General features: G+C 38.9%; 4 protein-coding genes and 2 long non-coding RNA genes across 12 annotated transcripts; 5 read left to right on the forward strand and 1 right to left on the reverse strand.

Moving 5' to 3' along the window:
* The first annotated feature begins 45,551 nt into the window (after positions 1-45,551).
* On the forward strand, positions 45,552-87,686 carry HIF1A (hypoxia inducible factor 1 subunit alpha). Of its 2 annotated transcripts, XM_036844412.1 has the most exons (16): positions 45,552-45,905; positions 62,796-62,874; positions 65,327-65,517; positions 66,025-66,170; positions 66,259-66,343; positions 70,115-70,227; positions 71,170-71,372; positions 76,416-76,522; positions 77,666-77,813; positions 79,586-79,806; positions 80,426-80,712; positions 82,175-82,297; positions 82,410-82,834; positions 85,078-85,186; positions 85,747-85,873; positions 86,362-87,686. In XM_036844412.1, the coding sequence occupies exons 3-16, from the start codon at positions 65,469-65,471 to the stop codon at positions 86,511-86,513; spliced, it is 2,295 nt and encodes a 764-aa protein (XP_036700307.1). In that variant the 5' UTR covers positions 45,552-45,905; positions 62,796-62,874; positions 65,327-65,468; the 3' UTR covers positions 86,514-87,686. The 2 variants fall into 2 exon arrangements, with proteins under 2 accessions (XP_036700307.1, XP_036700306.1); XM_036844411.1 differs by lacking the exon at positions 62,796-62,874.
* On the reverse strand, positions 55,528-90,781 carry LOC118890946. Its single transcript, XR_005018864.1, has 4 exons — positions 90,671-90,781; positions 72,166-72,261; positions 71,574-71,628; positions 55,528-55,732 (listed from the first exon to the last, which is right to left on the reverse strand). It is a non-coding gene; the product is annotated as an uncharacterized LOC118890946 (long non-coding RNA).
* Positions 90,782-90,805: 24 nt separating this feature from the next.
* SNAPC1 (small nuclear RNA activating complex polypeptide 1) lies at positions 90,806-128,657 on the forward strand. Of its 3 annotated transcripts, none has more exons than XM_036844413.1 (10): positions 90,806-91,185; positions 105,412-105,571; positions 105,735-105,875; positions 106,298-106,402; positions 111,320-111,478; positions 113,032-113,100; positions 113,812-113,874; positions 116,524-116,674; positions 124,333-124,431; positions 127,046-128,657. In XM_036844413.1, the coding sequence occupies exons 1-10, from the start codon at positions 90,833-90,835 to the stop codon at positions 127,096-127,098; spliced, it is 1,353 nt and encodes a 450-aa protein (XP_036700308.1). In that variant the 5' UTR covers positions 90,806-90,832; the 3' UTR covers positions 127,099-128,657. The 3 variants fall into 3 exon arrangements, with proteins under 3 accessions (XP_036700308.1, XP_036700310.1, XP_036700309.1); XM_036844415.1 differs by lacking the exon at positions 90,806-91,185 and adding an exon at positions 95,234-95,328 and having other exon boundaries at positions 127,046-128,652; XM_036844414.1 differs by lacking the exon at positions 90,806-91,185 and adding an exon at positions 102,615-102,826 and having other exon boundaries at positions 127,046-127,473.
* Positions 128,658-131,948: 3,291 nt separating this feature from the next.
* Positions 131,949-133,692, forward strand: LOC118890565 (von Hippel-Lindau disease tumor suppressor-like). The gene is given in 2 exon segments (XM_036843601.1): positions 131,949-132,148; positions 132,150-133,692. Coding segments are annotated over 2 exon segments (612 nt in total). The 3' UTR covers positions 132,562-133,692.
* An 8,068-nt stretch (positions 133,693-141,760) lies between these two features.
* On the forward strand, positions 141,761-395,183 carry SYT16 (synaptotagmin 16). Of its 4 annotated transcripts, XM_036844897.1 has the most exons (8): positions 249,466-249,541; positions 272,466-273,129; positions 358,036-358,248; positions 363,673-363,929; positions 369,236-369,676; positions 372,988-373,177; positions 380,186-380,271; positions 393,689-393,774. In XM_036844897.1, exons 2-7 carry the CDS (start codon positions 272,610-272,612, stop codon positions 380,233-380,235), a joined length of 1,671 nt encoding a protein of 556 aa, XP_036700792.1. In that variant the 5' UTR covers positions 249,466-249,541; positions 272,466-272,609; the 3' UTR covers positions 380,236-380,271; positions 393,689-393,774. The 4 variants fall into 4 exon arrangements, with proteins under 4 accessions (XP_036700794.1, XP_036700793.1, XP_036700792.1 ...); XM_036844899.1 differs by lacking the exons at positions 272,466-273,129; positions 380,186-380,271 and adding an exon at positions 141,761-141,808 and having other exon boundaries at positions 249,362-249,541; positions 393,689-395,178; XM_036844898.1 differs by lacking the exons at positions 272,466-273,129; positions 380,186-380,271 and adding an exon at positions 142,241-142,303 and having other exon boundaries at positions 249,362-249,541; positions 393,689-395,178.
* Positions 395,184-413,038: 17,855 nt separating this feature from the next.
* LOC118889555 lies at positions 413,039-424,263 on the forward strand. Its single transcript, XR_005018571.1, has 3 exons — positions 413,039-413,155; positions 421,933-422,048; positions 422,160-424,263. It is a non-coding gene; the product is annotated as an uncharacterized LOC118889555 (long non-coding RNA).
* The last annotated feature ends 152,453 nt before the right edge of the window (positions 424,264-576,716 follow it).

Here is a 576,716-nt window from a genome sequence, read left to right on the forward strand (position 1 = left end):
TGGGCACATTAGGTGTGCACGGTAAAACTAGTCAAAACTTTTTGGTTGTTTTAATTTGCCTGAGTCTTCAACTGTGAATTAAAACATTTAGTCAGTCAAAGCACTTGGCTCTATAACAGTTTCAATTCCCCAAACACCATTGGATTGTCTGTTCCCCAGTGTCAAGTCCAATGCCAGGTACATAGTGAGTGCTGAAGATTTGTAGAATGAATAAACTAAGTGAACTAATGAACAAAAAATTCTACACTTCCTGCTTTTCCCGATAGGAGTATACAGGTCAGTAAACACTTCTAAGTTCGGACACCAATATTCCAGGGACAAACGTTTGGCCCACCCAACAGAAAGCTATCCTTCACATTATAATTATAAACAGAACACTGGATGATTTGATCATTATTCTCCCTTGTTAATGACACTATGATGTAATTAACATTTAGTTGAAATATTTATATCATTATAAAAATACCTGCATATTTAAATTTTTCTGTTGTGTGTAGAATGTGATTTTATTTATAAATGGTTTCCAAACTAGAGTGTGACACTGGTCAACTGGATAATTAAAGCATTTTTAACTGATATCAATCATTGCAAGTGATTTGGAAATTTGATGATACTCTTTGATAGTTCTAGTCACGTCCCACACATACATCTAGTCCAAGCCAAACAGATTGCAGCAAAGGTATGTTTGTGCGTGTGTGTGTGTGTGTGAAAGCACTTGTGGATTTTTTTGTGTTTGCTTATTTTGCTAACACAATATTAATCTCTGCCTGTCAGTCCTAGAGGAATTTGGTACATTCATTGTTTACATAAGCAAACAGATAATCATAGAACGTCAACCTGGCCATATAGAAGAGACCCTGGTGTATCTTGAAATAACATTCTTCTTCAAATTTTCTCAGTAACTCCCATCACGCTCAGGGATTGCCAGGGTATGAGTAACCTTCTTAGCTCAGTTCTCACCATTGTGCAATGCATTTTAAAATACAGGAGCAAATAAATGATGTCACAGAGACAAAAACTCTGCAGGTAAAAACTAGCATAAAGCAGATAAGCATTCTCTGGCTGGGATACAGAGCTCTAAAACCTCTTGAAATAATTAAACCTTACTCTTAAAACACTATGTATCAGATGTGAACTGCCCAAACTTGTTTCTGAACAGATCTGTTTTATGTCCATAGAGGGTTTTTTTTTAAGACTTTTTTTTTTTGGTTTGTTCATAACATTTTAATGCACTAATTCATGTTCATACAGTTTAATTCATGGATCATTAAACTACTTCAGTGCTTAGTACATTCATTGATCTGAGAGCTTATACCTTAAAATGTTCTTTTTCTTTCATTTAAAGATGAGAAATGACTATTTCTGCTGATGGCTATTGGATCATCCCATTTAACTAAAAACAGATCCCTTGCCTACCATGCATATACACAAAATTTACCAAGGGCTTTCCTAAATTGACTAGGTTAGATCAATGGCTTTGGTGTCAATGAGGTCCACATATTGGCTAGGTAGCAGGAAAATAAAGTTGGGGTGTTAACTCATCTCTAGTGGAAGAAGCATGGAAATAGGAATCAACAGATTTGCATCTAATCTTGGCTGAGCCTTCAAACAGCAGCATAACTTGGTCAAAGAAGGACACTGCTCTAAGCACTCATTAAATTCTCACGGCATGTTGAGGTAGGTTTAGATAAGCACTACTAGTGTCCCCTATTACAGGTGAAAGGATTTAGATACTTTCCCAGAGTCAGGTTGTAGGTTAGGGGCAGAGTCAGCATTCTCCCTTGAACAGGTTGGCTGCTATACTGATACTGTAATCATGTACATAAAAGGACTGTGAAAAATATAAAAAATGATTATTTTGACATAGGAGGGAAGCTCAGTAACCATATTCATGTGCTGAAAATTGGAATGGGTATGGAAGGAATAGATAGCTGATGGTGATGGCTATGGATGATTTTAAGGGTAGTCACCACTTGATTTTGAGGAGTGGCACATGTTAGTTAAATAGGGCAGCTAAGCTAAACATAAACTTACCATATAACTCAACAATTGCACACCTAGGTATTCACTCAACTGATCTGAGAATTCATGTCCAAGGAAAAACATGCGCAAGAATATTTATACTGACTTTATTTATAATTACCAAAAACTGGAAGCAAAAAAATGCCTTCCAATAGGTGAATGGATAAACAAACTGTGGTATGTCCATGCAATGCAATATTATTCAGAGATAGCATGAAATGAGCTATCAAGTCATGAATGCACGGATAAATTTTAAATGTATAGTGCTAAGTGAAAAGAGCCAGTCTGAAAAGGCTATACCCTATGTGATTCCAATTTTCTGACATTCTGGAAAAGGCAAAACTATAGAGATAGAAAAAAAGATCAGTGATTTCCAAGGGCTCAGGGAGAAGGGAGGAAGAGTTAAGTAGATTAAGCACAGGAGATTTCTTGAGGTGGTGAAACTATTCTGTATGATACTGTAATTATATATACGTGACACTATGCATATGTCAAAATCCAAAGATCTTCACAGCACAAAGCCTGAACCTTAATGTATGCAAACTTAAAAACTGATTTAGGAAGTTGAGGGATCCTGGGAAGGCATTCAGGAAGTGACAGAACAATCTAACTAGATTAAAAATATATGAAACACAAATGAAGCAACTGACAAAGGATTAATCTCCAAAATTTACAAGCAGCTCATGCAGCTCAATATCAAAAAAACAAACAACCCAATTAAAAAATGGGCAGAAGACCTATATAGACATTTCTCCAAAAAAGATATACAGATAGCCAACAAACACATGAAAGAATGCTCAACATCACTAATCATTAGAGAAATGCAAATCAAAACTACAATGAGGTATCACCTCACACCAGTCAAAATGGCCATCATCAAAAAATCTACAAACAATAAATGCTGGAGAGGATGTGGAGAGAAGGGAACCCTCCTGCACTGTTGCTGGGAATGTAAATTGATACAGCCACTATGGAGAACAGTATGTTTTAAGGAACAGAGGTTCCTTAAAAAACTAAAAATAGAACTACCATATGACCCAGCAATCCCACTACTGGGCATATACCCTGAGAAAACCGTAATTCAAAAAGAGTCATGTACCACAATGTTCATTGCAGCTCTATTTACAATAGCCAGGACATGGAAACAACCTAAGTGTCCATTGACAGATGAATGGATAAAGACGATGTGGCACATATATACAATGGAATATTACTCAGCAATAAAAAGAAATGAAATTGAGTTATTTGTAGTGAGGTGGATGGACTTAGAGTCTGTCATACAGAGCGAAGTAAGTCAGAAAGAGAAAAACAAATACCATATGCTAACACATATCTATGGAATCTAAAAAAAAAATGGTTATGAAGAACCTAGGGGCAGGAAAGGAATAAAGATGCAGATGTAGAGAATGGACTTGAGGACATGGGGTGGGGGAAGGGTAAGTTGGGACGAAGTGAGAGAGTGGCATGGACTTATATATACTACCAAATGTCAAACAGCTGGCTAGTGGGAAGCAGCCGCATAGCACAGGGAGATCAGCTCGGTGCTTTGTGACCACCTAGAGGGGTGGGATAGGGAGGGTGGGAGTGAAGGAGACACAAGAGAGAGGAGATATGGGGATATATGTATATGTATAACTGATTCACTTTGTTAAAAAACAGAAACTAACACACCATTGTAAAGCAATTATACTCCAATAAAGGTGTTTTTAAAAAAAAATATGAAACAACTTCACTGAAGGAGATAGGGAGATAAGTGCTCACTTAAGTATTTTTGGAAATGGGTGGAGTCTGGAGACTAAAGGCAAAAGAAAATGTATATCAAACTGTACTCTAGTTGGATAAAGTTGTTTCCCATGGGGTTTCAGGTTAATAATCCTGATACTGTTATACATGTACACTGGAAATGGACAGTTAAGTAAATGGATGGTGGATAGCGGGAAAGCCAGATTTCTCACTGTTAGAGTGGGAATTCACAGATAAGCAATGAGTAGGCTAGAATGGCCAACATGGTAATGGATTAGATTTGGCACTATCAGTATGAACTCATGTTTACTTTAACATAGATCCATATGATTACACACAGAAATATTTATAAGTACGTGTATATACAGGGGTTAGTATACACAAGTATATATCCTTGTTTTCAGCTGAGAGAGCCTAGAAGTAATGACATCCCAGTAGCAAGGAGCACTCCTAGTGCCCAGATCTTGGTTTCTAATACCATGCACCAAGAAAAGGAACCAGAGCTCCTTGGAGAAATGGCTGACTCTAGGACTAGGAAATACACAAGATGGTCCTGGAGCAGCTTGTAGTTCCAGAAAGTTAGGAAGTATTAACACACACACCAACACACACACACACACACATACACACACACAATGATAGGGAGATGTCAAAGGGATACAAGAGCCAACTGAAAGAGCTCCCAATGGCCAAACCTGGAATGATTTGAGCAATAAAATAAAAACATAGTCTTGGACTACAACCTAAAGTAAAAACACCTATGAGTCCACACTAATATAAATAAATAATTGAATAAATAAATAAATGAGGGCAAAGCGACAAATCTTCCATGCAGATGAATTGCAAATAATTTACGTAGATACCACACCCTCAAGGAGGTGGAACCTATCTCCCCACCCCTTTAGCGTTGGCTGTACATAATGACTTCCTTACAAAGAGTACAGTATGGAAGGGGCTTACAAACTAATCAAAGAAACAAAGTGATCAAGGTCAAGATCAACAGTAATAGGTCATGTCGATAGAATGGACCCTTGCTACAATGTGATGAAAATGATTCATTATCTTTGCGGTCTTCCTCAAAAATCAATAACCCAGTCTAATCATTAGAAAAACATCAGATGAATCCAAATTAAGGCACATTCTACAAAATACTGGACCAGTACTCTTCAAGAACGAGTTAACTCTGAGAAATTGTCACAACCGAAAGAAACCTGACAAGACCCAACAAGTAAATGTAATGTGGTACCCTGGATGAGAATAGAATAAAGACATTATTCTATAGAAAATAGAATAGAAAAAAGACATTAGGTAAATACCAAGGAAATCTGAGTAAATTAAGGACTTTAGTTAATAATAATATATCTATATTGATCCATTAATTATAACAAATGTACCATAGTAAATAAGATGATAATAGTATGAGAAACTGGGTATGGAGTATATGAGAAATCTCTGTACTATCTTTGTGTTTTTTATGTAAACATAAAATGGCTCTAAAATATGCAGCATTTTTTTTAGAAGGGCAGACTTTGGTTTTACCTAGAAGACCACATTACTGAAAAATATTGCTTCTCACCAACTCCATAAATAATATTTCATTGTTGAGGATAAAAGGTGTAATCAGACACAATCCAGTAAAAAAAAAAATCAATTTATCTCCTTGGATGTAATGATATTAGTCACAACTACTTCTTACAGATGGATGTAGATAATGGAAAGGGATTTTTTAAATGCAGAAGTATATTTAATTTATTAGCTAAATAAACAATAATCATTTTCAGATAGCTGCAAAGGGCAAGGTACTACATCTAGTTGTGTAACTGGCTGTCCTCAGAATTGCTACCATTAGAAGTTCAGTGCCTGACTGGAGTATCCTTTTCCTAGAGATGGTTTATTAGATGATTTATTTTACAATGAAACCTAACACAGCCAGGGCGTTACTGTTCCTCAGCCCCTCCAACAACCTGGTGAAATGCCTAGTCTGATGGAAGGATGCAGCAGAAGTTATGGAACGGAGTGTTTGAGCCTCTGTATTGTTCTTGGCCCTACAATACGGTCAGTGAAGAATCCTTAGTCTTCACCCTTTCCCAGCCCAGTAAAGCAAGATCAGATGGATAAGTGTGAGTTGGCAAGAAGTCATGTGCAGTTATCACTGTTTTACCCTACCTTTGCCTGGAGTAGGTCTGAGAGGAGGACAAGATAAGAGCAACAACTAACACATATTGGATATACATCCTGTGCGAGGCACGGTGCCAGGCACTTCACCGTTGATCAGTTCTCCCAACAACACTGTGGGCAGTAGAGTCTTATCCTTAAGGTTCTGAGGGGGCCCAGTAAATACCACCCCTCTTTACTACCTTAATTCTCAACAAATTGAGATATAAGACAAAGGAGTGAGATGGAGATAAAATCACTCCTATGACCAATAAAGTTTCTCTTACAGTGCTGGTGAGAGTGTAAATTGGTCCACCATTATGGAAAATTAAAGCTGAACATATGTATACTTTATACCCTAGCAGTTCCACTCATAGAAATATAACCAATAAAATGTGTACACACGTATTCACCAAACGACATATGCTAGAATGTACATAACGGCACCATTTGTAAAATTGGAAAATACCCAATTGCCCAGCAGTAGTAGAATAGATCACACAATGAATAATTATACAGCAATAAGAATGATTAAGCCATAATTACAGCCAAATACAAAAGAGTGTGAATGGTGTGGTTCAATTTATGGGAAGTAAAAAAGCAGGCAAAACAAGTCTGTGGTTTTAGAAGTCAGGATAGTTGTGACTCTTGAATGGGGTGGGGGCAGTGACTGGGAGGGAAGGCATGAGGCTTCCAGGGGACTGGCAAATAGTAATGGGCTGCTCAGTGTGGTCGGCTGTGATAATGATAGAGCTATACACTTAGGCAATATGTATTTTATCATGTACAATATGCTTTAATAAAACAGTTTTTCTAATCCTCTCTTGATCCCACCTCCCTATCCAGCTACCACTTCATTCCCCTCCTCTTTAAGGCAAAGCAAATGTTTTTGAAAGACTTGTCTTTCTTCAATGTCTCCATCCTCTCTTGGACCCGCTGCAACAAGGCTTTTGCCCTAGACTCTCTAGAGCTCCTCTTATGAAGATTAATGATGACTTGTAAATGGCTAAATCCATTGCCGACTTGCCTCATGTTACTAATCAGCAGCATTCCGTACAAAAGATTACTCTCCATATTCACCTGGTTCTATACTCACTCTCACTCTCAAGGTAAACTCATCAAACCACATAGCTTTAAATACTATGTACATCTTTATGACTCCCAAATTTATATATCTTTCACCCAAATCTCTCCTTGGCACATCCCACTTGTATATCTCACTGCTTACTCAACATCTCCATTTGGACGTCTAATAGGTGTCTTGAACTGAACTCCTGATATCCCCCAAATCTGCTCTGCCCACATTCTTCTCCTTTTCACTAAGCTTCTCGGCTCTACTCCATCCTTCCGATTACACAGCCCCCCAAATCTTGGAATGATCCTAGACTCTTCTCTTTTTCTTACACAATACACCTAATCCTTAAATCAGAACTGTTAGTTTTACCTTAAAAATACAGCCAGAATTTGCCCACTTCTTATCACTTCTGCTGCTGCCATCCTGGTTCATATCATCATTATTTCTTACTTCATTCTTTCTCAATAACCTCCTAAATTCTTCCCTTTTGCCCCCACCCCTTGCCTCTGCACTTACTGCCCTACAGTTGATTTCCTACACAAAGGATCCTGATAAATAATAATTCAAATCACGTCCTTTCTCAGCTCCAAACCCTCCTAATGATTTCCACCTCACTCAGAATAAAAGACAAATTCCAAAGTATGATCTACACAACTCTGTATAATCTGACCTCACATTCTCTCTCAAACCTCATCTCACACACCCCTCCCCTGGTGTACTCTGCTTCAGCCACCCTGGATTTTTTGTAGTTCTTTAGTCAGTCAGCTATTCCCCTGACTCTGGGCATTTGCACTAGCTGTTTCCTCTCTCTAGAATGCTCTTGCCCCAATGTACACATGATATGCATTTTTATTTTCTTCAGTTCTTTACTCCAATGTCATCTTTTTTAAAAGAGGACTTCTGTGCCATCCTGTCTAAAGCTCCATACACATCTCTTCTTATCCCTCTTCTCTGCATGATTTTTCTTCCTCCCTGGCCCTTATCACCCTCATATGTGTATGTTTGTTTGTCCATTTGTTTATGGATTGACTGATTGTCCTTCTCCCCCACTAGATTACAAGCTCTGTGAAGTCAGGCATTTTTATCTGTTTTGTCCCTTTGTGCTCCAAGGCCCAAGGCACAATTAGAATGCATCCATTCAATGACCAACTGCCTATGACACTGCAACTCTTACCATAAACTAAATCACTCTTCTGGTATAGCATTCCCTGAGAGACTGTTTTCTCCCACAGGAAAGATTTGTTTATTTTTATGATTCAACCAAATTTACCACTAGTTTCTCTAGGACTATTGGTACCTCTTTCAGGATCTTGAGGAATTTGCTTCTGAGTCATGAACATGGGAAGCTGAGCCAGAGCGCAGTTCTTAACCTGATCCCACGGTCACGCGTGTCTGTTTGCTCACGGGATCTTCCTGCTTGTCCACGGGAAGGCTCCAGAGCTGGTTCTTCAGCACGTCCTAGGATTGCAGCCTGACATGTCAAAGCCATGCGACTGCCATCTGTTCAGGTTACGTAACTTGAGATCTGGAACAATTTTCAACGTAGGATTTGCTGCATTTCAGCAAATAGAATCATTTTCAGAAAGAAGATTAAGGTTTCTTTGCTAGGAAAAGGAGAAATTACCAGAAAAGCATCATTTCACTGAGTATAAATAAACCTTGCTCCAAAATACAATAAATGAGGAAGACAAATTTGCTTCACTAATATTTTCTTGCTTTAAAAATAAACACAAGGCTATAGTTCAATTTAGTAAGTGCAAAATAAATTCTTAATGGGAAAATGGAATTATTAATTTAACAGATCTTAATTTTGTTTGGAGCGTTAGCCTGCCCGATAACGCTCTAAGCAGAATTGGGAGGTGGGGAAAGCATTAATTCCTGAGGGCTTGATAAGTTTATTGGCATTATAGAATATGGTCTTTCTTCCTGGGAGAGAAAGGTATCTCATCCACCATTAGTGGGACAGAAGCCCTGATTTGGTTTTCTAACATCACCCATGTGACCCACAGTCACTTTATATGACTAAAGGAGACCATTTATGAAATGACTTCCTGGAGTTAAGGGTTAAAACTGTAGCTCTGTAGACTAGAATTTCTCTCACTAAATTTATTCACCTAAACAAGGCTTGATTCGGCACCCTCATTGTTACTGGCTCCCTACTTTAACGTGCTGAGGGTTTATGTTAAACAGCACTCATTTTTCCACATGGAACTAGCACTATTGTTTTGTGTGATTACAAAAACAGAGTTTTGTAATCACTTACTGGATTTACTGGAAATAAAATCAGTCAGCAAATTAAAGTATAACAAAGGAAGTGAAAATCACCATGACTTCCATAACCTGCATGTTAAGTGGTTAATATGTTCTGCAGATTCTGTATTTTTTACATATGCACATCTCTTTTTTTTACAAAAATCAATCCTACCATGCATGCCAAACAATATTATTTAGCTAATAACATGAGAATAAATTACATTTTCGGGGTTGGTTGTATATCAAAGAGAACCCAGCCATTCAGAGAGGAATAGAGTCAGAAAAGGAAGGATCAAGATAGTTAGACTGCAGTGAACGTTAACACAGAGCAACTGAATGACTGATTGACGGAATGAATGGATGGATGGAAGGGGAGCTACAAGCATGCCTCGGAGATATTGCAGGTTCAGTTCCAGCCCACCGCAATAAAGTGAATATCTTAATTAAGCAAGTCACAAGAATTTTTTGGTTTCCCAGTGTATATAAAAGTTATGTTTATACTGTATTGTAGTCTATTAAGTTTGCAATAACATTATATCTTTAAAAAATGTGTATGCCTTAACTAAAAAATACTTTGTTGCTAAAAAAAATACTAACCATCATCTGAGCCTTCGGCAAGTCCTAATCTTTTTGCTGGTGGAGGATCTTGCCTCCATGTTGACGGCTACTGACTGATCAGGGTGGTGGTTGCTGAAGGGTGGAGTGGCCGTGACAACTTCTTAAAATAAGACAGCAATGAGTTTGCCCCATCAATTGACTCTTCCTTTCACAAATGATTGCTCTGTAGCGTGCAGTGCTATTTGAGAGCATTTTACCCACAGTAGAACTTCTATTAAAACTGGAGTCAATCCTCTCAAACCCTGCCTCTGCTTTATCAACTAAGCTTATGTAATATTCTAAATCCTTTGTTGTCATTTCAACAGTTAAGTTCACCATCTTGTATGGGCACAGTTTATGGTGCCCCAAAACAATTACAATAGTGACATCAAAGATTATTGGTCACAGATCACCATAACAAATATAATAATAATGAAAAAGTTTGGAATATTTTGAGAATTAACAAAATGTGACACAGAGACACTGAGCAAATGCTGTTAGAAAAATGGTGCCGAGAGACTTCTTGATGCAGGGCTGCCACAAACCTTCAGTTCGTAAGAAAATAAAAAAGGCAAGGGACTTCCCTCGTGACGCAGTGGTTAAGAACCCACCTGCCAGTGCGGGGGACATGGGTTTGAGCCCTGGTCAGGGAAAATCCCACAGGCCGTGGAGCAACTAAGCCCATGCATCACACCTACTGAGCCTGCACTCTAGAGCCCACGAGCCACAACTACTGAGCTCACGTGCTGCAACTACTGAAGCCCGCACACCTAGAGTCCATGCTCCGCAGCAAGAGAAGCCACCACAATGGGAAGCCCGCACACCACAATGAAGAGTAGCCCCCGCTCACTGCAACCAGAGAAAGCCCACACGCAGCAACGAAGACCCAATGTAGCAAAAACTAAAATTAATTAATTAACTTTTAGAAAAGAAAATAAAAAAGGCAATATCTGTGATGCCCAATAAAGCAAAGTGCAATAAAATGAGATATGCCTGTATTTTACTGACTGGAGTCAGTCAAGGGAGACCTCTCTGATAAAGCGGATTTGAGTAGAAGCCAGTGAGAGAGAGAGAGAGAGAGAGCTCTGTAAGGTTCTGGGGGGAAATCCACCCAGCGGAAGGGACTAGCAAGTGTGAAGGTGCTGAGGCAGATGTGAACTCTGTGCATTGGCAGAACAGCTCAGAGGCCCCCAGAATCACGGCGTGGGTTAATCCTGGGGGAGATGATGTTGCAGAAGCAGGTTTTTCCCTTTCCCAAGTTTCCTTCAATCTTTCTGATTACTGCAAGGAAAAGGTCTCAGTTTGATGCAAGTTCGTACTTAACACTCCTCTCATGCAAAATTTTTTGCTCTAACTTTTAACAAAAAGATGACAGATTAAGGGATCACAGCCTTCTGCTGTGACAATATTTAACTAAAATATAATAATAGTGTTGGTTTGTATTTTATTGACTTTTACATTTATTATCTATTATGGCAAGTGCCCTGGTTTCCCGTTTATAAGAGTGATAAAATTGTCTTTTTAAATAAACATATTTAAGTTTTCAATTAACTCAACTTCAAGAAAGTATATGACATAAGATATGGACAAGGGGTATGTAGTCAGAAAGGACAAAAATCGTAAACGTGACTGGCAAAGGACTGAAGTTTGGGAAACACGGTTCTAGTCTATCCCACCTGCACCTGAACTCCCTAAAGATGGATCCAAATCCGCTGAACTCTGCTTCTGCTAAGACGATTACGATGTAGTGAATCTAGGTATAAATTAATCCAGATGCTCCAGTCAGTGATACTCCCACCCCCGAGTTAAAATTGCGCTTTTTGAGAATTTTAATTCAAATATTCTCTTTGGAAGAAATATCAAGGTATCATGGCTAGTGCAAAAATTGAGCAGAGAGTTCTGAAAGTGATTTCCCATTTACATTACCTAGATGATTTTATTGACTGTTCTCCCTAGTTGTTTCTGGATTTATGTGCTAGTTTATTTTTAGATTGATACTAATTTTTTAAATTTTATTTATTTATTTTTTATTTATTTATTTTTGGCTGTGTTGAGTCTTTGTTATTGCACACGGGCTTTCTCTAGTTGCGGCGAGCGGGGGCTACTGTTCGTTGTGGTGGGCGGGCTCTAGGCGTGCAGGCTTCAGTAGTTGTGGCATGCAGGCTCAGTAGTTGTGGCATGCAGGCTCAGTAGTTGTGGCTCGTGGGCTCCAGAGTGCAGGCTCGGTAATTGTGGCGCAAGGGCTTAGTTGTTCTGAGACATGTAGGATCTTCCCAGACCAGGGCTCGAACCCCTGTGCCCTGCATCGGCAGGCGGATTCTTAACCACTGTGTCACCAGGGAAGTCCCGATACTAATTTAGATGGAAGTTTTTCTTAAATGAAGTACTTTCACAAACAAAAAGATACTTTGGGGGAACTATGGTTTAGAAGGCTGTGTTCTACCTACTTAATGATGCAGTTTGAATGCCTCAGTACTGTGTATTTGAATGTTTTTTTCTGAAATTCTTTCTAGTGAGATTTAAGCAAGGAGATGGGTGGGGGTTGCTTTGTAGTCTTGGCACTCTCTGGAAGGAGAAAATAAAACGTGAACTGAACTGTTCCACGTAGAGGTCCGGGCTGATCACCGGTGAGTTAAATGGTACAACAGCATATCCATCTAAGTGTAAATATTTTGCTCCATTTTTTAGTGACTCTGGACGACAAGAGTTGGGAAATGATGTACCCACTTTCACAGAGAAAAAAGCCCCACCTGCACCACATTTTAAATCATTAAAGAACTATTGATATAATCTAAATAATCAGAGGAGAAACTAGTCACTCATTTAAATTATCTGTAGGATTTTTGAAATCCATATGACAAAACACATATAGTAATAAAAAAAATTCCTCCCCCCAGCCCTGAAAAAAGCCCTGGGCTAGAAACCAGAAGGCTCTAGGTGCTAGTCTCAGCTCAGTCAACTATCCCAGTGTCTATGGACCTTGAAGAGCTCACTTGGTTTCTCTGGGCTCAGTTCTTTAACCCTGAAAAGAGAGAAACAGATTAGATATATTCCCCTTAGGGTAAAAATGCAGTGCTTTTTATGATAACAGCAACAAATATTACCAGAGTGAATAAATTGTATGTCCTAAATAAGATATCTGGCTAAAAGAGTTTCTGAACGACCAAGCAATGAAATTACAGAAAATAACAAGTACAAAAGATATGCTTTTTTAAAAAGTATAATTGTTGGGAAGTACTAAATTACATTTGAACACTGAAAAGCCATGAAAGAACTCAAGCAGACAAAAAAAAAAAAAAAACTGTACAAGATAAGAAGCACACACAGTTGTGTTGTAGCCATAATACTGCCCAACTCATTGGACCAGAGAAGGAACAAATTTTTGCTATATATTTCCATTTCTAAAACACACACACCAGCTGGGTCATTGTGACATGGATCGAAGGTCAGTTTACTCCTCAAGTGGAATCAATGCATAGCTGTCAGAAGGGAGTTGTAAAAGCTCTATTCTGAGCAGGTGGAAAGGGAGCAACAGCCAGGCTGGAACCATTAGAAAGTATTTTTAGGGCCACACATATCATTTCATAATAATGTGCGTGTCATTGTCTGCTTGTATACTGTGTGGTCTGAGAACGACTTCCAAATTAAAATATAGTGATCGCTCCCATTAAGTGTTTCCTGGCAAATTTTTCTCTTTTCTACTCCTTTAGATGGGACCAGACATTGACTCAATACTCTGAAGCAGGTATATTCAACTGAGAGAGGAAAAAAAACAAGCCACATATAAAGCAAAACTGTTAAGGGCTACAAGGAGCCTTGGCCACGTTTGTGGAAGACTAAGATAATGCTAGCTAGTCTGCCCAGATGTCTGGGAATGGATTAGATTACTTTCTGGGGCTCCTTTTAGGATCAAGATGCCATAGAAAATTTCAGTAATTGACACATTTAGAGAGTGAAAAGACTGTGTTTACTTATTTTTAAATACTATATACCTTTGTACTTAGGTAAATATTTGTGAGTATATTTTACATTGGATTCCTTATAACTATTTTCAGAGACACAATTTACTTAGAAGTCAACGGGATAATATAGCAAACTGCCGTGGGTGGAGATAAAATGTCATAATTAACAGGAAGTAATTTATCTGCCTGGTGGGTTATCAGGATGATTAGACTTGTTACTCAAATTATTTCCTAACAACTTCAAAGGAAATGATGTTGAATTTGAAACCATCTAGCATTTGAAAGTCTGTGTGAGTTTCAACTCAGCTTCTCAAGGACTACATTTTCCAAGGGGTCAGAAATGGAGTTTCAGATATTATCTACCATAGTGGCTATACTCTGAGGCCTAAACATGTCACAGGATGCGCTGCTAGGAGAAAGAAGCAAATCTCTCTGCTACATGGTAGTGTGAATTTTTGCAGAGGACATTCCAAAACATCCATCAAGGTAACTGAAAAAAAAAGGACAGAAATATAAATGTAGAGTCTGATGGATACCTGAAGCTCAAGGGAGCAGATATTTGTCATTTGTGAACAGAATTCAAAAATTCCAAGAAGCAAAAGCAAAAAAAAAATTTACCAAGTGGCATCCTTCCTAAATCCAAAACTAGATGCTGCGTGAGTTGATATCATGCTGATTTTGAAGCTCTTACACAAAACCAGCAAACAAAATTATACACCAGAATTGCTGGATCAGTTGCAGATATGTTTGTTTGTTTTTAATTGGACTCCCTAACATCTCTGAGACACACAGCTGAGCCACAAAAAGTACAGTTGACCACATATGTTAGTTTTCTTCACTTTTAGAACTGGCCAATTTTAAAACTCCAGAGTGAAGAAACTGCATCATTGACATTAAAAATGTCTTTCTGACTTGTACTGTAGCAGTTAAACAATACACCATATTTTTAAAAAAATATAAAAATAAAACCAAAAAGTAAACAGAATTGTGGAATTCCCTGACATTGTGTTAAAGTATTTCAGCAGCAGCCTCTGTGTTAGACTGGAACACCAGAACTCCTTAAATGTGTATTGTATTTAACTTTTTTTTCCAGGAGAATAAAGAAGTAGATTTTTTGCAGTAACTAAGTTGGCATTGCATTAATCAAACAAAAAAGCAAACAGGATGTCTGAACCACATGCATTAAAGATTTCAGAATGACACAGCAAGCAAATTATACATGCAGTGCTTATGCTTCCAGAAAACGCGGATGCTCAGAAAGAACTAAATTACATGTGGGTACTATGAAAAAATGATGAGGTGGGATGTAGCTGGTTGAGGGTGAGATTTGGAGCTTTTTTTCACTTAAAATACTTTGGGCTCATTCATGTGTGCAATGCCTCAACCCCTAATGGAACAAAGAAAAGCCACAAATATGAACAGAACAAAAGTTCTCTCCAAATGGAAGCTACAAATCAGAATCTTTGAGGAGGTTTGCCTCCACCCCCTCTGTAGAGATGGTTGGCACACACTTAGCTAGACACAAAGTAACGTGATAGAGAAATGTTGTGCTGAGTATCCACAGTGGTCTGCGCTGCCCTTGCTCTGCCCTACTCCGTGGTCGCTCGGTAACAGGACTGACTTGAGTGAACAGTTCTGCTAAATCAGTCTGGTTTGGTGCCCCCTGTGCTCCAAGGTCATGACATCGGACTAGACATGTTCCGAGACTCCAGAGGTGGGATGGTGTGACTAACCTTGCTGAGTCATGCTATACTTGTGGGGCAAGTAGCATCAGTGTTTTAATTAAAGTGCCCTTACGAGCATTGGGAAATAATGACCACCCTTTCCCTTTGCTTGGGGTGTGTCAGTGACACAGGACAGAGTTCCACACATGATGTAATTAATATGAGCCAGTCATGAGTAGATTTTTTTTTCCAGTTAAAAGAATGTAAACCTGACCACTTCTTACAGATGTGACAAAGGAAAAGGCATTTTCTCAATTTTTCTGTCCATGCAGATGATCATACTGGGGGAGAATGAAGAGAAAGGCTATTTGTGGATCTATTCCCTCATTCCAACCCCTGGGTGTGGGAAAGGAGCAGAAATTTCTGTCTTTGAGAAGATTCTGCAGATGGCAGAATATAAAAAAGCTCCAATGATTTAGAATATCTTGTACAGACTTTTAGAGTTTGCCAAACACTTTCACGTAAATAATTTCATTTGTGTCTCACAGCTTCCCATGAGATGTCAGCATTGTTCTCTTTATATAAGTTGATTTTTTAAAACGTTGAATGCACTGTAATAAGTATACAAGTGATGTTCATACAGGTGCTTTTTCAATTTTCCCTACAAGCGTATGTAGAAAGTTTCACAATAGAGGCCATCCTCCAGCATCCACAGATACACACCCCACTCTACCCTAAAACATACTGTAGAATGATTTTCAAGAGAAAGTGTTCACATCTTATTTTATTTTTTCTAAAACAGGAAGTAGGCACCACAGTAGGAGAAAAGGGAAGCTAACCTTCCTCTTTCATTCTTTCTGGGGCTGTGAGGCAGAGCAGTGATGCAAAATATTTTAACACCAGTTAATCACCATAAGAGAAAACATAATTAAAAGTATCAGAGTTGAAACAAACAAGAGTCAAAGAAAGCTTTTTTTTTTTAATGACAATCTTCAACTTGTTATGTGCATGTGGGTTAGTGAATTAAGTCAAGTAGAATGAGAATTTTTAATTATTATTTATCTTTGTTTCAGAGTTTTTAAAATTTTTTATTGAAGTATAGTTGATTTACAATGTTGTGTTAATTTCTGTTGCACAGCAAAGTGATTGTTATACATATATATACATTCTTTTTTGTATTCTTTTCCATTATGGTTTATCATAGGATATTGAAAATAGTTTCTTGTGCTATACAGTAGAAACTTGTTGGTTATCCATTCTATATATAATAGTTTGCATCTCCTACTATGTTTAGTTTTAAAAGGTTACTGCATATCTACTCTGATAACCAAATAAAGTTCCCCACAATTTTTTAGCAATTTGGCCCCCTTTTCATTCATTCAATAATACATGATTTTAGAGAAATGCAAATCAAAACTACAATGAGGTGTCACCTCACACCTATCAGAATGGCCATCATCAAAAAATCTACAAACAATAAATACTGGAGAGGGTGTGGAGAAAAGAGAACCCTGTTGCACTGTTGGTGGGAATGTAAATTGATACAGCCTCTATGGAGAACAGTATGGAGGCTCCTTAAAAAACTAAAAATAGAGCTACCATATGGTCCAGCAATCCCACTATTGGGCATATACCCTGAGAAAACCATAATTCAAAAAGAGTCATGCACCACAATGTTCATTGCAGCTCTATTTACAATAGCCAGGACATGGAAGCAACCTAAGTGTCCATCAACAGATGAATGGATAAAGAAGATGTGGCACATATATACAATGGAATATTACTCAGCCATAAAAAGAAAGGAAATTGAGTTATTTGTAGTGAGGTGGATGGACCTAGAGTCTGTCATACAGAGTGAAGTAAGTCAGAAAGAGAAAAACAAATACTGTATGCTAACACATATATATGGAATCTAAAAAAAAAAAAATTGTTCTGAAGAACCTAGGGGCAGGACAGAAATAAAGACGCAGACGTAGAGAATGGACTTGAGGACATGGGATGGGAGGGAAGGGTAAGCTGGGACGAAGTGAGAGAGTGGCATGGACATATATACACTACCAAACGTAAAATAGATAGCTAGTGGGAAGCAGCTGCATAGCACAGGGAGATTAGCTCAGTGCTTTGTGACCACCTAGAGGGGTGGGATAGGGAGGGTGGGAGGGAGGGAGACGCAAGAGGGAGGAGATATGAGGATATATGTATATGTATAGCTGATTCACTTTGTTATAAAGCAGAAACTAACACACCATTGTAGAGCAATTATACTCCAATAAAGATGTTAAAAAAAATAATAATATATGATTACTTGAATGGTGTAAATGCCACTGTCCTTTTTGCAATCATCACAAAACTTTTTTTAGCAGCCTTGATAATTATTTGATCCTTTCTACTTGTTCTAGTGGCATTCTTTCTTTCCCTTTGTCCATCTATCTCTCAATCTGTTTTCTGACTCTGTGTTTCTCTCTCTCTCTCTCCATACCTGTCATTTCACTCTCTTTTACTTTCTCCCCCCCCCCACACTATCCTCCTCTACCCCACTCCTGTTAACTGATGTCTTTTACATATCAAGAACAATATCAATTCATAAACACCTCCCTGCCCCCTCCCATGAGCCCCTTTTTCTTCCTACTCCATCTTTCTCACAATCAACCCCAAAATATCTTATTACAGGTGCTTGAAGATTCACCTTAAAAATCTGTTGCTGAGGGCTTCCCTGGTGGCGCAGTGGTTGAGAGTCTGCCTGCCAATGCAGGGGACACGGGTTCGAGCCCTAGTCTGGGAAGATCCCACATGCCGCAGAGCAACTGGGCCCGTGAGCCACAATTACTGAGCCTGTGCGTCTGGAACCTGTGCTCTGCAACAAGAGAGGCCGCGACAGTGAGAGGCCCACGCACTGCGATGAAGAGTGGCCCCCGCTCGCCGCAACTGGAGAAAGCCCTCGCACAGAAACGAAGAACCAACACAGCCAAAAATAAATAAATATATAAATAAATAAATTTATAAAAAAAAAAATCTGTTGCTGATGGCTCATCTTAGGTATGCAATAGTGAAAAATTGGAGGTTAGCCAACTATCTCTCGGGGGGCTATTGGTTAAGTAAATTATGGTGAATTTATGAAATGGAATACCATACAACCATCAAAAGTGCAACCAGATACTGGCATGGAAGATTGTTCACATATATTTGCAAGGAAAAAGTGGACTGCAGAGCAGTATGTATAATATGAAGACACTTTTAAATATACATAATCATGTCTTACTCTGTTCAGGCTGCTTTAACAGAATACCACAGACTGGGTGGCTTATAAACAACATTTATTTCTCACAAATCTGAAAGCTGGGAAATCCAAGATCAAGGTGCCGGCAGATTCGGTGTCTGGTGAGAGATGGCCTCCTGGTTCACAGATGGCTGTCTTCCTGCTGTGCCTTTACAAGGGAGAAAGAGCAAAGGAGCAATCTGGAGTCTCTTTTATAACAGCATAACTATCCTTAAGGACTCCACCTTCATGACCCAAAGGCCCCACTTCCAAATACCATCACATTGGGGATTAGGTTTCAACAAATGAATTCTGAAGGAAACAGTCTGTATCAATTTGCATGGCAATAGTTTTAGAAGAATTTATTCCGAATTGTAAGGAGAGATAGCCCCTACGTAGTGAATTAGGCATGACTTAATTTCTTATTTTTTTCTTATTTTTATTTTTTATTTTTGTGATAAACCCATGTTGTTGTTTTTCTGCAAAATTAAAATGATTCTAAAATACAAGTTTTGTACTCAAAGTATGAGATCAAGGACTCACTTTCTCTAGCTTCTCACTGCTGCTTCTGTTTTTGATGTAGAAAGCAGGAGGAAATATTTCTGATGGGTTCTCCGCCACCAGAAGACAGGGGACAAACTGAAGCTGTCACTGGCCTCATTCCTTTCCTCCCAACTACAGATCTCACAGCATGCAAAGCCCCTGGAGCCCAGCGTGGTCCCTCCCCCTGGTGACAGAAGCAAAGCCCACGAACCATAGCTCTCAAAGACAGACTTGACTCTCCTCTGAATAAGAGAATCCTTGCTCTTAAAAGAAATTATCATATATAGGCATCAATAACTTTAAATGGGAACCTTCCTACTATGAAAACAATCTGTCTTTTTGAATTATGTACTGCTGCCAAAATTCCCTTTCTTTACTTGAAAATTTTACTAAACTCTGAGCGTTAGTGTTCCTTGATTTGACTAGTCTTGCCATTCAAGTGGCTGCTCTGATACCCTTATTCTCATGTTCTAAAATAATGAAACAAAAACTCTCAAAGGCCTCAAACAACTGATTTCCCCTTTGTGTGTGTGTGTCTGTGTGTGTGTGCTTGTGTGTGTAAGAAGATATAGTCGTAGAACCGGTAAATTGAACAATATGTGATTTAAATCAATGTAACTGGCTCTTATTTTACTGAATGATGACATGTCCTATCTTAATAGCATTTCTTTGCTCTTACTGTCAAAACCACTAATGCCATATCAACATTTACACTTTGTAATGCCCTGTTTGTAACTTCCGATATATTCAGCCACGGCTCAGAGTTGGTAATATGAACCCTGGCTGAGGTTACCTCTGCAGATCATTTTCTGGGAAACCAATTGTGTATCCAAGGTTTGAGGATTCAGAGACATGTTTAATGCATTTAAACAAACCTGCTATCTTCAGTTTATTTAGCAATATGCTTTATACACACAGTTGTATGCACAACTGCAATGATTTCTAACTATTCTTATCTACTCAATAAATGACTTTAACAACTGGGGCAACTTATTGCTGTACATTCATTTGTATCCTGACAATCCTGAGGGCAATAAAACTGCCTATGCTAACAATATTCAATGATTCAGATGTCTTATTAATTCAGATTGGGGCACTCCTCAGGTTGATTGGTTCAGTTTTACTGTAAAAATGGATCCACCAGTTAATATCACTCAACAATAGTGTGTAGGCGTTATGCATTCATTTCTTCATTCAATAAACCTACATTACTGAGTGCCTATTCTTTACCAGGTATTGAGTTGGCCCTGGGAATATGGAGAAAAAAAGCTGGGCTTTCTACACTTAAGGGTCTCTCAGGCTGATGGAAGACACAGGCAGTTAAGGAGACAATTGACCTCCAGGGAAGTAAGCGCTATGATAAAAACTCCAGTTTTCTGGGTTTTGGTGACTCTGGGCCCATATCTTTCTTCTACGGACTCAGCTGTTTTTTGCATATCTCCACTTGGATCTTCCTCAGAAAAACAGAACCCATTCTGAGTACTTAAAATGGAGAGTTTAATGCTACATGGAAGTGAAAAGCTGAGAGGTCAAACAGGAGACTCTGAGGGAACCCTGAGTCTGGCAACAACAGGAAGCCACCGCCACCCTAGATTGGAGGGACAAAGGAGGCAATGTGTCACTAGAGCACAAGGTGTGGGGTTATTGGAGGAAAGTGGAACAAGACTGTCTGGAGGGATCTGGGGCCGCAGAGCAGACGCAGCCATGGCTAGAGACACGCCAGTGGTTGGAAAGGAAGAGAAACAATATCTATCCTGGCTTTTCCCCTCCTCTTGTTCTCTAATCCCTTGCCAGTGCCTCCCATGCCCAAACCAAACCAGAAACCAGCTAACATGAGAGCCCAGGGATTGTTGCCAGCAAGTCAGCTCCTGGTGACACACCACAGAGCAGGGAAAGAAAGAGCAAGGAAAATGATCTGTGGGCAAACAGGCCCAGGACCAACGCATGCCTCCAACTCACTCCAACCTTCAAAATGAAAGTTTTCATTTCCCTCTCAGCCCAACCCTATCCCCAGAACCTCTTCATCCTCCTCTGTTTTCCTGCCTTCATGGCTGCCAATTATTGCCCAAGCCAACAATTTGGATATCATCCTCGATTGCTTTCTCATCCTCATTCTGACAATCAATCGCCAAGTCCGTTGATCTCTGTCCGCTTCATCTCTCAAAAGAGTCATTCTTCTCCATCCCAACTGCACATCCTTCTTTCAGGTCACCACCATCTAACATCAGTGACCACACCAGCCTCCTAACTGACCTCCTGCTGCTAGACTTGCCTTTTGCTCTCCTTCCATTTCATTTCACCCAGACTAATCTTTACAATATAAATCTGATTATGTCAACCTCTTGCTTAAACCCTTTCTTCTGTGGAGTCCCAAAGGGGTGTCCTCAGAATAAAATCTAAATTCCTTTTCATATGAGGTCCTTCTAATCTGGCCCCTTCTGTTTTCAGCCCCATGTGTTCATTCATTCATTCATTCACGCCTGCATGCATTCACTCAAGCAATAAATGTTCATTGAGTTGCCTACTCTCTGTCAGGCACTGGGCCAAGCCCTGGGGACATTCCCTACAGTGAATGATCCAGGCTCTCACTAACCAGCACCCTGAAATCACGTTCCCTCTCTCCTTCCTCTTCCTCAGCCACTCCCTCCTTCACCCATTCTCTTTCCCTCATTCGTATTCTTCCTTCATATCTGAGATGAATCTTCCTCTAAGCAGCCAGCCCTCATTCTCCAAGTCCAACTTGTGTCCCTTCTAAGTATCCGCAGAGTGCCTTGTGCATACTTCTTTCATTAGCTAATCACACTTTATCATGATTGTCCCTTTACTGATCTAATTTCTCAAACTGCGCTAAATTCTTTGAGCACACGAGCTCTATTTTATTCACTGTTTTACTCCTATTGCCTAACACAGTGAACACTACATTGTAGGCCTTCGAATCTTTATTGAAAGAATCATCGAATTAACTAATAAGCACGAGGTGCTCTGGGAAGGTGCCCTGTAAGGGGGTGCCCCATAAGGGGATGATAGAATGGTAGGAAGGGAAGGCTGGGGAAGTTTTTCCAAAGAAGGTATTATCTAAACTGAATTTTGAAGGACAACTTGGAAAATCGTTGGAAGTTGGAAGGAAAACAAGTAGGTGAAAAAGTAAGGGAAAGTGTGAGAAAAGTTAACATGATATGAACACAGAGGCACACTCCAGAACTTCAGGTAGTTTTATATAGCCCAGTTCGTAAAGTTTGAGAGGAAAGATAGTGAAAGATGAGGCTAACAAGGATAACGAAAGACTTGCTAAAGCGTTAAGAGCTTAAACTGAAATTTCTGCAAGATGTTAAACAAGAAATGAGATGATCACACTTGCATTTAGAATGCACTGACAGCTATGTGGGGAGTGAATTGGAGAGAGCAAGGCTGGCTGCAGAAAGAGCAGTTGAGACAAGAAATGGTTAGAGCTGGAACTTGGACAGAGTGAAGAGATATTAAAGCAATAGAATTAACAGGACTTGGCTTGATTGATAAGGAAAAACGAAAAATAAAGGGTGAATCTAGAATGACGAGTTGAATTTCACCACGTTGGGGTTGAGATGCCTCTGGGCCATCGAGGTAGAAATGTCTATTTGGACCAGACAGGTCTGAACTCAGAAATGGTCTAAAGTGGACATATGAGATAGGAATGGCTGTGAGTGTGAGAAGGTAAGTGAGAAAAGGATTCGTATATGGGTGTTCACTGAACAATTCTTCCAACTTTTTCCAATTTGAAATTTTTCATTAAAAAGCATTGAGAAAAACTGAGAAGAGGCTGAAGGAAACAAAGAAAAATAGAATAGACCAGAATAAAAATGAAATAAATTAATTAAATAAAGAAGCTGCAACACAAGAGGCAGATGGCAAACCAGCAAAGGGTGGTATTCTAGAAATCAAGGGAAGTGTTTCAAGGAGGAAGTAACTAACGGTCAAATTCTGCAGATCAGTAAAGTGAGATAAGAATTCTAAATCATTTATTGAACTAAGTAATTTGAAACCTAGGGAAAGGCTGTTTCTTAGAGTGATGAGAGTAGAAGACAATGGGAATAAGCAGTGATCAGGAAGTAAAAAGGGGAGACAATGACTGTAAACTACTTTCTTTAGAAAATTTGGCTGTGAAGGGAAAGCAGTGTCAGGTGCCAGGTAGAGGGGACAATGGCAAGAGTCTTTTTTTTTTTTTTTCAATTTTATTTATTTATTTTTTTATTTTTGGCTGTGTTGGGTCCTCGTTTCTGTGCGAGGGCTTTCTCTAGTTGCGGTGAGCGGGGGCCACTCCTCATCGCGGTGCGCGGGCCTCTCACTATCGCGGCTCTTGTTGCGGAGCACAGGCTCCAGACGCGCAGGCTCAGTAGTTGTGGCTCACGGGCCCAGTTGCTCCGCGGCATGTGGGATCTTCCCAGACCAGGGCTCTAACCCGTGTCTCCTGCACTGGCAGGCAGACTCTCAACCACTGTGCCACCAGGGAAGCCCAAGAGTCTTTTTTTGAGATGGGAGGCATTTGACCTTGTTTGTACCATGAGGGGAAAGAGTCAGTACTCTGAGGAGAAAGAATCAGGGTGGAGGGCGAAGATACTGGGTCGGCCAAGAAGTTCATTCGGGTTTTTCTGTAACATCCTATGGAAAAACCTCAACGAAGTTTTTGGCCAACCCAATACAAGTGAGAGAGGAGATAAAGGGTGTTCCAGATCCCTGAAGAAAGGACAGGTGATGAAATCCAAACACAAGAGCAGAAATTAGCTGCTCACAGCAGGAGAGATAGCTCTTCCCAAAGACAAAGAGATAAGGATGGGAATAGATGCAGGTAATTGTGTCAAGGGGATGCAGGAAGTTGAGTGAGTTCTTGTTCAACCACCTCTAGTTTCTCTGAACCCAACAATTTTGACCCCCTGGTTGCAGCTGGGTATAACTGCTAGGGTTAATATGTTGGGCAACTTTTGGTTGCATGCCCAGATAGTTGTATGAGATTGGGTTTCCTGGAAACATACTTTGAAACCAAAAGTTGCATGCAGGAGGCTTATTGGGGAGACCTCTTAAGGAAATACATCTACAAAGAAGAGAGGAAAATAGAACTGGGGAGAGGAAGAAGCCAGTCCACAATGCATGTGCAACTGAGACTTTAGTTAATCCAGTAGTGAGCCCTGGAGCTGAGATGGCCTTTCAGAGTTGTCTCAAATTAAGGCAGTTGGGATGTGCCTTTGTGCCCATACATCAACCAAGCTTTGGCTACAGACCACTCCATAGGAAAGGATACAGCACGTGGCAAGGCTGTTCTCTGTGGCTGAGGGCAATGCCCTGGCAGAGACACAGCTGCAAGCTGTCAGTTGATATTCGCAGCAGTGTGGGTTGGATGAGCCAGCCCTGAAGAGGGGATCTGGGTGGAGCCCATGGAATCCATTAGAGCCCACCATCACACAGAGCAGTCCATTTGTTTCTTACAAGTTTGTTCCATCTCGGAGTAGCTTCTTCAGGAGTTTGGTTGGAAAACCTCATGTTTTCTGAGCAACTTAGAGAGGTTAGTGGGTTGAAGTACAGCTCGCGAAGCTGCATTTGATCTTAGGGCCATAACTGATACTCATTATCCTCCTCCACGATCCACCCTCATTTAGCACCTCTGTGATCCAGGCAGCCTGAGAAATCCGAGCCTGTACTTACCATTGCTCTCCTCAGGTGGCGGCTGCTGATGGTATCCATTTACCCTTAACAAGAGGGCACGAGAAAACCAAGAGAGGCTCCAGTGGATCACCTGCGTGCCAAACATCGTCTTTCCTGCCCCTACTGTGGAGCAGTAACCCTGCCTCCTCCTGATGATTAGGGGCAATTACTCTTGCCAGGATGGTGATTCCTTTTCTTGCCTGGATGGTGATTCCTTTTCTTGCCTGCTAGTCTTTTGGCACATGGAGCCCAAAGTGACCAAGTGAATGCTGAAGCTTAAAATGCAGTGGGACTCATTATGTCCTCTAATAACAGGGCCTCCAGGCCCACGGTGCCCAAAGCAGGGATGAGACGTACAGATTTCTCAAATGGGTCTCTGAGATGTTGATATAAAGGGACAGTTCCATTCCATTCCTTGGTTTCCGAACTTGCAGCTTACCTATTAGGAATACAGGAGTACCATATAGTCTTTGTTATTTAGGATGTTCACAACATCCTGGGAGATGGTGGCAACCTCACAGGGTAACATTTCCAAGATGGAGCCTCAGATGCATCTTTAAGAGGCTGTTTTAGGGCTTCCCTGGTGGCGCAGTGGTTGAGAGTCTGCCTGCCAATGCAGGGGACACGGGTTCGAGCCCTGGTCTGGGAAGATCCCACATGCCGCGGAGCAACTGGGCCCGTGAGCCACAATTACTGAGCCTGCGCCTCTGGAGCCCGTGCTCTGCAACAAGAGAGGCCGTGATAGTGAGAGGCCCGCGCACCGCGATGAAGAGTGGCCCCCGCTTGCCACAACTAGAGAAAGCCCTCGCACAGAAACGAAGACCCAACACAGCCAAAAATAAATAAATAAATTAATTAATTAAGAAAGAGGCTGTTTTACCGCTCTATCTGGCTGATGGCCTCTGCGGGATACAGCAAGAAAGGACCAATGGACCCCATGGCCATGTTCCACTGCTACACTCCTTTGCTGTAAAGTGGGTCCCTAGGTAAGTCATAATGGGCAGCACTAGCTGAATGGCTACTTGATGTCTCATGGTCATAAGCTCTGTCTCTTTTGTGACCCAATAGCCCACCAAGTAGTTTTTGAATGGTTTATAGTTCTTTGCAGCAGAAGGCATGGCCTTGTGCCAGAACACCAGAGGTATACATTATGATTTTCCTTCTGAGACTTCCCATGAACTACAAATGATCTCATTTCCCACCACAAATACCTCTAGTACATGCAGTTTGAACAAGGGCAAAAATTGATTATTGGATGGAAAAAACCTCTTAGACAATTGCAATGGTTGGTAGTTCTCCAAAGCTCAACTCTACCCGACCAAAATCATTATTCTTTAATGTTTCATTTCTCTATTGAATTTTCGTGAGCATCACAGGAACAGCATTGACATTGACTTCATGGAAATACACAAAAGGTATATAAGGTGAGTGCTACAAAACTGTGGTGAACAATGGCTGTGATTGGCAGGTTTTCTCTTGATGGATTCTCTATCTTAAAGTCATATAGCGAGACTGGACTGCATGTTCCTATGGGTTGCATTGACTACCTTGTGGATGTTGTCTATGTTTGATCCTCAGTGTTTATGTGTGTGCCTTGGACTTTGAGAGTTAAGTAAAAATAGTTTACATTTTATTATTTAATTCTACAAAAGTCCTTCAACCCATCATTAATTATGTCAAGTGCTAAAAAGAAAAGATGGTCAGCAATATCTTACTGAATATCGGCCTATGGTTCTATTGAAAGCCAATTCAACTCAAGACAGTCTTTATGTCATATATTGTGATAGTTCTTTTGCAACTGAGGCTATGAAACCAATAAGACTTTTGGATCACTTGAAACGAAAACATCTTAATAAAGCAGGTAAGAGTTTAGAATATTTCAAAATTTTGAAAGAGAATTTTGAGTTATGTAACATAATTTCTAGCTAAGAAGAACACACATTTGGTAATGATCATTTTGTAATGAGCACAGATGTGGCATCATAATGTTGTATAACTGAAACTTATATAATGCTATATACCAATTCCACCTCAATAAAAAATATTAATATGTGAACTTTTGGTTGAACATGTTACCTTGAAATTATAAATTTTTCTGTGCTACCTCTCAAAACTCAATTTTAAAATATAAAGAAAAAAAAAGAACACACAAATAACAGTGGAATCATTGGGTCTTATAAAGTTGCAGAAATCACTGAAAAATCTGGTAGTTCTCATACACTTGTTGAGAGTATATGAATGTAGAGTCTGCAATTTCAATTGTGATGCAGCAAAATACAGTATTTAAAAAGAACTGCCATTGAGTAATGATTCAGTTCAAAGATGTATCTATGAATTGTCTGTTAACATTGAAAAGCAATTAATTGGTACATGAAAAACAATAAAAATTTTTATTTAGGTTGATGAAACACAGTTACTGAAAATAAGACCCTTCTATTTGTTGTATCTATGATTATTTTAAATTGTAAGAAGTGATGTTTGTAAATTTTTTAGAAACTGACTATACTAGGGTATGTATTTTTGCTGCTCTAAAATTTTGATTTGATGAAACACCAATACCATAGGAGAATTCGGTGCCCAGTGCTTCTGATGGAGCAAATTGCAGGGTTGGAAGACACAAAGGTTTAGAGCCCACCTAAAGGAAGTACGTCCTGAAGTTCTCGCAATAAATTGCATTGTGCATTGACATCAACTAGTTGGAACAAATGTTAGTGAAGTTCTTTTTCTCACTATTGTAATTCGAACCACCCATAATATCATAGCAAATATGATTACCTTTTCAGAAAATGTAATGTTGATAAGGAACAGTATGTGAGCCTTCTAGATGGCTTTCTGAAATAAACTAACAAGATTTGTACACCTTTTCTTATATAATTCATTTTTCAGAAAGCAAAGGAGACAAATTTAGCAAAGAAGATCAGCAAACACAAAAAACAGCGTATGTACTATGCTTTGAATTTTTCAGTAACTTTATGAAGTCTCATTTCAACTTCAAGTGAAATTGTGATAAATATGCAAATTTAGCAACCTTTACTGAAAAACTGGAAATATTTTATTTTTTAAAATTTTTTGCTGCACCATGTGGCTTGCGTGATCTTAGTTCTCCGACCAGGGATGGAACCTGTTTCCCACTGCAGTGGAAGTACAGAGCCCTAACCACTGGACCTCCAGGGAATTCCCAAAACCGGAAGTACTTTTAGTTGGTTGAATGAGGAAATGATTCCAAGGTATGCAGGAGTTGATTGAAATAGATGGATTACTCAATGAGAATAAGCTTAGTGTTTTTCAGATAGTTTAAGAAGTCAAACTTCTTACCAGAAAGCAAGCTAGAGCAGCACAACTCAAGGGCCAAAATCCAGGGGAAAAAAATCCATTGTTTTATAATCCCACATGACATTTTGTTAGTAAAATTCTCCACTTGTTTAGGTAGGAACTCCAATTCTCCAAAGTATTTCTGAGAATCCCAGAGGAATATCTCACATGCATTAACTAATTAGTTCAGGTCGTTCACTTTCCATACTATGGCTGTCCTCTGCCATGCTGGAGCTCTGCTGTGGTTAAATACCAGCTGGAGATCTGCTTAAATGCTGTTGCTTAAATCTGCCACATTGATGTTCTATACCAGATCCTTGCCAACACTCCAGCTACCAGTGCCCTCAACCCTTGCTGAGTGTGATAGTACAGCAGCAGTGAGCTGCAAAGTGAGAAGGAAAACAATTTTCTCTCCTCTGTATTATGCTATTTGAGGGTCTCAAAGCAACATTCTTAAACTCTAATGTGTTTTCTAAAAATCTAGAAAAGCTCTCTTCAATCCCTTAGCTTATATTGCTAAATCCAACCCACACCAGACCTTTCTCCCTATAGCGTAAATTGTATTTGAGATTCAGGTGTCCCTTTATTGTAATTTGCTCCCATTGCTTCATAATCTATAGGTGCGTATATATGCCTGAAATCCAATATTAACACTCATCCAAATTATTTTTCCAAAAGGTTTATCAGCATCTGTTTAAATCAAATCAAAAAAAATAGACACAAATAGATGCAGGTAGAAAGGAAGTTGCCTATCTCTGCCCATAGCTATATTCGAATTTCAGTTTTGGCCCAGCTAGGATGCCCTATTACCTTCTCAAAGGAAATGTAAAAGATTTTTCTGGACAACGTTTTACATATATATGTGGAAAAAACTAAAACTAGGATTCAGGATATCTGGATTATAATCTTATCTCTGTCACTAATTTTCTTTGTGATCTCATGTCGTGAACCTATTTCTTAGTGAATTAAATTAGTTTCGTAAGGTGGCTTTGACTATCAAATAGGATGATGGATGTGAAAGTGCTTTGAAAATATTAAATGTACTAGTGAAAGATGAAGTATTCTTATTCTTATTAATTAAAATTTTGGTCTCTGACTTTAATTGTCCACCTACTAAGTTATGACATTCACTCTGTGTTTCTCAGTTTTATTCCTTTGAAGCTGTGAGATAAATTATTTTAGATGAGCTTTGTCATAAAATGTTAGAGCTGGAAGGAGGGACTTTGGAGATTCTATAGCTCAAATCCCTCATTTTTCAGATGAGGAAATTGAGTCCAAAGAAGGGCAGATTATCTAGATAGCAGATGAGGTAAAATGTCAGGCACCCAAGATACTGATGCATGTAGTACTGATTTCATCACATCAAAGAAGAGTGCTCTCTAGACATTATGTCTTCCTTTTCAGAAATTATTCAATGAACAGTTGTCCACCATGCTTATTGCCAAGACCTCCAAGTAAGATATATGATATTTATTCACACCACTCCTTATTCCCAGAGCTTTTACAGACTAGTGCTCATGGAGCCCAGTTTTTAGGAGGCCAACAAATTGGTATTTATTGACTTCCTTTTCTGTTCTGGGCACTAGTCAAGGCACTAAAGATTTAGCATTTAACAAGACAGTAAACCACTTCCAGAGATTATATTCCACTGAAATACTAGGCATAAAAACGATACATGTGTTAAAAGTAACCTGTTCTCTCAAGCTTGTAGGAGACACAGCTAATACTCTTTTTGGCAGTGTATTCCTTTAGCTGGAAGACTCCGTTGAAGCACTGCTTCTCCATATTGGATTAATACTCAAGTTTCAATCTTCCTAGAGGTAGTTTCCAAGTCCTTAAGACTGTTAAGAATATGTCTATGCCCATTTATGTTAAAAACCCTCCAGAAAGTAGGCACAGAGGGAACTTAGCTCAACATAATAAAGGCCATATATGACAAACCCACAGCAAACATTGTTCTCAATGGTGAAAAACTGAAACCATTTCCTCTAAGATCAGGAAAAAGACAAGGTTGTCCACTCTTACCACTATTATTTGGCATAGTTTTGGAAGTTTTAGTCACAGCAATCAGAGAAGAAAAAGAAATAAAAGGAATCCAAATTGGAAAAGAAGAAGTAAAGCTGTCACTGTTTGCAGATGACATGATACTATACATAGAGAATCCTAAAAACGCTACCAGAAAACTACTAGAGCTAATCAATGATTTTGGTAAAGTAGCAGGATACAAAATTAATGCACAGAAATCTCTTGCATTCCTATAAACTAATGATGAAAAATCTGAAAGAGAAATTAAGGAAACACTCCCATTTGCCATTGCAACAAAAAGAATAAAATACCTAGGAATAAACCTACCTAAGGAGACAAAAGACCTGTATGCAGAAAACTATAAGACACTGATGAAAGAAATTAAAGATGATACAAACAGATGGAGAGATATACCATGTTCTTGGATGGGAAGAATCAACATTGTGAAAATGACTATACTACCCAAAGCAATCTACAGATTCAATGAAATCCCTATCAAACTACCAATGGCATTTTTCACAGAACTAGAACAAAAAATTTCACAATTTCTATGGAAACACAGAAGACCCCAAATAGACAAAGCAATCTTGAGAAAGGAAAATGGAGCTGGAGGAATCAGGCTCCTGGACTTCAGACTATACTACAAAGCTACAGTAATCAAGACAGTATGATACTGACACAAAAACAGAAATACAGATCAATGGAACAGGATAGAAAGCCCAGAGATAAACCCACACACATATGGTCACCTTATTTTTGATAAAGGAGGCAAGAATATACAATGGAGAAAAGACAACCTCTTCAATAAGTGGTGCTGGGAACACTGGACAGCTACATGTAAAAGAATGAAATTAGAACACTCCCTAACACCATACACAAAAATAAACTCAAAATGGATTAAAGACCTAAATGTAAGGCCAGACAGTATAAAACTCTTAGAGCAAAACATAGGCAGAACACTCTATGACATAAATCACAGCAAGATCCTTTTTGACCCACCTCCTAGAGAAATGGAAATAAAAACAAAAATAAACAAATGGGACCTAATGAAACTTAAAAGCTTTTGCACAGCAAAGGAAACCATAAACAAGACGAAAAGACAACCCTCAGAATGGGAGAAAATATTTGCAAATGAAGCAACTGACAAAGGATTAATCTCCAAAATATACAAAGAGCTCATGGAGCTCAATATCAAAAACACAAACAGCCCAATTAAAACATGGGCAGAAGACCTAAATAGACATTTCACCAAGGAAGACATACACATAGCCAAGAGGCACATGAAAAGATGCTCAACATCACTAATTACTAGAGAAATGCAAATCAAAACTACAATGAGGTATCACCTCTTGCCAGTCAGCATGGCCATTATGAAAAAAGCTAGAAATAATAAATGCTGGAAAGGGTGTGGAGAAAAGGGAACCCTCCTACACTGTTGGTGGGAATGTAAATTGATACAGCCACTATGGAGAACAGTATGGAGGTTCCTTAAAAAACTAAAAATAGAACTACCATATTACCCAGCAATCCCACTACTGAGCATATACCCCAAGAAAACCGTAGTTCAAAAAGAGACATGTACCACAATGCTCATTGCAGCACTATTTACAATAGCCAGGACTTGGAACCCACCTAAATGTCCATCGACAGGTGAATGGATAAAGAAGATGTGGCACATATATACAATGGAATGTTACTCAGCCATAAAAAAGAAGCGAAATTGAGTTATTTGTTGTAGTGAGGTGGATGGACCTAGAGTCTGTCATACAGAGTGAAGTAAGTCAGAAAGAGAAAAACAAATACCATATGCTAACACATACATATGGAATCTAAAAAAAAAGAAAAATGGTACTGATGAACCTAGTGGCAGCACAGGAATAAAGACGTAGACATAGAGAATGGACTTGAGGACACGGGGTGGGGGGGAAGCTGGGGCAAAGTGAGAGTAGCATGGACTTATATACACTACCAAATGTAAAGTAGATAGCTAGTGGGAAGCAGCAGCATAGCACAGGGAGGTCAGCTCAGTGCTTTTCGATGACCTAGAGGGGTGGGATAGTGAGGGTGGGAGGGAGGCTCAAGAGGGAGGGGATATGGGGATATACGTATGTATATAGCTGATTTACTTTGTCATACAGCAGAAACTAACACAACACTGTAAAGCAATTATACTCCAATAAAGATGTTAAAAAAAGAAAGAATATGTCTATGGAAGCCCACATGCAATATGAGAACCACCTTTATGTTTCACATCTACCTTGTATTGAATGAAACACATATTTTGCTTATACCCTTGGCATTCATCTCCTAAACATGCAGCAGCACTTGGTTGAGCAGAAGGAGAAAAGAGCCAGCTTTTAACATCTGTGTCTGGCCATTTTATTTTCCCTCCACATTTTGGAGCAGACAGAATTCATTCAGCTATTTTATCCTCTGGATTCTTCTCCTTTGTGCCAGCTGACCATTAGCTGCTATATATATTCTTCTGGTTGGAATAGTGAAAGCAGGGTGTGTAAAGCTCTGAGAAATGGAGCTGGGACCCAGGAGCCAATGGGCCATAGACAGAGCTGAGATGAACAACCAAAGGCTAGGGTGTAGACAACATTCTGGTGATCAACTATTTGATGGGTGAAATATAGCCTGGTGAGAATGCTACCAAGTAAAGGGTCAGAAGTTAGAAGAGTGGATCAGTGGACAGGTGGTGAGCCTCGTTATGACAGTATAAACTTTAATCAACTTTACTGAGATATAATTTACAAACAGTAATATAAATCCATTTTATGTGAGTTTGATGTGTTTTGAAATATGGATCTACTTGTGTATCCACCACGACACCAATGTAATAGTTTTCAGTATGGACTCCTGTTTTCCCACCACATAATCTTCTCAGCTATGTCCTCCTGCAGGTCCTAGGATAGCCAAGCTCTGGGATTGTCTTTGCTCCAACAGAAAGTATTAAGGAAGTACCAGGTCAACAAGACCTTGAGATAAACTCTTGTCCCTGAAGCTAGTTGCCACAGATATTGCTAACAGGATTGGGAAAGGGCTTGGAGAACATCCATGAAGCAAGTATCATAGATGTTCTGCTGCTTGGTCACATGCGGAGTGTGGAGGGAACAGTCAGGTCATGGATCCAGATGCTTATCTGTCCAAATACAAAAACTTTTAACAACTAATTGGATTGTTTTCCTGTTGTCCCTCACAATCCTAGAAGAGTGGACAGGAAACGAGAATGGAAGTGAGGGTCGGGGCTAGAAGGTGTTGGTTGAAATAATGAGAGACAATGTCTGTAATTCTCAAGACCACCCCAAACCTTGGCACATAGTATATGTTCAGTATCCTGAGCCCTGATAATAAGACAATGCTGTGAAGCTTTATCTTCCTTGGTATTGCCTTGTAATTCACGCTCACACAGGAGAGTAGCTAACCTGTCTTTGCAAGTCCATGCATTATATAAAAACCAATTTCTTGCGACTGCCTCTGCTTCTTCATAGGCAAGTTCTGACACACTTAACCAAAGAACCTTTATAAGTTTTCCAATATGAGAGCCAAACAGCTAATGTTTCTGCATTACCCACAAAAAATCAAAGGGAAAACATCATCCACCCAAAGTTTGGAAAATATGAGTTGCCAGTGTCTTAGTGCACATGGAAAGAAAACCAAGCTAGAATAAATATTAGTCAATGTAAGATCCTTCTTTTCTTTCTGCTTTAATTTTTCTGTCACAGTTTTTCAATTAAAAATGCCTATTCTATCTAAAAAAAAGGTTCTGAAGAACCTAGGGGCAGGACGGGAATAAAGACGCAGACGTAGAGAATGGACTTGAGGACACGGGGAGGGGGAAGGGTAAGCTGGGACGAAATGAGAGAGTGGCGTGGACAAACATACGTTACCAAATATAAAATAGGTAGCTAGTGGGAAGCAGCCGCATAGCTCAGGGAGATCAGCTAGGTGCTTGGTGACCACCTAGAGGGGTGGGATAGGGAGGGTGGGAGAGAGATGCAAGAGGGAGGAGATATGGGGATATATGTATATGTATAGCTGATTCACTTTGTTATACAGCAGAAACTAACCCACCATTGTAGAGCAATTATACTCCAATAAAGATGTTAAAAAAAAATGCCTATTCCAAAATAAATAAATAAATAAATAAATATGCCTATTTTTTAAAATCCCTGTATAAAAAAAGATACAACTTGTAGTGGAAATTATTATCTAGAAGAAAAATACCTTTTAAATGGCGTGTTCACTGGCATCTTTAATGTTCTGGTAGTGTTTTCCTCCTGATAGAAACCACAGTTGTTTTGGAGAAGATGACTATATTGCATAGTTTATAAAAGTAAGCACTTCTGTCATAAGACTTATTTTGGGATTCTCTCACCTACCTTCAGTCATCTGACTGCCTGAATTACTATATATAAAAAAAAAAGTTTTCCTTGTAGCATTGAAACAGAGTTGGATGGAGTTGCACAGAAATTCTGGAACGTTACAGTCTAGCAGGAGCTATCGTTTAGCAGGGTTTTGGCAGAACTTCAGCAGACTGTATATAGAACTTGAAGATTTTCTCCTCTAGACATGTGTGAGCAAATCTGAATTTTGGCCCCAAATAAGGAATAATTATATAATATTAATTCATATCACAACCATAAATGCTCAAAATCTAGTAAGCGAATTCTTAAAACTCCTACTTTAGAATGCTTAGATTCATAGTGTACTTTTCACCCTTCATTTTCATAAAAATCAGATGGAGCTAAGCTGGTTTGAACCAGATTTTGAAATTGTTAGTTATTTACAACGAAGAGGTTTCATATCCTTGAAGCTGAAAAATAGAATGTATGATATGCAAAATCAGAGTAGTTGCTGTAGAGATAGTAAGGACAAAGGAAAGAAAGAATAATTTTTTAGCTGGTTAGAATAGTGAGTATAGGTAGAAAGCAATTTTCTCTATTTGTAATTCATTTAAGGTTGATAGCTTTCACAAACAGAAATTGACATGGTAGGGTTTTCCCAAAGCAAACTATAATATAAAAGTTTGTCTTTCTAGCTGTTGAATGTTTCTGCTAACCTAGAGAAACCCAATTTTATTTGTAATCAAATGTAAAAGATCTTTTTCATAGATATTAATGTTACATTAGCTTTACTTTAAAATTCTTGTGATTTTGCATTCTGCTTCGTTGTACATCTGTTTATTATAAATATTGAAATTATTAGATCTATACAAACAGATAAAAAATAACCTACAAACAATTTTGTCACATGAAGTAAATTGGACGGGTGGACAAAGTCTATACTAGTCTATCATTTGTACAAAAAGGAAAGGACACAAAACAGAATTTTTGGTATATGAATTGAATATCTCTGGGTAGAAAAAAATAATTGGTAACAGCAGTTCCCTCTACAGAGAAAGAAGAGGGAAGAGAAGTCAGAAGAACTTTTTTTATATTTGCTCATTTGCTGTATTTGATTTTTTTCCTAGCCAAATGCATAACATATCCACAAACACACACGTAGTCATATTACTCAACTTTTCCTCATTCGAAAATTGACACTATGTTTTTGTCCTCCCCACCCCTGACTTCCACAGCTTTGAGCATTCTTTGCCACACGGGTATCACAGTTTGAATAGCATAAAGGAGTGGCATGGTTCCACTGATTCCTAGCTTTGTGACTTTGTATTTTTAGCTCTTTGACCATAAGCTTACTGAGCCATAATAGGACCACCACAATTTCTATCTCATAGGGCTGTCCTAGTGCTTAAATGAAAGAGCACACCTAAAAATCCTTAGCACAGTGCTTAGAATATGGCTGCTGTTCAAGAGATGATTGTTCTTGTCTACTGGTTAACACCCTACATTCTGGGGCTGCCAAGATGAAAGTTCCTGTCCATCAAAACCTCTCTACACTCTATAATGGCACACAAACCTGCATATTAAGCAAAAAGTATATGTCTGGCCCATAATAGAATGGCTACAATATATATTGAATCAATGAATAAAACAATGATATATTTTAACTATGCTAACATATTGGTGTGGTCTGGGATGGGGGCTAGGAAGTGGGCAAGACAGATTCTTAATAAACATCTTTCTTCGGTTTATTAAGGTACCAACTTATATACAGATGAAAAAAAGTTGAAATCCTTTAAGTAGTTATTTGGATCAGGAGGTAGTACTACCATTAATTTTCAAAGACAAGACTGTTCTTTTTTCTCTTATGTCTTTCCTTTCTAGAAATGAAAAACCTTATGAAGCTGTGGCTTTTCAGAATCTTTCAACTAACTTTGATGTTGGAAAAATATCCAAATATCACTTTCCTTTCTATTCAAAGGGATGCTTCATCAAGGTTCATTGCTACAAATTAAAGCCTTTTGCTTTGTTCAGGAATACATGAAAACTTGACTTTGGAAGAGTATTCCCTTTTTCTCTTATAATTAATAGACTATTTCTTATAGTAGTTTTAAGTTTACAGAAAAATTAGACAGAAAGTTCCCATATACTCCCTCTTCCTCCACCTACAAACCCACTTTCCTCTATTATTGACATCTTGTATTGGTGTGGTACCTTTGTTATAACTGATGAACCAATATTGATACATTATTAACTAAAGTCCACGGTTTACATTAGGGTTCACACTTTGCGCTGTAGATTTCTATGGGTTTTGCCTAATGCATAATGTCATGTAACCACCATTAGGGTATCATACAAAATAGTTTCACTGCCCTAAAAATCCTCTGTGCTGCACCTATGCATCCCTCCTCTCCTCCCCCTAATCCCTGGAAGCCACTGATATTTTTTTCTGTCTCCATAGTTTTTCCTTTTCCAGAATGTCGTATATCAATAGCTAGAATCATACAGAATGAAGCTGTTCCAGATTGGCTTCTTTCACTTAGCAATATGCATTTAAGGTCTTCCTTAAACATGCATTTAATGTCTTTCGGTGGCTTGATAGCTCATTTCTTTTTAGCACTGAATAATATTCCATTGTCTGGATGTGGCCTAGTTTGTTTATCCATTCACTTATTGGCAAGTTTCAGTTGCTTCCAATTCTTGGCAATTTTGAATAAAGTTGCTATAAATATTCATGTGCAGGTTTTAGTGTGAACGTAAGTTTTCAACTCATTTGGGTAAATATCTAGGAGCATGATTGCTGGATTGTATGGTAAGACTATGTGTGCTTTGTAATAAACAAACTGTATTCCAGCATGGCTCTACCATTGTGCATTCCTACCTGCAATGAATGAGCGTTCCTAGTGCTCCATGCACTCAACAGCATTTGGTGTTGTCAGTATTCTGGATCTTAGCCATTTTAAGTGTGTAGTGGTATGTCATTGCTATTTAATGTGAAATTCCCTAATGATATATGATGTTGAGCATCTTTTTATAGTCTTGTTTGCCATTTGTATATATTCTTTGGTGAAGTATCTGTTCAGAACTTTTATGCAGTTTTTAATTGAGTTATCTATTTTCTTATTGTTGATTTTTAAGAGTTCTTTGTATATTTTGGATAGAAGTCCTCTATGAGATAGGTGTTTTGCAAATATTTTCTCCTGGTATGTGGCTTGACTTTTCATTCTCCTAGCAGTGTCTTTTGCAGAGTAGAAGTTTTTAACTTAATGGAGTCCAATTTAGCTATTTTTCTTTCATGGATCACACTTTTGGTACTGAAGCAAAGGTCACCTAGATTTTCTCCTATGTTATCATCAAGAAATTTTATAGTTTTCATATTACATCCAGGTCTAGGATCCATCTATTTTTTTTAATATTTATTTATTTATTTGGCTGCGACAGGTCTTAGTTGCAGCACGTGGGATCTTCATGGTGGCACGCGGGTTCTTTTGTTGAGGCGTGCCAGCTTCTCTCTAGTTGTGGTGTGAGGGTTTCTCTCTCTCTAGTTGTGGCACATGGGCTCCAGAGCATGTGGGCTCTGTAGTTTGCGGCAGTTGGGCTTTCTCATTGAGGCGCATGAGCTCACTAGTTGTGGCGCGTGGGCGTAGTTGCCCTGCAGCATGTGGGATCTTAGTTTCCCGACCAGGGATCAAACCTGCATCCCGTGCATTGTAAGGCGGATTCTTTACCACTGGACCACCAGGGAAGTCTCTCTAGGATCCATCTTGAGTTAATTTTTTTTTTCTTTTTTTTTATTATTATTTATTTATTTATGGCTGTGTTGGGTCTTTGTTTCTGCACGAGGGCTCTCTCTAGTTGTGGCAAGCGGGGGCCACTCTTCATCGCGGTGCGCGGGCCTCTCACTGTCGCGGCCTCTCCCATTGCGGAGCACAGGCTCCAGACGCGCAGGCTCAGTAGTCGTGGCTCACGGGCCTAGCCGCTCTGCGGCATGTGGGATCTTCCCAGACCAGGGCTCGAACCCGTGTCCCCTGCATTGGCAGGCAGATTCTCAACCACTGCGCCACCAGGGAAGCCCTTGAGTTAATTTTTATGAAAGGTGTAATAAGGTTGGAGTCTAGATTCATTTTTTTGAATGTGGATGTCCAGTTATTCCAGCACCATTTGTTGAAATGGCTATTCTTTCTCCATTGGATTGCCTTTGCTCCTTTGTGAAAGATCATTTGGTTATTTTTGTGTGGGTTTATTTCTGAGGTCTCTATTCTATTTCATTGTTCTATTTGTCTTCTCTTTTGACAATACCACTCTGTCTGGATTACTGTAGCTCTATAGTAAATCTTGAATTTTGGTAGTGTCAGTCCTCCTACTTTGTTCTTCTTCAATATTGTGTTTGCTGTTCTGATCTTTTGCCTTCCCGTATAAACTTTAGAATCAGTCCGTTGATGTTGCAAAGTAACTTGCTGGGGGTTTGGATTGCATTGGGTCTATAGATCAATTGCAGGAAGAACTGACATCTTAACAGTGAGTTTTCCTATCCATGAACGTGAAATCTCTATTTATTTAGACCTTTGATCTCTTTTGTTAGAGTTTTATAGTTTTCCTCACATAGGTCTTGTACATATTAAGTTAGATTTGTACCTAAGTATTTCTTTTTTTTTCTTTTTCTTTCTTTCTTTCTTTTTTTCTTTTTTTTTTTTTTTGGAGCTAATGTAAACAGTCTTGTGTCCCCACAGCCCTCCTGCCCCATTTTATTCAGATATAATTGACTTATAATATTATGTAAGTTTAAGGTGTACAATGTAATGATTTGATACATGTATATACTGCAAAATTCTTACAACAGTAAGGTTGGTTAACACACACTTTATGTCCCATAATTACCATTTTGTTGTTGTTATTCTTATGGTGAGAACATTAAAGCTCTACTCTCATAGCAACATTCAAGTATACAATACAGTATTATTAACTATAGTTCATAGTGTTGTGTGTTTTTAATTCAAATTCCAATTGCTCATTTCTTTATTTAGGAAAGCAATTGACTTTTGTATATTAACCTTATATCCCACAATCTTGCTATCATTACTTATTCATTCTAGGACTTTTTCTGTTTGTGTTGTTGTTGATTCTGTGGAATTCTATTTATTGCCTTTGTTCTTTGTTTCTTTTTTGTCTTCTACTCTCTTTCTGCCTTCTTTGGTTTTAAAAAGAGGCTTTCCATATGATTCATTCTATATGATTACATTTTCTCTCCTCTCTTGGCATATCAATTATACTTTTAAAATTTTTAGTTGTTGCTCTAGAGTTTGCAATATACTTTTATGACTAATCCAAGTCCCACTTTCAAATAACATTATACTGTTTCACCAGTAGTGCAAATGTCTTTTAATAGGGTTTTCCCAATTCTTCCCCCCATTCCTTTTAATAGTGCTGTCATTCATTTCACTTATCTATAAAGTATAATCATCAGCTATACTTTTACTATTATCTTTCTGAACAAACTATTATTTGCTGGATCAACCAAAAATAAGAAAATTTTTTAAAAATTTATTTTACCTTCATTTATTCATTCCATAACACTCTTCTGTTTTTTATGCAAATTTGAGTTTCTAACCTATATTACTTTCTTTCTCTCTGAAAAACTTCTTTTAACATTTCTTGTAAGGCAGATTTACTGGCAACAAATTTTCTCAATTTTAGTTCTTTCATTTTTTTTTTTAATTAATTAATTTATTTATTTATTTTCGGCTGTGTTGGGTCTTCGTTTCTGTGCAAGGGCTTTCTCTAGTTGTGGCAAGCGGGGGCCACTCCTCATCGCGGTGCGCAGGCCTCTCACCGTCACAGCCTCTCTTGTTGCGGAGCACAGGCTCCAGACGTGCAGGCTCAGTAGTTGTGGCTCACGGGCTTTGTTGCTCCGCGGCATGTGGGATCTTCCCAGACCAGGGCTTGAACCCGTGTCCCCTGCATTGGCAGGCAGACTCTCAACCGCTGCGCCACCAGGGAAGCCCTTCTCTTTCATTTTTGAAGGATAATTTCACTGGTACAGAATTCTAGGTTGGTGAGTTTTTTCTTTCAACAGTTTAAATATTTCACCCATCTTTTCTTGCTTACATGGTCTCTGAAGAGAAATCCAATGTAATTCTTATCCTTCCTCCTCTATAGGTAAGGTATTTCCACTACAGCCCTCTGCCCCATGACTTCTTTCAAGATTTTCTCTTTGATTTTCTGCAGTTTGAACAGATTTTTTGGTATTTTTCCTACTTGGTATTCTCTAAGCTTCCTGGATCTGTGGTTTAGTGTCTGTCATTAATTTTGGGGAACTTTCAGCCATTATTTCTTCAAATATTTCTTTGCTCCTCTCTCTCTCTTCCCTCTCCAGTATTCCCATTACAGTTAGATTACATCTTTTGTAATTGTCCCACAGATCTTATTTTGTTCCATCTTTTTCATTAATTTGTTTTCTTTGCATTTCAGTTTTAGAAATTTGTATTGACATATCTTCAAGCTCATTCATTCTTTCCTCAGCTATGTCCAGTCTATTGATGAGCCCATCAAAAGCATTCTTTATTTCTGTTACATTGTTTTCAGTTTCTAGTATTTTCTTTTGATTCTTCCTTAGAGTTTCCATATCTCTGTTTACTTTACTCATCTGTTCTTTCATGTTGTTCTTTTTCCACTAGCACCCATAGCATATTAATCACAGTTATTTTAAATTCCTGGTCTGATAATTACAAAGTCTCTGCTATATCTGAGTCTGGTTCTAATGTTTGGTTTATCTCTTCAGATTATGTTTTTTGTCTCTTAGCATGTCTTATAATTTTGTTGTTGAAAACCAGACATGGTACATTAGGTAAAAGGAACTTAGGTAGATAGGCTTTTATGATGAAGCTTTATGTTTGTCTGGCGAGGAGATAGGCTATGCTACTTTTCGCTGTAGTTGTGGTGTCTGAAGCTAAAATTTTCTCTAGTGTCCTTGTTTTTGTTTCTCTTGTTGTTTTCGGATATCCATAGTGATTCTTTAAATAGGGTCTGAGGCTTGCAGTTCTTTTAGCTCTAATCCCCTGTTATTACCCAGGAGCCCTACTGATGTGGTGGTATGGTATGGTAAGGTGTGGGCGGAGGGAAAGCATTCTATAATCCTATGATTAGGGCTCAGCCTTTTAGTGAGCCTGAGTTGAGTATTTCCCTTCTCTCATGTTGAAGGCTAGAAGGGGCTGGAGTTTAGTGTTCCCCTTCCCTAAGGTAGGTTAGGCTCTGGTAAAATAGCTTCCCTTGAGGACAGATCTTATTAAGAACAGAGTGCTCTGAAAGTATTTCAAAAAGGTAATTTCTTCTCTAGCTGTGCAAAAAGCAAGAGATTTTCCTCAGATCTTCACAGTGATTATCTGTTAGGCTCCTGGAGTTGAAACTCAAGAAAGCTGTGGGGCCCCTCTAAGGCTGAAACCCCTTTATAGTTTTTAACTCTCAAGCTGGTCCACACAGAGCCTCCAGCAGTTCCTCACTTGCAGTTTAAAGTGTTCCTACTGATATTGGCTCCAACTGTGATGTTGACTTCAGCTTCTGGCTTCCATTCCTGGTAAACTGTGATCCTCTGGTAAGCTATGATTCTCTATATCTCTCTATCCGTCTCTCCAGGTTTCAGGGCAGCAGTTTGCCCTGTGACCTCATTTCCCTGGTGGATCTAAGAAGAGTTGTTGGTTTTCAGTTTGTTAAGCTGTTTTTTCTTATTGCAAGGATGGGTGCTTCCAAGCTCTTTAAATGTTGGACCAGAAACTGAAAATCCTTTGGCATTCCTTTGTAAATTTATGCTTAAAATGTCTATCATAACTGAAAAGTGCTAGTGTCAAAATTTCAGTCTATTCTTATTCTCCAGAAATTCAGACAAATATACATATTTATTTTCTGTTTTGATCCTTGAAAGAAAAAAAAAAGACTTTTAATGTCTATTATCTGCTAAGCACTTCCTTCCAAATGATATGATTTTTCATTGTTCTTGTAATAGAATAGATCAAGGTGGAGGAGAGGAGGAGCACTAAGGATAATAATGAGTCAAGAATCACTTATTGACCACTAGGTCTTCTTATATAGTTTGATACATTCTAAATTACCTGAATCTGATGTGTTTCACTCTTTAAAAGGCTCAACGGGCTCTATGTTATTTAGTACTAATCTAGATTTCAAGTTTTACCCTGCCTCTTCCTGAGTCACTGCCTAACTAACTTACTACTATAAATATGGGTTAAGGGTCAATTGAGTCATTCGCAAGTAATCTTTCAGTCTACTTAGAGAGTTCTGCAAAGTGGCTTGGAATGAAATTTGGACACTTACAAAGATTAGAAAGTAATTAAGTAAGATTGTTCGTTACGGTTTATTCACATTATAATAACTTAAATGCATTTATTAATGGGTGTTTATAAAGAGGATAATTTAAAATTTTACCCCATAGAAAGTTTTGCTTTTTAGAATTCTGTTATTTAACAGGATTGATTGAATTAGGGAACACTATTTACCTACTTTGTAATTATGTGAAAACAAGTTGAATATTACCGCTTTCCATGTTCATATGTGTGAGTATACACATATATATGTATACATACACACATAAAATACCATATTTTATACATTTTTCTGAAAGGAAAATTGAACTTTGAGGCAAATGTAATGACTATTCAAAAATATCTTTTGCTGATTGGATTATCATTCTGCTTTAAACTTTTAAAAATGACTTAGATTTGGTAATACAAAAGGCTCACTTTTTGTTGTTGTTGTAATAAACACTATACGCGTTAGCTATAATCACTGGCCAGAGAGAATTTCTCACCAGCATAATGAGAGAGGAAATGATTGAAGATCTCTGCAATCATGCTCATATACAAGGGTGGGAACACTATGGGCACTTCCACAGTTGAAAACAGAGAATATATGTGAATTTATATTAACATAATTGGCATTCTTAGGAAGTTAAAACTGGCTGAACTGCGGTAGAAGCCCAAGTAATTATCACTAGCAGAGGCACAAGTTTGGGGGTAATAATAATGATAAGAATAATGAAAACAAGACCACCAACAATACTAATGGCTAACATTTATTGATAGTTTACTATGTGCCAGGTATTGTTCTAAGTACTTTACATGTATTATCTCATTTAATCATGCCTGGATTCTATGGCATAGACATAAATTAGTAAACTGAGGCACAGAGAGGTTAAATGACTTGTTAGAAAGTGTCAGAGCCTGTACTCAAGCTCACTCTTGACTCTGGCATCAGCGTTCTTAACACTGAGTTTTCAGAATTTTAAATTAAAAGGTTTGTAATTTACAGAATTATTCTTTCCACAATTAAAAAAAGAAAAACATGAATAATTATTTTTGGTCCTTTCCTCTTTTCAGGCATTTCCCATGTTACTTTTCAAGAAGACTTATCATTCAGTGTTGTAGATCTGGAAAACAAAAGTAGCATTAAGATCAATCTTAACCATATCTCTGGCATCTGCTGACCAGTTAAGAAGAGGTGTTATGTGAATTGATTTTTGTCTTATCAGAGTTTAATGCTTATGCTACGTGGACCATTGTTTTTACATGACAATATAATTGAAATCTACTACAGATAGCCACATTAATTTATAACCCAAAGCTAGATTGTAACAATATAACTACTAAGGCAAAGGTGAGAAGTAAAATAATCTAGTGCCAACTGGAGATATGTGTGCAGTGCTTCTTTGTTTGGCTCAAAACACGTTTCTTTTTCATTTAAAAGACTGACAGGCTTGAAATGTACGCTTCAAAAGCCAAAAAGTGATTAAGTCTTATCCAGGAGCTTGCAAAGTCATGCTAGCAAACAGGCAATAGTGGCTGCCACCATATCGAGTTGAGGTCCCCTGCTCAGGTCTCGGGGCGGGTTTTGGAGTCTCCTTCCTCTTTCCTGTCTACACAGTGAACTCAATTCAAGGTGGTAAGTCTCGAACTAAGGGTCGTCTTCCCCTTTTTCTAAATCCATCAGATTATTTTCCACTCTTTGAAAAGTAACAAGAAAATAAATGTCAACCTAAAACCATTTTTCCTACTCTTTTTTTCTGAAATTCGGGTTTATGCTCTTTTATTAAAGTCACTTATATCTATTTGTAATGCTTAAAATCATTTCAGATTTTAAGAGTTCCTGCTACCTTAACTACTTCCCTTGAGAGGTTTACAGCAAGAGGAGTTTATTTTATATTTTTATTTTTATTCGTATTTACTCAGCAATCAAACTTCATCACTGAGAAACTTAGGGGACAAAGACAGTAGCCTAGTGTTCTATGGCAAAGGCTGCGGTCGGTGACATGGCCCATGGTTGGGTAACCTGGCAAGAAAGACCCCACCGTAACACAGCTGAGCAAAGGGACCAAGGGTTTGCTGCCACGAAGCGAAAAGTCTGCTTTTTTAAACTGAGACTTGGCAGAGCGCGCGGCAACCCTGCACAGCACAGCTGCCGGAGAAAAAGACAGCGGGAGACTTGCTGCCCCGAGAGCAGGAAGTGTGATGCAGGCTTGGGACCCAAAAACCGAAATCCCTTCTCAGCAGCGCCTCCCAAAGCCAGCCAGTGCTTTCCCTAGGAGAAGGCGCAGAGTCCCCAGACCCAGGATGGCCGCACCCCATCTCCTTTCTCTTTCCTCCGCAGCGGCACACAAACGAGCACGTGAGCTCGGCAGCGCGTCCCAGCTGTGCCTCAGCTGACCGCCTCCTGATTGGCTGAGACAGACGTGGGCTGGGGTGGGGACTGGCCGCCTGCGTCGCTCGCCATTGGCTCTCAGGGAACCCGCCTCCCCCTCAGGTGAGGCGGGCTTGCGTGTGCGCGCCCTGTGCTCCGCGGGCGGGCGCGCCCCCGACACTCCCCCCCCCCAACCCCCGCGCGATCGCGCGCCCCTCCCGCGCGCCTCCGCCTTTGCCCGCCCCCTGCCGCTGCCTCAGCTCCTCAGTGCACAGAGCCGCCTCGTCTGAGGGGACGCGAGGATCGCCCTCGCTGCCGCTTTCGCCAGTGCGTTGGGCCGGGCCCTGACAAGCTGCCCCAGGGGAGGCTCTTCGGAGCCGGACCTGGACCCCTGCGATAGCCGTCTGCTCTCCCGCCTCTGGTCTCACGAGGGGTTTCCCGCCTCGCACCCCCCACCTCTGGACTTGCCTTTCCTCCCCTCCCCGCGTGTGGAGGGAGCCAGCGCTTAGGCCGGAGCGAGCCTGGGGGCCGCGGGCAGTGAAGGCATCGCGGGGACCGATTCGCCATGGAGGGCGCCGGCGGCGCGAACGACAAGAAAAAGTAAGCCCGCTCCCCCAGCCGGCCGCGTTCTCCGCCGGCCCTCCCGCCTGCCCGCCCGCCGCCGGGGGCTCCCGGGCCGGCCTCCGCGTTCCGGGGGGCCGCCTTTTTGTTTCTGCCTCTCTCCCCTCCTCTCTCTCTCCCCCAGCCTCGCCGGCCGGGCTCCCCCACTGTCCACGTCGCCATCTTGTCGTGGGGGGTGGGAGACGCGTCGAAAGTGCTTTCAGGGGCCGGGGGCCGGGGGCCGGGGGCTGGGCCCTGCTCGCCCCCCCTCCCGGCCGCCCGGGCCTCGCACCGCCCTCCTTACCCGCCTCAAACCCCCAGCCTACCCCGTGCCCCACTCCGGGTGGACTTCCCCGAGCCTGAAAACCCCGGGAAGAGAAATGAGCCGCAGCTTGGTCGCCGCCGCTTGCACCCGAGCTTCCGCTCCTTCCCGCCCCCATCCTCTCAGGTTCCATTGAAAACTCGGCCCCGGGGCGGCCCCTGCACGCAGGTCTTGGCTTCCCTGTGGGCTCGGGGCCCTGGGTTTCCGACCCAGGGGCTCGCGTGGTTGGATGCGATCTTGCCCCGCGGTTGTCCGGCCAGGCGTGTGTCTTTGCCTTTGTGCATTAGGGATTTGCCGCGATGGCCTGGGATGCTAACTTTTTAGTTTGCACGTGCAGGTTTGGTTTGGTTTGGTTTTAATCGCCTTGAAAAACTTGCCTAGAGCGAGAGTCGGAGTAACGGGAATTTAGGGGAATGGCAACATTTTAATGAGAACATCAGAATTGGATACTTTCTATCACCTGTCAAGAGAGCCCAGACTTTATAAGCGAATTATATGCTTCATTCATTCTTGGAAATATTTTAGTGAAAACGTAGCGGCTGGCTAAATTCAGGCAAACACTTTTAATGAGATTGAAAGGAAAGTATATGATCCGAGCAAATGAAATGCAGCAGTAAAATGTTGAAAAGTTTTTGGACAGACCTGCCTCATTTTCCTGAAATTGAAGTATATTAAAATATACCCGAAGTAAATAATCATCCTGTTAGAACTTAATGCAAGTTTAAAAACACCTTGAATTTTGAGTCTTAAGTGGTACATTATAGGATTAAGAATTGTGAGTCCAACCAGTGGAATTAAGTGACCCACCTCCACTCCCACCTTTTGGTCCACTCTGGTATTTTAACCTTTGAGGAAATTATTTTAAGGAATTGAAGATTTATGGTAAGAGTTCTGGTTAGTAGGCTGGCTTTACTGTTAAGTCCTCCCACTCGTCTGGGAGAGATTAACTGCCCTAATCAGTATCAGCAGAAGATAAACTTGTTTGTGTTCTTGCTATTTTGTGGATTCCTTTTTGGTCTTTATCTAATGGAATGATAAGTTTGCAGTTTGTATACACCAGAGAAAGCACGTATAAAATTCAAAAAGTGAGTAAACAGGTCTAGATTTCCATTCCAAGGGTTGCCAGGAATTAATTGCAATTAATTTTGCAGAAGTGATTACAAGGTTTTTGATGAAATCATGAGGCTGCTATATTGTAAACCTAAGGCACATCATCTCCATGTATTGCCAATATTCTGTCCTTATAGGCTGAATCATATTTAATATTGTGCATGAAGTTATGCACCAGTCACTCCCTTTTTGTATGCAATGTTCTACTTATTTCTCCTTTGCAGTTCATCAGTTGAGAGGCGCATAAGCAGCTTTAATATAAATGAATTAATTAGCTACTGTGCTTCACTCCCAAGTCTAAACTAGTTCTTAGATTTTCCTCAGTCACATTTGTTATTTTCAAAATATTCTCATTTGAAAATGTAGCAAACTTGGATCAGATTTAATGTTTCTTAATACAGAGGTTCTTATAACTGAAAAATTAAGTTAAACAATAAATGGTAGCTACTCAACAACTTTTAGATTTTGTTTGTTAAAGATGTCTGTTTTTTTATCCTTTTCTAACTAATAATTTTAAAACTTCTTGAAAAGATAACTGAAAGATTGAGGGGCAGAGATTTTTCTCCTTAGAATTTTTCCATTTTAAGTGAGCCTGTTGAGTGCAGGTGGGGAGACAAATTTGTCTTTTTTAAAGGAGGGTTAGGAAATTCAAAAGCTGAAGGACTGGAAAAAATCAGAACAGAGGTTGGGTATAGTTACAATAGATATAACATAGGGAATTTCGTGTTGATTCCTTAGTAGTAGGGATTGGACTTAATTAATAGCACATTAATGTTGATTTTTAGATTTCAGTGGAATGTCAAGAGGCTCATTGTTCGCTTTCAGGTTTCAGGCCAGACTCCTTCAGTGTTTTCCAAAACATAGTTATTGGATCATTAAAGTAAAATCTCAGAGAATGGACTTTCCTTAATTTCCTTCTTTAACTTTGGTCATTAAAAATCAAGAAGCTCTCATTTACTAGTAAACTTTTTTCTTGTTACAATTTTACTTTGATTTCCTCTTGAAACTCTTGAAGAGGTTGCCTGGTGGTTAAGAGCATAGGATTTGAACCTGACACCTCTGAGTCTAGCCTTTTCACTTGTTAGCCTTGTGAGCTTGGGCAAGTTACTGAATGCTTGTACCTGTTTCCTCCTTTTGAAATGATGATAATAATAGCAACCATCTTAGTGGTTATTATGAAGATTAAATGTGATAATGCCTAGTGCTTGGTTTAGGAGTCTTGGTGACATCATATACTTGAAAATAGGTGTTACCTGTTAAAGTTTTAGTTTAAACTTCCACAACACTTAAAAACTCTTTTTTGCAAGTCCTTCCAAATATTTCTTTGTGTTAGTTCCCCTTCTCCCCACTTTCTTTTCTATATCTCCTAAAAATGAAAAGACTATCATTGGATCCACAACTTTAAAGGGGATTCTTTTCAGTTAAAACAGTACATCCCTGGATTATGTTGGCATCTAGCATCAATTAATCTTGAGCATCTGATTTACTGTCTACCTTAGGCCCCCTTTTTCACATTTCCTTACCCCCTTGTTTCCTCCCCAAACAGGCTACTAAAAATTTACTCTGGACTTTAGAGTCTAGAGTCATAAACACATATACTAGTCAGACAGTTCATTTTAGCAGGGTATGTGCAAGGCACTGCAGTCTTAGGAATGGCAGTAACTTAAAACATTTTTTTTTTTTGTCTTGATGCCACAGTTTGGAGTAGACAATTTTATAAATATTAATCTTTGCTAAATATGATGACTTGATAAAATACTTGTGGTAAAACATATGAGCCTACATAGTAGAAAAACTGTCCTTTACTTATGAATTTCTCCAGAGGTAAGATCTTAGGCTTTTATCTCAAGGCAAGGCTTCAAGCCTGTACTGTTTGTCTGATTTTTGTAGCTCGATTTGTATAAAATTTATATTAGTGCACTCTTCCATGTGTATGTGTTTACTGAATTATCATGTTGTTTTAGATTATGTGTGGTAGTTCATTCCTGCGGTCCACTGCAAAGCATTTTGTGCAGTTTAGATAACATTCAATCTTTCTACCTATTGACTTCCGTTGTCTTTGCAGCTCTAATGGTGTTTGGGCTCAAGGTAAAGATTTTGTGGTTACATTCTATTGTTTTATGTTAAGAATGGTGTATAGGAGGCTGAGGGGGATTAGTCTCTTGACTGATTTTTTTCGGAAGAACTCATAATAGTTTATTGTGTTTGGTGGTGAAATAAAAAACTTACCATGCATGGATGTTAAATATTTGGGTTAGATTACTATGCTTATTTATAGACATGTCCTCTTAAAATATAATTTTTAAAAATTTACATATTTAAAATACTATATTCTTTTCTTGTCTGAGATTGTTAACATAGGTCTGTTTTTCAAGTAGGAGAAAATAATCTGACTTAAATATGTTGTTGGATTAGGTTTCTATTAAGATACTGATTTTAATTCATAAGAAGAATGCTCTCTTTTTTTCTTGTTTCTTCCTCTCTTTTTTTTTTTTAAACATTGGGACTAATTATCCAGTTGGTGGATTTTACCTGGCCTTCTGCTATTTGTGATGGATGGATGTATGTATGTATGATGTATGTGTTGTGTATGTTTTCTGCTTAACTAGAGGGTTAGAAAAAGAATTTGAAACTAAGATAAGCCAATTTTCTTGTTGCTCAGTATTTTCGGTGAAAGTATAGTGATAATTTTTAAGTCTACTACAGGCCTTGGAATTTTAAAGATAATTGTATCCATGTCTCTTGGTGCATCAAAAATTAACTATTTTGTATGTGCATTGATTTTTATATTAAAACTTGTATTTTCTGCAGTAAAAAGTAATAAACCCATATCTGTTTGCCAGACATGACCCTTTTAGGAAAATATAATGTATAAAATCTAAATCTATAAAAACAAACTTTAATGATTACCTCATGACTTTTTTTTCCTCCATAGCTTTTGAAGTGATTGTGGGGTTTTTTTAAGTTGTGGTTTTAAAAAACAACATAAAATTTCCCATCTTAACTATTAATAACTGTAGAGTTCAGTAGTGTTAAGTATATTCACATTGTTGTGTAACCAATCTCCAGAGCTTTTTCACCTTGTAAATTTGAAACTCTGTAACTATTAAACAACTACCTCCAATTTACCGCTCTCCCTATCCCCAGGCAACCATCATTCTACTTTGTTTCTATGAGTTTGACTACTAAATACCTCATGTAAGTAGAATCGTACAATTTTTGTCTTTTTGTGACTGGTTTATTTCACTTAGTATAATGTCCTCAAGGTTCACCCATGTTGTAGCATATGTGAAAATTTTCTTCCTTTTTAAGGCTGAATAATGTATACTAGATTTTATCTATCCATTCATCTTTCGATGGACACTTAGGTTGTGTTGACAAAAATAATCAATAGACAATCTATAATAGAAATAGGAAAGGGTTTTCTTTGAACCAAACTGAGGACTATAGCCCAGAAGACAGCCTCCCAGATTACTCTGAGAAACTGCTCTGGAGAAGCATGGTCTTAGCATAGTTTTATGTCTTGTCAGAACAAAAAACATCAAAAACAAATCAGAGATACATTCCTTCAAGGTTTCAAAAAAAAGCAGATCATCAAGTACACAGCGAGTATGGCCTTGGCACCTGGGATGGGAGTCTTATCATCGAAGGAGTACCAGCTTTGGCCTCCCAGAAAGGGAGGCATTTAATCTTTATTTTTAACATGGACATTCTTTACTTCTGGTCAGTGTGCCCTTTTCTGTAATAATTAAAGCAGATGTACAGTGTATATTTGGTAGGCCACAGTCTGTTCTAGTTAGCATAAAATTCAAGTTAACTTATGTATAAGCCAGAATGATTTCCCCACACCTCAACATGTGAACATTTCTTTTGTCAGTTGCTTCCACTTGTTGACTATTGTGAATAGTGATTCTATGAACATGGGTATGCAAATATCTCGTTGAGATCTTGCTTTCAGTTATTTTGGATGTATACCCAGAAATGGATTGCTGAATCATATGGTAACTTAATTTTTTAAGGAACTGCCCATACTGTTTTCCATAGTGGCTGCACCATTTTACATTTCCACCAACGGTGCACACGGGTTCCTATTTCTCCACATCCTTCCCAACACTTGTTATTTTCTGTTCTTATGGTAGTAGGCATCATAATAGATTTGTTGAAGTGGTTGTGTTTTTAAGGGTTTGTTTGTGAATAATTAACCAACTTAAAACTAACAGCAGAGAACAGTTGCCACTGGAAGCTTTATCAGAAGTGAGGTTAAGCAACTCTAAAATGAGAATTAAGTTTTTCTAGTGACTTAGAAAGATTTGATGTGCCAGTACTTCTTCAGAAAAATACTTACTGTTTAAAATGGTCTCTACCTGTTCTATTGTTGATAAAGTCCCATTTCATTAGTAACTTTGTTTTAAAGAACTTAAAACTATAATTGAAATGACTTATTTTTATCAAAAAAAACTGTTCCCAAGATGTTATCTTTTAGTTGTTCTGGTGATCTCACCCGTTATTTATGAGTGTCTTAATTTAAAATTTTCACTTGGTTATAATATTAAACATAAAGATTATTTCCAAGTATGATTTTCAAAATTTATGGTTTTGTAAATGGGACAAAAATTAGTGATGGAACATAACTTACTGTAGTTCTTGTAGTTCTACCAGTTGTTTTGAAAGTCACAAAATATTTAAAGTGTCTACTAGCTAATATTGCAGTTTTCACTCATTAGTGACAGTTCCCTGTGCTTCTCCACTTTTCCTAATAGTTTATGAGAATTTCTTTTTCCAACTGAATAATAGTATGGTAAAAATAAACAGAAGGTTTAAAGGCAGAACGTTTAAGTCTTTGAGTTGGAATATATTTCTGTTCTTACATATAGATCTTTTCTCATGAATTCAGATGCTAAGCAAATTTATTTAAAGTGACCCCTTCCCCTTTTTTCAGTTATAAAATTGAAACGTGTTTCAATGAGCAAGATCACAAATAGACTGAATTTGAAACTTGTGATGTAAAAGAGATTACTGGCATACAGTGACCTCTTAAGTATTTGAATGAATAAATGAACAATGAAAGGATAACTGAATGAACAAAGAAAGCAGAGGAAGGTTTTAAGATTTTTAAAAGGATTTTTTGGAAGTCATTATTGCTCTTCTATGTTGCAGTTTTGATAGGAATTTTTCTTATGCTGGGGCATCTCTCGTGCTATTTTAGAAGTTTCTTGAATCTCAAATTTTAATTTTTCATCACTTAAAAACATTTATAGTATCTATTAAAACCAGGTCAGAAAACACTTTTGTTAATAAATATAGCTAGGTAACATGTAGTGGCCTTGAAAAGATCTCAATACCCTATTTTAAGGTATGTTAAAGGTTAGTGCCTGCCAATTCTATGTATTTAGAACACCGAGTAAAAAGTTTACTAAGAGGCGTGTATGGCTGGGGAAAATCAGCTAGGCAAATGTGGAAAATATCTTTACCCCTGTTTCATCTTTAGCAAACATTTCTTAAATCTACTCTAAACTTCCAGAAAGTTTAGACCAGTTTATATTCTCTAGCAGTGTTTGAGAGTGCCCTTTTCTTGTACTTTATCATCATTAAAGTTTGTTTTTAATATGAAACACTGGCAGTTTGTATTAGGATTCTTTTTATTGCAAGTGATGAAACACAGCTCAAACTAGCTTGGGGGGTGTGGGCTGGGAGGCTATTACTAGCTCATACAATCTAGCTTTGGTTTAAGGGACAGTTAGACCCAGAGTCTTAAGTGATGTCCTTAAAGTGTAATCTCAGGCTTTCTCTTGAATATTACTTGGTTTATATTTTGCTTGATTTGCATGTTGGCCTCATTCTGCCATTGACAAGCTATTAATATGGTAGGAATTATGGCCACGGAGCATTCCCATGTCTGCATCCATACAGTTTGTGATGATAAAGAAAAAAGAAAAGAAATTCCCTCTGTCTTCTAGTATCCACATATCAGTCAGTCTCTTGGATGAATGCCAGTTTCCCTGCTTGGACTATTCATTTTTAAATGTCAGCGGGGTTCCCTTATTACATGAGTCAAATGTCTTTTTGTAGATTATTTGATTGTCTTGATGTAGATTATTATTTATCTCCTTATACAGGACTCTTGATCAATGCTGGGCCATAGGTTTTTGTTGCAAATCACCAGAATTCATATTCTGCAGAGTTCTCTATCAAGCCTAGTTGGTCTACAACTGTTCTTGCTGTGCCTTTGGGAAAGCTTAAAATCTCTTCTCTGGACTAAGGCTTTCATTTCTTTAAGCAAGATGTAGTAATGAATGACTAATGGCTAAGAGGTTTGGCTCTAGAGGCTGGCTGCTTACTTTTCCACTTAAGCTGTGTAATCTTGCACAAGTTGCTTTACCTCTCTAGGTCTCACTTTGTTTATCCATAAATTAGGGTAAGAGTAATTGCCTTATAGTATTGTTGTGAGGACAAAAGAGATATTAACGCATGTGGAACACTCATAACAGTTCTTGGCACAAAGTAAGGGCTTAATAAACTAGAAACCAATTATATCCATATTATTATTATATTGATTAAGTTGTTTTCAGAAGAGTTTCACTCCCTTGAAGTCTCATGGTATTATTTCGAATCCTTCAAACCTTCTTTAGGACAATCTGACAAAGGCTGATGTCCTTTTGAGCCAAACCATCAGTGAACTTATAATAGTAGTAGAATAGTTGGTGCTGCTTTTCCTCTACATTGCTATTTTTCCATGAATGTCTGGCCTTTGGAAATTAAGTGAAGATACTTGTTTTTTTGTGTAGACAGGTTATTCTAAAATAATCATTTTCTACAGTGATAATAGTAAAGGAAGAAGAATATTCTCAAGGATATTTGTTTGGCTGTTACAGGATGGGAAATTAAGAAAGCCTACTTTTCCATGCTCTTTTGATGTCAGAACTTCATTAAATGTCTATTTAGTCTGTTTGCAGAGGAGAGTTGGAAATTGCCTACCTTTGCAGGTAACATAGCTAAAATGTTTAAATGAGTTATGTGTCAAATCAATAGAACCTTCATTGTGAGTGGAGGAAGGGACATTTTCTTGGATAATATGAAGTTGATTTATCTCAATGATTCAAAAATTTTTTTCAACCCTAGACCACTACTCTAGCACCTAACCACCATGGCCTGTAACATATTATTGCACATTCATTTATTCAGCAGATACTTGTGCATCTAATTTGTCAAGCAGAGCAGTGAATTGTTGATGGCTCAGGCCATAGTTGAACATTCAGTTTTTGGTGTTAATTGATTCATCCATTATGTGTTCCATCTTTTATTATTTAGTACAGTGTGATTTTAAGTTTGAGGTTCTTGCAAAATAATTGACTTCAGGATTGAAGTTTTTTTATTTATTTGTTTTATTATTTATTTTAATATCAGCCATCACAGGAGTATCTTCTATAATTGTGTTTACAAATTTGCCAGTCTGCTGTGAGAATTTTCTTAGACACACACAAAAAGCATTCTCACAAAACAGTCTATTCATTTTTGCAGCTTTAAATGTTAGAAAGTTCTTTATCCCAGTATTTCTCAACCCTGACTAATGTTTAGATCTCTTCTGGAGCAAAGTAATCCTTGTGAACCTTTGAGATGTGCCCAGTGACCTCAATCTGTGTGTACCACGTTTAAAAATGTAACCGTGTTCCTTTTAGTGATCATTTGGTACCAATTTGATCATAAAGAAACGCAACTTCAAACACAGAACGTTTCTAACAATGATAGAGATCTATATAGAGATCTTCTAGATGATCCATAACATGCTTTTTTCCTTTTCTTTTTCTTACATTGCCACCAAAATGAAAATAGATTTAAAAATTCTTATAGCTTACCTTCAGCACTGCTTTAACTGTATTGAGCAAACCCTGCCATGTTGTAACTCCCACTTATTACTCTCTGGAATTGCATAAATTACGAAATCTGCCTTCTGTGTGACATCCGTTTCAAATATCTGAAGGTAGTTATCATGTCTCTTCCTTCTATTCCTAAGTAAAAACATCCTTAAATTTCTTTAATCTTTTAATTTAAATTTAAAACTTATGTTAAGCATCTGATATGTGGAAAGGCATCGGCCGTATTAAATACAGTGGCATCATTTCTAGGTGGAATCTGAGAGCTGCCACTTAATAATAGTATTACTTATCCTCTTTTTATAGACAAGAAACGGGATCAGAGGGTTAGTTGAAATTTTATTTGGTAACATTGGATAGGATGGATTGGTAGGTGGAAGATCAAGACATTTGCTTCAGAAGAGCTTCTCTTTTGTCATCGTTTCCAGAAACTTCATCATGGTCAGGGCTTAGAACTAAACAGGAAAAATCTTCAGGGTGTGATTTCTGTGTGTATACCTTCATTCCATGTGATTTTTTTCCTACTATATAAGAAAGAACTTGATTATTATAACTTACGTATCTTGTTATATTGAAGCAAATAATTAAGGATACATTTTTCTGAATATACACATGCACAAAGTTTAATGTCACTGACCTTGATTTCCAGTCTCAGTTCTACTACTGTCGGAAAGCATATGATAAGGGAAACAGGCATTTACAAGCTGAGGGGGAGGTAATGCTAAGGGAGAAGAGTAGTAGAGTAGGTGACGTGATTTCGGGAAAGCCATTAACACACAGCTGTTACTCACGGACAGTGAGTCTCAATCCTTTGATATTTGTGGCATTCATAAAGAGTTTAAAAGGTGATTTATAAAAAATTATTTCAGAGAATTGAAAAAACGTCGCACCATTATTTGGTCATCTTTAAAGCCTAATTATGCTCTGATCTTTTTGAGGAAAATTACTGGTTTTTACTAAGCACATACTTTATTACTGGCTTGTTACTGAGTGGTACCTCTAGCTTCTTATTCCCAGCAATTGTACTTCGTTCATAGTATTGCCCAATCCACTCAGTTCAGTGTTCTGCCTGACAAACACAGTTATCATGGTATGTGTAGGTAGCTGCAGCTACAAATAAATTTTTCTCAGTTTTCAAATTTGCTGGCTAACCTGTTAAACTTCTGCTATAAGATCTGCTGATGGTTCTCAAACTTCTGTGGCTTAAGAATCACCTGGGTGTTTAATTAATATAAGGATTCCCAGGTACCCATCCACAGAGGTTCTGATTTGGTAAATTTAGGATGGGACTCAGGAATCTGTAAACTTTACAGGCACCTATAGATGAAACACAAACCTTGAACAGCTAGGATTGCTCATCAGAATCATCTGAGAGATTCTTTTTTATTATTATTTTTTAATTGGGCTTCGTTTATTTTTTTCTTCCAGTTTTCTTGAGATATAATTCATGTAAAGCACTGTATAAGTTTAAGGTGGACAGCATAATGATTTGACTTATATACATCATGTAATGATTACCACAATAAGTTTATCGAACATCCATCATTTCACACACATACAAAATTTTTTAAAAAGAAAAAAAGTTTTTTCTTGTGATGAGAACTCTTAGGATTTACTCTCTTACAAACTTTCATATATAACATACAGCAGTGCCAATTTATTAATCATGTTGTACACAGAAGACTGTATTTTAAACTGACATGCCAAGCCTACAAGTTGAATTTCCAGGATTGGGATCTAGGTACAAACATCTGGGGGGAAAAGTTCTATTGGTGATTGTGATGCAGACCACAGGTCAACCATTGATTAATTTTGTGTAAGTCCATATGGTATTTTATAGTTACTGAGTTCTAAGTATGTGGCTATGTTAATGTCTTAGAGTCTGGATATATTGTCTCTGTTTGTAAAGCATTTGGGCAGATTTTTAAAGAGAAGGTATTTAGTAGACAATTTTTGAGTGTTGATGAACAATCTTTTACTTCTCTGGGCATTTTTGAAGGACACATAATGAAGTATCTTCTTAGAGCAGAGGGGCTCAAGGTATTCTCCAGACCAGCATCTTTGGTATTATCTGCTAATTTATTAGCATTGCAGATTCTCAGGCCCCATCCAGCCCTTCAAATTGGAAACTCTGATTGTGAGGGAAGCTAAAGTTTGAGAACCTCCATCTTAGAGTAATAGCTTCACATTTTTAAAATTTATCTAGTACTTTATATATTGTAGGGGGATCAAAGATTTTTTGAGAGGCTTAATACCAATCCTGAGCTGAGAGAGTTGATTTTTAAATCACTAGTTAAGGATAATCTAAAAACAAAAGCATATTCTTTTTCCAAACAGAACTTCAATACACAATCATTAAACAGATGTAAATCTATTAGCTAATTAATTTAATTAGTGCATAGATAGAACATTTACATAGTAATGCTATCTCAGATGTGATACAGATTTCATTTTCAGAATGTACCCTCTAATTTAAAAGTGATTCTTTTTTCCCCCTATTTATTTTACTGCAACATTAGAAAATCGAGTGTTAAAACTAAGCATTTTTGTGAAGTTATTGGAAAGTGAATAATCCATCTTTCTCTAATTGTGGACATTTAAGAGATCTTAAGTTAGTAAGTTAGTAAGATAATTATCATCTAAACCAAGAAATTTTTAAGCTGCTTTCAAAAATAATACAAGTATATGTATTCTTAATATTTTTTGTTATAAACCATTTCACCTGTCTTTTGGAATTTCAAATTAATTACGAAATGATGAATTTTCAAAATCTGAAAATTAGATTAGAATGAGAAACTGAAAATACTGAATTACATTGCTTACTCAGTGTTACTTTCCATTCCCTGGAAGAAATATGATTGCTCTTGCTTTATTCCAAAATGAAGAAAAAATTTAACCTGTTTTCAGTTAGTCTTTTTGGAAAACAAGTTTAAAAGATGACTACTTCTTTCAGATTTTTCTGACAAGTGCAGGTGCACTGATAGTGTCAGTGTTAGTTCAGTGGTGGATTTTCTTAAAGAACAAAATAATCTGTGATCCTGCCATCTTGAAACTGCTATTGTTAACATGTGTAAACTTTGCTAACACTTTATACATTGTATCTTTCTGGTTTTATCTGTGCATTTATAAGTTATACATTTATTTATATACATAAATATGCATTACACAGACACAGAAATGGATTAATACTCAAATTTTGTTGTAGAGCCTGCTGTTTTTGCATACTACTGTATTGTAACATCTTATATAAGCACAGATTAATTTTTGTAGACTTTGCCTTGTCTCCTAAAATTTTATGTTACTTGGTTTTGTGGGAAGATTATTTCTATGGCTAATGTTCTGTCAGTTAGGGATTGACCCTGGTAATGACTATTGAATAAAGACAAGAAACAAAGACATATTTGTCCCAGAATATAAGCTCCATGTGGGTAGGAACTTGGTCTGTTTTGTTTATTGTACTGTGTCCCATGCTGAGAACAGCATCTGTCTCATAGGAGATGACCAAGAAACATTTGTGGAATAAATGAATACATTCTCTAACATGAGTATCCTAAAGGTTCATTTTTAAATTTATTGATTAGAGTTCAGAGACATTTTTCTGGAGAAATTAATTATAAATAATAGCTAGCTAACTGTCCTGAAACTTTAATTTGAAATGTCAAATTTTTGTTGATTTGTCCATGAAGAGGGATTTTTTAAAATTAAACATTATCTGAAGTATTCTGGTTTTGCAGCAATTACCAGATGGAAAATATAACAACAAATCCTATTTATGATGAGAATACTCCTAATAATAAATACAAAATACTTGTCTAAGGCTAACCCCCCCTTGGAAAAAAAGCCAATAAGATTAGAAATCAACTTACTGAAAACTTTTGTGTCTTATGATAATAATTACAACACTTTCTAGGAAAAGATTATAGAAAACAAAAGGAATCAACTGTCATGTTTCCAGCTGGGCTAGGAAGGCATAAATGTGATAAAGGTATTGATTTAATTGGTTAACAACATTAACTATAACTCATGCATTTTCCTGACACAGATTGCAGTGATAAGGGAAGTAATCTTAAACTTCAAGCTTCTTTTTAGCAGATAGGTATTCTAGTTTCTCAGCTCTCTCCCTATGCTCTAAATCTCTTCTCTGTGAAGATCACTTACTCTCCTTGGTGATGGTATCGGTGCTATTCACTGTTACACCGCTTGGTGAATTTTTTTTATTTTTAGCTTTTTTTTTTTTTTTTCCATTCTAACATCGAGTATGGTTACTTTTATTTGAAAGTGCATATCCAGATAATCGCAGTAAATCCAAATAGTATGCCTTGTTCATAGTACTGACATCGTTACGCTGTTTAACTATGATTGTAATCTATAGGATCACAGGAATGCTGGTGAATCACAAATTCAGCGATACCAAAAAAGAATGTTGAAGGGGCAGTTAACCTTCCATGGACCGAAGTTAAAGTCAAATAGCAGATTTGGGCCAAATACTTAAAGCCACTTATGCACATGCCTACTAAGAACACAAAAATGAACGAGGCAGTCTCCTGCCTCCAGGAAGCTTTAAGGACTGTAGAGGAACATAAATATAGCAAAATAACCAGAGTGGTCGGATCTAGGGGAGAGGAGCAGTTTTTGGAAGACAAAACAGAGACAAAGTGATGATGGAATTGAATCTTGAAAGTTTCTCACATAAATTTACCAAGTTACATATTGAGAAGGATACCCCAGCAGAGAGAGTGGAGTGAGTGAGCCATAAATGAATAAAATACTATGCTTTTGAGTAACTACAATGTGGCCGAAGAAATGTGGGAAATGATGAGGGTAAAGAGATGGGCAGGAAAATAGCTAAAGGAGGGTTTCATCTGAAAATAATTAGACTTTGTCCTGTGTACCTTTGATGGGATTTTAAGCAGGACATAATATCGGAGTTCTTAGTTTGGAAGTATCATTGTGGTAGTAATTTGAGGGCGAAATTGAATGAAAATGACAGTGCAGATTAGTTCAGTCAGTGGTTCCTAAATCTGTGTATCATATACATTTTGGGAGTTTTAAAAAACCCAGATTTGGGGGCCCTACTTCAGATCTACTGAATCAGATTTACAAAGGTAAGGCCCAGAAGTCTGAAATATTGACTGTCCCCAAGTAATTACAATGCAGCTAGATCAGCATTTGGGAATATCGCATTAGGTAACTATTTCAGTAGACTAAGTGGGAGGCTGGCTATGCTCCATGAGGGCTGTTCTGCTTATCACTATATTCCTAGTACTTACACAGTGCATGGTACTTGATAAATGCTCAATAAATATTTATTGAATGAATAGTTCTTGAATGAAGATGGTTATTCTGAGGTTCAGGAAGGCCACTTCCCATCTAGTGTTTTGGTTCTCTGAAGAGTTATGATAATTAAATGAGCTAATACATGAAAGCATTATATTTATGTGAAAGCAATACACAGTGCCTAGCACATAGTAAGTGCTCAATAAATGTTAGAAGGGGGAAAATTCTCTTCATCTTTTCTCTCATGGTACTTTGTGTAAATAGGTATCTTGGCAATTGGTTTATGCCTGACCAGAGCTCCTGAAGTAAGTATGCAGATTGGTTTTACTTTGGGGATCTGGATGTTAAGCAAATAAAAAAACACCAACAATAGTGAGCTTAAGATGTTCAAATTAAGTACAGAGATGCTCCTCTGCACAAATTAAAAATAAAGTCTTGTGGGAGTATATGAGTTGATTGGATTACTGATTCTCTCCCCTTAGTGGCTGGCAGTACCCATTAAAGGGTGCTTTGCCTTGAACAGGTAGTCAGTGGGGCAGAAAGTATTGCCATTGTTAGATGCCTTTCAGTTAGAATTTTGGATTTATAAGCAGACTCCAGGAAAGAGCCTGGCCATGAGTTCCTCTGAATAGCTTAGGGTCAGGTCCTAAATTCCAAAGCCAACCCCTATACCTCTCTTTTATGTCTTTGGAGATGTAGAGTAGACCAATTTTGAACTTTATAATAATGGCCTGGACTTATAAATACTTACCTTGGTTATTAAAATGAGTTTCTGAGAGGCAGCATAGTCTAGTGTTAATAGCATGGTTTCTAGAGCCAGACTGCTTAAGTTTGAATATAGGCTTACCATTTATTAACTGTGTAAACTTGGGTAAACTATTTATCCAGGTTCCATTATCTGTAACATGGTGATGATATAATGATTTAAATAAGTTAATAGGTGAAAAACGTTTAGAATACCACTGTGTACATAGTACGCACTATGTATAGATGTTTAGATTTAAAGCTGCAGGCCAAAATGCCAACTAAAGAATGAAAATTCCCTTGGAATTTCCTCTGACCTGAGACATTAGGAAGTACAGGGTAGTTAAAACAATGAGATATACAAATTTCATCTCTCAGCTTGGCAAAAACTGAAACAATAAAAATGACCTATAATATATATTACCACAGAACACATGGGCAAATAAATACACATTCATGGGTTGGCAGAGACAAAAATGGAAACAGATCTTTTGGGAAAGGATAACTTAAATGCCACATCCTTTAGATAATGGAATTTCACTTCAGAATGTCTGTCTTATAGAAATACACAAGAAGTGCAAAACAACAACAATTTGTACCTTCAAGGCCAGAAAGAATTTTTAAAGCCGCAAATAATAGAGCTGAGAGATTGTTCTAAAATTATACCTTAACTTTATTAGAAATGTCTGATCATCTGTTAACATTTCGAATGATTATGATCTAACTTCAGTTCTAAAAGTCACCAATATTTACAATTAGGAATGCCAACAGGCTTTTCTTGTGCAATTAGTAGACAACACAGTTAGATGAATTAACATATATGCAATTATTTTGTGTTCTGATTAATCTGAAGAATAATAGGCTTTCTCTGTAAAATGGCTATTGCTTATTCATGAACTCTGTACACAAGAAGCTTAATAAGACAGCAGCTCTAAATGTATTTCCTATACAAAATCATATGAAGATATAACTACTAGCTTGTCCAGTACTGTATGCTAAATAATAATGAAATAGTAAGTATGTGAAAACTATAGTACCACAAAGATTAAGCTATACTGCTAGTTTACTCAAACATTGATTCTAAAATGGTCATGGAAATGGGTAAGCAAACTATTCAAAAGACAATTTTTACTGTACTCTTGACTGATTTCTAGTGTGACTATCTTTACTTGATCTGTACTTAATAAAAACAACATAGATGGAATTGATAATTTAGAGAATAACAGTGCCCTTATTTGCATGCTAAAAATCTGCCTGTTCTGGTCTACAAAACTTTTATTGTGCCATCTAAATAGTAAGTAAATAAATAGTACTGGATTCATCTTTGTGGGACCTAGATTCCATGCTCTACCAGAAATAATTCGTGGTCAATAGTACTGTAATTCTGTGGGGTATCAACTGATAAAAAGAGCCTTCCTGTGAGTAGACAAGAAGCTGGGCAGTTCAGATGCTAAAATTATTAAGAATTTTGGAAGTTTTAGCTTTTAGCTGAGAAATGTTTTAAGAGCTCCTGTAGTCACATGTGAAGAACATCAGATAAATTTCTTCATTAAATCTTTATTACAGGTCTCCTGATTGCTTTATGTCTAGATTGATTATGAATAGAAGACATACTGATTTTCATCACCTTCTTCATCTAATTTAGGTTTGTCAACTCTTGAGATATCATATTACTTGTTTTATTGAGGCTTCCTTTTTTTCCAAAATCCTGGCTCATGCTCAAATTCTTATTCTCACAGTCTTCACTAGCTTAAATATATTATCCTTTAAATGTTCTATCCAAGCTCACATTTCTAATGGATTTGTCTTATAAAACTTGGTTGCCATATCTTGGACATTCATTATCTTCAAAGTTCTGAACAATACAACTATTCCTAAAGATATAGAGATAATCCATCAGCATGGTTAGCTTTATCAGATGCCCTTTAAAAGCATATAGCATGTAATATAAGGATTTAAGTTTTTCACCAGGTGTTTCAGTTGGGTAGTAATGTGTTGGTAGCTTAGATTTGGTTGAGTAATTAAAAGAAAGAGGGCTTAGTAAATCTGATGAAAGTTGCTGATTAAATTCTGATCGCCTGGACTAATTGTGGCATTTGAACCAATATTCAGGTTTATCATGAGATCATTGATCATCACTGTTTTTTTGGTGATTTTACTTGAACCAGATAGATATCTGTTTCCCACTCCACTGCTGCCTCTTACCTGCCAATTCAAAAGGGAAAAGAAGTGAGAGAAACAGTATCTGAGATGCTAGGGCCAATGGGGACACACTAGATGTCTCCCCCACCCCCAAGAACTTCAGTATATGTATAATTAGGTTTTTTAAACTTTTCTTATTGTACATTTTAAAGTTCAAATTTAATACATTTACTTAAAATCAATGAGAACAATGAAGTTCTAATGCAAATAAAAAATGAAGTTGTAGACTGAGGACACTTGCATTTTCATGTTACACTTATAGCATCGAATATATTTTTGTGTTTTTAAAAAATTCTACAGCATTGACAAAATCCTGATTCACATAGATCAGTAGTTATAAGTAGTAATAATTTTTAATAGCTCACCTTAAATCTCAAGATACTCAAGTTAAATTGATCTAGTTGCTTGAATTGAAATTTTTGTATCAAAGTTGACTAATAATAGCAAATGTTCACATTCCTTATTAAAGTATAAAAGTCAGATGAGCACACAAACTTGAGCAAGTGCTAAAACTATATCATCACTATTGTCACAACACCGCTGCTGGAATTTCACTTTGTAATTATACAGCATAGCAGGAGCATACTCTGAGAATGAAGAGCCTTGCTTGTTTTTGAGAATGTTACTTCTATGATTGAACCTCATAACTTTGTAGATCATTGGAGGGAGGAGAGATTTAAGGTGGAGACAATCATGTACTTAATTCACAGAATATAAGGAAGATTAAGTGAAATAATGCTGGCAAGGTTCTTAGCGCAGTGCTAAGTGCTCAATAAATGGTAATGGCTATTTTCAACATTTAATAAATAATTGATTTAATTGGATTAGGTTGAGGGTCATAGGAGAGCAGCTGAGTATTTGAGGTAGAAGCAGCATTCTCCATTAAGAAGATAAAGCCTTGTGGAAGAGCAGAGACTTAAGTAAAAAAAAAAAAAATACCTGTGTTGAAATCCTGTCTGCTACAGCATGGCTATTTTTAACCTACTGAATCCCAGTTTCCTCATCCGTAAAATAGGGATAATATTTAACCTGTTTACAGGTTGTTATGAGAGAACTAGTACAGGATAGTGTTTGACACATAGTAGGTTTTAATAAACAATAGCTATTAAAGAAGAAGCTAAGGATAGAACCAGGTTAGCCTTGTTTACCTTCAGCTGAGTCAGGAGGAATAGGTAGTGCTACACAGTGAAGCAAAGGAAGATGGCTCTGCTTGGATGACTTATGAAAATCTTTCTGACTGATTTTATTCTTGGAAGAGTTCCCTAAAGATGTATGATTATATTGACACCCTTATTAGTTTTTATTAAACTGTTCTCTTAAATTCTTAGTATTATGCCACATCTTTTTTTTCTTCCATACGCCTGCATTTATTTGGTACCTTTTGTGCCAGTAATACTGAATAGACAAGGGGTTGCTAAAGGAGTAAGCAAGCTGAAAACAGTAGCTGATATAAATTCCTGTAGCTTATAGTCAGTATTGCTCATGTGGTAGCGTAGAGGGTAAAAAGTCTCTAAGTTGAGCCTACTTTTGAATGGCTATGAAAGTGCAGCCTTAGATATACAGGCTACTTTTCAGATTTTGGCCAAATCAAAAACATCCTCTCCAATTTGACGTGCCAGGGAGGAAACACTTGCTTTGGACAGGTGTGAAGCTTCACCTTGGACTTCTTGTGAGAGTTCCTTTTGTCTTCAGTAATCCAAAAATTTGTATAGCTGTCTTTAAAAAAATACATTTATGTAGTAGGATAAATCTCTATATAGTTTAACTACATGGCATCTTCTTATCCTTTCATGGTAAGCAGAAAAATGTAAAATGAGTTTTATTCAAGCAAACGCAAACTAACGTATTCTGTCTTTTTTCTCTTCTCCTCCTCCTCCTCCCCTTTTGTTAAATAGGATAAGTTCTGAACGTCGAAAAGAGAAGTCTAGAGATGCAGCCAGATCTCGACGAAGTAAAGAGTCTGAAGTTTTTTATGAGCTTGCTCATCAGTTGCCACTTCCCCATAACGTGAGCTCACATCTTGATAAGGCTTCTGTTATGAGGCTTACGATCAGCTATTTGCGTGTGAGGAAACTTCTGGATGCTGGTGAGTTGTTTTACAAGGACATGATAGGTCTAAAAATTAGAAATCAGAAGTAATTGGAAATTACTTTTAGAAGGTGGTCATACTCTCACTTCTTTTGTAACATGATATCCTTTTTATTACCTGCTTTTAAAGCTTCATTCAGGAATTTTAAGATATTGGCCTCCCTCCCCCTCTTTTTCTCTTGCTGCACTTACCTACCTACCTACCTGTATCTATCTTACTTTTAATGACATGACCCTTCTCTTTTCAGTGGTTTGCCTTGCTTCATTAGTTTAAATAATCATTAAAAGCCCCTGGCAGATCTAATTTTAGTCTTCCTGTCCTCTGGCCTTGACTGTTTCGTGTTAAAAGAATGACAGGAGAAAAAATTTAAATATATAGAAAAAATATATGCTGCATGTATTAAATAAAGTATCTGGGGAAAACTTTATAAAGACATCTGAATATTACTATCATCTAAGTATAACTTTTTAACTAATTATTTTTTTCTTCTTGTGCTTTTTTTAGGTGATTTGGATATTGAAGATGAAATGAAGGCACAGATGAATTGCTTTTATTTGAAAGCCTTGGACGGTTTTGTTATGGTTCTCACAGATGATGGTGACATGATTTACATTTCTGATAATGTGAACAAATACATGGGATTAACTCAGGTAAAATACCCACATATTAAGAGCGCTTCTGTATGAGTTTATGATTTTATGTTATAGGTCTAATTTTTTTTTTTTAATGTTTTTACAGTTTGAACTAACCGGACACAGTGTGTTTGATTTTACTCATCCGTGTGACCATGAGGAAATGAGAGAAATGCTTACACACAGAAATGGTGAGAAGAAAAGTTTATTGTTTGATTTATTGTGACAGGTGGTTTTACCTAATTGGATACTGTCACTAATTTAAAAATTTTGCTGTTGTAACCTAAGGCCAAACCTCATTTCATGCTTAATAAAATGTTACTCTATTCTTTGTTAAGTCTATGTTATTCTATTTTTTAGGAATTTCATAAAAATACCTAAGTTTTTAAAAAAGCCCACCTAATCTGTAAATAATTATACAAATATAAGAATTGATAAAATGGGAAAATAAATAAAAATCAGGACCAAGGAAGTTAATTTAGAATTAACTTTAAGGCAAGGGGAAGTCATAATACAAATAATAGGATTTTAGACAGTTATTAAAGTTGAGGTGCCAGTTTGGGTTCAAGCTTCTAAATGCCCAAGAAAAAGAAAAAGTTTCCCCAATTTTAAAGAGCATAACTACTGTCTGACCCCTCAGGTTGTTCGCAATAATTTGAGACTATGCAGTTCAGTTAGAAAGTATTACATTATGGATGCCTCCACATTAGCAGTAACAAAAAAGACCTGCTCAGACCTTTAAACTCAGGAATGAATTGTTAAAAATAATAAAATGTTCCAAGATTTGGGAGAAAAGTACCTTGTGAATTACAAAAACTGAATTAAAGTCTTTTCACACCTGTGCCTTCTTAAACAGAGTATATGGATCATAATTTGACCTTTCTTTCATGACTCAAAAGTTACCACACTGAAAATTTGTCATTTTGCTCTGTGGTTGTTCTTTGCAGCTCTCCCATTTAAGTGTAAGTTTGTTTGCTTCTACATTAAACAACCTCATTTATATTTCTTTGTTAATCATTTTTTATGGTTTTCTGTTTAATCTCACCTCATTTATACTAATAGTTAACCTTTATTGAGAGATTACTCTGTGCCAGGACACTGTTTTCTCAATTTTATGTGCTTTAACTCCTTTAAAAACCCTGTGAGGTTAACTATTTCTATTTTACTGAGGAAACTGAGTTACAGAGTTATTGAATAACTGGCTGAAGATTACTTGGTTAATAAACAGCAGAGTAAGGGTGAAACTAAGGTAGACTGGCTCAAGTCCACACTCCTTAGTACTTCAGAGCTCTTTTCATGTTCACCAACTCTCACTACACTCTACTGCCATTTCTCACCTTGGAGCCCTCTTCTGTTATTTAATTTCATGCCGTGTTCTTACTGTGAACTTGGAAAGCAAATGAATACTTTTTAGAATTCTGGGTAAAGGAGGAGTAAATATACTCTAAGCAAGGACCTAAGTGGGCTGTTGATGAGTTTAATATAGTGTTTACACTTTGAGGTTTGTATTGGCAGCTCAGTGCTTCCCTTGGGCTAGACTATAAGTGCATGGATATATGGAAGTCTTGTTTTGATTTGGTAATGATGCTAATGCATTATTCTAAATCAGATATAGTCTACTTATTATAGCTTAAATGTATGTTTTTAACCAAATGTTTTTTTAAAGCACATGAACATTCAAAGCACATGTGCTCTCTTATTATAATAAATTTGTGATTTAATTATGAACATTTAAAAAAATCATTCCTAATGATTAATGAATTTTAATGTTCATGAATGAACATTAAAATGTTAATGTTAATGAATTTTTGATATTTTGTTGGGAAAGAAAAATGCAGATTTTCACTTTTAGCAAAGTGGGGCTGCTGCAATGCGTCACATTTTGATGATACACTAACAGCCTGAGGTATTGTTTATACAGCATAGTCCTATTTCATTTAAATTCTAAAAATAAGATTTAGAGTTCATAAATTATTATAAAATATTTATTTTTATAGGGCTAAAAACTTAGTTGTTTAAAAACTTTTTTTCATTAGGAAAATGCTAGTACTTTTCACTTACCATAGTTTTTAAATTTATTAATATCTTCATGTCCCAGTTCAAAGGCTTTGGGTTCCCAAAGGTCAGTCCAATTCAAGTTTAGATTTTGAAGGACTGAAAATACCCCAGAGAGTTTACATGTGGATCTCTGCTGCTACCACAACGCCCACCCCCCACACACACATCCCTAATACCATCACCAAGACCATTATGGTTCTTGTGGTGTCTTTTTAAAATCCACTTTCAAATGCTTCTAGGGAGGGCAAATTCAGTCCTATTTAAGTAAACCCAAATAACTTGTATCAGTACCAAGACTGCCCCAACTTGCCTATATTCCATAATTGTGAGTATGAACTAGAACTCTTCTTTCTCAATAGTCCAGTATTTCTAGCTAAGCAGCCTAAATTTAAACGTATTATCTTGTTTCTTTTCCACATGTTACTTTTCTTTCAATACACCAGTGTTAAAATCTCCAGGTCTTTTTTAAAAAGTTCTCTTCTCCCTTATTTCCATTAATCTTTGAGTTTTTATAGATTCTACCTCTTCATTTGTCTTTTGTCACCCTTCTTTTCACTTCTACTGCCTGCTGCTCAGCCCCTCATTACCATCATTGTATTCTAATTCTAACACATCATATATATTACTGCTAGATTAATGTTCCTTAAGTTCCTATTGTGCTTCCCAACTCAAATTTTTTAGAAGCTGCATTTTGTATATTTAAGGCTGAACTCCTCATTGTGGCATCCATGGTCCTCTAGTTATAGCCCTAACCATCCCTTCTAAGTTTGTCTCATTACTCCTCTGCATGTACTTTATATTATAGTCAAACTGGACTATGCACTGTTCCCCAAATATGTGCTGTTTTTTCTCACCTCTCTGTTTTCGTTCTCTTCCTTCTGCCTGGAATACTCTTCTTATTCATCTCTACTTACTGAAATTCTAATGTCTATTTTTCTAAGAAGGACTTTTTGGTTTCCCCTTGACTAGATTTCCCCTTGACTAGAAGTTATCTTCTAATCTCTCTCTGTACTCCTTTAAAGAGTTTTTGTAAGCCTTGGGCGCTTACTCTACATCGTATTGTTGTCATTGGCCTCACTATGTATACTCAATTTTTAACTTCTTCAGGACAGGCATTGTGTCTTGTTCATCTTTATATTGCCTGAAGTATCTAGCCAGATCCTGAATAATGAATATTTTTGTATTTGTTGTGAATCAGACTGATCAACGAAGAGGAGAAATCAAGTTGCTGTTTGTTTAGTCACCTGAGTCTAATCTCATTTTTTTAGTTATCTGAGGCTTGGAATGGGAGTAAATAGACTTGAGTTTATTTAAATCTAACTTTGCTTTGAAAAGTCATTCAACATGGTTTTCTTTTTTTTTTTCGTAGTAACAAAGTAGAGATAATTTCCTGCTTGCTTTACAGGAAGATTTAAGAAAAATCAGATATATAAAAATGTTACTTGCTATTGAAAAGAAATTTTCTGTTTTAAAAGTTCTATAAATATACAGAATATTTATTATAAATTGAGCTAGCACGTCTAGTAAAAGTTTGGAGGAGACTGCTGAAGTTCTTTTTTTGGGTGTGCTTTGTACACTGATAACACAGTTATAGGGCAAATGCATACCAAGTTTATATTTCTTTGTAATTTGACCAACCTTACTGGCTTGAATGTGAAATGATTAGGTGCTATCCCAAATATGGATTCTCATCCCACCAACTCAGGGAATCACTACTACTGTGAACCCATTACTTACTAGAAGTGTGTTAAATCCTTTGGGTGTGTTGGAATGCGCAAAGCAGTTGTGCTCATGTTGACAGTTTTCACTGAATAGCACCTAGGTGCTGGGGACTGTGCTACTTTTACTGTAATAAATTTGTGTGTTTAATTATGTTTTTTAACTTTATTTCATGTTTTCATTAGGCCTTGTGAAAAAGGGTAAAGAGCAAAATACACAGCGGAGCTTTTTTCTCAGAATGAAGTGTACCCTAACTAGCCGGGGGAGAACTATGAACATAAAGTCTGCAACATGGAAAGTAAGTAAAAATGATCTGTGAATGCACTTGATTTATAGATAAATTAATACATCTTGACATTTCTAGTATTAAGACAGCATTAGAGGACTTCCCTGATGGCGCAGTGGTTAAGAATCTGCCTGCCAATGCAGGGGACACAGGTTTGAGCCCTGGTCTGGGAAGATCCCACATGCCACGGAACAACTAAGCCCGTGTGCCACAACTACTGAGCCTGCGCTCTAGAGCCTGTGGGCCGCAACTACTGAGCCCATGTGCCACAACTACTGAAGCCCGCATGCCTAGAGCCCGTGCTCTGCAACAAGAGAAGCCACTGCAATGAGAAGCCCACGCACCGCAACGAAGAGTAGCCCCCACTCGCCACAACTAGAGAAAGCCCATGCGCAGCAACGAAGACCCAGTGTGGCCAAATAAATAAATAAATAAATAAAATTAAGACAGTATTAGAACTATGAGCGAAAAACTTACTGTTCCTTGGCATTTATAGATTTAACATCCAAACAGTGTAGTAATTCACCAGTTTGAGGCATGAACTTAAGTTATGTGCATTGTGACACTACTGGCTTTGCCAACCACCCAGTGTTTGAATCTTGATAGAGATTAATTTTCTATTCATTGTTGTATCATTTCTTTGCTCAGTGTTGAAACACAGTCATCAGATCAAGAAATAACCATCAAACAGTGACCAGATAAGTGAAAAATCAGCTCAGATTTGTATGAAGGCAAATTTTTTTAAAGAGTAATCTTATGGTGCCTGAGGAGTAGGTCATGGGTGGTGTTGTAGGGAAAACATTTATTGATTTTCAAAAATGTATTGTAGTAATTTACTAATGACAGTAAATTTTATCAAAGCTTACTTGCCATGTCAGACTCAACTGTCTCTGCATTTTGTTTTTTACTAGCGTAAATTTTTTTAAAAACTGCTTTGTTTTTCTTCATACATAGGTACTTCACTGCACAGGCCATATTCATGTATATGATACCAACAGTAACCAATCTCAGTGTGGGTATAAGAAACCACCTATGACGTGCTTGGTGCTGATTTGTGAACCCATTCCTCATCCATCAAATATTGAAATTCCTTTAGACAGCAAGACTTTTCTCAGTCGTCACAGTCTGGATATGAAGTTTTCTTATTGTGATGAAAGGTAAATGAAATATAAAACATAACTTGAAATTTTTAATTAGTCCACAGAACTTTTTTTAACTATTAACTGTAATAAAGACTATGTATGCTTTCTTCCACTTAAGTTGAATACAACCATACATCCTATAATTTAGTAAAATTAACTTTATAGATTAATTCAGCCACATTTATTGCACATTTACTATGTACCATACATACTTACTCTAGCAGGTGCTATCCAGAGATTATTAAGATGAGGTCTTTTTCCTTTAGGGGTTCTAATTTATTTAAAGAAAAAACAAATATATTTCAGAGACATACAGTGCATAATTTGAGAAAGGATTACTTCTGTTTGTGGGTTAGAAAGGAAAGTCTTTGGTCATCTCCTCATCCTACATATTTTTCCTGAGCAGCTCCATCCTTGCCCATGGTTTCTATTGCTGTTCCTCAAATTTCTGTTCATAACTATTTCCATTTAATTGCCAATTTGATATTTTTATCTGGATATTCTTCTGTATTATAAACTAAATATTTCTGTACTTGACTGAAACACTCCTACCCCTAAACAACAACTTCAAAAACAGCTTTTCCTCTTTTAGTGCCTATCATGATTAATATACCACTGTAGACACATGACTCCAGCAAACATTGGGAAGTCGTCCTTAACTTTTCTTTTGCTTTCATTATCTACACTCAGTTGGCTCCTAAATCTTAATAGATTTACATCTGTTTACATCTATCTACATATATCTCCTGATCCATTCCCTCCTTCCACTCTTGCTTTCCTGCCATTGAGTTCTTCAGCTTATTATTACCTTTGGCTTGAACTGTTGCCATAGTCTTCTAACTGCATCTCTGTCAACAGATTTGTGCCCTTTTAATCTCATCCAGGTTTCCAAGAAGTGGACTTCCTAATGTGAAAATCATATCATGTCATGTGAAAATGCCTCAGTTGCTTCCCTTCATCTTCACACACAAAAAAACTTTTGTTTATAAAAAATATTATAAGAGCAGGAGATTTTTATTTATCAAAAGAAGACATACATTTTGAAAAGCTGAAAGAAAAACAGACCTATGCAATAAATCTAAACCTCTTAGCATGGCAAGCAAAAATATTCATGATCTGGCCCCTGCTGACTTCTCCAAATTAATCAGGAGGAGGGGAAGACCCCTTCTGATGTGGCCCCCAACACCCTACAGCCAGAGAACTCCACATGCTGTTATTTTTTTTTTTTAATTTACTTATTTATTTATTTATTTTTGGCTGTGTTGGGTCTTCGTTTCTGTGCGAGGGCTTTCTCTAGTTGTGGTGAGCGGGGGCCACTCTTCATCGCGATGCGCGGGCCTCTCACTATCGTGGCCTCTCTTGTTGGGAGCACAGGCTCCAGACGCGCAGGCTCAGCAGCTGTGGCTCACGGGCCCAGTTGCTCCGTGGCATGTGGGATCTTCCCAGACCAGGGCTCGAACCCGTGTCTGCTGCATTGGCAGGCAGACTCTCAACCAGTGCACCACCAGGGAAGCCCCACATGCTGTTTTTATTGTCTTAGTGCAATGATGGTTTCCTCAACTCCAAACATGTACTTAGCTTCCAAGAGCCACCTACTGCATCTACTTGTATAGCTTTCCTTGTTTCTTTAAAATACTACCGTTCCTTGTACATATTCTGTCATAGCCTTTTTTCAGCTTTTGTAATTATTTGCTTCGTTGTCCCACTTTTTACTATAAGACTGTGTAACACAGTGGCTGAAGGCATAGGTTCTGTACCCAGACTACTAAATTCGGACTTTGTTGCCTATATCCAGATGACCTTAGACACATTACTACTTTTCTTTGAGCATCAGTTTGTTTAGAGTATAATACATGTATCTGTATTATCTTCAACTTGAACATTATGTGAGAAAACCGATTTGAAGCCCTTAGCTCTAACATGAAGTGGATAAGAAGCCCCAGCCCTACTGGACAAGAAAATGTGGCAGAGCACTGGCTTTGGAATCACATAATTCTTGATTCAGTCCTGGCTTGCAGTCCTGGTACTTACAGTGTGGCCTGGGTGTTAGAACTTAACTGTTCTAAATCTCGTGTTCCTTATCTGTTAAATAAGGGTCATGCTTCAAAAGGCTGTTGTAAGGAATTTGTTGAGTGCCTAGTACGCATAGTGACCGCTTCACCACTGGGGTTAGCTTTAAGAAAAATGAAGACAAAAGAGCTAAGAAGTATTTTATGGTGTTTACTGCCTGTATTTATGTCAATGTATGATAGAACAGAGATGGCCCATCGTTTTTTTAGGAATTATTTTTTATTTTTTGAACTCAGTATGAAGTATAGGGGTGGGCTGGGGAGAAAGAAAAGTGATGGAGCTACAATGAGAAAACAAGAAAGGGAGTGACATTCCCCTTCTGGTTATATTAGAAAATTAGCAAAATGGTCGTGACAGAGCGGTAAAGGCAGCCTGCTTAGAGACCAACCAAGTAAGGTTTTGAGTCTGACCAGGAGATTGTTGTTTTATGGTTAGAGCTCTTTCTAGGAACTTCTCACAGCTATAACCCCTAAGAACCAAGATAGAGAAAAAATTTTACTCAATTTTGAGAAAATCTAACATATCAAACTTCTTATATCCAAAATGTCCCACAAATGGCTATTATTTATTATACTAATTTCCACTTATAATCATTCAAACATTTGAGCATCTACTATGTTTGTGGCACGACAACTGGCACTAAAGTAGAAATGAAGTTTAATTCCCGCCCCATGATATTTAGAACGAATGAATCCTGTACTGCATAGTTGCTTTAGATTACAGGTTTCCTAGTCCATTAAAAACACTTCTTTTTTTTTTTTTAATTAATTTATTTATTTATTTTTGGCTGTGCTGGGTCTTCGTTTCTGTGCGAGGGCTCTCTCTAGTTGTGGCAAGCGGGGGCCACTCTTCATCGCGGTGCGCGGGCCTCTCACTGTCGCAGCCTCTCCCGTTGCGGAGCACAGGCTCCAGACGTGCAGGCTCAGCAGTTGTGGCTCACGGGCCTAGCTGCTCCGCGGCATGTGGGATCCTCCCGGACCGGGGCACGAACCCGTGTTCCCTGCATTGGCAGGCGGATTCCCAACCACTGCGCCACCAGGGAAGCCCAAAAACACTTCCTGATTAAACTTTCTGGATCACTCCTCCCCTTTTTGGTACAAAAAGCTATGTAATTCTCTAATGTTAAATTATCTTGACCTTTCTCCCTCAAATATGAATACAATTGACCTTCTAGGAAAATAATGCTGTTTATATTTTGATGTTTATATTTTAGTGATAGACGTACCTCAGCTCAGATTGAGAAGCACTGATTGACATCTGATTAAATCAGAGCTCCTTAACGTGATACACAAAAGCTCTCATTAATCTGATCCTCCTGCCTACCTCTCCAGCCTCACCTCCCCACTTGCCCCTGCGAACCACATCAGAGTCTTTATTGCCTGTACAGTGTCGACCATTTTCTCATCTCTGGCTTTGCTTGTAGTGTACCTTCTTCCCGAAATGGTTTTGCTCTCTCTTTGACTCTCTTTTATACTCAACTCATAAGTCTCCTATAAGAAGCTGTCCCTCACCCCCACCATTCCTTATCATGGATAGGGCTGGTTCCTCTGATTCCTGCAAGATTCCTATCACTGCACTTGCCACATAATTTCATAAGTACTGTGGTAAGTGCACCAGAAAATTCACCATGCTTTGAGTTTCGCCTTTGCATTTTCACATCTAGAACAACGCCAGGCACATATGGGAATATAAAGGTTTAAATAATGAAAAAAATTTAATTCCATGAGAGTTTTATTCAAACATATAACCTATATGAGACCAATTAAAATCATTTTTAAAGCATAATTTAAAGAAATAGGATTTTTTTTTTTAACAGTAGTTTCCTTTGTAATGCTGCCACCTAGTGTAGATATGTTTAGAGATATCCCTTAGTAAAGAATTCTGGATTTTGGCTTAGTTTCGTTTAGTTTTTGTTTTTATACAAATCAGCTATTTATCTGTTTATTTATTTTGGAATAAACTATGGCAGATCTTGCCTTAAGGTGTGACAACACAAAGAGTATTACTTTTATACATTTTTTAGGAGAAGGATATCTCCCCTGTGTGTTTTCTGGAGTTAGCTGGTTTTTTGGATACAGTGCATTATATAACTTTTGCTTGTGCCTCAGTTAGAAAGTCCTTTGAATTCTAAAGTCTGAGAAATCAAAGAACTTAACTCATGTTTTGCTGCCAGAAAAGGAGAGAATATTTCTGTTTAGCATGGTGCTAAGAAGACAGCTTTCTCTTTCTCATGAAATGGGCTCCATTTCAGACTGTGGTTAGAGAAAGTCATAAAATCTAGTCTCTGTTCTAAAGGAACTGCCAGGGAACCAGAATGGGTAAATGGATTATTTTCCAATTCATTTTCAGTTTGATATCACTGCTTCATCTGAAATGAATTCCTATAATTTTATGTAATTTCAAAAACTAAGTACAAGAGTATCTCCCCAAACCAACATAATATGAATTTATTTAGTTCCTATATTAAAATTTTGTAGTAGGTATTGAACCCCCAAAGTGTGAAGCCTTGCCTAGAGGAACTGTTATAAAAAGAATCTGATTTTGTATACACACACACAAAAAGAATCTGGTTTTATGGTAGAATAATGTTATGGGTTTAGTCTATAATTTAAATTAAATGTCATTAACTACTTTTAAAGCTTTTATCATTTAATTTAGCAGTCCTTCATATCTATCTATTACATTAACTGTCTTATTACCAAAAGTGTGTACAATAAAATATGATAAAAATAGGTAACAAGGAGATAAATGGGTTAAATAGCAGGATGAACCCTTAGGGCTTAAAGAAATGCATGGTGCTGCATTTAGTAACTGTAGAGTTACTAAAGGTGAGATATAAGTTTATCTAAACAAAGAAGAATGCTCTTTGTTTTTGAAAATTCAATTGTCCATAAGATTAAGGCATATCAGTTACTCTGGAGAAGCAAAATGTTCTTCATTAGTTAGTTTCTGTCATTTTTATTCTTACTTACATTTTTTATTTAACAGAATTACAGAGTTGATGGGATACGAGCCAGAAGAACTTTTGGGCCGCTCAATTTATGAATATTATCATGCTTTGGACTCTGATCATCTGACCAAAACTCATCATGATAGTAAGTATAGATATTCTAATTATTTAACTCTTGCAATTTCTACTTTTTGGTTATATATCTAACTTTTTGGTTAAAATTAACCAGTCTTCCTAGACCACACATTTTAATAAACCTCTTCATAAGTGATCTGGGTCATTAAATCTTTGTTTTGTATTTATTATAACCAATACCAGTTAAAGCAGAATCATTTAATGATATATAAAACTACCCTGGCATTTTACAAAAACTAAAAAATATGTATCATAGAATATAGCATCATTTTCAGAATTCATACCTAAGTATTCAGAACAGTTAGCACAAAGAATGCACTGAGAAAATAACTGTTCAGTGAATCAATGAATGCGAATATGATCAACACCATGCACTAGTTAGTGGAAACAGGTACACTTGACGTAAGACATAATGCTCAGCTTTACTCATATGAGTGTTATTTGAGGATCCCATGATAAGTAAAACTTTGGAATTTCTCACTTGCCTGTTTAATCTGTACCTAAACATGACTTCCCAGTGTGATTGGGCAATGCCTGAATGTCACTGAGTTAGCATGATTAGCCTTGAACTGCAAAATGGGTAAGTCCACAGTCAGGGTCCCAATACTCATGATGATATCATCATTACTATTTATCTAGTACTTTCTCCCAAATCAATAATTAAGATTGCCTAAATTGCCAGAAGACTTCAGCATGATATCAACTGAGATTCAAATATGCTAGCACATCTATTTGAAGCATCTTTGGTTCTCTGGAAACTACAGCAGGAATTTAAGGAAATGATAGCAGTGCCACTTTGTTGAATGTTCTCTGTGGAGTCAGGGTTATTCATTCTGTTTTCTGATACTTTCAACATGTAAGTAGTTAAAGGAATTTTAGTCACTGCTGTCCCTCATTCCTGGCTTTCATCTTATTTAAAGTGAAGGTTGGCAGGAAAGGAGTTTATTTGGGGGATTAGAAGAATGAAATAGGTACATTTTCAGCTATCCTGGGGTGTTTTCTCTGTCTCTCAATTTAAACAGTTAAAACTGATTCTATTAAAATAAACATTTCTCCTTTTTTCTAAAACAATGATCAACATTCAGTATCTATTCATTCGATTAAAAATTCAAAGTTATTTTCTCTACATGACTCTTTTCCTTTTCACTCCTAGTGTTTACTAAAGGACAAGTCACCACAGGACAGTACAGGATGCTTGCCAAAAGAGGTGGCTATGTCTGGGTTGAAACTCAAGCAACTGTCATATATAACACTAAGAACTCTCAACCACAGTGCATTGTATGTGTAAATTATGTTGTGAGGTAAGCTTGGAAAATAAATATTTGGGGGGAGCAAGTAGTAAGTCTTTGAATACTCTCTTTTCTTTTATAGAAAGATTATAAATGGTCACTGAATTTTATTTTATTTTCATGTTTCTACCTAATTATGGTTTTCAGTACTCTGACCTGAGTTTCTAGGCCAGCTATTTTAGTGATTCCACTAATTACCATCAGTAGCTATTCATCCCCATCCTTTTTATTCCCATTTTTAAAAAGACCTTGAAAAAAATACCAGATCTCCTATGGATTAGTTTGTTCTAGTCATACAGCTATCAGCATAAACTATCTCAAGGCAGCTATGTTATTTTTATAAGAAGAATTCTGGCCCTGGATAGTTAGGTTTGTATCATACCTCTGTCCCTCATTAGCTCCATGACTTGGGGAAGTCTCCTCATTTCTCTGAATTTCATCCATTTAGGAATACTTGCCTCAAAAGGTTAAAATGAGGATTAAGTGAAATTCTATGTGAAATTACTATAAAAGGCTGTATGTGTGACACATGGCTCGTGTGTATTCATGAACTCTTCTCTTAGTTGATTGGCTTGTGAATATTATGGATATCATAAACTAATCTTTCATTTGATCTATTTCAGTAAGCAAATGCCCACTTCTAGTCCATCTTCTACATTAGCACCAGGCTGAGTTTTCTTGCATGGATATCTGATCATCTCATTTTCCTTAGAGTTGTTTTAAAGATCCCTTTATCACCCCCAAGATAAACCCTTGCCTACTTGCGTAGCATCATTTGTTATTATTTTCTGTACTCCCATGCTTTTGTAGATTTAGCCTTCTTTCTAAAATCTGTGGCCACCTCTCTTAGGAAGACTTTAATCATTTGGTTTTTATTTTTGCCACTTCTGACACCATCCTTTAATGTTTTAAAATTAGGCAAAAGAGTTCTTTTGTGACCTTCCCATTATATAAGAATCACCCACTTGGAATGTCCTTCTTTTCCCCTATCCCAGTCTGCCTAACAAATCCTACTTGAGTCCAGGTTTCAGCTTACTGGCCTCTGTGACACAAACCTTCTCCATTTTAGCAACTGTCACTTTGTATTTCAGTTGTTTGCACACATACTTTCACAATGGGTTTTAAACTTCCTGAGGGCAAGGGTTAGACATTATAAACTTTGTATTCTCAGTTCATTTCACATAGTAAACACTTAATGTTTGTTGATTAAAGGAGCAATAAAATTAAGCCAAACATGAAGATGGAGCTGTTGTTCATCATCTCTCTTCAACTCTATCCTGTAGGTGGTATCACCAGATCATTTTCTTACCACCAAGGAACAAACAGTGCCCCTCTTAGAAGGACCTTCGTCATTTATATATCTTTATATTCTAGGGCCATCCTTAGGTCATGTTTCATATATGAATGTCAAAGAGTTCTGTGCCAATATCCTTACATGTGGGCACAAAAGATCTGTTTATGGTCCTACATGTACTTGACTGTTACATTTCTTTGTCACCACCAGTCTTCTCAAAGGAATAGCTGAAGTTTCTGAATTGAAATTAGTCAAAAACTTGAATTATCTTGTATTGTGAATTTTAATAGGTCTTTATTTCATATTGGTATTTTAAACCCTGAATATGACCAGGTAGGCATGAGAGATGTTTTAGGGCATCTTAAAATGTTCCTTTCCATAAAACAGAATTTTGAATTTTTTTGAGAGACAAGGCCATTTCAGAGTCCTTCTCCCCCCCACATTGTGTCAAGTGCTCATTTAAGAATTACTAATCTCTCTTTTTTGACAGTGGTATTATTCAGCACGACTTGATTTTCTCCCTTCAACAAACAGAATGTGTCCTCAAACCAGTTGAATCTTCAGACATGAAAATGACTCAGCTATTCACCAAAGTTGAATCAGAAGATACAAGTAGTCTCTTTGATAAACTTAAGAAGGAACCTGATGCTTTAACTTTGCTGGCCCCAGCTGCTGGAGACACAATCATATCTTTAGATTTTGGCAGCAATGGTGGGTCTTTAGTTATTTTGTTAATTGCCTAAACTATGTTAATTGCCTAAACTTTAACATTTTTTGTTGGTAATCATTTGGACATTGTGGTCTTTGCCCCTGTAATTTCTCAGCATTCCTGCTTTTGCACATTGTTGGAAATTGTGCTTCAAAGTGTTTTTAAGGTATTTCTTCTTCCCACTTTTAATTGTTCACTTTTAATAAGCTCTGCTATTTCTACAGCCTACTGTCATATTTTTTCACAAGTTAGCAGTTATACTGCAGTAGGCATAAGTTGCATTAAAGGATAAATAAGTAGTCATACCAGAATATCAAACATTGAAAAAGAAAACTGTAATTTCAAACTAGGTTAAATTTTAATGAATAAAAGGTATGAAAACGTTGGAATTGAAGGGGTTTTTATGCTATATAGATTAAAGAAGTTGTCAGTAGTGGATTGGAAAGATAACTCAGACTTATGGTTATACCATAATATCTGCAGACTTTCGGATTAAATAAAATTTGGTAACATTTTTGTTACTTGAGTGAACTAGATAAACCTTTTGTAAAAGGGGGCATACATTTCTGTATATGTTGAAATCTAGATAGTCTTTAAATTGACTAATTTTTTCCCCTACAGACACAGAAACTGATGACCAACAACTTGAGGAAGTTCCACTGTATAATGATGTAATGCTCCCCTCATCCAATGAGAAATTACAGAATATAAATTTGGCAATGTCTCCATTACCTGCCTCTGAAACTCCAAAGCCACTTAGAAGTAGTGCTGACCCTGCACTCAATCAGGAAGTTGCATTAAAGTTAGAACCAAATCCAGAGTCACTGGAACTTTCTTTCACCATGCCCCAGATTCAAGATCAGCCAGCTAGTCCTTCTGATGGAAGCACCAGACAAAGTTCACCTGAGGTAGGTGTCATGATATAACAAGAAAAGGATAACTTACAGATTGTAATGTTTAGGGATATATATGTAAATTTGAACCACATGTCATAGTTTTGTTTCTATGAATTTTAGCACTTTTAAAATTACTACAAAAGCTATGCCTGACTTAGACCTCAGTCCATGTTTTAGGCTCAGAGACAGTCAGGAACATGGGAATGAGTTGCCTTAACATAAGGCAAAAGGTAAAACATATGTTGCTCCTCTGTGTATTTGTATCAGTAGGACAAAAAAAGTCTTGAACTTAGACATCCACAGAGAACAATACTGTGTGCCTATGATTGATCTAAGCCCATTCATATTACCCTTTGAGTTGGAGAATTATCCAGTGGCAAAGGGCTTATTATTAGCAAGGCTTAAAAGGGAAAGGACTCTAAGCTCTTTGCCCAATTTAGTACAATTTCCATCACTATTTTGACATTCTGGATAAGAGTAACATGAAAATACCAAGTCTTACCCAGAAAAAAATACTTAGTAACTTTTTAATTCAAGTTCTGTCTTGATATTAGTTTTCCTATAAACAGAATAAAAATAGTCTTTAAGGGCTAGGCTGGGCCAAGACTGAAGGTATCATATAGGGCTCTATTTCTCAATGTAGAATGATTTGATTTCAGAGCTTCCTATGTCTAAAAACATGCTCATGAGTATGGCAGCTCAGATTTGAATATTACGACTTGATAAATGAGGCTCAAATAAGCCTAAAAAAGTGGTATATTATTTTACATTAAATATTTACTGACTCAAACTGGCAAGCTAAAAGTAGGAGATTTGACATCTCATAGGCTTCTAGAGAATATATCCTATTCTCTGGTTGCTCAGTTTGCCTAGCACAAAAATGTTCGAGTCATTTTGTCTTTAATCCATAAAAAGTAAATCTAACAAAAATGTTAAGATGAGGGAAGCAAAAGTTTATGCTTAGAATACATAGCTATATTTTGGTTAGAATTCTTGCTGAAAACTAAACTAGTACTGCATTCATTAAGGTGAATACAAGTAAAGAACTTAAGTCTCCAGCCCTATCCTCGCCTGCCCCCCAGAGTAGCTGTGAGATTTTTAGGTAGATCACCACAGCAGTATGGCCTCTCAGTACACAGCTAGATTCCAGTGAGTATATCATCTGGTTATTGGCCAGTTAGGTACCATATGGGAGTTGAATTATTAGGTGAGTTTTATGCTTTAGAATAAGCGGATAAATGCATCTTTTAATCTTATAAATGCTGTTATATTACATACAGTTAGAAATGGATGTATTGACAGAATTGTAAGTGTAAGCTCAAAAATCTCATTTCTCACTAGTTAGATAAAATTTGATAGAAGAGACAGACTTTGTTGTGTATTCTCTGAAGTTAGGTTTGCACATTCTAACAACTAGCAAAACATTTATGTAAGCTTCTTCAGGGAAAAGTAAATATATTAATTCTTTTTACAGCCTAACAGTCCCAGTGAATATTGTTTTGATGTGGATAGTGATATGGTCAATGAATTCAAGTTGGAATTGGTAGAGAAACTTTTTGCTGAAGACACGGAAGCAAAGAATCCATTTTCCACTCAGGTATATGAACTTGTTTATTATATATATTATTCAAAACTGGCTTTGGGTTTAACTAGTTTTTCTTTTATATGGTGTGGCCATTATAAAAACTCATGTATTTGTTGTTTTAAAGGACACTGATTTAGACTTGGAGATGTTAGCTCCTTATATCCCAATGGATGATGACTTCCAGTTACGTTCCTTCGACCAGTTGTCACCATTGGAAAGCAGTTCTACTACTCCTCAAAGTGCGAGCACAATTACAGTATTCCAGCCGACTCAAATGCAGGAACCTCCTATAACCACCAACACTACCACAGCCACCGCTGATGAATTAAAAACAGTGACAAAAGATGGTATGGAAGACATTAAAATATTGATTGCCTTTCCATCTCCTCCCCACGTACCTAAAGAAACTACTTGTGCCACAACATCACCATATAGTGACACTGGAAGTCGGACAGCCTCACCAAACAGAGCAGGAAAAGGAGTCATAGAACAGACAGAAAAATCTCATCCAAGAAGCCCTAATGTGTTATCTGTCGCTTTGAGTCAAAGGTATTTATATGTAACATTAAAGTTATAGTTTGTTATTTTTGAGGAAATATGTATGATGGTAAATTATTTCTAAATGTAGCAAACCTTCTGATATATATGCTTTAAGGAACATAAAATTGACATACAAATTCTGAACTTAAAACAAGCACTCAAAAAACCATTTCTAAATTAGCTTGTGTATTACTTTATAGTCATATCACTTATCTAAATGTAGGAGTAGAAGGGTCTTCTAATACCTCTAAAAATAAAATCCAGCCAGTAAGTTCTGTAAATGTACAAAAATTGGCCCAGTTTCTTGTAATTGCTTAAATCAGACTCGTTAACTATCCTTACGTGCCTCCATAGCTTGGAGCTCTTTTTAAGCTTACCTGAAAAAAAGCCTTTCCAACTTAAGGGTATTTCCAGTTCTCCAATCCAAATTGAACTTGATGGTCTTCAGTCCTCAGTATTCAATATAGATATTTATAAGCATTTAAAATAAATTTATGTATAGTTATAATTGCTTTTATTTTTCCTTTTTATTTATAGAACACTAGCTATATCATAGGTTAAATAGGTTTTTAAAAGCTATAACAGGAATCTAAGCATGTGTCATGGCATTGCTTCTATGGAGCTAGTTTGAGCAAACATATGGACACTATCCAAATTTTAAGTTATAATTTTTGTGTATAATTTGTAATAGGATTTGACACATTTAAAATTTGAGGCTGTAGTCAGAGGAGACAAGTCAGTGGAGCAGTGTGTGGAGGAGAGGAATGATTCCTCTACAGTGCCTAGACTGAGTCAGATAGCAATAGCAATAGGAAAAAGCACTGCCATAGCCAGAGCTTATGGCTTTTTTCTCCTGCCCTGCATCACTGCTTTGACCTAGAATGCTAGGAGAGGCCTTTTCCCAGAGCTAGGAAAAGATCTTAGGGCTTTAGATTAACAAGTATTTAACATTACTGTTTTACTATTATCACCAACCGACTTTAGAGCTCCTCTGAGCAGTGACAGTGCCTCAGACATTTCTGTGTTACTAATGCTTAACTCAGTACCTAACATGTAGCACTTGCTTCAATAAATGGTTATTGGATGGAGAGAAGAATGAACATAGCAATAGAATTGGCAGTGATCTGTAATTTTCAGTTACAGCTACAGAGAACCATGGGATATTTGGTTTTCTGAATATGTACTTGTCAAAACCAAAGTCCAACAAACATCTAGTCACTTTAGCAATTTTTTTTACATTAGTTCCAATATAGTATGCACTAAACACTTTATGAACTTAACCTTTCAGCTCTATATGGAGGCTTTTTCTTTACTGCCTCTCTAGGTAATTTGCAAAATCAAAGTGCTACGGTAAACCAGACAATTTGCAGCTTTTAGAGCAAAGATTAAAAATAAACCATTAAAATACTACTACCAAGATGATATTTACATGATAGACTGAGTTACGCTTAATAAAGATAACATTTATATAAAAATTTTAAAATCTGCCTGTCTATATATTGACGGTTTCATAGAATTTTTTAAAAATACAAAACAAGACTGCATGTAGGAGAGCCGTTAGAGTAGTACATCCCTTACCCATATGCCATTCTCAACTAGATGGGACAGCAAGGAGCTATTGTGATTATGTTGGGGGTGGGTGGGCGGTTCTTGAAAAGGTGAAACAGATATAACAAAATTGATGTACTGAGGGCAAAATGGCTTAGTGGGAGGATCACTGGGAAGGAGACTGGGTATCAGGAGACCTGCAGTGTACTTCCATATCTGCAACTAATTAGCAACAGAGCAAGTTACCTAACAGGCCTCAGGTTTCTCATTTATAGAATGTGTATTATATTACCTGTATTATCTTGGGGATTGGAGTGAAGCTACAGTGAACTAATGAACATGCAATGTTTTATAAACTGAAAGCGTAAAACAAATGTGAAATTAATCTTTTATTACAGTAGTCCCAAGAATATCTGTGTATTAGGTGGGATGAAAGGCCAATATTTAACTCTTTGACGTCAATTTAGTTCTGTTCAGTTCTATTTTCTAAATAGGGAAATGCATATTTTAGGAAATTTTGTTTTAAAAAATGAACTTCGGCTTTCAAGGTAATAAACTTTAGTAATCGGGACGGTTCTCTTATGTATAACATTATATTCCTTAATGTTGGAAAATAGGCATTATATATTTCATTTTTAAAAAGCTAACTGGATATTTTTTAAATAAATAAAACAACCATATTTTTATTAAAAAATATTTTTCAGAACTACTGTTCCTGAGGAAGAACTAAGTCCAAAAATACTAGCTTTGCAGAATGCTCAGAGAAAGCGGAAAATAGAACATGATGGTTCACTTTTTCAAGCAGTAGGAATTGTAAGTGTGACAGTATGTTTGCTTTTCTATTCTACTTAATATGCTATTTCTAAGTTAGATATATAGGTAACTCTTTGTATCTCCCAAATACTAATGTTACATTTTCAGAAGTTATACATTGTTTTTTTTCACTTGTACACACTCTTTCTTAGAAATACAAACATTTAATGAATCCAGTCTTGGTGTAAAAATTCCAAACACTAGAGATGTATTTTGAGTAAGTATAGTTCTCCCCTCATTCCACACCCAGTATCACCACCAAGTCTCTTTCTCTTCCCTTTAGGTTACTTTCCCTTCTTACCCACAGAACAGTCAGTGCTGGTATAATCCATACTGATATTTTCAGACCAAATTAACTGGAAAGCATTTACACACGTAGCTGTCATAATGAGCGGCAAATGAATTCACCATAGTAGTATGAAGAAAAAGAATTTAAAATAACTTAGGGCAGTATTTAAGAATCTTGCCCACATATTGTTAGCAAACTTACACTGATTTCAAAGTTTTTGACTTAAAAAAAATTCAACATAGTAAAATTGAAATAACTTTACTGTTTTTAGGGAACATTATTACAGCAACCAGATGATCGTGCAACTACTACATCACTTTCTTGGAAACGCGTAAAAGGATGCAAATCTAGTGAACAGAATGGAATGGAGCAAAAGACAATTATTTTAATACCCTCTGGTTAGTTTATTCTTTCTGCCCTTGAACATCACAAAGAGAATTAAAATATATGAAACTTTTATCTAGGAGCTGTACTCCAAGTGAGACTGATTTTCACTCCTTAGCAGGATTAAAAAGTAAGGTTGCATTTTATTTGATCAGTAATAGCTATTTCAAGATGGAACTATGAATTTTTAGTAATTATCTTTGATCTGTGTCTGTGTGCTATCAATATTGAATAGAAGCTGAAACTTGCACATTTTAATGCCTTTTTCTAAATTGGTTTATCACGCCTTTGTGCCCTCAAGGTATCCTTTAAACATTTGTGACATAGCACCAGTAACACTTTTTTGCACTTTCTTGTTTACACGATTGTGGTTTTGCCTAATAGACTAAAACCCTTCTAGCGCTTATTTGCCTTATTTTCCCCAATACCTAGTGCATAGTGGCTGTTTAATAATATTCATGGATTAGATGAATAAATACTTAAGTGTCTCTCTGTTTTTCAGATTTAGCGTGTAGACTGCTGGGGCAATCAATGGATGAGAGTGGATTACCACAGCTGACCAGTTATGATTGTGAAGTTAATGCTCCTGTACAAGGCAGCAGAAACCTACTGCAGGGTGAAGAATTACTCAGAGCTTTGGATCAAGTTAACTGAGCTTTTTCATAATCTCATTCCTTTTTTTGGACACTGGTGGCTCATTACCTAAAGCAGTCTATTTATATTTTCTATATCTAATTTTAGAAGCCTGGCTACAAATACTGCACAAACTTGGTTAGTTCAATTTTGATCCCCTTTCTACTTAATTTACATTAATGCTCTTTTTTAGTATGTTCCTTAATGCCAGATCACACACAGCACATTTTCACAGTTCTTTGGTATTTAAACCATTGCATTGCAGTAGCATCATTTTTAAAATGCACCTTTTTATTTATTTATTTTGGGCTAGGGAGTTTGTCCCTTATCGAATTATTTTTAATAAGATGCCAATGTAATTTTTTTTTAAGAAGGCAAGTAACCTTTCATCATGATGAGTTTGAAAAATTTTTACTCAGTTTTTTCACATTTTACATAAACAGTAATGATTTGCCAGCAGTACATGGTAGCCACAATTGCACAATATATTTTCTTAAAAAAATACCAGCAGTTACTCATGCAATATATTCTGCATTTATAAAACTAGTTTTTAAGAAGAAATTTTTTTTGGCCTATGAAATTATTAAACCTGGAACATGACATTGTTAATCATGTAATAATGATTCTTAAATGCTTGTATGGTTTATTATTTAAATGGGTAAAGCCATTTACATGATATAGAAAGATATGCATATATCTGGAAGGTATGTGGCATTTATTTGGATAAAATTCTCAATTCAGAGAAATGATCTGATGTTTCTGTAGTCACTTTGCCAGCTCAAAAGAAAACAATACCCTATCTGTAGTTGTGGAAGTTTATGCTAATATTGTGTAATTGATATTAAACCTAAATGTTCTGCCCACCCTGTTGGTATAAAGGTATTTTGAGCAGATTGTGAACAAGAAAAAAATCATGCTTTGTTAGCAAAATTGCCTAGTATGTTAATTTGCTCAAAATTTGATGTTTGGTTTTATGCACTTTGTCGCTATTAACATCATTCTGTTTTCATATAGATTTCAATAATTGAGTAATTTTAGAAAAGCATTATTTTAGAAATATATAGTTGTCACAGTAAACATCTTGTTTTTCTATGTGCATTGTACAAATTTTTCATTCCTTTTGCTCTTTGTGGTTGGATCTAACACTAACTGTATTGTTTTGTTACATCAAATAAACATCTTCTGTGGACCAGGCCCCCTTTGATCAGCTTTTATGTTAAAATAATATTTGCTTTAACACCTCCAACTCATAATATTGTTTACCAACAGTTTAAGCATTTTATGAATATTACATTACTCTTGTTTATTTCTACACTTATCTTATTGCCATCACCTTAAGTTATACTGTCCCTAAATGTAATGTTAAATAATAACAAACCATAACGTTCCACTGTAAAAAGTATGCTTTTAGAAAAGAAACTTGTCATTTATGAACCTTTAATTTATTAAAGTAAAAGAAAATTTTAATGTTCTAATATGAATGGGATGAATGAAGCAAATCCTGAACATTATAGTTACATAATGTTGTAAGGGCTAGAAAGTTCCTCTAAAGCAGTGGTCCCCAACCTTTTTGGCACCAGGGAACGGTTTCGTGGAAGACAGTTATTCCACGGATGGGGGGTGGGGGATGGTTTTGGATGATTCAAGCACATTACATTTATTGTGCCCTTTATTTCTATTATTATTAAATTGTAATATATAATGAAATAATTATGCAACTCACCATAATGCTGACAGGAGGAGGAGCTCAGGCGGTAATGCGAGCGATGGGGAGCAGCTGTAAATACAGATGAAGCTTTGCTCGCTCACCTGCCGCTCACCTCCTGTTGTGGGCCCAGTTCCTAACAGGCCACGGACTGGTACCGGTTTGTGGCCCGGGGGTTGGGGACCCCTGCTCTAAAGATTTCCAATCTATTGTCACTCACAGATGAAGAAATTTAGACCTCAAATGATAAAGGATTTGTCCAAGCCTTAAAGGTAATAAATGGCAGACCAAAGATTTAAACTTAGGTCTTCTGACTCTAATATGAAACTAGAAAAACGTTGCTTTGTTTTTGTCTTAATGATACTGTATATTTTAAATTTTTTAAATAGCTTTATTTTTTTTCCTATATTTTTAAAATGAAATAGCATTATTTCTTTTATGATTGTAAAAGTAATACATTCCCACTTAAAATTTAAAAAATCAGACAGCACATAAAGATATAATAAACAGTGAATCCCTGCTCCTAGAAGTAACAGCAAATTATTTTTATGGACATATTACATAGGCAGTGCCAGAGCCTTAGGCCCTGTATCCTGAGGTTACAGGAACAAAATATCCTGGACAAAATTAAGCCACAGATCTTAGGAGGCTGTTTTTATCTTAGAATGAAGAAAATCTGATTACAATTACATGAAAATATGGGAACAAAAGTTTACAATATTAAGACTCAATCTAAGTTTTTAGGGGCATATGCATATTTCACTGCAAATACTATGATCCAAAGTGCTTCTGCATTTAATTACAGATAGTACTAGAGGTGGTATTTTAGAATAAAGTAGTTGCTTAATATTCCCAGGTTGAAATTTAAAATTCTGCTCATTTTGTTAGCAAATTAACTTAAGCTTAAATCTAGAAGTTTATCGTTTTCAAATATTAGTTAATGGTCAGATCTGTAATGACCAAGAGTAGGAAGATGACTTGTGGAGCAATGATTTAGATGAGAAAGCCACTTTAAAGGATGGTAAAGCTGGGAGAAAACAAGTATCCACCCCTTGGTCATTCAGAAAATAAGCCCCCTGGAGTGCTTGAAGCTGTTTTAAATAGCAGAACCAGCCCTTCCTCCCAGCATTGTGCCAGCCTCTTTGAGACCGTAACAAATGTCTTTATAATGCCTTTAGCCAAGTATAGCTCTACACCAGCAGCTACAGTCCTGTATTGTCTCCCTTGCTGATGAATGCCTATACTTCTTCCTCTGGTCGTGCTGTGAGTGAATGACCACAGTATTATTTTCACATCTGAAAAAAGTATGGCAAAGGAGTTTAGTGTATTTTGTTCATTTATTCTAAGCCTCACTATTAACTCTGGAACTGAAAAAGAGTTCCCCAGGGAGCCTACCTCTGCTAGGTACTTCTTTTAGATCAGGAGTTAAAATGAATCTAATGTCTTTAAGTGCTATATGCTAGACTTTGTGCTAAGCATTTTGCATGTTATCTCACAATCTTAAAAAAAAACCACTATGAAATAGTACCTGTATCTCATTTTGTAGATGAGAAAACAATCTTGGAGAGATGGCCTATGATTCAGAGTGTCTGAGCTGGTGAGGTGCTAGCCAGTCCAGCAGAACCTTACCGCTTTTCCCATTAACTGTTTAAATGGCAAATAGAAAGCAGCGGGGGTGTAGGAAACTGAGGGTGGGTGTCCCTTGACGGTAATGAAATCATAGAGGACACTGAGGGGATGTTGTATGAGAGGAATGGCAAGGCAAATGGAAATGAATAAAAGTGGTGTTCTGGTGCTATTTAGTGGGTTTTGAGTTTGAGCTAGAGATTTCGGTGTCTGGTTATGGAGACATTAACTCAGGTAAATGAGGTGGTATATGAAATGCACGTTGATAAACTATAAAAGGCCAGATGAATATATGGTATGGTTCTGTCAGCGCTGTTTAATAGCATGCTAGACACGTTTATTTTCTTTTAAGTTTGTATTAACCTCACAACTACCATTCTAAAGTTTGATTTCCCCCTACAACCTCTAAAATGCAAAAATGATAAAGTTACTGGCTTTGCAGAAACCTCAACATTCCAAAAGTTCAAATTTCCAATGTAGCAATGTCAAAAACAAGTTGCAAATAATACAAAATCTTTTTTTTTTTTTAAACGGTGTTTGGTTAAATAAAACCTTTGCAAACACGTTGCTATGTGGAACCAACAAAAATGTAAAAAAAATTTTACTGGGGTGTTAAAATTTTAAGTCTGCCACTAACCACTTTGCTCATATTTCCTCCTTTTAAATAGCGCTGAGCCTGTTGTCCCAGATCATTTTACAGAGAATTAGTTCAATCTGTAGGATGTGAAATGAAATAGTCTCCCTGTAAGACAAAAACTACACCTTACCTCTACCCTCCTATGAACACCTTACGGAGCTTTGTTGTGTTCACATCTTTCAGAGGTTTGGACATAATTTTTATTCTTACCTGTAGTGGACGGTATTATCCAAGACGCTGCTCAGACACCCGATCTCCTTGTACTATTTAATTTCTTTTATTCCCTTGTCTTGGCTCCATTCCGGCACTGAGAGGGAAGACAGGTGCCTGAGAGCGGCAGTGATCAGACCCTCAGCGGGGAGAACAGCAAGGATGCGGAAGGGACCGGCTCCACTTCTGTCCCTGGCGCCCTGGTGCCTACATGATGACGATGTGAAATGTGAGCCGCCCGGAGAAACCTCTCCAAAACTCGCCCGTCGCGCTGCAGGCCACGCCCCAGTACGTGCTGGGGCTCAGCACCGCAGCCCCGGCCCCGCCCGCGGCCCGGGACTGGGGCCCCGCGCGAGGCGGCAGGAGCGGCGCGTGTGGCTGCTGCGCCGGGCTCCCGCCTACGTGTGGGAGCGCATGTGGAGGCACCGCCCCGCCCGGCCTTGGGATGCGCGCGCGCGCGAGCGGACGGAAGGGGCGGCGGGGGCCCGTGGGCCCCGCGCTGCCCTTTGTCTTCTGTGACTTGCTCGCTTCGGCTGCCAGCCCTTCCTGAAACTTGGCCGTTTTGGATGTTGGAGTTTGGGGGGCGGGGGGAGATTTGAGGGAAGGAGAAGTGAAGTGTTGCTGTAGGTAGAGCTGTCTTCCGAACTCCCAAGCAGATGCTTTGGAGTGTTAAGCTGTGCTCTGTAGAACAGAGAGATGCCGAGGGGTCGCCTAACAGATTGCGTAGCTATGCAACAGTTTAGAAAGATTAGTCCTATCTATTAATCTTATCAAAAACAGAGAAATTGTATGTTCATTTCAACATATTACCCCTAAGGCACTCAAAGTCTTCGTTTATTTTAAATAAAGCACTTTGAGATATGCTTAAGTAATTAAATGGAAACTTTAGCTGCCCCGGGTGGGTTTTTATTGTTGTTGGTCTGTTTTGTTTTGTTTTGTTTTGCTTGTCGTTTTTTTTTAATTTATTGTGTGTCTGCACCCTGAGAATCCTTTGGGAGAAGATAATCTTTTTGGAAAGAAGGGAGGTGAGTTTGTGGAAAACAGAAAAGCTTGGGGCATTAAATTTAATCTCCTGTAATTCGGTTACGATTTCGCAGTTTGTTGTAAAGTACGGAGCCAGGTATTGTTTAGAATAAATAACCTCGCTTTTGTATATACACAGCTGACTACATTTTATATTTTATTTTAAATTGTTTTTTTCAGGAAAATTCATTGTTCATGTTTTCTCAAATAGAATTTCCTAAAAAGTAGGACATTAAAAATTCTCTTTTAATTTTAACATTTAAAACAAGTAGCCGAGGTGTTCTGAATATTTTTTTCCTGACAAAAACTGAACTGTAGCCTCAGTCACCGTGTTTGTGCTTAATTAGAGAGGTGTCATTTAGGGAGAATACTACAACTCTTTTGATCTTATGGATGCTTAATAAATCATTGTAAACTGGTGATTCTTCACGGAGGAGAGCAGGCCGGGGGATTGGAGGAGTGGGGTTCTTTAATGTTTATCACAAAAGCATTTTTTAAAATTGAGAAACATCATATATATAGCCTGACAAGTAGGCTAGGACGCTGTTAAGTCAAATATTTTTTAGAGATCTCTGAAATATTAAAACATTAAGAAACACTTTTATGTAGAGATCCTTTCCATATATTTCTGGATAATATTACTGACTCTTTAAAACGGTTTTTTTTTTTTTAATTAATTTATTTATTTATTCATGGCTGTGTTGGGTCTTCGTTTCTGTGCGAGGGCTTTCTCCAGTTGCGGCAAGCGGGGGCCACTCTTCATCGCGGTGCGCGGGCCTCTCACTATCGCGGCCTCTCTTGTTGCGGAGCACAGGCTCCAGACGCGCAGGCTCAGTAATTGTGGCTCACGGGCCCAGTTGCTCCGCGGCATGTGGGATCTTCCCAGACCAGGGCTCGAACCCGTGTCCCCTGCATTGGCAGGCAGATTCTCAACCACTGCGCCACCAGGGAAGCCCTAAAACGGCTTTTTTTTTTTAATGGTTCCACACACGACTGCTTATGACATACTCTAATAGGAGTACTGGACAAGATTTGGGGTAAGCCATTATAAGCCGTTGCCTAATTCTCCAGCCTACTGGTAGAGTATTTAAAGCAAAAACCTAACTGAAGTAAGCTACTAACATCGCAAATTAGAGAGGAGCCAGCACAGCCTGGGTAGGTGCTTTTCCTCTTTGTAGGCAAATTCAACTGCAAGTATTTGCCATCCCTGTGAACTTCACCTTTAGTCCTTCTGCATTCTTACTTCTCTTTCTTTTTTTCAACCTTCTGTGGTCATTTATGCATGTCTTATCTCCCCTACCAAACTCTTAGTTCCTTCAGAGTGAGGTTCCCATCTGATTCATCTTTGATTGTTCCTAAAACCTTGCACTCTGCTTGCACAAGGACAACTCACATGATTGAAGGTAGGAGAGGATCTTGTGTGACAGAGACCAGAGAAGAAATGATCAGAGGAATGGAATGGGGAAAACAGGACCATTTTCTAGCTCTTCCAATTAAATCCATTTATTCAAAGAACAATTACTGAGGATTGACTGAGTCTAAGATGTTTGTGATGTTTTGAATGTTTGTGGTCCCTCAGAATTCATATGTAGAAATCTTACCTCCAAGATGATACAGTATTCGGAAGTGGGGACTTTGGGAGGTAATTAGGTCATGAGGGTGGAGCCTTCATGAATGGGATTTGTGCCCTTGTTGAAGAGGCTCCAGAGAGCTCCATCGCCCCTTTGGCCAAGTGAGTATACAATGAGAAGCTAGGAATCTGCAACCAGGAATAGGGCTCTCACCAGCTAGCACTAACCGTGATAGTATTCTGGTCTTGGACTTCCAGACTCTAGAACCATGAAGAATAAACTACCCAGTTTATGGTGTTTTGTTTTATCAGCTTGAACAGACTAAGACAGGGTTATTCTGAGAACTGTAGGTGAAAGAAATATTCTAGAATGTGGTGCCTGCTATCAATGGGTTAATTCCCATTCTACGAGGTTCTAACACGTTCAGCTATAATTGGGCAAACACAAGTGAAGTTTGTATTGGTCATTAAAGATGTTGTAAGTCATCATTACCTTACCTAGAGTTATTACCAAGGTAATAACTCATTATCATCATCATTACCTAGAGTTATCTCTAGCTTGATAATCCATGGCCAGGCCAGACTGCTCCCCACAGGCACATCAAGTTTGGCCTCTCAAAAACTAACTCCTCATATTACTCAGCCATAAAAAGAAACGAAATTGAGTTATTTGTAGTGAGGTGGATGGACCTAGAGTCTGTCATACAGAGTGAAGTAAGTCAGAAAGAGAAAAACAAATACGTATGCTAACACATATATATGGAATCTAAAAAAAAAAAAAATGGTTCTTAAGAACCTAGGGGCAGGACAGGAATAAAGACGCAGACGTAGAGAATGGACTTGACACGGGGAGGGGGAAGGGTAAGCTGGGACAAAGTGAGAGAGTGGCGTTGATATATATACACTACCAAATGTAAAATAGATAGCTGGTGGGAAGCAGCCGCATAGCACAGGGAGATCAGCTCGTTGCTTTGTGACCACCTAGAGGGGTGGGATAGGGAGGGTGGGAAGGAGACGCAAGAGGGAGGAGATGTGCCGATGTATGTATATGTATAGCTGATTCACTTTGTTATAAAGCAGAAACTAACAGACAACTGTAAAGCAATTATACTCCAATAAAGATGTTAAAAAATAAAATGATGAAAAAAAGTAAAATCCTAAAAAAAACAAAAACTAACTCTTCATATGCCCTCCAAATGGCTCTTCCTCCTGCATCACCTGCTCAGTGAATGGCACCACCCAGTCTCCAAAATCAGAGCCCTAGACAAAACTTGTCACTTTTACCCTTATCCACCACATCCAGTCTGATACTGCCCTTTTCTTAAATGTTCATTATGGAAACTTTTGAACATGTACAAAAGTAAAGAGAATAGTATAATGATGTCAAAGTGTCTCTGCAGGGCTTCCCTGGTGGCGCAGTGGTTGAGAGTCTGCCTGCCAATGCAGGGGACACGGGTTCGAGCCCTGGTCCGGGAAAATCCCACATGCCGCGGAGCAACTAAGCCCGTGGGCCACAACTACTGAGGCTGCGCGTCTGGAGCCTGTGCTCCGCGACAAGAGAGGCCGCGATAGTGAGAGGCCCGCGCACCGCGATGAAGAGTGGCCCCCGCTCGCCGCAACTAGAGAAAGCCCTCGCACAGAAACGAAGACCCAACACAGCCATAAATAAATAAATAAACAAATACTTTAAAAAAAAAAAGTGTCTCTGCAGTTTGGGTTCTTGGGGAAGTAGACTCCAAGATGGAGATTGCAGGACATTTATCAGGGAGTGTTTTAAGGAAAAACACATGGACAGGAAAAAAGAGAAGTGGGCAGAGGGAGAAACTGAGTTGAGATGCAGTCCCAACAGAGGCTTTCAGCAGCCACATGGGAGCTGTGGGATAGCCTTGAGAGGGGTACCAAGTTACAAAGAGGGCTGAGGCCCCTACAGTGATCAGTCATTGAATGTGGGCTGCCCTCAGAAGAAATGACCTTTGATGAGGGCGCTTTTCTTCCGCTGAGACAATCCCCAAGGAGGACTGACAGCTGAGGACCACCTGCTGCCGCACTCCCAGCAGCCAGAAGAGTAAGTCATTCCTGAGACATCTGGGTGCCTTATCCAGCATCAGCCACAGTACCAGCTTCAAAAATCTCAACTCGTGGCTTTTTTCATCAGTACCTTTACGCATCCCTCCCTTCCCCACCCATTATTTTGAAGCAAATTCTAGACATCATATAATTTCATTTGTAAATAATTCAGTATGTATCTCTAAAAATTATCTTTTTTTGACATACCCGCAACACTATTATTACACCTAAAACTTTAACAGTAATGCTTTAGTGTTATCAAATCGTCAAAGTCAGTGACACACAGTCTTTTTTTTTTTTTTCTAGGTATTTAATTTACACCATTCTCTACATGTCCACTAATACAGCCTCATCCTTTCTTGCCTGGGTTTCCTATACCTCCCCTGTTATCTGCCCCATCCCTGCTGCACTGCACTGTTGCTAAACCAATCTTCCTAAAACAAAACTAGGGTTATGTTATTTCCATACTTAAAAATTGCGAATGTAAAATAGTAATTGTCCTTGAGGAGTGGAGTATCAGAAGACTTTTACTAATAATACATTTCTGTATCTTTATAATATTGTATAGGAAATATGATTACTTCTGTTAACAGAAAAAACATTTTTAAAAATATTCAGAGCTATTGATAGTCTTTAGCTGATAGTTCAAATGCTTTTATATTTGGTGTTAAGTCCAAAACTGTGAGGATCTGAGATAGATATATATATAGATAGATATATAGATATAGATATAGATATAGATATATAGATATATAGATATATATATATACACACACACACACACAGACACACACACACACACACAGAAACACCAGACCTCTAGACCACAGAACAGACCATTTATTATTCATAGAGCATGTTAATTCTGGTTCCCTGGTGCCCCAATTCCCCACAGGCTACACAGTGAGGGCCAGATATTCACCTGTATGTGCAGCAGGGTTTGTACCACAAGAGAGGAACCCTCAAATTATGAGACTTGGAGCTTATATACAGCAGCTGGCACATCTGCCCATCTAAGGAATGTAAACAAATTTTTCTGTGGGGAGGGGAGAAAGGAGGGTCTCTGTCTTTCCTTTACAGCCTTGGAATGCAAGCAAATGCCTCCAGGGGAGATAAGTCTCTAAACCTCTTCAGAGTTTTCTGTCTTTAGGACTTATATTCAAGCATCTTCACTCCGAAGGCTCAGAATGTACAAGAACACTAAGAATTTCGGGGTGGGGGGGGGAATCTCCCAGCACAAAGCATTCCAGACCTTGGGATCTCCTGCCTATTTTTCCAAATATTACAACTTATTTCTTTTGCATCCAGTGCTGCAGTGATAAAACTTCCTAACATTCTCTCTTCCTCTTTGCGCATTTGCACTTGCTTCTTTTCTGCATCAGCAGCACTCTTCCTATTTTCATCTTCATCTTCTTAATTCTTTCCCTGATTTTTCACAATTCAGCTCTACTTTAGAAAGCTTATCCTCTCAGGGACTGGATAGGAGTTTCTCCTAGGTGTTCCCATGTTGTGCTGTGCTCACCCCTTTCATATTTATCACACTAAAATTTTAATTATCTTCTTGAGGTGAGTTGTTCTACATTAGATGGTTGAAAACCTGAGTTGCCTTTAAATGCATCCCCAGGAAAATGGCAGTATGAGGAGCCCTATGGACTTACTACCCCGTGAAACAACTGTAACTGGTGAAAATTTTAGACAACAACAATTTAAAGTTTCTTGAAATTGTTTGAAGGGCATACAGCAGATGAAGAAACATTTATTCAAGAAAACCTACTAAATCTTGGTAGGAACAGCAAGAGTCAGTGGCACCTGAGCCATGACCTGCTGCCTCCCCCACCCTGCTCAGTATGACAAAAGCTCCACTCTGGGCGGGCATGGCCAAGAAGGTGGGGCTCACTCTTCCCCCAGATCTCAGTAAAAATGCTATGGATCTCCCTGGGAGAGCCAAGCTGCCAGCATTTCTCATCCTCCTTAGCTTCATGTTGCAAACGTTAAATTCCAGATAAGTATGTCCTACAGAATGGAGAGATTAGGAACTCCTTTCTTCCTTTCAGACACTACTCATAGGACAGAGGCCCTATCCCAGATTCAGGAGGCTATGAGTGCTGGGACCCCAGTCACCCTCGCCCCAGCTCACACAGCTCACATGGGGGTTCCATGCCAGGAAAGGCAGCTTGAGAGGCAGAAGCTAATGCCCCCTTCCAGAACCCTGCTTATAAAGCAGGGGTATCACTCTGAAAGACATGGCACACAGTTCCCATTCCCAGCTTGAGCATTGGCTCAGAGATTTTGCCCAAGGGGAGAGAAAAGTCCACTAGAACAGAGAACTCTGAAGTTCTCCCGAGAGGAACTGATTTTATTTGGAAGAGTGTGAGAAAATTCAAACTTCAAGGTGCTCTTGAAAACAATGCATATTTTGGTGGCAAGTAATTAAGAGGAGGCTGGTAGCTCCATGCAGCAAGAAACTAAACTGCAGACCAGCTAGTTTACCAGAGAGAGCCCGAGAAAGAGACAACTAAGAAGAGCCCTCTGGGATCAGAACAAACCTCAAGACTGCATTCAATGGCTATCTCTGCAAAGGAACCTAAATATAATTGGACTATGAAGCAGTTCATGCTCCAGGACATTGTCAAAAGCAGTAGGACAATCGGCTGGCATTTAGTGGAGTCTGCTAGCTGGGTGTGATACCGAAAGAGGCAGACAGCTTAACGGAAAGACCAGGGAAAGAGACAGTTAAAGAGAGCCCTGCTAAAACCACTATCATCACACTGTGACTGTGTGCATAGGCTCAGGGAATTGATCCACATGCATGAAAAATTATAAAACTTTACTGATGATGCTAAAGATTACTTAAATACTTATAGGATAGGGAGATTCAATATGCTAAAAATGTTATCCTTCTCAAAGTGACATGGATTTAATGCAATTCAATCAAAATCCCAATGGTACTATTAGAGAAATTTGACAAGTTCAATTTAAAATTTATATGAAAAAGCAAAGGTCCAAGAACAGTCAAGATACTCTGGAAGAAATATAGCAGAGGGAGGAACACTCCCAAACTCATTCTACGAGGCTACCATCACCCTGATACCAAAACCAGACAAAGATGTCACAAAGAAAGGAAACTACAGGCCAATACCACTGCTGAACATAGATGCAAAAATCCTCAACAAAATACTAGCAAACAAAATCCAACAGCACATTAAAAGGATCATACACCATGATCAGGTGGGGTTTATGCCAGGAATGCAAGGATTCTTCAATATACACAAATCAATTAATGTGATAAACCATATTAACAAATTGAAGGAGAAAAACCATATGATCATCTCAATAGATGCAGAAAAAGCTTTTGGCAAAATTCAACACCCATTTATGATAAAAACCTTCCAGAAAGTAGGCATAGAGGGAACTTACCTCAACATAATAAAGGCCATATACGATAAACCCACAGCCAACATCGTTCTCAATGGTGAAAAACTGAAACCATTTCCTCTAAGATCAGGAAAAAGACAAGGCTGCCCACTCTCACCACTATTATTCAACATAGTTTTGGAAGTTTTAGCCACAGCAATCAGAGAAGAAAAAGAAATAAAAGGAATCCAAATCGGAAAAGAAGAAGTAAAGCTGTCACTGTTTGCAGATGACATGATACTATACATCGAGAATCCTAAAGATGCTACCAGAAAAATTCTAGAGCTAATCAATGAATTTGGTAAAGTAGCAGGATACAAAATTAATGCACAGAAATCTCTTGCATTCCTATACACTAATGATGAAAAACCTGAAAGAGAAATTAAGGAAACACTCCCATTTACCACTGCAACAAAAAGAATAAAATACCTAGGAATAAACCTACCTAAGGAGACAAAAGACCTGTATGCAGAAAACTATAAGACACTGATGAAAGAAATTAAAGGTGATACAAACAGATGGAGAGATATACCATGTTATTGGATTGGAAGAATCAACATTTTGAAAATGACTATACTACCCAAAGCAATCTACAGATTCAATGCAATCCCTATCAAACTACCACTGGCATTTTTCACAGAACTAGAACAAAAAATTTCACAAATTGTATGCAGACACAAAAGACCCCGAACAGCCAAAGCAATCTTGAGAAAGAAAAACGGAGTTGGAGGAATCAGGCTCTGGGACTTCAGACCCTACTACAAAGCTACAGTAATCAAGACAGTATGGTACTGGCACAAAAACAGAAATATAGATGAATGGAACAGGATAGAAAGCCCAGAGATAAACCCATGCACATATGGTCACCTTATTTTTGATAAAGGAGGCAAGAATATACAATGGAGAAAAGACAACCTCTTCAATAAGTGGTGCTGGGAAAACTGGACAGCTACATGTAAAAGAATGACATTAGAACACTCCCTAACACCATACACAAAAATAAACTCAAAATGGATTAAAGACCTAAATGTAAGGCCAGACACTATAAAACTCTTAGACAAAAACATAGGCAGAACACTCTAGGACATAAATCACGGCAAGATCCTTTTTGACCCACCTTCTAGAGAAATGGAAATAAAAATAAACAAATGGGACCTAATGAAACTTAAAAGCTTTTGCACAGCAAAGGAAACCATAAACAAGACAAAAAGACAACCCTCAGAATGGGAGAAAATATTTGCAAACGAAGCAAGGGACAAAGGATTAATCTCCAAAATTTACAAGCAGCTCATGTAGCTCAATATCAAAAAAACAAACAACCCAATCCAAAAATGGGCAGAAGACCTAAACAGACATTTCTCCAAAGAAGATATACAGATTACCAACAAACACATGAAAGGATGCTCAACATCACTAATCATTAGAGAAATGCAAATCAAAACTACAAAACTCACACCAGTCAGAATGGCCATCATCAAAAAATCTACAAACAATAAATGCTGGAGAGGGTGTGGAGAAAAGGGAATCCTCTTGCACTGTTGGTGGGAATGTAAATTGATACAGCCACTATGGAGAACAGTATGGAGGTTCCTTAAAAAACTAAAAATACAACTACCATATGACCCAGCAATCCTACTACTGGGCATATACCCTGAGAAAACCATAATTCAGAAAGAGTCAAGTACCACAATGTTCATTGCAGCTCTATTTACAATAGCCAGGACATGGAAGCAACCTAAGTGTCTGTCGACAGATGAATGGATAAAGAAGATGTGGCACATGTATACAATGGAATATTACGCAGCCATAAAAAGAAACGAAACTGAGTTATTTGTAGTGAGGTGGGTGGACCTAGAGTCTGTCTTACAGAGTGAAGTAAGTCAGAAAGTGAAAAGCAAGTACTGTATGCTAACACATATATATGGAATCTAAAAAAAAAAAAAGTTCTGAAGAACCTAGGGGCAGGACAGGAATAAAGACGCAGACGTAGAGAATTGACTTGAGGACATGGGGAGGGGAAGGGTAAGCTGGGACGAAGTGAGGAAGCGGCAGGGACATATATACACTACCAATTGTAAAATAGGTAGCTAGCAGGAAGCAGCTGCATAGCACAAGGAGATCAGCTCGGTGCTTTTTGACCACCTAGAGGGGGATAGGGAGGATGGGAGGAAGACGCAAGAGGGAGGAGATATGGGAATATATGTATACATATAGCTGATTCACTTTATTATACAGCAGAAACTAACACAACATTCTAAAGCAATTATACTCCAATAAAGATGTTACAAGAAAAGAAAAGCAGACAAAAAAGAAAAGTAAAGCAGACAAGAAAGAAAAGATACTCCTGAAGAAGAATAAGATGAAAGGATTTTCCTTCCTAGATAAGATTTTGGAAAAGAAAAAAAAAAAGCTGTAGTAATTAGGGTATGGTATTAGTGTATCAAAATCTAAATTGACCTTTGGAAGTAAATAGTAACCCCAGAACAGTCTGAAGTTCAATTTAATTTGGTGTCATTTATTTTATCTGGCAATCCTACACATCAGAGGAGACAGGTACAAAAGTGTTCATAGTAACATTGTTTATAACAGCAATATCTGGAACCCACCTAAATTTGCATTGAGGAAATAATGGATAAACTGTTTATTCACACAATGGAATATTAGGCAGCAGTGAAAATAAATGAATTAAAGCTACAAGAAATAACATAAATGAATCTTAGAAAACATTATTAAAGTTAAAAAGCAATTCAAAGACTATATGTTAGAAATTGCAATACCATTTTAATAAAGTTCAAAATCAACCACAACTAAACAATATATTGTTTAGAGATCCGTACACGTGTGATAAAATATTTACAAGAGAATGAGAAACAAAGTAAGGTGGTCATTACCAAACTAATGGCAGAGGCAGGAGAATAGGTTAGAGGAGGAATTCAGAGATTGATGTGATGGGTGTTGGTCATGTTCTGGTTCCTATACAGGTAGAAGGTACATACGTGTTCGTATTCCTGCTATGCTTTTTACTCAGACATGTTATGTAAGTTTTCCTGTAATGCATATTACATAAAAAAATTTTTTTAAAAAGATCAATATCAGGAAAGTTAAGTGAGTTGAACCTCATCTACAGACAGAAAGCCCTTGTGCTTTTTGGATATCTCTCCTAAAGAATAAGAACAGCATGACATGCAATCAGAGAAATAGTGAAAGGTACAAAATACTACTTGATAGCTAGCTCCTGAGAGAAGCTAGGAGATGGTGTGTACACACAAGACCAATTCAACCAAATAATCAATTAAGTATATATAAAGCCGATACAGTACTTTCTGCTAAGTACTGTGCTAGATTGTGGTGGTGCTGGGGAGATGTTTACAAGAGCTTCTCAAGAGAGGCTGCAGAAGACTGTTAGCGCTACAATGAGAGAGCCACACATTAAGCACCGTATTATGTGGGTACAGACTGTAAGAGAATTAGTCCAGTCTGCTTCTCAGTAAACCCTCTTTAGATCCTCTTTCCCCGTGAGGGTGGTTTGAGGTTAGGAATTTTTCCTCCTTAGCTGTAAAACTTGACTTCTGTCACTCTAGGATCACTTTAAAGGAGAGGGACAGTAAGGGTAATATCGATTTGTATAAGCTAGCCTCATGTTGACCTAAAATCCTTCTTGGGCTCACAGGCCACTTGAGATGTAAACTTCTTTACTGAAATTAAACACGTCCACCTTACTCCTCTAAGACAGCTGAGCTGCTAAAAGCAAATGCGACGACGCAGGCGCAGTAAACATCGCGCTGTCGTGGGCGGACCCGGCTGGAGGTGGAGCTGCCGGGACCGGATGTAACGTCACGGGGCCGGATATCACGGAGGGTGTGTGCGTCCTGTCGTAAGGGGCGGGGCTCAGAGCCTGGTTTCCTCGGCTACCATCGGCTGCTGGACCGCGCGTGGCGTGCCAGCTTTGCAGCTATGGGGGCTCCTGCAGGTTTGCAGGCAGACTGTGAGGCGCTGCTCAGCCGCTTCCAGGAGATGGACAGCGTGCGCTTCGAGGACTTCACCGACCTCTGGAGGAGTATGAAGTTCGGGACCATCTTCTGGTGGGTGTTTCTTGTCCGCTACCCGCCTGCCTCCCCGCTCAGAGGCGGCGTGACGAGTTTCTTCCTTCCCCTTCGTTTCGCCGCACCTGGGAAGGGCTGAGAAAAGTGGCAGTCTCTGAACACTGCCTCCATCTCCCCTCAGCTCTCACCTGTACTTGGCCGCGCGCGCTTCCTCTGGGCGATTTCGTTGGCTTGGGTTCCTTCCATTTGCGGCCTCCTCCCTAATACGTATAGCTCTACTTGGCCGCCCTTCTAAACTCTTCTACCTCCACTGCTTCACCCGGACCTAGGTCACCATCCTTTGCCCTCCTCTAGTCTCGTTTTCTTAGAACTCCATGTTTAAAAACAAACACACAAGCAAAGACAAAACCCTGCATGATTGAATTCATTTTTCACACAACCGCCGAAGTTCTAAAGTGCAAATTTGCTCACGTCACATCCTTGCTTCCCACCCTTCAGTGGTTTCCATTGCCTTTGGGGTGCAGCTCAAATTCCCTAACATGGCTGGCAAGACCTTTCGTGACTGGCCTCTGCCCATCGCTGCACCTTCGTCCACCAGTCACTCCACGCACTCGCTTTCTTGCTGCAGCGTCTGCACGCGGCTCTCTACAGGCGTTTCCTCAGCCTAGACCTCTACCCGCAGCTCCCTTTGCCGAACTACCTTATTCTTCACTCAGGTTTAAGCTCACATGACAGTTCCTCAGGGAAGGCTTCCTTTGCCCTTCTAGACTAAATAAGGTGTTCATGCTCTCTTTCTTCTGTAGCACTTTGTGCTTATTTTATCTCTTGACTTAACCACATTTTATTATACGTGTGTAGTTCAGAAGGCAGTATAGTGTAGTGGTTAAGAGCATAGATTACGGAGTCCAACTGCCTGAATTTGATCAGAGTCTACTAACTGTGATTATATGGTAAGTGCACTCTAAGTGCTCAATAAATATTCACTGTTATTATTTTTAAATTTACCTTCCACTGGATTGAGCTCTGTGAGAACAGTGACTGGATGAATCTGGTATTCCATTAGCGTAATGCTTACAATATTGAAAAGGCTAAATAATTGACTGAATGAATGAGTCCGTGTGATTAAAACTCTATGTTTTGCTGAATAAAATGTAAACGTTCTCTCTTTTCTCTTAGTTGATGTAAAATAACTACCTGTGTAGTTTGTACATTGTAGGGGATGGAGAATGGAGAACCGTTTGTTGTACAGTTAATGAAAGGAGAGGAACCAATTTTTTTTAATGGTAGTAAATGTAATGCATTTATAGCTGTATTTAATCCGTAGAACAACTCTGAGATCAGTAATTATCCTTGTTTTATAGATGAGGAAATTGAGGTTTAAGAAGGTTAAGTAATTTCTCCATGATCACGCAACTAGGTGGTAGAGTAGATATTGAAACCAGTATGTCTTACTGTTTCTGAAACCCATGATCTTTCACTGAATCCCTCTTGGGAAAAGTGGTAGTTTAGAAAAAATTTTCTGGGGTTACCCCAATTCTTTCTTTCTTTTTTTAAAATAAATTTATTTATTTATTTATTTTTGGCTGCGTTGGGTCTTCATTACTATGTGCGGGCTTTAGTTGCAGTGAGCGGGGGCTAATCTTTTTTTTTTTTTTTTTTTCACACACACACACTGTATTTTATTTTTACAAGAGATAAATAGACTGACACCAAGCATTGTACATGGATGACCACAACAAAAGCAACAATGATTGCAATTACCAAACATGAAACACACTCATGCTATGTCATAATATTGGCATTCAGTCCAGTAATCCTCCACTGTAACAGCTCCTTTACTTTGCAGTGAAAATTGATTTGTATATTCTTTGCCTCTGAGTTCTTGTTGGATTTTTTTTTTTTAATTCAGACAGAAAGTCACAAAAATTATACTCATCCTCATCAGTTCACTCAGTCCCATGTAATTAAATTTTTTTTTTCATCTTGATCTTTTGTTAGCACTTTTATGAGTTCATCAGTTTTTCATTAGAGTTCTGAAAATGCTTATTCATTCAGTTCAGGGGGCTAATCTTTGTTGTGGTGCGCGGTCTTCTCATTGCGTTGGCTTCTCTTGTTGCGGAGCACGGGCTCTAGGCACGGGGGCTTCAGTAGTTGTGGCACGTGGGCTCAGTAGTTGTGGCTCGTGGGCTCTAGAGCGCAGGCTCAGTAGTTGTGGTGCACGGGCTTAGTTGCTCCATGGCATGTGGGATCTTCCCAGACCAGGGATCGAACCCGTGTCCCCTGCATTGGCAGGCGGATTCTTAACCACTACGCCACCAGGGAAGCCCCCTACCATGGTTATTTTATATATTAAATATTTTAAATTATTAACCGGTGATAATTTATAACCCCACTCCTTTTGCTCCCAATTCAGCAATAAATTTGATGCTTTAGGAAGATGCATCATGTTTACCTAGTGTCTCAGTGTAAGAAGCACAGCAGAAAATTAGGTCTTCGTGCTTAAATCATGAAAGGATCAGATGTGGAATGCCCATCCACTTTCTAGCAGCTGCTATTTAAACAAGTATATACCTCTTCTGTTATTTTTTTTCACAGCCATAATATATTTTCTCTTTGTTTTCTAGTGGTAGAATGAGAAATTTAGAAAAGAACACGTTTACAAAGGAAGCTTTGGCTTTGGCATGGCGATACTTTTTACCTCCATACACCTTCCAAATCAGAGTTTGTGCTTTGTATCTGCTATATGGATTATATAACACCCAGCTGTGTGAACCAAAACAAAAGGTAATATTCGGTGAGTTGTTTTCTTCCAGCAGAAATATGAAACAGGTACAATATTTTCACAACCAACTGATTTAAATAGAAATGCCAGTGCTTCAAAATTATAATACATTTGTGAAAAAAGATTTACATTTACTAACAACTTTTTTATTCCTCTTGTTTGCAGATTAGAGTTGCCGTGAAGGATTGGGATGAAATTTTAAAGTTTCAGCAAGATTTGATAAATGCACAACATTTTGATGCAGCTTATATTTTTAGGAAGCTACGACTAGACAGAGCATTTCACTTTACAGCAATGCCTACATTGGTATGTTATCTAAAATAGATTGTTTCTCAAAATGAGAAATTATGCTTTATTGTCCGTAAAGTACCTAAGTCTCCAGAAAGTGGAAAGATTATTATATAGTTTCCAATACTCGAAGAAAGGCTTCTTAAAATAGGAAACAGTGTTGGGGATTCCTGGCAGTCCATTGGTTAGGACCCCGCACTCTCACTGCCAAGGGCTCGAGTTCAATCCCTGGTCGGTGAACTAAAATCCCACAAGTTGCGTTATTTCAAAAGTCTAACAGTCTTTGAAATATGGATTATTTAATAAATATATACTTAGAGCTGCTTTTTTTTTCATCCGTGTTTACTGATAGACAGTTTTTGCTGCTGGCTTACTTATTTCAGTACTTAAAATATATCTTTTAAAAGACATCTATTTTAAAGACATTCATTATTATTTAGCTGTCATACAGAATGAAGAAAAAAAATCAACGAGCTGAAGTTACTGAAGACTTTAAGGACCCAAACGATCATGTAATGAAACTTATCACTTCTGATGTATTAGAGGTAAATTTGTTCTTATGTTCTTGAATTTTTTTTAAAAATTGTTTTATTAACTACATATCGAGGTTATACCTTCATCTACTGGATACTGAAAATTTTTCTAATGCTTTTAACCAATCATAGAATGCTATTACCTTCTCTAAAGTGTCAGGAATATTACATCCTAAATATATCAAAATTTCTGGAATATATCTTGAAACACAGTGAGAAACAGAAAGATGTAGAATACTTGTCTTGGACTAAGGATATTTAGATTCAAATACTGAAACCACCATTTGTATTTGACTTTAGATAGGTCATCAAACAAGAATTTAGTGACATTATTTTTTTAACAATATGTGTTCATTTCCTAAGTTCCTTTTTACAATGCTTGTGTAAAACACCACCACTGAAAACAGTGAAGCTATTTTGATGAAACGAAAATTTGAAGTCAAGAATAATGGATAAGGGGTACGGTCTTAAAACAGCTTTTCCATCTGATATATTTTGGTATTTTATTTGAGTTGTGCAATGTTGAGAAAAATCTTCTTTTGCATTGATAAGTAGTGATACAGAGTTTTACTTGAGTGGAAATGTTGCCCTGAGGTTAAAACAAAACCTCACTAAAGGGCTGCAGCCTTCTAATCAGTGATCCATTCTCTCTTCAAAAGAACGGATTCATACGTACACAGAGAGTGCGCAGAGTGAGCACGAGCAGGTGGGGGCCTTAGTCATGTGTTTTTCATTTCTTTGAGCCTTAGTTTCCCCCTCTTTAATATTAGGATTGCAACCCTTATTTCATCCAGTTGTACGAATCGAGACCAACCTGTACCTGAAGAGTGCTGAGTGTGGCCTATAGCACATAGTAGACTCTTCTTAGTAAATGTTACTGCTTTTCCCCCGAACCCTGTTCAGTCTTTTCCTATATCAGGAATGAAAGAGGGATCAGATCTTTGATTTGCTCAAATGTTTCTCTGTGTTCTGGGTGCTGCCATGTTCTAATAACTTTAGCTGTTAGGTTGCATCTATGATTTTCTAATTCAGATAGCAAATTGCTTTTTGAAAGTGCTCTGGGTCTGCTCTGTATACTGACTTTATTTTTGAGCAAGAATTGCTAATCTGGGGTCCATGGATGGCCTTGAAAGTTTCATGGATCCCTTTCCCCCCTAAATTGTATTGAAAATTATTATACATATGGACGCTTGGTTAGGGTGAGGTACTCTATCCTCAGATTCACAAAGGTATTCATGTCCCCCAAAATGTTAAGAATTACTCAGTTAGAGGGAAATTGTTTGCTAAATATCTAAAGACTTGGTATAGTGCAGGAGCTCTACAAGATGTTTTGTGTATATTATTTTACTCCTTAACAACATCCCTGCAAATTAGGTGTTTTAAACAATTTAAAATTTTTTGTTAATTTTTTTTAAAGTAGGTGTTTTTATCCCTGATTTAAAGTTGAGGAAACTGGGCTTCCCTGGTGGCACAGTGGTTGAGAATCTGCCTGCCGATGCAGGGGACACGGGTTCAAGCCCTGGTCTGGGAGGATCCCACATGCCGCGGAGCAACTGGGCCCGTGAGCCACAATTACTGAGCCTGCGCGTCTGGAGCCTGTGCTCCGCAACAAGAGAGGCCGCGATAGTGAGAGGCCTGCGCACCGTGATGAAGAGTGGCCCCCGCTTGCCACAACTAGAGAAAGCCCTCGCACAGAAACGAAGACCCAACACAGCCATAAATAAATAAAAAATAAATAAATAAATTAAAAAAAAATAAAAAATAAAAAAAATAAAGTTGAGGAAACTGAGGCACAGAGACTTTAAGTTAGGAAGTGATGGAGCTAAGGTTCTGTATGGCTGCAGTGCCTATTTGTTGGATAGCAAAGGCCTTGTCTGAGCTGGGACTGGGGTTGGAAATATATCATTTGCAGACATCTCGTGAAGTATAACAAGAATTAGGATCTGCCCTCTAGCAATTGAGCAAGAAAGAGGTGGGAGAAGATTATGTAGAAAAATAAATGTGAGAAAAGAACTTTGTATAATAGAAGGAATTTGTATTTTGTCTTTTTGGCAGAGGGGAATCATTTAGAAGTTTTAGAGATTGGAGAGGCTTAGAGTGTATATTTAGGTTTGGGGTAAGGAGCCAGTTAGAAGGAGGGTTTGTGTAGAAGAGAAGCAGCACAGTCCCTGCTGTGAGGTGGTGGGTCTGTGACCAAGGCCTGGTGGAGAGATTAGCCTTGAGCAGGAGAAGGCACATCTTCCTTTGAAACCTTGGGAAGGAGGTGAAAATGGATTCCTATAATTGGTTGTGAAGAAGAGAAGCAGAAGGCAAACAGACCCGATAGCCTGAACTTTAAGAGGCCTCCTGCCAGAACCAAGAATTGAGAAAGTTTGGAATAGCCGTCGTGGAGAGTGAAAGATGTTGGGATACCAGAAAGGATTTGCCAAGAAGTACTGATGTGAATTATAAAGAGAGAGGCAGAGAATGTTCTATAACAGTAAGATGTTGTTCTTATCAGTATTCTCCAAATGAAAGAAAGATGATTTGAACCCAGTTGGTTGTAATTTTTGATTGTTGACTAATTTAGTGGTAGAATGTTCATTTTTTTCAACATACATTGCTAAACTTTTTTTTTTTTTTTCATTTTAAGCTCTTTTACTACAATGTGTTGAATTAAAGATTCCTCTGTTAAATAAATTGTATATGTCAGCAAGCAGGTATGGGAGATTTTAGAGAACAGAGCTGGGGTGATGCACAAAGCCGTATTCTTTTAGGGTGATTTGAGAGGAGGGTCAGAAGGGCCAGGCTATGAAATGCCTATTCCTAGAAACTTCTAGGAATGGAGTAGTCTGTGTGAAGTCATCCTGACTTTATCTGGCATCTTTATCTTTGGTAGCCTTTTCCTTCAATACCTGTGTTGGCTTTATTTGTCCTGTCCTAGCATAGCCCATGACCCATTTTCACTGATAATCCCTAAATTTAATACTTTTCTATTTTCCTTCTACTGCCTACAAATGCTGTTAAGTCTTCATGTCAGCATACTTGAATTCTGGTCATGATTCTGCCACTCATTAGTTCTCTTTTGTGGTTAAGGAGGTATAATAAAACAAGAGAATAGGATGTTGAATCAAATTATCTGATTTTTTTAAAAAATTGAGGTATAATTGATATAACATTATATTAGTTTCAGGTGTATAACATAATGATTTGATATTTGTATATATTGCCAAATGATGACCACAGTAAATCTAGTTAACATCCATCACCATACATAATTACAGTTTTTTTGAGGCATCTGCCTTCTAATTCCAACTCTGCTACTTAAATATGACCTTTAGCAAATCATTTCACTTTTGAATCTGTTTCTTCATTTATATTTACAATTATAATAATGGCATTACATGTTGAGTATTCACCATGTGCCAGGAATATGCTGAATGTTTTTTGTATGTTATCTCACCAATCATCATAATAACCCTGCAGAGGAGATAGTATTTTCCCAGTTTTAAAAACAAGGAAACTGAGGGACTTCCCTGGCAGTCCAGTGGTTAAGACTCTGCACTTCCACTGCATGGGGTGTGAGTTCGATCCCTGGTCGGGGAACTAGGATCCCACATGCTGCGTGGCATGGCCAAAAGAATAAATAAATAAAAAAAAATAAAAACAAGGAAACTGAGGATCAAGAAGTTGAATAATTTGCATAAAGTAAGACACAGACACTGGATTTGAATGTCCAGGTGTGTAAAGCTCCAAAGACCATACACTGTCTTTTATTTCTTAATCCTTTGATTTTGTATAGTGGTTTACATCATACAGAATACTTCCACTTGTATAAGCTCACTTAATTCTTTTGTAGTGCATTAGGCGTCTTTACTTCATTTTGTACAAATGTGGAACGTGATTCTTAGACGGAGGGATTTGCTCAGGGTCACAATCTAGCAAGTGACGGAATTCAGGCTCAAAACCAGGTCCAGCTAGTGGTCTTTGGCCTGTATTGTAGTGCATGTAAAATAATGGGAATATAGCACATTGTACCGTGTAAAAAGTTAGGGGCTTCCCATGTCTGGACACTCTTCCCCCTTGAAGATCCTGCATATGTGAGCACTCACCACTCCTGAGCAGTTTTGAATTCCTTGAACAGATATCGATCGAGTCCGTCAAAATCTCCTAGAAATGCATTGAGTAGCCTATCTTGGGGATGACTCAGAGGTTGTAGTGACCATCTGTGATGGATAGTTCTCTGCTGGTCTCTGAGCCAAGTCCCAGTGCTGGTTTTATGTGATTCTTAAGTCCGCCTGCCGTATTTATGCTCCCTTTCTCTTTACCCTGTATACCTGCCCATTTGTCTGGAGTTTTCTGGGGGAGGAAGTTCTAATAAATGATGCCTTAAATGGTGTCATAAATCACTATTTCATTTAATCTTGAATCTTATCACTGAGGTAATGAGGAAGCTTATGGGGACAGGCACAGAGCTTTGAGATTTGTGAACGTCAGCCCATCTCTGTGGAGGATTGGGAGAGAGTCATTAGATAGGAATTTCCGGCCGAGCATAAAGAACTGTGTAAATATCCTTCATGTGACAATATGAAATCAAAATGTGATATTAGTTATCAGGAGTAATACTTAAAGGTATGCTATACTATAAATAATTTTTGTTACATCCAGGAATGCAATCTTATGTTAACTAATCTCTCCCCATCGTTTCTGCATACAGTGTGTATTACCTAATGTTTGTTAAGTTGAACTCAATGATTCCATACTTCTGGAAAGCAGACTCTTCATTAATAATGTTGTACTAGTTTGCATAATTATATCATTTTCAATGTACTGTAGTATGTTATTCCTTCTCAACTCTGTCACTTTGGAAGGTGATTTTATTTTGTTCTGATTTTGCCTTTAAGTTTCTCCTTGAAAATTGAATTAAAGGACTCATCGTTTCACTTTTAGGAAATGCTGAATGTTCATGACCATTATCAGAGAATGAAACATATAATTTCAGCTGATAGATCCAATCCAGACAAAGCCCTCAGCTTGATAAAGGATGATTTTTTTGACAATATCAAGAACATAGTTTTGGAGCATCAGCAATGGCACAAAGACAGAAAGGTTTGTAACTGTTTGATATGTCACCTCTGCATTTGCATCATATGTGACTGGCTAGACATGGGTGAGGATGTTGAGAGGCAGCCTTGCTTAGTGGCTACCTCCTGTGAAGCTAAGATCTGGAGTGCTTTACTTTTTTAGTATCAGCTTTGTCAGTTATTAGCCATGTGATCTTATTTAATCTTACAAATGGATTTTATATGTAATTATATAGCATATTATTAAATAATTATAATTAATACTTGTAATATATTATATAATATATTATATAATATATTGCTAAATAATATCCATTCTACACACACACACACGTACGCTATGTAGTATACATAATTATAGAGGAATAAATAGTCTTGGTGTACCATGGGTTTATTACAATCTTTATAATTTAGCATTCTCCAGAGGTTACACATTGGCAGTCTTTGGGCCAAATCCTGCACATACTTTTTTTTTTCTTTGCATAGCATTGTTCCTAATATTTAAAAAATTTGAATCAATTACCAACATTTAAATATTTGTGGACTTAACTTAAAATTCCAGACTTCCAACTTCTGTTAAAAGTGAGAGGTTTGGTAGCACTGGTCCTACTTTGCTGCATGGCAGTGGACAGCTAGACTTGAGTGATGGCTTCTCCCATTGTGACAGAGCATGTGCTTTCTGTTTCTCACGTGCTCTACCTGCCTTCCTTTATCCATTTACAAATCGCATCAACACAAGTCTTCCATTTAGTTTTCTGATCCAAATACTGATGCTAGAACTGCCCATATTCCATATTAGCCTTTTCAGCTAGAGAAACTTTTTTACTCCGGAAACCTGAAGACCAGCCTTGCTAAATTTACTTTTGAAACCACTACTCCATCTAATTTTACTAAATACTTCTAGGAAAAAATAAGTAATTTCTGATTACTTACTATATGTTTGATAATGTGTTAGTGTTTTCACAAATGCTAGATAGGCATTATTATCTTATATAGCATTGTTCAGAGAGATTTGTTGCTACTTTTTGGATTATATAAAGGGAGATGGCTCAAAACTCAATTTTAGAAAAGATAAACAAGGAAAGTGATGAGATAACAGCCTTGGGAAGAAGGAAATAATTTGCTTCCTCTGCAGACATTTATTTTAATGAGAGCACATTTTAGAATGTTTGAATACTTTAAGTGCTACAAATGGGTTGCACAAATGACCTAGGCACTTAACGTAAACGTCTATTGTAGCACTGTCTTTTAACAACTCTCTTTAATGAGCATTACTAAGACCTTTGAAAACCTGAAGGAAAGGAGAATAAACCAGTTTTCTCACTACCACATAAAGTGCATGTCATCTTTCATTAGTTAGGAGGATTTAGGTATTTTCTTGATGAATTTTGTAACTCTTCTTTAACCTAACCATGATCTTAATGTCAGGTGGTGAACCATGTTTTGATACTGTGAAATATTCTTTTAGTTTTTTAGTAATTAAAGTAAATGATTTGCATTGTTCTGAAATTGACTTTCAGTTAATTTTTAGTTGGTTTGAATTGTAAATGTGTAAATATAACTTTTTTGATCTTTCAGAATCTATCCTTAAAATCAACAGCTAAAGATGGAGAAGAAAGGAGTGAAGGAAACTCACAACAATCAGAGGTCAGAAAAATTCACTATATGATTGCTTATGGGGCAATAGTTTGGTTAGCTTCTTTTCATTTTATGTGTGGCTGTGATTCTGTATATTAACCGTAATGTCCCATGGTCAGTATTCTAATACATATCTCAGAAAATTCTGTAACATGGGTTCTGTGAAGGGCTAGCCTGTTCTCTGCTGGAAACCTTGTGAAAGACCACATCAGTTATAGATTGGGAGTGGGATGTTCACAGTTTTCAGCAGGGAGAGGGAAGGATGGTGGTGGAAGGTGTCCTCAGTCCTGACAGGGGCAGAGTAAGGCTTTTGTAATACTGTGTCTTTTCAGCCTTTCAGCCAGTGTGGAGCACAAGCTACTATTTACTGCTTTCTGTCTCCAGAGTTTTCATCCATCTTAGTGGATAAGGCAAGGAGCCATCTTTGGGCATAGGAAGATGAGGAGGGAATGGCCTGGTCACCAGGAATTTCATTCATATCCTCCTTAAATCCTGAATGAAAACAATCCACAGCCATGGGGATGTTTTCATGGCACCTGTTAGAAAGTAGTGCATGTTTATATGCCTTACTTAATATATGTCCAATAAATGTTAGTTCCTTTTACCCTACCTTCTGTCTCAAATCTTATTTCTGATAAAAAAAATACTTGGGAATTCATAATTTTGCTCCATGTTTGTGTGTTTTAACTTTTTCCCTTTCCTGTTTATTTTTACTTCCAGAGAAGTGAAAGGGCAGAATCATTAGCGAAAATAAAATCAAAGGCCTTTTCAGTTTTTGTTCAGGTAAGTTATTTCTTAAATAAGGTAATTTAGAAATTTATGTGATGCTTTTGTAGTCACATTTTAATTTTTTCATCAAAGTAACACTTGTGCATAGTTTTAACTGATAATACTGTAAAGTTTATATAATCCAGCAGTCTCCTGCTCTACCACTTCCTGCCCCTGTACTTCTGATCTCAAGAGGCAACCATCTTCACCTTTTTCTCTTTTATTTCTTCTGGTATTTACCTGGAATTTTGATGCCATTGTTCTTTACTGTCTTCCAGCTTCTAGTATTCCTGATCATGGAAGGTTTTAGGATTTTCTCTTTATCCCTGGAGCTCTGGAGTTTCATGATAATGTACCTTGGTGTAGGTCTCTTTTCCATCATTGTCCTTGGCTCGCATGGTGGACATCCTTTTGATCCGATAGCCTTCAGTTCTGGGGGATTTTTGTATTGTTTCTTTGATCGAATTCTTTGCTGCATTTTTGCTCTTTTTATTTTCGTATTTTTCTTTTCTGTTTTTATCTATTTTCAGAGAGATTTCTTAAACTTTATCTTCTGAACCATTATATTGAATTTTTATTATTTCTGCTGACATTTTTTGGTTACTAAGATTTTTTTTCTTGTTCTCTGAATCTTTTCTTACTTAAAAAATGTATTCCTTATCTTTTTGTTTTTCTGGATGCAATATGCTTATCTGCTTGAGGATGTTAATTAGTTTTTTGAAGTTTCCTCCTTTTTCCCCAGAGTTTTTATTTTTGTTTATTCCGTTCTCTGTCATTCATTTTGTTGGCTTTTTTCAAACGTTTGAAGATCCTCAGATCATTAAGAGTGGTCATGTGGAGATAACAGCTTTTTAGCCTCCATGCTTTTCTAGGATGTAGTCATTTTTACCAGAGAGCAGGCTTCCATTCCCTTGCCTGGGGGAGGAAAGTGGTAAATAAGCCCAGCTGCCAATGTTTTGGGCGCCTACAGAGACTCTGCCAGCAGGCTCATCGTTCCTTCTGGAGGCTTCACTCAACCCGCCTATTTCTAGTAAGAGGCTTTATCCCCTTCCTTAGCTATACTGGTTTCCTCAAGCCTTCAGCTTCTCTGATTTAGCCTCTCCAGAGAGCAAACCTCCTGTTTTCTACAGGAAGAGGTCAGTTGTTCAACTTTGAGGCTGCTAAATGGGATAATATTCCCTATGTAGATTTTTCATATATCTACCCATTTTTTTAGTCCCACTTCTGATGACCCCAAATTCCTGATCCATTTGGACCAGCTTTCCTTGTAGTAACTTCCTCAATACAGGCAATTAGGTTTCAGCTTTCTTTATTCTAAGTCAGCCATCACTTTTACACTTCAAAATTTTGTTGTTTTGTTTACAGCTTCATTGTTCCCTATTATCTCCATTTTGTGAGTTTATTCATTTTTATTCCTTTCCTTTCATTTTAGTGGGGTTTCAGGAAGGAGCACCAATAAACTCATATTTTTTTCTGGTTTTTTTTTTTATGAATCTAAAAATGACTTTATTCTGTGGGAAACTACTATCATTCTCTGGTTGTAGAAATAAAAAGGAATAAATGAAAAAATTAAAAGTGACTATAGATTAGTTAAGTGTTATATATTTGCGGTACTACAGTAAATTGAGTACAAAATATTGTTGAATGAAAGCATCAAGGGCAATAAATTAATTATTCCAAATTCTTTTAAACCAGAACTATTTCCATATTATATAGGCTAATTGTTGTTTAATGTATTTCTTAAGACATTATGAAATACTTTAAAAAATTATTAAACAATTAAATTATAATCCCCATAAATTGTTATAAGAGGGTGTTATTGCATAGTTGTAGTTTTTTTAATTATTGAGGTATAATTAACATACAGTGCATGGTAGCTTTTAAACTGTTGTTAATACCTGCACCACATATATGACATTCACTGAAAACTCCTGTAGTCAGGGCTCTGCTTAAGCAAATAAGGGCATTTATTGACTGATGTAACTAAAAAGTCCTTGGACTGTCCCTCCGTTTCTCACCTCTTATGTTGCTTTCATCGCCTTCAAGTGCAATTCGTGACAGCTCCAGCCTTGCATATTCCCAGCTTTAGGTTCAGTGGAAAGAGAGAATTTTCCTTTCTAATAGTTAAACAAAATTCTAAAATTGAGTTATATCAGCTATGACACAGATCACACACCCACCCCTGAACAAATCATGGTGGCCCTGGGAATGTGAAACTCATTTTGACTAGATCGGGGCCACATGGCCATACGTAGAGCCAGGCATAAAGTAGTTCCACTTGAAATACATGGTGCTAACTAAGGAAAATAAAATGTTAGAAGAAAAGGAGAATAGGTTATCAGGCGGTAAAATGGCGGTACTTGTCCTTTACACCTCCATTTCCCAGCCATGCAACTGCAACAGTTTAACCCAACGAGGATATTTTAACCCTGTTTGAGCAGATGAGGATGACAACTGCAGGGAACTCTTCCTGTTGTAAAGCTAAAAGAGTATATACAGGTAACAGGTATTAACCAAGCGAGTATCATGGTAAAGTACTTTATGACAAGTATTTCTGTGAATCTTTCCTCATCTTTGATTGTCTGTTTTGTTGTTCCCTAAATCACCTGTCAGTTGGGTTCATTTTGCGATTCATTGTAATTAATTGGATTTGCATCTATTTAGGCATCCAAGTCAAGAAGGCATCGTCAGATCAAACTTGATTCGTCTGACTCTGATTCTGCATCTAGTCAAGGACAAACCAAAGCAACTAGGAAAAGAAGAAACAAAGAGACATTGAAACCAGCAGGAAGGAAGATGTCTTCCAGAAACAGAGGTAACTTTCTGAGACTTAAAAAGGGAAAACAGGCCTTATTTACAACCTCCTCTCACCATGTTGTCTTTATTAAAAAGGATTACTTGTTTAAAAACCTTGTGAGATTTAATATTAAAAATAAATTATCTTAGATTCTTGGAATCTTACTACTGAAAGGGACTCTAGGAGTCATCAAATTCATCATTTCATAGATGATAAAATTTAGGCCCATAGAGATTAAATAAGTTGTTCAAAGTGATATAGTTAGATAGTTATAGAATCAATCCAGAATTATCCAGAGCATACTTTATTAGTAATTTTTGTGTGTGAATCAAACTTATGTGTAGAATAAGGCATGATAAGTAATACATTCTGTAAACCGTATTTTCCGTTCGCTTCACTAGCTAAGCTGTACCTGCTTTTCTCTTGAAATAGTTTATCTATAAAATTACCTTTGGTATTTGGTTTTTTTAAAAAATGACTATATACTCAAAAAGTTTAATTTTTAAGCATTGCACAAATAGTATATGTTCACCATACATAAAGTTGGAATCTGATTAGCAGGCTCAGGGGGAAAAAAAGGAGCATTAGAAACATAGTGAATATTTAGTGCCTAATATAAGAAACACAGAGCCACTGTAGCAGTATATGAAGATATGTTATAGCCTTGTAACATATTTTTTTCCTATATTGAGGCAGCGGAGGGAGAATTAAAGTTAAGTACCTTTAATACAGTCCAGATATGATCAGTTCCGTAACTTAACGCTTGAAGTGCATTGAGAATTCAGAGGAGGAGATACCACATTTGTTAAGGATAATCAAGAAATACTTCAGAAGGAGAATGTTTTTAGTTTTCTTTACAGAGCTAGCAGATATTGTGAAGAGAACTGTTAGACTAATCTCACTTATAAGTATTAATGAAAAAATTCTAAGTTTTATGTATCAAAAGAATCTCAGATACAAAACAACTTGACTGCGTACATTCATTCTGAGATGCAGGGATGGTGCAGTTAGGAATCTATCAATATAATTTGCCATATAAATAGGTTAAAGGGGAAAATGTGAATTCATTTTAATAGTTACCCAAGAACACATTTGATAAAATCCAGCATCCATTCTTGATTTTAAAAAATATCCTCCAGATGTAGGGAGTCAGCAAACTTTCTGTAAAGGGCCAGATAGTAAATGTTTTAGGTCCAAGTGGAACCTTCATACATTTCTGGTGGGAATACAGAAAGGTATAGTCACTCTGGAAAACTGGCAGTTTCTAATAAAGTTAAACATATACTTACCAAATAACACAGCAGTCCTACTCCTTGGTATTTACCCAAGAGAGATGAAAACTTATATTCACACAAAAATTTCTATGCAAAAGTTTATAGCAGTTTTATTCATAATTGTGAAAAATTGCAATCAGCCTAAATATCTTCAGCTGGTCATTGTATAACAAACCGTGGTGTAACCATCAGTGCGATACTACTCAGGAATAAGGCACTACTGATACATGTAACGACATGGATGAATCTCAGTGCACTGTGCTAAGTGACAGAAGTGAGACACAAAAAAGGCTATATACGATATGATTCCATTTACAAGACATTCTGGAAAAGGTGAAGCTACAGAGACATAAAAAAGATCATTGGTTGCTAGGAACTGGGGGTGGAGGGAGGTGTTGACTGCAAAAGGGCACAAGGGAAATTTTTGGTGTGATGGAATTGTTCTATAGTCAATATTTTGATTACAGTGGTGCTTGCACAACTATGCATTTATCCAAACTCCTAGCTCTGTACTGCATTAAAAATGGTAGTTATATATTAATTCATCCAAAACCAAACCAAAACAGAGGACATGAGGAAAAGATTGATTAGTTTGATTATACTTAAAAAAGTAACTTCTGGTAGATTAGAATGTTTTTTCTAAGGTATCAAAGATACTTAGGTTTAGAAACCTGCACAAGCATTTCTTATTAATTATCAACCTTATTTCTTACAAGTGCAGCTGAGAGGTAAGTTGGTCAAGCTGCTTTCTTAAATGTCCGGAAAACAGTTTTTTTTATGCGGTTGGAAAGGAGGAGCCAAATGCAAGCTAGGAAAGAACTTAAATGAAAGTTCCTTTTCATCTGAAATGTTTGACACATGTAACTTATGAAATATCACTTCTTTCACTAGCCATAATTTTTTACTTAATGTAGTTACCGAAAACATTTTCATAAACTCTGAAATTAACTTTTAAGGATGACTGAGGTTTGTTATTGAATTTACCTAGGTGTATTAGGGAGGGTTTAACCCATGAGAAAGAAAGTACACTAAAATATGATCTGAATTAGATCCTTAATTGTAACTCAACTATTCCAGCTAACCAGCTTTGTAGCTCCTCTGAAGCAGAGGTAATTTGTTTTTCTGCACCTTAATAAAGATTCAAGTGCTTACTAAAAAGTTTCTCTTTAATTAAAAGTTCATTTCCTCAAAGTAGAAAAGTATTTTTGATTTCATAGTTTTTTCAAAAATAGGTGTCTTATATTCCATAAAATGCAAAAGATCTTGTAAAACCATTTGCAGCACGTAAGATAATGCTAAACTTTTTAATTTTAGGAGAGCTGTTATAAATTAGCAAGAAAAGGACCACCACCCTTTAGAAAAATGGGCTTAGGACATGAACAGGCAATTCATGAACAAAATGTGGTTACCATGCATATGAAGAGATATTTAATTTCATTAATAATGAAAGAAATGTAAATTAAAACATGATTTTCATGTAATTTGTTATATTGGCAAAGATTAAAGATAACTGGAATACCCATTGATAGTGAAAGTGTGAGGAGGTAAAATCTGAATTTAAGTGGGAGAGTGAATTAGCACATCCTTTTTAGAGAGCAATTTGAAATCATCTGTCGGTTGATTTTAATCAGTTTTAAATGTACATGCCTTCTAACTTAGCAATTCAGTTTCTAGGAATTTATCCTTTACAAGTGACAAAAACACACAGGACATTCATTGCAGGATTATTGACAAAGACTGTTAACAACTCAAATGTTTAACATTGAAAAAATGTTTAACGTTGAAAAATCCATATAAAGGAATATTTTACAGTTATTAAAAAGCTGGAGAAAGTTCTATATATACTGATATGAAAATGTGTCCAAAATATGTTGATACATTGCTTAGTGAAAATGTTTTTTTAAAGAAGAGTATGATTCATTTGTTAATAAATATATATGTAGACGCAAAACTACTATAATATAAAATAGATAAACCACAAGGTCCTGCTGTATAGCACAGGGAAATATATTCAGTATCTTGTAGTAAACTGTAACGGAAAAGAATCTGAAAAAGAACAATATGTGTGTATATATATGTATATGTATATATGTGTGTATGTATATATGTGTGAGTGTGTGTGTGTGTGTGTGTATATATATATATATATAAATAAACTGAATCACTTTGCTGTACACCATAACACTGTAAATCAACTATACTTCAATTAAAAAAATGTAGACAGAAGTACAATATATATCATTGAAGAAATCTAGAAGCATATAACAATGATTAATTCTCAGGGATGGGAAATTTCTAAGTCCATAAATTTCTGTGTTTGACTTTTATGTGATAACCATATGTTTTATAATCAGGAAAAATCCAAAGATTAAAAAACAAACAAATGGGGGCTTCCCTGGTGGCGCAGTGGTTGAGAATCTGCCTGCCAATGCAGGGGACACGGGTTCGAGCCCTGGTCCGGGAAGATCCCACATGCCGTGGAGCAACTAGGCCCGTGAGCCACAATTACTGAGCCTGCGCGTCTGGAGCCTGTGCTCCGCAACAAGAGAGGCCGCGATAGTGAGAGGCCCGCGCACCACGATGAAGAGTGGCCCCCGCTTGCCGCAACTAGAGAAAGCCCTCGCACAGAAACGAAGACCCAACACAGCCAAAAATAAATAAATAAATAAATAAAAATTTTTAAAAAAAAAACAAAAAATAAAACAAACAAATGTAACAATAATTCCTTAGACTAAGGCAAGTAGAGGGATTGGCATGAAAAGAGGCAAGGTAGTTGGAAGTATAGCGTGTGAGGGGCCCGTTTTGCCTAGAGCGTAAAGGATGTGTTGAAGAGTTACTGTCAACGTGGAAAGATATGTTGAGGATTATATTGTGACCAGGCCTTACATGTGGAACCAAGAAGTTTGGACTTCATTCAGTAGGCAGAGGGGAGTCATGTGAGACTTCTGAGCAAGCAAATGGTATGACCAGTTTTCTTTGAAGAAAATCAATCTGGGAGTAGTATGGAAGGTAGGTGGGAACAAACTGAAAATAGGAACACTAAATAAAAGGCTGTTAAGGAGTAATGGGGATCTGGCCAGGTGGCTGTAGGAATTAGACAAGCAGATTAACAGGAAAGCCAATGGATATCTACAGGTAACCAAATATTTAGGCTGGTGGAGAGGGATGAGACAAGGATGCTTAATGCCTAAGCAACTGGGGGATGTTGTGACATTAACAGAGTAAGGATCACAGAATGAAGATTTCATTTGGGGGAAGAATTTGCCCCAATCTGCCTTTTTAGGCTCAATTTCTGTAACAGCTGTCTAGCACATAAATAGGTGCTCAAGTATATTGATAGGATTTACCCAAGTTTGTATTATTTAAGCTTCAGCTATACCTGTTCACCATTCCTAGAACATAACATGCATGCTTCTGGAAGAACATCAGTAATAGTAACGGTGATACATGATGGTGAAGATGATAACAACTATTATTTATGTAACGCTTATTATCTGCCAAACTCTTTTCACACGTCCAAGGTCACCTAACTAATAAATAGAGCTGAGACTTGAATGGCAGTCTGTTTGAATCCAAGTCTGAATCTTTAACTGCCATATTTGCTGTCTCTTAGGTAATTGGAAATGTGGATCTGGAGCTCCAGTTAGACACTCACTTAAGTAATTGTTGTATTCTAGCTGCATGTCCTATAATTGTATGTATTGAGGTTGAGCAATTGTCTATTACTTATCATTGCATTCCACATGATTAGCTTCGAGCAGAGTAAAACTATCGACCTGACAGCCTCTGAGGAATTAGTTGTGTGGATAACTGAAGTTAATCATTTAAATGTCAAAATTTACTTTTTAAACGGTTAATTATTCTGGTTGATATCTTTCTAAAACATACTACATTCTTCTCTGTATGTTTCTTGTTTTCTACAATGTGCATTTATTATTTTTTACATGTATTTTATGCTCTCCTATTTTCTAGAACAATATATCCTGAACATAATTTCGTTTTCTCTTTATGATTCAAGGTTATCATCATTAGCATGTTATTTTACTGGGTTTTGTAATATAATGATCCTATCAAATAGCTTAAGTGTGTGGCGCAGTTGACCTTTATACTTACGGCTTTGTGCTGCAGGACTTTGTCAGTTCTTATGTTTTTCTGTCACATTTGTTGTGGTAGGTGTCTTCATTCTGTTCTCAGTATGCAGGCTTGTAGCCATTTTTTTCCCTTTTTGCTGCTTCTTAACTGTACTGGTTTTAAGAAATGGGTTTGCCATTATGCCTACATAAATAAATGTAATTTATTTTTGCTGCTTCTTAACTGTACTGGTTTTAAGAAACAGGTTTGCCATTATTCATACATAAATAAATGTAATTAGGTTCTGGATAAAGGCCTGAGGAACATATCTGTGAAGTTCATGAGCCTTTATTTAATATGTGGACTTTGAGATAAACATCCTGAAGTTGTGTGTTCACTTCTTGGTTCCTGGCTGCATGATAAGTGGGTGAAGCATTGTATTTTGTTTTTCAGAGCTTTTAGAGAACATTGATTTTCTTTTTTAAACTTACTCATTTAATGTAGAAATATATCTCAAAATGTAGTTAATCATCATGTGACTAGATGAAGGTTTTTTTTTTCACAGTGACAGTTTTTAACTCAGAAATCCTTCCCTTGACATTGTTGGATAGATTCTGTTAGGTTGTAAATGTGGATTTTAAAAAATCATTAATAGTTGATATGGATGGCCATGGTACAAGATTATAAAGAACAATATTAGTAATTTGAGGTAGATTGTACTGATTATAATCTTGTGAACAACTGAAAAATTTTACAGGTTCAAAATCCACCCCCCTCCATTGCCAAAAATGTGATTAGATATGGAAATAGATTTCCTAAAAGATTATCTATCATCTTAAAAATCATGTAAAAAAATTATTGTATCTAATACTTAGGACTTCCAAGTAAAGGTAAAATTCTATTTTAATAACTTAATGGGAAATTGGTATTATTTTATTAAGTTTGAATTGCATTTAAAATGGAAGCTTATTGCTACAGTTTACTCAACTGCGTCTAGAGCAATCTATTCATTCCATAAAATCTGCATCCCATTAAGATCCCAGAATACATGTGTTCAGAGCAGAAAGCTTAAACTCATCTTCATTTAATTTCTTGTCTCCTGTGCTGGCAGGTACTTATTAACATACATACTCTGTGAAATACTGTGTTATAAGATAGTTGAATCCATATGTGATGATTTATAGTTTATTGAGGCTCTAGTATATGGCAGGCACTTTTCTAAGTACTGGGGATACATCAACGTAAACAAACCAGAGTCTATCCTTGTGAAGCTTACATTTACTATGTATTATATATTAAGATATGAGGTGGTGTAAGTGTTGTGGAGAAGCATAAGGAACAAAGAGTGACTGTGGGGGGCGGTTGCTACTGAGACAAGGAAGTTATGTGCTCAGTGAGACCTGATAGGACAACGGGGTTTGATAATTTGATTAGGATATTTCTTCAAGCAACAGAAAGTTGATGTAGAAAACCTCCAATGTTTTGGAAAATGGAAAGTTACTGACAAATTATGACTAAGAGAAATATATCTTGTAGAGCATATGTGGTGATACAAGAAAGTGTGTCTGCATTCAAAAACAAGGCTATTACGTGGCCTCTTCAAGATCAGGAGGCTGTACATATGTGAAAAAGTACAAATTAAGAACCTGTGTTCATAGACAATCTGAACTGTGTTTCTGAAGTTTGTGCACATTTTCCTTCACTGTAATGTGATTTTACAGCTGTTTGTTAAAATAGTGAATAATTTAATGATCCTAAAAGTAACAGGTTTTGTGTGTGTGTGTGCACTTGTGTATGTGAGAATTGCCTTATTTTCAGGTTGTTTTATTTAATGATGGTTCCTTGGACAGCATTCTGGTGTTCAGCAACCAATATGGAATATTTGTCATTAAATCCATATCAGTCTTTAAAAAAAAAAACCAAGGCTATTAACTTTAGAATTACATTGGTGATTAATTAATAAAATTGAAGTAATACACATGATTATTCCCTGATGTTTGCAGATACAACCTGTGCTGTGTGTGATAAAGATTGAATAATATATCTGTGTTTGGTTAATTTTGTTTCTTCCCTTTTCCTCTATTTTCTTTACTTTAATGGAAGGATTAGAGACTGTTTTCAAAACATAGGTATAAATATATTATAAATTTATTAACACTTTTAAAAAAGATAGGTAGTTTTATATGCATATTTCTGTTTACCATTACAATTTTAGCTTTTAGTTTAAATATCTAATTTTTGTTATAATAATGTCATTATTTGTATAAAATTTTTTCTCAAAGATTAGCATTCTTTGTTTTCATATAAAATCATTTTTTCAACTATTTCCAGGTGACATGCAAAATGTACATAAGGAAGATAAATCTTTAAGTCTGAGTATGCCTGTAATTACAGAAGAGGAAGAGGAGGATGAAAGTTTTAGTGAAACAGGTACAGATGAAATTTTATCAAACTACTTGCAGAGCATCAAGGTTTAGAACCCTTGAAGAGCGTGACGGTTGGCTGTGTGTTCCTGTGATGCTTTAACTTTGGTACATTGGAGAATTTTAGCGTTAATCAGACCGTTAATCATGACACTTAAAAGTAAGTGATAATACAGTAAATGAATGGATATGGGGAGGCAGGGGTCAGTCCAGGTGAGAGGTGAAGGACAGGGAAAATATCGTTATTAGTAAGTGAATATCCATAATCGTGATGGTGTCTGAAGTGTATTTCTAACAAAGGGCAAAGGTCACAAAATGTGGATTTCTGGATATAACTTTTTAAAGATTTTATTGTTAAAAAATACTTACTTTCAAATTCTAGTAAATGTAAAATTTTCACCTATGAGATGATTGTAACTAAGTGGTAAATTGCACAACATGAATTAAAATAGCTATATCTTTTTGCATTGCTGTGATCTTAATCTGTTTGTAGTATTTGTTAAACAATAGTTTAAATAATTACTATCTCTAGTAATAATTACAGTAATGTACAGAATAAGTTATACATAGCAGGCTAGGCTTGATAATTGGTAATCCATCAATGATAATGAACATAATGTATATTAAGAATCTGCCTAATGACTTTTTTTTCATTTTGGCGCTATATTCATTCAGCAAGCATTTATTGAGTGCCTATTTTGTTTCAAGTGCTTAGGTAGGTATGGGAATATAAAGATATATCGTAGAAGAGTTTAAGAACCATTTTATTTTGATCACAGTGAGTGTAGATCTGAGCACAGTGAGTGGCTCATAGTGGACCTAAGTAACTACTGTTTAATGAATCAGATCAGTCTGTGCCCCAGAGGACCTTACAGTTTAGTGTGCAGAAAAACAACACAGTACCTTATAGTAAAGAGAAACAGGGTGCTATGGAAACATATAGAAGACAAAGACAATTAAAAGAGAGTATTTGTTCCTTCAGAAATCTGAGTTGCTTCTGTGATTTGCTTATGTCGGCATAAAATGGTCCTTTATAATCTTGTGAGTTTCAGACTGTAGTTGCTTTCTAGTTTTGTCTGGTAGCTTTTATTGTGAGTAAACAATCAAACACATGTATACCTTTATGGCTGCCTGACCAGTCCCATTCTAAAATCTATCAGCTTGTGAGTTTTAAAAATTTGGTTTTTATTAAATCATAATTACATAAGCACATAATTTAACAATTAACAGTTTTATAATACTCATTATAAGAAACCACAGACTTCTGACTCTGACTTCCATTTTTTATTCCCTAGAGACAACTCTTTCATAATTATTTTGGTATTGATCTCCATGTTTCTAAATAACATGTTTATATTGTCACTTATTCATGTGTCAGTTCTATGAATTATCTATCGAGGGAGGCAAGGATTTAGTTCTCCTTAATATATTCTTTTTTTTCTTATTTGAAGTATAGTTCACCTACATCACTATGTTAGTTCCAGGTGCACAACTTAGTGATATGATATTTCTATACATTACAAAAAGATCACCATGACAGGTCTAGTTATGTCTGTCACCGTACAAAGATGTTACAATATAATAATTTTATGTATTCTTAACCTCCCAATCCAAACACATGATACTTCTTATCACCCACCCTCTCAATATGGTTATTATTTTAGTTATATCAGTATTCAGCATTTTACAAAACATTATTAGCAGCAGGGCCATGTGATATATACTATGATTCTCCCTTAATCGAAACACTTATTGTTTGCCTTAAAGAGTTACTAATTTTTTTGCCTTATTAATTTGTTTCTTTATGTATTTATCACTAATTTACCCCCAAACTCTTCCTCAGTGTATAAATCTCCCCTTGAAACACTCGAGCACATTAGGCATTTTATCAGTGTCGTCTTCTTAAAAGAAGTCTCCTCCAGGCCTCTGACTTGCTTTACTCTGGACATCATTCTCTTGGCCTGCTGCCGCTTCTTTCCAGGAATCTATTTTCTTTTTCCTCTTAATTTTTTCTTTGTCTTTTCTCATTCCTTTTCCTGTCACTCTCCTTTCAGTTTTCATTGGTGGGGAATATTCCTTTCTTTTACATCTTCCATAATTTTCATGTTTTTGTGTCTTCTGTTATTTGCTTTGTTTTTAATGATCAGTAACTTTCAGGTTCACAGCTGTTTCTAGATGGATACTTACCTGAGTGTTGGTCATGGCATCTGCCATGGTAGCCAAAAAGATGTATGGTACTGCTGTTTTGGGTTACATTTTCAGGTTTAATTGGAAAGCAATTGAAATCTTAGTCACTTTCTCTTAGCACTGGCCCAGATACCTTTCAGATCTGGCATACTGGGCCCATGCTAACTATAGGGAGGGCATACCCATATGAAACAACCTCAGAGTAGCTTATTATCAAGTAGCATTTAGGATGATTAGGATCTCCAGTAGTAAGTTTACAACTGCATTATCATTTTGAAGGATAAAAATCATGTATATGTCAGGTTTAAGATTTCTTGTATCTTTGCTGTGAAGGCATTCTTACTATTATGCCAACCTATATAGTTTAATTGTGTGTTATCAATTAAGTATTATATTCTTTAGACCTGACAGGCTTCTTAATTTTTTGTCTTTAGAGTTCACTGCACCCAAGAGGAGAAGAAAACACAGAACAAAGAGCCTGGTGTAGAGTACTTAATTTTGAGCTTTCTGACAGAAGAAAAGATTCATATTTTGTGTATTGAACAGGAAGACTGCCAATATTAAAAATAATTCTTCTGGGAAGCTGTAGGTATTTCTTTGAAATGTCAATACTTTAATATAGTTCTAGAATAAAAGTACAAAAAAATTAGAGTATTATTCTAAAATTTAATTTTAACATCTTTTGTGAAATATGCATAAATGATAAAATTTGGATTTAGAATGTAATAGAAATAATTCTGTTATTTGCAGATTATTGCTATTTCCTACAACTTTTTTGTGCTATTATACTATCTTAGTACAGTTCTGGACGTGTTAACTATTCTATTTAAAATCTTTTTTCTTGAAATATTAATGTTTATTATATGTAAATGGCTAATTATATCTAGTTTGGTAATGTTTGTTTATGATGTATATTAACTATTTTATACATTACGTTGTTAAGTGCAATAAAGTTTTTGCCTTGTTTGCTTTATTTTCTTAATATTTGAAACTTATATGGTCAGTAACTAATGTGATTGATAACTTAGGAAGCTCAGTTTCTACTTCTGTAATCAATTAAGTATTCTTTTGTGCTTGTTTTAAAGCTCTCTTTGGCCTAACATGTCTGTATGTATACATGTATGTTTGTGTAGGTATAGATATATGTATGTATTTGTCCATTTATACATACAATATGATTACTCAGTACATTGTTTAGGTACAACATTTAAATACTGATTATTTCTAATAAAACCTTTAAGAGTAGTAATATAAATTTCAGAATGTGTCTGGTACAGAAAGTTGGTACTTAAAGAAAAAAATTCTATAGCTTCATGACTGTGCCTCTCTGTTAATTTCTCATTTGAGAGATTTAAACGGAGATTGCTTTAGCCATGGTGTTTGAATTGCTGCCGATAGCAGACCATCTCACATCATGTGGCTGGCTCAGCCTGTCTTAAAATTGATTAAACTCCATGTTGTTTTCCAGTGTGGTATATTCAGGAATTCTACAAATACCCCGTGAGTGAAAACGTGTGTAATCTTTTAAAATCAAAATACTAACACTAGCCCAGACAAAACTTTCACTTTTTAGAATCTGTGCTGTCACATTAGCCGTGAAACAAAATTGTTTCCCTTGACTGTTTCCCTTGTTTTCCTTGACTTCAGATGTTTCTGGTAACAGATAGGGCAGTTTTCATGATGTGGATATTGGGCAGATCTTCTGGGGTTTAAATATTCTAACATTGGGGTTTAAATATTCTAACGTTGGGATCCATTATTGGCCACTTGCATACCAGCTTATTTGCTAGGATTTGTATAAACATTAAAGTTTACAGACATTGTACAACTAACACAGTGAGTTGCCCTCTTATTTTTTCACAACAGTACTTTTAAAAGGTATCATTTCACTTGTACAGTGAAGAAACTGTACCTCCGGATGGTAAGTTCCTTGTCCAGATTCACAGAGTTAGTAAGGCATCTGGGGTACAGATACAGGGCTCTGGCCTATAATTACAGAGTCGTTTTTTGTAAGCCAACAGAGATGGAAATCCAGACTGGCTGCAAGAAGTAAAACCCCACTTCAAAATGGCTTAAACAGTAAGGAAAGTTTATTTGAAACCAGTTGAGCCTCAGGTGCGGGGCAGTCTGGGTTATGTAGTACATCAGTTCCATGATGCCTTCATTTACCCAGGTGTGGGTCTTTAGGGAAGGCTTTATATCAGTGTGGAGAACTGTTTACTTGCCAAGTTCTCAGACTCTTGCCTAGGACCAACCTTGCAAAGAAAGCCTTTTTAGGACAGCAGTCTCAGGCCTGCTCTGTTAACTTCTGCACAGTTTCGTTTCATTTTTCACTATTTCAAACAATGCTACATTGATCTTTGTGTGTATATCTTGTCTCACTCAGGTTGGTATTTCTGTTGAATAAACCTAATCTACACATAAATTTGTTAAACGCTGTGTATATATAAAATTTTGTTAATTACTGCCAAATTGAACTCCAAAAAGCCTGCCAATTTACATTCCTACTAACAGTATTTTGCAAGGGACCCTCCATTACACTGGTTATCAGTCTTTGTAATTGTTGACAGTTGAATACAGCCAGAATCTTAAGAGCAGAAAATGTAGAAAGATAGACAAAAAGTAACAAAATTGAATTAAGCTGATGTGACTTGCTATATGGTTACATCTGACAATGTAGTGCTTTAGCTGATAGCAAATTTTTCATGAATACATTTTGAAGATAGGGTGTGAAGCACTTGATAGATTTGCTTTAGATGTGAAATTGAAGCTTACTGGGCAGAGTTAAAATAGAAAATATTTGTGTTTAACAGTGGGTTTTCAGAATTAAAATATGGTGTCCAAATACTGGTTACCTATTAAAGTAAGCTATTTGTATTGTCAACTTGATTATAATAAAATGGCACCAAGTTGTAAATACATGATTTTAATATTAAATATTTACGAAATTAACGTTTTGTGGGAGAAGAGGGGTTGTGGCAGTGTTCATAAACACAAGCTACATTTTAAAACCATACCACTTTACTTTCAGAAATCTTAATGTATGAAAGTATTGTTCAGAGTAGAAAACTGTCATTATAGTAGTTTTAGTGTTAGATACCAGGTTTACTTGGGGTATCTAAAAAAAAAACAAACAATAAATAAAAGAAGTGTAACCATAAAGAAAATGGAGCTTGTATGGATGCTTATTAGGGGAATATTTTTCACTTGGAAACTAAAATAATTTTTTATAGTTTATTTCTTCAGAAGAAAACTACCCTGGAAATGTGCACTTCTCTATAAGAAACCATAGCGCGTTGTCTTTGTTTTCTGGTACTGTTAAGAGTTTATGTGGTTGTAAGCTCATCTAAGATCCCATCTGGGTTTATAACCCCTTTCTCTTAATGCCTCAAAGGTTTCCTAACTGAGTGGATGTATTAAATGTGAGGAAACATTCCCAGTCTCCTTAACAGCCTGTTAAAGTGCTTGTTCCCTGAAACAGATACAGTTGTACCATCTGCAAATTATTTTGTACTGCCAGAGGAGGTACTGAACCAACTTTTAGGCAAAGACTTTTGTCTTCTACAGGGATTTCCAGAACAGTGATATGATACGGAAATGCATTAAAAAACTTTATCCAAATGGTTTGAATACTTGTAGCTTTCTGACCTAGAAGCTAGAAAGTAAAAAATTTCTATCCTAGTTCTGTCACTGATTCATTGTGTATCCTTGAGAAATTCATCTCTTTTTGTCTAAATCCTTTTGTCAGCTGTAAATTCAAGATAATACAGAACCATTTACTGACTTTTCAAAAATATTAAGAACTGCATATTGCTTTAAAAATGCAAAGATATGAATGCTAAACTTCAAAATAATTACAGCTGGAAAGTGTAAGCTTTTAAAAAGTACTTGGATGTCAAGGAAACGAAAGTGATTATTAGTGGTTAATGTGCTTTTGAGGTGATTTTCTTGAGTAATAATTGAAAGCTTGTGTTTATACAGATCCTCAGACTGATGGGAGACAAAGCTCTCATGGTTCAATTGACAGCGTCTGTTTTTTATCAAGTTGAATTAGGTACACTATATAGCCTCTTCTAATAACCTATTTCAGTTATGACAAGAAGATTCACACATGTATATATGGAAAAAAATATAATTGAGGTATCTTTAAAAATGAACTCTATGGGCTGAAAATTACTCTTGCTTTGAGATAAAGAACCTAGGAAAATAAAGAGTTATTAATGCCTTCCCAACCTACACTTGATTCTTGAATTAAATTACAGTTTGAAGAATGCTTACTTTTTAAAATGGCATTGAGAAGACTCTGTGGGTGCTTAACTTCTCACATTTTCATTTATCTTTTGAACAACTATGTAGTAATTTTCATTGCACATTAAAAAAATTTCCTGAATTAAAGTAAATGCCAAAGTCTCAGGCTGTATAACCCCCTTTTATGTGGTGTTTCTTATGCTTGAATTATTTGGTTTAATATGCTGTATACGGTGGGTCTGGATCTTTTAAGAACAGTCTGGACAGGCTCCTATTTAGCTGCAAGGAACAAAGGCACATTCACGTTATCTTAAATGCTGGAGGCTTATTTTAAGGATACAGAGGACAGGAAGGCGACCACCTCATTGGAGACATGGCTGGTAAAATGGCACTTTGGTCTTGTAGTGGGCACAGCAGCTCTGATAGCTGTGGACGTCCACTGCTCCGTAGTCGTCATGTGCCTACCCTTACTCATGTTTCCCAGCTTCTCCCTGCACATAAAAAAGTGCTTTTCTTACAAGCACTTCAATATGAGGCTTTAAAAAGTCTTAGTTAAGATAAATGACAACAAAAAAGCTTTCATATAATTATCTACAGGTTGATTTCAGATACCTTATCACCATAGTACTTAATGAATTGGGCTATGTTAGCTTCAGTTAACTATTTTCAGTTAACCCACATAATTTGCTGAACTTCATATAGCGTAAATGATTTAACTGAAATGAATTTTGCTATAGTCTCAAATTTGTTAACTCTTCTGCCTTTGTTAAATGTTTTAAATAGTTGAAATCTTATAGTTTCCTAGTCTCTTGCAGCGTAATTGATACATTGTCTATATTATTATACTTGGTTAACTGAAGGTATTCTCTCTGTAAACTTCAACTAGTTGCCTATAAAATTTTCTCAGCAGAAACTAATGGTATTACATTTAAAAATGAAATACCTTGTCCTTTGGAGGCCATATGTCTAGAAAGTCATTCTGTGTATAAAGATTAATCAACCAATCAAAAGACATAGCTTGTTTTCTTTAGTGTTACCATTGACACCCGACAAAATATTGAATTACCGAGTTTTAGGCTCCGGGAGGTAATGCCCCGGAAGGCGGGGAACGCGGAAGAGGCCGAGGCCGGCGCGGAGGAGGCGGACGCGGAGGCGTCCGGCCCGGAAGAGTCCCACCCGGAGGAGCTCGGCTCCCAGCAGGAGATGGAGGCAGGGCGGCCGCGGCGGATGCTGGGCTCAGTGAACACGCGCGAGCCGTCCCAGGTCATCTTCTGCAACCGCAGCCCGCGTGGTGCTGCCCGTGTGGCTCAACTTCGACGGCGAGCTGCAGCCCTACCCGAGGCTGCCCGCCGGCACGGGCCGCCGCATCCATAGCTGCCGGGGTCATCTTTGGCTCTTCCGAGATGCTGGGACATCTGCTGGGCTTCTAGTTAACCAAACCGAGCTGTTTGTGCCGTCTCTCAATGTTGATGGACAGCCTATTTTTGCAAACGTCACACTGCCAGTGCACACCCTGAAAGAGCAGTGCCTCCAGGTTGTGCGAAGCCTAGTCAAGCCTGAGGATTACAGGAGACTGGACATCGTGAGATCCCTCTACGAAGATTTGGAAGACCACCCAAATGTGTGGAAGGACCTGGAGCAGTTGCCCCAGGAGCATATTGAAAATCAGTGGATGGCAGAGGAGACTGAAGATTTTAATTGAAATGTACACTCCTGGGTCTCGGCTTTTGACAGTCCTGACAAGTCTCGATCTAGATCTAGGGCTGGTCACTTTTTCTCGGCTTCAAAGTGTCTCATTCTTTGAGTAAAAATGCTCCATTGCTTAAAAGAAAGTTAACTGACCTCACTACTGGGCACTGTGATGTTTAAGGGCAAATATCACAAAATGTAATTTAATGCCTGTCCCTTCTAGAAGTATTTATCAAGGGAAAGGAGTTGCATTTTTGTCTCCTAGTGAGTCAGGAAAGTTTCTGTGTAAGGACTTTTGTGTAAGTAATTCAGTGAGAATTGTAGCTTATTCTTGAGTTGTAGGAAAGCAGTGGCGTCTGCTTTTCATTCCTGTATCATGGTGATGTGCCCGTGTCCCGCTCTGAGAGACCAAGGTGTCCTTGGGGCAGGGGAATAGCCGTCGGCTCTTTGAGACTCCAGTGCCTTGCACGTAATGAGCCTTACCTCAGTGTTTGTTGAATGAACAAACCAGTGGCTACTTTGGTAGAAAGTGTTAGAGGTTTTCACCCTTTTTTTTGAGAGCGGGTGGTAGTGGGGACCTTAAAGTATATACAGTAAACGAATGTTTTCAAGGGCATCAATGTTATAGAAAGCAGTTTTTATAATTTGCTAAATCGTGGCTTTTCTCTGTCCGCTGTTGTCGCAGGGCTGTTTTATTTCTGTTTCTAAGCCAGGATTAGCTTTCTACAGTTCTTATTGATGATAGCTTTTTTGAAACTTGCTATCTGCACAGAAGATAGGAGAAAATAGCTGTCCCCTTGTCATATTATTAAAGAGCTACTCCTGTACTATAAATAGGTTTTTGCCAAATGTGGGTACTTCTGTTCCTTTTTGTAAATCCATGACATTTTCGTTCGATTCAGCAGTTTTTCATCAGGCAGGATCTGGTGACACTTTGCACCTGGCTGGAGGAGAGGACAAAGCCCTCCAGCCTCTTGGAAGTTACTGCTAACACACCTTGGATTCAGAGGGTAGCCTGGAATGTTTTCTAATTTTATACATGTACAGATCCTTTCCTATAGGCTGGACTTAAATTCATTAACTCAAATTCAATACTTCTATCAGGCATCCTTTTTTGGTAGCTAATCGTTAAAAAAAACAAAAACCAAAAAACAAAACTCCCCAGTAGAGAAAGTGTTGGAAGAGACAGAAAAATAAAGAGAAAAGATCCAATTAGGTACACTACTTAAATACAACCACTAACTTAACATTTTGAACTTGTAGCCTTTTTTTGGCTTGGTTTTCCGTAGTTGAGATCATACTGAGTATACAGTTTTGTATTCTACTTTCTCATTTAACTTTATAACTTAAATATCTTTCCATGGTATTATAAGCTCTTCATAGACATGAGTGCAGCCTTCCTTTTATAAATAATGTTGGGATATTTCTTGGCATCTTTATTAGGTCCTTTGAGCACAATTCCTGTGCTCTGATATCAGAGTGAAGTGAATGAATCAAACGCCTTACAGTTTTCCCACCTAATCTTATTCTCCTCTTTCAACATTCAACAAATAAGTGGGCTTTTTTTTTTCTTTAGCCTGTTGTGGTACTCATTCAGTGACACATCTATAATTTTTTATCTAATTTTTTTGTCGAATTGTTGGGTAGGGAAGAAGAAATGGTGGTATAGAAGGCAGCCATTTGATTTCAAAAGTGGGATAGGATGGAAGATTTAAGGAAGCCTGCTGGTGCTCGATTAGTTCAGTGTTGGTTTTATTATTTTTTAAACCTGTCTTTGTGTCAAAATGAGATTTCATGTTCCTGTCAAAACTTGCAATTTGAATACTGTGTTTTTTGTGTTGTCCAAGGAAGATTGAAAACCTATAGCATGTATGTACTCATTTGAAATCTTATGAATGTATTAAATGTATTGCTTTTAAGAGACTGTGATCTTATCTATTTTGAGTTTTAAAAAAAAAGCTTTTTTGGATACATTAAATGGCGCTAAGTAAAGGAAAAAAAAAGTGAATTACCAACAAAATTACCCATATACATACTATACCAGTAAATAACTCTATTAGCTTTCTTTCTGAAAATCCCTTATATTTACAAGTATAATTCATTCACAAAACTGCATTCCACATAATTGGGAATTAATGCTTCAGCGAAGAAAATGAAAAATGTAGCCTGTCTCCTCAGGGCTGTATAGTCAGATATCTCTTTGTCCTTTGGTGGATTTACATACTTTCTGACATCAAGTTTTGATCAAATGAGGAGAGTATCTCTAGCGATTTGTACAGTCTGGGTGACTACATGAAATGAAACCAGTGAGGCGTGGCCTTCCAGGCAGGCCTCTTTAGGCTGGAATTCTTGGTGCCAAGGGGAGCTAAGTCCTAGCCAGGCCATGGCTCCATCCACTGAGTTTTAAATTTTCACTTTGTTTTTTCATTTCTGAGAGTTTTATTTATATCTGCCTAGATATTTGTGATATTTTCTCATTCTTTGATCAGTTTTTTAAGTTCGTCATTTATTTCATGAGATACTTCAAACATAATTATTTTACATTCTGTACTTGATAATTTCACTATCTGAAATTCAACAAATCAGTCTATTATTTGTTGTTTCTGCTAACTCTCTCTCATGGTGGTTCTATCCTTGCTGTATTTGGTAATTTTCATTTGGAGTTCATATTTTTCTTGAACCTAACACGTGGAAGCTGGTGGGCCTAATTTGGGATGCTTCCCTTTAAAGAGAACTTAACGTTTGCTGTTTTTTGCTGGCTTTTAGGGTTTGTGCTTTGGTAGAAACAACAGCTACAATGAAGGAACATAAATAGTACCAGAGATGCAGTTTCAAAGAATGACAGTAAAGGTTAGCTGGGAGTAGGTATTTGACAGTTTTTATTTAATATCGTTTATCAGAGTTGCAAACTAGAATGTACCAGCCATTAGCATCAAAAGCTTTAAAGTTGTTGTGACCCTCTTATACATGATTCTTGTAGCTTCAGTTTCCTTTCTCCTGCAAGAGGTGACAAAACATGGGACTCTAGAATGTGTGAGGAAGTGCAGACATTAGGTATAAGGAAAAACATTTGCATGCTGTCTGTCCAGGGCTTCTTCCTATTCTGCAAGGGCTGGTGAGTCTTGGGTATGTTTATCTTTATTCTCACGTTTGTGTTTTTGAGAAAAGTGAATGATCAATAAATGATTTAAGTTTTATAGTTTTAAAAAACATCAGGAACACTACTGTGAGCCAGGAATAGTAATATTCTGGTACCTCTAAAATCCTTGGAGTCTCAAGTTTGGGCTCAAAGTTTGGGTTCTTGATTGCAAGAGTTAGCAGTTCAACTCTGCTTCACTGGTCTCCATCCCACTTGCTTACGACTTACTGCCACTGCTCTAATTTTAGCCCATTGTTTTCATCTTCCCCTTGGAAATTTTCCTTACTTTTTAGTGAGCACAGGAATGCATGAATAATTATTTTTATAGTAATTTATTCGGGAAGAGTGAGAATAGCCTTTGAAAGTATCTGATCTGTCATACTGCCAGAAGTGGGAGTCCCAGGAGTTATTAATTTATCATCACTTCAGAGAAGAGGAAACAAAGGCACAAAGATGTTAAGTAACTTGCCCAAGATCACAGAGCTGCTGAGTGATAAAGCCATTGTTGGAACCCATGTGGTCTGGCTCCAGAACCTACACTTTAACCACCACATACGAGTCTGAATCTCAGGGGAGATTGCACACATATTACAAAGAATTGGTTGTTGAGACCATAAGAGATGACGGGATACCAAGGGAGTGTGGAGGATAGAGCAATGAACTGAGGGTGGAGCACCAATATATAAGGAAAATTTGAGGGGAAGAGGACCTTGGAGAAGAACTATTGATAACGATATGAAATGCAGGAGGAAGTGTAAGAAAAAGTGTCACACAAGTTGAGGGAACAGAATTTCAGGGAGGGAGTGGTAAGTTAGTCATCATATGCAGCAGTATGATATGATAAAGACCAAAAATTTTGAGTTTGGCAACTAGAAAGTCACTGCCTTTATTGAGGGTGCTATAGACTGAATGTTGAACGTTTCTGTCCCCACAAAATTCATGTTAAAACTTAATCCCCAACGTGATGGTATTTGGCAGTGGGTGGGGCCTTTGGGAGGTGATTAGGTCATGAGAGTGGAGCTCTCATGAATGAGATGAGTGCCCTTATAAAAGAGGCCCCAGTGAGTTCTTATTCCCTTTCCTCTCTGTGAGGACACATGTGAGAAGATGGCCCTCTGTGAACCAGGAAGCAAGTTCTCATCAGACACTGAATGTGCCATTGCCTTGATCTTGGAACCACCAGGGGTTCTTAATCTTACCCTCTGTCTATTACCATCATCCATATTATATCTGAATGTTCTGAAGTATTTGAGTTCAGATGCTTAGGACAGATAGAGAGTCCAAATGAAAATCAAAGGCAAGTTTTACATAAAACAAACAAAAACTCCTCTTTCCTCTTGTCCGATAAATTGCTCAGGAGCTCGCAGGCTACATGCACAAATCATAGTTAAAGTAATTTTTCTATTTTCACCTACTTTAACAAAGAGACAAAGCAATAGCTTTTTCAACCAAAAATAGTCTCTGCTGTGACGCAGACCCACAGAAAGTGGCTGTAGCCCCTCCCCGCTCCCTGCTCTCAGGCTTGTTTATAGCCAGAGTGCTGATAAAGTCAACAGGATGTGGTCACAGGTCAAGGTTCAGAGGGCCTATATGGTGATTTCCACGCCGCGTGTACGCCACGTGTATAAGAGGTATTTGTCCTTTCTTATTCTGGAAATGAACTCAAGCAACATGGATGGTGACATTTGAGTCACAATTATGGCAAAGTCAGAAAAGCCCTGCACCAATCATACTTCAGTAATCACCTTAGCTAAAGCATTTTATGAACACATGGTTGGTCCAGTCTTTTCCCTGTCCCGACTCCCCTTATGGATACACAGCCCCAAGAGCAAACGTTCTCCCAGGCCACTCGAGCCTGTCCTCCTACTTAGGTCTTCAGGGGCTCCAGGCCCTGGGCCTCTGCATTCTCCCACTCCCTCCTCACTCCTGCTGTGGCTTCACTTATCCTTCCAACCCGCTGAGCCCTGTGGCTAGTAGCTATGGGGACACGGTGACCTCGAAGTCCTCTGTCTTTTAGCCTTCCTTCAAGTCCCATCTCCTTCCATCTCCTGCTTTCCCCAGTGATGCTGGAGAAAGCTTCCATATGGCTGCCTTGCTTCCTGGGCTCCCGAGGTCTAATTCCAGGTGGGTCCTCACTGTGGACCGGAAGTCCTTTTCTTCTATTCATCCCTTGGATTCCTTTCACCTTCCTAACAGAGGCAGTTTAAACCGTTCCCACTGTCCTAAGCCCTCAACCTTCTTTCTGCTCCCTTCCTTCCTGGCAACTCAGCATGCGTCCTACGTTACAGAGAACTCTGGGGCCACAGAGCACGCCTGCACTCCCTCAACCTCCCTCTTCCAACCACAAAGAGGACCTTCATCAGCCTGTTTTCCTCAACTTAAGTTTCTGAGACTAAAAATGAGCCTTTCTCTCCAAGGTGGAACTCTGTACACTGGTGATGCCAGCCACACTTTCATCCAAAACCTATTCCCGCCTTTCTCTATATTTCAGATCCTTTCTCTCCAGTGGCTCCTTCTTCTCCCCTTGGAAGTGTGTTGGAATCCTAGCTTGACATGGACTTAGGTAGTTTTCACTCCTAATATGTAACTTTATTTACCATGTCTCTTTTTAAAAAAATTTATTTATTTTTGGCTGTGTTGGGTCTTTGTTGCTGCACACAGGCTTTCTCTAGTTGCGGCGAGCAGGGGACACTCTTCGTTGCGGTGCGTGAGCTTCTCATTGCGGTGGCCTCTCTTGTTGCGGAGCACGGGCTCTAGGTGCGCGGGTTTCAGTAGTTGTGGCACGTGGGCTCAGTAGTTGTGGCTCGTAGACCTTGGCATCTGTGGCCTTAGTTTGTGTAGAGAACTCAAATGGGCCAAAACCTTGGATTTTGAATTTCGAAAGCTAAGGTCCACATAGAAGACACAGATTTGCAAGAAAACAGGATGTTTTAACAGTCATTTTTCCAGCCTCTTATTAGGAGACAGATTTCCTCGGCCATGCTGAGAGGAAGGGTCATCAAGGAGAGAACTGAGGAGAGATTCTTAACAGCCCTTCCCTACTCCCTTCTTCCTTGTTGACAGAACCTACCTCATGTCAGAGAAGCTGAAAATAACAGACATTTGCTTTCCCAGCCTCCACTGCAGCTAGAGTTGATGGAGGGAGCTTTTTACAAAGATTGCCTTCCCTGACTGCAGAGAGAGATGAGAAGGAATGCCCTCCCCCTCCTTCTGGAAAGTTGTCCTGTGAGGACATGAGGTTTCATCTTACTGTGATCATGAGGGGGGACTGCTGCCAACAGACTCAGGATGGCCGAGGAGGAAGAGGGAAGGAGTCTGACTTTCCACTGACACTGTTGAGATGCCAAATTAACCACGGGACCACCCACCTTTGGATTCCTCATTATAGGAGACAATACAACGTTTTTACTGTTTAAGCCACCCTTATGCATTGTATGTAGTTGAAAACATCCTGTACTCATTCCTTTTACTTTCTTAGATAAAAGTCTTATTGCTAATGACCGGTGGGGGATGGTAGAACTTACAGATAGATTGGGGCAATTGAGACTTAGGGGGACCTTTGTCTAACACCATATTAAACACTTCTTGTTTGTTGGCAAACCATGCAGAGTTCCTCTTCATCACTACAGTAAAAGAATGATAAGAAAAAAGTATTGTGTGTGTGGCTTGTTAGAAAAGGCCTGAGACTCCTTCCCAGGTTTCCCTGTTTCCCCAGAATGGCATGGGCACGTCATCCTCTTTCCCCTCAAAAGCAATGCGAAGGTCAAGGAGAAAAAGTCAGACCCAGAGAGGCTTTGGGTGTGGGTAAGAGGACAGAGCAATGGATGCCGCACTCGTGGACAGACAACAGGGGGCTATTCCTGACGGAGGAGGTCTGATGAGCTCTGAAATTCAGACAAGTGGTCCCTCACAGGGAGGAGACGGTGCCCGAGGGCCAAATACCTCTTCACATTCCTGATGCTTTATAACCCTTTCCTCCAAATATTTCCACAACTGCAAGAAAAAGTGGGGAGGGAAATCTCTGAATTGCCTCTGAATTGATGGAGTTTATCGCGAACTGACTCAAATCAAGGTTCCTAACAATAGGTGGAATTCGGACTTGGGCCAGAAAGTTAACTTAGTTGTAGAAAAGCGAATTTTTTTCTTTTACATATTTGAATATAAGGGCAGAAGTATCTTTCCTTCTGAACAATCCTCTATCTTAAAAAACAAAACAAAAAACCAATCTCACCTCAAGCCTGTTCTCCTCTGAAGCTCTCCATTCCTCATTCCCTGTACTGCCAAACTTTTGGAGAGAATTATCTATACCAGGGCCTCTACCTCTTTGAGGTCTACTTATTCCTTAACCCTCCTCATCTGACATCTGGCTCCAGGCAAATAAACTTGCTTTCGAACTGGTCATTCAGAAAACAATTATTGAACTTATACTTTGAGTTACGATATTTCCTCTTTCTGACTTACACAGGTAGGCTTAATTAATGAATAAAGAACCTCACCAATGTTCTACTGACCCTTCAAATGACTTCAAACCCAAATCACCATCTTCCCCCTCAAATCAGCTTAACTTCCTGGTTTGTGAGCCTCTAACAAGGTCAAAACTCCAGGGTCATATTTAATCCTTTTTTACCCCCCTGTTCTCCATCTAACCCATTTCAAGTCTTTCTGCATTGGGGCCTACCACAGAGGGTTGGTGTGAAAGCCAAATGAGTCAGATCTCTGAGGTTAATTATAAGTGTGCTTCAGAATCACCTGTGTTAAACACAAAAAGATCAAAAACAAACAACAAAAAAATGATGCCCTCAGTCCCACTTCAGATGTACTGGCTCTGGATATGGGGCCCAATCAGAATATCCATGTCTCCCTCATCTGTGCTCTGTGGACGGATCAGAAAGGAGTCCTGGCTTGTTCCCTGGTTGCTTTCTGTGTCTGCCCAGCCAAATGGGAGCTGCTTCTGCCCCTGCCTTACTTCAGTGTCTTCTCAGCGTCTAGCCCAGGGCTGGGATGATCCCTACTGGGATCCCCACTGATTGGGTGGAAGGTGCTTCCCCAAATGCATCAGACAGATGTATCTGTAAGAAGTAAATAGCTACCATATGCTTCAGGGCACATGTTTGAGTCATTTGATTGTTTACATCAGGGACATGGGGGGGTCTCATCAGGGGGTCTCACTCCCCCTGATATACCAAGAGCCCATAAGAAATTGGTTTCTGGACTTCAGGAACATTCATACATCTCTCACAGATGGCTTCAGCTTGGAGCCCTTCTGAATCACGAAGGGCCTGGGAGGCACAAAACTCATTCATTGGCTCCCTCATTCAGTCTGATTCAGGGTACTCAAGGATCCGCTCACAGTCAGCTGGTAGGGCCGGGTTGGGCCGGTGGTCATCTGTTAATCAGTTGCTCATCCAGGTGGCATCCAGTTAGCTGGCCATTTATTCAATCCTCCATTTATTCACGCAGGCCTCCGTTCACCCACCCACCCAACAGATACTTACTGAGAGCCTACTATGTGCCAGACACTGATTTCACACCGGAGACAAAACAGATGGTAACACGAGAAGCACGGGACCCTTGCAACCTACCAGGGTGGTGTTGGGCGGGTTTCCCAGGAGTTCTCGGGCCAGGAGATTAGCGTCCTGCACCTGGCTGAGCGTCGCCTCCCACTCTCAACTCTCTTTTCCTGCTTTGCTCCTTGCAGTGGTTGGAGGTGCCAAGCCGCAGGCAGGAAGGTCGAGGCAAGGATGAGGTGGACATTGGAAAAGGTGAGACGGAAACGAGAACGTAGCGGGGAACGTGGTGAGAAAGGAGCGCGGCCAGGAGCGTTCTTCCAAGTGGCTGCGTTCACTGTGTTAGGGGGAGGGTCGGGGAAGGAGGACACACGCTTCGAGGCGGGGAGGGGTGAGTCAGCCGCCGGGCTCCGGGGCTCGGCCGGCTCTGCCCGCGGGCCTGGGCTCTCGGGGCGCGGGGCGGCGCGGCGGGGGCGCGCGGCGGGAGGGGCTGTGCGCGGCGCGGCCCCCGAGCGCGCGGGGCCTGGCGAGGAGCGCGCCGGCCCGGCTCGGCGCCGGTACCCAGGGCGCCGGCGGCCGCCCCGCAGCCCCGGGCCGGACCATGGCGACCGACAGTAAGTGCGCTCGGGCGGCGGAGGCCGCGGGTGGGAGGCCGCGGGGCCCGGGGGTGGGAAGTTCTCCTGTTTCCGACGCCCGCCTTTGTGCAGGGCTCGCGGGAGCCGCGGCCGAGTGCCCTCTCGCCCCTCAACCCGTCACCCTCTGCGGCCGGGCAGGACTGGAGAGGCGCAGGCGGCCCTGGCAGCCTGTCCCGGAGGGATGTGGCAGAAGGGCGTGCGGCGGACGCCCAGGTGGAGGGGACGCTCGATGCCGCGGGGCAGCGGGCCTTGCCAACGCAGCCCTTTGGGGGGTGTCCCCGGGCTAGAGCCGACCTTTGGGGAGCCCTGCCACCCAGGCGTCGCGAGCTCTTGGCGCTGAATTCAAGGTTCGCCCCGAGTTCTGGGCTGGGTTTGCGTGCTCGCCTTCTGGGCATAAGGGTGGCCTGACGGATCGGCTGCCCAGTGGCCCCAGCGGCCAGAGACCGTACCTGGTCACCATGGACAGTGAACGAGGTGAGCGCGTGGACGTGTCAGGTTAAAACTACTGAACGGAAGTGTTGGAAGGCGCTGGGTTGGCCTGCTTTTGGCGTCTTGGCACCACTGCTTCATTGCTCAGTGCTTTTGGAAATGGAATCACATCTATGAAAGCTGGTTAAGTTAGCTGTGTCGGAAGCTGGGTGCGTGTTGGTGGAACCTCAAAGGGAGGTCCGAGTAAAACCACTGGTCACACCTGCCGCGTACCTAGCACGCAGGAGGTGTTGTGTCTGAGCCCTTAGTACAGACCTGGCACATGTTAGGGGCTTGAATGAATGAATGAATGAATGAATGGTGTACTGGCTGGAGAGACCCTTTGGTAGGCATCTTTGAAAGGTGAGAAGGGACAAAGACGGGAAAATGGGGGTCAGCATTTCTGCAATAATTTATTACTATTTTTCTTTTAAACAAACTATTATCCCAGCCAAGAACACAGCTTTGCTATAGTGCAGAGAACATGGGTTTCTGTAGCCAAACGGACCTGTATTTGAAACCTCTGAAATTCACTTCCATGGGACCATGGAAGGTTCCAAATGACCTCAGTTTCTTTATCTTTAAAGTCAGGACAAATCTGTCACATGTCCTGCACGGTGATGAGCACATGGTAGGCTCTTAGTACAGGGTGGTTGCCCTGTTTCTTCGCTATCAGTTTATATGTGTGGAGATACCAACATGCTCTCCCCGTTTTTAAATGAAAAAATCTAGATCAGGTGTTTATAATAAAATTGGCTCATCTGGGCCAAGCCTCTCTTTTTCTCTGCTCATTTATAAAAAGTGTAGTTTAGCTCACTATTTTTTTTTTTTTTTTGGTCTAGGAAAAGAAATTATGGATTTAGCCTTTTATTAACAAAGTAATACTCAAAAAAGAGGAAGATAATTAGATTTGGCCTTATTCTTGTATTTCTTAAAAACAAAGGCAAAGGGGCCTGAAGTATCTATAGGCAATTTTTTGCATCCCACAAATGCTGTGGGACAGTGTACCATTATTCATTTTCTTATATTTAGGGTAAAGGTGATACATTTGGTATCCTAGAAAAAAAATTGGCTGTGTTCTGCCCAATTTATTTAGAGAAATATTTCTTCGACTTCCTTACAAGCTATATTCAACTCCACTGAAGAATCAAACTTTAGCCCATTTGTTTTGTTTATGGAAAAAATGGTAATGATATTCAACCAGCTTAGCTCTTGAGCATTTTTTTAGGTGCAATCTTTTTTTAAAATTTTTTTTAATTTATTTATTTATGGTTGTGTTGGGTCTTCGTTTCTGTGCGAGGGCTCTCTCTAGTTGCGGCAAGCGGGGGCCACTCTTCATCGCAGTGCGCGGGCCTCTCACTATCGCGGCCTCTCTTGCTGCGGAGCACAGGCTCCAGACGCGCAGGCTCAGTAATTATGGCTCACGGGCCCAGTCGCTCCGCGGCATGTGGGATCTTCCCAGACCAGGGCTCGAACCCGTGTCCCCTGCATTGGCAGGCAGACTCTCAACCACTGCGCCACCAGGGAAGCCCTAGGTGCAATCTTAATTAGGTTCATTCTCAGCTGGCATGGAGCTGAAACTATGAAAGGTTTCCAGAGGTAGAGGATAATTAGTTTGTCTTTGTTCTCATTCAGAAGTAGAGTGAGAGACTTACTATGTGTCCCTACTAGGGAAATGAAAAGAAGGGAAGTATTCTCAGCCAGTGTCTTGAAAAATTCTCTCCAAATCTTGACCATATCTACAGCTTACAGTCCTACAATTCTCTTACAGTTAGCATAAAGGTGATCTCAGCTTGGTTGCTTATTAGAATTACTCCAAGAGCTTTCAAAAATACTTTGACATCATTATTTTTTTAAGTAATACATCTCAGATTTTAATCTGTATCAGAATCACCTGGAGGGCTTGTTAAACCAGATTGCTGGCCCTCCCAGAGTCTGTGATTCAGAAAGTCTGGGTTGTAGTCCGAGAATTTTATGTTTCTATCAAGTTCCAGGTGAAGCAGCCGTGCTCCCTGTCCTTCTCTCATCTGTAAGTGTGGGAATGACAGGTGAGAGGCAGGTAGGAGCACAGAATGACAGTCCCTTCTTCAGTCCTGTCACTGTGTGGCGGGTACATGGCCCCATGAACATAAATCAAACCTGGGCACTGTCGCCTTAGGGCTATAGATGACTGCTTTCTCTATTTTTGTCCCCCAAGAAATTTCCCCTTGAGAGAAAAATTAGTTCCAAAGCCGAGCAAAACCTGAATCCTCTCCAGTCATTTCTGGAAGGAATCCAGAAGGACCTCCTTTACGAATGTGGTATGTAAATGTGTATAAAATAGAGATATTTAAAAAATATTTGCCTGGCAACTTATAATGTTCACCAAAAAGAATGTAACAAATAGAACGAAAATGTCCTTGTGTTCGGACAGTGTGCTGTCTGAGGGCAGATTCCAGAGGAAGAATGGAGAATCTGAGAGCCTCACCTTGGTTTTCAGAGAGTTATGGTGAAATGATAAGGATCTTTGAGAACTTCAAACTAAATTCCCCTTGGGCTATGCATGTTTTTATTTGTATAACTCAGGTTTATAAGATCTTTAAAAGGTTGAAACAGTTGGGAGGAATTGTAATAGAAAAAAGGTGAGACTAGTAGAGAAAAAAACCCCAAAACCCTGTTAATATGAGCAGCCTGGTTATTATATAAAGTGGTGGTACATAGGTATTTGGCCTATGTTTCTTGAGTTTCTCAGTAATAAGTATTGAAATGGAGCAGGACCCCCTATGGTCCTTGCCCCCCATGTCCTCCACCTGCCTTTTGTCTGTGGGAGAACTTTAGCCGTAGAATAAGTTTAATCAGAGAAGTGAGAAAATGCAGAAACAAAGGAAAACAGTCCAACAAGAGTAAATAATAATAGTTTAGTCATTAAGCCTAGTTAAGTACCCTTAGTTCCTCCTCAAGGGCTATAGATAATATTCTGAGCCCTATCCTGTGAGCTGTCTTGTGGATACTAAAACCTCCACCAGGTGGAAGAAGTTAACTACATGATGACCAGGCTGTAGCCGTGACATAAGCTGCCACAATTCCAAGAATTGGCCTCAAGGAAGTGGGAACAAACTGACCCTGGAACTGAAGATTAATCGTATTTAAAACAATCAAGATGATGCTGGTCAGACCACCACACGACCAATTTCAAGATGACTGGCAGAGCTGACTGTGCTGTTTCTGCATGTAGCCCCCTCCCTTCACCTATAAAAGCTCTTGCCCACTGATTGTCGGGTGGGGGGCGGGCTTTGGACAGAAGTCTGCCTCCCCCCGCCCCTACCCACCACCCCCACCAGTTTGTCGGCATCCAAAATAAAGCAAACTTTCCTTTCCACCAACCTTGCCTCTTTATTGGCTTTTGAGTGGCAAGCTGCCGGACCCCACTTTCGGTTACAGTGTTGCAGATAGTTTTGTGTTTCCAGATCATAGTGAAGTATTTTTCTCTTTTTCTTCCATTTATGTCGTCCGTTCCATTACTAATACTTCCCCTGATGAGTCTTTATTGTTAAAGTCACTGTAGTCTGTTTATAAGCATAATTTCTCAGGAACTGCCAGGCATGTTTGGGCAATGTTGGAAATATGTAATTGTATTATGCCCTGGAACTCTCGGGGCATTCTTGGGTGGATGGGTCTTTGGGGCTGTTGTGGATGAATATTTGGCTTCATCAGGGAAATATCTAGTCCCCATCTGGTTGCTCCTGGTTTACTGGTTGGTAGTGTGTCATTTTGGCCGGGTCCATCCACAGGTTGCTACCCCACAGGCCATTCCTCTCTCCGCTTACTGGTCGACAACCTGGAATTTCCTTCTTCCCAATCCTACTTATCCCAGCAGCAGTTTCCACTCTGCTTAGTCCTGGAGGACAGAAGGAAGAGAAAGCAGGGGAGGGAAAAATCAAATTTAGGCTCTAAGCAGGTAAAGGTTAGGGATCTCTGCTGAACAGTTACACTTGAGATGTTCAGGACTTAGGATGTTGAGGATTTAAAAGAAAATTGCTCGACTTTGAGTGAAAAAGTACTCAAATTCTTGGGTAAACTTGTTTGTAAGTTTTTAATATTTATTATGATTGGAAATGATGCCAACTAAAAAATATAGACAAAAAGAGTTAGAAAATGACTACTTTGCAACCATCATAGTAACACTTGATTCATACAGTAATCATCCATGGATGCTAAAGTATTGTGTGGAAACTTGAAGGCCAGAATATTTACATTTTTGGGGAATTTCCCCACAGATTTCTTATTAATTGCAAAGGGGAAAAGGGTAATGTTACAGTGCAGAAACGTGGGGTTCACTACCTTAACCAAACCATCAAAGTTATCATCACTAGTAATGGGGCAAACTGGTATCCTGTGGCTTCCTGATCTGAAGCCCTGAGAAGGATACAGCGACACTTATGCCAAAAACACATAACCTGGTTCTAATCAGGAGGAAATATCAGACAAGCCCACATTCGGAGACGTTCCACAAAAGTCAGTGTCATGAAAGATGCCTGAGACACTGTTCCAGATTGAAGGAGACTAAAGAGATAAGTAAATGCAATAGATGGTTTTGGATCTGACCCAAATCAGGAAAAAATGCTACAAAGGACAAATTGTAATAATTGGGGAAATTTGAATATGGATTGTATGTTGGATAATAGCTTTGTATCAGTGTTAGATTCCCTAAATGGGATGTTTTTACTGCAGTTTGGAAGGGACTGTCTTCCTTAGGGGAAACTGGAGTCCTTAGGGGTAAGGGGACATGATGTCTGCAACTAAATCTCAAATGGTTTAGGAGAAAAATGTTTGTGTATATGTGTGCATATTTATGTATATGTGTGTTATACAAGAAAGAAGGAGATAAAATATGCCAAATCTTAACATTTGGTGAATCTAGGAGTTCTTTGTACTATTCTTGCAACTCTTCCGTAAATTTGAAAAACAAAACAAAGCATATGGTTCCATGTAAATTTTAGGATTATTTATTCTAGTTCTGTGAAAAATGTCATGGGTAATTTGATAGGGATCACATTAAATCTGTAGATTGCTTTGGGTAGTATGGCCATTTTAACAATATTAATTCTTCCAATCCAAGAGCATGGGATATCTTTCCATTTCTTTGAATCATCTTCAGTTTCCATTATTAATGTTTTATAGTTCTCAGCATATAAGTCTTTGCCTCCTTGGTCCGGTTTATTCCTAAGTATTTTTCTTTTTTTTTAGTGAGATTTTTAAAAGGTATTGTTTTTTTTTTACATTCCCTTTCTGATACATATGTATAACTGAATCACTTTGCTGTATAGCAGAAATTAACAAAACATTGTAAATCAACTATACTTCAATTAAAAAAAAACCCATAAATGACAGCACTGGGATGCTGATCTGTAATTCTAGGCATTGTGGTCTAATACTATTTAGTTTACTTTTTGAAAGAAAAAGTGAGATGATAATTTTATGGAAAATTTCATGTACATATGAAAGAAGAGAGAATAGTGTAATGAACCCCATGTGCTCAGGTAACCCAGCTTTAAAATCATCAGCATTTTGCATTTACATACCTGCTCTCCCCCTCCCCCGTTTTTAGGTGCTATTTTGAAAGCAATTCCAAGACATCATGTTATTTTAACCACTGATGTTCAGTGTGCTTCTGTGTACATCTTTTTTTCTCCCATAACCCTCATGCTGCTATTGCACTTAAGAAAAGTAACAATTCTGTAATACAAGATGATAGCATTTAGAACTTGTTAGTGTTGCAAGATAGTAACCAGAGTTCTGAGAAATGCACTGATTTGAGGAATATGGGTTGTGCACTTGTTCTAAGTTTGAAAAGCTGGCGAAGCCTGGGTAATTATAAATGGTGTAGAAGAAAGAGTCTGAGAAGCTGCTTGTTTTCGTTTTGTTTTCCAAACTCCTCCTTCTGTTTTTAAACCAAGAATTAAATTCCTGAAGAAAACATAAAGATGGGTAAGGAGACAGTATTCTGGACCAATTTATTCATTTGATGTTATCCTAATGAAACTTTCTGAAAGTTAGAATGACTAATTTCATACTATTTGAGTAGAATTCCCTAAGTTTTAATTTCAGCGTGGCATCTTTGATTTGGTAAGTCCAGTGGAGCTTTTTTTTTTTACTGAGCTGACTTTCTAATGTTTTGTAACAGAAATGGGCCAGATCTCTTGGGAGGAGTAAACCTCCTGAGTGTGGGTAGATGTGTATGACATTTATTCTCTTAGGTCACTAGGATATCATTTAGTAATTAATTATTATTATTTAGCATTATGGATTGATTTAAAACATGCCCATTATGCCATTTGACAATGATTATCTGTATGTTAAAATGATGGTAAAATGATTGACAGCTCTTTCTAATAAATTAGGGAGGTATCTGAAGCACATATTGCAAACAAAATTCTTATGTGCAGTTATCAACCTTGCATTAAGGGACTATGCACAACTGATTTTAGGCAGTTTAAATTTATGCATAGATACTATCCCTTTACATTAGATTTTCTTATTACCAGAGTATAATATTTTTGAGAGTTCTGATTTTAGGAATGCACTAAGTCACATTTTATAGTTTGACTTACAATGGAGCAAAGGTTAAGAGACATATAATGTTTTTATCCACCCTATGTGAAAATTTCCCTGGCTTATATACTAGTATATTTATATACTACTTTAATCATAATCTGTTACCAATCAAAATTAGATTTTCAGTTGAGTTAGCTCAATAGAAATTTCACAAGATTGATGGATTCTCTGTGGGATGGTCGAAGAAAGCACAGGCCTAGTTTCAGAGATGCCCATGTTTTGAACTCTGGCCTTGCCGCTTACTGGCTGGGTAACCTCAGGGAAGTTGTTTAACTTCCTGGAGGCTTTGCCTTTTTCCACCCTGAGGAGTTGCAAGAATTAACTGAGATCATGCACACAGTAGCCATTAAATAATTGTCTGTCTCCTCGCTCCCTACAACATCCTTCCCATAGTATGTGCCTTATGTTACAAGAAAGGTCCGACCTTCAGAAATGGGGTCCCTAGTCATTGATTCCATTTTTCCTTGTGAAGAATATAAAATGAAGACCAAATGATCTGTTTAGAAATGTAAGACTGCAGGGAAGAGACTCCAGGAGAAATCACCGGAAGGTGCAGAACTCAGATTTTACGTAGCAGTATTAATTGTGATGTGTTCTTTTCCAATGCTCATTGTTTTGTGCAAGTGTGGTGCAGCATGTGAGTACGTGGGCTTGTGGTGCATATGTGTACCTACAGCCTTTAACAACCTGGGAGGTTTCAGTGCTGGGCTCTTAGAGGGGCTCCAACAACTACCTCTTTTACTGAAGATCCAGGAGCATTCTGGGATCCTCTCTGCTGATTGGCTCTCGGGGATCTCTCTGGGTTTGTGGCCTGCCTCTTGTGTGGCCATGACTGATGGGCAGCTGTAGCACTGGGTGGAGGTTGCTTTAGGGTGTGTCCTCACAGCTGGCTCTGAAGTCTTATAAAAGCTTGTCCAATGATGATGATAAGCCTGAGGATATTGCTGGTGGTCCCATTACTGAGCTCTAAAAAGGCTTAATCTTCTAGTAATGTCCATATATAATGACCTCATCTGCCTGCTGTCTCTGCTGGTCCTGACCTTGGCCATCCAGGTTCTGAGAGTAGCCTTTCTCTGTTTCACTCCTGCCCTGGGAGGCCCTCTCACTGCCCATCTTGTTAGTCCCTGTTTCTCTTGCTTCCCAGCTCATTCTGTAATCTCTGTACCTGCCGATCGTTTTTTTTGTTTGCTTGTTTGTTTGTTTTCCTTTGGTTTCACTATTCCTTTGAGTTTTGGCTGAGACACACTGACTTTGTCAATCTCAGGTTTGTAGAGTCCCCAGAAGCTAGGCTGCCTTCGACCAGCCCGCCCCTGCTTCTCTACAGGGAGGAGGTGGAAGACAACCCTTCACCCCTCAGCCCCTACCATCCTTTCCTTAGACTTTTTAGAGGTGCATTGCAATGTTTTCCCTAATGGGTCTATTTGCATAAAATCAATTGTTAGATTTTAGGGGTGATAATTACCGTCATAATTATAGCTATACGTATTATTTTTCTTTGTGTTCTCCCTGTATTTGTTATCTATTGCTGAATAACAAATTACAACAAACTTAGTGGATTAAAACAACACACATTTGTCAGCTCTCTAGGTTAGGAGTCTGGGCAGGGCTTCTGGAAATCAGGAGTCTGCAAGGCTGCAATTAAGCTGTCAGCCAGGGCTGGGTTCTCATCTGAAGGCCTGAGGCTTGACTGGGGAACGATCACCTTCCAAGCTCACATAGTGTTGGCAAGACTCAGGCCCTGAAAAGACTTGGACTTGTGGGCTGATGGACTGAGGGCCTCAATCTCTTGCTGGCTCTTGGCTGGAGGTCATCCTTAGATGTGAGCCTCCCCAGTATGGCCACTTACTTCATCAAAGCGAAGAAGGGACAGAGTCTTCTGCCAAGACAGGTATTAAAATCTTTGTCATGTTCCATTGGTTAGAAGCAACTTATAGATTCTGGCTGAACTCAAAATGAAGGGATTAAACAAGGGCATGACTACTAGGAGATGGGGACATTTGGAGACCATCTTAGGTTCTGTCTGCCATACTCCCATGATACTTTTGTATCTACATCTTCAGTTGTATTTTTGTTTGGAGTATCACATTTCTCTTTTAAACTTTAGATAACATAGGGATGGTAAAGTCTGAAATGATAATTGCCTTTCTCAGAAAAGAAATTGATCTCCTCCCTCCTACCAGAGAGCTGATGTGCTGTAGGAAGGATGGTGGGGGAAGGGGGGCAGGGAAGGTAATGTTTGGCCTTTGAACTGTTACTGGGAAAGTCATGACTGAATGAGATCCTGCTGCAGGGAGCTTGAAGAAGCAGAAGACTGCATGCCTTGTGAATTCATTTTATGAAAGCTGTTACAAAATTATAAAAATGAAAACACTCAAATTCTTTTTGGAAAAGTTTAAAAGTAAAGGAGGTCAGGACGAAGCTGTGAAATTTGAGTTGAGAGTTGGTGAACGACACAGTAAGAACAATAAGGGGGATGAGAATTGTGTCAAAGAGAAGCTGTTCTCTCTCAGGGGCAAATGGATTTTATGAAGGCTCCTTGCTAGCATGTGCAGCATCACATGGGGATAGGAGACTATTTAAAGTTTAAGCCTCTATATGCTTGTACTGTATACTCTTACAAGTGGTTTTATCCATTTCAAATCATTTTTTTTTTGGACTTAGTAAGAGGGTGACAGATACCTGGAAACTAGACATTTCCTTACTGCCTGATAGTATTGTTCTGTGCAATGACCAACTACTGTTTGAATTCTTCCTTTAAAATTATTGACCCTTAGTTAGTTAGAGCTTAGAAAATGAAACTATTCGGAAAAGGTTTGCCTAATGGAAAGTATTGATTTTGATTTCATGTCCCTTTCTTGAAACTCGGAGCACTTTCATTTTTGGTTGCTACTTATCACCTGAAAGCTATTCTATAGTAAAAGAGCTGTAACCAGAGTCATTAGCTCCTTGTAATTGAGATAAGACTATCCTAGTCTTTAGAAATTGATTTAGCTCCCTGAGACAAGCATTTCTGTTTTTATCTGATAAAATCACTGTTTATAAAATGAATAGAAAGGGAGAGTCTGAAATTAATTTCTTAAAAAGGTGCCTCTCCCCCATTGTGGTCCAAATCACATGCTATTTTGTCTTTGACGTCTTTATCAACTCTCCCAAACAGAATCCGTCATTCATTTCACCTGTACCTCTTCAGTTATATTTTTCTATTTTAACCTCTGTCTATTCTATATGCCCCTTGAGGAAAAGATCTACTTTTAGGTATATTTTCTCAACTTTGTCATTCTATTGAATAAGCATGGTGGCCTGCATAGAGTAACCATTCAAATGTTTGCTAAATTCAGTCTGTTTTTTACTGTGAGCCTCCTCTCTCCTGGATCCCATCCTTTACACAGTTCTCACAGTGTGGACCTGGGAACCCAGGGTGGTCAAGGTCCCCAAGACTTTTAGAGGGTCAGCAAGGTCAAAACTACTTTTATAACATGAACAATGTTTTCATGTTTCAGTGACCCTTGAACAATGTTTTCTGTCTCTTACTCTGTCCATGCATGCATGTAGGCCCAGCTTTTATCATCTTGTGAGTTTGGGAGGTGAAGATGTCCAGTGGTCTTTCCTTTCATTATTTGGGCTCTTCCAAAGACCCTGTTTTCAGTACAGAACTTCATCCTTACCACCAGAGATGACTGGTTCATTGAACCCAGAGCCTTTCTGCTTGGCCATTAGATACTAGAAGTGTAGTGGTATCTCATTGTTTTAATTCACATTCCTGATGAGATGTGGAGCATCTTTTAATATGCTTATTTGACATCTGAATATAGTTTTTGGTGAGGTGTTTGTTAAGGTCTTGATCCATTGTTTTAATTGAGTGGTTTGTTTCCTTATTGTTGAGTTATATAGTTCTTTGTATACTTTGGATAACTGTCCTTTATCAGCTGTATCTTTTGCAAATATTTTCTCCTAGTCTATGGCTTGTCTTCTAATTCTCTTGACATTGTCTTTCACAGAGCAAAAGTTATTAATTTTAATGAAGTCCAGTTTATCAATTCTTCATGGATCCTGCCTTTTGTGTTGTATCTAAAAAGGCATCACCATACCCAAGGTCATTTAGGTTTTCTCCTATGTTATCTTCTAGGAGCTTGATACTTTTGTGTTTTACGTTTAGGTCTTTAATCCATTTTGAATTAATTTTTGTGGAGAGTGTAAGGTCTGTGTCTAGATTAATTTTTTTGCAAGTGATGTCCAGTTGTTCCGTACCATTTGTGGAAGAGACTGTTTTCGCTCCATTGTATTGCCTTTGAGCCTTTGTCAAAGATCAGTTGACTGTATTTATGGGATTCTATTTCTGGGCTATTTTGTTCCATTAATCTGTTTATTCTTTCTCCAATACTACACTGTCTTGATCACTGTAACTACTAGTTAATCTTGTATTCAGGTAACTTCAGTCTTCCAACTTTGTTCTCCTTCAATATTGTGTTGGCTGTTTTGGGTCTTTTGCCTCAATGTACAAACTTTAGAATCAGTTTGTTGATATCCACAATATAACTTGCTGGGATTTTTATTGGGATTGCTTTGCATGTATAGATCAATTTGGGAAGACCTGACATCTTGAAAATACTGAGTCTTCCTATCCATGAACATAGTGTATCTCTCCATTTATTTAGTTCTTCTTTGATTTCCTTTATCAGAGTTTTATAGTTTTCCTCATATAGATCTTGTAATATTTTGTTAGATTTATACTGAAGTATTTTTTTTTTTTGGTGATTTGTTTTTATTTATCTTGTTCAAGACATTTTCAATATTAATTCTCAGCTCCCTAATTCTGGAAAGTTCTTAGTCATTATCTCTTTGAGCGTTACCTCTCCCCCTATTTCCCCTGCCCCCAGTTCTTTCCTTCTTAAACGTTATTAGACTGACATATGTTGCAGCTTCTCTTTCTGTGTTTTATATTTATTAACCACTCGTTCAGTGATACTCATTCTTTCTCTTTTCTTTCCTCCCTTCCCCCATCTCATAATTTCTTCAGATTTGTTTTCCACTTCAGCAGTTCTCTTTTAACTTAGATCTAGTCTGCTATTTAACCTACTGATCATTTTTCATTCCAGTGATAAGTTTTTATTTAAAAAATTGTTTGATTACTTAAAAAAATCTGTTCTTTTCCTATAGTATCTTATTTCTTCATTATGGTTTCTAAATTATTTAAAAACATGATTCTTTTCTAGTCTATTGTTTTTACTTCTTGGTGTGTCAACTTTGGGGTCTGCTACTCACTCTTATGGTGATTTGTTTCCTTATGTGGTCTGTGATATTTAATTTTGGTAGTTTATTGTTAGAGTTTTCTGTAAGCCCTGAGCTGTGGAAGAGTTGCTAAGGGTAAAGATTTTAATGTTGTCTTTGCTGGATCCCTAGGGATTTTAGTGGTCTTGGATCACTTTATATATTAACTATTCATTTGCATTCTTAAACTATGCATGGAGAAAAAACTTAGACCCCCTCATCTTGTGTGAGCTTAGAATTTCCATTTTTTACAGGTGATTTTTTTTTTTTTTAACTCAAGGTCTGGGATACTCAGCAATGTCTTTGCTCTTTCTTGGGCTAGTGAGCAGGCTCTGAATAGTCTTAATTTTTGCTTTCAAGAGTGTTCTTCATGGTGGTCTGGGCTTCATTTTGGCAGGGAGTTCTGGATGGAGCTTTAGTGCCTGTTATTCATCCTCGTGTAGGCCCATCACACCTAAATCTGAGACTAAAACCCCAGTGGATTTCTGAGGCTTTGGCTTTGCTTTTCTTTGATTTTGAAATCTGGGGTATATTTGTCTTTTGGAGCTCATGTATGTAATTAGATTTAGTTCATTGGTTATATTTAATCTGGAGCTCCCATGTGTCTGTGGTGGGAAGGGCACATCCATATCAGCTCTGTATATACCACATGGCCTGAATTAACATTTGATGTAGATCACCATCCATATATCCAGTTATATTGGTATATAAATACTACTGGTGCTCTGCTTTTTTTTCTCTTTTGGAATTATTTATTAAGCACATTGCTGTATTTCAATTACCCATTATTTGAAAAAGGTGTATGGTGTTTCCTGTATTAACATATGATGGCACATAGCCTAGTATCTCTACAAAACTGGACATGTGTCTGGTAATATCTTTCTGTTTTCAAAGAACTTGTTCTAGTTTCATTAAGGCCTTAAAGAAACATACATTTTATAAATCCTGATTTTTATCTGCATTAAGCATATGAAGATACTGAGAGTAAGAGAAATTATTGTATTATTTGCTATGACGAAAGATTTTCAATGAAGGAGGCAGTGTGTTGATTTATATTTATGGATGCTAAAAATCAGTTAATAGACTGGCACTTTGAGTAGCAGAAAACATAGTACAGTAATGTACTGTACTAACGTGCCTTTTCACTAAGTAGTATATTGTGAATGTTGTCTCATGGATGGTGATTATTTTATGATTTATTTTGTCAATCACCTTTTCATGGAGAAGTGAAAGATTAGAAAAATACTGCCATGAATATAGTTGAATTTATCTTTTTATACTCTTTTTATTTACTTCTAGATGTGGAACTGCTGAGTCAAAGAGTATACTCATTTTTTTTTCATTCAACAGACATTTATTCAGTGCCTACTATGTGCCAGACACTGTGCTAGTTGCTTGGGATATATCAGTGAACAAAACAGACAAAGGTCTCTGAGGTGAAGGAGCTTACAAGGGATAATATACTCATTTGATATTTTGATGTTGCCAAATTTCCCTTTGGGGAGATTGCACCAATTTGCACTCTCACCAGCAGTGCATTGATAACAAAATCTAACAAAACTTCTACAAAAATAAATTGCAGATGGTAGATAACCTAACAAAAATATTCTCTACCTGGCTCACTTATCATATGCCCCAGCTTAGTGAGACATGTGTCCTCCCTGTCTCAGCTTATCATATGCCCCAGCTTAGTGAGACCTACTTTTTGTAAGATAAGGGATTTAACTCTAGAGTGTAGGGCAGCTTACAGAATTATGTGAGGGTGCTGGGGAAACCAGCTTGTTAGCTGCTCAGTCACAGGTAACACACATCTCCATTTATTTATGTCTGTCCTTATTTCTTTCTTTAGGATCTTCTAAATTTCTTTGAATAAATTTTCTTGTTGCCTCAAATTAATATCCAGTTAAGTGCTTATATTCTCTCATGAGTTCAGAGCAATTTTCCAGTTGCCGTCTATGGATTTTCCCATGTCCCCTGCAGAAGGTGTGCTGACCCACATTGATGGGAGTGAGGGAAGTGGTTTGAAGACCATGGGCTCATGTCATCGAAAGGCTAGGGTCCTATCGCAAGGCAACTGAGCCTGCCTTTGCTGAAATGTTTTACACTGAGCTCGTCTTTCCTTTCTTCCTCTTGGGAGGTTTGATCAGGGCCTTGAGATTAAGGGGGCTTCAAATGAGCGGGTGTGCTAGTGTGCTAGTGATCAATACCTTGGTCACAGGTATTGATCCTCCACTGGCGTGGGAGGTCGATCCTTGTGCTGGGGACTCAATATCTGAACGCGCTCAGGCCTCACAAAGGCTCGTGGAGGGCCTGCCTCTATAAAACGGGGATATTAATAATATGAGGATAAATTCCTAAGCAGAAAAGTCCCCTAGGAACAGGCTTTCCAAATGTCCTATGTTAATTGTCTCCTGGATTGTCTAACAAACCCTAGGTTCCAGCACTGTGAAATGCTGACAATAGGCTTCTGGTGTACAGGGCTACTCTGCCATCTTGTGGCCATTTTCGAGAACTGCACTTCGCTAGATGTCTGCTTCCTTCTTAGATCCTAGTATCTTGCAAAACTGGAATTGGTCATCCTGGATTGTTTCTGCCTTTGGCTTTGCGAACCGATATGATTTGAAGAGATATGTCATAGCACATACCAAAAGAAGACTTTCTAATAGTTTTAAACAGATGTATATGTGCCAGCAATTTCATTTCTGTGTAATAGCATCTTGGCATATTAGATAATGTGTGTTCAAAGTAAGAATGGGCCAATGTTCTGTCCCAAAGCTGTTTCAAGGATGCTCTGAGGGATCCTGTGATTTTCCTGCGGATTTGAATGAGCATTGTGTAGTAGGTATTAATTTTAGATCGCAATATTACTTTAGGTCACATTGCTTTATTTCTCTATATTACATTGAATCAGTGGCCCATTGGAGGGAAAATTCAATCTCAATCATTACTGAAGTAAGTTTGCCCACTCCAAGGGAGCATATAAGAATCCCAGACTAGCAGGGCCACAAATTTTGGGTGGGGCTCAGTCTGCTGTCCACAGTTGGCTCCATAAAGATAGTTGCACAGTTTGACATGCTGCAGCTGAAGACTGGAACAGCAGTTAGGCCGAGTCAGCTGACCCTCCCAGCTTTCGCACCACTGACCACTCTGGGAGACAGTGAATAGTGTCCATCCACTGTAGGCTTTCTGGGGTAGCTTCCCCACTCACCCACCCATCCAAGCACAGTGGAAATAGGGTCTCGGTTACTGACAGAGTACAGTCCCTCAGACTCATTCCTTTCCTGGTCTTGAGGAATATCTGCGTCCTATCCCCTTTGGCATTGGCTTCCTTCCACAAACCACTGGGTGGGAACTTCCTAGGATACCTTGCAACTTCTATTTACGACCCTGCAATATAAAAAACCATGACATTCTCCGGTGACTCTGGCCAGGGAGACCAGAACTCCAAACCTACAGTTGTCTACCTTCTTGGGAGGGAAAGGAAAAATGCTGACAGCAATAGCAGCCGGAAGAAAGCACAAATGAACACCTCAGTAAATCATCCTGTGTTTGGCTGTGTTTCACTTGAGTCAGCACTCACCGCTGAAAAGGTGTTTGTTTATTGAATTTCTACTGTAGGCCAAGCACTTACTGGGTTCTCTCAATATGGAGGTGACCTCATGGTTATTACATAATGGAAATGGGTACTAAGTGCTAGGAGAGGGGCACATTCAGAGTTGTGTGGAGGTGCTGGAAGATAATGATGATAATGACTCCACTTGATGGGGCAGGAAGAGTTATCGACAGGAGATGACATTTGAGCTGGGCCTGGATATATGAGAAAGCATCTGCATGGTGGGAAAGAAGTGAGGCACAATACCTCCCAGATGGCGGGGCTGCAAGAGCACAGGTCTGGAGCACCGGGGGTGCAGGGGTGATGGGGGATGCACATGTGGGAATTATTTGGGGGAGTGAGTACAGTTGAGCTGGATTGGAGCCTCATCCCAGAGCACCTCATTTACTGTACTAGGAAAGATTTAATTTACCTTTTAGGCCAGCAAGTCACAGTCCTCTGGCTGTTGCATAAGATTCCTATGGGCTTACTTAGGGAAACGAGCCAGTGCCTCAGGGCTAACTGTACTTCTGCCTTCTTCTCTCTTGTTCAGAGAAACTGTAATTAACCTGGGAGGGAGCCCTGTGAAATGTAGACAAGGGAGAGAGAGGAAGGGGAGGGGGGCGGGGGAGGGAGAGATGAGTTAGCAGTTGTTGGATGAAGCCAAGCAGGAGGTGTTCAGGGGCTGAGCTCAGGCAGTGTGTGCGGAACATACAGATGTAAGAGACAATTTGGAGATAGAATCCATGGCTTAGAGATCTTAGATATAGAGGGTAAAGGAGAAATAAAAGATTATAGAGTTTTCAAGATTAGGCAGCTGGTTCAATGAAACTCCCACTGTTTAAAACAGAAGATAAGAGAAAAAGCGCATTTGGAGGCCAAGACGATGAGTTGTTTGGGGACACATTTAAGATGCATGTGGGACTTCTGCAATACAATGGAGTACATGAGAATTGAAAAAGAGAAAAAAATCTAGGGGACTTCCCTGGTGGGGCAGTGGTTAAGAATCCACCTGCCAATGCAGGGAACACGGGTTGGATCCCTGGTCTGGGAAGATCCCACATGCAGTGAAGCAACTAAGCCCGTGCGCCACAACTACTGAGCCTGCACTGTAGAGCCTGCAAGCCACAACTACTGAGCCCGTGTGCCACAACTACTGAAGCCCACGTGCCTAGACCCCGTGCTCTGCAACAAGAGAAGCCACCGCAATGAGCAGCCCACGCACTGCAACGAAGAGTAGCCCCTGCTCGCCACAACTAGAGAAAGCCCACATGCAGCAACGAAGACCCAATGCAGCCAAAAATAAAAAAGAAAAATAATTTAAAAAAAAAGAAAAAAAGTCTAGGTCATAGTTTTGGAAATTTTAAAAGTTTAGAAGTAAAATTCTCTCTGTTCACAGATGATATAACCTTATATGTAGAGAGACCCCCTAAAAATTCCACAAAAAAATTGATGTATAAACATTTTCAGCAAAGTAGCAGAATACAAAGGCAACACAAAAATCAGTTGCGTTTCTGTAAACTAACAATGAACAATCCAAAAGGCAAATTAAGAAAACAATTTTATTACAATAGAATCAAAAGAATAAAATACCTAAGAATTAACTTAATCAAAGAGGTGAAAGACTTATACAATGAAAACTACAGTACATTGCTGAAAAATATTAAAGAAGATATTCATGGAGAGGTTCATGGATTAGAAGCCTTAATATTGTTAGGATGTCAATACTACAGATTTAAAAAAATCTCAATGATGTTTTTTTGCATAAGTAAAAAGACGTACCCTAAAATTCATGTGGAATCTCAAGGGACCCCAGATAGCCAAAACAATCTTGAAAAGGAAGAACAAACCTGGAGCATTCACACTTCCTGATTTTATATTATAACTTGCTGCAAAATTACAGTAATCAAAGCAGTATTCTGTAGTAACCTAACTGGGAAAAGAATTTGAAAGAGAATAGATACATGTATATGTATAGCTGAATCACTTTGCTGTACACCTGAAACTAATACAATAATGTTAATCAACTATACTTCAATATAAAATAAAAATTAAGAAAAAAGATGCATGTGGGACTTCTGGATAGAGAAGCAAGACAGGCTATTGGAAATAGGAGTCTAGAGCTTGAGAGAGAGTTGGTGGTTTTAGATTTGGGAGACATTGGTGAATAGGCTTAAGAGAAGCCACAACAGTGAATAATAGATCGCTCACGGAGAGTGAGTGGAGTGAGAAAAAGCGGGACGGCCGAAGTTGGAGGGGTACAGCTGTTGATGAGGGTGGATAACTAGAGCATCCCAAGTGAGAGCGGGAAAGGGGAGCCAGAGTTAGGAGCAAAGCCCAGGGAGAGTGTGGTCACAGAGGCAAAGGAGGACACGTCTCATGTCATAAAGCCAAGAGATCCAACAGGATAAGGAGTGAGCACAGTCTTCAAATGGCCATGACAAGGTGGCTGGTGACTTGGGAGGTGGTTTAGCCACGTGGGGTGAAGGCAGCTGAAGTAGCTGGATTGGAGGAATTAACGTGTATAGGGAGGTGAAGAGGTAGGGCTAGTGAATATGGGCTGTTCTGTTGAGTTTGTAGGAGAAGGTAAGAAGATGAGAGGGCAGCTTAGAATTCCATTAGAGGATTTGACAGGAGACTTGAGTATACTGAAAGGCTTGGGGGAGGGTGGGAAGCCAATGGAGGGTGGAGAGATTGAAGATGTGACAAACCAGGGATAATTAATGGGCTGTCACCCAGGCGAGAGGGAGGCAGTGGGATTAGGTTAGGCCAGTGGTTCTCTGTCGTTAGGAACCAGTTTTGGGGACTAGGGACCAAACTGGCTGGAGAATCCACTGAAATGGGATAGAAATCCCCTGGGATCCCCCTGGGCTAAATGATAGCCAGTGTAGGAAATAACCAAAGGTCCCCTAGGCTTATCTCGAGATGGTGATGTGGCCTCCCAGAACTATCTGGGATCCTTTTGGAGGGACCCACATGTAATTCAGGTTAAAAAACATCTCAGAGCATCCACTCTTAGTAGTCATTGTGTTGGGACACACTTATAGCTACGTCCCAGGCTTTTGTTTCCTGTCTCAGAGAATGCTTGGCAGCTCCCCAGCTAACCCTGTTTGGTTTTAGGAAAAAGGAATGACTTCATCTTGTGTCATTGCCTTTGGATTCAATAACATGTAATTAGAAGCAGTGGGGCGTTCCCAGATTAGCAGTTTTTATTTAAAAGTCTTTTGGAATATCTGAGTCTTATTAATTTGAAATTCTTTAATTTGTAAAAAATTAATTAATTTATTTTTGGCTGCGTTGGGTCTTCGTTGCTTCGCGCGGGCTTTCTCTAGCTGCGGTGAGCGGGGGCTACTCTTCGTTGCGGTGAGCGGGCTTCTCATTGCGGTGGCTTCTCTTGTTGCGGAGCACGGGCTCTAGGCACGCAGGCTTCAGTAGTTGTGGCACGTGGGCTCAGTAGTTGTGGCTCGCGGGCTCTAGAGCGCAGGCTCAGTAGTTGTGGCGCACGGGCTTAGTTGCTCCGTGGCATTTGGGATCTTCCCGGACCAGGGCTCGAACCCATGTCCCCTGCATTGGCAGGCGGATACTTAACCACTGCGCCACCAGGGAAGTCCGAAATTCTTTAATTTTAACTGATTAGCTTTAAAAAGAAAAACGTTTTCTTTTCTGATTATATTATATCTACCCAGTAACTAGATTGTAAACATTTTGAAGAAAGGGATTCTCGTCTGTTTATCCCTTTGGTGTTCTCTACATCAGATGCATTTGACAAAAATTGATTGCTTTGGTTGGAATGAGACATTCCTCTCCTTCTTCTGTTCACCCTCGTATGTGTTGGTGATAATTAGTGAAACTGAATGTTCTTTTCATTACTCTCGCGGCCGACATTATGTTTTCTTTTTGGCTCTCTGGCAGGGTTAAGGGGCTGAACTGGCTGTTGTGAAAATGACAGTTGCTCTGAAGGATTATGTAAAAATGCAAGACATCTTTTTTTACTTGAAAGAAAGTTAACTAGAATTTTTTTTTTTTGAGTCATGTTGACACCATAAACACAGAGTTTTATTGCCTGTTGACTTACTGAAGACTTGAAGTGTATAGAGTTTGACTTTTCATTGTTCTTCACTTGTCCCAAACAAACACAGTTTTAAAGGCAGAAGAATTGAAATTATTTTGGACCCTGGGGTACTGGGCCCTTTACAGGCTATCTCTGTTGGATTATTTATTCAGGGTCAGGTTTCAATCCACAATGGAAAGCCTACATTTTGCATATTAGGAAACTCAAGCATAGAGAACAAAAGAGTTATTTCGGAATTTACCTAAAGTTTATCAAAACTGTTGCTTTTTCTTTTCTTTTTTTCCACTTGCACAGCCATGGCATATGCAGCGAACACCTCCCTGCTCACACTTCCCTTGTATATAGAAAGGACTTTGGGATCTTCTGTTTGTCTCATAGTAGTGAAAATTCTAGCATTTTCTTAAAGACTTTTTCTTGGATTTTTCTCTCATCACACTTGCTTTTATAGGAAACAGAGGAGGCTAGGTTAGATGAACTGTGGGTGCTTGATTGAATAAATATTCTCCTTCTGAAAGGACCTGGATAAATTTATTGATAGCTTGGTGTCCAGAAACCTTTTCTCTCTTTTTTTTTTTTAAATAGCTTTGCATGTTACGATCGGAAGTTGAACTCTATCTTTTTTTTTTTTTTTTTGGTTGCGTTGAGTCTTCGTTTCTGTGAGAGGGCTTTCTCTAGCTGTGGCAAGTGGGGGCCACTCTTCATCGCGGTGCGTGGGCCTCTCGCTATCGCGGCCTCTCTTGTTGCGGAGCACAGGCTCCAGACGCGCAGGCTCAGTAATTGTGGCTCACGGGCCTAGTTGCTCTGCGGCATGTGGGATCTTCCCAGACCAGGGCTCGAACCCGTGTCCCCTGCATTGGCAGGCAGATTCTCAACCACTGCGCCATCAGGGAAGCCCCTTTTCTCTTTTTATACTTCATTAATTACAGATCACAGACGAAGTCCTTGAAGCTCAGAGGTGACGTAGGTAGAGGGAATGTGTGCACTGCCAGACTCTGTTCAGCGCTATCTGAATCCAAGTTCGTTTCCTAAGTATAGTTAAAGGAACAAGCCTATCTTATGCCCATTGGTAGATTAATTAAACTATAATTTTGGATGGAACTACAGATGTATATAGCAGGATTATTAAGAAATTCAAAACTATTCTGCAAAATAGTTTACCATGAGAGTAGAGTGGTAATTATGTTGTTATTTATTTATTAATTATAACATCCAGGCAAGGTTTTTATACTTCTTAGTGTGTTTGGAACAGAATCCAGCAGATCCCATGAAAGGGGATCCAGTCCTTTTGCAATAAATGTGAGTGGTTTGAAGAAGTCTAAAAAGGACACAGCTGGCAAAAAAACACTCATAACTAACACATCAAATCAACAGATGAATTTTATATCTTCCTACTCAAATGTTATCCCTAAAGTCCTCAAAGGATTTGAAGAGGAAGAGCCAGGAATGTGCCTGGTGTAGGTGAGAATGGCAAGGAGGCCAGTGTACCTGGAACAGGGTGAGAGAAGGGGAGCAAGAGGAGGTGAGGTGAGGGAGGTGCTGCAGGGTCAGGTGGGGTAGTCCTGAGACCTGGTGTGAAGACTGCATTTTACTTTGTGTGGGATTTGAAGCTGCGAAGGATTTTGATGACACCTGCAATGTGATCTAACATACATTTTAACAGTATTACTCTGGCTGCTTTTTTGAGAATTGATGAAAGGTGGGTAGAGGGTGACCCCAGTTAGGTAGAATGTTGGTCACAAATGATGGTAGCTTGATTCAGGAGAGTAGCAGTGGAAGCGGTGAGAGCTAGTCAGAATTTGGAGAGACGCACACAAACTCACTCATCTCCAGTATGACATAGGTACTCTTCTGAGGATAGAACTGACAGAATTCACTCATTGCATGGAGTATGAGAGAGAGATATCAAGGGTCATTGGAAGGATTTTGGCCTGAGCACCGGAAGGAAGGAGTTGCCATGAACTTTGAGAGAAGGCAGTGGAAGGAATAGGTTTGGGCAGGTGAGGGTTGGCACTGGAGTGGGCATCAGGAGTCTAGTGTTGGGAGCATCAAGTCTGAGACGTCTTTTAAACATCCTAGTAAAGATATTGAGTAGGTAGTTGGATGCCTGAGTTTGCAGTTCGAGGGAAGGATCTGGTCTCAATATAGAAATTTGAGAGTCTTCAGCATTTGGGTGATACTTAAAGCCATGATACTGGCTCACATCCCCCAAGGAGTAAGCAAAGGCATGGGAGAGAAGTGGCGAAGGACTCAGGGGTCAGGGAGGGCTAGCAGAGTCTTACAGGGAGCAAGCAGCGAGGTGGGAGGAAAAACAGGAGAGCTCATGTCCTAGAAGCCAAGTGAGAATCTGTTCAAGGGAGAGAGAATGATCAACCATGTCAAATGTGGTTGGTAAGTTAGATAAGGTTTGCCTTAGTGTCAGTTCCTTTAAAAGCAGGGTCTGTGAACAAGGTCTTTGGTACAGGTATTTATTTGGAGGTGATCCAAGGAACAGGAATGAGAGGTGAGATTGTGGAAGAAAGCCATTAAAGGGTGTGTGATTGAGGTTGCTGCTCTAGATTATAGGGTCAGCTCCACTGAGACATCTGAGAAGGAGCCAGAGTGCCCCCAGACTTGTCTGTACAAATGATGGGAAGCTGGGACATTTATCCAGTCCCCCATTGGTTGAGGGTTTTCCTGGGAGTGTTGACTCCCCTCTGCTTCCACGCTTTGCAGGCTGCTGTGGGAGAAGGCCTTGAGGCAGAAAAGCAGAGAGGTGAAGTGGGTGCTTGATGAGGAAGGCTGTGAGTGAGCATGGGACTTTCTGCTACAGCTGCGGCTGAGATCACAGGTGGGCCCTGGGAACAAGATGTGGACCATCACACGTGTTTGCTTCAAAGGCTGACAGTTGACTGTTGGATTTTACCTAGTGGATGTCTTTGACCTTGAGAAAGCAGTTGAATGGAGCGGTGGGGCAAGCCTGATCGGCGTAGGTTGAGGAGAGGGGAAGAGAGACTGGAGAAAGTATAACAGCACCGAAGGAAAGTGGAATCCAGAGGCAGCAGGGAAGTGGGATAAAGGGAGGCTAATTTTTTTTTAAGATGGGAGAAACAACAGCGTTTAGATGGATGAGAGTGATCCAGTGGAAAGGGAAGAATCTTGGATGCGAGAGAAAGAAGAGTGTTCTTGAGCGGATGAGAAGGGTGCGGCCCAGTGCATAAATGGAGGATTTGGCCTCAGATGGGAACGTGGATCGCTCATCTGTAAACAGTTCATCTGTAATAAAGGGAGAGAGAGAGTGTATGGGAAGCCTGGCCCCTTCTGATCGTCTTCATTCCCTCCCTGAGAAGGAGGAAACAAGGTCATCACTGAGAGAGAAGAAGGGGTGGGCGTGCTGGTGGTTTGAGGAGACCACAAGGTGTGGGAGGGTCATCTGGGATTGCAGGGCACAGGTGCACCTTTGAAGACACCAGCACAGAAAGTGAGAGTCAGCATTTAGAAACAGCTATAGCAGTTGGCATTGCTGTAACGCTTTTATCGTATTTTACAAGAATGTTGGTCTATAATGGATTGGAAATAAGAACATCTGGTCCTTCACAACAGATAGTTTGAGAGGCACTGGGCTGGGAGAGAAGGGACCAGGGATACAGCCTGATGGCTGCACAGCACTGAGGGGCCCAGAGTACAGTGTGAGGCCACTCAGCTCGCCCACTGGTTTCCTCCTGCCTCGTTCATCTGTGGGGCAGAGTTGGATTTTATGGAGGGTGGTTTTGCTAAGTGGGTCTGATGCAGTGGGAAGATGCAGTGAGTGTAGGGAGTGTCCAGTGAGATGTGTGGTGACCGACCATGGTGTTGGGAGCTGGGGAAAGAAGTCAGCAAATCTTGAAGAGGGTGAGAGATTCTGAGAAGGTAGTGGGATTGAGGGAATGCCAGTTGTGGAAGAATCAGATGGTGAGATTGGGAGTTCTAAGAGGAGTGAACTAGAAATAAGGGAGATGGTGATCAGAGAGCAGGATTCTTGACAACACTGCTCACAATAATAAACACTGGGAAAGAAACCAAATGAGTTATTTTGCACGAATACAATGGATAATTTTGAAGCCACTGGAAGTCATGTGGTTGTCCTGTTTCTTTGTGGACACAGGATATGTTGAGTGAAAAAAAAGAGGTGGGTTACAAAACAATTGACAAAGTTAAGTTGCAAAATTTACAACGATCATTTTTATGGTAAAAATATAAACATTTTAGTACACAGAAGTCTTAACCATGGAGGTGTCTGGATGGCTGAATCACAGGTGCTTTTTACTTTCTGTTTAATGATATTCGATCATACGTTATTGCTATATTCTTATAGCTTTATTGACATACAATTTACATGAAATAAAACTCACCAGTTTTAGGTGCAGCACTCTGTAAGTTTTGAAAACTGTGGACAATTTTGTAACCGCCATCACATTCGTAATATAGAACATTTTCCTCACCCCCAGATTTTGCTTGTGCCCCTCTGGGGACCCTGGCAACTGTGATTTGTTTTCCATCTCTATAGTTTTGCCTTTTCTAAAATTTCAGGTAGATGGAATCAACACAAGTTCATTGTCAGATATGTTTTACAAATATTTTCTTGTAGTCTGTCGCTTGCTTTTTCATTTTCCTAACAGTGTATTTTGAAGAGCAAGTTTTAAATTTTGATAAAATCTAATTTTCCTTTAAACAAATTTTATGTTTTGTGCTTACTGTATTCTACTTAAGAAATCTTTGCCTAAACCAAAGCCTCAAGTAATTTTTCCAATGTTTTTTTTTCTAGATGTTTTATAGTTTTAGATATTACATTTAGGTCTAATGATCCATTTTATATTTTTGTTCAAGTTGTTAACAAAGGGTCAAGGTTCATTCTTTTTTTTTGCACATGGACATCTAATTGTTTTAGCACCACTTGTTGAAAAAGATTATCCTTTCCCCATTGAATTGCTTTGACACTTTTATTGGAAATGAATTGACCATATATGTGTGGGATTATTTCTGGAGTGTCTGTTCTCTTTCATTGGTCTATATGTCTGTCTTTACACCAGATACTTATTGTATATTATATACAGTATGCTGTATATTATGTATTATACCAAAAAGAAAAATAAGTGTTGTGATAAGGTAGTGTAAGTCCTTCCACTTTGTTCTCCTTTTTTTTTTTTTTTTTTCAACGCTTTAGGTTTGGGGTAATTGAAGTCATTTGTATTTCCATATAAATTTTAGAATCAGTGTGTCAATTTCTATGAATAAGTTCTCCTGGATTTTCTTTTTATATTGTATATTGCAGTATGGGGAGAAAAAGACAAGACATACAGATTGAAAAGGAAGAAGTAAAACTCTCTTTATTTGCAGTTTTTATTCTCATGGTGATTCATTTCCTCATGTGGTTGGTGAGAATTTTGCTAGTTCATCTTCATTTGAGGGTTACCCCTGTACTCAATACCTAGAAGATCTATATGCCCTGAGCTGTCAATTGTAATCTACATTAAAGTTACTAGAACTATTAAGTGAGGCGAGCAGTTTCACAGGTTGCAAGGTAAAATATACAAAAAAAAAAAACACTTCACAATCTTTTTCTTTATTCTAGCAATTAACTTAAAACACAGTGCTATTTACAATTAAGAAACAATACTATGTACACGGGCATAAAAAATGTGAAATACTTAGGCAACAATGTAACTAAAGGTGATACTGTTGAAGAGAAAGGCATTGCTCCCAGTCTTAGGGGGAAAACATCTAGTCTTTTATCATTAAGTCTGGTGTTACCTGTAGATTTTTTTGTAGTTGCCCTTTGTCAGGTTGAGGCAATTGCCTTCTATTCTTAGTTTGCTGAGCACTTTGATCAAGAATGGATGTGGAAGGGAGATCGGCTCTGTGCTTTGTGTCCACCTAGAGGGGTGGGATAGGGAGGGTGGGAGGGAGACGCAAGAGGGAGGAGATATGGGGATGTATGTATATGTATAGCTGATTCACTTTGTTATACAGCAGAAACTAACACACCATTGTAAAGCAATTATACTCCAATAAAGATGTTAAAAAAAAAAAAGGAATGGATTTGGAAGTTTGTCAACTGCTTTTTCTGCATCTATTGAGGAGATCATATGATTTTTCTTCCTTAGTCTGTTAGTATGTTGAATTGCATTGATTTTGAATGTTGACCCATTCTTGCATTCCTGGGATAAAGACCACTTGGACTTATGTATTATCCTTTTTTAATGTATTGTTGGATTTCTTTGGGTAAAAATTTGAGAAATTTTATGTCTGTGTTCTTCATGAAAAATACTGGTCTAAGTTGTCTTAATGTTTTTGCCCAGTCTTTTTATCAAGGTAATTCTGGCCTCATAAAATAGGTTGGGAGATGTTTCTTTATCTTCCATTTTCTTGAAGTGTTTGTGCAAAACTGATATTCTTCTTTTAATGTTTAGTACAATTTCCTGGTGAAGCTATCCAGTCCTGGAGGTTTTTTTGTTTTTAAACTACAAATTCAATTTCTTTAATATATATGAGGGCATTTTGGGTTATTTGTTTCTTTTTTTTCTTTTTCTTTTTTTGCATACAAAAAGCTGTAGATATTTTTCCTTATGTGGTAAGAACACTTAACATAAGTTTTACCCTCTTAGCAAAATTGTAAGTACACAGTACCGTATTATTAATCATATGCCCTATGTTGCACAGTAAATCTCCAGAACTTATTTATTTTGCATAACTAAAACTTTGTACCCTGTGACCAACATCTCCCCATTTCCCTCTCCCCCAGCCCTTGGCAACCACCATCCATTCTCTGTGTTTGACTATTTTAGATTCCACATGTAAGTGAGATCATGTAGTATCTGTCTTTTTGTGACTGGCTTATTTCACTTAGCATAATGTTCTCCAGATCCATCTATGTAGTTGCAAACGGCAGGATTTCTTTCTTTTTTAAGTCTGAATAATAATCAATTGTATATATGTATATGCCACATTTTCTTTATCCGTTCATCCATTGATGGACATTGTTCCATCATATCTTGTCTATTGCCGTATCTTGTTTATTGTGAATAATGCTGCAGTGAACATGGGAATGCAGATACCTCTTTGAGATCTAGAGTTCAATTCCTTTGGATATATACCCAGAAGTGGGGTTGGTAGATAAAATGACAATTGTAATTTTAAGTTTTTGAGGAACCTCCATATTGTGTTCAATAGTGGCTGCACCAGTTTACATTCCACCAACAGTGTATAAGGGTTCCCTTTTCTCCACATCCTCACCAATACTTGTCCTTTTTTAATGATCCTAGCCATCCTAGCAGGTGTGAGGTGATTTGTATTCTCCTGATGATTAGTGGTGTTGAGCACCTTTTCATATACCTTTGGGCCATTTGTATGTCTTCTTTGGAATAATGTCTATCTAGGCCCTTAGCCTATATTTAATCAGGTTATTTGCTTTTTGCTATTGAGCTGTATGAGTTCCTTATATATTTGGATATTAATCTGATATGTGGTTTACAGTATTTTCTCCTTTTTCTTAGGTTGCCTTTTCATTTTGTTAATTGCTTCCTTTGCTGTGCAAAAGTGTTTTAGTTTGTTGCTTGTGCTTTTGGTGCCATATCCAAGAAATCTTTGCCCAGTCCAATGTCTAGAAGCTTCTTCCCTATATTTTCTCCCAAGAGTTTTATTGTTTCAAGCTTTGTGTTTAAGTCTTTAATCATTTTGGTTTGTTTTTTGTATATGGTGTGAAATAAGGGTCCAATTTCATTCTTTTGCTTGTGGATATCCAGTTTTCCCTGTACCATTTATTGAAGAGACTGTCTTTTCCCCATTGTGTATTCTTGGCACCCTTGTTGAAGATCAGTTGACAGTATTATACGCATGGGTTCATTTCTGGCTCTCTATTCTGTTCCATTGGCCTATGTGTTTGTTTTTATGCCAGTACCATACTGTTTTGATTACTGTAGCTTTGTAATATATTTTGAAATCAGAGAGTGTGATATCTCCAGGTTTGTTCTTCTTATTCAAGACTGTTTTGGCTATTCAGGGTCTTTTGTGGTCCAAATGAGTTTTAGGATTGCTTTTTCTATTTCTGTAAAAAGTGCCATTGGTATATTTATAGAGATTGCCTTGAATCTGTAGATTGCTTTGGGAAAGATGGACATTTAAACAATTTTAATTCTTCCAATCCATGAACACAGGATGTCCTTCAGTTTGTCTTCTAAACTTCTATAGTTTCTTTTACTTTGTTGAACTTCTCATTTATCCATATATTGTTTTCCTGATTTCATTTAGTTATCTGTGTTCTGTTGTAGTTCATTGAGCTTTAAGATGATTATTTTGAATTCTTTATCAAGCAGTTTATGGATCTCCATTTCTTTAGGGTCAATTACTAGAGCTTTACTAGTTTCCTTTAGTGGTATCATGTTTGCCTGATTTTTCATGATCCTTGTAGCGCTGCCTTGGTGTCTGTGCATTTGAAGGAGCAGTCACCTCTTCCAGTTTTTACAGATTGGTTTCAGCTGGTAACTGTATCCTGCTGGATCCCCAGGCTGAGGGAGCTGCCTCTGGGACCACAGTTGAGTGGGGCTGAATCTCAGTCAAGAGGCTGGCTTGGTGGGCCAGCACCCTGGGGCACAGGCAAGCATGGCTCCTTCTGGGTGCCCAGGTGTCCAGGACTGCTTCTGAGACCATGGTTGAGTGAGGTTAGAGCTGGGTCATGGGGTTGCTTCCACATCTGCAGTGGGTCCAGTCAGTAGACCCGTTCCTAGGATTGTGGGCACGTGGGGCTAGTGGTAGGATTACGGATGAGCTGGGCTGGAGCTGAGTCCACAGGGAGGTGAGGCTACTTCTAGGTCTGCAGCCAGGTCCAAGGTTGGCACGCCTGCCTTCTACAAAGAGGGCAAAGGGAGCAGAGAATCCCCTTGTAACACAGGAAGGATTAATATTCATAATAGAAGTGATAAAATGTCCCTAATTTTTCCTATTTTTTTCCTATTTTTGAGTCTTAATCCCAGCTGTCCATCATAATATAAAAAAGATAGAATTTCATATTAGGAGAGTTAAAAGATGATGTTCCTAGCTACCCTGTGGTTCTCTAGGAAATTATTGGCTGACTACATTGTTTCTCAGTGTGTGAAAAAAGGTTGTGGCCCCTCTTAATTTTCTTATGTATTGTGAAATTTTGGACATGTTTAATGGGGAGTTATCAGTGTTACAAGAAAGTAGAATACGGCCTGCCTTCAGAAATGATATTGATTTTTGATGAGAAAAATATGACGACCAATTTTCGGGGTAAAAGCTGCTGAAGTGATATCTGAGCTCTATAGAGGATGGTGGATATGAACTCTAAATGCACAACACTTTGCAAGACAATTTGGTTGATATTGAAAAGAAACAGGCCTTCCGCTTTTAAAGACATTGCTGTTTAAAACTCCATCAAGTGCATGAGGGAAACTGAGACAATACATACAAAATATATTTTTACATCAGGGTGAGGTACAGAGAATATTTCTTCTTTGTGTCCCTACACCTCTGTTACTACAGGGTTACTGTGCTTCAAAGGTAAGCGTTTATACTTTTAATTTACATTTGAAAAAAATTAAAGGCCACCCAAGTGAGAATCTTAGAAACTATAAAACAGTAGAGGTCCCTAATACCATTTAATCTGGAGGATCCAAACAGAAAACCTAAGTGGCTTTTGTATTAAATAGGCTAGTTGTATAGAATTCAACATTTTGAGAACCAGTGAGGCAAGATCTAATGTGTTTCATTTATTACAACACTTTGCACCTGGGAAGTTTTCATTTGGGGTGAATTGCGTGCCAAATGATGGAGTGTATTGCCACTTTAAGTCTAATTATTCTAGATATAAAATTAAAAAGAGAGGTAAAGGAGATGAGCTCTAGAAAATGAAGAGAGAACACATTGAATTTTTTTGGGGGCCTGGGACGGTTTCATTTTGGGGACTTAGGAAGAGTGCCCGGATCTCTGATAGCCTTGCTATACCCAGTGCAGTTGTAGACTAGCAGCTGTGGATGGGCTTCACTGGGAGCTTGGGAGGGCTGTGGAATCTCAGGCCTACTGAATGTGTCTGCATTTTAACGCAGTCCCCAAGAGGTTCATAAGCACAGTCAAGTTTAAGAGGCACTGCTCAAAAATGATGAGGTCTGCCAGTGCATCATCACTTTATGCATTAAAGTGTATCTTCTTCCTATGACTTATGTCTTCCTGCTTTCAGTTACATTCCTAGCTGAAAGTGAGGAATCGGGATTCTCAGGAGTTAGAGAAATGTCTGTGAATTAGGTGTACAGAAAATAAAGAGACTCAGGAATTGGGAAAGAGCTGGACAATTTTGAAGGGTAACAACTCCAAGCATATTATTGGTATTCACATGGTTAAAACCATTGAAAAAATACTTTTTGACTTAAGGTTCTTGGTGGTAACAAACAGTGCTGGTTGATTTAAGCAGCAAATGAATTGTTTGAAAGTGTGTTGCCTGATTCACAGGGTCTCTGGGTGGGCTGGGGAGTCAGGGACGGAACCTGAGTCAGCCCTCAGGGCTGGTCTGGTGGACACTCCTCTTACTGCACAGCATTGGAGGATGCAACTTGCACCCCGATGCCATTGGTACCAAACACTGCATGCCCACACCAGCCCTGCTGCTGCAGTGACTCTGTGTTCCTTGTAGCACCTCTGTGCCCAGAGGCAGCTCTGAGTGAGCTCTGTACTCTTGGGTGGGTTCGTCTGAGTGGTGGTGCCCACATCATGTGTCTTTGTCCCAGTTGCAAGGAAGCTGGGAAAGCAAGTCTTTGGCATGTTCACTGTTATTGTGGGAGGTGAGCACTGCTCCTTAGGCTGGGAATTCTCCATCCATAGGCAGAGGGTTGGGATGCAGGTGGACAAAAAGCACGACAAATGTTGGATAGAGTTGCCTGGGTGTGTGAGTGCGTGTGTGCACACATGCGTGTGTGAACGAGTGTGTGTGTTCAGTTTACTAGAGATATTTATTTCAGTAGGACACCTTTTTGACTTTATGATGATGGTTGATCATAGGGAAATAGAATTGATTTTGCAGGATTTTGCTTTTTTGTTAAAAGGACTGACACACGTTTCAAAAGTACATTCTTTTAGGTCACATTTAACCGGGAGAAAACTTGATGTTTCTGTGAGATTAAAAAACTTCCTAGCACTCACTCTGAAATAGGGAGTTCGTTGCATTCATTTTCTAAATGAGAATCACATTTAGTGAAACCCTGACCCACATAATCAAGATAACGAGGGATTTTTAATTTGCCCGGATGACTCAGTTTTGGAGTACACACTTTGACTTGTGTTCTGCTGGGAGGTTGAGAAATTATCACTTGCTTGGTGTACATGAGACACAAAGCAGAAACAAAATCAGCATGCACTGTGTCATATTTGTACTGAGATAACACAGGGGAACAGCTGTGACTCTTTCAAATGACTCCATTTGTTTGATAATTGCTGGGTAAAAATAGTGCCACTGTTGGCTATTTCAGGATGACAGATGGCGTTCTAGATTGTGTTCCTTTCCTCATACCCAAAAAGAACAGGGCTGGGTCTTTCTGAGAATTTTGCCTGTGTACGAGATAGCATCAGGGAAGGGGCAGGGCACCATTTCAAGCTTCTGTTCTGCAGGTAAGTAGGAAGTAGGGGATGTGATGTAAGGGAAACAGGGAATGGGAGTTTTTCCAGCCTGAGCAATGATGGGAAATAAAGGCTTCTGTCTGTTGCTTAGGAACAGATATATCTTGTGCCTTTGCTACAGCTGGAGGAACCAGGTAATTTACTTTCAGAGCTCACCTATCTCCTATTCAAACAGAGCTGAAGTGAGCCTTCTTTTCATCTTGGCTTTGCAGGGTGGCGGGTCATTAGACCCCCCCCCCCCGGCTTTCTTCCATTCAGCAAACTTCTCTGCCATTCCTAATGCATTGTCTCAAAACTGTGCCAATCAAAAGTTTATTAACTGGGGGTAAAAACAATAGATTTTCTTCAGGAGCTAGCCTTTGGGTATTTTTCTCAACCAGAAAGCAAATGGAGCCCCATGTGAGTGGGGCGTAGGACTGTCCTTCATCTGAACGGCATGTGATGTTTGATATCTTGTTGGCATCCTCACCTGCACCTCAAGGAGGGAAGGTTGTCACACAGACACTCCCACGTTTAGGTCTGAAGTCAAGGAGGGAGGCAGGAACACTGATCTTTTGTGAAGTCTGAGGGCCCCACTTTCTGGTACTAAGAAGGCAGGGCAAAGATTGGCAACCTTACCTGTGTACATGAATCTCTTTTGAAGCTTTACAAAATGTATGTTCCTGAGACTTAACTCCCCCAAATTCTGATTCATTGAGTCTTTGATACAGCCCGGGCCGGTATAAAATTTTCCCAGGTATTTACAACTTAAAACTCAGTCCCGTTTCTCCTTGCTCAGCCCCTGCTGAAGAGCGTTGGATGCCCAGAACCAGGCCGGGGACATGTCCCCTGGGCATGGAGTTCTTGGGCTTCCTCAGATTTGCTTGCTTGCCCTGTGTGTTCCCTAGGAAGCTCTGTGGACTCATGGTCACATGATTTGTTCAAGGATGAATTCCTTGGTCTTCATAGTTTAAGTGGGAAGAGTTACTCTCAAAGGAGCACTCAGAAGGAGAATTGAGGCTTTTAGTTGGGTAGAAACATAGTGGAAATATCTAGAAGGTGACTAGGCTATAGGAAACTGATTAGAAGAGCCCTGATCCCCAGGTGTTTCTGACCTGGAAGAGTGGTAAGAGTAGAACCTTCTAGGCACATAGGCACACATCATAAATATATCAGGCCTGAGAAAGGCCCTGGAGGGTGTGAACACCTCTTAATTCTATGCACCCTTCTCTAGGGGATCAAGGAAAATTGAATAGCTTGATTAAGAGCATTATTGTTGTAGCAGCAAATAATTTTAAAAGGGAACGAGATTTAGTTCCCATTTTCCTCTTTTTGTCTTCAAAAGAAGGAAGTCAGTGATTATTGTTACACTGAAAATGAAGGAAATTATATAATCTTTAAAATATCCTCAGTATAATAATAAAAGAAGTGTTGACCATTTCTCCTAGAAAGCCACAAGCCGAAGGCAGTTATTACTTGGCTCTTCTTTGCTCAGTTATGTAAATGGCCATCTGTGGAAACACCAGAGTTTATCCAGAAATCTCATCTTAAAGAGAGCTATCACGTGCAGGAAAGGAAGCTCCGTGGGCAGCTCTAATTTGCATGATTCCCGAATGCAGGCATGTGACTAAAGCATAATGGGTCTGATTCTCAGGAGCACCTGGCCATGAAATCAATCTCAGTGCTTCACGGTCACACTGGAGACAGACTCGCATCTTTTACACTGGCTTGCCAAAGCCTAAGGATTGCGGATTTGAGAAAGAAGAAAAGGAAAGCATTTCAACCAGATTCACAGTGAAACCTGGGTTTTGAAGTAATATGGATTTTTGATTCTTTTTTGTTTTGGCCCCCTGCCCCACTTACTCCCTTCATTATTAGTGCAGAATCCAAAAATGAACTGAAACTCTCCCTCTTCTGATGATGTGGGCTAGGAACAGCCCAAGAGGACATTAGAGAGATTTTAGCCAGCCTGCCGTGGGAGATGCAGAGCTGCTGAATGGGAGGGGCTTGGACTGCAGTCCAGGAGCTGTAGAGGATTTCTCTAGAAGCTGTGTGTATCTAGCAAGCACACTTACTTTATAATGCTTACTTAGGATGATGAGAGTGCTGGCTCGCAACCCCCAGACCATCCCTGCAGACTTGGGCCCCTCTCCCCGACCATCTCCTGCTATTACTTCGGTTTCTTTGTGTGAGTCCATTTTTCCCAACAGGCCCATAGGACCGATAAGGAAGGCCTGTAAGGAGGAGGTCAGCCACGCACCACCTCAGACCACCACCAGAATAGCTACCAGTGTTGACACATAGCAAATACTTAGTAACTTTATTATTAATCATTTTCCTAGTTGGCTCCCATAATGATGTAAAAATAAAAATAAAAGTGTGCCTTTTCTTGCCTCTCCTACTTGACCTCCAAGTTAATAAAATGAGTGGTAGAGAGATTGCAACTGCCAAGAAGTAAAGATTCCCTTTGATTAATGTGCCAGGGACGCTTGTCATACCTTTGCCACTGGGCTCATGGTAAATAATGAGAGTTCAGTATGTGTTCTCCCTTACCGCCTTTGGCAGGTCACTTCACCTCTCTGGACCTCAGTACTAACATTTTATGATCCATGATTTTGTGACTCAAATAATAGTATTTCCAGATCCCCCATTCCCATGGTTCCTTGACCATTATTATCACCAAGAAATGGCAGTATCACTTAAAACACCTTGGTTTTAAGGAACCTGCTCTCTGACACCCATCCCATCCTCCCAGCTCACCTTCTTTAGTCCTATCACCCGGCAGACTTCTAATCCATTGCCCGACTGCATTTCCATTGTCTACCATCCCCCTTTTTATATATACATATTTTTCTTTTACCTAGTTTAGATTACACAATTTGTCATTTTTGTTAGTTAAGCAGCTACACGTTGCAGGAGGAAAATGCACTGTTGTGCTCTTTTATTTATAAACATGTGGCATAAATCTAAAATTAACCCTCGACACTGCTTGGCAATCCTACTCCACCTACTTAGTATATTTGTTCTACTCTCTGGAACACTTAGACTGTCTTCTCTCACTCCCAACTCTGAGGCTCCTTTCCCATTTACCTTCAACTGATGACCTTGCCTCAGAATTTATTGAGGAAATAAAAGTAAAAGGCAGGCCAAATACCCATCGTCAAATCTAACAACCCTCTTATATCTTGATCCATTCTCCATTTCCCACTTGTATCTGCAGATGAAGTGTCTTTGTTCCCATGAAAGGCTGTTTCTACTTGTTCTCTTCCAACTGTGTCATAGACGTACTGAGTCTGCGCCCTCACTTGTCCAGTTCAGTAATGGTTTATGTTTGTTGGCCTGACATAATTATGAATCAGTCGTTCCCCGTACAGTGTTCCAGTTTGGATAATAAATTATATGGGCCCCTCAGTTATATAACAGAGTTCCATATGTGGGATGATCTGTTCAGATCAGCTCTATGCTGCTCTCACACTGTCCTAGCTACTTTACAGGTAGTTACCTAGCTTTATAATAAGTCCCAACACATGGTGGGGCAAGTCCTCCCTTCCTTTCTTTGCTGGAAGTGTATTGGCTCTTTTTGGCCCTTTACTATTTCATCTGCATTTTAGAATCAGTTTATAAAGTTCCACAAAATCCTGTTGGGGTTTTGACTGGAGCTTCATCGAGTGTCTAGATCAGTTTGGGGGAGAACTGACATCATTACAAAATCAAATCTTCCTATTCATCAACAAATGTAGTGCTCTGTTTGTTTTTTCCTGAATATCTTTCAGTAAAATGTCACAAGTTTCCGTATCCAGGTTGAATGTATATCTTGTCAGTTTCTTAGTAGGTATTTTATAGTTTTTGTTTCTATTGTAAATGTTGTACTTAAAAAATTATTTCTTCTATTTTTTTTGTTGTGGTACAGTTGACTTGTATATTCTCATATGCAGCCGCTTTGCTAAAATTACTTTTTATTTATAATAGTTTATAAATTTGTCAGGGTTTTCTATACAGACAATCATATCACTTGCAAAAAAACGATGGTTTTTGTTTTCTCCTTTCCAATACTTCCACTTACAAAAACCTTTTACTGACATACACACAGGAAAGAGCACACATAAGCTTACCTCTTGAAACATTTTCACAAAATGTACACACTTATTTAACTAGTACCTAAATCAGGAAACAGAACATTATTTGTACCTTGGAAGTCCCCCCACCCACCAGTGCGCCCTTCTATCACAACCTCCCCAAAGAATAACTCTTGTGCTTTTAATATTTTTTCTGGTTTTCTTGACTTGGCTCATGCAGTGTATCACTTTCTCCTTTTCTGCTGGACTATTGCCTAACATACACGCATGGCTTTACAATCATCCATCTTAAATAACTCTTCCTTAACCAGTGTCCCTTTCTAGTCACTACATTTTGCTACTCCCCTTCTCAGAGAAACTTTTTGAACAAATGTTCTATAGTCACTGTCTCTGTTTCCTTACTTTGCAGTTTTCTTTTCAACTCACTTGATTCTGGCTTCCATCTTTGGAATTCTACTGAAATAGCTCTTGTCAAGATTACTGTGACCTTCATGTTATGAAATCCAATAGAGAGCTCTGTCAGTGTCCTTTTCCATCTCTTAGCATCATTTGATATGATTGGCCCTTGCCTGTGTTGAACTACTTCCTTTCATGGCTTCCATTTATTCACTTAAGTGATTGCTTGTTTACAGCCCTTCTCTCCACCAAGACTCCAAGTTCCACAGGGCAGGGGTGATGTCTAACTTTTTCCCTGCTCCATCCCCAGCATCTAGTCCGGTGTCTGATAGATAGTAGATTGTTGCCTGGGCTTAGAGATTACCATGCATATCCAATCAATTTTGTCTCATGTCTACTTGGATGTCTTGCAGGTACCTCAAATTCAACAGGTCCAAAATATGTTTATCATATCACAAACTCTTCACTCTACTAGTGTTCCCTCTTTCAGTACACATCACTACCACCCATTGAGTCAGAAACCTTAACTAGTTCCTCTTCTCATCTCCACATCCAACCCATCTCTAATACCTGACCATACCCCTGCCTAAGTACCTTTTCCAGATCTGTCTACTTCCCTTTATTTCCATCTTCATCCTTCCAGATGCTAACATGTTGAATTATTGCAACAGCTTCTGAACTGTTTTTGTTGTAAACTGTTCTGAACTCTGGTATTGCGTCCCTCCAGTTGGTTCTCTACATGGCAGCCAAAGTGGTCCTTTTAAAAATACAAGTCTAGTTAAATCACCTTCACATAGCAGACATTGTGTCATATTCTGTCCTCTGAAATACAGAAATAGAATTTGCATGGGGTAAGCAAAACAGTGCAGGACTGCACTTATCAAGTCATTTGTACTTAATTTCAGTATCAATATTTTTCCAAATCTTGAAAGCATCCTCTGAATTTTTGTACAACTTTTTTATCTTCTACAACTATTGATCCATCAGGTGTTTTTCTATTTCTGCACCTACCTTTTCTTAGAATTGAGTTTTATAGGCTCTTTTTCAGTGACAGAGGGCAGATTTCATTCCTCATTAGAAGGAAATGTATAAGCAAAACTAGTTATCTGGGCTTGAGGCACTACCTGGCGATTCGTTTGTCAACAACAGTCTTGTAAAAACATTAAAAGAGACCTTTACCACCTCCCTACATTAATATTAAGGATTCTTAGCGATCCAAAGTCAATTTATTATTGCTTTCCTTACTTAGTTAGACATAGATTTTCAACTAGTTAATGAAGTGCATTTTGTAATTACTAAAGGGCTCTGTTGCTTCGATGATAACTAGATACCTGCAACAAAAACCAAAACATAAGTTTAAAGTGATATTAAACAGCTTCTCTTCTCCATCAGTTGGTGTCTAAGTAGCTGCTTGCAGAAAAGCACAATCAATCAAAGGACAAAGTTGAAAAGTCATTTGTTTTTGATGATGTGCATGGTTTTAAAATTTGAGAGCGACATGGCGTGACTACTTTCCTGTTTCCAGAATTAGCAAGAGTAGCAGAATGACATTAATATGTGGGTTCATTATGCCTAAGAAGTTGGTTCTTTTTTTCCCCAGAAAATATTTGCTTTTCTGGAGTGCAAAAAGATTTGCTCATTCATTGTCAAGATCTGTTATGTGGATTGAGGGATGATGCCACTCTTCCCACTGCTGGTAGGGACAGAAAGTCAATAAATGTGATTGGCAGCTTTGTGCAACATTGAAAAGGCTCCAGTAGATTTCTCACATGGGACCCACTAAAAACCAGAGGACTCCAGGAAATAAAGTCAAACTGTCCTCTTTTGACATAAGGCCATAAACATAATGGAATGATTTCTCCCATGAAAGATTTGAGCAAAATAATATCTACTGATTTCTTTGGTTGAGTCACACCCAGCTTTCTTTTCTTCTTAGGTCCTGTTGTTTCAGGCAGTAGCGCTAGCAATGAGTTATCTGTCTAATATTGTGTAACAAAGTACCTTATTTTAAATGGGCACAGGGAGGTAGCGGAGTAGAATGCTTTAGATCTTGGGCTCTTGAACCAGAGATCTGAATTCAAATCTTGACTCAGCTGGTTGTGTGACTTTCGGTGAGTAACTTAATCTTTGCCTCAGTTTCTTTATCTATAAAATGGGGGAAGATAAGAGTACCTCCCACAGAGCATTTTTGTGATAATTAAATTTATTTATGTAACATGTGTGGCAGATAGTGATGACCATTACTAATGTCACTGTTATGATTGAGGTTGCAAGGAAGTGGCCAAAAGTTCTTTTCTGGTCTTTCAGGGGTCACTGAAGGTAGATTCAACCTGGCATTCACATCTGTGGATGGATGAATCCTTGCACATATAGCCAGGTTAATCTTTATAAATGGTCATTCGAGGCTTGGCAAAGCAAGATATTTGGAAATAAAAAAATGGAATCCATGTTTTATGTTGTCTTAATAGAAAGACAGATCTTATTTCTGCCTATTTTTTCCTAAAAAGCTACAACGATGGGGATAAAGCTGATAGCTCTCTCTATAATGCCACATCTTATAATCTACTTTCACATTTGAGTTTTTGCTGGTGTTGGTACAAGGCATAGAATCATATTCACACTAGGAGGTCCAGGGAGAGGTTCTGGTAGTCCCTGCAGAGAAACAGGGGTTTGCAGCCCCCAGGGTCATATAACTCAGGATAGCCATTGGGGAATGACTGTAACCTTTGACAAGTGGAGAAAGATGGGGAAGAGGTAGGATATTGCTCTACCTTGGGCTAGGAGGAGCCCGGGCAAGCTTCCCTCTCCTCCTCCCACCTTTAGTTTCAGTTGTTACAGGACTGGGTGGGTACCTTTGGTGGAAGTGTGGAGGGTAGTTGGGGTTGGGGGGCCGCGGCTGTGAGCAGTTTGGGTTGGGTTGCTGCCCTGGATAGAAGGGGGGGTGAGGGCAGGTCTTGGAGCTGTGGATGCCGAGCAGGCACCGGGGAATGAGAGAGAAGGTGCTTTGGGTTTCCTTTCAAGTTTCTCATCTCATTTCGCAGGTTAGTAAGAGGGATGAGGAGTCAGGTTCACTGCCCTGTCCAAAGTGGAGGGGCTCCCTTTGTCCCTGGAGCTCCTGAGCGTGGAGGTCCAGATAAAGGAAGGAGTGGGGTGGTTTTAAATTGAATCAAGAGTGTTTTCATCATGATAACTTCTTCCCCACCCTGCAAAACCAATAACAAACAAACAAAACTTAATTGTAGGAAATACAATTTACATTTCTTTTTAGAAAAAAACTGAGCTCTTTGTCTACAGTGTCCTTTTATCTGGATCCAGAATTTTACAGAGCCTTGAAATTCATTGCTACGTGAAAAACTGAGGCCACTGTTGACAGGAATTGCGTATGTTAGTAAACTAGTCCTAAGAGTATCCTCTGGGATTGTACTGAACAGTCTCCTGGCTGCGGTTCTGTGCGTGGATGGTGGAAGCCTGGCGGTGCGGCGGTCGAGGGTGGCTGATGCATGAGGACAATTAGCTTGGCTGGGTTGATTTTTCTCTTTGAAAAAGACCCGTGCCCAAATGTCACATATATCATTTTGCTTGAACTTTCTTGAATGACTATGAAATATGCTGGGAAGATAAGTAAGTCCCTGGTGTGCAGGGCTCCCTGCTGGCCACTGTCCTTCAGGTGCTGTCACTGAGAGAGCAGGTGATGTTTGCCCCCAGTTTGTAAAATGGCTCCCTTGGCTTTGGCTAACATGTGTTCCTTCTTTGCCTTTTAAAATTCCACACGTCATGCCTTTCTTTTTCAGTCTCTAGAGAATGCCAGAGTGTTTTATTCCCTGATGAGCATTTGCGAACTAGACCCTTGGAATTTATCTTCTACCCTTTCCTTCTAGGCTATGTGCCCCTGTGGACACACACAGAATCTCTTTCTCTGTCTCTGTGTCTGTCTCTCTTGCATTTGTTCTTTGTGGCAAGCACATTTTCACCGTGTTTTTTTTTGCCCTGGTGAATTTGAGCATTTCAAATTTCTGCTCTTGAGATTGTGACGTTAGGGACATTCAGAATAATGAATCTCGGCTCACTGTTGACTCATGTTGGGTGATTTGAGCTGCAGCACCTAGAGCCGGCAGCCTGTGGGATCAAGTTCGTGGGCCTTAGTAGCAACCATTACAGTGCTGAGGGTAAACGTGGGATTGAAGGGGCTGACACCCGGGACCCTTACAGAATTCTAAATGATTATGTAAAAGATGGAAACAATGCAAGTTGCATCAGGAAAAGGTGGTAAACACAGAACAACTTATTAGAATAGGGAACAAGAAGGGAGAGAGAGAGAAAAGAATCCAATCAGATAATGTAATAGAATGTGAGGCTAGGAGAGGACTGAAGAACTTATCTGGGAAAGACGAAAAGGATAAATTGATAGAGATACATTGAATATTGAAAATTCTTATTTTGGTAGAAGATAGTTTTTGTCGATTCTCTTACATAACGATGTGTCCATGTTTTGATACTTACAGGTTGCCTTCATCTATTTTTAAGGTTGTTCTGGAGAATATAAAAAATAATCCCTCTAGAATGTGGCAGGACTCCAATTAAAATGGATAAAATGCAGAAGAAAATTTGACTCATAAACAGAGAAGTCCAAGGATGAGGCTGACTAGGTATGGCTGGACCCAGGGCCCAGCCTGGACCCCAATAAGGATCTCTCTTCCTTCCCTCTTTCCATTCCTCCCTCCCTCTCCCCCTTTCTCTTTCCTTCTGCATTTCTGCTCCTTCTCCTTAGCTCCCATCCCCCAACCATTAATCCTCTCCTCTTTCTCTCTTTCTCTCTTCCTCCTCTGTCTTTCCCTTGGACTTTTTTCTTCCCCACCCTCCCCCCAAATCTCCCCCCTGCTCCCCTCCCCCCTCTGCCCGCCAATTTCTCCCTCTGATCCCACAGTCTGTGTACCTCCCAAGCCCTCCCCCTCTGCTCCTACTCGCCATCCCCCTGTCCTTCATACCTCACACCCCTTCCTTTCTTCTCCCCGCTCTGTTCCCTTTTGCCCCCCACCCCCCTTTTGCCTCCTCCCCCTCTCTAATCCCCTTTCTCCTTACTCTCTGCCCCTCTCATAGTGTGTTGCCCCACATGCTAACTTTGTTCTAGGGCAAGCTCTCTTCTACAGGGACCTCCCAGCACCTCCAGGCTTATATTATCCAGCTTAGCCTTCCGGATAGAAAAAGTTTCTCTTTCACAGTAAATTTCACAAACAGTCCCAAGATTGCCTCTTATTTGGCTGATGTAGGGACTGGAATATGCTGCCAGGCCTTAGAGCTGGGGAGAGGTGCTGGTGTCCCTTTCTGAACCCTGTGGACTGAAGTTCAGGAAAAATCTAGGTACTAGAGGAGGGGAATTGGGACTGGATTCAGAAGAAAGAAGAAACGGTGTTGCATCCTGGGCAGGCAAAAAATAAAGTGCCATTACTATTGGCCAGTCTACCGACTAGTGGTCTGCTGACTACTTTTCTACAAGAAACTATCATTAATAATAATCAAAATTTAGAAAACTGTAACAAGTGCCTCCCAAATATCAATAGGATACCAAATAAAGATTTGTTTCTCACTTTACCACAGCCCAGTGCAGGTGGGGCAACCTTCATAAGGCTTCCCTCAAAGTGACGACGCAGGAATGGAGGCTTTCTCATCATGTGGTGCTGCTATATTGGAGTCCTTCACTTCCAGCTGCCTGAATGGGAGGGAAAGAGTGTGAAACGCACAGGGTTTTATGGCCACTCTCAGATAGTGTACAGGATTTCTGCCCACATTGCGTTGGCCGGAATCCAATCCCTTGTTCTCACTCTAACTGAAAGGGTGCTAGGAATTTAGTGTTCTTAGGAAATGAACAGGGCTTGAAGACCTTAGGGCTACAGTCAGCTTGTTTGGATATGTGATTAGATGGCAAGTCATCAGAACTGGACCAGTATAAAGGTAACGCTGGACATTTATGAGATATACATATACGCTCTCCTCTGAAACGCTTCCGTCCTTTCTTTGGATCTACACCTTGTCCTAAAATTCTGCTTTTCCATGAAGCCTTCCAATTTAGCACTGTACTTAAGAGCTTGCACTTTGGAACCAAACGGCATGAGTTAAATCCCAGCATCCCATTTTCTAGGGGTAATCTTGAACAAATTAGCCTCCCTAAGCCTTTGTTTCCTCTTTCATATACAGGCATACCTCGGAGATATTGCGGGCTCGGTTCTAGACCACCGCAATAAAGCCAATATTGTGATAAGGTGAGCCACAAGAAGTTTTTCATTTCCCCGTGCATATAAAAGTTTGCTTACACTCTACTGTAATCTATTAAGTGTACAACAGCATTATGTCTAAAAACACAATGTATATACCTTAATTAAAAATTACTTTATTACTAAAAAGGCTAATCATTATTTGAGACTTAAGTGAGTCATAATCTTTTTACAATAGTAACATCAAAGATCACTGATCACCAATCACCATAACAAATATAATACTAAAGAAAAAGTTTGAAATATTGTGGGAATCGCCAAAATGTGACACAGAGACACGAAGTGAACAAATGCTTTTGGACAAACCGTGCTGACAGTCTTGCCTGACACAGAGTTTCCACAAACCTTCAATCTGTAAAAACTGCAGCTTTTGCGAAGTGCAGTAAAGCAAAGCACAGTGAAATGAGATATGCCTATTTTGTGCAAGAAAATATCATTAATAATAATCCAAATTTAAAAAGCATTCACCTGATACTAATAGGAAGCTGTATGTCAGTTGTATCTAAAAAAAAAAAAAAAAAAAAAAAAGCATTCAGATCACCTTGGTAGTCGCGACGTTTTCTTTCTCTAGCTATGATTTTACTTCGCAACTCAGTGGAGCTCAGCAAGTGGGTGGTGCCTGCAGGAGGGGGCTGCTCGGCCCGCTCCAATTCTCCACTCGCAAGGATCTTACAGTTTCAGAGCTAAAGGACACCTCAGGGGTCACCCATTCCTCCTCATTTTACAGAAGAGGAGACTGAGGCCCAGAGAGTAGCGTTGACCGCGCGCAGTCACGCAGCGGGCTGGTGGCAGAGCTGGAGGTGGCTCCCGCGTCTCCTGACAGCACCTCTCGGCTTGAGGCTCCCCTCTCCAGTGTGGCTTTTCCCTCTTTCTAGTCGTGACCCTTCAACGAGCCCGAAATGAAGGCTCTGTGGTCCTGCTCCACGGCTCAAAGGAAAACCTGCTCACTTCATTACGTCGTGGGTCCCCCTCCCAGTTAAGATATTCTTCTGTGCTCTGACCCTAGAGACCGTCCTATCTACAAAACAGTGGTTGAAAACCTGTCGGATTTACAGAGATGCTGCTGCAGCTCAATGAGGGGTGATAAAGACCGAGGTACTTGCTGTAGAATAATACCCCTGCCAAGAAGATGATTGAACTCCCACACAGAAGGTGAACAGATGGTAGATTTATTGAAATTCATAGGCTGTGAGGTGGGATAATTTAACTGATGGCTGGGCACCCTCATTTCAGCTTGAAGGAGGCTCGCGGGAGAACGAGTGTGCCGCTAGGTGGCATGATCAGCCAGGGTCCGCGTTGTCTGCTCTCGGAAAGGGAGGCCAGGTTGCACACACGCCCAAGAATCCCTTCAGTTCGTTTCCTAATTGGGACTACAAACCTTCCCTGTGGCTGGGTAGGAAACCACCATTTTTAAAAGACTTAAAATCACTTTAAGTTTAAAGTATAAATATATCACTAAGGACTTTTGCATGGAGAGAAGGCAATCACATGACAGGGTATTAAATCACTAAAGAGATGAGGCCATGGCTGAGAGCGGGGGCAGTGTCTGCATCAGGAGTAGCTGTGGGCTCCAGTCATCTTTCGATCACTGGCCCCTCTGGGCTTAAAGATACGTCCTTCCTGCCAGTTCCTTCCCTCCGCAGCCTTGCCCGCTGCTTGCAGAACAGCAGGAAAAACTCGCTCTAGAAACTTCATTTTGGAAGTTGATACCACTAATAACATTATTTCGGAGGAAGAATAAAGGAATCCGTTGGGAACTGGTGTGAAGGGATAGAGGAAATTATAAGAGAGAAAAGGGGGCTTCCCTGGTGGCGCAGTGGTTGAGAGTCCGCCTGCCAATGCAGGGGACACGGGTTTGAGCCCTGGTCTGGGAGGATCCCACATGCCGCGGAGCAACTGGGCCCGTGAGCGACACCTACTGAGCCTGCGCGTCTGGAGCCTGTGCTCCGCAACAAGAGGGGCCGCGACAGTGAGAGGCCCGCGCACCGCGATGAAGAGTGGCCCCCGCTTGCCGCAACTAGAGAAAGCCCTCGCACAGAAACGAAGACCCAACACAGCCAAAAATAAATAAATAACTTAAAAAAAAAAAAAAAAAAAAGAAGTGGATTTATTCAGAGAAACGCACAAAAAAAAAAAAAAAAAAGAGAGAAAAGGTGAGTTGATAACAAGTTAGCCTGTATTGGTTACCTGTCATTATCTCTGTTCTCTTACTGATTGATTTTTTTTTAAATAAATTTATTTATTTATTTATTTATTTATTTATTGGCTGTGTTGGGTCTCCATGGCTGCACGCGGGCTTTCTCTAGTTGCGGCGAGTGGGGGCTTCTCTTTGTTGTGGTGCGTGGGCTTCTCGATGTGGTGCCTTCTCTTGTCACGGAGCACGGGCTCTAGGCATGCAGGCTTCAGTAGTTGTGGCGCGCGGGCTCAGTAGTTGTGGCACACGGGCTTAGTTGCTCCATGGCATGTGGGATCTTCCCGGACCAGGGATAGAACCCGTGTCCCCTGCATTGGCAGGTGGATTCTTAACCACTGTGCCACCAGGGAAGCCCTGATTGATTTTTTTTAAAGGTTCCTCCCCTAACTTTGGTTTCTAAATCCAGAGCTTTGTCCATGATTTTGGGATACCCACATCCTTCTGATTTTATGTGGGAACCACTTCCTGTTTATAATAGAGTTCCTAAGTGAACCCATTCATCCACTGAACAAATATTCATCGAGTCTTTCTTTGTTCAAGTTTTTATCTTTTTCTTGTGTCTCAGTTTTTTTCATCTGTAAAATGGGGATAAATACCTATCTCGTAGGATTGTTGTAAGGATTAAATGAGCACTTTTAAGTAAAATACTTAAAACAAGTCTTGGCAAATAGAAAGCACTCAAATGTTAGCCACTGTTTAGTACCACCACCACTGCCTACTACTGTTATTACTGCTGCTACCACTATGTTACTACTGCTGTTACCATGACTATAACTGCTACTACTGTATATTACTGTTATCACTGTTATTATTACCACTGTACTACTACTACTACCGTTACCTACTGCTGTATTATTTCTACTTTTAATTTAGATTTTTGAGCCGGTATTTCTCCTAATTGCAGAAAATATCTAATCATGTCAATTTAAGGTGAATTTATTCTCTTCTGGATTTTAGGTAAATAGTTATTTGGAAAACTCCCCTTCCCACCAGCTTTCTTTTCCTCAGAGGGTGAGCTAACCATCAGTGGGGGCAGGGCCATGTGGTCCATAATTATCCTCCATCTGCATGGGACTACCTTGTCTTTGCTGTATTTTGTTCTTTGGCCTCTGTCTTCACACATCTCTGAGGTCTGGGCTGACCTCTTATGAGCCATTTTTGGGCCTGGTGGGGGTGGGATTGACAGACACCAGTGAGAAATTTTGAGATGTTGTCTGGCCATATGCTTTGTGAGGCTGAGCTCAGGATTCTTGCCCCAGCACTTTTGGAGACCAAACTGGACAAGAGGACTTCTTGCAAAGCCAATAGGCTCCCTGGGCTATACTTCAGGAAATGAGGCACAAGCCTCCTTGTCCTGGGCTCCCCAAACTTAAGGGATGTTCTGTAATTTCCTGCTTTATCTCTGTATTCCTACCCCCTGCCTCCCCCAGTACAAATATAGCACCCTTCAAATTTTATTCTTTTTGTCTTTCCCAATTCCTCAAATCAAAACTCATCATTCATGGAGGAAATCTGAGTGTGGAGCAGGGAAGTGCTTTTTTGAAAAATTTTATATTTGTGGGAAGGCTATTGGGAAGAGTATAGGTTCTTGAGCAATGCCTCTGAAATCATAGCATGGAGGTGTCCAGTGAGGGGTCAAGTACATTGTCAACCATGAGCAACATGTGCCGTAACAGTTGTTCTGGAACAAAATTCCTGGATATGGACAACTCACTAATTCAAACTGAAAATAGGTGGTAGTGGTAAGGCTAGAACGGACAAATGAAAATTCTGGACTATAGACTAAACAGAAAGAAATACAATTTCTTTGACTGAATACATGCCTATTCAACATAGGCCAATAAAATACTGCCAATAACGGACACTGTCACACTTTCAAAGAATAAATAAGAATGAGTTTCCAGTATAGACTTTGAAAGTAGTTTGTTTTATGAAGTTTATGGGAATCTTATAATTTTGCATTATTTCTAAAGAAATATGTAAACTCTAGCCCCCTCCTCCTGTATCATATACTCAAAAAAGAGATGGATTAGTAAAGTTTCCTGTATTACTTGGGACCAGAATTGTTTGTTAGAATTGAGATTTATCCTATTAGATTATGATGATCTAAGTCAGAGGGTAACAAAGTACACCCTGTGGGCCAAACCCAGTCCGCTGCCTGCTTTGTATGACTGGAGAGCATAAGAATAGTTTTTACGGTTTCAAACAGTTAGAAAAAAAATCAAGAGAAAAATAATATTTCACGATATGTGAGCATTCCAGAAATTCAAATTTCGGTGTCTATAAATAAAGTTTTATTGGCACACAGCCATGCTCATTCAATTACGTATTGTCACACTGCATTTGCAGAATCGAGTAGTTCCAACAGAGACCGGATTGCCTGCAAAGCCAAAAATACTTAGTATTTGACCCTTTACGGGGAAGAGTTTGCTGGCCTCTGGTCTAAGATGTGGATGAACATGAAGAGAAATTCAGGGAGAGCATTCTGTTTAGAATCTTATTTATACTGTCTACATGTAAGAGCAATCAGCCCCATTGCGAAGGCGTTGATCCTTAGGAGAGCAGGCGGGAGAAGTTGTGCTTTCATCACGCTGTTTGTGTCAGTTCCACCCCTCATCCGTGATTCTTAAAGCCTGCTGTTATTTTATGCCACCTGCATAACCTGATTTGCATCTTAAATGAATATCCAGCTACCACTTGGACTTTTCTCAGAATAAGGAGAATGGCTTTTATGAAGCCATCTGTAGATGAAAAATAGAGAGCAGCCAACAGTCCTGGAATATGTGATTGAGGGAGCTAGCACACAGCACAAGAGTCAGTCGGCTGATTGGCTCCCCAAGTCAAGAAGCTACTAAAGAGATGTCAGTATTGACAAGATAAGGGAGGCAGGTGTGAGCCGTCTGGAAGAGAATGGGAAAATAAAAGCCATTTGAAACCCATGGGCACACTTGGATAAGAGACTGGGCCAGAGCTAGGCTTCTCATCCTGAATCCCCTGTGCCCTGGAGCTCTGGGGTCTTCTCTCCTCCTAGAGCCTGGCAGGCTTTCTTAACAGTCATGGGACTCGACCTCTCATGGGGCTGCACCTGCTGCCCTGGGGGCTCTTCCAGGAGATACCCAAATCGGAGAGGGTTTCAACATCTACACTCAAGTCCCATTTTTATGGTGCATTCGTTTTAATGATGTCACACGTTAATGATTGGATTAAGCTTCTTTTTTTCTTCCTTGCCCTAAACATTCCCAGCCACCATTTACCCCAGAGAAACTGTCAGAAGTAAATTGCAGAAAATGTAGCAATTCTTAGCTTCTAAATGTAAAATAGAAGCGTGAAACAAGGATTGAGGAAGTCAGTGTGATGAGTCAGAACCATCCTAATTGAGTTTCTCCCTGACATTCTCCCTCTCTCATCCCCTCCCAGTGTTTCTCCTTGAGTAGAAAAAGACCTTTTGACCAGGAAAAGAGAGAGGGGAGCGGTAGAGAAGAAGCAAGGAAGACCTCTTTTCCTCTCCTGCCTTTCTCTCTTTATCTCCTCTCTGTGCTCTCTCCCCCCGCACCCTGTCTTTTCTCTTCCTTTCCTGTCTCTCCTCTCCCTTCCCCCTCCTTCCCTCCCCTCTCTTCCTCCTTCTTTCCCCTCTCCCTTCCCTCCCTTCTCCCCCTCACTCCCTCCCACCTCTCTTCCTCTCTCCTGTCCGCCCCTTACCACTCTGTGTTTGTGCCCTGTTCTTCTCGCTCCCCACCTCAAACTGAGTTAATTCTTGCCTGACATCATAGGGGAGATTCAGGGAGGTGGCTGATCTCATGGAGGAATTCCGGTTGTCCTCATGGTACTATTGTACAGTAGGACCAGTTGCTAGGCGTGCCTAGGCTGGGGAAGGCCTTGGAGATCTCTGCAGATGCTCAGCAGTACTGCAGGGCATCCGATAAGTTCCTATGGCACAGACACCAAGTGAGAGTGTATGCCAGAGGCCTGAAAGGGTCTTGCAGACAGCACAGGGGGATGTGCTTTGGTAAGACAGGACATGGGTAGACTCTGCCCATGGTGTGCCAACATCTCAGTGGATCATTAGCTCCAGAGAGCTATTCTAGATAGCACTGCTCATTGCCTGTGTCGAGGACTGGATGAGATGAGTTCTATCCTGAGAAGGAGGCTGTAAGCCCCCATTCTCACAACCACTAAGCTGGCGCTGGCTGGAACTAAGGGATAACTTCAGAGAGGAGAGGGACCAAGAGAACATTTTCTATTTAACTGAGTTTTATTTTTCATATAGGGCAGAATAGGGGCCCCATATCAGAAATTAAAATGAGTTATAGGAAATTAAGTTATATTTCTTACACACCAGAATTGGTGATTATAAAATTTGTACCAGATATAGTCACATTTATTAAATACGATGTGCTAGGTAATCTTTGAAATGATTTTCATGCATTTTTTCCTTTAGTGCTTTTAATGATTTTGTGAGGTGTGTATTACTAATCCCATTCTACAAAGGCAACTAAGGCTTTCAAGAGTGCATTTGTTAGCCTGAGGTCACATAGTCAGAAGGGAAGGAGCTAGGATTTGGGTCAGGCAGTAATGACTCTGGAGTCCCACCCTCTCCACATACCCTAATAGCTGAGGGTCAGATGGGATCCTATGATAGGACACTGAAATCTACTTTGCACAAAGCTGTTAGTGAAGCAAACTTCTCCTTTGACAAGGAAACCTTTCTGGGCCTTTTTTCATGTGCCAGGTGCTCAGCTAGGCATGGGATACAAAATGAATAACATTCACTTCCCTCCAGGGATGGAACAATCTGCCTACATTTGGTTCTAACACATGGAAAGGACTCAGTATGGACCGGTTGAGTGAATAAATTTGAAAGGTACAAAGCATCAGTAAGGGAAAGAATGTCAAATCTCAGATGTAGTAACAAGAATATTGCAACCATGCCCATAGAAAGAGAACTTGAAAGAATCAGAACACTGATTCTGGTGGAAATAGATGTGATTTTAGAATGGTCTCTGCCTTAGGCCTCCAACAGGAGGGCCTGTTGGTTAGAAATCTAATCCTCGCTGAACAAAGCCCTGGGGAACAATTGGGCTCAGAGCAAAGAGATGGGCTGATCTGATCTGAGAAGATTCCTTTATTCTTAACATCAGTGAGGTGCTGATGAGGGAAATCAATCAGTGGGTCTCCTAGGGTGGAACTGTGTTCAGAAGGGAGAACTTGTTTTTGGAAACAGCACCCCTTTCTTGGTGTCCACAAAACTAAAAAAGAGATTAATGAACTGATTGATGTAGGTAGGAAATCTGGGTCATATTATAACTTCTGATGTCACATATCACACACTCTGTTTCTCTAAGGGAAAGAAGAAAGCCGGTTCCAACATCCTACCTTTGGCAGACACAGGTAGTGATTTTTGGTTGTCAGGCAGTGGGCGGCATCCTCCAACTTTCTGCGATTTTCTTGTTGATACCTCTATTCTGAAAGCAAATGATCAGGAAGGCCCGTTTGTTGAAGTTGCATTAGGGTATTGGGGATCTTTGATGGTTAGCCATAGACACTGGCTCTGGTTAATTCAAGTCAAAAGGGAATTAACAGAAACAATGTCGAGAGCTCACAGGGTAGAAGCAGCAGCTCAGAAAGGGCAGGAACCAGGTAGCTCTGAAGGTCTCGAGGCAGGAATCGCTCCACAGCACCACCGCTGGAGTCTGTGAATCCCAGCCTTATTCGGTCTTCTCTTCACTCCCCTCCCAGTTCGATCCCAGAGAGGCAGGGTCTTTCTGGCCCGGCCTGGACTTGGTACCCACCTCCTGGTTAGGGGAAGGCAAAGCCTCTTGATTTAATCCCAAAGAGTAATCCAATGGAGAAGTGGTAATTCCCCAAGGAAATAGGAGGAAGGTTACCATAAGAAGGTGGAGCGAGGGACTTCCCTGGTGGTCCAGTGGTTAAGACTCTGCGCTCCCAGTGCTGGGGACCCAAGTTCGATCCCTGATCAGGGAGCTAGATCCCGCATGCTGCAATTGAGAGCCCGCATGCCGAACCGAAGATCCCGTGTGCCACAACTAAGACCCGGCGCAGCCAAACAAACAAATAAATAAATAAATATTAAAAAAAAAAAAAAAAAAAGAAGGTGGAGTGAGTGCCAGGCAGCCCCTGGAGCACCTTAGTTGGAAGGTTCAGCTTCCCGAAACTCTGTTGACCTTGGCGTAAGTTCCGAGACGTGGTCTTGAAAGGCGTTTGTGATCTTGCTCTCTGTGTCTGGACGTGCCTGTGAGAGCAGTTGCCTGGGAACCTGCCACCTTCCTGCACCTTCAGTTTACCCCCATCTAACTTTCTGTTTCCCAGCTGGGTGTCTTTGCTCCATCTACTCTAATATCAGCTTCTCTTCACCAGGAACTAATCTCTTCCTTTTTTTTTTTTTTTTTTAAAAGGAATTCCTTTATTTTTATTATTTATTTATTTATTTATTTATTTATTTATTTTTGGCTGTGTTGGGTCTTCGTTTCTGTGCGAGGGCTTTCTCTAGTTGTGGCGAGCGGGGGCCACTCTTCATCGCGGTGCGCGGGGCTCTCATTATCGCAGCCTCTCTTGTTGTGGAGCACAGGCTCCAGACGCGCAGGCTCAGTAGTTGTGGCTCACGGGCCTAGTTGCTCTGCGGCATGTGGGATCTTCCCAGACCAGGGCTCGAACCCGTGTCCCCTGCATTGGCAGGCAGATTCTCAACCACTGCGCCACCAGGGAAGCCCATATCTCTTCCTCTTTTGTGCTCTCACAAAACTTTTTGTTTTTGGAGATGTTCTTATAATCCTCATTTTCCTGGCCCAAGAACTCCCCAGTACATGTCGCTGCTGCTATGGCAAATGTGGACAAAGCACTTAATATGTCCTCGGCCTTTCCTAAGCACTGTCTGTATAAAAAGCCATTACATCCTTCCCATCACCTTATGCTGCTAGTGTCTTCATTTTACATGTAAGGACAGTGCAAGGGAAGTTAAAGAACTTGTCCAAGGTCAAATAGCTGGGACAGAATTTTAACTCTGCATTGTAGCAGAAGAGTCTGTGCCCTTAACTAGTCTTGCTTTTTTTTTTTTTTTTTCATGCCTCCTACACCCTCCACACCCATCACACATCTGTTCTACGTCTTAATAATTCTGCTTTTCCCCCCTCTATTCCCCCTGCCTTGATACCAGCCCCTATTCTCCGAGTCCCCTCATTAGCATAAACTCAGGTATGGTTGAAAGGGGCTTATTATGAATAACAAAAGACATTCTCCTCATTCCAGGCACTCAGGAAATTTCCAAGGGCTTTAGAAGCTCTGTGCCAGGAACTGGAACAAAGACCAAATATGTGTTTCTTATAATATCACAATATCACACCTGCTTAAGTTGACTCCTTCATGATCTGTTTGAGTAACGTGTTACCTGGTCCTCATTCCTCAAGTATATTCAGCACCCTGTTGCAAAGATATCTCACCAAAAATTAAACTTGATCCTATTGTTCATCTGCTTATAATTAAAGTTTTCCTATTACCTACTGTGCCAACATAATTTGGGTCTAACTTTACTTTCCAGTGGCATCGTCTACCATTTACACTCTTGCCTGTAGTCCTCTACCTCCGTGCATCCTCTATATATGGCTTAGGAGAGGGCCTTGGTGTCTTGACTTCTCCCACCTGTCTGGCCAAAGTCCTGTTTCTATTCTAAGGCACTGTGCAAATAGCATCTCCTGTGGGAAGCCTTCCTCACCCATCACAGGTACAGTCAAGTTACTTCCTCCTCTGTTTCTGTCATAGTCTGTTCTTAGCTTTAACACTTACCTGGTGGATTAGTTTCCTAGGGCTGCCGTAACAAAGAACCACACACTGGATGGCTTAGAACAGCAGAAATATATTGTCTCATGGTTCTGGAGGCTACAAGTCTGAAATAAGGTGTCACAGAGCCATGCTTTCTCTCTGAAACTTAGCTTCTGGTGATTTTGGCATTCCTTGGCTTGTGGTTGCATAACTCCAATCTCTGCCTTTGTAGTCACAGGGCGTTCTCCCTGTCTCTGTCTTCACGTGGCTGTTTTCCTATAAGGACACCAATCATATTGAATTAAGAGTCTACTCTACTCCAGTATGACCACGTCTTAACTATTTACGTTTGCAATAACCCTAATTCCAAATAAAGTCACATTTTGAGGAACTGGAGTTTAGGATGCCAGCATGTCTTTTTGGGGGTGGGACCACAATTAAACCCTTAACACCTGTCTATACTGTAACCGTTTGTGAATATGTGGTCTTCCCCACTAGACTGGATCACACCTTATTCGTCTTTGTGCCACGTGCTCTGTCCCATAGTGGGCCCTCATAAAATGTTCAGTATATGTTTATCTCCTTTCATGAGGTAGTAAATTGTGTGAAGGAAGGAGAGGAGTTGTGCTTTTTTCATTAGGTTATGAATGAAGCAGAGGTGGATTCGGATTTCTTCTTGCTATCTCATAAATCCTACGAGAGAAGTGACTCTGCCTGTTTGGTGACTAACATATCCTTAGTGCTCAGAACATGCCTGACTCAGAGTAGGTGATAAGTAAATATTTACTAAATATTCATACATTTTTAGTTGGATGGAAACTATTGAATGAGTGGATTAAGATGATAGGAAATAAATTATAGATAATTTTAGAAACACTTTGCTGGTCTTGCCCTGGCCAGGTCTTTGCTGTAGTTGTTTCGATGAATTCATAAGCTTTAGCAAGTAAAACTGACTCTTGCCAGCTGCTAGCCAGAGGGTAGGAGGCTGGTATAAAGGTAACCATTGCTGGGGTGCTAAAGGCATTAGAATTTGTTTTTTTTTTTGTTTGTTTGTTTGTCTGTAGATCAGCAACCTCCTGAAGTCTTGGTGGGTTCCTTCATGTCCTTCAAGGGTGCCAGCCCGGCAAGGAGGGAAGTTTTGCCAATAACTCCTGAGAAAAATTGACTCTGATTTTCAGTCTATTCCTGCAAACTCCCAATCACAGGAGACTGGAACCCAATTTTGATCCTGTATGCTGCCCAAACTGGATGTTTAGCTCAATCCCCGTTCATTAGCTGGCATTAACTGATAGTTGTCTGGTCCCACTGGAACCGCCCATCCCTGGCTTCTGTCAGCATTTCCCAGGGAGTTTTGTACCATGGATGCTCCCATTTATGCCATGTTTGGGTCCTGATTTAGGACTATCAGCTCTGAGGAGGGCAGCATTTGCCTTGTTTCCTTCACTTCCCTGCTTTCCCCGTGGACTCCTTTCCTTAGATGTGTGCTCAGCTGCCCCACACCACAGCAAGTCATAAAGGGCAGGGTGCAGCTTCTTTCTAGGGCTCCCTTGGGAGCAGCTCAGTATGATGGGAGATGCAAATCTGGGATTCCCTGTGCCCTGGAGACAACGTAGAGTCAGTTTTTGAGTTTCCATGATGTTATAAGGTCTCTGTTTCTTAATAATTGCTTCATGTTTAGGTCAAACTATTACAAAGAGTCTTGAGTGCTGGCTTTTTCTGGTTTGAGTCTTGAAAGTTTAGTATGTAGAGCTACTTTTTATTTCTGGATGAAGAATATAAACCTCTGCCTTGCCTCTTTTCAGAGGGGCACGTTTGGAGTACGTCTCTGTCACTAAAACATAGTCTTTCCATCTGCTGTGTCACCAGCTGGACAGCATGAGCCACAGTGTAATGGTCTGAGATAAAGAGAAGCTACCAGAGAAAGGAGATCTGTGTGACTTTGAGTGTCGGGGCATGAGCGGGTGGAATGCTCACTGACATACTGCCCTCTTCTCCCTGGGCCTCTGAAGGCCGGTCGACTGAAGCTTGGCCCACTTTTGTCACATGTATTATATTTATAAATTTTTCCCTTTGTCTTTTCTTTCCTATATCTCATTACTATAATTAGTAGCTCCTAATCATAATTGAATTTGCGGGACCACTGGGAGGTTAGAAACATAGCAATTATTGAAAGAGGGAGATCATTAAAACTCACTTAGAGAAGATGAAGGAATAATCATGAACAGATTTTCTTAGGTAGCCTAAGGTTTGTAAGGCCATCTAATTGCTTCTATTATAGTTGGGGTCAAAATAAGAGTATCATGCATTTACTTATCACCCACTTTGAAAACCTCTCCCTTACATTTCTTCCTTGTTCCTTCAACAATCTACCAGCACCAATTTATACCCTAGGGCCATTACAAATGAGAGAAACCCAATACTCTTTTCATATGCCTGAAATCCCATCCAAATCATCCATCTTGATTTCTGCTAACAAATCTTCTTTGGGAAGCTTTCAGTTTGTTATCAAGTATTAACACATTTGTGTCAATGACTTTTGTGAGTATGGATGTTAACCATCTTGCGAAGATTCATGCTTTCACTTTGTAGTGTAGTGTTGTTGCTGGAAAGTGGCCGTCTAGGCAGGAACTACATTTCCCAGCCCTTTTTGCATCTATCTGGGGCCATATGACTGAGTTCTGGCCAGCAGAACGTGAATGGAAGTGATGTTAGCTGCTAGCCTGTGACAACCTTGTGTGTAATTATTTACTTGCCCTCTTCTTATACCTGCTAGCAGATTGTCCATGCCCCGGGTCTCCTTGGAGGTCAAGAGTTGATGACAGCAGGGTCTTCATCAGTCTAGGCCCCTGAATGACTATGTGGAACATCTCCCCTCTACCCATACCTCCTGCTGCTGTTAAAATTCTACTGTGTTAAGCCACTGAGAATCGGAGTTTATTACCTCATCTAGTGCTACCCTAACAAAGTGGTAAAATGTTTTGTTAAAAATATGTTTTGAGAGATCATTTTAGACAGCTAATTCCTCAGGGTAGAGGAGGAAGGGGTTATGGCTAAGGGTAAAGGTAGGAAGGACCTAGAACAGCAAGCAGTGGGCCCGAAAATAAATTTTCTTACCTAATCCTTCTTGTGAAGACTGTGTACTGCTTGTAGCATATTGGTTAAAAGGGATTTTTCACTGAGTTAACATCTAAGATTTTTTCTCCTACTCTTCAGCTTTCTTAAGCATAATGTTTTCCTTCTCTTATTTTCATAATCTGCAGTGACTATTTGTAAATCCTCTCCTATAGTCTTAAGCAGTAGAGCATAATTGTTTTAGTTTCCCCTCACTACTGGCTCCCATGTCAAAATTTCAAACTTATACAAATAAGCAGTTACATTAAGTAGCTCAGGATATATTGTTCATCTGTCTGTCCATCCATCCATCCGTCCATGCATCCATCCATCACTTATACTCACCATCTATTATGTAGCAGGAGCTCTGTGAGCCTCTGAGGACACAGTGATAAATGAGACACACATCACCTGGTCTTACAGAGCTCACATTCTAAAAGTTAGAAATCATCTTAGAAGTGAATTAGTATTTTAATTGCCTATCATCTACACCCTGTGCAAGAAGTTGCGGTAGGCATCAGTACATAGAATTTCTGCTCTAAAAGCCTGTTTGAAGCAAAGGTGGGCCCGACTACCCCTTTGCTCTTAAAACTAACGGAACTGTGTTAAGGGTGAGGAGAGCTGAACACAGTGGCTCAGTTCCCTCAATGGCCACTTGGCTCATGGGAACTTGAATGGCTTTTAAGTACTGACCATTTTATTCTTGGTTATAGCTGACAATACTGAGTATTTTCAGTAAAACACGTTATGAGGTCTGTGTTTGTTAATAATTGCTTCACGTTTAGGTCAAACTATCATGAAGAGTCTTGAGTGCTGGCTTTTTCTGGTTTGTGTTTCCTGAGTGAGATCTGTACATTAACTAGAGATCACGTTCTCATGAGTGATTATTACCAATGAAAGTTTGTTTATAAATGACATCTGCATTAGTTATCTTTTGGCATGTAGCAAATTACCCCACAAGTTGGCAGCTTAAAACAACAAACATTATTTCATAGCTGGTGATGTCGGGAACCTGGGAGTGACTTGGCTGTGTGGTGCTTGCTCGGGCTGTCTCCTGGGGCTGCAGTTAGAAAGTCGGCAGGAGCCTGTCAGGGGCTAGAAGATGCGCTTCCACGAAGGCTCACTCGCAGCTCCTCCCCTCTCCTTAGGGCTGCTCGTGACCTGGCTCCTCCCTTTTCCCATATTCTGTTGGTCACACAGATGACCCTGCCTGGTGTGGGAGAGACTGCAGAAGGGCCTGGATACCAGGAGGCAGAGGTCGTTGGGTGCCATCTTGAAGGTTGGCCAGCTACATAATATCCTTTCTCCATAACGCTTTTTTCACTCTTAGAAATACCACTTTAATCACGTGAGCATATGACTATGTTCCTACAAAGAGATTCAGGCCACGTTAGGGCTTTTAGGGCCACATCCAAAGGACACAGAATATGAGAGACTCCTGTAATCTTAGGTGGAGCTGTGTGGGTAACCATACAGTTTTGATTTTGTAGCCTCTTTTTTCAAATACATTGCAACTTTAAAACCTTGTTGACCACGTAATGCGGGTTCCCTTGTTTCACAATCCCCACGTGAGAAAGGTGGTGGGACACCCCTGTAGGACAAGACCAGCTTTTGGTCTTGAAAGACTACTCCTTACATGCCTTTCCTTCCTTCCCAGTTTCTCCCCCAGCATACCGATGGCAGATTTGATTTGGGTGTCCCAGGTTTAGCTGTTTAGTGAAGTCGTAAATCAAATCCTTTAATTTGAAACGTTTAAAGACAACAAAACCAAGCCAAGGAGAGACAAGCATATGACATGGGCTAAACCAGTGACTCGCCGGATCCTGCCACTTGTTAGAAGTGCGATTCTCAGCATGGCCCAGACCTATTGCATTAGGGTCTTCTGAGGAAGAGGCCTATGGTTTTTAAAAATAAAAGCACTTCAGGTAATTTTTAGGTCCTGTAAGACAGCGGTCCCCAACCTTTTTGGCACCAGGGACCCGTTTTGTGGAAGACAGTCTTTCCACGGACCGGGGTGGAGACGGTTCAGGCGGTAATGCTAGTGACGGGGAGCTGCAGATGAAGCTTTGCTGGCTCACTGGCCGTTCACCTCCTGCTGTGCGGCCCGGTTCCTAACAGTACCGGCCCGCTGCCCGGGGGTTCGGGACCCCTGCTATAAGATTAAAAAAACACCGTGTTAGATCACAGTGGGCCCAGTCAAGTGCACATCAGACTTCTTGGAGTTCGAATATAAGTTGCAATTTGGAATAAAATACAGAAAGAGAACAATTTTAATAGGCAGACAGTTTGGCTTCCAGATTTCCATGAACATTTACTCTAAACTGAGCAGGGATGGGTGATGCTCTCTTGGTAGGTAGCCTGAGCTCCATAGTGCCTTCTGGGCTGTGAGCCTCTCTCCCTGATTGAAAACCTAGTGCTTAGAGATACAGGAGTTTTTAAATGTAAGTGTTCCTGAAATTCAAGCCAGCTTGGTGTTCAGCTAAGACGTAGCAATCCATTTCAAACACTGAAATCAAAATGAGCCATATTGGATATTTTTGAGAGTACGTTCAGAGTAATACAAGGAATTTTCAAGGTAATCTGGACTGTACGCAATTATTACTTCATATTGCTAACTTTAAAATCCCGCAAGAGAGAATACTGCATTTTTTCATGGTGTATATGGATTATTTGTTTAGTTTCCTGTGACCACCATAATACCACAGCCTTAGTGGCTTACAACAACAGAAATTTATTCTCTCACAGTTATGGAGGCCAGAAGTCCAAAACTGAGGTGTTGACAGGGCTGTGATCCCTCTGAAAGTTCTAGGGGAGAATCTTTCCTAGCCCCTTCCAGCTTTGGATGGCTCCCGGTGTTCTTTGGCTTGTGGCTGTATGACTTCAATCTCTATCTTTACGTGGCCTTCCTTTCTTCTTGTGTCTCTCCTCTGGGTCCCTTGGAAGGACACTTGTCATTAGATTTAGGGCTCACCTGGAGAATCCAGGATGATCTTATTTTGAGATCCTCACTTTAATTATATCTGCAAAGACTTTTTTTTTTTTTTAAGTAAGGTCATATTCACAGGTCCTGGGGGTTAGGATATGGACATATCTTTTGGGGCGCCACCATTCAACTGCTATACTACTCTACTGTAAAAATGAAAGCAAACTGTATAATATAAAGTTGTAACGTCTGGAGTTAACTATCATTTTTTTTTTTTTTTTTTTACTGAATATTTGTGGAGCCTTTAATCAAGAATGGCTAAGGCAGGATTTAGCCATGTCCTTGGCCTTGTCCGTACTTAGGTCTCTTTTACTTCTAAGCTGCCTCTGCACCATTCTCTGATGTGCCTTGTCCATTTCCACACTCCATGCTGAACACTGGTTTTGTTTCTTTCTGACACAGTGATTTTTATACAATTAGTCTTCAGGTTCTGTTTGTTTTCATTTAAAGTTCAGTCTTAAAGAACAGGAAATTTCTGCCCCAAATATGACAACTGTATTTCCGTTATGATATCTATTTCTTTTTTTTTAAAAATTAATTAATTAATTAATTAATTTATAGCTGTGTTGGGTCTTTGTTTCTATGCGAGGGCTTTTCTCTAGTTGCGGCGAGCGGGGGCCACTCTTCATGGCGGTGCGCGGGCCTCTCACTATCGCGGCCTCTCTTGCTGTGGAGCACAGGCTCCAGACGTGCAGGCTCAGTAGTTGTGGCTCACGGGCCCAGTTGCTCCGCGGCATGTGGGATCTTCCCAGACCAGGGCTCGAACCCGTGTCCCCAGCATTGGCAGGCAGATTCTCAACCACTGCGCCACCAGGGAAGCCCATGATATCTATTTCTGTTCCTCCTTGTTATCCTGTATATCCATATAAATACAGGCACTCCAATTCTATATTATTTTTTTCCAGTATGATACCATATTATCTTAACGCTTTCTATAAAATGTCCACTGTCTTTAAGTATGTTCTGAAACTTGAAGTTAGCTTTGGTGAGATGAGGTAGTAAACCCCCATGTGGAGTATTAGATAGCTTTCCACCACTTTTCAGAAGCTGTTTTCCTGTGTCTGTTTTCTGTATTTCATTGTCATATGTTACCCTGAGCTGCTGCTTGTCCTTTGGCAACAACATGCTGTTTCACTGGAATTTTGTTATTGATTAGTTTCTTGCCTGTTTACTAACTATGCGGGCAGCACTTTTAATTGACCTATCTGAACTTTTCTGAATAAAATTTGTAAGGTATTCCCTTAGACAGATTTCCTTTGTCCCGTTGGACAGACATTTCACAGGAATTCCAACTGGGTAACTAGATGCCCCTGAAATGGATGCAGAGGTTGCGATTTTGAAGGACTGGCCACACACTAGAACCTAACCAGGTTTGAAGAGCTGCTCTCAGAACCAGACATTTGCCAGAATGGTTCAAGGCCATTACCTTTAATCCAGACTCAAGCCCCATAAATGTACCTTTAAGTACATTAGGTCTAGAAGTCAAGATTTGGACAATTTAGAGGGGCATTCACATTGTTATAATTCTAGGTTGTTCACACCAGAGTTGGAAAATCAGGTCCTCTCTCAAGCCCATCCTCATTCAGTCAAATGATTGCTGTTTTCACTTGAAACATCTACAGAAGGAGATGCCAGTGGATTTGCAACCTTGAAATGAAAGAGCCACAGCAAATGAACAAGAGACTCAGAGGAGATGTGTCCTATGTGTTTAAGAAAAAGAGGAAAGCAGAGCAGCTTAAAACATTGAAAGCATTAAAATCAATATTTAAGAGGTTCATTTAACCATAGCAAAACACCTTAGCAACAGACTTTTTTTTTTAATAGTGATTTGCAAAGGAAGTGGGCCTCTCTAAGCTAGGATTGGCCACTCAGTGCAGTGAACCCATGAAAAAGAACTCGATATTCCATTGAACTGGAAGCAAGTTACGTTGCCAGGGAAACCAGCCATTCTGTGCTTCTCAGGTGAAAGGATGTTTGATCTTTAAAACAACAGAAACAGGGGTTTACATGAGGAATATTATCTGCATTGCCCAAAAAGTGCAGTTAGGGGGAAACAAGTGTATTATTGCTGCAATTTACCAAATGATTGTAGAGGCAGGAAATTGTTGGGAAGACATTTGGTACATAGCTTATGAGGGATGCTGGCAAAAATTCAAGTGCAAATTTATTAATGTCATGTATATTTTCAGTATAGTGATGGGAGTGGCATGTCTTCAGGCTTTAATGGTATTTTATAACTAATTTTGAGCAAGCAGTTAATATTTGGTATTACTTCTCTAGGTACATCCTGGGAAACTGAGGATTTATCAGACTTACCTCTAACTTGAACACGTTTCTCTAAGCACTGAGAAACATAGAATTAAGCATAAAAAAAGAGAAATGTGTGGGCTTCTTTAAAATTGGAGGATTGGATAGGATTACTAAACTCATTTTGTTTTTGACATCTGAATACTGTTGTCGTACTGACAGCATCACACACAGGTGTGATGTTGCGTGTAATTTTGACCGGTGAGTCACTTGTTGGGTATGATTTCAAAAGAGTCAGCTTGTATTACCCTGTGTTTGGGGAGCTCTGTTAATTATTGAATTAAGACAAGGTTTATGGCCTTTATATTTGCTGTCTAGCAAAGAGTGTTGAATAATGAACTACATTTTTAATCAAAGATTTCCTTTTACTCGAATCCTTTATTTCCCAGTAGGCCTAACCTGATTTATTATGCTGGGTTCTCTGGGCGGAGCCTCTGTAACCTTGGCTTTCTTCTGAGGAAAGATGAACATTGACTTGGAGGAGCAGCAAGGAAAAGAACAGTGTAGAATCTGAGAAGTACTTGAGTTTCGGGTGATACATCCGTTTATCCATCTCTTCATCTCTCCGTCAGATACTCTATTCTCCGAAATACAAAGTACTAAAGGAGTTACAGAGACCTAGTCCTCATCACTGTAATTTCTTGGTAGGGAGGGACAGATAGAAATAGGATAAACTGAAGCTACAATAGAGCTCTGGGAACAGTGCCTGGGATGTGATAGGCACTCAAGAAATATTTGTCAAATGACTGGAGATATAAAGTGCAGTAGAAGCATGAAGTAGTGAGTGACGAATTCTATTGGGGAACCTGGAGTCTTGGTCCTGCCTCATTCCATCCAGATCTTGGCTCAAATGTGACATCCTTTCAAAATATTCTCCCACTCCCCACCCCTACCCTGTAAACGGCGCAAATCTATCTCCTTACCTCACTATATTTTTCTTCTTAGTACTTGTCACTATCTTAAAATATAATAAATATTTGTTTACTAGTTTGTCTGTTTCTACCACTAGACAGTGATCTCATGAGTGTAGGGATTTTGCCTGGCTTGCTGCAGTATCCCCAGAGCCTTAGTGCTCAGCATATGGTATATGCTCACCAAATATTTGTTGAAAGGATGAGGGAATGAATGAATGATGGGTTCTGGGAATGGGTTTCATGGTTTGTAACCATGAAAGCATGAGGACTTACTTTACACTTTAGATTGCAAAGACTAAGTCTATGGCCTTGAAGAGATTGGTGGGATGGCCCCCAAATTTTTTTTTTAAATTATTTCTTCTTAAACCTTTTAAGGTTGCCCTTAAAAACAAAAAAGTTATATAATACATTAAGAGTAGGGTGGCATGGAGTGCTGATGTATACTGTTAGGTAATACACAATTATTGCCATTTCTGTGTTTTGAAATTAAATAATTTCCTGTTGATAGAAATTAAAGAAAATATACCCTTCTGTTATGATTATGGACACTGGACTTAAACCCACTGGACTGTGGGTTTAGCTTCAACTGAAAATGATAGAGAAGAAAATAAGATCATCCTTCTTTCTGTGGCATGGCATTTTTTTTTTCTTTTTGGCTGATGAAAACTTGGAGACAGTAAAGCTAAAGGAAAGACCTTACATCTGTGTGTGTTGAAAATACACCAGGCAAATGGCTCTTCTTCGGGGGACGAGGCCACAACTTGGCTTTGCTCAACGCAACAGCCTTGGCTACAGACTTTTTTATTGCAGTGTCAAGGAAAAGGAGCCATACAGAATTGGAGAAGCTCCAGATTTACTGGTACATCTAATACTTTGAAGCAGGTTTTGGAGAAGTCAGTTAGGTCACATCTCTTTAGCATGCAAATGGATGATATTACTGGGATGTTTCATGATAACCTCACCTGTTTTTCTTATTTGGGGAGTCCTTCATGGAAATTTTAAAAGTTGTTGACATCTTTGAAATGATATAGGGAGTTATAATTTGTTCAGTCTGGGAGAGCATTAATCTCTCTGTAGTAATTTTTTATATCACTTCAGGGTCGGAGAAGCCTCAGGACTTCTGAAGCCTAGGTCCAAGGAAAGTTTCTTAGCCAGGCAACCCTCCAACTGGAAGGAAAATCTTGGCCTCTGTAGCCAGATGAAGCACAGATGAAACACGTCTGTTCTTGCTGTTTTGGTGAAGCAAGAGCTCCACATGTTATGTTGTTGCTGAATCATGCTTTTTTTTTTTTTTTTTTTAAACTTTGGGTTTATTTATTTATTTATTTATCCATGGCTGTGTTGGGTCTTCGTTTCTGTGCGAGGGCTTTCTCTAGTTGCGGCGAGCGGGGGCCACTCTTCATCGCGGTGCGCGGGCCTCTCACTATCGCGGCCTCTCTCGTTGCGGAGCACAGGCTCCAGACGCGCAGGCTCAGTAATTGTGGCTCACGGGCCGAGTTGCTCCGCGGCATGTGGGCTCTTCCCAGACCAGGGCTCGAACCCGTGTCCCCTGCATTGGCAGGCAGATCCTCAACCACTGCGCCACCAGGGAAGCCCTGAATCATGCTTTCTGTATGAAGGAATCCTGTTCAGTCCCTACATGCTATTTTAGTATACTCTTAGGACTCTCCATTTTTATTTTCAGTCTTGACTTGAAATCCAAACTCATTTGTCCAAGTGACATCTTCACTTGGGTGTCCGGTAGGCATCTATCTCTGACTGAACATGTCTAAGACAGACTTTTGATTCCTCCCCACCACCTATTCCTCCTAAAGCATCCCCCAGTTGTGTGAAGTGGTGCCATCTGTTTGCTGAGGCCAAAACCTTGCAATTATCCTTGACTGTTCCATTCTCTTCACACCCTATGTCCAATCTGTCAGCCACACCTGTTGGCTTGACTCTACCTTCAAAAATATATCACCCTCCACCGCGGTTCGCTTAGGTACAGGCCACCACTGTCCATCTCCAACTGCTGAAGCAGGCTCCCAACTCATCTCCCTTCTTTCTCCCTTGTTCCTTCTAGCCTATTCTCCAGACTGCAGCAAAATGAGCCTCTTGAGCTCTAAATCAGGCCTTGTTACATTCAAAACCCTCTACTGGCTTTCATTCATGTCTAAAATCAGATCCAAATTCTCACCATGGCCCGGAGAGTCATAGATGATCTGGCCCAACCTCATTTCTTCCCACTCTTCTCCTTGCTAGGAGCTCCTCATCACTTAGTCTAGAAGAAAAACCTCTTTACTTCTGTCACTTTCTGTGCCTTCACCTGCTTAGTTTTTCTTCATACATTTGTGGTTTTGGGGAGATGTTAAATAATACCCCTCTTTTCCTGTCATGTTCTAAATTTTATAAATAGGATGTCAAGGACAGTCAGATGGTGAACAGAATGTCAGCCTTTTTCATGATAAATCTGATGGATGAACATGACTTTAGATGTTTAGTCAAGAGAGATGCAGCAGTGAAGAGAATAGAGACCCTTTTCTCATGGAACTTATATTCTAAGATGATAGATTTTTTTTAATGCGTATATATATGTGTATATGTATGTATTATATGTTTATATATATAAGATACATAGCCATGGAATGAGATCACACTATGATATTCCCTATTGCCAGAAATTCTTTGAGCTTCTAAACATCAAATTTTTGAAGCACCTGATTGAACCATAGGCACACATTTGAACTATTTTGAGAGAAATAAAAAACCCACGTGGAACCATTTGGCAGGGAGAAGCTAGTTCTTTATTGGCTTCCTTTTCGAATATGTGTGTATACATATACACACACACATATATATTTATATATATGAATTAGGCATATGTTTTATTTCCTAACTTGCCATGATAGAGGATGGTTTTGATGAGACTGCCACTATAAAGGAAGCAGTTATCTATATTAATTCCATGGCTGGAAAAATTTCTCCTGTGTGCTGGAGTCTAGTGTGACTATACCTTGTCATTTGATCTTTCTGTGGGCAGAAATCTGCAGGCCTCTCTCTGGAAACATTGCAGAATTTGTTTGAAGGTTGCTTCTACTTGGAAGACCTTTGTATTAAAGCATGGATTATTAATCCTCTCCCTGCTGACATCAGTGCATCAATGATACAGTCTTTGCCAAAGATGATCTCATGGATTTGAGGACAAAGGAAATGGTACAGCTTGAATTCAACCCAAATCTTGGAGCATTCTTGTGTTCCTTGATACGAGCCTGTCTGTCTGTCAAGGTGAAAGATGGGGGCTTTGATTCTTGACTGCTATGTGTCTTTACAAGTCATTTCCCTCAGGGCGAGTTGCTGTCAAAATGAAAAGTTGCTTAAATATTAAAGATGACTTGCATTCTATTTCAGAACCATCTCATGCTTTCAACTTCGTATTTAAGTCAAAAACCTTCAAGCTTTTGTTGAAATTTACCTTTGAGCAGATTTTCTGTGGGGAGGGGAAATTTGGATTTATTTCCATCATTGTTCAGGAAATACCCATTAATTTTTGCATGAAAAATGAGCGAGAAACATAACTCTTCGTAAGGCTGCTTGTGTGAAGGAAATAAATTTCCAGTCCACAACTGCCTTGTATGCCAAATGTTGTGTGTTTGTGTGTGCTTTTGCTCCTTTTCCTCCATGCAGAGCTTATATTAGATTCTCAGAGGGGTTTGTGATCCTAAAAGTGAAGGTCACTGTCCTAGAGCGTTCCATCCTTGCATGGATGTCTGCTGTATCAATTACACAGCATTCATTTCCCTCTTCTGGTAATTGTACCTGGTGTCTTTGACTATGCTTCGCACATTGTATGGGAGGCCTGTGACCCAGCTCTAATTAAGTCAATGAATGTATCCATCCTCTGGGCCACAGGGACAAGAACATGACCCTAATGGTCCAATCAGAGCCAGTTCCAAGAGTTTTTTTGGAGATATTGAGGAAGAATGCAATCTTCTACTGGACTTGGAGCTATAATGATAGAAACCTGGAAGTGCTGCAGCCACCTTAAGGGGAACCCCTCCCAACCTGAAAGTGAAGCCCGCACAACTGACAGCAGAGCCAGGAGGTCAGGAAGAACTGCTTCCTGATACTGTCTGATCATGTCAGATTTTAATTTATGTGCAACAACCTGTTCTTTTGCTTAAAGCTACTTGAGTTGGCTTTTTTGTCACTTGCAAAGAAGAATCAGGACTACTACATAGCAAGTCTTTCCTAATTATAAACAAATATAGAACTATACATCGTAAGCAATAATAAAGTAGGGAACTTTTTAGTTTTAGTAAACAAACTTTTGGCACTGAGGGATTTTCTGACTGATATATAAATCATAAGTCACTATTAATATTATCGACAAAGGTAGAGTTTGTTGTTCTGCCTTAAGCACACTTTTGTCTCTGTATTAGGCAGTGTCATGCTGGTAAGACAGGTCTGGGAGATCTGAGTAGTCAATCAGATGGGGAAGATACAGCAGCCACCCAGAACAATCATGGGAGCAGGAACCATATACTGTAGCAGGGCTAACCTAAAGGTAACTGGTGGTGATGTCCAAGAACATCTGGATGAAAAGAGGATGAAGGGGGGGAACACAGAAGATGCGGGGTAAAGGAAAAATCAAACCAAATGTCCAGTGATAAGGAGATGGAGTAAATAAATTATGCTATATTCTTATATTGAAATATCTAGTAGCCTTTAAGAATTGTATTTTAAATGTTTGTTTATATTCATGGAAAGATTCATAATATATTGCCTGGCAAGAAAAGCATGACATTTTAGAAGAGTTTGGTCCCTTTTTTTCTCCCAAATACATGAATATGTATAAATATTAATAAAACATTTGCAGAGATACCTCTGAAAATGCAAAAAATGATTATCTCAGGGGGTAGGATTAGAATGATTTACCTTTTTAAAAATTTTGCTTGTCTGTGTTCTAATTTTTCTAATATGAATATGAATTTCTTGTGTAAAAAAACAGAAGCAGAAGGTAGCTCCTGAGAGAGAAAATTATTAGTATTGCAAGCATGCAGGCAAGGCATTTCTAGGTGTCAGAGAAATGTAAAGGAGAGGATCAAGAGTTATAAAAACATTTTCCTAACTTTTAGAAATAATAAAAAACCAAACTCAACATTTGGGGAGGAGGCATAGAAGAAAATGCAGATCCTGGTGTGCAGTCTTAAAGATTCAGCATGACAGTGGGTGACCACTATTTTAACCTTCCCTTGGCAGTAGTTTCCAATTCAGCTTATTACATAGGTTTTTCTTCAAGGGGGATATATCTTAACTTTGCTGAAATACACGTTTTCTTGTTCTGTGAAGAGACCTCCCTGTCCATTTAATAGAAATATGTCGATAATCACAAGAACAGGTAAACAGTGGATGCTCAGAGAAGCACCACTTTGTTTCCTACCCTGTTTCCATTTTCCTAAGACAGACCTTCATCATCTCTCCTCTGCACTAATGCAACAACCTCCTTGTTGTTTTTTCTCATTCCAGTCTTTTAAAAATAAGTTACAGGTGTACAATGTAGTGATTCACAATTTTTAAAGGTTATAATCCATTTAAAGTTATAAAATATTGACTCTATTCTCGGTGCTGTACAATATATCCTTGTAGCTTATTGATTTTATATGTAGTAGTTTGTACCTCTTAATATCCTACCCCTATCTTGCTCCTCCCTGCTTCCCTTTCCCCACTGGTAACCACTAGTTTGTTCTCTATATCTGTGAGTCTCTTTCTTTTTTGTTATATTCACTTGTTTGTTGTAATTTTTAGATTCCACATGTAAATGATATCATACAGTATTTGTCTGACTTGTTTCACTTAGCATAATACCTTCCAAGTCCATCCATGTTGTTGCAAATGGCAAAATTTCATTCTTTTTTCTTTTTTAATGTATAAGTAGTATTCCACTATGTATATATATACACCACATCTTCTTTTTCCATTCATCTGTTGGTGGACACTTAGGTTGCTTTCATATCTTAGCAATGATTTCGTTTATTTCGGATATATACCCAGGAGCAGAATTGCTGGGTCATATGGTAGTTCTATTTTCAGTTTTCTGAGAAACCTCCATGCTGTTTTCCACAGTGGCTGCACCAATTTACATTCCCACCAACAGTGTACGAGGATTCCCTTTTCTCCACATCCTCGCCAACATTTGTTCTTTGTGTTCTTTTTGATGATAGCCATTCTGACAGGTGTGAGGTGATATCTCATTGTGGTTTTAATTTGCATTTCTCTGATGATTAACAACTTTAAGCATCTTTTCATGTGCCTATTGGCCATCTGTGTGTCTTCTTTGCAAAAATGTCTATTCAGGTCTTCTGCCCATTTTTTAATTGGGTTGTTTGATGTTGAGTTATTTGAGCTGTTTATATATTTTGGCAATTAACCCCTTATCAGTCACGTCATTTGAAATATTTTCTCCCATTCAGCAGGTTGTCTTTTTTCTTTGTTGATGGTTTCCTTTGGTGTGCAAAAGCTTTTAAGTTTAATTGGTCCCATTTGTTTATTTTTGCTTTTATTTCTTTTGCTTTAGGAGACAGATCCAGAAAATATTGCTGTGATTTATGTCAAAAAGTGTTCTGCCTGTGTTTTATTCTAGGAGTTTTATGATTTCCAATCTTACAATTAGGTCATTAATCCATTTTGAATTTATTTTTGTGTATGGTGTTAGAAGATGTTCTAATTTCATGCTTTCAGATATAGCTGTCCAGTTTTCCCAGTACCACTTATTGAAGAGACTGTCTTTTCTCCATTGTATATTCTTGCCTCCTTTGTCATAGACTAATTGACCATAAGTGTGTGGGTTTATTTTTGTGCTCTCTATTCTGTTCCATTATCCATGTGTCTCTTTTTGTGCCACTACCATACTGTTTTGATGACTGTAGCTTTGTAGGATAGTCTGAAGTCAGGGAGCATGATTCCTCTAGCTCTGTTCTTCTTTTTCAATATTGTTTTGGCTATTCGGGGTCTTTTGTGTTTCCATACAAATTTTAAAATTATTTGTTCTAGTTCTGTGAAAAAATCCTTTGGTATTTTGTTAGGGATTGCATTGAATCTGTAGATTGCCTTGGGTAATATGGTCATTTTAACTATATTCTTCCAATCCATGAACATGGTATATCTTCCCAACTGTTTGTGTCATCTTTAATTTCTTTCATCAGTGTCTTATAGTTTTCTGAGTACAGGTCTTTCACCTTCTTAGGTAGGTTTATTCCTAGGTATTTTATTCTTTTTGATGCAGTGGTAAATGGGATTGTTTCCTTAATTTCCCTTTCTGATAGTTCATTGTTAGTGTATAGAAATGCAGCACATTTCTGTATGTTAATGTATCCTGCAATTTAATGAATCTTGAATTCATTGATGAGCTCTACTGGTTTTCTGGTGATGTCTTTAGGATTTTCTATGTACAGTATCATGTCATCTGCAAACAGTGACTGTTTTACTTCTTCCTTTCCAATTTGGATTCCTTTTATTTCTTGTCTGATCTGATTCCAATCTTTTTACTTCTCAAGGACATTGTATTAGTTCTTCTCACTTTTGTAAAAAATTACCACAAACTTGGTGGCTTAAATGTACACAGATTTTTATTATCCTTCAGTACTGTGGTTCAGAAGTCTGAATGTATCTCACTGAGTTTCTTTCTGGAAGCTTTAGGGGAGAATTTCCTTGCCCTTTGCAGCCTTTAGAGGCAGCCCACATTCCTTGGCTCATGGTCCACTTCCTCCATCGTCAAGCCAACAACAGACAGTTGAGTTCTTCTCAGGCTACCATTTCTGTGGTTCTCTCTTCTGATTCCCTCTTCTACTTTTAAGGACCGGTGATACATTAAACCATCTAGATAATCCAGGATAATCTCTGTTTTAAGGTCATCTGATTAGCAACCTTAATTCCACCTGCAACCTTGATGGCCCCTTTGCCACAAACCTAACATATTTCACAGATTCCAGGGATGAGGACATAGACATCTTTGGGGGGCATTATTCTGCCTCCCAGAGACATCATCCACATAGCTATGAGAATAAGTCTTCTAGTATGCACACCTGGCTAGAACTCTGTCCTGATTAAACTCCTTCGAGCCTCTTAATCATCCAAAGACGTACAGGGTCTGGGCTTTACTTTTATCTCAGTTTTATCTTCCCCTTGACTCTCAGTTTATGCTCAGATAGTACTAAACTTACAGTAATTTCTCCCCCCGCCTTGCAGACACACATTGCTGTTTCATACCCCTGTGCCTTTGCTGATGCTGATCCCTCCCTTTATTCATTTGGTTCCCATACATTGGATTTTCCTCCTATCTCCCTACTTTCCTTTGCTGGCTCCCCTTCCCCTCCTGAACTCTAAAAGTTGAGCTATCAGAACTTGTTCATAACCTTCATCTCTGTCCTCTCTCTCTCCTTAGATGATCTTCATCCATTCTCATGACTTCAAATACCGGATGATTCTCAAATTTATACCTCCAGCCACCAGATCTGTCCCTCGACTTGCATATATAATTGCCAACTAGAAACCTTTACTTGTGTGTCCCATAGGCATTGTAGGACGTTTGACATTCAAGACAGACTTCCTCTTGATTCCCCCACCACCCCCAAATTGTTGAATCATTCACTTATTTGTTGAATGAATGTTCATTGTTCTATTTAGCAGTACAACCAGGAACTCTTATTGACTGATTACTGCAGCTGCCAGAAAAACTTAGAAGAACATCCTCACAAAATAGTACTATTCTTATTTCCATTTTTACAGATGAAGAAATTGAAGCCCCAGCTAAGTTGTCTGCCTCATTTACAGAGCAGGGACTGACAGAGCTAGGATTTGAACCTCTACAGTCTGCAGACTTTCTGCTATCAATGACTAGGTTAGACAGCTAACCAGTCTCAGGCTTGTTTCCAGTAAACTCTCCTCAGACCTCCAGGCTGACTTAGGAGCACCTTCTCTGGGTTCCCTCAGCCCTCTGTGCTCACTTCCAGCTTGGTAGTTAACACGTGATAGCTAAATCTGTGTTTTTTGTCTCCCTCTGGAGAATACACATGAACTTATTCATCTTTGTTCCCTCAGCATCCATCACAGAGCCAGGCACAGTAAGCATTTGAAAACTTGTTGTGGGACCAAACAGATGCTCCTGTTTTGCTTTATTCTTATTGCATAACTCATGTTCCTGTAGCAGTGGGCTCTCTTAGCATCTTCTCCTGCACAAGGTGTCACTTTGCCCTTTGATCAGGCCTAACATCATCGCTCTTTATTGCAAAGGTCACTAGCAACGTCCTCTTTCTGACAGCACCTGAAATTCTCCTCTGAGAAGCCATCTGTAATTAATCATAAGAAGTGAGGGGGACCATTTTCCTAGCTCCATACTTGCTAACAGGAAACTTCTGTGTCGATTGTATGCATAACCTTTGCTCTGTAGGCAGTGTCAATATTTAATTTCGTGTCTGCCCTGTTTGTATATTCATTTTCAGTTCTCTCCTTAGCTGTCTGTGTTCCATATTGAGCAGTGTCACCTTAGGTTGTGAGCTGCTTCTCTGAGCCCTGGCAGCTTTGTTGATTAGAATAAGGGGTTCAGAGCCATAGAAGAAGCATTTTGCTTGGCCTCTTCTGTTTTAACATTGTCTAACTCAAACCAGCTACTCTACAAGTTATTAGTTACATGGGGACTCAGCAGGGGAGAGATAACAGTATCTCATCTGTGGGGCGACAACCTCAAAGCACATGTCCTATGGTAGTGAGGATGAAAGAGTTGGTAATAGTAGAGTAGTAGTTATGAGAAAGGACTTTGGAAGAGACAGGCCTGGTTTCAGGTCTTAGCTTCAATAAAATACTAGCTGCTTTACCCCTTTGCTTCTCTCCATCGTCACTCAGTTGTGATCCAGCAGCCCCCCCTCCCCACTGCCTCCGCACCTCTCAGTGACCCCGACTGTCTCCTGACTTAGCCAAGTTCAATCTCATCCCTCCCAGCAGCTCCCCTCCCATCCCCCAGGGAACTGAAGATTGTCCTGGCTGAGACCTGAGACCTACATGAGTGGAGGGAGGAGTGATCTATGTCTCTTCCCCCAGCAGCTCAGACTAGTCCCAGCCCCCCATTCCCCTTTCCCTCTGGGGGAGTTGGGGAATTCCTGCCAAGCACCTTGAATGGGAAGGGCCTCAAAGTGGGCAGGGCCAGGGTCCAGCAGGGGTGGGGGGTTCCTGCTCTGCCCCTGCCCATCCCCACCCCATCTTGCCCTTCCATCCTCTCATCTATCCCCCCCGCTGGAGATGAAGATCTTTTATTTTCTATTATTTATAACCTCAGACTTGGGCCGCCTGTTCCTTCTTCCCCATTAACTTGAATGACCTGTGTGAGAGACACAGACAGATGCCCCACAAGGACGGTTGGACAAGGACTTCTACTTTTTATTACATAAAAATATTTTTAAAAATTAAAAATAAAATTTTAAACTAAAAAATAAAAGCCCCATTGGGTTTAAAGCTATCCCAGGGTTCTTATATCTAAAATGAGAGTATCTAGTACATATTGAATCATCAATGCACAGTCTCAAAAGAAAGGGCACACTTAGGGCCTTTCCTGGTACCATGTGTAAAGAAGTAAAGAAATGCTTTATAAATTCTTATTGGTGGTGATGAAACTAATGTTAGAAAAAGGTGGACTGGTTATTTGTACACCATTCTTTCTGGTCATTCTGGTATGCTGGAAGAGAATGGTCCTTGTGAATTTTTAATTATGTAGAAAGTTATTAGGATAACAAGGGAATATTCCAAGTAGTTGGTCCACAAATTATGGGAACTATGGTACCAAACTCATTCATAGTCAGTATATTGATAAAATCAAACAGCTATCTCTTTACCTTTTTCTTTTTAAAAACTGTCACGTGGCTTGAATTGTATTGATCTTTACCTTTTTCTTTTTAAAAGTGCCACATGGTAAGTTGTATCGATTTCTACTGCTCTGGTTGATTACACAGAGTCAAGCAACCATTCCAGGGACCCAAAATCTCTCTTCCCCAAATCTCTTACTTCCTGACCTCACCACTAGATGCCAATCTTCTTTTGTGTTTTGGCCAATGAGTGAGGGTAACACTTTGGGTTAATTGTTGTGCAGTTGTCTCCCTCTAGGCATCCCAGTAAGATCAGGAGGAAAACATTATTTACAGCCTCTGAACCCACTAATGCAGTTATTGGGACACAGTGCAGTTAATGCCTGTGCCAAACAAATGGAAAAGAATTTTCAGCTTAAGTATTTAACTGTCACAACTTAATTATCTAGTATTTGGTATGTTTTCTAAAGTTCTTGAAAGTCATGCTATCACTTCTTTATAAGGATTCAAAATTGACACCTTACTAATAGAAATTTGACCTTCCTTCCAAACCATGTTGACAAAAATGATTATAAGACTACATTCTTCATTAAGACTACAATTAATATATTTCAGAACTGCTGTCAGTCCTTTTGTTTGGAGAAATGAATAGTTTCTCTTAAAAGTTAAATTTCACTGAAGCAAAGTTAATACATAGACAGTGCTATCTATGAAACACCACTGTCCGTGCTGGGTCAGGATGGATTTATTTTGACATAAAAGATGAAGTGGTGATTCTTGCATATTAGACAGTTCCTTTGAATGGCTTTTTTGATGACCTTAGTTATACCTGTCACTGTGCTAGGGCCATGGAGAGACTCATGGGGGTGGGGTGAAACTGTAGAGCAAGACTTGAAAACTATGTTGCAGTTTAACCTAAGAGTAAAGGTGTTAGTTGCTGTAGCAGGAGCAGCAATTTGGTGTGTCAACGACTAGTATGTGATGCATTCAGAACTAGTATGTGATGCATTCAGAACTGGGGCGTATTTCCTTTTTAGTATAAAATCACGTACTTTAATTAAACCTTGGTTTGGGTATTAAGCCTCAAAATTCTATGTAAAACCTTCTGTGACGATCTAGTTAGCGCCCTTGTCTATGTCTTGCACCAAGAGGTGCTGCTTGCTTCTCACGCCCCCATGCTTCTTTTTCATGTATGGGATTCTCTTGCTTATGAGGGGCCGAGCAGATACAGCCTTCAGTTTCTTATTGTGTAAAATGGTGATGATAATACCTACCTAATAGAAGTAGTGTATGGATTAAATAAGTTTGCTGTCTCCTAAATTCAGCTACAAGTGAAAGAAACCCCCAAATTACAGTGTCTTAAACAAGTTAGAAGTTTATTTCTCCTTCGCCTGAGCCAAGTCCACAGGTAGTTTAGTTAAGGGTCATTGTCCTGGCTTCTGCATCGTTAAGGATTCCGACTCCTTCTGTCTTGTTGCATCGCCATCCTCAATACAATCTCAAAGTTGCCTGTAACATTTGCACCTGCATCTCCTTGGCCAGCCCGCCCTTCACCGTATGGCCTCATCGGGTTGTTGAGGGTGCTGAGACATGCCATCTTTGTTCTGGGGTGGCCAATTGCTTGCTTAATGATTGGTGGTTCTACTCCTAAGGAAGAAGGAGAGGATAGATATTGGGGGCAGCTAGCAGTCTCTGGCCTGGCAGCCTAGGATTGTGTCTGGCCTAAGATATTCTTCAATTGCTCGTTCCCTTCCCCTCCTTCCCCCTTTTTCCTTCTCTCAGCTTTTCATAACCTGGGATGAGTCTTCATGTTTAGGTTGGGAAGTGTTAAGCCTGAGAAGAAAGCTTTTTGGCAGTAAGGGAGGAATTCCTGTGGCCAGTTTCCGCTAATTTGTGATTGTGGAAGAAAATCTTGGCATAGATTAGTATCAAATCATGTGTTGTGCAAAGAGTGTTCTCTGTGGACACAAACTGATGTATTAGCATTTGTATTTAAGTACCTAATTATATTCTCAGCATTTAAAAATGGGGAAAACAAACACTGTCCGAAATTACTTCAGAAACTATTTAGTACTGTGTAGACCCATTGTAATTAATTGATGAAAAAGAAGGGATTCTTCTCCAGGATTTTTAAGGTGTGTAATTACAGTTTTCCTGTGCACATATATTATGTATTCTCTTCTTAGGAAAATTTCAAGGTTAGGCTTTAATGTGGCTGACTTTCATGATTTGCTTTATTTCTTCTAACGTTCTGTGATGCAATTTTTTTAAATAAATTTATTTATTTATATTTATTTATTTATTAGTTTTAGCTGTGTTGGGTCTTCGTTGCTGTGTGTGGGCTTTCTCTAGTTGCGGCGAGCGGGGGCTACTCTTTGTTGCGGTGCACAGGCTTCTCACTGCGGTTGGCTTCTCTTGTGCAGAACACGGGCTCTAGAGCACACGGGCTTCAGTAGATGTGGCGCGTGGGCTCAGTAGTTGTGGCTCGTGGGCTCTAGAGCGCAGGCTCAGTAGTTGTGGCGCACGGGCTTAGTTACTCCGCGGCATGTGGGATCTTCCTGGACCAGGGCTCGAACCCGTGTCCCCTGCATTGGCAGACTGATTCTTAACCACTGAGCCACCAGGGAAGCCCTGTGATGCAATATTATGTCTCTCTCTCTCTTCACTTGAAGTGAATGAGTCAGAATTTCTCATCCTGAAGGTGAAGTCCCAGAAGAATTATCCAAAAGCTCTATGAGGCCTACACATGAACTTGTGATTTTTCCTCTGTTCTTGTGAATAGTTCATAAGAATGGAAAATCAGAGGACAACTTAGACATTCTACAACCAGAATCATAGTTCAGATTGTATAAGGCTCTGTGGAAACTCTGAGAGCAGGGACTTTTTCTGCCTCCATCATGGCTGTATCTCTATGACGTGCTTGGTACATGGAAGGCTATCAGTAAAAATATATTGTCTAAATGAACCAATTGAATAAATGAATTGCCAACAATGGTGAGTGATGTGACTTAGCAGCACATGTGTAAAAGACACAAGGGTTTTAATCTACTTAACAGGAGTCAAGTTGGGACTTCCAAAAAATTAATGAGACATTAGCTGCTAGAAGGAATTTATTTTGGAGGTAAAATGAGGTTGAGGTTGATTCTGCCCAAATTAATGCACAGAACCAAAGTAGAGTATGTGCTCGGCCTGGTTGAGTATCATGGGAAGCACATTATTTAGTTCTTAGTACCACCCCTGTGAAGGACATGGACACACAGGCATCGGAGTACAACTTAATTATGAGTCTCATATTGGAGTGGACTTCAGAGGCTGTTTATTCCCATTTCCCTCCTGATTCTTGGATCTTCTCAGCAACACCCCTAAGAAGTGAGGGTTCAGTCTCTGTACATTCCCACAGTGATGGGCAACTCAGTTTAGTTTGAGACATACCATTCCATTTACCAGAACACTCTGCTTCTATGCTTTGGGAAAAGATGAGTGTGACCAGGAGAAGAAATGAGTGTAAAAATAATGTCTAATCAGGGTCAGTTGGAAGGAGAGCACTTTCTGTTGTTTTGAAGAGCTATAATGTGAGAGAGGAATTGTGTTTCGTGTTGGCTTGATGGGAGAATTGGACTGAGGCATGGGCCAGATATCACCTCTGAAGCAGAAATTCTTAACCTGAAGTTTGAGGATCTCAATGTGCTTTTGGGGTGGATTTTAAGGGAACATCGATACATTCTATGAATGTATTTACAAGACTTTGTTTGTACATTTGTTTTTTTTTCTGGGAGAGGATTCAAAGCTTTCATCAGTTTCAAAGAGAGTTCTTAGTTCCAGAGATATGAAGGTCTTCTATAACTCTGAGTTCCTATGCTTTTTTAAAATAAGTATGCACGAAAATAAAATACCAGTTCTCTTCTTTTATACCTAGGGGAAGTAGACTAGACATTCTATAACAATTTCTCAGCTGTAACTATGTGACTCCTCTTGTATGAAGCAAGAGTATTTTAAAATCTGTTACAACTCAGCGGCAATGGTCTTTCATGCCATGAAACTTCACATTTTTAGTTTTCAAAGAGTAACAGCTTAGCTATTGTCCCTGGCTTCACAGTTTTACCTGTGATCTTCTGTGACCCTCCCGATTTTAAATTCCAGGAAGTGTGGCTTCATCTTAGCCTGAAGCTCTATAGTGCTATGCAGCAAAGAAATAAGTGATTAATGCTTGGGAAATACTGTATTTTTATTCCAGGTTACAATATTCATGGCAGACAAGGCGTTTTGCTCCATCAGAATCCCAGCTGTGATCTTGTACTTGCTTTTCATTGTAGGTACAAATAAGAGAAACGAATAACTTTTATGATGAACCAAAATATTTGTGACCAGAGTCTGAGTTTAGTCAGGGCAGCAAATTACATCTGTTCCCCAAAGGCAATAATTACTTACAGTTTGATAGCAAATGAAAAATAATTTGTAACATATTTATCAGGAAGATAATTCTGCCCATAGATAACTAATAATGCCACTGAACAGGTGGTTATATATTTGCCAAAAAATTAAGTTATTAAGGCAGAAGGTTTTAATAGCTACTGTGGTGAGTCAGACCAGTTCCTCTGCCTCCTGTTTAGCAAACATTCCTTAGATGAGTCTCACACTTAAGTAAGCAACTAGCTTTCCTTTACCCCTTTTGGATGGGAACTGCAATCTACTGGAGAGCATATTATTAACTCTAAGGAGGGTAAAAAGTCATTATGACTTGGAGTTAGAGGAAAATTAATAATCTAGAATTCGGAGAAGAAGCGGAAGTGGAGGTGCTTTTTCAGGAAATATTTAGGTAACCACAAAGCAATCATTGAATCAACTTTCTCAAGGAAATACCATGATTTAATTTGCTTTGCAGTCGTGAATGTCCCACAGAGCCAGGTACATTGATTTTGAACATTTCTGGGGCTCACTTTGGTGTTCTGAGGGAAGGGCACAGTTTTTGAAAATAGTATAAGAACTACAATAGGTGCAAATGTGATATTTAACCTATTAAAACTTTATTTGAAATTAATTAGAGCATCTTTTAGTGCTGGAATTTTAAACCCCTTATAGATCTGTGTCTTATGAGTTCATCTGACCATGACTGGAAATGGAGGGAGTTGAAAGTTGGAGGTGGACAGATGTTGGAGGTGGTACAGGTGCCTGGAAAAGGGGGGAGGTATGTTGACCAGAGCTTCGAGGGAGCTGCTTTGTTTTTTCCTCCCATCATCAGAGATAGGAACGGACATTTAGGGCCCTAAGGGAGGGGTAGGTGATAGAAAGCTGTTCTCTGAGTAGCAATTGGCAGGAAGAAAGGACATAACCAAAGTTTGCTCTCCTATGCTGTGTCCATTTTTAAACTAGTTTTGACCTTGGCACAGAGCTTTGAGCTGAGCGAGACTGTGTATAGCTTCCCCATCTGTTGTCTGAATACCTAGGTAGGAGGGGATGTATAGGAGGATCTGTAGTCCTCCAGAAATCCGTGGCAGCACGGTCTGACGTTTGTGGACCCCTGATTCCTTTACGTCTAGGTGAGAAGACCAGTCTGCTGGGGATTGTCAGGAGCAGGTGGTGGCAATTACATTCTGTCTCATTCACAAAGCTTGTTTCTTTGCTACAAGATTGGCTGATGTCTGTAGATATTGGCTACTTCTCTCTTCAAAGCACACTGGAGGCATCTGGTTATTTTTTTAAATAACCTGGGTTAAGAACTGAGTATTGCTCCTTTGGGGGCTAGAGCATGGTACACAGCGTGTTATCCGGAACATGATAATGAGGATAAGTACATAAATAAGGGTAAAAGTGCATCCCAAAGCGCTGGCTCTTGCAGAAAGAAAGGTGATTTAATAGACGTAAGCCTGACACTTCTGTGGGACAGTCATTAGTGACAACCTGTGAGTGTGGGAAATTCGATCTGTGCCATGGAGCAAGAACATTGCTAAACATCTAATGAAAAATCCTCACGCTAAACAATTTTTGCTCCTTTGCCTCTTCAGCGTTGGCTTAGTTCTGCTTTTCCATCCATTCTGAGGCCCAAAGGAACAGTAGTCCGGGGACTTCTGGAAGGAAACTTCTGGTTATATTTATGTAGTCATTTCTTCCAGTTCTGCTCTGTGCATCTCTGTAGGAACTGATGAGCAGATTCTGTGAAGTTTGCTCGTCAAGCCTCCCCTCTAACCTCTCAGGTTTGGCAGGACTAGAAAAACACTGCTGGGCTCGCTGGAGGTTTGGGTGGTAGGCATGATGAAATGAAGAAAGAAAATTCTAGGCATGTATAATTTCACACAGAGAGAAGGACAGGGGCAGATAAAGGATGTACATTGTATGTAGGGGAGAATGTGTACTGGGCAGGTAAGGAAGAGAGATTTGGAAAGGGCCTGGTGAGGAATAGCAGCCTGGGAGTTTGGGTTCAGCATCCTGGATTAATGCTGCCATTGGTAACGTGGCCTCGGGCATGTCACTAACTCTCTTTGTACACAGCAGCCTCATATTGAAGAGGAGGTTACTTCACTAGATTATCTTTTAGGACCCTTCTGGATCTCACTACTACCTTCATCCCTCTTTCTGAACTTAAAATGCTTCAGGGAGAATATTTGCTTCAGCAGTAATTGGACAAAACCAAATTGATACAACCAATAATACTTTTTTCCTTTTGCCTTTGGTCCCTGAACTTACAGTTGAAGGCACGTCTAAAAGATCCTGGGTTTGTGTTACTATTTCATTGCTAGAGCATTTGTGTCTCTGGAGGATACGTGCTGTGAGAAGCTTGAATGTGACTTTGGGTGATCAAATGGGTTTTCTTATTTGTCTCCATGAGTGCTTCTAAAAAGTACCCTAGCAAAGGAGTTCCCCAAATTAGCTCTAAGAGGGACTTAAACTTCTGATGGCTTAAATATGTTTTAAAATGTTGTTCAGTTGCTTTTTTTAAACTGAAAAAGTAGTTAAGACTATTGGAAGTACACTGTCGCCTCTATAACAACAGCTCACCAGACTGAATTATATATAAGGCAGTTGTGGGGTACAGTTAACTTAGAGAAGTACTTTTGAACTTCTGGAAACACAAAACACTTTTTTTCTTATGGCTTTAATTGAGTGAGGAAGGGGCCAGCTTGGTTAATCCACCTTGAGAATAATCCTTCCTACGCCATGTACTGCTCACGTCTTACCTAGGCCTTCTCAACCTGTGGATGCGGAGTACAAAATGAGGATATCTGTAAAAAAAAAAAAAAGCCTTTTCTGTTCTTTCCATGTGATTCAAGACAGCTTGGTGCACTCATCTCCTCTGCTTCCCCCAGGAGCTTTATGCCTGTCTGACTCTTCTTTTTCTCCAGTCCAGATGTCCCCAAGTGCTACAGGACACGTACACCCAGATGTGCCATGGGCATCTCAAGTTCTCCATGTATACCATGTCATTCTCTTTCTCCCCAAGCTGGTCCCCTGCATGTGTTTCCTGTCTCTGTGAGTGGTACCACCTGGCACCTAGGCTCCAACTCATTCCCCACATCTGTCCAGCCACCACATTCTAGAGGTCTCAACCTAATGTCTGATGGAGCTACCTTCTTCACCCCGTTCCCCTGGTTGTCGCCATCCTTCAGAGTCTCTTTTGCATCACTGTAATGATTTTCTAACTGGTTCTAGTAGGCAGAATGATGGCCTCCAAAGATGTTCATATCCTAATCCCCAGAAGCCGTAAATGTGTTAGCTTACATGACAAAGGATAATTAAGGTTGCAGATGGATTAAGGTTGCTAATTAACTGACCTTAAAATAGGGAGAGTATCCTGGATTATCCAGGTGGGACCAATACAATTGCAAAAGTCTGTGCAAGTGGAAGAAGGAAGCAGAAGTGAAGGTCAGGGTGATGTGATGGGAGAAGGATTCCACCAGCTGTTGCTGACTTTGAAAATGGAAGAAAAGGCCATGGACCCAGAAATTTGAGCTACTTCTAGAAGAAGGAAAAGGCAAGGGAATGGAGTCTTTGCTAAAGCCTCCAGAAAGGAATGCAGCTCTGCTGACTCCTTGATCTCAGTCCATTGAGACCCATTTTGGACTTTGAACCTACAGAACTATAAGATAATAAATTTATGTGGTTTTAAGTCACTAAGTTTCTGATAATTTGTTGCAGCAGCAATAAAAAAGTAATGCACTGGCCTTTCTACCTCTGGTGTGCCACCATCCCAATCCACATGCAGACCTCATGTTATTTCCTTGTTCTTAAAACCTTTTGGTGGGTCCCCAACCCTTACATTGTCTTTTTCTACTCAGCACCTCAGTACTTTATACATAGGGGCTAATTAATAACTGTTGAATGACTAAAGAAAAGAGCCCATTTTCCAGTACCTTGGTCCAATTCATGATTTTTAGTTTGAGGAGATAAATTAAAAATCAGTTGGTTACATTATACTTTATATATCCCTTTCTGGGAACAGGATGGAGTCAAAATATATTCTGTCCTTTCTTCTTCTTCTTCTTCCTTTCTTTTTTTAGCTTCTATTGTTTTAAAATTATATAATAGCATTTTTTGTAGCCAATTTGATAAATGAAAAAAAAAACTCACAATGAAGCCACTCAGAGATGACCATTGCTATTATTTTGATGTGTAGTTTCCTAGTTACTTATTGTTAAAATATTAGTTATCAAAATGGTATGTGAAAGAGGATCCTTTAAAAAATATACATATATTAATTTTTACTTAGTATAATGTGAACGTTTTTCTATAGCCCTTTTAATGGCTGCACAGAATTCCTCTGGGTGGCTGTACTAAAATTTATTTTGAACTCCTTTCTCATGTTATTAAACTCTTATATTGTTCCCAATTTTTCTCTATTATGAAGACCACTGCAATTAATACCTTTGCAGTATCTTTGTGCATGTCTCTGGGTACTTCCTTAGAATAAATTCTTTAAGTGTACTAGCTGGGTTGAAGTCTCTGGAATTTTTATGGTGTTTGGTATATATCACAAAAGTGCCCTGCAGGAAAACTGTGCCAATTTGCACTGCCACCAGCAGCGTCCTTTCATGCAGCTGACCTTCATGCTCTTGCCATCTTTTGAATACATGGGAGGACTAGAGAGCATGATATCAAAGGTGTCAAGAGGGTAATTTTACATTGGAAGTGGGCACGGCTTTCACCAGTTGAACACAGACAGCACCATGGTCAGCAACTAGCACAACCAGTTCCGTTATAACTGAGACATACTCCTTTCGTCCCTCCAGGGAATTGGTACCATTACTACTCAGAAAAGTCTGTGGGTTGGCCTCCTCTTCCCACCACACCAAATACCAGAAACCAAGCATGGAATCATAGCCCCCTCCAGTTTTTATAGGCTTCTGATCTCTGTCAGGAATCTGTAAAGGAAACTTGCTATAGGGTCACACAGACCCTCTTAGCCCCCTGATCTCTGCCTTACCCCCATCTTTACTCCAGACCTTATTTACTCATGAAGTTGAGCTACTCATGACTCATGTAAGTAGCTGCTGCATGTTATGTAATATAGAAGCCTCCTTAGGTTGTGGGGTGTGAGTCCCATAAATGTCTGCTGAGTGGACCAGCCTGACACCTCCGCTCACTCAGTGTCACCAGCAAAAAAGCCTAGTGCTAGACTTTCTAGCCCAGGTCGGCTTTGATATGGTTGGTAGTTAGCCTTGGTTGTGGCTGTTTTAGAAATATTGATCTGGCACGTACAGAAGCATTAATAAAATGTCAGGTTTGTTAGATAGTCTCTTTTTTTTGGTGGAAGAGTTTTTCCCTTGTGAGTTTGGAAAAGCCAGGCTAGTTGCCATAGCAACACAAAAGCTTTCAGGCACTTGTTTGTTTGTTCTATTCCTTTGTCGGCTTATGGAGTGGTCTGTGGAGCCTCATGAAAGAAGATGTGCTGCCTAGTGTTTGACAGTTAAATCACTGTGCTGCCTGTCAGAGAGGAGAGCTGGGGGAAGGTGAGGGGACAGCCGCAAAGCCCTTTTCTCATTGTCTGCTTTCACCAAGATTCTGGCTTTGGAGAGGAGGTACCTGAATCTGGAGCAAGAGCTATCACTCAGTGTCTCTAAAATGACAAAAGAAAACCACTGACAGTTGGAACCACCACACCTGTCTTTTTCATCCTGTTTTCCTACCCCTCCACCACCATCCCTCCACATAGGAATATAGAGTGCAGTTATGTTATTTTCTCTTGAAAGTCCAACGGTGCAAGAGCTGTTCTGGTCCATCTGTGGACTCTGAAACAAAAGAGGTGCTGGGAAAAACAAAATTAGCCTTTTCAGAGTGGGCGGTCCCACCATTCCCTTCCTTGCCTGTGCTCTGAGGAGAGCGTGCACTGGGGGTGTTGTCCTTCCCCAGCTAATGCAGTGGGTTGTGTGCAGCGACCGCGTAGTTCTTCAGACCCCGGGGGCCTTGTGCCTCTTCAGTACGGGTGGGCTTCTGTGGACAGTGAGGCTTAGGTTATCCGGCACATCTAGGATTATCGGAAGAAATCCTACAAAATAAAATGTATAAAATAAATTTATTTTCTAGTTAAGGAAAAAATAAATTTTGATATAAAAATATAAATTAAGGAGAAAAATAAAAAGATCACCTGTATTTCATTGCCCTATACCCCCAATCAACATTTTGGTACAAATTTTATATGTGTATGTATGTGCAGACACACACACATGCATACGTATACGTTTATTTTTATATGTGTTTGTGTATACATATATACATGCGTATCTATACAGACATTCATATAAGTGCATTGCTATTGTTTCTGTAGAAATATGGAATTTTGTTGCCTAAATTTTTCATTCAACTATGTATCATGAGATATTTCCATGCCTGTAACTTTAATGATTGTGTAATCTTTTTAATCATATAGATATAGTATGGTTTGATTCAACCCTTTGACATTTAGATTATTTTTGAGTTTCTATTTTTTTTTAACAATTCTGGAATTACATTCTCATGCACCTGGATGTAAATGGCTTAAAGAAAGTATGCAGTGAATCATCAAGTGCTTATTAAATGTTAGTCATCTAAGTTTTCTTTTTTTTTTTTTTAAAACTGGTAAATCAGCCTGAGGAAAACTCTCTAATGACTGAAAACATAGAGTGCTTTGTGAATGTTGACATCCTAAAGCTGCCATGTTAGCTCCAGAATTGAGGCATGGTCATGCAAAGGAAACTTCATGAAGACAAGGTATGGTTTGAGACTACACTGCTGGGTAAAATGTGCTTCAGGAGCCATTAAACTGCATCACATGTAATGCCAAGGAGATGACCAAGTTCTTTTCCTGTGTGGAGACTTTATTGTGATGACATGTGATGCAGCACAGTGGACAGAGCCTGGCCTGGGACTGAGGCCAGCTCAGTTCTCCTGGTTCTGCCAGTAACTAGCTTGTAGAACCTTGCACAAGTCCTTGGGTTCCTTACTTGTAAAGTGATAGAATTGTTCTAGTTGACCTCTGAGGTTCCTCTCAGATCTAAAACTCAGTGGTTTGAAGCTGACTCTGCTCTGTTTAATTCGTTTGTATTGACGTGGGCAAAAAACAGCATGGACTTCTCATATACCTCCAAGAGTTTAAAACTTTGTGGCCTGAGGAAATTACTGCAGTTTTGTTGTAATGGACTCGATACTGTTTAGAGAAAGAATATTTTTGCTCGCCCAGCGTCCATTTCTTTTTTTTTTTTTTAACATCTTTATTGGAGTATAATTGCTTTACAATGGTGTGTTAGTTTCTGCTTTATAATAAAGTGAATCAGTTATACATATACATATGTTCCCATATCCCTTCCCTCTTGCATCTCCCTCCCTCCCACCCTCCCTATCCCACCCCTCTAAGTGTTCATAAAGCACAGAGCTGATCTCCCTGTGCTATGCGGTTGCTTCCCGCTAGCTATCTATTTTACATTTGGTAGTGCATATATGTCCATGCCACTCTCTCACTTTGTCACATCTTACCCTTCCCCCTCCCTATATCCTCAAGTCCATTCTCTAGTAGGTCTGTGTCTTTATTCCCGTCTTGCCACAAGGTTCTTCATGACCTTTTTTTTTTTTTTCCCTTAGATTCCATATATATGTGTTAGCATACGGTACTTGCTTTTCTCTTTCTGACTTACTTCACTCTGTATGACAGACTCTAACTCCATCCACCTCACTACAAATAACTCCATTTCGTTTCTTTTTATGACTGAGTAATATTCCATTGTATATATGTGCCACATCTTCTTTATCCATTCATCCGATGATGGACACTTAGGTTGCTTCCATGTCCTGGCTATTGTAAATAGAGCTGCAATGAACATTGTGGTACATGACTCTTTTTGAATTATGGTTTTCTCAGGGTATATGCCCAGTAGTGGGATTGCTGGGTCGTATGGTAGTTCTGTTTTTAGTTTTTTGAGGAAGCTCCATACTGTTCTCCATAGTGGCTGTATCAATTTACATTCCCACCAACAGTGCAAGAGTGTTCCCTTTTCTCCACACCCTCTCCAGCATTTATTGTTTCTAGATTTTTTGATGATGGCCATTCTGACCGGTGTGAGATGATATCTCATTGTAGTTTTGATTTGCATTTCTCTAATGATTAATGATGTTGAGCATTCTTTCATGTGTCTGTTGGCAATCTGTATATCTTCTTTGGAGAAATGTCTATTTAGGTCTTCTGCCCATTTTTGGATTGGGTTGTTTGTTTTTTTGTTATTGAGCTGCATGAGCTGCTTGTAAATCTTGGAGATTAATCCTTGTCAGTTGCTTCATTTGCAAATATTTTCTCCCCATTCTGAGGGTTGTCTTTTGGTCTTGTTTATGGTTTCCTTTGCGTGCAAAAGCTTTGAAGTTTCATTAGGTCCCATTTGTTTAGTTTTGTTTTTATTCCATTTCTCTAGGAGCTGGGTCAAAAAGTATCTTGCTGTGATTTATGTCATAGAGTGTTCTGCCTATGTTTTCCTCTAAGAGTTTGATAGTGTCTGGACTTACATTTAGGTTCTTTAATCCATTTTGAGTTTATTTTTGTGTATGGTGTTAGGGAGTGTTCTAATTTCATACTTTTACATGTACCTGTCCAGTTTTCCCAGCACCACTTATTGAAGAGGCTGTCTTTTCTCCACTGTATATGCTGCCTCCTTTATCAAAGATAAGGTGACCATATGTGCGTGGGTTTATCTCTGGGCTTTCTATCCTGTTCCATTGATCTATGTTTCTGTTTTTGTGCCAGTACCATACTGACTTGATTACTATAGATTTGTAGTATAGTCTGAAGTCAGGAGCCTGATGCCTCCAGCTCCATTTTTCATTCTCAAGATTGCTTTGGCTATTCGGGGTCTTCAGCGTCCATTTCTTCTTCCCTCCTAATTTTGCCTGGGGCAGCCACCACTCCCCACGGTGGGCAGTGGGGTGGTACTGTCAATCAGGCGGTCCCGCCCCCTCCAGTCAGGGGGTCTGCATGTCCCTTCAGCTGAGACTCACCACCCTGCAATAATCAAATCTGATTCATGCTGATAGTACTCCCATTCATTCCCCCCATCCAGATGACCAAACTGCCCTCATTCGGGCTCTTTTCTAGTCTTGCTTGTTCTTTTTTTCTCTCTAATCTGTGAAATCTGCATATCTTTTCATCAAATTCTGGGTTTACTGTTTTAGCCAGAGTTGGATTCTGCCATCTGCTACAGAAAAACGCTAACCCTCATTGTTGGTGCTGGCCTAGTCCTGGTTCTCCAGCTGACCAGGGCTTTGTGACCAACAGGCAGGTCACTCCATCTCTCTAAGCCTATGTGTCCTGATCTATATCAGTGAGCTTATCCCACTGTGCCCCCAAGGGAAACCTTCTGGATCAACAAAATTAGCATCCTCAATTCATTGCCCCAAGACAGAGTGGTCCTTGTCCATTTCTAGGCCTCTGGTCCTGTAATCCAGTCCCCTCCCCCAAGACTGCCTCCTAGTCAAATGCTACTCCAAGTTCCCTCTTACATGACTCCCTTCCAACCCACTTGGAAGGTGAACTCTACAGCATTTCCACACCACTTACCTGGTATTAAACATTTAATACCCGGCAAACTAGGCAGCTTTTTAAAAAAATCTTTTTTTAAAAAATTTAAAAAAGGGTTTTTTTTTATTATTTATTTATTTATTTATTATTTTTTTGGCTGCGCGGCATGTGGGATCTTAGTTCCTTGACCAGGGATTGATCCCGCGCCCCCTGCATTGGAAGTACAGAGTCTTAACCACTGGACCGCCAGGGAAGTCCCCTAGGCAGCTTTTTATAGCTAGTTTTTCTGCATTGTGAAGACCTTGAAGGTAAACGTCTAATATTCCTGTACCCCACCCCACCCTCAGTCTCATACAACATCTGTCATGGAGTTTGGCAACAGAAACATTCCCTAAACTCCAGGGAAGGGGGTAAGGGGGAAAACATGTGAAGAGAGAGCCTGTGAGAGTCTCTGCCCTATTTCAGCATCTCATTTCATATAAGTTTCTTTGTCCTTAGACAATTCATTGAGAATTTAAACTTATAGCCTAGATGTGTGTGATCTCTTCCCTTAAAGTTTCCTCTCTGAAACACTGTGTGTGTGTGTATGTATGTGGGCAGGGAGAGTTCAGAAGAGGCATCAGGTGAAAGAGCGGGTATTCCTCACTGGACCACCAGCTCCTTGAAGGCAGGACACTTGTGTGCCATACTTCCCTCCCTACTTCCTCTGCAAGTGGGTATCCTTCAATATATGTTGGATGGATGCATAGATTAGTGAATGGATTCTAAGCAATCATGTTACTCTCTGGGACTTCACACTGCCCCAGCAGGGAGAAGTTCCCATTCTTCTTCTTTCCTCCAGTTCTCTAACCCAACAAATGCCAAAAACACATCATATCTGGGGAATCTGGTACTTCATATGGACCCTCATGTCTGTCATAGAAACAACAATGTCAACAATTCTGCTCTTACTGGAAACCGTCTCAATATCCTCTCAGGACTGCAGGGAAAGGAGCGGGGAGGGCTTCCTGCCCATCTGAAGTCCGTGTGTACCAAGACAATTACCTTGACTCTTCTCGAGGTCGTCAGAGAGTTTGTTAGCAAATGCTTCAGTGATTTTAACCAAAAGAGCAGAGAGAGGTGACACGTAGGTGGTAGCTGACAACTGTTAAATAAAATTTAAAAGCTACTTTAAATCTTAAGCTCTTATGTAGAGTATCTTACTTTCAAGGGAATTGCCTTCATGATGGGCAAGGTAAGGAAGTTAGTCTTCTGCTAAAGCAAACGATCACCTTGAGTTTTCTAGAGCTTACTAAATCACTTAGCTCTGAAAACATTTTAACATTTTAAATTGCTAGGTATGGTTGCTATTAACAGTGTGCTTGCTCCAGAGATTATGAATAATAACCAACTTTGAAAATCATGATGGAGTACCATTTCAAAGTAAAATCAGTTTAAAGCAAATGCAAGCTTTGAAGCTCTTGCAAATGGAATCACAGAGACCTCACTACCCACTGGGAAGTCCCTTCCTGACCACCGCTGAGGTGCATGATAACAGCGTTCCTGGCACAATCCTTTCTGTGGCTTTGTTGTCTATAAGACAAGTCCTCGGTTACACTGGACAGCTGCTGGGGAGGCTTTTTTAGTTCCTCTAAATTCACCAATGAGAACGGTTTGTTCGGATTTAACAAAACAAGGATGCGCAGGTACACCTTGTGACATGAGGTAAAGGGATACTATTTTTAAAAAACCTGAAAACAGGCTGAATTGTTACAAGGAAGGGAACATGCCAGGCCCAGCAGCCCCAGGGTGATGAAAAGATGCCAATGACAGTGCCCAGGAATGTGACTCCCTCCCGGAGGGAGGGCGTGCCTCAACCAGCATCCTGTGCCACTCTCCTCTGCCTCCAGAACAGCTGAGAATACAGCTGTAAGAGCATACTGGACCAGAGAAGGAGAGGGGGTGGAGCAAGGAGCAGAGGGGAGGGCCAAAGGAGTGTGGGAAAAGAAAAGAGAAAAATGATAGGGAAAGAGAGAAAGGAAAGGGAGAAGATGGAGGTGTAGCAACATCAGTGTTTCCTTAAATGCAAACTGTCTTGTGAATTTCAGGGGCAACATGGGGGACCCCTGCCTGTCTCACGCCTGGTCAAAATGCCTAGGATATCTTTGACGTTGCCACTGGAAGTTCAGTAAATGCATCATTTGCCTTGTGGAGCTGGGAGTCGGGCACCTTCAGTTGATAGTACAATGCTCTGTCCCACCCATCCCCCAACAGCCAGAACAAATTTAGAATGATCTACTCTCAACTTTTTCATTTATACTAAACCATAGTTAGCAGTGCTCTTCTCTTTGCTGGGAAATTGTAGCAGAAAATAGTGACTCCTTATGCATTACTATGGAAACCCTAAAACTTCCTCTAGAAACCATCAAAAAAAGGCAGCACATAACCCTCCTCTAACTTTCAATCACGATTCTCTCCAAGGAAGAAAACTGAAAATTAGATGGATTCATTCCGAGTTCCCTTTTCCAATCAAACAGATGGGATTTAGATAAGCTCTTAAAGCAAATTGTGATTCATATAATAATATGTAAACTTACCTCAGATCTCAAAGGCTTTTTCTAAAGAAGATTCTGATAATTAAAATGTTCCCATACAACTCAAATTCCATTAAGTCAATATAGTTAAGTAAAGACTCTCTCAGCTAGAATATTTCCAAGCCCTGGTCAAAGGACCAGAGTATTTGTGCCCTTTGCTCAGTTTATTAAAACCCTGATGATCATGAAAAGTGTAATACTAAAAATCCCGATGACATTGATTTTCCTATGTCCTTGTTGAGTGGTTTTTAAAAAGTCATTCAAAAGAATTTGTATTTAGAAAGCACCCTCCTGTGTGCCTGCCACAATGCAAAGAAAGATCAAAAACAAACTAAACACAATTATTATCAGAAACATCTTTCTAAGTCTGTTGATTTAGAGTCCATAGGTGACTCATCCAGAAGAAGGTCCTAAATTTACAGGCCAAGCACTTTTCCGATGAAATGTGATGTGGAGGAGAAACTAGCATTCATCATGCTCTTAGCATGTGCCAATTCTGCGCTTAGTTCCCCCCAAACAACCTTGCTTAATTGGTTTTATTACCCTCCTTGGGGAGATTGCTAGGGGTTAGACCCTTTATAGCCTTATGAGGCAATAAAGGAATTTGGGCTGTATCTTATAGCTAATGAGAAACATTACCACCAGTTGAGGGAGAGTAAAACAGTACTCGGTGAAGATGAATTTGGTGGAGTGCTAAGGAGGATGAATTTAGGGGACTGAGAGCATAGAAACCAAGAATCTACAGAGACTTTTTGTCATTCAGAATGGGTTACAAAAAGGACATGAACTGAGGGGTTGCGGTGCTTGGAAATTAGCTGCAGAAGTCTAGAGGGACCTTAATCGTTTTCTCCTTTGTCCTCATGAGGTACATAATCCCCCCTAAGAAGTGATTTTTGGTCTCTTTTAGGGCAGGAAACATATGTACTTATTCAGTGAGACAGCTAATCATTCTCTGGTGTACACTTGTAGTTCAAGGGAAGGCACCTGTATTAATCCGTTCCGCCTGCCTAACAAATACCACAAAACTGGGGTGGCTTAAACAACAGAAGTGTATTTTCTCATAGTTCTGGAGGCTGGATGTCCAAGACCAAGGTGTCGGCAGGGTTGATTTCATTCTGAGGCCTCTCTTCTTGGCTTCCGGTTGGCCGTATTCCCCCTTTGACTTCACATGGTCTTTTCTTTGTGCCCACCCTTGCCTGTGTCTACATTTCTCCACTTATAAAGGCAACAGTCCTATCTGATTAGGGCCCACCCGAAAGACTAATCACCTCTTTAAAGACCTAACCTCCAAATATGGTCACATTCTGAGGTACCAGGGGTCAGGACTCAACGTATGAATTTGTGGAGGGACGCAGCTGAGCCCTAACAACACCCGAGGAGGAAGAGGGAGAGCAGCAGCATATCCCTGAGCCCCTGCCCCAGGCCCGCTGTTCTCTATCCCCGTGGTTAAACGGGCCATCCCCAAACAGAAAGTTCCCTGGGCTAGCTTTCTATCATTCTTTTCTAGGACGATTTAGGCTGATGTCATCTTTGGGGGATTTTCAATTCCCAATTTTAGGATTAGCAGTCTTTCTCCTTTTTTTTTTTTTTCTTTTAACTTCTCCAGCAATGCTAGTTTCTTACCAATTTTTTCTGCTGTCATCTGTTTATATGCATGATAATTTTTATCATGATGGGAGGGCATCTTTGAAAATGAACAGAATATGTAGAATAAAGAGGTGCAGTAAGTTAACAGCTACATAGTTTTCATTATTGTCCTCCTTACGGGGTTGGCACTGATTTTTTTTTTTTTAACCTCTATTTCTCAGCCTCTGAGGGGCATCCTCTTTATTTCTCGTGTTCTCTGTTTCCATCAGCTGGCTCAGGCTGAGGCCCCAGGTCCTCATGTCCTCACTTCGAAATTCTTGTTCTACTCTGGACTTCAGGCTAGAACTGCTTTCCTCACAGTCGCCTGAACCCCTACTGACAGTGTCTATTGGAGACTAGCCTCAAAAAAGCCCTGGTGAGGCAGGATACCAGAGTGATTAAAACTGTACTTTCCCTAGATGGATGGATCCCATTACCCAGGCTGCAAATGTGCCTCTTTCCCCACAGTAACAGCAAGTTCTCATCTTTCTGCCTCAATGAACTGTGGGACAGGCCCTTAATTTCCAGTTTGTGGACAATCAACAATAATTTATCTTAAAGATGGTATCTAAAGACAAGTCAACAAGCATTTCAGAAAATATCTGGAGCCAGATGAAATTCACCCAAAGGCAGAAGAGGTTCTTTGCCTTTGCCAGGCAAGGCTTCTTCAGCCATATATACAAAAATATTACTTATCAGTCAAGCTTATTTGTTTATCAGTATTTAAAGACGTTCATAAAATTGGCAGATTAGACTACCTTCCTGCAGTTTGACAAGGTATATTATATAAATTACAAGTTTCTGATATTGGTCTTGTTTTTATTTTAGACCTATTAATAAGATAAGGCATTGCTTACAAACGTGGATTATGGGACGTTTTAAAATTAAGTTGTTGGACAAATGCTGGAGAGGGTGTGGAGAAAAGGGAACCCTCTTGCACTGTTGGTGGGAATGTAAATTGATACAGCCACTATGGAGAACAGTATGGAGGTTCCTTAAAAAACTAAAAATAGAACTACCATACGACCCAGCAATCCCACTACTGGGCATATAGCCAGAGAAAACCATAATTCAAAAAGACACATGCACCCCAATGTTCATTGCAGCACTATTTACAATAGCCAGGTCATGGAAGCAACCTAAGTGCCCATCGACAGACAAATGGATAAAGAAGATGTGGCACATATATACAATGGAATATTACTCAGCCATAAAAAGGAACGAAATTGGGTCATTTGTAGAGATGTGGATGGACCTAGAGACTGTCATACAGAGTGAAGTAAGTCAGAAAGAGAAAAATATCATATATTAACGCATATATGTGGAATGTAGAAAAATGGTACAGATGAACCGGTTTGCAAGGCAGAAATAGAGACACAGATGTAGAGAAAAAATGTATGGACACCAAGGGGGGAAAGTGGGGGTGGTGCTGGTGGTGGTGGGATGAATTGGGAGATTGGGGTTGACATGTATACACTAATATGTATAAAATAGATAACTAATAAGAACCTGCTGTATAAAAAAATAAAATTAAATTTTAAAAATTAAAAAAAAATTGTTGGAATGCTTCTTGCTAAGTCAATCAACCTTTTTAAACATTTTCCTTATTTTACAACAACTGATCCTTAAATCCCCTTCTTCAAGTCTTGTTTTGTGTGGAATAAATTTTCATCTATGAAGCCTTCCTTGAAAATCTTTATTAAACTTCGTAGAGTTAGGAATCAAGTCCAGTCATGAGTGGGTGCTCAATAAACAGTTGAATTATTGAAGGAATAATCTCAGTTGGTTTTCCATGTGGAAAAACAGGCTCTATTCAGTCTTTTTTCTCTGCAGTGGAGATATCAATGATGTTATCAAAATGGGACTCCACCAGGTTTAAATAATGAAAGTTTAGCTGGAAGAGATGTTAGATAAGCCGAGAGAGAAATTTCTTCTGTTTTTCTACTCACAGTGGGATTCTGAAAAATCTCTGCAGGAGTTTAGATGGTTGTGATCTTATCAAAGATATGTACAGAATATTTTTGGTTTTGAATTGATATTTTAATGAATGCTTGCAAAACTTGGGATGGGAGTTGAAAGGAGAAAAAATAGGAGAGAATGTTTTGAGATGTTTAAATTCATTCTGAAAAGTTTTAGTTTGATTTGCTCACGTTCTAGGATGTTGTGGCCCTAAAATTTTTCTTAGGTACTTGCATAGTGCGTGTAGTTTCTGCTCCTTAGGTCTGTACCAAATGTAAACTGGTTTAGAAACAGAACATTCTCCGGTAATGTTTTCTGTTGATGGGTCCTGCATATTACTGTTTGGACATCCTGTAGAGCTGATAGAAATGGCAATTTTGCATGAAAAATTACAAAGGCATTGAAAGACATTTTTTTCCAAAGGCTTTATTTCTATTCTCTTTTCAAAGACAAAAGCTGCTTAGGGCTAGGTTATATTCTATGGGACAGAGAAGGGCAACCAGTAAAATTGTGGAGTCACAACCCTGTGTTGGGGATAGTTGAAGAAACTACAGTTCTTTAGGTGAGAGAAAAAATCGGGGAGCCATAATTGTTGTCTTCAGCTATTGGCAGGGTTGAGACTGGCTTCCTCTGTGAAGAAGAATGTATACCCAGAAGATAGGGACCAGGAAGGAATGGGTTGCTTGGCAGAATGGTGAGCTCCCCGGCCTCTAGAAGTGTTCACGTAGTTGCTGATGGCTGTCAATCAGGATAGGATATACTAGATTGCTTCATTTAGTGAGATGTCGGAAGTTCTTGGTGAAGAGAAGAACTCTATTCCAAAGATGCTGTGCTTCTGTGAGAGGATTTCAGGGAGAAGCAGCAGAGAGTGGTGAAAGCAGCGTTGTCAGAATGCATGGAGAAACCTGGGCCCTGGTCTCAGCTCTGCCACCATAATGGTGGGTATTTGGGGTAGGTCTCTTGGCCTCTTTGGCTTTCAGTCTTTATTTTTGTAAAGAGGGTTGAATCAATGTCCCCCAGGGTTCCTTCTAAATTAACAGTTTTAAGATAATACTTTTCCCAGCCCACACTTTTGATAGTTGACTGAAGGCCCTGAAACCTTAATGGACCTAAACCGTAAGGCAGGAACAGCAGAACCATATGCTTGTTGAAGACAACAAGGGCACATCGTACATGGGATTCGTTTTTGTGAGGAGCCTTCCTGAGACTTCTGTCATTCCATACTCTAATTCAGTGATGGTTTATATGCAATAACTCCATCAGTAAACTCATTTAAAATAAAATATCATCTTGGAGGCTATGATTTTAATTTTATTAAACTAACATGCATTATGGATCTATTATGAGCAAGGCATCAGGACTATAAAGATGAGTAAGAACACACCATCTCTGGTTTCAGTAAATTTACAGTCTAGTGGGGATTACCGCCGGATTAAACTAACAGTAATGCAATGTCCCAAGTTAAGTGTAAAGATACAAGCACTGTGCAAATGGCATGGTCATATACACCGCTTGGTGGGACAGGGATAAGCTTTGTACAGGAGTTGGCTTTCCATGGGTTCTTAGAGGATGAGGAGGACTTCGCCTGTTGGAAAAGGTCACCCCAGCGAGAGGGATTCCTATGAGGAAGTACACAGAGGTTTGAAAGTCCATGGCATGTTTCGGAAACAGTAAGTATCTGGTAAAGCTAAGCACAGAGGACCTGGGAGGTATGCTTGGTGATCAGAGGTGAAAAGGTGGTTTGGGCTGGTTTGGAAAGGGTCTCAAATGTTACGGTACTAGTTTGAGCTTTCATCTTTAGGCAGTGGAGAATCCTAGAAGCTTATGCATGACTTTGGGTCTATGGTTATATGGCTAATCTAATTAGGGGGGGTGGGATGGCTTGGAGTCGTGGGGGATCTGGCAGTATCCAACATAAGTGTGTGTGTGGGGATAGTCAACGTTCAACCATGTTCCTAAAATGATCTCTATCTGAACCTCGCTATCCTCTAAGTTCATTAAAGTAGCTTAGCCCAGGTAATTCCTCTCCACCAGAGACCCAGATCATATTTTAAAGAAATTAAACAGTTGAAAACTTGAACTAGACTTTAAAAAAAATCTAAAATAGAAGTAATAGGGAAAGGAGATGGAAGACAACATCAGTTTCGAGGCTTGTGTAGCAACCTGGTCTCAGAATGGTAAGGGTCTGACTAAAGCACTGCACTAAGGATGGAATGGCGGAGATTTGGAGGTTTCAGAGGACTTTGGAAGAGGATAATGAGTTTGAATCCTAGGCTTGATAATCTTGGGAATGCCTGCAGGACGTCCTGATAGAGACACGTTTCCGATGAGAGTTTCGGCTTGTAGACACACGTACTTGGTAGCGCTCAGTGATGGCTGAAGCCATGAGAATACATAAAAAATCTGAAGGAATTCTTTTTAAAGTGGGAATGGGACACAAACACACAATCTTTAAGAATATAAAAACTCTGAGAGGTGAGCAGAGAAGAGGAGCTTTGAGAGGGTGGTTGGAGTATAGGAAGAGAACCCTAAATAAGATTCTGGCGATGTTTTAGGCATATAGAAAGAAAAGTTGAAGAATGGTGTGTGATATGGGTTCTGGCTGTGTCCAGAGGGTTAGGTGTTCTGATTTCATTTTATTTTTATTTACTTATTTTTAAAATAAATTTATTTATTTATTTTTGGCTGTGTTGGGTCTCCATTGCTGCACGTGGGCTTTCTTTAGTTGCGGCGAGTGGGGGCCACTCTTCATTGCAGTGCACGGGCTTCTCATTGCGGTGGCTTCTCTTGTTGTGGAGCATGGGCTCCAGGCGCGTGGGCCTCAGTAGTTGTGGCTTGTGGGCTCAACAGCCGTGGCTCGCGGGCTCCAGAGCGCAGGCTCAGCAGCTGTGGCCCACGGCCTTAGTTGCTCTGCGGTGTGTGGGATCCTCCCAGACCAGGGCTCGAACCCGTGTCCCCTGCATTGGCAGGCGGATTCCCAACCACTGCACCACCAGGGAAGTCCCACGTGTTCTGATTTTAAATGGTTATTCTGGGGTCTGAATGAGAGAGTCCTTGAAAGAAGATTGTTGAATCATGTACCCTGTAGATGGGTGGAAAGGGGGCTCAGGAAGACCCAATTTTTCTTGCTTTTATTCATTGCTTACCAGGCAACCTTGGGAACTGTAATTTCATCTTAAATGGAGCCATCCCCAGGTATGAGGTTGGTTGTAATTCTCTGGATACAAGATTGTTTCTAGTTCCTGGACCAGGAATAACCATTACAATATAAAAGTTGGTGTCCTGATTTATCACATATATTATTGTTGTAAAAGCACATAGACGTCATGCAGTCAAGATACAGCCCTGCCCTCAGGACCACACATCCCCCTGGGTTGTAGAGTTAAGTAGTACGGTGCTGGACCTGAACTTTCTAACTCAAGGCCAAGGGCTCTTTTTGCATCTCCTCTGCCTCTCTGCCTTTCAGCTTCTGGCTGGTTTAATTAGACTGAACTAGTCCTCAAGAGTCTCAGCATCTCTAAGTAAACTTTGAATATCATATTACTTAAACTTAAAAGCCCTGAAATAGTATTAGGACTGTGGTGGCCTCACCAGGATACACCAGTAAGTGAGGCTCAGCTTGAAGCCGTCATCCTACCTCTGACGTGTTTTACAGCATTCAGCCAATCCTGTTGAACCCAGGAAGGAAATTTAGTTCCCTGTGACGCTCATCTGGTGAGAGGAGCTCTGAACCCTGAAATGATCCACCTGAAGGAGGCACAGGTGTCTCAAGAGCACAGATTTCTGGTAAAAGTGATCAGCACATAGCATGCTCTGAAATCAGAGCTTTGTTTCACCAGGCTTTGCAACAGAGTGCCTACAAAGCATGTGAATGAAAACACCACGTTCTGTGCCTCAAAGTCCCACTCTAATAGTTCTTGTTTGCTTTGCTAATTAAGAGACTTTCACAACTCCCTCTTGACCTAAATGCGTGAAATGTTGCATGTTGTTTTGGCTCTTCTAAATAGCTTTTGTTTGGCACAGTTTGAATTTATAAGGTCAAATGTAATTAGCTCCAGATATCCAGGTCTCCATTAGGAACGATTTCAAGGAGCAGTACATCTCAAAACCAACTTAAAAGTCTCCAATCTCTTTGCAGCTTTCAAAAATGTTTAAATCTCTAAATTGGCCTTGATTCTGGACAAATAAATGGGGAGAAGTTTGAGGGAGTTATTGGGCCGAGTCAGGTACTTGTGCTAAAGGCTGGGAGGTTAAAAAAAAACCTTTTAGATGGACCTGTCATAGCTGTGTTTTAAGATCAGTATTCACGCCTGCCGTATGGAACCAGACCACTGGCTGTCATGGCTGCAACAGTGTGGCCCTGTGTAATCTTCCCTTAATGTGTGAGGCTAATCACCAAGCGGATGCCTAGCGCAGATGGCCTCCTAGCCCCAGTGCACAGCCCCTCTGGTTATGGGTGCGGTACAGCAGAGTGAGGTGGGCATGTAAGTGGGCGGAAACTTTCTAATGTGTCACAATAATAACAATGCAGAATCCTACTGCTGTTCAGTTTCCCCTAGAACTTCAGCCAACGCAGCAGCCTACTTGGTTCCCAGTCCTATGTGAATGCTAGACAATTAGCAGCTGATAATGAAGAATGCCATGGGAACCAGTGGGAAAATAACAGCTTACTCCAAAGGTATAATGAAATGAAATTAGCACAGACAGTAAAACAGACAATTTATGGTGGGTTTTTTTTTTTTTTTTTTTTTTGTAATTAAAAAGAACCAGTAAATACTTCTAGTAGAGAAATCTGAGAATCGATTAGAATCCCATCTGTTTTGGAAGGGAATTTTATTCAGAAATTAATTCCAGGGCGGCTTCTTAACTTCTACTAAGGAACTAGAATAAGTAAAAGATGCGTATTTTATTTGAATACAATGATAATTTTGTTCAATTGTTGTTACCTAAATGGTTGTCCTGTGGTCTGAACTTTAGAAAGGGACACAAAGATAGATAATAGATTTTACCGTTAGGGCTATCTATACATTATGCTCTTAACTGAAATGTCAGTAGATTTTGAGTGTTCCCAACAAATTCTTGGTAACAGGGTGAACTTGTATCTCTGTGGATGCATAACTTTCTGAACACAAGAAAATACTTATAGTGTCTAAGAAATTGGAGATTTAAATGTTCCTTAAATCTTCCTGTTTCTAGATGTCCCATATGCTGCTTAGTCCTTGAGCACAAAGATCTACATACTACATTTTAGGGTCAAAATGTAAATTCGAAGAGTCTTTATAATAATCTTTTAAAGATATTTAATTGTTTTAGACTGCAGGAAAAAACTTTTTTTGAGGATTTTGGATTAGTGAAAAACAGTTCTGTGAAAATTTCATTGTCACTGTGTGGGCAGTTCTGTGAGTTGAAAAATAAATAAGTTATAAACAAATCAAAATTATATTTCACTCCAGATGCTCTCCAAGTGCATTTGTTTTGGAGAGTTGAAGAAATTTGGATATCTTTCTACTGAGACATTTTGTCTGTCTGAAGCAGACTTGTCTCTCAGTTTCTCTCATAAAAATATTCTTTTTACTTGAAAGGTAAATTGCCACATTGATTCAACAACCATTCCACCGAAATCTTATAAGTGTATGCTCCCTGATGTTTCTGCATGGCATGCTTTTATTGGGCATATGTTCATAATTTGATCATATAGTTAAGTTCAGTGATGTTCAAGTTATAATGAATGATATTCATGCTAACTGATTAATTTTTTGGCACATGACATAGAAATTATACAAGGCCCATATATCGCTCATTTAAATTCAGCAACAGAAACATGCCATTAAAAATCCAACAATCCAAAAATGTTGACTGTTGCCTTATAAACCATCAATGCCACGTCATTCCTTTTGCTTCTTTTTCTATCCTCTTCCCCATCTGGGAAGATGTAGGAAAATGGAGAGGTTGGGAATGGTGGAGAAGAGCTGAAGTGTTCAGGAAACTCAGACAAGTGAACAAAGACTCAGAGATTCCCTCCATTGACCTACTGGTGCATTTCAGGCATTTTCATCATTAAATGCTGCTTCTGAGCTCACCATCTGAGTATGAAGGAAAAGGAGAGCAAGCTTGCTGACAATTCTTGGCTTCTAGAAATGTGTGAGTGTGTGCATGCATGTGTGTGTTCATGTTCGTGCTAAGGGGGGATATACACTTTAAACACGTAAAGCAGACAAGTTAGGTTACTTAATTCTCAGGAGAAGATGGACATATTTCAACACACATATATTACTGTATTAAAGATAGCATCCCATGTATACCCCGAAATGCTGTGTTCTCAAGTGTTTGCAGAATGATTGGTTGCTAGTGACTCCATATGTTGCTATGTTTTATTTTGGAACATGTTAAAATCTCATTTAGGTTTCATTAAGCCAATTTTTTTCCTATTTTTTGAAAAGTCTACTTTTTCCTTCCAAAGAATTTATTTGAATATGTAGTTAACATATCCTTGTTGGCTATTACCAGGAAGAAAATTTAAGTAGCACTACCCATTTTCATATATATATATACATGTATATATATGTATATATATATATATATATATATGTATATATATGTATATATATACGTATATATATGTATATATATATATAATATTTTATATTTTGAAGTCCTAGAAATATTTAGAGAAATGGTTGACTATCCATGTTGGCTGTTGAGGTTATAATGCCTAACTAGCCCTAAATTTAGTACACTGGCAAAATAATATGCTGCTAAGTGTTTAAGACTTTGTTCTTTTATTTATTTTTTGGTTCCAGAAGCATCACTGTAGGAAAAAAGGGAAATTAAAGTCCTCAGTTTACTTTGTTCTGTACTAATTTTTAAAATGACATGTAATTTTGTAGTTGGTTGTAAAAACACAGCTAATGGTATAAATGAGTCTAATTGTTTGTACAGTTATTTTGAATTTGTGCACTGAAGTAGCTCTATGCTCTATATGGAGTTGGCACATTGGTGTTCAACTCTTAAAAGTTTCTCAGTTCTTACCTTCTGTTCTTTTTGCAAAGAAAGTCTGAACATAAACTGTAGGTCAAGGGCCTCAACTCTTATTGTGCCACCTTTGCCTTTGAAAACATCTCCTTGTTTTGCAAAAGCTGCTGATATCTAATGCTATAGCTTTTACATCACCTCCTTGCCCTGGGACCAAAGGAGTCTGGGCTTGGGTCAACCTGAGTGGTAGATGCCCATGCTGCACTCAGGTCAATTCTGCTCTGACCTTCCTGGGAGGCTCCTTGGGTCCTCAGGTTGATGGATCCCTGGAGGAGGATGTAGACATGCCCAGGCAATCCTAAATTCTTTTTTAAAATGTATTTTTACTGAGATACAATTGACATATTATGTTGTGCTAATTTAAGGTGTACAATGTGTTGATTTGATAATTTATATATTGTAGTGTGATTACCATCGTAGCATTAGCTAACACCTTCGTCTTGTCACATAATTGATTTTTAAAAAAAATAAATTTGTTTATTTATTTATTTTTGGCTGCGTTGGGTCTTCGTTGCTGCGCGCGGGCTTTTCTCTATTTGCGGCGAACAGGGGCTACTTACTCTTCGTTGTGGTGCGCAGGCTTCTCATTGCGGTGGTTTCTCTTGCGGAGCATGGGCTCTAGGTGCGTGGGCTTCAGTAGTTGTGGCATGTGGGCTCAGTAGTTGTGGCTTGTGGGTTCTAGATCGCAGGCTCAGTAGTTGTGGCGCATGGCCTTAGTTGCTCCATGGCATGTGGGATCTTCCCGGACCAGGGATCGAACCCATGTCCCCTGCACTGGCAGGTGGATTCTTAACCACTGCGCCACCAGGGAAATCCACATAATTGATTTTTTGTCACATGATTCATGTCACATAATTTGTTTTTGTGTGGTGGGAACAATTAAGATCTAGTCTGTTAGCAGCTTTGAGGTTTGTAATACAGTACTGCTGTCTGTAGCCACTGTGCTTGAGCCTTAGATCAACCCTGGAATTTTAAGGTGAACAAGCTTAGGGACTTGTGCTGCATGACCACGCTTGAGAACCTCATAGAAACAATTACAAAGTCATGCTGCTTTTTAAAGGGACGAATGAAATTGAAACTATGTCATGGAAAACAGGACTCTCAGGTTGATGACTACTCAAGGATGGTAGAGGTATATAGGTGAGTAGAGTTTTAGATTTACTTCAGGCTTTCCTCATGTTTTTAATGAGATTCCTCACAATCCTCAGAGTGGTGTCAAGAAAGTTCCTGAGAAATTATAACTTTACTCTTTAATGATTTCTATTGTCATTGCTCAGTTAATTCTGATTTCCCCTCCTTATCATTTTGTTAAGTATAGTTTCAGCTTCCTCTTATCTTATTTCTAGTACTCGTGAGTCAGATGGCTACAATTGGCTAGCCTTTTTTTAAACCTCTTCAACAACCGTGGAATGAAATTTACAAACATCTAATGACAGTGACATGCAGAGGCCTCTCTGTTTATGTCTCATTGCATGCTCTTGAGCCATTGCTTGCGAACCAACAGATGGCGCTATCCAGTGGAACGTGAGAGGTATATTTAACTTTGAAGAAGTTTGAAAACTTCAGTATGAACTATATGACCAAACTTCACAGCCATCTGATTTCCAATTTAGTAATTACTGGAATAATTAGATGAGTTACTCTGCAGATGGCAGTGAAGTTTCTTGACATATGTGCCCTTGTCATCTATAGCAGATGATACAAGTAATGCTTGTTCTTCACCATAGCATTTGTATATATGGGATGCAAGATGACTTTAAGCTTCCCTGCCAAAGTCTCTAATTTTATTTAGACTCAAATGTAGCAGCATCAAACCCTCTTTGGCTTTGACTGATAGTACTGTTGGCTTGCTGTGTTCAGTGTTACACATAGATGCTAGAGCTGTGCTGATGACAAGTCTCATAATCTACAATATTTAAACTTTATTTTTAATTCTAAATATTGAGTAATAAAATTACAGAATATTTAAACATGAAGAAAATCACTTCCAAACCAAATCTAAGAAAACTATTATAATTTTTCTCATATTTCTTTCCAGTCTTTACTAAAAGCTGTTTGGAATTTAAGCATCTTTTTGAGATGAAATTTATATTCCATAAAATTCACACCTCTTAAAGTGTACAAATCACTGGTTTTTATTATATTCACAAAATTGCACAAGCATCATCACCATCTCATTCCAGAATAATTTTATTACCTCAAAAAAAACTAAAAAACACCCATACCCATTTGCAGTCACTCCTCATCCCCCCGCCCACCCCCCAGCTTCTGGGAACAATTAATATACCTTCTGTCTCTGTGGATTTGCCTATTGGACATTTCATATAAGTGGGATCACACAATATGTGGCCTTTTGTGTCTGACTTTTTTCACTTAGCATGATGTTTTTAAGTTTCATCCGTATTATAGCATGTGTCAGTACTTCATTTTTCATTTTGTGTAGTAATATTCCATTGTATGGATATACCACATTCTGTTTATCTATTTATCAGTTGATGGACATTTGGGCTATTTCTACTTTTTGGCTATTATGAATAATGTTCTGAACATTCATGCACAGGTTTTTGTGTGAATGTGTATTTTCAGTTCTCTTGGATATATACTTAGACGTGGAATTGCTAGGTCATGTTTGTAATTTTAAACCATTTTTAAAGAGGACAGTTTGTGTGCAACCCTGGTTAAGCAATTCTTACAAATCTGGGGTTACTGCCAACTTCTTAGTCATTTCTATGATACTCGACTCATGTAGAAAGTACATACGCTAACCTATAGTTTAATGTAGCATTTGGCTAGCAGCCTCTCATGCACCTCTTTAGACTTCCAGCTAAGTACCCATAAATACATAGAAAAAGATGAAATTAGAATTGATACATTCTGAGAGGAACATGAACGCTGATGAAATAACCACACTTGCTGAACTAAGTCTTCTCTCAGCTTTAGATACATTTGTACTTATTCCTAGTGTTCTCCACCATCCAACTCAAAAGACATTATCTTCCCCCACTGTCTGCCACTGACTCAGATATTCAGTTTACAGTTGTGACAATGGGTGTAGTAGTTAACAACACACTTTCACCTCTTTAGTTGAGTGAAAAGTGTAGGCCATATTTAAGAAGATCTGCTAGAATGCAGAAGAAAAAAACCTAAAAATTGGTAACTGAAGAAATAGTACCCCAGTTTAAGATAGAAACAAGAACAGTTGGCACAGAAGAAATTACTGAAGACATAATCAAAGAAAATTGTTCCAAGCTTTAAAAAAGCCATGGATATGTTGGTGAAAAAACTAGGTTCCAGGAAAAAAATCAACAAAAGATCCCCAAAAATGGCACATTCTGTCAATTTTTTTGTGTTAAAAGGAAAAATTTTAGACCAAAAAATTCTGTTGCCCATACAATAACAAAAAGTAAACTTCAGCATCACACTCATTCATGAAACATTAAAGATTAAAAGGTAATGGAGTGATGTCTAGGCAATTTTGAGGAGAAAAAAATATTGGTACCTACCTAGGAATTTTATACCCACCCATAGTTTAGTCACTGCTACAAGAATTATTACTAACAAAAATATTTTCATCTACAGAAAGCAGAGTTATTTTGAACAACACAAGGGCTTCCCCCCATTCTTTCTTGCGTCTTTGGAGATTATATTGAATCTCTTTATATTGTCTTCAATCTGGAATCTGTGAATGTTTTTATATTAAATGCATTAATATCAGCATGTAAGATAGTATCTCAATTATGGTAAAAATAGTTAAGAAAAAAATTGTGAGAGAAAACAGTGATAGGTGGTGAGATTCAACATGATCTTTTTTTTAAAAAACATTTTCCAGTATTTTCAAAATATTTTACTACATGCATGAAATATTTATTTTTTCTTTAAGTCTCTAAAAATAATAGAAATGTTTTATTTAATAAAAATATTTTATAAGTCAATAAAGGTAAAATCAATACAGACAATTTAGTATTTGCCCAACAGTCAAAATGACTGGAAGAAAGTACCCAAAGTCTTAGGTGGTTGTCTTCATCTTTTTCTATATTTTGCAGATTTTATGTAATAAGCCTCATGTTGCTTTATAATGGAAAAATATAGCTTATTCAAAAATCAAGATTTAGTTTCCTTAATGAATGGCATTATTAGGTGCAAATGTTTCTGCTTATGGACGATAGATGAACCCTTTTTTTACCTAAGCCCGGATCTTATGTAAATCATATCCTGTATTGTTAGTGATACTGACCTGCTTGAGGTATATATTTTCTTTCCAGAAGTTTTCATTTATCAACATGTTGTAGCATAGAAGAGTCCAACATTTATTCAAGCATCAAATATGTATTGAGTGCCTATCCTATGCTAGCTGCTGAGAGTACAGTGGGTGACTGAGGCAAAGTCCATGTTCATATGAAGTTGAAAATTTAACATTTGAAAACTCTTGAAAAAGCTATTGAGGTCTCAGTGGATGGGAACACATAGTAGAAGCATCCGTCCTGGTCAAGAGGAACAAGAAAGGCTTTCAGAGCAAGTACAGTATCAGAGTTAGACAGTAGAGGGTGAGCAGTTGTCCCATGGGTTTGAAATAGCTTCTCCAAAGGTCTGGAGGTAAGCTGTGTTTGGGGAACCAGAAATAGATGAATATACTGGCAACAAAGAGTTTGATGCTGGGGAGTGATGAGTGATAAAGGCTGGAATCAGCAGCTAGGTCATAAAAGGCCTTGTAAACCAAGTTAAGGAATTCAGGTTTTGCCCTATGGGTAATGGGAAGCCATTGGAGGGTAAATTAGTTTCCTAGGGTTACCATGACAAATTACCACACACTTGACAGCTTAAGACAACAAATTTATTCTCTCACAGTTTTGGAGACCAGAAGTCCAAAATCAAGGTGTTGGCAGGGTTGGTTCCTCTGGATTCTCTGAGGGAGAATCTCTTCCAGGGCCTTCTCCTGGCTCCTGGTGGCTGCTGGAAGCCCTTGGCATTCCTCAGTTGGTGGCTTCACAACTCCAGTCTGTGCTCCTGTCTTCACATGGTTTTCTTCTCTCTGTGTCTTCTCCTTTTCAGTGTCTTTTAGGGATACTTTTCATTGATTTTAGGACCCACCCTAATCCTGGAAAATTTCATCTGAAGATCCTATCCTAATTACATTGCAAAGACCTTTAAATGAGGTCACATTCTGAGATTCAGGGTGGATATCTCTTTTGGGGGCCATAATTCTACCCACTGCAGAGGGCTTTAGGAGGGCAGTTGAACAAATCAGACTTAATTTCAGAAGGATTGCTCTGGTTACTTTGTGGAGAAAGGATTTGAGGGGGTAAGGCTGGGCACCTGGAGATCAGTGGGAATCTGTAAAGGAATTTCAAAGCTAGAGGCTTTGGAAATAAGAAAGTGGAGGTAACTATAGGGTACTCTGAAGATGGTTGGTAGTGAAGGGGGAAAGAGAAGGCTATGGATGAAGAGAACATATGGTGGTGAGGAGGGTCTTTTAAAGGATGGGAGATACTTAGTGCATTTTTCATGCAGGTGAGCATGATGTTGTATCTACTCAGGGAAGTAGCTGAAAATACAAGAATTGGGGGGAGGTAGAGAGAATTTTTTTTTGGCCGCCCTGCACAGCTTGTGGGATCTTAGTTCCCCGATCAGAGATCGAACCCGTGCCCGCTGCAGTGGTAGGGTGGAGTCCTAACCACTGGACCACCAGGGAATTCCTGAGATAATTTTTTTTTTAAATTGAAGTATAGTTGATTTACAATGTTGTGTTAGTTTCTGGTGTACAGCAAAGTGGTCCAGTTATACATATATATATATATATATATATATACATATTCTTTTTCATATTTTCTTCCATTATGGTTTATTACAGTCTATTGAATATAGTTCTCTGTGCTATACAGTAGGACCTTGTTGTTTATCAATTTTATTTGCAGTAGTTTGTATCTGCTAATCTCAAACTCCTACTTTACCCCTTCCCCATCCCTCTGAGATAATTGTTTTGATGAAAGGGAGGCAGTGGGTGCTGGAGCACAGCCTTTGTACAAAGCAGCACATCCATCTCATATTTGACTACTCCGGGGTATTTTAAAAGCTCTGTAAAGATGATAATGGTGATATTGAGGAAGATGGTTATTCCTGTTTTAGAAGGCTGTATGTGCTAGGTACCACACAGCTTATTTTCCCTGTGTTAGCTCATTTCGTCTTTAATGTAGTTATATTGATTATATCCTTTTATTGCTTAGGAAACTGAAACACAGAGAGGTTAAATAATTTGCCCAAGGCCACAAAGATAGTAAGTGGTAGAATGTGATTTCCTCCCAGGCTGTGTGACTGTTGAATCCATACCAGTAAACACTGCTACCTGTGCTGCCTCTGGTGGCCGAGGGAATAATCAATCTGCATACTTTTTTTTCACAATATATGTTGACTTTGATAAGCAGGCGCTTATTATCATTTTGCAGATTACAAAGCTATTATCTTGCTTGCTATTTTTTGTTTGTTTGTTCTTTCCCTGGCTTGCCACCAGATTAATTCAGTGAGGCAATGCCATTTATTTTCTTTATCTTTCATAGGGTTGGGACTGGTTTGATTCATCCTTTCTCTGTTTATCTGGATGGTAGGATGAGGTGAATATTATCCCTTCATATTATTAATTCACATATTAAACCTGCCCAAGGATTAAAGCTCCTCTTAGGAGACTCATTTTCATAAGCTTTTGCATATACCCAACTGCCTTGAATAACTCTTACTGACACTTGCTTTGTGATTGATTCCTTTACACAACTTGATTTTTTGATTTGTTTATGGAATATTGTCTAAACTCAAATGTCATTTCCTTGGAGGAATCTTCCCTCAGCCCGGAACGAGCTCTGGCCTATGTGTTATATGTACCTCATAGCTGAACGCAATGGCTGGGACTCTGTAAAGCATACTGGGTAACACTTAACCAGGGCCCTTTAAAACTCAGGATTTTTTTTGATGAGGGGAGAACGGAGGAAGATGGAAATTCATCTTCCAAAATTCCAAAAAATTAGCAGTCAAAATATAATTCTAATTTATTATATGGATGGCACAAATTAGGAATTTTCTTGTCACCGTGGATAATCATCATCGTCATGTATTGCTTAGATGAATTTGCAAAACTGTATCCAGGAAATGACTTTCCTCCAGTTGCTCATATTGATAGATGTATGTCTGAAACTTTGTCTCGGGTGATTATTTTTTAAGCTTTAGGCAGTTGTATTTTTAAAACACTTGCTTTTATTTATTTATTTTTTTTTTTATATTCTTTTTTTTTTTTTAAACATCTTTATTGAAGTATAATTGCCTTACAATGGTGTGTTAGCTTCTGCTTTATAACAAAGTGAATCAGTTATACATATATAATATGTTCCCATATCTCTTCCCTCTTGCATCTCCCTCCCTCCCACCCTCCCCATTCCACCCCTCTAGGTGGTCACAAAGCACCGAGCTGATCTCCCTGTGCTATGCGGCTGCTTCCCACTAGCTATCTATTTTACATTTGGTAGTGTATATATGTCCATGACACTCTCTGAGTAACACTTGCTTTTATAACAGTGGTTAACCATTTCCAGCTCAACCCATTTGACTGATAATCTCTCTATTAGCTTGCATGCTTGAAGTTGAATATTAGGCCGAGGATAGGGGCCAGAGGAGTTATATTCCAGGTAGAAGAAGCCATGTGTGCAAAGGTATGGAGGTCTGTCATCTAGGAACCAGCCTAGCAGGATGTACCTGGCAATAGTCCTTTTCCTTTCCCCTGTACACAGTTCTGGGGATGCCAGCAGGTCAGGACTTGTAGAGTATCTGCCACTCTAGTTAATAAATGTAAAGGTTCCAAATAACTTTGATCAGTCGTTAGAACTAAAAGTTGGTTCACTTGGTGATATTTTTTCCTTTGTGTTCTCTTGCCAGTCCCTCCTGAAGCCATCAGCTTCTTGTCTGCAGTTGGGGTCTTTCTTGTTCTTCTGGTTGTCCTCTTCCTCTTCATCAACAAGAAGCTGTGTTTCGAAACCCCAGGAGGCCTTCCATGCCTGGACCAACAAGGGAAGAGAAAGCACTCTAAAGACAAGACTGGGACCCATGAAGGGCTGGGTAAGCATCATGCTTCACAGTCTCCTGAGCTTGGCATCTTGCTGTGGTTTGGGTCAGGGAAAGAATGTCACTGTTATTTCAGGATGGACCCCATTAAGAAATCACACATGAGCTGTTTAGCAGCTGCTGTGGTGGACATGATGAATGGGCATTACTGAAGAATACATTAGCTTTAGGAAAGTAATGCTCTCTTCAGGGTCCAAAGAGCAGATGGGAAAAGGCTGACCACCACTTCCCATCTTCTTAGCTTTTTAGATGTCTGTGTTGAGTTTCCCTCTGACTAATGCTTGAAGGAAAAAACTGGATTTTTATTGACAAGAGCCTTGATGTGTTTTGGTCTCATTATGTTGGAACAGTGTTGACATTTCACTTCAGTTAGCTGTTTTTGAGATTTTCAGTGCTCAGGGCCACTCCCCACCTCATATGGCAACAGTCACTTTTCCAACAGGAGGTTTTTACTCTTTAAGTTCACTGAATCTACTACATCAGTTACTAACTTCTTTCAGTTTGATGGGGGAAAATAACATACTAAAAGAAATAATTGGCTTCCTGCTCTTAAAGGACGTATTCTATTTTCAATTGCTAAAGGGTAGAACTTTGTGATACAGGATGTTATCACAGAGTGATGATTATCATCACACAGAAGCTGGACATTTAAAGACAGAGCTCTTATCTTACAGGTAACAACTTTGCTTTTTTTTTTTTTTAGCAGTCTGAGTCTTACCCTCCTTTCCCATTCCCCATGTGTGGGGCATGACGGAACTGGTGGAGGGACAGTCTTAACATTACTTTTCTGAGCCGGGGCAAGACCTTGAGGAAAACACCCCTTAGTCATCCCACCTCCTGGGCATATTCTGGGTGAGCCAGCCTGGACCAAGGAGAATATTTGGCTTATTGATATGGCACCTTATGTAGCCATCTTTTAACTTTTTTGCTTGGATATAAGGAAAGGCACAATTTTGGAATAAATGTGTATTAATTATCTATTGCTTTAACAAATTACCCCACACCAAATATTTATTATCTCACAGTTTCCGAAGTTCATGAATATGGGACTAGCTTAGTTGGGTGGTTACAGATTAGGGTTTTTCATGAGGCTGCAATGTCAGCTGCAGTCATCTGAAGGCTTGACTGGGGCTGATTGGCTCACTTCCAGGATGGCAGAAGGCTTTAGTTCCTGTGTGAACCCTCTGCAGAGCTGCTTGAATGTATTTATCACATGGCAGCTGGCTTCCCCCAGAATGAATGATCTAAGAGAGGAGAGCAAGAGGAAGCCACAGTTTTTTTAAAAAATGACCTAGTCTACATACAGTGTCACTTTCCACCACATTCTAGTCATTTACTAAGTACAGCCTATGTTCAAGGGAAGGGGGATTAAGTTCCACTTTTTAAGGGAACAGATCAAAGACTGTGTGATGTATTTTAAAATCACCATAGGAGAGAATAATGGGAGGGGTGTAAATTGCAGTTCTGGCAGTTGATTTGGCATTGCTACCGTTGCAGTGGCCTTATTTTTTGAACTCCACTTGGGACATATGGCTCATCTTCTGAAAATAAAATGGAATTTGTTATGTGAAATCTGGGACTTACTAATGGTTTAGCCACTACTGTCTCAGCTGGGACATAGGTGAGCAGGATGATAGACTTCTGTTTGGTCATGGGGTGATACGAAGGTAGGGTTCATAGTGATTCTACTTTTCTCCTTTCCGCAGCTGACTGTCACTTGTTGTGTGACCGAGGCAAATTATGGAACCGTTCTAAATGTGTTTCCTTATCTGTACATTGGGGTTATCGATACATCCCTTACAGGGTTGATCTAGATTAAATGAATTAATTTTGTAAAGGTACCAGCATGGTGCCTATGATAAAAGTCCTAATAGAACTTTAACCATAGCTGTGTAGTATTAACAAAATTCCAGTCACAATAGTGGCTTTAGGAATGACATCACACATGAACACACTGTATTCATTACTTAAATTGGGAGATTAAAGTTGGTGGTTTTCTCCTTTTCAAACTATAATGGGTACAAAGAACTAAGGTTAGAGCTATTTAAGGTATTTTTCTTTTTGTCTTGTTTGACATGTTATCTGAGTAATTTAGAGACAATTATGAATTATACTTGCAAATAAGTTGAGGTTTGAAGATAATGTTGAAACGATAACAATAAAACATGGGCCAGAAGCTGTTAGCTCAAGAAACACTGAAATCCATGTCTCAAACTTAGAGTGAGATCATATGAAGGAGGTTTAAAAATAGTTTAATCAGGAGAATCTACAAATTATAACGTCTAAGAAGCAAACACCTTCATTTTGACATTTCTCCTTTAGAAGTTTAATTATCATTGATCAAGAGTCTTTGAAAAATGTGCTTTTAGCCCAGATTTTCTCTAACTTTTGATGTTTGCCTTAATTATCATCCTCAGAGCCCTGACTTCTCAGTGAAGTTGGGATGTTCTTAACATATTTTGACAAATGTAGAGAAGGGAGGAAGGCAGCCTGGTGTGGTGGAAAGAAGCACAGTGAAGACAACCAGAGCTTAGTTTTGCCACCAATTGGCTGTGATATTTTGGGAAGCTCACCTCACCTCTCTGGGTCTTAAGTCCTCACTTGCAAATTGATAAGTCTGAACTAGGTTCTTCTCCCAATTGCTATTGTGCAATCCTGTTTGATCCTTAGGGTTACCGTAGCAATTTCTTCTCTGGGTCTCAGTCTATGAATGAAAGAGGCCTAATGAAAATGATTAAAAGCAACTAGACCATCCTACTCTGAGACTGAGCCATATGAAATTGCCATTTGAATAGATCAAAAAATGGCTGAATATCAGCATCCTAATCATTATAATCTAATATACATGTGAGGTTCTGAGGAATAAAATAATTCTTTTCTTTTGTGTGGTAATATCAGAGAGGCAGGCGTGACAATTTATTTTCTGAACCCACTGTGCCAAATAATTTACCTCACAAAAATACCTTGCCTTTTCGGCTATTTTTTCAAAGTTCAAAGAATTTACACATATCATTTTATCTGGATGTAGGTTAAGGGGAGAAAGAAACTGAAACAGTTTCTTCCTAATAACATAGGCAATAATAATAATTAGATAATGATAATTAGTGGCTATCATTTATTTAGGATTTACTGTGGCCATACAGCTGCTAAGTCTGTTACATGGATTATTTGACTTCTTAATGCAAGGTACTTGTGTTGTTTGTTGGTAGTGATTGCTTTGGGGGAAGGGTGGATATGACTTGCCACAAAGAAGCCATTGTTCAGCATTGAGATAAAAAATTGATTAAGAATAAAAATCCCATGGTGAAATCATAGTTTTTAAAGAAGCTTAGCTTTGAAAGAGGGAGAAGAATTTTGTTTTTTGTTTTTTTTTTTCCCCCTCAAAAGCTTTCTTTATGTATCAAAGGCAACATTTAGAAGTTGGAGCAAAGAGCTTCATTTTCAAAGGCACAGGGTAGAAAGGATGGAAGATGTGACAGGAGGGTGTTTCCTCCCAGGCAGGGAGGGGAAGAAGAAAGGCTTTCCACTACTGGAAAGGGCAGTCCATGGCTTGGAAGGACCACAGGGAAAGAGATTTGGAGGGCTAGAGAGTTGCCTGGACCCTGAGAAGGGTGGCAGATGTGGGGTGGGGTCGCAGTGGTTGTGGTAAGAAGATCTGAGTCCAACATGGCCTGAGGAAGAGGTGGAAAGCAGAGCGCCACGTGCATCCACTTCCAGAGGGTGGCAGGAGACCGCCTCATACGTGTCTCGTGCGGGCCTACTGTGGCTGCAGGGGTAGGACACGCTAGTGGGAATGGGAGGAGAGAGATCTGGAAAAGACTCCCTGAGCAGTTCTTCAGGTGAGCAGCTCATGTCACACAGGGGTTTAGAAGTTTCTGCATGACCCTGTGGGGAGAAGACAGCAGAGGAATAAGAGCACTGCCAGGGAACACTCCTGCCAGGGAGTTGTCACACCTTGGGGTAGGGTGGGCCTGTAACAGAGGTTTACGCCACCCGAGGCCTGCTCTTGGGTTAGTGCTCTGCTGTTGCCTTCTTGAAATTCTTAATGGTTTTTGAGCAAGGGTCCTTCCATTTTCATTTTGCACTGGGTCTTCAAATTATGTACTTGTCTTGCCTGGAAGGATCACCAGAGGTACTGCAGGTCTGGACCCTTCCCGAGGAAGGCTGTAGAGGCAGAGGCTGACTCCTCTGGAGGTCAGGGAGCCAGGAGGGAGGAACGGCACACCGCGGTAAGTATGCTTACAGCCATGCCCATTGCTCTCTGATGAGCAGGAGTGCGGAGTGGGAGTGCAAATCCCCCAAACTGATTACTTATCCCAAGTGAAACTGACCAGATGACTTTGAGGGGGCAAGCTGAAGTTTAGTTTCTCAACACAGAGCATGGGAGGGGGTGTGTTGGCAGAGAGAGACAAGAGCACAGTGAGACAGCATGGCGACAGCTTTTGTACATTTAGGAAGAGCTGGTGCTCAGCCAGGGCTCAGCAGTCAGCTGTGTCAGCTGGAGCTCGGGAGTGAGGTGGTCCGCATGTGACCATTTCTCCCCACCAGTTGGTTAAAAGGCCCAGCTGACTGGTTCCTCCTCAAGACCACTCCCACCTCTTCACCTACAACTGAATGTTTAGCTTCTGGTCCAGCTGGGGCTCTGACCTGCCCAATTCCTTCTGCTTGGGCCATGATGGCTGCTGTTGTCAGATACTTTTTTATTTCAGTTCTGCATTTAGGTCAGAATATGTTCAAGTACAACCTTCCTACTACACAATTCAGTAGGCAGATACTATTATCATCTCCATGTGATAGATGAGGCAACTGAGTCTTCGAGAGATGAATTTTTTTTCCAAACTATTAAGCTGCAAAGCTGAGACTCGTATCCCAAAACTGCCTAATGTCAGAGGCCAAGGTCTTAATTGCACTACTTTTCTGCCCACCTGATCTTCCCCACTCAAGTCACTATTTCATGCTTTTGAACTTCTGGGATGGGAGAAAATCAGGGGAAAGGAGGGTTAGGGGATGGTTCGGTTTCCTGTGGCTGCCATACAAATTACCACAAACTTCGTGTCTTAAAAGAACATAAATTGATTTTCCACATAGTTCTGGAGACCAGAAGTCTGAAATCAAGATGTCAGCGGGTCCACACGCTCTCCCAGCTTCAGGTGGCTGCCGACCACCCTCGGCATTCTTGGGCTTGTGGCTGAATCACTTCAATCTCTGCCTCCATCTTCACATTGCTGCCCTCCTGTCTGTGTCTGTCCTCTCTCTGCCACTTGTCATTGGATTTAGGTCTCACCCTGATAATCCAGGAAGATCTTCTCAAGATCCTTAATCACATCTGCAGATACCCTTCCACCATTCACAGGTTCCAGGGATTAAGACATGGACATACCTTTTTGGGGACCACCATTCAGCCCATTATAGAGGGAGAGGAGGTGGAAACATCACCTGGGAGTGATGTTCAGTCACTCCGAATTAGGAGAGTTGATGAAGAATTGGATACAAGATTCTTCTTTCTCCATTTTCCTTGAACAGGGGTATTTCACACTCCCCGTCTGGGGTTAGAATGATTCTTTCAAAGAGAGATGACAAAAGCTTGTCAGATATTTATGGTATAGACTGTAATCAGCAGTCAGAGTGCTTTCCAAACGTGAGCCCCATTGAACTACACTGGATCTCAATCTTGGGAAGCTTTTAAAAAGTACCAGTGCTCAATCCCACTGCAACGAATTATGTCAGAATAGGGAGTCACAGTGGTAAGGCAAACTGTATAGTTTCTAAAAGAATACCAGGTGATTTAAAGGTGTGGCCAGGGTGGAGTGCCACTGATGGAAGGGGTGGGTTCATCGCTAACTTCCCCTTTCAGTTCGGGGAGGGTAGTGCTTGAACAGTGTTAATGCTGGCCCAATCCACCTTTGCTTCTGCCCACAAAGTATCCATCCAGTGGTTCCCCACCTATTTCCCTCCCTGACTGGTTCATTTCAGTTCTACCTTGGTCAGCAGACAAGCTTTTTCCTTTATGATGCTTTCCCTCCCTACCACCCCATATACACCATGGCACTATTAGCAGATTACTTTTGCACAGGGATTTAAATAAGGAAAAGTTATTTAGGAAATGTGTCTACTTTATAAGATTATTCAAAGTTGTCAAATTACAACCATCTCTAATTTATATTCAAGATTCTGAGTTTTACAAATTTTTAGTGAATTGGACCAAAACGGAAGAATTTGGCTGCCCCATCTTTGTAACTTCCAGGGTTTTCTGAATGATTGTGACTATATTCCATTTTCCTTTTATGCCCAAATAAGAAAGAGCAATGACAAATTTTACAAAATGGTATGAATCAGGATCTGAAACAGATGTAAATATATATATATACAGTACTGGATAGCAGATATGGTTGCTTTTATTATTATTATTACTATTATTATTATTTTTGGCTCCTTAAGATTGAGAAGGACATTTAGCCATGTACCATCCTACAGTTGTAAATAACCAGTGTCACCTTCTTTATACTTCATGTTTAGTATGATTGATGAATTAAATATAGGCTGAAAAAGGTGTCTTAAAGGATAATATAAAAGCAATACAATTCATTTTTTCTAGGAGGTTTTGGTTGCTGTCTTTAATGTTGTATTTTCTGAACCTAGAGTCTAGTCTTCTTCACCTGCAGGTCTGTGTGGTGGTTTTGCGCTTGGACTGCTCAGATGAATTTTAAATGAACCAAATATTTTAGAATTAAAAAAAGGCTATTCCCCTAGCCCCCTTTTTTTTCTGATAGGATGATTAAAACCTGTAAATGCCACTGAAATGCTTTTGATACGATTTGTAAACTTTTGGATTGTAAAATAATTTGTTTTAGAGTTATGAATTAACTATCTTTAGAAAGTTGAAATCTTCAGCCCCTCCCACCATCCCCCCTCATTGTACTTTTTTTGTCCTGAAATAGTGGAATAAATGGAATAAATCCCACTCTTTACTTCTTGTCACCCTTCCCCAATGAGGCTTAAGCAAAACAAGACCCAACTTGGAAGGTGATACCTAGAGTGGGAAATCTACTTATTAACAATTTAAATTGAAGGTATCTTCTCTTCTGATTTTAATGCTTTCATTTGCATTATGTATTTCTCTAAGTATGTGTTATATTAGGTTGAACTCTTTGAAATTACTGTTTCTGTAGGTTGGAAGTTTCATATGGTTCAACCTAATACATGAGATGAAAAGCTGTAAGGAGCTGTAGGAGTTTGAACATCAGGATAAGCCTTGGTATATCTCATTGTGGTGTCTAGTTACTTGTTTTGGTGACTTGATTAAGACACAGATAATTGAGAATACTCTCAATGAACCTGTCAAAGTATGACTGATTGAACCCTGTTTGATGGGTACAAATTCCAAAGAACACAGTTGAAAATGACTGGTTTGAGAATATTCATTCATCCATTCAGTATCATTTATTAGGAATCTATGTTATGCTACCCAGTGTGCTAAGTCCTGGAAATAAAATGATGAAAAAGAGAGATGTAGTCCCTACTGTCTCGGAAATTCCACTTTTGGATATGGCAGAAAAACAAACAAAACTGAAAGTAAAGTGGCAAAAAAATTATAGATTGTTATAAATGCTATAAGGGCCTAAAATGAAGACTAACTGACAGGATGGAGAGATTGACCTTAGATAGGGTTGAACACATCTTGCTCATTGCTGGGTAGAGAGAGAGACACACACAAATACATTGTACTGGTTCTGTTTTTTTATGTCTTTTAGGAATAAGCTTATTATATTATGGAGGCTGGCAAGTCCCAAATCTGCAGGGTGGGCTGATAGGCTAGAGACCCAGGAAAAAGCTAATGTTGCAGTTGAAGTCTGAAGGTCGTCTACTGGCAGGTTTCCTTCTTGCTCAGGGCAGGTCACTCTCTGTTAAGGTCTTCAACTGATTGGATTTGGCCCACCCACATTATGGAAGGAAATCTGCTTTACACAAAGTCCACTGTTTTAATTGTTAAGCTCATCCATAAAAAACACCCTCACAGAGATATCCAGAGTAATGTTTGGGCACTGTGGCCCAGCCAAGTTGACACATAAAATTAACCATCACAGGAGCTTACTTAACATCTTTGTTTGAATTCTTGTTTCCTTCCGTGTATTATGGTAGGGAGGCTGGGAAGAGATCTTCATTTTTAAAAAATCACCTTTTTATTATGGAAAATTTCAAACTTACAGGAAAATAGAGAGAGAATGGTATAATGAACCCCATGTGCCCATCACCCAGCTTCAACAATTATTAACAAGGACAATTTGTTTCTAAATTATACCCTATTGTCTCCATTTCCTTGCTCAAGAGGGAATGGATCTGTCTCTTTAAGTTTACCATCCTTTACTGTTTGTTTTCTTGCAACTTAGATGATGGGTTATCTTCCACTGCTCAAGAATTCGACCCAGCAAATGAACATGTTACACAGCTAGCTGCTTGCTGGAGATGGGAGACATTAGATTGAAGGTTGGGGAGATACTAAAAGTCCTTCGATGGATCTGGGCACATTTACAGTCGGAATATGAGCAGCTCTATTTTCTGAGCTATTTACATGAGGGTGCCTAGTGAGTTACCTTAGAAACAGATTCTTCTTGTAGCATTTGAGCTTCTTCTGTGATGCTAGGATATTAATAAAAACAAATCCGAAGGTCTCTCTACAGTACGAATTGCTGCAGAGAATTCCCTTAATGATTTTTCACCTTCCCAATGACTCTATAACATATGGGTGTGTGTGTGTGTGTATTTATGTATATGTATGTATGTATATATATATATATATATATATATATATATATAAAACATAGTGTGGAGTCAATTTTTGGCAGAAACTCTGAGCCTTTTGTATTTGGAATCGCCATAGTATGGAATCTTATGACTGAGTTCTGGGTAGACCTCAGTAAACCTTGATAGTCTATGTAGAAGCACCCACTAAGTGTTGATTGCTTGGTGGATTGAAATTCTTTCTTCACTCCTTCAGCATGGGTCCCCAGGATGATCTGAGGGGGTGTTAATCACACGTCCTTTTGCTGGAGCTGGTGAAACTATCTCATCAACTTTATGGGTAGCTTTGAGGGATTTTGATGTATTGGAGATGAGCATGTCATTTTCACTTATGGATGAGGAAATTACTTGTAAGTTCAAAGCTCGTACGTTGGTCTGCACGTGCTAGAGAATGGTATCATAACAACAGTTGATCTCCCTGTGCTATCTTCCAGAGATACATAGTGCTATGAGTTAGATTTATCAGAGGATACTGGGTTTTTGTGCTTCTCTTGTCAGCGAGGTTCATTATACTTTAAAGAGACACATGCCTTAAATTAAAAAAAAAAAATGAGCTGATGAGTGGGCAGCAAAGAAAAGGATTGTTGTTTGTGTACGATAGTAACACAGGTCACTGTTTCTGCATTGAAGTGGGTGTCTATGAGTACGTGCTTAACTAACTATTTGAGTAATCAGTTCTAAACTAGTTATTGGAGTAACAGGTTTAAAAATCTCATTTTTCTTAGTCTGACAGATTAAGGTAAAAGAAAGGGCATGTCTATGGTTATACAGTTCCATTAAAATGTCTGTATTCCTCTAAAACTCAAAGGAGCAAATACCTTATTCACAAAATCTCTCATAATAATTGCAAGCTTATATTATCGAGGCTTTATGATTGAGGTTTAATGATAAGGTGACAGGTACTATTTGAAATGTGTGAATTTAGGAATTCCAAAAACATTTTGAATCTTATTTTCTTAGTTTCTATACTCTGGATTCTCAAAACAGTTCTTAATACTTAGGAAAAATTAATGTCAGTTTTATAGAATGAAATTGCCATCTGCTTAAAAACTGCTTTTCTTTTTTGCTTTTCTCTAGTGAGCATTGACCACAGAGTGGTAGTTTATAGTTGTCATTCCATAAAGGTGTGGGCCACTTGATGAGAGAGAGGGTGATGGAGAAAACCTTACCGTTAGGGCATTAACTCTTTGAATGTTTCTTTTTAAATTATCTTGAAGCAAAATACAAATCATGGCATTATAAGGCACATTATGGAAAGTATCATGAAGCTCTCAGTGTCTTACTGGGACTCTTAAGCAGAAAGCTTCTTTTGTTGTTGTTGTTAAGTTGGTCTTTGATCTTCCCAAATCTCTCCATCACTCTTCTGCCCCTTAACAAGTAATGCTTATTAAAGATGTACTTCGTAGCTCATCATTCTATGTTGGAAAGATGTCAGAGTCCTTTCAAATTTTTGTTTTTCCCATGGGTAGGCTTTATAGTCAAAGACCTAACTGGTATTAGTTTTAAAACATTTTAGGGCAAGAGTTCCATTTAGAATCCCCCCTCCCCCAAATCTGAAACTAACCCCAAATGTGTATTTTGTTTGGGATTATTTAGAAATGGGACACCAGTGTGAAACGTCATTTTCTATATCAGTTGGAGGATTTTCCTTTCCATTAGCTGCTCTATTGCAGGACTCATATTTATACTAGTATGCTTTTTGGAATGAAATGTTAGTATTTTGTTACTAGAAAGTAGTATCCCATTCATTATGGGTGATGGTAGTAAATCCTAGTTGAACTGAGCCGTGCTAACAGAAGACCGCAGAGGTATTTGTTATTCCTCAGCAAGCAAACTTTCACATCTTTTAGTGAGAAATTGGAAGGATTAAAAAAGAAAGAGAAGAAAAAAGGAAAAGACAGGCATTTTTGGCTTAACATAGAAATATAGCTAGTATTTTGGTTTAACTGAATAGATACAGTCTGTATAACTATATATAATGTTATAAAATAGGTCACATATGTATGTAGAATTAGTTAAGAATGTTTGAATCCATTATTATGCTTAGAAAACAGTGTTCCCATTTCTTATGTGAAGTTCCCTGCCAGTGGTAAGGGAAATGTAAAAGGAATGTTTGCAAGTGTTCTTTGATTGGGGCCACTTTGGGCAGACCTGAGACCTCATGCACCACCCACCTAACCTGCTTATGTTTGCAGCCAAAAGATGCCATTAAGGCTGCTGCTTTTGATGGGATCCCAGGGGGATCTGATTATTAATGTTTGCCAGACACAGAAGTATTGACATTCTCATGTTATCAGCATTACTATTCTAAGAGCCCAGTCATCAAGGACCCCAGGAGACCTTGTTTTGATAACCACTGACGAAGGAGATAAAATGTGTAGCAGTTGTCGTTTTAGTAATGAACAATATTACTGCCTGCTTAGTTTGTAGCTTGTGTAAACAAATGAAAGGAAAACATAAGGAAAAATATTGAACATTTGTTAGCATTGATCTAGGTTGAGAGTTCCAACTTAAGAATATTGATGTGTTCATTCATAGACAGAAGGGGGCCGATATAAATAAGAACGTGAGGCCATGTCCCAGGACCTAGCAGAAACATGTGCAATGGATTAATCATTTGTGCTGGAATGGTTTTCTGGCTATAAATGAAAATCTCATTAGATGAAAGATTCCTATTTCCCTCATCACAAACATAGTGGGAACCAGATGAAAACTTGCAGATAACATTCTAAATCAGCATCCTGGGGAGCTCCCCTTTGCCACCCTCCTTTCGACCCTCCTAACTGTTGGTGGCAGGGTATCTTTCAGAGACAGACTGATCTCACCAATCTGTGCTATTTATAGAAATGACAGTGGGGATCAAGGGGCCCTTTTGAGATTCTGAAAAAGATAGGAACATCGTCTCCAGGAAAAAGGTTATTCATCGAACATTTTGCAAATAGTTTGAAACTTATAAAAACCATTCCTGGATTTTATAGGATTAAGCAAACTTAATTAGTGGAGGCCAACCAAATTCAGTTCAGTTTAATTCAGTAAATACTTCTTGAGTGCCTTCTATAGTATATGCTTGATGTGGTTGCTAGAGTCTTGAATTTGTGATGTCTGTGTCATAGTTATGTTTGAAGCAAAATGAATTTCATGTGTGTTGGATGTCAACAGTAGTACAAAGTCGAAAGGAGGGTGGCAAAGGGGAGCTCCCCAGGATGCTGATTTAGAATGTTATCTGCAAGGAATACTGACAACTTTCCAAGTGCAATGCTATCATTTTGCACGTGAGGAAATGGGAGTCTCGGGAATTAAACATCTTTCCCAAGATCATAGATAGTTGCAGAAGTGGAACTGGCTGATGGTGTCTCATATCTAATTTTAGTGTTATTTCCACTGTCTCTCATAATCTTTTTCTTTATTGTATGATTCCATTTATATGGAATGCCCAGGAAAGACAAATTATAAAGACAGAAAGTGGATTTGTGGTTGCCTGGGGCTGGGGGTGGGGATGGGGATTAACTGTATATGGTCATTAGAGATCTTACTGGGGTGATGAAAATGTTCTGACACTGGGTTATAATGAAGGTTGCACAGTTTGATAAATTTACTAAAAATTTTGAACTGTTTATGGTTAGACTGGGTATGTTCAGAAAAGGTGAATTTTATGACCTGTAAATCATACCTCAGTAAAACCTTGCTGTTCGATGTGTGTCAGTGGGCCAGCGGCATGAGGATTACCTGGGACGTGATTAGAAAAGAAAACCGTTTGGCCCTTCTCCTAACCCCTTAATGAAAAAAATAAAAAGAGCTGTAAGGTAAATAGTCCCCTGAAATATTTTGATGATGAGGGTGACGATGATGGTGATTTTGTTTAGCCAGTTTACTTTTAACTTTTACTTTAATAGAAAATACAGAAGTAAGCTTTACCCTAGCTCCTGTCAAAGCTTTTATAAATGTCAAATTTATGATGTCTGAATTCATATAATTTAACTGTATTCTCATTCTGATGGAGAATACTGGGTAGTTTTTTCTTGAGATGTAAAAGATTGCATATTGTTATAAAAATAAGTGCTTTCATAGGTTTGAATTTGGGAAAAGGTATTCAGGTTTTAATGGAAAATTTAGTTTTTAAAATGTTAAATCATTAAAAATGGTAAACACAAACCCTGTAAAAATATGCAAAATGCCTTAAAATGTTAAATGAAAGAAGTAGGATATAATGTTGTCTTGTGTGTGTGTATTTAGATATTCGAAACTATTGATTCGAAACTACCTATTCTATGGTAGTCAATTGACTGTATGCTGACAACAGGGTAAAGAAGAAATGAACACACAACCTGATTTCATGTAGCTTCTAGTTTAATGAGGAAGGCAGCTGTTAAAAGAAATAATTACATAAGTTATTAATAAGCTACAATTACAATGTGTTAATAAGAAGAAGGAAGAAGTACTAGAAGAGAATCCAGACATAAAATTGAGTCTGGATTATGGGGGTTGGTTGTCAAGCAAAGCATTCTGAAAAGCAAAATGTAAGCTAAGTCCTGAAAGGAGATGAATGGGCTTTAGGGGAGAGGGGAGGGAAGCCTAGAGGGAGGAGAGCTTTCTCAGCCAGTGGGAGGAGCCTGGTGAAGTAAGATGCTGAAAGGAGGTGGTGAGATGCTAAAAAATAGCAAATAGAGAGTGGTTGCAGACAAGAAGTCAAACCATGCATAGCCTTCTAAGTCCTGTGGGGGCTGTGGAGGTGGGGGCAGGTAGGAGAGAATGCAAGGAGTCACTTAAGAGGCTGTTGAAGTGGTTCAGCTGGGAAGTAATGGTGACTTGGATTTGGGTATTACCTGTGCAGGTGGGAGAAGGCAGGTAGATTCACGAGATGAAAGAATGGGTAGGCCTTGGTGATGAAGTCTAGATGAAAAATAGGAGAAAAGAGAACTGTTAGGTTCCTATGTAATATGATTACCATTCTATGTAAATTACAAAGAAAAATTACAGAAGAAATATGCAAAAATAATGAGAGTTGGGTTAAGGTGGAGGGTTTATACATTATCTTCCCCTCTTTTTTAAAACATTTTCATAAAGCTGATATTACTTCTATAATTAATGAAAAAATTTAACAAACACTAAATGATTGCTGATATTTACAGTATTGCTTAATTTATCTCTAGAGGGCTGCAATTACCTCAGTTCCATAATTTTCCCTTATCTTTGAGCCTAGTGCATTTTCAAGAGATACGAATGATGTTTCTATCTCTTGGGACAAAAATCAACAATCTGATAAATCTCATAGTCTGAGAGTAATTCCTGTTAATTGTGCCTGCATTTTGCCTTTCTCAATTTCATTACGTTACCTTCTAATTACACTCCTTTGTACTGTGTATGTTATTTGAGATTTCAGAATCTCCTTTCTTTGGGGCCAGTTGATCTGTGCCAGTGGCTTTGGAACACAGGTACACTCTTGTTGGGAGTTAATTGTGATCACATTAGCTAGGATAATGCAAAATGAGATTCTTCCTCATTATGGTTGGGTCTTTAAAAAGGTAAATATTAATCAAATATAATTCATTCTTAAATTCTCAATAAAAATATTATATGTGTGTCTGAAAATGGGTTTCTGGGCAAGAGCAGTGACAATCTATTAAGAAAATTGTATTATTAAAGCCACATTAAATAGTCCCTCTGGAAATGCTGACGAACTTATGTGTCTATATAACCACTGAGTATTTGTGAAGCATATTTACATCTCTGCCTTGTATATAATAGATACTCTAAAATACTCAATGGGCTTATGAAATTTGGAGAATATTTATTATTTTTTTTATAAAGGCATTTTTCTTTTTAAAAAATTTATTTATTTTATTTATTTATTTTTGGCTGTGTTGGGTCTTCGTTGCTGTGCGCAGGCTTTCTCTAGTTGTGGGGAGCGGGGGCTGCTCTTCGTTGCGGTGCGTGGGCTTCTCATTGCGGTGGCTTCTCTTGTTGCGGAGCACAGGCTCTAGGTGCGCGGGCTTCAGTAGTTGCAGCACCTGAGCTCAATAGTTGTGGCTCGCGGGCTCTAGAGCACAGGCTCAGTAGTTGTGGCACATGGGCTTAATTGCTCCGCGGCATGTGGGATCTTCCCGGACCAGGGCTTGAACCCGTGTGCCCTGCATTGGCAGGCGGATTCTCAACCACTGCACCACCAGGGAAGCCCCTGGAGAATATTTAAAAGATGTTATTGTTACAGTGGCAAAAACCTTGAGCAATGAAAAATTCTTGTTGGGTCAACCCAAGTCTTTTTGAGATCATCATGCTCATATACAAAGCTTTCTGTTGCATGGAGTTTGAAAAATAGATTTTAAAATGTCTTTCGGCGACTTCCCTGGTGGCGCAGTGGTTAAGAATCTGCCTGCCAATGCAGGGAACACGGGTTCGAGGCCTGGTCTGGGAAGATTCCACATGCCGCAGAGCAGCTAAGTGTGTGTGCCACAACTACTGAGCCTGCGCTCTAGAGCCCACAAGCCACAACTACTGAAGCCCGTGTGCCTAGAGCCCATGCTCTCCAACAGGAGAAGCCACCGCAATGAGAAGCCCATGCACCGCAACAAAGAGTAGCCCCCATTCACTGCAACTAAAGAAAGCCCATGCGCAGCAACGAAGACCCAACACAGCCATAAAAAAAACAAAAAAAAAAGGTTAAAAGAAGTCTTCCTTGACTTAGGTAGTAGTTTAGAATTTTTTTTACTTTATTACACTTACTTTGGAAAAGTGTAATTTTTTTTACTTTCTCGTGCTTATTTTGGAATATTGCAAAAGTTTTTATTTTTAGAAGAGTTTCATTAGTGGAATAGGTAGCCAAGGTGGAGTGGAAACAGGATGAGAATAGACCCTGGAGTCCTGCAAACCTGGATTTAAACACCACATTGACTGCTTATTAGGAAAATACGTTACATTTTAAAAATTTTATTTTATTGAAGTATAGTTGATTTACAATGTTGTGTTAGTTTCTGGTGTATAGCAAAGTGATTCAGTCAGTCATACATATGCATACATTCTTCTTCATATTCTTTTTTTTTAACATCTTTATTGGAGTATAATTGCTTTACAATGGTGTGTTAGTTTCTGCTGTATAACAAAGTGAATCAGCTATACATATACACATATCCCCATATCCCCTCCCTCTTGCGTCTCCCTCCCACCCTCCCTATCTGACTCCTCTAGGTGGACACAAAGCACCGAGCTGATCTCCCTGTGCTTTGCGGCTGCCATTATGGTTTATTACAGGATATTGAATATATCCTGTGCTATATAGGATCTCCCTGTGCTATACAGTAGGATCTTGTTGTTTATCCATTCTACATATAATAGTTTGCATCTACTAACCCCAAACTCCAATCCTTCCCTCCCCCAGCCTCCATCCCCTTGGCAACCACAAGTCTGTCTCTATGTCTGCGAGTCTGTTTCTGTTTCATAGGTAAGTTCATTTGTGTCATATTTTAGATTCCACATATGAGTGATATCATATGGTATTTGTCTTTCTCTTCTGACTTACTTAGTATGATAATGTCTAGCTCCATCCATGTTGCTGCAAATGGCATTATTTCATTTTTTTTTAATGGCTGAGTAGTATTCATTGTATATATGTACCACATCTTCTTTATCCATTCATCTGTCAATGGACATTTAGGTTGTTTCTGTGGACATTTAGGTTGTTTCCATGTCTTGGCTATTGTAAATAGTGCTTCTATGATCATAGGGGTGCCACATGTTTTATTTCTAGTGTCTTCACTGTCTTGTTGGCATTTTGTGAGGATGTGGAATAGCAGTTAAAGCAAGAATTTGGAATTCAACAAAGGAGAGTTGGAATATCAGCCCCACTCTTTATTATAGGTATGACCACTGGGGCAAGTCACTTACTCTTTCTGAGCCTCAGTTTTTTCAGCTGTGAAATAGGAAGGCTAATATTCTTCACAATGAGTTTTTAATTCATATAAGTTGTCAAAAAGCATTGCATGCTGTGTAGTGTTTGGCAAATGTTATAATTATAGTATCTTTTTTCTGAGGTCTTACCACATCAGGGAAAAGATTGTAAGTTTAATATACTTTTACCTTTTAAAATGTCACAAATTTGAGTTTAGTAATGAATAAATGATATTGAGTGCCTGTTATGTACTGGGCTCTGTTCCAAGTGCTTTAGAAACATTGTGTAATCTAATTTCCATAGTGAATTGCAAGGCAGGGGGTAGTGTTCTCCATGTTACAGATCAAGACATTTAGGTGCACCCAGGTAACCTGATTGGCCCCGTGCTGTGCCATAATTGAGGGAAGATCCAACACTAAGCCTTGTTTTGTGTGATTCCAAAGCCATTGCTAATTTTTTCCACACTGACTCATTTTTCTCAGTGTCTACTGACCAAAGTATATTTCAATTAGAGGGCAGTTTCGTATTTTGCTTTATGCTAATTGCCCTCCTGAAGCCCAGTGGTGAAGGGTCTATTGGATTGCCCATTCCTCAGCATTGACAATATGGCTGTATTATATCCATATTGCTAACATCAAGAGTCTTCAGTAGTCCATTTTTATATTTGTTAAGATTCCAGCATTTAGAACACATTTTGGACAAATGCTACAAAAGATATTTCATCTCAATGGCACATTTTCCTACGCACATAACAAATTTGCTCTTAACAGAAAACACCTGTAGACTCTTTGGAATCATGTTAAAGATGGCTTGCAGCCCATTTTATAGTTCTTATTTTGACTCCATGTATTATTCATCTTTCTAAGCCTTCTTGTTCATGCTAGGTAATGCAAAATGCCTTTCTCCTAAAGGCGTGATAATTGTCATAAAAATTATAGGCTTAATTAGCTTCATCACTACTCCAGGGAACCCTAATAAATAACCCACATCTAATAGATGACACAAGGAAGTTAACTAATGGCTGCGAGAAGGCACTTTACATAAGCCCAGTATTCTTGACTTTTACTTATGATTGCCCTACAGTTCTTGGTAGAGAATGAGAAGAGTAGGTTTTCCAAAGTGATTTCTTCTTTGAAAAATGCTAAACATTAACACACTTCAGTAGATGAACTTGTATAAGATTTTGATTTGGGGTTTGGTTACCTGGGGGCCGTATCATTGGAGAGATTTTCTTTTCTCTCAGAATGTATCTGACTCTCTCCAGGAGCTGATAATCCTTTCAAAACCACACATGCTTACAGGCTTCCACTTGAGATTTCACCAAAATAACATAGATTTTTAAGGCATAGCTCCTAGAAGCTGGTTTCCTTCTTAGGTCATCACTCTCTTCTTCCAGCCAAGCATCTGTCATCAGATAGGAAGTGAGTTCAGAAAGACTACCTAACAACCTTTAAAAGACCATGAGCACTATTGTTCTGGGGATGGCACACTTCTTTTCTGTTCACAATTACCCTTGGTCAGGATGATCAAAATACGTGAGAAAGCATGTGGCTCAGGAATTTGATAGTTTTTCCCCATGCATAAGCAAAACTCTTTAATGTTTACTGTTTAGTCATTTCCTGTGTTTGAAATGACCTTAATTGAACACTTTTATAATTAAAATGTAATTCTAATTAAAACGAAATTTAAAGAAATACAGCCCCTAGGAATTTATCGGTGGCTCTCCTTTCATCTTTATTTATCAGTTGTTAACTAATTCTTTATCAGATTGCTAGTTTATTCTGAGTATTTTGAGAGGCCCTGGTCATCTTTGTGGTAGGAGCTTGTATGTTAAACACACATATACACGTTTTTTGTTGTTTTGTTTTATACTTCTCATACTAATGAAAATTCATCAACTATTTTAATTCAAATAATGAGCCCTCTCAGCTACCACAGACTGTATATGTATTTTCTCTTCTAATCCAGGGACCTAGACCATCTTTTCTTCTTTCTTTCTCATGTGGTTTTATTTTATTTTTTATTAAAAAAATTTTATTAGAGCACCAGAATCAACTTAGTTTTGGGGGCTTTCTTACCACTTAGAAAACAAGGATACCAGGTATATAACTGGTATTATACTTGGCATGTTCCAGCAATTAAGTTGAAATTTACCTATGCAGCAAAGGTATCTCCATGGTTACTCTGCCAGCTGTTAGCCCTTTCGGCTTCAGACTGCTTTAATATAAAATGAAAGTTCTCTAGTGTTGCTAACTTGGTAATTTTTCAGATTCTAGTTGTAGGTGCCCTTTTGTCTTACTATTTTGGAATATAACAACGGGACAACCTTTCATATATAGACTGAGATTTGGTCTCTTTCCAATCACTCTGAGATCATCTGACAATGGTTATTGGCAAAAGTAAAGAACCAGTCCCTGAAAAGGTGACTTACTGCTGAATACTACATCCAGCCTCAGTATTAAAATGCTTTTTGCCCCACACTGGTAAATTCTTGGGTTTTAACGTGGAAAGGAACTGTTAGAGGTCATCTACTTTACAGATGAAGAAAAACAAAGGAATTAGGGCTACTTAGCTTTAAAATTTTTCATTAGTAATTTTCATTCATTCATTCAACAAACTTTTACAGTGTCCCTACCCTGTGTGGGTTCTGGAGCTATAAAGTATAAACACAGTCCCAGCACTTATGGTCTCAGAGTCCATTGGAAGAGAAAGATTGACCGATAATTATCACAACAAGTAAAACCTTATATCATAAAGGCACATTCAAAGCACTCTGAGGCCACACCTTTGATTATAGATAAAGAGTTGACATAATAGTTTCATTTTAAAGAATAAGAAAGTATTTACCAGGCAGGGTAGGAAGAGAAGGCACCTTGGGCAGAGCAAACAGAGGTCAGGAAAGAGCACAGTCACTTTGGAAAATGCTTAGTGTGTTAGTGTTATGGGTAAATAGAACTTCAGAGTGAGGAGTGGTGAGGAACGGCTGAGTTCCCACTGTGGGGCCGTATTAGTGGGCACAGCTCACACACAGCTGGACATTCAGTTAGGACAAAAGGTTGTGCAAATATTGAAATAGTTCCAAGCTGGTTGATAAATAGCCATTGATCTGAGACCCCTCCCACTGTCCTGTTTCACCTCCCAGACCTCCTCACAGCTAGTACTTCAGCAATTAAAGAGTTGACACCCAGCTGGAGGCCTTTAGGGACCCCCCCCCCCGCCCCCGCCAGCAGTAAGGGCAGTAAGACAATGCTGATTGTTAATTTTTTTTGAGCATCTCTCCTCTTGTTTGCCATGGTAAAGAATGTAAACTTTATCCTACAGGGTAGAACTTGAAAACTAAATGCCTCCAGGAGTCAGGCAGGCTACACAGAAATGAGTGAAGCAAGTGGGTATAAACAGCAGGAAGAGGTGAGGACTGTAGTGAATTGGAGGCATTCAAATTAATTTTTAAAAAATTCTGTGTGAACAAATATGAATTAACGTTTGCTATTGCTCAAATTTTGCAGTAGAAGAAATAGGAAGCCACAGTAGGTTTTTTTTTTTTTTTGTGGTTTGTTTGTTTTTCAACTAGGGGAGTGATACAAGATTTATTTTGAAAAATATTGCCATGAGGGTTTGATGGACAGAGATTTCAGAAGATATGGAGACATAAGACCGAAAGCATGGGTTGTTACTAGTTCCAAGATTGGATAAGAAAATGCTGGCGTAGATTCAAAGATTTTGGGTCGTGTATGAAAAAAAGTTTTCTCTGTATAAAAGAACAATAAAAAAGATTTTTGGATTATTAAGGAAAATATGTCATTTCTATCTTAAAAAGTTTCTTGTACCTAAGGCACAGTGATACAGTGTTTTTTCAGGGAACTTTCTAGGTCTGGGATGCCCCAAAGCATATTAATTTAAGCAAAATATTTGTGGAGGAAAAGCAAACAAACAAAAAAACCCTGTGGGTGGTGAAATGGGGTGGAACAAATGCTGAAAGAACTCTTCAGTGTAACCAAGCAGGGGATTTGTATGGTAACATTAAGATGTTTTCAACAGTTCTGAGTAGGTTTTATTAATCAGTTTAACACATTTGAGTACATACTATATGCTAGACACTGTTTTTGCACAATTTTAAATAGGATTTGTTAATTCATTTATTGAGAATTTACTATGTGCTCGGCATACTTGCTGGCACTGGGAATAAACTAGAGAACAAAACACACTATCCCTGCCTTCATGGAATTTCCATTCTAGGGGAGGAGACAGGCAATAAACCCGATGCAATATCAGGTTTGGTGAGCAAACCTAGAGGATGGATTGAGGCCGGGGAAGATTAGAGACTGAAACCAATTAGGTATGTAATTTCTGAGGAAATTCGAGTGTGGGGAAAGGCAATAACTATTACAAAACGTAATGGAAGTGAGTCTTCATAGACCTCAAATTAGCAGAACTTGGGATGGAAGGAATGGAAAGGGGGAGGGTTGAATGGAGAAATTCACAACCACTAAAACGTGAGTCTAGAGTGTTGAACATTTGTTGTAGCAAAAGTGGTGTGCTAGGTTTTGATGAGCTGAAGTTGAGATTTTGGTGAGTTGTCCCAGTGTAGCTATTCCCTTAGATCAGCCTTTCTCAAATGTTGGTGGTTGTCAGAATCACCTGGGGAACCTGACAAAAATGCAAAGGTCCAGAGCCTTTTCCTTCAACTAGCCTGGGCCTCTGTGTTTTTTATTAGCTCATCAGGTGATTCTGACACAGCAGAGTTTGAGAACCACTGGCTTAGTTAACCAGACACAAGTCTGGAAAGAGGGATTGAGTTAAGGGCTGGAGATGTATATTTTAGAGTTTTTAAAAAGTGTTAATTGAGACTTATGGATGGGTCAACTCTCCCAGCTGATGAGTATAAAGGGGGAAGAGGAGAAACTGTAGGACAATTGAGTGATTGCATATATGTAGTTGGTGTTTAGACAAGGAAGAGCCTGAAAGACAGACACATGAATTATTCAGCGTCAGGAAAGTGCAGAGAGCTCAGTTTCCCTTTAACTGGAATGTGGGCTCCATGGGGATAGAAACCTCAGGGTTACCTTACACCTGGCATTGTGCCCAGCACTTAATAGGCACTTAATCAGTATTTGTTTATTGAATGAATCAATGTATGGCTAGCACAGAATCTAAAGAGAAGTTTTTAGGAGGATGTAGGCAATCATGTCACATGTAGTAGCCTGAGGTCAAGATGGCTGAAATTTACAGGATTGCTGATTTGGTCAGAAGGAAGCTATTACTATAAAAGAGATGGGGTGATTAAGTGCAAGCAGGAATTTAGGCTCTGCTGTCATGTATAACATTCATCCTGAGCTGTGGATGAGCAGTGTAAAGGCAATAAGATAAGTATGTACACACATAATGCACATAACATATGATTATGTATACACAGGTATATGTGTACATGTTTGTATATCTGTGTGCATACATGCATATCTGTGAAAGTATAGATCTTTAGCCCTAGAGTGTTCATCGTGCCCTGTTGCTCTGTCGACGTCCTGTAGCTGTCTCCTTCAGGTTATGAATCTCGTGGGAAGGAGTGTCTCCCAGGAGTCTCGCAGGCTGTAGAGGGCTGTCTTTGGGCAGTTGGAACACAGACAAAAGCAACAAAATGCTCTGGACATGTCTCCAATAAGCTGTGTAATCCACTTGCCACCCTCAGTCTTTCAGAGGTTGGTTGTTTCCCAAGAATAGGTGTAATTTCTAGAAATTGCATAAAAATATAAAATCCTGCTCTAAGATTTGTTAAAAGCTTTTTAATTCCAGGCACACATTTCCTTTGAAAGGATAAATCTTCGTGTCATGAAGCAGAGATGCTTATTAGCCTGCTCTCTGTGATCTGCAGATTCATAGATGAAGCATCCAACCTTTCTTGGATTTTGAAATGTCATGTCCGACTGCCTCTTAATGAAGATTCATTTATCCCTTTTCACACTGTTAAGTACGGTCTATGGGGATAGACTTCTCTCAGTCCACAGGAATAGAGCCTATTAGTGCTAATGGAAGTTCTGCACATGTCTGCAGAGGTGAACAGGCATTGAAATAATTTATTGATACCTTTAGACTTTTACAGTCGCTTTTATTTAGCTGCCTTAAGGATTTCAATGATGACCCCTTTTTGTCCCCAAATACTGTTTGACATTGATTGTAGGAATCTGGTGATGGGCCTGAGGTTGTAACTTTAACAGGTGTAAGTATTTCTTTCCTCTGTTTCAGCTGAGAAGTTTTGAGAGTGAAATATTCACAGCCATTGAGAGACCTCCAATTTAATTTCTCATCATGCTTTTTCTATAGTTCACATTAAGTCCAGAGTATTGAAGGAACGGAACAAGTGGACTTGTAGACATCAGATAGCTGGCCATGCTGTTGACCATGGCATCTCAGGATGCTCAGAACCTCTTCCAGCCTCTCTCTTCCTGGATATCTCGGGTTTATGAAGCTCTCCAGCAAGCAGGAGATACGTTATCTGCTTTGCTGGTTAACTTCAACAAACAAGACTCTAAATTGAGTGACAAGCTAGACCAGGACTTAGATGATATTCAGATTCAGGAAACTTACTTTGAAGATGAAGAACAAAGCAATTGGAGTCAAGAGGACATAAATTCCTTGTTTCTTGAAGTGGATCATTTCTCCTGTTGTAATAGTGATTTGCAGGACTCTGCCCAAAGTTCAAGCCCCAGACTTAGCCAGCATGCAAAGGACTCCTGTTCCATAGTGACCCAGTGGCCCAATCAGACCCTTGATGACCAAAAGCCACCACATGTGCTTTCTTCTATTGCCAAGGAAGAACATCACCTTGAAAAGCAAAGGAGTGGCCTTCAACAGGGCTTTGACAGCCACCTTTCTGGTATTTTAGAAAACGTTAATGGAAAAATGCAAGGTAAGCTAGCCAGTAATCATTTTCTATGGGTTTGTCCAAAGGACATTTCTACTCATTTTATTTTTATTTGTTTTAGTTATCATTTGAATTTTATTTTTATCTCCTATACCTTTCCACATACTGGCTTCTAAATGAGAGTTGTAATCCTTAGGAATATTTTCAATATATAAAACTTTGGAAGATCCACATTGGTGGGCTCCATATTCCAAAACAATAGTTCTGAGCAAGTGAAATGGTGAAAACGAGTCTGTGGGTTCTGTTTGAGAAGCCCCTCGTGCCTATGTCATACTGCTTAAAACATCTTTTAAAATATTCTCTTTTTTTTAAACTAGGTTAGGAATCTCTAGATGTTACTATATTATTCAGTGTGAAATCCTGTGCAAAAAGCCATACTTGTTGCAAAATTTTTAGTTGATAACACTCCAAGAACACTTCTCACAGTGTTGTACTGAGACGTGATGTGAGATGACAGTAGATAGGAAATCTTTGGAATAAGAATAGCTCGCTTTTCTTCTAGCCTTGAATGGAAAGGACACATTTAAAACAAACTGCCTATAGAGCTTCATCCTGTCAGAACTGAGCATATAATGGGCCTTCAATAAATGCGTAATGAATATGGTGAAAATGTAATTAACTCTATAAAAGTAGCTGTAGTATGTTCTGGCATAAATTTCTCACGCTTCTGTTACTCTAAGCCTGAAGTAAGGACATTCCATTTTATTGAGAGACAGAGAGATACATGATAGGCAGAGAAAGGTGTTGGGTGTGTATATAGGATGTGTGTTTGTAATGCACACATAGCTCATGCAGGTTTTCAGATCTTTTAATGTAAAAGGTGAACTCATTAATTCTCTTCTTGTTGGAGGGAGCAGACTTTTTCGGAATACTTTCTTAGTGTCTTCATCCATTTTCAGTGACTCCTCTTAGCTTTATCTTTTTAGAGGAATGTTTTATCCAGGTACATACAGTCTTAGTAAATGAAGAAATATAATTTCATATTCTTTTTATAATGCTTTCTTTTAAAAATTTTTTTTTATTGGGATATAGTTGTTTTACAATGTTGTGTTAGTTTCTACTGTACAGCGAAGTGGAGTTCCCTGTGCTATACAGCAGGTCCTCATTAGTTATCCATTTTATATATGCTATTGTTTATATGTCAATCCCAATCTCCCAATTCATCCCACTCCCCCTTCCCCCCCTTGGTGTCCACATGTCCGCTCTCTACATCTGTGTCTATATTTCTGCCTTGCAAACCGGTTTATCTGTACCATTTTTCTAGATTCCACATATATGTATAATGCTTTCTTGATACTCTTACTCAAATTAAAGTATTAAATGCTAGAATGAACTGGTGAACCAAGGTAGCCTAATATTCTTTCTGAATCTGATAAACTATAAATAAATGCAATTGCAAGCCTTTTAAAATTATCTATAGAGATAATCCTAGAAATGTCTGGACTACTAATAGGATTTCTTAGATTTGACTTGAAATTTCTATTCCTATTTTAGAAAATTCTTGCTAAAGTTGAACTATATTTAAAATTATTAACATGACTTTGGCTCAATAGATGCTTAACACTGGCTTCTGTTAATTTTTGTAATCGTTGTAATAATCTAATGGCAATTAAACAATTGTGTTCATTTGTTCATTCGGGAAATGTTGATTCACTAGATTGTAGCCTTCTGGAAGCCAGCAGCCGTGTCACAGATTCATTTCTGTATCCTTACTATCAAACACAATGTTAGGTATATAATAGGACATCAAATAATAATTACTGATGGAACAACAAGGAAAGCTAACAGCTCTACGAGGTAAATACTTCTATTATTCTCACTTCACAGTTGAGAAAATTGATGATTAGAATTTGGGACTCTACCCAAGACTGACATTTAGAAAGGGGCAGAGCTCAGGTAGTCTGATTCTAGAGTTTACACATATAACTCTCCCACCCCCACCCTTTTTAAAGTTATAATTTACATATAGTAAAATTCATCCTTCTGTAGTGCACAGTTCTGTGAGTTTTGACAGACACACATGGTCTTCTAACCACCACGACCATCCAGGTATGAAATAGTTCTATCACTCAAGTCCCTCTGGGGCCAGTCCTTTTCCCTACCTCCAGATCCTGGAAATTGCTGATATGTTTTCTCTGTCTCTTGTTCGCCTTTTCCAGCATGTCATATAAATGGAATCATGCAGTTTGTAGCCTTTTGAGGCTGGCTATTTTCATAATGCACTTATTGTAACACCCTTGAGATTTATCTGTGTTGTCATGTGTTCCAATGGTTTGCTTTTTTTTATTGCTAAATAGTATTCCATTGCAGGAAGGCCCCAATTTGTTGATCCATTCAGCAGTTGAGGGATATTTGGGTTGTTTCCAGTTTTTAGCAATATGAATAAAGCGACTATAAACATTTGCAAAATAGGTTTTCGTGTGAATATGTTTTCAATTAGGTGAATACCTATGAGTGGGATTGCCGGGTCATATGGAAAGTATATGTTTAACTTTATAAAAAAAAAATCCACTGTTTTCCAGAGTACAATTTTGCATTCTCAGAAGTTATGTATGAGATTTCCAGTCACTCATATCCTCACCAACACTTTGTGGTATTATTCTTATTATTTTTTAGCCACTCTCATAGGTGTGTGGTGATAACTCATGTAGGGAGATAATTCTCCATTGGTGTCTTGCATGTCCTATGAGCAGGGCAGAGCCACAAACAGCCTTTTGTTTTGGATTATCTTTTCAAGGGTGTTTGTATGACAGCCTTGGAAGATAGTGTGTCCCTCCAGAGCACAGGGGATATTTGTTTGCTGTCCAATCTAATAAAGTTAATGTCTCTCTTCAGGGCAAAGCTTAGGCGAATTTGCTTGCAAATGATAGAGGTTTTCCAAGCTTGGTGTTCCCTGGCGACATAAACCCATTGCATGCACGGAATCTATCTGGGCCTGCCTCTGCATTACCCCCATGGTACTTGGAAGTACTGTGAGTAATAAATTGTCCTTTGTCTCTAACCCAGAAATCTTGCATCTTTGCCAACATCTATAAAACAGTAGCAGGCAAACTTGTTAGATGCAAGTAGGATAAAATCGTAGACCCTTCATAGGTTTTAACATCCCATTTGGCTTTAATTTGCATATCCTTAATAACTAGTGACACTGAGCATATTTTCATGTAGTTGTAATCTGTATGACTTCTTTGTAGGGTCTTCAAATCTTTTGCCCACTTTCACTGAATTGTTTGTTTTCTTATTTTTGAGATTTGGGAACTATGTTTATATTCTGAATATGAGGAATGTACTTTAAAAATATTTTCTCCCAGTTTTGTGGCTTGAATTTTCATTCTCTTAACAATGTCCCTCAAAGAACAGAGATTCTTAATTAAATGAAATCCACCTTATCGAGTATTTCTTTTATGAATTGTGCTTTTGGTATCATATCTAAGAAATCTTTCTATAACCCAGGGTCAGAAAGATTTTTTTTCCTATGTTTTATTCTAGAAATCTTAAAGTTACAGATTTTGCATTTAGAGCTATGATCTATTTTGAGGTATTTTTTATATGATGCAAGGTGTGGATTAAGCCCTCCCCCCACCATGTAGGTGACTAATAATTCCTATACCATTTGTTGAAATGACTATTCTTTCTCCATTGTTTGCTTTGATATCTTTGTCAGAAATCTATTATCTATATAAGTGTGGGTCTATTTCTGGACTCTACATATTTTCCCATTAATCTACATTTGTATTCTTTCTCTAATAACACACTGTCTTGATTACTATAGCATTATGGTCTTGAAATCAGGTGAGCCCTCAATTTTATATTTTAAAAATTGTTTTGACCATTCTAGTTGTTTCCATATAGTTTTTAGATTAGGCTTATTGATTTTTACAAAAAAATTTGTTGAGAATTTCATTGGAATTTTGTTGAATCCATAGATCAGTTTGGAGAGAATGACATGCTAATAATAGTGTGTCTTTATGCAAGAGGGAAGAGATATGGGGACATATGTTTATGTATAACTGATTCACTTTGTTATAAAGCAGAAACTAACACACCATTTTGAAGCAATTATACTCCAATAAGGATGTTAAAAAAAAATAGTGTGTCTTTAAATCTACAAACATGGTATACCACTTCATTTATTTAGTTCTTAATTTTTTTCACCTGTTTTGTAGTTTCCAGCATACAGGTCTCATACATATTTTGTTAGATTTATACCTAAGTATTTCCCTTTTCTTGGATATAATTGTAAATCGTATATCTATAACTTTAAATTTCCAATTGCTACTTGCTAGTATATAGAAATGCCATTGATGTTTGTATATAATCTTGTATTTTGCAACCTCCCTAAACTCAGTGATGAGTTCTAATTGCTTTTTTTTTAAAACTTATTTATGTATTTATTTATTTTTGGCTGCATTCGGTCTTTGTTGCTGTGCGTGGGCTTTCTCTAGTTGCAGTGAGTGGGGGCTACTCTTCGTTGTGGTGAGCGGGCCTCTCATTGCGGTGGCCTCTCCCGTTTCAGGGCGTGGGCTTCAGTAGTTGTGGCTCAAGGGCTCGGTAGTTATGGCTCACAGGCTCTAGAGTGCAGTCTCAGTAGTTGTGGCTCACGGGCTTAGTTGTTCCATGGCATGTGGGATCTTCCCGGACTAGGTCTTGAACCCGTGTCCCCTGCATTGGCAGGCGGACTCTCAACCACTGCGCCACCAGGGAAGCCCCACCTCTAATTGCTTTTTTATAGCTATTTTGGGATTTTCTACATAGATAATAATATAATCACACAAATGACAGTTTTATTTATTCCGTTTCAATACCCATGTCTATTATTTCTTTTTCTTGACTGATTACACTATATTATCATGTTGAATAAGAATGGTGAAAGTGGGTATATTTGCCTTGATCCTGGACTTAGTGGAAAATCTTTGTCTTTCACTGTTACTTAGTAGTTAGATGTAGCTTTCTGTAGATGCTCTTTATTATATAGAAGAAGTTTCTTTCTATTCCAATTTGTTGAGAGTTTTTAATCAAAAAGGATGTTGAATTCTGTCAAGTGCAGTTTTGCATCTGTTGAGCTGATCATATGATTTTTTTCTTTAATCTGTTGAAATGAATTATACTGATTAATTTTTGAGTGTTGAACCTGTCTTGCATACCTGGGTAAAATCTGCTTGGTCGTGATGTACTATTCTTTTCATATATTGCTTGATTTGATTTGCTAATATTTTGTTGAGGAATTTTATCAATTTACACTAGGGATATTAGTCTATAGTTTTCTTTTCTCACAATATCTTTGTCTAGTTTTGGTATCTGGGTAATGCTGGACTCATAACAAGAGTTGTGAAATGTTTCTCCTTTTTTATAGTCTGGACAAATTTGTGTTAAATCAGTATTTATTTCTTAAATATTTGCCAGAATTTTCCATTGAAGTCAGCTGAGTTTGGAATTTTTTTGTTGTTGTTGGAAGATTTTGAAATAAAAATTCAGTTTCTTTAGTGTGTATAGGATTATTCAAGATGTCTGTCTTTCTTGAGTGACTTTTGGCAGTTTGTGTTTCTCAAGGATTGTTGTTTTTCATTTCATCTATGTTGTTAAATTTATGGACATAGTATTTTCTTGTTATCCTTTTAGTGTTTGTAGGATATATAGTAGTCTCCATTGTTTCCTGATATTGGTAATTTTTATCTTCATTTTTTGCAGGGGTGTGAGGTCTGTCTGAGTAGAGGACTATCTATATGTCTATATATTTTTCGAAGAACTAGTTTTTGGTTTCATAAATTTTTCCCTATTGTTTTTCTGTTCCTAATTTTCTTGAATTCTGTTATTTATTATTTTCTTCCTTCTGCTTTCTTTGGGTATAATTTGTTCTTTTTTCTAATATAATCATTTAATGGATGCATTTTTCTAAGCGCTGCTTTGTCTACATCCAAAAATATTAATATGTTGTTTTTATTTTCATTATATTAAAATATTTCCTAATTTCCCTTTGACTTCCTTTTTGATGCATTGTTTATTTAAAAGTGTGTAGGTTAGGTTCCAAATGTTGGGAATATTCTAGATAACTTTCTGTTACCAATTTCTGGTTTAATTCAGTTGTGGTCTGAGGACATACTTTGTATTACTTTAGTTTAAAAATATTAAAGTTTGTTTTATAATCCTGAACATGTTCTAACTTGTTGAATGTTTCATGTGTACTTAAAAAGACTGTGCATTTTGCTGTTATTGGATACAGTGTTCTATAAATTACTTCAAGTTGTTTGAGGCTGTTTTTAAGATTTTCTGTATACTTATTTTTATACTGATTTTGTCTACTTATTTTGTTCTGTTGGTTACTCTACTTGTGGATTTGGCTATTTTTCTCTTTTCTGTTCTTTCAGTTTTTGCTTCATGTAGTTTGAAGCTCTGTTGTTAAATACATACACATTTTAGAAATATATTTCTTCTTGATGAATTGACCTCTTGGTCATTATATAATGTACCTTTTTGTATCCCTGGTAGTATTTCTTGACCTAAAGTCTACTTTGATATTAATATGGCTACTCCAACTTTCTTTTGATCAGTGTTGGCATGACATGTTCTTTTCTACTCTTTAACTTTAAATCTATCTTTATCTTTATAGTGGGATTCTTGTACATGGCATATAATTGGGTCCTGCTTTTTTATCCAAATTGACAATCATTTACTTTTAATTGGTATGTTTAAACTGTTTGTATTTAATGTAATTATTGATAATGAATTAAAATCTGTCATTTTGTTAGATTTTTTTCCTATTTGTTTCATCTATTCTTTGTTTCTTTTATCCTATTTTTTTCTGCATTCTTTTGGATTGAATATTTTTGTGATTCCATTTCATCTCCACTATGGGCTCATTATTTTTATCTCTTTTAAAAAAATTTAATGATCATCCTAAGATTTTACAACATATATCTTTAGTTAATCACGTCTATCTTGAAATAATATTGTACTGCTTCAGGTATAGTTAGATGATGTTACAACAGTGTACTCCCAATTCTTCCTTCCCATCCTTTATTTTTTTGTTGTTACATATTTTACTTTTACATATTCAATAAATACTCAATACGCTGATATTTGATATTTGCTTTAGTTGGTTGGTTATCTCCTAGAGTGATTAAAATAAGAAAAGAATTGTATATTTACATCATTTATGTCATTTGAAGCACTCTTTAACTTTTCTTGTTCATATATGCAGCTAATGAATTATCTTAGTTATTGTTTGTCTGAAAAATATTTCTTATTTAGTTTTGAAATATATTTTAGATACGTATAGAGTTCTGAGTTGACAGTTATTTTTCTTTTAGCACTTTAAGGTTTCCATTTCACTGTCTTGTGGTTTGTATAGTTTTCCTATGAGAAGCATGTTTTCATTCTTACTTTTGTTCCTCGGCATATAATGTGTCTTTTTTCTCACTGGATGCCTTAAAGATTTTGTCTTTATCTTTGGTTTTCAGCAGCATATATCTAGGGGTGTGTGTGTGTGTGTGTGTGTGTGTGTACGTTTATATTTGTACTGCATATGTGTATGTGTGTGTTCTGGTATTCATTTTTATTGGTGTTCTCTGTCCTTCTTGTGTCTGTGATTTAGTGAGTTTCATTACTTTTGGAAAATTCTTTGCCATCATCTCTTCAAATATTTCTTCTAATCCATTCTCTCTTGCTCCTTCTTCTAGTATTCCAATTATACAAATACTAGTCCATTTGATATCATCCCACAGCTCTTGAATGTTCTTTTTCTTTCCTTCATTCTTTTTTTTTCTCTTTGTATTTCAGTTTGGGTAGTAGTATCTAATGACATAGTCTTCAAGTTGACTAGTATTTTCTTTGGTTGTATGAAGTCTGGTGATTAGTCCATCAAAAGTATTCTTCATCTCTGTTACCTTGTTTTTCATTTCTAGCATTTTGATTTGGTTAAAAATTTATTTCAGTTTCTCTGCTGAAATTCTTCATCAATTCATGCATGTTTCTCCCTTTTTCCACTATTAATATGTTTTTAGCATATTAATCATAGTACTTTTAAATTCCTTGTGTGATAGTTCTAACACTTGAGTCATATCTGAATTTGGCTTTCTTGATTGCTTTGTGTCTTGACAGTGTATTTTTCCTTTCTGCTTTTTTGCTTTTCTTGTATTTTAGACTGAAAATTGAACATCATATGTAGGGGAAGTAAATAGTATGTCTGCCTGGAAGTAGGTGAGCCTTTTCTAGTGCTGGGCCTTTAGTGTGAAGGGGTTGAGTCAGTTTAGTCAGAATATGAGCTGGGTTTCGGTTTTGTTGTTGTTATTGTTATCTCCTTGTAGTATAGCCTTCAAAACCCTCTATTATTACATTGTGTTTAGGGTAGGGGCTTGTTTGCTACAGAGCTTTGTCAAAATCTGCTCCATCTTCAGCTTCAAGTCTCTTCTCGTTGCCTGTACCTCAGAGAGGGTCTCTGTTTTCAGGCTGTTGGCCCTTTCCCAGAAGGAGCCTGATGTTATTCATTACTTGGTGTTTGCTCATATGGTGTTGTTGTGTTGGAAGTTTCTGTTTTCTGCTGTTCTGGAGCAGCCTCTGTCTTAGGCAGGTGATATGTTCCTGTGTCTTGGGTTAGGGCCTTCTTGGTAATCTTGCCCCTCCCTCAGAGTTAGGGGATTTCCACTGGTCTGACTCCAGGACTTCTTTCTACCTCTTCCCCAGTGGTGGTAGTTTTTATTCTGTTCTGTTCACTCACCTTAATGTGTCTCTACCTATGGTCTAAGGATGATGGGATTTGCTGCCCTTTCCCAAGTGGCTTGTGGCTTTTATCCCATAGTGGAAAGATGAGAGAGGAATCCTGGTGAGACTTCTGATTTTGTCTATAGCAGCTGCTCTTCCCCCTACTCCAGGACTGTACCATGAGAGAACCTTTCTCCACTCCTGCCCTGCCCTGCTCCACTCTGTCTTTCTTGTGAGTACCAGGTGAGTTCTGTGGGGCCAGGCTTCTAAGTGGGTTTCAATTTCCCTGGGGTTTGTGGCTCCCATGGGTTCTCTACTCTTGTACTAGTACACACTTGGTCTTTAGAAGTTCTTTGAAAATATTAGCTTAATTTTTCTTGCCAGCTTGTATGAATCCAGCATCTGCCCCTGGCAAGCAAATGCTTCTGTCCTTTCTCCCATGGAAAGAAGTTTTCTTTTTGTAACTTTTGGATTAGTTGGTTGCTTTATGATCTCAGCTCTCTGATGAGATTTAAAATGTGTAATTTGACATATTATGCAGATTTAATTTTTATTTAAAGAGCAAGAGCATTATTTCCAATTTTTCTACATCCTAAGTGGAAGCTAGAACATAGAGCTTTGCACACTTAACACTAAACTCTAAAATTAAATTGGACATTCTCATTAATTTGGGTGGCATGTTTGGGCTTGGAGATAAATGTACAGATAAAATATTGGTCTTAAGGAGTTTTCTAATGCCTAAGAGATAGTTACATGTAAGTAGTCCCATTTTTAAAAGTTTGTGGAAAATTAGAACAGTTATCTACGTGGTAACTTTTGAGGTGGTTTTGCCAGTGGTGATCAGAGAAGGTTCCACAGAGCAGATGATATAGGACTACAAACCCTAAGAATGAATTATAATTTAAGGGGTGAGTGGAGAGAGAAAGGCATTCCATTTGAAGGAATGGCATGAACACAGACACGTGGACAAGACTGACATTTTCAGGGATGGGGCTAGTAGCATAGGCTGCAATTGGGAAGGTCTTTGTTTTTTGTGTTAAGGATTAGGTTTTGTCTCCTAAGCAGCTGGGAATCTCAAAGAGCTCTTAATCAAGTGTGATACCAACAGAACTCCATTTTACAAGGATAACTGTGGCATCAGTTTGCAGGCTACGCTGGAGGAAAGGATATATGTTAGGGAGCTATTGTAGTAGCTGGTAAGAAGAAACAGTGTGTAAGCCGATACGAACACATAAAGAGAAATAGTTGTCCTTATTTTGACGTAACTCCCCCTAAAAGGCCTCTCAACTAAAGAGAGTCTTTGACAGGGCTCTGGCGGGGCAGCGGGGTACCACCTTATCATTGCTACGTGGAGGCAGAAGTCCAGGTTTCCCTCTTGGCCTCCTTAACCCTTGAAGGAGTGCTCCTCACTAATGCTGGGTTGGATGGCAGGTCCATCTCTCCATGTGGTCTCCATTGACATGGAGGTGAAGGTAGCCACACTGATGGTGAAAATCCTGAGTCTCCACTAGACTTCCTCTGACACCACCCAAGTAGAGTGGGGCAGGGGTGCCTCATTACTTCAGGTGGGGTGCAGGTTCCCCATGTGCCCTTCACGGATACTGCGGGGGTACAGGATGCTCATTACTGGCCATCAAGGATGAAAGTTCTGGATTCCTACTCAGCCTTCGCTGGCATCCCCTAGTGGGGATATTGGGGTCCCTCGTTAAAGCTTGGTGAGGATGGAAGTCTAGGCTGTCTCTCTGGCCTTTGCTGGCATGAGTGAGGGTGGGGGACACAGTTTTTTCTGTGCTATTTGGCTGGATTTAGACACTTATTGTCTAAAACTTTTCTGTTTGGGTCGTCTGTCCATTTCCTGGCCCTTTGCACAGAGAGAACAGGCATTTCTTGAGTTTTTTGGTCTGTGCTCATTGGCGTTTCTGGGTTGCCAGCTTCCTCAGCTTCAAGTCTGAGATATATGAGGCAAAAGAACCCAGAAAACTCACCTCCATGTTGTTCCTTGAGTCTCATGGTCACTAGCTGGTCTGCCTTCTTCTCAGCATCTTTCAGTCTTCTCATCTTTGTTTTATATACAATGTCTAGAGTTTTGAGTTGTACTTGGGGGGAAGAATAGGAAAAAGTATATCTGTTCTGTCTTCCTTGGAAGTGAAATTCTTCAAATTAGTCCTCAATAGCATTATGACTTTAAATCCCTCCCACTTCTCTCCATTTCACAGTGAAAATAAGAGGAATAGAAAAATGATAAAGGGTGGCATGTATGTATAGGTAGTATGGGGAGAAACATTCCTCTGTAAAGAGATGTCCTGTATGATGTCCTTCCTCAGTTAACCAAATATTTATTGAATGCCTACCATGTACAAAGCATTGGGGGGAATGGACAAATCTACACAAGCATAAGCCGTGGACCTCTCCTTCAGATTATTGAAATGCTTATACCATTTGTTTAACATGTTCCAGAAGATGCAAAAATGCTTTTAATGCCCTGGCTCTTTGGTGGCAGTGGGAGTTAGGAATGCAGCAGAGACCTAGAATGAGACAGCCCCGTTAGCCCAAATCACTCATGACTTTATAGATGGAGGAGCTTTACTGAGTTGTCTCTAGAGAACTTCCCTCTTTCTCCCTCTCCCTGATGAGATGGAGTCCACTGATTTACTTCAGATGCCTTATAGACAATGAACAAAAGCTCTTATTCCTCTCTTTCGTCAAAATATTTAAATGCCCTAAGGGCCCTCTGAAACTAGAATATGGGACTGGACTCTCAGCTGCAAGAATATTAAAACCCTTGTTTTTTGGGGGGGTTTTACCTGCTGATTATTACTCTTAAATTATCCTCACTTGCTCATTTTTTCCTTTATACTGGAGATCATGTCAGCCTCAGTGCATGGACTGCTTTGCAGTCTATTAGAGAGATGTATTTGGAGATACACTAAGAAAAGGCAGCATTTTAATCAGTGATTTATATGCACTTTTTAAAAAGCCTTGTCAAGCCTGCTTTTCCCATTTAACCTTGAATTCTTTTCATAACGTTGTATCTTGATTTTATGCTCCTTAATGTGCCATATTTTTCTCCACAATAGATTTTAAGATAAATTGGCCCAAAACAAGAGGGATGCTGAATGCTTTTTGTAACCATGGAAACATTTCTGGGCACTTACTGGGGACCTGGTTGCCAATAGTAATGTAACAGAGAAAATAGATACACTTCATTTAGCAGTTGCCTATGATTAAGAGGCAGATAGAGTCCTTTTAGTGCCATCTCAAGATAGGGTTTTTGGTTTAAAGACCCAAATCCCAAACAGCAACTAACTTCTCAGTCGAGGAGCAATTATGACACCTTTAATATGTGATGGGAAGGAGTTCTATTGCATTTTAAAATCATCTTTGTTTTCAGTTTTTCACCTCATACTTTTTTGAGGCTGTTTTTCAACCACATATATTTGTTTCCAAGAAATATGCTCACTGTTTCCTGAAATAGCCTGCTAATGGAATTAATGTGTTCTGAGTACATTGGCATGTAGAACTTTAGAAACACTCTTTGACTAGATGGAGTGTATTTAAAAAATAGAACAGCAGGCTTTGAAATCATGGTGATATAATTTGACTTTTCAATCAGATTATTCGACAAGGCTAATGAAACATGGGAAAATCCTGTCCCAACCAGTTCTTAGTTACTGGTTGGTCTCAAGCTTTTATGGGTTGAAGGTATTTTGTTCTGTCGATGTTTTGGGGATTGCTTGTGGCAATTGAGAGTAGATGGTATCAGGCAAGAGCATGCAGTTGATTTATAAATTACACAGGCTTCATTTCTTTTCTATAGGATGTGTTACTGAACGTGAAGTGCTGTATCCTGCCTTTCCTTTAACTGCAATACTGGAACTTTGCTTTTTCATTGCCCAAGTGATTTCTTGAAAGTAAACCCATCCCTAGTTAAATTTATCTTCATTTGTTAGTACTTCATTTGATAGCATTTGCCCCCATGTCATTGGTTATCCAGAATTGTCCATGAAAAAGTTTGAGTATTCTGCAAAAGCTTCAGAATTTGTTTTCTAAATGCTTTATGAAGTTGATTTTCTTGCTATGTTAACTTGCATGTTTTAGAAAAGGTGGGTATTAATGAACATGCCAGGAGCTGATGTCCAGTTTTCAGAGCCTTGATATTTAAGGCAAGGAGGTTGTTATTGCCATTGTTACTTGTTTTGCAACTTTGTGTCATTTTAAAAGGAAATTTCAGACATGTAACACAATTTTATATGGACAGAAGTTAGAACACGTAACTTATATAAATGGTCAAACAGAGATTCAATTTTTGCCTCAATTTCTGGATATTATAACACACGGTAGGACATTTTTAAGGACAGGTTTAAAATGAGAAAGCCCGTTTTCTATTTTCCTCTTCTTACCACCATTAGGAATGGATTAGAGGTAAATTATGCTACAAATAAGCTTAAATTCCATGTTCACAATTCCCAAGGAACCAGAAAATTTTCCTTAATAATGGAATTACTTGATAGTAAAAGCTCAGGAGTCTTCCTTGCCCTGAGGCACACACCATAATTGAGGCAGGTGTATTATTTTTTGCAATTATCTAGCTCAACAGGGAAGAAGCCAGAGCCAGGTAGGAACTACAGCTTAATAAGAATTTTTTTCACTTATGTATCTTGTTTCTTCTTGCTGAGGGAGATTCTTACCTGTATTGTTCATGTGTTGCTTATCTTTTAAAATAACATGGAGCGTTTATCCTCTTCTCTTCTTCCCCTCTTATCTTTTCCTTTGTTTGGTAAGTCCCCTTTCTCCCTCCCTGGTACTCTTTTCCAGTGTCCACCCTTGTGGAGAGTGTTTCTGAAAAGGAGCCTTGCCATGGAAAGAGTTGCTGAGATGTATTATAAGTTCCTCTTCCCTTTGAGCTCTTGATAATTATGCTAAGGGGTGGTCTAGGCCATTGCTAATGGAGCTTTTAGTGCCCTTCACGTTTCCTAGTTTTTAAATTTATGAGACATTTCAAAAACAGAGAAAAATATAGCATCATACAGCAAACACCCACCACTTAACTTTGCCAAGTCTTAACATTTTGCCATATTTAATTCAGATTTATTTTAAAGAAGCCATCCAGGATGGAGGTCATTGGAGTCCCCTGAGGACCCCTCTCTGTTTCTTCCCCTTCTCTCCCTACTAGGAGTAAAACAAACCTAAATTTGGGCATTATGATTCCTATTGTGTTTTTATTCTTTTGCTGCAGGTATTTGTAAATTATGTGCCACATAATTTTGCATGTTTTAAAGCTTTATACAAATGATATAATATTGAACATATTTTATTCTGCAACTTGTTTTTGCTTCCACTCAATGTTACACTTTTACATTGTTCAGATACATGTCCATATGGTTTATATTAACTGCTATATAGTAATACACTGTATTAATTAACATTCCATTTAATTGATTCATTCTTCTGTTGATCTAATTTATCCATTCATATGAGCATCTAATTTATTTCCCAATTTTCACTACCGTAACAGATAATTCTGCAATGTAAGTATATCTCTGAGCACATATACTAGAGTGTATTTAGATGGGATATATGAAAGAGACAGTCCTATTTTGAGCCCCTTTTGTAAACACGGTAATTTCTTCCCTCGTTGAGGTCCCTTGAATTGATACTCTTGCTCTAGTGCCACTTTTTCTTGCGGTGGTTCAAACTGGTTCCTTTTCCCTATAACGAACAGACATAACCAATAGTGTGTGTAAGGCATTAAAGGAATCTACGAGTTGTCTGTGTTTTCCGTAACAAGTTTAAATAATGAGTGAGAACATGGGACAGTGATACCAAATTTTAAGGGGTGTTACAGGCTTCTTTGAAACTTTAATGAAAGTTATGAACCTACTTACGCAGGAAGATACACACATAACATATCAAACTTTTTTAGCAATGAAATTTCATGGGTTCCTGCACCACCCAAAGTTCATCTATGGTACTCTGGATTAAAATGGACAAGGTTTACAAGAAAGAGCTAGTGATAATACAGTCAGAAGTCAAGCATTGTACCATTTCATTTGAAGTTTGGCTTTTTTCTTATGAAAATAAAATTGGAGAAATGCATTAGGATATGTGCTGGTTTTTAAACTATTGTCTCTCAGGTCAAGTCCATTCTTCCATATCCTGCTTTGGATGTTGGGGCTGGAATTTTGCAAACTCCCGTTTGCCTTTGCTTGAGGGTATTCTCTGATCTATGTCAAGAGGAGCCGTAGAGGGATAGCGGAAGATGGGAGGTAAGGAGAAAGGGCTTACTTTTTCCTGTCTTTGCTCACTGTTCCTGTTGTTGGCATCTCAGCACTGCCCTTCACAGTGCTGTCAGCAGTGTGGGTTCTAGTCCCCAGCTTCTTTGAGCATTCCAGATCCAGGCTCGTTGTACTCCACTCAGAGGTGACAGCACTGACCAGCCAGTTTCCCCTCCTCAGACGTCTGAGCTGCATATCATAGCACCTCACCTCTGAGCTCCTAGTTTATAATAACCTTGACCTCTTCCCTTTGCTTCCCCAGCCAGAGGGGTGGTAGCTGCTTCCTGCAGTTACAATCTCTGGGCTATTTCTGTTCCTCCTTCTATTTATCCAATACCCAATACCTGTGACACCAATTCTCTATATTAAATTCCCTCTGTTGAAATACCTATTGTGGGTTTTGTTTTCTGACTGGACCTTGACCAGTGTAGTAATTAAAGCGTTGTTCAAGCAGTTGTGTAGATTTTGAAATAGTCTCTGTTAATTGTGCAAGAGCTACAACTTGCAGGTGAACTGGGACTTTCTGGAGATGATAGGTAACTGGCACAATGGACATCTAAGCCTTACCCATTCTGATGTTCACCAGGTAAACAAATTAATATAACATAGGTGATAGATGCCATGTAGAAAAATAAAACAGGATAAGTGGATATAAATTAATTGGGTGAGTGCTATTTTATATAGGGTTGTCCTTCCTGTACTTTATATAGAATGACCTGTCTGGGAAGACAACAGTTATGTAGCGATCTGAAGGAAAGAGCATTCCTAGTAGAGCGAACAGTAAACGCACAAGCCATGGGGCAGGATGAGGACTGTGTTTGGTGGATTGATTGTAAAATGTGGTTTTGCTGAAGCTTATCAGCATCTGGTCATCGGTAATACTGTCTAGTTATTACTCTGGAGTTTCTGTTGTTCTTGAGATTTTTCTGATGTTTCATAAATCTTTTGCTTAAGGATGTCAGGTACAGGATTATCACAGGAGACTCTCTTGTTCATGACACGGAAGGACTTCAAGAACTTTTATATCATTTCAAAAATCAGTTCCTTTGGGGGAAAAGAAACCATTATGAAGTTGAAACTTCAAGCATTATCTTCTTAAGTTGTGATATCAAAGTCTATTTCAAAACTAAAATAAGAACTTCAAGTTTTTCTGGGACTGCCTAGTTTTTATCCTGTTTTGATCCTGCAAAAAGCAGCCACTGCTTGTATGGAAAGTTTGAAAATTGCTCTTCTGCATTTAGACCTATAATGACAAGCAGTTACTTTCATTTGAGTCTGTGCTAGATCAGTTTTACTCATGATACTTCCCTTTGCAAGGTTGGACTTCTTAGCTGTAAAATGGCATTGAGGCAATATTGTTTATGTACCAGAAACCATGCTATTTATACAACTGAACTAAACTCAAATTATATGGAGAATTTCTCAATTCCTTATAAGCAAAGAAGAAGAGTGGTTGAGCTCAAGTAATTGACAAATGGGGGGGTGGTAAATCTCGTTCCATGAGAAGGTATATCCAGGAGTTCAAATGTTGTCTTTGGAATTTGGTTTCTCTCTCTCCCTCAATCTCTTATTTCTTCATCCATCTGAGCTGGTTCCATTCTCTGGGTCCATGTGTAGTGAGATGGTCGCCAGAAGCTCCAGATTTATATCCTCTTAGGTTATAATCTAGTGGAGAAAGAAATGCCACTTTCTGGCAACTTAAAAAAAAATCCTGGGGTTAGCACTCATTGGCTTGATTCTCTCTGCTTGGCTTGAATTATGTGGCAAACCTTAGCAATCCCTGAGATCAGGGAAATGTGGAGCTCTGATTGGCCAGGCCTAAGTCACATGTCATTCCTGGGGTTGGTGGAGAGAGATCTTTACCAGAAACGTGGTGTGAGCATAGAGAACAGGTGGCTTACCAGAAAAAAATCAGGATTCCAGAAGTTGAAAGAATAGATAATCCGGTGGCAACGAAACAAAAGCTGTACTGGAGGAGCCTTTCATGGGTGTCCCCACTGCCTTTACATTGTGCACTGATCAGAAGCCTGTTCCAAGGATGGACCTGGACCCCTTGTGTCACCACATATGGCATATTGTCATCACAGTTGCCACGAACACCTGCTTCTCAGTGCTTACGAATGCACGTCTCTTACAAGTCAGAAAAAGCAATGTTTCATTTGATAACTTTGATTTAGATCATGGCTACTCCCTGGATATTAGAAAATCTCTCTAACTCACCCTTTTAGATTGGTTTAACTGCACAATTAACTGAATGGTGTCTGAATTAGTTATCTATTGCCGCATAACAAATTACCACAAACTTAGTGGCTTAAAATGATATGTATTTATTATTCAGTTTATTTGGGTTAGGAATCCAGAAATGAGTTAGCTGGGTCCTCTGCTCAGGGTCTCACAGAGCTGCAGTCAAAGGATCAGCTGGGCTGCCTTCTCATGTGGACATTCCAAGCCTTCTCATGTCATGGGCAGAATTGATTTCCTTGTAGAAGTAGGACTAAGGGCCCCCGCTTCATGCTGGCTGTTGATTGGAGGCTGCCCTTCACTCCTGGAGGCTGCCTGTAGTCCCTAGAGGCTGCCCACAGTTCCTTGTCACATGGGCAACGTGGTTGCGTACTACATCAAGCTAGCGAGGAGAGGCCACTGGCAAAAGGAATCTTATATTACATAATGAAATCATGGGCATGACATTCCTTCACTTCTGTCATACTCTGCTAGTTAGAAGAATATCACAAGTCCCGCCCACACTGAAGGGGAGGAGATCACACAAAGGTATGGACACTAGGCAGGAGGGATGGGGGTAAGGATGACCACCTTAGAGTCTGCCCACCGTAGGATCCTAGACTGGCTATTTAAATAAAGTAGAGAAATTGCACAAAAGGTAGAAGCTACTTAAATACCTTCATGTGAGTTATTTATTCTTACAGATTTTTTTAAATGAGAAAACTGTATTTCTGTCTTAACAGGCAACTACTCCTTTCTCTTGGCTGCTCTGTGAATGATTCATGCAGGAATTGTTCATAAAAAGATTTTGGTTAGAAGCTAAATCTATAGACCTGAATCAGTTTGCAGATGGTAGAGTATCAAGGGAATGCAGACTTCACAGGAAAACTCACCACTGGCATGTGCTATCTCACTGCAAGTGCCCAAGAGACCTTGCCAAGAGTCCTTACTGATTTTGTAGAGCACTCCAGGTGAAGAACTTCTTGATTGTTAATATCAATAATAATAAATATAACACCCATAGGCATTCAACAAAGTGTAACCTTACCTTTGTGTTAAATATTTTAATTACATTATATTATTTAATGATCATAATTTTGTGAGGTGTGTCCACGAGTAGGTGGGTGGGTTATTATTCCTATTTTTAAAGAAAAGACAAATGTTCTGGGGAGGTTCAGTAACTCTTTCCATGTCTCTAGCTGGTAAAGTAGCTGGGATTCCAAACCACATGCGTCTGACTCAAAACATCAAGGTGGGGGGCTTCCCTGGTGGCACAGTGGTTAAGAAACCTCCTGCCAATGCAGGGAACACGGGTTCGAGCCCTGGTCCAGGAAGATCCCACATGCTGCGGAGCAACTAAGCCCGTGCGCCACAACTACTGAGCCTGCGCTCTAGAGCCCGCGAGCCACAACTACTGAAGCCCGCGTGCCTAGAGCCCGTGCTCTGCAACAAGAGAAGCCACTGCAGTTAGAAACCCGTGCACCGCAAGGAAGAGTAGCCCCCGCTCACCACAACTAGAGAAAGCCCGTGCGCAACAACAAAGACCCAACACAGCCAAAAATAAATAAATAATATAAATAAATTTATTTTAAAAAAACCACATCAACATGCTTGTCCATGTAGCCGCTGTCCCAACGTGGACTGAAGTGCTCCCACTTCCATCCCACACCTCTGTACCTCTGCTACAAGAAGTCCAGTTCAACAGCAGTTGCTAGCAACAAATTACTGGGCATTACAGCTTCTGACGGATTTAAACCTTCCTAAGTCTAGTTTAAGGGATTAATGGGAAAATAGGCTGCATTTGCAGTCTCCATTTCCCTAGCTCCTACTTGCTTCTTTCCTCACTATTGTTTGGCCTCTAGTCTTCTACTCTAATGAACATGCACTGAATTATATGACTAGTTCCCCCTCGCCCATTTTACTTATTTGAGAGTGACAGTGTTGAATATTCCTCCCTTGAAACTCATTCCTCACCTGGGTTCTGGACTCCACTTGTTCCTGGTTTTCTCCTTGCCACGTCTTTTTCATTCACCTTCCTCTGCCAATTCCTTAAACATTGGTTTCCCTCTTACACACTCTTCCGTGACTTCTGCTAAATATCTGCATCTCTAGTTTGGACCTCTCTCCTGAGCTCTGGGCTCATATATCCGAGTTGCCTTCACTTGGGTAGTATCACACATCTCAAATTCAACATGTTTAAAAACACAATCATCTTTTATTCTTATTTATGGAAAGCTAGTCATCAAAGTGAGAGATTAGTCTTTCTCAGTTCCTTATCCCTCACAGCAATCCTAACCTGCCTCTGTTTTTTCAGTATGTACCAAATTATATTGATTCTGTCTCTGCAATTTCTCTTGTATCAGTACAACTTCTCTCTGTCCCCTCTACCTTAACTCATATATATATATATATCCTCTTCTGCTGGTCTATTTCAATAATGTCTTAACTTGTTTCTCTATTTCTATATTCTTTCCATCTCTTATCCATTCTCTAGGGTCCCCTCAGAGGGTGTATTCTAAACTCTGCATCAGATTTCATACCTTCTCATACAAAAAGGCTTCCAGGATGACTTCTTTCCTTTGAAAGATTCATAGCCTTCAAGGATTTGGACCACTGTCTTCCAGTGTCTGGCAATACCGAGCTCATTCACACCTAAACATTTGGTTTCCTCTCCCTGCTCTTGTGCCTGCCTAGTGAAAACTGCTCATCTTTCAAGAGTCATGTCAAGCACCATTATCTCTAGGAAGCTCTCTTAGTCCACTGAGGCTGCTGTAACGAAAATACTATAGACTGAGTGACTTAAACATCACTGATGTTGAGGAGCCTGAACCAAGATGGCAGAGTAGAAGGACGTGCTCTCGCTCCCTCTTGTGAGAACACCAGAATCACAACTAGCTGCTGGACAATCATCGACAGGAAGACACTGGAACTCACCAAAAAAACACCCCACATCCAAAGACAAAGGAGAAGCCACAATGAGATGGTAGGAGGGGTGCAATCACAGCAAAATCTAATCTCATAACTGCTGGGTGGGTGACTCACAGACTGGAAAACACTTATACCACAGAAGTCCACCCACTGGAGTCAGGCTCCCCAACGTGGGGGTCTGGCAACGGGAGGAGGAATTCCTAGAGAATCAGACTGTGAAGGCTAGCGGGATTTGACTGTAGGACTCTGACAGGACTGGGAGAAACAGAGACTCCACTCTTCGAGGGCACACACAAAGTAGTGTGCGCATCAGGACCCAGGGGAAGGAGCAGTGACCTCAGGGGAGACTGAACCAGACCTACCTGCTAGTGCTGGATGGTCTCCTGCAGAGGTGGAGGGTGGCTGTGGCTCCCGTGGGGACAAGGACACTGACAGCAGAAGTTCTGAAAAGTACTCCTTGGCTTGAGCACTCCCAGAGTCCGCCATTAGCCCCACCAAAGAGCCGGGTAAGCTCTAGTGTTGGGTTACCTCAGGCCAAACAACCAACAGGGAGGAAACCCAGCCCCACCCATCAGCAGACAAGCTGATTAAAGTTTTACTGAGATCTGCCCACCAGAGCAACAGCCAGCTCTACCCACCACCAGTCTCTCCCATCAGGAAACTTGCTCAAGCCTCTTAGATAGCCTCATCCACCAGAGTGCAGACAGCAGAAGCAAGAAGACCCACAATCCTGCAGCCTGAGGAACAAAAACCACATGCACAGAAAGATACACAAGATGAAAAGGCAGAGGGCTATGTACCAGATGAAGGAACAAGATAAAACCCCAGAAAAACAACTAAATGAAGTGGACATAGGTAACCTTCCAGAAAAAGAATTCAGAATAATGATAGTGGAGATGATCCAGGACCTCGGAAAAAGAATGGAGGCAAAGATTGAGAAGATGAAAGAAATGTTTAACAAAGCCCTAGAAGAATTAAAGAACAAACAGAGATGAACAATACAATAACTGAAATGAAAACTACACTAGAAGGAATCAATAGCAGAATAACTGAGGCAGAAGAACGGATAAGTGACCTGGAAGACAGAATGGTGGAATTCACTGCTGCAGAACAGACTAAAGAAAAAAGAATGAAAAGAAATGAAGACAGCCTAAGAGACCTCTGGGACAACATTAAACGCAACAACATTTGCATTATAGGGGTCCCAGAAGGAGAAGAGAGAGAGAAAGGACCAGAGAAAATATTTGCAGAGATTATAGTTGAGAACTTCCCTAACATGGGAAAGGCAATAGCCACCCAAGTCCAGGAAGTGCAGTGAGTCCCATATAGGATAAACCCAAGGAGAAACACGCCGAGACACATAGTAATCAAATTGGCAAAAAATAAAGACAAAGAAAAACTATTGAAAGCAGCAAGGGAAAAACACCAAATAACATACAAGGGAACTCCCATAAGGTTAACAGCTGATTTCTCAGCAGAAACTCTACAAGCCAGAAGGGAGTATCATGATATACTTAAAGTGATGAAAGGGAAGAACGTATGACCAAGATTACTCTACTCGGCAAGGATCTCATTCAGATTCGATGGAGAAATCAAAAGCTTTACAGACAAGCAAAAGCTAAGAGAATTCAGCACCACCAAACCAGCTCTACAACAAATGCTAAAGGAACTTCTCTAAGTGGGAAACACAAGACAAGAAAAGGACCTACAAAAACAAACCCAAAACAATTAAGAAAATGGTCATAGGAACATACATATCGATAATTACCTTAAACATGAATGGATTAAATGCTCCCACCAAAAGACACAGGCTTGCTGAATGGATACACGAACAAGACCCATATATATGCTGTCTACAAGAGACCCACTTCAGACCTAGGGACACATACAGACAAAGTGAGGGGATGGAAAAAGATATTCCATGCAAATGGAAATCAAAAGAAAGCTGGAGTAGCAATACTCATATCAGATAAAATCGACTTTAAAATAAAGAATGTTACAAGAGACAAGGAAGGACACTACATAATGATCAAGGGATCAATCCAAGAAGAAGATATAACAATTATATATGCACCCAACATAAGAGCACCTCAATACATAAGGCAACTGCTAACAGCTATAAAAGAGGAAATCGACTGTAACACAATAATAGTGGAGGACTTTAACACCTCATTTACACCAATGGACAGATCATCCAAAATGAAAATAAATAAGGAAACAGAAGCTTTAAATGACACAATAGACCACATAGATTTAATTGATATTTATCGGTCATTCCATCCAGAAACAGCAGATTACACTTTCTTCTCAAGTGCGCACAGAACATTCTCCAGGATAGATGACATCTTGGGTCACAAATCAAGCCTCAGTAAATTTAAGAAAATTGGAATCATATCAAGCATCTTTTCTGACCACAACACTATGAGATTAGAAATGAATTACAGGGAAAAAAACGTAAAAAACACAAACACATGGAGGCTAAACACTACGTTACTAAATAACCAAGAGATCACTGAAGAAATCAAAGACGAAATCAAAAAATACCTAGAGACAAATGACAATGAGAACAAGACAATCCAAAACCTATGGGATGCAGCAAGAGCAGTTCTAAGAGGGAAGTTTATAGCTATACAAACCTACCTCAAGAAACAAGAAAAATCTCAAGTAAACAATCTAACCTGACACCTAAAGGAACTAGAGAAAGAAGAACAAACAAAACCCAAAATTAGCAGAAGGAAAGAAATCATAAATATCAGATCAGAAATAAATGAAATAGAAACAAAGAAAACAATAACAAAGATCAATAAAACTAAAAACTTGTTCTTTGAGAAGATCAACAATATTGATAAACCATTAGCCAGACTCATAAAGAAAAGAGGGAGAGGACTGAAATCAATAAAATTAGAAATGAAAACAGAGAAGTTAAAACAGACACCGCAGAAATACAAAGCATCCTAAGAGACTACTACAAGCAACTCTATGCCAATAAAATGGACAACCTGGAAGAAACGGACAAATTCTTAGAAAGGTATAACCTTCCAAGACTGAACCAGGAAGAAACAGAAAATATGAACAGACCAATCACAAGTAATGAAATTGAAACTGATTAAAAATCTTCCAACAAACAAAAGTCCAGGACCAGATGGCTTCTCAGGTGAATTCTATCAAACATTTAGGAGAAGAGCTAAAACCCATCCTTCTCAAACTCTTCCAAAAAATTGCAGAGGAAGGAACACTGCCAAACTCATTCTACGAGGCCACCATCACCCTGATACCAAAACCAGACAAAGATACTACAAAAAAAGAAAATTACAGACCAATATCACTGATGAATATAGATGCAAAAATCCTCAACAAAATACTAGCAAACAGAATCCAACAACACATTAAAAGAATCATACACCATGATCAAGTGGGATTTATCCCAGGGATGCAAGGATTCTTCAATATACACAAATCAATCGGTGTGATACACCATATTAACAAATTGAAGAATAAAAACCATATGATCATCTCAATAGATGCAGAAAAAGCTTTTGACAAAATTCAACACCCAATTATGATCAAAACTCTCCAGAAAGTGTGCATAGAGGGAACCTACCTCAACATAATAAAGGCCATATATGACAAAACCACCGCAAACATCATTCTCAATGGTAAAAAACTGAAAGCATTTCCTCTAAGATCAGGAATGAGACAAGGATGTCCGCTCTCACTGCTTTTATTCAACATAGTTTTGGAAGTCCTAGCCACAGCAATCAGAGAAGAAAAAGAAATAAAATGAATACAAATTGTAAAACTGTCACTGTTTGCAGATGACATGATACTATACATAGAGAATCCTAAAAATGCCACCAGAGAACTACTAGAGCTAATCAATGAATTTGGTAAAGTTGCAGGATACAAAATTCATGCACAGAAATCTCTTGCATTCCTATACACTAATGATGAACAATCTGAAAGAGAAATTATGAAAACACTCCCATTTACCATTGCAACAAAAAGAATAAAATACCTAGGAATAAACCTGCCTAGGGAGACAAAAGACCTGTATGCAGAAAAGTATGAGACACTGATGAAAGAAATTAAAGATGATACCAACAGATGGAGAGATATACCATGTTCTTGGATTGGAAGAATCAATATTGTGAAAATGACTATACTACCCAAAGCAATCTACAGATTCAGTGCAATCCCTATCAAATTACCAATGGCATTTTTTTACAGAACTAGAACAAAAAGCCTTAAAATTTGTATGGAGACACAAAAGACCCCGAATAACCAAAGCAGTCTTTAGGGAAAAAAACGGAGCTGGAGGAATCAGACTCCCTGACTTCAGACTATACTACAAAGCTACAGTAATCAAGACAATATGGTACTGGTACAAAAACAGAAACATAGATCAATGGAACAAGATAGAAAGCCCAGAGGTAAACCCACACACCTATGGTCAACTAATCTATGACAAAAGGAGTCAAGGATATACAATGGAGAAAAGACAGTCTCTTCAATAAGTGGTGCTGGGAAAGCTGGACAGCTACATGTAAAAGAATGAAATTAGAACACTCCCTAACACCATAAACAAAAATAAACTGGATTAGAGACCTAAATGACTGGACACTGTAAAACTCTTAGAGGAAAACATAGGAAGAACACTCTTTGACATAAATCACAGCAAGATCTTTTTTGATCCACCTCCTAGAGTAATGGAAATAAAAACCAAAATAAACAAATGGGACCTAATGAAACGTAAAAGCTTTTGCACAGCAAAGGAAACCATAAACAAGACAAAAAGACAACCCTCAGAATGGGAGAAAATATTTGCAAACAAATCAACGGACAAAGGATTGATCTCCAAAATATATAAACAGCTCATGCAGCTCAATATGAAAAAATCAAACAACTGAATCCAAAAATGGGCAGAAGACCTAAATAGACATTTCTCCAAAGAAGACATACAGATGGCCAAGAAGCACATGCAAAGCTGCTCAACATCACTAATTATTAGAGAAATGCAAATCAAAACTACCATGAGGTATCACCGCACACCAGTTAGAATGGGCTTCATCAGAAAATCTATAAACAGCAAATGCTGGAGAGGATGTGGAGAAAAGGGAACCCTCTTGCACTGTTGGTGGGAATGTAAATTGATACAGCCACTATGGAGAACAGTATGGAGGTTCCTTAAAAAACTAAAAATAGAATTACCATATGATCCAGCAATCCCATTATTGGGCATATACCCAGAGAAAATCATAATTCAGAAAGACACAAGCACCCCAATGTTCATTGCAGCTCTATTTACCGTAGCCAGGTCATGTAAGCAACCTAATGCCCATCAACAGATGAATGGATAAAGAAGTTGTGGTACCTATATACAATGGAATATTACTCAGCCATAAAAAGGAATGAAATTGGGTCATTGGTTGAGACGTGGATGGATCTAGAGACTGTCATACAGAGTGAAGTAAGTCAGAAAGAGGAAAACAAATACCGTATATTAACGCATATATGTGGAACCTAGAAAAATGGTACAGATGAACTGGTTTGCAGGGCAGAAATTGAGACACAGATGTAGAGAACAAACGTATGGACACCAAGGGGGGAAAGCCGTGGGGTGGTGGTGGTGGTGGTGTGATGAATTGGGCGATTGGGATTGACATGTATACACTGATGTGTATAAAATTGATGACTAATAAGAACCTGCTGTATAAGAAAAGAAAATAAAATTCAAAAATTAAAAAACAAAAAAACCCCCCAAAAAACCAAAAAAACCCCCACACATTGTTTTGTAATAAATCTCATAAGATTATTGTTTATTAAAAAAAAAAATTACTGATTTCTCACAGTTCTAGATACTGGGGAATCCATGTTTCCAGCACCAGCAGATTCTCTATCTCCGTGAACTCATTTCCTGGTTCATAGACAGCTGTCTTCTTGTTTTGTCCTCATATGTTGGAAAAGGGGAAGAGAGCTTTTGGAGGTCTCTTTTATAAAGGCAGGAATCCCATTCTGAGCTCTCTACCCCATGAACTAATCACCTCCCAAAGGCCCTACCACCTAATACCATCACATTGAGGGGTTGGGATTTCACCATAGGAATTTTGGGGAGACACAAGGATTCAGTTCATAGCAGTTCATAGTATTCTGTCATATTTCCCACACTGCCCCTCCCTACCCCCACCCCCATGCCCCTGGCCTTCTTCGGCAGTTAGCTGCTTCCTCTTCTGTGTTCCAATAGCATATTACATTTCTCTACAAAAAATAGGTTTTGTATTGTATATAACTTTAAAAAAATTGTACCCACCCACGTCTGTAGGCTCCTTGATGGCAGGGGTTTGTGCTTTTATCTTTACAGTCCTAGGATTTAGTACAGCATCCGTTTCATGAATGAAAAAAATGACTGACTTAATGAATGAATATAAACCTTATCTCAGCTGGCACCATCATATCTCATTACCTTCAAGAAAATGAACAGCCTGTAAATATCCTACAAGTAACTGTAGATTACAGACTGTTGGAAGAATCTAGTCAATGACACTCTCCAGGTTTCTTAACACTTTTGACACTGTGTTGGAAGACACAGGCAAAAAGTATGTTAAGACTTGCTTTGACCTTCTCCATCCAGCATTAATGAGGACTTAAAGTGAAAATGAGCTGTGAATGTTACTGTGTCAGCCTTCACTTGTAGTTGTTTGTTCTTTCTCTGAGATATAAGGCAAGACACATGAGTCCTGCCTCTGCAATTGATGTAGGGAGCTCCGGGTGCACAGGTGAGGCTACTGTGACATCACCATGCAGAGCAGCTGTGGTTGGGACCATCTCAGACAACTTGGCAGGGGTAAAACCATTACAATGTAGAGCCAATTGATATGCTCTGGCATCATCTCCTGAATATGCACCAGGGACAAAAGATCAAGGGAGCAATAACTCTTCTTTGGCACTCCAGCTTTAGCAATGAAGTCATGATATTTCAGTTCTCAGTGGCACAGCTCCAAGTCATTTTCATAAGAGGTGTCTCCTTGTCAGAAGATGCTTAGCTAAGATGGGCAAGATGTTCTAGGTACTAGAGAGGTACTACCATTCAGTGTTAGTGCAGAAGAATATTTATTTTGCTGGTGATCAACGGAGTCTTTGAAATATTTCAAGTGTATTTTTGGTTTAGAGTTACAGCATTGATTATAATGGAATGCTTGTTAAACTATAAGAATTTGACCCCGAAATATGTTTTTTTTTTTTTTTTTTTTTGCATTGGGTCTTTGTTGCTGCGCATGAGCTTTCTCTAGTTGCGGTGAACGGGGACTACTCTTTGTTGCGGTGAGCGGGCTTCTCATTGCAGTGGCTTCTCTTGTTGCGGAGCACGGGCTCTAGGCATGCGGGCTTCAGTAGTTGTGGCTCGTGGGCTCTAGAGCACAGGCTGTGTAGTTGTGGCGCATGGGCTTAGTTGCTCCGCGGCATGTGGGATCTTCCCGGACCAGGGCTCGAACCCGTGTCCCCTGCATTGGCAGGCAGATTCTTAACCACTGCACCACCAGGGAAGCCCCCCCCAAATATGTTTTTGAAACTGTTATGATTTTATCTACATTAACTTTGTATCATTATTTGTGATGTACCTGTTTGATCTCCCCTGCTAGACTATCAACTCCTTAGGACAGGTACCACATGTTAATCATCCCTGTATCCCTTCACCACTGTCTGTAGCACTGTGACTAGCATATGCTAGATTCATAATAAATATTTCATAAATTAAGTTGGTGGAAACGTTAAACTTTGCTCAGGTTCTGGCACAGCTCTGTCAGGCAAAATCAAAGACCCTAGGGGACATGTCAGAAGAATTCTTGGTGGCTTACTCTTTCGGCCTGCCTTGTTATTCAGGAAGTTTTGAAATGTGGGGATTTTTAAGAAGGAAATTTGTGGACAACTAATATTTATCAAATACTTGTTTTATTAATAATTTTTGAAAGATCAAATTGTTGGTGTAGGAATATAAATGCTTCCTCCTACTTGATTGGCCAGTTTCTCTTGGTTTCCTTTACTTGATCTTCAGCATCTCCCTGAGCTCCAAATGTTAGGATCCAGGGTTGGACTTGCCTCTCTCCCTTATCTCATCACATCTCAAGGTTTTAGATAATATTCATATGCTAATGAGTCTACAGGCTACTCTTGATGTGTCCAAGTGCTTGCTTGCTACTCTACTTGGATGTTTAATGGAAACCTCATGTCTAGTCTGTCCAAGTCGGAATTTCTGATCTCCGCTCAAAACCTTGCACTTCCCACAGTCTTGCCTAGCTCTAAATAGCAATTTCATCCTTCCAGTTTCTCAGCCAAAAATCTTGGAGTCGTCATTCACACCTCTCTCTTTTTTTCCCTGCATATAATCCATCAGCAAATCCTGTTGGCTCTACTATAAAAATATATCTAGAATTAGGCTGTTTCTTCCTACCATCACTGCTACCATCGTGCTTTAAGCAACCATCATCTTGCCCCTGTGTTATTGAATTTACCCCCTGATTTCTCTGTATCCACTTTGCCTCTCATGTGGTCTGTTTTCAACCCAGCACTGTGTTCCTTTTAAAACTCAAGATAGAGTGTGTCATTCCTTTGTTGTCAGTAGCTTCCATCGCATTTAGAGTAAAAGCCAGAGCCCTTTCAGTGGCTATAAGGTCTTTAGTAATCTAGCTCCATGCCGTTGCTCTGACCTCATTCCACTCTTTTCCCCCTGTTCGCTTTAGCAACTCTGGCCCCCTTAGCTCTTCTAAAACACCAGCTGTGCTGCTGCTTCGGGGCTTTTGCTTGAACTGTTTCCTCTGCCTGGAATGCCCATCCTCCAGACATCTCCAGTGTTGCTCCCTCACGTCTATACTCAAATGGCCCTTATCAGAGGCCTCCCCAATCACACAAATTTAAGCTGTACCCATCCATTTCTATGCCATTTTTTAACCTAGAGAACTTTTCACTATTTGACCTGTTTTACTTATTTGTCTGTCTGTCTCCGTGAGGGCAGGAGACATTTCCATCCACTTCTTTCATGGGTGTATCCCCCGCGTCTAGAAGTGCTTGCCTTATGGTGGTAAGAAATAAATATTTGTTGAATAAATTAATGAATACTTTTTTTTTGTATTTGGTATATCCTGTTTTCAAATAGTTTATTCTGACAGTGTTCACAAATTAAGTGGCTGAATTTGCCATGAGATGCTTTTAGATTTGTAATAAGAGGAACGATAAGCTATTGAAATGTAAGAACTGTAGCTTTTCTTCACTTTTCACAATATATTAGAAACAAGAAGGCTAAAACTTTAATAGAAGAAATAACACTGTAGTAATACAAAAGACTTTCGAGGCTTAGATTTCAACAGATGATGAAGCAGAATTAGAATGTGCTTATTTCTTAAAAGAACTTGGAGAGAACACACAAATGAAGAAGAAAGTACACAAATGAAGATATTTTATGCCTTTTTTTCCTTGTGGAACGAATTAGTTCCATGTTCTGAATTATCATGGTGAACCATGTGTGTGAAGACTCTGGTCTTTAGAGCCACCTGGGTTCATATGTCAACACTGCTACTTTCTCATGTAAGCATGGGCAAATTACATAACCTAAAGAGGCCTCTCTTTCCTCATCTATAGCATGTGGATAACAATATCTAGTTAAATGTGAGAACCTACACAAAACATGTTAAGCATGTAACAGATGTTATTATTTTTTTCTTAGATATTCCTACTCTTTTTTTGGTCTTTATGGTCTTTTGCAAATTGAAGATTGACCTAGATTTGGAGGAGATGCTCCAGGCTTCCAGGAGTTTCTTCATGTGATACCTTTGCAAACACAGGGAATTGTTTTTGCTGTGTGATTAGGCAGTAGCTGGGGTAGAGCTGAAGTTGTGGGAAAATTCTCCAGTTCCCTTCTGGGAGGAGAGTGCCCAGTGGATGGGCCACCAGCCTTCTTTCCCAGGACCCCTGATAAAGATGAGTTGCCCTCTGCATCCTTTAAAAATGCTGATCCAACACCCTAGTCTAAATGGTGACCTGATCATAATCCCACCAGAGACTATTATTGCAGTGTTTGAAACCTCGGAAATGGGCCACAGTGGGAATTAGTGAAGGGAATTCTTTTTTCAATAAAGAAATCCTTTCACTTCCCGCCCCCCTCCCCCAAACTTATTAGTTAGAGATACACTTGGATTAGGAAAGGCAGTTGATTTTTATCTGTGTTATTTCATAAATCATATTTAACAATTCATGAAGAAATTGGCCTGACAATCTTGGGGTTTTGTTGAATTCTGAAAGTTTATTTTGTGATTCTTTATTTTAGTGGGTTGTAAAGAACTTTAGAGATTTTAAAACCTTTAAGACTGTCACTAATTTCATTTTAAAGAAGTTTTTTCCTCCCTCTATAGTAGGTAGGTAAAAGTGAATTAACATATGATCTCACTCAAGTTTGCCACAGGTTTATATAATTTTTTTCTTTATATCCCTATCACCTTATTTCTTTTTGAGGAGAGTAGCTACAAACCTAGCACCTCTCTCTTAAAACAAACAAACAAACAAACAACAAAGAAAAAAACAAAAAAACTTTATTCTTTTACGGATCTTTGGAAAGTTACTAAGTTTACCTATAAATTTGCCAAGGAAATGTTGAATTGAATTTGGAGGGTTCAACTTCAAATTTTCCATATTTTCCTAGGGAAGAGGTGGGCAGGAGCTAATGAAGATTTCCCTTCATCTCCCCAAAAGCCTCCAGGTTTTCACTTCCTCCTCCACAATTGTTTTCACCAACCAGCATTCCTGATTCTCAGCAGAAACTGCGGACCCGGCCCTCACCTTCGGTGGGCTCTGTCCACCCTGGTCGCGTCTTTGTTCAAGTGAAACTTAGCTAAAATTCCCATTGGGTACCAGGAACCTCGCAGGATCAAACTGGACATCACTGAGTGAGCTGGGAATTTGGTCCTGACAGGCTTAGCGGTGAGCATGGCCAGCGCGCTGATCTGGGAGCCCGAGCTCCCTAGCGCTGGTGCGCGCCGCTTGCGCCCCTTGGCGGTGACCGCCAGCAAGGAAATTCACACGCATGCGACCAGCGTGGGTCTTGGTTGGAAACTTGAGTCCTGAGTTCTGAGGGTGCAGGCGGTTTGAGAAAAAGAAAAGTTGTGAGGGTTCACACTCGTGAGAGGCGACATTTTATTCTTTGTTGGAGTGTGAACTATTTGTGATTTTTAAAAACGTGTGTATTGACATTCAGTGTAGGTGCCCTTCTCGTGGTTTATTCATTGTTGGGGATTTTCTTCCTAATCCATCCCTACTTAAGAACTCTTCTTGTATAGCTAGTAAGCTTTTGTCATGTTTTGCAAATATTTTTCCAAATACACTTTGATCTAGTGTCAGTTGGTCATTTTGGGGGAGGTGATTGATCCGTTGTTGTTGTTTTTGGTTCAGAATCACTCCAGGAGACGAGAATAAAACCTCAAATCAATTTTATATAAAGTCCCATTTTCTGAGTTATCAGTATGAAGCCGCAAGATGCCGTGGAATGAGCAAGAGAAACCTAGATTTGAGCTCTGATCTAACCCTTTATTTCCTGTGTGAGCCTCGGGCAAGTTACTTGGAGTCCCTGGGCCTCAGTTTTCCCATCTATGTTATCTCTTAATTGTGAATGTTTAGTGTGTGCTATATGCAAAGTGTTTATGGTACTGCCTGGCCTGTAGTAAATTCTTCATGAACATTAACCATGCGAATTTCTGTCAGTTGAACATTCAGCTACATTTTCTTTTAGCTTTTTTGCCCATGGGGACAGCAGGGGTGGGAAGGGGGTGGTTTTACGATGAACATTTTCACCCCTTAGGAGTTCATTCTGGATATGCTGTAAGGTGAAATTCTAAATTGGAGTTTTTCTGATGGGTCATATTTTTCAAAGTACCATTTTTTTGAACAATTTCTTCCTTCCCTATTGATTTTTGTAAAGCTGTAAAGCTTCATTTATCATTTATCGCGTTCTGTTACCTGCCTCCAGGATGCCTTCTCTAGTCAATTAGCTGTTGGTCAATTCTTGTTCTAGTACTTAGGGTTTTTTTTTTCTTTTTATTTACTCTTTTATTGAAGTATTACTTGTATCCAGTGAAATGCAGAGTCTTAACTGTGCGGCTTGAAGAATGTTTATCTTTCTACTCTTGTAATTACCACCCACATCAAGTTAGAAACCTCAGGCCACCCCCTCATGCCTGCTCTGTAAGATAACCACTGTTCTCACTTCTATCACCATAGATTAAGGACATTTCTTTCTATTCCTAGTTTGTTTAGGAATAGAATGAGGAGATACATTTTATTATATGCTTATTCTGCATCTATTGGAGTAACCATAAGATTTTTTCCCTTCTTTATTCTGTTACTGGGTAGATTATATTGGTTGATTTTCGAATGTTAAACCAACTTTGCATTTTCAGAGTAAATCCCACCTGGTTATGACATGTTATTCTTCTTATATATCAAGGGATTTGAATTTCAAATATCTTGGTTATGGTTTCTTATATCTTGTTCATGAATGATATTGGCGTGTCATTGTCTTTTCTTGTAATGTCCTTTTCTGGTTTTAGTACCAAGGCTATGGTTGCCCCATCACAATGTATGAACAATGTTTACTTCTTTTTCTGCTCTCTTACTATGTAAGTTTGATATTTTTTCTTCTTTTAAAGTTGGCAGATTTCACTAGTGAAGCCATTTGGGATTGGCGTTGTCTTGGTGAAAACAAATCAAATAATTGATTAAATTTATTTAATACATAATGGACCTTTCAGATTTTCTTGTTCTGTTGGGTCTTTCCTAATACATAACTTTTTTCTAAAGTATACATGTAAAGTTATGTTTCCTTAAAAACACTGCTTTAGCTGCCACCCACAAGTTTAATATGTTATATTTTCATTGTAAGTGAGCTCAACATATTTTCTAATTTTTTCCAGGTGTTTTTCTGGTTATCTTTCTTTTATTGATTTCTAGTTTTAACTGCCCTGTAGTCAGAGAATATACCATGATTTCAATTCTTTGAATTTTGAAATTCATGATGCTTTCATTATGGCACAGCATATAGATCATTTTTGATAAATATCCCATGTAAACTTGAAAAGAATGCATATCATGAAGGTGTGTGTTATATACATTCTCTATATTATGGTAATTTGGCTAATCATATTCAATTTTTATGTAATCTGATTTCTTTTCTTTTTTTTTACATCAGTTTTGGAGAGAGGAGTGTTAAAACCTTGAAATATGACAAATTGTTCTCTTTTTCTTTATATAACTTGAAGTTATATTATTTAGGGTTGTTATGTCTTCCTATTAAACTGACCATTTTATCATTATGAAGCATCCTTTCTTATTTTGAATAATACTTCCTGCCTTAAAGTTTATTCTGATATTATATAACTGTACCATATTACTTTTGGTTACTGTTTGCATGTTAGATCTTTTTCCTTTCCAGTTGTATCAAATTTAAAGTGGTCTCTTATAAATAGTTACACAGTTGACCCTTGAACAACAGGGTGTTAGGGGCACCAACCCTCCAGGTAGTCTAGTATCTGCGTATATTTTATACTCAGCCATATCTGCAGTTCCGCATCCAGAAGATTTCCTTGGATTGTGTAGCACTGTAGTATTTACTTTTGAAAAATATCCATGTATAAGGGAACCCATGCAGTTCAAACCCGTGTTGTTCAAGGGTCAACGGTAGTTGGATTTTTTTTTTTTACTTTTATCTAGTGTAACAGTATTTATATTTTAAGTGGATTATTCCATCAATTTACATTTAATATAGTTACTGACATAATTGGGTTTAAGGTATCTTACTGTTTATTTTCTATACTCATCCTGTCTGCTCTTTGTTCTATTATTTTCTTTCTTGCCTTTTGGATTAATCAAATATTTGTATTATTTGATTTTTTTCTCAAATTTTTAGTTATGTATTCTTTTATTCTTTAGGTGGTTACTCTAGAAATTATAATATTCATTATTGACTTTTTAAAGTCTACTCTAAATTAGTATTTTTATCAGATACTTCCTGAGCAATGCAAAAACTTTATAACATTCTAATTTTATATACCTACCTCTATACTTTTGTATTTCTGTGGTCATATCTTTTATTTACACAAATATCTTAAATCCCCAGGGAGTTGTAATTAATTTTTGTTTTTTATTAAGGTATAATTTAAATATTTTACCACTTCCTGGGTAGTGTGAGGACCTTACAACAGTATATTCCTAATTCTTACCTCGATCCTTTGTTGCCATGCATATACTTTAACTTATGCTCTAAATTCCCAGTATATTGCTATTATTTTTGCTTTAGACAATTATCTTTCAGAAAAATTAGAAATAAGGAGAAAATAATTTAAAAATTTACCTTCATTTACATCATTTCTAGCACTCTTCATTTTGTTATGTAGTTTCAAGTTTCTGTCTGTATTATGGTTCTTCACTCTGAAGAACTAGGTCTTGTAGTATAGGTGTGCTGCAAATAAATGATAAAGAATCTGCCGTAATTCTTACCTCTGTTCCCTCATATGTAATGTGTCCTTTCTTTCCCCTGACTGCTTCAAGGTTTTTTTTAAACATTGTTTTTCAGCAGTTTGAATATGGTGTGTGTGTGTGTTTAACTTATCTGGATTTTTTCTTTAATCTTCTTAAATCAATGGTTTGATGTTTATTAATTTGGGGGGGATTCTTGGCTGTTATCTCTTTAAACATTCTTTTCCTCTGTTCTCTCTCTTCTCCTAGTAGGATTCCAATATCTCATATGTTATACCTTTAGATATTGACCACAGTTCTTGGATGTTCTGTTCTTTTTCATATTTGTGTTTCAGTTGGGATAATTACTGTTGACTTATTTTTAAGTTTATAATTTTTTTCCCTTTACTATGTTAAGTCTAATGTGATTCCATTAAAGGGATTCTTCATCTCTTACAGTGCTTTTCTTTTCTAACATTTCCATCTGGATTTTTTTTTTTTTTTTAACAGTTTCCATCTCTGAAATGCTTCATCTGATAGTGCACGTTATTTACCTTTTCTGTTAGTCTTTAACATATTCCTCATTGTTGTTTTAATTCTCCTCTCTCATAGTTCTAGCATCTGTGTCACATCTGAGTCTGTTTCTCTGGATTGCTTCGTCTCAATGGTGTCTTGTTTTTCCTTGTTTTTTGTGTGTCTCATAATTTGTTTCTGAAATCTAGACATCTTGCATAAGGTATATAGATTGAGAACTGAGGTGAATAGCATTTATGATTGGAAATACGCATACCTTATCTTTTACTACACCTTTAATATGCGGAGTTGAGTCAAAATAGCCAAGATTTGAGCTGGGTTTAGGTTTAGTTATTGTTATTGTTACCTTCTGTGCACCATAGACTTCAAATTCTTCTAGTGTTACCTTGGTGTTTAGGGTAGGGGCAGGTTTACCAGAGAGTTTTTTCTTAATGTTTGCTCCACCCTTAGGTTTAAGTGTTCCCTTTGGCCTCCACATCACAGAAGGTCTGTCTCCACGTTCTTGACACACCCCCAGCAGGAGATTGCTGTTTCTTTTCTTTTTTTTTTTTTTTAAAACATCTTTATTGAAGTATAATTGCTTTACAATGGTGTGTTAGTTTCTGCTTTATAACAAAGTGAATCACTTACACATATACATATGTTCCCATATCTCCTCCCTCCTGCATCTCCCTCCTTCCCACCCTCCCCATCCCACCCCTCCAGGTGGCCACAAAGCACCGAGCTGATCTCCCTGTGCTATGCGGCTGCTTCCCACTAGCTATCCATTCTACATTTGGTAGTGTATATATGTCCATGGCACTCTCTCACCCTGTCACATCTCACCCCTCCCCCTCCCCATATCCTCAAGTCCATTCTCTAGTAGGTCTGTGTCTTTATTCCCATCTTGCCACTAGGTTCTTCATGGCCTTTTTTTTTCCCCCTTAGATTCCATATATATGTGTTAGCATACTGTATTTGTTTTTTCTCTTTCTGACTTACTTCACTCTGTATGACAGACTCTAACTCCATCCACCTCATTACAAATACCTCCATTTCATTTCTTTTTATGGCTGAGTAATATTCCATTGTATATATGTGCCACATCTTCTTTATCCATTCATCCGATGATGGACACTTAGGTTGCTTCCATGTCCTGGCTATTGTAAATAGAGCTGCAATGAACATTTTGGTACATGACTCTTTTTGAATTATAGTTTTCTCAGGGTATATGCCCAGTAGTGGGATTGCTGGGTCGTATGGTAGTTCTATTTGTAGTTTTTTAAGGAACCTCCATACTGTTCTCCATAGTGGCTGTATCAATTTACATTCCCATCAACAGTGCAAGAGTGTTCCCTTTCCTCCACACCCTCTCCAGCATTTATTGATTCTAGATTTTTTGATGATGGCCATTCTGACCAGTGTGAGATGATATCTCATTGTAGTTTTGATTTGCATTTCTCTAATGATTAATGATGTTGAGCATTCTTTCATGTGTCTGTTGGCAATCTGTATACCTTCTTTGGAGAAATGTCTATTTAGGTCTTCTGCCCATTTTTGGATTGGGTTGTTCGTTTTTTTGTTATTGAGCTGCATGAGCTGCTTGTAAATCTTGGAGATTAATCCTTTGTCAGTTGCTTCATTTGCAAATATTTTCTCCCATTCTGATGGTTGTCTTTTGGTCTTGTTTATGGTTTCCTTTGCTGTGCAAAAGCTTTTAAGTTTCATTAGGTCCCATTTGTTTATTTGTGTTTTTATTTCCATTTCTCTAGGAGCTGGGTCAAAAAGAATCTTGCTGTGATGTATGTCATAGAGTGTTCTGCCTATGTTTTCCTCTAAGAGTTTGATAGTGTCTCGCCTTACACTTAGGTCTTTAATCCATTTTGAGTTTATTTTTGTGCATGGTGTCAGGGAGTGTTCTAATTTCATAGTTTTACATGTATCTGTCCAATTTTCCCAGCACCACTTATTGAAGAGGCTGTCTTTTCTCCACTGTATATGCTTGCCTCCTTTATCAAAGATAAGGTGACCATATGTGCGTGGGTTTATCTCTGGGCTTTCTATCCTGTTCCATTGATCTATATTTCTGTTTTTGTGACAGTACCAAACTGTCTTGATTACTGTAGCTTTGTAATATAGTCTGAAGTCAGGGAGCCTGATTCCCCCAGCTCCATTTTTCGTTCTCAAGATTGCTTTGGCTATTCGGGGTCTTTTGTGTCTCCATACAAATTGTGAAATTTTTTGTTCTAGTTCTGTGAAAAATGCCAGTGGTAGTTTGATAGGGATTGCATTGAATCTGTAGATTGCTTTGGGTAGTAGAATCATTTTCACAATGTTGATTCTTCCAATCCAAGAACATGGTATATCTCTCCATCTATTTGTATCATCTTTAATTTCTTTCATCAGTGTCCTATAATTTTCTGCATACAGGTCTTTTGTCTCCTTAGGTAGGTTTATTCCTAGATATTTTATTCTTTTTGTTGCAGTGGTAAACGGGAGTGTTTTCTTAATTTCACTTTCAGATTTTTCGTCATTAGTGTATAGAAATGCAAGAGATTTCTGTGCATTAATTTTGTATCCTGCTACTTTACCAAATTCATTGATTAGCTCTAGGAGTTTTCTGGTAGCATCTTTAGGATTCTCTATGTATAGTATCATGTCATCTGCAAACAGTGACAGCTTTACTTCTTCTTTTCCGATATGGATTCCTTTTATTTCTTTTTCTTCTCTGATTGCTGTGGCTAACACTTCCAAAGCTATGTTGAATAATAATGGTGAGAGTGGGCAACCTTGTCTTGTTCCTGATCTTAGTGGAAATGGTTTCAGTTTTTCACCATTGAGGACAATGTTGGCTGTGGGTTTGTCATATATGGCCTTTATTATGTTGAGGAAAGTTCCCTCTATGCCTACTTTCTGCAGGGCTTTTATCATAAATGGGTGTTGAATTTTGTCGAAAGCTTTCTCTGCATCTATTGAGATGATCATATGGTTTTTATCCTTCTATTTGTTAATATGGTGTATCACGTTGATTGATTTGCGTATATTGAAGAATCCTTGCATTCCTGGGATAAACCCCACTTGATCATGGTATATGATCCTTTTAATGTGCTGTTGGATTCTGTTTGCTAGTATTTTGTTGAGGATTTTTGCATCTATGTTCATCAGTGATATTGGCCTGTAGTTTTCTTTCTTTGTGACATCTTTGTCTGGTTTTGGTATCAGGGTGATGGTGGCCTCGTAGAATGAGTTTGGGAGTGTTCCTCCCTCTGCAATATTTTGGAAGAGTTTGAGAAGGATAGGTGTTAGCTCTTCTCTAAATATTTGATAGAATTCACCTGTGAAGCCATCTGGTCCTGGGCTTTTGTTTGTTGGAAGGTTTTTAATCACAGTCTCAATTTCAGTGCTTGTGATTGGTCTGTTTATATTTTCTATTTCTTCCTGGTTCAGTCTCAGAAGGTTGTGCATTTCTAAGAATCTGTCCATTTCTTCCAGGTTGTCCATTTTATTGGCATAGAGTTGCTTGTAGTAATCTCTCATGATCTTTTGTATTTCTGCAGTGTCAGTGGTTACTTCTCCTTTTTCATTTCTAATTCTATTGATTTGAGTCTTCTCCCTTTTTCTCTTGATGAGACTGGCTAATGGTTTATCAATTTTGTTTATCTTCTCAAAGAACCAGCTTTTAGTTTCATTGATTTTTGCTATTGTTTCCTTCATTTCTTTTTCATTTATTTCTGATCTGATCTTTATGATTTCTTTCCTTCTGCTAGCTTTGGGGTTTTTTTGTTCTTCTTTCTCTAATTGCTTCAGGTGCAAGGTTAGGTTGTTTATTCGAGATGTTTCCTGTTTGTTGAGGTAGGCTTGTATTGCTATAAACTTCCCTCTTAGCACTGCTTTTGCTGCGTCCCATAGGTTTTGGGTCATCGTGTCTCCATTGTCATTTGTTTCTAGGTATTTTTTGATTTCCCCTTTGATTTCTTCAGTGATCACTTCGTTATTAAGTAGTGTATTGTGTAGCCTCCATGTGTTTGTATTTTTTACAGATCTTTTCCTGTAATTGATATCTAGTCTCATAGCGTTGTGGTCGGAAAAGATACTTGATACGATTTCAATTTTCTTAAATTTACCAAGGCTTGATTTGTGACCCAAGATATGATCTATCCTGGAGAATGTTCCATGAGCACTTGAGAAAAATGTGTATTCTGTTGTTTTTGGGTGGAATGTCCTATAAATATCAATTAAGTCCATCTTGTTTAATGTATCGTTTAAAGCTTGTGTTTCCTTATTTATTTTCATTTTGGATGATCTGTCCATTGGTGAAAGTGGGGTGTTAAAGTCCCCTACTATGATTGTGTTGCTGTCGATTTCCCCTTTTATGGCTGTTAGTATTTGCCTTATGTATTGAGGTGCTCCTATGTTGGGTGCATAAATATTTACAATTGTTATACCTTCCTCTTGGATTGATCCCTTGATCATTATATAGTGTCCTTCTTTGTCTGTTGTAATAGTCTTTATTTTAAAGTCTATTTTGTCTGATATGAGAATTGCTACTCCAGCTTTCTTTTGATTTCCATTTGCATGGAATATCTTTTTCCATCCCCTCACTTTCAGTCTGTATGTGTCTCTAGGTCTGAAGTGGGTCTCTTGTAGACAGCATATATATGGGTCTTGTTTTTGTATCCATTCAGCCAGTCTGTGTCTTTTGGTGGGAGCATTTAATCCATTTACATTCAAGGTAATTATCGGTATGTATGTTCCTATTCCCATTTTCTTAAATGTTTTGGGTTTGTTATTGTAGGTGTTTTCCTTCTCTTGTGTTTCTTGGCTAGAGAAGTTCCTTTAGCATTTGTTGTAAAGCTGGTTTGGTGGTGCTGAACTCTCTCAGCTTTTGCTTGTCTGTAAAGGTTTAAATCTCTCCATCAAATCTGAATGAGATCCTTGCTGGGTAGAGTAATCTTGGTTGTAGGTTTTTCTCCTTCATCACTTTAAGTATATCCTGCCACTCCCTTCTGGCTTGCAGAGTTTCTGAAAGATCAGATGTTAACCTTATGGGGATTCCCTTGTGTGTTATTTGTTGTTTTTCCCTTGCTGCTTTTAATATGTTTTCTTTATATTTAATTTTTGACAGTTTGCTTAATATGTGTCTTGGCGTGTTTCTCCTTGGATTTATCCTGTATGGGACTCTCTGTGCTTCCAGGACTTGATTAACTATTTCCTTTCCCATATTAGGGAAGTTTTCAACTATAATCTCTTCAAATAGTTTCTCAGTCCCTTTCTTTTTCTCTTCTTCTTCTGGGACCCCTATAATTCGAATGTTGGTGCGTTTAATGTTGTCCCAGAGGTCTCTGAGACTGTCCTCAGTTCTTTTCATTCTTTTTTCTTTATCCTGCTCTGCAGTAGTTATTTCCACCATTTTATCTTCCAGGTCACTTATCCGTTCTTCTGCCTCAGTTATTCTGCTATTGATCCCATGTAGAGTATTTTTAATTTCATTTATTGTGTTTTTCATCGTTGCTTGGTTCCTCTTTAGTTCTTCTACGTCCTTGTTAAATGTTTCTTGCATTTTGTCTATTCTATTTCCAAGATTTTGGATCTTCCTTACTATCATTATTCTGAATTCTTTTTCAGGTAGACTACCTATTTCGTCTTCATTTGTTAGGTCTGGTGTGTTTTGACCCTGCTCCTTCATCTGCTGTGTGTTTTTCTGTCGTCTCATTTTGCTTATCTTACTGTGTTTGGGGTCTCCTTTTCACAGGCTGCAGGTTCGTAGTTCCCGTTGTTTTTGGTATCTGTCCCCAGTGGCTAAGGTTGGTTCAGTGGGTTGTGTAGGCTTCCTGGTGGAGGGAACTAGTGCCTGTGTTCTGGTGGATGAGGCTGGATCTTGTCTTTCTGGTGGGCACGTCCACGTCTGGTGGTGTATTTTGGGGTGTCTGTGGCCTTATTATGATTTTAGGCAGCCTCTCTGCTAATGGATGGGGCTGTGTTCCTGTCTTGCTAGTTGTTTGGCATAGGGTGTCCAGCACTGTAGCTTGCTGGTCGTTGAGTGAAGCTGGGTCTTGATGTTGAGATGGAGATCTCTGAGAGATTTTTGCCGTTTGGTATTACGTGGAGCTGGGAGGTCTCTTGTGGACCAGTGTCCTGAAGTTGGCTCTCCCACCTCAGAGGCATGGCCCTGATGCCTGGCTGGAGCACCAAGAGCCTTTCATCCAGACGGCTCAGAGTAAAAGGGAGAAAAAATAGAAAGAAAGAAAGAAAGAGGATATAATATAGTGAAGTAAAATAAAGCTATTATAAAGCAAAGCTATACAGACAAAATCTCACCCAGAAGCATATACATATACACTCACAAAAAAAGGAAAAGGGGAAAAATTAATATATCCTGCTCCCAAAGTCCACCTCCTGAATTTGGGATGATTCGTTGTCTATTCAGGTATTCAACAGATGCAGGTACATCAAGTTGTTTGTGGAGTTTTAATCCGCTGCTTCTGAGGCTGCTGGGAGAGATTTCCCTTTCTCTTCTTTGTTCGCACAGCTCCCAGGGTTCAGCTTTGGATTTGGACCCGCCTCTGCGTGTAGGTCGCCTGAGGGCGTCTGTTCCCCGCCCAGACAGAATGGGGTTAAAGGAGCAGCTGCTTCGGGGGCTCTGGCTCACTCAGGCCGCGGGGAGGGAGGGGTACGGATGCGGGGAGAGCCTGCGGCGGCAGAGGCCGGCGTGACGTTGCACCAGCCCGAGGCGCGCCATGTGTTCTCCCGGGGAAGTTGTCCCCAGGTCACGGGACCCTGGCAGTGGCGGGCTGCACAGGCTCCTGGGAGGGGCGGTGTGGAGAGTGACCTGTGCTTTCACACAGGCTTCTTGGTGGCGGCAGCAGCAGCCTTAGCGTCCCATGCCCGTCTCTTCGGTCAGCGCTGATAGCCGCGGCTCGCGCCCGTCTCTGGAGCTCGTTTAGGCGGCGCTCTGAATCCCCTCTCCTGGCGCACCAGGAAACAAAGAGGCAAGAAAAAGTCTCTTGCCTCTTTGGCAGCTGCAGACTTTTTCCCGGACTCCCTCCTGGCTAGCTGTGGTGCACTAACCCCTTCAGGCTGTGTTCACGCCGCCAACCCCAGTCCTCTCCCTGCGATCCGACCGAAGCCGGAGCCTGAGCTCCCAGCCCCGCCCGCCCCGGCGGGTGAGCAGACAAGCCTCTCAGGCTGGTGAGTGCTACTCAGCACCGATCCTCCGTGCGGGAATCTCTCCGCTTTGCCCTCCGCACCCCTGTGGCTGCGCTCTCCTCCGTGGCTCCGAAGCTTCCCCCCTCCACCACCCGCAGTCTCCGTTTGCGAAGGGGCTTCCTAGTGCATGGAAACCTTTCCTCCTTCACAGCTCCCTCCCACTGGTGCAGGTCCTGTCCCTATTCTTTTGTCTCTGTTATTTCTTTTTTCTTTTGCCCTACCCAAGTACGTGGGGAGTCTCTTGCCTTTTGGGGGGTCTGACGTTTTCTGCCAGCGTTCAGTGGGTGTTCTGTAGGAGCAGTTCCATGTGTAGATGTATTTCTACTGTATCTGTGGGAAGGAAGGTGATCTCCGCGTCTTACTCTTCCACCATCTTCTCTCTCTCTCTGCTGTTTCTTGTTATGATACTTGCTAGCCTGGTGGGCAGAGTGGGATGGTGTTCTCTGTTATCTGATATAGATTGGTCTCTGGGGAGTGGTATGTCCCTGAGTCTTGTGGCTGTGGCATTCTTGGTAATCCTATCTCTTGGCCAGAGGTACAGGACAGCTAATGATCTGGATCCAGGATGTGTTTCTGCCACTCTCTGCTGGTAGAATTAGAGAGTTTTTTCCATTCCTTTTCTCTAGCTCCAGAGGTGTTCACCTGTGCCCTAAAGCCAACAGAATTTTGTGTCTTTAGTGGGTTATGTCTCCTATGCCCTAGGAGAGAGAGGGGAGAAGAATCTGTGTGGACCATTTTCCACAGTGGCTGCTGTTTCCTTTCAACAAGACTGAACCAAGAGGCAGACTTTCTCTTGTCTTTCACTCCCGTTTTTCTTATTAGTACCCAATGAAGATGGTTGAGGAGAGTCTGCGAGGGGGTATAAATTTCTACTGTGTCCGCAGCTCCTAGAGGTTTTACATTCATGCTAGCTCATACTTGGATTTCAGCAATTTGTTAAAAGTTTTAGCTAAATTATTCATAATGCCTTGACTTGGGTCCAGTGTCTGTCTCAGGTAAGCAGGTTTTAGTATCTTGTATCTTTTTGGAGGCTCCTGTCTTTCCTTAGATTTGTCAGTTACTTAGTTGCCCTGAAAGATAAGCTCTCTCTAATGGGTTCAAGAAAAGTTGTAATATTGCAAAATTTTTTTGTAGGGGTGGGAGGTAATCTATTGTGGGAAGCATACTATAGTCATTGTTTAAAAGTTCAAATTATATTGATGCATTCCTTTGTTTTTCATCCCTTGTACATTTCCATAATTCTACATTGGATAATTTCCCTTTAGTTTTAAGAATTCCATTTAGTATTCTTGTAGTGCCAGTTTGCTTCTTATGAATTTCTCAGTATTTACGTGTTTGAAATGTATTTTTCTTTATTTTTGAAGTTAATTTTTACTGGATATAAAATTCTAAATTGGTAGTTATTTTTATTTCAGTATTTTAAATATATTATTCCATTCTCTTCAAGTTTCATCTTTTATTTTTTTCTGTTGAGTATTTAGACTTCAATCTTATTGTTGCTCCTTTGAAGCTAATGTGCTTTGCTCTGACTGCTTTTATGAGTTTGTCTTATTTATTTGCAGTTTACCATGATGTGTTTAGTGGTAGTTTGCTTTTTATTTATTTTCATAGGGCTTCTTGAATATGTGGTTTGATGTCTTCCATCCATTTGAGAGGATTTTGGCCATTATTTCTTCAGATACTGCTTCTGCCACTTTCTTTTTCTTCTAAAATTTCAGTTATACACACACACACTTATGTATTTCATAAGTTATTTGGGCTCTTTTTCCATATTTGTAATCTATTTTTCCATGTGCTTCAACATGGGTATTTTCAGATCACTCTTCTTCCACTTTGCTTTGTCTAATCTGCTATTGGGCTCATCAACTGAATTCCAGACATTATGGATCAAAAATTGTAGAGGATCTGGATGATTTTGTTTTCTTCCAAAAGAGCCTAATTTTTCTGCTGGCAGGCTGCTGGAGTAGCAGTACCAGGATCACTGGGATACTTTTAAGGATTTATTTTTGGGCTTTTGGAGGCAGGCTTATTTTATTCTTAACTTTACTCCCTGAGATGTCTCTTATTCTGAACATGTAGTGCCTCTGAGGTCTCCCCTGAAAGAGCGTTTATCAAGTTTCTTCTACCTTCATGGAATTTGACCTCCAACCTCTGTCTCTCTCAAAACATGAAATTGATAAAATCTATATTTACCTTTTTAGCCTCTGAGCTGTTAGCTTTTTAAAGTTTATGTACAGCTTAGGAATTGGCCAACAACTTGAGGGGAATTTTTACTCAGATTTTTCTGAGGCTACTTCCTCCCTGGGATTTTACCTCAGAGCCTCAGCTGCTTTTGGCTGCTCTAAACTCTGATCTTTTTCTAGTTCCCCATCCTGGGATTTTGAAAACTGCCCTCAGGGAGGTAGTGGAGGTGAGTGTGTAGTTCACCTTCAGTGCTTCCTATTTCTCAAGATCATAGACCCTAAGAGCACTGCCTGTGTTGGTTGTTCCTGAAAAGATTCAACATTTGTTCAAACAGTTGTTTTAAATTTATTTTTGTTAAGCTTTTATAAATGGTTTTGTCAGATGGTTATTCTTTATCAGAATATTACTCCATCCTTAGATTTTTAATTGTGTTGTTTTGCTACCTCATAAAGCATGTTTCAACTATCCTGTTTTCAACCAAATGTTGGTATGAATTTTCAAACGTGTTAATCTTGTCTGTTTGATTCTAAAGTTCATATGGGAAAAATTTTATCAAATTCTAATAAAAATCTTATTGTGTTAGTTCTGTATAAAAATCAGAGGAAGAAATGATATCTTTATAACATGCCTTTCCATTTATGATTGTGGAATATTTTCCCATTATTTCCTGATGCCCTTTAATAAATATCACTGAAGTAGCTCAAATATGAACAATAATTTTATGGTCATAATAATATAAACACCGACTTAAGATTTAACAAAAAATATTGTATATAATATTTGGACAAAAGAGGAAGAGGATGGGAGTAGTGTAAAATAGCCAAATCTTCATCTACTATGACAGTAATTCTGTAGACAGTCTAAACTTGATAAGTCAAAAATAACAGTGTAAATATACTTTAAAAAATGGAAGTAAATTCCAGAAGAATGAATTCAAAGAGTTTAAAGTATTTGTCTCTGAGGAGAAGAATAGAGAGGTGGGACCAAGGACTGCTATTTTTCATTATTATTCATTACTACTCTTTGATTTAAGAAAAGTGATGCATATGTATTATCCTTAGAGTAAAACTTACATAAAATGAGGTGGCTTGTTATTTATTAGACTTTATTTTTTAGACCAGTTTTAAGTTCACAGTAAAGTTGAGCACCAAGTACAGAGTTCCCTTATACCCCTTGCTCTCCCCGCCATGAATGGCCTGCTCCACTGTCAACATTCCCCCGCCCCTCACCCAGAGTGGTACATTTGTTATAATTGATGAACCTACACTGACACGTTATTATCACCCAAAGTCGTGGTTTACATTAGGGTTCACTTTTGGTGTTAATACAGTCCATGGGTTTTGACAAACATGTACATAACCATGTGTATCTGTCATTATAGTAGCTTATAGAATAGTTTCACTGCCCTAAAAATCCTCTGTGCTCTGCCTATTCATCCCTCTCTCCTCCTATAAACGCTGGCAACAACTGGTCATTTTACTTTCCCCATCGTTTTGCCTTTGTAGACTGCCATAAACTTGGAATCATACATCATGTAGCTTTTTCATATTGGCTTCTTTTGCTAATGCTACTCATTTAAGTTTTCCCCAGGTCTTTTCATGGCTTGATAGCTCATTTTTAGTGCTGTATAATATTCCATTGTCTGGATGTAACACAAATTATTTATCCATTCACTTACCAAAGGACATATGTTTGCTTCCAAGTTGTTGCAATTATGAATAAAGCTGCTATAAATAATCAGTGCAGGTTTTTGTGTGAGCCTCAGTTTTCAAAAACTTTTGGTAAATACCAAGGAGCATGATTACTGGATCACATGGTAATAGTATGTTTAGTTTTGTTAGAAACTTCCAAATTGTCTTCTCTTTGTCCCTGTCCTTTTGTTTAATTAGAGAACTTCCCCTCTTCTTTAACCTTACGTAGTGGGAGAGGAGGAGTCTCCCCTGACTCATGTTTTTCCCATAATAAAGTATATCCCAAACTCTATTAACCTATTCTTTTTTCTTTCTTTCAGTAGTTTATAAGCTTTATGGAGGCATGCATCCTATCAGTCTTATTTACTACTGTAGTACTAGAACCAGTACACAGCCTGGCATGTAAGTAGGTGCTCAGATAAAACTTGCTGAATAAATGAATAATATGTTTTCCTTCTAATAATGTATTAGGTTTTCCTTCAGGACCAAGTATATGATCTATTATAAGCGCTTTATTGACAGATGAAAATAAGATGTCTTCTCTGCTTTTAAGGGGGCAATGCTTGTAATGTATTAATTATATTCATATTTTCAACTACTTTTTGTTTACTTGATCTGTCAGAGATTGAAAAATATTTCTTTACGTATATGTTAAAATATTTTTTACACATTTGGATGCTGTGTTCTTCACAGAATTGTTCATGATAGTGATGTCTTCATCGTGAAGTTTCTCTTTTATCATTTCAAAACTAATTTTCTCTGTCTACTTAATGCTCTTTGCCTTAAACTCATCTTTTCCTGAAATTAACCTGTAAGTTGTTTTATCAAAAAATCTGTGGAAAAAATGAGGAGAAGTTCCCTGAGAGCATGTTGAGGGTTTTACCTTTTCTGTTTCCTTCCCTAACATCTGTGACTTTATCCATAAGATTCAGGATCTGGTTTCATATCCCAGTTCAGCCTTGGCCATTTTGCGTCTCTGATAGCAGTACTTTCCAGAATGAATGTAGACTTAATGGTATATGGGACCAGGAAAGAGAAATGGCTCTAGCACCTCAAAGGCAGAGCCCAAGAAAGGGGGGCTGTGGTCTGAACTGGAGAGATACCTTGTTTATGGGTTGGTGGCCCTAGACCTGGGTTTCTCTAAGGGTGTGGCAGGAATGGATATAAGAGCTTTTATACATCCAGAGGCTGTTCTGATTGGTTGGTGCCGATGTCTCATTGGCTGTTAAAAATGTTTAATATCATCCTCCTGTCATTACGTTATTCTGCATTTTAGATTGAAGTATGAGTTTGCCAGCTGTTGTATTTCTATCCAGCCTTATGTGCATGGCAGTAATACCCAGAGGTGACATTTCACTGATCACTATCCTTTGGTTCCCTCAGTGTCCTGACATTGCATGTTTGATGTTATGTTAGGAGTCTCACTCTCCTTAACCTTCCCACTAAATCAGGCTTGGGTACCTGATTGAAAACACAACTCAGAAGTCTCAAAACAGCCATGTTTAATATGAGTCTTCTGTTCCTTCTGTTGTCTTCCCCAAACTGCTTGAGGAGAGCCTTTTTATTTCAGAGGGAATTTTGTACTTTGTGCAGTCAGTGCATCTCTGAAAAGTTGCTGATTTTTATTGCAGAGCTTTGGACTGCTGGGGGTTGTGTCAAACGTGGGATATGATTCCTTAGGAAAGAGAAGCCTCTGAGTTTTATACACCGAAAAGAGTTGTTATCCTTATCCTCTGTGTCCCTGAAGGTTTTGATGTTCCACCTGAGCAACTCTGTATTCAGTGGCCATGACTGTGCTGTTCCTGGCCTGGCTGGGCTTTGGCTGACAGAATTTGCTCAACTGGACTGTGTCACCACACAGTTCCCTGAATAGCCACTTATGTTCGGCCACTGCCTTCAGTTGGTTCTCTTGCAACTGTTCGATCTGAGCCTCAAATAAGTGGGTTGTGCTTACTGGGTTATATTGAAAAGTGTAGTGGTAGTGATGGTGATGGTTATTATAACTGGTGTCATTTCTTGAAAGCTGACTATGTGCCAAGCAGTTCTAACTGCTTTATATGCACAATTCTAAGTGCTTTATATGTACAGGCATATAAGTACTATATTGACTCCATTTTACAAAAGAGGAAACTGAGGCACAGAGGACATACTAGTATGTGGCAGAGCAGGATTTGAACACAGGTAGTCTGGCTCTTGACCACAATGTTATTCTGCCTTTAAAAATAATTAACCCATAGCATCCCTCTGTTTGCTTAAACTTTTAGGTAAGTTACAGAATATTTTATATGAATTTTCGTGTTAATTATAGTTGTCAAAATAGAATTAAGAATTATATGAAAGGATTGATTAAGGAGAACAGGTTTTTTGGTTGAATGGGAAAAGTCACCAAAGTGTAAACATCTGAAAGGCTAAAGTCTTATGTTATTATTATAACCCGGGTTGATATATATTTTAGTAAAGTACGTACACAACAATTTTGGAATGGGCTTAGAAGACAATATAAAAAGGGAACTTGAAAATTAATTTATAAATGCAAACTTGAAAGTACTAAGAATATAGACAGTACCATGAAGTGTAATCAAGAAAAAGAAGTAGGAGAAGCTTAGTGGAATTTATTAAGTATAATAAAAAACAAATATAGAACATTTCAGTGTTCTGGGAGCTATTTCTTTAAAGCAAAAGTAGCTATGTCTATTCCCCAGAGGAAAATTCATTCAGGGGCCAGCGTTTAATGCAGTGTGTGATGCTTTGCACAATCACCTTTCATCCGAGTGCTTCCCGAAGGTCCAGCCTAAACATCACAGTTAGGAATGAAGCAGCCCTTTTGGAGAAACGTCTGGGGTGAATGTGAGGTAAAAGGAGATATAAAGAGCATCTATCACCTTCCCCCCAGTTGGCTGCGGCCACACTTCACACTGGGAACAGACATCAGGCTTTTCTGCTGCACCTGTGTGGATAAGAAGCGATGGCCACCGGTGGTTTGATCTTGAGTGTGAAGCTTCTTGCTGCTGGTATGGAGATCATGTGGGACTCTAAAAATGATACGTTACACTTCCTTTTGGAAATTCTATTCCCAGAATAGCATAGTTCTTTGAAATCCTCATTTAAATACACTTCATGATTCGTGGAAGGTGAGAATGCTCACACCTGCTTTGCAAATTGATAAACTATGCCCTAAATTCATAACAGGTGGTTTGCTTGAAGTCAGGTAGTGAGTCAGCAGTGGGACTACCAACAGAATCCAGTTTTTCTGTCACCTGCGGACTCTCTGGAGGAGGTCTCCCAGCTCCCTTTTAATGTTAGGTAATTGGGAAAAGAAAGTCTCAGTAGTAGGGAGAGTTTGCCAGTTTTATCAGTTTGAGGGCATTGCCTTTCTGTGCGTGTATGTGTGTGTACACATTGGAGTATTTGCGTGTGTTTCTGTGTTTTCCTATGTTTTCTGAAACATTTTTGCCAAGTGGTATCTTCTTCCCACTTCCCAGATGGTAGTTCTGATTTTTTTTTTGTTTGTTTTGGAAATTGCTCACAAATCAGGAGGCTTCATTTGCCAGTTGACAGATTTTAACAGCAGCTGGTAGGTGACCACCCTCCACCACCCGTTCCTCCCACCCTCTTCCTCGGCTGGGCATCAACAGATAGTGCCGAAAAACTAGGGGATGCTTAGCTCTGTGAGGGAGGTTTGGATAGCAGGGAAGTCTGACCATTATTGAAAAGATTCAATACAAAACCAAATTGAAATGTGTCTTTCTGCTTAGATGAAAGCCGTTTTTGCAAGTCTTTCTCTGACTCCTTTTTTTCATCAGTTCCTTTTCAGTAGAATGGTACTTTTGTCAGGTTTTATTGTGCTGCTAGGGGGAGAAGAGTTAGTCTTAAAAGTGTTATAAACAGAACTTGCTGAATGGAATATTGAAAATTCAACCAAAAAGTGAATGAATCCCTTGTGTAGAAATCATTTTGAAATGTCTGAATGACCAGTTGTACTGAGACAAGTGTGGCCTTGATTTACCTTAATTGGTTGGAAAATACAAGATCCGTGGAAGCCATCCCCACACCAGTCCAAATCCCATCTAGTTTTGTGCTGTAAATTTTATTACTCTCACTTTCTCTTTCACACAGAATTGAACTACCTGTTTCACTCCCTTGCCAGGAGTGGAATGTAGCTTTCATCAGTTTGCAGCATAGTTATAGAGGTTTTCATTTGCTATTTGTTAATCAGATCCAAAGGTGGTTTTAACCTTTCTCTCAGAGAAAAGAGTGTGTTATCATTAGCTGAGGCCAACCATAGATGAAATAAAATGGATTTCCAGACAGTGGCCTTTTGTATTCATAAAATGAAAAGCTGCAAAGAAAGAAAATCAAGGTCATGACTTATCTGTTGCAACTGTTTATTAATAAACATCAGAGATGTTTATTAATAAACAAATGCATCATTTAATTTCAAGTTGAAGAACATGTACTTTGGAACCAAACTCTCTTCGATTAAAGCCTAGGTGACTTTGGGCATGTTAACTTACATCCTCTGTGCCTCAGTTTCCTTATCTATAAAATGGGGAGAAATAGTAGTATCTGTCTCATAGCATTGTTGTGAGGATTATGTGAGATACTGAAAAGCACACAAGCTGCACAGAATAGATTTTCTTGAACTATTAAAATCTACTTAGTTTAATATTTTGAATGTTGGCTTTAAAGTTTCTTTGAAAATATATGCAACATGTTAAAAGATAAAAGGTCACAATGTGCAAATAACTAGAAACCTGTCGATATTAAACATAACCACGTCCTCAAAACTGACTGCTGTTTGGTTGAGTTCAGGGAAGACTTACAATCTGGGTTTCTAGTGAGCTAAACTGCATTAATTTGCAGGTCTATTCCCATTTAGCACAAACACTATAGTTAGAAAAACACCGTGAAGCTGTTCAGAAATGGAGATGATGTTCACAGTATATTTCAAAGGTGGAAAAAAATAGTTCAACCTTATTTGAAAAGCAGATAGTTACTAATCTTCGTGAGCAGCTAGTTGAACTGTGGGACATCTTTTCAGTTCTACTAATCGGGAAAACAAGAAAGGCAAATGTGAGCCTGGAAGTGAGATAAATGATGGTGTTTTAGGGCTAAAAGTAATTTAGAAATCAGAAGAGTCCCCTTATGTTACAGTCCAGGAAACGGAGACCTGTGGGATATGGTGGACTTGCTCTAAATCACATGAATAGGTGGTGATGGGGAAGATGCATCATGACTCATGCAGTGACTTGATATCTAACTCACCTCCCTGGGTAAATTAGGAAATCTGGATCAAGTGGTGACGCTAACTCAGAGACCCTTGACACCAAGGAAACAGGCCCTGTACTGAAGATAAGGGTGGGTGGTGTCTCTGTGTGTCAGAATTTGGCCAAAGAGGAAGGCTTTAGCTTTATCTGGTACTGAAAGGCTGTTGGGACGTGAGAAAGGGCCTGACCAGGAAAGATGGACTTTATAATCTGAACCCTAAAAGCAAGAAGCTGAAGATACTAAAATCCTAAAAAATGCAGCAGCACAGTTTTCAAACTATAAAATTGGAAGGGCATTTAATGGAGTGCAGAATAGCAGGTGAATTACCTTGACAGTGGCTAGAGAGATTAGGAGGGAATTCACTGGCTTAGATGAACAAAACGGGAATGATGAGATAGGTGACCCAGTAAGTTGAAGGAAAGGTAAGCATGGGAAGTGGAAGGAAAGTCAAGTTATAAAAGAAAGATGGTAGAAGCCTAAAAATAGAGAAGGTGAATGCTGACATCATTGTCGGCAACTGAATATCTTAATAAAATTTAAAATTTCATGGAAATGCAAGATTCTATTAAGATAATTTTTATCATTTTCTTCACTATGGAAAAACCACTTAATATTTCTGGATTTTAATTTCTTTCCCTGTACGATAAGAATTAAAATAGCATATCAGCCTTGAAGTCTGTTACTTTATGACATTTAGAAGGAAGGATCATTTATTTAAAAATTTCTCCAAATAGTGACAATTTCAATTCTATTATTTTGTAGTATCCATTAGCTTAGGATGCTTTTGTTTACCTAATATACAACGCATTCTTATGTGAGTTTATAAATATATTATTTATTTGAGTTTATAAAAATGGATCCACATACGGTAATGGTACTGAATAATGACAATGATCTTTTAGCTCTAAATGCCTGGTTAGTTTTGAGAACAGAAGTCTCAAAAATCTGATTAAACATAACATTGGTAGATTGGGTAGCTTCTAAACTTAGTAAAAAAGTCATTAAGGTAAATGTAACAAAATTTTAAAAAACTAATTGAGGAGGGGTTAAAGTAGGAGTGGTTAGTGGTTATTTTCAGGAATAGAGTATTTTGGTGAACAGAATTTTTTTCCAGCCCATTTACCTAATGAAAGTGTCGTTACAATGTATGAAAGAAATTTTTACCCTTAATTATTTTTAGTGTACCCGTCAGATTTGGTTTATTTTTAATTCTGTGGTTTTAGAAATATACAAACTATTGAATGTACAGCTAATTATCAGATAATAAATTACAATATCAGCAACCTTTAAAAGACATTTCGTGAAATTTAAAGTATCTCTGATGTTAACGTAATAAACTTAAGGAAAATATATTCCTCTGTAAATATTTCAGAAAATATAATATCTCAGAAAAAACACAGAGGAAGCTAAATTTTTAATTTGATTTTAAAATATTAAGGCAGAAGTACATCTCAAAAGGCATAGGACAATTGAAAGTGAGTGCTATAGACATTTAAAATCAAGGATAAAAATGTATCTTTAGATTTTGTTAGTAATGAAATAAGCTTAATTTTTTCCCCCTGCAGCTCAAGTGTGGAAATTAAATGTTGCACCTTATGACAAATCAATGCACTAAGTATAAACTCTGGTTATCAAACCCGGGATATCTCTCCTCTCCTACCTCAAGGCATAAAGCATAGAAACTAGTAGTTTTTATTTTCAAAACGGGGACACATATTCTGGAAGAAACTTAACAATCATAGATAAACTGAATCATTTGACAAGAAGAAGTTCACAAGCCAGTATGAAGAAAGGGAGAGGGTATGAGAGCATGAGCAAGGCGGAGAGGAGAAGGTTAGTACCCTGAAGGAAAATGAAAGATGTAGAGATATATTGATTTATGAATTATAGCTAACATCCAATTAAAAAACAAAACCTCCTTACAGCATACACAAAGATTAACTCAAAATGGGCCCTAGGTGTTAACTGTGAGAGCCAAAGCTATAAAACTTTTAGAAACAAACCCAGGGGTACATCTTTATGACCTTGGTTTGGCCAAAACCTTATTAACAGGTGACCAAAAAACCCACAAAAACCTACATAAATTAGACTTTGTAAAAATTAAAAGACTTTTGTGCTGCAAATGGTACCATCAACAAAGTGAAGAGACAACCTAAAGAATAGGAAACAGTACTTGCAAATAATGTATCTAATAAGGGACTTGTATCCAGAATATATAAAGAACTCTTCCAACTCAATAATAAAAAGGCAATTAGAAAATGGGCAAAGGACTTGAATAGACATTTCTCCAAAGAAGATATACAAATGGCCAATAAACACATGATAAGATGCTCAACATCATTAGCCATCAGGGAAATGCAAATTAAAACCATAATAAGGTAGCACCTCACATCCACTAGGATGGCTATAATAAAAAAAGACAGGTAATAACACGTGTTAGTGAGGATGTGGAGAAATTGGGGGAAGATGTTCTAAAATTGTGGTGATGGCTGCATAACTCTGTAAACCATTGAATCGCACCCTTAAAATCGGTGAATTATATGTCATGTGAATTATATCTCTACAAAGCTGTTTAAGAAAACCCTCAAAACCCTCCCCCACCCGAAATAAAAACTGTCCTACATAGTCATCTTCCAGAAAGTGACAAAAGCTTTACTGTTGAGGATGGACTTGACTGAACATTATACCTGCAGACCACAGTTTTCTTAGTTTGTCTTTTGGCTTTTTTGGCTATGACAGATGCAGTGTCTCTGAAGTGACCTTAAGTGTTTGCATATGCCTGTCTGTATTCCTGGTGCATTAGGTGGGTAATTTTTGAGTATGGAGAGTCAAATGCTGCCCCTAGGGTGCTGTGAGGGTCAGATTCTCACATGCAGGTTACTTAACATGTTGCTGGAAATGTTAGCCCCCTTAAATCCAACTTGCATCATGATCACTTTTAGTGTATGTTCTAGAACTCAGCATGAAGTAGTTCCAAGGGCACAGAGCCCAATTGTTTAGGATCTTATTTTAAAAATATGAATTGTTTCTATTTATGCTATATACTGCTTTGATTTTTACCTTGTCCTAATTATTTGGTCAATGATTCTGTTCATCTCTTTATTGTATTATAATAGCTCTTAAAACATTGAATCCATTTAGTTAAGAGAAAAAAATGAAGGTAAAGAAAAGAAGGATAGAACACAGGAAGAAAATAATGAGGGAAAATATTTGTAATTTTATTAAAGAGACAAGTAGATATCCACTTACGGGTTTAGCAAAAAGAAATTAAAGTAGATTAATAGAAGCTAAGTTTGATAAACAGTGAGTGTTTCACTGTTGTACACTCAGCCCCTGCTTACCAACAGGTTCTCTTCCAAGAGTTTCTTCGTAAGCTATTTGGAACGTGAAAGGCTTTTTCCTATTAAGAGTTGGGGCTGATGTCCAGACCACAAAAGCCCATTTAATCTGTGTGTATCAGAAATACAAGATGATGGGTTGTATAGATGCTAATGAAATATCTAACTGATCCATTTAACACATTTGTGTTAAACACCCACTCTGTGCCTGATTATGGTGATAGGTGCTTTTCTGTGTTTGATGCTTTGAGGGGTCCATCTCTTTCCACTATATTTGGATGTGGCTAATTAATTACTGCTTTCATTAATAAATATGTATCGAGCAGCTGCTGTGGGCTGGTCACTTCTCTGGCTTGGCTCTGAGGATGCAGACAGAGGGACTCTGCTCCCACTTTCAAGGAGCTGCCTGTCTAGAGGGGGCGCATACAAGTAAACGGAGAGTTTTAAATTGCTTTGGTAAGTGCTCCCACAGGGGTAAGCACTGACAGAAGGGGGAGCAAGAATAAGGGAAAGGAACCCAAGCTCGGGTTTGTGTTTTGGGAGGCGGAGCGGGGAACAGATCCTGAAAAAGGTGAAGAATGAGGTTAAAATTAGGAGTTTGGGATTAACATATACACACTACTATATATAAAATAGATAACCAACAAGGACCTACTGTATAGCACAGGGAACTCTACTCAATATTTTGTAATAACCTATAAGAGAAAAGAATATGAAAAAGTAACTATAACTATATATATAGTTTTATATATATATATTTATATTTATATATATATATATATACTGAATCACTTTGCTGTACACCTGAAACTAATACAACATTGTAAATCAACTGTACTTCAATAAAAAAGTGTGAGAATGGGAGTCAGGGGAGCAGAGGTCATTCTGGGCACAGAGACATGAGGATGGGAATAAAGGAAAAAGGTGGCAGCAGGTAGGTTGGGAGTAGATGGCCGCAGGATGGGCATGGTGGGGCTGTAGGGAGATCCGGGCTAGAGGCAGGTGTTGAATGCATGAGTGAAGAGATCAGGAGAGGATGGAGGAGCTGCTTTGCTGGTTGCCCTTCTGGACTTGGCAGTTGAAGCTGTGGGTAGTTTGAGATTTTAGCAGGTCCAGCATATGGACCGAGCAAAGCACTCAGGGTAGAACCCTAAGGAGCACTGGTGCCAAGAGATGAGCAGGGAGGATAGAGGGAAACCTGAGGCTGCCTTGCTGTGGAAGATCAGGGGAGGAACGTCCTCAGTGTCATATTTCATGAGTGGATCAGTAAGTAGCACTCAAAAGCAGCATCCTCTGAGTGCAGCATCAAGGGACACGTCATTGCATTTAGACGCCTTTGCCTCTGAGCTGCAAGAGCGGTCTCAGGTGCCCTGAGAAGCCTGGTCCCCATATTAAGTGACTTTCAGGAGCGTGGGCTTTTTGCCCCTTCAACTTAATTATGGCAGGAGCCCTGTTTACAAGGTCCTTTTAGTTTTCTCGTGTTTACCTTGTATTTTTATAATTTCTTCACCTACTCTGTGCTACTCCGACCCCTAGAATTAAGTTTTATTCTGCAAATGGACTTCTTTAATATCTTCAAACGAAAATTTTTAGAATATTCGAGATTCCTACATCTTAAAAAATATTTCTTAATAAATCTTGTGGGGAAAAGGTTTGCATACCTTGATTAAACACCAACATATGGTTTGGGATGTCTCTTCTAGAAATCAGACACATAAAATTAACTTTTAAATTGATATTTGCAATGTTATTCTTGATACAAAGGTACAAACCCTTATCAGGAATTCCAAAATCCAAGACATTGAAAACTGGAATTTTTTCAAAAGGTCAGGGATGACTTGAACTGAGATGAGGTTATTTAGAGCCTTTACTTATCCCTGTTAGAGTAAACATTTGCATGTTTTAATTATTAGTGTGTCTTATTACAAGGTGTTGCCCCAGACCCCACTGGGGTGTTAAATAAATTATGGTATGTGCACCATTTTTTCCTTTTAAAATCCAAGAGAACCTGAATTCTGAAACATATCTAGCGTCCAGCATTCCAGCAGCAGACTTGACAGTCTTTGAAGTTACTTGACCCATCTAGGCTATTTCTGCTTTCTTAAATGAGCCCACTTTTCCTGCCTGCTTCATGGCCCTTCACAGGCTTTTGGTATAATGCAAGAGAGAGTTGGTGGCATTATAATTGCCAGGCTGGGTCCGTTTTTGCTCATCGATTGTGCCTGACTTCGGGCCTAGGACCCGGCATCTCATAGGGTCAAAGCTGTTTATTAAGCAGATGGGCTTTTTTTTTTTTTTTTTTAAACATCTTTATTGAAGTATAATTGCTTTACAATGATGTGTTAGTTTCTGCTTTATAACAAAGTGAATCAGTTATACATATACATATGTTCCCATATCTCTTCCCTCTTGCATCTCCCTCCCTCCCACCCTCCCCATCCCACCCCTCTAAGTGGTCACAAAGCACCGAGCTGATCTCCCTGTGCTATGCGGCTGCTTCCTACTAGCTATCTAGTTTACATTTGGTAGTGTATATATGTCCATGACACTCTCTCACCCTGTCACATCTCACCCCCAGATGGGCTTTTAAGTAAGTGAATTTCCTAACATTGTCTTCCCTTTTCCTCTCCTGGTTCCAGGCTTGGCTATAGCTCTGCTCTGCAGTCTCTAAACAGGATGTAAGGAGAGTCTTTACTGGGCACAAGTTTGGCCATCAGCTCCATCCTGTAGGCCGTTCTGATCAGTGGATTTTGCTGTTTAAAGTGCATTTACAGATTCTGAGCCTTATCGGGAAAGAGTGCCATGAGCAGTTAGTATCCTCTGCTTTGGGTATAGGAGGGAAAAGTTGTAGTGGCACGTGTGCAATACCAGCTACTGTGGATGAGCAGAAACTCTTTGGGTCCCACTTTGATCTTGCTGTCCTTTGCCATTTGAGGCCCAGCCTGTTGTCTTTCATGGTTCCCTGACACCTGGGGAATGAAACACCTGTTATTTGTGTTTACCAAGTAGAATAGTGTGATGGAAGGAATATGGACTTTGGAGTCAGACAGAGCCTACATGTAACTTAATTTTTTGTGGGCCTCAGTAACTTCACCTGTCGTGTGAGGATATGATAACTACCTCTGAGGATAAGTTTTAAATGGGATATTATATATAATATAATGAGTACATTGTAATGTTTAGTAAATGTTGCCTAGAGTCCTTTGCCTACAAATGATTGCTTTTGTCCCTCACAACAACTTTAAAAGGGAAGGCAGGGATCATTATTTTCATATGTATATGAAGAACTGAAGGCTCAGAAAAGTCAACTAACAAATGGCAAGTCACACAGCTAACAGGTGGGCAGAAACAAGGCTAAAACTTGGGTCTTTTGATTCTAAATTCTTTGCCTTTTACTTCTCTTCATCTGTGAAGGACAATATTTCTGAACATAAAGGGAAATTTGGATAGAATTGAGTTCAATTCAGCCAGTGCTTTCAGTGTGCTGACAGTGTCAAGGGTACTGTGCTCCGTCTTGGGACTGTAAAGGCCTAGGGCAGACTCTGCTTCCAGGGAATAATGGTATTTCAGGGACAAGACATGGGGCAGCTTCGTCAATATGAATGAAATGCTGTGGAATCAGAGAGCAGACATGGTATTTGGGGCCACAGTATCCTTATATAATCATAAATTTGTTTTAAACTGAGAGGACCCTAAAAGATCAGCTTTCTCATATTAGTTGTGCTGTGTATGTGTTTGGGTTCAGGGGATACACCAGCTATGTGGGAGGAATCAAGGATATAATTCAGTTGGGGAAATAAGACATAAGTGAAATAAAGTGTTAATAAAGATTTAAATAGCTAGTCAAGCTAGAAGACATATCACAAAGCAGTACATACTTATTTTCTTAATGAATTATGCAGACAGCATTTATTGTAGGAATTTAGAGAAGAGAACAAAATAAAGTTTCTTGCCCAAGATTTTATAATAATGTGTTGACAGAGACAGATCTAGAATGGAGATCTTTTTACTCTCACCTGTAATACTCTTTGCACTTTACTACACCAGTCAGTATCCTTCTGGGTGCAAGTGACAGAAATTCAATCAAAAGGGGCTTAAGTGTGTGTGTACATGTACACACACACACTAGAGTTTTTTAGCTCACAGAAGTGAAAAGCCCAGTGGGTTGTGCTTTGATACAGGAATGATTGGCTCCACTTCGCAGAGGGTCTTAGTATCAGGAATCCATAATTCTTGGTTCTGCTTTTTTCTGTGTTGATTTCTTTCTCAGGCAGGCTGTCCCCCAGGTGACGGCAGAATACAGGCTTATATCCTACTGCCTTATCAGCCCCAGATGCAGGCGTAGGGGTGCTTTTTCAATATTTCCAGCAAAGTTCTGAGGCTGACTGTTGTTGCCCATATCTGAGTTTTTTGCCTACCCTAAAATGAAGGAATGTGGGGTCAGTTAGCTTCACCCAAACCTCATGGATTGAGATTTGGAGAGGCATGGTTTCCTAAAAGAAAATCAGATGTCATTACCAAAAGAGAGAGAAAGATTCTGGAAGGTCAAAATTAACATCTGTGAACTGCAACACATGTGTAAAACCTGGGACATTTTTAAAAAAATTTAATAAGAACCTAAGTCTTTATGTATTTACCCACATAGTGATTTCAGGGGTTCTTCATTTCTTTGTGTAGATGCAGATTTATATCTGGTATCATTTTTCTTCTGTTTGAAGGACTTTTAACATTTTTTGTTTTGTCAGTCATGAATTCTTTCTGAAAGTCTTTATTTTGCTTTTGATTTTGAAAGATATTTTCTCTAGGTATAGAATAATATCAGCTTTTTTTTCTTTCAGCACTTTAAAAATATTTTTTCACTGTGAGATTTCACAATGAGAAATCGCCTGCCATCCTTGTCTACATTCCTCTGTTCATAGTGTCTTTTTTCCATCTACTTAAAAAAAATTTAGTAGACTACTTTGCCAGAGAAGTTTTAGGTTTACAGAAAAATTGGGCAAAAAGTATGGAGAGTTCACATATAATCTCCCCCTGCCCTCTTTTTTCTATTATTCATCTTCGATTGGTGAGGTATATTTGTTCTAATGGATGAAGCAATATTGATACATTATTGTTAACTAGTTCATAGTTTACATTAGGGTTCACTCTGTTGTTTTGTTCCTGACCATCTCTAACTGGTTTTCAGCAATTTGATTATGATGTGCCTTGGTGTAGTTTCACCATATTTCTTGGACTTAGGATGTTTTGAGCTTCTTGAATTGGTGGGTTTGTAACTTGCATCAAATATGGAAAAGTTTGGCCATGATTTCTTCACATATTTTTTCTGCTCCCCTCCCTCTGTCAGGGTCTTCAATTACATGTATTTTATGCTGCCTCAAATGGTCCCACTGGTCACTGGTGCTTTGTTCATGTTTTTACAGTGATTTTATTTCTCTGTGTTTCATTTTGAATTGGCTTCTACTGCTGTTTTCAAGCTCTCTACTCTTATGCATTGTCCAGTTGTGTGATTAATCCCAATCAGTGTTATTTTTTTCATCTTAGTGTAGTTTTCAGCTCTAAAAATTTTATTTGACTCTTTCTCTACTTACTGCGTTTCTTCAAGCTTCTTGAATATATAGGATACAGTGATATTTACTTTTTTAATGTTCTTGTCTACAAACTCTATTATCTGTGTCATTTCTTACTCCATTTCAATTGATGGACGTTTCCCCTCATTATGCATGATATTTTCCTGCTTCTCTGCATGCCTAGAAATTTTTGATTGGATGTCATACATCATGAATTTTACCTTGTTGCATGTTGGATATAGAAATATTTTTGAGCTCTGCTCTGAGTTGTGGTTAAATAATTCGGAAACAGTTTGATCCTTTCTGGTCTTGGTTTCAAACCTTTTTAGGTAGGACCAAAATAATGTTTTATCGAGGTTTAATTTTTCTTCCCCACTGAGGCAAAACCCTTCATAGTAGTTTACTCAATGCCACATCAGTTATGAGGTTTTCTACTCTAGCTAGTTGGACCAGACAATGTTCTTGGCTCTGTGTGAGTTCAAGGGACTGTTACTTCATCATTTTCAGTGGTTCTTTCCTTGGCTGCAGGTAGTTTCCTCACGTGCATGCACTTATCAGTATTCAGCTGAAAACTCAAATACAGCAGATTTATAGAGTTCTCTCGGTTTTTAGCTCTCCTCTTTAATACTGTTTTGTGAGCTCTCACAGCCTTGGCCTCCCTGGCCTCCTAGCTTTATCACCTCAAATCAGGGAGAACACCAACCTTGCCTGGGTTCCCCTTCCCTGTACAATGGCTTCAAAACTTTCTCCAGGTAGTCAGCTTAGACAGTCATAGGACTGACTTGCTTGTTTCTCATCTCTTAGGAATTGCTGTTTTTTGTTGCCTAATGTTTAATATCTTCAGAGCCATTGTTTATGTCCAGGTTTTTAGTTGTTTCATGTGTGAGAGCAGATTTAGTATTTGTTTTGTCACCTTGATCAGAGGCAGAAATTCCCTTAATGAACTCTTAATAATTTAAAATTGACCTTGGATTTTTTTTTTTTAACATAGTGTGATCTTTTGGAATTTTATTTCTTGCTTTCCAAGTCTTGTAGAGTGTCTAAGGAATGTTAAAGTTTACCTTCGAGTGTGATGAATGGTAGATTATCTTTTTCAGGTTGAGAAAGTTTCCTTCTATTCCTAGTTTTCTAAGAGTATTTTATCATAAATGGGTGCTGAAGTTTATTTAATGATTTTATATGTCTATTGAGATGATTATATGTTTTTCATCTGTAACCTATTAATGTGGTTATTTACACTTAAGATACTTTCCTAGTATTTAAACATCTTTGCATGTATGCTGTGAATTTTTATTTTGATGTATTTGTTTCTAATACATTTAAATTCTGTTTGCTGCTGTTTAGGATATTTGTAACTAGGATCATCAGAGATTGATCTACTATAAAAATTACCTTCTTTGAGTTCATAAAATGATATGGGAAGTTTTTCCTTCTAGAACAGCTTATATAAAAGAGCAAGTTACCTGTTCTTTGAAGGTTAGAAAAAGTCATATAAAACCATCTGGATGTGACATGTCCCTTTTGAATTTTTTTCTACGTTTTATTTTTTTACTGGTTACTGGCCTATATGTTTTCTATTTTCTCTTTTTAAAAAATTGTTTAAACCTTTTTTTTCTCTTGTGATTTTTAAATGTCCACTCTGTCTGTAGTTATATTTGTATGAATAAACCTTGTCAATGGTTTATCTTTAAAAGATAGTTTTTATCTTCTCTTTTTAATATTTTCTTTATATTGATATTTTTTATTAATATTTGCTTTTATCTTTTCCATTTCTTCCTTGTATTTTGCTTTGTTAAACAGTTGATCGATAACATCTTGAATTGACCATCTATCATATTTAATTTTTTCATCTTTTTCTTGATTCCTAATACATACTCTAAATTAATCCATAAATTTTCTTTAAGTACCACTTTAACTATATCCCACAAGTGTATGATATGTAATGTGTTCATTATTTTTCAGTTATTAATATTTTATTAATCCAATTAGGGTTTCTTTTTCTGACCCATCAATTATTTAAAACTGTGGTTTCTGGTTTCCAAAAGCATTTTTATAATTTGTTAAAAGTCTTGTTTTATTTCTAACTGTACTGAAATTAAAATGTGGTCTAACTGTATTTTTGAAGCTTCCTTTGTGACCTGATACATGGCTGATTTTTATAACTCTTCCACATGTACTTAAAATTACTGTGTATTCTTAGATTGTTTTGCATCCCACCTTGTGCTAGTTTAATCCCTCTTGTGTATTATCTTCTGTGTGTTTGTGGGTGAGCTCATCTTCAGAAGGGGTGTTTTTGTACATGGTGATGGGTATAATCCCGTATACCTTGGATTATAGAAGTGTTCCTATAGAACAATTTTGTACTTACTTCTGTTAGGTCTCCTGGATTTCATAGGTGCTTGATCATTTTTCTTATTAATTTCTTGCCTTCAGATGTCTGCCCTGTGTTGATATTATATTTCTGTGAAGACTTGATGTTTTTATGTCTCACAGGATAATTTTTTTCCATTCACAGCCCCAAACAAATAGCAAGCTTCCTTCCCACTTCTCTAAGTACAAACTACTAGATGGGATTTTACTAGTCCCCTTTTCAAAGAAAGGACAGGATTTCAAAAAGAGTAGTAGTCTTATGCTAGGGTAGTGAATCCAGCCTTGTATGAACCCAAAGCTATTCATATCTGAGATATTAGCCTATGGGACCTGCAAACAAGTTAACTACCACTCTGGGCTAATACCAGGCGTCTTTCTAATTTTATCAGCATTTCTGTTAGTTTGTAGTAGGAGGGGTTCTGTATGGTCTCAGGCTTCTGTATAGCAGGAACCAAAAGCTGGTCTAATTTTTTTTTTTAATTTATTTTACTTTTGGCTGCATTGGGTCTTCGTTGCTGTGTGTGGGCTTCTCATTGCGGTGGCTTGTCTTGTTGCAGAGTGCGGGCACTAGGCGTGCGGGCTTCAGTAGTTCTGGCTCATGGGCTCAGTAGTTGTGGCTCGCGGGCTCTGAGCACAGGCTCAGCAGTTGTGGCACACGGGCTTAGTTGCTCCGCGGCATGTGGGATCTTCCCGGACCAGGGATCAAACCCATGTCCCCTGCATTGGCAGGCGGATTCCCAACCACTGTGCCACCAGGGAAGCCCTGGTCTAATTTTTATAGATGAATAAACTGAAGTTTATTGATGACCCAAGTTTACTCATTTGGGAAGTGTCAGAGCTGGGATTAAAACCTGTATATGATTTACTTCTTTTTTTAAAAATTTATTTAATTAATTAATTTATTTTTGGCTGCGTTGCGTCTTCTTTGCTGCGTGTGAGCTTTCTCCAGTTGCAGCGAGCAGGGGCTACTCTTTGTTGCAGTGCGCAGACTTCTCATTGTGGTGGCTTCTCTTGTTGTGGAGCATGGGCTCTATGTGCGCGGACTTCAGTAGTTGTGGCTCATGGGCTCACTAGTTGTGGCTCATGGGCTCTAGAGCACAGGCTCAGTAGTTGTGGTACACAGGCTTAGCTGCTCCGCGGCATGTGGGATCTCTGTGGACGAGGGCTCGAACCTGTGTTCCCTGAATTGGCAGGCGGATTCTTAACCACTGTGCCACCAGGGAAGCCCTTGATTTGCGTCTTATTGATATTCTTCCTCCTTTGCATTTGGCTTTTATATGGTATTTGTGTTAGTTAATTTTATGTGTCAACTTGACTGGGCCACGGAAGTGCCAAGATAAAGTTGGTCAGATATTCTGGGTGTGTCTGGGCGGATGTTTGTGGATGAGGTTAACATTTGAGTTGTTCAACAGAGTAAAGCAGATTGCCCTCCCTAATGTGGGTGGGCCTCACCCAATCAACTGAAGATCTGAATGGAACAAAAAAGCTGAGTAAGAGGGAACTCTGCTTGCTTGACTCCTTGAGCTGGAACATTGATCTTCTCCTGCCTTTGTGCTGGAACTTACACCATTGGCTCTCCTGGTTCTCAGGCCTGCAGTCGGGCTGGAACAACACACTGGCTCTCCTGGGTCTCCAGCTTGCCAACTGGAGATTTTTGGACTTCTCAGCTTCTATAATCTCATGGGAGCCAATTATATATATATATATATATATATATATATATATTTTTTTTTTTTTTTTCTCCTATTGGTTCTGTTACTCTAGAGAACTCTGACTAATAGAAGGTAAACTGCATAACAGTTAAGAATATGGATGGAACAAGGGACATTATTATACCCAGGGCAACATTTCTAATTCAGTAGTGCCAGGTTTGCTCAGTTGGTTCAATGCCTAAAATTGAGGTGTTTTTGTGGCACCCCATGAAATTTTAATGTATTTATTTTCATCATGAATCAGGAATCATTTTACCAGTGAAAAATATAGCTAGATTGTATAAGCCATATAATAGTCATAGCCATGAGTATGCATGTCCATGACAAAACAAGCTGAGGAAAGAAGCATGATTAGCAGTGCCCATATTTCTTTGTTAATATTCATTTGTGTTATTGCCTGCTTGTGCTTGCAGCATATATGTGATAACAGGCATCCAAAGCATAGAAACTATATGGGAAAAATGGAACATTTAGAAAATTTCCCGTTAATTTTTCTGCAAATGGAGAAAAGTTATTTATTACCTGATTTTTAGGGACATTATTGGGAGCTACTTTTCTGATATATGCATACCACCACTGAATAGCCGATGTACAAATTGTGTGAGTTTTTTTTGAATGTGGATTTTATGCTTTTATTATTTTTTTTCTGAAAAAGCTGTTACTTAGCTAAGTGAATATTTTCAGTCTATTTCTTTTCAGTTGTCATGATATATTTGGATATATTTACTGTGAATTTGGTGCTGAAGAAACTTTGAAACTGTTGTATGGAAATTATCTCTGTAGCTTGACTGGGCTACAGTTGAGTTTTATCTCAAGATAAAACAACTTTGGAAATTGCCTTGAGGATGATTTGCAGCATGGAGTTGGAAGATGAGGGAATGAACTGAACAACTAGAAATCCAGAAACTCACAACACCTGCAAATCACAGGATCTGTTCACTGTCTTTCTCAGCCTTGGTTACATATCCCAGTCCCTTCATTTTAGTATCCATGGCAATGGGATTTTTTTTTTTTTGTCTTCCTAATCAGAACATTTGTAAATTAAAATGTTGATTCACATTTGCTTGTAAGGATTCATTGGGGTGATAGAGAACTATTGGAGGTTGGAGAAAAGAAAGAGAGAACAAGCATTCTCGTTTTATGTTTTCTGTACATGTGCAGAAATTTAATTATCAGGTCACCTCATTCTCAGCAGAGTAAATTATGGTCTTGGTCATTAATTTGTATGTAAATGCCACTGTTGTAAGAAAACAACACAACACTTGAGTCCTATCAAGAGATGCCCTTGGAGGAACCCTCTTGCACTGTTGGTGGGAATGTAAATTGATACAGCCACTATGGAGAACAGTATGGAGGTTCCTTAAAAAACTAAAAATAGAACTACCATATGACCCAGCAATCCCACTACTGGACATATACCTTGAGAAAACCATAATTCAAAAAGAGACATGTACCACAATGTTCATTGCAGGTCTATTTACAATAGCCAGGACATGGAAGCAGCCTAAGTGTCCATTGACAGATGAATGGATAAAGAAGATGTGGCACCTATATACAATGGAATATTACTCAGCCATAAAAAGAAACGAAACTGAGTTATTTGTAATGAGGTAGACGGACCTAGAGGCTGTCATACAGAGTGAAGTAAGTCAGAAAGAGAAAAACAAATATTGCATGCTAACACATATATATGGAATCTAAAAAAAAAAAATGGCTCTGAAGAAACTAGGGGCAGGACAGGAATAAAGATGCAGATGTAGAGAATGGACTTGAAGACACGGGGAGTGGGAAGGGTAAGCTGGAACGAAGTGAGAGAGTGGCATGGACATATATACACTACCAAACGTAAAACAGATAGCTAGTGGGAAGCAGCCGCATAGCACAGGGAGATCAGTTCGGTGCTTTGTGACCACCTAGAGGGGTGGGATAGGGAGGGTGGGAGGGAGACGCAAGAGGGAGGGGATATGGGGATATATGTATACGTATAGCTGATTCACTTTGTTATAAAGCAGAAACTAACACACCATTGTAAAGCAATTATACTCCAATAAAGATGTTAAAAAAAAAAAAAGGAGATGCCCTTGTAGGAGGCATATAAATTAGCAGAGCTTAAAATAGTCAGGTAAGTAAATGGTTTAGTACTGCTCTTGTTCAGGTGAGCCTTGTCAGAGTGATCAAACAGCTTAGAGTAATTGTCAAAGCCAAGTGTTCAGAAAACATTTGTATTTGAGAGAGTCCACATAGTGAGAAATGAAGGCCCAATGAGTACAGATACAGGTCTTTCTCAGAATGCTACGTATAGTGAAGGCTTTTTGTGATCTCCGTAGTCAGACCTAATCACCGTACCCCTCAATGCTTTCATGATGCCTCTTTTCGTATCCTGGATGAGTTTGGCCTGGTAGGGAAGAGAAATAAGCTTCAAAGTGGCTAAAGTAGCCCTTGTTATAGGACTGTTCACTTAGGTGATGATTAGCTATACAAATTTCTGTCCAGAGATGCCAGGAAAATTTGGGGCTGATTTAGCAAACACTTGGCTCATGGAGATAAAAATGGTGGGCTGAGTGTGGCAGCAGGGAAGTCCGGGCTGTGTCAGTACTGTCTGTCTTCAGGGCTACTGAGGTTTAACTTCAGTTTGTGGCTGTTGGCTGTTGGGAATAGGGTATAGTAACTAGAGGCACAGAGGTGTCCAACCAGAGCTAAATTGTGGGTGACATTTCAAGGTTTATCTAAGAACTCAGAATATAAATCAGAAAGCCAGGAGAAACTTCCCAGGTGCACACAGTGGGGCTCAGAGAGACACTCCATTTGGTGGGCACTCTGGTCCTCGGACTTCTTTCCTCTGGCTAGAGCAGGAGGACAAGTTCTAGACTTCTTGGTTTTCAGTCTTCTCAACTGCACAGAAATGGCTCAAGGCTGGGAATATTTGAATCAACAAGGGGAGGACAGAACTTCAGTGCGTTGCAGTGAGGGAGAGAGAGAAGGCTGCCATGGGAACCAGCTTTACTTCAATCCACTTTTTAAAAGCTTTATTGTGGTACAGTTGGCATACAATAAACCGCACACATATGCAGTGTACAATTTGGCGACTTTGACATATTATACTTGTGAAACCATCATCACAAGCAAGAAAACAAACATCTACATCATTCTAAAAGTTTCCTCACGACCCTTTGTAATCCATCCTTCTCTCTAACCTCCCCTCGCCCCTGCAGGCAACCACTGATCTATTTTCTGTCGCAATATATTCTTTTAAGTTTTCTAGAATATTATATAAATGGAATTATATAATGTGTACTCTTTTTTGACTGCTTTTTCCCCCTACTCAGCTTAATGCTTTTGAGATGCGTCCATGTTGTTGGAGGTATAAATAGTTCAGTCCTCTTGACTGCTGACTAGTATTCCATCATATTGATATACCATTATTTGTTTATCCATTTACCTCTTGCCACACTTTTGGCTTGGTTTCAGATTTTGGCTATTGAAATATAAGCCACTAGGAACATTTGTGTAAAAGTCTTTGGGTGGACATGTGGTTTTTTTCACCCTCTTGGGAAAAATATCTAGCAGTGGAGTGGCTGCGTTATATGGTCAAATGTCTGCTTAAATTTTTAAGAAACCACCAAAGCAGTTTTACCATTGCATTCCTACCAGGAGTGTACAAGAGCTCCAGATGCTTTACTTCCTTGCAGTCAGTTGTCAAAAATTTTATTGGTATAACATTTTGGTTTTAATTTGTATTCCTGTGATGATTACTGATGTTGAGCATCTTTACATTTGCTTATAAGCCATTTGTTTGTACATATTAGTTTGTGAAGCATGTGCTTGAAATTTTTTATTGGGTTCTTTGTATTGAGTTGTATTATTATCAAGTTGTAAAAGTCTTTCTCTTTTCTGGATACAAGTCTTTTTTTTTTTTAACATCTTTATTGGAGTATAATTGCTTTACAATGGTGTGTTAGTTTCTGCTTTATAACAAAATGAATCAGCTATACGTATACATATATCCCCATATCTCCTCCCTCTTGCGTCTCCCTCCCACCCTCCCTATCCCACCCCTCTAGATAGTCACAAAGCATCGAGCTGATCTCCCTGTGCTATGCAGCTGTTTCCCACTAGCTATCTATTTTACATTTGGTAGTGTATATATGTCCATGCCAATCTCTCACTTCGTCCCAGTTTACCCTTCCCCCTCCCCGTGTCCTCAAGTCCATTCTCTACATCCGTGTCTTTATTCCTAACCTGCCCCTAGCTTCTTCAGAACCTTTTTTTTTTTTAGATTCCATATGTATGTGTTAGCATACAGTATTTATTTTTCTCTTTCTGACTTACTTCACTCTGTATGACAGACTCTAGGTCCATCCAACTCACTACAAATAACTCAATTTCATTTCTTTTTATGGCTGAGTAATATTCCATGGTATATATGTGCCATATCTTTATCCATTCATCTGTCGATGGACACTTAGGTTGCTTCCATGTCCTGGCTATTGTAAATAGAGCTGCAATGAACATTGTGGTACATGACTCGTTTTGAATTATGGTTTTCTCAGGGTATATGCCCAATAGTGGGATTGGTGGGTCATATGGTAGTTCTATTTTTAGTTTTTTAAGGAACCTCCATACTGTTCTCCATAGTGGCTGTATCAATTTACATTCCCACCAACAGTGCAAGAGGGTTCCTTTTTCTCCACACCCTCTCCAGCATTTATTGTTTGTAGATTTTTTGATGGTGGCCATTCTCACTGGTGTGAGGTGATATCTCATTGTAGTTTTGATTTGCATTTCTCTAATGATTAGTGATGTTGAGAATCCTTTCATGTGTCTGTTGGCAATCTGTATATCTTCTTTGGAGAAATGTCTATTTAGGTCTTCTGCCCATTTTTGGATTGGGTTGTTTGTTTTTTTGATATTGAGCTGTATGAGCTGCTTGTAAATTTTGCTCTATTTCTGTGAAAAATGCCATTTGTAGTTTGATAGGGATTACATTGAATCTGTAGATTGCTTTGGGTAGTATAGTCATTTTCACAATGTTTATTCTTCCAATCCAAGAACATGGTGTATCTCTCCATATGTTTGTATCGTCTTTAATTTCTTGCATCAGTGTCTTATTGTTTTCTGAATACAGGTCTTTTGTATCTGTAGGTGGGTTTATTCCTAGGTATTTTATTCTTTCTGTTGCAATGGTAAATGGGAGTGTTTCCTTAATTTCTCTTTCAGATTTTTCATCATTAGTGTATAGGAATGCAAGAGATTTCTGTGCATGAATTTTGTATCCTGCTACTTTACCAAATTCATTGATTAGCTCTAGTGGTTTTCTGGTAGCATCTTTAGGATCCTCTATGTATAGTATCATGTCATCTGCAAACAGTGACAGCTTTACTTCTTCTTTTCGATTTGGATTCCTTTTATTTCTTTTTCTTCTCCGATTGCTGTGGCTAACACTTCCAAAACTATGTTGAATAATAGTGGTGAGAGTGGGCAACCTTGTCTTGTCCTGATCTTAGAGGAAATGGTTTCAGTTTTTCACCATTGAGAATGATGTTGGCTGTGGGTTTGTCATATATGGCCTTTATTATGTTGAGGTAAGTTCCCTCTATGCCTACTTTCTGGAGGGTTTTTTTAATCATAAATGGGTGTCGAATTTTGTCGAAAGCTTTCTCTGCATCTATTGAGATGATCATATGGTTTTTCTCCTTCAGTTTGTTACTATGGTGTATCACATTGATTGATTTGTGTATATTGTAGAATCCTTGCATTCCTGGGATAAACCCCACTTGATCATGGTGTATGATTCTTTTAATGTGCTGTTGGATTCTGTTTGCTAGTATTTTGTTGAGGATTTTTGCATCTATGTTCATCAGTGATATTGGCCTGTAGTTTTCTTTCTTTGTGGCATCTTTGTCTGGTTTTGGTATCAGGGTGATGGTGGCCTCGTAGAATGAGTCTGGGAGTGTTCCTCCCTCTGCTATATTTTGGAAGAGTTTGAGAAGGATAGGTGTTAGCTCTTCTCTAAATGTTTGATAGAATTCGCCTGTGAAGCCATCTGGTCCTGGTCTTTTGTTTGTTGGAAGATTTTTAATCACAGTCTCAATTTCAGTGCTTGTGATTGGTCTGTTTATATTTTCTATTTCCTCCAGGTTCAGTCTTGGAAGGTTGTGCTTTTCTAAGAATTTGCCCATTTCTTCCAGGTTGTCCATTTTATTGGCATAGAGTTGCTTGTAGTAATCTCTCATGATCCTTTGTATTTCTGCAGTGTCAGTTGTTACTTCTCCTTTTTCATTTCTAGTTCTGGTGATCTGAGTCTTCTCCCTTTTTTGCTTGATGAGTCTGGCTAATGCTTTATCAATTTTGTTTATCTTCTCAAAGAACTAGCTTTTAGTTTTATTGATCTTTGCTATTTTTTCCTTCATTTCTTTTTCATTTATTTCTGATTTGATCTCTATGATTTCTTTCCTTCTGCTAACTTTGGAGGTTTTGGTTCTTCTTTCTCTAATTGCTTTACATGTTAGGTTAGGTTGTTTATTTGAGATGTTTCTTGTTTCTTGAGGTAGGATTGTATTGCTATAAACTTCCCTCTTAGAACTGCTTTTGCTGCATCCCATAGGTTTTGGGTCGTCATGTTTTCATTGTCATTTGTTTCTAGGTATTTTTTGATTTCTTCAGTGATCTCTTGGTTATTAAGTGGTATATTATTTAGCCTCCATGTGTTTGTATTTTTTACAGATTTTTTTCCTGTAATTGATATCTAGTCTCATAGGATTGTGGTTGGAAAAGATACTTGATATGACTTCAATTTTCTTAAATTTACCAGCCCCAGATATGATCTATCCTGGAGGATGTTCCATGAGCACTTGAGAAGAAAGTGTATTCTGTTGTTTTGGGATGGAATGTCCTATAAATATCAATTAAGTCCATCTTATTTAATGTATCATTTAAAGCTTGTGTTTCCTTATTTATTTTCATTATGGGTGATCTGTCCATTGGTGAAAGTGGGGTGTTAAAGTCCCCTACTATGATTGTGTTACTGTCGATTTCCCCTTTTATGGCTGTTAGCATTTGCCTTAGAATTGAGGTGCTCCTGTGTTGGGTGCATAAATATTTACGATTGTTATATCTTCTTCTTCGATTGATCCCTTGATCGTTATGTAGTGTCCTTCTTTGTCTCCTGTAATAGTCTTTATTTTAAAGTCTACTTTGTCTGATATGAGAATTGCTACTCCAGCTTTCTTTTGATTTCCATTTGCGTGGAATATCTTTTTCCATCCCCTCACTTTCAATCTGTATGTGTCCCTAGGTCTGAAGTGGGTCTCTTGTAGTCAGCATATATACAGGTCTTGTTTTTGTATCCATTCAGCCAGTCTATGTCTTTTGGTTGGAGCATTTAATCCATTTACATTTAAGGTAATTATCGATATGTATGTTCCTATTACCATTTTCTTAATTGTTTTGGGTCTTTTCCTTCTCTTGTGTTTCCTGCCTGGAGAAGTTCCTTTAGCATTTGTTGTAAAGCTGGTTTGGTGGTGCTGAATTCTCTTAGCTTTTGCTTGTCTGTGAAGGTTTTAATTTCTCGGTCGAATCTGAGTGAGATCCTTGCTGGGTAGGGTAATCTTGGTTGTAGGTTTTTCCCTTTCATCACTTTAAATATGTCTTGCCACTCCCTTCTGGCTCGCAGAGTTTCTGCTGAAAGATCTGCTCTTAACCTTATGGGGATTCCCTTGTATGTTATTTGTTGTTTTTCCCTTGCTGCTTTTAATATTTTTTCTTTGTATTTAATTTTTGATAGTTTGATTAATATGTGTCCTGGCATGTGTCTCCTTGGATTTATCCTGTATGGGACTCTCTGTGCTTCCTGGACTTGATTGATTATTTCCTTTCCCATACTAAGGAAGTTTTCAACTATACTCTCTTCAAATATTTTCTGTCCGTTTCTTTTTCTCTTCGTCTTCTGAGACCCCTGTAATTCGAGTGTTGTTGCATTTAATGTTGTCACAGAGGTCTTTAAGACTGTCCTCAATTCTTTTCATTATTTTTTCTTTCTTCTACTCTGTGGTAGTTATTTCCACTATTTTATCTTCCAGGTCACTTATCCGTTCTTCTGCCCCACTTATTCTGCTATTGATTCCTTGTAGAGAATTTTTTATTTCACTTATTGTGTTGTTCATCAGTGTTTGTTTGCTCTTTAGTTCTTGTAGGTCCTTGTTAAACGTTTCTTGTATTTTCTCCATTCTATTTCCAAGATTTTGGATCATCTTTCCTATCATTACTCTGAATTCTTTTTCAGGTAGACTACCTATTTCCTCTTCATTTGTTTGGTCTGGTGGGTTTTTACCTTGCTCTTTCATCTGCTGTGTGTTTCTCTATCTTCTCATTTTGCTTAACTTACTGTGTTTTGGGTCTCCTTTTCACAGGCTGCAGGTTCGTAGTTCCTGTTGTTTTTGGTGTCTGCCCCCAGTGGCTAAGGTTGGTCCAGTGGGTTGTGTAGGCTTCCTGGTGGAGGGAACTAGTGCCTGTGTTCTGGTGGTTGAGGCTGGATCTTGTCTTTCTGGTGCGCAGGATCATGTCCGGTGGTGTGTCTTGGGGCTCTGTGACCTTATTATGATTTTAGGCAGCCTCTCTGCTAATGCGTTGGGTTGTGTTCCTGTCTTGCTAGTTGTTTGGCATAGGGTGTCCAGCACTGTAGATTGCTGGTTTTTGAGGGGAGCTGGGTCTTAGCATTGAGATGGAGATCTCTGGGAGAGCTTTTGCCGTTTGATATTATGTGGAGCCGGGAGGTCTCTGGTGGACCAGTGTCCTGAACTTGGCTCTCCCACCTCAGAGGTACAGGCCTGATACCCAGCCGGAACACCAAGACCCTGTCAGCCACATGGCATTATATTGTTTCTCTGTCTTTTATCTTTTGCCTCTCTGAGCCACAACATTCTGTGGAATCCAGAATTATATTATCACAACCCAACTTCCCTTTGTTCAAGTGGAACGCATTGCAGTTCTCAGACGTCCCTTTTCCTTCGCTCTTTACTGTCAGGGTGATGTACTGGAAGTCTTTATTTCTTTCAGCTTGGGCCTCTCGGTGCCTCATTCTCCTTCCAGCCTGTTCTCATGCCTTTCTCATCACCTGCTGAGGCCTTTTTCTTTTCCTTTGTGCTTAGTCTAGTGTTACTTGCTCAAGGGTACTGAGTGCAGAGGCCTGGCACCAGGCACTTCAGAAAAGAGTTCCTGGTGCCTGGATACAAGTCTTTTATCTGACATGTGTGTAAAAAGTTGCCCTCAGTCTATGTCTTGCCTTTTCATTTCTTAATATCTTCAACGAGGAAAAGTTTAAAATTTTGATGTCTAATTCAGCAGCTTTTTTTCTTTTATGGTTCATGCTCTTATATATCTTAAGGTTGCAAAAATTTCTATGTCTTTTCCCCAGGAGTTTTATAAAGTTTTACAATTTGATCTATGATTAATTTTTACACCCACACACATAGCGTGAGGTAAGGGTTGATGTTCCATATTAATATCAATTTTGCTCAAGCATTCTTTTTTGAAAAGACCTTAATTTCCCCGTTGAATTGCTTTGCCACCTGTGTATAAAAAATGGACCATATTTATGTGGTGCTATTTCTGGACTCACTTCTATTCTACTGATTTATTAGTTTACCTTTTTGCCAATAGCAAATTGTCCTGATTAGCGTATCTGTATCATAAGTCTTGAGAGCAGGTAAGTTGGTACTCCCACTTTGTTCTTTTTAAAAATTATTTTGAATATTCTTTTTTAAAAATAAATTTATTTATTCATTTATTTATTTTTGGCTGCATTGGGTCTTCATTGCTGCACGTGGGCTCCTTCTAGTTGCGGTGAGTGGGGGCCACTCCTCGCCACGGTGCGCAGGCTTCTCATTGTGGTGGCTTCTCTTGTTGCAGAGCATGGGCTCCAGGTGCATGGGCTTCAGTAGTTGTGGCTCGCGGGCTCCGGAGCGCAGGCCCAGCAGTTTTGGCGTGCAGGCTTAGCTGCTCTGCAGCACGCGGGATCCTCCCGGAACAGGGCTTGAACCCATGTCCCCTGCATTGACAGTCAGATTCCCAACCACTGCGCCACCAGGGAAGTCCCTATTTTGAATACTATAATTCCTTTATTTCCTTATACAGTTTGGAGTCTGATTGTCAAATTTTACAAAATATCTGCTTGGATATTGATTTAGATTACATTAAATCAATGGACTAATTTGGGGAAATTAATATCTTAACAATACTGAGACTTCTCTATTTTTTCTCAGAAATACTGCTTTTAGTGTGGTAGGTTTGAATGCCTCTTATTAAACTAACTCTTAAGTATTAATGTATTTTCATCTTTTGAGAACAGAATTAAAATTTAAAAACTTTTCAATTTGTCATCAGAATATAGAAGTGTAATTGATTTTTATATAATGACTTTGCTAAATTCATTAAGTAGTCTCATCATTGATGTTAGCTATAGAGTTTTAGTAGCTTCCCCCTTTTTTCAGATTGTTGAATATCCCTAGTAAGCTGAGATTTTTTTGTTTTATTTTAATCAGAAATTGATGTTGGATATTGTTAACTTTTTATGTGCCTGTTGAGACGATTTTTTTTTATTGTGTTAATTTGATGAATTATATCAATTGATTTTAGTATTTTAAACCGACTTTGCATTTCTAGGATAAACCTTATGTGGCCATAATGTCTGATCCTTTTAATACATTACTGGATTTCATTTGTTAATGTTTTGCTAAGGATTTTTTGTAACTATGATATATAGGTATATAATTTTCTATTTTTGTGATGTCATTGTCAGGTTTTTTTATTAGGATTATGCTGGCCTCATAAAATGGGTTGAGAAATGTTCTCTCTTCCTCTACTTTCTGTAAGAGTTATGTAGATATTGGTATTATTTGACATTCATAGAACTCTGTACCCCCAAACTGCAGAATGCTCTTTCTTTTCAAGTCCACATTATCACAGTGAACTATATGTTGAGTTACAATACAAATCTATATACTTACTGATTTTTTCTTAGTTGCTCTATCAACTAACTGCAGAGAAGAGGGTGTTAAAATCTTCAGCTTTACTTTGAATTTGTCTGTTTCTCCTTTAAGTTCCATTAGTTTTTCCATCACGTATTTTGAAGCCCTGCTAATAGGTTCATACACACTTATAATTTTTATGTCTTGATGAGTTGATCACTTTATCATTATAAAATATTCTTCATCTCTGGTAAAACTCTTGTCTTGAAGTCTACTTTGGTATTAATACAACTGCATCAGCTTCTTTATGCTTATAGTTTGCCTAACTTATCTTTTTAATCCTTTTACTTCTAACCTGTCTGTGTATTTATATTTAAAGTGTGTCTCTTATGGTCATCACATAATTGGGTCTTGCTTGTTTATTCAGTTTGACAATCTTTATTTTCAAATGTGATATTTCATTTGCATTTAATGTCTGGAAATTATTGGGTTTAAGTATGTCATTTTGCTATCTGTTTTCTATTGATATTTGTTGCCTCTGATTTTCATCTTTTGTTGCTCTTACTGCTTTACTTTTGTGTTAATCACCTATTATTTTACTATTCAATTTAAATTCCTCTATTAAATTTTTAGCTCTACGTATTTGTATTTTCTTTTTTCATGGCTCTTCTAGGAATTACGTATACATGCTTAGTTTATCATAGTCCACTTTGAGTTAGTATCGTACCACTTCACATCTACTCTTTGCTTTATGTCACAGCATTTACACCACTTTGCAACAGTATAAATCACTTACTTCCCCTCTCCTTTGTGTTATTCATACTCATGTTTTACTTTTCCACATTTTATCAATCACCTGCCCCCATGCAATAGTATATATATACTTTCTTCAGTTATCTTTCAGAAGAAGTAAAAGAAGAAAACATCAAATATTTTTTGTACTCACATATTTACCTTTGCTATTATTGCTTTTCATTCCTTCCCTCAGATCTGAGATTCAGTTTGTTGCCAGTTCCCTTTCATTTGAAGAACTTCCTTTAACATTTCTTGAAATGCAGGTCTGATGAATTCTCTTTTCATTTATATAAAATTGTGGTTATTTTACATTCCTTTTTGAAGGATGATTTCTCTGGATATAGAATTCAGCGTTGACAGTTTTTTTTTTTTTTTCTTTCAGTACTTAAACATGTCATTCTATTGTGTTCTGGCTTCCAATGTCTCTGAGAGAAGACAGTTTTCTTTGTATTATTATTTTCCTGTATGCAATGCATTTTTCCTTCTCTTCTTACTTTCAGGTATTTTGTTTAGTCTTTGATTTCCAGCTAGCTGACGGTGATGTGCCTAGTTGTGGAACTTTTGAACTAGATTACTAAAATGTTTGAATCTGTACGTTGATTTTTCACCAAATTTGGGAGAGTCTCAGCCATTATTTTTCAAATATTTTTCTTCCACATTAACTTAGCTCAAACACTTGGCTAAACCTGAACTATGAAAGCATGGGGGAGAGTCCTTTTGTTTTGTTCTTTCCTCCTTGGACTCCAGTTACACATATTTCAGACAACTTGATGTGTTATCCTTGTTCACTGAGGTTTTGTTTATTTTCTTTCCAAAGGTTTTATGTTCTTCAGATTGATTACTTTTTACTGAGCTCCTTCGAAGTTCATGGCCATCTCCAATCTGCTAAAAAACCAATTGGCTGAATTTTTTAACTTCGAAGATTTTATTGCCAATTCTAAGTTTATTTAGTTTTTTAAATATTATTTTCATTTCTCTACTGAAATTATCCTTATTTATATTCATTATGATCACCTTTTCCTTTGATTATTTGAACTTATTTATAATAGGTACTTTAAAGATGTTGTCTTCTGCATCCAACATCTGAGTCATCGTGGGGCTAGTTTCAATTGAATGCTTCTTTTCCTTGATGATTCACATTTTTCTTGTTTCTTTGAATGTCTAGTGACTTTTGATTGTGCACTGGACATTATGGATGAAATGTTGCAAAGGTAATGGATTCTTTCATCTTCCTATAAATATTGCTTTTTGTTTTAGCCCACAGTGAAATTACTAGTTGATTCCTTTGACTATATTGGTTTTATAGTTTGTTATGCTGGGCTTATTTCAGTTTTACTCTTAGTCTTATTTCTAATGTTGGCCCTTCTAAAGTTTTAATGGAAAACCTGGGGTGTCTTCCAAGCCCCTCTACCTTGGCCAGATTCAATCTCCTAACTCAGTCTCTACTGAGGTAGGCTTAAACCAAAATGTCTAATCAAATTTTTAGCCCTCTAGCTGCTACTTTTTCTAGGTTTCTTGGACTCTTCCCCCATGCTTTCATAGTTCAGGTTTTAGCCAAGTGTTTGAGCTAAGTTCATATGCAGATTTTGGGGCTCCCTCTCTGTGGTTTCCTCTTTTCTGGGGTTTCCTTCTCCATTTCCAGCTGCTCTGATTGCCTTGAATTCTGTCCTCTGACACCTCGAGTCAATAAGGCTTGTGATTTCTGCCTGAGTCCTTGATGCCCTGTGCCTCATAGACTTAGGAATACTTTCAGCAGAAAAGTAGTATAACCATGGACCTCATCCAGTGAAATTTCCTTCTTTAAGAAAATTAGATCCCCTCCAGTTTCTGCCTGCTCCTGCTCACTCTCTATGCCTTCAAATAGTTGGTTTAAATTTTTTTCATGAATTCATAATTGTTATTAGGTTAGTTCAAATCTCTTACTCTGCTGTTATCATAATTGGAATCCTCAATATTGTAACTTACTTTTCCCTAGTGTAGTGATCTTTATGTTATGAATTCTAGTAAAATAGTTTCTATTTGACTAGCTCATATTTAACTATTACAAGTGCTGTCTCTTTGTTCATATATGAAATAGAGTTGTCAAAACATCTCATACAAAGTGTAAGGTGACAAAACAAGTGTGCATCGGAGAACCAGATTGTAATCCTTCCTCTGCCACTAACTAGCTACTTGACACATAGGTATGTGCCTTAAGTAGTCTCAGCCTTAGTTTCTATTCTGTAGAATGAGGGAGTTGGGTTATATCAATGTTTTTCAAACTTAAAAAAAAAGTCAAGACTCTTATTTTTTTCCCAACAGAATCTTATAAAAATATAAACTGTCTTAAAGCAAAACAGCCCTGATTGTACAGGGTGTATAGCTCAACCTGCTCAGTGCAACTACCCACATCTCCACTTTTACTGTGGGTGGCATTGAAGCTCCTTTGTGGAAACCCAGACCTCCACAAAGCATAGTCTGAAAAAAATCAAGGCTGATGATTTATAAAAATCTTTTCCTATCCTGCCTGAGTCCAAGAATGGCTGGATTATGCATCTAAAAATGTGACCATTTTTTTTAGGATCTGACAGGGGCAGTTGTCAACCTTTGACCCTCCCTTCTGCTTTTTCACTTTAACCAACTTTTTTTTTTTTTAACGTCTTTATTGGAGTGTAATTGCTTTACAATGGTGTGTTAGTTCCTGCTGTATAACAAAGTGAATCAGCTATATATATACATATATCCCCATATCTCCTCCCTCTTGTGTCTCCCTCCCACCCTCCCTATCCCACCCTAACCAACTTCTCGTTCTTATTTCTATCCTTATCCAACCACCCTAGGCAGACATTTGCCGTGGGTATTTGAGAAATCTGGTATATTAGGGATTCCTGCGATTGTAGCTAAAAGTGGCACCCAGGTACCATACCACCGAGCACAACCCACCCCCGCCTGTCTCTACAACCCATCTATAAGATATGAGCAGTACTTCCTTCCACCTAATTGCTCCTGTGTGGGTGGGAAGGAATTAATAAGCTTGGATCTTCACTGATCATGTATAAAGTCTTTCTCTGTCTGTAAAATAGCAGCAGTCAGGCTTAAGAAATCCTCTCTTTGCATCACCAGTTGGTGGTTTTGTTGCCTTAAAAGAAGCAACAAAATGAGCAGGTGTTGAGCACTGCCCACATCCAGACAGCACTGCCAACTCTTACAGAGCGCTCCACCTCTAGGCTTGGAAAAAAGTATAGTGAGGGAAGGAAGGTGATACAACCCACATTTTCAGCTTAATTTTCTCCTATTCCAGCCCTTGTTTCTTTCATCCTTTCCCGACAGCAGCTCTAATGATGAGTTTTCAAGTCAGACCCTGCAAGAACAGGCATTCTTCCCTTTGCATGTAAATGCGAGGCTTCCTAGAAGGGTTTCCCCATAGGGCACTGCCATGATGAGGAGTAATAATAATCGTTAACATTTTTAGCATATCATATGTCAGGCATATGCTAAGTACCTTTACGTGGTTTATCCCATTTAGTTCTCTCAACAACTTTAGGAAATAAGGAATATCAAAATAAGGACCCTGAAGTTCAGAAAGATTAAGGAACTTGCTTAGATCTCAGACCAGCAAATGGAAGATCCCAGATTCAAACTGAGGTAGCTTGACTCCAGATTCTGCACTCTTTTTTTTTTTTTTTTAATTTATTTATTTATTTATGGCTGTGTTGGGTCTTCGTTTCTGTGCGAGGGCTTTCTCTAGTTGCGGCAAGTGCGGGCCACTGTTCATCGCGGTGCGCGGGCCTCTCACTATCGTGGCCTCTCTTGTTGTGGAGCACAGGCTCCAGACGCGCAGGCTCAGTAGTTGTGGCTCATGGGCCTAGTCGCTCCGCGGCATGTGGGATCTTCCCAGACCAGGGCTCGAACCTGTGTCCCCTGCATTGGCAGGCAGATTCTCAACCACTGCGCCACCAGGGAAGCCCCAGATTCTGCACTCTTAACCACCCTAGCCTTCACTGATGTTAGACTGACAGGCAGTTTCTGTGGCACTGGGGCCCCGCCTTCCTGTCTCTTAATTGTGGAAGATGAAGATGGCATTTCCTCTGCCCCTCTTTACCAGAAAAAAAAAATTCACTAAAAATCAGAGGGAGGCATATTCCGATGGCACTGCTGTAGAGACTCGATATTGTTGGGTCTACAGATAACTCTCCTTTTCTGTCAAAGTCATGAACTTCCTGCCAGTGCAAGAAGCCCACAGTGGCAACTCAGTAGTGTCTGAACAGAGGGGTGGAGCTGGGTGGTCATGCATCAGAAAGATTGTAGAAGAGTCTGACTTCTCTTTGGTGGTAGATACTGAGGGTGTGTCTAAGATCTCCTGCATTCTGTGACTGAGTGAAATGGACAATCTCAACTTCAAGATGTATTCACATCCATGGCATTTGTGCAACTTTTTCTCTGTTGTTTTAGCAAGCTAATTAGATAAAGAGGTGAAGATTTTATTACAAATTTCCATCATGCTCTTTCCCAAGTGCATATCTTGAAAGGGGTTTGAACTTGGTATTTATACAGTGTTTCAGAAAGTAACTATCATATGTAAAGTAACTATCTTATGTCTGAAATAAGTGCTACAACTTAGATGAGACTTTGTGATTTTCAAAGATTTACATTGAATGAAATCCAGATCAGCTATTTAGTTGTTGACACAGACTCTTACAAGGCAAGTAGCAGCTGGGATCTTTCAAAAAGGTAAGAGTCAAAATTTAAATTTGAGAAAATAACCGACCAGTGAGAGAGGTTGGAAAATAATGTGGTGAAACCATTGGCCTGGAAACCTGGAGACCTCCGTTTGGTCCTGGCTTGGTATAACCATGGGCAAATCAGTTTGCCTCTTTGGGCTTTGGTTTCTTTTCGTGAAAATGAGGGAACAGATAGATGCTCATGAAAATCCTTTCTAGCCCAACTTATGTGATTTTATCGTCTTAGTGACCAAACACAGTTGTATAGATTTTAACCTGGATTTTTTTCCTTGAAGAAGCAGATGGTAGAGGGAGCATAATGTAGTCATTAATAATATTGACTTTGGAGCAAGACCACCTGGGTTTGAATCTTGGTTCCACTATTTATTAACTGTTATGACTGTGGCAAATTACTAACCTCATGGTGCCTCGGTTTCCCCATCCACAGAATGGGGATAATAAAGTATTGACTTCACTGGGTTATTGTAAGGAGTAAATGAGTTATCATATGTAAGATTCTATAACAGTGCCTGGAACATGATAAATGCTTTATATGGGATTGCTTTTATTGTTATAATAGCACCACTATTGATTTCTGTTGCTGCTCAGTGGTTTTTAGGAGAGATGGTAGGTTTCCTTTTTATTGTTCTTTTTTTTTTTTTCACACACACACACTGTATTTTATTTTTACAAGAGATAAATAGACTGACACCAAGCATTGTACATGGTAGATTTCCTTTTTAAACAGAGAATTCCCTGAGATCCTTGGGGACTGAGGCTTAGCATAGCATGTGCAGTTGCATTTATAATCCCACGAGGAGCAATGGGCCAGTTATACTGCAGCCTGAGCGTGTTCACTCTCATATGGACTGACTCTTCTTCCCACTGCTCTTCTCTTCTCACAATGGAAGCAACCTCCTGGCAGATTTCAGGGTGGAAATGGCAGAACCCTCTCTCACCTCACTCTGAAAAGTAAGCTAGATATGGCTCTAGTGTCCTGATACAATGATGTTTGATGATACGTGCGGTGACTAAGAACAGAGGTTCTGTGTTCAAGTCCCAGCTTTGTTACTTTGCTAACTTTGTTGCCTAGGGCAAGTCACTTAACCTCTCTATGCCTCCGTTTCCTGTCTCTAAAATGGGAATAATAATAATCATCCCTACTTCATGGTGTTGCTGTGATGATTAAATGGGATAATATATGCAAAGTCCCCAGAAGGTGCCTGGCATATAGTATATGTTTAGTAAATGGGAAGCATTATAATTACTGTTATGATTCTTATATCGAATGAGGAGAATCTGTGCTCTGTGGATGATCAGTGACTCCCTGAAAAAACATCAAGGACCACATACTGGTAAATTAATGAATTCTAGTTCCTGATTTTATACATGAGGAAATACCCATGGACTAACTCACTTAATTTAAAATTGATGACTTTTGACTATCTACATTTTTTAAAACGGGCCTAGTAATACAAATGGAATGGAATATCAGAGTTGGAAAAAGTGCCAATGGATGTCTAATCCAGCCACTTCACCAATTCATGTATCTCCCTGACTACCTCCCAGGTGCTTAGCTGGTCCTATACTCTAAAGATGGAGAGAGTTTAGTTTTGGTCCTGTTCGTCTCTGGGTATCTTCCATACGTGATGGCCCATCGCATGCCAGAGCCTATGCCCAGCACGCTGAGACGCGAGGAGACTGTCCATTGTAATGGTGTTCTGTTGAGACGGCAATGGAATCTTTTCTAACACTTAGCTTTTCAGGTCCTACCGTGGGGCTGGTCACAGCCAACCATAGAACTGGGTGAGCTGGAAACAATATTATGCTCTTATGTTCATGGATCAGCTGCTCCATAAAAGAGAGAAACAGATTGAATGTTGGTGCCTGTCAGGTAGAAAGTTTGGAGTCGGAGAATTTAGATCTAGAAAAGACCTGGGAAATTATCCAGACGTTAAAAGTGAAGATATTTCTTCCGCAAATGAAGAAACAGGGTCAGAGAGGTTAAGAGACTTGGCCACATAGACTCAGCTAGCTAATGTGAGCACAGAGAATAAGAGTTCTTTCTGCCATCTCTCTCCCATTCTCTAGCACAGTGATTAGAAACGTGGTCTCTAGAGACAGGCTGACTTGATTCAAATCTTGATTCTTCCCCTTCCTGGCAGTATGATCTTCAGCCAGTTGTAGACTTTTCTCTGCCTCAATTTTCGTACTTGGAAAATGGGAACAGTAATAGGGGTTTTGTGTGAGATATGTATAAGGCGCTTAGGACAGCCCCTGGCACGTGAAAAGCATTCAGTCCATTATAATTACTAATTTCCAAAGAGCCTCAGGAAAATCAACTCTTAAGCCAGAGAATAAATGTTTTGGCCAGGCTGGTGTTTAAAGTATTTTCTCTCACTTAAAATATTGCTTTTTAATTTCTTCTTAGCCTCTGATTCAGAAGTGATCTTCAGGACCCATCTGTGAATCAACAACCATATCCTTCCCAGGAACCACTGTGTGACTTTTGGATGGAAAGAGGAAATCTTTAAAAAATAATTCCCCATTATTTATCGTTTCCAAATCGCATTCAGCAAATGTTTACAGAGTAGCCTGCCACGCATCTGGCACAGAGATAGTGCCTGGAGGGATGCAAAGGTGGGCAGTCTGATGTGCCCCTTACCTTCAGGATGTGTACAGGTTAGGTGGAATGGTCGGCAGTTAAATAGGTAATTCTGCCACAGAGCTGGAGGGAGCACTGACAGGGCAGGACAGAGAGTGATTTTACAGCATGTGGAAGGAGCCTTAAATCCCTAAACTTGATTTAAGGGGTCAAGGAAGGACTCTCTGGAAGAAATGATGTCTATGCTGAGACCTGAATGGTGAGCTAGATTCTTGACTAGTCTAGACGGGGCTGGAAAAGCATATTCCAGGCACAGGAAACCATGTGTGAGTGTTGCTGGGGTTGGGGGGGGTGCAGCGCTCAGGCTTTTGGGAGAAAATACTGGCTATTCACCAATCTATTCAACATTTAACAAGTGTTTATTAAGTACTTACTGTGCAGCAGGCATTGTTTTACATACTACAGAGACATCAGTTAACAAAACAGGTGATGTCTTTATTTTCATGGAAGTTGTGGGGGAGAAGAAAGAAAGAAAGAAAGGTGGTAAGTACTGGGAACAGAGCTGCTTAAGGTAGGAGGATGATCAGAGAAGTGTTTAGGATGAAGTGACAGTCAAGCTGAGACCTCAGTGGTGAGAGGGGCCAGCCAGGTAAACACCTGCGGGAGGGAGGGTTTCAGGTGGAAAGAACAACACAGGCAAGGGCACAAATGATCATGATCACGGCCTGCTGGAGAAACAAAGAGGACGGAGCAGTGTGCTGGGGTGGGAAAAGTGGTACGAATAATTTAAAGGGTGTTTGGGTTGAGTCATTGGTGCTGAGAAAGGCATTTCTAGTATAAACTAGTTATGTATTAATTTTTTAAACCCATACAATGTGGTGTCACTTGTCAAAACTGGAAGTTTTGGGAAGATCTCAGTTGTTAATATCTCTTCTCTGAACTGGGGCTTGGGTCTGTATGTTTTAATAACTGAGATGAGGCGAAGAGAGTATTTTCCGTCATCATTGACTAGAACTACACATAAGGCACATGTGCAGATTGCTGTCCTGTTCACAGTCATGAGCACATGCCAGCAACATAACAAATCAGCAGGATGCCCAGCTCAACAAGAGGGCTCATTATGTTAGTTAGGGGTGTCCCAGTGGTTTCTCTTGGTTCTAGCCGTGTACTTCTAATTACCCTCCTGAGCTTGCTTTTCCTGTTTCATTCCAGTGGACTCACATTTGTGTTTCAAAAGTGCTTTGAATTCTCTCTACCCAGGTTCAGTCTGCTTTGATCCAGACTGATTGGCCATGTTCTTCTATTTCTCCGGATTATCTATCTCTGTTTTCTCATGGGCCCCGTAGAAGACTCATTGCTCTTGTTTGCTTCCAGTTAACAACTTTGGAGATGATGAGGAGCTGCCCACATCTTCTGACAGCGATGAGGAGGTTATCAAGCAGTTTGAGATTTCTGTGTCCCGGTCCCAGAGTTATTGCTCAGGAGCATCTCAGAGAGGAAAGCAGACAGGACTGGAGCGTAAACCAAAACCCAGCCGCTGGCTTTCCACCCACGAAGAGGCCAGCACAGAAGTGTCTGCCTGTGCAGGTATTCTTTGCATCAAACCTTTCCTTTATCTAGACCAGGGATGTCTAATGGTAAGAATGTTTTTGAGTCACTGCACTTGCATCTAAGAGTCCAGAGAGGAAAAAGAAAAATAGGGCAGGACCCGGAGGCTGGGACAGGGCAGAAGGGCTGCTTCAAACCTCACGAGCAGTCTCATGCAGAGAGAAAGGATCAGAAGTGCCAAAGTCTTGACCCCCACTTGTGGGATCCCTTCCTTTCTCGTAGGTTACCGCTTTGTACATTTTGAACACTAATGACTATAACGGTATTCACCAAGCTTTATAAAATCTTGTTCCCTTCTGACAAGGACAGAAATCTTACATAGCTGACTGCTGACATTGCACTTCTGTGCCTTTCCTCCCATTTAGAAACGTAGAGTCTATTTTCCATATATCTATGTAACCTCAGATTTTTGAAGCCTTACTTTCAATAGTTTGTAATATTAAAACAGTAGGTGTGTTTTATCTTCCAAATAAAAATATGTGTTATAATAATATTAAATAACCTTTTTCAAACAACACATGGGGTGGGATAGGGAGGGTGGGAGGGAGGGAGACGCAAGAGGGAAGAGATATGGGAACATATGTATATGTATAACTGATTCACTTTGTTAGAAAGCAGAAACTAACACACCATTGTAAAGCAATTATACTCCAATAAAGATGTTAAAAATAATAAATAAATATTAAAAAAAAACCAAACACAACACATGCCCGGCACACCCTCCCTCATTCCCTGTAGTTTCTGGACCCCAGCCCGTGTGAGAATTCATGGGTCAGAGCAGGTTTTACGTCAGCCTCCATCTTCATCGTAAGTTTACCTTTCACAAAGGGAGAGGAGGCCACTCAGAGGTAGGGTGAGCACAGCCTGTGACTGCGGGTAGCCCTTGTCAAGGGTCCTTCTCCCTCCCCACCGTGCACATGGAAGAACCTAGGAAAAGAACAGTATGATATTTCTTAGTGCTTTCCCCAGCGAAGGTCAGGCATCTCTCCAACTCCTTTATGTCCAGAACCCTGAATAGGCACAGGACATTGGAACAGGGAAGGGTCTGTGAAGTGTATTTGGTAAAAAGCCAGAGAAAATGTCATACTGTCCACTGTAGTGACCTGGTCTAAATGACCTGGGTTCTCTAATCTTCTCCTTCTTTCCATTGGGCCTGTGGTCCATCCAACCAATGGGGGCATAGTTGATCTTCCTTGTTTTTTAACACTTAGTAGTAGAAAGACAAAAAGGAGAGCGCAGAATTGAGAGGAGATAACAGAGAAGAAATTTCTGATTTGGTGATGTGGATGAGGCAGGCAGAAAAAGAACAAAGGGGAAAAAAAGGAAAATTAACAAAAAGGACCCTATTTTTCAGCAGGAATATAATAATTTGCTGACCATCATGTAATTTTACTTATTGGCATGGGCGACGTAACATTTTATTGCTCTTCTTTTTAGCCCCAGGTAAGCCAGGAGATAAACTCCCGATGTAACCAAAGCATAGTAGCAGTAGCTAATGGCCCTCTGTCATCTCCTCACCCCCTCTCCTGTTTTCTCTTTCTCTGCTGTTACACCACAGCATTCCTCTCTCTCCACTGAGAGGGCAAATGTTAGCTAATGAAAGTTAATAGCAGTTGATCCCCTACGAGTAGCTTGTTTAATTCTAAAGCTAATGGCCCCATTTCCCAGAAGCCCAAGTGTCTAGATTTTGATTTATACAAATGGCTGCTGTTCTGAGAGTTCTGACAAACACTCTAGCCCTCACCCTTCCTGGAATTAGCAACAACTTTTGTCATTACTGGTGCAGTTCTGAATTTTTTGACAGATGGTGATAGAAAGGCTAAATTTTTCTCTATCGGACGGAGGAAAAAGTCCACTACATTAAATGAATTACCTGTAGATTTTGAAGAAAATCATCAGGATTTTCATAGGAATGATTAACTGTGTGCTAAATTTTAGGTTATCAAATGCCATGGAAATGTTAATGTAATTTTTATTGCATGATTTTTTTTTCAGTGTCCTTTTTTTTTTTTGTTCATCTTTAGATCAATGAATTTGCATCAGCAGTAAAGAATAAGGAAAAGATTAAGCATGAACCCCAGAGAGGATTTGTTTTCTGGTGCCTATTCTCTATCTATTTAGCTATTTTTCCCTCTACCTTAAATACAATTTTCTAAGATCAAATTTAATTGTAGACAATTCTTTCACTTAAAAAATGCATTCAAAATGTTGGACCAGTGAAATTCAAGGTCCAAACCCATGTAAAAAATCTTCATATTCCAGGCAACTTCTCTCCTGTCTCACATATCTGATTTAGTGTTATTGTGCATTAATTGTCCCTGTATTCCTGATCATGTCAAAGAGGGTTTGAGCCAAGTGATCTGAATCAGAAGTTGTGCATGAGGTCTTTATGCACGAAAGGTGGGCTGCAGAATAATAGCCCACTTATTGGGCTTTTTGTTTGTTTGTTTTGAGCAAAGCCTTATTTTTGCTTGTGAAATATTTAGTTCTTAGGGTGTTTCATAGAAGCTAGTCATTACCTTCCTGGTGTCATTTAAAACAGGTCCATTATCCCCAGAGTCTGTGCTCACTTTTGTTTAGGATGGTGTATCAAGCAAGATTTTATGGTGTATCAAGCAAGATTGTATCAATCAGATATGAAGGGGATTTCAGGGTGATATATATATATATTTCAAGAGATTTATTGCAGAGAAGTGACTTATGCGATTGTAGGGGCTGTGTAGGCCACTGGAATACACAGCTCTGAAATCCACAGGACAGGCTGCTGGGAAGGATAGACTGAAACTCTCAGGAAGGAGCTGAAGCTTCAGTCCATAGATGAAATTGCTTCTCCTCCAGGGATGCCTCAGTTCTCCTCTTAAGGCCTTTCAATGGACTGATTATGTAGTATAATCCCCTCTACTGAAAGTCAGTTGCTTAAGGGCTTTAATTACACCTACAGCATGCCTTCACAGTAACTCCTAAATTACTGTTTGATTGAATAATTGAGGCCTATAGCCAAGTTGACACATAAAACTGACCATCACAGATGGTTAGCTAAAGTATTGATATATGGGTGACGGAGGGAGGGGTCTGGGAGTAGAAAGAAAGTAATTGGATAATAGGTTTACACTCCATCAAAATGGGATATGAACTAAAAAAGTTCCTCTGCTAAAATAAATATGGTTGATGTGACATAATTATGCCCTATAATTTCTAAGAAGCCAGGATACATTTCTCGACAACAGGCAATTACTTTTCCGTATGTGTTTAAGGTGACATGACCTTCTTTAACTTAAAGCACAGGAAGACTGCTTTATGTAACTGTGAATCACCTTTCCCCTTCCCCCTCCTTGCAACTTGACTTGTCCCCCAGATTTGCCTTTCTAATTCATTCCTTGCTTGTCTGTCAAGGAAAATGGTTTGTTACATTAATATAGTTCTTATGTTTTTCAGTTATGAATAGCTTTTCAAGGCTTTAATGTAGCTTTTGAAAATTCCATTATTACTGATCTAAGTATTATCACCGTAGGAGTTGAAGTCATGAGACAATTTTATGGGGGTAATTTCTTGGCAAAGTTAGATTTTGTGCTGAGATCCTGCTGGGTGCTACACACATTGATGGATGACCCACTGTTTAATAGGACATTTTAGTGTTCGTGTATGTGAGGAATGGATGGGCTAATTAGAGCCTGAGAAGAAAATTCTGCTTTGTGTTATGGGGTTTTTGCATATGGAATATCCCTTGTTCTGTCGTTTTCTGTGGCCTTTTTTAAGGGTGTTTGCCAAATAATGGAAAATGTGAATGTAAAGATGTTAGGTGCCCTATGACAGAGCTTCCAAGAGGCCTGAAGTGAATTATTAAGAATAACAGCGCAGACGGGGAACATCTCAGTGGCTTGCCAAGGTTGGGCAAAATCCCAAATCAGGAGTCTGAAGTTGTGCCCTGAAAACCAAGTCTTCCCAAAGATGTTTTTATATGGTCTGCATAGGGTGATAATGTATTTTAAAATTTGGGTGTTTATTGTCGGTGGGTCATATATTGTCTGCTAAACCACTGTCACCACCACTCCATGTTGCTGCACACCTGGCTGTTTCAAATATTTTTTATCTGCCTAGCCTTTAAAGTTATTTGAGATTTAGTAAAACCCACTGGTGGATAAAGACTATGCAGTATATAGATGTGGCTTAGCACCTTCAAGGATGTTATGTTTTAGCTCAGATTTTAAGACCAACTATGGGAGCAATTGCTATCATACAGTGTGTAAATAAGAGCTGAATTTACCGTATATACTTTGTCATCCTCACTAATCCTGTCTATATCTCTAATTTTCTATCATCCTGGGATGGTGCCCACTGGAGAAGAGTAGAGGCCCAAGAGATAAGACATCCTTGGCTACTTTCTGGACGTGGAAGCAAGTTAGGGTGAAAGCTGTTGCTTAGGGAGACCCTGTCAGTGTTTCCTTATTATCTGAGGGTAACCTGGACACTGAGGAAGAGGAAGGGGATGAACAGAGAGAGAATAGGATGACACGAAGCCTGAGAAAGACACTGAGCCTGAAGGAGTCAGGGAAGATTCAGGAGTTGTCGGGGCTTTGGATGGATAGGAAGGAAAGGGCAAGAGGGAGGGCTTGAGGACCGCTGTGAACCAAAATACACAACTAACATTTTCATGGACCTGTGAGACCACAGGTGTCTGTGAGTTGGGAGGTGGTAGCAAATGGGATTTGCTGGGTTGGTTGAGGCCAGACAGGTAAGCAAGGCTAATATTTATGGGAGGGCTGGTGGTTGCCAGGAAGATATTATTTCATGTGTTCACAATGACTCTCTGATGGCTTTTATCATCATTTTATAGATAAGAAAACAAAGGTTAAGGCAGTTCCAATGTTGTTCAAGTTCTTAATGCAGAGCTAGGATTTAAACTCAGATCATATGAATCCAAGTCCAGTGTTCTTTCCATGGATTAAGTGGAGAACTTTTTGCTTGAGAGAACCACTGAAGCCTTTTGAGCAGAGGGTGATATGGTGAACGTGGAAGAGAGACGGAAGAATGGTAAAGCCAGGAAAGCATATGATCTCTATAGCTGATTACTATTCTTGCTTTCTAGATTCATCCCGAAGGCCTTGTGGTCATTAGCTCCAACCAAATGCTAATGTGTTTATTTTATCCACATAATACTCATCCTTTATACTCATATTATTGTAAAGCATTAAACCTTCTTGTACCTGACATAATGAACTAATGGGTTTCGATTTTATGGACCAAATTTATCTACCATATAGATGAAAGTATGTTTCTGCAGGTGTTGTTTAGTGAGTTTGTTTTTGCAGACTTGATTGGTGTCATTGGTACCGCTCATTTTCTCTAGATAAAAAGGTGAAACATGATAATATATTTGAAAGAGTTTCCTTTTTGCAAATTTAGGTTTGGATGGAGCCAGCCAACTGACTTATTCTGAGAATCTGCCTTATGGTGAAGATGACCCCATCTCTGCCCTCTCACAGTCCCCCTGTGAGGTGGGAGACACCAGGCACCATGGCACATCTCCCCAAGAGACCATCGCGGTCCGTAGCCTCAGCCGACATTGCACACAGGGCAGCTTGGAGATGGAGACAGCTTTTAATAACCGGAGATTTGAAGATTCCTATGCCGCTGGCAGCTCCTCCGTCTGGAGTCCAGAGGCAAGTTGTTTGTTTTCCATTTTTTTCTTTCTTGAGTATTGTGTGCTCTCTGGTTGGTCGTTCTCCTTCCCCTCCCCTCTCCCTTCTCCCTTTTCCTTCCTTCCCCTTCTTTCTCGCCTCCTCCATCCCTCAAGAAAAAATTTCTCCAAGAAGGAAGCATTGCTTTGAAGAACAAACACCTTAAGAGCCTTTAATGGAAATATAGTTTTTGTTCAGATGACCAAGGTCCAGCCCTTATGTGTGCCAATAAAAGAATCATATATAAGTGGAATCTATCAAAATGGAAAAATAAAAAGAAGCATGGTGGCAGAATGAACCCAGCAACAATCAGGCTTCTTTTTTTATATAACGGGTTTTTAGTTCTTTAGGGAGACTGGATTATTTCCTTCATGGTTTCAATTAAATGGAGTTTATTTTTATTTACACCAAATCTTGAGTTATGATTCTTTGAATGTGAGAATTATTTGAAAATGAAACTAAAATACAATGCCCCTGCAAATGAAATTATATAAGATATTATGAGGAAGATCTTGCAATATGAGCATATTTGTTAGCTCCGAACTGATTTGAAGATCTAGGTGATGGCATTAGTCTATCATGACCCTCTGGCCATTGACTTTGCTTTTTGGATAAATCTCTGATAAAAGATGCGTCGTCTAAATTTCTTTTTCAATTGAAACTTACTCCCGAATATGCCTAAACATCCAGAAGTATGACTGGAGGTGATGATGATAGAAACTACCATTTTTGAGCAATTACTATGTGTCAGGCACCGTGATAAGAATTTACAAACATTGTTTTATCTTACAGGCACTTATGGTTATTCTTTATTAGCTAGACCCCTCTGATTATGATTCTATGACATGAAGAGATATTAAATAATGGTGTCTAATACCTACTTTGAAATTAATTTTGATGAAATAAGTCATGTAACTATATGAAACTTTAATTTGTGCGAATAGAGGAAGGAGAAGGGTGGATGGATTTTGTTAGCATCAGTCTGACTGAGAAAATAAACAGGATGAATCTCTTATTAGGACCTGGACTGTCATAAACACCAAATGCTCAAATGCTTCTCCAAATCAGGGAGAAGAAAAATAATCACAGATAGTTATGTTTCACAGCCTGACTGCTGAGGCACTGGGGCATGTAGAGAGAGCCTAAGGAGATGGCACAGGTGCATGTGCGCCTGGGTGTCGTGTTACTGCTGAGGACCAGAGATGGCGACACAGATACGTGGTTTGTGGCCGGTTAAAAGCAAACCTTCATACAGAGACCCTCAAAGCTATCAACCTTATACGTTTTGTAAAAAAAATTGTGCCTCCCTACCAGTTTACTGCCAAGAGTCATATCACATCCCACACACTAACATTTAATGTTTAAAAATACTATTCTTTTTGGCTCTCTCGCCACAAAAGCAAAACAGAACTGTTTACCTGCCTATTGACAGTCTCTCCCCTTGATAACTGTGCCATTAGCCTTGGAATTGCTTTCTCCAGGTAACCTCCCATTTGCCTGCCTCGTGGAGCTTTAGTAGAAGATTTGGTGTTGAGGGCACTAAATGTTCTCAGACTCCAAAAATACCCAGACATCTCTGTGTGCTCCATTCAACCTCCTATCTATTTTGAGACAAAAACTGTAATTTGGTGCTCCTACAGTAGAACCTCAGATGCAGCTCGGAGGCAGTTCCCGTAAATGCCTGCTTTGCAGGCTTAGCTCGCCTTTTAAGAATTGATTTATTTGCCTCTTAGCTGTATTAAGAAGCCTGTCTTCCCCTGTGTATCTGGCATCGGGAACACACTGTGGGTCTGTTTACTTTGGGCCACACAGATGACATCAACACTATCTTGCTAAAACAGAAAGCCTTTCAGTTTGATAGAAAATCTTTATATCTTCTTGGGTTTTGACAATGTGGCACAAGTATTCCCATCTTAAAGAAAAACCCAGGATACGAGAGCTAAAGGAATCATTTATTTTGCCTCAGAAGGGAACTGGTCATGCAGTGTGACTACCTGTTAGGCTGATGGGTTTGCAAGCACTGCTCTTCTCTGCTGGAAAAGGCTGTCGACTTTTTCCTGCAGACCTAAGGCTTGGCAGGGAAGACGATGGGAGGGTGGCTGGTGATTTTGAGTGCACAGAGAGGCAGCTGTCCCACTTTTCATCTCCGCTTTCCACTGATTAACTGATTGGCCTTGAGAAGTTAATTAAAATCTGCCAAATGGGGATAAAAATGAAGAGATTTTTGTCTTGCAGGAAGGTCAGATGGATTAGTGGTATTAACAGTACCCACAGGAGGAGCGCCTTTAGTTGCCTGGTGATAGGTAGAGTGTGTTGAAATAATTAATTGCTATAAAAATATCAGCCTTCACAAATCTTGGTCTCAGATCAGCCCAGGAAGGGACCACAAAGCCCAGTTTTCATGGACCACAACTTGGATTGTCCCCATCCAGAGCCTGGCCACTGCCTGGAGCTGTGTCTGATTCAAGTTTCGTAGGACAGTTATTTCAGACCCTTTCCGCAGGACTTCACCACAAACCTGCAGGTGGAGTGAGCATTTATCTGAACAGAGAGCCTGATAGATAAGTGGGAAGATACTCATTAACTAGGATATTTTAACCTTGGCATTGAAGTTGATGACAAAACTAGGGACTGTTAGTTAATATCAAGAGCAGGGGCCTAAAAGGATATGAAATTCAAAGTAGTGTGTGTTTCCAACTCCCATCTCCCATCTTATTCCCTCTTCATCTCACACACTTACTATACTTATAAATAGCTAGGGTGAAAGATTTGTGGGGGAAGAAGGTAGACATCATGGTTCCCCGTAAGGCTTGGGACTTTGGGCATTAATACTGGCAAATCCTGGGTAATTCTGGCTGGGCATATGATATTGGGGGCAAGGAGTTAAGTTATTTAGCCATTCTAAGCCTTAGTTTCCTCTCCCATAAAAGGAAGATATTGAAATACCTACCTCATTAGGTTAATATGAATGTCTAAAAAGATAATGTTTCTTAGCTGGATTTCCCAAAAGCAGAGCCTACTTTGTTAGGACATGCAATTCCAGGCGACAAGAGTGAGGGACGAGGAGAGTGAGGCAGGGAAGGGAGAGCCAGTATGAGAATGTGTAATGGAGTTGGCTACCACTAATTTTGACTCATGGCTTGCTCTTGTGGAACCATACCCTAAGAAGCTGTATAAACTAGTCTCAGGACATCTGTCCAAGGGGAGAAAAATTTATTGCATGGGGCATTAACACCACCCACCCTGCCCCCCGACTCTGGACTTCATATACATGAGTGCCAAGCAGGATTCTGTAAATTTCCAAGCCTTGACATCAAAGGAGAGGCCTGTGGTGGGAGCTGAGAGTTACCTTGCATGGGAGGGAGGCAAGACTTTGTTGGATTGTGCCAGGCAGAAGCCACTTAGAGCCCAGACAGCCTGTAGGGGAAAATGGAACAGGAGGGGAGGCCAAGAAGTTCTGAAGTGCATAAGAGTGGGCTTTTACTGTCCATAAAGGGTTTAGTGTGGTACCTGGCATAAGGGAGGGCTTAGTGGATGTTAGCTTTTATTACTTATGGTCCAGCAAGCAATATAGAGATGACCAAAGGTAGGCTAAAATAGATGGGAGTTTTAACGGAAGACTGTGACTTGATTTTTGATTTGGCCTAACTCCTTGGAGACTTGCTTCTAATATTATATCTACACTAGTCAGTTGTATTCAGAAGTCTCTATAGCAACCACTTTTATCACTTGAAACTAGGTACCTCTGAATAGAAACACTCACACATGAATGCATGCTCAGAGGAAAGGATGTAAAAAGCTTCCCTTATTTTGCAAGAAGCCTAAATTTTCTTGGTAGACTAATGTGAATCTTAAGAGAGAGGGCAATTATTAGATGTCTACTATGTGTCAAGTCCTTCAATTTTCACAACAACCTTATAAAGTAGGTATCATCCCCCTTTTGCTGTTGAGGAAAACAGAAAGTGAGAAGGATTAAATAATTTGCCCAATGTCCTAAAGGTTGTAAGTGATAGACCTGGGATTCCTAAGCATGTCTCATTCCAGAACCTCGTACTTTCACCTAGATCTGTGGGAAAGTTTCATTGATGAACATGAATTTTTGAAGTGTATCATTATATTTATAAAAATAAAGAGTTCTTTGAATTAGCAAAGTTGGTGTTCAATTACATAAAGAAGAACTGCTTCTGATTTACAGTAAGAAGTTATGAGTAAGAATCATGCCTTCAGAGGAAAAAATCAAATTATGTTGACATTAGTAATAGTTTGTTAGAGGGTGGTTCATTATAGTAAAGTAAATGTAGTTCAGCTCAGTTTTCTCAGGGAGGTCACTGGATCTGACTGGCTGAGGTGAACTGCTGTCTAAAAGTGTATTTCATAATGAGGGGCCGTGTTTGAAAATAAGTAGCATCAGTCCAGTGATGGGAATAGATATCTATGGAGGCTGGTCTGAGCCGGGTATTTTCCCACATCTATTAAAACCTCACAACAACACTCTATCAAGCAGGTACCTTGATGCTCATTTTTCAGCTGGAGTACAGAGAGACTGGCCTGTTTGGCCATGGCCAAAAAGCTAGTCAATGGTAGAGTTATGATTTCAACCCAGGTGTTCTGTCTCCAGGGTTTAGGATACCTTCCTAAACACTTGCTACTCCAAGAGTGATTTGAGTCCAGCTGAGACATCCTTGTGGCCTGAGAAATGCAGAATCTCAGGCCTGACCCCAGTCCTACTGAATCAGAATTCCCAGATGATTCAAGTCCACTCGAATGTTTGAGAAGCTCTGCCCTGAACATTTTCTGCCACGTAGATTGAAAATCTACTGAAGGATCACCTGTCTGTGACCCCCATTAGGATCCTTATCTGCAGAATGTCCTGGCTCAGAGAGCACAGGCCCAGGCTGAACCATTTCTCCTGGGGACTTGAGGAAGTTACCTTTTGGCAGTTGCATAATTGACTAGTTTTAGACTTAGTATCTCAGTTGGTTTCAATGATAGTGGTCAGTTGTGCTTTTTTGAGAGGCAGTGTAGAGGAAAGCACTTTGCAAAATATAAAAGCTTTGTTCATTCATTCCAAAAGCATTCATGAAGGCTTACCATGTGCCCAGTGCTGTACCCTCAAAGAATTCACAGTCCAGTGGAGAGAGAGACCAGGAAACAGACCTTTCTAATGTGTAGGGATATATGGTAACAGTCCAAAAGAATGAGGTTCTGAAGGAGCACAGAGGGGCACCATCTTTCCAAGATGTATTAGGCATTGTTCCATTCCTAATCTTTCCCTCTGTCTGCAACAGGAACAGGACAGAACCAATTTTCAAGTGCCACCTGGGGTTCCGGAGCCCATCTCAAAATGTGGTGGCCTGGATGTCATCTTTGAATATAGAGCTGCCAGCCAGAAGCTCACAGTGACCATCGTAAGAGCACAGGGCCTCCCGGATAAGGACCGAAGTGGCATCAGCTCCTGGCAAGTGCATGTCGTGCTGCTGCCCAGTAAGAAACAGAGGGGCAGGACGAACATACAGAGAGGGCCCAACCCCGTCTTCAAGGAGAAAGTCACCTTCGCCAAGCTGGAGCCCAGAGATGTGCCTGCTTGTGCTGTCCGCTTCCGCCTGTACGCCACCCGCAAGATGACCTGGGAGAGAATGATGGGCGAGAGGCTCTTCTATCTCAGCCACCTGCACCAAGAAGGGGAAATGAAAGTGACTCTGGTTCTGGAGCCAAGAAGTAATATCAGTGTGAGTATGTTAAATGGTGCTGCTAATGATGCGCTACGTTTGAGGATCTGGAATTGTCAGCCCTTGATTTAGTACATTCAGCCCGTGAATTCAAACACCTTAATTTAATTTTCCATTTGGCTCTCCTCATCCTTCTGAGACATGATTTGCACTTCACGGTACAATGGGTTTTCTTTTTTTGTGTGTGTGCCCATAGTCGCTATAACCTGATGGATGTGTTCCCTGTGTTCCATTTTGGGAAATGACAGCAGCATTGTGAAGGAGGGAACGGGGAAACTGGGAGAGGTTTTTTGGCCTTCTCGTTAGTTGATAAGTGGTCCTACCACCCATCCCCCTGCCCTGACCCCAGCATGCATCATGATGCATCTCAGAGGTGATGGGACTTTCAAGGTGAGGTCCTTAACAGGTATGCCTGCATAGGCTGCATAGGAAGCCCTGAACTCCAGCCACTTCTAAGACCTTCCATTTATATGACTGGGCTTCTCCCACACGCCCCATCCTCTGTGTCCCTCAGGTTTCAAAATAATACAGCACAGCTTTTATGTCTACAAGATGGGTAACCCTCTCTTCCCGTGGGTTATATGTCATCCAGCGTGAGGATCTCCTTTTAAAAAGCACATAAAAGATCGGATAACTATCTTGGGCTGTTGGACAAATCAGTCATCCATCCCAAAATGTTTGCTGAGTACCAATTATATGTCAGGTGCCGTATAGGTAGAGGGGGTGCAGGAAAGAACAAAACAGGTGATGCCCTCATGGAGCGTACAATCTGGTGGAGGAGAGCGGCAAAAGACAAACTGGGGTAGGCAAAGAGGGAGAGGCAGAGGCTACTGCTGCTTTAGAAGGTCAGAGAAAGTATCTTTCAGGTGGTGATACAAGAGAACTCAAGGAATCGAGGGAGCCAGACTGGGTGCCATGTGGAGGACAAGGACTCCAGACAGAGGGGCTGGCATACGCAGACATCAGGCGGTGGGAAGGAGCGTGACTTGTCTGAGGAAGGGGAAAGGAGCCAGAAAGTCCAGAGTGCGCTCATGGGACATCCAGCCACTTACATTTTTAATAGATGTCTCAAAACTCATATCTCCAGACTCGAAATCCTGATTTTTGCCTCACTAAATCTATTTTACCTGCAGTCTTCCCATCTCGGTTAAAGGCAATCTCATGCCTTTAATTGCTCAGGTCAAAAATCTTAAAAGTCACTTGTGACTTCTCTCCTTTCCACCTGAAATCCTACTGGCTCTATCTTGAAAATCTAACCAGAGCCTGACTCTCGACTGGATTACTGAAATGGCCTCCTAGTCATCTCTCTGCTTCCACCTTTGCCCTCTGTAGACTATTCCCAACACGGGGGCCAGAAGGAGCCTTTTAAAACATAGGCCAGATCATGTCTCATCTCTGTTCAAATCCCTCTTTTTTCTTAAGCTCTGAGTTGAGTGTTTCTGAAATCCTGGGAAACAGAAGCCACAGGAGGTCAGAGGAATCCTGCACCATAAAGCATAGGGATAGGTATTATTACACCCCTGTTTCTCTGTGCCGGGCCCTGGGCCCTGTGCTGGGGGCACAGAGTTGAGTGGGGGAAATGAGCCAGCGTGAAAGAACCTTGAAGGTAAAAATTCTCCCATTCACCAGTTATTTGTTGAGCATGATTATGAGCTACACACTGGGCTATGCCCTGTGGACTGAGGGATTTTTACGGTTGAGAATTTTTTTTTTTGGATTTGTTTGTCATTTTGCTATTTTTAAAGTATTTTATAGATTTCCCTCAATTATTTATTTATTTTTGGCTGCATTGGGTCTTCGTTGCTGCGCGTGGGCCTTCTCCAGTTGCGGCGAGCGGGGGCTACCCTTCGCTGTGGTGCGCAGACCTCTCATTGCGGTGGCCTCTCCCATTGCAGAGCACGGGCTCCAGGCGCGTGGACCTCGGCAGTCGTGGCACGTGGGCTCAGCAGCTGCGGCTCGCGGGCCCAGAGCGCAGGCTCAGCAGTTGTGACTCACGGGCCCAGTTGCTCCGTGGCATGTGGGATCCTCCCGGACCAGGGCTCAAACCCACGTCCCCTGCATTGGCAGGAGGACCCTCAAGCACTGCGCCACCAGGGAAGTCCCTAAGGTTGAGAATTTGATGCGAGAGGCAAGCTGTGCAGTGACAGGTGCCACAGTGGACACTTCTGCACAAGCCCAGGGGAGGGGGTGGCCCTCACCCCAAACTGGGCAAATATTTCGTTGTTGGGTTATCACCATCCAGACAGCAGGGGCTACAAGGCATCTATCAAAACCACCTAGCCCTGTAGTTTACAAATTGTGTTCCATGAAAGCCTCCATGGGCTCTACAGGGATGTCCGTGGCTTGGTAAACAGGGTAGTTTCCTAAGATGTGAAGAATATTTAATTTCTTTCAATGCATTTATTTATTGGGGTTCCTGACAAGAACTTTTAGGAAATGATTGCAGATGTTGAGAAGAAAGGTTGGAGCAGTTGTGGGTCTGGGAGGCTGGCTGGCCTGCCCCTCAGGGTCCACTCCCACTCATGCTCCTTGAGCGAGAGTCAACGTCCTGATCTACTTTGCTTTCCTCCTCCCAATGTGTCTGGTGCATAGAGGTGGGTGCTTTAGAGAAGCGCATGCATGAATACATGACACAAAGTGTGGGCTCCCCTGGGCTCCCCTGGTACCTGCAGGGTCTCTAAGATGCACAAGCCATGTGTCAGCTTCCTCACTAAACAGTTGTAAAAGTGTTCACATTCAATATAATTCATCTCCTTAGGAAGAAAAAATGTAGCATCTGCCATAGTCCTGACAACCTGAAAAAGCAGAACCAGGGGCCAAATGTTCTATGGGGTGGTAGACGGCCAATGGTCATTTCTTTTCTGGTGAAGACAAAATGCCTCCTGTATTGCTACATTCCTCAAGAGGCTGCAGAGAATAGAGGCAGAAGTCATGCCTGGAGTGGACAGGTTCCATATGGGTCTAATATAGACTCATAGAAATTTGGGTCTATATTAAGTGTCCTGTTAGCTCTCCATGTATCTTCCAGGGTTTGATTTACACTAGTAATAACATCTTTGTCCGTTTTGTCTTTAGAGAGGAAAGAGTGAATGGAGACAGCCCTTGAAACAAATATGTCTGCTAATAATGCAGGGGATCCCATCCAAAACTGTGCTCCCCAGGCCCTATTATCATTCATACCGAGTGCGCCATTAGTAATCTTTGGCAGCAGTGGAGACTGGGCCACAGTTTCACCAAACATAATATCGGCTTTCTGTAAGGGAGAGGAGTGCAGTGGGGCCAATGGATCCTTTGTTGTTCTTCTCCTCCAGAGTGGAGAGTCTCCGCTCAGCCCATCTGCAGTTTCTCACAGTGACAGTGCTTCATCCACGCAGTCGCTGTCGCATGGAGGGGCGCCAGAGCTGTTGGTGGGGCTGTCATACAGTGCCACAACGGGGCGATTGTCCGTGGAGATGATCAAAGGCAGCCATTTCCGAAACCTCGCGGTTAACAGAGTGCCTGGTAAGTTCATGCCTGTACCCCCAGCTCTGGTCCTCCCAGAGGCAGGAAGAAGGCTGTGTCTGCTTTTATCTCAATTCTCTAACTTTTACAATAAAAATGATCTTGTTGTGACTTAGACACGTTTTTACCAAGTGATACCTCTGGATTTTTTCAAATGCCTTTCTGTTTAATTAGATTGAAGCCTTCTTCGATATCTGGATGCATCTTGATACAAAATAGGCTGGCTTCTACGTGTAGATCGTTAAAGGGGAAAAAGAATGATGTCTTTTCAGCAACATAACATGTATGAACAATTGAAATCTGCTAATAGGTCCCAGGTCCTCAAATACGTTTAAAGAGACAGAGCTCAGTCTTTGGAGCCAGGCAGTTCTGGGATCTAATTCCAGCTCTACTCATTTACCTGCTAGCTTTGCTCTGATCCTATACAATTTACCTCTCTTTTCTGAATCTCAGCAGACTCATCTGGAACAAAGGAATATTAATAGTACCTTTCTCATGGGTGGTTTTGGGGTTTAAATAAAATGATTTATGTAGAACATTCAGTGCCTGACACATAGTGAGCGTTCAAGAAATGTGAGTGGTTATGTGGTTGATGGTGGAGGAGGTGGAGCAGGAAGATGTGGGGCAATCCAGGCCTGACTCACCAGGGCAGCTTCTGAGGTCACACCTGGAAAGAGCAGCTCAAGACATACTCCCACAGCTGCTGTCCAGGGCTCAGGAAGCCAGAATAAAGATGCTGCAGCTGCTGCTGCCAAATTGCCTCTCAATACCCAAGAAGCTGGAGATTGAACCTTGGAATAATGCTGCTAAAAAATCAGCTCATCTTTAATGATCTTGCTTATCAGCAGAAACAGCTTAAGAAAGGGTGGGAAGATGGTTTCTGCCTCACTTCTGCCTTCTGGCTCTCATGCAACCATATCTAATTTGAGGAATCTAATTTATATCTAGAATTCTAGCTGCAAGAGAGTCTGGAAAATGCTGTTGAAATTCCAGCCTTTTGAGTCCAAGAAGGTAAAATAGAAGTGGGTAGAGTGGAGTGTAAGTGAGGGTGTCCACCACAGGCAGCCAAAACTTACTGAAATAAGGACGAAGTCAGTAACAACATGATAGGCTGCAAGAGGCAATGGACTCCAGCCTCACATGTCAGCATCAGATGAAGAGCCAGCTGAGCTGGTAGAAAAAGGTCAGCTCCTACAACCAAATCTGGGCTCTCACTCCTTTTAGTCTTTAACTGTGCTGCCGCCCACAATGTCTCTGTTCAATAGTATCTTGTTAGTCAGTCTGTGTTAAAGGCATTAGAGCAAGTTAGTAAGGAAAGCCCAGCACTCTGGAGAACAGAAGAGACCAGAGGCATAGGCCATATTCTGTATCGACGCTCAGAACCAGGTAAGAGCTATTTAAAATCCATAATAGGTGTTGATTATTAATTGTATGGCTAGACTCTTTTTTCCAGATACAGCTTTAAAAAAAAACCCAAAAAACTCTGGATTTACTAAAGATCTGGATTTACTGCTTTCCCTGCAGAGCCTTTTCTGATCTCTTTCCCTGTCTTCCTGAGATTTGGTGAGATCTGAAAATTTTTCAGGGAAGAACATGGTGCAGCTGCAGAGAATGATGCGGAGGTGGATCACACAATCATGGCCTATTCCAGTCCATGCTGGGAGGCTTTAATTTGCATGCTGGGTCGTCCCAGGCAATACAGGGGAGAAGGACAGCATGGTGGCTAAGAAAGCATCAACTGGAGTGTGCCAATCTAAGGTCTTTGTCACTTACTAAGTGTGAGTTACTAAACTTTTTCGACTCTCAGTTTCCTCATCTGTAAAATGGGATCATAATAATATATACTTTCTAGGTAGGGATACTACATATAAAGCTGTGATGTTGAGAATGGTGCTCGTGAAACTTCATGCATTTCTATATAAAAGAAAATATGCCAAAGAGGAAACACTTATAACATATTTAAAACTGAGTAGGAAAAAAGGCAAGTCCTCATTTTGAAACTGATTTCATTCCAGAAGTTTAAGTCAGTTTGGCATTTACATGATTTTTCATAGAATAGTGCTACAGTTTAACTGACAAATGTAACTGACATGCTGTATCTTTGCGACCAAAGTAATAGAAGACAGTGTTGCTGTGATGCTATTAATTAAAGCAGAAACCCAATAGTGAAGACAAAAGTTTTTTGTTTACATAGAATGCTGGTACTTGAGGAAAAGCCAGTTTAATTAGGAGGGGTTGAGAAAGTAGAAGGTTCTTTTGTGGAGATTCTGAAAGGGACCTCTTGGTACTTTCAAGGGCTTGAGATGTTGACGACATTGGTCCTTCATTATGTCTCACTTCCTTACACCACTAGCAGGACTTTGGCAGTCATCAGGAAGGCTTAGGATACAATTTTACTTCCCATATGGAAGAGAATGAGAGAGAGAAAGGATGAGGGAACAATAGTTTTATGAGGTAACTGAGCAGCATTGGAAGAAAGAGGGTGTGAAGGGGAGAGGATGCAAGCTGGAAGATGAATAGGCCTGGAGTGGGGAGTGGAGGAGGGAGACGGTGAAGTGCACTCATCTCCCTGGTGAAGGTGGAAGGAGGGCAGGCGGAGCCTCAGAGCCCTGTGTCAGAGTGCACCCCAAGGGAGCTGCCTGCCAGGGGAAAGTCACCGGTAGAAACGTGTGTGAGGGTTACAAATCCTGTGCTTGAGACCCTCAGCTCAGAGGCGATGACCTCCTCTGCAGAAAGGGGACATCAATCTTGCCTTGCAGGCTGGCTATGATAATGTGAAGAATGGTTCTTAGGGAAGCCCAAAGGAAAAGATGTTGAGCCTGTGGAGTGGGGACTTCTCCTCTCTAGAATATTGAAGGTGCTCAATCTTGATGGAAAGAGACAAAGGCTGGGATTTAGAAGCGAGAATCTTTTGCATCAAAATATATCATGAACCAAAAGATAACTGTGAACTTGCCAACTTGATCCAGCTAGATGACTATTCTGGTATTTTAAACTTTTCTTTCTAAGCAAGATAGAGGAGAGGTGGACAAATAATAGATGGAGTTCCTCTTCTCTTTTAGGGTCTTAGAAGAAATAAACCAATGAGATGTAAGCTCCCCTCCCGATATTTCTGAGGCAAATCCTTGCGGGAGAAGTCTCAGTGAAAGGCAGGTTTTGCTCCGATGGGCAGGAGCTGGTGGGAGCATTCCTAGAGATGAGTCTCTACCACACCTTGCCCTGCCCCCCCGCCCCCCCACCCCAGAATGGTTAAAACTAAAAAGACAGATTCCCTCAAGTATTGGTGAGGTTGTGGAGAATACATTCTTAGGGGTTGTGTAAAATGGAATAACAGCTTTGGGAAGAGGCTTGGTAGTTTCTTATATAGGTAAACATGCACTGAAAATCCAGCAGTTCCATTCTTAGGCATTTACCCATAAGTTAAAAAAAAAAAAAAAACAGGAACAAGAATGTTTGTAGCAGCTTTACTCATAATATGGAAAAATTGCAAAGAGCCCTTATGTCCTCAAATTAAGATATATTTCCACAGTGGAATACTATTCAGCAATATAGAAGGAACGAAATTAACAGAGGCATTCAACAACATGGAGGAATCTCAAAATCACACTGAGTACCTACTGTACAATTCCATTTATATGAAGTTCTAAAACAGGCAAAACTTATTTACATATAGTGAAGAAAAGCAGAAGAGGAGTGATTGCTTCAGGATTGGTATTGGTATCAAGATGGACTGGGCATGAACATGAGGGAATATTCTGGGGTGATGGACATATTCTATATTTTGATAGGGGTGTGGGTTAAATGGATGTTTGCATTTGTTAAAACTTACTGAATTGTACTAGGCTTTGTGCATTTCACTGCATGTAAATTTTACCTTATAATAGAAAAGAGCCATAAATTATTGAACTCTAGTTAATGAAACACATGCTGAAATGTTTAGGGGTAAAGAACAATGATGGCTACAGCTGTGATGGATTGATGGATAGATAGATGCATAGATATGTGAAAAAGCAAACGCTGTTAGCTCAGGCTACCATGACAGAAATACCATAGGTTGGGTGGCTTAGACAACAGAAATTTACTTCTCACAGTTCTGGAGGCTGGGAAGTTCAAGATTAAGGTTATCAGCTGATTTGGTTCCTGATGAGAACCCTCTTCCTGGTTTGTAGACAGACATCTTCTTGCTGTATCTTCACATGGCGGAGACAGAAAACATATCTCTCATGTCTCTTCTTATAAGGGCACTAATCCCATTCATGAGGGCTCCACCCTCATGATCTAATTATCTCCCAAAGATCTCACATTCAAATAGCATCACATCGGGGATTAGGGCTTCAACATATGAATTTTGGGAGGATACATACATTCAGTCCATAGCATAAATGGAGAAAAATATAACAATTGAAGAATCTAGATGATGGGTATATGGGTATCCACTGTATAATTATTTTGAATTTTCAGCATATTTGAAAATCTGTTATAAAATATTGTGCATGAAAATCTGGTCTGGTCTGGAATAGTTCAGCTGGGCCAGGTAGATAAAAATAAAACAAGAGTCTAGCCATTGATAGGGGCTACTGTGGTGGGCATTACATTTTTTTTTTTTAAATTATGACATCTCAAGTTCCGACCTTATTCCCTTGACTCAGATTTGGATGGAATAGACAGGGTACCAAGCAAATGAACCTGCGGGCATCTTCTGTAGCATCCTCCATAAACCACATCCATCCCAAGACAAAGTATGTGGTTGGGCATTTCTTTATTTCTAACTTTAACCTTTTCTCTATTCATCAGACAGATAGATAGATAGAAAGGTAGGTAGGTTTTTATACCTCCCTCCCTCCCTCCCTTTCTTCCTTCCTTCATTCCTTTCATTCTGGTGAAAATGCCCGTATTATAAAAATTTAAATATGTATATATATATTTCAAATCCTAGGAGGGCTAGGGAAGATAAAATAGGCTATTTGAAAATTACTGAAACTATTCCATAGAACCTATTCAGAAACAATATATAAGCAAGTTAACAAAATGAACTAATCTTAGCTCAAGTCAGGTAACAGTGTGCCAAGAGCCATTCCAGGCACTTTCAAGGTAAAATCTCACTTAGTACTTGTGGTCAGTGTTGTCATTATTGCTGTTAAGATGGTACAGGCTAGTCTACAAATCCGATGGCAAGGGATAGTCTCCACATCTGTACATGGCAGATGGCCCAGGTGAAAAAGCCTCTTATTGTGCCTGCTAGACATCTGAAATCCTGGTAGACTTTTTTTTTTTTTTTTCATTTATTTGTGATCTGATCTTTATGATTTCTTTTTTATTTTTTTTATTTTTTAACATCTTTATTAGAGTATAATTGCTTTATAATGGTGTATCAGTTTCTGCTTTATAACAAAGTGCATCAGTTATACATATACATATGTCCCCATATCTCTTCCCTCTTGCATCTCCCTACCTCCCACCCTCCCTATCCCACCCCTCTATGTGGTCACAAAGCATCGAGCTGATCTCCCTGTGCTATGCAGCTGCTTCCCACTAGCTATCTATTTTACATTTGGTAGTATATATATGTCCATGCCACTCTCTCACTTTGTCCCAGCTTACTCTTCCCCCTCCCCGTATCCTCAAGTCCATTCTCTAGTAGGTCTGCATCTTTATTCCTGTCTTACCCCTAGGTTCTTCTGACCATTTTCTTTTTCTTTTTTTTCTTTTTTTAGATTCCATATATATATGTGTTAGCATACGATATTTGTTTTTCTCTTTCTGAGTTACTTCACTCTGTATGACAGTCTCTAGGGCCATCCACCTCACTACAAATAACTCAGTTTAGTTCCTTTTTATGGCTGAGTAATATTCCATTGCTGATACACATTTACAGAAGCTTTTGAAAAAGTTACCATTGAGAATTAGAAACATTTGATTATCTTTTGAATTTGGCTTCATGGGAAAGCAATTCACTAACAATTTAGCAGCTCTGTTCTGTTCTTTTCCTGGGCTTGCCACCCAGTTACTGTGTGGCCTCGACATTTGATTTAACCTCTCTGAATTTAATTTCTTTCCCTATTAAATAAGGTTAACTAGTTAATATTACTGATACAAGTCTACGTTTTTAAAAAAAAATGTTATCTGTTCTGTTGGCAGATTCTCTTTCTCCGTCCTTCTACAATGCATTACTGCACTGTGTATATATACACCCATATAATGGTCCTTGTCAAAAACTATCATTAAGATGTCCCCTCCAGTTAAGTTAAAAACAACAAGTTCCCCAGCCTCTCAGCATGTGCATGATTAGACACGTGTGATAATTACATCCCAAATGATAATACTTACAGCAGCAGCATATTAACCTTGTTAGGTACTCACAATAGCAGAGACTAGAGGAAGGAAAAACAAAAAAGCAAATCAAGCTGGCTCGGGTTTAGTGTGAAGAACAAGTGGGATGCAGGGGGTTACACTCTACAGATGAAAGGCAGGGAAAAAAGGACTACATGGAAATGAACAGATATAGGACATACCACCTTCTTTTAAAGCTAAGTATAACGAGTACTTACTAATAGCCATTATGTGCTTAGAATTAAGGCCAATTCATATGAAGATTTGTATGTGGCAATAACTTATTGATTGCATATGGGATATTCCTATACTTACATCATCTCATTAATTCTCACAACAATATCAAAGTTAGAAAATCTGAAAAGCAACGGGAGAAAATACAGTTACCATGGTATGTGAGTTATATCTCAATAATGCTGCTTTTAAAAAAAAACACAGCTTTCTGCAGAAGAATGACAGTCAGACGGAGGACAGGCTTATTCACAGCAACGATAGAAGGCTGAGGACAGGCTTATTCACAGCAACAATAGAAGGCTGAGGACAAGGGGAGAATATCATCAAAGAGAAAAAAATACTCTCAACTTACTATTCTTTTCGAGTGAAGGAAGAATAAAGATCTTTTTCACAAAGTTTGAAAGGGTTTATCAGTGGAAGAGCTACTAACTGATGTTATTTCAGGGAGAAGGAAATCGAACTTGGAAGTAGTGAAGTGCAAGAAAGGAAAATGAACAACAAGAACAAAACAGATCAACATGTAGGTAAAGGTAAGCATGTATAAATTGTGTAAAGCAGAAACAGCAATAGAAGGAAACATGCCTAATGTTGGGACTACAACAAAAACGTAGAAATGAAATTCCAGGCAGGAATAACATGAAGGATGCGAAGGGGAGATGGAAATCAGAGAATTCTAAGGTACTTATGTTGCTTAAAAAGAGGGTAGAGGTATTGATTCATTTTAGACATTAAGTCAAGTGTACATGTTAACACTTCCAACTTTCAAACCAGTAGAGAGGCTAAATTAGAATAAAGAAAATTCAGTTAATCCAATAGAAAGCAGAAAGAGATATTTAAAAGCCTAGAAAATGCAGAGTAGATAGCACAAACCAAAACAATAAAAATAAATCAAAATATATCAGTGATCATAATAAATGTAAAGGGACTAAGACTGCTATGTAAAAGGTAGATATAACATTAGATTAATATTTCTCTTCCTCCCAATCTCTCCCTGTCCCCCTCCTCACATACTCTCACATATACTGCAGTTTATATTGGGCCCACATAGCCTCACAATGTATAAGAAAAAGAAATACTAATTACCAACAAATTGGGCTTAGTTCAGGAATGCAAGAATGACTTAATATTAGGAAAATCTAGTGCAGTTCATATACCAATTGATTTATGAGAAAACCTGATCATGTCAATAGTTGCAAAAGAAGCTCTTGATAAAATGCACTATCCATTATTGATAAAAATAACTCAAAGCAGAAGAATAATAGAAGGTGTATGCGTATAGGCTAGGCTATGATGCAATGACAAATTCTGCAAAGTTCGTGGCTTAACAGCAAAGGTTTCTTTCTCCCTTGCATCACAGTCCAAAGTAAAGCAGGTGACTCTCCTCTAAGCTGTGACTAAGGCATACAGGTTCTTTCCATTTAATGAGGTGATAATATTATATTCAAAATGTGACCTGCTTTGTTGTCATGGAAGGGGAAGAGACGGGGGAGAGGTTGCCTATAGCTGTGATTGAAGGTGATATTTACCACTTCTCATATTCTGTTATTCAGACCTCAGTCACATGGCTCAGTCAACTAAAATCTGGTGTGAAGCCTACATCCTTAATTTGATACTTGACCTGAGTCACTATCACATTATTCCCCTAAGAAGGTTTACTGGGCCTTTGTTGTTTGAAGCCTTTTAAAATCCGTCTCTTACTGTTTGGAGGTCTGGAAGCAAGGAACTTTTCCAACCACAGAAAGGTCTGAATTTCAGGATTCTCTTTTTCCTTGCACATTGGTCAGTTCTTTCCCAAGCTTACTTTTCATCCTCACCCCCCAAATAAAGCCAGTAGTACGAATACACACTTCTAACATTCTGTTTTTCAGTCTGTTTCCTTAGTTCTATAAACATTAGGCATATGCTCTTCCTTCCAAGTTATAGCAGATGGTGGCTTTACTATCACATAATATTGATTATGGATCTCCATTGTTCTAGCCTCTGATATTAGTTTTTTCATCACCTGGCACCCAACTTCTAGGCCAGTGGTCATTCTTGTGTTTTTATTTTGGTAGCATTCCAGTTCAGATTACCAGTTACTATATCAGTCAGATTTTGTCAGGAAAATACAAAATAGGTATTTTGAGTCAGAAGTTGTTTCTTATGGGTTTTAAGCATGGGAAGGCTTGTGATAAAGGCCAGGAAATCCAGAAGTATAGGCATCACAGGAAAGATGCCAGTATGATCTGAGCTGTGTACATATGAAAGGGATGATTCTCATAAGGATGTTTGAACACCATGGGTGAGAACCCTAATTTGCCATCTGCTTGCTAATGCCTGTACACATGCCTGCAACTGGGACTAGAGGGCTGTGGCACCCCTTTCCTTCTACTTACCAGTCTCATACAAATCGCTTTCATTAGTGGATTTTAACTGGGATCTTACTGCAAGAGATTCAGGGGAATGTAATTTTATGTTTGGTAAGGGAAAGAGCTAAGAAAGGTAGAAATGGTATTAAATATCAACAACTAGTTTGTGGTATGGAAGGGAACTTGCTTAACCTTGATAGTGGGTGTTTTAAGAAAATAGACACTAGCCATCATTCTTAATCCTGAAATCCCCTCAAAGTCAAGAACGAAGTAAGGCTTCCCACTGGCATCACTCTCACTCAACATTAGACTGGAAACTCAAGGCAATTCAGTAGAATAAGAAAAAAATAAAAATTTAAAGCTTGAGAGGAGGAAACAAAACTGCCATTATTTGTAGAAAATATGATTGTCTACATTAAAAATACAAGAAAACCTACAAATTTAAACTAATAACATTTTTAAAAAATACAAACTTGTTTTCTAATACATCAATGACAGTTAGAAAGTGGAGTTTTAGCACATGGATATTTACAAAAGTAACAGTACCTATGGTACCAAAGGATAACATTAATAAAAGATGAGTAAGAAAATTATTTTAAAAATCACAACACTGTTTGAAAGACACAAAAGAAAACTAAATAGTTAGATAAACCATGTTCATTGTTTAGAATAATCAATATTGTGAAAATAACAGCTTTCCCCAGGTTAATCTATATACCCAGTACGATCCCAATCAAAATCCTCACAGATTTTTTTTTTTTGGCGTATTTTTCTTTTTAAAAAAAAAGCTTGACAAACTGATTCTCAAATTCATATGCAAGAGCCAATTAAACGAAGCAAGAGCTTAAAATAACTAAAATAGCTTTTAAAAAGATGATAGAAGGATTCTGAACAGATCAAAATATATTCTAAAATGATAATAAGTATTATCAAGTTAGGGGAAGGACACTAAAGCTGGACACGATATCTGATCGACATTATATTACAAATCAGCTGGGAGATAATGGGCTATTAAATGAATAATGCTTCCCATATAGGAAAAAATAATTAGATCCCTACTTTATACCACACACAAAGATCAGTTTAAGGTGGATTAAAGATCAGATGTGGAAAACAAACTCTTAAGACTCATAGGAGAAATGTGGAAGACTGTTGGGTTTGGGTAGGATTTCTTAAACAATTTTTTAAAATATGTCAACTGAAAAAGAAAACATTGATAAATCTGACTCCACAAAAATTTAAAGCATTTATACTACAAAAGTTACTACACAGAGGGAAAGGATAAGTTACAGGCAGGGAGAAGATATTAGCAATAAAAATAACAAGATTTTGTCTCTAGAATTTGTAAAGAGCCAATAATCTACTCCTAGGTATGTATTAGAGAAATTCTCAAATATTGGTACAATGTAAAATATAGAAAAATGTTCACTGAAATCTTTTCACTTCTTGGTTATTATAAGCAATTAAAATGTCCATTAATTAAGATTATGAATAAATAAATTGTGGTTTATTAATATACTGGAACACTCTATAGCACTTGAATCACAGGTGTATATATAATATAGGTAATATAAAAAATTTAATGCTGAATGCAAAAAAGGCAAGTTTTGGGAGGACATACAGTAAAATGTTAAATACTTTTTAAATGTGCAGAATACTGTTGAGTATATTTTGGATATCTTTATTTACAGCTATTTATATAGTGAAAGGCTAAAAACATACATGAAGATGATGAGCTACAAATCCAGGAGAGGAATTACCTTTAGTGATAGAGGAAACCAAACAGGATCTAGGAGGGATACTCAAGGATCTTCAATTATAACACTTTATTTCCTAAAAATCAAACAAAAAGCAAAAAGGTCCATAGTAAATACGACAAATGCTAAATATCACAAGTCTGCATACTTGGATATGTGTACTATTATTCTCTCATGTATATTGAAAATATTTTATAATTATGAATACATTAGAAGCTAAGGGGAGGTTAAATGACCAAATTCTTTCCCTTACCCAGAGAATCGTGGTGCCTCACTCCCACCCCTCCCCAAGGCTGAGTCTATTACAGTTGGTAGACCGTCATGCTGCCCACTGGCAGGTGTCTTGTATGAGCTATTTAACTAACTATTGTGGTTAGTTAAATAGTTAGGTATTATATTGTTTCTTTGGAAAAATGACTTCTGAGTCCCAAATGACATACTTTTGTGCCATGATATACTGGAGATATTTTACTGTCATAATTTTTTTGGTGCATGTGCGATCTTCCTTTATGGAGAAAGAGACAAGTGACCCATAGAGCAGTTGGCAGGCTGGGTCAGAAGAACAGCATCCAGAACTATCTAGGGATTCTGACCCATTCAGCCTGTTGATGATGGTTTTGACACCAAGAGGCGTCTGAATCATCAGCAGAAGATAAAATACTGCTCAGTGGGAGGAGGAAGCAAGATAGTAGAGTAGAAGGACGTGCTCTCACTCCCTCTTGCAAGAACACCAGAATCACAACTAGCTGCTGGACAATCATCGACAGGAAGACACTGGAACTCACCAAGAAAGATACCCCACATCCAAAGACAATGGAGAAGCCACAATGAGATGGTAGGAGGGGCGCAATCACAGTAAAATCAAATCCCATAACTGGTGTGTGGGTGACTCACAGACTGGAGAACATTTATATCATAGAAGTCCATCCACTGGAGTGAGGGTTCTGAACCCCACATCAGGCTTCCCAACCTGGGGGTCCGGCAACGGGAGGAGGAATTCCTAGAGAATCAGACTTTGAAGCCTAGTGGGAATTGATTGCAGAACTTTGACAGGACTGGGAGAAACAGAGACTCCACTCTTCGAGGGCACACACAAAGTAGTGTGTGCATCAGGACCCAGGGGAAGGAGCACTGACCCCAGGGGAGACTGAACCAGACTTACCTGCTAGTGTTGGAGGGTCTCCTGCACAGGCCGGCAGCGGGGGGTGGGGGGGGGTGGCTGTGGCTCACTGTGGGGACAAGGACACTGGCAGCAGAAGTTCTGGGAAGTACTCCTTGGTGTGAGCCCTCCTAGAGTCTGTCATTAGGCTCAACAAAGAGCCCAGGTAGGCTCCAGTGTTGGGTTGCCTCAGGCTAAACAACCAACAGGGAGGGAACCCAGCCCCACCCATCAACAGTCAATTGGATTAAAGTTTTACTGAGCTCTGCCCACCAGAGCAACAGTCAGCTCTACCCACCACCAGTCCCTCCCATCAAGTCTCTTAGATAGCGTCATCCACCAGAGGGCAGACAGCAGAAGCAAGAAGAACTACAGTCCTGCAGCCTATGGAACAAAAACCACATTCACAGAAAGATAGACAAGATGAAAAGGCAGAGGGCTATGTACCAGATGAAGGAACAAACTAAAACCCCAGAAAAACAACTAAATGAAGTGGAGACAGGCAACCTTCCAGAAAAAGAATACAGAATAATGATAGTGAAGATGATCCAGGACCTCAGAAAAAGAATAGAGGCAAAGATCGAGAAGATGCAAGAAATGTTTAACAAAGACCTAGAAGAATTAAAGAACAAACAAACAGAAATGAACAATACAATAACTGAAACGAAAACTACACTAGAAGGAATCAGTAGCAGAATAATTGAGGCAGAAGAACAGATAAGTGACCTGGAAGACAGAATGGTGGAATTCACTGCTGCAGAACAGACTAAAGAAAAAAGAATGAAAAGAAATGAAGACAGCCTAAGAGACCTCTGGGACAACATTAAACGCAACAACATTTGCATTATAGGGGTCCCAGAAGGAGAAGAGAGAGAGAAAGGACCAGAGAAAATATTTGAAGAGATTATAGTCGAAAACTTCCCTAACATGGGAAAGGAAATAGCCACCCAAGTCCAGGAAGCACAGAGATAAAGAGGATAAACCCAAGGAGAAACACACCAAGACACATAGTAATCAAATGGGCAAAATTTAAGACAAAGAAAAATTATAGAAAGCAGCAAGGGAGAAATGACAAATAACATACAAGGGAACTCCCATAAGGTTAACAGCTGATTTCTCAGCAGAAACTCTACAAGCCAGAAGGGAGTGGCATGATATACTTAAAGTGATGAAAGGGAAGAACCTACAACCAAGATTACTCTACCCAGCAAGGATCTCATTCAGATTTGTTGGAGAAATCAAAAGCTTTACAGACAAGCAAAAGCTAAGAGAATTCAGCACCACCAAACCAGCTCTACAACAAATGCTAAAGGAACTTCTCTAAGTGGGACACACAAGGGAAGAAAAGGACTTACAAGAACAAACCCAAAACAATTAAGAAAATGGTCATAGGAACATACATATCGATAATTACCTTAAATGTGAATGGATTAAATGCTCCAACCAAAAGACACAGGCTTGCTGAATGGATACAAAAACAAGACCCATATATATGCTGTCTACAAGAGACCCATTTCAGACCTAGGGACACATAGAGACTGAAAGTGAGGGGATGGAAAAAGATATTCCATGCAAATGGAAATCAAAAGAAAGCTGGAGTAGCAATACTCATATCAGATAAAATCGACTTTAAAATAAAGAATGTTACAAGAGACAAGGAAGGGCACTACATAATGATCCAGGGATCAATCCAAGAAGAAGATATAACAATTATAAATATATATGCACCCAACATAGGAGCACCTCAACACATAAGGCAACTGCTAACAGCTATAAAAGAGGAAATCAACAGTAACACAGTAATAGTGGCAGACTTTAACACCTCACTTACACCAATGGACAGATCATCCAAAATGAAAATAAATAAGGAAACAGAAGCTTTAAATGACACAATAGACCAGATAGATTTAATTGATATTTATAGGACATTCCATCCAAAAACAGCAGATTAAACTTTCTTCTCAAGTGTGCATGGAACATTCTCCAGCATAGATGACATCTTGGGCCACAAATCAAGCCTCAGTAAATTTAAGAAAATTGGAATCATATCAAGCATCTTTTCTGACCACAATGCTATGAGATTAGAAATGAATTACAGGGAAAAAAATGTAAAAAACACAAACACATGGAGGCTACACAATACGTTACTAAATAACTAAGAGATCAGTGAATAAATCAAAGAGGAAATCAAAAAATACCTAGAGACAAATAACAATGAAAGCACAATGCTCCAAAACCTATGGGATGCAGCAAAAGCAGTTCTAAGAGGAAAGTTTATAGCTATACAAACCTACCTCAAGAAACAATAAAAATCTCAAATAAACAATGTAACCTTACACCTAAAGGAACTAGAGAAAGAAGAACAAACAAAACCCCAAATTAGCAGGAGGAAAGAAATCATAAAGATCTGAGCAGAAATAAATGAAATAGAAACAAAGAAAACAATAGCAAAGATCAATAAAACAAAACACTGGTTCTTTGTGAAGATAAACAATATTGATAAACTATTAGCCAGACTGATCAAGAAAAAGAGGGAGAGGACTCAAATCAATAAAATTAGAAATGAAAAAGGAGAAGTTACAACAGACACCGCAGTAATACAAAGCATCCTAAGAGACTACTACAAGCAACTCTATGCCAATAAAATGGACAACCTGGAAGAAATGGACAAATTCTTAGAAAGGTATAACCTTCCAAGACTGAACCAGGAAGAAACAGAAAATATGAACAGACTAAACACAAGTAATGAAATTGAAACTGTGATTAAAAATCTTCCAACAAACAGAAGTCCAGGACCAGATGGCTTCACAGGTGAATTATGTCAAACATTTAGAGAAGAGCTAACACCCATCCTTCTCAAACTCTTCCAAAAAATTGCAGGGAAAGGACCACTCCCAAACTCATTCTATGAGGCCACCATCACCCTGATACCAAAACCAGACAAAGATACTACAAAAAAAGAAAATTACAGACCAATATCACTGATGAATATAGATGCAAAAATCCTCAACAAAATACTAGCAAACAGAATCCAACAACACATTAAAAGGATCATACACCACGATCAAGTGGGATTTATCCCAGGGATGCAAGGATTCTTCAATATATGCAAATCAATCAATGTGATACAGCATATTAACAAATAGAAGAGTAAAAGCCATATGATTATCTCAATGGATACAGAAAAAGCTTTTGACAAAATTCAACACCCATTCTTGGTAAAAATTCTCCAGAAAGTGGGCATAGAGGGAACCTACCTCAACATAATAAAGGCCATATACGATAAACCCACCGCAAACATCATTCTCAATGATGAAAAACTGAAAGCATTTCCTCTAAGGTCAGGAACGAGACAAGGATGTCCACTCTCACCACTATTATTCAACATAGTTTTGGAAGTCCTAGCTACGGCAATCAGAGAAGAAAAAGAAATAAAAGGAATACAAATTGGAAAAGAAGAAGTAAAACTGTCACTGTTTGCAGACGACATGATACTATACATAGAGAATCCTAAAAATGCTACCAGAAAACTACTAGAGCTAATCAATGAATTTGGTAAAGTTGCAGGATACAAAATTAATGCACAGAAATCTCCTGCATTCCTATACAGTAATGATGAAAAATCTGAAAGAGAAATTAAGGAAACACTCCCATTTACCATTGCAACAAAAAGAATAAAATACCTAGGAATAAACCTACCTAGAGAGACAAAAGACCTGTATGCAGAAAACTATAAGACACTGATGAAAGAAATTAAAGATGATACCAACAGATGGAGAGATATATCATGTTCTTAGATTGGAAGAATCAGTATTGTGAAAATGACTCTACTACCCAAAGCAATCTACAGATTCAATGCAATCCCTATCAAATTCCCAATGGCATTTTTTACAGAACTAGAACAAAAAGTCTTAAAATTTGTGTGGAGATACAAAAGACCCCGAATAGCCAAAGCAGTCTTGAGGGAAAAAAACAGAGCTGGAGGAATCAGACTCCCTGACTTCAGACTATACTACAAAGCTACAGTAATCAAGACAGTGTGGTACTGGCACAAAAACAGAAACATAGATCAATGGATCAAGATAGAAAGCCCAGAGATAAACCCACACACCTATGGTCCACTAATCTGTGACAAAGGAGGCAAAGACATACAATGGAGAAAAGACAGTCTCTTCAATAAGTGGTGCTGGGAAAACTGGACAGCTACATGTAAAAGAATGAAATTAGAACACTCCCTAACACCATACACAAAAATAAACTCAAACTGGATTCGAGACCTAAATGTAAGACTGGACACTGTAAAACTCTTAGAGGAAAACATAGGAAGAACACTCTTTGACATAAATCAGAGCAGTATCTATTTTGATCCACCTCCTAGAGTAATGGAAATAAAAACAAAAATAAACAAATGGGATTTAATGAAACTTAAAAGCTTTTGCACAGTGAAGGAAACCATAAACAAGACGAAAAGACAACCCTCAGAATGAGAGAAAACATTTGCAAATGAATCAATGGACATAGGATTAATCTCCAAAATATATAAACAGCTCATGCAGCTCAATATTAAAAAAGCAAACAACCCAATCCAAAAATGGGCAGAAGACCTAAATAGACATTTCTCCAAAGAAGACATACAGATGGCCAAGAAGCACATGAAAAGCTGCTCAACATCACTAATTACTACAGAAATGCAAATCAAAACTACAATGAGGTATCACCTGACACCAGTTAGAATGGGCTTCATCAGAAAATCTATAAACAACAAATGCTGGAGAGGGTTTGGAGAAAAGGGAACCCTCTTGCGCTGTTGGTGGGAATGTAAATTGATACAGCCACTATGGAGAACGGTATGGAGGTTCCTTAAAAAACTAAAAATAGAGTTACCATATGACCCAGCAATCCCACTACTGGGCATATACCCAGAGAAAACCATATTTCAAAAAGACACATGCACCCCAATGTTCATTGCAGCACTATTTACAATAGCCAGGTCATGGAAGCAACCTAAATGCCCATTGACAGATGAATGGATAAAGTAGTTGTGGTACATATATACAATAGAATATTACTCAGCCATAAAATGGAACGAAATTGAGTCATTTGATGAGACATGGATGGATGTAGAGACTGTCATACAGAGTGAAGTAAGTTAGAAAGAGAAAAACAAATATCGTTTTATTTTATTAACGCATATATGTGGAACCTAGAAAAATGGTACAGATGAACCGGTTTGCCAGGCAGAAGTTGAGACACAGATGTAGAGAACAAACATATGGACACCAAGAGGGGAAAACCACAGTGGGGTGGGGATGGTGGTGTGCTGAATTGGGCGATTGGGATTGACATATATACACTGATGTGTATAAAATTGATGACTAATAAGAACCTGCAGTATAAAAAAACAAACAAACAAACAAAAAACACAACTAATACTAAACTTTCTTTGGGTTATTTGTATGGAAATATGTTAATATAAATGTTTCAGACATTACATGAAATTTCTGAAAATCTTATATGTTCTGGTATAATGTTATAAGTCATAATTCTAGTTAATACTTTAAAATGTATATCTCAGAAATAACTAAATTTCCTTGTCAATTGCATTATGATGAACTTTCATCAAATCTTTAACCGTGGTCATTTTTAAGTCTTTTGTCATTTACGGACAGTTCTGGGTGTACTCTGATGCTTTTGCAAAACTGTTCCTATAAAAGGGTTTCATCTTCAAGGAATTCATGGAAAAGACTCTGACAAGTACAGGTTTCTGGTAACTGACTCTACTGCTGAACTGAATGAATAAGCATTTTCAGAACTCTAATGGAAAACTGATGAATTCATAAAAGTGCTAACAAAAAATCAAGACGAAAAATAAATTAATTACGTGGGACTGAGTGAACTGATGAGGATGATTATAATTTTTGTGACTTTCTGTTTGAATAAAAAAAAAAATACTGCTTGGTGGTGCTCTGCAGCAAGTATTATGTCAATTCCAAAAATTAAAACAGAGCTCACTTAAGTTGCACATTTACTTGACTCTTTTTCTTCCATTCTGACTGGTGCTCATCAGATTAAGTCATTGAACCCCAAAAGACCCCAGCCTTACTCCCCACTATTCCTCACAAGTAGAATTTTCTGGGCACAGCCCTGGGTCACTAAGAAGTAAGCACATTATTACAGCCAATAAAAGGTTCCCGTTTGACCTGGAATGATGAGCAACATTTCTCTTCTTCTGGTCAGGTGTCCTCAGACTGGATTGTTTATAAAATTATTATTTCCCCCTATTGTCATACACATGCAATTCAGCTTCATTTATGGTGGTTTGGGAGTAAGTAGCCTTTCTCATAATTAGAAAATGATCTTCTGACAGGATAAAGCTGGAAATTGCTCTCTTTGTGAAATGAGCAGGTCTTTGTCTGCAAGATTGATTCAATTTTCACTGCCATAACTGGTAGCAGAATTGCCAGACCAGTTTGGTGACTGGATTGAACTTTTCCTACAGGAATTGTGTAGCTGTACAGCTGCGGAAACACAAGTTCACTCCCCCATTGTTGGTTTTCTGACAGCTTTTTCCGTAGAGCAGTTTGAAGAGTGGAGAGCCCTGTTTTTGAGACAGAGAAGTGTTTTTCACACCTGAAGTGTAATTTCACACCTTGTGTTTCTCAGCAGATAACTGCATAAAATAACATATCAAACCAGAATAGAAAAAGATCAACAAAGAAAGAAAACTGCAGGTTGTAATTTGTTTCCTATCTTACAATGCTCTTGTAGAGAACAGTAAATTACAGAGCTCTGGGTTTACACTTTAAAAAGTTTGACTGGTTGTTAGGTGGGAAAGTGAGCAGTAAACACTAATCAGCATTTAGCCTGCATTGAACAGAATGTACAGAATGATACAATTTGGGAAACACCGGAACTTGTAGATTTTTTTTTTAAAGGATAGGACACATAAATTAGTGGTAAAAACTGTAGTTAAGAGTAAGTCAAGAAATTGATAAATTAATCGATTTTAATAAAAATAGAATTTTCTTAGGATATAATTTTCTTTGTAATTATCCATTCAGGAATTTTAGTAAAAGTAATAGACTATGTTAGTACTTACTTTCTATAAATGACTAAACCTATGATGCTAGTCACCATCTCATGGCATTCTAGTGCAGGGGTTAAAAAATGAGGGGTTTAGCTCCATTTTGCAAGTTTGAAAACTTAAGTCCAAAAGAAAAAAGAAAGTTGAGCCTCCTGGCTGGTCATAGACATTCATTACAAAATATTTAGTATTTATTGAGTGTCTACCACATGTTAGGCATTACCCCAGGCACGGGGGTACAGTGGTAAACAGGGCAGTCTCTCTTTCTCCCATCTGGGAACTGACAGTTTTGCAGACAAGTAAGCAGGCAATGGAAATACTGGGTAATAAGTGCTGAGAGAGGCTAAAACTAGATTTCGATGGAGCCCACAGATGGTCAGCATGGGGGCAAGTGGTCAGCAAAGATTCCAGGATAAAGTGACATCCAGACTAAACTAATGAATAGAAGTCATGTGAAGGTAGATATCATTCGGGATATCAGGGCATGTATAGCTTATGCAGAAGTGAAAGGGAAAGACAGCAGAGTGGGTTGGAGGGATAAGGTATTCAGTGTAGTGGGGATGCAGTGTATAAAGGCAACGGTGATGCCTAATGAAACCGGAAGATAAAAGTGTCAGGGTATGTGGTCTATACCGAGAAATTTAGCTTTTATCCTGAGACTAGTGGGATGTATTGAAGGTTTAGTCTTTGTTTATTAGGGAGAATGACACAACCAGATCTGCATTTTACAAAGACCCCTCTGACAATCCAGTGACTGGAGATCAGTGAAGAAACATGCAGTAATGCAAGTGGGGAACGCTGGTGACCTGAGCTGATGGTGTACACTGAGAGTTCAGTGGCATTGGGATGCAAGGAAGTGGGCGGGTTTGGGAGCTATTGAGGAGGTAGAATCAACAGAACTTGGTGGTTGATTGACTGGACTAGGGGTAAGGAAGCCAGTCTAGTCAAAAATGCCATCCTGAGTTCTGACTTGTGTACTTGAGCAGATGATACTGCCATTCACAGGGCTGGAGAATACTAAAACAGCAAGTTTTGAAGAGTTGGAGACATGATGAGTGTGAGATGGGATTTCCACAAGAAGAAGTATGGTATTCAGTTGGATCTTGAGCTTGGGAGGGAAGTCTAGGCCAGAGATACAGATCTGGTTGTTGTCACTGAGTGGATAACATGGTCCAAAGAATATGTAGAGAATGAGAAGAGAAGAGACTCTTTAGGCATAAACAGCCTTTTGACAACGAAAAGAAAGACACATAGAGCAAAATGTATATTTATAGTTACATAAATGTGGATGAAGAACTGTGCATGTCCACAAATACCATTGCACACGTGCCTGTGCATGTACATACCCTTGCACATACAGGGCTTCTAATGAACATCAGCAAGGTGCCCCGTGGTGGGCCGCGTGAAACATTAAGCATAAAGGTAATAATCCCTTTCCTGAAGAGCTCATGTAAGATGTGTTAGTCCTACAGCAAGTTCCGGGCCTAAAGATGCTGTTCAGTATGTTAAAAAGGAAAAATGTACAGCCCATGTAGATATTGCAATTAAACTAGCAAAACGGAAGGCACTGATGTTTTCTCATTTCCATTGTTTCCTCAGATACATATGGAAAGCTCTTTCTTCTCAGTTCTGTGGGTCAAGAGATGTCCCGCTGCAAGACATCCATCCGACGTGGTCAGCCCAATCCTGTCTATAAGGAGACCTTTGTTTTCCAGGTGGCCCTCTTTCAGCTCTCTGACGTTACGTTGATGATTTCTGTGTATAACAGGCGTACCATGAAGCGTAAAGAGATGATTGGTTGGATTGCTCTGGGTCAAAACAGTAGCGGAGAGGAGGAACAAGACCATTGGGAGGAAATGAAGGAGACCAAAGGGCAGCAGGTCTGCAGGTGGCACACTTTACTCGAATCCTAGGTTTGCCAAGAGGTGTTTGTGGGCTATACCTACCCTGGTGACCCGTGTTTTGAGTACTGATACCAACTCAGTGCTTGCTGGTAGGCTTTTTTTAAAGACAGGCTTTAAGTAGGGATTGGATTCTACTAGACCCTAGGACATTCTGGGGGTGGAAGGATCCTTTGGGTTTCTCAAAGGTTTGATTTGGATTTAAATACTGTAATTTTTTTAAAAAGCCCATATGCACTGTCGAGTATACTTTATTGGAAATGTTATTGTAGTTGAGATGAATGATGTTGAGTTAATTTCTGTTAATAGGTTATTAAATTTTGGTTCAGGCTATGGAATGAAGCCTCTCTGGTTGTCTCTGCTCCCTTAGATTGCAAGGGAGATGTGAAAAGTTACTGTTTGTAACCACTTGTGTGTAGGAATCAGAATTTTCTTAGTATGGGGCAAAATACTCCAAAATACAGAAATGAATCTGACGCCGAGGCTCATAGAAGAATGTAACTGTCATCCATAATCCCCTATTTCATGTTTTTCTCTTTATAAAAAAAACCCTTCATTTATTTGCCTAACAAATAAATGGTAAAAACTTACACTTATAAAGCAAATTTGTATGAATTAAATACCTCTTTGTTTATCTCACTTATATATTGTGGTTTCCTATGAGATTTGGTTAGGTGACCCATTTTGAAACTAAAAAAGAATTCAAAAACTACTGTTGTAAGACAACTTGTCTCCTTTTGAGTATGTAAGGCTTCAAAATTAAAACTTTCAAGGTTTTTATGCTGTTTTTCTCACCTAATAAATTCTTACAGAATGAGAAGAAAACCGAACAACCTATTAAGTCATGGAGGTACTGATTTTTCTGAATCTAGTGTTCTCCTTCTAGATTATGCTTTTTCTATATTCAGTACAATATACTCACTCATACATATATTTTGATTCTGTATTTGCATGTAAACCATACTTTTTTAATGCCATATTTTCCATCATCAGAGCATAGTAAATTGTATACAATGGATCTTTAATAAATGTTGATTTGATTGACTCTTAGAAATGAACATGTTATAACACCTGTGAATGAAGAATATTTTCAGTTTGTAAGCAATGACACTAATTCTTCTTTGAGCATTTGAAGTGCCTATAATTGTCATTTTTCAGTGGTATTTGCAGCAACATATATTAGTCACTACTTGCATTTTGGGCACGTGCCAATTTGAACACTGATCATGTATGGTTATGAGCATGAAATTTTACTTCTGACTGACTTTTACATTTTTGTGCAGTGCATGTTTATTTTCTTAGATCTGAGCCCTTAATTTCAATTACTTTAAATTGGCAGTAATAAGAAAAGGGAAGGAATGTGTGTACATGTAACACTGAGCCCCATGTGCAGCTCTTCTGAGCAATTGCTGTCACTTATTTTTAGCTTTTATGTTTCATTGTTGACTTTTTGCTGTCTGTGGGAAGAGTGATAGCTAGGGATGGATGTATACAGTTAAAAACACATAACTCCTCCTCAGCTCTACATTTTGACAGATTGTAAACGTAGGCTGTAACACTTGAAGCGCATATTTATTCCTTACAGCATGTAACGGTTATCCTGACAAGCCCAGACTAAGACACAGGATAACTCAACTCTGATTTGAAGCTTTTGAAAGAAGTGATTATATATGGAAGAATCAGAATTAGAAAAATAAATGAATATCTTAATTTCTTTTCAGGTCATGGGAGTTTCGGATATAATGCTGCTCAGTTATTAGGAATAAGTAGTAAAACCATGCTCCTTTGGGGTTTTCCCCTGCCTTGGTTTAGAAGACCTCAAAGTGCTTTTCCAACATCATATCCATTAACTGCTGAGTGGTCTTTGCAGTGCGGCTGTGTCATCGAGTAGAACTGAGTGCAATTGATTAAGTAGCAGCACAAAGAATTGGCTTTTCACATCCCTTACTTAAGGGATGTGCTTGTGCTTAAAGGGAAGCAGAGCAGCCTTGTTATGCTTTCCTTTATGCAGTGACATAAAAGCAGCATTCACTTTAAAATTTACATTTGAAAAAATCTGCATCTATTGTACAGACAGGCCTGGATTTTTTCTCCTCATATTTTCCTGCTCTATGTTTTGCTGCATCCCTTGTCTCATAGTGCCCAATAATCATCTATACTTCATTTACTGCTGCCTTGACTCACCATTTCTAAGGTTTTCTGCTGGTGTAGTGAAAATATCCTTGTGTGTTTGATCTGCTTTCTAATAGTCTGCTTATGATACAGTTTACAGAAATTTTAAGGGAAGAATGCCTGAAAAGCATTTCTCATTTGTATAATTTTACTATGTTGGTGCTATTTACCATGTAGGATGCATGTACATCTTGAATATCTAGCAACATTCACCCTAAAGCTGATTGTATAAATATAAAATGCTAATGACAAGATACATCAAAATATGAGGTGAATTTTTTTACATAGACTTGAGATTCTGGTTTAGTAAAATCTTTTCATTTTGTGCACTTAAATTTCCTTATTTTCTTGGCAAAGTCTAGACAGTGCACTTAACATGTTTTTCACTTGAGCTTTTATATCTGCATTTGCTTTTCAAAGGAGTTATGAAAGATAATTAGTTGGTTCTGCCGTGTTAAAGCTGCTTTTGCCTAATTTATCTAGCTAATAATTAATATCTCATAGTGACATACGAAATTGAAGAAGCACTAATATTTGTTGCTTGAGTAGTTCTTTCCATGAGATTTTTCCTGAAGAGAATGCTTTTAAAATACTATTGTGGAGGGTAAATGATGCACTAGGTTTATGGAAAGCTGGTTTACAGCGTGCCTTCTTTCAGGGAATGAGTTTACACTGAATCGTGGAGTGCCCATTTCCCCAAACACGGTGGTGACTCTTGCGTTCTCTGCGCCCCTCTGACTATTGTTGAATTTTTAAATGGGCCATTCACCAGGCAGCCGAGCACCTGCTCTCACTTCTCTCCTTCACTGGCTCCCAGTGTGATGTACAGTTGTTTTGGAACCTCCTTTTGCTCCTGTTGCATAACTGTGAGGGGGGAGGTCTTGCCTTTCTTAACAGAAAAAGAGCTTGTAATGCCTTTGGAAGTAATAGACCTGGCATTCCACCTGTGCAAAGTTTGAGAAAGAATCCCCGCCATGATGGGAAGAGAAAAAGAGAGCATTGTACTGCATTGTCGCTCACTTTAGGCACCGTTCACTCTGCAACTCCTTCCATGACAGTGACGTATTGACCTCAAACGTTGGTATTCTCCATAGTGCTAGGTGCTACAGCGAGCCTGAAACACAGCCTCTGCCTTTGCAACATGTAGCACCCGCAATATTTTATAAATTGTTAACAAGTCTCGGTCAGTCACTGTGTTTTACATTCTGGCTGTACCACATGGTCTTAGCTGACAACCAAAACTCTTTTCTTTTCAAGTAATGCATTGTTTAAGTTGGAACTCCCATCAGATTAAGTGAAAATGCTTCTCTGATAGCCATTGAATTGATTAAATTCATGGTTCAGTGTGGACCATGGAACTGGGGGTTTCTCAAAAGCCTGGCTATCCTTTTGCCATGGATACATACATCTTCTTAGTACATAAAGATCAAAAAAGTGAGTAGGAAAGGATTATTCGTAGATGACATAAAACCAAATGCAGGCATATCCTTTAATGGTGAAGAAACAGGACTAGAATTTACATGTGGTCCCTCCTCTTACCTTTGAGTAAACTGTGACTAAAGAGCATTCCATTCTATTTGATCCACAATGAAAGCAAATGATATATAATCCTGAAATGGCAGAAGTATTTTTTACTGTATTAAAAATCATTGGTGTGTTCCCAAGAGAAAAGTTAGGCAAAACTATAAAACAAACAAATTATATAGCATGAGTATGGAAGAATTAAAGAATAAATAAATATGCTAGATACTGCCAGCATCTGTTGCATATACGCAAGAAGAGTAAACGAATGTAAACCAAAAGCCATTTTAGATTAAGTATCATTTTTCACAACTTGTGGAATTCCGGAAAATACTTTAAGATGAGGAGAATGAAATTGGTCTAACGCAACTCAGAGAAGTTGGCACAGGCTGTGGTCTTAGCCTGGGTTTGGATGAACCCTGCCTACTGTGTGGCCTTAAGAAAATTACTTAGCCAGCCTGTGACCCTGTTTATTCAACTGGAAAATGGAAATAATTCCTACCTCATAACGTCTTGTTTTTTTTTTCAATAATGAAATAACAGCATAGAGATGGGCATATGGTAACCATTCAGTGTTGCCCTCTCACAATCATGCTTAAAAAAAATGCATTTAAGATTTGTTTCTCTTTCTAGTGAAAGTAATAGTAATGCTAGAGAAAAACTAGTAACAATTTTCAGATACTTTAAAAAGGGTAGGCACATGAAGCTAGTCTGGAAGGCAGCTATGCTCACCGCTATACCACTGACACTACATGAAGCTAGTCTGAATTTGGGGCAACCTCAACCGGGATAAGCCTGGTGTATGGAGGAAACTGAGTCTTAATAAACCCCCAGTGAGGTATAATGACCAAATCTTTTATCCACCCTGGTGCTTTTGTGCACATCTTGGTAAATCACACTCAAGGCGTCTCCTCACACCCAGCACTTCTCTACTGTTCATATGTGGACAGAGCACCTTGTTCCCATCAAAAGAGTTGGTAAAGATGGCAACTTGAGTACCTATTTCAACTTCGATCTGAAAAGTAAAATAAATAATGTGGCACTATACTGACACTCTTTTCAAAACGGGCAACATTCTTTTTTTGGGCTTATGTTATATATCCATGTTATATCCTTATAGGTAAAAAATTTTAAAGATCTAATAATGCAGCTATTCAAACCTACCTGACTGTTCAACTGGGAAGTAATAGGACCAATTATTTATCTGTTTCCCTTCAGAAGTCATAATTCAAAGGAATTCTATCAGGGTTGATACTCTTTTTTAGAATGGTTTTTGAGAGTGACTTGATGTAATAGAAAATGTGTTCATTTGTGTTCAAATATGTGTTCAGGTGTCCTCTGGTGTTCAAACCTTAAGTAAAGAGGAGAGTTTCCTGAGAACTTAGAAGAGCCTTTGTGGACATTTGATCTGAAGAAGTGGTCAGCAGCAAACCTCCTCATGTTGGGCATAACCAGGTGCCATGAACCAGTCACGCATACTGGTGGTTTTAAACTGAGCAGGGTTCTGGGATGGGGAAGTGTGAGGCCACATTCCCAAAGTTGCCAAATTGCCAAAGTGTTGACTCAAGTCCTACGATTCTCAGTTAAGGAGAAACATGAAGAAATTGGAGAAGGATCGCTTAGGGATTTTAGTTGGGAATAATTTAGTACGTAGGGAAGTTAAAGGGGTTGGATAGGTATTGAGAAAGCTGAGGAGTGATTTCTAGGAACAGTTATCCAGAATGTAAAGAGCTCTTACCGAGAGGATGACTCACACCCTCTCTTCTTAACATGTGGACAGGGTCAGAGCTTCCACCTAAAGCAAGTCAAGAGAGTTTAACTGAGATATAAGGAGAATGATATGAAGAGGGTCTTGCGCTAATTCACGATGTATTCTTTGGATTGCCTTGTCTCTTTGGGATAGCACAGGACTTAAAATCTGTTTGGAGTGCGGTGACTACACTTTGAAGCAATGTCACAATAAAAACAGCAATGCTTACCAACATACAATTGTTCAATTAGTTTAATCATGTACCATGAAAAGTCAAGTTTCTTGTTTTGAGTTATTGGAAACAGGTGAAATGTATTGATTCAATGTATTGGAAAAATCCCCTGGGAAGCCCAGGACTTGGAGTAGGCCTTGGTCACATTGCAGGGGAATCACCAAGGGAGATCACAGAATCATCACCTTTGGAAGTCTTTTAAAACAGAAACATCTGCATGAGCTGTGAGTTCTGACTAAAGGGGAACAGCAGGGCACCCAGGAAGACAGCCTTTCTAAAGTTCCTTCTGAGCCTAATATTTTTATATGTAACCTCCAAACAGGATCAACAATAACAGTACTCCAGGCCTGCCCTCTTCCCCTTTGGATATCTTTCCACATTGATTTTTCTCTGCATCACAGGAGGCTTTTTCCAGGGAGTGCCAGCTCAGACTTTGTTTAGGTGTCTTTGGGGATGCCTGCAGGCTCCAGGTGAGTTTCCTTTCCTATGGTACTTTGTTTTTGTTTCCCTCAGGTCACAAAGCGGTATCCTAGACACACGGACAATAATCAGCTATATTTATAGCCAGTGTGAGACCTGTAAAACAGCTTGAGCCTTAACAGAACAAATTCAGAGGCAGGCATGGAGGCCTAGGGACACTCATAGAATAAAACAGTGCTACCTGCTCTCCATAGCTCACTAAGGCTGCCTTCGGGTGTCTCCGTGGGGGTTTTATGCCTTCAAACGGTGTTATCAACTGCACTTTAAAGATGGTGAGAAGGCTCTCTTCCCATTGGTATCACCATACTTATGCAGTAGTTTTGTTTACTTCATTTTCCCCTTAAAGTATCTACTTGCTCTGCTTTATTGTTTTAGTTTATATAAAATTTATTCATTCAAAAGATATTAAATTTGTTACATCCCAGACTCTGGGCTAGGGGCTGGAGAATAGCAGGTGAGGAAAACAGCTTGAGCCGAACAATCATTTTTGTTTCGAAATATTTGTTTATTTAATATATTTGTCTTTAGAATTGAATATTGAATGCTCTTTGCAAGGCAGTAAGTTAGACCCTGGAACGCTAGGTCTATACAAACAAATGTGACACAGTTCTTATGAGCTCAGTGATTTAATAGTTGAAAGGCACGGCTACCTTGTACTTTTTGAAAGAGTGAACTGGACAGAGGCTGACAGATAAAGGGGTGACGCTGTGAACAAAGATACCTGCTTGGTCCTCTGCTTCTTTTGATTAAAATTTGTCTTAGACTTTATACACTAAGCACATTTGGGGCATCCTATGAAATGGGTAAATGTCAACATTGGGGGTGTCCCTATCTTGGCAGATGGACCAATAATTATTTTCTAGTCTCAAAGAATTTAAAATCAGTGTGAATCTAACTCTTAATGCTTTCAATTTTATAACAGAAGGCAAAACTAGGAATTTTTCCAGTGGATTTATTGCTTGTAATTCTTAATGTCATAAAAATTTATCTCAAATATATACTAAACATGTCTCAATCCACGTAAGTTAAGTCAGAATGTTTGGTGGCCTACATCATCAAAAAATCTATAAACAATAAACGCTGGAGAGGGTGTGGAGAAAAGGGAACCCTCTTGCACTGTTGGTGGGAATGTAAATTGATACAGCCACTATGGAGAACAGTATGGAGGTTCCTTAAAAAACTAAAAATAGAACTACCATACAACCCAGCAATCCCACTACTGGGCATATACCCTGAGAAAACCATAATTCAAAAAGAGTCATGTGCCCCAATGTTCACTGCAGCTCTATTTACAATAGCCAGGACATGGAAGCAACCTAAGTGTCCATCGACAGATGAATGGATGAAGAAGATGTGGCACATATATACAATGGAATATTACTCAGCCATAAAAAGGAAAGAAATTGAGTTATTTGTAGTGAGGTGGATGGACCTAGAGTCTGTCATACAGAGTGAAGTAAGTCAGAAAGAGAAAAACAAATATGCTAACACATATATATGGAATATAAAAAAAAAAAAAAGGTTCTGAAGAACCTAGGGGCAGGACAGGAATAAAGACGCAGACGTAAAGAACGGACTTGAGGACATGGGAAGGGGGAAGGGTAAGCTGGGATGAAGTGAGAGAGTGGCATGGACTTATATATACTACCAAATGTAAAATAGAGAGCTAGTGGGAAGCAGCTGCATAGCACAGGAAGATCAGCTCAGTGCTTTGTGACCACCTAGAGGAGTGGGATAGGGAGGGTGGGAGGGAGACTCGAGGGAGGAGATATGAGGATATATTTATATGTATAGCTGATTCACTTTGTTATAAAGCAGGAACTAACACACCATTGTAAAGCAATTATACCCCAATAAAGATGTTAAAAAAAAAAAAAGAATGTTTGGTGGCCTAAAAATTCTTACTGAAGACAATTTTTTAGTGTTGCCCAATTGATGGTCTGTAATAAAATCCATAACAAAAAGTTCACATCTCTAATTTGCCAGAGACCTTGTTGTTTGGGAGAAGATATCAGAAGGCTGCCAATGAAAACTCTGATTGGTGAGGAACATGTACACTAAAAGAACATTTCCATGTAAGTTATTCCATATAATATATTCACTTTCTAGGGCTGTGTGTCTCTCAAGAGTCTTTCAAGTTCTTTAGAGTTGGCACCTTCAGCAAGGCTTACTAATTTTGCCACATTTCCTTGTGGACCATGATAATGTTTATTAATTTACAACTATCCCCAAATATAATGCAGTCTTTTGTTATGCCACCATACTAATGCAGCTACAAATTAAACTTTAGTGTTATGAAACACAGTCTTTTCCAGAATTTTTAATTTAATTTTATTGAAGATTCTATTATTTTAAGTTTGTGAATAAGAAGTTAGTATTTGCATACTTTATTGTGACTGAGAAATTTCTGTAAAAATATCTGTTGGAATAAGATTTGACCTCATTTTTGGGGAAAAAAACATGGTCCTTGTGATCTATTTACTTTTTAAAAAAATTTATAAACAATTTTTTTAGCGATTTTAAGTTCACAGCTGAATTGAGCAGAAAGTGCAAGTAACTCCCTTCCGCCACACTTACACCTCCCCCCCCACCCCACCCCCATGATCCCGCCCCACTATCAACATCCCGCACCAGGGTAGGTATATTCGGTACTATTGATGAACCTGCCGTGACACATTCTTGCCATCCAAAGTCCGTAGTTTACATTAGGGTTTACTCCTAGGTGTTTCACTACCCTAAAAATCTTTTGTGTTTTGCTTATTTGTCCCTCTCTGCTAACTCTTGGCAACTGGTGATCTTTTTACTGTCTCCATAGTTTTGCCTTTTCCAGAATGTTATATGGTTGGAATCATACAGTGTGTGATCTTTTCAGACTGGTTTCTTTCATTAGTAATATGCATTATAGGTTCCTCTGTGTCTTTTCAAGTCTTGATAGCTCGTTGCTTTTTAACTCTGAGTAATAATATACCATTGTCTGGATGTACCGGTTTGTTTATTATCTGTTTAATTTTATTTGCAGTTTTAATTACTATGTTACATTTTGTTAATGTGCCTGATCTCAAGAAAAATAGATGGATTAATTCATATGATTCATCAAATAAAATGTAGCAACCTCCAATCTGGAATCAATTTTACCTACATGATACTGAGCTTATTTTTCATTTGAGGAGAAGATTCATGAAAATAATCACGTAATTTTATCATTTATGTTAACATATCTAAGCCCTTTCCCCCGTCCTTTAGAATCTAGGCAGGGAAAGTTTCGAACACTCGGGGGACGTGATCCCCAAATTTAGATACTCTGTGGCATTTTTGTTGTTGAGCAGTGATTTAAATATACATTGATAAAAAGTGCTAATTACATTATTACTGATTCATGACAGAAAACCACCTTCTGTTACTAGTTTATATGACTTTACATTTACCACTGCTGCCAAGAGAAAGGAAGCTTTGTGATTGTGCCCTGTCATAGTCAATTGTACAAATTAGCTAAAGGTGGTTTGTAAGCATCTGGATCATACAGGAGCTCTGAATTCTGAATGGAAGGATGAGCCCTGATAATTCATAGTCTGACTGAGCAAGTGGTGGGTGATGGAGCGATAACACCGATAATCACACTGGGCGAAGGGGGAGGCTTGACTGATGATCAATATCTGGTGAACATTTTGACATTATTTATATGTGTACTGATTACCCTTTGCTTTGTAGCTGCAGCAACTTGTGGAACTGGGCATTACTGATTATTTCAGGGATGAAGGTGTGGTTGTAGAAAGAATACTGGATTAGATGAAAATTAATGAGGCCTCTGGTACCAAATCTTCCCCTAATGAGCTCTAAAATGAATGTCAGGTCACAAGTTCTCTAAGCCTTCATTTTTGCATCTGTCACATGGGAAGGGTAATACTCATTTTACTTATTTTTGCCAGGTTGTTGTAAGAAAAAGTTTCATTCATCCCTTCATTAATATAACAAACACTCTGGGTCCCCGCTGTGTACCAGGGCCATAGGCCTGACTAAGTAACAGATGAAAAAATACTTTGCAGAATTAAGAGTTTCTGAAGACTGTGAGATGTTTCATTATTTTTATTTTAAGGTAAATCAATTCTTACTTATATCCTAGTAATTGACACTTTTAGATCTCTGCCAGTCATTGAGCTATATATTCATAGAATGTCAGTAATTTGACTAAAAGTTAAAGTGGGAATGGTCTTTAGCCATTCCCCCTCTGAGAAGATGAAAATAAAGTATTATCTTCTAATTCTTTTGCTCAGACACCCTGACCACAGAACAAATTACAAATCCATCTTTTCAGTAGGCTTGCCAATCTTGGAGTTGAACACAGACCTTTTTTTAAGAACATTTTAACTTCAAGCACAAGGAAAGTATTAAATTGAATAGCATTTTTTTTACAAAATGGGATTTTAAATACAGTATTTGGAAAGATGCTTCCCCCACCAAAAAAAGGTCCTTCAATCTACATTATTATTTTTCTTTTGAAGACTCAGTCTCCTCCACCTCTCCGCTCTCAAGTGACTGTCCTCACCCACATAATCATTTTCTTCCTAAATAGCATTTATTATCTCCCAGAAAAAAGTAAAGATTAAAAGAAATATTTTCAAGGTACATCCAAGATTTCATAGCAATATTTTATATTCACAGTGCAAGATAAATCTGACTCTTGATTTTTTTTTTTTTTTTTTTTTGGTCTTCATATGGCATCTGAAACAGTTGTTCACATTCACACATTTATGTTTTACCATATGCATACTGTGTGCAACTCTGTTGTTTTAAAATATTTTATTGGTTTTCCTTTATATCTCAACTTTTGATGGGTGTCCTTGAGGAACTTGCATGAAAAAAATATAAATGTGAATGATTCATTCATTTTGAACATATTTAACTATTTTGGGGAGACTGTGCTCCCCTGCATGGAGCAGGGAGTGTCCTTAGCAGGGAGTGCGCTTTGTATTTCTGTTCTATCCACAGCTGGATGCTGGAGATGTATTAATATTGTAAACCTGCACCTTTTCTTTCCCTTGTTTACTTTAATGAGTTATTTATATGTCCTAGACTGCCCTGACTTTTTGGTGATTGTGAAGGCTGGTCATTAGTTTTATGGATTTCACTTACAGGGATAGTTTAGTATGACATGGTTTAATATAAAAGCTGGTCTTCCTTTAGATTTCTGTCACAAGCAGGCGTTCCTGGGCAAATTCATCGTGCAGGGGCCAGACTTGCTGGTTGTAAGGTAGGAGCTGTCCAAACCTCTCCCATTGCTTCATGGGCCTTTTCAGACTCAGCTGCTGTCAGATTTTCTCAAATTTTCTAGCAGAGAGTCAATCTCTGGGTGGCCCAGAGGTTTAAGAGAAAAACGAAAAGTACTTTTTTCTTCCAAAGGGTTTAACTCTCTTTTAGAAACTTCTGAAAATCTTCAGAGCATTCCAAATAGGTGTCCTCGTGTTTCTCACAGTATGACTTATTGACTTATGGTGTCTCCTATTTAAGGAGCATGAATGTATCTCTAGCTGTTACCAGAACAAACAGCTATAGAATGTAATGACCCACCCCATTTCTAAAATTACTAAATTCTATCAGTGAATAGTGTATAGAAAACAGTTTGGAATTTTTTAAACTGGTCAACTTAAAAACTAGAATACCTTTCTATTTTTGTAATGTTCAAGATTTCAACAACAATGGTTTTAACGTATTACTCTTGCACTGTTATGTCTTGTGTTTTAACTGGGCAAGCTAGTGAAATATTCAATGTCGATACTCAATTCAATGTTAATACTCTTGTGTTAGAAACACCCTTTGAAAATACGTTAGAAAATACAAAATTGTTTACCTGTGATAAAGAATAAGTTTGTGATTGGAAGAATTATACTGTTTTTCTTGTACAAATAATCCTTAAAGCAGCTGTTCAGTCTCACAATGATGTTGGAGGCATATTTTATGCAGCCTAAAAACTATTTCTGTATTAGATATTTAAATGCATGAGGATAAGTTCTAATTGCTTTTTGTTTAAAACAGAAACATAGAAGAAGCATTAGCCCCAGTTTGTACAAAATGTCTGCTGCAACTGAACTCACGTTAGTTCAAAACTGAAAATCATTCCAATTTTGTAAAACTGTTGCTACTGGTTTTATCAATAAAGTCTAAGCAGATGGCTTATATGTATACATGTGAAATTTTTGTATGTCAAAAAAGATACAGTTTTGCAGCATCAACATGCAAATTTTATGGGCCTGAGTGATATTACTTATTTCATTATATACAAAAACCATTAACTCTCAAACCATACCAACTGCAGACATAGATATATTAGAACTATAAGTATTACGTTTATGACCCATATAATTTATTTTGGTTTTAGGGTGCTGTAGGCTTTTATGTGGAATACAGGTACAAATCAATGTATATCAGCTCAAAAGCTAGCTTAAAGTGTTGAATTTAAATTAAGAATATTGAGTAAAATTGGGTCATTTGTTGAGACATGAATGGACCTAGAGACTGTCATACAGAGTGAAGTAAGTCAGAAAGAGGAAAACAAATATCGTATATTAACGCATGTATGTGGAACCTAGAAAAATGGTACAGATGAACCGGTTTGCAGGGCAGAAGTTGAGACACAGATGTAGAGAACAAACGCATGGACACCAAGGGGGGAAAGCCGTGGGGGGTGGGGTGGGGATGGTGGTGTGATGAATTGGGCGATTGGGATTGACATGTATACACTGATGTGTATAAAATGGATGACTAATAAGAACCTGCTGTATAAAAAAAAAAAAAAAGAATATTGGGTAAGTAAGGAGCTCTATAAATGTAAAGATCACCTGAAATTACTTAATTTCATCTGAGGAGGATTCTGAGAAGGCAAAACGTAGGCATTCCTGTACAAATGTGTGGGTAATTACTCATCCAAGAGGCTCTCATCCAGAGGTCTCTCCCTGCTACGTATAGACAGTTCTGATAAGTTTACAAGGCTCCGATGCAGCAAGCTAGAAGTAGAGGGAGCAGAGCTATTATGAACAGCCACCTCCACAGCAGTAAAAACACAACTAATATCCCCAAAACAAAAAAAAGAAAATGGAGAAAAAAAAAAACTATAGATGTTTCAGGGAAGATTTATTTTTACCATTTTGCATACTGTATTAGTTGAGGGAACGAATGCTACATGTTATAACAAGCCTAAATGTCAGTGAGTCAGTATAAGAAAGGTCTATTTTCACTAAGATGTTCTTCCCCATGCAACTTGCTTTCTTAGCATCTCAGGAATTGAAGCCCATCTCAGAATCCTTAGGGCCGCTAAAGGAATATTTAGTTGGTCATACAAATAGAGGGGGAAGAAAAGGCATGAGAATCGAATCTCTTTAAGGAGCCAGGCTAAGAGGTGGCAACCTCTCCTTCTGTGTGTCCATTGGCCAGAACTAGTCACTTGGTTCCACTTACGTTTAAGAAGGCTGGGAATTGTTGTTTATTTGTGCATATGGAAAAATGAATCCGTTTAGTGAGAATCTTCTAGGCAGAATTTGGCACACATTTTTTTTCTCTTTAAAAAAATTATCTCAAATGTTGTGGTAGTGGTGATTATTTAAGGAAAGCTTGCTAATTGCAAGCTCATTTCTTATGTTGCTGAAGTTCTTCCTAACCTGTGGTGACACTAGAACATTACACGCTGATTAAGAATTCTACTTGTTCACCCTAGTCATCTTAAAGCATCTTAACACTGTTTAGAGTGGTGGTGGGGTGTTGCAAATAAAGATCATTTGAGGTCACATTTCTAAAGCCACAGGGCAGAGTTTGAGCACTCAGACTGAGTACAGTTGAGCATTTCTACATGTGTCTGTGCACTACATATTGATACATATGTGATATTTTTTAAAAAACCAGAGAAAATATATAAAATTGTGAGCAAAAGCAGAAAATTGCCAAGGGAACAGATTTTTAAAGTAAATCATCTGCAGAACAAAAAACTTGACAAATTTGATTGCTGTCTTCTGACATTCCTTCAGCAGAGACTTAAACATCCTTAAATGTTAAAATAATTGAGACAGCCATCTATGACTGTGATTCTTAAAGTCTTTTGTAGCAATTAAAAAATCGTAATCATCTTGAATAACACTTTATTGATGAATCAAATCACATTATATGTCTTGTAAACCTCATAGTCTCTTTACAGTTTCTCTAGGGTTTCTCTAGGGAGATTCAGAGACATGGCTCAAGAGGACTTGGGTGACAATTCAGAGCTCTGATGAATTTTAATGTGCATTCTACTACATAATACAACATCTCATCCTTTTCAGCAAACAGATAAGGAGTAGGAGACAGGATTAGCATTACTTCTGTGGTTGTCTCAAGGAGGGACAAGATTCAATGGTGAAAAGATTAGAATTTAGATGAATTCTAAGGTGGTTAGTACGGTATTTTAATTTTTAAATCCAAAATTGTTTAGTGAAGGGTTTGCTCTAATCACCAGAAGAACTGAAGAATTTATAAAATGATATCTGCAGACACAGTGGGTCCAGTAAAGATTAAACTCTTATATCCTTGTTCTATTTCTGGCTTTGCCACCAAGCAATTCTGCGATCTTGAGATTACCTTGACCTTTTCCTTCATGTCTTCAAAAATCTGTTATTTTTCTTGAGGTGGTCCCTCAAGATGAAGAGGGAATTTGGCAATTATTTGGTGAGTTATATTGACAGCAGAAAAGGCAATTTCCTGGTCTATTCTAATAAGGTATACTAAAAGTGCTGTTCGTTTTGGTCAAGTTAGCTAGCTGCTTCTAAACAGATTTTTTTGTTTGTTTTCGCTCCACAGAGATGCAGCATGTGATGATGGAGGCTACGTTTTACTTGAGGTAGAGGAGAATTTTAAGGAAAGATGAAACAGTTCAGCTCAGAGGACTCACACCTACTCTGGAGGACACAGAAAGAAGAGAATTAGGAAAATAGATAAAGGACTTTTAGGTTATTTTCCAATGCTATTAAAATCCAGATAGTGACTTTTTTTTTTTTTGCAGAAATCAGTTAATGTTTTGTGTTTTTTTCCAACCAAACTCAGCCAGAGTGTTCCTTTTTTTTAATTTTTATTTTATATTGGAGTATAGTTGATTTACAATGTTATGTTAGTTTCCGGTGTACAGATAGTGACCTTTATAAAATGGTTTGAGAAGGAAAAGAAGTTACTATATCAATGCAATGTCTCACTAAGGGCAGGAAACAGTTTTCTGTGTGAAAGGCTTTTTTCCTCTCCTTCACTTAAAAAGTACAGCAACTAGTGGCCGCCCTCATGGCTTATGTAAGCTCACTGATAGCTACATAGCTAAGGTGAAAACAGAAGTCTTGAACCAGGCAGGGTGGCTGCATCCACTTACAGGTGCTTGTGATTCCCTTTGATGTACCAGGCACTGTGTGCTAGGAGCTGGGGGTACAGTGTTAAGGTGGAACAAGCTGAAAACCTGGCGTGATGACTGTTGTGAAGTGGGATCAGTAGGATGATTTGGGAATGTAATCAGGGGGCTAATCTAGTTGGTGGGAGGCTCCGAGGGAAAGCCACCATGAGGAAGTGGTAGTTCAGCTGAGACTTGAAGGCTGAGTAGGAGTAAGCCAGGTGAAAGGGAGGCACATTAAGGAAGGAGAAACAGCATGTGCAAAATACCTGAGACAAATGAGAACCTTCCGTATTCAAGGAAACTGAAAAAAGGATTGTGAACAGCAAAGGAGAGCGCCTCCTGAGATGGGCTAGCCAAGAAGGCAAGGCTGACCGAGATACCAGCTCCTTTCTTCCTTGACAGTGAAAAAGAAAGAAGTAGCAGTGGTGCAATTCTGGCTGAGGCTATTGCCCAGATTTGAGGTGTGCTGGTCTCAAAGCCCCCTTTCATACCTTATAGCTGAAATGTGATCATCAGATCTTCAACCCACTTATTACTTCTTCCAGACAGCTAGATGTTAGGTTACCAGCTTTTTTCTCCAGCTTTACTGAGGTATAACAGACAAAACTGTAGGGTATTTAAAGCATACAACATAATGATTTGATATACATTGTGAATGGATGTCTAAAACTGAGTTTATTATTAACATAAGGTTAATAGTAAACACAAAGTTATCAGCTTTTAAATCTTAGGGCTAACAAACTCTTAACTCTACGTTTTGTCATAGGTGTTGAGTTGGTACTGGGTGCCTGAGGGGGCAGGGGCCCCTGCGATTTGTAGGGCCACTTTCCGTAGCCCCTTCAACCTTGCAGAATGTCTGCTATTACAGGAGTCAGCATGACACTGTACAGCAGCTCTGCCCTGGCTCCAAAGACTGCAGCTTTTCTTTTTAGTTGATTCCCAGCGCTGCCCTCTTCCTTCCGGGCCCTGGCCTGACGCTATAGGGAAGTTGTGTATCTCTTTCTTCATTGAGATTCCCTTTCTGAGAATAACACTGGGCAAAATTTCTCTGCTACTTTTGTCATCTTCCCTTCTTTAATATCGTTCACTGGCTACACAAATTTGCCCACTTTGACATTCTCAACATCCCCCTTCACCCAAGAACAATAACTCCATTGAACAACAGCAAGAAGAAGCAATGATAAAAAATAAAAACATAGCCTGAGTGATCCACTACAGAGACAATACAAGCCTTTGGGTGAATTTATACTAAAGTGTAAATGACTGAAACATGCATACCTTCTCCAGTCTCCCTTGTGAAAAGTACATTCTCTTTTGCATATTTTTATTTTAAAGAAGTTTGCCTATTAGCCTGAGGTTTTAATTAGCCACTGAATCAAAATGAAGTCTTTCTAACTGCATAAAGTATTTTAGACCACAGGATCATTTTTTTCTGAAACCTTTGGCACCAGCAGGCAGCCACAAACAGTGCCAGAGGAATTAGACTCTGGACTGATTTTCATGTGTTAGTTATTTTTTCCCTCTTCAAAATCTATCAACTGTTCGAACCTGCATACACAAACAGGAACACTGGGGAGAAGAGTCCCAGAGGGTGGAAGATCCCCTACTCCTCATCCCACGTGCCTCACCTCATGTCACACACCCCTCTCTCTCTCCCCTTGCTGGGGACCTGCCCCAAGGCCATCCCAGCTGGTCTCAAGGCACTGACCGAGTCCTGCTTCGCAGCCGCTGGAAGTGCCAACCCACTCGCGTCCCCAGACACGATCCTTCCACGGGACACCCAGCTAGGGTCTACAGCGAGTGACCCTGCCGTGGGAGGCGCGGCCCCCATCACCTGCCCAAGCCGGCGGAGCAGGGCCTGAAGCCCCGCGCGATCAGCCAACCGGAGCTCCCCAGGCCGCTCTCCAGGACCCAACTCAGGCGAGCACAGGACCCCCTGTTTGGGGTTATTTGTTCGCCTCCCTCCTGGTTCCTGCTCTCAAACCTTCCTCCCAGCAGCCGCCGCCAGCGCACCCGAACCGCAGGAAAGTTGCTCTCTAGCTGTGGAGGGGAGTCATCGCCTCCTAGCAACGCTCCTAGCAACCGGTAACATCTGCTCCCTCTGGTCCAATGCGAGCCGAGAACAGCTGCGCGCCCGCCTCGCGTTGCGAACCCTGAGCGAGAGGAGCTTCAGAGACTGGAGGGACGGACCTGCAGGAGCCAGGGCAGCCCGCCGAGCTGCAGTTGCCGTGCTGCCACTGTCGCGCCGCCGCCGCCGTCGCTGTCGCCGTCAGCGCCCGTCTGAAGAGTGACAGCGCCGCAAAACGGGAGGGAGCACCGGATCCGGCGCCTTTATGAAACAGGTGCGTGCACCTGTCTCCTGGTGAGTGGACCCAGATCGCAAGGTACGTCTGGACTCATCCAGCCAGGTGCCCTCCTCTGAGACTCAGAAAAGACTCTTTCATTGAGGGTGTGGATAGGGACGTATTCTGGGATCCTACCCCGCCCCCAGCCATTGAAAAGTGGCTAGCTGGTGGTCCCAAATAACATGATTTGATTTTTTTTTTTTTTTTTTAATCTTGGGGTTGTTCTTGCAGATTCTCCTGCCCGTCGCTGTTAGGTTTGTGCTCGGAAGTTTTCAGTCCTCCCTGTTGTCCCTTTGACTTCGCTGACTGCGTGCAGCTAGGAGGGCTAGAAGCAGTGAGCTCCCATAGAAAACCTATGGTTAAGGCGAAAAGGATAGTGTAGTCTCGACTAATTGAATCAACACGTACGGAGAGCAACATTCTTTTTAGGTCCTGCTCTGGAAAGGGTCCATTTGGCCGGGAGCAGCCAGTTCACTGTTACTCAATCTCCTGAAAAGTAACCATAGTAACTCACCTCTCTTTTGATGGGATCCTCCTCATTGGCTGCCTATCTTCCTTTGGAAAGCTCATCTCTCTAAATATAGAAGATGATGAGATCTGTAAGCATACATCCATGTTAAAAAAAAAAAAAGGTGCAGTTAAATATGGCCCTTTAAAGAAAAAACTGTCTTCAAAGAAAAGTACTATTGGCTATTTCAAATCTTGTGAGAAATAGTGTGTCTTCCAGTGAACGATTGAGTTAGTCTGTTTTGAGTTAACTGCTGAATTGTTACGTTAGAGAGAATATTTCTTGAAATTATACAAAATCTGGCATTTAAAAACAAGTATATCTGACTCTGATTTTTAAAAAAAATCAACCTACTGATAATGTCCCCCAAATAATCTCCTAGTAAATAGTTGGTGAGATCTGTGATTCACTTATTTCCACATTTCTTAGGATAGTTAAGATTCCTTATGTTCACAATTAAATCTGGAGAACACTGAAGTAATTGTGTATGTTTGAAGGTTTATCTCTCTGGTTCAGATCAACTCCACCTCAAACATCTTAGTGTCCTCCTACTGCATGCCTTCTCCTGACTTGGTAACCAGTTCAAGTCAGTGCAGTTCTGACTCTTGCAATGTTATTTGTGTCTTGCTCCTTGTTTCAAAAATCTCAGGTAGCCATTCATGAGCCCGAGGCTTTGAGAAATGCTCGCTGTGCAGAGGGGAACTCTCACCAGATTTTCTGAAGCTGTCCTAGAGATACACTTTTCAGATTGATTCAGCATTACCAGGTAATCACTAGCTTAAAAGAAATTACTGTTTAAATATGTATCCAGAGAAATAAATGCTAATGTAGCATTACCATAACTTACAAGATCAATATAAGGGGTTGTTTATATAGATGGTTGCTGGGTAGAAGTCAATAGAGGTTCTCTGTAGAAAGGACATTTGTGGGCTGGCAGATTTTCCTCTCTAAGACCCATGTGAATAGGGTGAGGTCAAATTAGGTAGCTTGGCTTGGGGAACATACGAAGCAGAAACCCTGTGAGCACATTGGTGCATGTCCGAAATGAAGGCAATGAAGAGAGCTCTCTCTGCAAAAAGAGATTGTGGTGATTTTTAAAATTTAATTTGCATTAAGGTCATGGTGATAGAAACCCATGAATGTTAAGCATTTTAAACTTCATTTTCAGAATATAATACAGTCTTATTTTTTATGTATAAAAATTTTAATGAGGGCTCAGCCCTCCAGCATTGTGTAACTTTCACATGTACTGAGCTATCCGTATGCAATTCCTAGGGGTAGCCAACCTAGCAAATTACAATCAAATTCATGGAAGTGTACCATGCCACATTTCTTCCCTTTCCTTACTTCCCTTTGTAAAAATAAATAATTGAACAATTTTATTCAGAAACCTATTTGAAAATTTACTCTGTTCTGGTTGTATAGTTTTTAGGGATATCATGAGATTTTAAAAGTACGGGTCTATGTAGTCACTTAGTAAAATATCTGTAGTTTAATAAATTTAAGCATTAAAGATGATTGTTTGAGCCATCAAAAATGTTGGTTTCATTAGCCTTTAGCACCACCCACCCTTTTCCCTTCCTCCATTATAATTACTACGTTTTATGGTGAGATACAAATCCAAAGAGACCAGTAAGATTTACTGTCATCTGTCATGAGATGCATATAAATTTCTAGTCATGCTATCAATCTGAGGAAAGTTTGAGTAAAGCAACCACAAGTATTTGCTCATGTATATGCATTAGTCTTATACATTAGTAATTTATACACATCCTATCTCTATGTAATATGCATAGAAGTTTAAAATCATTCAGTGCCCTTTAATATATGGGAATGAGTCTGCCCTTTCATTGAGATCACTGTCACAATCAAAAGGTCAAGTGAAAGGGGCTCTTAAATTTTAATTTTGATTCTATCATGAATGTATAATGTGCAGAATTTTTACTGTGCAATTTTAATGTCCATATCTGTTTGAAGTCATTCATCAGAAAATATTATCATGGTCCTTAGTTTAAATAAATAAAACTAAATCAAATAAATCACTATAGTGTAAACATTCAATTCTAGAGACATTGGTAGATCCTAAGTTAGAGCATGAAAAATATTCCACCAATCTGTAATGAAGGATCTAGTCACTCTTGTCAATGGGAACGCCAGCTGTACTTGTACATACCATGGATTATAAAAAGGGGTGTACTTAGGGCTGTAAGACTTAGATAAGGCTGAGTTTAAGCAAGTTAAAACTGAAATCAAGTCTAATTTCAGTTTTTCATCAAATACTATATCTGGAAGCTTTTAGGTGTTTATGAACATTCCATGTTCAGTTTTATGTCACGTTACTTTCATGGGATTTAGAAGATGCTTTGAAACATGGAGAAATGTTGAAAGGTTTGATTAAGATGCTGGGGCCCTTACCTCTACATCTGGGCTGTCCACTGAGAACTCATGCCAGCTGGCTTTAGCTGTCAAAACACCAACATCCTAACAATAGCTCTAAAGCCAAGGCACAACCAGTTCAGATTGTTGTGTCTGTAAAAGCAATATGTTTCAGAAACCCAGAAAAAGCTGAAATAAAATAATGATTTCAGAAGCAGGGGGGCAAATTGACTCTAACTGTGCAGTACTAAAACCGAGGAAGAAGTACACCTTTAGATGTTGGGAGGAAGTAATCCTTGTCGACCCTCCCCACCCTCCACCTTATTTTTAATAAGGTCTGTCTAAATAGTCTTGGTACATTGCTTTAATGTTTCCCCTTTTTAACCTAACCAATTATTTTTTAATTTTTCCTGATTAAATCTAACAGGCTAAAAACAGAGTCATCTAGTTTGCTGCAATAATTCTCAGTGGGGTGGTAGGAGGGTATTAAAAAGTACTAAGGGTTTGCTAGTGTTATGTTCATATTGTAATATAAGTATATTTAGAAAAAATTTAAACCTTTTCTCATAAATTATAGAAAGTAAAATGCAACAAAAAAATCTTCTTGGTAGGTAGAGATATAAGAGTCTTCTAAATATCAGTGATGATCAGAAGGGGTGAGGTTTGAAGCTGGGAAAACCCCTCTGCAGGGGTGTATCAGAGTTTGTGTTATTTTTAAAATGCTTATTAAAAGGGGGTGTGTGGTAATACGTCAAGAAAAATTGGGGATATTGCAAAGGGAACCAGGACTCAGGAGCCTGGAGTCTCAGTTCTGTCTCCATGTGCTACCTGTTTTATTGCTTTATGGCTCAGTTTCTCCATGTCTAATATGGGGGATAAAACCATCTACTAAGTGGCATGCTTGAGTTGAACACAATATAATAATTTAATGAAGCACCTATCACTCTTTAGAATAAAGGTGCCCTGTGAATGAAGAACATTTCATCACTAGAGCAACTCCAGGTGGTGACACAAAGCAGGCACCATATGAGTGAGGGCAGAGAATTAACCAACTCCAGAGCAAATTCTCATACAGTCGGTCCTCGATTTTCACGGATGTGGAACCCACGGATATGGAGAGTTGACTGTACTACACCAGTTTACATAAGAGACTTGAGCATCTGCAGATTTGGGTATCCGTGGGGGCCCTGGAACCAAAGCCCTGATACTGAGGGATGACTGTGTATTATTAGTGAGTAAAGTTAATGGTTAGTTCCGTTTTATGTTTTTCCTTAACACTTCTGGGATATCTGGCTAAGTGTTTTTAGTGATATACCCAAACTTGATGTTAGTATCAAAGTGGAAGACAATGAGGGTGATACAGATGGGGTACTTTTCAAAACACCACTGCTGTGCACATGTCAGGGGTTAAAAACCCTTCTCTCTGAGCAACAGACTGGGGTACCTAAGGAAGTTAGAGCATCTCCCTAGACATAAGATATTTCTTGGAACCTCCATCTGTCAGTGTTATTGCTTTGCCAGTTTTCTTTCTGATTCATTCCCACTTTCCAAGGTAAAAGGGAGAGTGAAAGGGAGCCTCATCCTCCAAAACAAGGGATGCACTTCTGAGGGGTGGTAAATCACAAAGTTTCCCCAAGGAACCTGTTGCACTTGGTCTCTCTCATTAATAGGGCCAGCTCATCATGGCAGAAGTTAGGTAGGCTTCAGTGCAGCATCTAAGGTAACTTCATGATAACATGGCTGGTCATATCCCATTTAATGATGTTGTCTTTGGTTCAGAGACCATCACCAATGGAACAAGGTAGGCGTGTGGAACTGGTGGTCTTTTATTTAATATTCCACATCTGTGCTTGGGGCTATCCTCAATGCTTCTGGTTTCTTGAAAAACATTTCTAACTCTCTGGCTGTCAGAACCCCTGGAAGTTCCTAAGAAAGTTTTCCAGGAGCTGCAACTTGTCGGTAATTCTAAACTGCCAGTAGAGTCAATCATGTGCTTAGGGTGGATGGTAAATCTGAAGGGACAGATTGCTCCATTGATTCAGAGCTAAAAACTGGCACTGAGTTCTGCTCCTCTAGAGCATATTATCCAGAAGGGTGCCAGGCAAGAGGTTATGAGGGAGAAGACTGATGGCATATTGCTAAACATCAACAAAGCTAAAGGTCTATAGAAGGTGCAGCATTACAGCTTTGAATGTTGCACCTGCCTGCCTTCCTGAATACACTCACGGATGTTTCATGCACCCTCTGCTTAACAAGAGAGGACAGATGTCCTCCATACAACATAGTGCTGCTGAGTAGCATATTTATATACATATATATATATGACTTCAAAAATGAGGCCACTACCATAATAATACCTAATATTTAGTGAGCAGAAAATATGTGGGTATATGACAGGCATGAAGTCAGTGCTTTTTAATCATCTCATTTAATCCACACATAACTCAATGAGTTTGATATTTGGCCTCACTTAATCGATGAGGAAACTCAGGCTCTTTGAGATTAAATGCTTTGTCCAAAGTCACTAAGAAAATAAAATGAGGCACTGGGATTGGAACCAGTGCTGTAGGATAGCCCCAGGAGGTCGTGCTGAAGTATTTGAAGCCATGCAGTAAGATTGCAGAATGTAACTAACAGTGACAGGTAGAGTAGCTCTTTGAACAAAAGTGTCCGTGGCCCTTAAGGAACGATTTCGGTAGCTTTGCCACCAGCAAAGCATTATTTAGATAGGTAGGGATATGTGCTTTTAAAGGCTCATGCCAGGCTAACACTATACAAAGAGAAATTACTGAGAGACTGGAAGCTGAGACACGTGGTTTGTCCACATCACGGGTCAGTTGTTGATCTGAGACTAGAAGCACCTTATTTTCCCCATTGATCAATCTCTTCCTTTGTCTTTGGCTACAGATGCACACGGCCAATAGGATGATCTGAACTCTGTTTTTGCAGAGTGTTGATTAAAGCGTTGTGAGGCAGAAAACGAAAACCTTACCAAAATTAAGATACATTAAACTCATTGCTTCCTTACCATCTCTCAGGCTTTTCACAGTCTTGGAAAAAGAATGGTTTACTATGACAGGAGTTGTTCTTTTATGATCGTCTGTACTCTCAAAGTGTTTGTAAATTAATTTGCTGATGATCTTTCTTTAATGTGCTGCCTGTGGACCGTGCACCAGATGAAATCACTTTTGTACAATAATAGGATTTCAGTTGTCTGGAGGCAGAAGCAGAAGAATAAGGAAGAGCCTTTGAGCAATCATTTGTAATTACATTTTAAACGTTTATTTAAAGAAATATGTATAAATTGTACTGTCAGAACTCTAATGACAGGGATGGTCATTGTGTTCTGTGACTCTTAACTTGCTGTTTATTGAAGTTTTAGACTAGGAAATACATTGAAGCATTGAGGCTGGCACAGATATTTTATGTGCCCAGAGTTTAGAGCATTAAAAACAATTTGAATATTCAAGCCAGCATTAGCTATTTTACTTTTAGAGATAAATTTAGGCTCAACCTCATTCAGTTTTATAATTTATATACTGTTCTCAGCGCTCAGGACATGGACTATGAAGACATAAGATCATTTTACTTTTTCTTGTCTGTTTCATCAGCTTTATTTGAATAACAGGCTGGGTTTGAGTTGGGCTTTTTCATTATGGGAGAATTATATAAATAGATTTACATATGTTTATTGGATCATACAGGCAAACATTTGGAACTTCAGACTAACTTTAATTAATTCTCTAAATGACTATCTGGATATTTTAAAAACAGTGACATTTCCTTCACTCAAAATGTATGACCAATGACAATATATCCAGAAACATTTTTTTGGAGCTTTTATAGTACTTGTGCTATTTTCAACTTGACCATTTGAAATATTCTTTTGCAGTCTTTTAACTCTCTAATTATAATCTAATATCTGTGGGAGGCAGAGTGGTGGAAAGAATCTTAGGGCCAGAGCTAGGAGGCCAGGCTGGGATTTGCTTCTGGGATAGATCTGTGCTTATTGGCACTAATAAGAGCTAGGATTTGATTGAGTGCTTACTATATGCTGGGCATAATGCCAGTCACTTTCCGCGAATTATTTCAGTGATCCTTTGAGACAGTATTATTTCTATCCCCACTTTACAAATGAAATATGTAAAGAGTTTATGTAATTTTCTCAAAGTCACACAACTAAGTGGTAGAGCTGGACCACTTGCGTCTGACTTCAAAACCCAAACTCTTAGCCACACACCAAATTGGAAATCATTGAACACTTCTGGGCCCCAGTTTCCTCATCTGTTAATCTTGTAGGCTGAACCACGTGATCAATAAATAGTTTCCAGCTCTGAATTTTTTGAGTTCTCATCCAGCCAGGAAAATAGATGTAGGAACTTATGTTTGCTGTATATTTTAGCCTCAAAGTGGCTAAAAGCATCCTCCAAAATTTGATGCTGAAAACATTGCGAATAGCTAAACAGCATGCAAGCAAGTAATTGTCAAACAGATAGCAGCTGTGAAAACTTTTCAGCATTTCAACAACCCATGGGGGTGTTTTTTAAGAGCAATAAACTAAGCGGCTAAGCGTGTTGCCCATGGAGCTGAGACACAAATCTAGACCCCTGAGAAATTACTGTTTCCAGGGTCTAATACATTCTCTATCTTAGGATAACTGCCTGAATACAGCAGACAGAATCTTTATGAACCTCGGAGCCATTGGTATAATTTTTTGGTCTTGATGTTAAATAAAAAATATTTTACTAGATCATCACTTGATTTATTTGCTATTTGGTTCTACAAGCTGCCACCTGCCCTCCCTTGTGTCATTCATTAAAAGGTTTTTAATTGGTCATAAATGCTGTAGACATTGCATTACTTTATAAAATAAAATGAATATATATATATACACCTCCAAATGTATATATGAATATATATACACATATATATTTCCAAATCTTTCCTCATACTTTCCTGCACTACAGTAATTCACTGAGCCTTGTTAAAAAAAAAAATCAGTGACCTGTCCAGCTATAATGCTAATAGCCGTCAGTCATTGATACTTCTTAATGTGAACCCAGGAATTTATGTTGAAAAGTGACTTGATTCTTTCTTCACTATTAGTTAAAGTGGAGTCTGGCTTTGCTCATAAAGCTAAAACATCTAAGCCAATGTAGCCAATGTCACAATAACAATAGCAACAATGACAAAAATCCATCAAGCCGATTGCTTGGCATTCTCATGATTAAGCAATCAGTTGATTGGCTGAATGTTCTGTTTTTCAAATTGCTGTTGTAGTGCTTCTACTACATTTGCCTAATGCTATGACATAGAGACTCTCAAAATGCGGTCCCCAGACCTGCCTCATCAGCATCACCTGGAAATTTGTGAGAAATAGAAATTCTCTGCTCCTAGCCCAGATCTACTGAATTAAAAACTCTGGGGGTGGGACAAATAGCAATTTGTGATTTTAGGAGAGATGATTCTAATGTTCACTAACTTTTGAGAACCATGGTGGCATCAACTAGTTAAGCAGTTTAAAAAGAAATCAGTAACAATAATTATTTGTCATCACAGAACAACCCAAAGCTTCACCTATTTGATTCAATCCTTTAAAAATACACCTAAGAAAATGTTTACTAAAAAACAACCCCTGAGAAAACTGGGTTCAGTGATGCTTCCTTTGTTTTCATTATAAACAATTTTGTTTTCCTTTTTTCTAACTTCTGAAATCTGTGAAAACTCCATATATATTGAGATATGCTTACTGAATTCAGAAATTGTATACTGACTTTGTTCCAATTGTGAATGATTATTACACATTCGTCTCTTTTTAGGTCAGACACACCAGTGGTTTAAAATTCTTATTTCTCTTACAAAACATGCCAACTCTAATTTAAGGCTCTCTTGGGTTTATAATCCACAGTGGTGCCAGTGAAAAATTGGAAAGCTTTAGGTGTGATTTTTTGTAGCTTTTCCTACTTGTTAAGGAAAACCACCCAGCTACAAAAAGCTGCAGGAAATGTTATACAGATGCCACCAAATGGAGGAAAAACTTAGAAGAGGCATGTTCTTAAAGAGCACATTTTTAATATTTAATATTTAAAACATTTAAGATATTAGAGGAAAACATCAAATGTCTTGACCATGAATTTATTTAACCAACACATTAATAAACTACTCATTTTGTGAATCAAATGGTGTCAACACCTAAAAATATTCAAGGGTGTGTTTAAGGGTAAAATTGTTGATGCTTAAGTATAAACTTTTTCTCTGATCTGGTCCACTGAGGTTGAATGAGTACTGAACGGGACTCAGTTTGTAGTATTCTAAATTCATTCAAGGCTTTCACTAGGAAGCGCCTTATGTACCTTCAGCTTTCAAGGCTGTACTTGCCTCTTTTCCGTGATATCAGCACCACCTAGCGTACATACTAAAAACTCCCTTTAAACCAAACCATCTCTTTCTGAAAATCTGCCTTCAGAACACTGTCCTTTCTTAAACAAGTCAGAATTCTCAACAATAGTATGTTAAAGGAGAGAACAAAATTTTCAATTTCAGAAATTTTACCAAGGTCAAGTTTTCAAGTCAGTGTGCTATTTAAACTTTTTATTTACTTATGATTTGCCTCTGTTAAGCCAGGTGTTAATGAGGATGGTTATACCATGACCATATCATAGGGTTTGTCTATAGACATGCAGTTATTTCTTTAAAGTGTAATGGGGTCACCAACCATTTTACACAAATTTGGTTAACCTAGCAACATTAAATTCCTTCTGTAAATGAGGCAGTTTTAGTAAAAGAATGATGAATGATAACATCTCTTTCCATTGCATTTTGTGCATCAACTTCAAATGTGGGTATGTTTTGCCATTAAATGGCATGAAATTAAATAGAGGATTGGTAAGTATGTACTTTATTTCGGAGGGGCTGCATAAGGAAATAAATATAATTCTCCAACCTAGAACATCTAATTTGGGTCTGAATAGTGGCATGTGCCTGCAAACAGGCTTCTCAGCCACAGGACAATTGCCACTGACTGCTTCACTGCGTTGCTTAGTAAATGAAGAGAGAATATTAATTTCTGGAGTCACCAGTTTCTTTTCACAAGTAGAACTTATGCTATAAAATACTCTTTTGCTACAGTAATATCTGACTTTTCTCCAATTATTTTATTTTCTATAGCTTATCCAACAAAAGTATTAACACATACGTTAACAACGTCGAAAGTAGCCTACTTTAAGAGAAAATATGCAGAAGAAGAAGATTTACATCAAGATTACCATGGGTATTTTCCAAAAGTAAGGGTTTATTTATTATTTTTTTTAAAAATTTTAAGAGTCTTGTCGATAGCAAAGGCTCTTGTTCTCATTTTTCTAAAATGTAGATTGAATGATGTATTTGCTTTCCAGCACCTGATACTGCCTGAGGACAGGACTTGCATTCTCAAACTTTCTCTAGAGAAGCTCAGATTTCTTGAAGACCCAGAAACCTACTTAAGAAGGTCTGTGTTAATTAACAATTTGCTGAGGAAGATCCATCTAGAGACGGAGAAAGAGAGCTATGAATACTTTAAAGAAGCTCCCTGTTATAAGACTACTTATTCTGATACAAGAAAACGGCTGAAGTTTATGGTACAGGAATGCTGTTCTCAGTCTCTCTATTATGAAGAGCTGCATTCGTATCATATTGTGCCTTATGCTTCGGAGAATGCCATTTATGGAATGGGCTACACTAGCAGCCACTTGGAGCAAAATTCTCAGTTGCTTATTTATAAAATGAATTAAAGTAACTGTTAAAGTCCATTGATACCTTGTTTCTAAATGCCTGAACTGTTTATAGTGAAGATGTTAACATAAGGCACTAATTATCAGTGCCCTTGAGATCAAAGATGAGATGCATGCTGAACTGATTGGAGAGAACCCTGGTTATTATTCAGCAGTCCTTACTATCATCCAGCCAAATTGAAAATATGTCCACATATTATAAAGCGGAGAATAAGTGCTTTAGAAGCAAAGTTTTTTTTTTTTAAGATAATGTGTGTAGGAAGGAACCTATATTAAGTTCTTACACAGATTTAAACATTTCAAGCCCCCTATTTCCAAATTCTACCACTCTTAGTGGAAAGTAACAAAAAGTAACAGATTCAGATTAAACAAATAATGTCTTGTCCCTGAGGATTAAGGGTGGAACGAATTTAGTTTTCTGTAAATGATGAGAGGAAAGGTAGATCCTTTCTGAAATGCTTTGGCTTGTCAAGCATTGTGCCAAATAATTGACACCATTCTCCTTTTACCATTAGTGGCAATTCAAGATGTAGCAAACCTACTGCAATTTAACTGCTGAATGTAACAACCAGAACACTCCACATCGATCCATTTTACATTATTATTTATTTATTTTTTTGGCTTCATAGAGTTTTCTCTTTCAAAGTGAAATTTAATAAAATAGCCTTGCAGATGGGCTTTTATCTAAGTCCTAGGGGTCAGTTAAAATTTGTGGTGGGCTTTTAGTTGAGTTTAAATTTATTTATGATGTCATTTTTATAGGCTGTGAAGCTCAGGAAAAGGGTAGGCAGGTAATATTTGATTTTAATAGGCAGGTAATTTAAAAAATCTTATCTGCAAAAACTGGTGAGAACAACAAAAATTCTACATGATGTTTTTTCTTCATCTAAGAGTTCATTTAAGGCTGTCTGGATGAAACTTTGCACTGATTTTTGTATAATAGTCGACCATTCACTATTTGACAAAATGTTTCAGAATGCCTTTGGTGGTGAAGTTTAGATAAGTTCCTATATTTTGCAATTTGAAAGATAATTATTTAACAAGTTTCATAGATTCCTGAAATTGTTTGAAATGGTTCGTGATGTTCTTTGAGGTTTGAGTGAGGTGTCTGATTTCAATGTCCAGACTTATGTTCCATGGCACACATCATTTAAAGAATTGTCATTAACTGATAAAACAGATTGGAAAACTAGGTGCCAAAGCTATATTCAAGAAAATACCAAAGACCCAAAGGTGAGTGTTAGAGAGACTATGATAATGAAGATAAGAATCTAAAATAAGGATTGTACAGGACATAGAAGAACAGTGTTAAAGAGATTTGGAACGATTTGCTTACTAGTGTGCTTTCCGAGCACTTTATACATACATAATAATGATAGTCAAGGGCACCGCTTGGGCCTTCAGTGATCATATGTTTTTGCAAATCTAAATATGGTGACTTGTCAACATTGTATCTTCCCTCATTGAATGCCATCTTGTAAACAAGAAGGCCTTTATCTCTTAAAGAGAATTTTGTTTTTAGTTTTGATTCACTACTTGCTCCCTCTAATGAATCATCGGGGCGATCAACATGGATGCTTTCGGTATAAAGAATATTGGTGCCCTAATTAGCATGCATTGTTAAAGACCACATAGATATATAATTGATAAAAATATTGGGTTTCTATTTAATTGCTCAATCAGAATTAGGAAAAAATGCTTTAAACAAATTGGAAAATTATAATTGAGGGTAATTTTTTTTTATAAATTTATTTATTTATTTTTATTTTTGGCTGCATTGAGTCTGTGTTGGTGCATGCGGGCTTTCTCTAGTTGCGGGGCGCAGGGACTGTTCTTCCTTGCGGTGCGCAGGCTTCTCATTGCGGTGGCTTCTCTTGTTGCGGAGCACGGGCTCTAGATATGCAGGCTTCAGTAGCTGTGGCACATGGGCTCAGTAGTTGTGGCTCACGGGCTGTAGAGCGCAGGCTCAGTAGTTGTGGCGCACGGGCTTAGTTGCTCCGCGGCATGTGGGATCTTCCTGCACCAGGGCTCGAACCCGTGTCGCCTGTATTGGCAGGCGGATTCTTAACCACTGCGCCACCAGTGAAGTGGAGGCTAACTTTTAAGGCAATTTAGTGTGAAAGGTGAGATAGCTTTGCTGTACAAATATAAATATTTAAAAATTAATTTAAGGGCAAAATTTGTCACCTAAGTTCAAAAACTTTATTTCACTGCTTATACCACACCTTATTTCTCAGAATGTGTTTATTAAAATGTAGATTTCTTAAACAATGGGAATATTAATTGAATATACTCCAAATTTGATAGGATAATTATTATGTACTTTGAAAGATAGAACTAGCTCTCTAATAGTTTAAAACTTTTTACCAAAAGGAACATTTGGCTTGGTTTAGGACAGTGTCTATAAGAAAAACATGCCAGTGCTAATAGGTATGACTTACAAATATACCACATATTGAAATTGTTTGAGGACAGAAATGTGTATACTTTGGGATAGAAAAGAGAGGGAGAGAAAAAGTTTCCAAGAAAGTGTAAAAGTGTAATATTTACTGTATGTTAGAAATGTTAAAGCAGGAACTCTTGGACAATGAACCCATAACAGACATAAAGTCTGTTTTATTTGGTGACATCATTAACTGAACTCTCTGAATCTTACATTCATATGTAGAGAAGGAACTGTCTTAGAAACCAGTGGTATTTGTGAATATGCTTTGTTTTTTTTAAGAAATATGTGTTGATTTCAAAACAGGTTATTTAAAAAATATCTTTTAGAACATTTAATTTCTTTTCCAATAAACAATTCATAGACAAGGAGTTGACTAATGTCATCTTGACTTATTAAAAAAATACTAATTTGTATTTAAACTGTGTTAACTTGTCTGAGTTAACCAATAAGATTACTGTCATTTTACCATGGCAACCTGATATATAGGGAGACCCTATTCAGACCTGCTCTGCTGACTCCATCCTGCATGATCTATTATGGGAGATGCAAAGGTAAGAGAACAGTGACACCTTTTTTAGAACCTGGACATCCTTTCTTTGGTGACAAGAGCCATGCTTAATGTAAGAAAGATAGAATGAAATCTGAGTGCCTTTGGTAATGTTGATCAATCTTCTGGGTGCCCAGACAGCCTAAAGACCTGATAAAGAATAAGAAAATGGAACAGAGAGGGAAAATGAAGGTAAAAGGAAGAAAAAAGGAGGGGATAGGGAAATAAGGAAAAGAATTAGTAAGTGAAAGCAAAAGTTGTTTCCTGTCGGGGGTGGGTGGTTGCTTGCTGTACTCAATTGTTCTTTCCTGTGTCTGCTGTAGATCCCAAATCCAAATTTCCACAATGTATTGATGTTTTCTTACATTCACCAATGATGCATAAGACTAGATTCTCTTCAGCATATGTATTATTTGAAATGTGGTACTACTGTGAAATATCCCTGAAATGGAACTTCTTGGGTAGAGGAGAAAAGAAAAAATAGAAATTAAGTTGGAAGAAAAACTAAATGGTGAGCCTGTGTACATGTGGTTAAGCTCAAACACATGATCAGATTTCAGTGTACATCCCAAGATTTAATATCCCCAATGTTTATTGAGCAACTGCTATGAGCCGGGCACTGTGCCAGGGTTGGGGATACATAGGTGAATGATGCACAGTTCTTTTGTCCAAGCAGTTCATTGGTGAGGGAGGAACTCGGAGATGTTTGGTTTTGTTTTAAAATGTAAGAATTCTTTACTGGGAGTAGCACCTGAATTTCTCTTTTCCAAACTGTGTGATGGTTATCAGATGTGTATCTCCAAAGGTGTTTGCAGCTAAGAAGATGCACAGGGGAAGGGAATGTCTACTGACCTAGATTTTAGAGCAGAAGGAGAGTACATTCTGCTTTGCAGTGTATTTTATACTTGGAAGCATGATGGAAAACCAGCGCTGCAGAAGGGACGTGTCACTGGCCTTAGCTTCACCTGGGGCATAAGAGGAGGTAGGGAGACAAGTGCAAGTACAGAACAATTTCTCCTCCCCGACCTCTCTAGCTATGAGGTTCTTTTACAGGGCAAATCAGGTTAATATTAATGTCAAGGAGATCCTTGAAGGAGAAGCAAGATCAGGAGATCACAGCCTGAGAGTTGTATATAGTGTGCTCAAGGTTAGAAGGGCAGCTTTCTTTAATTTGCCTTGTGTCGCTGAATTGCTAAAATGAGCCTCTATATTTCTTAACGTCAGCTACTGGAGCTGTGCTCCTTCTCTCCCACTGGCTTCCTCTCTGAATCACAGCCCCTGTCTTTGCACTTTGCTGAAAGTGGAGGTTATGGTTCTAATTCTTTATTGCCTCTCCTTTCTTCCGTCATTGATACTGATTTGCTCAAAACTATTGTACCTGGAAAAAAGCAACAATTTGCAGTACTGGTTGAACTCCCTTGGGAAAGGTTTCCAGAGTGTATCAAACTAGAATTCATCACAGTTTCTTGATACAATTCTTTTAAAAACTACTCTACATAGTCATTAAATAATTGTCTACTAAGGTAATCTTTATGTTTCTAGAGTTCAGTGAAAGGTTATCAGTTCTACATGTTTTGCTAAAGAAAATACCTTAGGTTGGAAACAATGGAAGATCATGTGTAATTAATTCAAGCAGTTCATGAGTATTTATATCATATTTGAAACTTAAATTTATGTTCTTTTTTCCCATTCTCAAACTTCATTACTATACATCAGCAATGTGACATGTCTCAGAATTTTTATTTCCTTATTAAATGGATCATTTCTGAAAGTTGTTGTTACATTCATGGTTGAACCCTTTGGATGATATTTCCCTATTAAAGTTTCTAACTTTCCACAAGGATTATTCTATAGTTGGGTGGATAAAGAACATTCCTCTACATTAGCACTTCTTAAACCTTCTTTTGCATATAAGTCACTGAATATCAAGTTAGAATACAAACCCTTTTTAGTAGTTCTGGGGTGGGGTCTGAGAGTCTGCATTTCTCAAGTTTCCTAGGTGATATGGGTGCTGATCTTCTACTGGTTCAAAGCATACGCATTCATGTCTGTTTTCCATAGCAATTTTTTTCTTTAAAGGAATGAAAAGCAAAAAGTAAGTATCATAAGCTGGTTTTCCAAATTGGTCACAAATATTACAATGTTTTATAAAGCAAAATATCTAGAAAATGATTTATAAATTTTATCTACATCAAGTGCAGAAAGGGATCAAGGATGTAGTCATGTACCATTCTTAATCAGTCAGGGAGTGACACATGGTAAATTTCTTCTCCTGATTTTTTCCCCTGTGATTATACCCAGATAAGGGAGCTTCATTTGGTAACATTAGAGATGAAATTTTGTTCACAGTTAACATGAATTTGGCAATTTCTTGCTTGACTAAATCTGAGAGAGTCTTATAAAAACCTTCTATATTAAATTCAGACCTATGGGTGTCTGCATGGGCTGAAGAATTTGGTAAACTTGAGCTGAAAAATGGTACTTAGAATTTCGTCTTCTTGCCTGAACTCTTTCTTGAGCTTTATTCCATGAGAGATCCTTCCCTTGCTATGGACTTTCTGTTTCTCTTCAGTTGTCGGTGTCTGAATGAGGGGTGGAGGATTGGTGTAAATGAGGAAGCCACATAAATTGTCTAATTTGAGCATGCCAAGTGATTTTTGTCAGGCTCTCCTTTGGTCATAAGTTATTGGTATAGCTATTGTGAAATATAGTGCCATAAATTTGTCACAAACCATTAACGAAAGGAGAAAAGCAGGAATTTAGTTTTGTGGGAACGCACCCAAATACCAAGCAGATGGTGTTCTACAACATTTATTTGGGAAAATGTATATCTGTTACGTAATCTAAAATGTGTCTTTTTCACATTTAAAAATATTTGGGTCATGATTTAGAGTTTTTATTGGATTGTTTTTTAAGCTGAGAGGAAGAAGAAAGGTCACTGTATTTTAAAACACATTTGACATGTTACTAATAAAATTTTATTTCTGGTGAAATATAGGTGCCTTTATTAAGTAGGGGCGGGGGGATCCTGAACTTTGGCATTTGCTTTATGTCCCTCACTTCCAGAGGTCTCATTTTAAAGGCGTACAATTTTATTTCTTTCAATAGTTTATTTTCAACACAAATTTTGCTGAAGTATTTAGAAGACATTTCCAATCTCTAGGTGAATTTTTTTTTCACTAAAATTGACCCTGAAATGTTTTTGAGGTAGCATGAGTCATGAGAAGAACACTTGACAGAACTCACTCAATTTAGGTCTTGTTCAAATATAAGATCATAAATCTCAGAGTCAAAGATACTTTGTCTACCCATAGAACAGCAGATGTACTCAATGGTCCTTCATAGATTTGTTAGGCAAAGGGCAGGTGGCTCACACCAGGAAGATAGATTCCTTCTCTTTCTAGTAGGAAATGGTGTTTATTATCAATTTTGCAAGCCAGTGATTATGAAACCCCCTATAATCCATTGACTTATGAGGGACATCAATACCCAAGTATAAGGTATTTCCAAATAAACAACATTTTTCTGTGTGTATCCAGCAAGACAAAATCTTGATTAATTTTACAGTTACTTGAGCGATCCAGGGACAAGTAACCCATATAAATTACAGAGACTTTCATGTATGTGTTAGTGGAAACTTAAACACACAGGGATGAACACACCTAAGATGGTAAAATAAAGAGCCAATTGGTCTCTGGAAGTAAAACAAAAAACAAAAAACAACCTTATATGTTATATAAGTGCCTTGGACACTGCCTAGTATGTATTTTGTGGTAATAAATCTTGTTGTCCAAGTGACTCTTAGTTTTTCTTTTTGTAAATAAATGCATTTTTTCCATTTGTGCTCTATTTTTGAGCCCAAAAGCAGGTGTTTATGATTTTCTTTCCTATTCGAAGGTTTAAGGAACACACACACACACACACACACACACACACGCATGCACACACACACCAAGAAATCACAGGTTACAGGGGGATAGGCTTTTTTTTTTTAAATTAATTAATTAATTTGGCTGTGTTGGGTCTTCGTTTCTGTGCGAGGGCTTTTCTCCAGTTGCGGCAAGCGGGGGCCACTCTTCATCGCGGTGCGCGGTCCTCTCACTATCGCGGCCTCTGTTGTTGCGGAGCACAGGCTCCAGACGCGCAGGCTCGGTAGTTGTGGCTCACGGGCTTAGTTGCTCCGCGGCATGTGGGATCCTCCCAGACCAGGGCTCGAACCCGTGTCCCCTGCATTGGCAGACAGATTCTTAACCACTGCGCCACCAGGGAAACCCCGGGATAAGCTTTTTAAAATCTATTATTATTAGAAGTAAAAGAAGGGTGGATACGCTAGGGTACTTCTCTCCAGAAGACTGGAATCTACATAAGAATTTGAAGCCACGTTGTGAAACATAAATACAGTAGTGTTGTTGAGTTGATAGTAGTAAAGACAACCAAGTTTTAACCTTGAAAAAAGACCCACCACACACACACACACACACACACACACACACACAAAAGGATTTGATGATCATTTTTTCCTTGTTCCCATTTCCCCGACATTACTTCCCCACCTCATTCCACCCCAGCACTGGCCAGGCCCTCTATTTGTGACCTGATTGCTATCAGTGAAATTAATTAATAGTCATGACAAGTTCTACCAGGACAGATCTTTATAAAGCCTTGGTTAAATCATCACAGTCATTCCTTCATACTGCAGCAGTGTCCTTCAAATTGTTTGATATGAGTCTGCTGAATTAAATATGTTCCACAGTGTGAGGGCCACCCTCAAACATTCACTGCTCTGGAAGGTATTTTTGCTGTTGCCTCATGGATTTTATAATTAGAAATGTTTTTAAACAGTGCTGTGTAAACACAAGTTATGTTGAATTACCATTACTCCTCTCAAGATAAAAGAAGATATATCAAATAAACTATTAGTTCATATGTGCAAGTAGAATATAGCTTCACTTTGACTGATTATGATCACAGCATTTCTATAGTTTATGAGGGAGCCAAACACAGAAGTTTTATCAGTATGTCTCATACTCATTTTTTTAAAATCAATCTGTGATGCAAACTAGGTCACCATTTTTTAATTATCAAATTAAAACGACTTCACCCTCACTTGACCTCATTGGCAGGAAGTCCAGTCTTTCTTCTGGGAAAGCCTTTTCCAAGGTGTTTCAGAGAGCCATTTCCATGGGTCACTATCCAGCTTCAGCCCAAAATGAGAACGGCGGACCCCTTAAGGCAGATCATCTTGCCATCAGAGGCAGCAGTGGCTCAAGTGTCAATTTTGAGGTGTCACCATGGAAACTGGTACCAGCCAGGGCTAGGCCTTACTGCTTGTGATTACTGTGAATAGGGAAATGTCTCCTTACAATGGAACCTTATCCTGATTGCCCTATTTTTTTAAAAACACATGTAGGCTAAACTCCTCCTCATGTCAAACTCTCCAAGGAAACTTTCACTGTTGCTATTAAATAATCAGGAGACCTAAATAAACCAGCGACTGTTGTCTCTATTTAGCTTTCAAAATAAGCCAACTCTAAAAACTCTTCACTCTGCTATAGTTGATAGGCCATTAGGAACTGGGAAAAGTCTCCAACACTAAGTAGTTCATTGTCTCTGGTTTGCATTACTTCCACTTTCCTGGATCCCTGCATAAGTGAATGGAATTCAGTCGATGCAGTCAGCACAGAGAGAGCTTTCTGCCTGGGCATAAGAAGCAGGCACATGTGGGAGGCAGAACCACAGAAACAACCTGGACCACGGGTACAAATGCACCAGGGACTTAAATACCTACTTCCATATTTAGAGGAAAAGGGCCCTGGGCATGGGTCCAAGACTTAGAGTTGTTGTTTTTCCTTCTTTGAATTTGCTTTGCGGGTATGAGACAGATGGCTGAACTGATTGCTACTCTCACTTCTATACTTCACAATTAATTTATTTTCACGGGTTGGGTTTCATCTAAAGAAACTCATAGATTTCTTTGCATACTACTGGCCCACTGCTTTATAAACTTGAGTCCTATTACTCTGGAACAAAGACTCAGTAATGGTCCATAAGAGTTTGACATTACCTGTGAGAATGCAGGTGATATCCTCAGCCATAATCAAAATTACAGTATTGGAAAAATGCTCTCAGACATGGTGAAGAAGTTTACATTTTATATCTGAATTATAGCATGACAACACTTCAGTAATGGTTCCAGCCCTTTCTCTAATATCCAGTACTTATCAAGACAACTCCACCTATAACACACATCCTCAAAAGAAAGTTTGTAGGCTAAGTGTTGACTTTAAATCTTGACTTCCCAGTTAAAATTTACTGGAAAAACTTATCACATTGCATATTTTGCCTTTTGGGTATTTCTTGTTGCCTGAAAAATGAAAAGTTATTCTTAGAAAGTTGCTTTCGTTGCTGGTACCTTCAAAGTGGTCTGGAACTCTGACTGGGGCTGGGTCTGCCACAGTCCATGCCCTGACCCATGCATATCTTCTTCTTGGATCAATCCCTTGATCATTAGGTAATATCCTTCTTTGTCTCTTGTTATAGTCTTTTTCCTGGAAATACTGCTGGCTCACTGGTGGGTGGAGCCAGGTCCCAGGGTCTCTGGCTGCAGGGGCCTGGAAGTCCCAGAGTTGGTGTATGGGTTGGCTGGTGGGTCCCCCTCAGGACCTCAGGGGGCTCCTGAGGCTGGTACCTGCCCGCTGGAGGGCAGAGTTTTGTACTGGAGGCTCTGGCTGCAGGGTCCTGGGAGTCCTGGGGCTAGTGCCTGTGTACTGGTGTGTGGGGCCAGATCGTGGGCCCTCTGGTGGACAGGGCTATGTCCTGGGGTGGCTGTGAGATCAGGAGGTCTTAAGGCAGCCTACCTGCTGGTGGGTGGGGCTGCGACTCTGCCTGGCTAGTTGCTTGGCCTGAGGCATCAGTACTGGTGCTGACAAGCTGGTTGGTGATGCCAGGTCCCTGTGCTAATGAGCTAGAGGGAATATTACAAAATGGCATTTGCCAGAACCGGTGTTCATGTGGTAGAATGAGCTCCCCAAAATGATTGCTATCAGTGTCTTATGTCCCCAGGGTGAGCTCCAGTTGCTTCTTGCATCTCCAGGATACTCTCCAAGATTAGCAGGTAGGTTTGACCTAGATTCCTTTCAAATTACTACCACTGCCCTTGCTCCCAGAGTCTGTGAGATTTTGAGTGCTCCCTTTAAGAATGGAATCTCTATTTTCCACAGCCCTCTGGGTCTCCTGAAAGTAAGCCTCACTGGCCCTCAAAGCCAAATGTTCTGGGGCTCGTCTTCTTGGTATAGGACCCCCAAACCAGGGAGTCCAGAGTATGGCTCAGACCCATTGCTCCTTGTGGAAAACCTCTGCAGTTGTTATTATTCTTCTGTTTGTTGATCATGCACCTGGGGATATGGGTCTTGACTATACCACAACTCTGTCCCTCCTATCTGTCTCACTGTGGTTCCTTCTTTATGTCTTTAATTGTAGAAGGTCTTTTCTGCTACATTCTGGTCTTTTTGATCAATAGTTGCTCTGTAAATAGTTGTAATTTTGGTTTGCCCGTGAGAGGAGTTAAGCTCAGGGTCTTCCTACTCAGCCATCTTGGCCAAGCTCTTCATTTAGAATTGAAGGAGAGATAAAGTACTTCTTAGACAAGCAAAAAAATAAACAAGTCCATCAATGCTAAACCTACCCTCAAAGAAATGTTAAATGATCTTCTCTAAGTAGAAAAGAAAAGGCTGCAAGAAGAAGTAAGAATCCATAGGAAAGGAAAAATCCCACTAGTAAAGGCAAATATATAGTAAAGACTGTGGCTCAACCACTTAAATAAGCTAGTGCAAAGATTAAAAGACAAAAAAATTGTAAAATCAACTATAACTATAATAAACAGTGAAGGGATAAACATGAAGAGGTAAAACATGACATCAAAAACACAAAACATGGGATAAGGGAGTAAACAAATGTAGATCTTTTAGAATGTGTTTGAACTTAAATGATTTTTAGTTCAAAACAAGAATATGTAGTTATAGGTCAACATATATGGGCCCCATGGTAATCACAAAACAAAAACCTACAATAGATACACAAAAACTAGAGAAAAAGGAACATGAGCATACCACTAAAGAAAATCATCAAACAACAAGGGAAGAAACTGAAAGAAGAAGAAAAAAACAGAGAAGAACTACAAAAACAACCAGAAAACAAGTAACAAAATGGCACTAAGTATCAATACATAGCTATCAATAATCACTTTAAATATCAATGAACGAAATGCTCTAGTCAAAAGATACAGGGTGATTGGATTAAAAAAGAGACCTAGCTATATGGTGCTTACAAGACACTTCAATCTAAAAACATACACACTGAAAGTGAGGAGATGGAAAAAGATATTTTATGCAAGTGGAAATGACAAGAAAGCTGAGAGGTAGCGATACTCATTCAGATAAAATAGTCTTTAAAACAAAGTCTATAACAAAAGACAGAGAAGGGCATTATATAGTGATAAAGAGATAAATACAAGAAAAGGATATAACACTTGTTAACATATATGTACCTAATATAGGAGTATCTAAATATATAAAGCAAATTTTAATGGACATAAAGGGAGAAATTGACATTTAATATAATTATGAGAGATATTAACACCCCACTTACATCAATGGACAGATCATCCAGACAGAAAATCAGTATGGAAACAGCGGTCTTAAGTAACACATTAGACCAGTTGAACTTAATAGATATCGACAGGATATTCCATCCAAATACAGCAGACACACATTCTTTTCAAGTGCACATGGAATGTTCTCCAGAATAGATTACATGCTAGGACCCAAAACAAGTCTCAACAAATTTAAGAGGATAGAAATTATACCAGCCATTTTTTCCAAATGCAACAATATGAAACTAGTAATCAATTGCAGGAAGAACAATGGGAAAAACACAAACACATGGAGACTAGACAACATACTATTAAAAAACCAATGAGTCAGTGAAGAAATAAAAGAGGAAATCAGAAAATACCATGAGACAAATGAAAATAAAAACACAATTTTCCAAAATCTATGGGATGCAACAAAAGCAGTTCAAAGAAGGAAGTTTATAGCAATACAGTTCTACCTCAAGAAACAAGAAAAATCTCAAATAAACAACCTAACCTACCATCTAAAGATATCAGAAAAAGAAGAACAAACAAAGCCCAAAGTCAGCAGAAGGAAGGAAATAATAAAGATCAGAGAGAAAATAAATAAAATAGAGACCAAAGAAATAACAGTAAAAAGATCAATAAAACAAAGAGCTGTTTTTTTCAAAAGATAAACAAAAATTTTAACCAGGCTCAACAAGAAAAAAAGAGAGAGGATCCAATGAACAAAATAAGAAATGAAAGAGGAGAAATAACAATCAATATCACAAAGATTTAAAAAATCATAAGAGAATGTTACAGCTTTATGCCAACAGATTGGACAACCTAGAAGAAATGGATAAATTTCTAGAAAGATGCAATCTTCCAAGACTCAAGCAGGAAGAACTAGACAAACTGAACAGACCAATCACTAGTAGTGAAATTGAATTTGTAAAAAGCAAAACAAAAACAAAAACAAAAACAACTTCCAGCAAAGAAAAATCCACGACCAGATGGATTAACAGGAAAATTCTTCCAAACATATAAAGAAGAGCTAATATCTATCCTTCTCAAACTGTCCTTCCAAAATTGAAGAGAAGGGAACACTAGCAGATTCATCCTACAAGGGCACCATTACCCTGATTCCCATACCAGACAAAGATTTCATAAAAAAAGAAAATTATAAGCCAATATCTCTGATGAACATAGATGCAAAAATCCAAAATAAAATACTAGCAAACCGAATCCAACAATACGTTAAGAGGGTCATACACCATTACCAAGTGGGATTTATTCCACGGATACAAGAATGGTTCAATATCCACAAATCATTCAATGTGATATACCACATTAACAAAAGGAAGGAGAAAAATCACATGATCATTTCAATAGATGCAGAAAACCATTTGACAAAATTCAAGATCCATTCATGGTAAAAACTCTCATCAAACTTGGTATAGAGGGAACATATCTCAAAATAATAAAGGTCATTTATAACAAACCTGCTAACATCATACTCAACAATGAAAAGCTGAAAACTCTTCCTCTAAAATCAGGAACAAGATAAGAATGCTCATTCTTGACAGTTCTGCTTAACATACTATTGGAAGTCCTAGCCACAGTAATCAGACAAGAAAAAAAAAAAGAAAGGCATCCAAATTGGAAGGGAAGTATTAAAACTGTCACTATTTGCAGATGACCTGATACTAAATATAGAAAACCCTAAATTCTCCACCAAAAAACGATTAGAACTAACAAATAATTCAATAAAGTTGCAGGATACAAGATTAATACACAGAAATCTGATGCTTTTCTGTACACTAATAATGAACTATCAGAAAGAGAATTCAAGGAAACAATCCCATTTACAATTGCATCAAATAGAATAAAATACCTAGGAATAAATTTAACCAAGTGGGTGAAAGACTTGTACCCTGAAACCTGTAAGACATTCATGAAGGAAATTGAATAGGATACAAATAAATGGAAAGATATCCCATGTTCATGGATTGGAAGAATTAATAGTGTTAAAGTGTCTATACTTCTTACCTAAAAATCCTCTTAACAATCTTCTATTTCGTGGGAAAAATGTTTTAACCTTAATAAAAACTAACATTGGGGCTCTACTTTATATCTTACTGTTGTAAGATATACGTTTACTTTCCTTTTCAATTTAATGGCACATTTATAATTGTCCATGAGATTCAGCAAAGTTCCAATAGTAATATTTAATATTTTAAAGCAAGCCTCTTTCTCAGTGATTCTCATATAGATCCAATATCTGCTTTAGATTGATGATGCTTTCAAGTAATATATTGCTTAAAAAACAGATTTAAATGTACGTGTTTTAAAAAGTACTGAGCTTGCTTTGGGAAGCAATTTTTTTTTTTTCACCCACTGTAAACAAAGCAGCAGTTACAAATGAACTCTGTCGTCCTTGTCCCTTATCACTGTCTAACTGTTTGAGAAATAAATATATCACATTTTATTACATGAAAAAAAAAGCCTATACTACTTAAAGCAATCTGCAAATTTTATGCGATTCCTATCAAAACATCCATGACATTTTTCACAGATCTAGAAGAAATAATCATAAAATTTGTATGGAATCACAGAAGACCCTGAATAGCCAAAGCAATCTTGAGAAAGAAGAACAGAGCTGGAGGTATCATGGTCCTTCACTTCAGACTATATACAAAGGCTACAGTCATCAAAATTGTATGGTACCGGCACAGAAACAGGCACATAGATCAATGGAGCAGAATAGAGAGCCTAGAAATAAACCCATGCACTTATGGTCAATCAATCTATGATAAAGGAGACAAGAATAATCAATGGGGAAAAGACAGTCTCTTCAATAAGTGTTGCTGGGTAAACTGAACAGCTACATGTAAAAGAATGAAATTAGAAAATTTTCTCACACTGTATACAAAAATAAACTCAAAATGGACTAAGGACCTAAATGTAAGACTGGAAACCATAAAACTCCTAGAAGAAAACTTAGGCAAAACACTCTGACATAAATTGTAGCAATAGTTTTTTTAGGATCTGTCTCCTAAGGCAAAGGAAACAAAAGTAAAATTAAACAAATGGGACCTAATAAAACTTAAAAGCTTTTTCACAGCAAAGGAAACCATTGACAAAATAATGTAAAGACAACCTACTGAATGGGAGAAAATACTTGCGAGTGAAATGACTGATAAGGGGTTAATATCCACACTATATAAACAGCTCATACAACTCAATATCAAAAAACAAACAACCTGATTTAAAAATGGGCAGAAGACCAGAATAGACATTTTTTTCCAAGGAAGATATACAGATAGCCAACAGGCAAATGAAAAGGTGCTCATTAGTAGAGAAATGCAAATCAAAACCACAACGAGATATCACCTCACACTCGTCAGAATGACTATCATCAAAAAGGCCACAAATAACCAATGTTGGTGAGTATATGGAGAAAGGGGAACCCTTGTAGACTGTTGTGGGAATGTAAATTGATGCAGCCACTATAGAAAACAGTATGGAGTTTCCATACTGTTTTCTATAGAAAACTAAAAATAGAACTACCATATGATCCAGCAATTCCACTCTTGGGCATATGTCTGAAGAAAACAAAAACACAAATTCAAAAAAATACATGCACCCCAATATTCATAGCAGCATTATTTACAACAACTAAGATATGGATGCAACCTTAGTGTCCATCAACACATGAATGGATAAAGAAGTGGTGAATATATATATATATATATATATATATATATATATATATATATATATATATATATATACACATATATATATATATATACCACTTCTTGTATACACACACACACACACACACACACATATATATACGTATATATACATATATATGTATATATATGTATATATATATGTATATACACACATACAATAGAATACTACTCAGCCATAAAAAAGAACAAAATTTTGCCATTTGCAACAATATAGATGGACCTAGAGGGTATCAGTCTTAGGGAAATAAGTCAGACAAGAAAGATAAATATTGTATGTAATCACTTATATGTGGAATTTAAAAAATAAAACAAATGAATGAATATAACAAAGTAGAAAGAGACTCACAGGTATAGAGATCAAACTATTAGTTACCAACAGAGAGTGGGAGGAAGTATGAGGCAAGATAGGGGTATGGTATTAAGAGGTACAAGCTACTATGTATAAAATAAATAAACTACTACAAAGATGTAATGTACAGCACAGGGCATATCACCAATAATTTATAATAAGTTTAAATGGAATATAATCTATAAAAATCAGTATTGAATCACTATGATGTACACCTGAAACTAATATAATAGTGTAAATCAACTATAGTTCAATAAAATACTTTGTTTCCTACACTTTTGCTTACTCCCACCATGGATCTCAGAGATTTGCTTCTTTTAGCTGTCTATTTATAGGTTCATGGAACCAGTTGAGTGCTGCCTGGGATGGTGGGAATTTAAAGATACTATCCTGGTCCACAGGCTACACTGTAGGAAGGATAAGAAAAACTGGTTCTAGTTACTTTCACTGTAAGTTTCTTTGCCATAGACATCTTTGCTGCAGCATTTTTGCAACATAAATTTTCTCTGCATAAGTAACTGTCCATAAGGCGATTTTGCCATACAAGACAAAATAATTGGTTAGAAGTTTGTTTTGACATAAACAAAATCATGATAGATGACGATGATTTGCCCAGGAGTTGGTTTCTTATTTTGAAACACAGTACATTGGAGGAGAAAGAGGCTGATGCTGGGGCCCTCGAAGGCTCAGAGTTGAACATATAGTTCCCATTGAACTATGGAATTTCTGTCAATGGACATGTTACAATATATTAAGAACAAACAAGAGTGTAGAAGACTTTCACAATGCAGTCCAAAATTTAGTTTACAAATATGCATCATAGTATTTGGAAATTGATACCTCTCTTAATGAAGGAAGAAATTTTAGCAAAAAAGAAAAAATGTGATACCAACAAGGAGACAAATCAATAATCCAAGTAAATAAATAAATACATAAATACAAAAATATTAAAAATGAATAAATAAAAGTATAAAATACTATGAAAGAAAGACTTGGAAGACAAGTGTTTGGGTAAAACCCACAAAATAGAATCAGTTATTTATATGGTATTGCCATGAGTTTACAGACATTTTAAACATATTCCAATATTTTGTATTTCTCAGTAAGGTATTTTTAATTTTGTTATTCACTTCTCATTTTTCATTACATCATTTTTAATGTTGCTCTTTTATTTTTTTTTTTATCTTTTATGACAAAATTACCTTAGAACCAATCAGTCGTGCAGAGAAAATATTTGTGATAAAAGTGCTTGTGGCAAAGATGTCTATGGCAAAGATTCTTAAGGCAAAAATACCAGACACAGAGAAAAATATAATAAGATTCTAAATTGAAATAGATTTGTGGAGGGCAGAGAGCAGAAGCAAGAATGACAATCCTGCAGCCTGTGGAACAAAAACCACATTCACAGAAAGATAGAAAAAATGAAAAGGCAGAGGCCTATGTACCAGATGAAGGAACAAGATAAAACCCCAGAAAAATAACTAAATGAAGTGGAGATAGACAACCTTCCAGAAAAAGAATTCAGAATAATGATAGTGAAGATGATCCAGGACCTTGGGAAAAAAATGGAGGCAAAGATCAAGAAGATGCAAGAAATGTTTAACAAAGACCTAGAAGAATTAAAGAACAAACAAACAGAAATGAACAATCCAATAACTGAATGAAAAATATGCTAGATGGAATCAATGGCAGGATAACTGAGGCAGAAGAACTGATAAGTGACCTGGAAGAAACAATGGTGGAATTCACTGCTGTGGAGCAGAATAAAGAAAAAAGAATGAAAAGAAATGAAGACAGCCTAAGAGACCTCTGGGACAACATTAAACATACCAACATTTGCATTATAGGGGTCCCAGAAGGAGAAGAGAGAAAGGACCCGAGAAAATATTTGAAGAGATTATAGTTGAAAACTTCTCTAACGTGGGAAAGGAAATAACCACCAAAGTCCAGGAAGTTCAGAGAGTCAGAGGCAGGATAAACCCAAGGAGAAACACACCAAGACACATAGTAATCAAACTGACAAAAATTAAAGGCAAAGAAAAATTATTAAAAGCAACAAGGGAAAAATGACAAATAACATACAAGGGAACTCCCATAAGGTTAACAGCTGATTTCTCAGCAGGAACTCTACAAGCCAGAAGGGAGTGGCATGATATATTTAAAGTGATGAAAGGGAAGAACCTACAACCAAGATTACCCTACCCGGCAAGGATCTCATTCAGATTAGACAGAGAAATCAAAAGCTTTACAGACAAGCAAAAGCTAAGAGAATTCAGCACGACCAAACCAGCTCTACAACAAATGCTAAAGGAACTTCTTTAAGTGGGAAACACAAGAGAAGAAAAGGACCTACAAAAACAAACCTGAAAACAGTTAAGAAAATGGTAATAAGAACATACATATCGATAATTACCTTAAATGTGAATGGATTAAATGCTCCAACCAAAAGACACAGACTTGCTAAATGGATACAAAAACAAGACCCATATATATGCTGTCCACAAGAGACCCACTTCAGACCTAGGGACACATACAGACTGAAAGTGAGGGGACGGAAAAAGATATTCCATGCAAATGGAAATCAAAAGAAAGCTGAAGTAGCAATACTCATATCAGATAAAATAGAATTTAAAATAATGTTACAAGAGACAAGAAGGACACTACATAATGATCAAGGGATCAATCCAAGAAGAAGACATAACAATTATAAATATATATGCACCCAATGTAGTAACACCACAATACATAAGGCAAATGCTAACAGTATAAAAGAGGAAATCGACAGTGACACAGTAATATTGGGGGACTTTAACACCACACTTATACCAATGGACAGATCATCCAGACAGAAAATTAATAAAGAAAAACACACTTTAAATGACATAATAGACCAAATAGATTTAATTGATATTTACAGGACACTCCATCCAAAGCCAGCAGATTACATTTTCTTCTCAAGTGCAGATGGAACATTCTCCAGGATAGATCACATCTTGGGTCACAAATCAAGCCTCAGTAAATTTAAGAAAATTGAAATCATATCAACCATCTTTTCTGACCACAATGCTATGAGATTAGAAATCAATTACAGGGGAAAATACATAAAAAGCACAAACACATGGAGTCTAAACAATACATTACTAAATAGCCAAGAGATCACTGAAGACATCAAAGAGGAAATAAAAAAATACTTAGAGACAAATGGCAACAAAAATACAAGGATCCAAAACCTATGTGATGCAGCAAAAGCAGTTCTAAAAGGGAAGTTTATAGCAATACAATCCTACCTCAAGAAACAAGAAAAATCTCAAATAAACAATCTAACCTTACACCTAAAGGAACTAGAGAAAGAAGAACAAACAAAACCCAAAGTTAGTAGAAGGAAAGAAATCATAAATATCAGAGCAGAAATAAATGAAATAGAAACAAACAAAATAATAGCAAAGATCAATAAAACTAAAAGCTCATTCTTTGAGAAGATAAACAAAATTGATAAACCTTTAGCCAGACTCATTAAGAAAAAGAGGGAGAGGACTCAAATCAATAAAATTGGAAATGAAAAAGGAGAAGTTATAAGGGACACTGCAGAAATACAAAGCATCTTAAGAGACTACTACAAGCAACTCTATGTCAATAAAATGGACAACCTGGAAGAAATGGACAAATTCTTAGAAAGGTATAATCTTCCAAGATTAAACCAGGAAGAAATAGAAAATATGAACAGACCAATCACAAGTAATGAAATTGAAAGTGTGACTAAAAATCTTCCAACAAACAGAAGTCCAGGACCAGACAGCTTCACAGGTGAATTCTATCAAACATTTAGAGAAGAGCTAACACCCATACTTCTCAAACTCTTCCAAAAAATTGCAGAGGAAGGAACACTCCCAAGCTCATTTTATGAGGCCACCATCACCCTGATACCAAAAGCAGACAAAGATACTACAGAAAAAGAAAATTACAGACCAATATCACTGATGAATATAGATGCAAAAATCCTCAACAAAATACAAGCAAACAGAATCCAACAACACATGTAAAGGATCATGCACCATGTTCAAGTGGGATTTATCACAGGGATGCAAGGATTCCTCAACATACGCAAATCAGTCAATGTGATACACCATATTAACAAATTGAAGAATAAAAACCATATGATCATCTCAATAGATGCAGAAAAAGCTTTTGACAAAATTCAACACCTGTTTATGATAAAAACTCTCCAGAAAGTGGGCACAGAGGGAAACTACCTCAACATAATAAAGGCCATATATGACAAACCCACAACAAACATCATTTTCAATGGTGAAAAACTGAAAGCAATTCCTCTAAGATCAGGGACAAGACAAGGATGTCCATTCTTGCCACTATTATTCAACATAGTTTTGGAAATCCTAGCCATGGCAATCAGAGAAGAAAAAGAAATAAAAGGAATACAAACTGGAAGAGAAGAAATAAAACTGTCACTGTTTCCAGATGACATGATTCTATATATAGATAATCCTAAAGATGCCACCAGGAAACTACTAGAGCTAATCAATGAATCTGGTAAAGTTGCAGGATACAGAATTAATGCACAGAAATCTCTTGCATTCCTATACACTAACAACGAAATATCAGAAAGAGAAATTAAGGAAACAATCCCATGCACCATTGCAACAAAAAGAATAAAATACCTAAGAATAAACCTACCTAAGGAGGTAAAATACCTGTACTCAGAAAACTATAAGACACAATGAAAGAAATCAAAGAGGACGCAAACAGATGGAGAGATATACCATGTTCTAAGATTGGAAGAATCAATATTGTGAAAATAACTATACTACCCAAAGCAATCTACAGATTCAATGCAATCACTGTCAAATTACCAATGGCATTTTTACAGAACTAGAACAAAAAATCTTAAAATTTGTATGGAGACACAAAAGACCCCAAATAGCCAAAGCAATCTGGAGGGAAAAAAACACAGCTGGAGGAATCAGACTTCCTGACTTCAGACTATAGTACAAAGCTACAGTAATCAAGACAATATGGTCCTGGCACAAAAACAGAAATATAGATCAATGGAACAGGATAGAAAGCCCAGAGATAAACCCACGCACCTATGGTCAACTAATCTATGACAAAGGAGGCAAGGGTATACAATGGAGAAAAGACAGTCTCTTCAATAAGTGGTGCTGGGAAAACTGGACAGTTAAATGTAAAAGAATGAAATTAGAACACTCCCTAACACCATACACAAAAATAAACTCAAAATAGATTAAAGACCTAAAGGTAAGACTGGACACTATAAAACTCTTAGAGAAAAATATAGGAAGAACACTCTTGGACATAAATCACAGGAAGATCTTTTATGACCCACCTCCTATAGTAATGGAAATAAAAACAAAAATAAAGAAATGGGACCTAATGAAACGTAAAAGCTTTTGCACAGCAAAGGAAACTATAAACAAGATGAAAAGCCAACCCTCAGAATGGGAGAAGGTATTTTCAAATGAGTCAATGGAGAAAGGATTAATCTCCAAAATATATAAACTGCTCATGCAGCTCAATATTAAAAAATCAAACAACCCAATCCAAAAATGGGCAGAACACCTAAATAGATATTTCTCCAAAGATATACAGACTGCTAACAAACACATGAAAAGATGCTCAACATCACTAATTGTTAGAGAAATGCAAATCAAAACCACAACGAGGTATCACCTCACACCAGTTAGAATGGGCGTCATCAGAAAATCCACAAACAACAAATGCTGGAGAGGGTGTGGAGAAAAGGGAACCCTCTTGCACTGTTGGTAGGAATGTAAATTGATACAGCCACTATGGAGAACAGTATGGAGATTCCTTAAAAAACTAAAAATAGAATTACCATACGGCCCAGCAATCCCACTACTGGGCATATACCCAGAGAAAACCGTAATTCAAAAAGACACATGCACCCCAATGTTCATTGCAGCACTATTTACGATAGCCAGGTCATGGAAGCAACCTAAATGCCCATCAACAGACGAATGGATAAAGAAGATGTGGCACATATATATATAATGGAATATTACTCAGCCATAAAAAGGAATGAAATTGGGTCATTTTTAGTCATGGATGGACCTAGAGACTGTCATACAGAGTGAAGTAAGTAAGAAAGAGAAAAATATCATTTATTAACGCATATATGTGGAATGTAGAAAAATGATACAGATGAACCAGTTTGCAAGGGAGAAATAGAGACACAGATGTAGGGAACAAATGTATGGACACCAAGGGGGGAAAGCAGGGGGCGGGGATGGTGGTGGTGGGATGAACTGGGAGATTGGGATTGACATATATACACTAATATGTATAAAGTAGATAACTAATAAGAAGCTGCTGTATAAAAAAATATATATATAATTAAAAAAATAGATTTGCTTAAATTGCGTGAGAAATACAGGACTGTGCTATGAAAGGATGAAGAGATTCTATCTAGTTAGGAAGAACAGTCAAGAGTTAATGAAGAAGTAGCGTTCCACAACGACTTTGAAGAAAGGGTAATATTTTCATAGGCAGAAAGGGGGGTCAGTGAGCAAAGGGAGAGTTGGGAATGTAGGAGTAAGTGAGGAACAACCTGTAGTCTGGATTCTGAAGGACAGAGTTTTGGAGGGGAACCATGAAAAAGGAGGCTATGAAATGATTAGGGGACATCTTGCAAAGGGTGTTGAACACCAGGGTGAGGTATTTGAATGCCATTTGGTAGGTAATTGGGAGCCATTGATGGTTTCTTGGTAGCACACTGGGAAGGTTAGCCTCACAGTAGTGTATCTGATGGATTAGAACAAGAAAACACAATGGATCTGGGACCTGTGTGGTATTTAAGGTGCTTAGTAGACAAGGAAACAATGTGGTGAATGGAAATGGCAAGATAGTTATAAGAGACATTGCAGAGACATGGCAAATGTTTGGATATGGAGTGTGAGAGAGAAAGAGTGAAAGGTAACTCTAAGGTCTAGACCTGCATTATCCAATACAGTAGCCACGGGCCACATGTAGCTATTAAGCACTTGAACCGTGGCTGGTCTAAATTGAGGTGTACTGTAAGTGTAAAATATACTGGATTTCTAAGATGTTTTCATCAAAGAATGCAAATATCATTAATTTTTATATTGCTTACCTGTTAAATGATAATATTTTTAATGTATTGGGTTATACATGATATTTAAAAAGTAATTTAACATATTTCTTTAAAAATTTAAAAAATGGCTACTAGAAAACTTTGTTACATGTATGGCTCACATATATTTCTATTAGCAGTGTTGTTTAGACTCTAAAGAACGAGGACAATTGTGGACCATTAATGGGCATAGAAAGGAGGAGCAGGAACTAGTTGAGGGAGAGAAATCACCAACTCAGATTTTAACACTTTAGCTTAGAGTGAAATATCAAAGTGAACTGTGAACCAGCTGAAAACATAAATCTGGAGTTAAGAGAGGGCTGAATGGGAGAAGCAGTAATAAAGACAGTTGCTAAATCTTCCAGAACTCCTGATAATGACTCAAAAATATTTTATGACAAATATTTGTATGACAAATCGTTTTGCTGGCATACCTCTTAAGAATCCATATCAAATATATGGATCCCTTTGATCTTCTATATGGGCCTTTATCCTTACAAACTTCTCTTTAGTTTCAAATACCCATAGATGCAATTGACTAATGAGGTGCTGGAGACTTGGGATGGAGTGGGAGGCAAGGGTGCAGGGTGCTGCCACATCTGTGACCAGATTAATTTGTTTGGTAATCTGCGTATTAACACTAAGAAAACCCTCCACATATGTTTTGGGAGGAAACAAAGAAGCTCTTCATGATCTTATAATCTGACTGGTGGATATAAAACACCACTAGACTGTGAGATTTTTCTCCTTTGATTTCAGTATCTTGAACTATACCCAGCAATTTAAACTGTTCCACATATTTTTGACCCAATGGTTTTTCTTTCGTTAAAGTATCTTGGATTACTCCAACTGCATGTACTCTCTTTTTTCGAGATTCTCTCCCTCTCTTTCAACTTTAAATCATTGTCTGCCTTGTACTGAATTTTTAATTACATCTCTCTCTTTTCCCCTTGACTATATGGTCCCTGAGTACAGACATCACATATTTATCTTCCCTGAAGTGCTCAATTTGCTTTCATTCAACAAGTGCTGTGCTGAATGAATAAAAATTAAGATAGCTACCATTTGTTGAGCATTTACTGATTCCAGACACTGAACTAAGTGCTTTGTACATATTTATACTTCTTACCAACCATATAGGTTACATTTTATTATTTCCCAATTTTATAGATGAGGAAACGGAGGCACAGAGGGTTGAAGAATCTTATCCAGTGCTATCTAGCTGATCAGTGGTGGAGCCAAAGTTGGAATCCCTGTGGTCTCACTCCAGAGACTTCAATGTGAGAGACAGTAGTTGTATGGTAGATATGGTAGTTCTTAGGAAAATAATTTTCAGAGCCAGACAGACCCAATTTCAAGTCTTAGTTCCACTACCTAAAACTGTAGGACTTTCTGGAGTTCCTCTGTAAGCTTCTTTAAACTTTGGTTTTCTTATCTCTAAAGTAGGAGAAATGATTTCACTTACCTCTGAGGTTTATTATGTAAATCACATGAGTTAATGCATGTGCAACATTTATTACCATGCCCAACTTAAGCTCTATACTCAAAAAGTTTTAGCCATGTAAAATAAATAACAATGCAAGAAAAATGCCAATCCATTAACGCAATTAAGTAAATTTCTGTTACTAATTCAGAAATAATAATAAATCTTTAGTTTTCCAGTTATCCTGGGTTCCCCTCCAAAAGGGCCTGGGATAACATGGTTCCCCCAAAATAATTCTGACACTTCTCAGGAAAGTTCTCGAAGCATGAGGTATTTTTCTCTATAAAATATGTTTTGTTTTACTCCAATGTGTATGTATTAATTATCTCTGCATGGGGGGCTTCAAAATAAGAGGAGGCCTTCTTTCCTGCCAAACACATGCTGGAGAAACCTAAGGTATATATACTCATACACACCACAGATGAATTGAGGGCAACTGATGCCAGGGACAAAGAGTAAAGCATGACTACAACATTCCCCATTTGGTATTTTCCAGGCCATGTTCTTCTGAGCTAAGTGATGTCCACAACCACAAAACCACAACTACAGGCTTCCCAAGCACAAAGCCTTCTCCCAACAAAGAGCTCTAATCAGCCAGAGAATCTGACTCAATACTTGTGGTCAGAAGCCTGAGTAACAGCCCTTCCCCAAGCTTGGCGGTGTATGCAAACACACTCACGAGCCAGATGGCTATTGGTCTGACTCACAGCAACGTGGTATGGCGACCAATGATGTGTCCAATTTTTAATTCCCACTCCCATAGTTCATCTTGAGAGGAGATAAACACAGCTAGGTAAATTGGCAGAGAATTGGAACTTCAAAGCTGTTTGTTTAAAAGTACATTATTGAGAGGTTACAGTTTGGACTAGTAGAAGAGTTTTTTCTCTAGCCTTATTTTACTATGCAGTTAACATTATTATTAACAAGTGCTAGAGAATTTAAGGGTTTATCTTCTATATTAAGCATGATTTGTGTAATCAGTGATTTTTGCCTGTCTCCTTCTCTATACTTTGAGGTCCCCGGGAGACAGAGTGTCTTTTGCTCTGATAGTGAAAGTAGGTCCCTGGAGCAAAACACACAATTCCTATTCACTAGATGTTTACAATCCAGGAGAATCAATATTGCAAATGAAAACCTAACAAACAAATGAAACTACCAAGTAAAAGATGTGCTAAATAAATGTGGATGCTAAAGTAGAACACGATGACAAATGGATGTGCTGCTAGGGAAGGTGCTTTCAGGGCAAGGTAAACAGATCTAATTCCTAATCTCTGTAGGCATCATCATGGAGAACAGCTGGTGGCACTGTGGTCAAACAGAATATCTTCAAACAGGCAAATAAAAGCATGCCAAAATTAAATGAGTAAAGGAGGTAAGTGTATTATATATTAATTTTTGAATACATTGCAAAAGATCATATTAATAGATGGAAAGATAAGGATTAAGACTATGCTTTTTGGACATATATACACTACCAAATGTAAAATAGATAGCTAGTGGGAAGCAGCCGCATAGCACAGGGAGATAAGCTCGGTGCTTTGTGACCACCTAGAGGGGTGGGATAGGGAGGGTGGGAGGGAGACGCAAGAGGGAGGAGATATGGGGATATATGTATATGTATAGCTGATTCACTTGATTATACAGTAGAAACTAACACACAATTGTAAAGCAATTATACTCCAATAAAGATGTTAAAAAAAAAAAAAGAAAAAAAGACTATGATTTATCCAGAGCCTAGAAAGGCTTCAGAAATAAAAGATGGGGTTTTAGGTGCAAGCCATTAAAAGTTTTAGGTGCTTCCTTGGAAGCAGCAAATTATTGGTTGCTCAACCTTACATTGAAAGTCAGTCGTAAGTAAATATACAATTTGGGGTTCTTAATTTCAAACCCAGGGCTCAGCTCACTGCCCTTACAGGTAGACTCTGACATTGTACACTTGGCTATTGAGGCTAGAGTTTAGCATATTTAGAAAACCAATATATTGGTAAGGATTCCTTTTGTCTCATGGGATGGAAACCCAACTAGTTGAGGCCAGAGGGGAAAAGCATCAGCCAGGACTAATTCTGGGTATTTAAAGAGACACTTGGATTCAGAGAACTCCTCTCTCCAATGCCTCATTTTGGCAACTAAAGATTATTGTTTGTACTTGCACTCTTTTAAAAAGTTTGCTCTGAAAGTCAATGTTGGATAATTCCTTTGTTGTTCTTGGATGTGTCTATCTTTCTTCTGAAGCACTGGATGCCTCAGCTTCAGTGTGTGGTGCAAGAATTTCTGAAGATGAAAACTACATCTGGTAATATTTCAGAACTATTATCTTATTACACTGATTTGTGAAGACTTGGGTTTCTGCTGATATTTGTAAGCCCAGGTGAAACAGGAATGTTCTACTAGCAGTGATTAATATTATTCATAAAATATGAGTAGTGTCAGTAACTTCAACATAAATTAATTGTATTTAAGTGTGTTTAAAACACTAAATCTCATTTCATCCTCTTCTACCTGATACCAGCTGAGGTTGAATGTATCTGTATTTTCCCTTTGGGTACATCAAGCAATTGTCAACTTCAGGAGTTTTTAGATAATGGGTCATCTCAACAATTTCTTAACAGATTTACACAAGCCTATATGAATAATAAAACTGAATTTCGAGGAAACAGTGTGGGGATAAAAACTTCAGGGTTGAAGTGTACATGTCCAGAATTCCTTGACTTAGTTCCTACTTTCCACTACAATGTCCACTCTAAAGGCACCCTCTCCCTATAATCCCCTCAACCTTGCCACATACACCAAGACCAAGAACTCAAAATACCTTTAAAACTAAACTGCAGCTTATCTGCTTCCAGCTTCTGGTCATATTTTCTATTGTCTAAGACAAATGGAGCTGAAATGATTGTTGACATCTATTTTGCCACCTGAAACTCCATGAAACCATCATCATCCCTCTCTCACTGTTGCCTTCTGACTGGAACTTTATTCTCCTATCTGAGTACTGTTCCTCTCCCCTCCTATTTCCACCTGCCTCATTAGTACTTGTTTTTATACATTAATTTGGGCACTGAAACTTCCACAAAACCACGGGACAAAAAAAAAGGGCATTTGGGTGGAGAGGTAGCAAAGAGTTTTGCTTTGTATTATTGGAGATATAGTTCCAAAATATTAAAAGGCTGTTGGTGTGGGCAAAAACAAGAATAGCCCTAATTCTCCAATGTTCACAATATCAGAGAGTCAAATGGCAGGAATAGGGGGTGATTAACTATTTCACTGAAATCCAGCAAAACCATAATAGAGGACTATCTCCAAGCCCTGGAGATTGAGCTAGATGCTGTGTATATCACTATGCCGTCCAATTGCAATGCACTGTACTAAAACTAAGCCACAATCTCTGTGTGTTGGCAAACATTGAGTCTAGGCTGTTTTTTCCTTATTCCATGAGGAGTAAACTGAAAAACAAGAACAGACTTCAACAACAGCTGGCGTGTTGCTCAACATGTAAAACTATTTCAGAATAAAAGAAATATTACATAAGTTTTATAACTCAGAGAAATAGAAATCTCTTTAAATGAGTAATCCCTGGAATAAGAAAAACATTTCGAAAAAATTAGTGTCCACAGTAACATATGTAACAATGTGGCATCTATAAAACAGGGAGAGAAAGCTATAAAAAGAGAACAAGTTGCAAAGAAAAGATGATCAGATGAACTATAGTTAAAAGTAAAGATAGAGTTGAGTGGGGTTAGAAAAGATTACATAGTAGTTAAAAACACGAAGTATATTAAAATCAATATTGAAAACATAGCAGAATGTCAATATAAAATTAATAATGGGAATAGTAATATGAAGGCAAATTTAATGATTTCTCCCATAATGCAGAGGCAACAGTTAAACAGTTGTAATATTATGAAAAAGTGCATTTATAGAGGACATACAACAGAGGGAAAAACTTTAAAACACAGATATTTATGGGGAATAAACAATTGATACAGAAGTGACATTAAAAGATATCACTGAAGAAGATACTTATCATACAGATTAAAAGGGCTCACTATGTTTGAGGAAAGGTTGACAAAATGCCAGATCATGGAAATACGTTTCAATTACAGAGATAAATAAAAATATAAGAGGAATCAGACATTAAGTACAAGCACATATGAAGGACTACAAATAGCAAAATATAGTGCCAGAAAATAATAGAGCAAGAAGAATTTTTAAATCAATTTGAAATGTGAGGTTGATGGTCAAGTAATAAAGAGGCATAAATATATTATTCTTAGGTGTGCATAGTCTTAGAAAATGCCACCCAATTATCTTTTGTATCAGTTAGGGATTGCTGTTCAATAAATCATCCTAAAATTTAGTTCCCTAAATCCTCAAATGTTAATTTTTCCTTATAACTCTACCACTTAGCTGGGCAGTTCTGTGGAGTTGGGCTTGTCTTAGCTGATTGGTTAGTCTCGCTCATGCATCTGGAGTCAGCTAATGCGTTGGCTGAGGGCTAGGATGGCTAGCTGGCTGACAATTGTCTGGCTATCAGGTAAGACAATTGTGGTGAGGGTGCCACATATATTTCATCATTCAGCAGGCTACCCTGACTTATTCAGCTGGTGGTTTTAGGGTCCCAATGGTGGAAGTACACAAGATCTTCTGAGGCCTAGGCTCAGACTGACGCAACATCACTTGCACCATATAGATTTGGTCAGAGCAAGTCACAAGGCCACAAGAGTAGGAAGATAGACTCTACCTCTTAATGGGAAGACCTGTAAAATTGCAGGAGACTTGGACACAGGGAGGGTGTGAAAAATTGAGGGCATTTTTGCAATCAATTCAACATATTCTTAACAAAAAATTACTTGAAGAAATGCTGATACACACTTAAGAAATCAAGAATGGAGAAAGTGGTATAAAAACTGTCAGTGAACATTGAAATCCATTAAATACAAAGGTAAGAATAAATGAATGTCAGAAATATGGCTATGAAACTGGATAAGATAGAAAAATCATTCTTAAAGAGAAAGTATATACTGTTAAAGACTCAAGCTCTATATTATTTAAAAATTGTTTTAGAAACATAATTTTCATGGATCACTGTGGATCGGTAACAGAAATAAGACTCATTCAAGACAATGGAGTATAAAAGCTAAGGGGAGGCACATGTCATGTGAAAAATGACATGTATTTGGGAAACACAAGCCAAGGATAGTGAGATTAAGGAAAAAAGTGAAGTGAAGCAAGGAAAGAGGCAAAATGAAGCAGTGGTTAATAGCTTCACAAAGAGTAAGAGGAGACTTGGCATGGAACAGCAGCATTTACTTGTATGCAGGTATTGCCTGAAAGGTCAGAAAAGAGGAGCTGCACTTTGGATAGTCCACGGAGGGGAGAAGGGAGAGAAAATTTATCTGCTCAGCTCCCTCCCATTCCCTGTTTCCCATTGGCCAAGGCTCATCTGTGCTTCACTATCCTGTAGGTAAATACTTGGGAATCTAAGTTACCATACCTGTGACATGTCATTTCATCTGAGTCCAGAAATAGAGAGACCATATGGCATGGATAAGCTCAGGAAGGCAGGCAGCACCATTGGAAGAAATGAAACAAAGGAATCTGAAGGGTGCCTACAAAGTTTTCAGCCCACTCATGCAGTGAGGGTTAGTGTCACGTGGGCACTCAATACTGAGGTTTCAATTGATCTCATAGATAACCGTCTGATTCACTGCAATGGCAGAATCAGAGTGCTGTAGGGTGGTGATAATGATGGAGTGATAGGGCTTGACTACTTCTATGGGAACCTGAGGGACTAGGGAACAGAGAATTCCTACTACGACTTCTTATCATTATGGATATCATCACTAATATCAGAATGAGACCTATTCATCAAACTGGAAAACCAAGAAGCTTGCAGACCTGTACTCTGGTAGGAGTTATTGAATCCTATCAAAAATGGCATCAGCGATTTTATTGCCAGGAGTATAGTGTCCACAGGCCTAGTTTCTGCTATGTCTTCCTTGCCAGTGATGAGAAGCTACAGATGGAAGGGCTTCTGCGGCCCCTCTGTTTCCACCAATAACCATGAGGCTTTGCGGCTGCAATCTTGTGTTGTTGGGCAATATTTTCCTGACAGGACCACCCTTTCCTGGTTCTTAACATAATGCAGGTATAGATATTAAAGTATAAATCCATAAGCATGTATCAAATCCAATTATTTCTCTGGGCCATATAGCCATATATGGCTATAGCCTATATAGCCTATATAGCCATATAACCTACTCAATAAAGTAGTTTCTTTATTTCTGGCACTGGAAGATTTCTTCTTCTGCTTTTAAGCTAAGCTATGCAGAAAACGAAAAAAAAAAAAAATCTGGCGATTCTAATTGTTGAGAGTCAGGTGTGTAGTAGTGGTGAGTTTTCCTTCATCTGCTTACTCTGTAATCTTCACCAGAAGTCCGCCAAGGCATTCTGTCCTATCATTTGAAATACAACTTTTACCTTGAATTAAATTCCCATGTATATGAGGGTCTGTTCTTGAAATCTCTACTCTGTTCCACTGATATGCTTCCCCTTTCTTGTGCCATCGCTCCGCCATTTTATGATAGCTTTGATGAAAATTTTGATATCCTGTAGGGTAAGTCACTACTTACGGTTGTTTTTCACATTAAAAAAAGTTGTAAGCGTTCTTGCTCATAAAGTTGGGAATCAGCTGTCAACTTCAGTGATCAATGTAGACTAATTGGAGCGAAGTTATATTTTTACAACAGTAAATCTGTCCATACAGGGACACTGTTGGGGGAGGTCATCTAGAGCAGGAATCCCGAGGTACCATTCCTCGGCCTGTTAGGAACCCTGCCGCACAGCAGGAGGTGAGCGGTGGGCGACTGAGCAAAGCTTCATCTGCTACTCCCCATCGCTCGAGTTACCGCCTGAACCATCCCCACCCCTCCCCCTCATCCGTGGAAAAATTGTCTTCCACGAAACCGGTCCCTGGTGCCAAAAAGGTTGGGGACCGCTGATCTAGAAGACGTGAGCGTCACTTGACCAGTGAGCTGCACTTGGGCAATCATAGGCTCCTTACCCTCTCCCCTGTCCTTGGAAGGTACATTCTGCCCACCATTCCCACACTAGGAGCTGTTCCAAGGACACAGCCTTGAGACAGTAAAGTGTTGTGGAGACCATCTGGTCTGAATATGTGACTGAACCCAGTTAAGGCCTCTGTATAAACTCAAGATTCTGGCAGGTGGGTGTGGAGATCTACTCATCTGTGGCCACCCAGGACAAGCCTCACATGTAAATAATTTCCCCTGCTTCTTAAACCAGCCACCTGCCAATCCAGAAGGGTCTCCCCTTGCCCTCCATGTATGGGGGCCAATTGTGAACCGACAGATACACTATGTCTTTCTGTTTATTCAAGTTTTCTTTTATATCCTCCAGTGGGTTTTTTTTTTTTTTTTAACTGAAGTATAGTTGATTTACAATGTTGTGTTATCCAGTGGGGTTTTACAGTTCATTACCCAAGGTTTTGCACATCCATGTTAGTTTTATTCCTAATTAGTTCATGGGCTTTGTTGCTATAGAGAATTGGATCTTTTTTGAAAGTTAAATTTGCTCAGCTATCATTGTTGGGTTATAGGAAATCTGTTGATTTTTTTTTTTGTTGTTGATCTTATCTGGCCACTTTACTGACTCTAATAGTTTTCTACTTTATTTACCTCACTTACCTAGGTAAAAGACTATCTTTGAATATGGTAGTTTCAGCACTTTTTTTCTGGTCATTTTAAGTTTTAATTATAGATTTTTTCTTGGACCTGCTATGTAGTGTTGACTAATAATAGTTCTAATGGGCTTCCTTGTCTTGTTCCTTGTAGAGACACTTTTAATATTACACAACTAAATCTACAATTTCCTTTAGTTTTCTTGTTAAATTAAGTTAGTTTTCTTCAGTTTGCTTTTCATTAGGAAGTGTGTAAAATTTTATTGAAATTATTTTTGGTATCTGTTGACAAGATGCTTTGATTGGTTTCACCTTTCTATTTAATAGATTTCCTAATGCTGAACAATTCTTAACATTTGTAAGATAAATGCTAATCAGTTGTAAAGTCCTATTCTTTTAACTCTCTTTTGAATTTGATTTGTTGAGGTCTTGTTTAGGAATTTTGTTTCTCTGTTTATAGTGAAATGGTTCTTTTTTCTTCTGTTTTGGTATCAGGATTATGGTGACTTCGGAATATTACCCTGAAGAAGGTAAAAGCAAAGGAAACACACTCCACTTAGGCAGTACACATTATAAAATAAGGAAGACAACATAAAATCTGAAAGCATGGTACTTTATGGCTGAATTAACCAATATGAACTTGACATAATAAAAGCAAATGATTGTATTAGAGGAAAAAGTACAGATTATTTTAAAATAAAGAGGGCAATATATATAACATATATAAAGTTATGAATAAGTAAATTCAAGAGTTAGTTCTCAGAAAAACAAAACCAGAAAATAGAGACATCACTGCCAGTTGGATTAAGAAAAATAGACAAAATGTCAGAAGTAAAAAAAGTGCTATAACACCATAAATGGGCAACTTTAAAAATTATGAGGTATGTACAGCTTTGTAATTAAAATGGATAATTTTCTGAAAAATTGCAAATAACCAAAACTGAATAACATGGAATTATAAGTTGAAGATATAAATATCTAAGAAAAAAATTTTTTAAATTATCAAACAAGTGACAACAGCAAAAAAGCTGTGGGTTTAGATGTTCTTACCAACTTGAATTATTCCAAGCTTTGAAGACACATATCAACTGTTATACAATGTAGAAAAAAATGAAAAGCTCTTCAATTCACTTTTTAAAAAAACTTTCATTGAAATATAGTTGATTTATAATATTGTGTTAGTTTTAGGTATACAGCAAAGCAATTCAGAGATATATATATATATATATAATTTTTAAGATTCTTTTCCATTATAGGTTATTACAAGATATTGAGTATAGTTCCCTGTGCTATACAATTCACTTTTAAACCTTGGAAAACCCTAACAAATCCAGTGAAGTATAACACAGAGAAGAAAAACAGAACAAACTCACTTTGTTTGTTCTAAACACAAAATTCAGCAGTAAATTAGGAGAATAATTTACCAAGACCAAATTAGTTTTATTTTGGGGATATATGGATGATTTGATTAAAAAACTAGTCATAAAGCATATTATATTAATAAAGGAAGGCAATGGAATATTTCAAGTTTCTGATAAAAATGAATCTCTGAATAAATTAGAAGTGTAAGAACTTTTTAAAAGATGATAATGAATATCATTCTATCAAAAATCTATGTCTTGTACTTAATGAAATCCCAGAAGCACTTTCATTAGAATCAGAAGTGAGCTAAGAATGTCTACTATTGGCCACTTCTATTTAATGTTGCCCTAATGTTCGAGGTATGGGTACAGGAAAAAACAGACATTATTATTTTTAGATGGTATTTTTTTCTACAGACACAAGATAAAAAGCCATTATCAGTAAAGAAAACATTAAGTAAGTGACTGTTAAAAAATAGCTTTCCGACTAACTAGTAACTATCAGCTAGAAAAAAAAACACAATGTAATAAAACTACCATTCAGAATAGCAATAAAAGCACAAATATCTAAGATAATAATAATTAATTATTGAGTGTATCCTACGTAATGGAGTTACCATAATATTAAAAGGATATGTGAGAGAGCCGAACCGTGTTTTTGAATGGGAGTTCCTGAAAGCTATAAACATATCAATTTTTCTCAAATTAATTTATGTTGAATAAAATTTAATAAAAAATGACTTTTTTGTTTTATATTTTCAAAAACAAACTTTTATTCAGACTCATAGAAAAAATTTTTTTCATTCACATTTGCCAGATTATTGGAGACTCTGAGTACACTGAACTTAATAACAATGACTACTGCCTATCTTGTAAGCCCATCATACTGGAGACACCGTAGAACCTCTTCTTTTTGCTGTTTATTTCCACGGAGAAGATTAGCTTATACTCTTAAGAGCAGAGTATCTTAAGCATGAATAGAGACAAAATAGCCCCCAATAGTCCAATAGCTTGGACTTCAGAAAACCAGCTTAATTTAATTATAGTTAATTCTTTTAAAATTGAGGCATACTTGACACCTTATATTAACCTTATATTATTATTATAACATTATATTCGTTTCAGGTGTACAATGTAATGATTCAATTTTTGTGTATATATGTGAAATGATCACCACATTTCTAACTAGACTAAACTAGTTAACACCCATCATCACATGTAGTTACAAAACTTTTTTTCAATTTTAATAAAATCCAGTTTATTAACTTGTGAATTTATGAATCAGCTTTTAGTGTCTTATATAGGAAGCATCTGCCCAATCCCAAAATTCTCATTCTATTTTTTCATCTAGGAGATTTATTGTTTTAGTATTATATTTATATCTATGATTCATTTTAAGTTTATTTTTATATAGTGTGAGGTATGGATCAAAGTTCTTTTTCTTTTCTGTGTATGGATACCAATGTTTCCAGCATCATTGGTTGCAAAGACTATCCTTTTCACTGAATAAACTTTTTACCGTTGTCAAAATTCAGTTGCTTATATAGGTATGGATCTAACTCTGGACTCTCTCCTATTCCAATTATATATTTATCTACATTTACAAAAGTGACACACCGTTGTATAGCTTTATAAAAAGTCTTGAAATTTGGTAATATTTGTCATTTAACTTTTTTTTTTCTTTCCTGAAGTTGTTTGGTAACTCTAGGCCCTTTGCATTCTCATATATCAACTGCTATGAAAGAGCCTGCCAAAATTTTGATTGGGATTTTGTTGAGTCCATTGATCAATGTAGGCCTAATTGATAATCTTAATGATATTGAATATATTAATCCATATACACACAATGTGCATTTCTCCACTCATCTTGTGATGAGAACTTTTAAGATCTACTCTTTTAGCAACTTTCAAATATGCAATATAGTATTATTAATTATCGTCACCATGCTGTACATTATTTCCCATGACTTAGCCATTTTATAACTGGAAATTTGTATGTTTTGATCCCCTTCACTCATTTCATCCACCCTCCACACCCTACCTCTGGCAACTATCAATCAGTTCTCTGTATCAATGAGCTCTTTGTTTTTTTTTTTTTTCCTTTTTTAGATTCCACATATAAGTGATATCATATGGTATTTGTCTTTGTCTGACTTATTTCACTTAGCATAATGCTTTTAAGGTCCATTCATGTTGCCACAAATGGAAATATTTCCATTTGCTGACTAATATTCCATATATATATATATACCACATTTTAAAATCCATTCATCCATTGATGGACACTTAGGTTGCTACTATGTCTTGGTTATTATAAATAATGGTACAATGAACATGGAGGTGCATATGTCTTTTTGTATCAGTGTTTTCATTTTCTTCTGTGACTTCTATTTGCAGCTTTCTTACATCTTAAAAATCTCTTTGTAGAAGTTCTCACTGTGTTCATCCATTCTTCTTCCTAGCTTGGGGAATAGCTTTATGACCATTACTTTGAACTCTTCTTCAGGTAGATTACTTATCTCTGTTTCATTAAAGTTTTTTTTCCTGAGGTTTTATCTTGTTCCTTCACTTGGAACATATTCCTCTGTTTCTTCATTTTGCTTGACTCTCTGTGTTGGTTTCTATAAGTTAGATAAAACAGCTACCTCTCCCAGTTTTGAAAGAGTGGTCTTGTGTAGGAGATGAACTTTATTGTTCAACCCTGCTCTAGCTCTTTGTTGTCTCTCAAACCTTTGTGATTGTCCAAGCAGCCTATTTTATTTTTAAAAGCTTCTAGTAGCTGAGGGTGTGCCAAGACATATCATTGTCCCAAAGGAGAGAATCTTATTTAGCATCTAGATTCAGGCTGACTGGAATCCAGACCTTCAGGCAGCAACTTTTAAAGTATGCAAATATATATAGTCAAATATATGCAATCCTATAGGATCACAAGCATAAGCCCTACTAGCCACCAATGTCAAGTGATCCAGAGGCATCCCCTGGGTGGCAGTCAAAAAGTTAGAGCTCCAGATGGGTGTATAAACTCCAGTCTGGGAGGTACTGGTGCTCTGGAAGGCAGCAGATGGAGAGTGCTAAGATAGTGCCCATTCTCTGTGATCTGTAGAAACAATTATAGTCAGCCCTTAGATGTGTATTTAATTAGAAGCCTGCCTCTCAGGCTGCAGCTCTAATAGGCCTCTCTCAAAAGAAGACTGAGCTCCTGGGTCTGCTGCCTCTTGCTGGCCCCGGGGGTGGTAATTGATTGAGAACTCTTTCTTTATTGGTTATAATCATGTGGGACCCGCGAGCGTGAGCCCCACGAGCGTGAGCCCCACTGGCCAACAGAGCCAGGAGATGTAGAGGCACCCAATGGCAGCAGCAAAAATTGGGGCACCAGACGTAAAAACTGGGGCACCAGATGTGTGTAGAAGCTCCCCTCTAGGAGATGCTGGCACTCTGGAGTATGGCAGGGGGAAAGCACAAAGATGGTGCCCACCAGCTGGAGGGGGCAGAGACAGAGGAAGAGTGTAGAGATGGTGCCCACTGGGAAAGAAAAAAGAAAACGAAGAAAGAAAGAAAAAGAAAAAACAAGAAAGATGATGCCCACTGGCTGGAGTGCAGTAGAGTACAAAGATGGTGCCCTCCAGTCTCCGTCCCCAGAGAGCACACCAGCAGGCCCCCAGGTATGCATCAAATGAGATGCCTGCCCCTTGGGCTGAGGCTCCAAGACAAGAAAATGAGCCTCTCTTACAAAAGTCTGGGCGCCCTTCCATTGGTTGCTTCCATGCTGGGCCCTAGGGCAGGTGTATCTGAGCATGTAGGCCTTTCAATAGCCATTTCTCAGATTGCTACAGCCTTGTGGGTGTCGTAGATGTGAGCACCGTTGGTTTTCAAAGCTAGATGTTTTGGGGGTACAGATCTTAAAAGTTGGGGTGACTGATGTAGGGTTCAAACCCTTGAATCCTCAGAGGGAGGCCCTGGGTTTTGAGGACCCTCCCAACTGTGGGTCTCTGCACCAGGGGTGAGGTTTCTGGTGAGACTGTGTTCTAGACTCTCCTGTCTGTTTGATGTGGGCCTTCTATCATTCACCTGAGGTGATGCATAGGAGTCACTCAGCCAGTTTTTAGGTTTTTTGTTTTTGTTTTTGTTTTCCAGAAAAAGTTGTTCCATATGTAGCTGTAGATTTGGATTGTTTGTGGGAGGAGGTGAGTTCAAGATCTTCTTACACTGCCATCTTGAACAGGAACCCAAACCCTACTTAAAAAAAACTTTTAGCAATATGATTCTAACCTCTTTCTTTTTTTTTTGTGGTTTTGTTTGTTTGTTTGTAATTTATTTATTTATTTATTTATTTTTGCGGTGTTGGGTCTTCGTTTCTGTGCGAGGGCTTTCTCTAGTTGCGGCAAGCGGGGGCCAATCTTCATCGCGGTGCGCGGGTCTCACTGTCGCGGGCTCTCCTGTTGCGGAGCACGGGCTCCAGAGGCGCAGGCTCAGTAGTTATGGCACACAGGCTTAGTTGCTCCGCGGCATGTGGGATCTTCCCAGACCAGGGCTCGAACCCGTGTCCCCTGCATTGGCAGGCAGACTCTCAACCACTGCACCACCAGGGAAGCCCCAACTAACATCTTTCTTAATGAACAAAAATATGGGGACGGATAATCAAAGTTTGAAGAGGGAACATGGAGAAAATACTTGCTGAGCCAGACAGTGAATATTATTATAAAGCCATAATAATTAAAAATAGGAGGCTACAGGTGCCGAGTGATGATATCTAACATACAACTCTAAGTAATCAAATATATTTGTTTTTTATCTATTACATATATTGTTTATATATTATATATATGATATTATATACATATATGTACACACACACAAATAATAAAGGTGGTTTCACAAATGAAGTGTTACTCAATAAATCATATTAAGGGCATAGCACAGTATACAATAAATGGTAGCTGAAAGGAAAAAAAAAGAAAAGACAAAGGCAGAGGCAATGATGAGATGTGTCACCGCAGGGAAGGGCATGCCCTTTCAGAAAGACCCAGACCAGGAAGGTGAGTACAGAGTCTGAGGTGTTAGCACAGGTGCAAGCGTTGAGAGTTACCCAGTTCTAAGCAGGAGAGTTGCTCCATAGGCAGGGAGAGGAGGTATCAGAATTCAGAACCGCAGCCCGGGGCTGGGAAATAATAAGTGGTAGACAATCTAATCAGAGCAGAAACTGAGGCATAGAAGGGTTGGTATTAGGGATTAGAATTTGTTTCTTCATTGCTCATTAATACATTCATCAGTATAGTCTCAAAAACCTCTGGCTTAAATCTCTGCTCTGCTATTTACTAATGATAAAATGCGGAAGTTACTCAAGCACCTTGAGCTTCAGTTTCCTTATGTGTGAGGTGAAAATGATTATATATGTTTGTGTGTGTATATATATATATTTTCCCTTAGAAAATGCCTGGCGAATAGTGAGTTCTATATAAATATTAGTTAATAATGTTCATCATCATCATTGTTGTTAACTATTATTAAGCCCCTTTTATGGGGCAGGTATGGAAGTGATGGATATGTAGTCCTCAAGGGTCTCACAATCTAGTGTGAGAAGATAGATGCTTTCAATTCCACATAAAGAAAGCTATGGTGTTAGCATTCTGTGTGAGCCCAGTGACTACTGTTTTGGAGGTGACCTGTGAGCTGGGTCTTGTGGTATGACCTGAAGACAAAAGTGCTGGGAGATGGGGGAAGGAGATAATTTCAACAAGAGAGGGCATTGCGTATACACAGTGGTTGTCAAAGAGCACAGTGAGTTCAAGAACAGGGAAAAGTTCATTGTCGCAAGGAGCCATAGAAAATAAACTTGGACAAATGTTTTTGAGGTGCTTAAAGACAAAGGAGAGGAGTTTATGTTTGATGTGACAGATGACAGAGAGTCACTGTAGCTTCTGAAGCAAGGAGCGAGCAAGATGACAATGATTTTTAAAGGATGCTTAGTCTGACAGTAGTGTGCAATATGCACTGAGCTGAAGAAAATTGATGGTAAGGGGAACCACCAGGGCATTGCTTAGCAATCCCAGAGTCAAGTCAAGTGCTGAAGAGAGCAAGAGGCACGAGGGAGGAGTCTTTGCAGAGGAAGCAACTGTTGGATAAGCAACAGATTGATTGGATTTGAACAAGAGAAATAATCTAGAATAGTTCCAAAATTGCTAGGAGATCAGAAGAAGGGTAGATTTTTTATTAAGTGAATTGGAGGTGTTTGGGAAGGAAAGTTGAGCCAAGGGTAGGGTTCTCCAAATCATACAGATGGAAAATGGAGGAGATGCGGTTTTTCAAAATGCAGAGAAGTTTCCATTACCCAGAAGAAATGAGGCTGGGAAGGCAAAAGTAATAGGGTGAGTTTGGAAGAAGAGCTCCTGCTGTGCTTGGACCACATATAGGAACTTTATTGAAAGAGAAACTCCGGAGATATATGTATATGTATAGCTGATTCACTTTGTTATAAAGCAGAATCTAACACACCATTGTAAAACAATTATACTCCAATAAAGATGTATAAAAAAACAAAAGATTCACAGGAGATCCAAAAAAAAAAAAAAAAAAAAGAAAGAGAAACTCCATCAAAATACAAAATTAGTTATAAATAAGAAAGAAAATGCATTGTCTCTATTGGATGATGGCCATCTGGATCTGGGGGCTCAGCTGAAGGATCTTCTCCTGCTTAGCTGCTCACTCATCCCAGGTGAGAGGCAGGGGACTGATTTAGTGAGAGACCCTAACTTTTGAGGAAGAGCAAGTGGTCGTGACGGCAAATAGTTCCGGACACAAATCACAGGTTATCAGTTGGAATGAATGCTCCCGCTAGCCAAGCACTCCCACCCCTGCCTTTGTAAGCATCCCTGCCTTTGTAAGCATCCCTGCCTTTGTAAGCATCCCTGACTTTGTAAGCATCCCTGCCTTTGTAAGCATCCCTGCCTTTGTAAGCATCCCTGCCTTTGTAAGCATCCCTGACTTTGTAAGCATCCCTGACTTTGCTACCTGCTGTCTCCCCATCCTCCACCTCGTGAACGGGGTAGAATCCTCCAGGGTTTCTTCCAGCCCTAGGACACCTTGAGTCCACGAGTTTGACATGAGAGAGGAGACACTGAAGTAGAAATACCTTGTAGATCAGTGGAAAAATTCTAAACGTCTCCAAAGGTGTTGTATTTTGTGGCATAAAAGGCCAGATCTGAGATCCTGTGAATCTCCGCACCATTGAGATCCCAGCAGCCCTGGGGCCCTTCAGGTTGGCTTAATGATTAGACTTAATGAATAGACTCCATACTCTCTGGGTTTTGTGGTAACTGGCTATGCGTGGTGTGTGAGAAATAAAAGAACCACACAGCCAAAGGAGGCTGTATGTGCTTTGCAATGGCGCCTCTCAACGTCAGTGTCACCGCACTGATCTTCAGATGTAGACTTTTGGGGATTGTACTCAGGCAGCTATGGGAGATTTTTAAGCTTTTAAGACATTTTCCGTGTGATGTTTTAAAAACCAGTTATAGTAGAAGCCAATGCTATTTTTGCCCTCCATCAAATGAAAACTATTATGTGTGTGAAATGTACTCTCAACTTGATTGTTCCCTCCCACTTTCCAGGGTGTAACAGAACATCTTCCAAAGTGACATAAGGAAATGTCTTTCACTAATGGCTCCTTGTACATCAGGGAACTGAATTGCCTGTCTCTTGTTTTCTTCTCTTAACAGCCAACTGCCTAGTTTTTAATGTAGGGACCAGATAGTTGGGCTGTATGCCAGGTGAATTATTTTTTCACATCCTGGAAGAAAGAAAATGTATTTTTAATTAAGGTTATTGTAACTTCTGCCTGAATGTAAGTAATGGAGTTTCTTGGCCACACATATCGATAATGCACACTTCAAAGAAGGGAAGAAATGAGGATATAAACTACAAACTATTTTTTAAGCACTAAGCAGTGCACATGATCACACTGTTAACAGAAGTTGTGTCGATTATCAACAACTACTCAGCTCACAAGTGGGCAGCCCAGCCCGGACTGGTATTGCTGTCAGCTGTTTAGTACTGAGCTATCAGGGCTCCTGCCATCAATAAAACCACCCAAGGGAGCGGACCACATTGAACATCCAGATAACTGAGGGGAGAATTGAGCTGACTACTTTGATCACACCTGAAAAGCTAAGATTAGTCTCACTGGGAAATATATTTAATCCATTTCTCACTTATTCCTACAAATTAAAAGATGAATCAACAAAGAGATTGAAATGAATGTATCTTGTTTTTCCAGAATCAAGATTGTGCTGTACATGCAAATTGTATTTAGCTTTTCACTTATTGTAGAAAAATGTATTCTTCTGTTATTAACTTTTGATAAACATCCTTTGGTATAAAATATTTATTCAATTAGAAGTTCAGTAATGTTACCTTTTCGTTGGATATTTAAGTTACTTTAATTTTTTGATATTACAAATGGTGATGGTATCTATATCATACCTAAAGCTTTTTCAACTTTCTTATCACAAATTTCTAGGAGCAGAATTACTATGTCAAATTAAGTTAGTATTTATAAGACTCTTGATATGTATTCTCAAATTATTTTTCAGAATGGTTATATTGTAGCATCTGAAAGTGCTTGTATCACCACACCTTAGTAGTACTATTTTTATTATCTTTCATTGAAAGATGGCAAAATAAGTTACCACTATTAAAGCATGAAGCATCACTGGAATATGTATACATATGCATAAGTGTGGTGACAGTGTGTCTGTCTGTTATTCATGCTGGGAAAGGAGTCCTTCAGTGGGAGTCTGGTATATGTGAGTTTTCTTTGTGACTTGCTTCTGATTGTTTTGTATCTTTTTTGGTTTTCCTTCTTTTACAGACTTCTCACACTTTCACTCTCATTAAGAACGATGGGGTTATTCAGGGGCTTCAAAACATTTCTTTTTTCATTTGAAAGTGAGGAATGCACACAAGGCTCATTTCCTAATAGATATGTAGTTGAAACAGTTGCAGGCAGTGTGTACTGGGTGACAAATGGTAGCCCAGGCTCCCTGCTCTGTTGGCCTTTAGGCCTGTGTTTGCTGTTCCCTCTTCTGGGAGCAATTCCCCCCGTCCTACTCAGTCTGGGGAACTTCTAGAAACTTCAGGGAGACCTTTTCTGGTGACTGTTAATTTCCATGGCGTGTTGAGCTTCACCTATCCATTTGGATATTTTCACACAATCCAAACATGGAAAATATTGGCTTAAGTGATACACAAAGGCTGGAATTATAGCTGGTTTGCGGGGAGGGGGGGAATTGTGGAGGGCTTAGACAACCTCTCAGACATGGGTGTTGCTGCCCTGCAGGCTTCCCTGTGCTGCCCCTGCTCGCCAGCATCTCCCCCTGGTGGTGATAAGGTGGCTGCCACGGTCCAGCCGGAAAAGAGCATCCTCCGCTCTGACGGCTCAAACCAAAGCTTGGGAATTGTTCCGCATTAGTTCTTATTGGCTTTCCCTGGATTATAAACCCAATCCAGAACCTATCCCTAAACAGAGAGGAGCAAAACGAGCTGATATTGTTGGCTTTAGGTCCCATGTCCTACCCTCATACAGAAAGTGAAGTGGAATAGATGCCAGATAAAAAGTCAGGACACCAAAGTGGTGTGCCTGGCAACCATGGATATCATAACTCGTAGAGCTCTGCATTCTAAACATCAGTTTCCCCAGTAAACTATTAGACCCCTGATCCTAGGGACAATGTCTGTCTTGTTCTTCATTGCCAAGCCACAAGCTTGTGCATGGTAAGCACTCAATAAATATCTGTTGAATGAATTAATGGGACCAGTTGATCAATACCTCTGAATTTAATTCCCTGCTATTTTTGGTAAGTATGAAATTGTGGCAGTGGTAGAATCTATGACATTTTCAAATCATCTTTGTGAATTATTAAAATGTATAAAGGACTTACAAAGGGCTCTTTTTTTTTTTCCCTATGTAAAACCTGGTAACTCCACTGGTAACTTGATCTGTGTTGCATCCTATAAATGCAAATTTCCCTCCTTTGGCACTGTTTGTACTTGGGAAACCAGTCCTCAGCGACTTTTATTTTCTTCTGGGCTCTAGGCATGGATAACATCACAGTCAAGGAGCACTTGACAGCCTCCTTCAGCATTGTAGATGCTGGGGACACCGCTCAGAGCTGCAGGTGAGCTTCCCAACATGCAATATCCACAGACAAAGCAAATGTTAAGACTCCATAGAGCCTATATGGCGAGTATGGGAAGTTAGATAATTCCAAAGCCAACAAAAAGAAGACTAGCAACCTTTCTAACACAAAAGGAAATATGCAACGTCACCGAATATGGTGTTAAAAATTATAATGGCATCATCAAAAAGGGCAACAAGCACCAATGATAGGAACAAAAGGAACAAGAATTTAGGCAAATTTGTACATTTTCCTCCAGAATTCGAAGCCTGATATAATCTAACCAATTCCTTTATCTTTGTAGGCCATCTTATCGGTCTGTTTGATGTTTCCCTGCTGGCACTGACAATGTTACCATAGTGCTGGGAGGGACCTGGGCTCCTCCTCATGAGCCAGCTCCTTCCCAGTTAGAATGGCTGCCCCGCTACACATAAGGATCACGTCTCAGGAGTCGCCAAGCACAAAGCTTCATTTGTACAGTGACTGGCCGATATACCTGGTATATAAGTATAGGGGGAAAGAAATATCTCCATTCCAGATATTCAATTAGGATAAAATAGTGAACACGTTTTCAGAAAACTGTGGAGAGGGGAGATTTCCCTCAGACTTGGAAGGTGAATAAAGGTCTATGTAACCAGAAAAGAGCAGGCAGGGGTGCACTGCTTGGGTAAAGGTGGAAGCCAGGACTGCAGCCATGGTGAGCTCTGTGTATGCCAAATGTTTCCACATCCTGAAACAGCTGGATCTGAAGGGCTTACGCAGGCTGAGACAGTGCTCATCTCTGCTGTAACCAGAGTGGGCGTCCCTGCGTCTTGTCACTATGCAGACCCAGAATTGCTTTGGTACAACTGTGTGTGTGTGTTCCCACTGATGACTGAGATTGAATTCTTGCCCCTGTAGTATCATTTTGAGTCTGGATAGGAGCTCAGAGTTGCAGGGAACTTGTTTGTGCTCATAAACACTTTGTCAGATTAATGCTTTTTTCCATTAGAAAAACATAACTCAGTGAAAACATTGATGTTTATTGTAGAAAACATGAAAAATATAGGTAAGGAAAAAGAATCTAATAAAAATCACTTTTAATTCACCATTCAGAGATAACCGCTCTCTGAATTTTCATATAGATCATTCTCTTCCTCCTTCTCTGTCTCTCTCCTTCTCTTTCTCTTTCCTTCCCTCCCAAGGGTAGGATAATACTGGACTTACAGTTTTTTTTTTTTTAACCTTACTTTTACACATACACACACACTTGCATATACATACATTGTATTTTATAAAAATGTTTTAAAGTCATTCAATATTTTTCCATAATATTATTTTTAGTGATTCTAAAGTGTTCCACAATTTGAAAAAAACCTCTATTGTTGGACATTGCTATTCTTTCAGTTCTTTTGGTGTCAAAAATATCTCTCTGATAAGAAATGTATAAATCTTTGCATGCAACCATTGATTAATTTTTAAGATCATTTCCACAAACTTTAGAATTTACAGACCTGTAAGGTCTCTAATGATTTCTGGTAGTTTTTTGACCTCAGCTTGTGAATAAGTTCCTTTGAATAAATTCCTGAAAGGAGGCATTTCCACCTTAAAGGGGACCCAAGAGACAAGGCTTTTCACGTTACTCCATATGGCCACTTTGCTCTTTGCAGGGTTATGTATTGTGATTCTAGGATTCTGTGGTCAGATTCTCTTTTGGGTGACATGCTGCAGTGCATGCTCTTCTCCTGTAGATGGCAATGTTTCATCATGTTAAAATCCTGCTCTGTCACTACACAGAAGGGATAAGGACGGTTTTCGCAATTGTATATGGATCTGCTAAAACAGAAGAGAGACAACAGTGGGGAAGTGGTCACATAAACTTTGTCTCTAAAGCATTTATTTAAGGCCAAGACTCCACAAATTCTATCTTGGCATTAGCTCTTTGTGACATGCCTCTGGGGAAGGGGGTAAATATTTACACGGGTACAGTGAGGATGCAGATCCTGCAGCTTGAAAAGATGGAAATACGCTCCCATCCACAAAGTTGTTTTAATATGTAACCCTACCGCATTTCCTCTCTATTCTCAGGGCAATCTGGCAGTGCACCATCTTGCTTTTCCTCCTTATGCCCAACTACAGCTCTCCAGGGCATCTTCTATCGCCGGGTTCTTCCTGATCTGCAGGTATGAGAATCTTCACTTCTCTGAAGACAGGATTGGTGGTGTGCCCTGTGAATCACTCACCTGCTTCTCTCTTTGTGGTAGCCTCTCTCCTACATGGACAGAGCAGAAATTGAATTTTAATATGAAAATTTCTGGATGGATGGCCACCTTTCAGGATAGCCTGAGACTTCTTTAATCCTTTAGGTAGGAGAAATGGGTAAGAACCTTGTCACTCTTTGGGGACAATCACTCTGAGACAATCAACTAGTAAATTACTGTGCATCTTTCAAGACTCTGCTCAACTCAAATATCTCATCCTCTACACAGCTTCTCTTGGTCCCTCTAGATCCAGAGATAGTTAGCTACCTCCTTTGTGCTCCCAAACACATTCATGCATTCTTCCTTCAAAAATATTTAGTGAGTGTTAACTACTTTTGAGGTTCACAAAAATGAGACACACATGGATTCTGCTTTACAGAGCTTTGTAGTAAATGAAATGCCCCTTGATTACTAATGATATTTTGGAAAAATTTCATAAAGGGCAATTTTCTTACAAGATTTACAAATAAATTCTTACAGAATTTAAAACAATCTAGTTTGGGAAGTCAAGGAAGACTAGGAGTTAGTTTGGTGAAAGAACAGGGTGAGGGAGCCGGGCATGGAGGAAGGCAGGACACAGGACCCCAGGAGGGAGGGAACTGAGAGTGGGTCCAGGATGGCTGGAGCCCAGTGGAGAGTGGCATGAGATGTGACCGGCAGGGGCCTGGATGGGGGGGGGGTGGGGAATCCCTGCCGCCTGTCAGCCATACTATGGACTTTTGAATTTATCTGAGAGCTATGTGAAGGTTTAAAATAAGAAAATAATAAGAAAATAATGGGATCAAATTAGATTTAGAGAAGATCATTGGCAGCTTTGTGGAGAATAGCTCAGTGTATGAATAATAGGAGACTAGGTGGGAAGCTATGCAATCTTCCAGGCAAAAGGGTTTGGTGGCGGTGGGGATAAAGGTGATGGATTTGAGAGATATGTAAGAGGTGGAGGAGTCAGGAGTTAGTAATTGATTATATGGGGAATGAGGAGGAGGGAGTAATCAAGGAATCAAGTAATCATCCCAGCATCTGGCTTTAGCAAGTAGTTGAGTTGGTTAAGACATAGATAACTGGAAGAGAAACAGATGTGGGCACTAGATTACGACGTCAGCTTTAGACAAGTAGCATCTGCAATGCCTGGGAAGTATCCAAATGGTATTGTTAAATATATAGATCTGGAGTCCAGAAGAGAGTCGGGTAGGATAGTGATCCTCGAAGCATGATTCCTAGAGAGGTAGCATCACCTGGGAACTTATTAGAAATGCAAAATCTTGGGCTCCATTTCAGACCTAGTGAATCAGAAACTCTGGAGGTGGAGCCCAGAAATCAGTGTTTTAACAAACCTCCCAGGTGATTCTGATTCATGCTAAAGTTTGAGAGCTACTAGAATATATCTGCAACATTTAGTAGTTTTGTAGAGGAGGGTAAGGAAAGGATCTAAGGAATGACAAGAGTTGTGGCAGGAACACTGGAAAAGTATGGAGTCGTAGAAGCCAAACAAGGGAGAGGTGAAATGGGTGGACTGCTTCCCAGAAGTCATATAAAACCAGGAGTGAAAGAAATCCATTGGCTTCACAACATGAATGTCATTGGTGATGGTAGCTGGACCGATTATGAGGAAATCATGGGGCAAGTAGCCCGATGAGTGTGGCTTAAGGAATGAGTGGAAGATGATAAGCTTGGCTTAGAACAGCAAGTGAAAGATGGATGGTAGTTGATGGAGAATGTGAAGTTGAGTTTTTAAAATTGTATGTATTTTAGCATACATATAGAAAAGTGGACAGATCACAAGGACTTGGCTCAACTCAGACAAGTTGGTGACCAAATTCAATTGTTTTAGATCAGAGAAAGGGAGAATGACATGGAATGATAGTCTTTCCTTAGAGCACAGCTGTACCCTGCATACAGCTACGCCAGCCCAAGCCTGCTCTCCACAAGACAGTGTTAACCTGAGCCCCTCACCCAAAAGGCATCTCTTTTTCCTCCAGGCAGCCTATGAAACTCCAACTCAAGGGGATGGATCCTAATTATATTAAATGAATCATGGTAATATTATTCTCCTCAGTATCTAGGCCTTGGCCAATCAGAGCAATTTTCACTGGGAAAGGGTAGGGCAAAGCAAACTAAGTTGATCCAATCAGAATGAAGGAAAGGCTTTATTTCATGGTTCAGGTGAAAGCTATTCACTCTCTTCCACTGGAAGGGAACCAGAAGTTATGCTGCCGTCGTTGCTGCTCATGATCTTCTTTCAGTAGTGAAGGGTGTTGGCTGCAAGACAAAACCTACACACAAAGGAGGACAAAGCAAAGCAAGAGAATTGTAGAGAAGTGGTGCTGGAACTCTGGTTGTACTTCACTCAGTCCACACGACCTCTGAATTTCCTGCTATACCAGGTAAACATGATGATGATTTTGGTCAATTTGGTTCAGATTTTCTGTTTCTTAGAGCTGAATGCATCTTGTATGTAGGTATCATTGCTCTCCGGTACTAGATAAGGAAACTAAGGCTCATAGAAGAGATAAAATCACTTGTTTCAGGTCATGCATCTAGACATTTGAACCCAGATCTGCTTGATTTCTAATCTCCTGAACAGTAGGCTCTAGCTGGTCTGTAATTTTGAGGGGACCGCAGGAAGCGTTGCATAGTCAAGTAGGGTATTAAGCAGAGTTTATTAAGTATGTCCTTTACAAAGGTGTGATCAGGATTAAGGGAAACCCCTCAAAAAAGTGAAATGAAACTCCCAGGGCTAGCAATAAAGAGTCATTTATACTCCTAGATCCAAAGGTATAAGTGAGGATGTGGGGGACAATTAGGGGAAACTGGGGAGAGCTGTAGCTCTAGACATAGGAGAAGGTCACCCTCTGGAGCTAAGGTCTTCAGTAGAGGATTGCAGTCATGACCCAACCTGTGGCAAGACCGTGAGGGAGGCTTTGCTTTCTTCTCCCACCTGTCAATCTCCTGTTAGTTTCCCTTGAGAAGCCAGTGGGCAAAAGGGGCTTAGATGACACAGTCCAGAGAACAAACAGAAAGAAGCGGGAAGAACAGACCAGGAGGAGATCACACACAAGGAACCTCTCATTTCCCACCAGTTTCCCTTACTCACCCAGTGTTGTAGATTAACCTGGGAGTGAACTCTGAGAAGACCAGCTTGCAGGATTCAGTATGAAGTGTTTTTGCAATCAATACCCACAGGTGGAAGAGAAGGAGGAAGAGTTGGGCAGAAAGAGATGAGATGCAAAGTAGTCCCAAAGAAGGCCTCAGCCAAACACACGGGGAGCTCTGGGCCTGGATAACCCTCCAGAACCCCCCTGAGTTTCTGGCAAGGGGCCTGGTCGTGTTCTAACTGTGTCGACCAGTCACTGGATGCAGACTCTCTGAGTATCCAAGTGTCACTGTCAACTCAGACCCTTTGTCAAAAGTCCTTAAAATGTTTGGATTTCCCTTTCTCAAGTGTACAGTTCCCTGAATCCATTGTCTATGTCTCTGGGAAAAGATTGGGGGAATCATTTCTTGATACTTGCCACGGGGTTGCTGGGTTCTTCCTCCTGGAGACCCAGCATCTCCTTCAATCAGTGGGTTCTGATTCTGAAACCTGGCTCAGATTTAGAAACTGATGAAGGAATCATGATTTTGTATTGGGGTGACTGCCTTCAGAGTCCTGATTAACCGTCTTGGATTTCTTTTAATTACACAGATTGAAAAACACCCTTGTAGCGCCCATCTAGTTCACCCCTAGCGAAACGCCTCTCTATTAACGATCTTCATATCCCACAGCTGGTCAGCCCTCCGTGCACGGCCACGTTGACCTCGCCACTCATCACAATACTTGCATCCACCTGGCTTCTATTGTTTAAGTGCTGACAGGGGCTTGCTTGCTCATTGTTATCAGATGTGAGCCCACTTCTGCGTCTCCTGGCCTTTGTAGGGGAGCTACCACCAAACTTCTAGCGATGTTCTTGCCCCTCTCACCGGTCATTCCTTGTTGCTTTGGTAAATGGTATACCCTCTAGCTCTTCTGTGAAACAAAGTGATCTGGTGGATTTTCTGGTCTTATGTAGTATATCCATGTGGACATAACCACTTCTCTGCATCTTTTAATCCCTTTTCCATTGTCTGGCACAGGAATGCTGCTATTTCTATCTCACTTAGTTTGGGCCATTACCTTTTTCATGCTTCTAGAGGCCATCCTAGCTGTGTTTGCATTATTTCCAAGGGTTCTTGTCAGATTAATTGTTGTATCATGAAGGACTACTCCAATATCAATACTTTTATTCCCATTTATGTTTTACCCACCTTGGTCCAGCACACTCAAAATCCAGTCCTATTTATACTTTTTCTGGCTACTGAATCAGGCAGTTACTCTGGGGTATTGCCTCCCTCCTTCTAGCATGTCTCCAGCTGAGTTATGTTGTAATTTTACCATAGTTATTGGTCAAGTGGGCAGGAGGGAGAGTGGGGGCAGATTCTGAGCTGCACATATTTTTTGGCATGGGTGAGATCTCTGCGTGACTTTCAAGCAAAAGAAGAGGGCTAACCCTTCACTGGGAGGATTGGGCCACTTTTGCAGGCTTAGCGAATTTACAGCAGTGATTCAAGATTTTTGAGTCCATCAGCATAATGTCCTCATCCCATGTGTCAGTGTCTCATACCTTTGAAATCAGGGTCCTGACTGTGGCACAGCTGATCTGCCTTAGTTGGGAGTTTATTTTATGAAGCTTGACTGTTCCTAGGTGAGGTCCATAGCTTTTTCTTCTCTCCCGCTGAGGAGATAAGAACCACTTCATTCAAGACCAAGGAAGTACTCTGCCTTCTAAACTCAGCTTTTAACTGCCAATTTGCCCATCTCAGCTTTTTGTTGTCTTCATCCAGAGTATCAGCAGCTGGTAACAACCACCCTATTTCACTGTCCTTAGAGTTTCTATTTCCCCTCAAAGTTAGCTAATGCATTTCTTTCCACCAATTCTTGTTCACCACCTGTAAAAGTTTCAACAATTGCACTGATTTTGTGCCAGACATTGTGCTAAATACCTCCTAGTGTCATTACCCTGCATAATGCTCACAGGTATCTTGATTCCAAAGCCCACATTCCTAACCTCTGCCCCATGTCCCCTTCCAGTGGCTAGTGTTGAGGGCCACTCTTCTTCACCGCATAAGCTTACTGAATTCATTGACAGCCACCACTGATGATGGTCATGAAAAGAGCCTTCTAAGTCCACTGCTTTTACTCTTACATTAGGTGAATGCATTTGGATCATTCTAGAAGCTGATTGTTGTCCATCAAGAGTCAACCCAAGAGGAAATAGGAAAATGTTGAGGGTGGCTACAGGATTTTATTTCCCTGAAGAGCTCTGCTATCTTATGTCTTTGGAGCTTTGCACATGGTATTCCTTTAGCTGAACGTGGCTTACCGTGTCCCCTCCATTGCTGACCTGACAAAATCTTTCCACCCTTTAAGTTTTGGTTCAAACCTTCCTTCCCATTTCTGTGACACCTCCTGAATTTCCTAGGCTAACAGAGACTCTTGTCTATGCTCTTAGTTCATTTGTTCACCCCCTGTCTCCTCCTCCCTCTGTGTGTATGTATATTGTGTATATATGTGTATGTTTATATATATATGTATATGATAGGAATGATTGCCTTTCTAAAATGGAATTATTTGTAGAGCTTTCTATTAGATTATGAGACACTTCAGGGTGTGTTCTGGATCTTTTAATCCTTTCTAGCATTTTGTATAGTATCTTACCCAACTGTTGGCTGAATGAGTAAATACAAGAATAGGTCAAAGCTCAGAGAATGCTAGGACTGAAGGGATATTTAGGCAAAAATAGCCATCTCGGGATAAAAGTGTAAATGTGGCTTAGTTATTAGTGCACAAAAATGGATGTGCCATCAAAAACTTCTCCATCCCAGGAAGCCCTGCTTGCAGCCTTTTGATACTTGCTTCTCTGGATTGGAATAGGAATCTCTTTTCTCTGGTAGCTCATATGCATCAGGTACAAGATGCCAAACAGCTAGTTTAACTCTCATCGATGACTTGTCATTTGGTTGACTGACTTAGTGTCACTGTGAACTTATAAATGCCATCTCTTTGTAGAATTCATTTACCACCAACTGTTAAAGACATTTCTTTCTTTCTAGTGACTCTTTAAATATTTTACTAAATATATTCTTCCACTTTTAGGTTCTATCAGGCCTTTAGTAGCTGTTTGCCTCTTTTCTTCCTTTTACTGTTAAAAACATACCCATTAGGAGAAGGAGTCAGTACCACACCCCTTTTCTAGTTCCTCATGTGATTAGATTACCCCTACATTAGAAATTCTTCTGTAAAGAAGAGGCAATAACTGGGAGATGAGAAAGAACAGGACATTGGAAAGAATCTTTAAAAAGTGGACTTTAAAGGAGGAAAACTCCAGAGACCTAATGGAATTACATCCCTCTCACAATCCATGTGGCGGCACAGTTGGCATTCTGCCAGGAGATGATGAGTTAGTGGCTGTGCAAATTAATGAGATGGAGAGAAAGGTTAGTAAAGCTTCTCTTTTTCTTCCACTGAAATATTTTTGCCCCCCTCAGCATCTTTCTTCTGTGTTCTCTGAGAGAAACAATGTTGGATCAGAGAGTCCGAGTCTCCCTTTGCCTTAACCTCAAACAACCGCATTGTGACATGTGGCGTCTCGGCTCTGATGTGTAGGTGCCGAAGGGCAGGTTCTGAGCGGTTCATCTCTGATGTGCAGGACAATTATTCAGGTGATTAACTAGAGTCTATTCAGGTCAGGAAAGAAGCACTAGCCTGAGATTTCCTCAGTCCTGTCACAGGTCAAGAGTATGCACCGATTAAGTTTGATTGAGCAATTCATTAGTGGATGCTTTCGACCTCACACTCTCAAATTGGAAATTCTTGCTTAGTCTAAATCAATAGTTGATTTTTCTGTTTCCTGCATTATTTTAAGTGAACATGAAGCAGGGTGACCTGTTCTCAAAATGCCACATCAGCTCTTCTTTATGATGAAAATGAGGACTCAGAATCTGGCATTTCCCTCCATTTCCAGTAACTGTCTTCATTAGAAACATTGCTAGGGCCATGCTAAATATTCTAATATAAAATTTAATATAAAAATATATTAGGATTCAGGGTGAAGGTAATAAAGTGGTAGATGATTCTGAGAACTATTATGTGGGTAACCTCAGTAGAATTGGGAATAAATTTGTCATCAAGTGAACTGAGAAGGGGTTTATTACTTTATTTGGTATAAAAAAACAATGTTGGGACAAATTGTCAAGTCATTAATATAGAGTCTGAAGCTAAGGAGATGATGTTCTTTAGGCACTAATTTTTATTTGTTTTCATGTCATGTTGATGACCAGTTTCTATGACACTCACTGGGTCAGAAATCTATTGTTTCCTACTGGGTCACTGAGGTTTGTTTATCAGTCTGATGACTTAAAAATTGCATTTGGGGCATAAGAACATAGCCAATGAAAGACAAGTGTAATGTACCACATACCCAAGCAGGAATGGACTTGTTTTAGGCATCTTTTTAAATTTAAAGGAATTATTTTAAACTTGGGATTTTATGAAGACCACATAAGTGATGAAATGGAAAGAGACCTTGGAAAGATTTATGTTCATTTTCCTAAACAGGTTTAAATACACCCAGAAAACACATTATAAATAACACACAGCTATAACTACATCTACAATATGTTCCTTCCTCACTAAAATCTGGGAAGAGGCTTCACCCAGAGGAAATGTCTCATTCCTGGTTCTCTGTGCATCTCCTTCCTTTGTCAGGGCCAATGTGTTCCTACTCTGATTCTCTTCTGCTTTGCCTTCTGGTCTGAGATCGCTCACATTCAACTGTCAGGATCAGTTTACCAATTCTAGAGCATTCTCAGTTTCGCTGTCTGCAATTGTTCAAAGCTTAAACTTTAAATTGAGTTTTTACCAACCGCATTTCTCTGTATTGGGACATAAAGCTGGGGATTTCAAGGCACCTCCTCTCTGACTCTATAAAATGCTTATTGTAGCTACTGCTGACAAAATATGTATGCTGCAGAGGTGGAAAGGCTTTATAAGCTTCTGTTGTTTTTGGAGGAGAAGGGAATGACTTTCAGCCAGAGTACATCTAAAACGATCTCTCCCGCTGCTGAAAGCCTGACACGAGTTTATTTCTTTTTCGCTCTATCGGTTTCCCTAGCTGACATCAGCAGTTAAAATGACCCATTTGCTACTTCATGGGGTTTTGCTGCTTAACCAGTTCAGGTATCCTCTGCTTGTGATTCACAAACTCTCAAGATAGAGACCTCTTAAGAGGCAAGTGGTAAACAATGGTATGGAGGTTATTCTAGGCTGCAGACTGTACTATAATGACTGTATTGCAGATTCCAGCATCCACTTGACTATTGGTTAATATGAAGAAGTCACTGAACTCTCAGTAGACATTTTGGTTCATTCCCTGATTGTAGGTACCTAACAGAATGGGCCTAAGGGACATACACAAAAATACAGGCATGTACAAGCACAAACAGTTTGTGTTTACTATGTTCCAGACATTGTTCTAGCTGCTTGACATATTTTAATTCCTCTAATTCTCCGATTATTTCCATCAGAATAATAACAATAATTATTAGTACTTCCCCCTTGCACTTTCAAAGTGTCCTCACCTCTGAAGTAGGTTATATTGTTACCATTATTTAATAAGCAATGAAACAGGCACAGAAAGTTAAGTAATTTGCCTAAGGCTACATAATTCCTAGGCAGTCAAGTTGAAGTTCATGCCTTAAAGACTATACTGATGATCTATACAATCCAATTTGGGAAACCCTCTCAATTCAGCCCCAAATCAGCAGTTAAGGTAACAAAACAAAAACAAAGCAAAACCCAAAACCTATTTGAAACCTCATGGCATTTTGCTCTTTAACCAGTTAATAAGTATTATGCTTGCTCTGTTCTGCTTTTTCTGCTTCTCCCTCCTACTCCAAGCCCTTGACTGCAAACATACTTGGAAAGGAATTAATATTACACTTTAGAAATAATTTTACAAGATTACATCCCCGTCTTAATCTGAGACAGTTGGGTACCTATGTATGATGGTAATAGGACAAAAGGTAGAGGTCATAAGGAAAGTAGAGGCATGAAGTAGGAATAAAGAGAACCCCTAGGATTAGCTTCTGTGTGGCACATTCATTGTTTCCTAATCAAAATGAACTGAGAGAAATTACTAGAACATGCATCGTCCTTGGGAAACTCCTAAACATGTCAACATATCAAGGGATAGGCTCTTGTGTGTGTGTGTGTGTGTGTGTGTGTGTGCAAGATACAAAGGTGTATTACACAATATCTCTGTCATCTGTCCTCTCGTGAAATAGATTTAAACTAATCAAACCAAGGGCAGGAGTCGCATCTTAATCATCTTACTGTCTCCCCACTGGCTTAGGGTGCAGCTGGTTCACAGTAAGTGCTTGTTGAGTGAATGCTTGAAATGGTGGTTCTGTGGTTCAGCACTGGCATAAGTTGAAGAGTCTGGGTTCCTGAAGACATCGTGAAGCACTCAAATGCCTTGAGCCCAGCTGCTGTCCTCTCCTTGGTAGAGACTCATCTTCACCAGCAGGGGGCAGCAAACCTTTGCTTTTGCTCCCCTCCGGAGTGAGTCTCAGCCAAATGTGAAGGCTCACAAGTGTCGCACCTTTTCACTTTGATGCCTTCGTTTGCGAAGAAATTCATCTCCATACACGCTATCCTCAACCAGCACCCCCTTCTGAAGAAATTAGATGTCGGAAGAAGGAAATAAATCTGAATTAAGACGAGCCAACCTGCTTTGCCAATTGTTGCCCTTATAGGTTCTATGTGTCAGGGATGGTGGCCACCTGGGGAGATGCCGTGGGCGTGGACAAGAGCCCCCACTGGGAAAGTGCTGTCCCTGCAGATGGACCGTTTTCCTCCCCTGCCCGTTAAAATTTTGTCTTGCAGAGACGGCAACAGGGAGATATTACAAGGTGACTATTCATCGAGGTGGCCGAGGACAGTTTGTCTTATGTCTGAATGTCCCAACATATTTATTAATAATGCTCCCTTACACTTATCAAAGTGTCCTTGTTGGGATGGTAAACTTTACAGTCGTGAGTGGTCTTCAGCTAGGTCATCCGCTAAGAGAAGGGGGTCAGAAAGACTCTAGGACTTGAGAGGAGGGTGAGGAGAGGTTGGGGTATGAAGGTGAGATTCCTCAAGAGAGGAGAACTTGGGGCTTGAGGAAACTGCTTTTTTCCCCTTGTCTTCAAAGTTGGACTTGTTTGTGACAGAGTTGTGAGGGAGGTGGTACATTTGTCCTGCCCTCTAGTATGCCACTTTGCTTCCTGTTTCCTTCCCCTGAAGACATCCTAGGTATCTACACTTGAAGTCTATAGGAAAGTGCTCTCCAATGGGGACAATCTAGCCATCAGGTGACCTTTAGGAAAGGGCGTTGCTGACCCTGGTTAGAAGGTGTGTAGCCTCTTCCCGTGGTAAATTGATAGTGAATCCTGGAGATCTGAAGTTGGGCAGCAGTGTGTGGGTGGGTGTGTGTTGGGGGGGATTGGAGGTGGGTCACAAGGATAGGGGATCTACTTTTGGCAGGAACCTGAGCTTGCTGCAGGACCCTAAAGAAATCCAGCCATCCATGGAGGGTGGTGGTGTTCAAAGAGGAGGTGTATAGCATTGTGGCTAAGAGGGTCCACTTTGAACACAGAGTGACCTGGATTCAGACTCTGCCTCCTACTAGTTAATGAACTCTTCAGTGACTTACCCGTATTCAGTTACTCAGTTATTCAGTTATTCCTCAGCCTTGATTTCTAAAATGGGGTTAGCAATGTCCATATTCTTACCACAGTGCTTTACATGTGATAAATATTCAATAAATTGTAGTTGTGATAAAGCTGATTCCATAGGAAAACTCTAATTAATTATGTGAATTTTTAAACTATTTTTGCATGTGTGTGATATCAGAAGGCTCTTTACATGTATTTATAATATTTTAATTTTTGCTGAAGGCATATCACATATCTTTCTTAATTACTTCCATAATTAGAGTTTAAAACCTAGGAGCTGCAACTTGGGCATTGGTCCTGGCTCTGCCATTAACTAGTTACATCCCCTTTTCCAGGTCCTTGAACTTCTCCAGGCTTTAGTCCTTTACCTGCAGAGAAGTGTAGGGTCGGACAGTTGCTTCTGTACCTTTTGGCACTAACAGCCTGTGTTTCCCATGAGATGCCTTCACACAGTGCCAGGGGGGTGCTCTGCCCCCTAGGTGGCTGGCTGGTTGAGGTTATAAGAGCCTGGAGTTGGAGATGCTGAGATCATAGTCTTGATTCCTGTGTGGCTGGGTTAGTTTCCTTTTTCAAGGAAAATTTTCAAAATTTCCTATTTCAAGATTGTCTGACCTCAGCCATATGTTTGACAAGCACAAAGCAAAGCACTTCTGGAAGTATGGGGTGTTCAGCCATGCCACCCTAACTTCTAGAGAAGGACAGAGAGCTGGAAAAAGGGGATCACCTAATGCTTACTAGTTAGCCCATCAAATCTCCCAGGCGTGAAAAGGGCAGTGCCATCTTCTAGGGACCACTTACCGTGGTGGTCACTGCCTGTTGATCACTGTCAGCTTCTTAGTAATCTGCTAAACTAAGTGGTGTAGGAATTTGATTAAATCTTAGGATTCTGAATTGGCTCAAAACAATTCTTTCATTAAGGGCAAGAAATTTGCTAGTTAGAAGAAGTGAAGCATATCAGAGATAAGATTTCTGACCACTTGGGAAATCTGTTTTAAAATATAATAAAAGGGGGCTCCAGCTCATGGTGTGATTTACATGTTCTGAGAATGCAGAGATGGTGCATATGGGCCTGGACCTGGGCTCCCAGGAGCTCAAGGTGGGCGGGCTTTTAATTAGCAGTAGAATCAGTCTTTGAACAGCTACTTTCTGTAGACAGGAAGTTGGTTGCCAGAGATATTGATTCTTGTGCTGTGCTGTTGACCAGCCAGCCCTGGAGGGCCTGCAAGGGAAACTTAACTAGGGTATTTAATGAGCCGAAGGCCTTCTGCCAGACGCTATTTCCTACTAGAAGATCCATCTTCCTCTGAATATAGTAGTTTTTTTTTTTCCCCCTTTAACAAGGAAAATCTGACTTGCCGAAAAGCAGTACATCGAGACAAAAAGGTGAGACTTTCTGCCTTCAAGATTAATGAACCAAAAGGTTGGTGTGTGTGCACAACCTTCTCATTCCAGTGGCCTGCAGAGGAAGATGGAACAGCCTCCATGTTTGGGGGTGATAATTTTATTCTTACCTAAGGCCAGAATGAGGTTTTTAGAGTCCCCAAGCTCTGAAAAGATGATAGTACCCACCCCTGTCATGTAATTTGTAATAATGGAGGAAAATTCTAAACCAAAATGCAAGAAAGTTAAGCAAAATAAACGGTTAAGATTTCCTATCAGACTATTTTGATAATTTTTTTGAATGTCAAAAATACATCTTGGATTTTTAAACTCATCCTCCCCTCCCCACTTTTGCCCCCGTTCTGCTGGTACACTGCTGGGGAGCTATTCCTAATCTGCCTATTTGGTAACAGCACTTTCCTCACAAGAGTGGTATTTCTCCAAACGTGGTACTTGGCTCACGTGCATCAGATCACATGATGAATGAAGGTTCCAAGGGACTTCAAGCCAGAAGTCTAGATCTAACTCATCAAAATATCTGGGGCTAGAATCTGTCTCTTAAAGTGCTCCTCCCCGGTGATGATTATATAAACTAAAATAAAGCTTAATACACTTTGAATGTTCTAAAGCAGAAATTATGTGGCCCTCATAATCATTGGGAGCTTCTTAAAAAAAATACAGAGAGTCCCTCACATGTTCTGCTGATTCAAGTAGCCTGGGATAGAACTCTGAAATGTCGAGATGGGAAAAGCTCCAGTGAGTTTCTACTGAGAATTATACATGGGACCAGTGCAGTTCAATAGAAATATAATACCAGCCACATCTTTATTTTACTTTTTAATCTGGCTACTGAAAAAATTAAAGTGAAACAGGTGAAATTAACTTAAAAATATTTTTATTTAACTCCATATACCCCAAATAATGTCATTTCAAAATGTAAGTAATATAAAAATTACTGAGATACTTGACATTCTTTTTTTCACATTAGATCTTTGAAATATGGTGTGTAATTTACACTTACAGCACGCCTCAGTTTGGATGAGCTGCATTTCAAGTGCTCAATAGCCACATGTGGCCAGTGGCTACTGTATTGTATAAGGAAGCTCTAGACAATTTTTCTCTTATTCTGGATGTGCTGGAACTGAGATGTTTCAAATAAGCGATTTCTCCTATAATTCAGAGTCACATTTAATTCCTAAATATTCTTCTTAAAAATTCTTCCATCACAAATTTTTTTAAATTACTATCCCACTCCCTCTCTTCTCCACTGCTCCCATCTTAGTTCAGGCTTTCCCCACCCCATGACTGCATCCTAGGCTATTAAGAAATCTCTCCCCATCTCTACTTTCTCTTCTTTCCAAACCTATTTGCCTTATAAATATTCCATTTTTATTACAACGTAATTTTCATCATGACACACTCTTCTGGACCATAACACTTCCAGGATATAACCAAGAAATTGAAAGTTGGAATGGAGTTGGTTAACATTCATTAATACTAACTATAATGCATTATACTTTTACAAAGTAGATTCCCACATTGCATGTATTTTGAATGTCCAATCACCCTGTGAGGTAGGTAATATTATGCTTATTTTACAGTTGATGAAATGAAGCTCATGATGATAATCACAAGGTGACAAAAGCAGTAAGAGGCAGCTGCTCTCAAGTCCAGGTCTTTGACTCCATCCACATTCTAAACTCCTCTGTATCATCGTCTCTGTTGGATTATCCAATCCTGCATTCCGTAACACAGGGCAGAAAAACTCCAATTGCTCACCCCTAACAGATCTAGTGTTAGCTGACATACCTGTAACGATGTAAGGACATTGCACTGGAAGTCCGTTCTACTATTGATAGCTAATTTTTTGAGGGCTCTGTGTCCTTAAAGTTCAAACTTTGCAGCCTGATTCTCAATGTGCTCCATCATCTGGGACTAACCTGCATTTTCAGCCACGTCTCCTACTTTTTCTCCAGCTACGAGGCATATTTTATGTGATCCTCATTCTGTTATTTCCTGGCCATCCTATTCACTTTGACTGGCTTCTTGCTTTCTCTTCTGAGCACAGAATTCTACCTATCGTCCAAAGGCCAGCTTTGAGCCCCCTGTGTCTGCAGGGGAGCTCTCCATCCTCTGAATCTGGTACTATTCTGGGCTCCTCCCTGTCACTGGTTATATGCTATAAGCTCTTGGATTTTTGTTTTTTCATGCTCTTAGTGGAGGATCTAATTCTTCCAAGTGTTAATGATAAAAATTCCCCTCCATGTCTACCCAGAGGCTGAGACCTTGGATAAAACCTTGACAACCTGGCAATATTCCATTACCATTAGGTATTCTCATTAATGTGTGTACGTTTGAGCCCTAAAGGAGGTCACCCCAAACTGTGCTTAAATCATTGCTCTGCAGGTGAGCTGGTGGTTTTTATGAGCCTGAATGGAGTTGTGAGGGTGAAGATGTCTGAGGAAACTGGGAACCTGGTACGAATTTTGGTGTTGGCTACCTGCAGAGATCACTAAGTCACTGGGCATGTGGGAAGTGGGTCAGAGCCTGCTGGATGGGCTGCCAAGTAGGTTTGATGAGATCAGTGAGTATTAGTGAATTCCAGGAAGAGCTCCCTCTGTCTGAAGGAATCTTCACAGCAATTAGAAACAGGGTTTGCCCTAGCTCTTCAGGGAAAGTGCAGAAACAGTGAGATTTGTTATACCTGAGCGGAAAACTGGTTCACTCAACACAGAGCACCTCTGGAGATAGCCAAATGTTTTTTCTTCATAACAAAGTGGGAGTTACTAAATCAGGAGTTTCAAAGGAAAAACAAAACAAAACACAAAAACATTGGCAAGCCTTTTATGAGTCCTCTGTTCTCTTTTCCCAGCCATGTAATTAAATCATATTACATTAATAGACCTTTACTCTGCACTGGCTATGAGGATGCATTACGGGATACACTGAAAAAGAATGTCCTGTACGTGCCCCCCTGAGGCTTATGGAATAGCTGTACATGGAGATAGAGCCATCCAAATACCGTGGAGCAGATGGCATGGGAAGGGAAGGGGAGGGTCAGTGGAGTTTGGAAGAGTTCAGGCTGCGGTGGTCCGGAATTTGTAGATGTGGAAACAATCTTAGAAAGAAGGGTTGGGGACTTCCCTGGTGGTCCAATGGTTAAGACTCCACGCTCCCAATGCAGGGGGCACGGGTTTTATCCCTGGTTGGGGAACTGAGTTCCCCCATGCTGCAAGGCGTGCCCCCCCAAAAAAAGAAGGGTTCATGGGGGACTCATTTATCTTCCAAGTAACTTGTTTCAGTTTCAAAAGAGGATTTTGGAGACAGTGAGAGAAGGTAACAGGAGTGGTGAGTGTGCTTACTGTCTAGAGACAATAGGAGAAAAAGTAGGAATGCTTGCAGCTTGAACACCCTTTACCTGGCTCACCTGCCCTATAGAGCAAGAATGAAGTGGGCTTTGCACTCCACTTGGGGCCTTTGTGTGAATCACAAACGCTGGAGCATATTCTTCCAGGTGAAGAAGCTACCTCTGCCCTCTCTGAAAGTCTCTGTTAAGTTAGAGAGTTATTACGTTAACCTATTCCACTGAGCACCAAAACCCACAATCTGACTCCAGGAATGAGAAATGCACCCACCAGCATTCTGCAATTGCTCTTCTCAGTGATGGTCCTAATTCATTCCATTATTTCAAACCCTGATTTCTATCCACTGCTAATTCTTAAGGGAAGAACTCCTGAATGATGCTACCCATGTGGGTGATTGGGGTGAAAAATCTTGAATGGTAAGATGAAGGCAAGGCATTCTTGGTGTGTTAGTATCTACAAATCATTTACCCCACAAACTCACAAACTTCAAGTTTTTCAGGTTTCTAGAGAGCAGCAATTTTTCCTCTAAACTGGGTGTGTGGTCGCCCTGGACAAATCCATGGGCTAGAAATTATTCCTTATTTATTAGCTATTCTGAAAGTCTAGAGGTCATCTCCTCTACCGAACCCTACCAGATGCTCCTCTGGAAAACAGTTGCTCCTTTGAACTCCATCATTTTATAGAGAACCACAGTTGTCAGCAAGACCACTTAGATTCTAGTGGCGACATCTATCTTTTCTCTGCTCAGTTCACTCTGGTCACTTCTGGAAGGCAGGTTCTTGCCTGACTTTTTTTTGGTCCTTTGTAGAGCCTGCTACAATTTCGTTGCAAACAGGGGAAGCCATGATGAAGTTGAAAGAGCCGTGGATGAGCAATCAGAAGATGAGTTCTAATCTTGGCATTGGCACTACAAAGCAGTCTCACCTCAGGTAAATTATACCATGTATCCATCTGTGTGTATTTCCCTCCTAATAAGTGAGTTGTTACTGACGATTTCTGCCATGAAATTCTGTAACTCTGTGTAGTTACTTTCACACCTGTTTGGATATGATTTTAGATGCCAGTAACATGAAAATAATGGCTAGTAGTGTAACTGTATTGAAAATAAATTGGGAGGCAGTTAAGTGTAGGGTTTGAGAGTGTAGGCTCTGGAGTCAGGCTGCCTGGGTTCAGATCCTGGTATCACCATTGACTTGATATGTAACTTCTCTATTTCTCAGTCACTGAACTTTCCTTCATCAGAAAATGGGGATAATAATGCTCATTATTGAGTTGTTAGAATTAAATGCATTAATTTGGGTTATACACTCTGAATGGAGTCCAGCACATGGTGTGCCATTGAATGTTAGCTATTACAATTGTGATGATGATGATTTCTCCCAGAATCGGAGTTCTTATCTGTGAAAAGGAAAGACTTAGGAAAAGTCACTCCTCCAAGATGTGGCATGACATTTAGTTTCCTAGATGTACGTTGGAGTCACCTGTCTTGGTGGTAGGTCCATAGTATGCTCATTAGTGTTTTCTAGTTGGTTTGTGTATATTTCCTCTTTCCACAGCAAAGTAGATGCTTCAAACTCCCAAGACTTGTATAATTATATGCAAGGAACTTCCCATCCCTTGATGGGCACTGTCTCATTTGCAGGTCTACACACAGAATGTATTGCATGCTGAATACTTTGTTTGCCCCTCCAGATTTCCCTTAATCCTTCTCCACCCAATTTTTGCCCCAGGAGGCTGACCTCTATGGATCTCCTAGCTCCCATGTCTTCTCTCTTCTGGTTAGGTTCAGCCAAGGGGAAGACAAGGAGACAGAAGGCAGCAGGATGAGAGAGAGATTACAGTATTTGTTCCTCCCCCCCAACTTCCCCAGACCCTATTTCCCTCCCTTTCAGCTGGACTGTGCTCAGGAAGGGGCTGCCTTCCTCTACTAAATGCCACGTCTCCTCTCAAGTGGCTCTTCTCCTATAGCTTATTGCTATGTTCCACTGACTGCTTCATATCTAAAGGACTCCTCACTGTTGCTAGTTCTAGGTGCTGTCCCCTGCTTGTTCCCTTAACTTTTGACACCTCTTTACCGAATGCCCTTCAGCTCCCTCTACTGAGGGAGCTGGTACACATTTATAAGTTTGATGCTTCCCTACCTACTTACCAATGGGAAGTAACTGGAACATTTTAACCTGACCCTATAATCTCAAGGTTCAGATTCAACCCTTTCAGAATCCAGCTCCATAGGCTATGGAGAACACTGCTTGAAGACCAAGACACAGATTTACTAGATGGTTAAATACTATTCTTTCCAGTGTAAAAACCCAAAATGTAAAAGAGGAACTAAATGAATTGGGGTGAACACAAGTTTTATTACTCTCAGAATACCCTGGATTATAAAGGAACTTCTGAACATCAGTTTTGTTGTATTGATACATTCAGTGCCCATTGAATGAAAGGGCCAGGAATAAAATGTCTGGGTTGGAATAGTGGTGGTGTTCTGGTGCTCATGGCCAGGAGAAGGTTTGGCGAGAGAGATATGACAGTGGTCTACCACTGGGAGGACACTGACCTAAGTACTCCAGACCGCACTGGTTTTGATAGGTTCTTTGGAGAAATCTTCTCTTGGTGAGTGAGAAAGTTTGAAAGAGTTGAGGGCTCTAATTAGATAACATTTAGGAGAAGGTAATGTATAACATTGGTACCCAGAGAAAAGAGGGCAATGGGTTGTAAGAGCTTGATTCTGGCTGTCACCTGAGAGATAGGGAAACATAAATCCTCAGTCAGATGTTTATATGGGAAGCACTTTCCTTGATGGTTTGGTTTATATGAAAGCTCCAGTGAAGAATAGCACAGAAACCTCTGTGCATGTTTGATTTTTCTGGTAGAATTTTATTAATTGTCTCAAGAGTGAACTGGTCCAAGCAGGATGTACTTGTGAGGTTGAAGTCACATGTGGTTTATTCAACTTGTGCAGTTTTCCAACTCGGGGTCTGTATTTCAAACCCTGACACTGAATCTTTCTTCTTCTATTTGTCCATCTCTCTGGGCTCCACCCCTAGAATTAGCATCATGGTTCCCATGGCAGCTAACATAATTTGAGGTGGGGAAGGAAGGAAAGGGACTAAATAAGAAAATGACAGAGCTGCTCCTGAAAAATAGGAATTAATTATGAACTTGAACATAGGGTCATAAAGTGAGTGGTTGGGGAGAGGGTATTAAGCATGTGAGGTCTTTGGTGTAAGACCACTCTGACTCATCAATGCTATATTGCTTTTGGTTTACTCAGCTGCCTCAAACTTACTGCTAGTCTTCTCTCTTCCTCCTACCCTCCTCTCAGATTCAATAGAGAACATTATCAGGGCCAGGACTGCACGTAGTCCAGGAAACAGCTTACCTCTCCAGGGTACATTGTATGAAATCTCCCCGAAGTCATATGGACCTTCCAAACAGGATCTCTAGACTCCTGCTGTTTATAGTTCATATCTAGCTTCTTATAATTTACTTTATTTTGCCTTATTCAGGAATAGTGAAAGTAGGGTTTATTCTGTTCAGAGAAAGGTTTGTTTATGTTCTATTGAGAACTTTGCCAGCTTCTTTTTTCCTTAGTCTTTTTTTCAAATGTATGTGAAGACTGGACAGTAAGAACCGACCACTACTGATCAGAGTATTCTGAGCTCCTGAAGAAAAATATGTCCTATATACCAACTAGCCGTGATACAATCATGTCTTAACCCAGACTTGGGAATCAACCAACAAAGTAGGCAGAGCTGACTCAGCAATTTTGCCCTTACTGCATGTCAACCTGCTTTTCCTACTGTGTCAACCTCTACTAATCTGAGATTTAACAGCTCTCCTTTTCTTCCAAGGTGTATTACATCTGCCAACTCAGCCTGTACATCTTCCTCATTCTTTTTAGCATAGAATTCCCAAACCTTTAGTAATCAAGAGCAAGTAAAATTTCCAAAACAGTTTGGGGACTGACATAGGTTTTCTAGCCTTTTAGTTTGCAAAATGAGGACATCGAAAGGAAAACCAACCATTTACTAATACTACACTTCATAAAAACCTTTTTTTAATACCAAAAATGTTGGTTGGACTAAGATTAGAATAAAGAATAATTCTTCCAAGGAGGCCACCTTACCCGACTCCCCACACCACATTCACATACATCTGATTCTTTTTCATTTTGCTGTGGCCTGGGAGAATTTGTCAGGAATCAGTAGTCGACCAAATTATTCTGTTTGGAATATTCTACTCCATCATGCCTTCTTTACCATGGTCCTGCTTAAAATAGCTCACTTTGTTTAAGTCAGTTTGGGGAGAAAATCCAAAATAAACTCTATCTTATTTATTACCATAACCCCTAATTCTTAACACAGTGAGTGCCTGGCATATAGTAGGTACTCAAATAATTCTTGTTGAATAAATGAGGGAATGAAGGATTAAGCCTGCCTATTTTTTTCCTAACTCATGACTGTTTGGCCAGTTTGTGACTTAATGCTTCAGTTTTTCTGTGGTTATCCTATGGGATCATTTCAATATGGGCAAACAAAGCAGATTAAGAAGAAATGAATTTCCCCTTTGGTTGAAGGCCATGCTATGTCTGTGTTAATGGGTATCTAAGTCAGTTTGGGCTGCTAAAACAAAGTACCACAGACTAGGTAGCTTATAAACAACATTTTTTCCTTACATTTCTGGAGGCTGGAAGTTTGAGATCAAGGTGCCAGCATGGTCAGGTGGAGGCCCTCTTCTGAGCTGCAGATCTCTCATTGTATCCTCACATGGTGGAGGTGTCTAGGGATCTCTCTGGAGCCACTTTTATAAAGCCATGATCACATTCATGAGGGGTCCACCCTTACAGCCTAATCACCTCCTCACGTCCCCACCTCCTAACACTGTCACACTGGGCGTTAAGATTCTAGCATATGAATTTTCAGGGGGATACACATTCAGACCATAGTAATAAAAATACATTCTTTTGGCAGATTCAAGCCTTACTGTAGGTAATATCCACGCTTAACCACTACCTCTCCTTGGCTCACATCCAGACTTGGGCTCCAAATTTGGCAGCTCATCTGGGTCTTGTTTATTTATATTCTGTCCCAGGTGACTCAAGTTTCAAAATGAATAATCCATTAGAGTAATAGATATGAGCAAATTGCATGATATGAATAAAATTGCTAAGCTATCTTCTAGACCACTGTGTTTTCATAGAGAAGAGAATTATAAATCACGGCTTAATGTTGCTCTTACTAGAATGTTTAATTAATCAACTTTTACAAATGATTTAGCATTTAGTTTTTCAGATTTTTTTCTTGGATTAATAATGACACTAAATTGCTCTAAAATGTTTTGGCCCATTTTTCATCCTATTCACGTACTGTTTGTTTTTTTTTTTTGTACTGTTTGTTTTAACTTCAAGGTTGCTTAACATATGTAGTGAGTGGTGATAACTTGGGGTAAGTGACAAACATAGAAAAGTTTCAGGCCTGGAAGAGACCAGAGGTGATTGAATTCAGTGGTTCTCAAGCCGTTTGAATGTGGGCAAAAGCCTTCCCTGATAATTACAACAGATCAGCTTTATTGGGTTATCACTAATTTGGACCAACACGCCATCGTAAAGATGAGGAAACTAGATCCAGTTTCCTCAGTAAGTGGTCCCCTCTTTGCCAGATTTACAGAGGTAGTTGTGATGAGGACTAGAATGCAGGTAAGACCCAACACAGTGGGCGAGCAGCTTATTCCCCCTTCTCTGCTTCCATCAAGAAGGATTTTCTATCCACTCCTGGCCTCTCTACCTGCTTTCACACACTTCTATGATCAGTTGGGTAAGCTGAGAAAGGGAGCTATGTGTTTTCAAGTTGCTGTCTCTCCCTCTTTTGATCTCTAACAGGGATTACCCTGCCGGTAGCATGCAAGCAATCTAAGGTGTTCCTCCATGCTACAGATTTATTGGGGTGCCTCCAACACACAGGCCTGCAATTTCAGAACTACCTATGTCTGACTGCCTAGGACAGAGCTGTCTAATTTTGGGGTTCAGTGTCAGGAAGCTCAATATTGCTGCGCCTAGAGAATGTTCTCCAATAGTTTTATCAAAAACAAAGCTGACATTTTAATTTTCATCTTTTCAGCTTCTAAGTCACTGTAGATCTTAAACTCAGGCAAGGAGAAGGCTTACTATTGCTTGGATCTCCATAAACCCTAAACATAAACTGCTAACTTTCAGAGGAGCAGTAATCCTTTTCATGTTGGCTACAGAAGGACACGCCAGAGGCCCCAAATGCCAGCATTAGAGAATCAAGCAGAGACAGCTGTGACTATTTCTCCCACTCCTATGCTTCTGGGCAGCTTCACAGGCCACCAACATGCTGAGAAGAAATTCCTGCTTTGAAAGCTCTAGGCTCACCTAATGGTCTACCACTAGCAGACGTAGTAGTATGCAAAAAGGCAGTTGGGAGAGTACTGGAGAAACCCCTGTCTTGCGTTTGTTACTGTCTTCAGCTGAGGGCTCCCAGGGAAGTTGACTTGCTTTGATTGTAACCCTTGCCCACTGAACATTTTAGAGAAGGTTTTACACATGCATACACACATGTGCACGAACACATACACACATGCCCATGCACACACGGACACAAGTAAATGAACAGTTTGTCTACAGAGAACTGAAATCCAGCCTAGTTGTCACTGCTATTCAGTTATTGATGCCACACAGTCTCCCATTCCCTTCTGCTTGGAAATTCAATCTGAAAGCCAGGAAGTGAGCTTATTTCAAATAAACAGTTCCAACAATCAAATGAATCAGAATTGGAAAAAAGTAGAGTATCTGCCAATTCCAAAATATGGCCATTTTAGAGGTCTTTTTCAAGTTAGGGGACACACCCAATCATCCTTCTAAAATTCCCCAACTCTGAAGTAACATTTAAATATTGAAAATAGCTTTGTTATTTTGTGCGATTAAAGGGGAAATAGATGTAAACTCTGAAGTAACATTTAAATATTGAAAATAGCTTTGTTATTTTGTGCGATTAAAGGGGAAATAGATGTAGGCGGAAAAATCAGAAAACACATCAGCATAAAGCAAATAAAGATAACCAGTAATCCCATCACACAGAGATAATCACTGGTAGTACCCTGTATTTTTCTAGACTACATTGCTATGCACACATATACTCCATTTGAGGGGCTCATACCAAACAGACCATTTTGTAACCTGTTTTTCCTGTGACCTAATTTTAATGCTTATCCTGATGGACAACCTCAAGCAAATTTCTGTGTATCAAGATACAGCTGGAAATAGGCAGCCACAGAATTAATGTTTCTTGAAAAGAGGCTCAGCCTCTGGTGTTTGATGACACCCACTCACAGTGTGAGGTGACAGGGGAGTTAAATCTCAGGATGAGAATCACTGAAGCAAATACCAATTTGGACAAGATAGATAAAGGGATGTTGTCAGAGGGACTGCCTTCTCAAAGATAATTAAATCTTTCCAGAGGTTAATCTGGCCAACCAGCATAATACCTGGAGATGGAAAACCTTTCTTTCATTGTCACTGAACGGCTGCCAAACACGAGTGATAAGAAGGTGGAGAAAATGAGTGATAATTGGAGTTTGAGGATCTGTGTTGTAAGTTTCAGTGACAGTGTTGGCATTACTCTGGAACTCCCTTGTCAGCAAATGGGATCTTTCTGCACACCTACCAATCAATTTGCTTCCTGCAGCCCTCATCTCAAGCATGGCATAGCACAAGGCTAAAAGCCCACAGTTCTGGCTGCTTCAGAACCCTGCCTAAACTGTAGAGTTAAAAATATCAGACACAATCCAGAGCAGAAGAGAATTGTCATAAACAGACCATGTGGTTTCTTCCCACTTAACTACTGATGGATGAAAGGAAGAATATACAATTGCTTTGTGAAAACAGTATCAGTTATATTTGTCCTGATTCTTCAGAAGTATGTAAAGTAACTGGGGACTTATCTGAAACACATTTTTTTATTTTCCGAAAGATGGCTTCCTATAATATCTAGAAACACAGGGAATCATTGCTTCTTTACTTTTTTAATACAGCAGGTCCTTATTAGTCATCAGTTTTATACACATCAGTGTATACATGTCAATCCCAATCTCCCAATTCATCGCACCACCCCCCGCCCCGCCATTTTCCCCCCTTGGTGTCCATACGTTTGTTCTCTACATCTGTGTCTCAATTTCTGCCCTGCAAACTGGTTCACCTGTACCATTTTTCTAGGTTCCACATATGCGTTAATATACGATATTTGTTTTTCTCTTTCTGACTTACTTCACTCTGTATGACAGTCTCTAGATCCATCCACGTCTCAACAAATGACCCAATTTCGTTCCTTTATATGGATGAGTAATATTCCATTGTATATATGTACCACATCTTTATCCATTTGTCTGCCGATGGGCATTTAGGTTGCTTCCATGACCTGGCTATTGTAAATAGTGCTGCAGTGAACATTGGGGTGCATGTGTCTTTCTGAATTATGGTTTTCTCTGGGTATATGCCCAGTAGTGGGATTGCTGGATCATATGGTAATTCTATTTTTAGTTTTTAAGGAACCTCCATATTGTTCTCCATAGTGGCTGTATCAATTTACATTCTCACCAACAGTGCAAGAGGGTTCCCTTTTCTCCACACCCTCTCCAGCATTTGTTGTCTGTAGATTTTCTGATGATGCCCATTCTAACTGGTGTGAGGTGATACCTCATTGTAGTTTTGATTTGCATTTCTCTAATAATTAGTGATGTTGAGCATCTTTTCATGTGCCTCTTGGCCATCTGTATGTCTTCTTTGGAGAAATGTCTATTTAGGTCTTCTGCCCATTTTTGGACTGGGTTGTTTTGTTTCTTTAATATTGAGCTGAATGAGCTTTTTATATATTTTGGAGATTAATCCTTTGTCCATTGATTCATTTGCAAATAATTTCTCCCATTCTGAGGGTTGTCTTTTCGTCTTGTTTATGGTTTCCTTTGCTGCGCAAAAGCTTTGAAGTTTCATTAGGTCCCATTTGTTTATTTTTGTTTTTATTTCCATTACTCTAGGAGGTGTATCAAAAAAGATATTGCTCTGATTTATGTCAAAGAGTGTTCTTCCTATGTTTTCCTCTAAGAGTTTTATAGTGTCCAGTCTTACATTTAGGTCTCGAATCCATTTTGAGTTTATTTTTGTGTATGGTGTTAGGGGGAGTTCTAATTTCTTTTACATGTGGTTGTCCAGTTTTCCCAGCACCACTTATTGAAGAGACTGTCTTTTCTCCATTGTATATCCTTGCCTCCTTTGTCATAGATTAGTTGACCATAGGTGTGTGAGTTTATCTCTGGGCTTTCTATCTTGTTCCATTGATTTATGTTTCTGTTTTTGTGCCAGTACCATATTGTCTTGATTACTGTAGCTTTGTAGTATAGTCTGAAGTCTCGAAGCTAGATTCCTCCAGCTCCGTTTTTTTCCCTCAAGACTGCTTTTACTATTCGGGGTCTTTTTTGTTTCCATACAAATTTTAAGATGATTTGTTCTAGTTCTGTAAAAAATGCCATTGGTAATTTGATAGGGATTGCATTGAATCTGTAGATTGCTTTGGGTAGTATAGTCGTTTCCACAATATTGATTCTTCCAATCCAAGAACATGGTATACCTCTCCATCTGTTGGTATCATCTTTAATTTCTTTCATCAGTGTCTTATAGTTTTCTGCATACAGCTCTTTTGTCTCCCTAGGTAGGTTTATTCCTAGGTATTTTATTCTTTTTGTTGCAATGGTAAATGGGAGTGTTTCTTTAATTTCTCTTTCAGATTTTTCATCATTAGTGTATAGGAATGCAAGAGATTTCTGTGCATTCATTTTGTATCCTGCAACATTACCAAATTCATTGATGAGCTCTAGTAGCATTCTGGTGGCATCTTTAGGATTCTCTATATATAGTATCATGTCACCTGCAAACAGTGACAGTTTTACTTCTTCTTTTCCAATTTGTATTCCTTTTATTTCTTTTTCTTCTCTGATTGCCATGGCTAGGACTTCCAAAACTATGTTGAATAATAGTGGTGAGAGTGGACATCCTTGTCTTGTTCCTGATCTTTGAGGAAATGCTTTCAGTTTTTCACCATTGAGAATGATGTTTGCTGTGGCTTTGTCATATATGGCCTTTATTATGTTGAGGTAGTTTCCCTCTGTGTCCACTTTCTGGAGAGTTTTTATCATAAATGGGTGTTGAATTTTGTCAAAAGCTTTTTCTGCATCTGTTGAGATGATCATGTTTTTTCTTTTTCAGTTTGTTAATATGGTATATCACATTGATTGATTTGCATATATTGAAGAATCCTTGCATCCCTGGGATAAATCCCACTTGATCATGGTGTATGATCCTTTTAATGTGTTGTTGGATTCTGTTTGCTAGTATTTTGTTGAGGATTTTTGCATCTATATTCATCAGTGATATTGGTCTGTAATTTTATTTTTTTGTAGTATTTTTTTCTGGTTTTGGTATCAGGGTGATGGTGACCTCATAGAATGAGTTTGGGAGTGTTCCTTCCTCTGCAAATTTTTGGAAGAGTTTGAGAAAGATGGGTGTTAGCTCTTCTCTATATGTTTGACAGAATTCACCTGTGAAGCCATCTGGTCCTGGACTTTTGTTTGTGGAAGATTTTAATCACAGTTTCAATTTCATTACTTGTGATTGGTCTGTTCATATTTTCTATTTCTTCCTGGTTCAGTCTTGGAAGGTTATACCTTTCTAAGAATTTGTCCATTTCGTCCAGGTTGTCCATTTTATTGGCAGAGCATTGCTTGTAGTAGTCTCTTAGGATGCTTTGTATTTCTGCGGTGTCTGTTGTAACTTCTCCTTTTTCATTTCTAATTTTATTGATTTGAGTCCTCTCCCTCTTTTTCTTGATGAGTCTGGCTAATGGTTTATCAATTTTGTTGATCTTCTCAGAGAACCAGCTTTTAGTTTTATTAATCTTTGCTATTGTTTTCTTTGTTTCTATTTCATTTATTTCTGCTCTGATCTTTATGATTTCTTTCCTTCTGCTAAATTTCTGTTTTGTTTGTTCTTCTTTCTCTAGTTCCTTTAGGTGTAAGGTTAGATTGTTTATTTGAGATTTTCCTTGTTTCTTGAGGTAGGCTTTTATAGCTATAAGCTTCCCTCTTAGAACTGCTTTTGCTGCATCCCATAGGTTTTGGATTGTTGTGTTTTCATTGTCATTTGTCTCTAGGTATTTTTTGATTTCCTCTTTGATTTCTTCAGTGATCTCTTGGTTATTTAGTAATGTATTGTTTAACCTCCATGTGTCTGTGTTTTTTACATTTTTTTCCCTGTAATTCATTTCTAATCTCATAGTGTTGTGGTCAGAAAAGATGCTTGATATGATTTCAATTTTCTTAAATTTACTGAGGCTTGATTTGTGACCCAAGATGTGATCTATCCTGGCGAATGTTCCATGTGCACTTGAGAAGAAAGTGTAATCTGCTGTTTTTGGATGGAATGTCCTATAAATATCAATTAAATCTATCTGGTCTATTGTGTCATTTAAAGCTTCTGTTTCCTTATTTATTTTCATTTTGGATGATCTGTCCATTGGTGTAAGTGAGGTGTTAAAGTCCCCCACTATTATTGTGTTCCTGTCGATTTCCTCTTTTATAGCTGTTAGCAGTTGCCTTATGTATTGAGGTGCTCCTATGTTGGGTGCATAAATATTTACAATTGTTATATCTTCTATTTGGATTGATCCCTTGATCATTATATTGTGTCCTTCCTTGTCTCTTATAATATTCTTTATTTTAAAGTCTATTTTATCTGGTATGAGTATTGCTACTCTAGCTTTCTTTTGATTTCCATTTGCATGGAATATCTTTTTCCATCCCCTCACTTTCAGTCTGTATGTGTCCCTAGGTCTGAAGTGGGTCTCTTGTAGACAGCATATATATGGGTCTTGTTTGTGTATCCATTCAGCAAGCCTGTGTCTTTTGGTTGGAGCATTTAATCCATTCACATTTAAGGTAATTATTGATATGCATGTTCTTATTACCATTTTCCTAATTGTTTTGGGTTTGTTTTTGTAGGTCCTTTTCTTCTCTTGTGTTTCCCACTTAGAGAAGTTCCTTTAGCATTTGTTGTAGAGCTGGTTTGGTGATGCTGAATTGTCTTAGCTTTTGGGTGCCTGTAAAGCTTTTGATTTCTCCATCTAATCTGAAGGAGATCCTTGCTGGGTAGAGTAATCTTGGTCATACGTTCTTCCCTTTCATCACTGTAAGTATATCATGCCACTCCCTTCTGGCTTGTAGAGTTTCTGCTGAGAAATCAGCTGTTAACCTTATGGGAGTTCCCTTGTATGTTGTTTGTCGTTTTTCCCTTGCTGCTTTCAGTAATTTTTCTGTCTTTAATTTTTGCCAATTTGATTACTATGTGTCTCGGCGTGTTTCTCCTTGGGTTTCTCCTGTATGTGACTCTCTTGCTTCCTGGACTTTGGTGGCTATTTCCTTTCCCATGTTGGGAAGTTTTCGACTATAATCTCTTCAAATATTTTCTTGGGTCCTTTCTGTCTCTCTTCTCCTTCTGGGACCCCTATAATGCAAATGTTTTTGCATTTAATATTGTCCCAGAGGTCTCTTAGGCTGTCTTCATTTCTTTTCATTCTTTTTTCTTTATTCTGTTCTGCAGCAGTGAATTCCACCATTCTGTCTTCCAGGTCACTTATCCATTCTTCTGCCTCAGTTATTCTGCTATTGATTCCTTCTAGTGTAGTTTTCATTTCAGTTATTGTATTGCTCGTCTCTGTTTGGTTTTTCTTTAATTCTTCTAGGTCTTTGTTAAACATTTCTTGCATCTTCTTGATCTTTGCCTCCATTCTTTTTCCGAGGTCCTGGATCATCTTCACTATCATTATTCTGAATTCTTTTTCTGGAAGGTTGCCTATCTCCACTACATTTAGTTGTTTTTCTGGGGTTTTATCTTGTTCCTTCATCTGGTACATAGCCCTCTGCCTTTTCATCTTGTCTATCTTTCTGTGAATGTGGTTTCCGTTTCACAGGCTGCAGGATTGTAGTTCTTCTTGCTTCTGCTGTCTGCCCTCTGGTGGATGAGGCTATCTAAGAGGCATGTACAAGTTTCCTGATGGGAGGGACTGGTGGTGGGTAGAGCTGGCTGTTGCTCTGGTGGGCAGATCTTAGTAAAACTTTAATCTGCTTGTCTGCTGATGGGTGGGGTTGGCTTTCCTCCCTGTTGGTTGTTTGGCCTGAGGCAACCCAACACTAGAGCCTACCCGGCTCTTTGGTGGGGCTAATGGCAGACTCTGGGAGGGCTCACACTAAGGAGTACTTCTCAGAATTTCTGCTGCCAGTGTCCTTGACCCCATGGTGAGCCACAGCCACCCTCCGCCTCTGCAGGAGACCATCCAACACTAGTAGGTAGGTCTGGTTCAGTCTCCCCTGGGGTCACTGCTCCTTCCCTTGGGTCCGGACGTACACACTACTTTGTGTTTGCCGAGCAAGAGTGGAGTCTCTGTTTCCCCCAGTCCTGTCAGAGTCCTACAATCAAATCCCTCTAGCCTTCAAAGTCTGATTCTCTAGGAATTTCTCCTCCCGTTGCCGGACCCCCAGGTTGGGAAGCCTGACGTGGGGCCCAGAACGTTCACTCCAGTGGGTGGACTTATGTAGTATAGGTGTTCTCCAGTTTGTGAGTCACCTGCCCAGCAGTTATGGGATTTGATAGAATTGTGATTGTGCCCTTTCTACCATCTCATTGTGGCTTCTCCTTTGTCTTTGGATGTGGGGTATCTTTTTTGGTGAGTTCTAGTGTCTTCCTATTGATGATTGTTCAGCAGTTAGTTGTGATTCTGGTGTTCTCACAAGAGGGAGTGAGAGCACGTCCTTCTACTACGCCATCTTGGTTCTATATCGGAATCATTGCTTTTAATTGACATTTTAACTATAAATGTAACATATACACATGGTAAAAATTCGAACAGTGTTCGAGGGTATAAAACGAAAAGTAATTCTCCCTTCCTCACTGATCACAAGCCACTGTCCATGAATAAGCACTATTGTTTCTCATGTATCTTAAACAAAATAAAACCCTTATTACATTACTTTGGATCTTTTTTTTAAAACTTTACTACTACTTTAGATGGTTTTCTTCAGCCCTAAACAGTATCATTTCCTCAAATATTGCTTCATATTTTAAGTGTACTTTTTTGTTGGGGCTGGCAAATTGGATATATCCTGCCTTCGCCCCACCCAACCCCTGTCTTTTAACATGCTCTGTAGCCTCTCTTTTCTGATATCTTGGGGGAAATCCTGTAGTTTTGACCCTTTTAATTTTAAGAATGGTCTCCTTTTGGCCTCTATGACTTGATTTCAATGATTAAAATTCTTACCAAGTCTAAATAAAAACTTGAGTCTCACATATGATTCCTAGTGTTTTTCCTCCCTTCCAATCTTGGGCCATACACACAGCTGGGACCTATAGAGGGGAAATGACATGGTCATAACCTTTAATTTCTCTATATTTCCTCTACCTCCATTTCAGTATTTGGAGGGGAGAAGAGATTAGATGAAAGAGGCAAAATCTTTTTAAAAAAAAATAAATTTATTTATTTATTTATTTTTGGCTGCATTGGGTCTTCATTGCTGTGTGTGGGCTTTTTCTCTAGTTGTGGCGAGTGGGGGCTACTCTTCATTGCGGTGCACAGGCTTCTCACTGCATTGGCTCCTGTTGTTGCAGAGCACGGGCTCTAGGTGAGTGGGCTTCAGTAGTTGTGGCTCGTGGACTCTAGAGCATAGGCTCAGTAGTTGTGGCCCACAGGCTTAGTTGCTCCGCGGCATGTGGGATCTTCCTGGACCAGGGCTCGAACCTGTGTCCCCTGCATTGGCAGGTGGATTCTCAACCACTGTGCCACCAGGGAAGCCCCCAAATCTTTTTTTCTTATCTAGTACTGTCATTAAGGTTCTTGCTTGATTAATACTGGCTAAATGAAGCCCTCTATGGTATGTGTCCAAATGTTACTTCTTTGTCAGCTGCATAATTGGGGCCCCTACACCAGAGCTCTCTGACGTGGGTGATACGTATTCTGGCTGAGATTACCTGTGTCCCTGTCCCTTGCCCTATTTCCACTTCTACCTCTGGTGGTACCTGCACAGTAATTTTCTTTTCTAGTATTTATCCTTCTATCAGTTGGAGGTGGGTAATGAGGGGATGCTCTCAGCAGACATTTATTAGTTCTGCAAAAATGTGTTTAGCTGCTGTTCTTTAGAATGTCCTTACTGACTATTATTTTCATTATTGAGTCTTTAGCAAAATTATTAGACAATAAGAAAATTTCATTCACATATGACGTTTGATAAGTACTGTGAAATAAAATTCATATTTATGGCAAGACAAGAAAAAAATTTAAACATAAAAATTATCCTCTGCCTTTTGGCCTCCTCTCCCCCCAGTGTGCATTGTGTGTCCGCCTTATGCATTGACCCAACCTCCCCCATCAACAGGAGTATCTGCTCAACCATAAACAGCAACATTCTCCTAGCATCAACAAGACAACTCCTTAAATGATAACGTTCTTTCTTGACCTTGTAAAGGGTCACATGACCCACCACAATGTTGCTTAAATCTTGATTATGTAACCTGTCAATAATACGTCATGTAATGTACAGCCCTCTGTCTCAAAAAACTTACATCAACTGTGTCTTGACTTCTAATGGGCAGAACAGTTCTCAGAGCTTTCTGAGATGCTTTTCCCGGGTTATAAGCCTCAAATTTGGCTCAAATAAAATTTTCCAATTCTTAGATCAACTGATTAATTTTTTGTCAACAGTACCTTTGAGGTCAGATAAACAGGAGTTCCTACCTGAGCTCTACTCTATACTAGCTTGGGAAGGTGACTTCATCTCTTTGGGGCTTTGTTTCCTTATTTGTAAAATGGGAAAAATTGTAATTACCTGGAAGGGCTGTTGCAGGGATTATAACACAATGCCTGGTACTTAGTGGGAATGCAACCCAATGTGGCTGTGATTTTAACTATTAAATAAAAGATGCAAGTGATGAAGAACAATTGAGTTAATAACTTTGATATGGGAATAGTCAGTTATAAGAAGTTATCAAATTGATATGTAAGAATATATATTTGTAGAAAAAGCAATGGTGTCAGATCTCAAAAGAACTCAGTGCCAGGACAGTCTCCAAAATTTCCTGTGCCAGTGGCTGATACAAAGAGGAAATTGCAGAATTTCTCCTGGGGATTTGGGGGTATCATTTATCATAGCGTGTGATTTTCTTTTTAATTGTTGTCATTACAAAATGAAAACTTCAATTTGAAATGACCTTTCTTAGGCTGTGATAAAGATAGCTTCTCTATGCATTTGTGTAAGGAAAATAGTGTGACTAAATTTAGGAGATAGAAAAAAATAGAGTTAGCAATAATTCAGGTAGTCGTTTGTCTTTTCTCTGGTTCACACAATGTCTTACAACTGTGTTAGAAGTGCTTAGCCTGAGATGACTTTACCACCAGCTTTAATCCCAAACATCCATCTTTCTTCTAAGAGATATCACTGTTTGGAAAGGAAAGTTGTTTTTGCTACCCCTGGAAAAAAAGTAGTTGAACAAACCGTAAGCAATGTTATCTTCAGGAAGATGAAAATGTCTTTCGAATGGACACTGTAAGTCCTCATCTGCTATGTGTAAAGATTTCTATAATACTATACTATGCAAGTGGCAATTGTTAGAACAAAAGAAATACTAAAAGAGATTATCTTCAATAAAGCTTTTCTGATTCCCACCTTACCCCACCCATTTCCTCCAGATGTACCTCTCCTGTAGCAATTCATACCTCTCTCAGGCATTTAATTATAGGCTGTCTAGAGTATTTATTTGTCTCTTGCTAAGCCCTTAAGGCAGGGTATTTGCCTTATTCGTTTTCTTTTTTGTAACCTGTATGTTCCAGGTCTCACCAGCACACAGCTGCAAAATAAGGTCACTACAGTTTTGTTTTCCCACAGAGCAAAACTTTGTGTTTTATTCCACTGTGTTTATGACAACAAAACTGAAGAATTCAGAAAGCTAAATTATTCTAGCAAATTGCTATTAGAAAGGGAAGGAGCGTCTTTAGTAATCAAACTGAAAACATTATAGTTGAAGTGTATTCTTGAGACCTTGGAACCATTCTTGCTTTTGAAAGAATGGACTGTGTTCAGAGACAAGATTATACTACAGGGCCAGTGGGCCACTTCTCTTCCTTAGCTAGTATTGGTGGGAGAGCCTGAATTCATCCAATACATAGTTTTTGAGGATTCACAAAGTGCAATCTCTTGTCCACTCCTATCTCATCCCTCAGTGGACATGGTATACTCTTGTTTGGTAATACATCACATTCACAGTGATCTTTGATTGCATGAAGGGAGATACAGATTTTACTTTCTCTCTCTTAACACTGACTGTCCACTACTGATAAGGCACCATGGAGTAGATTCTGTGCCAGTGAACCTGGCTGCCACATGCAGCATTTATCAGTTATTCAGTCCCATTAATATTTACTGAGAACAATGTCAGAGCCTGAGATGGGTAATACAAAGATAAGCAAGACATGCTCCCCACCCCAGAGGTTGAGGGGGGTTGAGTCTCTGCCATCAGACTCTGTGTGTGTGTGTGTGTGTTTGTGTGTGTGATTTATTGTCTTTCTCACTCCATTAGACTCTCAATTCCTTGAAGAACAGTCTTTATTTTTTTAATTTTATTTTTTAAGTTAACATGCAGTAAAATTGACTTGGGGTGTACAGTTCTATGAATTTTAATGCATATATAGATTTAAATAACTGTCACTACAATCATGATTCAGAAAAGTTCCATCTCCAAAACTCTCTCATGCTGCTCCTTTGTAGTCAAGTTCCCCTCCCACCTCTAGCCCCTGGCAACCAGTAATCTGTTCTCTCTATATAAAGTTGTTCTTTTTCAAGAATGTTATATACCTAGAATCATACAGTATGCAACTTTAGAAACTGGCTTTTTTCATTCAGCATAATGCTTTTAAGATTCATCTATATTGGTAATATATCTGTCTCTCTATATAAAGTTGTTGTATTTCCAGAATGTTATATACCTAGAATCATACAATATGCAACTTTTAGAAACTGGCTTTTTTCATTCAGCATAATGCCTTTAAGATTCATCTATATCGTTGCGTGTATCAATAGTTCCTTTTTTTTCTTGCTGAGTAGTATTGCATTGTATGGGCATAATACAGTGTATTTATCTGTTCAAGTATTGAAAGACATTTGTTTATTTTTATTTTTTGGTGACGGTGAACAGAATTGTTATGAACACTCACATGTAGGTTTTGGTGTCAACGTTAAGTTTTGATTTCTCTAGGGTAAATACCTAGGAGTGAACTGCTGGGTCATATGTACATTTATAAGAAACTACCAAACTGTTGTCTAGCTTGTAATATTCTGCATTTTCTCAGGCAATGCATGAGGTTCCAGTTGCTCTGTATTCATGTCAGCACCTGGTATTGTTAGTATTTTCCATTTTAGCCATTCTAATTAGTATAGAGTGGTATCTCATCCTGGTTTTAATTTGATTTCCCAGAATGGCTAATGGCTAGTAATATTAAACATCCTTTTATGGGCTTATTTGCCTTCTGTATGTGATCTTTTGTGAAGTCTTTTGTCTATTTTTAAATTGGGTTGTTTGTTTTTTTACCATTGAGCTTTGAGAGGTTTTATATATATATAAAACCTCATATATATAAACCTTTTACATATATATATATATATATATATATATATATATATATATATATATATATATATTAATAAAGTTACAGAGCCTTTGTTGTATATGTAATTTCCAAAAAATTTTCACCGGTCTGTGTCTTGTCTTTTTACTTTCTTTACTGTCATTTTAAGAACAAAAAACTTTAAATTTAAAGAAGGCTAATATATCAATTTTTTTCTTCTCTGATTGTACTTTTTGGTGTCATGTCTGTAATCTCTTTTCCTAACTCAGGTCATGAAGATTTTCCCCATATTTTCTTCTAAAAGTTTTACAGTTGTGGGTTTTATATTTACATCTCTGATCATTTTGACTTAATTTTTGTTCAAGGGGTAATATTTAGGTCAAAATTCATTTTATTTTTTATGCATGGATTATCAACTGATTGTTCGAAAAGACTATCCTTTCTCCATTGAATTTCCTTTTCACCTATTAAAAATCAATTGGCTGGGCTTCCCTGGTGGCGCAGTGGTTGGGAGTCTGCCTGCTAATGCAGGGCACACGGGTTCGGGCCCTGGTCTGGGAGGATCCCGCGTGCCGCGGAGCGGCTGGGCCCGTGAGCCACAATTGCCGAGCCTGCGCGTCTGGGGCCTGTTCTCCGCAACAGGAGAGGCCGCGATGGTGTGAGGCCCGTGCACCGTGATGAGGGGTGGCCCCCGGTTGCCGCAGCTGGAGAAGGCCCTCGCACGGAAACGAAGACCCAGCACAGCCATAGATAAATAAATGAATAAAGAACTGATTGAAGGACTTTATTTGGAAATACAAATATATGTTTAAAAAAAAAATCAGTTGGCTATTTTTCTGGGTGTTTACTTCCAGACTCTATACCATTGATCTCTGTGTCGGTCCTTTCACCAATATCACACTGTCTTAATTACTATAGCTTTATTTCATACTCAATAATGGGTAGTGTGATTCCTCCAACTTTATTCTTTCTTTTCAAAATTGTTGTGGCTATTCTGTTTCCCTTACCTTTCCATATAAATTTTAAAATCGGCTTGGCTAATTCTACCAAAATTTCTGCTGGGGATTTTATTGGAATTACATTAAATCTATAGATCAATATGGGGAGAGAAAATTGAGATCTTTGCCATGATGAGCCTTCCAGTCCATGAACAAAATGTGTTTCTTTACTTAGGTCTTTGAATTTTTCGTCAGTGTTTTATAGTTTTTATTTTTAATTTTTTAAATTAAAAAATTTATTTATTTTTGGTTGTGTTGGGTCTTTGTTGCTGCTCGTGGGCTTTCTCTAGTTGTGCAAGTGGGAGCCACTCTTTGTTGCAGTGCACAGGCTTCTCATTGTGGTGGCTTTTCTTGTTGTGGAGCATGGGCTCTAGGCGCGTGGGCTTCAGTAGTTGTGGCATGCAGGCTCAGTAGTTGTGGTGCACGGGCTTAGTTGCTCCATGGCATGTGGCGTCTTCCCGGACAAGGGATTGAACCCGTGTGCCCTGCATTGGCAGGCGGGTTCCTAACCACTGCACCACCAGGGATGTCCCTATAGTTTTTAGCACATAGATCCTGTCCATGTTTTGTTAGATTTATTCCAAAGTATGACATATTTTTGGAGCTATTGGAAGTGGGCTTATTTTTTATCTCTTTCCAGGTATTCATGGTTAGTATATTAATTGTCAAATTACCATGCACTTAATGGCTTTAAATGATGAAAATTTATTATCTTACAATGCTATAGGTCAGAAGTCCAACACAGGTCTCATTGGACTAAAAACCAAGGTATCAGGAGGGCTGCATTTCTTATTGAAGGCTCTAGAGAACAATCTTTGCCTTCTCCAGATTCTAGAGGTCAACCACATTCCTTGGTCATACCCGCCTTCCTCCATCTTCAAAACCAGTAATGGCAGGTCAAGTCTTCTGACCTTGCATCTTTTCTTTCATCTTTTTTTTGACCTTAGCTGGAAAATGTTCTCCAACTTTAAGTGGTCATGTGATTATATTGGGTCCACCTGGATAATCCAGGATAACCTCCCTATCTCAAGATCTGTAACCTTAATCACATCTGTAAAGTCTTTTTTTCTATGTAAAATAACATTTGCAGGTTCCAAAGATTATGCCGTGGACATCTTTTGAAGGCCATTACTCTGCTTAGCACAGCTAGTATATAGAAATTTGGCTGATATTTTGTGTTGACTTTGTAGTCTGTGACCTTGCTAAACACAAACACATTTATTAGTTGTAGTTCTTTCTTTTTCTTTTCTCCCTCCTTCCCTTCTTTCTTCATTTCCTTTGTTTCCTTCCTTCCTCTCTCCCTCCTTCCCTCCCTCCCACCTTCATTTTTTTCTTTTCTTTTCTTTCTTTCTTGTTTTATACACAGACAATCATATCATCTATGAATGGGGAGAGCTTTATTTCTTTCTTTTCAATCTGGATGATCCCTTCTGCCCTTCCACGTCTTTTTCCTTTGGCTAGAATCTTGAGTGTTGAATAGAAGTTGTGAGAATTGACATTATTGTCCTGTTGTTGATATCGGGGGAAAACATTTGTTTTTTCACCCTTAAGGATAATGTTAGCTATAGGTTTTTATAGATGCCCTTTTTTTTTTGCTGAGGTTTTCTTTTTTTTTTTTTTTAGCATAAGTAGACATTGAATTTTTTCAAATGCTTTTTCTGTAGCGATTGATGGGATTATCTGGGTTTTCTTCTCTAGACTTTAATGTAATGGATTCTATTGACTGAGTTTTATGTATTGAATCAGCTGTGTATTCCAGAATCAACCACAATTGGTCGTAAGGTATTTTCTTTATATATTGTTAGATTTGCTATTTTTTGGAGGACTTTTACATCTATGTTTATGAGGGATATTGGTCTATAGTTTGCTCATACTGCTTTTGTCTGGCTTTTGTATTAGGGATATCTGGCCTCATAATAGGAGTTGGGAAGTATTGCCTCGTCTCATATTGGGTTGGCCAAAAAGTTCGTTCAGGTTTTTCTGTAAGGTATTATGAAAAAACCAAATGAACTTTTTGGCTGACTCAGTATTTTCTGGAAGAGTTTGTATAGAATTGGTGTTAATTCTTCCTTAAATGTTAGGTAGGATTCTCCATTAAAATAATATGGTCCTGGAGATTACTCTTTTGGGAGCTTTTAAATTATGTATTGAATTTCTTTAATAGTTGTAGGACTTTTCAGATTATATTTAATTTTAAGTGAGTTTCTGGTTGATAGTCTTGTTCTTAAAGAATTGTAAATTGTATACTCCCTTATTATCCTTTTAATGTCTGTGGAATCTGTAATGATATTTTCTTTTATTCCTGATATTGGTAATTGTCTAAGTGCACTTGAAAAAATATATATTTTTCTCTTGTTGGGGGAGTGTTTTGCACATGTCAATTAAATTCACTTGGTTGGTGGTGGTGTTCAGTTCTTAAATATCCTTGCTGATTTTCTATCTACTAATTCTGTCTGTTACTGAGACAGGGAGGTTGTAATCTCCAGCTATAATTATGGATTTGTCTATTGCTCTTTCAGTTTCTGTCAATTTCTAATTCATGTGTTTTGAAGCCTTGTTGTTAGGTACATGCACATTTTGGACTGTTATGTCTTTCTGGTGAATTGACCCTTTATCATGTGATATCTCTTTTTATCCCTGGTCTCTGAAATCTGTTTTATCTGTTATTAAAATAACTACTCCAATTTTCTTTTGATTAGTGCTTACATTTTATATGTTTTCCATCCTTTTCGTCTTTATCATTATATTTAAAGTGTGTTTCTTGTAGACAGTATGTAGTTGTATTTTTAAAAAATTATATTCTGGCTATCTCTGCCTTTCAACCGGTGTGTTTAGATAATATTTTGGAGAATATTTTTTATAATTGCTGTGTTACAGTCAGTTGGACACTTACAACACCTTTGTCATCTCACTGATGACATCTGTTGATTTTCTTTTCCCACGTGAGTTGAGGTTTTCCTGGTTCTTCATCTGCCAAATAAGTTTGGATTGTATCCAGGCCATTTTGGGTATTCTGTGATGAGACTCTGGGTCTTATTTAAGTCCCATGGAAAATGTTTATTTTTGTTTCACCACCCAGTTGACCCAGTTGATTTCAGACAAATTTTCTGTAGCTTGTGATTTCAATGGAAGTTTTGTTTTCAAATTCTTTGCCACGTTATTCTGATATGTCCCATGTGGGTGCCACCCAGTGACCAGTCTTAGACTCAGGAGATGGTTTATCACTTAGTTCACTTCTTAAAGTCTTTGGTAAGCTTTAAAGGATCAGATCCACACATGTACTGCTCAGGAGTGTGCAGAAAATTAACAGATAATTTTATGGGGGTCATTGTTCCGATCTCTTCCCTCTCCATGATCTCTCTGGTACTTTCTGCCTGTCACAATCCTTTGAGTTTCCTGGACAGAAAGCTGGGCCTTTATTTACCATGGTCTACCACATACTTCCCTTGGGAAAATGGAGAAAGAAAAAGAGACAACAGGGATTTACTACACCCTCTTGGGGCCACAGACCCTTGGATCAAACTGGAACATTTCCCTGCATTTTAGACACCTGCTTGCCTCTGTTTCTGCCACTGTCAATGCTGCTACCCCCATGGGACTGTCTTGGCACTGGAGGGTAAGAAGATAAAGGAAGAAACACCCCAGATATCTCCTCCACTCCCTCTGAGAATTAGGAAGCCCCTTTCCCATTCTTGTAGACAGAACTAGAGGGCTTCTTCAGGAACTGTTTCTATCTGTGCCCATGGTCACTTTTGGGATTTGGGCTGCTTTAAATCCAGACTGAGGGGTCCTGGGGGGAAAATTAGTAAACTCACTGTCACTTCATTAGTGCTTTAAATTTTGGTGTTCTGTTCCAATTTACCTGCTACTATTTTTTTCTTTTAAAGACTGGTTTTTCAGAGAACTTTAGGTTAACCACAAAATGGAGAGGAAAGTACAGAGATTTCCTATATATCCTCAGCCCCCACAAATGCATATCTTCCTCCATTATCAGCATCACTTACCAAAGTGATACATTTGTTACAATTGATGAGCCTACATTGACACATCATAATTGGGAATCATAATTCCCAAAGTCGATAGTTTCCTTTAGGGTTCACTCCTAATGTATACATTCTATGGATTTCAACAAATTTATATAACATGTATCCATTGCTATGGTATCATACAAAGTATTTTCACTGTCCTAAAGATCCACTGTGCTCAACCTGTTCATCCCTCCCCACACCCAAACCCCTGACAATCACTAATTTTTTTTTTTTTTTTTTTAACTATCTTCATAGATTTGCCTTTTCCAGAATGTCATTTGACCCTTGAACAACACAAGTTTGCACTGCATGGGTCCACTTATATGTAGATTTCTTTCAATAGTAAATACTACAGTACTACATGATCCAGAGTTGGTTGAATCCATGGATATGGTGGAGGAACCATGGATACTGTGGACTGACTACAGTTACATGTGGATTTTCAACTGCATGGAGGGTTGGTGCCCCTAACCCCCACGTTGTTCAAGGGTCAACTGTAGTTGGTATCATACAGTGTATAGGCTTTTCAGATTGGCTTCTTTCACTTAGTAATTTCCATTTGAGTTTCTTTCATGTCTATTCGTGGCTTGATAGCTCATTTCTTTTTAGTACTGAGTAATATTCCAGCACAGATGTACCACAGATTATTTTTCCACTCACCTACTGAAGGACATTTTGGTTGCTTCCAAGTTTTGGCAGTTATGAATAAAGCTGCAATAAACATCCTTGTGCAAGTTTTTGTGTGGACACAAGTTTCAGCTCCATTGGGTAAGTTCTAAGGCAAGTGATTGCTGGATTGTGTCATAAGAGTATGTTAATTTTGTAAGACACCAACCGTCTTCTAAAGTAGCAGTATCGTTTTGTATTCCCACCAGTAATGTGTGATAGTTCCTTTTATCCACATTCTTGTCAGCTTTTGGTGGTGTTAGTGCCTGGATTTTGGCCATTCTAATAGGCATGTAGTGGTATCTCATTGTTTTAATTTGCATTTCCCTGGTGATAGATGATGTAGAGCATCTTCCCATATGCTTATTTACCATCTGAATATCTTCTCTGATGAGGCGTCTGTTAGGTCTTTGGCTCATTTTTTATAAGTAGATTGTTTTTCTTATTCTTGAGTTTTTAGAGTTCTTAGTATATTTTGGATAACCATTCTTTATCAGATGAATCTTTTGTAAATATTTTTTTCCACTCTATGGCTTGTGTTTTCATTCTCTTTTCTCATTTTCATTTACAGGACAAAAGTTTTTAATTTGAATGAAATAAATTTTTTAGTTATTTGTTTTATGGATTGTGTCTTGGTGTTATATCTAAAATTCATTGCCCTACCCAAGGTCATCTAGGTTTTCTCCTATGGTGACTTAGAGGAGTCTGGAGTAGTTATGTTCACATTCAGGATGACACTTGTCAGCTGGGCTCAGGCTGGAAAGCAGCTTACCCCACAAGGTCTCCTATTATTGATAAAATATTTGGATGGACCATGTTAATTTGTCCTGCTCCATGTTGGTCTATACTTTATACATGAGCATTATTGGTAGTCATTCTATCACTAGAGGACAGCTTTCCAGCAGTTGGCTGTTTTGTGCTTAGCTATAGAACCAAAATCTCCAATAGTGGTCAGATTATTATTTCAGCTCTTAATATGGCATTCAGGCATTATATTGAGGTTACAATTTTTGTTATTACCTTGAGCTGAGCAGTGACTAACTGGTAAGCTTCCTCCCTTGTGTGTCTTAGTTTGGCTGTGCACGAGTAAGGGTCTTCAAACCTTTACTCTGTTCAGTTTTCTGATGTAGAATTGATAGGTAGTTAATGCTTCTACACAAATACTTAATTTAAAAACGGTGGTGAGTGGTGGGTTGTATAGCTAATGGCTTCACAGGTGAATTTAGGAATGAGGCAGAAATGGAACATGCTATTATTAACTCTGTTACTCATAGAACCTTCTATCGCATTTTTAATAATATTTGGTTGACCCAGGGTTGGGTCTCCCTGGAAGTAAGCTTGGACTTTGGATCCTAGCTAACTGAACACTGCAGTAAGCAATTGTCTCTCAAAGTCTCTTTCTTCCTCTGAGAGAATTCTAGTGGGAAATCTGTATACTGAGCAGCATTTCTCCCATAACACCTGGGTGATTTGGAATGATTGTGATGCTTGGTGGGATGAGTTTGTGCACAGAGGGAAAAGCAATCTGTTACCACAAACATGCCTCCAGTTTCTGTTACCCAGTCCCCGGGGACTAGGGTTTTATAAATACTAATTCTAAGGGCTTGCCAGGTTAATTTCAAGATAAGCTGCCTAATTGACACAGTTTTCCTGTGGAAAATCCGCCATTATTCATTTTAGCACCCTTATTCCAGAAAAAAAAAAAGTTACATAGGCCCTCAGGAGCAAACCCAGGGTTTACACTTATGTGACATACTGAGTTCTCATTCATGTCAGTCTGGTCTCCATCCTTGCAGACTTCACTACCCTGGGAAGCTCAGGGCCTGCTCATTGTCCCCCTCCTGCTGCTTGACTCCCATTGACAGACCACTCTCTGTTTCTTTTCCTGCCATCCTTAAATGTCTAAACGCTGGATTCCTCTCTTTTTAAAATTTTATTTATTTATTTGTTTGTTTATTTATTTTTTAACATCTTTATTGGAGTATAATTGCTTAACAATGGTGTGTTAGTTTCTGCTTTATAACAAAGTGAATCAGTTATACATATACACATATCCCCATATCTCTTCCCTCTTGCTTCTCCCTCCCTCCCACACTCCCTATCCCACCCCTCCAGATGGTGACAAAGCACCAAGCTGATCTCCCTGTGCTATGTGGCTTCTTCCCACTAGCTATCTATTTTACATTTGGTAGTGTATATATGTCCACTCTCTCATTTTGTCCCAGCTTACCCTTTCGTCCTCCCCATATCCTCAAATCCATTCTCTAGTAGGCCTGCGTCTTTATTCCCGTCTTGCCCCTAGGTTCTTCATGACCATTTTTTTTGTTTGTTTTTTAGATTCCATATATATGTGTTAGCATACGGTATTTGTTTTTCTCTTTCTGACTTACTTCACTCTGTATGACAGACTCTAGGTCCATCCACCTCACTACAAATAACTCAATTTCATTTCTTTTTATGGCTGAGTAATATTCCATTGTATATATGTGCCACATCTTTATCCATTCATCTGTTGATGGACACTTAGGTTGCTTCCATGTCCTGGCTATTGTAAATAGAGTGGCAATGAACGTTGTGGTACATGACTCTTTTTGAATTATGGTTTTCTCAGGGTATATGCCCAGTAGTGGGATTGCTGGGTCGTATGGCAGTTTTAATTTTAGTTTTTTAAGGAACCTCCATACTGTTCTCCATAGTGGCTGTATCAATTTACATTCCCACCAACAGTGTATGAGGGTTCCCTTTTCTCCACTCCCTCTCCAGCATTTATTGTTTGTAGATTTTTTGATGATGGCCATTCTGACCAGTGTGAGATGATATCTCATTGTAGTTTTGATTTGCATTTCTCTAATGATTAATGATGTTGAGCACTCTTTCAAGTATTTGTTGGCAATCTGTATATCTTCTTTGGAGAAATGTCTATTTAGGTCTTCTGCCCATTTTTGGATTGGGTTGCTTGTTTTTATGATATTGAGCTGCATGAGCTGCTTGTAAATTTTGGAGATTAATCCTTTGTCAGTTGCTTCATTGGCAAATATTTTCTCCCATTCTGAGGGTTGTCTTTTCATCTTGTTTATGGTTTCCTTTGTTGTGCAAAAGCTTTTAAGATTAATTAGGTCCCATTTGTTTATTTCTGTTTTTATTTCCATTTCTCTAGGAAGTGGGTCAAAAAGGATCTTGCTGTGATTTATGTCATAGAGTGTTCTGCCTATGTCTTCTTCTAAGAGTTTGATAGTGTCTGGCCTTTCATTTAGATCTTTAATTCATTTTGAGTTTATTTTTGTGTATGGTGTTAGAGAGAGTTCTAATTTCATTCTTTTACATGTAGCTATCCAGTTTTCCCAGCACCACTTATCGAAGAGGCTGTCTTTCTCCACTGTACATTCTTGCCTTCTTTATCAAAGATAAGGTGACCATATGTGCGTGGGTTTATCTCTGGGCTTTCTATCCTGTTCCATTGATCTATATTTCTGTTTTTGTGCCAGTACCATACTGTCTTAATTACTGTAGCTTTGTAGTATAGTCTGAAGTCCAGGAGCCTGATTCCTCCAGCTCTGTTTTACTTTCTCAAGATTGCTTTGGCTATTCGGGGTCTTTTGTGTTTCCATACAAATTGTGAAATTTTTTGTTCTAGTTCTGTGAAAAATGCCAGTGGTAGTTTGATATGGATTGCATTGAATCTGTAGATTGCTTTGGGTAGTATAGTCATTTTCACAATGTTGATTCTTCCAATCCAAGAACATGGTATATCTCTCCATCTATTTGTATCATCTTTAATTTCTTTCATCAGTGTCTTATAATTTTCTGCATACAGGTCTTTTGTCTCCTTAGGTAGGTTTATTCCTAGGTATTTTATACTTTTTGTTGCAGTGGTAAATGGGAGTGTTTTCTTAATTTCACTTTCAGATTTTCCATCATTAGTGTATAGGAATGCAAGAGATTTCTGTGCATTAATTTTGTATCCTGCTACTTTACCAAATTCATTGATTAGCTCTAGTAGTTTTCTGGAAGCATCTTTAGGATTCTCTATGTATAGTATCATGTCATCTGCAAACACTGACAACTTTACTTCTTTTCCAATTTGGATTCCTTTTATATCTTTTTCTTCTCTGATTGCCGTGGCTAAAACTTCCAAAACTATGTTGAATAATAATGGTGAGAGTGGGCAACCTTGTCTTGTTCCTGATCTTAGTGGAAATGATTTCAGTTTTTCACCATTGAGGATGATGTTGGCTGTGGGTTTGTCATATATGGCCTTTAGTATGTTGAGGTAAGTTCCCTCTATGCCTACTTTCTGGAGGGTTTTTATCATAAATGGGTATTGAATTTTGTCAAAAGCTTTCTCTGCATCTATTGAGATGATCATATGGTTTTTATCCTTCCATTTGTTAATATGGTGTATCACATTGATAGATTTGTATATATTGAAGAATCCTTGCATTCCTGGGATAAACCCCACTTGATCATGGTGTATGATCCTTTTAATGTGTTGTTGGATTCTGTTTGCTAGTATTTTGTTGAGGATTTTTGCATCTATGTTCATCAGTGATATTGGCCTGTAGTTTTCTTTCTTTGTGACATCTTTGTCTGGTTTTGGTATCAGGGTGATGGCCTCGTAGAATGAGTTTGGGAGTGTTCCTCCCTCTGCAATATTTTGGAAGAGTTTGAGAAGGATAGGTGTTAGCTCTTCTCTAAATGTTTGATAGAATTCGCCTGTGAAGCCATCTGGTCCTGAGCTTTTGTTTGTTGGAAGACTTTTAATCACAGTTTTAATGTCAGTGCTTGTGATTGGTCTGTTCATATTTTATATTTCTTCCTGGTTCAGTCTCAGAAGGTTGTACATTAATAAGACTTTGTCCATTTCTGCCAGGTTGTCCATTTTATTGACATATAATTGCTTGTAGTAACCTCTCATGATCCTTTGTATTTCTGCAGTGTCAGTTATTACTTCTCCTTTTTCATTTTTAATTCTATTGATTTGAGTCTTCTCCCTTTTTTTCTTGATGAGTCTGGCTAATGGTTTATCAATTTTGTTTATCTTCTCAAATAACCAGCTTTTAGTTTTATTGATCTTTGCTATCATTTTCTTCATTTCTCTTTCATTTATTTCTGATCTGATTTTTATGATTTCTTTCCTTCTGCTAACTGGGGTTTTTTTTGTTCTTCTTTCTCTAATTGCTTTAGGTGTAAGGTTAGGTTGTTTATTTGAGATGTTTCTTGTTTCTTAAGGTAGAATTGTATTGCTATAAACTTCCCTCTTAGAACTGCTTTTGCAGCATCCCATAGGTTTTGGGTCATCGTGTTTTCATTGTCATTTGTTTCTAGGTATTTTTTGATTTCCTCTTCGATTTCTTCAGTGATCTCTTGGTTAGTAAGTAGTGTATTGTTTAGCCCCCATGTGTTTGTATTTTTTAGTTTTTTTCCTGTAATTGATATCTAGTCTCATAGCGTTGTGGTCGGAAAAGATACTTGATACGATTTCAATTTTCTTAAGTTTACCAAGGCTTGATTTCTGACCCAAGATATGATCTATCCTGGGGATTGTTCCCTGACCATTTGAGAAGAAAGTGTATTCTGTTGTTTTTGGATAGAATATCCTATAAATATCAATTAAGTCCATGTTTTTTAATGTATCTTTTAAAGCTTGTGTTTCCTTATTTATTTTCATTTTGGATGATCTGTCTATTGGTGAAAGTGGGGCGTTAAAGTCCCCTACTATGACTGTGTTAATGTCGATTTCCCCTTTTATGGCTGTTAGTATTTGCCTTATGTATTGAGGTGCCTCTATGTTGGGTGCATAAATATTTACAATTGTTACATCTTCTTCTTGGATTGATCCCTTTATCATTATGTAGTGTCCTTCTTTGTCTCTTGTAATAACTTTGTTTTAAAGTCTGTTTTGTCTGATATGAGAATTGCTACTCCAGCTTTCTTTTGATTTCCATTTGCATGGAATATCTTTTTCCATCCCCTCACTTTCAGTCTGTATGTGTCCCTAGGTCTGAAGTGGGTCTCTTGTAGACAACATATATACGGGTCTTGTTTTTTTATCCATTCAGGCAGTCTCTGTCTTTTGGTTGGAGCTGTTAATCCATTTACATTTAAGGTAATTATCGATATGTATGTTCCTATTACCATTTTCTTAATTGTTTTGGGTTTGTTATTGTAGTTCTTTTCCTTCTCTTGTGTTTCCTGCCTAGAGAAGTTCCTTTAGCATTTGTTGTAAAGCTGGTTTGGTGGTGCTGAGTTCTCTTAGCTTTTGCTTGTCTGTAAAGTTTTAATTTCTCTGTCAAATCTGAATGAGATCCTTGCTGGGTATAGTAATCTTGGTTGTAGGTTTTTCTCCTTCATCACTTTAAATATGTCCTGACACACCCTTCTGGCTTGCAGAGTTTCTGCTGAAAGATCAGCTGTTAACCTTATGGGGATACCCTTGTGTGTTATTTGTTGTTTTTCCCTTGCTGCTTTTAAAATTTTTTCTTTGTATTTAATATTTGATAGTTTGATTAATATGTGTCTTGGCATGTTTCTCCTTGGATATTTTCTATATGGGACTCTGTGCTTCCTGGACTTGATTGACTATTTCCTTTCCCATATTAGGGGAGTTTTCAACTATAATCTCTTCAGATATTTTCTCAGTTCCTTTCTTTTTCTCTTCTTCTTCTGAGACCCCTATAATTTGAATGTTGGTGCATTTAATGTTTTTCCAGAGGTCTCTGAGACTGTCCTCAATTCTTTTCATTCTTTTTTCTTTATTCTGTTCTGGAGTAGTTATTTCCACTATTTTATCTTCCAGATCACTTATCCGTTCTTCTGCCTCAGTTATTCTGCTATTGATCCCTTCTAGAGAATTTTTAATTTCATTTATTGTGTGGTTCATCAGTCTTTTTTTGTTCTTTAGTTCTTCTAGGTCTTTGTTAAACGTTTCTTGTATTTTCTCCATTCTATTTCCAAGATTTTGGAATCTTGTATTCCAAGTAAAGATTTCATCTTTACTATCATTATTCTGAATTCTTTTTCAGGTAGACTGCCTATTTCCTCTTCATTTGTTAGGTCTGGTGTGTTTTGACCCTGCTCCTTCATCTGCTGTGTGTTTTTCTGTCGTCTCATTTTGCTTAACTTACTGTGTTTGGGGTCTCCTTTTCTCAGGCTGAAGGTTTGTAGTTCCCATTGTATTTGGTGCCTGCCCCCAGTGGCTAAGGTTGGTTCAGTGGGTTGTGTAGGCTTCCTGGTGTAGGGGACTAGTGCCTGTGTTCTTGTGGATGAGGCTGGATCTTGTGTTTCTGGTGGGCAGGACCACATCTGGCAGTGTGTTTTGGGGTGTCTGTGACCTCATTATGATTATTACGATTTTAGGCAGCCTCTCTGCTAATGGGTGGGGTTGTGTTCCTGTCTTGGTAGTTGTTTGGCATAGGGTGTCCAGCACTGTGGCTTGCTGGTCGTTGAGTGGAGGTGGGTCTTGGCGTTGAGATGGAGATCTCTGGGGGATTTTAGTCACTTGATATTATGTGGAGCTGCAAGGTCTCTTGTGGACCAATGTCCTGAACTTGGCTCTCTCACCTCAGGGGCACAGCCCTGACGCCTGGCTGGAGCACCTAGAGCCTGTCATCCACATGGCTCAGAATAAAAGGGAGAAAAAAAGAAAGAAAGAAAGAAGATAATATAAACTAAAGTTATTACAAGAAAAAATAATTATTAAAAAAAGTTTAAAAAAGTAAAAAAAAAAAAAAAAATAAAGAAGAGAGAAACCAAACCAAAAAACAAATCCACCAATTATAGCAAGTGCTAAAAAGTATACTAAAAACACACACACACACACACACACACACACACACACACACACAAAACAGACAGAACCGTAGGACAAATGGCAAAAGCAAAGCTATACAGACAAAATCACACACATACACAGTCACAGAAAGAGAAAAAGGAAAATAAGTATATATATATATCGTTGCTCCCAATGTACATGTCCTCAATTTTGGGATGATTCATTGTCTATTCAGGTATTCCACAGATTCAGGGTACATCAAGTTGATTTTGGAGATTTAATCCGCTGCTCCTGAGGCTGCTGGGGGAGATTTCCCTTTCTCTTCTTTGTTCGCACAGCTCCTGGGGTTCAGCTTTGGATTTGGCCCTGCCTCAGAGTGTAGGTCACCTGAGGGCGTCTGTTTCTGCCCAGACAGGACAGGGTTAAAGGAGCAGCTGCTTCGGGGGCTCTGGCTCACTCAGGCCAGGGGGAGGGAGGGGTACAGAGGATGCGGGGCGAGCCTGCTGCAGCAAAGGCCCACGTGACGTTGCAGCAGCCTGAGGCGCGCCGTGCGTTCTCCCGTGGTAAGTTGTCCCTGGATCACGGGACCCTGGCCGTGGCGGGCTGCACAGGCTCCCGGGAGGGGCGGTGTGGAGAGTGACCTGGGCTCGCACACAGGCTTTTTGGTGGCGGCAGCAGCAGCCTTAGCGTCTCCTGCCCGTCTCTGGGGTCTGCGCTGATAGCCACGGCTCACGCCCGTCTCTGGAGCTCGTTTAGGCGGCGCTCTGAATCCCCTCTCCTCGCGCACCAGGAAACAAAGAGGCAAGAAAAAGTCTCTTGCCTCTTTGGCAGCTGCAGACTTTTTCCCGGACTCCCTCCCGGCTGGCTGTGGCGCACTAGCCCCTTCAGGCTGTGTTCACGCAGCCAACCCCAGTCCTCTCCCTGCGATCCGACCGAAGCCAGAGCCTCAGCTCCCAGCCCCGCCCGCCCCGGCGGGTGAGCAAACAAGCCTCTCGGGCTGCTGAGTGCTGGTCGGCACTGATCCTCTGTGCGGGAGTCTCTCCGCTTTGCCCTCCGCACCCGTGGCTGCGCTGTCCTCCGTGGCTCCGAAGCTTCTCCCCTCTGCCACCCGCAGTCTCCACCTGCGAAGGGGCTTCCTAGTGTGTGGAAACCTTTCCTCCCTCACAGCTCCCTCCCACTGGTGCAGGTCCCATCCCTATTCTTTTGTCTCTGTTTTTTCTTTTTTCTTTTGCCCTACGCAGGTATGTGGGGAGTTTCTTGCCTTTTGGGAGGTCTGAAGTCTTCTGCTAACATTCAGTAGGTGTTCTGTAGGAGTTGTTCCACATGTAGATGTATTTCTGATGTATTTGTGGGAAGGAAGGTGATCTCCACGTCTTACTTTTCCACCATCTTGAAGCTCCTCCTGCTAAATCCTGGATTTCTTTCTAAGCTCAGTTCTTCTGTGAAGCATCCACTGATCTGGGCCAGGGCACTGTGTGACTTTAAGCAACGGGGAATGCCCTCTATCAGAACTATTCTTTTCTTTTTTTATATCTTTATTGGAGTATAATTACTTAACAATGTTCTGTTAGTTTCTGCTGAACAACAAAGTGAATCAGCTATATGTAGACATATATCCCCATATCCCCTCCCTCTTGAGCCTCCCTCCCACCCTCCCTATCCCATCCCTCTAGGTCTTCACTAAGCATCCAACTGATCTCCCTGTGCTATGCAACCGCTTAGCCCTTGACTTTGTTTTATCTTGAACTCAAATCCAGTTAACTTCATTTCCCTTAAATAAATCCAAGGAGAAACTAGAAGCAGTCTCAACTATAGTTCTTCATCTCTATCTCTATTATAATTATCTTTTCTCCACTAGACAATAAACTCCTCAAGGGTGTTTATCATCAGTCTCCTGAAACAACTTGGTCAAGCAGCCCCAGTGCCCAAATACTTTATGTTCATTGTCTTAGAACTCTTCAGAAATGAAGAGTTTAGGCAAAATATCCCAAATTGGCTTAGAAATCATGATTCTGCATATTTCATGAAGAACTAGATGAACTTAGTAAAGTAAGTTTAAGCTCAGTAAATATTTGTTGAATAAATAAAAAACAATAAGAAGAAATTATTTAATATGCCATGGATGAATATAGAATAAGTCACATTTTCACATTTAAGTCTGATAGCTGTGTTTTGTGGTTTCTCATCTTGTGACCTATCCTCAGATTCCTAACTTTTGGAGTCATCTATAGCTGAATCAACAAGGAAATGATGTACTGCCGTTTTTGGATTTTATTAGAAGCTTTTCCTTTTATTATATTAAGAACTCTCTGGAGATGAGTCAGTTTCTTGGTAAATGAAATGTTTTGTAATCCTCCTTGGGACATTTCCTTTGTAGTGCATTTTCAATGCATTGTTTGAACTAATTGGTATCAATAAATTAGGTGACTAAAAATGATAATCTTTGCACTGTGTTCACATAAGTGAACTGTGGTGAAATGTACAGGGGTGAGTGCAATAATTTCTTCATAACTGGGTAATTTATTTATTAAGAGATTGCCATAGTGACTTCAAATGACTCCTAAAAACTTCTAGGTATTAAAATTCTGAAGTTCTGTACAACTCTTTTGGACATTCTCTAATTTTAACAAAGGGGTTAAATATATTTACATAATAATTTACACAAATAGATGGGTAAATAAGGGAAATTTTATAATTCAATTTACCCTCTAATCTATTTATACTTGAAGTTCAATATTAAATATGTGGGATGGTTCAAAATTTGTGCTTTACCTATCTTCCAGTAAAGTGTAAAGGGTTGTAACTTTTTTAAAAATGGGTAAAAAAGGGATTTTTTTTCATTTCGTCAATAATTCCAACCTTCTGAGAAGTCAGTTGATTTAAAATCTAAATTTAGTCTTCCACTCAGTATATTAGATTTATGAGTGAGTTCTACTGTCAGCAAAATGTGTTCTCTCTCCCCTGCTGACTTTGCAAACTGCATCTGCTTTTGGATACCATGAAAGCAACAACATAAAAACACAATTTTATCAAAGCCTTTAAAACGGGGTGATATAGACAAGTAAGTATGTAATTTGCAGATAATGATAATTATCTTGAGTTGTGTGAGGACCTTCTAATGCTTTTCCTTTCCAGGGCTTAGTATTCTGTAGGGGATCTAATGGAAAAAGTGGGATTAAAGGGGAGAAGGACTGCTGGGGAGGGGAAAAATAGTTTGAGATTTGGCACCTTTTCTGGTGAGCATGGGAACAGAAAGGAATGAACTTGTCTTTTGGTAAATACCCTTACTTTCTTTTTGACAAAAGTAAGCTGCTACCCATTTAATTTTTCTACAAAAGAACTAAAAATTCAGGTTGGATCAATGAAAAGAGCATAAATTTGGAGGCAGCCAAAATATACTTGAATTCCAGCTTGGCCATTAACCACTAGTGTGACCTTTGGGTAGGTCTTTAGCCATTTTGAGTGTCAGTTTCCTCGTATGTAAAATAAGGGTGAACTCATCATCTCACCGACCCCTAAATTTGCTCAAATAGACCCTATCTGAGATATTGGCATTGCCATTTACTTCCTAGGCCAAGACTCCTCTACTCTTCCTTTTCTTTACATCCAGTTAGCCAACAGGAGCTCTTGGTTCACACCACTCATGTCTTCATTCCCCTTCCAGTCACCCGCTGCTTGGACCCTGTGAAAGGCTCCCCCTGGTCAAGCAGCTCTGGGCAGCTCAGCTGCAGACTCCTTAAGGAAGCCCTGTCTGATCTCCCCAGATAGTTTGCACTTCCCTCTGGCTGTGACTGCAACTCACATGAGCATCTCTTACAGTTCACTCTGTTCTCCTCATCAAGGTCTGAGTGATAGTTACCTTTGTAACCTGGGTCTTAGCTCAGTGCCTGGAACAGAGTAGGAGTCCAGTAAATATTTGTTGAATAAGTGAATAAATAAATGACATCCATTTTGCATGGTTGTTGTAAAAGTAATTTATGTCAAAAGACAGGATTTAAACAAATGGTGTTTATTTATTAATATAATTACTATTTTATTCTCTAAAAATGTTTGTAAGTGTTCAGCATGTTTTCATGTGGCTTGAGGGTAATTATTAAAAGTGATCTATTAATCCAGATATCAGTGCAGCTGATTAGTAAATCAACCTTATAAACTGGGATTCTCAAATTAGTTAATCGCTTTCTGCCTCATGGCAAATGCCAAATAATTTGCGAGGGGCCATCCATCCTTTGTTAAACACAGGAAACACTCTATCCTCCCGAAGTGTTATAACTTTGGAGTTTTCCAACTTTTTTTTCCCCCACTTATACTGCCTATGGTAGAGAAAATTCTTTTTGGACACAATGTATTTATGGGCCTACTTTGGAAGTAGTCTTATTTGTATTCTCCTGGGACTCAGGCTGCATGAAATCTTACTCAGAACAAATCCAACGCTTCACTAAAATTAAGGACAGTTCTAAGTCAAGGAAGAATGGGCTTAAAGTAGTTAGATGGCAAATTCCTGCCATCGTGGTGGAGGTGGTGGTGGTGAGAAATCTTTGATGATGGGCAACAGCAGACCTTTTGCAGAACATATACCAGGATAGAAGGGACCTTGAATGAGGAAGGACTAGAGCTACAGATGTGTGTCAATGAAAGCTCTGAACTTGAGCAATTGCAGACAGAGGGAAGAAGAATTCATGTACACTGGTGTAAACAATCTTGAGCTAAGGAGTAGTCTTTTCCAACTGGGATCAGAATGGAGAGGCAGAAATGAAAGGGACACAAACGATGAAAATAAAACCAGGATGAGGAACAAAGGAGGATTCAGATGGGATCTGGGTAGAGGCAGTTCTCTGAGTCATAGCTGATGCAGGGTTTTATTACCAGTTCCCTGGTAAGGAAGAGCCCAGGCTAATTTCACAGCCACTCTTATGTATGAGTGTATGTGTAAGAATAATCAAATTCATGGCTTCCAAAAATGCATGAGGTACATTTCACAGGATAGAATCCATCATTCACAGGAAATTTTTTGTTGTTATAGAGCCTAGAGTATGGGTACCCATTCCAGGATCATTAACTTTAATTTAATGGATCAACTGATATGTGCTCTGACGCTCAGAGAGGATGGACTGAGAGAGACCATTGTCCCTTACAGTCTGCTGCTTGCATATGATAGAACCCTTTTTTGAAACGCCAGTCATATGATCCCCAGCCAGAGGATTAGACCCCTCCTGCCCCTTTGATATGTACTCTGTACAGGTAAACTGACAGGAGGGGTGTGGTGCTGATATGAATTTAGAGTTCAATAATCTGAAATGTGAACTTCTGATCTCAGTTGTTTCTCTTCCCTGAATATTGCTAAGAAGTTAACATTCCCATGCATACATTCCCCTTATCCAAGTTAGAAGAAATATGAACAGCTCAGAAAAGAGTGTTTTTGTAACTCTGATTTGACCAGAAACACCTTTTTAAAAGTTGTTAGTGGATATTGGAAATCTTTGTAAAACTTCCTTGCCTGCTTTCCCTCTTGCAGTGCCCGCTGTGTAGGACGGCATGCTCCTTCGATGAGGGTGAATCTTGCAGACTTGCACTCTGACCATAAAGGCTATTTGGTCCTAAGACAAAGATGAAGGCAGAGTAGGCGGTTGGGATGAAACCAGTGACTCTACGATGTTCTGTGGAAGAGGTTCCTTTGAAAACAAATTTTCTCACTTGATCTTGTTTTCCTGTCATTTGTCTCTTTCTTCTGAAAGAAGAGAACAACAAAGTAATTTCTTTAACACAAAGTCCCTGCTGCTGGTTCATCACTCTCTTACTGGAATGAGTCCTGGCCTTTAGTGGTACTGAGAAAGCCAAAGGATGATTTTAAGCAGAAGGTCAATTTTAAAAGTATTATTACCAGAGCCCATACTTTTTAATTAATGTAGAGTATTATAATTGTACACTTAGTTTGATTGCACATTCAGTGTCCTTAATAATGCTTTGATGAACATCTTTATGTCTAAAGCTTATTCTTTCTTTAAGATAGTTTTTCAAGATAGCCCCAGAATTAGAATTATTAGAGACAGTTCTCTGAGTCATAGCTGATGAATCAAAGGGCATGAAAATTTTAATACTGTTGAGTGATTCTGGCAAAGTGCCTTCCAGAATGGTAGATTCCACTCTACCAGCACTTTGACCAGCAGTGGATAAACTTGTCTAGTTTACCATATTTTCTCCAACATTAAGCATTTTCACCGTTCAAAAAAAAAATTATTTGTACATTCATTGAAGAGCCAGAATATTTTTACTGCATTTATGGGAGTTTTATTCTTTTGACTTTAGTCTTTATTTAAAAAAAAAATGTTTATATTGAAGGTGTATATTTTTCCAATCATAAAAAGGAAAATATATTTTAAAAAGAATCTCACCTCCAAACTTAAGAGCAGAATAAAGAAGGTTAAACAAAAGCAACTAAATAAAATGGGTAGGTGTGAGATAGCTGCATTAGTGAGAGGGAGTCTGAAGAAGAGATGAGGGATGGATACTTTGATTAAAAATTTTTTAAAAAAGTGCTTCTATCAACTAAAACAAGAAAAGGAAATAAGCTTACAACTATATTGCCAGAAAAGTAAACTATATATTAAAAAATCTTCTTTTTCCCTAATGATAGCTATTTAGCACTGTAATGTAAATGTTCTTTCAATAGATGGAATCCTCCTGTTCATTTATGTCCTCATCTCTAGGCCAGATTGTACTCTTATTATTCTAGGTAGACGTGAAGTTCCTTTTTTAGAAGATTTCTACCAGGAAAGGAATTAGTCTCCCAGGGTGACCCACTCCTACACTTTATCAGTGACCTGAAGTTTTTCCAGCCAGAATGTATATCCAAATTAAACTTTCTGGGTTTAATGGAGATGAGAGGCAGCCGTGTAATAAGGATCCTTCATGCCTTTGACTAGCATTGTTAGTTCATCTTTTTACCTTCTGAGGATTAAATCACTGCAGCTCTTTCATGATCTTTCCTCTAAGGAGCTATATGTCTTCCTTCAGTGCCTTCATATATGCCTTTGGATTCTCGAAATGCTTTCACTGAATCTGAAGCAGTGGAAACTGGGTCTGTTACATGTTCTTCATTGCTATTCCCAACATTATTTAATATAATAATGTGTTCTTCTCTCATACAAATGCACTGTATGGGTGTTAAAAAAATAATACTGTCAATGATAATAATTTACCATTTTACCATCAATTCTACAAATATTTACTAGCATTGTTCCCATTTTATTGATGAGAAAATTGAGGCTTAGAGTGCTTAAGTGTTGGCCAAAGTCACACGGTCAGGTGGAGAACCAGAACTGAAACACAGGTGGGTCTCACTCCAGCACTCAAGTTCTTAACCAATTGAGGACTCTTTCCATGGTATTAAGTTGGTGAGTGTGCTTGAACCAAGGTGTTCTTACATATACTAGCGTTCTTTCCACTTAGATCTGCTGGATGAGTCTTGTCATTAGTGTTTGCTTATAGATGTGCCGCATGTTTTAGGGATTCATTTCAAATAGTGGGAGAGGCAGGGTGCAGAGTGTTGAGGAGCACAGGGGCTGGAGCCAACTGGCCGTTTATAACTTTGTGACCCTGGACAAGTTATTAAATATCTGTGCCTCAGTGTTCTCATTAATAAAATAAGGGTGACACTAGTATTTTCCTTATAGGGTTGTGTTGAGAATTAAGTGAGTTGACAGATGTAAAGTTCTTAGAAGAATGCCTGACACAGAGAACTACACAAGTGCTGCTGTTATTGTTAAGAGGAAGCTTCCTCTGAAAGCTGCATTTGGAAGAAATCAGGAGAGACACCAGCCATGTTTCCCCATCCCCACTCCTGTTCAATTTCTACCTTGAAGACCGTTGGGCAAATGTGGTTCACAGCTGAAACAGAGATACAGGTCCTTGAAGCTAAGTGCTCATACTGTTAATCTCTTCTCAAAGAGTTGGGATGTTTCAATGTTACAGATTGAAATGTTTTCCTGCTTTTGGTGGTGGGGCCCGGAGGGCAGTGAAGCAAACAGTGAAGTGTAATAGATGCCATTACACTTGAAACCCCTTTTGCTTTTTTTTTTTCTTTCTTAAAGCCTTTACTTTTCAGGCATGACAGAAAAATCTTACAGGTACACATGGAAAAGCAATACGTGATCACAGTTGAAAGTGAAGACAATCTAGTCAGAAAGCTTTTACTCCTGTCAGCTAATGTTGAAGCTGAAGTTCTGCATATGACATGCTGCAGGGCTGAAAGCAATGGTAAACATGAAACCCCTTTTGCTTCAGAAAAGTCCCATGTAAAGTGGTATTAGTGATATCTATTTTGTGTGTGTGTGACAGCCTGGCCCATACTTACATTCAGGGTAGTGAGTTAATTGAAAAATTATTTATGGTGGTCCATAAACTTGGAGTATAAAGAGTGTTGGCTTCCCACTGAAGAAGAAGTTTTTGTTAATAAGTTTGACCAAATCAACATGGTGCCACCATGCACGTAGATGTACTTGCATTCTGTGTGTGTGTGTGTGTGTCTAGCCACAAAAGGCCTAGAGATGATGAAAAATACCTTTCCTCCTTTGGAGATAGGTGTTGATAGGATGCGGTTCTGTTGGCAGGTGTGAGCCTTAGCAAAATAATGAGGTGAGACGTGCTCAGCCTCAATGCCTCCAGTTCTTTTGGATTAATCCCCACCCTCCCTCCATATTTCGCCTTCTCTGAACCCTTCAAGTTGCCTCCCTGTCTGTTCAAGGCCCCCTGCCATAGCTCCTTAATAAGGCCTGCCCTTCCAGATCCAGCTTTAAGCTGTGCATTTCTTCTATGTTCCTCTACATTTGCAGCATTTCCCCATTCTGCATCCTGTTCTCTCAGAACCCTCCGTGACACCTAGTTGAAATCAAACTTAGCAAATAAAAATTCAGGATGCCCAGTTACATCTGAATTTCAGATAAATTTAAAAATTATTATTTAAATGTGCCCCATTTAGTATTGGGACATAACTGTACCAAACATTGTTTATTGTTAATCTGAATTTTGAATTCAGCTGGGTGTTACTAGAAACTGAAGTAAAGGGGATCCTTTTTATACATATAGTGAAAGAAAATTCGGCTCAGTTGTATCCTACTCTATGAAAGGCAGAACTTGTAAGTGATGAACTTGAATATTTAGCTGAGATCTCTAAGCAAAGTGCTGAAGGTGTAGCCTAGTTTCTTCTTGCTGCTTACAGCAAAATGGGAGAGGAAAGAGCTAGACTGAGGGAAGAACTCTAAGCAAAAAAGAGCCAAGACTTGATGATTTGGGAAATTCTCAGCCTATTCAGATTGCAAAGATACTACAATAGGAGATTTAATAACAGGAAAGCATGCTCTGGAGGAAAAACAAGGGTGTGGCTCACCAACCTTTTGCTCATTCTTTGGCAGGATCAACAGGTCCAAGTATTCAATCAGTAGAGGTCCCTTTGAAAAGATTATGCATGTGACCCATGGATCCCTTCAGCCATCTCAGGAGAAGTCAAAAATAGAGATGAGATTATTTGGAAGGCTCTCTGGAGGAGGCTTTTGTCTAATGGAATGAATCCCTTAGGCATTTATGGGAGACTCATAATGTTCTTGAGGATGTTATATCATCAGAAATACTGCCAGCTTGGATTACAAGAGGAAATGAAAGAAAGCAGTCAGACTCCAAAAATTCTACATGCAGGAAATAGGCTTAAAAATTACTCAGCTGCAAATACCTACTCTACTTCATGGAAAAGCATGACCCAGACAGTGAAGCTGAGGGCAGAGCCTCAGGCCCAGAGGATGGAAGTGAGGGCCCAGAGGGCAGAGCTGTGAATCACAAAGGATTAGTCCCAGGCCTTGAAACCTAATGAATTTTTCCCAGTTGGATCTCAATATTGCTTGGAACCAGTGACTCTTTTCTTTGTTCCATCCCGCACCTCTATTTTTGAATGGAAATGACTATAACGCTTATCTTATATCTGCCCCACCATTGTATTTTAGGATCATATAACTTGTTTTTTATTTTCACAGGTCCAAATATAGAGGAAATTTTGCCTCAGATGAATCATACTGAGAGTTATGACCCAAACATGATTTAAAGAATGAGATTTAAGACTTTTGAGTTGTTGATATTTAGATGAGATTTTGAAATTGCATTGATGCTGTAAAGGACTGAGGCTTTTCGAGATGTCAGGATTAGGTGAATGTATTTTGCATCAGAGATGGATGTGACTCTCTGGAGGCCAGAGGGTGGATTGCAGTAGGTTGACCAGTGGCCTCCAAAGTTTGCCAAGTCTGAAGCCCCAGGGTACGTGAATATGTTACGTTATATGGCAGAAAGGACTTTGCAGATATGAATAAGTTAAGAGTCTTGAAATGAGATTTTCTTGAATTATCTGAGTGGACTAGATAATCACAAGGGTCCTTACAAGGGAGATAATGTAAGAATGGAATCAGGGGTCAAAGAGTAGCAAAGATACTATGTGGTTGGTTTTAAAAATGGAGGAAGAGGCTGTGAGTCAAGGAATTTAGGTGGCCTCTAGCAGCTAGAGAAGGCAAGGAAACAGATTCTCCCCTAGAGTTTCCAGAAGAAACACCACCCTGCAGTTCCATTTTAGACTTGTAACCTCCAGAATTATGAGAATGTATTTGCATTGTTTCAAGTCATTAAGTTTGTGGTAATTTGTTACAGCAGCAACAGGAAACTAACAGACTTGGTGTCTTGTATTTTACCTGGAAACCATAGTTCTAGCAAGAACTAATTTTGTAAGATATCTGTTATGGGTCAGAAGCCTCATATACATTAGCACATTTAATTCTTTCGACAACCTGGTGAAGTAGTAACTATTTTACAGATAAGAAAAGTGAAGTTCAGAGCTGTAGTAGCAGAATTTAATTTGAACCCAGGTCTGAGGGACTGGAAAGTCCACTTCGCTTGTTTCTTTATTTCTCTTTCCTCCTCCTCCTCCTCCCCCTCCTCCTTCTCCTCCTCCCCCTTCTTCCTTTCCTCTTCCTCCCCTCCCTCTCCCCCTCCCCCTCCCTCTCCCCCTCCCCCTCCATTATTATTATTATTACTATTATTACCACCACCACAGTATTGTTTATGAAGAATCTATTTCTGGGACAAAGTAGATTCCTTATCCAATGAGTTGGATGCCTCCTTTCCCTCTGTCCCTATATACAAAGACATCTCTTCTTACAGAATAAATATTTTATTGATTCCCATCCAAAGGACATTCCACTTTAAACTAATGAGTCTCTGAAGAAATAAATTTTCCACCATAGTGAAAATACATATTTAAAAGACTATATACTTCATAGATCAAATACACATTCTTCAATGCCAAAATGTTCTGGTCTGCTCTGCCAGCAAAGAAAAGGGTCCAAGTGTTATAAATTTCAACAAATGAGCCAAAACAATTAGTTTCCTTAGACAATTAAACAAGATAATAAGCCAAAAATGCTCCGCAATCATGTTGGTAGAGAAGCAAAAATCACTCTTTATTAGCAGCTTGCTTATAGACTTTGATTTGAACTAATGAATATCCTAATAGCTCAGGGGAAAAACCATCCAAATGCTGCAGGTTCAGATCGCTGCTAACCAAGGAGCTGGTTTTTAATTGGAGATGGCCAGCTGCACATACTGCTTCTCTTCATTTGCAACTTGAAGTAATTCCACCACCCTCTCCCTGCCCCCCTACCCTTGACTAAAATCCCATACGTGCTGTGTTGGAAGAATATCCCACAGAGAGCTTCCAGCAGACCGAAGGTATTATCTGTTCATGTATCTTCCAGTTGACCAGCAAAGAGCATCTGGCAGAGCAGCTGGAGGGGTGTCACGATCAAGGTGGTTGGGGGCCAGGAGCAGCTTATGAGACACCAAGGGGAAGAGCCATGACAACTGGTAAATTGCATACTATACATTTCACCAGGACAAATTTGCTGTGAACTCATTGTCATTTTTTCAAAGGTGAGCAGCTTTCCCCTTCTTCCTGGTTCTTTTCACTGTATCAGTTAATTACGAAAAGCAGTGCGCACAGGAATTAAGGTTAGGAATTAAGTGCTCCGTGAATGCTTGTTATTATTACTTTTTGCTGTGTTATTAAAACAAGACTGTTCCCTTGACACATGGTCATTGAATATCACAGAGTCCAGTTGCATGGCTGGATTGTGAGCTTTTGTGGGAGGTCATGAGACTGGGTAGTTCATGGGTCACCTAGTCTCTATGCTTTTCAAGCAATTTAGACAACACATTTTGTTTGGAATAGTGTGTCCTAGGAATAAAAACAAGCTCTCTGCAGTGACATTCCAATGAAGGAGGAAGGAGGAATTTGCATCTGGCAGGTGTGTTCACAGTACTTTGAACAGCTGACCTCCAGATCACAGGTCACCACGACAGCACCTCTTAGGACAAGGATAAGTTCTTTGCTTTCCTGAAAAGTGTTAATTTTTCCATCCTAAACAAGTGATTAAAACAACCACTGCAGACCTGGAGTTGTGGGGATAATTATGAAGTTAATATTTTCTTTCCTAATGGAAACCATCTGGATAAATGGTAGCGATGGGACTTCCTTCAACCTACACCTTCCACAGATTCTGTGCTTTTACTTGAGTTACGTGTGTTATTTGTAAAAGACAAGTAGTGCTCTGTGTTTTTTATTTTTATTTTTTTCCTTGTTTTTTTAGGTTTTGAATTTGATGTTCTGAAATCTGTTGGGAACATTTCAGGTGCCTATTAAGGATGTGTGAAAAACAAAACAAAACTGGGTAGATAAAACCTGCAACCATAGCTCCAGGTTTATAGTGCTGGAGAACTACAGCAAGGAGGGTGATGATGGGGAGGGATGTGTATACATGGGGGGTGTTGGTCAAAAATGAAGATTCCTAAGCTCCACTCCAGAAAGTCTGAAGTTATATTTGGGGTGGGGGACTAAGACTTGCACTTTAATATGCAGACTCAGAAAGGAGATAGCAGGCCTGTGGGCCAAGAGGGTGAGCGCTGGTGAAAATGGCTTGGTTTACATGGGTAGAGTTTGTGACTAGGAAATAAGTTTGTATAAACTCTTGGTACCTCAAGAGTAATCCTTTATTTAATGTGATGTTGAACAAGAACCCCTTCACCCCAGTTGTAAAGGGTAGCACTTAGGGGACCCTGTTGCTCAGTGGGCATCGCAGACTCTGGGTTCAATTCCCAGGCCCGCCATTTACTAACTGTGCGACTTGGGCTCAGTGCCTCGGTGTCCTCATCTGAAAAATGAGGATAATCATGGCATCTACTTCAGTGTTGTTATGGACTAATAATTTCTTTTTTTGTTTGTTTTTAATAACCCATTAACTTTAATTTTTATTTATTTATTTATTTATTTGGCTGTGTTGGGTCTTCGTTTCTGTGCGAGGGCTTTCTCTAGTTGCGGCAAGTGGGGGCCACTCTTCATCGCGGTGCGCGGGCCTCTCACTATCGCGGCCTCTCTTGTTGTGGAGCACAGGCTCCAGACGCGCAGGATCAGTAGTTGTGGCTCACGGGCCCAGTTGCTCCGCGGCATGTGGGATCTTCCCAGACCAGAGCTCGAACCCGCGTCCCCTGCATTAGCAGGCAGATTCTCAACCACTGTGTCACCAGGGAAGTCCCCATGGACTAATAATTTCTAATGATGGTAGAGATTAATATATATGGAGAGAAACTATGCTACTGCTTTTAAGTACTTTACATATCTTAGCTCTTTTAATACAAAACCCTATGGTATATAATGTTGTTATTCTCATTGGGCAAATGAGGTTAACAATTGCTGGAAGCCACGTGGTTAGAGAGAGGCAAGGCTGGGGCTCAGGTCCAGGCAGGCTGACTCTAATGGGCACCGTCATCACCTGCCTTGCTGTGCAGCCTCTCCAGTGAAGCGCTAGCTCCTCTTTCTCCTCCTCCCTCTCTCCTCCTCCCTCTGTCCTCCTATCTCGTAGCTCCAGATGAGTCGGCTTCATCCCTGTTAAGCAAAAATGTCCTGTCATTAACTGAGAAAAGTGTACTCTGAAGGCATATCCGCTTGCATGGGTCGGAGAGAGGCTGCAGGAGAGAGGAAGATGCACTGTGGCTCTTAACCAGGTAGCTTTCAGGTGGGCGCTTTGCATCTAAGAGCTCTGAAGAGTCAGCTGTCAGGAAGGCACAGATTGACGGAGGCTCAGCTTAGCCATTTCTACCAGTTTGGGCTTAGCTTTTCCAGGAGGGAAGGGGCTGAGTCCGCCTCACCCCAGCAGGGGAGAAGGCAAGCTCTTGCTGGCCTCGCTAGGACTTGCCAGCACAGTCCTTCCTGGAAGTATTTGTTGGCAGCCCTGGAACTGAGTGGGGTGAGGCCAAGGGCCACATCGTAATACCTGTGGTAGCTACTAATTACTGAACATGTCAGGTCTTCGCTCAGCACTTTCCAGACACCATCGCATTTCATTGTCTCAGTAACTCCACACTTACTTTTAGGACCAGCTGCCCTGCTGGGCCCCCTTTACCTGCGATCCTGTGCATTTGTGAAGAGGCTGCCTGTTGCACACTGGTGCTAGGTTGTCATAAAGCTGCCCTCTAGCTTCTTGCCTGTGTCTCCGGTCTCTGACCAAGCTGTGGCCTCGGGGCCCCTGCCTGGTCCTCTTGCCCTGTCCCACTCCCCCCAGTAGCACTTGTGCCCTGCTGGCCAGGAGCAGCTTCTCCTAAATGCTGGCTTGAAGGAATGGAACTCAGCTTGCTGAGCCAGGCTGTGCTTTTGTTTTTTGTTTTTTTTGGTTGCTGGCTTTTCTGTCACCAGCTCGCTCTGGGAGCAGGGATGCTCTTCATTAAGCTGAGATCTGAGGTGCTTAAAATGCAAAATTCACAGGCAAGCTGGCTGATGCCTGAGGCTGGCAAAGGATGTTCTTCACTTCCAGAGCCTTAACTGTGTCAGGCCATAAAGGCTCCTTCCTCCCAGTGGAGCCAGCTCACAGGACCAATCAATGAGACTCATCCCAGGTGAGGGGAGCTTCTAAGGGGCTTGACTCCTCTGCATCTCTCTCATGCCAGCTGGGAGCTTAGGGGCTGAATTCAGCAAGGAGGAGAAACCACATAGGGCCACCTCCTACCAGGTGAGGGTAGCCCCAGGCTCATGAGAAGATGAATCTATGAGTTCACAAAGAAACCCCCAAGCAGGATAATTCTGGTTTTTAAAGAGGATGCAAGACAAAGAGCTCAGATGTGGACCTGGAGATCACAAGCAAATAGGAAGGTTGCATCCAGCCCTGGGGAAACCTAAGAATTGGGCAGAAATCATCTAATCCTTGAATGCACTCCCATTACTCAACATGTAGGTTCTTTCAACTTCCCTTCCACTTCTCACTTCCCAACACGTGACAAAAGAACATGACCTTCTCCGAGGTGGTGCCATCACTTTGCTCTTTCCAACCAAATTCTCACCCCAGTCTGCCTCTCAACTGAACATGTGTTCAGAAGTATGCACAACATCTGCTTCCCGCTTTCTCTTTCCTGGCTTCTTGGAAATGCAGCATGGGTACTTTCTCATCCTTCTGCATGTAGGGTCTCTGGAGCTACTTAAACTCATCCATGCCTCTGGGACATTGACTAGAATTCTGGGCCTCTCTTTGTTGGTCTCCTTGAGATAATGACCCCTCTGTTGTGAGATCAAAGCAGAGACTCAAAGTTGAGTGCAGGGTCTGTAGGCAGGAAGAAGAGAACCCTCAGCTCTCTATTTTGCTACGGCTCACGCCCAATTAAACTGGACTTGGCATGACTTCTGCTTAGATATAAGGTGTTTTTGTGTCTACTGAGATAAAGGTACTCCTGCTGGGTGGGCCAGTTATTTTACAAAGGCACCCATTTTGGGCAGCCCAACTAGAAAATGGTACCCTTTCTGGAGCTGGCACAATTCTGCCCAATTGCTTGGTTTGCAGCAAGGAGGTGAGTGCTCACTCAAGCTCACTTGGACTGGATATCCTTGTGCAGACACAACCTGTGAAACAGTTCAGGGCAGCCCAGGCTGTTGGCCTGAGTGCAAAGGGAAGAACTTAGAACTTTGTTTTTTTTTCCTTTCCCCTGCACCATCTGTGTCCTGGATCCCTCAGCTTCTCTTCATTTTCAGCTAAACCGAAAGCCTCTTGCACCTCTTGTGCACTGGAGCCCAAACCCATGCTTGGTCGTTTTGAAAGTTCTGGTTACTGGGTAGCTTTCATCCTCTAGTTGGATGATTAGGATGTGGGAGAAATACAGGCCTTTGACATTTATTGTCTCCAGATACTGTGTGAGTAGGAGATAAACCATCAAGAGCATCTCAATGACTTACTCATGCTATTTGTGAAACATTTCCAGTCAGGGTGTGCAGGGAGCAGCAACATGGCTTGTCTTTTCTGTGGGGTCAGAGTAGGACACTGAGTCACCAACCAGTTCTGAGTAATTTCAGGCCTGAGTTCTGTCTAGCCATGCACAGCTGGTCAGCCTCATACCAGAGGATTGTGCCTTCTCCTGGCTGTTTATTTCTCCAGGTGTCATGGGTGCTGGCCTGGTAGCCTTTGACACCACTGACTCAAATCAAAAAAAAATTTTTTTTTTTGAACTAGACATGGACTGGTAAAGCAGTATTTCTCTCTCCTGCTAAAAATGCTTCCTGAGTAGAAACTGCTTATTATTTCTAATGCCCTGGATACACCTGCAGATCTGCCCTGTCCTGGTGACACAGCCAGCCTGGGAAAACTGGGAAGAACATAATGTGGGCCTTTCGGGCCTTCCTCACTCTTACAGTGGTTGTGTTTTTTCCTCTCCTAGGACTGCTCTCCTTTCCCCTGGCGCCAGTCTGGATCCTTTTCTTGTCTTTACCTGTGGGTGAACTAGTCTCTGACAGGGAATTATTGGATAAACCACGAGTTAGCTTATAAGGACTTAAGGTTTACCTCCTTTTGGGGTGTTGACATTTTAAAATGGGGACTTGCCTCAAATGAATGAAGTTGTAATCACCGAAGGAGAGGTGGTGTCCTTTTGGCATTTTCCAAAATCGGAGTTCCTCCATTTTCTAGGCCAGACTTACTTTTCAGTGCTTAAAAATAACCAGTGACATGGAAGTTTCAGGAGGACCAGAGACCTAGAGGCTAGTCAGTTTGTACCTAATGACATTTTACTCTTGTTCAGACAGTGTACACCATTCATACTGTTCCACACGTCTTTGAGGTCTCTGCCACCATCTGTGCATTACCTTCCTTTTCACATTTGAGCAGATCTTGCCCCTCCAAATGCTGGGAGTTGGGTGGGTAAGGAGGGTTTGCCCACAGTCACCCCTGCTCCTATGCTCTGGGTCTTTCTATGCAACTCCCTGAAGGAAATGCAGTTGGCAATGAGGACGTGTGTTGGTCTCACCTTCAGCAGCTTTAACTGCAGATCTCCTTTGTTCTTGGGGAGCATATTAAACAGTGGGCTGGCACAGATTTGAACTGAGATTTCTTACAAAAAATTTGCAAGTACTAACTCTTCCTTTTCCTTTTTTTTTTTTGCCGTGATGTGAGATTTGTCTTTCTGAAATAAATGGGTTAACCAGGTCTTGATGAGATTTCCTTGGGCTTCGGAACAATACTTAAGTCACTGACTATCATTTTTATGCTTTTCCCCCTAAGAATATAATTCACTAAACATTTTAGTTGTTAAGGGGAGGTTACATGAAAGCGAATTCAACTAAATATCTCCTAAATGAGTAGTGTCTCTTTGATCTGAACAGGCGTCTCTGCCAAACATTCTTTATTCAACAATATGTACGTATTTGTGTTTATCAAATTGAAAGTCTACAATTTGCTACGTCATGTTCTACAAGCTGAGGTTATAAGGATGGAGAAAGTGCATTTTCTTCTCCCAGGGACCTTGCCCTGTAGTGCAAGACAGAATTCTAGAAATCTGGGCTTCAGTGAAGTGGGGAATAATAGTAAAACTACACATAGGCTTTCTGTGAGGATTAAGTGAAACAATATTGCAGAGCCATTAAGATACTGCCTGGCACATAGTAAGGGCTATATAAGTGGTTCAACAAAATAAATAAACTAGAGGACATTAATGTGTGATAAGGACATAGTATGAGAATGTGGATGTAAGTATGGGTATAAATAAAACACTCCAGAAATCTGGAGTAAGAAGATTCTGATGTGACAGCTGGGAGCGGCTTCACTGAGGAGCTGAGATTTAATCTGTATCTGGAATGATGAGTAAGAGTTCAGTAGGTATGTAGTGAAATTGGAAAGGACATTTCCAGAAATGAGAATAGCACAAGCTGTCTTGTAATTCAGAGAGCCCTGTCTAAAACATTCTGTCAAAACATCTTTCCTGACACCAGCTCACTCACCGGGCCAAATGCAATCAGTCCCCCACCTCTATAGCACTTGTTAAATGCCTCTTTTTTCACCATTATCTTATCACTTTGCAACTATTTTCCTCTAATATTCAACATATATTGAATACTGCCTTGGCATCAGTCCTCCTGATGGGTGTAGCCTCTGCCCTCAGAGACTGCTAGAAAAATGAGGTGCTTTCTCTGGCACCAGTGTGTTCCCATAGCACACTTCCTGGCTCATTATAGTTCAAAAATACCACTGAGAGAATTTATGCATATATAAATAAAGTAATCCTTCTCATCCCCTGGTTTTGATACCTAAGGAATTGTCTTTGTGAGAAAGGGACAAAAAAAGATATTTCTTTTGTTTACTCTTTCTGTGATTTCTGTTTGTATATTCAGAGTTGATTCTTGTAAAAAGCTCAGAGCACCTCAAAGGAGAAAGAATCATTGAATATTATTGATATCAGTTTAGGAGGACTGTCTTTAAGGGTCTGTCAGCTTCTTTAGCTGAACAATTCCACATTGTAGCTGTTTGATGTCTGCACATCTCCTTGCTTCTGTCTGTTCCAACATTGGGCTCACAATCTGTATTTTCAACATAAGACTTTCTGAAGTGAGATTGGAGGATGGAGTGGGGGGCAGGGGTCAATACAAGCAATATCACAAAGCTGTTTGGGATTTTTTCAAGCCTAGAAATCCTGTGTTGGGGAAAAAAATCAGCCTGGCAACTTTCCTTTAAAACAATTCAGAATTTCTCATTTTGCCCTGTTGGGAATATGAGTTTTATTCATGACTATCTCAGTTACAGCAGAAAACTCTGATCTTTAATATAAGATCACAGAGAAGGAGTGGTGGTCATATGTTACGTGATGAAATTTGTATTTTCTGAAGACCTCTGACAGAGATGAGGAGGACAGTGTGGAGGGCAGGTGGATGGTGATGAATATTGGTGGCAGGGAGACAAACAAAGAGGTGATTTCAATAATTTGCCCAGGAAGTTGAAAGGATGTGCACTAAGGCAGCAGTGGTGAGGATGAAGAGAAGGAAATGCACATGAGAGATTTTTATTCTTTGCAGATAGACTTGACAAGATTCAGTGACTGAGTCAGGGAGAGAGTAGGGGGTGGGCTATGAAGATTCTACGGTTTCTGGCTTGGGTAGTGAATGATGCTGTATTGTTCATGGCGAGAGCATGAGACTTGGAGGAACTGGTTTGGGAACAAAGGTGATTTCAATTTTGGAGGTGTTGAGTTTGAAATACCTGTGGGATGTGTTTGGAGAAATGCTTATGAGGCACTTGAACAAACTGACTCAATTAGAGTGAGAAGGGCTGAAAACACAGAACTAGGAGGGGGCAGCACATCAGTCCTGTTGATACCTGGACCAAGGGGAGATGAGCAAGACTTAGGCAATTGATTTTGTGTATAAATTCATATGACCTTTTAAACACTTATACGATCGTTATAAATACATTGGCAAATAAGGAAAAGAGTCTTTTGTTAGGCTATTTGTTTGGAGTTTTGGTTCAGAATATGTGGTCTGCAATGTCGAAAGACTTCTCAAGGTTTCTTCCCACATGATGATTCCATGAGGCCTGGGTAAACAAAAGGAGGTATTTTTAAGTGAAGTTCTATTTTTCAATTACAACTGTAAGACAGCAGAGAAATCAGACTTTGAGCTGAGGTAGCATTTTTCCCCTCCAATGAAATTCAGCTTCCATTGAATTTGGAAATCATATCTTTCTTTATCTGGGTCAAGGACTTGAGAAGAAAAGACCAAGTGAGTTTAGTGGAAAACAGCATGTTCAGATGTTTGCATTAATCCCCTTAAACCACTCACCCAGAGAAGGTAGAAAGGAAGAAAAGGCAAGAATAAAGAAATTTCATAACAGATGGCTATGTTTTTTTTTTTTTCCTATTTACTTTAAACTTGGCTACTACAATCATTTTGAAACCAAACCATGCCTCTTTGGTACGTGGATAACTGGTATTAACTGCTTTTGTTGTCATAGCTATTAAAATTTTTTCCCTTCAAATCTAGGTTCTTTGTGGAAAGTATTGAATATTCTCAGGATTTGTTTCTTTTGGTAGTTCAAAACCTGGTAAATGTACCATAAGTACAGCAATCTTTTAAGAATATTTAAGCCAAGGGATATGACTGTTTGATTAATAAATAATAATTCTATGTTTAACTTTGTGAAAAAAATCTTAGGACTCAGATAATTCAGCATAGGACATACACATTCATTTTCAGAAAAAAAAAAAAAAAAGCAAATTAGAATATAGGAAGATTTCTCGCATACCAATAATCAGAGACCTAAAATGTAAATAGAATTTAAGGTACATTTAAAATCTCATTCAATAACAAAAACTTTTTTCATAAATAAAACTCAGTGCTGGAAAGTATGCAATGACTTGTTTTCACCACTATACTCTAGTTGCAAAGGAAGTTGGCACAATAGTTTTATAAGTAACAAAATAATGTACTTATAGAGTCAAAAATATTTTCACACTATTTCGACTTAGCAATTCTACTCCTCTGAAATTTATTTTAAGGAAATATTCTAAAAGAGAAATAATATCTACATACTTGAAATATCCATTGCAGTGTTATCTATAGAGGGCAATTGGAAAGAATCAAAATGTCCTAAACGATCCAAAATTTGTTTTAGCAAATTATGGATCTTGACTCAACATAATGTTAAAATTATTAAAATTGGCAATCATTAAGACTATGTGGAAACAGGATGGTTGATGGACACTGCAGGAAGGGGGGATGAAAGAAATATAAACAAGGAAACTTTATTTTATACTGTGTTGCAATTCCAACCACAAGGAAAAATGTTTTGCTGTCCTGTTTCTCTTTGGCCAGAAGTGAGCTCTTCACAGCTAGCAGTTCTGTCTTAGTCATCATTATTTTTCCAGTGCTCAGTAAATGTTTGCTGAATTGAACCTAATCTGTGCAAATCTAATATGTACAAATGGAATGGATGGAGAATTTAAATGAACTTTTAACTTAATTTTTAACTTTAATTTTAAATTCCCTACTGTCACTTTTCATACTATATATATGACACAAAGTTGTAAAAGATACATCTCAATTTTCCAAAGATAAATAATTTTGAAAAAAGAATTAAATTCCATGATATGGTCATATAAATATATTTTATGGGAAATATATTATTTGTTTATATATTATACTTTATACTGCAGTCCAGGTGAAAAATCATATGTTCTGGACATGATATTATGATCTTCTGGATATTACTAGTCTACTAATTCTGAAAAAAAGTATAAATTCATATAATTAAAAAGAAATGTATTCACGATGTATTAGGTAACAACAGGCAACAAAACATAATATGTTAACTGGAAAATGAAGTTTCATACCATATACGTGATTCTATAAAAAAAAAAAATACTGGTAATGCATTGCAGAAATAATATGGTTAATTTTAAAAAGAAGCAAGCCAAGTTATGTAAACACATTTAATGACTTCCCTATCACATACATTACATAGATTCAAAACCAATATATCACTAAGACTAATGTATTACAAAGTAAGCTGGCACAGACAATAAATTTGCGTGAATTCTTATGCAGGAGCCGTCAGCGTTATTGACATTTTGGACTGGGCAATCCTCTGTTGTGGGGTGGAGCTGGGGGCTGTTCAGTACATTGGAGGATGTTTAGAAGCATCGCTGGTCCCTTCCGACTAGATCCTATTAGCACCAGTTCTCATGTGTGACAACTAAACGTGTTTCCAGATATTGCCACATGTCCCCTGGGGGAGGCAAAATCACTCCTGGACAAATATTAAATATTTCAGTAAACACTAACACGTGTGTGTGTGTGCATGTGTAACCAATACATAACAAATAACAGAAAAAGTTTAATTTGGACAGAAATATAGCAGGGCCTCCATTGCTTTTTAACTCACAGATTATAGTAGGAACAGACTTAGATCTCATGTATTCCACGTATAACCTAATCTCCATGTCAGGTCAGATAGTGGACTCTTCTTTTGTTAAGAAAATTCCCGCTAACCTGAACTTCACAGCAGTGGTGTTTGTGCTTGCTTTTAGTTTATTCTAGTTCTGGCCTTGAGTGCTTGCCCTCCACTCAAAATAACAGCTCAGTTGATGCAAGGTAAATTTTGGATTCTTCTCAGCATTTTGTATTGACAAATACTATATTTTTTAAAATGTGATTAAAAATATGAAGCTACATGCTTTCTACCTCCAGAGCATGCATGGAGATGCTCTTCTGCCTGTGTACACAGGAGTTATCTTTCTTCCAGGCCCTCAGCTTCAGAGATCGTCTAGCCTATAGGGTTCATAGCACTGTAAAAGAACATTGACTTTGAAATCAGATAGACATGTCTGGAAACTCTGTTTCTGAAATAAATTAATCAAGTATCCTTAGAAAGCTTCTTAATCTCTGAAGCTCACTTATTTAAAAACAGGGTTAATAATGCCACATTATAGGGGTTGAGAAGAGCTTAAAGGGTGATTCTTGTGAAAGACCTAGCACTGTACTCAGGCATATAGTAGGCAATCATGCTAGTTTCTTTCACATCTTCTTTATATGAAATATGCTTTGTTGCATGAAGCGCCAATGCCTTCTAAAGCAGACATGCACTTCTATATAAGTTTGCTTGGGCTGCCATAACAAAGTATCACAGAGTAGATGGCTTAAGCCACAGAAATCTATTTACTCAAAGTTCTGAAGACTAGAAGTCCAAGATCAAGGTGTCAGAAATGTTGGTTCCTTCTGAGGCCTCTCTCCTTGGCATGTATACGGCTGTCTTCTCCCTGTCTCTTCACATAGTATTCCCTCTGTCCATTATCTGTGTCCAAATTTTCCCTTCTTATAAGGATACCAGTCATGTGGGATCAGGGCAATTCTAATCACCTCATTTTAACTTAATTACCTCTTTAAAGGCCCTATTTCCAAATACTATCACATCATGAGGTACGGGGGGTTTGGACTTCAACATATTAATTTTTGGGGTGGAGAGGGGAGACAATTTAGCCCATGCCCTGCCTTTCTCTTCACTTGGATTTCAGAGAAGTATTTCAAGAGGAAGCTCTGCTAAGATCCCTGCCAAACCCACATTGACAGTACCTCCATTCACTGTTATCTACATTGATTCTCTATATGTGTTCAAAATGTTTTGGCAGTAATTGAAAAGCACACACATAGAGAAAAATAAAATACAGAGTTGACATATGTTTAGTGAATATGTTACTGAACATGCTATGCATTCTTTTAATTTTTTACACACATTGAGTGGGTCTGTCCACAGTATCAACTGAGCGTTCACCGTGTGCTAGGCATTGCCCTGGACCTTTGGAGAATAACACACAGTGTTTGCCTTTGGGAGTTCTTAGTCAAGAGGGAGAGGAGAGAGCCACAGAAAGAAAGAGACTCACAGATAGCTAGTTCTGAAACAATGTAGCTGTGCAAGAGGAAGATAAGCACCAGATATTACACCAAATTTAAATATTTCTAATATTAGAAATGCAATTGGAAAATTTCCTATGCAGAGTGAGGCTGAGAGATAAGGGTTAGGTTTTGGGAACTACAGTTTAGCCACCTCTTACCCACATCCTAAAATAGACCTAACCTAGAGTACTAGCTTGCTTATTGTAAGAATAAAAGTCTGAAAGTTAGCTAATTTGGAAATTGGACTAATCTCCATGCCTCGTAAATTAACTGACCCCTTCCATTTATAATGGAGTCATCTATACTTATAAATTCATCTTAAATTTACAGGTAGCAGAACTTTAGATGCAGGATCTTATAATCTTGAGTCCATTCATCAAATACTAAAGTTCTAAAATACAAAAAAAAAAAAATACGAGAAATACTAAATACAAATACTAAAAAAGTGTGAAGGATAACAGGAGCTAGGGAATAGCCAGAGTGCGGGAAGGCAGCGGTAGCAATGTCAACACTGACTCTTGTATCCCTCATTAGCCGGATCACACACATAGTTTTGATTCCATGAGCTTTGGGTGGGTGGGATACTGAAGGGATCTGGTTGAGGGGTATCAGGTGGTAAGCATCATGGGTCTTCTTCCAGGGAGCACTAGGAAAGAGCAGCCCTAAGAAAGACTTGAAAGAGTGAGCTACAGTGGGCTCCTATGGGATCATAGGTGAGACTCCTGGAGTAACCAGGAACAAGCACCCCTGTGGGTGTTTGCAGGGGAAGGGGCCGCTGTCTTCCATAGCCACTGTCGTCAGTGGCTACTATGAAGATGGTGGGCATGGTTGAGGATTAATTTTTTAATGGAATTTGTTTTCAGGGCAATATTAGGTTCATGGCCCAATTGAGAGGAAGATACAGAGATTTCCCAGTTCTCTCTTGCCCACTCCACACACATAGCCTTCCCCATTATCCACATCACTCGCCAGAGTGGTACATTTGTTATAATGAACCTACATTGACACATCATTATCATCCAGACTACCTCATTTACATTAGGGTTCACTCCTGGTGTTATACACTGTATGGGTTGAGACAAATTTATAACGACAGTATCTATCATTATAATGTCATATAGAGTAGTTTCACTGCCCTACAAGTCCTGTGTTCTCTACCTATTCATTCTTCTCTCCCCAACTCCTGGCAGTCACTGATCTTTTTATAGTCTTCATAGTTTTGCCTTTTTCAGAATGCCATGTATTTGGAATCATACAGTATGTAGCTTTTTAAGATTGACTTCTTTCAATTAGTAATGTACATTTAAATCTCCTCCATATCTTTTAATAGCTTGATAGTGCATTACTTTTTAGTGCTGAATAATAGTGCTATTGTGCTACTGTCTGGATGTACCATAGATTATTTATCCATTCACCTACTGAAGGATGTCTTGGTTGCTTTCAGGTTTTTGACAATTTTGATCAAAGCTGCTATAAACATCTGTGTGCAGGTTTTTGTGTGGACACAGTTTTCAGCTCATTTAGGTAAATACCAAGGAGCGGGATTGCTGGATCATATTGTCAGCATATGTTTAATTTTGTAGGAAACTGCCGAACTTTCTTCCAAAGTGGTCATACCATTTTGCACTCTCACCAATGTTGTATGAGAGTTCCTGTCATTCGGCATCCTCACCAGCATCTGGTGGTGTCCGTATGCCGGATTTTGGCCATTCTAGTTGGTGTGTAGTGGTATCTCGTTTTTAAAATTTGCATTTTCCTGATGACATATGATGTAGGGCATCTTTTCATATGCTCCTTTGCTGTCAAGATTCAATTTTGAATGAACTTTTAAGAGTTCTTTTTTTTACCATATCATGGAAAAGAGATTGCCAGTCATTTCCCCTGAGACCTGGAAAGTCTAAAGAATTATGGGTGTCCCTGGAAGCAGTAGTTATTTGCAAACACAACAGTTATCAGTGAATAATTGCTATCTAAAAAGCCAGCTGTAGCTTGCTCCAGCTGAAAATGTCCTTAGGCTCACCTTTTGAATCCATCTATTCCTGAGTGACAGCCAGAGATGCCTAGGTTTGCTCTTTTACCTTTCATGAGGAGTCCCAGGTTGGGAAATCAGTTTCTATTTCAGCCCAGGATCTGGAAACAGGCAGACATATAGGAGGGTAGAGGGGGAGGTTAAGGATGAGGAAGGCTCTGGCTGGCTTGCTACACAATTTGATTACTATAGGCGTGGTGTTTTATTCCTATCGAAAGGTACGAACACTACTATTTATTTAATCATAATGTTCTGAAACTGGTTGTTTGCAAAATATTTTGAGCACCTTAGAAAAGTGGCACTATTTGTACAAAATATTACTAAATGTGCTGTTTGCCAAATAATTCAGAGAAGATTCAGCTGACTTTCTTTGCTTTGCTGATTTAGAAGCTTTTTGCTTCAAAGTAGAAGTAATGATTCTTTTGCTTAAATGTAGCTCTGGGCATAGTTACAAATTTTCAGCATGTTTTTGGCTTCTAATACTTTACATCAGCTATTCAGCAATTTGGCATTTTTGTTGTTGATTTTTTTCCTAATGAAAAATGTTATTTGTTAAATGTTCTTTTTGCTAGTAGTAAAATATGGTTACTTTGAATAATGTTTCTGCTACGAGAGGTAAAAGGAAAACAGCTTTGCTGATATTTAAGTAGACGGGTGGGCGGAGCTGATACTATGTATTTTGATGAAGATTAGCCGAATAAAAACGGAAAGCAGAAAGTAGGAGGATTTTACCTCTTGACTCTGGAAATGTTATGGACTCTGTAGTATCTATATCAGGTAACATATTACCCTTAATAGCAGTAACGTACAGTTTATATCTTGTACCATAAACTACAGAGCATGTCATCCTCTCTTTCCTTTCCTCCACTTTGCCTCTCATCTTACTTTCCACGGATACTTTTTGAGTATCAGTTCTGTGCCAGATACGTTATCATTAAGGCGATGCTTGCTGTCTGAATGACAATGCAAGCTACATATGATCATTTATTTTTAAAATAGTGAAACTCAGATTTCATGGTTTAATCACTTGACCAAGGTCAATAGTTACTGAACATTTACTGTGTATCACTCTGATAATATTTTGAAGAAATAAGAGATTTCAGATATTGTTCTTAAGGGGATTTATAATCTTAATGGAAAGCCATAAAAATGTCATACATATACCCATGAAGAAATCCAGGGTTGTGTAGATAAGTGCAGCAAAAGCAATGGGATATAAGACTTACGGACTCCTCCATTTCAATGATTCTTCAAAGGATGAAAATATCTAATTCCTTATTTCAGGATTCAGGTGTAGTTTTTAATTAGTTCAAGATTAAAAATTAAATTGTTTTAACACTTATTTGTTCCTGGACTCACAATATTTCTGTGTACCTCCCTCATTAAATGTCTTTCCATAAAATATGAAACACATCACCTTATATAATTTATCACTTATCCACCTACAAATGGACAGTCCTGTATATCATGTGAAACACCCAAATCAACAGTATTCTCTCCTCCAAATGTCCACAGTATCCCTCTTTTCTAAATGCTTATATATCTTTTATACCAACCCTTAATAATGTGCTTTTAAAGATGCCTCCAAGAAATGTTCAGGGTATGAAAATGTAATCCTTCTACCTCAGAATCATATATATATATTATATGTTTTTTTCACTAGGATGCAGTGCTGTGTTTGATTTGTGTGGAGGATAATGAAGTCTGATTTCAAAGAGCTTTAGACTAGTTTGGGAGACCAGGACCTACACATTTTAGAGGCTAAGTCATTCAGAATAAAAATAACTGTATGCACCTTTGAGACAAGAAGTGTCTCAAGGCAGGATGATGTGTTTGTCAAAAGAGCCATCCAGAGAGTGGAGAGGCTATAACAGCTCAGAGCTGAGCAGGACACAGCACTGTGAACTATCAGTGGGAGGCGAGAATTCTTGTGATCCTCAGAGAATAGCTATTGTAGGAACAGGTGCAGAGGAGTGGGGAAACTTTTTGGGTAGAGTGAATGGTATCAGCAGAATTGAGCAAGGCTAGTACATTAGCCAAGGGAGGAGAAACCATTAGCTGTTGGAGGTGAGGTGAGAGAAGGTGAAGCGCAGGTGAGAGCCAGATTGATGAGGGCCTTAAAAACGTAGGCGGAGAGCGTTGTCTTTATTCTATCAGTACTAGACAGTCTGAGTAATGATTATGAACAAATGAGTGACTACAGTGTTTTATAACAAAAGGATTTTTTTCTTGTTAAGAGCAAGCTTAAAATAATAGCTACCTTTTCAACTTTGCATCTGTGTTTCAAAAGATGCCAACATAGTGCATTTCTCAGACTGTGTTATCACAGGCAACACATGGTTTTCATTGTTTTAGGATAATGCATGCTTTACTCTGCTCTTTGGCAGAGTAGCGCAATGGGGCTGGGGAGAAAGAGCCAAAGATCCTGGTTTCTTCCAACCCTTCTAAGTTAGCCTAAAGTCTGTGCAAGAGGTTCATTGGCTCCAAGAAGATGCAGTTATCCACCAGCTTGCATAATTTAAGGATAAGCCCTGACTTAACCATTCTCTGACATTGAAGCTAAGAACCAATATAGATAGGAGGAGCCATGTGTCCAGGAATTGATCTACCTAAAGATGATTCATGAGTCTGTCAATTCGTTAGTTTATTCACTTCATTCTTTCTTGCATGAGTTTACTATTTATGCTATGTTCCACATAACTGTGTCATGACTAGGTTTATTCCTAAGTATTAACGAGAGCCTTGTTTGTGATTCAGTACTTCATAATAATTATTTAAAATATAACAACTAAAATAGACTCTATCCTTAGAAATTTTTAATATGCACACCCTAAAGAAGAAGAGGAGAGGGAAAAGATGGCTTATGACAGTGGCTTATGAGAACTCTTGAAAAAGGACAGAGTGACGCTTTTTCAGTGTGTTTCTAGGGATAAGTGTACGGCATGGCTGTCAGCATGCCATGGTCTTACCATACTCATCCTTGAGTCCTAGAACGTAGCCAAGGTATATATAAGAGGCACACTGGTTGTTTGCTGAACTAAAGTAATATGAGAGATAGGTGAATTAGGCTAGCAAGATTGAAAATTCTTGCTCAGGAGGTCCCCTACACATGTTAAGCATTGGGAGTAATGCACAAAAAGTCCTAAATCAAGTTTCTAACTGAGGGATAGAAAGGTTGCCATAGTAATTGGATGCTGGTGAGCATTTGCTTTCTTTTCGCCTAAAAGCTAAAACATGTAGTGCACGTGATTTCTGAAAGGATGAAATTCATGCGTAACTAATAAAAGGCTATTTAATTCCAGTGCATCTGTCATGCATCGTGGATTATTTCTTTCCTTTCACCCTACTTCCTGCATCTCCTCCTGCCCCTCAGAAGTAAGAGCTGAGGATAGCAGCAGCTGTGATGATAGCCTCTGTGAGCCTGGCAGTTGACCAGTGCATCACTGAGCTGGTGGAGGTAGAAATACCTGCACCGTGGCCATGAATAACACTGCCTTTGGGAGAGAGAATGCATCTGGAACTGGTCACTTCTCAAGACCGTCATGACTATTTGCACCTACTTCAAGTTTGGAGGGCAAACTTGAATCCAGAGTGCATCATTTCCTGAAGATCTTTTTGACTTGACTTTGATATAAGACATAAGAATGAGAATTTAGAAAAAAAATTTTCTGAATTAATATTTGTGGGAATTGGGCTGATAAGAATCATGCAGAGACAATCGTGTGTGTTGCAGCACAAAGGTGATTCACTGATAACAAATATAAGTAACCTAGGACTAAAATACCCCAGGGGAAGAGGAATTCCTCTGTGGTAATTGGTAGAGATTAGAGATGATGCAGGTAACTTTTAAGCCTTTTATCTCCATAAGTTACCTCCATCTAGACTTTCAGCACAGAAATAATATGCCTGCATTCCCAGGGCAGGAATGGGCTTCATCGCCTTTACTCTTCGCTTTGTCCTTTTTTAAAAAAAAAAATCTCATGGCCTTTTCAGTTAAAATCTCCATATAAGTATGATCGTCCTCCTATCCACTCACTTCCCTTAGAATAACTGTAAAACAATGAATGACACAAACTCATTTGGTTGTTAGATTTTTTTTTTTAAATGTACACTCTACTATATTTTTTTAGACTGGAGATAGTTGTTTTACAATGTTGTGTTAGTTTCTGCTGTACAGTGAAGTGAATCAGCTATATGTATACATATATACCCTCTTTTTTCAGATTTCCTTACCATTTAGGTCACCACAGAGCAGTGAGTAGAGTTCCCTGTGCTATACAGCAGGTTCTCATTAGTTATCTATTTTTTACATATTGGTGTATATATGTCAATCCTAATCTCCCGATTCATTCTACGCCCCCTTTCCCCCCTGGGGTCCATACGTTTGTTCTCTACATCTGTGTCTCTATTTCTGCCTTGCAAACAGGTTCATTTGTACCATTTTTCTAGATTCCACATATATGTGTTAATATGTGATATTTTTCTCTTTCTGACTTCACTCTGTATGACAGTCTCTAAGTCCATCCACATCTCTACAAATGACCCAGTTTCATTCCTTTTGATGGCTGAGTAATATTCCATTGTATATATGTACCACATCTTCTTTATCTATTCATCTGTTGATGGGCATTTAGTTTGCTTCCATGAGCTGACTATTGTAAATAGTGCTGCAATGAACATTGGGGTGCATGTGTATTTTTGAATTATGGTTTTCTCAGGGTATATGCCCACTAGTGGGATTGCTGGGTCATATGGTAGTTCTATTTTTAGTTTTTTAAGGAACCTCCATACTGTTCTCCATACTGGCTGTATCAATTTACATTCCCACCAACAGTGCAAGAGGGTTCCCTTTTCTCCACACCCTCTCCAGCATTTATTTTTTGTAGATTTTTTAAAATGATGGCCATTCTGGCTGGTGTGAGGTGATACCTCATTGTAGTTTTGATTTGCATTTCTCTAATAATGATGTTGAGCATCTTTTCATGTGCCTCTTGGCCATCTGTCTGTCTTCTATGGAGAAATGACTAATTAGTCTTCTGCCCATTTTTTGATTGTGTTGTTTGTTTTTTTGATATTGAGCTTCATGAGCTGTTTGTATATTTTGGAGATTAATCCCTTGTCTATTGCTTCATTTGCAAATATTTTCTCCCATTCTGAGGGTTGTTTTTTCATCTTGTTTATGGTTTCCTTTGCTGTGCAAAAGCGTTTAAGTTTCATTAGGTCCCATTTGTTTATTTTTGTTTTTATTTTCATTGCTGTAGGAGATGGGTCAAAAAAGATCTTGCTGTGATTTATGTCAAAGAGTGTTCTTCCCATGTTTTCCTCTAAGAGTTTATAGTATCTGGTCTTATATTTAGGTCTTTAATCCATTTGGAGTTTATTTTTGTGTATGGTGTTAGGGAGTGTTCTAATTTCATTTTACATGTAGCTGTGCAGTTTTCCCAGCACCATTATTGAAGAGACTGTCTTTTCTCCATTGTATATTCTTGCCTCTTTTGTCATAGATTAATTGACCATAGGTGTATACGTTTATCTCTGGGCTTAGATTGTTTAGACACTCTACTTAAGGTCGTAGCACAGAACAACTTCTCTTGGCTCCACCTGACTTTTTCTGCAAATTGTAGGGACTTTATCAACTTTAGAATAACATCACAAAGTTAACTAATTGTTTTATAAAGTTACTCTCAAGGTCCAACTTGTTTAAGCTACCCCTCTGCCATGGAAATTATCGAGACTTGAGCCAAGAGATACCAGGAAGAAGAAAGAATCCAAAGGGAGCCTCTTGATCTTGGTCCTTACCTTTTAATATAGAGAAACCAATTTGTCTTTTATTTCCTCCCTCCAACTTGGCAGTGATTGGTAAGGAATAGCGAAGAGAAAAGCCTGTATGCTCTAAGTTGACTTACTTGAATGGAAAGTCCCCCCAAATAATGTGATCTGAAATGATTTTAACTTCTCAGATTTGGTGTATTAGTTTGTTAGCGTTGCTATAATGAAAGGCCAGAGACTGGGTGGCTTAAATGGAAATTTATTTTCTCATAATTTTGGAGCCTGGAAGTCTAAGACCTAGGTGTCAGCAGTTTGGTGTCTATTGAGGACTCTCCCCTTCGCTTGCAGATGGTTGCCTGCTCACTGTGTTGTCATATGGTCATCCCTTTGTCTGTGTTTTCCATGTACTCACATGACCTTTTCTCTGTGCTTCTCTCTTCTTTTTCTAAGGACACCAGTTATATTAGACTAATGCCCCATCTTTATGATTTCATTTAACATTAATGACCTCTTTCAAGGCCCTATTTCCAAATACACTTGCATTCTAAGGTCTTGGCAGGGGCAATTTAAGGCTTCAATGTAAGAATTTTTGGGGAGACACAAGTTCATAGCATTTGGCTATATACAATTTGCCTTGTTCATAATTTATAATGAACAATGAGGTAAACCATCAAAACCACATTGTTTCCAGATATTGAGACTTCTTTACCATTGTTCTGTTTCTCAAAATAAATAGAATCTTTACTCATTTTAAATTTACCCTGAACTATAAATATATAGGCCATAAATGAAATCTCATTATTATTTTATAAAGAACCAGGGGATATTTTTCTCTTACATACCATCCCAGTTAAATTTTCATAAGTGCTTCTTGCAAACTGACCTCCTTTCACACTTCACATAAAACTCTCAGCTACGAAATGGGGAGGCTAAAAGCCTTTAATTTGTCATTAGTCCCACAATGCCTAACCTATGAAATAGACTCACAAACAAGTGAGTCTAGGACTAGAGGAAATTAACTTACCCCTAACCAAAAAAACAAAAACAAAAAAAACAATGTAAGTATAACATTGTTTCTCTTCCTTAATAAAAAAAGTATTGCCAGTAGAATATCAGATTTTGGCAACTTCAGGTAGTAAGTGACATTTTTACTATTTCTATTGAAACTTCTACAGGATGATGGAGAACATAAAATATATTTCTAAATCAAAAATAAATTTTTCAGCAACACTATTGAAGAGACTGTCTTTCCCCAGCAATTATTTTTGCCTCCTTTGTCATACATTAATTGACCATAAGTGTGTGGGTTTATTTCTGGGGTCTCCATTCTGTTCCATTGATCTATGTGTCTGTTTTTGTGCCAGTACCATACTGTTTTGATTATTGTAGCTTTGTAGTATAGTCTGAAGTCAGGAAGCATGATACCTCCAGCTTTGTTCTCCTAAGTCTAACAGAAGTGACCTTAACTATCAGGCAGTAAGGTTATACATGTTTATGCTTCAATGTATCTATTTAATTGTTATATATTAATTGATGTTTCCCAAGGTTAGTTACTTGCAATTTGTTCTAATTTGTCCTGTGTATTTTTCACCAAATATTCAAATACTGTTTGTCATTCCAATGATGTATTAAAACACTGAGCTGTGATATCTGGTTACTGAACACCTGTTTTCTAGAATGCAACTGGTGATAGAAAGTGACAACTCATTGTCTTTGCAGATGGCAGAGTCCCTGCGTCATTTCCATTCAGATGATTCAATTTTTATTCTGAAATCATAAGGGAGAGGATCCTAGGTTTATTTCAGTAACTCCAGGAATGCAGTCCTTTTGAACTCAAGATTGTAAAGTCCTTCCTTGAATATGTTTAATAAGATAATTCAAGCAATACATTCTAATTTAATCTTAACTCAGTATTCGAGATTTGCTATTCATGAAATACATAGCCTGATTTAAAAAAAAATCAATGAATTTGATCATATCTTGAAACCTCATTTCATTCTCTCTGGAGTTGTCATGGCAACAGAGAAACCAGGGTGCTATGGGGAGATGTGATTTCAGACTTCTGCTGCAGTTATTCCTATGTGTGGTCCAGAGAGAATAATGTGGTGACTACTTCATTCAAAAAATTGTACTTAATATGTATTATGTTAATATAGCAGTCATAGAGAATTCAGATGCTATAAAATGCCTGGCCTTGCCACTTTGCCTAATAGATGGGTTCAGGTTTACTTTTTCCAGTTTAAGCTCCTGTTCAGTGACTGGTAGAATTATTTTTGATATGTATAGTGTCTAGTTAGGGGTATTTATTGGATCTTGAAACAAGCAGGATGGAAAATAGAGAATTCAAACAGTTGAATTTATTAAATGTTTAAGTGAAGCATTTGAATTAATTACAAATTTATTACATAAATATGAAGCCACCTTTGATTACAAATCCTGTTCCACTGATGATCTGGACAGCTCACTGTCTTAACCAATATTGTTGCCTTCCTGACAGTGGCTCACTCTCCAGTTACATGATATCACAGCTTTCCCACTCTGAGTGCAAATATTCATAATATCCTTTTTCTTGATCCTTTATTTTCTTTTTCCTAACTCCTTTCTTCTCTCTCTGTCTCCTTCCTGCTCTCCCTCCTTGCCTGCCTCCTTCCTCCTTTCCTCATCCCTTCCCTCGTTCCTTCCTCAGTTGCTTTTTCTTGCACATTCATTGTATAGAATTTACCTGCCACTCTGCTAAATAGGCTCAATTATCTTCCCTATGTTCCCACCTCTCTCTCCTATCTTCACCCCCTCCCTGTACTGAACTCAAACCCACAGGTCAATGTGTCCAGTGGCCTCTTGCTTGTTAATGCTAGGTCTCTGCTCATGGTAAATGGAGTCCTTGTGGAATTTTATAAAAATTCTAAATATATGCAGCAGAATTGTATGCAAAATTTGGAATCAGAGAGCAATAGGAAAAATTAAACTCTATAGTTTAATTTCTGCACTGAGCAGAAATCATGAAGGTTTTAGTCATCACAAAGTAGAGAATTGGAAGCACTCTGAGCTAATCATAACTAAATTGCCAAATGGGCAAGGAACTCTGACCATCTGGGTTGTACAGGTTTAAGATTTAAGAAAAGAGCAAATATTTAAACACATTTTAAACAAAGACGTACCAGGGCAGCAAGAGGTGGGCTTATAAATGCATCTTTGTAATATGTATATTTTAGAAATATACCATATTAAGAATTTTCTTTTTAAAATTTTATTTATTAAAGTAATTTACAATGTTATATTAGTTTTAGAGTATAATGATTCAATATTTTTATAGATTAAACTCCATAAATTTATTATAAATATTGGCTGTATTCCCTGTCCTGTACAATATATTCTTTTTTTTGCATATTTATCTTATACCAAATAGTTTGTACCTCTTCATCCCCTTCTCCTATCTTGCCTCTCCCCCTTTCCTCTCCCCACTGGAAACCACTAGTTTGTTTTCTATATCTGTTTCTGTTTTGCTAGATACATTAGTTTGTTTTACGTTTTAGATTCCACACATAGGTGATTTCATATAGTATTTGTCTTTCTCTGTCTAACTTAATTCACTAAGCATAATAATCTCTAGGTCCATTCATACTGCTGCAAATGGCAGAATTTCATTCTTTTTATGGCTGAGTAATATTCCATTCTCTGTGTGTGTGTACACACACACACACACACACACATATATACACACACACCTCGTCTTGTTTATCCATTTGTGTGTTGATGGACATTGGGTTGCTTCTATATCTTGGCTATTATAAATAATGGACATTAGGGTGCATGCATCTTTTCAAATTAGTGTTTTCATTTTCTTTGGATATATATCCAGAAGTAGAATTGCTGAATCATAGGGTAGTTCTATTAGTTTTTTAAGGAACCTCCATGTTGTTTTCCATAGTGGCTTCATCAATTTATGTTCCCACCAACAGTGTACAAGGGTTCCCTTTACATCCTCGCCAACATTTGTTATTTGTGGTCTTTTTGATGATAGCCATTCTGACAGGTGTGAGGTGCTATCTCGTGGTTTTGATTTGCATTTCTCTGATGATTAGTGATGTTGAACATCTTTCCATGGGCCATCTTTGTGTCTTTTTGGAAAAGTGTCTATTTAGGTCTTCCAATTTTTAATTGGGTTGTTTGTTTTTTGGTATTGAGTTGTATGAGCTATTTTATATTTTGGATAGTATTTATCAGTCATATCATTTGTGAATATTTTCTCCCATTCAGTAGGTTGTATTTTTGTTTTGTCAGTAGTTTCCTTTGCTGTACAAAAGCTTTTAATTTTAATTCATTCCTATTTGTTTATTTTTGCTTTTATTTCCTTTGCCTTAGGAAACATATCCAAAAAAATATTGCTACAATTTATGTCAAATACTGTTCTGCTTACATTTGTCTCTAGGATTTTTATGGTTTTCAGTCTGACATTTAGGTCTTTAATCCATTTTGAGTTTATTTTTGTGTATGGTGTTAGGGAGTGTTATAGTTTCATTCTTTTATATGTAGCTGTCCAGTTTTCCCAGCAACACTTATTGAAGAGACTATCTTTCCCCAGCAATTATTTTTGCCTCCTTTGTCATACATTAATTGACCATAAGTGTGTGGGTTTATTTCTGGGGTCTCTATTGTGTTCCATTGATCTATGTGTCTGTTTTTGTGCCAGTACCATACTGTTTTGATTACTGTAGCTTTGTAGTATAGTCTGAAGTCAGGAAGCATGATACCTCCAGCTTTGTTCTTTTTTCTCAAGATTACTTTGGCTATTTGGGATTTTTTGTGTCTCCATACAAATTTTATGAATATTTGTCCTAGTTCTGTGAAAAATGTCATGAGTATTTTGATAGGGATTGCATTAAATCTGTAAATTGATTTGAGTAGTATGGACACATTAACAATATTAATTCTTCCACTCCATGAACACAGGATATCTTTCCACTTCTTTGTGTCATTTTCAATTTCCTTAATCAGTGTTTTATCGTTTTCAGAGTATAGATCTTTCAACTCTTTGGTTAAGTTTATTCTGAGGTATTCTTTTTGATATGATTTTAAATGGAATTGTTTTTTTCTCTTCCTGTAGCTCATTATTAGTGCATAGAAAAGCAACCAATTTCTTTATATTAATCTTGTATACTGCAACTTTGCTGAATTCACTTAGTAGATCTAACAGTTTTTTTGGTGGCAACTTTAGGGTCTTTATATATAGTATCATGACATCAGCAAAGAGTGACAGTTTTTCTTCCCTTCCAATTTGGATGCATTTTATTTCTTTTTCTTGAATGATTTCTGTGGCTAGGACTTCCAATTCTGTGTTAAATAGAAGTGGCAAAAGTGGGTATCATTGTCTTGTTCCTGATTTTAGAGGAAAGGTTTTCAGTTTTTTGCCATTGGTTATAATGTTAGCTGTGGGTTTGTCATAAATGGCTTTTATTATGTTGAGATATGTTCCCCCATACCCACTTTGGTGAAAGTTTTTATCATGAATGGATTTTGAATTTTGTCAAATATTTTAATGTATCTTTTGAGATGATCATGTGATTTTTATTCTTTTGTTAAAGTGGTGTATCACATTGAGTGATTTGCAGATATTGAACCATCCTTTCATTCCTGGCTGGAATAAATCTCACTTGATCATGGTGAATGACCCTTTTCATGTATGGTTGAATTTGGTTTGCTAATTTTTTTGAGGATTTTGCATCTATATTCATCAAAGATATTGGCCTGTAATATTCTGTTTTTGTAGTGTATTTTTCTGATTTTGATATCAGAGTAATGGTGGCCTTGTAAAATGAATTTGGGAGTGTTCCCGCCTCTTCAGTGTTTTGGAATAGTTTGAGAAGAATAGGTACTAGCTCTTCTTTATATGTTTAATAGAATTCCCCTGTGAAAATGTCTGATCCTGGACTTTGTTTGCTGGGATTTTTTAATTACTAATTCAATTTCACTAATAGTGATTGATCGTTCAGCTTGTTTATTTCTTCCTGATTCACTCTTGGAAGATTGTATTTTTCTAGAAATATATCCATTTCTTCTAGGTTGTCCAGTTTGCTTGCTTATAACTGTTTTTAGTATTCTCTTATTTTTTATCTTTTTGATATAAGTTGTTATTTCTCTTTCGTTTCTTACTTTGAGTCATCTCTCTTTTTTTCTTGATGAGCCTGGCTATAGGTTCTCAATTTTTTTTAATCTTTTCAAAAACATAGCTCTTGCTTTCATCAATCTTTCCATTGTTTTTTTGGTTTCTATTTTATTTATTTGCTTCCTAATCTTTACTATTCCCTTCTTTCTGCTGACTTTGTGCTTTGATCTTTTTCTAATTCTTTTAGATTGTAGGTTAGGTTATTTATTCGAGATTTTTCTTGTTTCTTGAGGTAGACATGTATCTGCCGCAGACCAGCTGCAGAAAGCTAGAAGTTCCTGGCGGTGAGGGGTAAGGAACTGAAAAGCACCAGTATGGGGTCAGAAGGGCCAAGACAACTGATGGTTGCAAGGCAAGTTTATTCAAAGAGCATGAATGTATATATAGGTTTAGTACAGAACGAATATCAGACAATACATCAGTAAACCCTGTATTTCCACATAATTCTGTCGCCACTATCTATGCTCCACTATCTATGCACCACTATCTATGCGCCACTATCTATGCGTCAGCATGCCTTATGGGCCATTCTTCGGAGATACAGACTTCCCCCTCAGGGCAGCACGTCCTTCTTCTGGGGAACAACCAGGGGCTCTTAGATCCAGAGCAGGCACCCGGAATGAAACTGGCCGCAAGCCATTTTCCTTTTTTACGCTCAATACCACAGCGTCAGGGGTGCATACCAAGAAAGAGACAAGCAGTTCTCCGGAAAGCAGAAAGCTGAATAAGCTTACAGGTTGGGGGCCACCACATGTATCCTTATAAATCTCCCTCTTAGAACTGCTTTTGGTGCATCCCATAGATTTTGGAAAGCTGTGTTTTTATTTTCATTTTCCTTGAGGTATTTTCCAATTTTCTGTTTGAATTCTTCATCCACCCATTGGTTTTTAGTGGGATGTTATTTAGTCTCCACATGTTTGTGTTTTTCCTATTTTCCTTCCTGTAATTGATTTTGAGTTTTATACCATTGTGGTCAGAAAAAAAAATGCTTGCTATAATTTCTGTCCTCTTAAATGTGTTGAAACTTGTTTTGTGACCTATCATGTTATCTGTCCTGGGGAATGTTCCATGTGCACTTGAAAAAAAATCTATTGTGCTGTTTGGGGATTGAATGTCCTGTAGATATCTATTAAGTTCAACTGATCAAATGTGTCATTTAAGACCACTGTTTCCTTATTGATTTTTCTATTTGAATGATCTGTCCATTAATGGAAGTGTGGTGTTAACATCCCCTACTATTATTGTATTGTTGTGAACTTCTCCCTTTATGTCTATTAGTATTTGCTTTATATATTTAGGTGCTCCTGTATGTTTGTATATATGATAAGGAGTGTAATATCCTCTTCCTATACTGATCCCTTTATCATTATATAACACCTTTCTTTGTCTCTTGTTATAGACTTTGTTTTAGTATCTACTTCATCTGCTATGAGTATTGCTACCCCTGCTTGCTTGTTTTTTCCATTTGCATGAAATATCTTTTACCATCACTCACTTTCAGTCTGTCTATTAGTTGTTTTTTCAGTTGTCTTTTCTGCTTTTTTCATTTTGAACAAATTTGTATCTTCTCATTTTGCTTAATTTTCTCTATGAAATTGGGTGGAAGAGTTACACATCATTATCGTGAATATGTGTCCCTGTGTGGGAGCACCCCTATGCAATATACGTGTGCCCTGTGGCTTTGGTCAGAAAGGCTGGATCTGAGGTGAGCACAGATCACCATTTCCTCCAGGCTGTGCTGGCAGCTTTTTACCTTGGTGGGAGAGGTGGTTAAGGAGATGGAGAGGCTAGAGGCAGAGCCAGATGTGAGCTGGGGCTTCTATGCTCAGTGGTTGTCACCACCCTAGCAGAGGCAGGGTCAAGGTCAGGATCAAGTCCTAAGGTGCTGGAGCAGAAGTTCTGAGAATTGGGTCTGAGCTAGTTCTCTTCCCTCTGAGTGCATTCTTTCCCCATCACAGCAATGGCAACTTCACCCCAGAGGGGAGCAATGATAGAGCAAGAAGGGCTGAAGTGGGCACTCTATGTGGGCTGGGGCATGTGCAGGAGTGGTTGCTGGAAATGACCAGAGTCACAGGCAATTTCAATGTGTTTCCTTTGCTTTGTTACTGGGAGTAAGTAAGCATGTGTCTGCTCTTCATGACTGGAATCTAGGTTTCTTTCAGCTCTCCTGTTATTCCCACTGTTTTTCAAACCAGCTAAGGGGACTTATCTTCCTGGTGTTAGACTGCAGGCCTGGAGTGCCCAATAAGTGGTTCAAACTACTTACTCCCCAGGGAAGATCCCTTTTAATACCTCTGAGCCCTTTTAATACCCCTCCTCTTCTCTGTCCCCTCCAAGGGGCATGGGTCCTGACCCTATCACTTCTCTTCCCTTCCTACCCAACTCCGTGTGGATCTTTCTTTACATTCTTGGTTGTATAAGAGCCTCTGTCAGGCTCCAGCTTGTTTTCAGTGAGAATTGCTCCACATGTAGTTGTACTTTTGATGTGTTTGTTGGGGGAGGTGAGCTCAGCATCCTCCTATTCCACCATCTGATCTCCTCTCAACAATTTTCATTGTTCAACTCAAGACTAAAATAGTTATTACATTGATACCTTGGGAGCATTTTCTCCCATAAAGGCTAATTTGGAGACCAAAACTCTTACAAATTAGAAGGACAGAAGAAAAAAGACATGGAAACATTTTGTTGGTATGTGATAATGCTTAGTATTCATAGGTCAAGGTCCAGATCATTTCTAAGTTGCTAAAAGAAGTCATACTCTTGGATCACAAGAGTATCAGGCATACTAGGCATTTATTGGAAGGATTTGTTTTATTTCCCTATTTAAATAATGAAGTTAACAATGGACTATGTTTTAACTATTGAAGAAGTTTTGTGTATTTAGTGAATGCCTATTATACACCCACAGAAGATTTAGATACTATTTAGGTAACCCGTACTGCAAAATGAATTGAATGGTAAAGATGTTTTCACTAAAAACAGACAATGTGAAAAATTTAAGGTGATTAAAAGGCTTGAATTAGTGATAAATTCAACCCTATGCTGATATAATTAGTTCTGAGCTTCAGACACACCGAAAAATGTCAGCTTGCCTAATCGGCACTTTTAAAGTCATAATAGGTCTTTACTATTAAAAGAACTAAGGCAACTTCCAAAATATAAGTACTTTATTCTAGTCAACTCTGGTCTGCTAGAATGAAATAATGGACAGTGGCCTTAGTTCTGTACTCTCAGTTCATATGAAATGGGGGAGGAGTCACTAGAAGTTTTAAGAGTATTTGCCCACAGAAACATGCTAATCAGTACAGAGCCAAGGATAATCAAGAGGGTGTTATATTGGCTCACTATGTTGGCTGGGAAGGGAAAGTCTCCCACTTTCCTTTTCTCCCCTGCTCTTCTACACCACAAAACCTGAGGATACGTGAGCTACTGGATGGGTACCAGCTCTAGCAAGTATTAAGTGCACTGCTTACATCCCCATTTAAATATCTTGTACCACTGAGTGTCTTTCCCATCTCAGTTGATGTCAACTCCATCTGTTCAGTCACTCATGCCCAAACCACTGGAGTCATCCCTGGTCCTCTCAATCTCTCCCACCTTATGTCTAGTCTAACAGGAAATGTTATTAGCTTTATCTTCAAGGTATATCCAGAATCAAATCATCTAATTCCCATTGTCTCTGCTGTGACCACCCTGGTTGGGACTACTATTTCTTTCTTGAAATATGGTAAATTCTCCTTCTCTTATCTACTTCCGAAAGTCTGCTTTCAAAAGCATACAGAACAATGTTTCTCTCCTTTAATTTTGATGTGATTTCAGACTTACAGAAAAGCTATACGAATAGTACAAACTGTTACCTTAAACGCTTCATCCAGATTCCCCAACTGTAAACACTTTCTTCATTTACTATTTTTCATTAAATACTGCTATATTCTCATCCATAAGGGTTGCACTATTTTGCATTTTTATCAGCAATATATTACAGAGTCTGTTTCTGCATAGTCTTGCAGATACTGTGTTACTAGATTTTTGAAATTTTACCAATCTGCTTAAGGAGAAATGATATCTCATAATAGTCTTAATTAGCATTTACATTTCTACAGATAAGGTTGAAAGTATTTTCATATGTTTAAAGACACTTTAAAACTTTTGGATAGCCCACTTCTGTTTTTCACTCATTTTACTCTCAGGATTTTGGTCTTTTGTCCCCCAGAATTTTAAGCATTCCATATATTATTATTATTAGCTAATAACTAATACTAGTTACTATTAGCTAGTAACTAATACTAACATAACTATTATCTGTGATATAGGTTACCAATATTTTCTTCTAGTGTGTTGTCTTATGACTTTGTTTATGGTAGGGTTTTTTTGTTATGCTAAAGTTTTAAATTTTGTTGGGTCAAATTTATCAATTTCTGATTTTCTCTGGAATTTGAGTTACTGCTAGAAAACCTTTTCTTACCCCCAGGTGTTATAGGAATTCATCCATGTTTTCTTCTGGTACTTCTGTGATTTCATTTTTTTTTTTTAAACATTTAGATTCCTGAACAATTTGGAGTTTATTCTTGTGTGAAATGAGGCATAGATTTAATTTTATCTTTTCCCAAATACCCATTATTTCAGCGCCATTTATTAAAATGCCCATCCTTGGCTCTAGTGATTTGAGATGTTACCTTCATCATATACTAAAATACAATAAGCACTTCGGTCTATATCTGGACTTTTAGTTCTTTCCCATTGGTCAATCTGTCTACTCATGCACGAGTACCACCTTGTTTTAATTATAGAGGTGTTATGTTTTAATGTCTGGTAGGACTAGTCTCCTGGTAGCTTTTCTTTTAAGGTATTTTCCTGGATATTCCACATAAAATTTGTATTAACTTATCTAGATCCATTAAAAAGCTTGCTAATATTTTTCTTGGGGTTACATTAAATTGATAACTGAGGGAGAACTGATATGTTTATGATGTCAAAACATATAATTTAAAAACTGAGAATGTCTTTCCATTTGTTAAAGTCTAATATTACGTCTCAAGAGTGTTAAGTTTTCTTTATATAAACTTTGTACATTTCTTGTTATATTTATTCCTAAGTATCTTATTTTCTTGTTGCTGTTATAAGTCAGGCTTTTTTGTCATTATATCCTCTGATTATTTTTGTGTTTATGAAAACTATTGCGGCTGCATGTTAATTATATGTTTGGGTAACTTCCTGAAATTTTTTATTGTTTGAGTTAGCTTTATCATTGACTATCTGAGTGTATGATCATATCTTCTGCAAAGAGCAATAGTTCTCTTTTTCTTTACCATGCTTATATCTCAATAATTTCTCTCATCTGATTGCATTGGCCTCTAGTAGATGGTAGATAGTACTGGATTTAGTGGGCATCCACAAATATTCTCAATAGTTATTTTAAGAAAGTACACATCGAGTCCTATTTTATTGGATGATTTTTACCAAGAAAGAGTATTAATATTTGTTGAAGAATTTCTGTGTTTATGGAAAAATTTTCTTTTCAGATGTATTAATAAGACAACTTACAATAATTTATTTCCTGAAATTCAGCCAACTTTACATTCCTAGAATAAATCCTACTTGGTCATAGGTATTTTTTTCATATTCTTATGTTGGACTCTGTTTGCTAATAGTTTAACTTAGAGCTTTTGTTTGTACAGTCTTTATCAGGCTTAATTATCACTATTATTCTTGCTCCATAAAAAAGATTAGGAAGTTTTCCTTTATTGTACTATGTGGTCATTAAATATTTGGTAGCACTCCCCTGTGAAACCATCAGCTCCTGCTGCATTTTTGTGCAGCATTTTGTTTGTTTCCTTTCTGAGGAATTTTGTCTGTTTAAGCTTTCTATCACTAATGGGATAATTTTTCATAAGCTGTATGTTCCAAAAATATTTCATCTAGATTTTCAAATTTATTTGTATAAGCCTCTCTAAAACACTCCTTTATGCTTTGAAAATATTTTTTTTTCTATTTCAACAGTTATTTCTCCTTGAACTTTCTTATTTTGTATATTTGTACTTTCCCCCTATTTTTTCTGGATTAAGTTGACTAGTGGTTTGTGTATTTTGTTATTTTTTAAAAATTTGATTTATTAAATATAGTATTTTCTAACCTCTATTTTATCTTTCTTTTATCTGTAGTATTTCCTTCTCTGTGGGTTCCTTTGGTTTACTTTATTGTCCTTTTTCTGGCTATTTATTTTTATTTAAAAAATTTTTATTGGAGTATAGTTGCTTTACAATGTTGCATTATTTTCTACTGTACAGAAAAATGAATCTATATGTATACATATATTCCCCTCTTTTTTGGATTTGCTTCCCATTTAGGTCACCACAGAGCATTGAGTAGAGTTCCCTGTGTTATACAGTAGGTTCTCATTAGTTATATATTTTATACATAGTATCAATAGTATACATATGTCAATCCTAATCTTTTTGAGATGAGAATTTAAATTATTTCAATTCTTTCCTTTTTATTGATAAGTGTTTCAGACTGAATTTTCCTCTACTGTTTAAAATGTATTTAACAGAATTTGCTAGGTAGTGTTTTCATAATTTTAAAAGAAATTCTGTAATTTTGGCTCCTAGTTCTCCTTTCATCTAAGATATTTTCAAAGCATAAGAGTTGGTTAATAGAAAATTTAATTTCCCCAAAAAAGATTTTTTTCTTTTGTTGATAATTTTTAACTTTATTGTAATGTGATCAGAGTGTTATTTGTAATATGAGTACTTTATGGAACTTACTGATGTTTTCTTTGTGACTAGATACATGATCAATTTTTGTAAATGTGCTATTGTCAGAGCATAAAATTTGATATGTATTACTAAGAGTCATCCTGTTTATTATGTGATATAAATCTTTATGTCCTCAATTCCATTTTGTCCACTTGATTTGTCTTATACTGGGAGTGGTATGTTACTGTACTCTTTGGAAGGAAGTTACTGTGAGAAGATGGAAGAAGTATATAACTCTCCACTCCTTAAGTCTGTGTACTTTATTTTAGGGTAGAGTATCTGCATAAAGTATTTGGAATTCTTCTGCACATGAAGTCTCTTTTCCCCCCATTTATTTACATTGCTGTGGAATCACGGGTACTTATTTTATACCTTGGTTTGTAATCCAATACTACTTAATTTATGTTGTTCAAATTGTTCCAAGTTTAGCCATTGGGAGTCTCACAGTTGGTTCCTATGTTCCTTTGATGTACCCTATTTTCACATTTATTTTTATTTTTTTAGCACTTATTTTTTTTTTTTTTTGCCACTACAATATGCTCCAAGTTCAACTTGTGTATTTACCTGCCCTGGTTCTAGAACTAGTCATTTCTCCAAGGAGCTTTGGTTTCCTTTATTGGGGATTGATATTAGAAATCAAGATGTAGGCACTAGGTGTACTCATTTTTACTGGGAGTCGTTACTTCTCGACCCTCTCAGTTGACAGAACAAGGAAATATGTATGCATACTAACCTGCGAATATTCACATATCTATAAATATTTCTGTATTTGATCCTCTATATATGAACTGGAACATGAGTTCATAGTGATAGCTTCAACTAGAATCAATTACCACATGGATAATTCTAAACTTCTTCCCTTTCTTCTAAGCACACTCTAAGATTGAGAAATCTGGTTCCCTTATCCATTTTTAATTCTTCAGGTCCAGTTTACATGAATAGTGGCTTCAGAATGATTAACCTATACCCTCATGGGAAACAACTTTATTAAATAGAATATGGCATTTGTTTATTTTTTTACACTTGATCTTAGCCAAAAGGCCGAGAAGCAATAACATTTATTTAGTTTTAAATTTTTTATTGTATATTAGAGTACAGTTGATTTAAAATGCTGTGTTAGTTTCAGGTGTACATCAAAGTGATTCAGTTATACATATACATATATCCATTCTTTTTCAGATTCTTTTCCCATATATGCTATTACAGAATATCAAGTATAGTTCCCTGTGCTATACAGTAGGTCCTTGTTGATTATCTATTTTATATATAGTAGTGTGTATATGTTAATCCCAAACTCTTAATTTATCCTTCCCCCCAGCTTTCCCCTTGGTAACCATAAGTTTGTTTTCAAAGTCTATGAGTCTGTTTCTGTTTTATAAATAAGTTTATTTGTATCATTTTTTTAGATTCCACATATAAGTGATATCATATGATATTTGTCTTACTTCACTTAGCATGATAATCTCTAGGTCCATCCATGTTGCTGCAAATGGCATCATTTCATTTGTTTTTTTTTATGGCTGAGTAATATCCCATTGTATATACGTACCGCATCTTCTTTATTCATTCCTCTGTCAATGGATATTTAGGTTGCTTCCATGTCTTGACTATTGTAAATAGTGCTGCAATGAACATTGGGGGTGCATATGTTTTTGAATTAGAGTTTTCTCCAGATATATGACCAGGGGTTTGATTGCTGTATAATATGGTAACTATATTTTTAGTTTTTTAGCAACCTCTATATATGGTTCTCCATAGTGGTTGTACCAATTTATATTCCCACCAAGAGTATAGGAGGGTTCCCTTTTTCTCCACACCCTGTCCAGCATTTATTGTTTGTAGACATTTTGATGATGGCCATTCTGACTGGTGTGAAGTGATACCTCACTGTAGTTTTGATTTACATTTCTCTAGTGATGTTGAGCATCTTTTCATGTGCTTTTGGCCATCTGTGTGTCTTCTTTGGAGAAATGTCTATTTAGATCTCTTGCCCACTTTTTTTAAATTGGGTTGTTTGTTTTTTTGGTATTGAGCTGCATGAGCAGTTCATATATTTTGGAGATTAATCACTTGCTGGTCACATCATTTGCAAATATTTTCTCCCATTCTCTGGGTTTTTTCTTTTTTTTTTTTTTTTTATGGTTTCCTTTGCTGTGTAAAAGCTTTCAAGTTTAATTAGGTCCAATTTCCTTATTTTTGTTCTTATTTTCATTACTCTAGGAGGTGGATCCAAAAAGATATTGCTGTGATTTATGTCAAAAAGTGTTCTGTCTGTTTTCCTCTAATTGTTTTATAGTATCCAGCCTTATGTTTAGGATTTTAATCCATTTTTAGTTTATTTTTGTGTATGGTGTTAGAGAATGTTCTAATTCCATTCTTTTAAATTTAGCTGTCCAGTTTTCCCAGCACAACTTATTGAAGAGACTGTCTTTTCTCCATTGTATATACTTGCCTCCTTTGTCATACATCAATTGATGATTTGACGATAAGTGCATGGGTTTATTTCTGGGCTTTCCATCCTGTTCCATTGATCTATATTTCTGGGTTCTTTTTGTTTTTTTGTGCCACTGCAACACTGCTTTGATTACTGTAGCTTTGTAGTATAGTCTGAGGTCAGGCAGTCTGATTCCTCCATCCCCGTTTTGCTTTATCAGGATTGATTTTGTGTTTCCATACAAGTTAAAAATTTTTTTTGTTATAGTTCTATGAAACAAATGCCATGGTAATTTGATAGGGATTTCATTGAATCTGTAGATTGCCTTGGGTAATATAGTCATTTTGACAATATTGATTCTTCCAGTCCAAGAACATGGTATACCTTTCCATCTGTTTGTGTCAATTTATTTTCATCAACATTGTATAGTTTTCAGAGTACAGGTCTTTTGCCATCTTAGGTAGGTTTATTCCTATGTATATTATTCTTTTTGATGTGATGATAAATGGGATTGTTTCCTTAATTTCTCTTTCTGATCTTTCATAGTTAGTGTATAGAAATACAAGATTATTGTGTGTTAATATTTTACCCTGCAACTTTACCAAATTCATTGATGAACTCTAGTAGTTTTCTGGTAGCATCCTTAGGATTTTCTATGTATAGTATCATGTCATCTGGAAACAGTGACAACTTTACTTCTTCTTTCCCAATTTGGATTCCTTTTATTTCTTTTTCTTCTCTGATTGCCATGGCTAGGACTTCCAAAACTATGTTTAATAAAAGTGGTGAGAGTGGCCATCCTTGTCTTGTTCCCTATCTTAGAGGAAATACTTTCAGCTTTTCACCATTGAGTATAATGTTACCTGTGGGTTTGTCATATATTCCCTCTATGCCCACTTTCTGGAGAACTTTTATGGCTGTTGAATTTTGACAAATGGTTTTTCTGCATCTATTGGAATGATCATATGATTTTTATTCTTCATTTTGTTGATGTGGTGTATCACATTGATTTGTGGATATTGAAAAAATTCTTGCATCGCTGAGACAAATCCATCTTGAACATGGTGTGTGATCCTTTTAATGTGCTGTTGGATTCTGTTTGCTAGTATTTTGTTGAGGATTTTTGCATCTATGTTCATCGATATTGGCCTGTAATTTTCTTTTTTTGTGGTATCTTTGTCTGGTTTTGGTATGAGGGTGATGGTGGCTTCACAGAATGAGCTTGGGAGTGTTCCTTCCTCTGCTATTTTCTGGAATAGTGTCAGAAGGATAGATTTTAACTCATCTCTAAATGTTTAGTAGAATTCACCTGTTAAGTCATCTGGTCCTGGACTTTTGTGTAACTTCTTTTTCATTTCTAATTTTATTGATTTGAGTCATCTCCCTTTTTTTCTTATTGAGTCTGGCTAAAGGTTTATCAATTTTGTTTATCTTCTCAAAGAACCAGCTTTTAGTTTCATTGGTCTTTTCTGTTGTTCTCTTCATCTCTATTATGTTTATTTCTGCTCTGGTCTTTATGATTTCTTTCCTTCTACTAACTTTGGGTTTTCTTTGTTCTTCTTTCTCTAGTTGCTTTAGGTGTAAGGTTAGGTTGTTTATTTGAGATTTTTCTTGTTTTCTGAGGTAAGATTGTATTGCTATAAACTTCCCTCTTAGAACTGCTTTTGCTGTGTCCCATAGGTTTTGTATCATCGTATTTTCATTTGTCTCTAGGTATTTTCTGATTTCCTCTTTGATTTCTTCAGTGATCCATTGGTTGTTTAGTAGCATATTGTTTATCCTCCATGTGTTTGTGTTTTCTTGTAGTTGATTTCTAATCTTAGAGTGTTGTGGTTGGAAAAGTTGCTGAATGTGATTTCAATTTTCTTAAATTTACTGAGGCTCACTTTGTGGCCCAACATGTGATCTATCCTGGAGAATGTTCCATGTGCACATGAGAAGAATTTGTATTGCTGCTTTTGGATGGAATGCTCTATAAATATCAATTAAGTCCATCTGGTCTAGTGTTTCATTTAAGGCCTGTGTTTCCTTATTGATTTTCTGTCTGGATGATCTGTCCATTGATGAAAGTGGGGCATTAAAGCCCCCCCACTATTGTTGTGTTACTGTCAATTTCTCCTTTTTTGGCTGTTAGTATTTGCCTTATGTATTGAGGTGCTCCTATGTTGGGTGTATATATATTTACAATTGTTATGTCTTCTTCTTGGATTGATCCCTTGATCATTATGTAGTGTCCTTCTTTGTCTCTTGTAACATTTTATTTTAAAGTCAATTTTGTCTGATATGAGTATTGCTACTCCAGCTTTCTTTTGATTTCCATTTGCATGGCATATCTTTTTCCATCCCCTTTCAGTCTGTATGTGTTCCTAGGTCTGAAGTGGGTCTCTTGTAGACAGCATATATACAGGTCTTGTTTTTGTATCCATTCAGCCAGTCTATGTCTTTTGGTTGGAGCATTTAATCCATTTACATTTAAGGTAATTATCAATATGTATGTTCTTATTGCCATCTTGTTAATTGTTTTGGATTTGTTTTTGTAGTTCTTTTTTTTTCCCTTCCTGTTTTGTTCTTTTCTCCTATGATTTGATAAGCATCTTTAGTGTTGTGTTTGGATTGCTTTTCCTTTTTTGTGTATCTATTGTAGATTTTTGGTTTACGGTTACCATGAGGTTTTGATATAGCAGTCTATACATATATACAATATTGTTTTAAGTTGCCGGTCTCTTAGTTTCAACTGCATTTCCAATATCCTGCATTTGTACTCTCCTCTTCTCATGATTGCTTGTTTGGATATCATATTTGTGTATGGATGATTTCCTAACTAACTTTACTGTATTTTTGCCTTTACTGGTGTGTTTTCCCATTCATAATCTTCTTGTTTCTAGTGTGGCCTTTTTCATCTAGAGAAGTTCCTTTAGCATTTGTTGTAAAGCTGGTTTGGTGTTGAATTGTCTTAGCTTTTGCTTGTCTGTAAAGCTTTTGATTTCTCTGTCAAATCTGAATGAGAGCCTTGCTGTGTAGGGTATTCTTGGTTGTAGGTTTTTCCCTTTCATCACTTTAAATATATCATGCCACCCCCTTCTGGCCTGCAGAACTTCTGGTGAAAAATCAGCTGGTAACCTTATGGGGATTCCCTTATATGTTGCTTTTCCCTTGTTGCTTTTAATATTTTTTGTCTTTAATTTTCATCAATTTGATTAATATGTATCTCAGTGTGTTCCTCCTGGAGTTTATCCTGTATGGGACTCTGTGCTTCCTGGACTTGAGTGATTACTTTCCCATGTTAGGGAAGTTTTTAGTTATCATCTGTTCAAATATTTTCTCAGGTCCTCTGTTCCTCAGGCTGCAGGATTTTAATTCTTCTTGGTTCTGGTGTCTGTTCCCTGGTAGGTGAGGTTGGTCCAGGGCCTTGTGCAGGCTTCCTGGTGAGCGGGACTGGTGCCTCCCCACTGGTGGTTGGTGCTGGGTCTTGTCCTACTGGTGGGCAGTGCTGTGTCAAGGGGTGTGTTTATAGGTGGCTGTTGGCTCAGGACTATTTTAGGCAGCCTTTCTTCTGATGGTTGGGGCTGTGTTCACCCTTGTTAGTTGTTTGGCTGAGGCTTCCTAGCACTAGAGCCTGCAGTCTGTTGGGTGGGTCTTGGTGCCAAAATGGCGACCTCCAGGAGAGCTTACACCAATGAGTCTTCCCTGGTGCATCTACCACCAGTGTCCTTGCCCCCACAGTGAGCCACAGCTGACCTCCACCTCCAAGACCTGCTGGTATGTCTTGTCCACGCTCTTATGGAGTCACTGCTTTGCCCTAGGTCCCAGTGCATGTGAAACCTTGTGTGTACTTTCCTTTATTGGAGTCTCTGTTTCCCTCAGTCCTGTGGAGCTCCTGCACTCAAGCCCCACTGTCTTTCAAAGGTCAGGGGCTCTTCTTCCTCCTGATGCTAGACCCCTAGCCTGGGGAGCCTGATGTGGGGCTCAAAACTCTCACTCCTGTGGGATAACCTCTGTGATATAATTCTTTTCCAGTTTGTGGGTCACACACCCAGCAGGTATGGGATTTGATTATATTGTGACAGTGCCCCTCCTACCATCTCGTGTTGCTGTCTTCATCTTCATCTTTGGGTGTAGAATATCTTTTTGGTAGGTTTGAGTCTCTTGTCCATAGTTATTCAGCAGTTAGCTGTGATTTTGTTGTTTTCATGAGAGGAGGATCTCAAGTGCTTGTGCTCTGCCATCTTGTCTCTTGTCCTCTAGAATATGGTATTTAGATACAATTTTTTGTTACTTTAGTCTGACAGATCCCACACCTCTTTTCCAGAATTTCTTAGGGGTGGAGGGAAAAGGTTCTGACCTTTCAGTATAGTTGTTTGACATATGTGTAATACAGTTAGATTATTTTTCTCACATCTACATTTCATTCTTGTATTCCTGATCTCCTAAATTATTTTTTTTATTCTGTGAGGTAGTATGAGTGTGAACCACAGACTTAATCAGCCATTCCAGCAGAACTGCCAGTTTGAACTGAAGAGGAAGGAGATGGGAAGGAAAGAATAAAGGCTGTGGGATTTCTTGGATTTTTACAGGACAGTATCATAGGGTGATTCAGCTTCAAATGTTTGCTATTATTTAAGAAAAGGGAAGAATGTCCCATAATGTCATGCAAAAGATGATCTGGGACTGCCTCCTTTGTTTCAAAAGGGGAGGCTTTGCTTTCAACAGTCCTGAAAACCTCTGTGGAGAGCTGACCAAAGCAGTGAAGGCAGGCCCTCCAGGCAGAGCGCTCATGGTACAACCCTGCCCAGCAGAGCTTCAGTGACAGGAGGCCACAGGGAATCCAGAAGGCAGAACATCAAGACACAGAGGATCATTTTCAAGCCTTTTGGTCTAGTGTCGTTATTCCTGTTAGTTTTGGACTTGCTTGAGACCTGTCAGTCACCCCCTTTCTCTTTCCTATTTATTTCTCCCTTTTAGGGTGGGAATTTCTAGCCTTTGCCTGTCCCACCATTGTATTTTAGAAGTACATAACTTGTCTGGTTTCATAGGCTCCCTCAGTTTACCTATTCAGTTAGTTGCCACATTATGTAGATTCATTCTTCACCATGTCTTCCAGCTGTCCCTAACTTGAATCCATGGTTATTACTCTGATTCAGGCCGTCATTATTTCTTACATGAAGTATTATAATACAATTGGTTTTAATAGCACTGATGTTCTCTTGTTCCAGTTGCTCTGAGTCAATTAATTACTCTGTAGAAATATTCATGATCTTCACTGAAAGAAGTAGTCACTTCTTTGCTCTTTATCTAAGTGCTTTACAAATGTTATTAACTCATTTAATGCTTAAGACAACCCTATTATCCTACTTTTTATACATGAGAAAACTGAGCCATAGAGATGTTAAGTCACTTGTTCAAAGTGTCTAGCTAGTTCAGCAACATTATTTGACCCAGGCAGTCTAACTGTAACAGAGGAAGAACGAAACTGCCTCCCTCATCCTTTAGCATATGTATTCTATTGCTTTATCCCTGCACATCAAGAGTTAAACATTAGAGAAATGTTGCTTGTGCCCAAATATCGGGTCGGCCAAAAAGTTTGTTCGGGTTTTTCTTTGGAAAACAATCTAACTGTAACAGAGGAAGAACGAAACTGCCTCCCTCATCCTTTAGCATATGTATTCTATTGCTTTGTCCCTGCACATCAAGAGGTAAACATTAGAGAAATGTTGCCTGTGCTCAAATATTGGGTCGGCCAAAAAGTTTGTTCGGGTTTTTCTTTAGAAAACAATCTAACTGTAACAGAGGAAGAACGAAACTGCCTCCCTCATCCTTTAGCATATGTATTCTATTGCTTTGTCCCTGCACATCAAGAGGTAAACATTAGAGAAATGTTACTTGTGCCCAAATATTGGGTCAGCCAAAAAGTTTGTTTGGGTTTTTCTTTGGAAAAACCCGAACGAACTTTTTGGCCGACCCAATAGTTTATTAAACTCCCTGAAGAAAGTTCCCATCCCAAGGTCTTGAGTTAGTTATAGCTATTACTTGTTGTAGATGAGTTCGCTTTCAGCCTAGAAACCTTGCAAAGCAGCAGAGATAAGAATGGTAAAGTAAAAATAACTGCTAACTTGAAGTTTTGTAGGAGCCCTGTGATCCAGCCCATGTAAGTAAGCAGAACAACAGAGAAATGTTATGCTTCCCTTCAAGGCCAGGTACCTCTAATAAGTGTATAATCTGCCTTTACCCTTTAATCTTGAGCACTCCCCCGTTTTCCTTTAGCATAAAAGAAGCCTGAGTTTTACTCTGAGTTAAAATGGTTCTTTAGGACATTAGTCTGCCATCTTTCTGGTTTGCTGGCTTTCCAAGTGAAGTCACTACTCTTTGCCCCAACACTTTGTCTGTTGACTTCTTGGCCTGTCTTTTGGTTAGCAGTATGAGCTTGGACCTAGTAACATAACTTCAGATCCTTTCACGACCTCTCTAATTAAGATAAATTATCTCCTCTTGAAAGATATTCATAAATATACAACAACTTGTACTTAAGAAGTGCAGATTATTCTTACCCCCTTACTTTAAAATGGAAAATAGAAACTGTTTTCTATAAAGGATTCATAAAATATAAATCCTTAAATACTGTTATTCAGACAGGCTTGTTTTCTTTGCTTCAGTAGTAATGAACTTTCTTTGGTTATTAGAGCTATTAGTGAATTCTGCATCCAATCTGTGCAAGTTATTATTAAAATCTAATTGTTCATGGAATACTACCTTGAAATAATGAGTTTTCAAGGGGATGAAAATGGAGTGAAGAATATTAAATGCAGGACTTGTCTTTTCCAGCTCCACATGTACAAAACTTGGAAGTTGCCACTCCACCCTAATAACAACTAGAAAATCAACAACTCTTATTGGATCTGTAAGAGAAGGTGGTGGACATAGGGCAAATTGCTACCCCCAAGATTGAAGAGACAGGTAAATACATGTCACCACAGCTTACCAGAGTAGAGACTCACGAGCTGAAACTGCCATGGGAACCAGTGCTGGAGTAGGAAAACTGGATTTTTAATGGATTAATTGCTGGGGACTCAGTCATGGGGGACACAGTGTTGTGAGATACACCTCTAGGAACTTGACCATTTTCCCACAGTAAATATCAGAATAATTTCCTTTTGCTTCTAGCAGGAGAAAGGGGCAAAGAAGCCATTTTGAAATATGCCACTATACCATGTTATTCTTAATAAGGCCTGCCCTCAGGGGAAACTAACCAGAACCTAAATGACTGGGGTAAAAGGAAATAAATACCCAAATTTAGCCCATTCTAGCCATCCTGTCCCACCAAAGGAAGGAGGAAAAAATGAAAAAGGAGAGAAGATGAAATCATGTAAAATGCTCAGTTAAAACAAAAAAAAGAAGAAAAATAGGAACAAAGAAAGACCAAGGGCAACAAATACAGTATATTGATCGAACTATATCAATAGTCACTGTGAATGTTCATGGTCTAAATACACCAAATAAAAGGCAGGGATTGTGGGAGTAGATCAGAAAACAAGACCCAAATATATGTTGTCTACTTTTAATCTATGTGTGTCTTTCTTTATATTTAAACTGGGTTTCTCTTAAAATGGGTGGAGAAAGATATATACTAATTTCAAAAGAGAAAACTTCAAAGCAAGGAATGTTATCAGATATAAAGAGGAACATTATGTAATGATACAGGGATAAATTCTCCAAGAACCCATAGCAATACTTAAAGTATATGCATCTAACAACAGAGCACTAAAATATGTGAGGCAAAAACTGTCAGAAATAAGTGAGAACTAGAGGAATCCAACACCCTTCTATAAGAAATAGCTCTAGCAGGCAGAAAATCAGTAAGGACATAGTTGAACTCAACAACACTATCTATCAACTGGATATAATGGATATCTATTGACCACTTCATCCCATAACAGCAGAAGAAACATTCTTTTCAAACTCACATGGAACATGCACCAAGATAGAACACATTCTTGGCCATAAAACACACCTTAACAAATTTAAAAGCAATCATACAATGTCTGCTCTCAGACTACCATGTAAATAACTAAAAGTTAGCAATGGAATGGTAACTAGAAAAACCTGAAAAATATATGAAAATTAAACACCACACTTGTAAATAATGTATGGATCAAAGAAGAAATCTCTAAAAAATATGTTGAACTAAATGAAAACACAACTCACCAAAATATGGGGATGCAGTGAAAGCAGTTCTTTGAGGGAAATTTATAGCATTGAATGCATATATTAGAAAACACAAAAAGACCTAGACTCAATAATCTAAGTTTATACTTTAGAAATCTAGAGCATGAACAGGAAATTCAAAGGAAGCAGAAGAAATAGATAAAAATTAGACTGAAAATCAATGAAGCTAAAAACTATTTCTTTGCAAAGACAGAAACAAGTCTCTAGCTAGGATAATAAAAGAAGGGAGAGGATATAAATTACTAATACCAGAAATAAGAGAGGGGATATCTCTTCAGATTTCATGGATATTAAAATAATAAAGGAATACTATGAACAAGTCTATGTCTGCAAATTGTTTTTTAAACATCTTTACTGAAGTATAATTGCTTTACAATATTGTGTTAGTTTCTGCTGTATAACAAAGTGAATCAGCTATAAGTATACATATATCACCATATCCCCTCCCTCTTGCATCTCCCTCCCACCCTCCCTATCCCACCCCTCTAGGTGGTCACAAAACACCGAGTTGATCTCCCTGTGCTATGCAGCTGCTTCCCCAATAGCTAGCTATTTTACATTTGGTAGAGTATATATGTCAATGCCACTCTCTTTGTCCCAGCTTACCCTTCCCCGACCCTGTGTCCTCAAGTCCATTCTCTACATCTGCATCTTTATTCCTGTCCTGCCCCTAGGTTCTTCAGAACCTTTTTTTAAATTCCATATATATGTGTTAACATATTTGTTTTTCTCTTTCTGACTTACTTCACTCTGTATGACAGACTCTAGGTCCATCCACCTCACTACAAATAACTCAATTTCATTTCTTTTTTTATAGCTGAGTAACATTCCATTGTATATATGTGCCACATCTTCTTTATCCATTCATCTGTCTATGGTCTATGTCCACAAATTTGATAACAGATGAAATGGACCAATTCTTTGAAAGTCACAATCTGTCAAAGATCACAGAAGAGCAAATAGACAAATCTGAATGAGCCTATATGTATTAAATAAATGGAAACAATAATTAATCACCTTCCCAAGCAAAGCACCAGGTCAAAATGGGTTTACTGGTGAATTCTACCAAATAGTTAAGGAATTATCTACAATCTCTTTCAGAAAATAACAGAATATTTCTGAACTCATTCTATGAGGCTAGCATCACCCTAATACCAAAACCAGACAAAGACATTACAAGAAAAGAAAACTACAGATCAATATCTTTTATGAACACAGATATGAAAATCTTCAACAAAATCAACTCCAACAATGTATAAAAAGAATTGTATGTCATGACCAAGTGGGATTTACCCCACATATGCAAAGCTGGTTCAACATTTGAAAAATCAACTAGTGTAATCCATCACATCAACAAGCTAAAGAAGTAAATCACAGGATTATATCAGTAGATGCAGAAGAAACTTTTGACAAAATCTAACACCTTTTTGTGATAAGAATACTCAGTAAACTAGGAATAGAGGGAGACATCTTCCACTTGATAAAGAAGATTTATAAAAACTTACAGCTGACATACTTAAAGATGAGAAACTGGAAGATTTCCTCTAAGATTAGGAACAAGGCAATGATGGCTCCTTTCAGTACTCCTTTTCAATATCCAATATTGGAAATGTTTGTTAGCTAATGCAGTAAGACAAGGAAAGGAAATAAGGTATACTGTTTGAGAAGGAAGAAATAAAATTGTCTTTGTTCACAGATGGCATGATTTTCTACATAGAATATATGGAAGAATTGCCAAAAATCCTCTTGGAACTAATAAGTAATTACAGCAAGGTGGTGGGATATATGGTCAATGTTTAAATATCAGTTTCTTTCCTATATTTCAGGAATGAACAAGTAGAATTTGAAATTGAAAACAATACCATTTACATTAGCTGCCTCAAAAATGAAATAATTAAGTACAAGTCTGACAAAGAGAGAAATCAAAGAAGAACTAAATAAATGGAGAGAGTCCATGTTCATGAATTAGAAGTCTTACTATTGTGAAAATGTCAGTTCTTCTCAACTTGATCTATAGATTCAATTCAATCCCAATCAAAATCCCAGCAAGTTATTTTGTGGATTCCAACACACTGATTCTGAAGTTGATATGGCAAGGTAAAAGAATAGCCATTAGAATATTGAAAGAGAAGAATAAAGTTGGAGGACTGACACTACTCAACCTCAAGAGTTACTATAAATCTACAGTAATCAAGACATTGTGGTATTGTCAGGGGACCTTCAAGATGGCAGAGGAGTAAGACTTGGAGATCACCTTCCTCCCCACAAATACATCAGAAATACATCTACATGTGGAACAACCCCTACAGAACACCTACTGAATGCTGGCAGAAGACTTCAGACTTCCCAAAAGGCAAGAAACTCTCCACGTACCTGGGTAGGGCAAAAGAAAATACAGAGACAAAAGAATAGGGACAGGACCTGCACCTCTGGGAGGGAGCTGTGGAGGAAGAAAAGTTTCCACACGCTAGGAAGCCCCTTCACTGGTGGAGACGAGGGGTGGGCAAGGGGGAAGCTTTGGAGCCATGGAGGAGAGTGCAGGAACAGGAGTGCAGAGGGCAAAGCAGAGAGATTCCCACACAGAGGATCAGTGCCGATCAGCACTCACCAGCCTGAGAGGCTTGTCTGCTCACCCACCAGGGTGGATGGGGCTGGGAGCTGAGGCTTGGGTTTCAGAGGTCAGATCCCAGAGAGAGGACTGGGGTTGGCTACGTGAACACAGACTTAAGGGGGCTAGTGTGTCACAGATAGCTGAGAGGGAGTCTGGGAAAGAGTCTGGACCTGCCTAAGAGGCAAGAGACCATTGTTGCAGGGTGCACAAGGAGAGGGGATTCAGAGCACCGCCTAAAGGAGCTCCAGAGACAGGCGCGAGCCACAGCTATCAGCGCGGACACCAGAGAATGGCATGAAACACCAAGGCTGCTGCTGCAGCCACCAAGAATCCTATGTGCAAGCACAGGTCACTATCCACACCAACCCTCCTGGGAGCCTGTGCAGTCCTCCACTGCCAGGGTCCCGTGATCCAGGGACAATATCCCTGGGAGAACACATGGCACACCTCAGGCTGTTGCAGTGTCATGCCAGCCTCTGCCACAACAGGCTCACACTGCATTGTGTACCCCTCCCTCCCCCTGGCCTGAGTGAGCCAGAGCCCCCTAATCAGCTGCCACTTTAACGCCACCCTGTCTGGGCAGGGAACAGACGCCCTCAGGCGACCTACATGCAGGGGTGGGGCCAAATCCAAAGCTGAATCAGTGGACAGATCGTCCAGACAGAAAATCAATAAGGCAACAGTAGTCTTAAATGACACAATAGACCAGGTAGACTTAATAGATAGCTATAGGACATTACATCCCAAACAGCAGAATACACATTCTTTTCAAGTACATGTGGAACATATCCCAGGATGTCACATGCTAGGCCACAAAACAAATCTCAACATATTTAAGAGGATAGAAATAATAATCAAGGATTTTTTGCAACCACAAGCATATGAAACTCGAAATCTATTATAGGAAGAAAAATGGGAAAATCATAAACACATGGAGATTAAACAACATCCTACTAAAAAAAACCCCCCAAAAAACCAATGTTATCAATGAAGAAATCAGAGAGTAAATCAGAAAATAACTTGAGAGAAATGAAAACAGAAACATAACTTCCAAAATCTAAGGGATGTACCAGAAGCAGTTCTATGAGGGAAGTTTATAGCAATACAGGCCTACCTCAAGAAACAAACAAACAAACAAAAAAACTAAAATAGTTAACCTAACATCTAAAGAAATTTAAAAAATGAGAACCAACAAAGCACAAAGTAAGCAGAAGGAAGGGAATAATAAAGATCACAGAGGAAATAGAGATTAAAAAAGAAGATCAATGAAACCAAGAGCTGGTTTTTTGAAAAATAAAAGACCTTGGTAAGCCTATAGCTAGACTCACCAAGAGAAAAAGAGAGAGGACCCAAATAAACAGACTTAGAAATGAGAGAGGAGAAATAACAACCAATACAAAGAAATACAAAAAATCATAAGAGAATATTATGAAGAGTTAAATATCAAAAAATTGGACAACCTAAAGAAATGAATATATTTCTAGAAACATACAATCTTCCAAGACTGAATGAGGAAGAAATAGACAATCTGAACAGACCAATCACTAGTAGTGAAATTGAATTAGTAATCAAAAAATTCCAGTAAGCAAAAGTCCAGGACTGGACATTTTCACAGGAAAATTCTACCATACATATAAATAAGAGCTAGTACCTATCCTTCTCAAACTACTCCAAAAAATTCAAGGAGACAAAACACTCCCAAATTCATTCTACAAGGTCACCATTATCCTGATGCCAAAACCAGACAAAGACACTATAAAAAAGGAAAATTATAGGCCAAAATCTCTGATAAATATAGAAGCAAAAATCGTGAACAAGATATTAGCAAACCGAGTTCAACAGTACATAAAAAGGAATATACAATTTGATCAAGTGGGATTTGTTCCAGGAATGCAAGGATGATTCAATATTTGCCAGTGAATCAATGTGATATACCACATTAACAAAAGGAAGGATAAAAATCACATGATCATTTCAATAGATGCAGAAAAAGCATTTGAAAAAATTCAAAATTCATTCATGATAAAAACACGAATCCTAGTTGGTACAGAGGGAACATATCTCAAAATAAAAAGGCCATTTATGACAAACCCACAGCTAACTTCATACTCAATGGTGAAAAGCTGAAAAACCTTTCCTCTAAAATCAGGAACAAGACAAGGTTGCCTACTCTTACCACTTCTATTTAACATAGTGTTGGGAGTCCTAGACACATCAATCAGACAAGAACATGAAATAAAAGTCATCCAGATTGAAAAGGAAGAATTAATACCATCATTATTTGCAGATGACATGACACTATATATAGAAAACCCTGAAGTCCCCATACAAAAACTCTTAGAACTAATAAATGAATTTAGTAAAGTTTCAGTATACAAGATTATTATACAGAAATCTGTTGCTTTTCTATACACTAATAATGAATTATCACAAAGAGAAAGGAAGAAAACAATCCCATTTAAAATTGCCTCAAAAAGAATAAAATACCTAGTAACAAACTTAGCTAAGGAGGTGGAAGACCTATACTCTGAAAAGTATAAGATGCTGATGAAGGAAACTGAAGATGATACAAAGACATGGAAAAGTATCCCATGCTCTTGGACTGGAAGAATTAATATTGTTAAAATGTTCATATACCCAAAGCAACTTACTGATTTAATGTAATCCCTATTAAAATACCCATGACATTCTTCACAGAACTTGAACAAATAACCATAAAATTTATATGGAACCACAAAAGACCCCGGATAACAAAAGCAATCTTGAGAAAAAAGAACAAAGATTGAGGTATCATGCTTCCTGACTTCACACTATACTACAGAGCTACAGTAATCAAAACAGTATGGTACTGACACAAAAATAGACACATAGATCAATGGAAT

The sequence above is a fragment of the Balaenoptera musculus genome, chromosome 2 (genome assembly GCF_009873245.2).
Source record: "Balaenoptera musculus isolate JJ_BM4_2016_0621 chromosome 2, mBalMus1.pri.v3, whole genome shotgun sequence".
Taxonomy (NCBI): Eukaryota; Metazoa; Chordata; class Mammalia; order Artiodactyla; family Balaenopteridae; genus Balaenoptera; species Balaenoptera musculus.

What these genes read in the sequence shown, in the direction of transcription:
- HIF1A (XM_036844411.1), top strand. Translation starts at nt 45,871, where the DNA reads ATGGAGGGCGCCGGCGGCGCGAACGACAAGAAAAA. An exon ending in GAGGAAACTTCTGGATGCTG is followed by an intron (nt 65,518 to 66,024) that starts GTGAGTTGTTTT and finishes TGCTTTTTTTAG; the next exon opens with GTGATTTGGATATTGAAGAT. An exon ending in AATACATGGGATTAACTCAG is followed by an intron (nt 66,171 to 66,258) that starts GTAAAATACCCA and finishes ATGTTTTTACAG; the next exon opens with TTTGAACTAACCGGACACAG.
- SNAPC1 (XM_036844413.1), top strand. Translation starts at nt 90,833, where the DNA reads ATGCGGAAGGGACCGGCTCCACTTCTGTCCCTGGCGCCCTGGTGCCTA. An exon ending in TCACTTCTGATGTATTAGAG is followed by an intron (nt 106,403 to 111,319) that starts GTAAATTTGTTC and finishes TTTCACTTTTAG; the next exon opens with GAAATGCTGAATGTTCATGA. An exon ending in TGAAAGTTTTAGTGAAACAG is followed by an intron (nt 124,432 to 127,045) that starts GTACAGATGAAA and finishes TTTTGTCTTTAG; the next exon opens with AGTTCACTGCACCCAAGAGG.
- SYT16 (XM_036844896.1), top strand. Translation starts at nt 272,610, where the DNA reads ATGCTGTTGACCATGGCATCTCAGGATGCTCAGAACCTCTTCCAGCCT. An exon ending in AGAAGTGTCTGCCTGTGCAG is followed by an intron (nt 358,249 to 363,672) that starts GTATTCTTTGCA and finishes TTGCAAATTTAG; the next exon opens with GTTTGGATGGAGCCAGCCAA. An exon ending in AGCCAAGAAGTAATATCAGT is followed by an intron (nt 369,677 to 372,987) that starts GTGAGTATGTTA and finishes CTTCTCCTCCAG; the next exon opens with AGTGGAGAGTCTCCGCTCAG.